The following is a 576,716-nucleotide window of genomic DNA, read 5'->3' on the forward strand; positions in this document are numbered from 1 at the left end:
AGAATATTGCCAGTACCTTAAATGCCCTTTCCGTTACACACCCCAGAGGCAACTATTAGAATGACTTTTATGATAATCATTCTCCTGCTTTTCTTTTCAGTGTTGCTGTCCTATTTGCATCTTTAAAGTATATCTTTAGTTTGCTTTTTAAATGCAAAACAGAATAGAGCTGTATTTTGGTGACTTGCTTCTTCCCTGTAACATTGTGGTGATGTGTTTAGCTAATTCTCTTCTGCAGCATAGCATTCTTTTTCAGGACAACACCTCAATTTACCCATTCTACTGTTGATGAACAATTTGGGCTTTTAGTTTAATTCTCCCCAAAGTAGATCCTAAGGCAAAGATTTGGGTATAAGCAGCTTTTCTGGGAAGTGATTCTGGGAAGCATTGTAAAATAGGAGGAAGTAAGACTCAGAAAGAAGAAAAGCCGATACAATGTGTGTTCACAAACAAGTGATCACTGTGGTTTTGTTCCTGCTGGCAGCTCTGGAAGAGTAGGAAGAACACAATAGATTTATCCACTAAGGGAGGTGGAACTTAGAATATTTATCCACCAATTCCTGTTCTAAATTGGTTGAATATCACCCTAGGCCATCAACTCCTCTTATGGCTTGTCCCTTGTGTGGGTTGCTAAGGGTGCCCGGAAGCAGAGACACACAGGAAGTAATCATCTCACACAAGAGCTGTCCAGGATAGGCTGAGAGAATAAAGTGGAGTCCTTTTTGGATCTTCTACAAAGCAGCCATTGTACCACTCAGATCCACTCAAGCCCCGCAATATTTTCACTCTGTCCTGTCACTGATTCTTCAAGGTTCAAGATGCAGTTCCCTGAAAAGGAGAAAAACAATAAAGCACTAAGCAATGGGTGAGTTAATGGGCCAAAGTACACTACAGCTGTGGTTGGTCCTAAGACTATTATTAGTATTCATCAACCCCTTTACCACCCATTATAAATTTCTCTTGGTCAGAAATTCTTGAGGAGCTTGCCTTGGTGGGGCGACCCACACCTTCATCTTTGAGGGAACTGAATCCTTGGTTACCTTGTCTTTGTAAAGACTGGACTGTGGAAATTGCCTATGTGCTACTATCATTGACATGGAAGCACCAGGAAGTATCCTTGTAAGTCCCTCTGATAAAGTTGAAGAGACTAAAATATGGAATCTTCCTGTCCAAGAACATGGTATGATTTTTTATTCTATTCTTTCTATTCATTTTTAAGTGATTTTTATTAGAATTTAATCATTTTATACATAGAGAGCTTTTTTTTGTATTCAATACATCCTAAATTTTTGTTTTTGATGTTATCATGAATGATGTTTCTCAAGTTATACTTTTTGATAGTTGGTATTATACAAAATTGCTTCTATGTATCAATTTCATATTAAAAAATACTCCTTGGATTCTTTGGGGGTTTTCTAAATAGATAATCATGTCTATTGGTGATTATCCATTTAATGTTTATTTTGTCCTCCTTATGCAATGTTTATCTGTTTTATTTTTTTCCTCATTGCATTGCATTGAGTAGACTGAGTGAGAGTGATGATAGCTGACATCTTTATCTTGTTTCTATCAATTTTTAAAATATCAAACCAAACATATTCCTGGGAGAGACCCAACTTGGTTATAATGTACTGTGCTTTTTATATATCATACTACTGGGTTGAGTTGACTAAAATTTGGTTTAGGGATTTTCAAATTATGCTCATGAGTGTGGCCAGTCTGTAATTTTCCTATCACGTGCCTTCCATCCATGTCTTGTTTTGGCACCAAGGTTATGCCAGCTTCAAAAAGTGAGTTGGAAAGTATTACTTGTTTTTCAGTTCTCTGGAAAAATTCATGTAAAATTGCACTTAACCATTCTTTGACTGTTTAGTAAAATCTTTCTGTTAAGCTGCTTTGTTCTGCTGTTTTCCTTACAGTAAGATTTTGAACGAGTATCCCAGTTGCTTCCATGTTTCATGTTATCCAGGGTCTCCATTTTTTATTGAATCAGTTTTGATGAGTAGTATTTTCTGGTAGTTCATTCATTATCTCTGTATTTTCTAATGTATTGCCATAAATTGATTCATAGTAGTGCTCTTGCCTGGAGAATCCCAGGGACGGGGGAGCCTGGTGGGCTGCTATCTATGGAGTCGCATAGAGTCGGACACGACTGAAGCGACTTAGCAGCAGCAGCAGCAGCAGCAGCAGTGAATAGTTATATTTATTTTTAATTCTTAATAATTTTTCTCTCTTTTTCCTTTGATGAGTGTCTCCAATAGTTTTTTAATGTTTTTAAAGAGTCAATTTTTGATTTGATTACTCTTTTAATTACAGATTTGCTTTTATTTTTATGAATTAAACTTTTCTATTTTTACTATTTACCTACACTTCCTTTAGATTTATCATCCTACTGCAATGAGGAAAACCTGGGTTCCATCTCTGGCTTGGGAAGATTCTCTGGAAGAGGGCATGGCAACCCATTCCAGTATTCTTGCCTGGAGAATCCCCATGGACACAGGAGCCTGGAGGGCTGCAATCCATGGAGTCGCAAAGAGTTGGACACGACTGAGCAACTAAGCACAGCACACTTCTTCTAACTTTTCAAGTTAGATTTTTAAAATTTATTCTTAGCCTTTTTTTTTTCCAGAGGAAAAACATTTAAGGGAATAAATTTCTCTTCAAGAACTCCTTAACCAACATACATTTTCTATTTTTGTTTAGTTACAAATACTTTGTATATTGTTACAGTTTTTTCATTAACCTATGAGTTGTTTAGATTTTTAAAACCTTTCCAAGTGAATGGAGTTTTCCAAATAATTTTGAAGTTCATTTCTAACTTAAGTGAATTGAGAATGGTGAATGTGGTCAGGAAAATACTGATGCTTTGAAATTTGACAAGACTATTTCATGGTATATAATGTTATTAATATTTATGAACATTTTCTGCATGCTTAAACATTTACTAGGGACAGTATTCAATTTGTGCTGCTATTTCTAAGCTTCTATTTCTTTCTTTCTGTTTATTTCATTTATATGTATTAAATTTAGGGGGGGTTTTTTTGGTGTCTGTTCTTTCCAACATCTAGGTCTTCCTCTACTCTCTGTTGTTTATGCTGGTTCTCACTTATAATGTTTTGTTTACTTCTGTGTTTTGTGATTTTTGATAATGGATGTGATGCTGGTTTTCTCTGGAACTTAGTGAAAAACGATTGAAACTTCCTAAGAGGAACTGGGCTTCCCTGGTGGCTCAGTGGTTAAAAAAAAAAAAAAAAGAAGAAATCTGCCTGCAATGCAGGAGACTCAGGAGATGCAGGTTCGATCCCTGAATTGGGAAGATCTCCTGGAGAAGAGATTGACAACCCACTCCAGTAGTCTCACCAGAAAAATCCCACAGACAGAGGAGCCTGGCAGGCTACAGTCCTTGGGGTCACAGAGTCAGACATGACTGAGTGACTAAGCACAAAGAGGAATTGCATTTGTTGTCTTTTTCCTGAGAGTGCAACCAACCTGAGAATAATTCAAATACACTCATGTTTTTGTTTATTTGTTTTGGAATGTGCAAATTTCTATGAATATAAACCCAAGCTCATTTGAATGCTGACTTTTGATTATATGTTAGGGTTTCTTTGGTGATTCAGTGGTAAAGAATCCGCCTGCCAATGTAGGAGACCTGGGTTCGTTCCCTGGGTCAGAAAGATCCCCCGGAGAAGGAAATGGCAACCCATTCCAGTATTCTTACCTGGACAATACCATGGGCAGAGGTGCCTGGAAAGCTACACTTCATGGGACTGCAAAGAGTTGGTCACGACTGAGTGACTGAGCACTTCCAGGGAAGAATTCATCCCCTTTGTACCAGAGCAAGGTTTATTCTATTTTCACCCTTATGCTGTGGTCATATATTTTTGGATTAGTGGCTTTTTGCAGGGATCTTTTCATTGGACTTCTTATCTTGAACATGCCCTTGCCTCTATATCCTGTTCCCACACCTTGTGAAGTTGCCAAAAACCAAATTCAAGGTCTCCAGATTTTAGCAGGAACTGTTAGGGCCAAAGCTGATATTGACACTTGCTTATGTTCAGGGATTTCTGGTCTTGCTTCATTTCTGGGCATGGCATATTGGTTACTTTGGTGGCAACTCACTGATATCTTTTTCTTTTAAATGCCCCTTTATTTTTTCTTTTAAAAATAGTTTTATTGTGCTATAAATCACAGAACATAAAATTGATTCCTTTGATATGTCCAATTCAGTGTTTTTTTATATACTTATTATATGTATGTGTCTGTATAAACATCCTACTAGTTCTGTGATGCTTTTTCTCTGGAGATCTATCCTGATATTAATATTGTAGCTATCTTTTCATTTCATTGATAGTTGCCTTGGCTCACAAAAGTGTTTTCTTTTGATGAAGTCCAAACCATCTATTTTTGTTGTTGTTGTTGCTTATGTTTTTGGTGTCATATCTAAGAAACTATGGCTCAGATGGTAAAGAATCAGCCTGCCAGTGCAGACAAGGGTTCGATCCCTGGGTCACGAAGATCCCCTGGAGAAGGGAATGGCTACCCTCTCCAGTATTCTTGCCTAGAGAGTCCCACGAACAAAGGAGTCTGGTGAGCTACAGTCCACAGGGCTGCAAAGATCTGGACACAACTGGGAGACTACGCACAAGAAACTGTCTTGCCTAATTCAAGATCATGGAGATCTGTATCTGTTTTTCCCTAAGAACTTTATACAGTTCTTAATTTAGGTCTCATGAACCATTTTAAGTTCACTCTTGTGTATGGTGTGAGGTAGGAGTCCTACACTATTCTTTTGCATGTGAATATCCATTGTACCCACACTATTTTTGAAAAGACCGTTTTCCCCCCTTGTATTGTCTTGGCATTCTAAAAAATAGTTTGACTATAAATGTGAGGGTTTATTTTTGTACTCTCAATAGCTGTGAAAAGAAGAGAAGCAAAAAGCAAAGGAGAAAAGGAAAGATATAAGCATCTGAATGCAGAGTTCCAAAGAATAGCAACAAGAGATAAGAAAGCCTTCTTCAGAGATCAATGCAAAGAAATAGAGGCAAACAACAGAATGGGAAAGACTAGAGATCTCTTCAAGAAAATTAGAGATACCAAGGGAACATTTCATGCAAAAATGGGCTTGATAAAGGACAGAAATGGTATGGACCTAACAGAAGCAGAAGATATTAAGAAGAGGTGGCAAGAATACACAGAAGAACTGTACAAAAAAGATCTTCACGACCCAGATAATCGTGATGATGTGATCACTAATCTAGAGCCAGACATCTTGGAATGTGAAGTCAAGTAGGCCTTAGAAAGCATCACTACGGACAAAGCTAGTGGAGGTGATGGAATTCCAGTGGAGCTGTTTCAAATCCTGAAAGATGATGCTGTGAAAGTGCTGCATTCAATATGCCAGCAAATTTGGAAAACTCAGCAGTGGCCACAGGACTGGAAAAGGTCCGTTTTCATTCCAATTCCAAAGAAAGGCAATGCCAAAGAATGCTCAAACTACCACACAATTGCACTCATCTCACATGCTAGTAAACTAATGCTCAATATTCTCCAAGCCAGGCTTCAGCAATATGTGAACCGTGAACTCCCTGATGTTCAAGCTGGTTTTAGAAAAGGCAGAGGAACCAGAGATCAAATTGCCAACATCCGCTGGATCATTGAAAAAGCAAGAGAGTTCCAGAAAAACATCTATTTCTGCTTTATTGACTATGCCAAAGTCTTTGACTGTGTGGATCACAATAAACTGTGGGAAATTCTAAATGAGATGGGAATACCAGACCACCTAACCTGCCTCTTGAGAAATCTGTATGCAGGTCAGGAGGCAACAGTTAGAACTGGACATGGAACAACAGACTGGTTCCAAATAGGAAAAGGAGTACGTCAAGGCTGTATATTGTCACCCTGCTTATTTAACTCCTATGCAGAGTACATCATGAGAAACGCTGGACTGGAAGAAACACAAGCTGGAATCAAGATTGCCGGGAGAAATGTCAGTAACCTCAGATATGCAGATGACACCACTCTTATGGCAGAAAGTGAAGAGGAGCTAAAAAGCCTCTTGATGAAAGTGAAAGAGGAAAGTGAAAAAGTTGACTTAAAGCTCAACATTCAGAAAACGAAGATCATGATATCTGGTCCCATCACTTCATGGGAAATAGATGGGGACACAGTAGAAACAGTGTCAGACTTTATTTTGGGGGGCTCCAAAATCACTGCAGATGGTGACTGCAGCCATGAAATTAAAAGATGCTTACTCCTTGGAAGAAAAGTTATGACCAACCTAGATAGTATATTCAAGAGCAGAGACATTACTTTGCCAACTAAGGTCCGTCTAGTCAAGGCTATGGTTTTTCCTGTGGTCATGTATGGAAGTGAGAGTTGGACTGTGAAGAAGGCTGAGCACCGAAGAATTGATGGTTTTGAACTGTGGTGTTGGAGAAGACTCTTGAGAGTCCCTTGGACTGCAAGCAGATCCAACCAGTCCATTCTGAAGGAGATCAACCCTGGGATTTCTTTGGAAGGAATGATGCTAAAGCTGAAGCTCCAGTACTTTGGCCACCTCATGTGAAGAGTTGACTCACTGGAAAAGACTCTGATGCTGGGAGGGATTGGGGGCAGGAGGAGAAGGGGACGACCAAGGATGAGATGGCTAGATGGCATCACTGACTCGATGAACGTGAGTCTGGGTGAACTCCGGGAGATGGTGATTGACAGAGAGGCCTGGCGTGCTGCGATTCATGGGGTCGCAAAGAGTCGGACACGACTGAGCGACTGAACTGAACTGAATTCTACTCCATGGATCTTTACGACTATGCTTATGCCAACCACACATAGTTTTTATTTTTGTAGCTTTTCAGTAAGTTTAGAACCTTCCTTTTTTTAAAAAATTTAGTATTTTAGTTAGGAGGGCCTTTGAGTGTATCTCATCTGCATACCACAACAAATCTAAATCAATCAGTTTATATTCATTAATTTTATTCACAACAGAATGTTATTAGTGAAAACTCCAAATAATTTAACTTAGCTTTCATTTCATATCTAGGAATCTATTTCAGATATATAAAAAGTCATCAAAAACAACAGTCATGTAATTTTCCTTGGAAAATAACATAATTTGAGTCTCTTGGGTGTACTTCTCAATCATATTTCTCTATAATCCCTCAAAGATGATTAAAATGTTGAATTTATGTTTTTCATTCCCATGCATGTCTTTATACTTGTATTTACCATCATTTCCAACCTCCTGTTTCCCTTGTTATCCCCTACTCCAATGCCTACAACTCTAAATCCTTAATACCCAGCCTCTCTTAAAGATCTGAAAGGCCATAGACACAGTCATAGCTAATGAGGTATGGTAGAAGTCTCTGACAAGGAGTGACCTTTTCCAAATGAAAAGGTAAAGATTTTCTGAAAGTAACCTTTTTTGTGCTTCATAATTTTTGCCTTTCTTGTTTCCAGCTTGGGACACAGACTTGAGGCTAAGGTAACTATCTTGTCATCACAAGGTGACAAGAATGAGGAAGAGGACTTCTATGCTTCCTTGTGCAATAGGGAAGAAGAAATCTGACTCTATAGTAGCTCTGTTCCTTTTACTTTAAACCTTGTGCTCTGAAGAGAGTGAAAGTGTGAGTCACTCAGTCGTGTCTGACTCTTTGCTCATCTCAGGATGCCCTTATCATCCCATTCAGCTTCTCAGCTCAACCATCACCCATGGAAACAATCCTTAGCACCAATTCCTTGCATGGGAGTTTCTCTGACACTTGAACTATTTAAAGTGTCTCTTATTTCCCTGACTAGAAGGCGGTGATACTTTTTGACAAGTTGAACTGTCAGTTCTAAACTAAAATTACCACACATTCAAACAGATGAGCATTGTAGCAGGAGATATAATTGGGACCTGAGATAAGTCTGATTCCCTGGGCCCCACCCCAGCACCTACTGTAATATACTTCCTGAGGAAAGGGGTGATTATTCCCATTGTAAAATGCAGCTGGCATGCATCCTGAGGAAAGAGGGGAGATCGTAATGCTTCTCCTCCCCAGACCATTGATTTGAAGGCTCCAAGGCAGAACAGTCTTGATTCTTCTTGGTCGGAAGGATGTGATGTTTACATGTCAGCTTCTCTTCCAAATAGAACTCCTTATTACCGCCATTCTATTCTTTCTCCAACTGCATACACTGGGAGGGGATAAACATCTTTTGAGCTTAAACTGCTGGTTCATCTTGACCTGGCAGAAGAGAGTGTATCTTTGGGTGTGTGGGACTAGGAGGTGGATGCAGTAAGTAGGTTTGATTTGGAAGCAGTTGAGTAGGCTTGAGTTAGTGAGATTTTGACACTGACGATGTGAGAAAAACAGTGTGTGGAAATACCACAGTCAATAAATGATACTACGTATTTGGGGTTTTATTTTCAACGTCTTTATCTCACTCCCCTGCCCTCTGCCCTCCTTCCCTCCCTTCTTCCTTCTCTCTTCTTGCCGCAAGAAGAAGTCAATTCTGACTCCATGTTGGAATTATTTATTTGACTTGCTTTCCATTGCTCTTTTATTATAATCTTACCTAAAGGCCTGCTTCAGAGAATTCTGCCCCTCTGCCTGACTGTTAAAGTGCCTTAGTTCAGGACCCTGTCCACCTGTGGATGTCAGGAAGAAAGAAATTAACACATCCCCCTGCCTGAGGCTTGCCATTCTAGGGGGTATTTGCAAGATTAATGCCTTTTTACTTTGTTTCCTCACCTCCCCCCATCTCTGATCTCTGATGCATAAAAGAACCTGGCATCCAGACCCAGGTAAGATAGTTATTTGGAGATATTATTCTGCAATCTTCTTAGTCAGCCAGCCCTCCAAATAAAGTAATTTCTTGCCTCAACACCTCTTGGATTCATTGGCCTGACATGTGGCAAGCAGAGCGAGCTTGACTCAGTAACCCTCTTTTTTCTGACAAGAGCAATCAGATTTTCTTTAGAGAAATTACCTCTGTCCTACCCTTAGTCCATATAGTTTAGTAGTATTAACACTTATTCTGTCTCCGCTGCTGCTGCTGCTGCTAAGTTGCAACAGTCGTGTCCAACTCTGTGCGACCCCGTAGACGGAAGCCCACTAGGCTCCTCTGTCCCTGAGATTCTCCAGGCAAGAATACTGGAGTGGGTTGCCATTTCCTTCTCCAAAGCATGCATGCTAAGTCGCTTCAGTCGTGTCCAACTCTGTGCGACCCTGTAGACGGAAGCCCACCAGGCTCCTCTGTCCCTGGGATTCTCCAGGCAAGAATACTGGAATGGGTTGCCATTTCCTTCTCCATCTTCTGCCTCTAGGGAAAGGCATTTGACTCCGGACTTGCTAATCAGACCTCACCTCTCTGGCCAAAGTGATTGTCCGGGGATGGGCACATGCCCGAATCAAAGCTTGTGAGATGCGAAGTTGGTCATGTGGGACTGAGAGTTACAAGGATTTGTCTAGAGCTTCTAGCAACCATCTTGCCACCATGAAGAGGGGCCTGCCTGAGAATGGGGTCAAGAGAACAGGGCAGCAAAGGTGAGGGACAGAAAAGAAACAATTCTTGATGATGCTGTTACCTGCTGGATTCAGCTTTGCCTAAACCCAGAACTAGCACCTGGCCTTTGTAGTTACGTCTACCAGTAAATTCCTTTCTCTAAGCCTGTTGGAGGTCTTTTTCTCCCTTTTTTCCTTCCTCCTTCTATCCTTTTTGCCTTCCTCCTTCTATCCTTTTTGCTGAAAGAACCCTATAAACACCTCCCATGTATTTACACAGTCTTTTATATACTATTCTCTCATTCTCCTTTCCTCTTTCTGATAGAATTATAAGTATTGTAAAAAAGTTTCTACTTATTTATGCACATCCTGGCACTAATGATGATTCAATTTGGCAAAAAGAAAACTTATAATAACAAAAACCCACTTTAATATTATTGCATGCAGCTCAGAGATGACAGCCTTTAGTTTTAAAAATCTAAGGTCAATACATGTTTTCTTAATCCTCATGGTGTGGTGTTTTAGTAATGTTATTATTGACAATGAAGTTAATAGTAGGGCATTACCTGTACTTCGTCTGTTATAGGAATTTAGGAAGTGTATTTAAAAGATATTATACTGCCATTTAAAACTCACAAAAGTCCATTATTATATATCCAGTGAGGTACACTACTAAAAGTATGGAATTTCTTCTCCCTGGTAGGCAAATATTTTATGAAATTCTATGATCTCACAAGAAAATGGCCAATTACTATCACACCCCAGCTTTTGATTTTTAGGACTTGTATATAGTCAATGGGCACCTACATCTATATTACTTTTTTATTTGTCTATAAACAATTTCTGGCTTATTTTTATGAAATCTCATTCTCATATGATTGAATTTTCAAGGAGAAGGATGCTTTGGTAAATAAAGTTGACTAGAAATCTGAAATTTTTCAAAAGGTTGATTGGACAGTGATTCCTGTATTTTGAAAATGATGCTTTGAGTCTTTTTGGTTAACTTTCCACTTAGCTTTAGAAAAAAATCAATCACAGACTTTTAGAGTTGGGAAGAAATGAGAATCATTTCAGCCCCAAGGCCTCATTTTAGAGTGAGGAAACACAGTCACAGAGATATAAAATGGAAATAGTAGATACACTGTTCAAGTCCGTGTACTACCTTTGGCAAGCACAGAGGAAGCAGCTGAGCTTTTTCTCTCTTTTCACTCACATATGTCTACCCTCTTTCTTCTCAGCTGTCCTTCCATGGGTACATACTAGGATTGATTTGATAATTTTAGAATTATATATTTCATCTTTATTTTTGTTGCCTTTTACTTTTTTTTATTTTGCACTCAAACTGGGTAGATTTTTTGATATATGAATTACATCCCAATGTATCTTTTAAAAGTAAAGTAAGGTTATACATCATTTGCAGATTATATATGTTGAAAATATATTTCTCCATTTGTCTTATTCCAAGAAAAGAATCCACCTGCAATGCAGGAGCTGAAGGACATGCAGGTTCCATTTCCTGGGTCAGGAAGATCTGCTGAAGGAGGGCATAGTAACCCACTCCCGTATTCTTGCCTGAAGAGTCCCATGGACAGACAAGCCTGGCAGGCTACGGTCCATGGGGTTGCAAAGAGTCGGATACAACTAAAGCAATTTAGCAGGTAGGTAGGCAGTCTTTGTTTAGTACAGAAAAATTAAGTATTTGTGTGATGAAATCTGTTAATCTTTTTTTTTTAATTTTTTTATTGAAGGATAATTGCTTTACAGAATTTTGCTGTTTTCTGTCAAACCTCAAAATGAATCAGCCATAGATATACATACATCCCCTCCCTTTTGAATCTCCCTTCTGTCTCCTTCCCCACTCCACCCCTCTAGGTTGATACAGAGCCCCTGTTTGAGTTTCCTGAGCCATACAGCAAATTCCCATTGGTTATCTGTTTTACATATGGTAATGTAAGTTTCCATGTTACTCTTTCCATACATCTCACTCTCTCCTCCCCTCTCCCCATGACCATAAGGCTATTCTCTATGTCTGTTTCTCCACTGTTGCCCTGTGAATAAATTCTTCAGTACCATTTTTCTAGATTCCATATATATGTGTTAGAATACAGTATTTATCTTTCTCTTTGATGCTGATTTTATTTGTTTACAACCTTCCAGAGTCATTGGACAGGCATTGGACATAAAATATCAATTTTATTATTGCTCCATTAATAATGCTAATAAAAAGGATAATGTCACACATCTTTTTTTGGCAGAGGGTGGAGGGACAAAGGAACCCCAACAACATATTTCAACAGTTGAGCAAGAAAATTTGACAGAATGGTTCCCCTTGTCTCCTGCAAAGGCCCATCTTTCTCTCAATCTCCTTGACTCCCAAGAAGGACTGTGTAAATATGCTCAGTGAGGCTGTGTTTACCTTTTTCGGTGTTCAGTGAGCCTGGCTGACCAAATGCCACACGGCCGGCCAGGCAAGGGTTTACCGTGCCTGAGAATTAGGCGATGTTTCTCCAGCATTTGGTAGCTGTTGTGCATGTGGGATCTTAATACAAACTTTCTAAGTGAAATAAAGAATGTTGAAATGAGAGAAGTCAGCACTTCACTAGTAGTAGAAGCTTCCCAAAGAATCAATTTGCCCATCAGAACTGTCTGTGATAGTGCAACGGTATTGTTGGTGACTGAAACATGATTTCATACAAGAGAACCAATGCGGAATTTTTTAAGCTATTTTTTTTAACACATGAAATTATACACGATACAAAATACTTGTCTTACAAGTTGAAAGCTTTACAGTTATGGGTACAGTTACAGTAATGCAAGTAATATTAGTGCATTCACTTAGAACAGTTATCTGTCTTCATTGGGCTTAACACAAAGCCAAGAATGAACTATTTGCTTAAATTACTTTCTAGTCTTTGAATTTTAAAAAAAAAAGGAAAAATTACTTCTACTTCATGGATACTGGGTCAGAATGATAAGCAGTGCCAACAATTAAGAAGTCTGGTATTTCTATGAAAGGGAGATTGCATTCCCATAGCTTTTAAGTTGTAAATCCTGAAGTTTTGGCTGCAAATGTCTATCGAATTATCATTATCTCAGCTTACATCATCTTTGGTAATAGGCTGCCAACAAACAGAAACTATAGACTACACCATTTTTTTTTCCAAAGAATCCTGTATTTTAATGAATAGCTGAATAAATAGACATTAATTATGAAATTCACATTAAGATAGAAGAAAATCCAAACATTCTGATTGCTTTATCTCTTAAATTTGATATCTACTACAAAAACATACTATTTATGTTAGGGTAAAAATAAGCTGAATCACAGGAGTGTAACTGGGACGTGCTGGCAGATATATATACAGTAACATGGAGGAGCCATAAAACAAAAGTGTTCATATGTACATAATTCTTCCTTACTTTTTTGCATGGAGAAACACTGTTTTATAAAAATGGGAAAAGACACAGTAGACCACATGCAACAAGGACCAATACACTGTGCGCAGCAGAATAATCAAACAAGACACAAGAACTGTGGGATTAAAAAAGGATTTGGGAGCAGGGAAAAAAAGGAAAGAGTTGAAACCTGGAATGCTTTCTTATTGAGGTTTCAGAATATAAATTTGTCTAACAAGCCTCTTGATAGTTTTCAAAAGTTCCCACTTAACCATCTAGGGTGAAGAGTAAGAGCTAAAAATAAACCATCATATTATACAAAACTTTGTATATTAGCATACAAAAGGTAACAATTTACTTTTTGTATAAAATATAACCTTTTGATAGTATATTTATTTCACATATGTATAAATATAACCCAAAGAATATGCTTTAAGTATTTCTACCAAAATATTCTTTACAAAAGTTTACAAAACAAGTAATTTATTTATATTTACAACCTAGCACAGAAAAGATTCTGGGCCAGTGATGTTGGTATTGTGTAAAAGAAAGAGAGTGCTTCTAGACATTTTAAAGATCACAAGAGGGCTTTGCAGAACTTTCAAAATGTATTCTTTCTAGAACAAGTATCTAAAGAGTTATTAAATGATTTCAGTTAAATATCTTTTGATACTTGAATACGTGAGTGTATAACTAAACAGGCTAAAGATAACCTGTGTTCCTCTGTAATGAGGAAAATGATAGTAATATTTTGCATACATCCCAAATCAGCGTACATCTTCCCCATTTTACAGCTGATCTGTTACAATTCAGCAGGAACTCTTTCTCTGAAACAGTGCTCTGCCCTGAGGGAGAAAACCTGGATATGAAGGGCCCATCTAGCATGTGGCAATGATTCATCACATCAGGGACAACAGAATGAGCAGACTGCTACTGACAGATCACATTCTATTTAGTTGTTCACCCAAATAATGTGTCTAAATAAGGCCAGATTGGTTTTTTTTTTTTTTTTTGTCTCAATTACACTTTCCTTCAGACCCTATGAAATAGATATGTACCCACCATCCCTGGTTCTGACCTTTTGCTTCTTATCTTCAACCAAAACATGACACTTTATAATTTCTGTTTTGGTCTCCAAACTTCCTTTTCTTACAAATCAGTCTCTGACCATCAAAATAAGCAGAGCAGGCCAGGTTCAGTTTCACTCCGCGGGAACACTAACCAGCAGGCATCATCAGCAATAAGCAACACTTCAGGTTATTTGTGGCTAATACATCTCCTTTAAAGCAATGCTTAATGGAGTGTTTTCTCTTTTAAACAGTGAAATCTGATGCAGACTGGTGTGTCCTAATATTTCAGTATGATTAGGACAGACCAGAACTGAAGCTTAAGATTCAGAAACTGGGTTCGGAAATCAGTTGTGGAAAAAAGTTGACCAGCTCTGTCTTCCTGCTCCTCACTAGACACAGCATCTTGCTGAAGTACAGGATAGGTGGGAAAACTGAAAAAGTGAGGGATGAATCTGGGGAAGAAATTCTAGAGTCCACTGGATGTTCTCTGCGTTCTCCACTTTTCCCTTATTTCGGACACTGGTTACTCCAAATAAATCTATAACATTTCAACCTACCCTGGAAGTTTTAAAAAACCTAAATGAAAAGATGGAGTGGCGAGGTTAAACCACACATACATCTGTTGGAGCAGATTAAGGAATTTGTTGCTTGTTGCTTGGAACTAGTACCTCTGCATGACATGGGGTTTAAACAAGCTACAAGTCTATTACTTTTCTTTCAGGGAGAAAAGGAGCTTGGGAAGCCTATTTTACACAACTAATTGTACATCAACATCACCGTTCTGTTTGGATAAACTGGATACTGTCCTGGAGTTTAGACAGGCAAAGGTGATCCCAATGTTTTACCTCCAGGTTTGAAATTTAAAACAAGCATTTGGATCAAAACGTTCACCACTACAGTTAACTTTCTGCTTTCCATTTTCAAGCCAAGGTATCTTCCTAGAGTCCAACTAAAAGTCAACAGTTTGGCCTTTCCAGAGTCTTTGTAAAATACTGCCTTCTAGTGCTTGGAGTTTGTGAACTGTCTCCCTCTTCTCTTCTAGGAGTTGTTCCCCAAGATTTCATCAAGATTGATGTCTTTCATCCAGTCGTCATTACCAGGCTCTGTCTTCAATAAAGAATCGATGAAATCAGCATCACTGTTTAGGGCAGGGCCCATGTTATCAGTCTGCTGGTTGAGAAAGTCAAAAGCTAAGTCGTTGCCATGGTCAGTTCCTTGAAAAGCCCTGGAACTTTGGTTGGGTGAAGGAAAACCGCCGGCTGCCAGGGAGGGTGGCTGGCTGACTGTCCTTGACTGGCTCAGCCCTGTCCCTGCCTGGTTCATAGTCGGCAAAAGCTGTGTGCTTAGCTGATTTGGTCTGAGATTCAGACTTCGGAGCGGACCCATGTTTTGTCCATTTAGTGTCTGGCTCATTTGGTTCATGGGTCTCATTTGCACTGCTGGTGTTAACTGATTAGAAGGAGCCACTGCTCTCTGGGAAAACTGCTGGCTACCTACCGCCTGTTGCAGTGACTGGTTTGGAGGTAGGCTGTAGTCGTGCCCGTGGGGAAGCGCACTCCTGTAGACTTCAGCGCCTCCTGTTTGGCTGTTGCCTCTTGAGAGGCCCAGTTTGGCGCTGCTGTGTTGGATGTGATCATAACATTCGACGTTCTCTGTGCTGGCATGCTGGCCATGCTGTGGGTTAAATTTGGTCTTAATTGTTGCGAATTGCCAACAGATCCAGCTCCAAAAGTGGCCACGTTATTATTATTATTATTACTGGGCCCTAAAGTGGGTGGCCGTGGCATCAGAGGGTTGTTTTGATTTGCTATCAGTTGGTTTGGGTTTCTTGGTTGGGTCAGTTGATTCATTCCTGAACTGACGCTGTATGTGCTGGGTTGACTGCAAGGCAGGTTCCCGTATATCCCTATGTTCTGAACGGCTGTGGGTAAGGACGGCATCCGTGTCCCATGAGAAGTAGACATGAGGCTGGAATTTGGAGTTAAGATGGTGTGCGTTGAAACTGGGTTTGCCAAAGCCTGGTTAGAGTTTAAACTCACTGTTGATGAGCCACCTAAGAAAAAGAAGATAATTATGTTAGTTCATAACAGCAGGTTATCTCCTCTTACAGCAGTTGACAATAGCTTATCAGCTCTGAGACTGCCTCTGGGTGTAAGAACAAAGTAAGTGAAATAATCATCACAGCATATTACATAAAAGGAATAAGACAGCTTTTGGGGGGAAGTATTGAAAGGGTAACAGGCAGGAAGGCCAGGGGTCTCCAAATGGAGGAAATAGCCTATAAGTGTCAGACATTTTCTCTCTCTTAAGCGGCAGGAGGAAACAAACTAGCAATATTTTTTCCCTTCTCTATACAAATTTAAAAGGCGGTTTCTCTTAAAATTCTGTGTTGTCATAATGACACCTGGTTTCACCTGAAGTTAACCATTGCCTTTTTCTTCTGGAAATGTTTATCTTAAGCTATGCTAATGTACTATGCATTTACCCCAAACTCTGTCTTCAAGTTGGTTCCGCCTTTTGGGCTCAGAACCTACTTGATAAACCAGTATGTTATACTCCGATATAGTTCCTCTAAACTATGTAAATGAAACTATTTGTATGGTGATCTGCCCTTCTTCAAGATTCAAGTTAATCATTTTATGGCCCAAGATAAACCATTTGGAGCCAAGATTATCCCAAAATGCGTCTTATGGGTGAGGGGCCTGGTGCCATTCTGAGTTTTGAGACATTCCTTTCCTTCATTAACAGCCTGCTGGTGACTATATAACATCCAGCTAAAGACTAGCAGGGGGGTACTCTTTCCACCCCCTTCTGATGCCTATGTCAGAAGCTTTCTCTATCTCCTTTATACTTTAATAAAACTTTATTACACAAAAGCTCTGAGCAATCAAGCCTCGTCTCTGGCCCCCGATTGAATTCTTCTCTTCCGGGGGCCAAGAATCCCGGCGTCATAATTCAATAACAACCTTTCAGTATCACCCTAAGTTATCCCTTGGTCAAGAGTTTACACATGACAGGAAAAAGACTGAAATAGAAAGGTTCTATTTTTTAGGCTTTACTCTCCTTCTGGAAGCACTGAGGAATGATAGGCAATCTTCCATTTTGAATTACCTTTACTATGTTTCAAGACCAAAGACTACAACTTTGACTTCCCAGCTGTCGTAAAATCCATGCTACTGGTTACCCCAGGGTCCGGATTAGGACATGTGGATGTATCTTACACATGGCTACTAGACCAATGGTCTAAATCAATGGCCTTGAAAATCATGTCCAGTTTTCATCTTTATCATCCCCGCTCAAGAATTTGCCACAAGATGGGTAAATTCCCATCTCTTCAAACTTTTGGAATTCAGTGTAACCCCTGCTCCAGTGTTATTTCCACAGAGAGTATTCTGCTCTAGGAGCTATAGTGTTCATGGCATTGTTATCCACACACCATGAGCTACTTCCACTCATGCCGTTTCCTTCTCACATGATGCCCTTCTTACTTCACCAAGCTCTATCTTTTCTTCTAAGGCTCAGGCCAAGGTCCAGGCTCCTTCATTAAGCTTTCCCTGATATTGCAGCCTCCTCTCTCAAGCAGCGTTTGCTCTTTCAAGTTTTACTTAGCATTTAGCTTCTGTACTGGGAAATCCACGGAGCTGCTGTTGAGGCTACACTGATGCCTGTTAATAAGTGATTGAATGTGGGACTGTTCAATCACAGCCTGCTAAATAGGGAGGCTCCACCTATCAGATAGTGATTGATCAATACACTGAAATCTTCCTGGCTTGAGGAGGTTAAAAGCATCACGAGAAAGACATCTTGAGAGGTAAAAATGGAATGCCAGAAAGGTAAATAAAAGTGCCTGCTAGATGATAAGTTCCATGAGAGAAAGAATTTTTGCCTGTTTTGTTCACTGTCATATTCTCTTAACTGTAGTGGATGGTGCATTCAATTAATAATTATTGAATGAATGAATGAGACAATAAAACAAAGCTATAACTTGGATATCAGAGATACTGAGAAACAGATAATTAGACACATATGAAAATCAGAATGGCAGTGTGTGAAAAGAGAATGGCTGCAATTATAACCCGAGGCCATCCCCTACTGCTTGAGGACAGCTAGCATGGTATACACCTTGAAAGACAGAAGTCCTTGCTGTTTGTTTAAAAATCCCTGCTGCTAGACTACATTCCTCTTAAAGCAGGAGCAGTCTCTTGTGTCTCCTTGTCTCTCCAGGTTTAGCACAGGGCCCTGTGTGTGTTTGCAGGGCAGTGTTTAAGGAAGAGGGATCAGAGTCAGATAGGAGATACTTGGACAATAACTCAGTGTTCACAGGCTGCTAATGACATTAAGCAATATCATCTTGGTATCTGGAGGTTTCATGAAAAGGCAATTTCCATTATAGAAATGCTATGGAAACACTTTAGAGCCTTTAAAAATCACTCCTGTAGATGCCCCCTATTTTAACAATATGCTCTGAAAAGGTTTGTGAGTAGAGCTGTGGTTTTTTTATTTTTTCTTTTTTCCAAAACATTCATTGTTAGGGTCACTTAAGCAGCAAACATCTGCGGTGACATTAGCATAGAATCAAGTTTTCAAAAATTCAACTAAATTCAGCTTTCCAAAGGTGATAGCCTGTAAGAGCAAAGTCTAGGCTGGTGATGGTAATAGAGTGAACATGTTGTATTAAGAGGACATCTTTCAAAAGTTGATATATTTGGTTGGTGTTATTAAGTCGTTTTTTTTTTTCATTTCAAAATCTGTACCCTTTATTTAGGTTACTTTACACTCTTAAAATTATTCATTTATTTATCATTCAAAGTATTTTTTAAACGGGAATATAATTGCTTTACAGTGTGTGCACACACATTATTTATTAAAATTTATTAATTATTTATCATTCAAAGTATCTTTTAAATTGGTGTATAAGTGCTTTACAATGTTGTCTTAGTTTCTGCTGTACAACATGAATCAAGCCTCCCTCCCACTCCCCCATCCTATCCCTCTTGAAAGCTATATTTTTAAACCATCAGAAAAGAGAGAATTTCCATAAAGATCACAAAATATTAATCACAGTTACTATTTAGAAGCTCCTGATATGTGGTAGAAATTGTTCTAGGTGCTTTTCATACAGCATTTCTAAGATTAACATCTGGCCGAAATGACTATTATTGTCCTGAGATTGAAATAAAGAATGTTAAAAGAGTTTGTGTTGTGCTTGATGTTTATTTCATTCTTAGAAGACATGGGAAAGACAGCACTCGAGCACAGTGATTCTTACTCATCTGGGAGTTAGCAGCTAGATGCTAAGGATGCCTCCCTTATCAAATGCCCATATACACTGTGGAAGAGACTTAGGGGTCTAAATAACCAACCTCCATGTCTTCCTTAGAAACACAGCCTTTATTTTGCAGCAATGTGCCCAGCTGAAAAGCCACAATTTGCCAATCTTCTTTGCTGATGGGGTAGGGGTGGGGGGATCCATGTGAATAAATTCTGGCTAAAGGCAGAAGTTACTAGTTGAGTATCCCAAACAACCTACTTTGAAAAGGGAATCTGATTCATTTGGAAGGCCATTTTACCTTTTCCCGTCTTTCATCTTTCTAACTGGAATATGGACACGAAGCTGGGCGATGTGGTGGCCACCAGGCAACCCTTACAATGGAAGCTACACACTCAAGAAGGCGGAATAGAAAACAAAGAATCCTGGACCCCTGACAACACCATAGAGCCACCAGCCAGCCTCTCCCTGCTCTTGCTGGGAATCTCATATGGCTGGGAAAAGAAAAGCCCAAAAATTCACTTCGAATGTGACATAATATTTCAAAGTGCGCTTAGCTTACCCCAAGCCCACTGGTGGGCAAAGAAAGCTGTGGTATAAGAAGCCATGTTCCAAATAAAACCCATCTTGTCATTCAACCTCCTTAAGGACAGACTCAAACAGAGAATCCTGTTTTTCCCCTGAGGCAAAGCAATCTTAGAGAATGGAATACATATATCCCATTCCTAACTTTAGTGGAAGGAGGCAATCTGGTGCATTTGAAGGAGTTTAAATAAAGTAGAACAACATATTCATTACTACACTTAACAGGATCAGAAAATAGTAGTGAACAGAAATATTCACAGCCCCTCCCTCTTCAGAACATCTCCTTTATGGTTTCCTGGACAGATGAAGATAACAGGTAAAGCAGAGAGAATCTGGGACACTCGAGGACAAGCTTAATTTACATGAGAAGGTCCAGAGTTCTGGACAGAAAAGACTGGAATAGATGCTGACTAGGAGAAGGCAGGGGCCGTACAGGCTAGGTTTGAGAGAGGTTTTTTAGAGTTCAGGGAGTGGAAGGAGAGAGATTTCAGGGGTAGTGTCTGTCATCTATGTTATATTGGGAGATCCATTAAGAAGTTTTGCTTTATATATACATCACTTCAGTTCAGTTGCTCAGTAGTATCTGACTCTTTGTGACCCCATGAATCACAGCACGCCAGGCCTCCCTGTCCATCACTAACTCCCGGAGTTCACTCAAACTCATGTCCATTGAGTCAGTGATGCCATCCAGCCATCTCACCCTCTGTCTTCCCCTTCTCCTCCTGCCCCCAATCCCTCCCAGCATGAGAGTCTTTTCCAATGCATCAAATCTTCGCATGAGGTGGCCAAAGTATTGGAGTCTCAGCCTTTAGCATCAGTCCTTCCAATGAACACCCAGGACTGATCTCCTTTAGAATGGACTGGTTGGATCGCCTTGCAGTTCAAGGGACCCTCAAGAGTCTTCTCCAACACCACAGTTCAAAAGAATCAATTCTTCGGTGCTCAGCTTTCTCCACAGTCCAACTCTCACACCCATACATGACCACTGGAAAAACCATAGCCTTGACTAGATGGACCTTAGTTGGCAAAGTAATGTCTCTGCTTTTGAATATGCTATCTAGGTTGGTCATAACTTTCCTTCCAAGGAGTATGTGTCTTTTAATTTCATGGCTGCAGTCACCATCTGCAGTGATTTGGAGCCCCCCAAAATGAAATCTGACACTGTTTCCCATCTATTTCCCATGAAGTGATGGGACCAGGTGCCATGATATTAGTTTTCTGAATGTTATATACATAGCTTTATATATACATATATATATATATATATATATATATATATATTTGGCTGCACTAAATTTTAGTTGCAGCAGGCCAATTCCTCATTGAGACATGTGGGATTTTAATTCCCCTCGTCCAAGGTAAGGAGCAGTGGCTGCACTTTGCTGGAGCAGCCGTGAAGAGATACCCCATGTCCAAAGTAAGAGAAACCCAAGGAAGACGGTAGGTGTTGTAAGAGAGCATCAGAGGGCAGACACACTGAAACCATAATCACAGAAAACTAGTCAATCTAATCATACTAGGACCACAGCCTTGTCTAACTCAACGAAACTAAGCCATGCCCATGGGGCCACCCAAGATGGGTGGGTCATGGTGGAGAGGTCTGACAGAATGTGGTCCACTGGAGAAGGGAATGGCAAACCACTTCAGTATTCTTGCCTTGAGAACCCCATGAACAGTATGAAAAGGCAAAATGATAGGATACTGAGAGAGGAACTCCCCAGGTCAGTAGATGGCCAATATGCTACTGGAGATCAGTGGAGAAATAACTCCAGAAAGAATGAAGGGATGGAGCCAAAGCAAAACCAACACTTAGTTGTGGATGTGACTGGTGATAGAAGCAAGGTCTGATGCTGTAAAGAACAGTATTGCATAGGAATCTGGAATGTCAGGTCCATGAATCAAGGCAAATTGGAAGTGGTCAAACAGGAGATGGCAAGGGTGAACGTCGACATTCTAGGAATCAGCGAACTAAAATGGACTGGAATGGGTGAATTTAACTCAGATGACTATTATATCTACTACTGCGGGCAGGAATCTCTTAGAAAAAATGGAGTTGTCATCATGGTCAACCAGAGTCTGAAATGCAGTGCTTGGATGCAATCTCAAAAACGACAGAATGATCTCTGTTCGTTTCCAAGGCAAACCATTCAATATCACAGTAATCCAAGTCTATGCCCCAATCAATAATGCTGAAGAAGCTTAAGTTGAATGGTTTTATGAAGACCTACAAGACCTTTTAGAACTAACACCCAAAAAAAGATATCCTTTTCATCTTAGGGGACTGGAATGCAAAAGTAGGAAGTCAAGAAACACCAGGAGTAACAGGCAAATTAGGCCTTGGAATACAGAATGAAGCAGGGCAAAGACTAATAGAGTTTTGCCAAGAAAGTGCACTGGTCATAGCAAACACCCTCTTCCAACAACACAAGAGAAGACTCTACACATGAACATCACCAGATGGTCAACAATGAAATCAGATTGATTATATTCTTTGCAGCCAAAGATGGAGAAGCTCTATACTGTCAACAAAAACAAGACCAGGAGCTGACTGTGGCTCAGATCATGAATTCTTTATTGCCAAATTCAGACTTAAATTGAAGAAAGTAGGGAAAACCACTAGACCATTCAGGTATGACCTAAATCAAATCCCTTATGATTATACAGGGGAAATAAGAAATAGATTTAAGGGACTGGATCTGATAGATAGAGTGCCTGATGAACTATGGACGGAGGATCGTGACACTGTACAGGAGACAGGGATCAAGACCATCCCCATGGAAAAGAAATGCAAAAAAGCAAAATGGCTGTCTGAGGAGGCCTTACAAATAGCTGGAAAACAAGAGAAGCAAAAAGCAAAAGAGAAAAGGAAAGATATAAGCATCTGAATGCAGAGTTCCAAAGAATAGCAAGAAGAGATAAGAAATCCTTCCTCAGCGATCAATGGAAAGAAATAGAGGAAAACAATAGAATGGGAAAGACTAGAGATCTCTTCAAGAAAATTAGAGATACCAAGGGAGCACTTCATGCAAAGATGGGCTCGATAAAGGACAGAAATGGTATGGACCTAACAAAAGCAGAAGAGATTAAGAAGAGGTGGCAAGAATACACAGAAGAACTGTACAAAAAAGATCTTCACGACCAAGATAATCACAATGATGTGATCACTCACCTAGAGCCAGACATCCTGGAATGTGAAGTCAAGTGGGCCTTAGAAAGCATCACTACGCACAAAGCTAGTGGAGGTGATGGAATTCCAGTGGAGTTATTTCAAATCCTGAAAGATGATGCTGTGAAAGTGCTGCATTCAATATGCCAGCAAATTTGGAAAACTCAGCAGTGGCCACAGGAACAGAAAAGGTCCGTTTTCATTCCAATCCCAAAGAAAGGCAATGCCAAAGAATGCTCAAACTACCGCACAACTGCACTCATCTTACATGCTGGTAAACTAATGCTCAAAATTCTCCAAGCCAGGCTTCAGCAATTCGTGAACTGTGAACTCCCTGATGTTCAAGCTGGTTTTAGAAAAGGCAGAGGAACCAGAGATCAAATTGCCAACATCCGCTGGATCATTGAAAAAGCAAGAGAGTTCCAGAGAAACATCTATTTCTGCTTTATTGACTATGCCAAAGCCTTTGACTGTGTGGATCACAATAAACTGTGGAAAATTCTGAAAGAGATGGGAATACCAGAGCACCTGACCTGCCTCTTGAGAAACCTATATGCAGGTCAGGAAGCAACAGTTAGAACTGGACATGGAACAACAGACTGGCTCCAAATAGGAAAAGGAGTACGTCAAGGCTGTATATTGTCACCCTGCTTATTTAACTTTTTTAAAAATTTTACTTTATTTTACTTTAGAATACTGTATTGGTTTTGCCATACATCAACACAAATCCACCACGGGTGTACATGTGTTCCCAATCATGAACTCCTCTCCCACCTCCCTCCCCATACCATCTCTCTGGGTCATCCCAGTGCACCAGCCCCAAGCATCCTGTATCCTGCATCGAACCTAGACTGGTGATTCATTTCTTATATGACATTATACATGTTTCAGTGCCATTCTCTCAAATCATCCCACCCTCTCCCTCTCCCTCTGAGTCCAAAAGACTGTTCTATACATCTGTGTCTCTTTTGCTGTCTTGCATACAGGGTTATCGTTACCATCTTTCTAAATTCCATATATATGTGTTAGTATACTGTATTGGTGTTTTTCTTTCTGGCTTACTTCACTCTGTATAATCGGCTCCAGTTTCATCCACCTCATTGGAATGGATTCAAATGTATTCTTTTTAATGGCTGAGTAATACTCCATTGTGTATATGTACCACAGCTTTCTTATTCATTCATCTGCTGACGGACATGTAGGTTGCTTCCATGTCCTGGCCATTATAAACAGTGCTGTGATGAGACCAAGAAACCTTGCTTATTTAACTTATACGCAGAGTACATCATGAAAAACACTGGGCTAGAAGAAGCACAAGCTGGAATCAAGATTGCTGGGAGAGATATCAATAACCTCAGATATGCAAATGACACCACCCTTATGGCAGAAAGCAAAGAGGAACTAAAAAGCCTCTTGATGAAAGTGAAAGAGGAGAGTGAAAAAGTTGGCTTAAAGCTCAACATTCAGAAAACAAAGATCATGGCATCTGGTCCCATCACCTCATGGGAAATAGATGGGGAGACAGTGTCAGACTTTATTTTGGGGGGCTCCAAAATCACTGCACATGGTGATTGCAGCCATGAAATTAAAAGATTATTACTCCTTGGAAGAAAAGTTCTGACCAACCTAGATAGCATGTTGAAAAGCAGAGACATTATTTTGCCAACAAACGTCCGTCTAGTCAAGGCTATGGTTTTTCCAGTGGTCATGTGTGAAGAAAGCTGAGCACAGAAGAATTGATGGTTTTGAACTGTGGTGTTGGAGAAGACTCTTGAGAGTCCCTTGGACTGCAAGGAGATCCAACCAGTCCATTCTGAAGGAGATCAGCCCTGGGATTTTTTTGGAAGGAATGGTGCTAATGCTGAAACTCCAGTACTTTGGCCACCTCTATGTGAAGAGTTGACTCATTGGAAAAGACTCTGATGCTTGGAGGGGTTGGGGGCAGGAGGAGAAGGGGACGACAGAGGATGAGATGGCTGGATGGCATCACTGACTCGATGGACGTGAGTCTGAGTGAACTCCGGGAGTTGGTGAACAGGGAGGCCTGGCGTGCTGTGATTCATGGGGTGGCAAAGAGTCGGACACGACTGAGCAACTGAACTGAAATGACCAGGGATCAAACCTGGGCCGCACACATTGGGAACTAGGGGCCTTAACCACTGCACCACCAGGGAAGTTCCTTGCTTTATATTTTACATGTAATCCACTTTTGGTATTTTTGAGATACTTCCTAAAGACATAATTTGCTTTTCGATTATTTTTTGGTTATAGGGCTATTTGTCTTAGGAAGATGAGCCCAAAGTGGAGACAGAAAGATTGGACTCTATGCAAGTTACAAATGGGACCATGAGGGTGAAACATATGCTTATCTTACACTGTCTGGGTCAAAATACGCTGTTGGGAGAAAAATGGTTGAACCTAGCATTTAGAAAATATTTACGCTTTTCAGACTCTCAGAGGTAATCCCAAGAGCAGAGAAAACAATGAACGAGGAACAAAAATAAGTTGGAAAAACTGATGCTTGAACTAAAAAATAGTCCAATTTGGTCCTGATTGAAAGTTAAATGGGAGCTAGAGAAGGAGTCTAATAAAGATGTTACAATTAAATATGAAACGAGGAAAGGAGGGAATACTAACCACTGAACAGTGTTCTTCTTTTCACAGTTAGGATTTTTATTAATTTTTAAGAGCACTTACCAGAATACTGAGCAGTTGGTTGCATGTTGCCCACATTTCTTCTTTGGTCTTTATAATCTGGGGGTGGCCTTGTCAGATGTCTGTTTATCTGATCTTGTGGAGCAATTTTCTCCTAGAAAACACAAATGAAAATATAATAAACTGCATTGTTAGTTTCTCGCTTATAAAAATGTATAGTTTCTCACTTGTAAAAATGTATAGGTTGTTATTCAAAAGGTAAGAATATTATTATTCGAAACATAACAAATTCTGAATAAACACTGTTATTCAAAAGGTAAGAACAATTTTGCAGTCATAGTTAAGAATCATGGATCTTAGGTTTTTGTTTTTTTTTTTTTCATGTTTTCAAGTCAGTTGCGAATCATGGACCTCATTTAGAGACTGATCTTTTAGATTTCAATTTCCTTCATAAAAGTTTAGTTTCTACCTCTCATCAACATTCAACATGTGTTTTGAGTCTAGTAACTACTCTCATTTTCTTTACTTTGCAATTAGCTTTCAGAGAGGACAGATTTTCTGTGAATTCAGAGATGGGTATTTCTAGTTTTGTTTTGTAGCACACCTGATATACTTTGGTACCTTTATGTACTTCTGGTCCCACCATGTGTGGAAGGTGTAGGAATAAGACTGTCAGATAAAATGCAGAACACTCAGGTATTCTGTGTTTTTATTTGCTAAATTTGGCAACCTGAGAGAGAGGAGGAGATAACCTTAGAAGCTTCCCTGGTGGCTTAGAGGATAAAGCATCTGCCCACAAAACGGTAGACCCCGGTTCGATCCCTGGGTAGGGAAGATTCCCTGGAGAAGGAAACGGCAACGCACTCCAGTACTCTTGCCTGGAAAATCCCATGGACGGAGGAGTCCATGGGGTCGCAAAGAGTCGGACACGACTGAGCGACTTCACTTCAACCTATCAGATAACTGACATAGGCATTCTGTGCATATCTCATTTTCCCCTTCATAAGGTTGATTATTCCTACTTAATCAATAAGGAACGGAAGTGTTAGGTAGGAAGTTAGGCCTGAGGGGTGGCCTGGCGGAAGAGGATGCAAGCTGATTGCTAAACCCCACCCCAGACACGCCCCAATGCGGCACAGGAGAACTCACAGATACGCTACAAAATAATCAGAGAGACGGGTCCAACTCCTGCGCCTGCGCCCTAGGCAGCCAGTAGATACAAACTAACCAGTGGGCTTCTCCAGCTCCTGTGCGTGGCCATTGACGCAAAGTTGGGTCCTCAAGTGACCTTAGGCAGCCGGGAGACTATTCAGTTCAGTTCAGTCGCTCAGTCGTGTTCGACTCTTTGTGACCCCATGAATCGCAGCACGCCAGGCCTCCCTGTCCATCACCAACTCCTGGAGTTCACTCAGACTCACGTCCATCGAGTCAGTGATAACATCCAGCCATCTCATCCTCTGTCGTCCCCTTCTCCTCCTGCCCCCAATCCCTCCCAGCATCAGAGTCTTTTCCAATGAGTCAACTCTTCACATGAGGTGGCCAAAGTACTGGAGTTTCAGCTTTAGCATCATTCCCTTCAAAGAAATCCCAGGGCTAATCTCCTCCAGAATGGACTGGTTGGATCTCCTTGCAGTCCAAGGGACTCTCAAGAGTCTTCTCCAACACCACAGTTCAAAAGCATCAATTCTTCTGCGCTCAGCTTTCTTCACAGTCCAACTCTCACATCCATAACATGACCACTGGAAAAACCATAGCCTTGACTGGATGGACCTTTGTTGGCAAAGTAATGTCTCTGCTTTTCAACATGCTATCTAGGTTGGTCAGAACTTTTCTTCCAAGGAGTAAGCATCTTTTAATTTCATGGCTGCAATCACCATGTGTAGTGATTTTGGAGCCCCCCAAAATAAAGTCTGACACTGTTTCCACTGTTTCCCCATCTATCTGCCATGAAGTGATGGGACCAGATGCCATAATCTTCGTTTTCTGAATGTTGAGCTTTAAGCCAACTTTTTCACTTTCCACTTTCACTTTCATCAAGAGGCTTCCTTTCATCAAGAGGTTCCTGTTCACTTTCTGCCATAAGAGTGGTGTCATCTGCATATCTGAGGTGATTGATATTTCTCCCGGCAATCTTGATTCCAGCTTGTGTTTCTTCCAGCCCAGCGTTTCTCATGATGTACTCTGCATATAAGTTAAATAAGCAGGGTGACAGTATACAGGCCTTGACATACTCCTTTTCCTATTTGGAGCCAGTCTGTTGTTCCATGTCCAGTTCTAACTGTTGCTTCCTGACCTGCATATAGGTTTCTCAAGAGGCAGGCCAGGTGCTCTGGTATTCCCATCTCTCTCCGAATTTTCCACAGTTTATTGTGATCCACATAGTCAAAGGCTTTGGCATAGTCAATAAAGCAGAAATAGATGTTTTTCTGGAACTCTCTTGCTTTTTCAATGATCCAGCGGATGTTGGCAATTTGATCTCTGGTTCCTCTGCCTTTTCTAAAACCAGTTTGAACATCTGGAAGTTCATGGTTCACGAATTGCTGAAGTCTGGCTTGGAGAATTTTGAGCATTACTTTATTAGCGTGTGAGATGAATGCAATTGTGCAGTAGTTTGAGCATTTTTTGACATTGTCTTTCTTTGGGATTGGAATGAAAACTGACCTTTTCCAGTCCTGTTAAGGATTCATAAATAGTCTATATACACATGCATCTGATTATAACAGGCTGAATTATGGGAAAGACAACCTGTTGTTATGTAACTTGCAATTGGCAATCAAAGCTGTCAGCCCACGCCCACTTAAATTAATAGTAAAAGCCAGGTCTTTAACAACCACCCCCACCCCACCCCCACCTCATCACTCTGGTGCCAGTACGTCCTTTGGCTTGGCCCACCTCTCACTCGACATTCTCTTTCTGTTCTTTCTGCTCTTTCTATTCTTTCTTCAGTAAACTTGTTTCAGCAACGGGTAAGATCTCAGTTTCTTCTTTGTGTCTTTACCAAGGCCCACCGAGGGAGGATCCTCTTCGATCTCCCCACATCCATGAACAGAAGCTTCCTTAGGTTGAGTAACTTGTCCAAGATTACACAGTAGCAGAACTGAAACCCGATCCTGAGACAAAAACTTAGGCTTTCTGATCACATGATACAAGGGTCTCTTGCTGCTTCGTTTTTCTGCACCCCATTCTCAGAGTCCAGACATTTCTCAGATTCCCTTCTTGTTTTCTTTCTGGTATGAGATACCTTTAGATCTTTAGAGTAGGTGAGTTTGGAGGTGAACAGAGGAAATAGGGGCATCGTTTTTATATGAGGCCAAGTGTTCGTCGCTCAGTTGTGTCTGAATCTTTGTGACCCCATGAACTGCAGCCCATCAGGCTCCTCTGTCCATGGAATTCTCTAGGCAAGAATACTGGAGGGAGTTGCCATTCCCTTCTCCAGGGGACCTTCCCAACCCATGGATCGAACCTGGGTCTCCCGAGTTGCAGGCACATTCTTTATCATCTGAGCCACCTGGGAAGGCCCATATGAGGCCAAAGAATACCACAAATGTAGCAGGAAAGAACAAATCTAACTCCATGTTAGCTCTGCTCCTTTTTCCTTTAACCTTTGTGCTCTGTTGGCTGTGCTTAGTCATGCTGGCTCTGCACCTTCTGTAAAAGTATGTTGCCTAGAGCCTGAAATATACGAGATATCCCATTCTCAGGGCACTGATCTTTAAGAGTCCATTCATATAGAGATAAAAAATAGCAAAACAGAGAATAACATCTGTCTTGTTAGAGGTTTTCAGGAACATTGTCACCTGACCAACCTGGACAGTTGCAAAAACAAAGAATTCTGACACCAAGAAGTTTGCCATAACTGACCACTCCCTCCCTTACCTTGCTTTGCGGAAACACTCCTGGGGTTTTGGAGTTTGGGGGCATGAGCCACCTGTCTCCTGGGCCCTGCAATAAATGTTTCCCTGCTCCAAGCTCTGACATTTTGTGTTGCTTGGACTCACTGTGTGTCAGGCACATGGATTTGCATTCAGTAACAGGAACACACCTGTTGGGTTTACCATTCATTGGAGGGAGGATGAAAACACATCATAAGGGACAACACAGTGTCTCAGCAGAACTATATTAGAATATTACAGGATTTGGGCTTTGATTGGGTGACTTAGGGAGGGTCTAAGGAAGCGAGGATTTGTTCTAGGTTATAAGCTATCAGAAAGTGAGGTCGATTCTATCACTGAGTAAAGAACTATTTGTCATGTGTTCAGCAAAAGATGGGAAATTTTCCTGTTTTGTGAGTTGCACACTGACCTTGTTCGTGTCGGTTTGTAGACAAAATTATGAAGTGGCCTTCTTTTGCCTCATTTTATCGTGGTCTCAGAGCAATACTGTCTGAGCTTCATATTCTGTAAAATTGTTTAAGTCCAACAGAAAACAAAATAGCCTGGCTGTGAGTTTCATATCAGTTCTGGACATCAGGAAATGCTTTTGTCTTTCTCAGTATGGATCAGGAAGTTTTTGGAATGTTTCACTGCAACTTTACATGAAGCTCAAAAACTCAATTTTTCGAAGATAAAAATAATTGGCATAGGTTCAGTTCAGTTCAGTCGCTCAGCCATGTCTGACTCTTTGCGACCCCATGGACTGCAGCATGCCAGGCCTCCCTGTCCATCACCAATTCCTGGAGTTTACTCAAACTCATGTCCGTCCAGTCGGTGATGCCATCCAGCCATCTCATCCTCTGTCGTCCCCTTCTCCTGCCTTCAATCTTTCCAACCATCAGGATCTTTTCCAATGAGTCCGTTCTTCACATCAGGTGGCCAAAGTATTGGAGTTTCAGCTTCAACATCAATCCTTCCTATGAATATTCAGAATTGATTTCCTTTAGGATTGACTGGTTGGATTTCCTTGCAGTCCAGGGAACTCTCAAGAGTCTTCTCCAACACCACAGTTCAAAAGCATCAATTCTTTGGTGCTCAGCCTTCTTTATGGTCCACTCTCAAATCCATATATGACTACTGGAAAAACACAGCTTTGACTAGATGAACCTTTGTTGGGAAAGTATTGTCTCTGCTTTTTAATATGCTATCTAGTTTGGTCATAGCTTTTCTTCCAAGGAGCAAGTATCTTTTAACTTCATGGCTGCAGTCACCATCTTCAGTGCTTTTGGAGCCAAAGAAAATAAAGTCTGTCACTGTTTCCATTGTTTCCCCATCTGTTTGCCATGAAGTGATGGGACCAAATGCTATGATCTTAGTTTTTTGAATGCTGAGTTTTAAGCCAGCTTTTTCATGCTCCTCTTTCACTTTCATCAAGATGCTCTTTAGTTCATCCTTTCTGCCATAAGGGTGGTGTCATCTGAATATCTGAGGTTATTGATATTTCTCCCTGCAACCTTGATGCCAGCTTGTGCTTCATCCAGCCCAGCATTTCGCATGAGGTACTCTGCATATAGGTTAAATAAGCAGGGTGACAATGTACAGCCTTGATGTACTCCTTTCCCAATTTGGAACCAGTCTGTTGTTCCATGTCCAGTTCTTTTTTTTTTTTTCGCCACGCTGCAGAGCTGCGCGCCCCCCATGTCCAGTTCTAACTGTTGCTTCTTGTCCTGCATACAGATTTCTCAGGCAGGTAAGGTGGTCTGGTATTTAAGAATTTTCCATCTCTTTAAGAATTTCCATAGTTTGTTGTGATCCACAAAGTCAAAGGCTTTGGCGTAATCAATAAAGCAGAAGTAGATGTTTTTCTGGAACTCTTTTGCTTTTTCCATGATTCAACAGATGTTGGCATTTGATGTCTGGTTTCTCCGCCTTTTCTAAATCCACCTTGAACATCTGGAAGTTCTTGGTTCACATATTGTTGAAGCATAGTTTGGAGAATTTTGAGCATTACTTTGCTAGCGTGTGAGATGAATGCAATTGTGTGGTAGTTGGAACATCCTTTGGCATTGCCTTTCTTTGCAATTGAAATGAAAACCTTTTCCAGTCCTGTGCCTACTGCTGAGTTTTCCAAATTTGCTGGCATATTGAATGCAGCACTTTCACAGCATCATCTTTTAGCTCAACTGGAATCCCATCACCTCCATTAGCTCTGTTCGTAGTGATGCTTCTTAAGGTCCCCTTGACTTCACATTCCAGGATATTTGGCTCTAGGTGAGTGATCACACCATCATGGTCATCTGGGTCACGAAGATCTTTTTTGTATAGTTCTTCTGTGTATTCTTGCCACCTTTTCTTAATATCTTCTGCTTCTGTTAGGTCCATACCATTTCTGTCCTTTTTTGTGTCCATCTTTGCATGAAATGTTCCCTTGGAATTTCTGATTTTCTTGAAGAAATCTCTAGTCTTTCCCATTCTATTGTTTTCCTCTATTTTTTGCATTGATCACTGAGGAAGGCTTTCTTATCTCTCCTTGCTATTCTTTGGAACTCTGCATTCAAATGGAGATATCTTTCATTTTCTCCTTTGCCTTTAGCTTCTCTTCTTTTCACAACTATTTGTAAGGCCTCCTCAGACAATCATTTTGCCTTTTTGCATTTCTTTTCCTTGGGGATGGTCTTAATCATTGCCTCCTGTATAATGTCAGGAACCTCCGTCCACAGTTCTTCAGGCACTCTGTCTATCAGATCTAATATCTTGAATCTATTTGTCACTTTCACTGTATAATCGTAAGGGATTTGATTTAGGTCACACCTGAATGGTTTAGTGGTTTTCCCTACTTTCCTTAATTTAAGGCTGAATTTGGCAATAAGAAGTTCATGATTGGAGCCACAGTCAGCTCCAAGTCTTTTTTTTGCTGACTGTATAGAGCTTCTTCATCTTTGGCTGCAAAGAATATAATCAATCTGGTTTCAGTGTTGACCATCTGGTGATGTCCATGTGTAGAGTCATCTCTTTTGTTGTTGGAAGAGGGTGTTTGCTATGACCGGGGCATTCTCTTGGAAAACTCAGTTAGCCTTTGCCCTGTTCATTTTGTACTCCAAGGCCAAATTTGCCTGTTTCTCCAATTATCTCTTGACTTCCCACTTTTGCATTCCAGTCCCCTACGATGAAAAGGACATCTTTTTGGGGTGTTAGTTCTAGAAGGTCTTGTAGGTCTTCATACAACCATTCAACTTCAGCTTTTTTGACATTATTGGTTGGGGCAAAACAGTGGATTATTGTGGTACTGAATGGTTTGCCTTGGAAATGAACAGAGATCATTCTGTTGTTTTTGTGATTACATCCAAGTAGTGCATTTCAGACTCTTGTTGATTATGATGACTACTCCATGTCTTCTAAGGGATTCTTGCTCACAATAGTAGATACAATATAGTTACAGAAAAATCAATGAATAGAAAAGAAAACCTTGTAACAGACGGGTAAATTAGATGGAAGTCAAATGTGGACTACCTAATTTAGAACCCACTTAAACCATGTATTTCTGTTTCCCATCAAATTCCAAACCTTCTAAGTTGAATAAATCAACTATAAAGGGAAAACAAGTGGCTTTAAAACAACAACAAACCAAATTCAAATTCTTGTTTCTAAGGAGAAAGACTTGAAAGGCTCAGAGGGAATTTGGGGCATCAAGTAATTCATATAAAACACAATTTTGATGAGCTAAGTGTAAATGAATCAGAAACATATGGATTACATTTCTTTTAAACATGGGTTTACAAATTAAGGGAAAAAGTGGTTGGTGAAACTCTTTCTGGTTTTGCCCAAACCCTAAATGTTCAAGAAACAGCTTGAGATGTTCCATGAACCCAAATGTGGCAATATTCAACCATTCCTGCTGTAAACTATTGTGCAAGCTGACAGTTTTGATTTTTATGCCAAGCATGGGACTTTTTGAAGTCTTCTCTTTTTCAGAAGCATCCATCCTATTTTCTTATGTAATTAGGGGTTTCTGTTCAAGAAAACAGAAGTAATGCACACACACATGTGAAAATTAGGCCCTTGGTTCTCCATTAAGGACTAGATTTCAAATCTGGGTTTATTTTCGGATATATTCAACCTACTTATTGATATTTTGTTTTCCTGAGGGGTTACTTAGGTTGTTCAAAGAGTCACATATGTATCTCTGGATGTGAGTTTCTTAAAGTACTTGTTCACAAATGGCCTTAAATATGGGCTGTGAAAGAACTGACATCTTGTCACTTCATGGTGCTCCCTTCGTGGTGAAGAGCAGCAAAGGCAAGACTCCAATACTGAATGAAGACAGCTCTGTTTGCAAGAGATTCCCCAGTCTAAGCAAGTGGAAACCCACAGGCCACCCCTGTGAATTATTTTTGTGCAACATGAAATTTAACTTCACAACTAGTGTCTCATATTCTGATATCTTGGACCTGAAAAACTAACATAGAAATCATCTTCTGTGGCCCATATCTGTCTTGCTTCAATTTGGCCATCTCAAGATGTAAAATGTGGATAATTCTAGGACCTCCCTCAAACTCCCCTTGAAAGGATTAATCCTTTTAAGTCTGTAAAAACTCAGCATGGTGCCTGGCACATAGTAGGTACACAAAACACATTGGTGATTCTGATGTCCATTGTTAACAAGTTCTACTCATCTCTCTTCTTTGTGTCTCACTGGTGGGAGAATAATAGAGAATAAGGATAACACACTTTTATGAGAAAAATGTCTCAATTTAGGCGCCTATCTAGCCTTGCCAACTGACTGCAAATGACTACAAAGCATATGCTAATGTAAAGTGACATCAAAGATGGTTTCTTCCTGGATATGCTAAAAAGCACAAGCACCCTCAATGGTGGCCAAACAAAAAGAAATGTGAATGGCTTATAAAAATCACAAAAGCAGCAGCCTCATTCCCATTCATCTCCCATAGCTTATGCCCCTGCCCTTTGCACCTGTCCCAGTGGTGACTCAACCGGGGCTCCATGGGAGCTAGGATGGGGCCAGGACAAAACCCTCAGGGGACATCTCCTTGCCTTTTAATGCGAGCTGAAAATCCAGAAATTCAGCCTCTGCCTGCCATAAGTCAACAGATTAGTAGTGTTGATGGCAATGATGAACGTGTACCCAGTGAGCCAATCTTAGATTATCTGTTTTTCTTATCTACTGCCCTTGTTTCCAAGCTGTATTGTTTATGAAGATCATCAAAAGGGAGAGAGGGGGTAGGAGGAATGGAGTTTTCAAAACTGTGATTTATGGTGGAAATTAGTTGTGTCATTTAGCCATCTGGTCAGTGGTTCCCCTATGTCTTAGGGCAGCATTCAAGTTCACCTGTAAGTTTATTACTCACTATTCCTTATTTGAGTCAAACAAATTTATTTCTCACTATTTCTTCTCACATGCTGTGGACTCTAAAATTAATTCCATTTTGTCATGTCTTAAAAAAAATGATTGTTATATTATGATTTATACTTTTCATTATAAATTAAATATTTCGTAATACAGTCTCAAACTAACCAACGAATACACACATTAGGTTATACCTTTTGGTCTCCAGCCATCCTCCCGACCCAGGGATCAAATCCGTAACTCCTGCATTGTAGGCGGCTTCTTTACAGTCTGAACTACCAGGGAAAGCCCCCCCAAAACCAACTCTTTGGGACCCTATAGACTGTAGCCCACCAGGCTCCTCTGTTCATGGGATTTCCCAGGCAAGAATACTGGAGTGGGTTGCCATTGCCTTCTCCAGGGAATTTTCCCAACCCAGGGATCAAACCTGTGTCTCTCTCGTTGGCAGGCAGAATCTTTACCACTGAACCACCTGGGGAGCCCTTGATACCTTTATTATAATGCAAATAAAATCTGAATCATGTACGTATTTGTTGCTAAGTTACTTCAGTCGTGTCTGATTCTTTGTGACCCTATGGACCGTAGCCTGCCAGGTTCCTCTGTCCCTGGGATTCTCCAGGCTAGAATACTGGAGTGGGTTGCCATGCGCTCCTCCAGGGGATGTTCCTGACCCCAGGGATTGAACCCACATCTCTTATGTCTCCTGAATTGGCAAGCAGGTTCTTTACCACTAGTGCTACTTGGAAAGTGCTTGAAAGTGAAAGTGAAAGTGAAGTCGCTCAGTCGTGTCTGACTCTTTGTGACCCTGTGGACTGTAACCTACCAGGCTCCACCATCCATGGGATTCTCCAGGCAAGAATACTGGAGTGGGTTGCCATTTCCTTCTCCAGGGGATCTTGCCGACCCAGGGATTGAACCCGGGTCTCCCACCTTGCAGGCAGACGCTTTAACCTCTGAGCCACCAGTGCTTAGTATGCTGCAAATCGAGTCTGAATCAAGTACTTGTTTAAAATGCTTTGAAGTCCTCTTCATTGCTTTTCAGACAATGCAAATTCTGATTTGCAAATGCCTCTGGTCTCTGATCCCTGGCCTCCTAACCTCATTCCCTATCTGTGTATACATGACCTCCCTCAGAAAGCCTAATATGTTGTAACATTTATTGTGCCTGAGTCTTTGAATATGCTGGTTCTTCTGGTTCGACACCCCTCTGTTCTTCCTTCCATCTCCTTCTTCACCTTCAGATCTTCAGTAGCTATAACTAACTCTCTGAAACCATTTCTGGTAGTTCCCACATCACAGTGTTTAATCATATATATTACAATTGCCTGTTTGACACCCCCAGAAGGCTCTAAGCTCCTTAAGGACAAAGACAGAGTTGTCCTGTTTATGGCTGTAGCCCCATTGTGAGTTAGTAAATATTTACTGAATGAATTATAGCCCTTATTACACCTGGGTTTCTGCTCATCGCAAAGCTCCTTGAGGATAAATTTGTCATTTTATTTTCTATGTACCTTAGCTCTATCAACCTGGAGATGGTTAATTTTCCTCTTTCTTCTTTAATTTGGCCAAACAGTTTGAAGGGAATGAAGAAAATCTGGAGAAAGGGCTTTGGTCTTAGGAGGCAGGAAGGATTTAGATCAGTTGAAAGTATGAGTTTGAGAATACAGAAGGGATGAGCACATACTTAGGTAATAGGTGGGAGAAAATGACCTTGCCTTTAAGGTAAGGCTACTTAAATGTAATGAAAGTGGGAAATACACTTTGAGTTTCCTAAAAAAAAAAAAAAAAAGAAATCTATTCTGAGATGCTTTATTTTGGAAGCCAAATTTTAAGTTTTGGAACTCCACATTGGCTTTTAAGCTGCTTTGAAAACTCTTTTATCTCTAAAATCAGTTTGGATTTGAGTTGATTAAAGTTTTGTCCCTATTTTCTGCCCCTCGGCACTGTGGAACAACACTAGTTTCTTTTTCCTGATTCCAAGGCCCATGTGGTGGTTCTGAACATTCCTGGGCTGGGCAGGGCTAATCAGCCCAGGTGCTGTGGATTCCAACTGTCCAGCACCTGGTAAATCAAGTTGGTTTTTTTTTTTTTTTTTTGCCCTGTAGCTCTTTATGTATGGAATTAATCTCTCTTACAGTTAAGGCACCCTGGTTGCTGTGCCATAGAGGGACACAGATACAAGGCAGCAAGTAGAAATGGAAACTGATGAATTCCCTCTGTTGGGCCAACAGGTATGCACAGTAGGAATTAGGAGAACATTTTACCGCATCAGCCAGCATCTGCTGCTGGAGGAGAAGCTGCTGTTTCTGCTCCATGATCTGCCTCTGTAGAGTCTGTTTCTTTCCCATCAATTGCTGATTCAACAGTGATTGCTGGGAGTTCATGTAACCACTTCCAGTGTTTGGATTTGAGCAGGGGTTGGGACTTGGACTGGGGCCCGCGTTCTGGCCTACCACAGAGTGTTGATCCTGAAAAAGAGAAAGGGAGGGGGAGCGGAAAGCTACTGTGAATTAAAAGAAAAAAAAGTCACGCCAAGATCATAAGCTTAGATTCCAAACATTTTTCAGCTTGTTAAGATCAAACAAGGTTAATGGGTTGGAGATCAGAGAATCACTTTTTAAATGTAGGAGAAATAATTGCATGTCACAGCAGCCAAAGCAGCTGGGTTAATGACATTAGGGAACTGGAAAAGCTCTCATATGACTCTGATGGTGGAACCTCCACATTCCAGAAGGTGTTTATGGAACCTCAAAGAAAATTATCGTAAAAACATACGGCAAACCTCTCAATTGCTCAGGAACAAACACATCATAAAGTAACAAGTTCTTCCTTTTCCCTAAAGTTAGCCCCTACCATGGCTGATCCTGCAATAAAAATAATTTCAATTCATGTATTTAAATGTTGAATAACCATTTTGGACAGAAGGGGCCTAGCTTTCTGTGATAAGGAGAACCTGTGAGTTTCTATTTCACAAACACTGAAACTTGTTAGGGGTTTCACCTTTCAGGGGTTTGTTTCCCCGGTGGCTCAGATGAGAAAGAACCTGCCTGCAATGCAGGAGACCCAGGTTCACTCCCTGGGTTGGGAAGATCCCCTGGAGGAGAGCATGGCAACCCATTCCAGTATTCTTGCCTGGAGAATTTCATGGGTAGAGGAATCTGGAGGGTTAATGTCCAGATTTGTTAATTTTCCTCCCTGATCAATAAGACAGGAACTGCAGCACATTAAATGAAAAGAACACCACTGACAATTAGAAGTTATTGGTCAAAGACTTACAGTTGTATATTAAATAGTATAGGTGAACTGCCATTCTGATTTGAGGTATCTATCAATCTTTCGGCATTGACAGGTCAGGACATTGCAGGGCACAAAGCTAAACCCAGCCAGAGATTTTACTAATTCCCAAAGGTCTGTGTGTATAGGATTGAGCTGTACACTGTTGGGGTTACCAGAAAACTAGAAAACATAGTCCTCATTTTGGAGAACTTACCAGGAAGAAATGACATGTTCACACATCAAATACAAGAAAATAGAAACTCAAGTTTTAGATAAATGATACAAGTACTAAATCAAAGGATCTGCCTTGCTCCAGAAACTCTGAGGCTGCAGATCAGATACCTACTCAGGGGATTCTAATGCTCATGGGTCCAGGGAATGCTCTTGGAGAAACACTAGATATATGGGAGCAATAAAATTCAACTTTCATTCCCACCTGGACTGTGTGAGGTTACAAGAGATTAAAAAGATAAAGCAGCTCCCATGATGTCTGATGAGTGGTAAGCAATAGGTAATCCGTGTGTGGACTTGCCTTCTCTTTCTTTAGTTATCTGTTGAGCTTAAAAAAAAAAAAAAAAAAAAAGCCACCAGTCCAAAACCTGGGTATGTGGTCTTGCTTTAGTAATCCCTGGGGATACAGAGTTCACCAACTGCCTCAAAGGCAAAGGGATACAAAATAATTCTAAAATGACTATGCACTAAGGTTTGTTACAGGCCAGTCACTGTGCTTATGGAGCTTCCCAAGTGGCTCAGTGGTAAAGAATTTGCCTGCCAATGCAGGAGACCTGGGTTCAATCCCTGGGTTGGAAAGATCCCCTGGAAAAGGAAATGGTAACCCACTCCACTATCCTTGCCTGGGAAATCCCATAGACAGAGGAGCCTGAGGGGCTACAGTCCAAGGGGTCACAAAGAGTCCAACACAACTGAACATGAGCACGTATGCACTGTGCTTAGTGGCTTACGTGTATGGCTTAGCTGGCTTAATGGCTTAGGTGATTTATTTCAATTCATCCTCCTCACAGAACAATGAGCAAAACTAGTATTTTCATCCTAATTTTACATATAAGAAATCTGCCTCTGAGAGATCACTAGCTTTAAGTAGCTGAGGAATATTCAGTCAGGCCTGCCTGACTCCAGAAATCCAGTTCTCAATCACTATACTGTCTTTTAGTTGAGACAGGAAGAGCTAGAGCTTCATACTCTGGGCCAAGCCATCTCTCTGGGCAGCAAACGTGTGTTGAGCATTCCTTTCAGGGGTTACTCTCAATCAGGCACCTGGAAAAGGCATGTTTTGGGGAAAAAGGCGGAGATGGGGGGACTGGAAGCAGGTGGTCCTCCTCACCAGTTCATGAAAAATAATTAGAGTCAGCTCTGAGGTAGGAAAAAGCTATGACAAACCTAGACAGCATATTAAAAAATAGAGACATCACTTTGCCAACAAAGGTCTGTATAGTCAAAGCTATGGTCTTTCCAGTAGTCATGTATGGATGCAAGAGTTGGAACATAAAGAAGGTTGAGTGTCAAAGAACTGGATGCTTTCAAATTGTGTTGCTGGAGAAAACTCTTGAGAGTCCTTTGGACAGCAAGGAGATCAAACCAGTCAATCCTACAGGAAATCACTTTCCTTGAATATTCACTGGAAAGACTGACGCTCAAGCTGAAGCTCCAATACTTTGGCCATGTGATGTGAAGAACCGACTCACTGGAAAAGACCCTGATGCTGGGAAAGATTGAGGGCAGGAGAAGAAGAGGGCAACAAAGGATGATATGGTTGGATGGCATCACTGACTCAATGGACAAGTATTTGAGCAAATTCCAGGAGATGGCGAAGAACAGGGAAGCCTGGGATGCTGCAGTCCATGGGGTCGCAAGGAATCAGACATGACTGAGTGACTAGGCGACAACTGGAGTAGGAACATCCCCTGAGCAGCTTAAAGGAACGGAACTATTCCTAACACATTTGTGCCCAATGTTCAGTCAGAGCTCTCAGCCTTAAATCTATTATGACTTTTGGGAAAGATTGTCCTGCAAGCCACCAAGACTCTCCCTTGGAGTGTGCATCTCTCGTGTAGATTGGGGGTTCAGCTTAGGGTCATACTACTTTGTTCTTTGCTGTGCTGTTTTTATCATCCAATTTAACAGAGCAATCAGTATACATTTACTCTGTACTATGTCTTAATTTCCTTGTATAAAATGAAGGTAATTATATTTATGACCTAAGATTAAGCTGGATGAAATTTAGAACAGTTCTAGGCACTAGACAAATTGTAGCAATTAATATTTTTCTTATTTCCCTATCTCTGTATTTGTGCAGAGCAGAGATATTTTAGAAACTGTTGCTTTTGTGAAGGAGCTTGTGCTGTACGCGCACTTGGACTGCACGTGTGTTATGTTCAGCGCCCATCATTTTAAAAACACTGAGAGGGCTTCGTGCTCTGCAGGTGACCACAGTCTCCGCTATTCCTTATTTTATTACTTGCGCCGTTTCCCCCTCCTTTCTATTAGTTATCCAGCCCATGTGCGCATTTGAAGTTAAAATCTCTGGCTTTATATTTTAAAGAAGACATACAGATGGCCAACAGGCACATGGAAAGATGCTCAACATCCCTCATTAGTCAGTTCAGTTCAGTTCAGTTCAGTCGCTCAGTTGTGTCCGACTCTGCAACCCCATGAATCGCGGCACACCAGGCCTCCCTATCCATCACCAACTCCCGGAGTTCACTCAGACTCATATCCATTGAGTCGGTGATGCCATCCAGCCATCTCATCCTCTGTCGTCCCCTTCTCCTCCTGCCCTCAATCTCTCCCAGCATCAGAGTCTTTTCCAATGAGTCAACTCCTTGCATGAGGTGGCTAAAGTACTGGAGTTTCAGCTTGAGCATCATTCCTTCCAAAGAACACCCAGGGCTGATCTCCAAGTCTATGCCCCAACCAGTAACGCTGAAGAAGCTGACGTTGAACGGTTCTATGAAGACCTACAAGACCTTTTAGAACTAACAGCCCAAAAAGATGTCCTTTTCATTATAGGGGACTAGAATGCAAAAATAGGAAGTCAAGAAACACCTGGAGTAACAGGCAAATTTGGCCTTGGAATGCGGAATGAAGCAGGGCAAAGACTAATAAAGTTTTGCCAAGAAAACACACTGGTCATAGCAAACACCCTCTTCCAACAACACAAGAGAAGACTCTACACATGGACATCACCAGATGGTCAACACCAAAATCAGATTGATTATATTCTTTGTAGCCAAAGATGGAGAAGCTCTATACAGTCAACAAAAACAAGACTGGGAGCTGACTGTGGCTCAGATCATGAACTCCTTATTGCCAAATTCAGACTTAAATTGAAGAAAGTAGGGAAAACCACTAGACCATTCAGGTATGACCTAAATCAAATCCCTCATTATTAGAGAAATCAAAACTATACTGTGGTATCACCTCACACCAGTCAGAAAGACCATCATCAAAAAATCTACTAACAATAAATGGGAGAGGGTGCGGAGGAAAGGGAATCTTCCTACACTGTTGATGGGAATGTACACTGGTGCAGCCCCTGGGGAAAACAGTTCTTAAAAAGCTAAAGATAGAGTTACCATTGATCTGGAAGAGATGAAAATTCTATTTTGATGGGTGATTTTAATAATTTTATTTAGCAAATATGATTAAGTATCTATTATGATTCAGGTACTATGTTAAATGTAAATTGTACAAAGAAGAATGACCTAATTTATTGTGTATTGATTGGAAGTTAATTTTTTTACAAATCCATGAAATTAAAGGGAAATTAATATAATTAAATGACTGTTGGCTGTATTGGTAAGTGGAATGTGAAAGTAAAGAGAACTTATTGTTGTTGATTTCAGCATTATACTCCATGAAAACTGTTTTAGCAGAAACGTTAAATTTTAAAAAATAATTTGAAAAGATACATGCACCCCAATATTCATAGTGGCACTATTTACAATAGCCAAGACATGGAAATAGCCTCCATGTCCATCAATACTTATATGGATAAAGAAGATGTGGTGTACACGTGTGCACGTGTGCTATGTAGCTGCAGTCATGTCCAACTCTTTGCAACACTATGGACTGTAGCCCATCAGATTCCTCTGTCCATGGAATTCTCTAGGCAAGAATACTCAAGTGCCATGCCCTCCTCCGGGGATCTTTCTGACTCAGGGATCAAAGTGGCATCGCCTGTGGCTCCTGCATTGCAAGTGGATTCTTTCCTGCTGAGCCACCTGGGAAACCTATGCATGCATATATGCACACACACACACACACACACACACACACACACACACACACACACACACACTGGAATATTACTTAGCCATAAAAAAGAATAAAATTATGCCATCTAGGCAACATGGATAGACCTAGAGATTATCATACTAAGTGAAGTAAATCAGACACAGACAAATATATGATATACTTATATGTGGAATCTAAAAAATTGATACAAATGAACTTATTTACAAAACAGAAACACATTCTCAGCCATAGAAAAAAAAACTTATAGTTACCAAAGGGGACAGGAGTATGGAGAAAGAGACAAATTAGAAATTCGGGATTAGCAGACACTACTATACATAAAAGAGATAAACAACAAGGTCTTACTATAGTATAGGAAACTATAATCATTGTCTTGTAATGAATTATAATGGTTTCTATAATATTTTGTATATATATACATAAAACTGAATATGTATGTACATAAAACTGAATATATATATATAAATGTGTGTGTGTGTGTGTGTGTGTGTGTGTATGTCTGTGTTAGTTGCTCAGTTGTGCCTAACTCTTTTCGACCACCATGGACTACAGTCTGCCAGACTATTCTGTCCATGGAATTCTCCAGGCAAGAGTACTGGAGTGTGTTGCCATTCCCATCTCCAGGGGATCTTCCTGACCCAGGGACCGAACCTGCAGGCAGATTCTTTACCATCTGAGCACCAGGGAAGCCCATATGTGTACATATGGGTTTATATATATAAATTATGTGTATATAAACTGAATCACTTTGCTGTACACCGGAAACAAACACAACATTGTAAATCAACTATAGTTCAATTAAAAAAAGATCTCTGGGGACTTCCCTGGTGGTCTGGTGGTTAAGATGCCAAAGTCCCAATGCAGGGAGCATTGATGAACTATCTCATGTGCTGCACAGCATGGCCAAAAAAAAAAAAAAAAATCTCTGGCTTACATTTTATCTGGGAATCTATGATACATACATTACAAACACCACATATATACTGAAACTTACTGCAGTAAAAAGTAATGTATAACAATTTGCATGAAGTGATATGATACTACTGTTTTAGGATTAAAGTCCAGATCTCCTCATGCCCAGTCTTGTCACCTGTGCATCCATCCATCCATCCATTAACGAATTTGATGAATTTTACTGAGTCTCTCCTATGTGCTAGGCAGTCTTCTATGTTCTGAAGATTAAGAATGCATTTAGGGGAAAAACAGAGAGAAAGAAAAGTGGTGGACCGAATGCTTGATGTTGGCAGAATTGGTGATCACCATCAAAATAATTTCCAGTGAAATCTGGAAAACCACCCTCTGCTAAGATTTATAAAAGATCTGCATGCCAAGAAAATGTAACTCTGTTTCTTTCTCTCTCTAATCAAACAGATGGACTATGCCAAATTTAGTTTCATTCCTTTACAATACTAAAAGATATAAAAACAAGGATAAGCTCTCTTTTGGAATTTTGTAGATTTTTAAACCTTGTAGTCTCTAGCCCATGGGCCTTACCATGTATTCTACCAGACACATTCTTTCTGCTCATGATGGAAGTAATATTTGGCTGCCGCTACATTTTTTTGCCCTTATGTTAGCTATGAAACACAAAACACCTCCTTACACAGGCTTGCTGTCATTGCCAAGATGTTGTGCAAACTTTAGTACATAAAATATTTTGAAAGAAAAATATGCTCCCATCCGTTGGCTTAGATTTCCATACTCAGTTTCACTCTTTGCCTTACACTCAGCCCATGAAGAACCTGACTTAATAGAAACCACGTGTTTCTCCTTCAACGCTCATTTTCTCCTCAAAAGCTTGAAGACCGTGGTAAAAGGGCACAATCTCAGCCTGTATGTGACAGTGTGTGTGAGTGTGTGTGTGACTGTGAATGAATTAAGCTATTTCTATTAATGTTGTCTTTTATATGCTAGAAAACTTATTTTCTAGAGAGAGACTAGTGCAAACTATGAACTTGAATGATCTTTCATTTTGTGTGTTTTTTTCCTGTTTTTCCAATAAATTATGGTGTTTGATGCTAACTTAGCAAACAGGCTTCTGATCTGACCCTCCTGGGATTTAATATAAATTCACATTTAATATGCACTTCCAGTTTTCCACATCTGATTGTGTGTGTGTATGTGTCTGTGATATGTATTCAAGATTTTGAATTTCTTTTACTTCATTGGCTAAGCAACTGAGTTAGGGTTGTATGCCAAGTACTTAAATATGGTTAAAGATTCTGAATTTTTATTTTAGTCCGCACAGGACTGCTAGACCAATGAAAGCATTTCTGTATCTTTTTGATAAAATTCTGCCCATAATCAAGCTATATTTTTAGAATTGTTCTCTTCCACTACTCTTATTCATTCAACAGATATTTGTTGAACATCTATTGTGCATCATGCATCTTTTAGGCCTTGGGGATCAGAAACCACTCAGCTGGTTGAAAACCCTGAAGTTTGTCTATGCTTCCAAGTTTTCCAGCTGGACTATGGATGGGAGCTTTATCTTCCAGAATGGGCTCAAGGATGTTGGGAGATCAGGTATATGATGACCAAACCTTTCAGCTGAATAGATCAAAACATGCTCACAAGTGAGCGGCAGCGTGTAAGGTTGATTTATGTTTATAGGAAACTGGATACATATTTTAATGTATGGAAAATAGGGCAAATGAATACTTTCCAAATGTGTTTACTTTATTGACTTCAGATCTTATCCATGGATCAGCATGAGAAGCACTAACTCGACAAGATCACAAACTACGTCAATGAAATCTGGCAGAAGATTAAAGAAACACCTGAACTCTTCTAAATGAGACCCTCTTTTCCCTAGAGGACAAATTACCTGTCCTTATTATCACCTAAGGACTTCCCTGGTGGCTCATTGGTAAAGAATCTCCTGCAGTGCAGGAGATGCAGGAGACTTGGGTTCGATCTCTTGGTTGGAAAGACCTTCTCGAGAAGGGCATGGCAACCCACTCCAGTATTTTTACCTGGAGTAAGATCATGGCATCTGGTCCCATCACTTCATGGGAAATAGATGGGGAAACAGTGGAAACAGTGTCAGACTTTATTTTTGCGGGGCACCAAAATCACTGCAGATGGTGATTGCAGCCATGAAATTAAAAGACGCTCATTCCTTGGAAGAAAAGTTATGACCAACCTAGATTGCATATTCAAAAGCAGAGACATCACTTTGCCAACTAAGGTCCGTCTAGTCAAGGCTATGGTTTTTCCCGTGGTCATGTATGGATGTGAGAGTTGGACTGTGAAGAAGGCTGAGCACCGAAGAATTGATGCTTTTGAACAGTGTGTTGGAGAAGACTCTTGAGAGTCCCTTGGACTGCAAGGAGACCCAACCAGTTCATTCTAAAGGAGATCAGTCCTGGCTGTTCTTTGGAAAGAATGATGCTAAAGCTGAAACTCCAGTACTTTGGCCTCATGCGAAGAGTTGAGTCATTGGAAAAGACTCTGATGCTGGGAGGGATTGCGGGCAGGAGGAGAAGGGGACGACAGAGAATGAGATGGCTGGATGGCATCACCAACTCGATGGACATGAGTTTGAGTGAACTCCGGGAGCTGGTGGACAGGGAGGCCTGGGGAGCTGCGATTCATGGGGTCGCAAAGAGTCAGACACGACTGAGCTATTGAACTGAACTGAACTGATGCCATGGAAAGAGGAGCCTGGAGGGTCGCAAAGAGTCAGACACGACTGAAACGATTGAGCACGCATGCACGCCTTATCACCTGTTTCTCTTTGAAATATTTTTAAGTCCTTTTGAAAAAAATGTCCAAATTAAAAATTAGAAGCAAACCCCACTGTTTTAGTCCTAACAGCTAATTCACAGTACCCTCTTCTTTACAATTTTCAGGCATAAAATAATTAAAGGAAGAGTATGTATGCGGGAAACCCCGCAAACCTCAGTAACAGACACGAGAGTATAGACTTGGCCCCAGGTCTGACTTTGATAAAATGGCTCTGTATGTCACGGTCAATATGTGAGAGATCTTTTTAAAGATCTTTAAAAAAAAAATGTTAGCTAATAAAAATGCCAGAATTTCCTCTTTCATTTGAAAGGCATGCAGGGGTTCTGTGAAGCACGATTGACTTCAGCAAAAGGTAGAATGGGGTCCAATTAGACATGTCCTAAAGCAGCAAACAAAAATATCCTTGGTTGTATTGAAGTACATTGAAAAATTAAGACTCATTGAATTCAGTCAGCTTTACTGTTAAAGCAGTTTTGTGGGCTGAACAGTGACATAATTAGTTTCACAAAGCAAGCAGTTATCAGACAATCATTGTTCTCTTAATATTAAAAAAAAAACTAATAATCTGGGCATCTGGGTAAAATGAGCTCTCTGTTTCTCTTAACTTATTTTGGAAGGGGAGTATATAATGGTTTTTTTTCCCCACAAAAATGAAGTAATGTAAGTTACTTAGGATCCATGAGAGTGTTTTGGCGTGGAATGACTGCCCTTTCTTTTTCTTGGCTCCTAGAGCGAAGCATCTGCAATTTGCAAAGCAAATTCAAGATAAAGTACCCAGCTGGGCAAGTTTGTACAGTAGATCTCACAAACTGGTTTGCTGTTTCAATCAATCTCTTTCCCTCCCTTGTCTCTTTCCCTCCCTTGTCTCTTTCCCTCTCCTTGTTTCCCTGTCTCCGTGAACTAACAGCTCAACTGTTCCTCCAGGCTATATTCATCTTCTGAGCTATCTAACTTATGAAGCGATTTATTTATCTCTATGCCTGAGAAACAAGCTGCCTTAACTGTTTCAGATTCCCGACAAGACCTCAGGCCCACTTAAGCTATTTATTTGGGGGCATGGAGGGTGAGGTGGCTGCGAGTGGCTAAAATAAATGAAAAGTTATTGTTTGACACAACAACAACAGTAACAATGATAACAGAACAAAGATCAGGAAGTCATCCAGGAAACAACCTTTAAACAGAAAGACTGAAGGGGTAGAACACTGCTGTCTTTGGGTTTCCAATCATTTATTTCAAGGGTCATTAATCTATGACATGATCAGTCAGATTCAACTCGCTACCTTTTTTGGTAAATAAAATTTTACTGGAACATAGCCATACACATTCAGTTATATATTGTCTGCAGCTGGTTCCACACTGTGACAGAGTTGAATAGTTGTGACAGAGGCCTTATGACCCACAAGCCTAAAATATTTGCTATCTGGCCCTCTATGGAAAAAATGTGCTGACCTTTGCTCTATTTGGCTGTACTATCCAAGTCATGCTAAGTATTTTGGTCTTTTACATTAAACTGATAAAATGCCTTAGAGAAAAGTACCCAGCAATTTTGGTAGGAACAGGCAAGTTGGGAATTAGGAAATATCTATCATGAGGTCACCAACTCATAGCATCACTGACTCAATGGACATGACTTTGAGCAAACTCTGGGAGATGGTGAAGGAGGGGAAGCCTGGTGTGTTTCAGTCCATGGGGTTGCAAAGAGTCGGACACAACTTAGCAACTGAATGAGAAAAACAACAATCACAAGATCTGTTTACAATAGCCCTCCATTCCACCCACCATTATAAACAGTGGAAACTGAAAAGAAACCTACAGATCAACCATCCAACTGCATTTTACAGTTGAAGACACTGTCCAGAAAGGTTAAGGAACTGACTTATAACAAAGTTACAAAACCCAATGAAAAGATGAAAAACCATATCCAAATCCAGGAAAATACATTAAGGAGAAATGAATGGCATAAAGTCTATTTGCTTGAGAGAATGATAGCTTGTCGGATACAACTAGCTCGCTGGGGGTTAGGGGAATGGGTCGGGAGATGTTGAAAGGTAGAATATGGAAACACAGAAGGATTTATTTCAATTAATGTTTTTCTTTATCCTTTGGAACTCTGAACAGTAACTGCTTTTCTCTTCTATTTGATGGGGCATTTTTCTTTGCTTTGCTCAGAACCTTCTTTCCCACCCCTCAGGGAAACCCTGATCACATGTTTACAATCTGTTTGGTTCAAATGATTAGAATGAGTTTGTGGTTACTGTAGAGTTCATTCTTCAGATGTTACCTAATTTTTAAGTCACCCGAACACTGTGTCTATTCTTAGCCTCTGGGGTGGACATTTACTTTGGGTTGGCACAGAAGAACAGTTCCATGAGCGAGGAAGCAGCATTTAGGTGGGAGAGTGGCCAGGAACAAAACGTCAGCAGGTCAGGATGGAGTGGGAAGCGTTTGGTAACTCGGGAAGAAATGAGAACGTTTTCTTAAAAGAGAAACTCTTCAACTTCAGAAGGGCTCTTTGTGGCAGACCTGAAATTTCTTCTCTGTAACTTAGCTTTTCGCTTGCTCCCCCTAGAGCAGTGGTTTCAAACTTCTCTTTGGATAACAGCGTCTGTTGAGGATTTCACAAAGCTGTGGATTCGGTCTCTACTGTCCTCCCCTCAAGTACACACACAGTCAACAATTTTATTTATAATTTCAGGGCACTTACAAATCTTTAAAACATCCACAGACCATCCAGAGACCTCAGGTTGAGCACTCTACCTTCCATCCCTCAAAGGTTGGTATTTAGGAAAGAAGAGAAATGATTTCCCCCTTGGATACATTCTCTACACTGCAAGGCTGGGTTAAAACCATTCATGGATCCTCCCTGCCTTTGGAATCAATCCTAACTCTCCCAAATAGTAGAGAAGTAAGTCCTTCTAAGATCTGGCCTCTGTATCTTTCCTCCCATTTCATCTCTCAACATGCCCTTTATTTACTTTATACCATAATGATATTAAACCACTCGAAATCCTCCAGTATCCCAGACCTCTTTCTCCTCTCCACAATTTTCTACATGCTCACATCCTTTCTGCCTGGGAGGCTCTTTCTGTGTCCTTCGCTACCAAGTAAACACTCACTCATTGCAGGCTCAGCGCAGATGTCTTTTTTCAGGGACTCTTCTCTGACTTCCCAAGGCTGTGCCGTGCCCTCTTCCATGCTCCCCTAACAGCTGGTACTGATCCATTAGGTAGCATTTCTCACCCTGTATCACAATCACTTGTTTGCTTATATCTAGCTCCCATTATAAATGCTTAGAATTATAAATGTCCATCACGACATTCCCAGGGTACAGTGGACTCTGTGCATGTTTTTGTATAAATAAATACTTGAAAAAATGAAGCTGTTGCAAAGTAGCAAATGAGGACAGAACTTGCTGTCAGACAAGTGGGATGAAAATGCTGGCTCTTTTCAAAGGCCACTGGAAAGCCAGTGTAGAAGAGAAGGCAAAGGTGGAGTGAAGTTGTTAAATCCAGTGTTGCTTTAGTGGGTGTGCCGCCTGAGACGGGCCCAGGGCATAAAGGATGTGTGAGGAAGGAAAAGAGCTAGTGGTGAGTGACGATGGAGGTTTTGATGATGGTGATGATGACAATGACAATTACTGCCTCTGTGTTGTTAGGCGGGAGGAAGGCTCACTGATGAAATACGATTTCTACTGACAGTTACCAGTTTTGAAAGCGATATACCAGGGCATGCGTTGCAGGTGTGACATTTATTACCTCTTTACTTTCCACATTAATTCTGTTTTAATTATAATTCCGACTTTAAAGTGGAGGAGACAGGCTAAGAAATTTGATTCTTTTTTTAACACGTATGCCTTGAAAATGCAAAATACTTTGAAGGCTTAATAAAACAAGGTAAAAGGCAAAAATCTAAAAAAAAAACCCCACTGTCCTAAAAGCAATTTGAGTGGATAGGCAGCAATGGTGAAATAGTCGTTCTGGGATCAAACAAAACTAGGTTCAAATCCCAACTCCATTTTTTTCCAAAGTTGTATGTGAGTTCTAATACCTCAAAAGGTGGTGGTTAAGAACAAATGACATAAAGTAAAAAACAAAACAAAACAAAAAGAACAAATGACATAAAGTAAACGAAGGGCTTCATATAGCAGCAGATGTGCAGCAGACTTGGAATAAATATTAATATTTCCTCAAGTCAATTTGATATTTACTGAATATGAGTACAAATATAAACATAGTCACACAACAAGGCATGCTGCTGCTGCTAAGTCGCTTCAGTCGTGCCCGACTCTGTGCGACCCCATGGACGGCAGCCCACCAGGCTCCCCCGTCCCTGGGATTCTTCAGGCAAGAACACGAGTGGGTTGCTATTTCCTTCTTCAGTGCATGAAAGTGAAAAGTGAAAATGAAGTCGCTCAGTCGTGTCCGACCCTCAGCGACTCCATGGACTGCAGCCTTCCAGGCTCCTCCGTCCATGGGATTTTCCAAGCATGAGTACTGGAGTGGGGTGCCATGGCCTCCTCCGACAACAGGCATAGATCTAAATAATATGCAATTCCTGATTGTCAGATAGTGAGGAGAGTGTGATCTTTGTAATAATATCAGCAATAAACCAGCAAGCATTAATCATCCAATGGAAAAGGAAATGGAAACCCATTTCAGTATTCTTGCCTGGGGAATCCCATGGACAGAGTAGCCTGGTGGGTTGCAGTCCATGGGGTTGCAAAGAGTTGGACACAACTTAGTGACTGAACAGCAACAATAATCATCCGGAGATGTGCTCAGTGAGTAGAATTTAGCAACAGCCAAGTATTATCACCACTGCCTCCACCAACTTAAACAAGACTAGGAACTTGTGTTTAAGCATACTTTTATTCTTTGTTGAGTTTATTCTATAAATTGTGTCATATTAATCCCTTTTCTTCTCTCTTTGTATAATGGATAACTACATTAAGCTTATAATGCCTGTTTACAAAAACATTTATTTCAAAGCAACATACGTTAGGAACCAGTTTTATACCCTAAGGTCTTCCCTGGTGACTCAGACAGTAAAGAATCCTCCTGCAATGCAGGAGACTGAGGTTCAATCCCCGGGTCAGGAAGATCCCCTGGAGGAGGGCATGGCAGCATTCTTGCCTGGAGAATCCCATGGACAGAGGGGCCTGGCAGGCTGCAGTCCCTGGGGTTGCAAAGATTTGGAAATGACTGAGCAACTAACACATATATCCTAAACTTGTGCTATTCCTCTAGAAATGTTTTGGAAAGTATTATGGTTTTGAATGGGATAAGTTATCAGCATTTTCTGTTCTTATTAAAAGTTAAGGCAATCCAGTAACAAATAGTAATGGAGAATACAGAAGGGATAACACCACAGTTCAAAAGGAGCCAAAAAATCTCTCTTAAAGGGATGGTTTTTAAATCAAAATGATGTCCAAATTATATATGAAACAAATCTAGAATTTTTAAGATTTCCAAAGGTGGCTTCTATACCTTGAAAAAAATATAAGATTTTTTCCTTTGGAAATAGAACAAAAATCAATATGGAATTTTGGCCCTAGAATTTCAAGTTAATAAAAATTTTATAAACTACTTTTAGCTTTTTATGTCTTTAGATTGGAAAGATGAGAAACCCAAGAAAATTCTCACACATCTCATGTGATATCTCATGACAAAAATACTATAATGAAAAATGCCACTTTTGAAGTCGGAATGCCTGGGTTGAAATGTTTCCTCCATAACTTACTAATTGTTTTTGGGCAAATTGTAAAAGCCTCTATGTCTCAATTCTTAACTATTAAGTGGTAACTAATTAATAACACCTTCCTCATACAATTGCCGTGTTGGCTTAAATTAGATTATGTAGGTAAAACATTGGAGAAGGCAATGGCACCCGACTCCAGTACTCTTTTGCCTAGAAAATCCCATGGATGGAGGAGCCTGGTGGGCTGCAGTCCCTGGGGTCGCTAAGAGTCCAGCACGGCTGAGCGACTTCACTTTCACTTTTCACATTCATGCATTGGAGAAGGAAATGGCAACCCACTCCAGTGATCTTGCCTGGAGAATCCCAGGGACGGGGGAGCCTGGTGGGCTGCCGTCTATGGGGTCACAGAGTCGGACACGACTGAAGCGACTTAGCAGCAGCAGGTAAAACATGTCTCTGGGTCAGAGCAGGTATTCAAGAAAAGTTAGCACCTATTTTACACGATTGTTTTCTTTGACCATTTCTTACACATTATAACATTCTTTCATTGATTCTTGTAGGAATTTGTTTCCTGTGACCTGTGAACCTTGTTAATTTCATAGTCCTCTCTTCTTACCTCTCTGCTGCTGCTGCTAAGTCACTTCAGTCGTGTCCAATTCTGTGCGACCCATAGACGGCAGCCCACCAGGCTCTCCCATCCCTGGGATTCTCCAGGCAACATCACTGGAGTGGGTTGCCATTTCCTTCTCCAATGCATGAAAGTGAAAAGTGAAAGTGAAGTCACTCAGTCGCGTCCGTGTCCGACTCTTAGTGACCCCATGGACTGCAGCCCATCAGGCTCCGTCCACGGGATTTTCCAGGCAAGAGTACTGGAGTGGGGTGCCATTGCCTTCTCCCTCTTACCTCTCTAGGCTTTACTTTCTCCAACTTTAAGAAAAGGAAGTTAGGTTAAAATCTCAAAATTCCATTCTAGTGCTAGAATAGTTGAAATTCCATTTGTATTGAAATCAACCACTGTGATGAAATAATTTGATTCCTTTTTTCCATTGAGTCTGAAATGCAATCTAACAACAGGACATGCAGTGGTTTTGCATATAGTGAACAAATGCCAGACTGATCCAAGTCGGGGTGGGGAGTGGGGAATCAGACAGGTTATCTTCTTAAGTGACTGAGGGAAATGAATTGAGCTTGGAGACAGAAATGTTGAAAGATATATTAAACCGAACAGTGAACCTGTTCATATATATCTGTGTGGAAGATACAATGTAGAACCATATATACACAGCTTTGTTAATAATATCTGTCTTTACTGAACTGATTCTGTAAAGGAATCTGTATTTTTCCTTGATTTTGTAAAATATATCTACAAAATATATTGCTAGAGGTAATTTTTGCAATTTGAATATTCATTCTGCACTAAAATATATGAAGTGTATTGACCTGCAAAGGAGTCTACAAATTCTGATGTATTTCCTCTTATGGAAAATGAGAGAACCTGTTAGTTATTGCAGGTTGTCTGTTGTTATTGTTTAGTCACTAAGTTGTCTCCAACTTTTTTGTGACCCCATGGACTGTAGCCCACCAGGCTCCTCCGTCCATGGGAATTCCCAGGCAGGAATACTGGGATGAGTTGCCATTTCCTTCTCCAGGGGATCTTCCCGACCCAGAGATTGAACTTGTATCTCCTGTATTGGCAGATGGATTCTTTACCACTGTGCCGCCAGGGAAGCCCTGCAGGTTGTCTGACAGACATGGAAATCCAAATGCAATGATGATTATTGCCATTGTTCTCAAATGTGTCCATCTACTCTAATGTGACGTGATTAGCTATTTTTGAATGTATTATTAAAATGACCACAAAGGACATTAAAAAAGGAGCCATCTGCTCTCTGTTAAATGTAGCCCTGAAGTCTCCCTTGGATTAGTGAAGCAAGCCACTAAATACTTCAGTGGGACTTCAAAAAGCTGAGTTCTCCCTAATAATCACTATGGGATGAACTTCAAAAGCTTAGAGGTTTCACTTGGATCAATTCCCAGAAAATCAAGTTATTTACCGAATCTTATTTATGCAAACTATACAAACACATTTTGATCTGCAGAGTACTAAAATAATGTTTTAGGAAAATGATAACCTTAAATGAAAAGTCTACCACATAAGAATGGGAAAGGTCAACTTTCTTTGGTCTGATTATCTTGTCTGTCTACATTGGTCAAATCAGATGTACACCTATTACCAGATCTGCTATTACTTTATGACTATGAATCTAGAAAAACATACCTAAAATTTGATTAATTATGTTGAGTGAACTCCGGGAGATGGTGATGAACAGGGAGGCCTGGCATGCTGCGATTCACGGGGTCGCAAAGAGTCGGACACGACTGAGTGACTGAACTGAATACAAAGGGTATCTAACACACAACACACACACACACACACACACACACACACACACACACATACACACACACACACAGAGTATTTTAGCTTCTCTGTTTCTGTTGTTTGGAATTACAAAGTGGAGTAGACTAAATTATTTTTAGATGTCAACCACTTTTTAAGACATTTTTTCATCTACAAAAATTTCTAGTACAAGTTTGGGCTCACAAGCTGACTCTTCATATTAATTCATTTGAATAGAGAATTCAGACAAAGGTATTAGAGAATTCAGACAGAGTCACATAGGTAACTGGGGTAACTGGTATTGCTTGAGTCTCAAATATATTTTGTGTTTATTTTATAGACTATATAACTTATTTACTTACATGTTTGTTTTATCTTACTACACTATTATTACTTTAAGAATATGGACTGTTTTATTCATCTATGCATCCCCACCAGCATGCATAAGCTTGACATAATATAGATACTCAGTATATATTTGTATAAATAATAATCACTTGAAAATCAAAGTTTATTTATAACATGATTTGTAGTTATCTAGGTTTTATTAGAAAGTAACATGGCTTTCACATACTTTAGTATCAAGTATACAAAATGCTTTGCCCAAAAATATTATTTGTCAGTTCAAGACACTATAAAATCTTATGATTAAAATTGTTTTAATTCAGCATATACAGGGTTATCTGAACTTTTAACCTTTTTTCTGAGCAATCTGGGTATGTTGATTGTGGATTCTGTTATATAACTGGAAACAGATCCTTGATTGGAACATAACTGTCCAATGATTTTTCAACCGGGTAAACATTTGTGGCTTATGTTCCTAACTGCTGATCAGAAGAGAATGCAGGAAGGGAGACTGATACACTGTACAGTTTCCAATGTTTACACTGTTTTGTGTTTTCCAGATCCATGTGGTACTTTCTAAAAAGATATACATCTGGGCCTGCAACAGCTCTTCAACTGCTGGCTGGATCCAAATAACAGTTCATTTAATATCTATCTGGGCATTTCCGAATATTTAAGTCAAACTGTGACTACATTTGAACCAATTGGATTCCCTTTATCATTTGAAAACACTGTTATCTAGTCATCCACATGAGACAAAATAAACACAAAAATAATTTTTAAAATTTCTAGCTTGTCCATAAACTTAACAGAACTTGGGCCAAATATGTGAGCTGCCACAACACTGAATATCATGGAAACTTAAAATCAGTCAACTATTTTTAAAATTTTTTGGCTTATGTATCTCCAAATAATTGTTTTGCAAAAGTTACGGTGGTCCAGATGGTAAAAAACCTGTCTGCAAAGCAGGAAACCTGGGTTTGATCCCTGGGTTGGGAAGATACCTTGGAGAAGGGAATGGCAACACACTCTAGTATTTGTGCCTGAAGAATTCCATGGACAGAGAAGCCCAGCGGGCTACAGTCCCTGGGGTCTCAGAGCTGGACACGACTGAGCCCTACACGTTCATGTTTTTTACCCTTTAGAATCATTCAACTAGTGTTTTTTGGCCTATGTATTACCAAAAAATTGGCTTACAAAAGTTATTTAAATTAACTGAATCAACCAGTTGTTTTGGTATAAGCTGAAGCTTGATTATCTTATCTGAAGACTTAATTTACTGGATAGAGTTTTAGTTGAAATTCATCACATTTATCTAATCCTTGCCAGGTCTTAACTTCAGTTTTCTCCTTGTAGACACAGCTGTGTTGACAGCATTTTAAAAAGTTGATTTTTCTTTTAAAAGATATTGGGCAAGCATTACTATTTCACTTTAGAAAGGTAATTAAATTAATAAATATTTTGAGGGTTAAGTAAGTTTAAAGTATTTTGAGTTCTTTAGAAACAAAGTAATACTATTATTATTATTATTTTGGTCATGCCACATGGCTTGCAAAATCTTAATTCCCGACCAGGGATCAAACCTGGGTCCTGGCATTGAAAACTCTGAGTCCTAACCACTGGACACCCAGGGAATTCCCCGCCAAACACTGTTAAATGTAATATTAATGTAGCTATCCAGATCATGTGAAAGGAGGGACAAGTCAGTTCCTTTAAAATAAATACCTACCACTTCACACTAAGATGATCATTCTCTTGTATCTCAGTCCTTCTGTATCCCAATGCTGCATCTTTTCCTTGGTCTTTCAAAAATCTGAATACGTTTCTCACACATTTTCTTTTCCTTACTCATTTTTTTTTTGGCAGCTGGATTCATGGTTTTGTCCCAGGAAATATGACATTCATTCATATACTGTACTATAGATTTCCATACCAAGAAGGTATTAATCTTTGGATTTCCCTTGGTCCTTGGTCATAAAAGAAAGTGGGATGGTCACTGCTTTTAGAGGAAAAGCAATAAATCTGGATAATACAGCTTATTTTAGTAACTTAATTGTATTTATTACTTGTAAAAGATTAAAGAGAGGCTATTGGTATGTGGTGATTAGCTTTTAGTCAAATTTAACATCAGTGAAACTAACTTGTGTACTTAACTACTACATTGGTCATTAGAGGGTAGAAGAAAACAACATGGGCATTGATTGATATATGGTTCCTTCAGTTCTTAGGGAAGCCATGAAAAGTATGGTAATTTACTTGTAAGTATCTGTTATAGTAAAGGAAGGCAGCAGTGTTTCTATTTAAATGCAAAGAATAATTCACACTGTTGTATACAGAGTGATTTATTTTGATATATACTTTTCCCCCCATTGGATTTTAAGCTAGCTACTAGAAATATTGCCCAAGGACATTTGTTCAAGGATCTGCCTTACAAAATGGTCAAGTATTCCTTACCGTTTATATCTCTGGTCAAGGATGAAAACACAATCAGGCCTACCAAGATTTATAAAGCATGTCTTATTGAAAGATATTCTTTAGTGGGTTGCAGTTCCATGAACTGAATCAGGAACAATTTGTAGCTTTGAGGATAAATCCACTTGCTGCAAATTATAATATGTCTTAAATGAACAAATCAGTTACAATTATCGTTATTATTGTGAACCTCCTGATTTCTGTCTCAGTTTAGGATATTTCCCCATTGTAACTTCAACACATAAATACTGTGGTCAGAGAAAATTTACATTCTATATCTTTAATTACATGTGGATACTTATATAAACATAGAGGCAAGACTATGAAAATTGAAGTGTTTATGGGTTATATATATTGTGACTATTCTGGCAAGCAAGCTGGATTTCTATTTAGAAATTTAAATGAAAAACTGGTTTTCCTGTCTGGGGAGATTTAGAACAAATCAACTGGAAGATACAGGGGCTGATCAACTGGCCTTTCCCGGGTCCCTTCCTATGTAGGGGACACTCGGGAAGAGGCAGGGCATTGGGTGCTACAGGATCCTTGCTGATGTCAATGGAACATCCATAGTTTCCTGTGGACTAGGTAGAGACATAGGATGCCAACAGAGGCCATATTTCAGATTGCTGGAGTTCCAAGCAGTCCCTACTGATCTTCCCTGATTACCCTGCAGATGAGTTAAGGGAAATAGAGAACAAACAGGAGAGAAGGAACTTCCTCGGTGGTCCAGTGGTTGAGAATCTGCCTTTCACTTCAGGAGATGTGGGTTCAATCCCTGGTTGGGGAACTAATATCTCACATGTGTTGGGGCAACTGGGCCCATTTGTCACAACTAGAGAGCATGTGTCTCAACTAAGATCTGGTGCAGCCAAAATTAATCAATCAATTAATTTTTTTTTAAAGGAGAGAAGAATAAGGACATATGATACTCAGAACCAAATAGTTACATATTATAAACACCAGAAGAAAAGTTGCTTCATGTAGCAAGCTTTTCTGTCACAGAGAAGTTGTTCTGGCTAGGGAGTAGTAGTCATCATCTGAGAATGTCACCAATAGTTTTAGTTATTCTATATCTTTTAGTACTTTCACAGAAGTGTATATTTATAAAGTAATTTCATGATAATGATGCAATGATGGTTATAATGATGGTCTTTTAAGGTCACATTAACCTAGAAGAATAACTTTCTACATTAAAAAAATTTTTTTTCATCCTGTAAAATGTTCCATTGATCTTTTATAGCAATAAAATAAAGATTCAAAAATAGTTATGCAAAAGTCTAGAAACTAACTAGACAATGGCAGAGTATGTGCAATTTTTTTTCTTTTCTTAGTCTTTAGAAAAATGCCAATACATCTTTCAGCCTTTCACACGATTTGGGGGTTAAGCATTTGTTTTTCAGGACACAACTGAACATTTGTTGAAGGCAAGAGCAATGGTAACACAACTTAAAATTTGAATTTCCAAACATCTGTGTTGCCAAAAAGATGTGCATGTATGTGGTTGGGGGGGAGTCTTTATGCCATTACTTTCTTAACATCTACTTCTATCTACTTTCCTTATAAAAGTTCTCTGTTCTTTGTTTGCTAAAATCTCATATGCTATAATTCAGCAGAGCTGAACTCTTGGATATCTGCTCTCTCTTTTGGGAATGGAGGAACATTTAGTAAACAGCATGTCCAGAGCCTCTTCTCAAAGCACCACTAGCAGGCACTGTTAGAGCATTTTCATTCAAGTTTATTCTGTTTGGGCAAAAAGGGAACAGCGACTTACATCCACTGAGGATCAGTGAACACAATCTCATAGCAACAGACACCAAAACAGTCCCTCATTACAAGCCTTGTCCAACAATCAAGTCTTTAACAAGAACAAAGGTTGACAGTGATTAATCATTAAGCGGTTCCTTGTTCCTTGATGCACGTGTTCTCAGCAGCCTCCCCGCAGAGGCAGTCTGGCATGTTTCCTGTCTCTGTGCGCCACTGTGCCATGTCTGAAGGGACGCCTAGGCAGCCTTCTCACTATTTTAATTTCAAATGCTCCAAACATCTACAGAGTTTCTATGTGCACATGTCTTGACTTTTATTCCAAGCCTGGCAGACTCTGAATGGATATAGGGAGTGAGAACATAATAAGCCATTAACTCCACATCTGCTTACTAGATCATGTTCAAAGATGGTAGGAGAAATTGATTAAACACTGCTTTCTGGAATAAACCTTTGAAATCTGTTTGTTTCCTTAAGCAACACAATGACAAGTTGATATAATTTAGTTGTGCAGTGAACATAACTTCACTACTGTTTCCACATAAGAATAACTTCTATGTTGACAAAGCACCATGTTTTGAAAAGCAGTAAAAATATTTTCAGAATTCCTCCTTCAAAAGATTCTGTTTTACAAGGCAACGGAGTTGTAATGTTAACTATTACCATTTTATTCAGCTGTGCCTTTTAGTTACTTTTTAGTTGCTTTTTAGGTATTATTTATCTGTCTTAGCTGGTCATGCAATGGTATATTCATCTTAATAGATGACTTGGAGGGTCTATTTTTCTCTTGTTCACCATGTAAATATCACTAACAGTAACCATGTTGTCTATGAACTAGGAGGGCAGATGAAGAGGAAAGAGTAGCTATGAGACAGCTTCTAGGAGGCAAGGGGCAAGGGCTAATGCAAGCAACAACAAAATTACCATGGGAAGTCAGTTATAAAAACAAATATATTTTTTTCCCAATAACAAGCATCACCTCTAACAAAATTCAAAATGAAGTAACCCTGAGGATTCTCTGTACTTATTAACTCCTTTTTTCCAACAGGTCAGAATTAAATAATACCAGGTCTCCTATAGTTCAAGTGGAAGATTTTAACTAGTATATCTACCATATAAAAGCTAAATTATGAAATCCAATCACAAAATATAAAATATGCAATTCTCCTGATGTACTCAGTGTTTTAGAATACCGCTATAATTGCTTTAAGCTGAGTTATACTCACTAAGGAAGATGACAATGACATTCTACAAACAAAAAGGCCATCTTATTATTGGTAATTAAGCTCTTCACACAAATGTATGTGACAGGGATGACATAATGGTCGTTGACTCATGTTAAGATCAAAAGCAGCCTGTTAGGAAACCCCAATCAGAAAATGAACATCTTTTGACTGGAGCCTCCTGGGATCAACATTTAAAACTAACAACAGTGAACTCTGAACTGTGAAGGAAAGCAATGATGAACTATGGAAGGAAAGTTTTCAGGGCTTGAGATGGTCTTAGACTCTATTCTTACAAACCAACCAATCTTGATCATATCGACTCAATTCAATTTACGGTAATCTACTCTAACTGGTTCTACGTATCTCAACAGTTAGGGCAAATTCACCTCACCACACACAAATTACTTTCAAAATACAACATTTGGCTTGAACTTTTTGCTTATCTTCAATCTTTTTCCACTTAGAAACTAAGTTTGTAAGATTTGGGGGCTTATGTCAAAGTGTTTGGGCAAAAACCTATATCAATTACAAGGTAAGGGACTCTCAAACTATGTGTAGATGGCATGGAACACTAAAGCAAGTTATATATCATGGGCATGCAAATCTCAAGGAAACTCCAACACATATTTATTTGAGTCATGATACATAGATAATGACACGGCTCTCATGCATTGGGAGCTATTGGTCAGTCACCATGCTGGCCATTTTATGGACTGACACATTTCATAACTGAATAAAACTTCTACGGTAGGTGCTATTAATATCCCCATTTTACACATGAGAGAACTGACATTTAGAGATATTAAATAAGTCATCTAGATAGTAAGTGATGGAGCTAAAGTTTTAAATCAGGCAGCCTGATTCCAGAACCCTGTTGAAATATCCAGTTCAGTTTAGTTGCTCAGCTGTGGCCAGCTCTTTGCGACCCCATGGACTGCAGCACACCAGGCTTCCCTGTCCATCACCAACTCCCAGAGCTTGCTCAAACTCATGGCCACTGAGTCGGTGATGCCATCCAACCACCTCATCCTCTATTGTCCCGTTCTCTTCCTGCCTTCAACCTTTCCCAGCATCAGGGTCTTTTCCAATGAGTCAGTTCTATAAAATTAGTATGAGAAATAATACAAAGCTAACTCAGCCAGAGGGCTTCCCAGATGGCTCAGTGGTGAAGAATGCACCTGCCAAGCAGGAGACATGGGTTTGATCCCTGGGTTAGGAAGATCCCCTGGAGAAGGAAATGGCAACCCACTCTAGTATTCTTATCTGGGAAATTCCATGGACAGAGGAGCCTGGTGGGCTACAGTCCATGGGGTTGCAAAGAGTCAGTCGTGACTTAGAGACTGACAACAACAACAACAAACTCAGCCAGAGTCTTTGTTATAAAGCAGTGTTATATATATACTTTTGGCACATAAGATGAAAATATAAGCCAGTGTGGTCTAGTGAAACAAACAATTTGAAGATATAGGGCCTGCATTTGCTATAGGAATAACAGCACACTGAATAAGTTGTTTCGTTTTTTTGGACTCTAGTTTCTCATCTGTAAAAGTAGAATGATGCTTAATTCCCAGGGTAGCATATGAGATAATATATGCAAAAATCATTTTGTAAACACTATTCCAGTTGGCTAAAATAAAAGCATGAAACTGCAGACATGTTTCCTGTTGGGCCAATCAAATCTAATAAATGAGGGAGAGCACAGAATAATGAAATGAAAGTGTTAAGGCAATTCATGGAGGCATATTAACTCTGACCCATGGATGTTAAAATGTGTAGAAGATTCTTTGAATCACAGGGAAGACAGAAGCCAAAGTTAATTTTCTACAGGCATTGTGGCACAGTTTGCTAAGAACGTGGACTTTGCACTTGAACTTCAGGTTAAATCCTGGGCAAGTTGTGTGTGCATGTGTGCACGCTCAGTCACTTCAGTCGTGACTGATTCTTTGTGACCCTATGGACTGTAGCTCGCCAGGCTCCTCTGTCCATGGGATTCTCCAGGCAAGCATACTGGAGTGGGCTGCCTTGCCCTCCTCCAGGGTATCTTCCTGAATCAGGTATTGAAACTGTGTCTCCTGCGTCTCCTCATTGAAGGCAGATGCATTACCCACTGAGCTACCTGGGAAGCCTGGGCAAGATACTCAAGTATTAAGATCTCTTTTTCTCAGTAGTGAAATGGAGATGGTGAATGTAGGGACTGCAGCAGATACAGTGTTATATTATAACATACATATAACCAGGGTTTCATATTAACATAGCTCAGTTAATATTGGTGAGTATTATAATTGCTATTTAATTTATCATGTCATTACAGTTTAAAAGAAAGAATAAATTTTAGGAGAGGTATACACCCTGCTTATTTAACTTATATGCAGAGTACATCATGAGAAACTCTGGGCTAGAAGAAGCACAAGCTGGAATCAAGATTGCCGGGAGAAATATCAATCACCTCAGATATGCAGATGACACCACCCTTATAGCAGAAAGTGAAGAGGAACTAAAAAGCCTCTTGATAAAAGTGAAAGAAGAGAGTGAAAAAGTTGGCTTAAAGCTCAACATTCAGAAAACGAAGATCATGGCATCTGGTCCCATTACTTCATGGGAAATAGATGGGGAAACAGTGGAAACAGTGTCAGACTTTATTTTCTGGGGCTCCAAAATCACTGCAGATGGTGTTCATTGGAAGGACTAATGCTGAAGCTGAAACTCCAATACTTTGGCCACCTCATGCGAAGAGTTGACTCATTGGAAAAGACTCTGATGCTGGGAGGGATTAGGGGCAGGAGGAGAAGGGGACGACAGAGGATGAGATGGCTGGATGGCATCACCGACTTGATGGACATGAGTTTGGGTGGACTCCGGAAGTTGGTGATGGACAGGGAGACCTGGCGTGCTGCGATTCATGGGGTTGCAGAGTTGGACACGACTGAGTGACTCTACTGATACATCAGAGACCACATATTTGTGGCTTCCAGAGCCAAAAACAAAGGAAGCTAAGTTCCTGGGAAATATGCATTAAAAATGGCATTGGGCGCTGCCTTTAGGTTTATCATCAGGTTGGCTCTTAAGTCCTTTGGCTCAAAGTTAAATCTTTAGGCAAACTGATTGACCTCAACAGTCAGCTCTTTTCGGTACTTCTGATTGGGTCTCTGTGACGGTGTGGATAGACGTAGATAATTTCATGCAATGAAATGGTATCGATCAACTTATAACCTAGCTCTCTGCCTAGTCATGAGGACGGACACTGCCTGCCTGTATCTGGTGGTGGTTGGGGATGGTTCACGTTGGAAGAGAACTGAGGCGAAGAAATGAAGTAGAGGGGAAGGACTAGAAGATGAAAACTAGAGATCAAAGAGTCCCAGAGCTAGAGAGCCTACTCCTGCCTGCAGCACTAAGCTTGAGGTGATCTGTTTATCAAATTACCCCCGCACCAGAGTCTGGAACTTTCATAGACCTGGTCCCCTCCAACATGCCCTCTGCCAATGTTTTGAATCCCTTCCTCCCCAAGTTTGAAGGGAGCATGTCCACCCTCTCTGGCAAAAGAACGTTAATTGTGGGATTCCCTCATAGCTCAGCGCTTCCCTCATAGCTCAGCTGGTAAAGAATCCACCTGCAATGCAGGAGACTCCAGTTCGATTCCTGGGTTGGCAAGATCCCCTGGAGAAGGGATAGGCTACTCACTCCAGTATTCTGGCCTGGAGAATTCTATACAGTCCATGGGGATGCAAAGAGTCAGATATGACGGAGTGACTTTCACTTTCACGATAGCTATAATAATATCTTACAAGGGTTTCTGGAAATAAATAGAGGGCTTCTTAGGTCCATTTGGATATAAAGACTCAGAATGCTCTTCTAGGTTGCATTTGCACTGAATTATGGGCTGCTGCTGCTGCTAAGTCGCTTCAGTCATGTCGTGACTCTATGCGACCCCAGAGATGGCAGCCCACCAGGCTCCCCCGTTCCTGGGATTCTCCAGGCAAGAACACTGGAGTGGGTTGCCATTTCCTTCTCCAATGCATGAAAGTGAAAGTGAAGTCACTCTGTCGTGTCCGACTCCTAGCGACCCCATGGACTGCAGCCTATCAGGCTCCTCTGTCCATGGGATTTGCCAGGCAATAGTACTGGAGTGGGCTGAGGAACATAAAGAAAGGCTTCCCAGGTGGTGCTGGTGGTCAAGAATCTGCCTGCCAATGCAGGAGACTCAGGAGATGTGGGTTTGATCCCTGGATTGGGAAGATCCCCTGGAGAAGGAAATGGCAACTCACTCCAGTTTGCCTCGAAAATTCCATGGACAGAAGAGACTGGCGGGTTACAGTCCATGGAGTCACAAAGAGTCAGACACAGCTGAACACACACACACACACACACACACACACACAATAAGTCATAAAAGATGAGATTTGAGAACTGACCATTGAAATGGACAACTGGGTATCACTGATGGCTTTGACAAGAGCTATTTCACTGGAAATCTAGACACGAGAACCTTACTGGAATGGGTTCAAGATAGAATGAGAGGAGAGGTGAGAGTCAGGGTTTTGAAGAACTTTTTCAGGGAGTACTAATGAAAAGGAGGGCAGGAAAGCAGAGAGGTAGCAGAAGAGAATGTGGAGGTTTTGTTTGCTTGGGTTTATATGCTTATGAAAGTAATTTAAGGGGAAAATGGCAAATGCCTTAGTAATGTAAACACCTTATTTCATCTGCTTCATAATACATGCAGTTTTGCACATTAGTTTTGCTTATATGGAAAACAGTACTACTAATAATTATCACTAGTGAGGTTATAAGAGTACCAACGATAGTTTTTAATTATCTTGATCATAGCCATCATTTTCAATGTAATATCTACAGGGCTTGGTCTCTAATACCTTTGAAATAGGCAGCTACTAGCTTCATCTTGAAGTCTTCTGGTTGGAAATGCTTGCTGCATGTGCTCCAAAAATTATAGACAAGGTTTTGAATAAAGTACACATTATGGGGAAAGTGTTATAGAAAGAATTAGCCATTCCAGTCAGTTCAGACGTAACTCTTGGCATATCAAATTTTATCTGGGCTAACGTAACTCAGCTTTCTGAGTCTCATACAAATACATTTAAATTGCCCGTTACAGCTACATCAGCAGTGAAAGGCTAACAACAACAACAGTAATAATAATGTAGATGTTGAACCAGAGAGCTGGCAGTGAACAGTGGATGGACAGGCTGCTGGAAACAGCGCAGCTTAGGGAACAGGTCAGATTCAGAAGACCCGAATGTTAGAAGGATATGGTAGCACATGGTAGTCCATTTTGGGTGAAACTTCTGTTCAAATAAAAAAATCCAGCTGCTAGTTTATAAATCTCCCACCACAGTCATGACTTAAAAGACATGAGATTTTGATTGTCCTTGTGAATCCCCTGGTTCTGGAGTTTATGCTATTCCATTGTTTAGTGCCATTTAATGAGGCTATGGAGAGCTTTTGGTCAATGGATCCATGTTCTACATGGCCAGTGCTGGGGGTGCAAGTCATTGAAGGGTAGTGCATGTAGATGGAACAGTTTTGCACATGCAGATTTAATAGGGGGAAAGGAAGAGCAACTGAGAAGGGGCCTCCTGCATCCTTACCTCATTAAAAAAATTTTTTTTAAGTAGAGGAAAATTGCTTTACAAAGTTGTGTTGGTTTCTGCTGCACAACAACACAAATCAGCCATGTGCTATGCTGTGCTTAGTCGCTCAGTTGTGTCCAACTCTCTGCAACCCCATGGACTGTAGCCCGCTAGGCTCCTCTGTTCATGGGGGTTCTCAAGGCAGGAATACTGGAGTGGTTGCTATGCCCTCTTCCAAGAGAGCTTCCCAATCCAGGGATCAAACCCAGATCTCTCTCACTGCAGGTGAATTCTTTACTGTCTGAGTCACCAGGGAAGCCCAAGAGTATTGGAGCAGGTAGCCTATCCGTTCTCCAGGGGATCTTCCTGACCCAGGAATCAAACCGGGGTCTCCTGCATTGCAGGCCGATTCTTTATCAGCTGAGCTACCAGTTCAGTTCAGTTCAGTTCAGTCACTCAGTCATGTCCAACTCTCCATGACCCATGGACTGCATCATGCCAGGCCTCCCTGTCCATCACCAACTCCCGGAGCTTACCCAAACTCATGTCCACTGAGTCGGTGATGCTATCCAGCCATCTTATCCTCTGTCATCCCTTTCTTCTCCTGCCCTCAATCTTTCCCAGCATCAGGGAAGCCCCAAATCAGCCATAATTATACACATATTGCCTCCCTCTCGATTCTCCCTCTCCTCCCCCCACCCCTCCCTTTTTGGTCATCACAGAGTGCCAGGCTGGACCCCCTGTTTTGTACAGCAGCTTCCTGACGGCTATCTGTTTCACACCTGATATGTATAGGTGTTGATGCTACTTTCCCCATTTGTCTCACTCTCTCCTTCCCCCACTGTGTTCACAAGTCCATTCCTTCCCTGCAAACAGGTTCATCAATACCACTTTTCTCAATTCTATATATGATACAGAGTGAAGTAAGTCAGAAAGGGAAGAACAGATACAGCATATTAACACATATCTATGGAATCTTACCTCCCTTCTAAATGCCGACTCTGGCCGCAAGACCATCTGCGAGTGAGACTACAAAAGGCACAAGATGCCTTCGAACTCCCTTTCCCTGCTCCTACGTCTTTCCCGCTCTGTCATCAGGCTTTCACTTTTCTTAGACAATTCTCTTCTACACACATCCTGCCTGTTCCCAGGTCCAGCATCCCTCTTCCCTTTGAAGCTAGGTTTTAAATGTGGTCTTAAAGCAAGTCTTTGGTTCTGAAAATAAGGCGATGCCTTTGTTCCTAGACCAAGCTCACACCTCAAAGCTGGTTCTAATTCGAGGGGGCCTGGCAGGTGCCGGTGACCATGTTCTGGTCTCTGCGGCACGGACTCTCCAGGGTGAGAGGCACTGTCTCACTTTTGCCTTCCTGGGCCCTGTGACTCTGCTCCTTACCATCCATCCCAGTGCACCCTGACTGTCTGCCTAGATTTCTGCCGTTGCTCCTATTTCTCTAGCTATACGATCCATCCACCAGTCAGGACACCCTGAAGACACTGTTGAATTTCACTGTGCTGAATGAATAACTGTATTCCTACCAGTTATCTGTTGCTGTGTTCTGTCTGCCACCATGATCTCTGTTGCTGGCCCCGGTCCTGAATCTGTCCCCCAATCCCAAAGGCTGCCCTGTTATAATCAGGGAATTTTGTCCCAGTTTCCTGCCTTTCCATTCTGCCCTAAATCACTGCAGTTAAATGGGCCATGTGTATTTGTGTCCAGAGACGTAACAGATGGGATCTTGGGGATTACGGTGGCAAACAGAGAGCAGAGGGCTTTTGGAAGGATTAGTCTTTCGCCTGGTGGGGAGTGTAGAGAAGGACACTGATTTGAAAACAGTCGCTTGGCCCCATGAGCATATGTGATGGTTGTTGGATTTAGTCTACTCTCACCGTTCCTGTCTGTCTGTAAAAGAAAGAACCCTAGCCTGAAAGTCAAAAACACAGGGTTGAGTGCCAGCTGTGTCATTTACTGGCTCTGTGACCTCACACAGCTAAATTAACCTCTCTGAGTCTATCTGCTCAGGTGTAAAATGAAGCTAATAACACATCCCTAATGCGGTCGGGACAATCCCCTGGAGGAGAGCATGGCAACCTACTCCAGTATTTCTTGCCTGGAGAATCCCTTGGACAGAAGAGCCCAGCAGGCTACGGTCCATGGGGTTGCACAGAGTTGGACATGACTGAAGCGACTTAGCATGCATGCACACAATGCAGCCCATAAAGAGACTGACGGGGGTCTTGTAAAGATCACGTGTGAAGATCATGTGCTTTTGCAGAAGCACTCAGCCTACTGTAAAGAAGTTTATTAATAACAGGTAGTATTAAGGCAATGAGGGTGGAACAGACAGAAGCAGATGAACAAGTCCCAGTGGCATCAGGCTGGACCTTAAAAATAAGAGATCATGGCCTCTTTATATTTGAATAGAACCAGGCAATTATCTCATTGTAGGAAAGGGATGTGAAAGATTGTAGAAAGTCCAAAGAACTCAAAGAATGCAGGGGTCCCCTGGGATTGGAGGTATATAGAAAGATTGTAGGAAAGTCCAAAGAACTCAAGGAATGCAGGGGTCCCCTGGGATTGGAGGTATATAGATCTGAAACAAGATTCAGTGAAGAAGAGAGTTTAGGACCGTGAAGTCCTAGAGAACCAGGCAGAAGAACCTCTCTGCAGAGGGGGGACCAGAGTCAACTATCCCTGGCAGGACATTGAGTTAATTAGGCTACTACTGACAGCCTGGACCCTCGTCTACCCGGCAAGTTCAACCTTGCGGCTTCTGATCTGCAGCTGCACTGGGCAGATGTGCAAGGGGATAAGCTACAGATGGCACTGTTGCTATAGGATGGAGTCACTGCCTGCATGTCTTGTTGCTGGGTATCCTGGAAGCCTCTGGAGGACCTCCTTGCTCTTCGATGAATTCCCAGTGCACCCACTTGCTGAGCCCAGTCCTGTCTCCTCACCTTTCCAGCACAGTTCCCACACATGTGGAAGCTTCGGCAGCTGCCAGGGAGCCAGGCATCAGCAGTTGGCAAGGCTCCCCGGACTGGAGCCTGGACCACCCAGGTAGTCAGAAGACTGATGTGGAATGTGGGATAGAGCGAGGCTGGACCACACTGCTGCATGGGGTGTCCCAACCGTGGGAGGGGGACTTTTGGGGCCATGAGGGAAATGCAGACAGATTCCCTGAGTTCTCACGAGAGGCCCTGGAAACATGGGGTGGGGGTGGCCACTCATTGCCACGTTTCTACTTGGCAGATTATCCTTGCAAGTTGTTCACAGTGCAAATATTATCAGGCTTCGAGCAAGCCGAATATGCCAGGCAGAGGTAAGGGAGGCCCAGGAGAAAAGTAGGGAAGAGGTAAAGAATCAAGTTATTAAGATGAGATGCTTCTAACACAAGGTAGTGAACAAGAAGGCAATTTTGCTGAATAAGGCCAGAATCACCTTTGAAATGGATAAGTCTCCTGCAGGAAAGTGACAGATTAATTAAGCTGCAAACACTCTCAGTTGTCTAGGGTTGGAGAAAATGAAGATATAGGATGATCATAAAAATGGAAAATCCAGATATCAAAGGCACAAAATAGCTGAAGCAAAGCCTAGGGATAAGCTGGTTAAGGGAGATTTCAGCAGTGTTTTAGAGAACTAAAACAGTGAGGGGAAGATCCATTTTTTAATAGACAAGAGTTCTTATTCAGGGTAAAAAATCTTACATTGACAGTGAAACAGTTACAATAGTAGAGAAGGTAATTTCTTTTTTTAAAAAAAGTGATTAAAAATATTGAAGTATAGTTGATTTACAATAATATGTTAGTTTCAGACATACAGTGATTCAGATGTAAATACATACTATATATACATATATATATACAATATATTCTTTCTCAGATTCTTTTCTCTTATAGGTTCTTACAAAATAATACAGTTTCCTATTCTATACAGCCTGATTATTTTATATACAGTAGTGTGTATATGTTAATCCCAACCTCCTAATTTATCCCCCCACTTTCACCTTTGGTAACCATAAGTTTCTTGAGAAGGTCATTTCTGGAAAGTGCCAGGGCCTTAGATGGTTTATGGACCCAGCTCCACTACTTCCTAACTGTGTGATCTTGTGCAAGTTTTCCTCTATATGAACTGGAAACCTTAGTGATGCCAAATCACAGGGATAGCATAGGCTTAAAACAGATCATGTATATGAAAGTTCTCTCTAATCCACAATGTTCAAACAAATGTTAGCTTTCATTATCGAAGAATTTCTCTAGTCTCTTACACTGTATTTTTTACATCTTCTAGGTGTGCAGCTACATATCCACACTGCAAAAAGCCATCTGCTTACTGAGTAGTTTGGTGGCAGGGGGAGATAAAAGGAATTCATTAAAAGACTTTCTTTGGCTTTCTACTGACTACAGGGCAAATTTCCAACCATTTTATCTGTGTGTGTGAAAGTCACTCAGTCATGTCTGATCCTTTGCAACCCCATGGACTGTAGCCCATCAGGCTCCTCTGTCCACGGAGTTTTCCTAGCAAGAATACTGGAGTGGGTAGCCATTTCCTTCTCAGGTCAATCTTCCTGACCCAGGGATTGAACACAGGTCTCCAGCACTGCAGGCAGATTCTTTACCATCTGAGCCACCAGGGAAGTTCATTTTATATGGCAGAGATATTAACTCCCCAGCTTGTGTCTAAGGATAATTTTTGGCCACCTTACCCATTCACCTTATAGAATGTCTCTGAACCATTCTCTGAATTGTTGCAGTATTTTCATGACTCTGGGACTCTGAACATCTTGTTCTGGAGACCCACAATGCCCCTCCTCTGCTTCTCCGTAGGCTTGCCTCTTACTCTATCCTCAATATCCAGCTTTGATGCCATCTTGGGAAACCCTTGCCTAAGTCAAATTCTTTACATCCTCTCAGTGTTCCATAGCAGTCTGTTCAGACTCTGTTATAGCCTCTGATAGTAACAGCAATAAAAACAAGAACAAATAAACCACAGCTAACACTTATTGGGGGCTTACAATGTTCCAGATATCTTAAGAGAGATAATAAATAGATAATTTCATTGACTCTTCAACACATTTTTCCTAACTTAATGCTGTTATCTTCACTTTTTAGATGAGAAAACTGAAGCTCAGAGAGGTTGAGTAATCATCCCCAGTTAGACTATGAGCAAGTAATTAACTTGCTTCAAATTTCAAATGCAGTAATCAATTCTAGGCTCGTGCCCTTAATCCCCCTCTGGTGCTATAATGTTATGATTTGCTCATTTGTTAGTCTTCTCATCTTCCATTAGACCAAGTATACCTAAAGAAGAGGAATCATACTTTAGCCAGCAGTGTACATGCAGATCATCAGTAAATGTTTGCTGAAAATAGAAATGCACTCACAGAACTAGGAAACAAACTTGTGGGCACCAAAGGGGAGAGGGAAGGAGAAGGACAAATTAGGGGTACGAAATTAACAGATACAAGTTTCCATATATAAAACAGATAAACAACAAGCATGTACTGTATACCACAGAGGATTGTACCCATTATCTTGCAATAACCTATAATAGAGTATAATCTACAAAAATATTGAATCATTACATATATCTGAAACTAACACAATGTTGTAAATCAACTATATTTCAGTTTTTAAAAAGTTTCCTGAATAAAAACATTTATTTATCAATCTGGGTTCTCATACTGAGTTCCCAAGATGGCGGAGTAGAAAGACGTGCACTCATCTTCTCCTGTGAGGACTCCAAAAGTACAACTCCCTGCTGAACAACTATCAACAGGAGAGTGTTCGATCCCACCAAAAAAAGATACCCCATGTCCAAGGGCAAAGGAGAAGCCCCAGAAAGATGGTAGGACAGGTGAAATCACATTTAGAATCAAATCCCATACCCACTGGTGATGCTCGGAGGGCTCATGCAAAACCTTGTGTGCACCAGGAGACCCCACAGGGACTGAGCTTGAGTGTCTCCTGCAGAGATATGGGTCAGCAGTGGCCTGCTGCAGAGGCAGGGGCTCTGGGTATGGCATAAGCTCTCTTGGAGGAGGTTGAAATTAACCCCACCACAGAGCTGCCAGAGTTTACACAGGACTAAGAAACAGACTCTTGGAGGGAACAAACAAAACCTTGTGTGCACCAGGACCCAGGAGAAAGGAGTAGCGACCCCACAAGAGACTGAGCCAGACTTGCCCGTGAGTGTCGAGGTGTGCATTGGTGGAGGTGTGCTGCAGGGTTGGGGGTACTGAGTGCAGTGCGTGCACAGGACCTTTTGAAGAAGGTCAGTATCTTTATTACCTCCACCATAGTTTGGCCCCAGGTCAAACAACAGGGAGGGAATACAGCCCCATCCATCAACAGAAAATTGGATTCAAGATTTATTGAACATGGCCTTGCCCATCAGAACAAGAACCAGTTTCCCCCTCAGTCAGTCTTTCCCACCAGGAAGCTCCCATAAGCCTCTTATCCTTCTCCATCAGAGGGCAGACAGAATGAAAACCACAATCAGAAAACTAACCAAACTGATCACATGGACCACAGCCTTGTCTAACTCAATGAAACTATGAGCAATGCCGTGTAGGGCTGCTCAAGATGGACTGGTCCTGGTGGAGAGTTCTGATGAAACGTGGTCCACTGGAGAAGGGAATGGCAAACCAGTTCAGTATTCCTGCCTTGAGAACCCCATGAACAGTATGAAAAGGCAAAAAGATAGTAGGACACTGAAAGATGAAGTCCCCAGGTTGGTAGGTTCCCAATATGCTACTGGAGAAGAGTGGAGAAATAACTCCAGAAAGAATGAAGAGACAGAGCAGAATCTGGAATGTTAGTCCATGAATCAAGGTAAATGGGAAGTGGTCAAACAGGAGATGGAAAGAGAGAACATTGACATTTTACCAATCAGTGAACTAAAATAGACTGGAATGGGCAAATTTAACTCAGATTACCATTAAATCTACTATTATGGGCAAGAACCCCTTAGAAGAAATGGAGTAGCCCTCATAGTCAACAAAAGAGTCTGCAATGCAGTTCTTGGGTCCAATATCAAAAACGACAGAATGATCTCTGTTCATTTCCAAGGCAAACCATTCAATACCATGGTAATCCAAGTCTATGCCCTGACCAGTAATGCTGAGGAAGCTGAAGTTGAACGGTTCTATAAAGACCTACAAGACCTTCTAGAACTAACACCCCAAAAAGATGTCCTTTTCATCATAGGGGACTAGAATGCAAAAGTAGGAAGTCAAGAAATAAATTTGCCTTGGACTAACAGGCAAATTTGGCCTTGGAGTACAAAATGAAGCAGGGCAAAGGCTAATACAGTTTTGCCAAGAGAATGCACTGCTCATAGCAAACACCCTTTTCCAACAACACAAGAGAAGACTCTACATATGGACATCACCAAATGGTCAATACTGAAATCAGATTGATTATGTTCTTTGCAGCCAAAGATGAAGAAGCTCTATACAGTCAGCAAAAACAAGACTAGGAGCTGACTATGGCTCAGATCATGAATTCCTTATTGCCAAATTCATACTTAAATTGAAGAAAGCAGGGAAAACCACTAGACCATTCAGGTATGACCTAAATCAAATCCCTTATGATTATACAGTGGAAGTGACAAATAGGTTCAAGGGATTAGATCTGATAAACACAGTGCCTGAAGAACTATGGATGGAGGTTCGTGGCATTGTACAGGAGGCAGTGATCAAGATCATCCCCAAGAGAAAGAAATGCAAAAAGGCAAAATGGTTGTCTGAGGAGGTCTTACAAAAAGCTGAGAAAAGAAGAGAAGCTAAAGGCAAAGGAGAAAAGGAAAGATAAATGCATTTGAATGCATAGTTCCAAAGAAGAGCAAAGAGAGATAAAAAAGCCTTCCTCAGCGATCCATGCAAAGAAATAGAGGAAAACAATAGAATGGGAAAGACTAGAGATCTCTTCAAGAAAATTAGAGATACCAAGGGAACATTTCACACAAAGATGGGCACAATAAAGGACAGAAATGGTATGGACCTAACCAGAAGATATTAAGAAGAGGTGGCAAGAATACACAAAGTGTTAGTGTTAGTCGCTCAGTTGTGTCCGACTCTTTGCGACCCCATGGGCTGCAGCCCACCAGGCTCCTCTGTCCATGAGATTTTTCAGGCAAGGATACTGGAGTGGGTTGCCATTTCCTTCTCCAGGGGATCTTCCCAACCCAGGGATGGAACTCAGGTCTCCTGCACTGTGGGCAGATCCTTTACTGACTGAGCTACAAGGGAAGCCCCAAGAATACACAGAAGAACTATACTAAAAAGATCTTCATGACCCAGATAACCACAATGGTGTGATCACTCACCTAGAGCCAGACATCCTGGTCTGAAGTCAAGTGGACCTTAGGAAGCATGATTACGAGCAAAGCTAATGGAGGTGATGGAATTCCAGTTGAGCTCTTTCAAATCCTAAAAGATGATGCTGTGAAAGTGCTGCACTCAAGATGCCAGCAAATTTGGAAAACTCAGCAGTGACTGCAGGAGTGGAAAATTTCAGTTCTCATTCCATACCAAAGAAGGGCAATGCCAAAGAATGTTCAAACTACCACACTATTGCACTCATCTCGAATGCTATTAAGGCAATGCTCAAAAATCTCCAAGCCAGGCTTCAACACTACGTCGACTGAAAATTTCCAGATGTTCAAGCTGGATTAAGAAAAGACAAATGAACCAGAGATCAAATTGCCAACATCCGCTGGGTCATCGGAAAAGCAAGAGAGTTCCAGAAAAACACCTACTTCTGCTTTATTGACTGTGCCAAAGTCTTTGACTGTGTGGATTACAGCAACCTGTGGAAAATTCTTCAAGAGATGGGAATACCAGACCACCTTACCTGCCTCCCGAGAAATCTGTATGCAGGTCAAGAAGCAACAGTTAAAACCAGACATGGAACAACAGGCTGGTTTCAAAGAAAGGAGTACGTCAAGGCTGTATATTGTCACCCTGCTTATTTAACTTCTATGCAGAGTACATCATATGAAATGCTGGACTGGATGAATCACAAGCTGGAATCAAGAATGTTGGAAGAAATATCAATAACTTCAGATATGCAGATGACACCACCCTTATGGCACAAAGCAAAGAATAAATAAAGAGCCTCTTGATGAGAGTGAAAGAGGAGAGTGAAAAAGTTGGCTTAAAACTCAACATTAGAAAAACTAGGATCATGGCATCTAGTCCCATCACTTCATGGCAAATAGATGGGGAAACAGTGGAAACAGTGACAGATTTTTTTTTGTGGGGGGAGCTCCAAAGTCACTATAGATGGTAATTGCAGCCATGAAATTAAAAGATGCTTGCTCCTTGAAGGAAAAGCTATGACCAATTTAGACAACATATTAAAAAGCAGAGACATTACTTTCCTGACAAAGGTCTGTCTAGTTAAAGCTATGGTTTTTCCAGTGGTCGTGTATGGATGTGAGAGCTGGACTTTAAAGAAAGATGAGCACCGAAGAATTGATGCTTTTGCACTGTGGTGTTGGAGAAGACTCTTGAGAGTCCCTTGGACTGCAAGGAGATCCAACCAGTCCATCCTAAAGGAAATCCGTCTTGAATATTCATTGGAAGGACTGATGCTGAAGCTGAATCTCCAATACTTTGGCCACCTGATGCAAAGAGTTGACTCATTTGAAAAGACCCTGATGCTGAGAAAGACTGAAAGCAGGAGGAGAAGGGGACAACAGAGGTTGGATGGCATCACTGACTCAATGGACATGGGTTTGGGTGGACTCTGGGAATTGGTGATGGACAGTGAGGCCTGGTGCGCTGCAGTCCGTGGGGTCCAAAGAGTTGGACATGACTGAGTGACTGAACTGAACTGTGTAAAAAGCATAAGGTGGGCTCATTAAACAACCATTAAATGTCAATATTCTCTAAGAATTGAAGTCAGAAGTACCACTCAAGAGAGACAATAGTAAACATTTGATTGGTTCCTTGGACACTGGACATTGGACATTGGCTCCTTTGTTCTGTTCCTCATCCTTTTGGCAACACCACTAAAAGCATCAGCTTCCCATGAGGTGAGATGCTCCCAACACTCCTCTTGTTGTGAAATGATTCACAGTTAGCAGCACCCTGAAGGACAGGAGGCTGGACCTCTTCCTTTGTTCTTCATGTAACCTCCTCTGTGAAAGTTCATTGTAATAGTGATCAAAAGTATTCCTTTTGCACCTGTGTGCTCAGAACACATAGCTACAATGGAGTATAAAGAATATATGAGAATATCTTCATATTTATATCTCTACTAGACCGGGAAAGGGAAAGAAGAAATGATGTCGGGAGGACAGTAGGTACAACATGAGGTGGGACTGAGGTGAACGTGAGGTGGGACTGAGGTGTTCCCTGGGTGGCCAGGGGGAGAAAAGGACAATGGATTTTGTTTAGTATCCTAATAATAATGAAGACACCTCATCAAATCTCCATTCCATCAGTATCATCTCTCGCAGTCCCTGGCATGTAGTAGGTACTTAATAAATATTTCATGAGTGAATGAAGAAGTGAATGAACAGGAAAGGTAGGGAGCTGGGAGTCTGGATTCAGAGCTTAGGATAAAATTAGAAGCTGACCTCCTTAGGTAGCAGCTGAGGCTGTTGCCATCAGCATCTGTTTGAAGGATATCTGTGCCTCTGGAGCTGCTGGGTAAGGTGACAATGTCCAGGATTGAGCTTGTGGGACTTGGATCACTGAATTGGCTACAGTCTGTAAAGAGAGCTCTCTTATCAATCAATAGTTGAAAGTTGGAAGTTACACTCAGTCATGTCTGACTCTTTGCGACCCCATGGACTGTAGCCCTCTGTCCATGGGATACTCCAGGCAAGAATACTGGAGTGGGTTGCCATTTCCTTCTCCAGGGGATCTTCCCAACCTAGGGATCGAACCCAGGTTTCCCACATTGCAGGCAGACGCTTTAACCTCTGAGCCATAAACAGAACTTCAATAAAAAGAAGGAAGGAAAGCAGGAAGGAGGGAAAGGAGCACCGAACAATCAGTCCTGTGAACAAACTTCACATTTTCTCATTCATTCATCAAATTCACCAGATTTTTAGAGTGTTATCACAGCTAGGCCCTGTGCCAAGCACGTCCCGCGCATTACTCTCAAATACTTGAACCAGCTCTAAGAGGCGTATACTGCGACCCCAGTTCTAAGATGAGGAAGCTGAGTCTCCAGAAGTAAGTTCTCAAGGATATACAGCACACGGCTCATCTATGGTTTCAACTTTTCACTTGATGAACTCTGACTTCAAAGGCTACTCTTATTCTTTCCATTACACTTGTCTCACCTTAGAAAATGAAAATCGAGCAGTGGGATAAGCTGGAAAATAGACACAGTGTGAAGAGTGTTCTGACAAGAGTGCACAGTGCAACCAGAGAGGAGGGGCGTCTGCCTTGGACTGGAGGAGGAAGGACCCAGGAAGGAATCCTTCTCGACGGGACGATATGCCAGGTCTTGGAGAAGAGTTAGGAGTTCATCAGGTGAAAAAGGCAGAAATACAAAAAAACCATAGTACATTCTGATTCATTCTCCTCCAGTTTGTATGATGGACTCAACATAAACGAGGCACCAAGAATGTCTAGCTGTCTGCATGTCTCTACATTATTCGAACCAATGCAGGGGAACCATCCACAGTTTGAGTACACATGTCATGCTAAATATGAGACACTTTTTTAAAATAAATATTTTAAAATTCTAATCTGCTCCCTAAAGATATTTATGCTCCACATGCCACAGCACCTCTGCCCAACCATGGTTCTCTCTGCCTGAAAGGCTCTTCTATTCTCTCTTATAAACATTTTACCAATTGTCCTCAGCTAATTCCTATTTATTCTTCAAGGGTCAGGTTAAACACCACTTCCTCTGGGAGGCCTTCCCAATCTCAGGGTTAGGTCAGGTCCTCTGAGAGTGTCCCCTAAATCTCTCCCATCTTTACACTCATCATGCTTTATTCCTCATTGACTTAATTGTCTATCATCTCCTGTAAACTTTAAACTCTATGAGAGCTTAAGATTGTCTCATTTACTCCCATATTCTAAGTGGTCAACAAAGTGGTACATGATAGGCACACAGTAAATATTTGTAAAAGTAATAAATGAATGACCATGTTTTTGATAAGCTTTTCTTATAAAAGAGAAAATTAAAAAGCAAAGTCTGATATCTAGAAAGTGGTCAAAAGAATAAAAACAAGAATTTTGTATTCTAAGGAAAGGCAGGGTTAAAAAAAGAATAAAATAATGCCATTTGCAGCAACATGGATTGGACCTAGAGATTATTATACCAAGTGAAGTAAGTTGGGCAGAGAAAAACATCATATGACTTATATATTGAATCTAAAAAAAAGATACAAATAAACTTATTTACAAAGTAGAAACAAACTCACAAGCATACAGCTACCAAAAGGAAGAGGTGAGGGGTGAGGCATAAATTAGGAAGTTGAGATTAACATATACACACTACTATATACAAAATAGATAAACAACAAGGACCTACTGTATAGCACAAGGAACTCTATTTAATATTTTGTGATAACCTATATGGAAAAGGAATCTGAAAAAAAAATATGTATTTCCATATATGAATCACATTGCTATAAACCTGAAACTAACACACCATTGTAAATCAACTATACTTCAATTAAAAAAAAAAGGATGTGAGTGATGACAACTTAAATGTTGTCCTAAAGGGATTGATAACATACATTATTATGGAAATATACACAATGGTATTCTTTTTCTTCTGGTTTTCACATTTTATTTTTACTTATATTTAAATTACCATTAAAGGTTAAACTGAAAGGCAGAGTAAAACATGACACATGTGTAGAATTTATAGAACTGCATCTTTTATTGAACCTCCCACCAGTACTGCCTTAAACACATAGTAATTTGCCAGATCTCATCAACAGTAGCATCCAGTTTTCATATATTCCCAACACATGGGTCATTTTTTTTTTTTAAAAGGTTATAAAAATGTTACTCATCACATTCAGGGCAGTGGTGCTCTTCACCAGATTTATGGCATCTGAATAGCATGGAAAGGAAATCCTGCAAGCAGAGGTATTCTCTTTTCAGGCCCCACTTACTATATTCTAAACATTTTGATCTGAATTTTATATTTTTAAGTGGATTAATTTTTCATTTCAGTCCAAAAGTCCCTGTCTGTTTCTGAAATTTGCAACATCTGCTAGGGAAGTGAAGAGTGAAACAATTTTTTGAAGATCAAGAAATGAAAAAAACAAACTTTCTTGAAGGATTGTGGATTTTCAATTTGTCTCACATGAGACTATTTCAGGAAATTACCTTTTAACTGGTACTCATCTCATTTTGTTTGGTATTATTCCCCTGATAGGGATGGACTGTGATCTGAGAGATTTTCATTATGCAAAAATTCTACCGGTGTGTCTTCCAAAGACAGTATCCAGGTTTCTAGCTGTTTGCCATCTCAGTGGGATTCTCTATGTATGTGGGAGACCACATTTTTTTTTCACTTTCTAAGATGAGTCATAATTAAGACAAAATTATTCTTTCCTGTGAACAAACTTTACAGAGGATAATGTATCTAGATAATGTAGATTTCCAATTACTGGACATTGGTCAAGGATAGTAATAGGAAAAACTCTAATTAATAAAAGATGGGCCAGGTAAGCATGTATCCCCTCATCTGTTTTCCCATCTTCTCCTCTGACCCTGTCTCTCTGTGGGCTGGAAATTCCCACCATTAGTCATTCACTGGCTTAAAGCTCTCACTTTCTATGTTCAGTTGACATCTTAGAAGTTTGGTGAATGAAAGATTTCAAGGGCTGAAAAAAGGGCTTAGAGGTCACATCCAGAGACTCCATCTCATCTCAGGTAGGGCATTTATTTTTATTCATTTTGTAAGTTGACAGGTAACAAAACATTATGTTTGGAAGAACTGTTCTGCTGCTAACTTTTTAAAATAGACGTATCCTAAAATTCATGTGGAATGATAACAGTTCAAAAACAACTACCATATTTTTGAAAAAAAGAAAGATAAAATAGAGGGAATTACTCTTGCAGGTATGTGATGACTTGTCATTGTAATTTAAACACTGTGAATTGGCTTTGGAAGAAATGAAAAGGTCAACAGAATAGAACAGAGTCTGGAAATAGATTCGCAAACACAAAGAAGGTTGTCATATGGAGAGTAAGGACATTATAAATCCACAAGAAAAAAATAGAAGTATTCAATAAATGTTTCTCTGACAACTGTCCACTCAAATGGGAAATATAATTAACATCTCCACATCTATGGGGAATTGTAATTAAGCCAAACTGAAACAACTTTTTTACAGCAAAATACCTAAAAGTCATTGATAAGCTAACTCCTGGCAATGAACTATTAATTTCCAGAAGGGAGGATTCCTTAATATATTTAAAAACAAACAGTTCTTAAAAAGTTTTTCTCACAATAAAACTTGGCAAAATGTAGATGAAAAGATTCCCTGGATCAAAGGGTCCAGTTTTCTGCATTGTGTACTTGCCCACAGTGCATGGCATACTTATGGTGCAGGTAGAGAGTTCACTGAATACCAGTTACTTGATTTCTGTGTTATATTATCTAGTTCTTTGTATATCAGAGGGCCAAGATAGGGACATGCTATCTCTCCATCTAAAAGTGAGCCCATGGCCTTAAATTTCCTCAAATTAAGAATGGCCACGGTAAGTCCTGGTTAGAGTACAGACCAGCTAGAACCCTTCAACACTGAGGTCAGGAAAGCAAAATGGTTGAAATCACTTTGGAAAACAGTTTGGCAGACTTTTAAAAACATACACTTAACATCTGCTCCAACAGTCCCAGTCCTAGGTATTTACCCAAGAGAAATAAAAATTTAGGTTCCCACAAATACCAAGTGGGGAACAAGAAAAATATCCCTTAGCTGGTGAATGTTTAAATAAACTGTGATATACTCATACATTGCAATACTACTAAGCACTGAAAAGGAAAACCTATTCATACATACAACTACGTGAATCTCAAATGCGTGATGCTAAGGGAAAGAAGCCAGATGCAAAAGATTCCCTATTACCTGATTTCATTTATACAACATTCTATACAAAAAGACTATAAGGTTAGAAAACAGACTGGTGGTTGCCAGGACTGAAGGTAGGGAAGGATCTGATTAAAAAGAACATGAGAATTTTAGGGTGATGTAATGTTCTATTAATAGATTCTTGTTACAGTTAAATGGCTATGCATTTGTTAAATGGCTATGCATTTGGGAAACTATGCACTTAAGAGAATTTTATAGTATGTAAATTATAAGCCTAATTTAAAAAAATTATTTTTATTTTTTTACTTCACAATTCTGTATTGGTTTTGCCATACATTGACATGAATCCACCACAGGTGTACATGAGTTCCCAACCCAGAACCCCCCTCCCACCACCCTCCCCATATCATCTCTCTGGGTCATCCCAGTGCACCAGCCCCAAGCATCCTGTATCGAACCTAGACTAGCGATTCATTTCTTACATGATAGTATACATGTTTCAATGCCATTCTCCCAAATCATCCCACCCTCTCCCTCTCCCACAGAGTCCAAAAGTCTGTTCTTTACATCTGTGTCTCTTTTGCTGTCTCGCATACAGGGTTATCATTACCATCTTTCTAAATTCCATATATACGTGTTAGTATACTGTATTGGTGTTTTTCTTTCTGGCTTACTTCACTCTGTATAATCGGCTCCAGTTTCATCCACCTCATTAGAACTGATTCAAATGTATAAAATTAGAAATGAAAATACAGAGATCACAACAGACAACACAGAAATGCAAAGGATCATAAGAGACTACTATCAGCAATTATATGCCAATAAAATGGACAACGTGGAAGAAATGGACAAATTCTTAGAAAAGTACAACTTTCCAAAACTGAACCAGGAAGAAATAGAAAATCTTAACAGACCCATCACAAGCACAGAAATTGAAACTGTAATCAGAAATCCTCCAGCAAACAAAAGCCCAGGTCCAGACAGCTTCACAGCTGAATTCTACCAAAAATTTTGAGAAGAGCTAACACCTATCCTACTCAAACTCTTCCAGAAAATTGCAGAGGAAGGTAAACTTCCAAACTCATTCTATGAGGCCACCATCACCCTAATACCAAAACCTAACAAAGATACTGCAAAAAAAGAAAACTACAGGCCGATATCACTGATGAACATAGATGCAAAAATCCTTAACAAAATTCTAGCAATCAGAATCCAGCAACACATTAAAAAGATCATATACCATGACCAAATGGGCTTTATCCCAGGGGTGTAAGGATTCTTCAATATCTGCAAGTCAATCAATGTAACTCACCACATTAACAAATTGAAAAATAAAAGCCATATGATTATCTCGATAGATGCAGAGAAAGCCTTTGACAAAATTCAACATCCATTTATGAGAAAAACTTTCCAGAAAGCAGGAAGAGAAGGAACATAACTCAACATAATAAAAGCTATATATGACAAACCCACAGCAAACATTATCTTCAATGGTGAAAAATTGAAAGCATTTCCCCTAAAGTCAGGAACAAGACAAGGGTGTCCACTTTCACCGCTACTATTCAACATAGTTCTGGAAGTTTTGGCCACAGCAATCAGAGCAGAAAAAGAAATAAAAGGAATCCAAACTGGAAAAGAAGAAGTAAAACTCTCACTGTTTGCAGATGACATGATCCTCTACATAGAAAACTCTAAAGACTCCACGAGAAAATTATTAGAGCTAATCAATGAATATAGTAAAGTTGCAGGATATAAAATCAACACACAGAAATCCCTTGCATTCCTATACACTAATAATGAGAAAGTAGAAAAAGAAATTAAGGAAACAATTTCATTCACCATTGCAAGGAAAAGAACAAAATACTTGGGAATATATCTACCTAAAGAAACTAAAGACCTATATATAGAAAACTATAAAACACTGATGAAAGAAATCAAAGAGGACACTAATAGATGGAGAAATATACCATGTTCATGGATCGGAAGAATCAATATAGTGAAAATGAGTATACTACCCAAAGCAACCTATAGATTCAATGCAATTCCTATCAAGCTACCAGCAGTATTTTTCACAGAGCTAGAACCAATAATTTCACAATTTGTATGGAAATACAAAAAACCTCGAATAGCCAAAGCAATCTTGAGAAAGAAGAATGGAACTGGAGGAATCAACCTGCCTGACTTCAGGTTCTACTACAAAGCCACAGTCATCAAGACAGTATGGTACTGGCACAAAGACAGAAATATAGATCAATGGAACAAAATAGAAAGCCCGGAGATAAATCCACACACCTATGGACACCTTATCTTCGACAAAGGAGGCAAGAATATATAATGGATTAAAGACAATCTCTTTAACAAGTGGTGCTGGGAAAACTGGCCAACCACTTGTAAAAGAATGAAACTAGAACACTTTCTAACACCATTCACAAAAATAAACTCAAAATGGATTAAAGATCTAAACGTAAGACCAGAAAATATTAAAGTCCTAGAGGAGAACATAGGCAAAACACTCTCTGACATAAAGCCTAATATTTTTTAAACGGGAAAACCCTTTCAAAATAGCCTATAGCTTTATTTTCTAAAGTTAAAAAAAAATATATATATATATAACATTTGCTGTTTTAAAACTTTTTCTTTAGTGGCAAGGAACATATCAGTGTAACCTCCCAAGATGGCTACAGCTCATAGTTCATTTAAATTCTTCTTCTTGACCTTTACTTTGTATCTCACTTATACTTTGTATCTGAGTTGGCTTCCAAAACATTACCTACCATGGGGACAATTCCATTTGCTACCACTTCTATGGCTCAGTGAGTAAAGAATCTGCCTGTAGTGCAGGTGACATAGGATAGGCAGGTTCAATCCCTGGGTTGGGAAGGTCCCCTGGAGAAGGGCATGGCAAGCCACTCCAGTATTACTACCTGGAGAATCCCCATGGACAGAGGAGCCTGGTGGACTATAGTCCATGGGGTCCCAAAGAGTTGGACATGGCTGAGCACAGAACAGCTCCACTTCTACAGTGCTTACTGTTATATTGCCTTATCTTTAAAAAAAATTGTTTTTATTTATTTATTTGGCTGTGCCAGGTCTCAGCTGTGGCATGTGGGATCTGGTTCCCTGCCAAGGGAATGAACCTGGGCCCCTTGCATTGGAGCACAGAGTCATAGCCCCTGGACCACCACGGGTGTCCCTATACTGCCTTAACTTATAGTTCTTTCTCCGTGTCTTATCTTCTCTAGATTTCAAGTTTCAGGCAATAAAGAACCATGCCTTCCTTGTACCCACCAGATTGCCTATTAAAATGCCTGGCAGAAGTGCTATTAAAAAATGTTTAATAAATAACCTGCAAGCCTATGAGTCCTTCAAAGACTGTGAGCTCCTTGAAGACAGGGGTTGTGCATATACAGTTTTGACCTAGGCCTGATACACTACAAATGCTCAAGAAATGCTTTTTAGTCATTATTGAATGAAAAGGATTCCCAGGGATTATGATTATGTCTATGCTTTTGTTAAGAGGTTGTGGGAGAGGAGAAACTGGTTGTTGAGAGCAGACCTGGGCTCTGGTCAAAGGATTCATGAGAGGAGGAGAGCAGGGTGTACCCTGAGCCATGTCTTGGCAAACCTGGTGGCAGAGGGTAAATGTGCAGCCTTCCAGGTTGCAAGGCTAGGTTTCGTTTCTTATCATGAGCATTTTCAGAGAACTCTTGGAAGGGAGATACTCGATTTGAATCCAACTGGAACAAATAACTGGGGATGGGCTGCAACACTGCACATTTTCAACTGTGTTTCTTAGGCTTGAAACTGTTCCCAGAAGCAAAGACGATGAAGGTTTCATTTGTTAAGCAGGAAAATAAAAACACTTTATAAAGGGTTTTAAGGCAAATCTTTTCTTCTCTTTTATTCTTATCTCCCCCTACTGTCGGCCAATTCCTGAAATTTTAATCTCTTTTTTGGGAAAGAGCAATATTCCTTATAACTATTTTTCTTAAATCAGATTAAGTGGAAGCAGTGAATCCATTTTATTTGATGCATTTTATAAGGTTTTAATTGTTATAATTACAGTTAAACAGTTCAGCATCCTAAACACCTTAGTCCTTTAGGTGGCCTAAGGGGAACTGGTCTCATAAGGATGTTTAATAACATAATGAACACTTGTAAAGCCGGAGTTTTATACTCTTTGTATCTGATGACTAACACACTGGATCCAGGAAGCACAGAATCAGACCTCCAGTTCCTTGTTCTTTTGTTGCTTCTAAAAGAGCACAGCCAGCCAGCTAGGGCAGTTGGTCAAATACTTTGATGTGTGTGTTTGTATGTAATTTCTTCTGGGTTAAAAGTTTGATATTAGTAAAAAAAAAACATTTGTTATTTATTAAACCATTTAATTAAAAGTGACTCCATCAGCTTACTATAAACCTCCTTCTCGCTTAATGCAAAAAAGCTTTGTGGTAATATAAAAGTAATAAGAGAAGCCCTGAAACATTTCAAGTTTGGCCCAGAATTTCTTATCCTCAAATTATTTTTGATACTTTACTGAGTATTCATGATAGTTTAGGTATAATGTGAAATTTTAAAGGCATAGTCTAAGGAAAAAGATAAATGCTATTCCTCAGCACTGGCCTCAGACCATCCCCTGTGAATTTGGTCAGATGTTTGTCTAGTTGCCTTATCAGAGAATCAAAGTCTGATCTAACATATAGAGCCCGTTAGTTTTGCCCTGGACCCAATCATTGTAACCACGGTTCTTTCCATATATGCTCTATGTCACAAAGGGACATTGGAGGGTCTGGGGGGTTCAGTTTAAAAGTTTAAAAAGATTCTCTGCTTTTTAGTATGACCTGAGCTCTTCCTCTTAGGCAAAGGGACTGGAATTCAGAATAGATGCATGTCATCACTGTGTATGGAAAGGGACCATATGGAAAGCTACCTAGAGGAAGTAGAGTTGGAATTTGACTACTAAATAAAAGCATTTGCATATCCACCACAAAGAAAAATATTGGACTCTTAGAATTGTTTTCTAGTCTGTAAGGAGGCAATCAAGATAAGAGTGAAATAGGTCAAGAAAGGGTAGGTTGACTATCATTAGCGGAAGGCATGTGGAAAATAAACAAAACTAGACTAGAATAAAGAAAGCAATGGCACCCCACTCCAGTACTCTTGCCTGGAAAATCCTATGGACAGAGGAGCCTGGAAGGCTGCAGTCCATGGGGTCGCTGAGAGTTGGACACAACTCAGTGACTTCACTTTCACTTTTCACTTTCATGCATTGGAGAAGGAAATGGCAACCCACTCCAGTGTTCTTGCCCGGAGAATCCCAGGGACGGGGGAGCCTGGTGGGCTGCCATCTATGGGGTCGCACAGAGTCAGACATGACTGAAGTGACTTAGCAGCAGTAGCAGACTAGAATAAAGCTACTGGAAGCCAAGTAAAAGTAATTTAAAATTTTAATTTTAAAAATTTGAAATAGAATACCTAAATAAAATAGCATGTGTTTTAGGCACGCCCATTATTTTCTCATAACACTTGCCTTTGAAACAGTGTGCTTTGCCTAGGTCAATCAAATTCCTAGCCTTTTTTTTTTTTTTTTTTAAAGGGTGTGGATTCTACAGAAGACAGGTAGGCTTAGTCTGTCTGTTGTTGGTTTCTGGACCTGTGGTGTAAGAACTGGCATTAAGGTAACCCAAAGCACTTGAAGGCTGAAGTTACTGGGCAAAGGAAACTAAGATCCTCGTAGAGGGAAGAATGAAAGAGACAATGAGGTCCAGAGAGAAATAACAGAGATGGCTACTGTGACTTTCTCATTTTCTTGAATCTCAGTATCCTCCCAATATTGGGTTCTCTAAAACTTCAATGTATCCATCCAGAAAATCTTTTATTCAACAGACGATGAGGAGATTTCTGTTCCCTGAAATCAAACACTGTCTCACATACAGAGATGAGATGGAGACCGACAACCTTGGAAGAGGGTGACCTAGGTTGTAATCTCGGCTCCAATCATGAGACCCTGGGCAAGTTACATAATCTATTGTAAAGCCAGCAGGTAACCAACCAAAAATCCTTCATCTGATGAGTGATTTAAGCCCATCAGAATGATATCAAATAGTTCAGTTCAATTCAGTTCAGTTGCTCAGTTGTGTCCAACTATTTGCTTCCCCATGGACTGGAGGACATCAGGCTTCCCTGTCCATCACCAACTCTGGAACCCTGCTCAAACTCATGTCCATTGGGTCGTTGATGCCATCTAACGATCTCATCCTCAGTCACCCCTCTTCCTCTTGCATTCAATCTTTCCCAGCATCAGGGTCTTTTCCAATGGGTCAGTTCTTCGAATCAGGTGGCCAAAGTATTGGAGTTTCAGCTTCAACATCAGCACTTCCATTGAATATTCAGGATTGATTTCTGTTATGATTGACTGGTTGGATCTCCTTTCAGTCCAAAGGACTCTCAAGAGTCTTTTCCAACACAACAGTTCAAAAGCATCAATTCCTCGGTGCTCAGCTTTCTTTACAGTCCAACTCTCACATCCATACGTGACTACTGGAAAAACCATAGCTTTGACTAGACAGACCTTTGTCAGGAAAATAATCTCTGCTTTTTAATATGCTGTCTAGGTTGGTCACAGCTTTTCTTTCAAAGAGCAAGCATCTTTTAATTTCATGGCTGCAGTCACCATCTGCAGTGATCTTGGAACCCAAGAAAATAAAGTCTGTCACTGTTTCCCCATCTATTTGCCATAAAGTGATGGAACCAAATGCCATGATCTTCGTTTTCTGAATGTTGAGCTTTAAGCCAACTTTTTCACTCTCCTCTTTCACTTTCATCAAGAGGCTCTTTAGTTCCTCTTCCCTTTCTGCCATAAGGGTGGTGTCAAGAGGCTCTTTAGTTCCTCTTCCCTTTCTGCCATAAGGGTGGTGTCATCTGCATATCTCAGGTTATTGATATTTCTCCCAGCAATCTTGATTCCAGCTTGTGCTTCTTCCAGCCTGGCATTTCACATGATGTAGTCTGAATATAAGTTAAATAAGCAGAGTGACAATATACAGCCTTGATGTATCCCTTTCCCAATTTGGAACCAGTCTGTTCTTCCATGTCCAGTTCTAACTGTTACTTCTTGACCTACATACAGATTTCTCAGGAGGCAGGTAAGGTCTGGTATTCCCATCTGTTGAAGAATTTTCCACAGTTTGTTGTGACCCACACAGTCAAAGTCTTTGGCATAGTAAATAAAGCAAAAACAGATGTTTTCCTGGAACTCTCTTGCTTTTCGATGATCCAGCGGATGTTGGCAATTTGATCTCTGGTTCCTCAGCCTTTTCTCAATCCCGCTTGAACATCTGGAAGTTCTTGGTTCACTTACTACTGAAGCCTGGCTTGGAGACTTTTGAGCATTACTTTACTAGCATGTGAGATGAGTGCAATCGTGTGATACTTTGAACATTCTTCGCCATTGCCTTTCTTTGGGATTGGAATGAAAACTGACCTTTCCAGTCCTGTGGCCACTGCTGAGTTTTCCAAACTTGCTGGCATACTGAGTGTAGCACTATCACAGCATCATCTTTTAGGATTTGAAATAGCTCAACTGGAATTCCATCATCTCCACTAGCTTTGCTCATAGTGATGCTTCCTAAGGCCTGCTTGACTTCGCACTGCAGGATGTCTGGCTCTAGGTGAGTGATCACACCATCATGGTTATCTGGGTCATGAAGATCTTTTTTATATTCTTCTATGTATTCTTATCACCTCTTCTTAATATCTTCTGCTTCGGTTAGGTTCATACCATTTCTTTCCTTTATAGTGCCCATCTTTGCATGAAATGTTCCATTGGTATCTCTAATTTTCTTGAAGAAATCTCTAGTCTTTCCCATTCTTTGGTTTTCCTCTTTTTCTTTGCATTGATCACTGAGGAAGGCTTTCTTATCCCTCCTTGCTATTCTTTGGAACTCTGCAATCAAATGCATGTATCTTTCCTTTTCTCCTTTGCCTTTAGCTTCTCTTCTTTTCTCAGCTATTTTTAAGGCCTTCTCAAGCAACCATTTTGCCTTTTTGCATTTTTTTTTTCTTGGGGATAGTCTTGATCCCTGCTTCCTGCACAATGTCACAAACCTCCATCCATAGTTCTTCAGGCACTCTGTCTATCAGATCTAATCCCTTGAACCTATTTGTTACTTCTACTGTATAATCATAAGAGATTTGATTTAGGTTATACCTGAATGGACTAGTGGTTTTCCCTGTGTTCTTCAATTTAAGTCTGAATCTAGCAATAAGAAGTTCATGATCTGAGCCACAGTCAGCTCCCAGTCTTGTTTTTGCTGACTGTATAGAGCTTCTCCATCTTTAATTGCAAAGAATATAATCAATCTGATTTCGGTATTGACCATTTGGTAATGTGTATGTGTAGAGTCTTCTCTTGTGTTGTTGGAACAGGGTGTTTGCTATGACCAGTGTGTTCTCTTGGCAAAGGTCTATTAGCTTTTGCCCTGCTTCATTTTGTACTCCAAAGCCAAATTTGCCTGTATACTCCAAGTGTTTCATGACTTCCTACTTTTGCATTCTAGTCCTTGATAATGAAAAGGACATCTTTTTTGGGTGTTAGTTCTAGAAGGTCTTGTAGGTCTTCGTAGAACTGTTCAACTTCAGCTTCTTAAGCATAACTGGTTGGGGCATAGACTTGGATTATTGTGATATTGAATGGTTTGCCTTGGAAATGAACAGAGATCATTCTGTCATTTTTGAGATTGCATCCAAGTACTGCATCTCTGACTCTTTTGTTGACCATGATGGCTACTCCATTTCTTCTAAGGGATTCTTGCCCACAGTAGTAGATATAATGGTCATCTGAGTTAAATTCACCCATTCCAGTCCATTTTAGTTCATTGATTTCTAAAATGTTGATGTTCTCTCTTTCCATCTCCTGTTTGACCACTTCCAATTTGCCTTGAGTCATGGACCTAACATTCCAGGTTCCTATGCAATATCGACTTTTACAGCATCGGACTTTACTTCCATCACCAGTCACATCAAGAACTGGGTATTGTTTTAGCTTTGGCTCTGTCTCTTCATTCTTTCTGGAGTTATTTCTCCACTGATCTCCAGTAGCATATTGGGCACCTACCGACCTGGGGAGTTCATCTTTCAGTGTCCTATCTTTTTGCCTTTTCATACTGTTCATGGGGTTCTCAAGGCAAGAATACTGAAGTGGTTTGCCATTCCCTTCTCCAGTGGACCAAAACAGTTAGACAATCACAAAAAGCTGGGTTTAAGATAATCCTATCTATAGGATGGAGCCATGGAAACAAGATGGTTGTTGTGGTTCCAGAGTAGATCTTTCTGTTCACTCTGGAGAGTTCTATTTACTCTCACAATGAGCAGTGATTTATCATTCATTCATTTAAAACCCTTTTAGCACTATTCTGTGCAGGAATATGGTGGTGAAGAACACAACAACCATCTGACTTACAGCCAATGGGATTGGCCTGGTGACCACCACAGTCACAGTTGTAGTGAGGCATAAGAAAGTGCCACACATGGAAGACAAGGTGTTAGGTACACATAACAGGATGGTAACAGGAGTACACTGTGATCTTGGGTTTAGCCTTACCTCTTTCTTATAAACTAGATGATAGTAATAGGGCTGATGCTTAGGGAATTTAGATCTCAAGATTTGAAAAGATAACCAATATTTTTTAATAACTGTAAATGCAAAGTCACCTTTAAAAGTTGTAAAAACAAAATTCTTGGCTGCGAAAAACTTTTTGAAAATATGTTGAATCACGTAACTTTAAAATTAGAGATTTAACCAAGTGGTTCCATTGTAAAAATGACTCTGGAGTCAAGCTGCTTATGATACAAAACCATGAAAACTGTTCACCCCAAATAATGCTTACGGTCCCAAACTCTCCAGAAATGACAGTCCATTGCTAATGCCCATGTGCACTGCGGCTTCGTTGTTTTAGTTGCTAAGTCGTGCTTGACTCTTTTGCGACCCCATGGACTGTAGCCTGCCAGGCACCTCTGCCCATGGGATTTCCCAGGCAAGAATACTGAACTGGGTTGCCATTTCCTACTCCACGGGATCTTCCTGAGCCAGGGATTGAACTCGCGTCTCCTGCATTGGCAGTTGGATTCCTTACCACTGAGCCACCAGGGAAGCCCTGCTTCCTAGTGAACCAAAGTAAAACACCTTGTGACACTGACAAACATCAGAGGGTTTTCTCCCTCCAGCCTCTACTCCCAGTTCAGAGGTCCGGAATCTTAGACAAGCGAAAGCAAAGCAGACAATTTTGACCATGCTCTATCTTGGAAATTTGATCCCAAATGCTGCCTAGGTTGTTCCTGTGCTGTATTTACGAGCCAGTGGCCCTGGGCTCTTGCCAGGACTGACTTTCAGACCAACCAGCAGATGCATTCTGGGATGTTTCTGCCCACAAGCAAAACTTTGGCTTGTTTTTCTGCACAGCAACGAATGCCTCAGAAAAACCTTTGGCTTTGCAGTTTCCCTGCTGCCTTTAAACTTGTAAAGCTAAGTGCCGCACCCACCATAAAATAAGAACAAATGCTCTTTTTACCTTTTAAAATTTACTAGTGGCTATGAGAATTCTGGCTAAATTTATCCAAGAGTCCAAGCTTTCCCTCTCTCTCATACACACACACACACACACACACACACACACACACACACACACACGCAGGCATTTTGTGACAAAAACACTCAGACACAGTTGTAAGACAGTTACAACTGTGATAGCTGCTTGCAAATTCAGCCTTATTACATGTATCTGCTGCTGGCTAATGACCATGGAAAACCAATAAGTATTTACTTAAAGAGGGAGCAATTAGGGAGCAAAGAAACAGACTGATACTAGGATTTCTGCATTTTAAGGCGTCACAAGGCATCTAGTGAAATTCACAGAGGACATGCGAAGCAGGAGAGATCAAATACAGACAGTCGAAGCAGAGGGAGCTGTGTTCAAAGGCTGCTCATTCATGGAGTCTGGATGTATGTTATCATGTAGGACTCTACTCTCACTGGGCCTTCAGAGCCTTCGTTCTATTCTCTTAACTGCTATTTGTTTATAACAAGGCTCACAAACCTGTCCCTTGATATTTTAGCTCCTAATCCTGACAGCAACCAAATATCCCAAGAGACAGCTTTGTTAATAGTGTGAAGATCAATAAATACATATTAAAATTAGGCAGCACAGAGCTGTGAATATATATACTATATTAACATAGGAAAGAAACTGTTGAAAATCTATGGTCTTCTGTCATTGATCAAATAATACTGCACTATTCTGCATATTGAAAAGCAGAGATATTACTTTGCCAACAAAGGTCCGTCTAGTCAAGGCTATGGTTTTTCCTGTGGTCATGTATGGATGCGAAAGTTGGACTGTGAAGAAAGCTGAGCGCCAAAGAATTGATGCTTTTGAACTGTGCTGTTGCAGAAGACTCTTGAGAGTCCCTTGACTGCAAGAAGATCCAACTAATCCATTCTAAAGGAGATCAGTCCTGGGTGTTCTTTGGAAGGACTGATGCTGAAACTGGAACACCAATACTTTGGCCACTTCATGCGAATAGTTGACTTATTAGAAAAGACCCTGATGCTGGGAGGGATTGGGTGCAGGAGGAGAAGGGGACGACAGAGGATGAGATGGCTGGATGGCATCATCAATTCGGTGGACGTGAGTTTGAGTGAACTCTGGGAGTTGGTGATGGACAGGGAGGCCTGGTGTGCTGCGATTCATGGGGTCGCAAACAGTCGGAGACGACTGAGTGACTGAACTGAACTGAACTGATTCTGGTGTTCCTATTTTAATTTAATTCTATAAAATTATGAAACAGTCAGGTAAATGTTAGGAGTCTAATAAATATGTACCTGATATGAAAATTAAGGAATCTGAGATGACATATTCCAAATTGAATTTTATGGAATTCTAGTGTTTTGTACTTTATTAATGTTTCCATGGGAGAAACACACATTAGAAAATAATGACTTAGGCATTTTGTTTTTTATTATGAGATTTAGCAATGTTCACATTATACTGGTAAATATTATGACTCCTCTTTACTTCTTATACCTATTTGACCTCAGAACCGTGTGTGTGTGTGTGGTGTAACAGATTTTACATAATTCAGTTTGGGATATATTCTATTTAACACAGTTTAGAAATGCTTCTTTCAGTAAAAATGTGAAATGGATTAATAAATGACAAAATTTTAAATAAATTCAATCATTCAGAATTTTCTGCACGTAAAACAGTAAGCTAGGCACACAAGCCTTATCCCAAGGAACACACACACACACACACACACACACACGACTCACACAAGACTGACACAGAAGCCTGCTCTAAGGCCGGGCCATCTGCACTTGCTGGTTCCTCTGCCTGGGAGGTGCTTTCTCATAGTTCACTTCCTTACTTATCTGCATCTCTTTCCCAGTGTTGTTGATATAGGGAAGTCTTCATAACTTATCTAAAACAGCACCGTGTGTGTGTGTGTGTGTGTGTGTGTGTGTGTGTGTGTGTGTGTGCACACGCTCAGTCACTTGGTTGTGTTCAAATCTTCATGACTCCATGGATTGTAGCCCACCAGACTCCTCTGTCCATGGGATTCTCCAGGCAAGAATATTGGAGTGGATTGCCATGCCCTCCTCCAGGGGATCTTCCTGATCCAGGGATTGACTCTGCGTCTCTTGTGTCTCCTACATTGGCAGGGAGTTTCTTTACCACTGAACCACCAATCACTTTCCAACTCTTTCTTAATTTCTTTCAAAGAATTCCAAATAACTTTACACATGTATTTATTAGTTTATTGTCTATTTACCTACTGGAATTTAGTCCCATGAAAGACAGTTTTCGAAATGAAGTTTTGAATTTTTCAGGACTCGAATTTCAGCCTTGAATTTTGGACTTAACATAGCATCTGAGACTTCCCTGGTGGCCCAGACAGTAAAGAATCTGTCTGCAATGCAGAAGACCTGGGTTCTATTCCTGGGTTGGGAAGACCCCTGGATAGTGGAATGGTTACCCACTCCAGTATCCTTGCCTGGAAAATTCTATGGATGGAAGTGCCTGGCAGGCTACAGTCTATGGGGACACAAAGAGTCAGAAACAACTGAATGATTTCACCTTTAAAATATCAGATGCTCAATAAATATTTGGCAAATGAATGAATAAAAACAATTCCAGAAGAGTACAGAAAGAGTAAAAATAAGAAGCTAGAGGAATTTAGGTTGAGGTTTTTAAAGAGAGGCATTATGGAGAAGATGGCATATGAACTTGTCTTTGAAGATGGGAAGGTTTCCAATACAGGTCAGATGACATAAATATTCTAAGATAAGGAAACAGCCTTCTTAATTAAATGTCCTGAAGTAGCTTTGAGAAGTAGCTTTGAGATAGGCATGGGAATGACCATCACAGCCCCGGGGCTAGCAGCCTATCCTCACACTCAGGAAGGGGAATTGCCAAGGCAACACTGGATCTCAACCAGGTTCCACTTGCATCTTTGCGTCTGACCCATTCTATTCATGCCTTCTGATGCAATGCTTTGTTCATTCATTCTGATACCTATTTTGTGCCAGGTACACTTCAAGGTCATATAGAGGCAGAAGTGAGCAAAATGCAGCAAAATCCCTGCTCCACTTACATTCTAATGGAGAAAGAATGTGATAAACACTATAATTGCAGCTTTTATTAGAAAATGGTAAGTATTATGGAAAAATGGAGTAAGGAAGATGAGAAGTATCTCTGGGGAAGAGTTGCACTTTGAAAATTTTATTGAAGTATAATATACATGTAAAAAAGTACACACATTGGGATTTCCCTGGTGGTCCAGTGGCTAAGACTTCGAGCTCCCAATGCAGGGGACCCAGGTTTGACCCCTGGTGAGGCAATTAGATTCCACATGCCATAACTAAAGACCCCACCTGCTGCAACTAAGACCTGAGCAGCCAAATAGATAAACAGAAGTATTAAAAAAGAAAGTGCATACTATTAAGGAGCCACTCTCTGAATTTTCCACACGCTGAACTAACCCTGTGTACCCAGTGTGCATAACAGAAAGCTGAATCTTCCCAAGAACCCAGAAGCAGTCCTTGTGCTCCTCTAGTAACCAACTCCCGAGCCAAAGGTAGCCATTCAGTTCAGTTCAGTCGCTCAGTCGTGTCCGACTCTTTGCGACCCCATGAATCATAGCACGCCAGGCCTCCCTGTCTATCACCAACTCCCAGGGTTCACTTAGACTCACATCCATCGAAGTGATGCCATCCAGCCACCTCATCCTCAGTCGTCCCCTTCTCCTCCTGCCCCCAATCCCTCCCAGCATCAGAGTCTTTTCCAATGAGTCAACTCTTCACATGAGGTGGCCAAAGTACTGGAGCTTCAGCTTTAGCATCATTCCTTCCAAAGAAATCCCAGGGCTGATCTCCTTCAGAATGGACTGGCTGGATCTCCTTGCAGTCCAAGGGACCCTCAAGAGTATTCTCCAACACCACAGGTCAAAAGCATCAATTCTTCGGCGCTCAGCTTTCTTCACAGTCCAACTCTCACATCCATACATGACCACAGGAAAAACCATAGCCTTGACTAGCCGGACCTTAGTTGGCAAAGTAATGTCTCTGCTTTTGAATAGACTATCTAGGTTGGTCATAACTTTTCTTCTAAGGAATAAGCGTCTTTTGATTTCATGGCTGCAATGACCATCTGCAGTGATTTTGGAGCCCCTCAAAATAAAGTTTGACACTGTTTCCATTGTTCCCCCATCTATTTCCCATGAAGCGATGGAACCAGGTGCCATGATCTTCATTTTCTGAATGTTGAGCTTTAAGCCAACTTTTTCACTCTCCACTTTCACTTTCATCAAGAGGCTTTTTAGTTCCTCTTCACTTTCCACCATAAGGGTGCTGTCATCTGCATATCTGAGGTTATTGATATTTCTCCCAGCAATCTTGATTCCAGCTTGTGTTTCTTCCAGTCCAGCATTTCTCATGATGTACTCTGCATATAAGTTAAATAAGCAGGGTGACAATATACAGCCTTGACGTACTCCTTTTCCTATTTGAAACCTGTCTGTTGTTCCATGTCCAGTTCTAACTGGTAGCCATTACCTGACTCCAAAAAACAGAGCTCAGTGTTGTCTGTTTCTGTGCTTTTATACAAATGCAATTGTCTGTTAAGTAGTCTTTTTTAATCAGACTGCTTTTCAGGCAGCGTTACATTTACAACATTCATCCATGTTGTTGCATATGGTTGTAGGTTAATCATTCACTTTGATTACTAAATGGTATATTCCAGGGTGTGATTATACCTCACTTGACCCTTTCAGTTCTTCATGGGCATTTGGATGTTTTCTACTTGTTGGCTACTGTAAATATCACTGCTATGAACATTCTGATATATTACTTTTGGTGGGGGTGTGGATTTAAACACGTTTGAAAGTGAAAGTTGCTCTGTTGTGTCTGACTCTTTGTGACCCCATGGACTGTACAGTCCATAGAATTCTCCAGGCCAGAACACTGGAGTGGGTAGTCTTTCCGTTCTCCAGCAGATCTTCCAAACCCAGGGATCGAACCCAGGTCTCCTGCATTGCAGGTGGATTCTTTACCAACTGAGCTATGAGGGAGCTCTTAAATAGGTTTATCAGGGTAAAACTCAGTAAGAAGGGGATATTCAAACAAAAACTTGAAGGATCTCAGGAATTGAGACATGGTAGTCTGGAAAAGAGCATTCTATTCAGTGAGGACACTCATGAGGCAAGACATGGAAGCAACCTAAATGTCCATTGACAGATGAATGGATAAAGAAGATGTGATACATTTTTACAATGGAATATTACTCAGCCATAAAGAAGAATGAAGAAAATGCCATTTGCAGCAACACAGATGGACCTAGATGGACATACTGCACGAAGCAAGTCAGAAAGAGAAAGATAAATATCATATGGTATTGCTTATATGTGGAATCTAAAATATGATACAAATGAACTTATTTACAAAATAGAAATTGAGTCACAGATGTAGAAAACAAACCTATATTACCAAGAGGGAAAAAGAAGGGGAGATTGGGAGATTGGGATTGATATATATATACTACTATATATAAAATAGATAACCAATAAGAATCTGCCATATAGTATAGGAAACTATGCTCAATATCCTGTGGTAACCTATAATGGAAAAGAATATGAAAAAGTATATTTTATATATATATATAATTGAATCATTTTGCTGTACATCTGAAACTAACACAACATTGTAACTCAGCTATGTGAAAAGTGAAAAAGTAAAAGTGTTAGTTGCTCAGTCGTATCCAACTCTTTGTGAACCCAAGGACTGTAACCCGCCAGGTTCCTCTGTCTATGGGATTCTCCAGGCCAGAATACTGGAGTGGGTTGTCAGTCCCTTTTCCAGGGGATCTTCCTGACCCAGGGATCAAACCTGGGTCTCTTGCATTGCAGGTAGATTCTCTACCATCTGAGCCACCAGAAAAGCCCCAAGAATACTGGAGTGGGTAGCCATTCCCTTCTCCAGGAGATCAACTCAGCTATACTTCAATTAAAAAAAAGAGTTTGCCTAATGTGTGAGAAACAGGAAGGAAGTCAAAGGAGCTGGAGCGAGTGAAGAGACAGCAGAGGTAGAAGAGCCATTGTTTTTCCTGAATGGTCTTTCAAATCTATTCTCTTTCCTTTGTTTCCACTGTTTTCCCTGATCTGGGCCCGCCTCTCCTCACATGGACTGCAGCCTCAGGCTCCTAACCTGGCTTTGAATGCCCACTGGTCTTCCACCCTGAAGTCAGAATGGCCCTACTAATCATTTATGTCACTCCTTTGTTAGAAGTCTCACTGTGTTTCCCTACTGGATGAAGTCCAAACCTTTAGTCTAAAAAATCAAAGTGCTTCACCATTGGGTCTCCTCTTACTTATATCTTAAAGTCAGGTTTGTGTCTCATTTATCCAATGTTAAAGGGCAGAATCAAACCCTGGCTAATATTATGCTGCTTACTCACCAGTGCTTAATATTCTGTAACCCAGGTACTGCCTTTAACTTACAGTGAGGTCCATTGGGGAATGGGTTTCCCAAGTGGTGCTAGTGGTAAAGTACCCACCTGCCAATGCAGGACACATAAGAGATGTGGGTTCAGTTCCTGGGTTGGGAAGATCCCCTGGAGGAGGGCATGGCAACCCACTCCAGTATTCTTGCCTGGGGAATCCCATGGACAGAGGAGCCTGGTGGGCTACAGTCCATAAAGTCACAAAGAGTCAGACATGACTGAAGTGACTTAGCACACACACAAGCACTGCTGGGAACATATGAAAAACACCATCTTCTCTTAGCTCAGATAACTTACTCCTCGATTTACATGGTAGCCTAGGGAGTGAAGGAGCAACAACAAACACGGATATTGTTTAAAGGCAGAAACACAAAAGATCAGACACATTAGCAAGTGGATTTGAGTTCTAACTAGCAAAACAGGCTTCCTCTCATAGAATCAGTGCAATGACTAGACAGTAATGGACAGGGAGGTCCAAACAGAAGGTTCAAACCCTCTGTCCAGGAACAGAAAAGTACTTGAAAAGAAGGAGCAACATAAAGAAGTCTTATAAAAATTCTCAAGTGGAAATGAGAAGCAAACTTTGCCATCTGGGTTACAGAGAAAGAGCTGCAAGGGCTGCCAAATGCACGTTCATGGTCATCAGTGGGAAACCTGGTTTCCCCATATAAAGGGAAAGGATTCCAGAACGTATGCTGCACACAGATGGTAAAGCAATTTGCATTTAACATAAAAATTTTCCCACCAGAGGAAGAGCAGAATCAGTCAGAAATCCCTGTTAATTTCCTCTGGTTAAAACAACAACCAAAACTACATGGGCAATAAAATATCTGGTTGAATAATTCAACAAAGAAAAAATATCTTAGGGGCAATTATTACGGACAAGCCACTGTGCTCAGCAAAAAATGGTGTTACAGAGGTGACTATGGCAGATGGTTTTCTTTCTAGGAACTTCCAGTTGAAAGGAGCAGAAAGATACATTATACATAGGAAGAAAGCTGAGAGGAGACTTCCAGCAGAAGCTCTCAAGGAAAGGATTCTGTAAGTGATTTTAGTCACTATGGGATGCCCCTTTCATGGCCTTAAAATAGGCAGACAGATGTGAGTGGCTATGTTGGTCAGGTGAGTAGGGGGCCAGGGCCTGGGGTTCTGAGAGCAAAGTATTTGGTGCCAGAGAGAAATCCCAGAAATCACACCTTGCTTTGCACCAGCATGAAGGCTAAGGTTAAGGTATAATTTCTGGACCATATTGCTAGTCTAGGGGCAAGATAAGTAACAGAAACCAAGCTGTGGGCCAGAACAGAGTCTAAAAAAAATCTAGGAGCTCAGACGTGCTGGGGTATCTGGCTGGCAGGAGAGAGGCATATTTGGAAGAATTTGGAGGTAGAATATGGGTGTCTGCAGCAGTTTTCCATGTGGTTGTGCTGATGTCTTAAGATTTTGGAGAATATAGAACAGAACAGAACATAAGGCCTCTCTGCCAGGACACGTAGGGGTGGTTACGAAGGTTTCCGGACGGCAGTTTCCCCCTTCCTGGGCACTGCTTGATGAGACCTGAATCTCATCATTCTTTGAGTGTCAGATGCCTCCCATTCTCTTCCCTCCATCCTTTTTCATATATTTACTAAATGGACATTATATACCAGGCATTGTGCTGGGCTTGGGAGTCTCTATTAAAACTTAAATATCCCAGAAAGGGCAAAGCCTTAAACCTGTCAGATACTGAGTTTTCAATAACTACTTTTCGAATGAAGGCATGAGGCCACTGTCAGTGAACAGCTGAGAAAAGACTGTAACTGCAAGCCAGGAGGGAGGGACAGGGCAGGTAGCTGAGAGGGGGTGCAGCCTCTGGCTGCTGAAAGGAGGCAAATCGAGAGGGAAAGAGGTCTTTCTGGCATGTTTCTCTGACTGTGCAATGTTGTTCAGAGCTGAAGCTGGCTCAGTTCTTTGGAAATAAGAGATGCTAAGGAAAACAAAACAAAACAAAACAGAAAAACCTGTCCAAGTCCTTGAAGATGAGTTTTTTCCCCCTTTATCCACTATAAGGAGAGGGCTCTTGTTCCAGATGAGGACCTCGGAATGACTCTTTGTGAATCAAGGGGCTGGCTGCACCTGTGATTCTCTTGATCCATGAGCACCCCCTGGTCAGGACCCCAACACACATAGTCACGTGAGTTTTGCCCACATTAAGAGTACCCATGTGATGGACCAAGTGGGGACTGAAATATATCCAGCCTGCATTTTGCTAGGCTTTGTACTCAGGGTAGGGTGAGGGTTGGGGGTGTGGGTAAGCCCTGAGGAAGGGGAACATTGGTCTAATTTTCTCAGAGGTAGTTCTGTCTCTGGAGGTTTTCTAATTGGTCCTGGGGGTGTCATGGGTCACTAAACACTGGGCCAGCTCAGACCTACTCATTGCATGCTAAGTCACCTCAGTCCTGTCTCTGTGATGCTATGGACTATAGCCCGCCAGGCTCCTCTATCCATGGGATGCTCCAGGCAAGAATACTGGAATGGGTTGCCATGTCCTCCTCCAGGGGATCTTCTTGACCCAGGGATTGAACCTGCATCTCTCATGTCTCCTGCATTGAAAGGCAGGTTCTTTACCACGAGTGCCACCTGGGAAGCCATCTGGGAAGTCCTGCTCATTAGGTGCTATGTTAACTCTTAGATCTGGGACAAAAAGCCATCCTTGGTTGGCAGTTTGCAGAGCCCTCTCTCTAATGTTGGCACAAAGGGACTTAGGGGACTGTGTGGTGCTTGTATATATTTAAAATGGAAAAGGGAACAGGACTGGGGCTGAAGATCCCTGGTGAATCCTTGTCGCAGCACCCCCTCCCTGTATGGCAGTGGGGAGGTTACCTCAGCCTCAGCGTCCCCATCTGTAACATGAAGGGTGTAGATTGGGGAATCTCTGAAGTCCTTTGCAACCTTAGATTTCTATGATCCTCTTCTAATGCCATCAGAGATGAAGACCTTCATCCTTTGAACATTCCTTTCTTGCCATTAATAACCAGTTTCAAAAAAGATACCCACTAACTTCACTCTAAGTCTTGTGGTTGGAATAGTTTGGAATCAGAGTTATCCAGGTGTACTCCAGAGATACACTGAGAGAACTTACCTTCTCAATTCCTTTGGAAAGGAATCAAAGATAAAAATTGCTAATCGAAAGCTATCGCACAAGAGATAAAATGAAAAAAGCATTTGGTAAGTATTGGAAAGTGTCTCTGGGGCTGATCAAAAAATCTTCGATTCAGTCTAGTTCTTAATTTATGCACTGGGTCACAGAGGGAACTGGAATTCACCAAATGGAAGGAAGATTTTTGTCACTCCTCTAACAGCGTTAAACGGAAAATGCCCTCCAAATGGGTAAAACTCCCTTATAGGGCCTAGAAGATAAATCAAGAGAGACACCGGTGACCTAAAGAAACACGTGGTTGCCAAAGTGATGTAAGGATGGGAGTTTTTCCCTCTTAACCTTTTGCTGCCCCCTCTCTAGTTTTCTCCCAGTCAGCAGACTTCTGCTTTTTTCTTGTTTCCATTTCTGTTATGGTTTTTGGTCTCGCCCTTGGCTTTCTCTTTTGCTCGGTCTTATTTCTGAACGAAAGGCTGTTCAACCGCAGGACTGACTTTCGAAAGAACGGGTGTTTCCTGCTCCTTCTTTTTCTGTGCTCGCCTCCTGCCATGCCAGCAGGCAGTGCTGCTCTGTAAGAGAAGCTGGCCGGGCGGGGGGGTGAATCTGGGGTTGGTGCGGGAAGAGGAGGAGGGAAGGGGCGGGCAGTGGGGGTGGAGGAGCAGGAGGAGGAGTCTGAGCAGCCCAGGTGAGGCCGGCAGAGCTAATGAGAAGCATATGCCGCCAACCGTTTGAAAGGCTGGCTTGAGCCAAGGGAAGTGATGAATTGCAAGAATATGTTGTGTTCAGAGCCGAGGAGCTGGCAGAAATAGCCTAGCTAGAGGACTAGGATGGAAGGTTTTTTTTTTTTTTTTAAAGAACTCAGACTCAAAAATACATTTCTCTTTGTCAGCAAAATGTTCTAGTTTCAAAACTATGAATGGTAGATTACCTCTGTCAGACTAATGCATTCCTTTTTCACCTCAATTTTTCTAAGACATATAACTTCCATTCAAATGAAAAGACAAATGTTTCCAATAAATGGGCTTATGGGATAGTGCAGTTCCGAGCTACTTCGAACATTTTTAACACACAGGATACTTTCTGTCCCTGAATTTGCATAAGCAAATAGCATGTATATCAGAGGTCCCTGGGGAAGACAGGTAGAATCTGAGCACAGATCCAGAAAGACTTGCTCTTTCCTTCCCTTTTCTTCCTTCCTTCCCTCCCACAATTGTATGTACAGTATCTTCTAAGTGCCAGGGTCTCCTTAGGGAAAGACATGGTGCAGAAATGGAATCTCGATCATCACTTCCAACATCTATGCCCTTCAGATCAGCTGGGATGATTATCAAGCCTCTCCCAGAGGCCTATACACTACAACTTTCTTTAATGTTTAGTTCTCAGAATCATAACCCTGACTTTCTAATGGTGTATTTGTTAGGTTTTACTCTGGAGAAAGAGCTCAGCCCAGCTCAGGTCAGGACCTAATGACGGGAAGACTGAATGTTTCAGTTGAAACTCTCAGTGGATGTGTATCAAAGCTTGCTTTGGTATCCTCTGCCTCCCTTTTCTCATCTCTTTTTCCGGGTTTATAGTGCTGCTCCTGGCTACTCAGTTCTCAGCTAAGTGACAGGAGTACAGAATACTCACAGTTATCATTCACTCTCGTTTCCCCTGGGGTGTGGCATAGGGCTGGCCCTTAACAGCTAATCAAATAGTTGTTAAATGAATCCATGATTGCATTTCCTGCCCCAAATGCCCTTGTTCAAAATTTCCTTTCAGTTTCTTGCTACTCAACCAACTCACTTCCCAATCCAAACTCCAAGCAGTTTTATCTCAAATCTCAGTTCTGGCATCGCGTCATAGGAAACGCTGGGCAGACCATCTCATTCTCTAAGACCCTGTTCCTCATCATTCAGTGGGATTAATTGAACTTTATAGGTATGCTCTGAGGATCCACTAGGTAGTTGATAATTTAAATAAAATGCCTATCCCACCTCTTAGCTTATAGGAAACTTTCAATAGATATTATCTCTGTGTGTGTTAGTCGTTCAGTTGTGTCCAACTCTTTGTGACCCCATGGACTGTCCATGGGATTTCCCAGGCAAGAATACTAGAGTGGGTAGCCATTCCTTCTCCAGGGGATCTTCCTCACCAAGGGATCGAACCCAGGTCTCCTGCATTGCGGGCAGATTTTTTTTTTTTTTTTTTTTTACCACTGCACCACCTGGGAAGATGATTTCAATAAATATTAGAAAAATAAATTGGTCAAAGGAAGTCATGCTAAGGTATGAATAAAGAATGTGTTGTCTTCATGGTCTGTGGTAGAAAATATGGAAGTAGTAGCTGGGATAGGTTGGAGAGGCTTAGACCTCTTAGGGTGTCTCTCCACTCTGTGCTATTTCCGTTCTCCATGTCCTATTTGGACAGTCAGGACCCGCTCTGGCTAGCCCGACACTCTAGACCAGGGGCCATTACGAGGTGCTCCACTTTGAAGCATTGCTAACCTTCACATACACTGCAATTTGAATTATCTAACTTTTATTTAAGGGGAGGGCTGGTTAATAGAAATCAAAGAAATCTGGATTGAGAAATAAGATTGTATAAGAATCAAAAAGGTATTATAAAACTACACGATGAAAGAAACAATGTAAATAAATATCAATTCTCTGTTTTCCTTTGATGTCCCCAATAAATAAACTTTAGGGGGATGAAACTATTCTGATAAAATCCATCCTGTATTTGCTATAAAACTAATCTTTTGTACTTTAATTCAGAAAGGAAGGAAATGATCTTAACTAAAAATTTTTTTTTTGCACATAGAGGTCATTTTATTCACACAGCTCTTTTCTGAGAGAATGTCTTAGGGGTTGAAGGAAATAAAGTGAATTATAAAGTTTTATTACATTTACCTTCACCGAAAAATTATATGACTGTATGGATTTCTTCAAATTCCTGAAAAAAAAGTGATTTTATCTGACAGAACCAAAGTCATTCATTTTCTTTTTTTCCCTTCTCTTAGATTGGCATGATGCACAAGAAAACACGCATTTATGGGTTCAGAATGCCGACATGTCTACGTTTCTCCCCACACTCCATGCAAGTTTGAAAATTTATTTGACAATTAAACTGCCCAGTTTAGAATTTTTCTTGCCAACTGCAAATTCTTTCCTGCACAGATCTGTGGATTAATCAGAACAAAGTAGGAACATGCTAGCCGTAAGTAGAAGAATTTAGCTTAATTTTTCTTTTTGGCAGGAATACATGTTCAAGTACAATATAAGTAGACAAAACATGGAGTTGAAATTTTGGGGAAAAGCTATTAAACTTTCCACTATAATAAACCAGTGATGCTTCTAATATCTCAAAGAGAATTTTATTGATTTGGAACCTGTTCTCATGCTATTTAGCATGTCTTCAAGGTAGATAATGAGTTGTAATTACTGCTCCTTTGAAAGGGCTCTGACAGGACCGGCTGTGGTGACTTCAGAATGTGCATGCTATGCTCTATTTTTCTTTAGTTCCCATTGTAATTTATGCTCTTTTTTTTCTTTTCCCTGGTGATATTTTAGAATAGATAACAATATAAAATAGAGAAAAGAAATTCAAAAAAATGAGAACTTCCTTTTGTTTCACATATACTTCCATCTAAACTTAACTCTTTTTCCTATTTCAATAAAATCCCTTTTTCTTTTAGGGAAAGGAGGTAAAAATAATTTTTAAAGGCAATGTAAAATCCATTCCTACTGCATTTACAGATTGGCTAAATGGGGATAATGTATAACTAGTAAGCCATCTCTCTGAAGATATCACAGAACAAAGACCATGAGACCCAGTCTAATATTAATACTAAACATGACCTAGTCCCTGGCTCTGCCACTACAGTTGAGTGACCTTGAGAAAGTCTAATCTTTCCAAGTTTTGGTTTCTGCTGAGAAATATAGTTAGTGATATTTGATGATTAAATGAGAGAGTGTAAGTAAAGCACTTTGTTAATAATTTAATAAATAGAAACTATTATCCGCACTGGGGCAGGGAAATGAATATACTAAGACAAGCTGGTACTAACCAAATTCTCTGGGCTTCTCAGATGACGTTAGTGGTAAAGAACAGCCCTGTAACGCAGGAGACTTAAGAGACCTGGGTTTGATCCCTGGGTCAGAAAGATCCCTTGGAGGAGGGCATGGCAACTCACTCCAGTATTCTAGCCTGGAGAATCCCATGGACAGAGGAGCCTGGCTGCCTACGGTCCACAGGGTTGCAAAGATGCGACTGAAACAACTTCACACACACAGAAACTTTCTACCACATCATGGCTGCTTAGAAGATGAAATGATTGGAGAGTTTAGTGGTTCCCATGTGTCAAAAGAAAAATCTCCCTAACTACTTTTAGTAAAGATGGCTAGCATCACTAATAATTTAAATCAGGGAAGTTGAGACTGCTCTGTGCTCCCCACTTAGGCAGATCTGATGCCATTCACCCATATTTGGAATTCACTTCCACTCACTGAATAGGAAAACTAGTTTAAATTTTTACTATGGTCCTTTCAATGCTTTTCATCTTTTAATTTCATTTTATCTTCCCATCAACTCTGTATGGAAGGGCAAAACTCAGAAGATCTAGGTGACTTCTAGGCTAGGATAATCTATCAAGATGACACGGGTCCAAGGAAACAGAAATCTCTTGTGCATTTGTAAAAGTGAGTGTGTGTGTAGAGACCTAGGTGTGCTTGGTCTCTGGAGGACGAGATTGCTGAACGGAAGTGGGGATGGGTGACAATGGGGGCAGGCTACTGTCGAGAATGACTGTGCTTGACTCTTGGTTGTTGAAGGGAGGGTGCAAAATGTGGCCACATCTATATAAGTCTACTTTGGGAAATATATCTGGCACATATGAGATGTAAGAATGAGTTTTTTACAGGGATACCGTATAGGTTTCTCAGACTGCGTTGTAAGTAACTATTTAAATGGAGTGGGCATAGAGTTAAAAACTCTTTCCCTTTTTGCATGAGAATCTGACCTTTGGTTAACTTCTTAGCTTGGTTTCCCTAGAAACAGATAAAGATGGTATGTGTCAACTATGTTACTAGGCAACACTGCATATGGTAAAAAAAAAAAAAAAATGACCCCTCATTGGTAGACTGCATCTGGACTGGGGGTTGGGGAGAAGTACAAATGAACTGTAAGCACCTGATGGGAATGCCAGGCTTTGCACTCTGAGTGCAGCAGTTCTTATAACTAGAAGTCCCTCGAGAGGACCCTGCAAGCTGTGTCTTTGGAGTTGTTGTAAGAGTTATTGACTGCTGTGGCACATAAGGCTTTTTTACGCAAAGGCAGCTCCTTCACCTGCCCAACATGGAGTGCATCAGCTTACACCTGTGCTCGTAGCTCTGATTACAGGAGAATATATGATGCTGATCTGCTGGCAACTATAGTTCCTATCTTATATCCTTCTCGGTAGGCTGATGTCAAACATGATGTAACAGTAGTCTTGTGAGCCTGAATGTCTAGTTGTGCCTAAGGAACTGCCTGCTGGATGTTGCAAGGTGGTTTAGTATCATGGTGACTTCCTTTGTGCAACATATGAAGTGTGACTTTCTAGGAGGGGATCTGGAAAGAATGAGATTTTTTTTGGTAGTGCCTTTATCCAAATAAACTCAAATTCATTTATCTATCCAGCCAGCCAGCCAGTATTCATTAAGAATCTACAATGCACCAAGAATTGTGCTAGAAACAAAGATATACAAGGTCCTTCTCTTACTTAGCCTTCATATCTTATAGAAACAGAGGTACGTATTATTAACAGTAATAGTAATGTTGCTGCTGCTGCTACTGCTAAGTCGCTTCAGTTGTGTCCGACTCTGTGTGACGGCAGCCCAGCAGGCTCCGCCGCCCCTGGGATTCTGGAGTGGGTTGCCATTTCCTTCTCTAACGCATGAAAGTGAAACATGAAAGGGAAGGCGCTCAGTCGTGTCCGACTCTTCGTGACCCCATGGGCGGCAGCCCACAAGGCTCCTCCGTCCATGGGATTTGCCAGGCAAGAGTACTGGAGTGGGGTGCCATGTTAGTGGCCAATATTTATTAAAATACCAGATACTATGTTAAATGGGCTTCCCAGGTGGTGCTAGTGATAAAGATCATGCCTGCCAATACTGGAGACATAAGAGACACGGGTTTGATCTCTGGATTGGGAAGATCTCCTGGAGGAGGGCATGGCAACCCACTCCAGTATTCTTGTCTGGAGAATCCCAGGGCCAGAGGAGCCTGGCGGGCTATAGTCCGTGGGGTAGCAAAGAGTCAGACACGACTGAAGTGACTTCGAATGTATCCACGCATGCACTATGTTAAACACTTGACACGCATCATCTCATCTAATCCTTAACAAGAATTCTGTAAAGCAGATATTTCTATATATTTTATAGACAGTGAAGTTGAGGCATAGAGTGGTTGCCTCAAACTTACAACTCTAGTGTAGAGTCTGAACTCAGGCAGTCTGGCTTAACTGGCATATTATGTAATGTGAGTGTGCACTTTAATACTAGTTAGCTATTACGAATATTTACTAAATTATTTTCATACGTAAATAAATAAGGGAATCAGAAGCCAATCTTCTCTTTTCCACCCCCTGAAAGTGAAAGTGAAAGTCACTCAGTCGTGTCCGACTCTTTATGACCCTATGGACTATACAGTCCATTGAATGAATTCTTCAGGCCAGAATACTGGGGTGGGTAGCCTTCCCCTTCTCCAGGGGATCTTCCCAACCCAGGGATCAAGCCCAGATCTCCTGCATTGCAGGTGGATTCTTTACCAGCTGAGCCACCGGGAAACCCTAATGCCTCAGATGAACGCCTCCACTCTACTTCTGCCCAGTCTTTACTAAACGTGGCCTTGACCACCAAGGACTTCCTACGAGGATTTTTAGTGAAGGCGCTCCTGCCTCTCCATCTCCTGCAATGCCTGACAGCCTGCCAATTACAACCTATTTGCATTAATAAGCAACCGCTCAGGAGGCATCAGCATAACCAGGGATATGGGTCAAGGGCAAAAAGAAAGGGCCGAAGTCTACCTGGATCTGATTGTGGGTCAGGCCCAAGTCTCTCCTTCTCCAGAGAAATCTTAAGCTACTCTCTGATCCACTCTGATCAGCTTCCTTTTCCACTTCTGAAGGGCCTGGCTCAAAACTTGGCAAAAGTGAGCACTATGACACTGTCTCCAATGATTCGAAACAAGACCATGAGGTAACATATGGCAAGTGACATGCACTGTATCTGTCATGTCATAAGCACTCTATGTTGTCATTCAGTCGCTAAGTTGAATCTGACTCTTTGTGACCCCATGGACTACAGCATGCCAGGTTCCCCTGTCCTCCACCGTCTCCCAGGGTTTGCTCAAATTCATGTTCATTGAGTCAGTGATGCCATCCAACCATCTCATCCTCTATATAAGCACTCTATAAACCACAGGTATTATAATTCTTTCTTTCCTGTTGTCCACAAAATGCTGAAAATTATCAGAAAGGCAGGCATTTCAGTGGCTTTAGCACCTAGTATCCACTTTAACCATGTAGCTTCTTTGTGTGTCTGTCAAGAACCCCGTTAGGTGCTCACTGGGTGGGCTGTGAGGTCTCAGAGACAAGACAGACAGAGGTCCTCCAGTTCCATCAGGGTGCCTGCGACACACGCAGAAACACAGACTGGGAAATCTGAAAGGGCCTTAGGAACCCTTACAAAGAGGCTCCTACCACACAGAAATCCAAGTCTCTCCGAGCTCTCCAAGTCTCCTCCAGGAGAGGGGCTTGTTGAACTATGGAGGAAGTTAGCTATTACTAATACGAATGAAGCTATTTTCACATAAATTAGGGAACCAGAAGCCCATCTCTCTCTGCCACGCCCCAGGGCCTCAGATTGAACCACCCCACTCTGTTTCTGCCTGGTCTTCATAAACACAGCGTTGACCAGCCGCCAACCCGTCTCAGTTCCAAACACTCTGTCATGAGGAGAGACCATAGTGCTGGGCAGTGATTCCTTCCTGTTAAAGCCATTTGGGTCTTTTCTGGGTCTGGGGTCTCAGACCAGTTTCCTACTTTGTGAGTTCCTTCAAGTCCTAAAAGAACAGAGAACTTGTCTCCAGATTCCACTTCCAGAGATGCTCCAAAGATTCAGTGTCCATCTGAGATTTCAAAACCTCAAGTGCCTGGACTTCTTGGCCTAGGATGAGTCCCGGAGTCAAAAGGACTCCAAGACGAAAGACCTCAGGAAAAGGCCCTCCCCAGATGGGCTTGTCTGGCCTGGACGCCTGGACTGAGACTCAAGAGCTGGTGTGTCAGAAAACCTCACACCGAATGGTGGACAGACCCGGACCCTCCTCAGGGCTCAGGTCACCCGCCAAACGTTCACTGAACAGGGACCTCGCTACAGTTCAGGGGCAGAATGCTGATGACGATGAGGCGCCTACCACTGAAAGATTCAGACAGAGTCATTTATTGTCCCTGTAACATAGAACATACTCGCCAGTTCCGAAGCAGAGGCGAGGTCAGGGGAAACCACATTGATTCTCAAACTCTCACAGAAGAAATGTTCACTATTTCCTCTAGCCTAGAGTTCTAACATGTCTGACTCAATGAAGAAAAATGCCATCAACTGCCACCAGAGCCTCCCCAAATGAAAATTCTGTAGCAGAGTGATCTTGATTATCTCAGAAACCCCAGACAAAAATGGAAGCAATATAAATAAACATAAAAGAAAATAGAGGTGCTGTAACATGACTATAAATTGCTCTTCGCCCCAACTTTCTTCCAGTCATCCAGGGCAAAAGAGGGAAGTTGGTCTTTGTGGCAGAGAATAGACCAACAGCTGTTCTATATCCTGCCAAGAGGAGAGAGACTTATTATAAATAATAGCCAACAATATGTCCTCTGGGACTAGAGACTCAGCCAGTCGGAGGGGGGAGTGTGGAGGGGAAAGGGAGGGTTAATGGGATTGGGGGGCGGTGACCAACACAGCCCAGGATGAATTAGGAGAAACCCTATCAAATTTTCCTGTGTACTTATGTTTCTATTACCTCATTAGGGTGATTACATAATGCCACTCCATTTATAAACTAAAAGGGAAATAGGGGCAGCATTCTCATTAGTCGTGGCTGATGCGAGACATTAACACACCAGTAAGTCATGTGGGCGAACAACGAATGTTTGGGAGCATCTTTTCTTTCTCTCTTAATCTGTTTGGTATTTTGTCTGCTCCTTCCCTGCTTTTAGGCATATATGTGGATCTGTGACTTGGAAATGGAGATGGAGCCTACAACTTGGGTGCCCTCACTCTGAGAGTTCTTCATGTTAGACATTTATGGACCAGGTTTTACTGTTGTGTAATCTTTGGGTAGAAGGCATAAAAAAGAACCATCTTCTAGCGATGCGTGGGTCACTTCCTGCAAACTCCACATAGGACTTCCAGTTAGTTGCAGACTGAAATTTCGCACTTCTTAGGATATTTTTCTACTTGCAGAGAAACACTCTTCTTTTACAGACTCTGCCTTGTCAGTGACAGAATTCTATGTTGTAACTCTAGATGGAGATATTTGGGGAGGGGGGCTTCTGTTTATAGATATACTATTAATTTGCATCTTAATTTTAAAAATAGCTCACTAGGAGAGTAAAATGGGCTTCCCTGGTGGCTCAGACGGTTAAGAATCTGTCTGCAGTGCAGGAGACCCGAGTCCGATCCCTGGGTCAAGAAGGCCCCCTGGAGAAGGGAATGGCAACCCACTCCAGTATTCTTGCTTGGAGAATCCCATGGACAGAGGAGCCTGGTGGGCTACAGTCCATTGGGTCACAAAGAGTCAGACATGACCAAGCAACTAACAACAAACAGGACAGTGAGATTCATCAAGTAATATTTAACAGAAGAAGTCACTGAGTCCCTAAAATGTGAAATAACCCGCTTAGATAATCAGAGGAAGAACCCAGGCTGGGATCCAGGATTAATAGGAGTTACCTAAACTGTGACTGTAATATATAATTTCTAAGGGAGGTTGGGTAATTTAAGGCATGTCTGCTTTATCCATGGGTCTTCTAATGAGGGAGCAGTATGGGGGTGTTAGGGGGAGATCAATAGTTTTCACCGGTCCCTTGGAGAACGAATTAGCTGTTTAGCCTGTATTTATGTCTTACATGTGGTTTTGATTTGATACACTTACCCTTTATTCCTACATAACCCTATTTCATCTCTGTCTCTTTCCATTTTCTTTTATATTATCTCTGGCTCTAATTTGAGTGGCTTCCAAATGCATTATTACAAGTTATCCTTTCCCTGAAGATGAACACTTATTTTGCGTTTGTTCCCATGATTGGAAAACTAGGTGAAAAGTCTGAGGGATCTAATATTGTGTATGAATAGGAAGGGATATCTTTCTTCAGAGTAGAAACAAAAATGAATTTCAACATTTAGACTGAAGAGAATAAATTTGGCACATTGCACTGTAGCCAGGGCCTGGGGATGTTGACTTAAATTAACAACTATGGATGTTGACTTAAATTAGCAACCAGTTCCCTCATGAAGGCACACTGTTTCATACGTTTTCTCTTCACATTGTTTTTGGTTACAGTATCTTAACTAACCAGCAGATGGCATCTGCCTCAAAACTCTCATAAATTCCATTTACTTTTCAAGACAAACAAGATACTAACACATTGACACCTCCCTTAATTGACTCCTACATTTGATACCTACAAAAGCCTGCTAGAAACATACTTAAGGATAGACAATTAATTCCCTTTGGGAAGGTAAGAGTCATTCTTTTTTCCTTGCCAAGCCCATGGCAGCATCATGGCTAGTAGGAAAACCTCGGTCATTTGAAAGGAAACATAATCAGAATTAAACCCAGAAGCTCTCTTTAAAAACCTATTGCTTTAGTTACTTTCAGCACCAAACAAGAGCTGAGTATTAAAGGAAGATTCAGAAAAACAAAGCTAGTCCTAAACCTCCTCTGAGAGAGAGAGAAGAAAAAAAAAAAAAGGGAGCCAGTTCCTATGAGAAGCAAGGGGTAAATGAATGCACAAAGCTTTATGGATAGTTACCATACAGAGCCTTCTTTATTGCATATGAAGAGATGGGTGTGATTGAATGACTTCTAATGTTTAATGACACCTTTGCTCCAGTGCTTTGTAAAGCTCACACATGAATACACTGATCCATTTCCAGATGATCCTGGGGGCCCCATCCTTTTGTGTCAAGCACAAAGAAAAAGGAGAGAGAGGGAGAGACAGAGACAAAGAAACAGCCCATGTAACCAAGCTCCGAACATGATTTAAACAACCAACTTAGTAAACATCAATCTTAGGATGTGTTATGTGAAATGGAGTCATACTCCAAAAGAAATGTTGGCTACATTTAAAAGATCACTTGGTCGAAAGAAAATGCCAAGTTGAATTTCCAAGCAGTAAGTCATCTTTCTACAAGAAGCTGACAAGACAAAAGCAACAATGGTGAAAAGATGGTTCCTCTGAAAAAAAAAGAAAAAAACAAGAAGAGTGTTATAACCCTGCTAGTTGTGTGTGTGTTTTTTTAATAAGGGTCTGGTCCTCTTGTTTTATATTACATATTTGTTAGGGATCAATGTGGCTCTGAAAAGAGCAAGGGATTGGAAATCAGTACTCCTGTGACTTGCTGTGTTACAGGATGTGAAGAGAGTCACCTCCCTGGACCTCAGTTTCCATCTGTGTAACGTAAGAGGATTGGGTCCAAGGACCTTGGGGTTTCTTTTCAGTGTACGCTTCCTCTGATACGTGTCCCTGTAGTCCTGGAGCAGCTCTTAGCCCCCAAGTGTGAGCGTGAGTCACAGGGATGGACAGTGGGAGCTTGGACGGGGGTAGGGTCTGGAACTAGTTTGCCAAAACTGAGCCATTGGAAAGGTATGCAGCTCAGAAGCATTTTAGAATCCTTTGAGTTGCATTTTCCCCCTTTTAGTTCCACAGCTATTTTCTGAGAAACAAAATAGAGGCTCAGCTTTGGAAGCAAAGTCTCAGTAATGAATCCATTTTGTTCTCACTCTCATCTCAAAAATCAAGTACGTTTTGACCGTTCAATTCTTTGTGTAGAGCATCACGCACATCTGTGAGTCTCTATAAGTTCGAGATTTAAAAATGCCTGACACCTCCTCCTGCCTCAGCCGCAGTTCATATACACAACGGATTCTTGAGAAATGCAGAGTTAGAATGTTTGAAGCGGCTGAATACTGATTTCTAGGAAAGCTGAAAGTGTACAGCACCAATAAAATGTATCTTTGACATCTTGGCTTCCAGAGAAACACACTTCCTTTGTTCATTCACAAGTCTACTCTATTTCCACCTCAGATTTAATTATCTTCCCAGTTCTCATTTGCGTATGTGTAGGCTACCATTCACAGCACGCCAAGCCCTACATGCGTGCAGGGAGGCACAAATCTTTTCATTCAAAAAAAAAAAAAGTGGACAAGCCATTTTGACTGCATAGTATGTGCACTAGACAAAGCTCCAAAGATGTTGTATTCCAAGAATACCAATGGCCTTGCAATAAAATTTGCTGTTTGTTGCACTCATCTGTATCACTTAGTTGAGACTTGCAACTATGTGTCAGATGCACAAAAGAATTAATTTTTTCTATTAAATCCTGAGCTGTTGGAATTGGGAGGAACTTTATAAAATGATCTAGTCCAATCTCATTTTACAGATGAGGAAAATGAGACCCAGAGATGAAAAGGATCTGCCCCAAATGACTGCGATGGATAGTAAGAGAAGGGAGACTCAGATATTTTTAAACTTCTGCATCAGAATAGGTAACACATTCACGGTTATCACACTCCCCAGCATCCGCACATCTCTCCGTCCAAAACCACATCACCTCAGAGTTGATCTAGACCTGGTAAACAAAATGAAATATCCTTGTTCTTCAGGAAGCTCAGAGTACAGTTGAATTTTACCCTTAATAATCTTCTGGTGAAAAAAGCCAGTTTTCTAGCTGTTCTTAGCATGTATTAAAAAAATTAACATCATTACAACGAATGTTCCATTTTCCTTGGTCTCCAAATACAGCAACACTTCATTTATTTGACTTGGGCCGTGCATGAGGTGTTCCAAGTAAGTAAACTCTGCAGACCACCGAAATCAAAACTTTTCAACAGAACTCTTCCTTAAAGTATATTTCCTATCGCCCTGTCGTTGGAAACAAAGGATACTGAACATGACTTAACTGTTTTTTGTTTTTTTAAACATGACTCAGAGTGATCTCTTAGGAACACCCATTATCATACTGGACAGTGATACTGCCCTGTGTCTGATTTTCCAGGTCTCTCTTCTCTTTTTTAAATAGCATTTCAGAAGAGTCAGACTTTTAAAAACATTTTAATTAATTAATTTACTAAGTTTATTTTTGGCTGGACCGGGTCATCATGGCTGCACGGGCTTTCCTCTGCTTGGGGGCGAGTGGGCTCACTCTCTGGCTGAGGTGTGGGCTTCTCACTGTGATGCCTCCTCTGATGTGGGCACAGGCCCAGTCCATCCATGGCACGTGGGCTCCTCCAGGGACAGGGATTAAACCCCCATCTCCTGCACTGGTAGGGAGACTCCCCACCACGGAGCTACCAGGGAAGCCCCCAGGTCTCTCTTTTAATCTCAGGTGGTTAAGACTGTTCACTACAAGTTGTCCTGACTTCTAGCAGCTTTCTCACAATCCATGTTAATTTGCAGGGCCAGCAGTCATTTCTGAAAATTCATTAATAATTATCTCTTAAATCTGTGTCAGAGGCAGTGAGGCTCCAGGAAGGGTCTGACGTGTAGGATACACAACTTTAACTTTAACGGGCATGTTTGGGACCCCGCATGACAGGTTTTTTTCTCTGATCACTTCCAAGCTTAGAGCAACGCAGGGAGGGTTGGGGATGCCATGCCTTTGGAGCAGGCTGTCCAACACTGCCCGCCTCACACCAGAATCTGTCATCGTATCCCCAGAGCAGAGACCACTGATGAGGCCACAGACCCTCAAGCAGTTTCCAGCAAGAGGGAGATCGCCTCTCTGAGGTGCATGCTTTAAGTAGAACCCAGTTCTCTCTGTTTCAGTTTAGGAACCAGCAGAACTCTGCCCAGCTGCCTTCCAGAATACCTCTTGCCCCACAGAGTTCAAGTGCAACAGTCCCAGGTTCCACTTACAGCAGGACCCACCACCAAGTCCTAGGCCAAGGCCTTTGCGTGACAGGGATTCACGTGTCACAGCTCTGTGAAGTAAACGCCGCTATCTCATTTCATGGGAGGAACCTAAGATACAGAGAATTGGGGCGATTTCCCTAAAGTAGGCTAGCAAGTGGGGGACTGGGGCTCTTGACTTGACTCTCTTTGCACGGTGACTGCAAAACTATGACTAAAACAGAAATGAAATTTCTTCAGTCATGTTACATTTACAGCTGATGACAGCACCAGGTTTGAAAATGAGAGCTGCATGGTAGTAAGCAGCAATTCTAAGAAAAATTTCAAGCTGGATTTTAGCTGACTCCTTAGCCCTTTGTAAACCTTGATTCAGGTTTTCTAATCCCTTATTTTCAAGACCTCTGTGTATGCTTTATGGTGAATTATCAGGCCAAGGAAAGCAAAAAGAAACCCAAATCATGTAAGAGACATAGAAGTGGGTAAGATGAATTTCTGTCACATATTCTCAAAACACTTACTGGGAGCTCACCATGGAATAGACACCTAAGACTTAAAAAGACGTATTCTCCTAGCCACTAAAGACTTAAAAAGAAGGGAAGAAAGTGGTCCTTGCCTTTGGGTTTCTGATAATCCCATGGGAGAGTTAGGGTTACCCATGCAGTCAATGCTAGAACAGAAATATGCCTAACACTGAACTCTGTAAAAGGAGCTGATCAATGAGCTAGGACTAGTCTGTTGAGCAAAGCCAGAAGGGAAGGGGAAGGGTACTTCCGGCAGAGGGAACTGCAGACAAAGACAGGAAGGAAGGAGCTTCATGTGGTGCAGCTACCATGGCTGAAGACAAGAGTTGGAGTGGTGAGGTGAGGAGAGCATGTCCTGAAGCTCCAAAGAGTTCTAGAAAATGATTCTGTTCTAATAACGTCCATTTTTACAAATGACTAAGTGAACGTAGGACTGAATTTTCTGGCACAATTGTAAGCGGACAAAACATGCAGTTGAAATTTTTGGAGAAAGGACACTTCACACTCCAGTGAATCAGTGATGTTCTAACATCTCCAAGAGAAATCAAACCATTCAGAATCTGCTCCATGTTATTTAGCACGTTTCTCTTCCATTATACATTTTGGTTCCCATGTCTCTGTTAGTGGATCTGGACTTTTCAGACCATATAATCCTGATTTTTTTTTTTTTAAGAAAATAACACTATCTACATTATCACACAGCAGAAAAGCACCCAAATAACCATTTTATGACATTTCAATGGGAAACATTAATGCAAGAACAGAGGGCCTGGATCTAAATGAGAAAAAGACTAAATGAGAAGAAAACGGGAATTTAAGTGAAAATTACAGGGTGTTGTGCTTTTTTCATGAGTATAAATGTGCTGCAGTTCTTTAAAGCTGAGGCCCTCCTTTTGAAGACTGAAGTGCTAGGTTCAGTGTTACTACTCCTTGGGAGAAAATTAGGGCCCCTTGAAAATTAAATCATCACTTTTACAGTCATTGCCAAGTTTTAGTTTACTGATAGTAGTATTGTGGCTGGGATCTAAAAGAGTTACTCCTTTCAAAACTGTGCAAGGCAGTAGCTCAAAGAGTGGATAATCCAAACCCGTATCTTGAATATCATAGTCTGTTTCTCATGATACCAGTGGTACTAAGTAGCATTTTTCGGTGTCATGGAAAGGGAAACCAAGAAAGCGAAAGTCTGGGTCTCATGAGGACTTGGACCTGGAATCAGCAGCTTTGACTCCCATGTTATTCTGAAATTGAAATCTATGCATATGCATAGATGAAAGAAACTCAAGGAGCAGACAGCTGTGCCCTGTGTATCTGGTGATTTGGGGACAATTATTATTTGCTTGATTGTTTTTCCTTGAGGAATCTGGTTGTCAAATTCCCAAGAAAATGCTCCCATAGAGATGCATTTAGAAATCCTCTAAGTTTGTCTTAAGCACAGGGGCAGCTATTCTTTTGATGACAAGAAGTTGTCTGCCTGCACTGTTCTTTCCCTCAGGTTTTTCTGGATGGAGTTGTTCAGTTGCTGAGTCACGTCTAATTCTTCACGACCCTGTGGACCTCAGCACGTGAGGCTCCCCTGAGCTTCACTGTCTCCTGGAGTTTGCTCAGATTTATGCCCTTTGAGTCGGTGATACTATCTAACCATTTCATCCTCTGCTGCCCTCTTCTTCTTTTGCCTTCAATCTTTCCCAGCATCAGGGTCTTTTCCAATGAGTCTGCTCTTTGCATCAGGTGGTCAAAGAATTGGCATTTCAGCTTCAGCATCAGTCCTTCCAATGAATATTCAGGGTTGATTTCCTTGAGGATTGGCTGGTTTGACCTCCTTGCAGTCCAAGGGACTCTTAAGAGTCTTCTCTAGCACCACAATTCTCCAGTACCACAATTTTGGATGAATAGATGGTGTGATTTCCTGAGATGGGTGAAAGACAAAAATTCACCCAAGAGAGTGAGCATCTGAAGGGTAACTGAGGGCTGGAGACAGGAAACCAAAGTAATGCTGGCCCTTTTCCTGAATAATGTCATGAGAAGAGGAAAATACAAAAGTGGAAAGCGAGTTTGAAAAGATGAACACAGTTCTCTATTAAGTGCACCAGTTGTTCAGAGAGAGAGAGAAAAAAGGAAGCCAGACTTGCTTCCTTGAAATATGGGTGTCTACCACCAATCTGGTTTTGACATCTGGATATCAGGACACCAACACAGAGTGGAGGATCCACCAATTCTATAAGACAAGCAACTTCCTTTCTGTAGGAAAGGTGTAAACACCTGAAAGTCAGAGTTTCAAAAGAATATTTCCAGGTAAGTAATTTCATTTCAAACAAAACTTCCCTTTGTTCCTTCTTTTTCTGTTTTTTTTTTTTTCCATTTTCCCTTGCCTTCTTCCAGTTTTCTCATTTCTGATGCTTTCTCTGTGTTAGGAGGAAGTATAGCAAATGAATCGTGCTTAATTTAAATATGTGCTGTGCTCAGTCGTGTCTGACTCTTTGCAACCCCATGGACTATAGCCCACTAGGCTCCTCTGTCCATGGGATTCTCCAGGCAAGAATACTGGAGTGGGTTGCCCTGCTCTCCTCCAGGGGATCTTCCCAAGCCAGGGATCAAACTTGAGTCTCTTGCGTCTCCTGCATTGGCAGGTTGATTCTTTACGACGGAGCCACTTGCAAAGCCCTACTATAAATATACCCCATAGGTATAAAGGTAACAAAAAAAGAAAAACTAATTTCTGTGTCATTTTTCTAGTACTTCGTCATGGGCAAAAAAGCCTTTGCTTTTCACTTTATCTGGCTTAGAGCAGTACAAGCTTCCCAGCTGCACACGGGGTACCTTTTCCGATGGACAAATTGATTGCCATGAGTAACAATAATACTAACTGAAAACAACAAATCCAAAGTGTGACCAGAGGTTACTTAACCTCTGGGACAGAAGGTTCTTCAAAGCAGCATGAGACATATTTACTGAAAACCTGCCACGTTCCAAGTAAGGTGAATCAGACAGTTAATATGAAAGCGGTGCTTAGCACAGGCACGTCACTGAAGAGAAGTCTCAAAACAAAATAGGAAGCCCTCTCCTACCCCGACTTAAAGAAAAGTTTATTGCAGAGAGAAATGGCTATTTCAGCCATCGTGTGAAAACAATCCGACGGCTCCTTGCCCTGATGTTCTTTTCATGTGTTTAATCAATAAAGAGAAAGTAAATAGAAAGTTCGAGAGGGGCAGGAGCAGGGTACTTTTCGTCTTGGTTCATCTTACAGAGAATGACTCAAAAGAAACAGAAAGTTACTGCAACTGTGATGTGGCATTTATAATAAATGGCTCAACCTCGTAAGGGCCAGACACTCAGCGATTTAACTGGTAATGCCAGGGGGATGATGTAGAATTTCCTGTACTGTTTTAACTTCTCAATAAGCATGCAGACACTGCAGCGAAACCCAGGTAAAAAGTTCACAGCTGGAGGGGGTGTATAGGAAGTGCTCTGGAAAGCTGTAAGCTTACATAGGCATCCGGCTGGAAACGGCCCTGGAAGGCGGGGGGTGGTGTCGGGGGGGTCACACATGGTAATAATTTGAAATTTACAGAATATGGGTTTTAAGCACTACGGTAAAGGTAGCAGAGTTTTCTCCCAACTGGGTTCTGAAATATGGCCTGGCAGAAGGGTGTGGAATGTACAAATAGACTAGTTAACAGAATCTGGGTGTGCTTAAACAGTAGAGCTATTAATTTTACTTCTTAAGGTATCCAGGAGGGCAAGCACCCTTCACCACCAGCTCTCCTCACCCAGAGAGTGTCCGTCTTTTTTTTCTTTATTTTTTATTGGGGGTATAGCCAATTAATAAATAACGTGATAATTTCAGGTGAGCAGTGAAGGGACTCAGCCATACATACGGTGGTGGTGGTTGAGTCGCTAAGTCATGTCCGACTCTTGTGACCCCATGGACTGTAGCCTGCCAGGCTCCTCTGTCCATAGGATTCTCCAGGCAAGAATGCTGGAGTGAGTAGTCACACATATACATGCATCCATTTCCTCCAAACTCCCCTCCCATCCTGGCGCCACATAACCGCAGGGTTCCCTGTGCCACTGTCCGTCCTTGTTGCTTATCCATTTTAAATAGGGCAGCGTGGACCTGTGCACCTCAAACTCCCTGACAGTCCCTTCTCCCCAGCCGAAGGATGCCTATTTTTAAGATGAGTCTCAAATGCTGTATCAACTACCACTCCCTGTGTTAAAGTCTCACCTAAAACTTTGTACCTAGGAATATTCTTTCCTTCCTGGAACCTTCTTAACTGTGTCCTTCTCTTTGTGACCCCTTTCCTCCCCTTCAGCCTCTCCCACCATGAGATTATAATCATCTCCATGACAAGGACCAACTCCTGTTCTCTGTTACCCTGAAGTCAAGCATGATTATGTTGCCAACACCTCCCTGCAACCCACAAGAAATAAAGCTTTCTAGTGGCTTCCCATTGACTTTAGGATCAAGCCTAACAAGCTCTTTAACGTGGCTCATACAAGGGTCTCCAAAATTCGGCCCCAGTCTGATCCAACCTCCTGTTATTCTCTTTGGCCCTTGACCCGTCTTTTCTTGCTGACATGTGCCCGCCCTCTCACTCCTTGGCTTTGTGTGTGCTGTTCCCTGGCCTGGGACAAGCTGCCCACCCATCTCTGCCCACTTCTGTCTGCTGCTGACTCTCCCCTCAGGGCTCACAGTCTTCTTTGGGGACCCTTTTCACACCCCCAACAAAGTTACACATCCCCGAACTTCCCTGTACTTCCCCTCTCATAACTTACTCTTCATTTTTATTATTTGTATCTGTTTTAGTGTCTGTTTTCCAAGCTAGATGGCAAGTTCTAGGAAGTCAGGGCCCCCTCCTCTCTCTAGTACTCCACCTTTGACGCCTAGGGCATAAGGCATCGATGTATGTTTCTACTATATGAGAACTCAATAAATTTTATTATTTGAGTCAATGAATGAATGAATGAATAGCTACTGTAATAAGCACCACCATGTGCTGAGTGCTTACCAGGTGCCAATGAGCATGCTGCATATTTTATACACATTATGCCACTTAGCCATCACAGTGGTCCCATTATTACCTCTGATACACATTATTACTCCTATTTATAGATGAGAAAACCAAGTTTTGGAGAGGTTTTTAATGACTCGGGTTACCTAGCTGGAAAAGGACAAAGCTGGGATCTGTGCCCAAGGTTGCCTCAGTCCAAAACTGAGGGCTTTTTATGGGGTCATAGGTTCCTGAAATAGCTACCCGGTAAATGCTCATTAAAAAAATACACAGAGTATTGAGCAGAGTTCCCTGTGCTATACAGTACGTTTTATTAGTTATCTATTTTATATGTAGTAGGGTATATATGTCAATCTCAACCTCCCAGTTTATCCCTTCCTCCCAGTTTCTTTTCTAATAACCATGTTTGTTTTCTACATCTGTGATTCTATTATGGGAATAGAATCTAAAAGAGAGTGAGTATATGTGTGTGTATATATATATAATGGATTCATTTTGCTGTACAGCAGAAACTAATACAATATTGTAAATCAACTACTTCAAAAAATTAATTTAAAAAATACACACATACAGAAAGATTTATGAATATGTTAAGTTCTTCTGATTTGAGAATCCCTTTGTAACTGTATTTGATATGAATTAATATGATTAGAACTAATTCCAACAAAGTCTATAAATTCCTCACCCAAATCCAGTCCTGAATTTCCTTTTTTTTTTTTTTTTTTGCCTGTTAATACAATGTCTTCTGGACCAGAGCTCAACCAAGGGTTTCAGTTCTGCTCAGATGTTGCCTAAGTGCTTAGAAGTGAGATGAGTTCATGTCTGTACAACAAGCCAAGGATGGCCAGAAATCTTTTACCAAAGGGACCTAAGGTTCGTGGTTGGCCAGCTATGGGACACCATTGTATGACATCTTCTTCTTCTGTTGCCCTAAAGATACATGATTTGATGTAGTGCCAGGTTAGTACCAAGGTTCCTAAGAATGACAATATTTACTTCGCAAATCATAAAACGTGTAAGGTTAGGTCACAGCACATCAGCTTAATATAAGAAAACTCTCCACTAAGAGGATGATTCAGGTATGGACCGTCTGTGTTCCTGGAGGATGGATGGATGGAAGTAGGAGACCACGGATCAAGTCCACTCTAGAAAATGATGTGCACTTTAGGTGGATAGTTAGATAAGAGGACTTCTCATGTCCTTTCAAATTCTATGAGGGGGAAAGCTTGATGAAATGTTTATGTAAATTATTTTCTGGGTTTGTCTGAATGCTGAAAAATACTTGTGACGTATATATGTGCATATTGAATATAGCCAAGCTCTGGATTCAGACATCCCTAAGTTCAAGTCCTTTCTCTACCCTTACCAGCTATGTGCCTTGGATGAATCTTTGGGCCTCTCTAAGCCTCAATTTCCTTTCCCATGAGTAATAAAATTCACCTTTATACTTGTAGAAGACAATCTCTTCAGATGATGGGATATTCAGATGCATGATCTTATGAAGTTAAATAATCCCCACACACCTCATTGTGCTGTAATATGTGGAGGATAATAATAATATCTTTCTCCAAAAATTATTACAAGGATTAAATGAATTAAAAACGTAAAGTGCTTGAACTGTGTTTGGCCCAGAATAAATCTTCAGTTGGTTTTAATCACTGTTATTATGATCATGGAAACAACTGATTTTTTCTAAATACTTTTCATGTAGGAGTTTCATGCTTCATAAACTCCATTGCTGTTTGTCCTTTTGCCTGAATTCTAAGTGTGGAATAAAAGTTTAGAAATGATTAGAATTCATGCTCTAAATTGGAAAGCCAACTTCTTAACAAGGGACTGTATTCTTAAAAAGTGAGAATGAATGTTTTTGTGTCAAAGTGGACAGGAAATAGCTGATTTCCAGAACCCAGAGTGTCCGAACAAAAGTGATCTTTTGGTAATGATTTGGAAAATGTTCTGAATACATGTCTCGCAGATTTTAAAACGCTTATACGTATCTTTTTATTGAATAAAAAATAGTACAAGAAGAGTTACTAAGGAATGTGTTGGTTTTATCAAATATTTATCCCAAAGCCAAGAGGAATACAGTTCTTCTAATGCATTCGTGTTTACAGATATTAACTCTCATGGGGCAGTGGGGCAGAGGGTGCTTGTTTTTCTAACTCTCCTGTGTCATGCCTGATATACAATGCGCTCTCTGTCTCTGTCTCCCTCTCTCCTCTCTGTCTCTCTCTCTCTCATACACATGCATGCACACGCACGCACACGCACGCGCGCACACACACACACACACACACACACACACACGAAGACAGAGCAAAGAACCTTAGCTTAGCTGTTAGTCTTCCAAAGTCCTCTGGGATGACAACATAGAGATCTAGCAAGAAGAGTCATGATTCATTCCATAAATCTCTCCAATATTCATAGAGGATGATTCAGGTCTTGTCTGGGGAGTTGCCTTGTATTGTGAACTTTTATGTTCCAGGCACTGCTTAACAAAAACGGTCTCATTTAATCCTATAATAATCATGTATGGAGGATAAAACTCTCATTTTATAGACGATAAAACACGACAGTGGAGGTACTTTGGTGACAGTCACACAGCTAGGGACTGGCACAGTCAGGATTTGAACCAAAGTCTGTCTGATGGCAAAACTGATGCTCTTAATCACTCTCCGCACTGCCCTGTGTAGGGAGCCACGGAGGGCAGAGCTGGTGCTGATGGGATTCGGCCACCTCCAGCCTTCTCCTTGCTTTCGTGCTTGGTCCAGGCTCAACATGGAAACCGGTTAAGTTGGCCTTTAACCCACCCAGCCTCATAGGCCCACTCCCCTTTCCCTCCTTAACCTCTTCCAAAAAGGATTGAAAACTGCTCAAAGGAGAGAGTCAGTGACTAGTAATCACTGCCAGGGAGCTGTGCAATCCAATCAGCAGCAAAACCAGTGGTTCTTCAGCAAATCAAGCCTACTGGGACAGTAGGCCTCTGCCTATCTGACCCTTCTTAGCGCTGCCTGAACCTTGCTGATCGGACACCAGTGCTACAGAAAACTCTCATGGTGACAACGAGTGTGCAAACAGTGTCACCACGTGCTGAATGACTCACTGGGGCTGGCACATGCTGCTATTCTGAGGGTACGAGAGCTCTGATGCTGTCATGGAAGAACAGCAGCTCCCGAAGGAGGAGAGGATCAAGGTCTTCATCCTCAAAGGAAACCCTGCCCCTGCCGAGTAACCTAAGCGCCACCGAGGCTCGTGGAGGAGGAAAGGGAGGGTGCAGGGAAACAAGAGGAGAATACAGCATTGAAGAAGGACTGGATGAGCCCCGCTAGACTCAGCCTTGAGCCACCCGTCTGTAGACCCTTTCTACATGCTCTTTGGCTTCCCAGGTGGCTCCGTGGTAAAGAATCCACATGTCATGTGGGAGATGCAGGTTCAACCCCTGGGTCGAGAAGATTCCCTGGAGAAGGAAATGGCAACCCACTCCAGGATTCTTGCCTGGGAAATCCCATGGTCAGGGGAGCCTGGTGTGTTTGCAACAGTCCATGGGGTTGCAAAAGAGTCAGATACTACTTAGTGACTTTAACAACAACAACAACGTGCTCTTTACTGATGAAGGCCTAGTGATGTTTCCTTGGATAAGAGTTGACCTAAAGTGAGGTCAGATCCCACTGAATCATGGAACCAGACTTCTAGGAACAGATTATATTGGATGAGAAGCAGGATGAAAAGTCTTCTACAAGTTCAACCAATATTGATTGAGCATTTCCTAAGTGCCAGCCACTGAGATATTGGGTAGACAATAGTGAGTAAAACTAAAAGAGCCCCTTGTTTTCATGGTGCTTACATTCTAGCCAGGGCAGACAGTCAGAAACAGACAAGTAAATTGAACAGTGGGTCCTTAGGTGATCAGAACTATGGGAAAAAGGAAATCTGGTAAGAAAGTTAGAGAGACGGGTGGAGAGAGACTCAAAAGCGCACTCTGAGATGAGCAGGAGCTTGGTGCATTTTGCGGGGGTGTGTGGCTGGAGAGAGTGATGGAGTTGCCATCAGAGGAGATGAGTGTGTGTGTCCCTGCTCCTGTGATGTTATAGTCACCTCCTGTAACGACCTTGAAGACTTAGGCATTTCACCTCCTGTAACGACCTTGAAGACTTAGGAGGAGGACTCAGCTGGGGAGACACCTGACAGAACATGTGGCCAGACTTCCCCAGAGTTCAGGGCAGCCTACCGCAGACGTCTAACTTGCCTTCCCAAACAGGCCCACTGGCCTCGCCCTTCAGAACTCTTGCCTTCGGCTGATGAACTTCCATTTACATGCATTTTTCTCTGGCCATACCATCTCCAGTCTCAGTACCCATCTGTCCAGTATAGCTTGACACTTCTTTAAAAACAGCTCTTAAAGACTGCCTTTCAAAACGTCTTCTTCCCCGAAACAGGGCATGAATTTCAAGAGAAAACAATGGGCCATTTCTATTGAAGCAAATGTGTTTCTTGCACCCAACAGCAAGACCCTAGAACAGTAATGTTTCTATTCCAGAAAGCAAGTCTATTTTGTCAGCAAGAACCCTTTAAAACCCAAAGCTATCACAGATCCCCTTATCTGTGAAGGATAAGTAAAACCAACACATGAAACATTTCTGCTGAAAATCGTATCCCTTTTGGATTTTGTTTTAAAATCTCTCATTGATAAACAGGATTTAGAATCTCAAAACTGCCTCAAAGTTTTGCTAGGAGAGTCAAAGGAAGGAAAGGAAATGATTGTTTATCAGGGCCTACTGAATTCTTTGAATATGATATTTTGTGTTAATATGAATGTTGGAACAGAGACAGGAAAATGCATATCCAGGAATATCTGCCTTGGTTTAGCTTTCATTTCAAACCCATCTTACTTATAATTCCCAAAGAACAGCTTCAAATACCATATTCTATAAGTTTGTGGTTTCAAGTTGCTGATCTAAGGTCTTGCTGACCTCTGGACAGAATCTTAACGTTTTTCCCCCACTTTGTCAGCCTGAGGGTGATGACAGAATCAAGTAATGCTTATAAATAGGACCAAATAAATAGAAAATTCTCTCCTAGGAAAGAGGCAGTTTTAGGAAGAAATTATCTGACTAGGATGGTTTTTTAAAAAACTTCTCATCCACTGACATTTTTGGTTCAACAACTTTTCTTCTTAAGGTAGTCAAATGTCAACAAAAGTGTTACTTCTTAATTATCTGAATATCCTGAGTCATAATAGTAATGCATCTATCACTTCACTTAGGAAATGTTTTATTCTCAATGACAGCTATTTTTATGAAAACCTTTACACAGCCATTGAAAAAAAGATAATTTTCCTTTGATGATTCTCTCTACTACAGTAATTGACCTCAGTTGATTCCCTTCAAAATTACGTATGAAAGCCTGACTTTTCAAAGCTGGAGATAAAGTAAGTCTGTGAACTTCCCCCCTCCTGGTACTTCCCCTAGAACTGTAGTTCTCGACTCTGTTGCACAGTAGAATTTCCTGGGGGAGCTTTAAATATATTTCTAGAAAAAGAGAGAGAAAAGATAACTAGGCTCAAACTGAAGACATTCTGAGTTAAGTGGTCCAAGGTGGGCACGTGCGTGCATGCTAAGTCACTTCAGTTATGTCTGACTCTTTGCAACCCTATGGACCGTAGCCCTCCAGGTTCCTCTGTCCATGGGATTCTCCAGGCAAGAATATAGGAGTGGGTTGCTGCGCCCTCCTCCAGGGGCTCTTCCCGACCCAGGGATTGAACCCACATCTCTTCCATCTCCTGCACTGGCAGACAGGTACTTTACACTAGTGTCACCTGGGAAAGCCCTCAAGAAAGTATGCAAAACACTTATTTGGGACCCTCAAGGAAGTAACTATGCACAAGATCAGAATTCTCAGGTGAGAAGGTAGAAGAAGCAGCTTGTAGCCTGTGAGATGTCAGTTTTGATCTTATGTGACCTCTCTGGAAAAGGTCAGTTTTCATTCCAATCCCAAAGAAAGGCAATGCCAAAGAATGTTCAAACTACCACAAAATTGCACTCATCTCACATACTAGCAAAGTAATGCCCCAAATTCTCCAACCTAGCTTCAATAGTATGTGAACCAAGAACTTCCAGATGTTCAAGCTGGATTGAGAAAAGGCAGAGGAACCAGAGATCAAATTGCCAACATCTGTTGGATCATTGAAAAAGCAAGAGAGTTCCAGAAAAACATCTACTTCTGCTTCATTGACTATGCTAAAGCCTTTGATTGTGTGGATCACAACAAACTGTGGAATATTCTTCAAGAGATGAGAATACCAGACCACCTGACCTTCCTCCTGAGAAACTTGTATGCAGGTTAAGAAGCAACAGTTAGGACTGGACATGGAACAATAGACTGGTTCCAAATTGGGGAAGGAGTATGTCAAGACTGTATATTGTCACCCTGCTTATTTAACTTCTATACAGAGTACATCACGTGAAATGCCAGGCTGGAAAAAGCACAACCTGGAATCAAGATTGCTGGGAGAAATATCAATAACCTCAGATATGCAGATGACACCACCCTTATGGCAGAAAGGGAAGAGGAACTAAAGACCCTCTTGATGAAAGTGAAAGAGGAGAGTAAAAGAACTGGCTTAAAACTCAACATTCAGAAAACTAAGATCATGGCATCTAGTCCCATCACTTCATGGCAAATAGATGGGGAAAAAATTGAAACAGTGACAGACTTAATTTTCTTGAGAGCCCCTTGGACTGCAAACCCGTTTGGACTGATCAAACTGGTTTGGTTTGGACTAATCAAACTGTCAATCCTAAAGGAAATCAGTCCTGAATATACATTGGAAGGACTGATGCTGAAGCTCCAATACTTTGGCCACTTGATAAGAAGAGCTGACTCATTAGAAAAGACCCTGATGCTGGGAAAGATTGTGGGCAGGAGGAGAAGGGGGTGACAGAGGATGAAGTGGTTGGATGGCATCACCGACTTGATGGACATGAGTTTGAGTAAACTCCGGGAGCTGGTGGTGGACAGGGAAGCCTGGTGTGCTGCACTCCATGGGCTTGCAAAGAGTTGGACATGACTGAGCAACTGAACAGACTGATTTTATTTGTACTGATAGGCTGTAGAGACATAGGCATTTGTGCGCATTGGGTATTACCCCATCCTTTTATTTCTTCAGTCACCAAACCCCATGTCTTCCATCTGTACTACCCCAAAGGCCCCATTTCCTTTCTCCACCCAGTCCATCCTGCATGTGCCTAATATACAGAGATAGATTAAAAGAGGTCAACATGACATTTCACCATTGGCCATTCTGAAGATTGGCTGTCTTCACGGGCAGTCGATCAGACTAGTCACAGCCATAGAAAAATTGCCCTGTGGGGCAGCTTTCTCTAATTGCATCAGCAGACCCTTAGGGAGGAGTCCTTCCTTCATTTATCTTGGCTGTTGAGCCAAATACACCACAAAGCCTTAAAATGTGTATTGCATTACAAAGATAAAGGAAACTGAGTCGGTGGAGTATAAGATTTGGGGAGACACAGAGAAGTATTTAGTTTATCTTCGCTCTTTTGAAAAATGAAAATTTCAAGTTGTTACCGAATTTCTCAGATTCCTCAGTGATAGTCACCATTTCCCATTTACACTGATCTTGCCTAGCCCAGTTGCTGAATAAAGATCTTATAAGTCAGGCCACATTTCTGTATAGTAAAACCTTGTTTCAGTGTATATCTTGAGGGCATATACATCGAGAGACTTTTGCATGCTTCTTACATAGAACTATGTGTATCCTTGCTAATACTCCAATTCTAGAGATTCATGGGAAGTTGATCTTGGGGGTCCATTATTATTCTGGAAATCAGATCACTGTTCTCTAATCAGGGGTCCAACGAGTCAATCAGCTTGGAGAAGCTACTAAGTTTCTCTTGCGTACGTGAAAACGGAGCAATGACTTTATTAGAAACATCTCTAAGATTCATCCCACCTCTACTGAACCTACATTAGAGGATTTACAGAGTTGAAATAAACTAAGTTATTTTTGCCCCCTCAGCTGGGGTGAGGTTCAGCAAGAAAAAAAGGAAGAGGGTTGCGTCTGCTCAGCTTCAAAGAGCTGTCTCTCTAGGAAAGGGCTGTTTTCGAAAAACTTACTTCATTCTAAGAACAGATTCACTACAAAATGAACTCTGTACGGAACCAGGGATCTAATCTCACGCCAAAGTGACTGTGCCTTTAAAGCAATGAATGCCAAAGCTGGCCTCTTGCCCCGAGCTGCCAAAGGAAGCAAGAAGGCAAATCCAAACCTCCCAAAGTGATAAACTCCATTTGTCACCTTCTCACATGTGCCTCCAAGACTAAACGTGTCTCTCGGTGGCTCCATTTCAGTTAAGTACTTTGAGACCTCAGTCCAAACCCCTTCTCTTAGAATTTGGCTCAAAATATTGATAACCATAAATTTCCATATTTATATTTCCAATCTGTGAGGACTTAAAAAAACTATTATGGAAACCAAGTACAATCTTAGGGAACAGACTGTGTATTTAATTTATACAATGAGACTTGGGCTGCAACATTAATACTGTAACAATACTGAATAATTTAACTAAATTGTATTACATTCTTTGTGCTGTAAATTCTGTTACTTTTGAGTCTGGGGCGAAATCATCCACTGAGCCTTGCAAAAAAGGCTTTCATTTTGCTTTTACATTCTCCTGTCGCTTTGACATCTCCATTTGAAAAATCTGAGTTCCTTGTTGCTAGATTCACTTCTCACGGAAGGAGTCACTTCATTTAAAACAATGACAATTTAATGGCACGAAGCACATCGACTATTTTGGGTGGACATAGTATGACGTGGTTGGCAGTGCCTTCCATGTTCTAGTTGGCTGGGTGCTGGAAAACATGAACACCTGCAGTCTAACGAAGTAGATGGTGATGCCTCTCTGGTTGGCTTTTCATTTATTTACTCATTTGTAAACTCCAGGGTTGTGCTTAAAATGTAGAGCTGGAAGGAGCCACACAGATCATCTTGTCTAATGGTGTTCTGTGGACATGTACCAATTTCCAAGTAAGTTTTCAGTTACCAATGGAACCAAAATAGAAACCTTGTGTTGTGAGTCTTTCAAATGGCTAAATTTAAAGGATTGACACTTACTCTGCAGGTTTTTTCCCACTTTTTAAATGCTAAGATGCATTTTCTTTCATGAAACGTTGGTAGTAGTAAGTGGTTGTTGTTTTCACATTCAGTGCCTTTACACAGGAAAATGAAATATAGCAAATTTCTGTCAGCATCCTTATTCTAAAGATGATCTTGAAAGATAGAAGTCTGGGGACCAACATCTGGTCTGATCATCTATTTCATGTGATGTGGAAGGAAGGAGGCTGAATGGTTACCAGTTTGCAGGCAGCCACCCGATTAATCAATGGCATCAAAGCTGTGTGGCCTTGTACAGTCTCATACTCCCGAGGTATAGCAGCGGGTGAAGAAAAGCACATTCTGTACCCACCACATTCAATGGGCTTCCCAGAAACAATGGTAATATGAGATTCTGTATATAAAGCTCTTGTTCTGTTTTGGTGTCATGAGAGTTACAACCAGTAGCTGAGAAATGTAATTTCCATCAAGAAGCAACCAGCAAAAAAGCAACCAAGGCAAATGGTTTCAAAAGATTCACCTCTTCAATAGACTCTACCCTTGGAGAGATCAATGTGGAGGAAAGATTTAGGGTTAGTGCAATTTTTGTGCAGGTTGTGATGGTGGTGTCAAGGCTACTGAAAGTCATTCACCTTTGCAACAACCCTTGGGTTCCATCTTTCTGTCTGCATCAAGCATGGAGATGCTGCATACTGCGAGAGGAATGAAAAATGTACTGATGAGCATCCTTAATATGAAAAAGATTTCAAGCCATTTTTGATACTGGAATAAAAGTCAGATTTCTGTGTCTGACATTTCAAGTTATCTTTGTAGATGGCTCTCTCTAATTGAATCAGCAAACCCTTATGGGAGAGACTTTACTTCCTTTCTGTTGCCAAGCTCACCAAGAGTGCTCAATAAATAATGCTATATGGACACAGGAGGCCAAGGAGTGGGGGTAACATATTTTGCTTTTGATTTTTCCTCTGAAAGAAAAGAATTAAATGACAGAGTGACAAAAGGAGTAGGTAGCAAAGGAATGTAGGAAGAAACTTGAGCGTGACTACTTCACTCTTTAAAGCATTGCTATGTGGCCAATTATATATTAGCTTTCAGTTCTGAAGTTTAGAAATTCAATGTTAGATACCATACCGCTGATCAATAGGTTTCCCAGAGTAGCTATTGATAATATGTCATATTTTCTTCCTGATGTAATTTTCTCCCAAGGAAATTCATAGACTATTACTACTGATATTGTGCTACCCTGGCAGCAAACTTGAAATGTAAGGAAATAGGATTCTATTCATTATTTATTATTAGTAAAGTTAATAAATCAGAAAGAGAACTAATACAGTCATCTTTTATCAGTAGGGTTCTCACAAGTTCAACCTTCCCTTTGTTTTCTTTTAGAAAGGGTGTTTATAAGTATTAAAAAATTTAGTAAGTTGTCTGATGTCTTGCTTCCTACAGGGAGTCTACTAACTTCACTTCTGTGTCATAGGCCCCTCAGTACTCCATCAATCACTGAACACAGGTGTTGTTGTTGTTCAGTTGCTAAGCCATGTCCGACTCTTTGTGACCCCGTGGTCTGTAGCACGCCAGGCCTCCTGGTCCCTCACTATCTCTTGGAGTTGCCCAAGTTCATGTCCATTGAGTTGGTGATGCCATCCAGCCATCACATCCTCTGCTGCCACCTTCTCCTTTTGCCCTCAATCTTTCCCAGCATCAGGGTCTTTTCTAATGAGTCAGTTCTTCACACAAGATATTGGAGCTTCAGCTTTAGCATCAGTCCTTCCAATGAGTATTCAGGGTTGATTTACTTTAGGATGGACTGGTTTACTCTCCTTGCAGTCCAAGGGACTCTCAAGAGTCTTCTCCAGCACCACAGTTCAGAAGCATCAGTTCTTCAGCCTCAGCCTTCTTTATGGTCCACCCCCGACATGTGTACATGACTACCAGAGCACAGCTGTAGGTGTCTACAAAGTGCTGGGGTGTGTACTGATGGGGTGTATACTGTGTCTGGGGATTGAGAGGTGATCGTTGTTTCATGAACAAGACAGATCATTCTGGAAAGAGTGAGAAGGGCCGAGCAAGGGGAAGTCGATGGGGGTGGATCTGTCTGACCAGCTTCCTAAAGGAAGTGATGTTCAAGGGGAAACCTGACTGATGAGTAGGAGTTTCCCCAAGTTCTCTTTTTCTTTGTCTTTTCAGGTTATGGGAAAAGCTGCTGGGGTTTGTGGTTGAGAACACACGGTTTCATGTGTCATCTGCTACAACGGTAGATGCGAAAAAATGTTTCTCCTCTTCCTAACTGGTGTTCGGATAGTACCTTTCATATCGTCAATCTCAGGCTCATGCATCTGAGCTCCCTGGCTTTGCTGCGCAGCTTCCTCACGTGTCCCTAAGCTTGAATCATGACATGAACCTTGGGGTGGAGGGGGGTGGGAGTGGTATTCTGCTTTGTGAATGCCTTGTGTCCACATGGAGAATCAACTTGTTAACCAATTCTACTCTTTCCTATGTCAGCGCAATGTGTAGGTGAAAAGCTTCTTCATTTAAAAAAATTACGAGTTATTCTGACTCTACTGCTGTGAGACGTGAATCTCACAATCACTTGAAATATCATCCGAGCTGAGTCTCAGAGACACTTTGAGGGGAAAGACAAGCCTCCAAAACCTGGAAGCGTGAATGGCGAGTATCTTGTAGTTGACTGAGCAGAAAAGCCAGCCTTGGAGAGAGAAAGCAGCTCCCCTCCTGGTTTCTTTACTGCTTTCTGTCTGTGTAATTTTAAATTCCACTGGTACTATAACGGATGGCTGCTCTCATTCTGAAAAAGCATGGATACATGTACATGCATGACTAAACTGCTTTGCTGTACCCCTGAAATTTCCAGTGTACAACACTGGAAATCAACTATAAACTCCAATATAAAATAAAAATTAAATTATTGTAAATCAGCTAAAAACTTCAATATAAAATACAAATTAAATTTAAAAAATCATCGTTTACAAGTTATTGATAATCACTCTGAATCAATAACTCATAGGAGTTATCACTGCTTTACATACATGCCAGCTATTTTTATCTAATGAATATGATAAGGCGTCATGCTGTTTTAATTTGTATTGCCTATATACCAGTAGTATATTTTATCCTGTTTATTGGTCTTATTTTATTTTCTATAATTCTTTTTTTTTTTTTAACAAAAGATGCCTTGTGTCATTTTCCCAACTTTGTATTGAGGTTTCCTGTTGCTTTTCTCCTATTGATTGGTGCGCAGTTATGTGCACGCATGTAAATATACATATTCTAGGTATTAAAGATTTCTTTTAATTCAAAAAAAATTTTAAATTCTGCATGTACTATAATGCAGGCAATGTTGGAAGGCTACTCTCTTTTCACTCACACACACACACACACCCACGGGCACAGCCCTTTAGAGCTGTCTGCTTAACTTCTCCCAGCAACTTCCTCGACTTGGGAGGGGCTGTGGTCCCCTAGGGAAGCCGCGGCATCTGAATTTGGCAGGGAATCCCATTCCCATGGAAGTCGGGGCTGCCCTCACACTCCCAAGGAACAGCTTGCTGAGATTCTAACCCATTTGCCTCTGGCATCCCTGGAGGACATGTGCACCCAAGGTGGACCAAGGAAGGGTCCCCGATATTCCCCAATATCATGTACAGGGCTGAGAAACTTCTTGCCTCTAGGTATAAGGAGAAGGAACTCTCCGGAGATCTTCATGAACCCACTGCTCTACAAACATGAATGCCCATATCAAAACTGTTCAAGTGGATACAGCTAGGCCTTGGGATGCAATGCTGAGCTCACATCCATTTAGATCTGACCCCACTGCAAGTGTTCACAGAAATGTGAAAGAATTTTACAGCAGGCCCCTCATCACCTGCCCTCCCGCACACTGAATGAAACGTGCGGAGGAAGCACCAATGGAGAGATCTGTGAATGGCTGGCTTCATCTGCATTAGCACACAGAAACAGGCAATTTGTCAGAGCTTAAATTGCCTTATAAAGTATCTTTATATCGAGGAAGGGATGGTCAGAAATGCATTTTTTGGCCCCAGTTTCCTTTCTTTCTCCCTGGGGGGTCTCTTTTTTCCTACATTTTACTCCATCTCTCTGACCCTCTGGTTTTCCCTCCGATTTTGGCAATGTAGGCAGTTTCAGTGTCATCGCACACGTGGGTGGAAACCTTATTTTAGGAATAATCGTGGTTGTAAGAGAACTGCTTTTTCAGAAGCAAATAGTTCTGTGCACTTGATTTACAGCACACAAAAACATAGCCTCATCGGCCAAGCACTGCCTCCCAGAGTTGGTGTGGCGTCTGGAGCACAGCCTGGTGGGTCCCCGGGCCCGGCTGTCTCCCTGGCATATCCCTCACTCCCTGCTGCTCTGTGCGACCCCATGGGCTGCAGCCCGCCAGGCTCCTCTGTCCATGGGATTCTCCAGGCAAGAATGCAGGAGTGAGTTGCCATTTCCTTATCCAGGGGATCTTCCCGACCCAGGGACTGAGTGCTGGTCTCCTGTGTTACAGGCAGATACTTTACCTTCTGAGCCACCAGGGAAGCCCCTCAAAACTGTTTTATCTCGATAAATCAAATAAACAAAATTTAGTCCACAAAACTGGTATAGATGGGCACCTTTAGGTATATAGGTAGTAGATGACTCAGATGGTAAAGAATCTGCCTGCAATGCTGGAAACCTAGGTTTGATCCCTAGGTTGGGAAGATCCCCTAGAGAAGGGAATGGCTACCCACTCTAGTATTCTAGCCTGGAAACGTCCCTGGACAAAGGAGTCTGCTGGGCTACAGTCCATGAGGTCGCAAAGAGTCAGACACAACTGAGCGACTAACACTTTCACTTTCATATTATCAGTTCAGTTCAGTTCAATTGCTCAGCTGTATCTGACTCTGCAACCCCATGGACTGCAGCACGCCAGGCCTTCCTATCCATCACCAACTGCCGGAGTTTATTCAAACTCATGACCATTGAGTCGGTGATGCCATCCAACCATCTCATCCTCTGTTGTCCCTTTCTCCTCCTGCCTTCAATCTTTCCCAGCAACAGCGACTTTTCAAATGAGTTAGTTCTTCGCATCAGGTGGCCAAAGTATTGGAGTTTCAGCTTCAGCGTCAGTCCTTCCAATGAATATTCAGGACTGATTTCCTTTCGGATGGACTGGTTGGATCTCCTTTCAGTCCAAGGGACTCTCAAGAGTCTTCTCCAACACCACAATTCAAAAGCATCAATTCTTCTGTGCTCAGCTTTCTTTATGGCCCACCTCTCACATTCATACATGACTACTGGAAAAACCATAGCCTTGACTAGATGGACTTTTGTTGGCAAAGTAATGTCTCTGCTTTTTAATATGCTGTCTAGGTTAGTCATAGCTTTACTTCCAAGGAGCAAGTGTCTTTTAATTTCATGGCTGCAGTCACCATCTGCAGTGATTTTGGAGCCCAAGAAAATAAAGTCTGTCACTGTTTCCATTGTTTCCCCATCTATTTGCCATGAAGTGATGGGACCCGATGTCATTATCTTAGTTTTCTGAATGTTGAGTTTTAAGCCACCTTTTTCACTCTCCTCTTTCACTTTCATCAAGAGGCTCTTTAGTTCCTCTTCCCTTTCTGCCATAAAGGTGGTGTCATCTGTATATCTGAGGTTATTGATATTTCTCCCAGCAATCTTTATTCCAGCTTGTGCTTCATCCAGTCCAGCATTTCTCATGATGTACTCTGTATAGAAGTTAAATAAGCAGGGTGACAATATACAGCCTTGACGTACTCCTTTCCCAATTTGGAACCAGTCTGTTGTTCCATGTCCAATTCTAACTGTTGCTTCTTGACCTGCATACAGATTATAAATGTCTATAAATGACCCCTAGGAAAGAAGAGCTCTGTGCCCCTTCACTGTTGATGTTTTATTTTTAAAATTTATTTATTTTTAATTGGGGGATAATAGCTTTACAATGTTGTGTTGGTTTCTGCCATACATCAATATGAATCAGTCATAGGTATACATTTATCCCCTCCTGTTGAACCTCCCTTCCACCTCCCGTTGATGTTTGGACTAATCTCATTTTTCCTCTTCCCTTAGGCTGAGGGCCTACTTACCTCTGCCATGACGGTTCAGCAGAAAAATACTCCTATTTTCTGCATTCCAAACTTGGAGCCCAGCTAAGTGGGGAGCCCCTTCCTGGGGGTTTCCATGGCAAAGAGCTCTATACACACCTGGGGCACATATGTCTCCCCTGTCCTGTAATCCTCTGCTTCACCAAATAGAATTGCACTCCTGATTCCACCACTGCTTCTGGCTCAATCAACATACACTGAACAAATTTTGTTTTTCTAAATGTAATGTTAGAGAAATCACGGTCAGTGCTCTAATCGCTCACCGTCCATATGAGTCAAATAGACTTTAAACACGCTTGCCTGAGGACTTAATAAACTTTCTTTAAATTATTCCTATGGAAAAATGCACCAAGGGTGCCAAACAACCAAATTAAAAATGAACTTTTGGAACCCAACACTCCAAAGTGGAGACTGTTCAGAAAGCAGTTACCTGCTTCTAATTTCTGACCGAATGAAAGGGTTCACGTTTCTGCCTCCGAGAGCCGGTGTACTGAGACAGCCGCCAAGATGCTGCTAGAGAACAGTGCTGGGAGTGTGGAGGAACTTTCCCTTTGCTCCAGCCCCAGAATTTTACTGTGTCAAGAGTCTCCCTCCTTTAATGAGAGCTGTAGCTGAAGCGTCAAGGCCTCCAGGTGAGGAAAGCTGTCAGAGGGCTTCACTGTGCCAGCGGGAATGACGTGCACCCACAGTATTTGTTTGCTTCCACATTAGAAACATGTCTACTGATTCTATCTTCTTTCGTTCATTTAAAAACCCTTTCCTGTGCTTCCACCCCTTGTACTTACTGTCCTGCTTTGTTTCTGAGAGAGCTAAGGGTACAGATTTCCAGGCAATGAGAGCTTGGTGTAACCCGCAGGTACAGTGCACAGCCAGAAACATGTATCATCCCTTCTGTGCAGTTAGTTACCCGGGATGTCCCTTTCGGCTGCAGCTAAATGTGATAAATGTCAGCCAATGAACTGATTGGCAGAGAAACCAAAAATCCATCAGGGAGAAGGGCAAAACCACTCACATATTTTCAGTTGTAACCAGATCAGACTGTAACTGCCTAATCCCTAATAAATAGAGGGGGATAAAGAATAGAAATCTCCTTTGAAGATAGCTCTGTTCCAGAATTTCACAGAAAAAATATTAAACGATGTACATGGGACTATGAAAATAGATATTCTATTAACCAGAGTTAAACTGCACACACACACACACACACAAACACACACACATATGTAAAAGAGAAGTCAGCATATTGGGCCAGAAAATTGTCTGACATTGGATTAAAGACACAGTTGAGCAAACTCCTTGAGGGCAAGGATTCTGCATTCATGCTTGTTGGCTAAGATATACAGTGAACGGAGTGTGGTTAGAAGCAGACAAACATGATGTGAATTCCAGCTCTGCCACCTGAGAGCTGTATGTTGCAGGCAAATTATTAATACCAAGTCACTCTGTTCTTAATTTCCTCATAGATAAAGAGGAGAGGGACTTCCCTGGTGGTCCAGTGGCTAAGAATCCGCCTGCCGATGCAGGGGACATGGGTTCGATCCCTGGTTCAGGAGGACGCTGCATGCTGCGGGGCAGCTGAGCTCATATGCCACAACTACGGGCTCGAGCTCTAGAGACCACATGTTGCAAAGAGCCCACTGCAGCTACTAAAGCCTGTGTGCCCTAGAGCCTGAGCTCCACCAGAGAAGCCACTGCAATGAGAAGCTCACATGATACAACTAGAGAGGAGCCCCTGCTTGCTGCAACTAGAGAAAGCCCTTGCCAAAAGCAATGAAGATCCAGTGTAGCCAAAAATAAATAAATAACTTTTTTAAAAAGAGAAGAAAATGATTCCTATTTCTTAAGAATGTCCCATAAGGAGCACTTAGCACACAGTTGGTGCTCAATAATGAAAGGATCTTTCTCATTCCTTCTTGCACACTGTACAGCTAAGTACGCTTACAAGGACATTGTCTATGGTCAACAACTTTCTTGCTTCATGTTTTGAAATTTTTTCCTTATCGTCTCAAACGGCTTATGATTTCTCTGAAGGTTTCAAGATTTTCAGGAAGCTACTGGCAGACATGTGAAAAGCCAAAGTTGCTCAGTCATGTCCAGCTCTCTGCAACCACATGGGCTATATAGCCCAGCAGGCTCCTCTGTCCATAGAATTCTCCAGGCCAGAATACCGGAGTGGGGTAGCCATTCCCTTTTCTGGGGGATCTTCCCGAATCAGGGATCGAAACTGTGTCTCCCACATTGCAGGCAGATTCTTTACCATCTGAGCCACCAGGAGTCTACCAACATGAGAGTACACAGACAAATAGAGAAACACAAAGGAGCCAGAAACAGGGACTCTGACAAAGGCAAGACTTGAAGGGATTCCCGGCACGGTGGCATGAAGGCCTAGGATGACGCTGTGTCAGCAAACCTAGAGAACAGCCAGCAGGCTCCTCGTGGGGACAGAGGACTCAAGGGGAAACAAACCCAGAAAAGGAAATAGAGCAGAGAGATTCTCTGACAGGAATCACAGCGAGGAAAATGTACTGAGATGTTTTACAGAGCTGCTGGATGGTATGAGAAGACTTAGCCAAAGAGTCAAAGAAACTTCACAAATGAAAAAAAACGTTGGACACGTCACTCGGGAGACGAATTATAGTTATATATACTGCTGGTCTTAGCAGGAAACACTATTTCTCTTTTCATGACCCTGAAAACACTGATAAGGACTTCAGTAAAATTTTGACATAACCCTGTGGTAGCAAAGGGGGAAGGGTAGAAAGGGCTGGGAACAGAATGAAAATCTTCATCCATTATAATCAGAAGTAGTAGATAGTGCTCGAAATGAATAAATCAGGAGATATTTGGTATGGATAAAATTAGAAATATGATGCAGAAAAAGCAATTCAAATGATGACAATGTTTCCCCTAGAAACTGAGGGTGGGAGATGGGGGTGCCAGCGAATGGCTTTTGCATTTTAGCACTGCTTGTCTTTTAGAATTATGTGCATGTTACTCTGATAAAAATAAAAATTTTTAAATCAGGCCAGTAGCTATATTTTGGGCTTCCCTGGTGGCTCAGCAGTAAAGAATTCGCCTGCCAATGCAGGAGCTGTGGGTTTGATCCCTGGGTTGGGAAGATCCCTCAGAGTAGGAAATGTCAACCCACTCCAGTACTCTTGCCTTGGGAAATCCCATGGGCAGAGAAGCCTGGCGGGCTACAGTCCATGGAGTTGCAAAGAGTTGGACATGACTTAGTGACTATACAACAACAGCAACAATTCTATTTTATACACATAAAATTCATATTATAGAATAAAACTGTAACAAAAGAAGTAAAGAAAGTCTGATTACTCAAGGTACAATACTGAGCAACAAATCTGGTTCCAGAATATTCCTGTGCTGTATTTCTCATTCCCATGCAGCCCCTTTTCATACTGTTCATGGGGTTTGTGTGAAGCTCCAATACATTGGCCACCAAATGCGAAGAGCTGACTCATTGGAAAAGATCCTGATGCTGGGAAAGATTGAAGGCAGGAGAAGAAGGGGGAGACAGAGGATGAAATGGTTGGGTGGCATCACTGACTCAATGGATATGAGTCTGAGTAAACTCCGGGAGATGGTGGAGGATGAGAAAGCCTGGCGTGTTGCAATTCATGGGGTCGCAAAGAGTCAGACATGACTTAGCGACTGAACAGCAACAATGCAGCCCCTCCCCCAAAGCAAATTGATATGTTGCATTTCTTACAGCAGCTGGCATGGTTTTCTGTACACATGATGTGCTTAAAATATTTGTTGGATGATAAATATACCAATTGCTGCTGTTTTTTTTTTTTTTTATGGAGATTTTTAATGAGCTTGGTGGGTCACATCTGAAGTTTAAAGTTTTGTTTTGTTTTATATGGAGAGAGAAGATTATAGCTTAAATGGATTTGAGAAGTCTCCCTGAAATCTGATTCTGAGGTAGACATTCCACAGGTCTAATCTACTTTACACAGTACAAGGGTTTGCCAGAGACTCATTCAAAACAATTGATATTTGAGTGAGGCAGTCTAATGGGAATTTTAATTATGCATTCCTATATGATCTCTAAACTCTACTCTTGGGATAAACCAGAACTCTGGTTTGTAATCTTTGCCCTAAAGGAACCCTGGAAGTGGGAGGAAAGGAAAGAAGTATTCTTGCTAAAAGTGTAAGAAAACCACTGAATAGAGTTGTAGAAAACATTACGTCTGACCACATTATCTCAGCTAGCTAGGGAAAAGTAGTCACTGAATTAAAAGCTAGGATTTTGGCCTCAGATTTCATAATGCAGCTTAATAACAGAAACATCAAAGTAAACACTGTCAGCATCTTCACAAGATTCCCAGTGGAAGACGTCCGTCACATTACCTAATTCCCCCAATGATAAATGGGGCTTTGAATTTACTTCCAGGAAAAACTGCTTGCATTGATGAACCAGGACACTTTCTTTTTAATTAAAAAAAAAGAACCCCTGCCTCCCCACATGATTCCTTTTGCTTTGGTTGCCTGGAAACACAGAGTTAAATGAGAGTTCAGTTTTGGAAATCACCCATTGCAAGTGTCTAGTAACATTTAATTTGGATTGTTTGAATGGATTTGGTTCAGAGGGTCCTTATTTGGTAAAGAGAAGCAAGTCAGCACTTGTGAATTGCCTACCAGGTGCAGGCTTTGTATTTGTCATGTGTCTTATGGGTTATTTCATGGACTGTGTTCAGGAATCCTATAAAATAGGTGATGTTCTCACTTTACAGATGATGCAGGTCAGTTTCAGGGATATTAAGTAACTTGGCCATGACTGTGGTCATTAAGGCACTTACAACATTTTTAGAAGTAAGCAATGTATGAAGTCACAGTAATGTACATTTTATATTCAGATCAGTGTCAAATTATTCAAACCCATAATTCAAGACTATACAGCCTTTGATTTCAAGATCACACAGCCTATAACACATTTTCTCTCTCTCTCTCTCACACACACACCATAACTTCATTTTTAAAATCTTCTACCAAGTGTTTAAAATTAATTTTTATTAGAGTATAGCTGATTTATTTCCCTTCCTTCTTTTCTTCTTTCCTCCTCTCTGTTTCTGTGTCTGTATATTGGGACTTCCTCTGTTAATCCTCGGAGGTACAAAGATGAATGATATACAAACTCTGGTCTCAAGCTTACTGCCTAGTGGAGGGGTTAAAATGCAGACTTAATGACAATTAAAGGTTGAAAAAAGCAATGAATGCAATAAGAGATACAGAATGCTTTGTGAGTTCAGAGGGAGAAGGGAAATTCCAGGGTTCGGACTCACTAGGAATTCACAGGTCACTGGACCCAGCAGATACTGAAATGGAAGTATAATGCAGTGTTTAAACTGTGCTGGAGGAGTTTCCCTATGTTGTGTGCACCAAAGGAGATAGAGATGGGACTGTGCCTATTTCACAGCCTGAGTAAGGCTGACGGCAGCAGCGTGGGCAGTAAGGGTGGGGAAGGAGGGACTGGGGGTCCAGGACATCTCACAATTGTCTGCACTGGTGAACAGGATCTGGGCCAGTGGAGAAAAGGCAGCGGTTGAGCAAAAGACCCTCAAAGGGAGGAGAGCTGTTTCTGAGAAGTGGAAGGAGCCTCAATGAGGGGCTGGATCTTGGGTAAGCTGTAATTTCACGGGGGAGGCCACAGACGTGTCTGGAACCCCAGCGACTGGCTTCAGCCCTCAGGAGTATAGAGCAAGGCAGAATTTCTTAGACCCACTCCCCAGCCGATTACTGGGAGGGACGGGGGAATACTGCAATAACATGAACATGTGGGCAGCAGCAGTGGACACGGAGAAGAGAAAGAGGTGTGGATGATCATCTGTGGCCTCCGTGGCCACCTGGGAAGGTGGCCTGAGGTGGACAGGGAAGAATTACACTGACCCAGAGGTCCTGAGCCTGGTTACTGGGAAATTGGGGTATCACAGAGGAGGGAGGGCTGATGAGAAGTTATTTTGAAAGGGTGTTGAGGACTTGAGCATGCTTGAAGATGGAAAGGGAGCTATAAGAGATCAAACGGATGGACCAAGACCTCTGGAGCAAGAGTGGAAGTCCAGAGTTGGCTATAGAGAAGCCATGTGTGAGCAGCAGGGGTCAGGGAGGGGAACAGGGCAGAGGACCAGTGAACTCACAGGAACATTCTAGGGTCCCTGCCCTAGACAGAAGGTAGGAGCTTCCTGGGCCCACAGCAACTGTACATTCAAACTCTCTGGAATGTTCTTGGCATATAGATCTGGTGAAGGTCTCCATGCCCCTCGCCTGGGGGCCCCCCAGTGTATTCCCTATACTGGAACTTTTCTGCAGAGCAAATCTGTTTCTTTACATTCAACATGTCTGAATTTCACAGCTACTCTGGTAGGCAACAGTTATGCCTCTGTTTAAAAACAACCTGTAGGCTTCTCTCCATAACTTCCTGTTGCCCTCGGGATGAATTCCTAACCTCCTTACAATGGTGTTTAAGGCTCCTTATGATCTGGCCCCCTGCTTACCAGTCTAGTCTTATCTGTCCTCTCCTGACCTTGCACACTGCAGTCCAGACACATTGAACTGCTTGGAATCTTCCAAAAGAACTCAGCCTCTGCTTGGAGGGCCTTTTCCCATCTACCTCACTAATTCCTATTCTTTCTTGAGGTAGGCGCTTAGATGATACCTCCTCCAGGAAACCTTTTCTGGTTCCCAAGGCTGTACTAGGTGCTTTATCTCTGTATTCCCAGATTACCTGACAGTAACCTCTATCAGCAACCTTATAAAACAACACAATAATCACTTGTTCCTGTCAATTACTTATAGGAGCGATTATGTTTGGTCATTATTGGTAAATTATTGATGTTCTATACCTATGGCTGATTCATGTTGAAGTTTGACAGAAAACAACAAAATTCTGTAAAGCAATTATCCTTCAATAAAAAATAAATTTAAAAAAAAGCTTAAAAAATCACATGGAATATCGTTGATAAAATTCTGTATTGGAAATCAAGCCTGAATATTCACTGGAAAGACTGAAGCTGAAGCTCCAATACTTCAGCCACCTGATACGAAGAGCTGACTCACTGGAAAAGACCCTGATGCTGGGAAAGATTGAAGGCAGGAGGAGAAGGAGGTGACAGAGGATGAGATGGTTGGATGGCATCACTGCCTTGATGGACATTAGTCTGAGCAAGCTCCAGGAGACAGTGAAGGACAGGGAAGCCTGGCGTGCCACAGTCTATGGAGTCGTGAAGAGTCAGACATGACTGAGCAACTGAACAGTGACAACAATTGTTGATAAAATTCTTATTCACATGATTCCCCAGGGTATAGGTCAGTCCAGCTTCCATCAAAAGTGCTTGTGCCTGATTTCTTTCCATAACCCATGGAGCAGCTGAGAGTGAATTCTCTGAACTGCTGTCAGGCCCACGGGCAAATGTCTGAAGAGCAGAGTTGGTATGGGGGAAGGTGGAAGGGCTAGCTCCCATCCCTACCTTCGGAGGAGGAGAGGGGATGAGTTGGTGACCGTAAGCCCTCAGAACAGAGGGGAGGGTGGTGGGCCAGTGGTACAAGTCCTTTGTTCATTTCTTCAGCAAATATGTTGTAGGTGCCAACCACAGAGTAGACATATTAGGGACTGGAGTATGAGGGTGAGCAAGAGGAACACGATTCCTGGCTTCAAGTGGAGTGTAGTTCAGTTGAGGAAGACACATGAGAACAAAGATGATGAAAGAGAGGAGAGGCAACCAGCAGAGAACACAGCATGGAGCTAACCCAGATTGGGAGGCCAGGGAAACTCTGTGGAAGAAACAGTTTAGCTGAGCTTGAGAAAGTTTAGGGTTAGGTTAGCCAGCCAGGGTAGAGCAGGAGAATGTTCCAGAAAGAAGGAACAGCATGTCTGAAGACCTGCCTGAGGGTAAAAGCCTGGTACTTCTCAGGACTCGGGGGACATGTCTATTGGAGCGAGCTGGAGGGCACTGTGTCCAGGGGTCAGAGGGCACAGAGGGGTCAAAGGGTGGGCCGAAGGGAAGAAGAATGTTGGGAATAGAAACCAGTCAATCTGGGGTGCCTGGTGGGGGCCAGGTCACACGGGGCTTTCAAAGCTACACGAGGAGCTGTACTTCATTCTGAGAAAATGAAGACCACTTAAGGGGCTGAGGCAGGTGACAGACATTCTATTTTAGAATGCTGACTCCACTGGCAGGTTGGGAAGACGGGAAGGACGCAGGCCAGACAGCAAGGACTTGATGCGAGAAGGATAATGTTTTGCCCACGGGTGTGTCCACTCAGTTCATTCACCTGCGCCAGAGGCTTGCGGGACCCAGAGGTGGCCTGCCAGCTCACCAGGCTCTCCCCAGCATGCATCCTTTTCCAGGAAAAGTCTCTTCACTCTGGTTGCCAATAACAACTCCAGTGGCTAAATGTCCTCGCCACCCCCTTTTCCAGGCCTGCCATAAAATGGGTCTCAAAGGAGTCTAGGGAAAAGAGGCAAGTTCAGATTGGTCTGTTCCTAAAGAGTGAAACAGGAGAGGGTTCAGACAAAGGGAGAGGGGACCTGACAAAGACTCAGAGACACAAAGTCGAGATGTGAGCCAAAGATGTGTGGGTCACAGGACGCAGGGCCAGAAAAGCTCCTTGTTTATGAAGTTCATGTTTCCTAAAGGTGGAGCTGGGCTTAAGCTCCTGTGAAAAGCAAACTGTGGAAAATGCCAGTGATTCACGGTGGAGGGATCAGCAGTAGAAAGAAAGGGAAACAGGTCAACTACCTCCGTTCTGCCATCCTCAGGGACCTCGAAACTTGATTTTTGCAGAATGCACAGGAGAGTACTCACTGGCCTCCCTCTATTCTGCTCTAAAGAAGGTGTCACTTTATTGTTCAGATTCATTGCATAAGATGCAAATATTCACCCAGAGTTCGCTAATTAGCATCCAGAGAGCTGCCTGGTCTCTGTGTGTGTAAGCTGAATCTTCCTTGCTTGCACCACAATGTATTAATAAAAGAGCAAGATGATTCACTCACATCACATCTCTCTGATCCAAGAAGTCTAAATATTTATGTGGTCTTTTGTTTCAAACCTAGAACTTATTGTAAACACCTTCTAAATCTCAAGTCTTTGTGCCTGACTTTAATTAACCATTAATAGGAACATTTACTGATTGGTGCACGGGCTAAATGGGTTTTGGCTTCCTTTTGATTTCACAAGAAGAATCCACACCACCCCCCTCTACCGAACTGATAAGAACTGACATCTGATTAGAAAAGGCAAAACTAATTAGAACTGGTGCAAAGGGGATTGTTTGAGTCACTTACATTAATGCACATTACAGTTAAATATCTGTCAGATTTTCCATTAACCCTTTTGCATTTCCATCTCCAGGATCAAATCTATTTCTTAACCTCATACCCCATTTTTCCCTAGTTAGAAACTTGGTATTCAACAGGCTAAATTACCACTAATGCTTTAAATGCATAGCTCTTATGGACTGATGCAAGCCATGGACAAAGACCTTGAAATGAGAATAATAGAAGCCATTCCCCTAACGATGGATTTAAACCCTATTATCATGATTCCAAGGTCAACATACCCTTCTTGTTACTGTGTTTATTTCTTTATGGGAGGGAATCAAGAGTTAATTGTTGCTTTATACCAATTCACTTTATTGTGATTCAAGCTATTGCATACTAGGATGATAAAGTGAAATAGAAATGAAAGTGGACTATCCAGTAGAGTTCTAGTCTATAAAAGGTTAAAATAACTTGCTCAAAGTTGAACTTGAAAACTTGGGGAAAAGCCCAGATAATCTGGGCTCAGTTACTACATAAAGTGGATTTCAGGATGAGGATGAGATAGTAGGTGTACCCAATGGGAACCCAATAGTATTAGGGACAGATGTCTCCTTCTGATTAAAAACTCGCTGAGGAGAGGAAGCATGCCTTCCTGATTTTTAGATGAATGCAATGAGGGTTCTCTGGATCACTTAAGCTTTTAGTTTTCAATTCCAGACACACTGTAGGTTCTCAATAAATTTTCATCATATGAATGAATGAATACATGCAAGAATTATGGTTTCACCCTCTTGTAAAACTCTGTGACCCTGAGCAGTTTCTCAAATCTTGATGGATCATGTTAAAGGAAAAGAGAGTGGTTAAATTTTATTTATCAGTTCAAAAATCTAACAAAGCCTTTGGATTTTTTGCTTTGCAAACTAAATCACATACCACTCCCTTGGGTTTTTCCCATTTTTATCAGGGATCAGAGGTACCAGCAAGCCCGGCAACAAATCAGCCTACCAACAGAAGCAGGAGTAAGTCCACAGTATGATGAAAACAGAGCAACTTGAAAACACTCTCTGATGTTTTAATTTTTTTAAACTTAAAATATTTTATTATCCCCCTTACTACATCACACCTTCATCTTTTTTCTCAGTTGTAGTATCAGTAGATAATACTGATAGAGTAGGTACTCAACAAATGTTTTTTTGAATGAATGAATACAGCTATTACTAGAGTGAAGATTAGAACTGTACTCAATTTAGCTTAGAATCTTTAGTTCTTGGCTCCAGGTTGGGCAAGCAGGAGACTAGAGATCTGTAGATTGGGATAAGGCAACTGCAACAAAACTGGCTTAAATTTTGCCTGATGTAGAAAAAACTGAGAATGTAGACAATGGTGAAATGTCAAACAGATATCACAAAGAAAGACCCTGTTAGCACAACTCAGACCACCTATAGCTATTTCCTTAAGCAGCATGGTATTTATTACTAGGCTTAAAATCAGATGAGTTACTGACTAACTCTGAGAAAGTTATTTAACCTCTCTAAGCCTCCGTGTCCTCATTTACTGACAAGTAAAAAAAAAGATTAATAATATCTACCATTTGGATGGTGAACGACAGGGAAGCCTGGAGTGCTGCAGTCCATGGGGTCACAACGAGTCAGACACAACTGAGTGACTAAACAACAACCATTTGGATGATTTATATATGGCACAGAGTTGGTACTCTTGTTAAAATAAACCAATGAACACCAGTAGAACACAAGCAAAATCTCTTCTGCTAATTTTGCCAGTCAAGAGTTTTCAGTACAAATTATATTAACATGTGTGTCTGGAAATTTATTTTGGATTCTGGCCTTAGCACTAGTTTCATGGGGCATCAAAAACAAATTTTGCTTCCTTTGTAAATATAAATGATGAACTATCAAAGATAAAATGAAAATATAAGAATAATGCTCCTCGCCTGCCATGGGCAACATTTGTACCAGCTCTTTTTCCTTTTGCCAGCCTAACCCAGCCAAGGTAAGCCATAATGGAAATCATCAAATGGTTGACGGTCATTTGTGATGACCACCTAGACTCATCTCCCAAGTCTCTATCCTAATTTCAACTCTAGATTTCACTTGTGAAATCATGAGTTTGTTACCATCTTTCAAATTCACTCCTGGATTCTGAGTATACTGACTAATCTTGTTTCCCAGCATTTTTAGGATTTTGACTAGGTTCTGTCTTTGGCCCTTCATGCTCCTGATTTTCCCTCAATTGATTCTGGCCCCTAAAACCAAACCCTGGCACTAGCTTAACTGACTGACACTTTATAACCAACTTCTATCCCCCAGCAAAGGGGTGAATTGAATGGTATATTGTTGCAGAACTCTGAATTCATATTTTCCTACTGGAAAAGGCATTTCCAATTGATTGAAGGTTCTATTCCTTCTCTGGGCAATTATAAGGATTCAGAAGCATTGTCAGTACATGAGAGCTGCAGTTAAGTGCTCATTCCTCCAACCTCAGCTAGGCCAAATGGGAAACAATCTTATGAGTGTTCATCTTTAAGATTAGCTACACCCAAGATTAACTTAAAGATGAGGGGAGGAGAACACTGCTTGATTTATGTCAATGGTTGATATATAGAGTACTGAAGGATAAACTTGGCTAGGTAGAGACAGTAGGTTGAGGTTCTTAATATATGATCGAAGAACTTGGCTTTAAACTAAAAAGGAAATGTACAAATTTATGTTTTGGTCATAACAAACCATCCATTCATTGGCTGCCTTCCCTCTCAGAATTTTTAGAGATGGGAAAATTCTAAACCAAATATAGAATCCACTCGAGTTTCATGGTTCTAATGTTAGAAAAAAAAATTCACGCTTTCAAGTGTCTGATTATATAGCTCTGAAAAAGACTGTATTCTAGTTGAAGAGGTTAAGGTTTTGAATTGAACTCTCATGAGCTCTGGTCAACCAATAATTCTCTTACACCTTAAAGCAAGTATTCAGTGACTTGAAGATAAATCAGAACTGCATGCACTACACCCCTCTCCTGCCCTCTCCCATAACCTTCCAATAGGAAAAAGAAGAAAATTATAGCCAGGAGGGATTTCCATTTGCCAAGCCCCAAACATCAGCAATGGCAACCCATTCCAGTACTCTTGCCTGGCAAATCCCTGGACAGAGGGGCCTGGTAGGCTGCAGTCCATGGGGTCGCTGGGAGTCGGACACGACTGAGTGACTTCACTTTCACTTTCATGCATTGGAGAAGGAAATAGCAACCCATTCCAGTGTTCTTGCCTGGAGAATCCCAGGGATGGGGGAGCCGGTGGGCTGCCATCTCCGGGGTCACACAGAGTTGGACACGACTGAAGCCACTTAGCAGCAGCAGCAAACATTAGCAAGACAGAGTTGCTGAAGACATTTTGTGAAATACCAAATACCATTTGTTCTCCCAGCCTCCAGGAAATGGATTACTTAAAACCACTCCAGGTGCGGAACGATAAAAATGTCTCCAACAATTCGACTATGCTGCATCCAACTCTTGGGTGTCATTCACATCTCGAAGAACAGGGTACCCAATAAAGAGAGAAGGACGTGTGAACCCCTCAATTTCAGCCTCTGCCTTAGCATGCAGCCCTGTGTGGGTTCAGAGTTCTGAGGGTGAAGAAAAGGTCATCTTTGCCTAGCCTATGGGGTAAATTCTAAACAAATGATCAACAAATTCAATCTACTATTTTGTAGCAGAGAGCCAAGCTTCCCACCATTCCCAAAGCTAGAGTGTCCCAATTAGCATATCTCATTAGTAAATCTTCCTGTGTTTGACACAAAGTGAGTATGACAAGCAGAAAAAAAATAATCCATGACTACTATTTTTGTTCAGGATTCTTTAGTTGATAAACATAAGAACTGCTTAATGTCCAATCCCTGCTTGCCCGTAAATTTGGTCATGAGTATCAGAGAGTTGGCTAATCTGAAATGAGAACACAGATCTCTCTACTCTCAGCTATGAACGGCAGAGTTAAAACTACCCTCTTTGAGTTGCGAATACTTAGCAACATACTGGATGAGACAATAAAAATGGAAAAACCTAGAAAATATGTACATCCAAGTGAAAATCACTTCTCAAAATGATCATCTTGGTAAGCAACTCATTTACTTTCTTTATCTTCAGAAAAAGTTCACAAAGAGAATTTGAAATGCAGTTCCATCATACTGTAGTTATTCTTTGTTTTTTCCTGACCCAAAGCAGCAATGCTCAGTTTGATTGTTTTCAAAAATAACCCTGACAAGATGAATATTACTATAGTAATAATAATCTCCTTGATGTGCTAAAAGCTCTGAAGACAATCCCTGGGAAAAAACTCTGCAACTGTTTCGAACAACAGCACCATGTTAGAATGGGCCCAACCCCTCTAAAAGTGAATGCTTTCAAGAGGGTGACATTTATTTGACTACAGAGCTGTGATACACTTGCTCACAACTCAGACACAGGACACTTCAGTCATACTTCATCGAAGTCATCATTCATTGAGGTGGAAGGGACAATACAGTTCAATTGATAAGGTTGAGATTAGGCTTTGAATGGAGAGCCACTGCCTGCCAGCCAATGTCACCACCATTTCTGCTACCTGAGGTCCTTCTTGAAGATGAACATTATCTTGGCATTGTAAGTGTCGTATGCACCAGGAAAAGCAAAAAATTATCTAACACACTGGAAGATGCTTGTCAGTTTGTTCATTAGCACCCTTTGGGGTGCTTGTGTCCTGGGGAGCCGGGGTGCTTGGGTCCTGGGGACCCAGGGTGGAGGCCAAGTGGTCAGAAATGTGGTGGACAGTTGTTGACTTGAGCAATGGAGGTGGAAACAGGACAGAGGATGCTCAGGTGGCAGGAAGGCTCCCAAAGAAGGGCTGATGGGGCACCAAAGAGCTATATTTCCTGTTGCAGCACATCATTTATTTTGGTTAAGCTTCGTGATGCTCATTCTCAGGAAGGTCAAAGGTCACACAGATATTGTTTGATTTTTTTCTTTAACAACTCTGAAGGTAATTCAAGATGAGACTTTATTACCCCCTAAACTTAATTTACTATGTAGATTGTGTAAATATGGCTCAGTATTATAAGAAATATTTCTTTTGAGAATCTCACAATGATGTACAAACTCATTTCCAAGCAAATCCTACTTGTGAGTGGTACAGCCTCATGGCTGAAAGTACAGCCTTTAAAGTAGACCATTAGCATCACGTCTCTGCTACTTGTTATCTGTGTAACTTTGGAAAACTTACTTAACTTCTCTGAGCTTCAACTGTCTCATTTGTAACATGAGAATAATGGTAATTACTTTATATGAGTAAAATGAGATACCAGTAAGGGAGACAGAAGTCATGTCAGTCATAAGTAGCCAATAAATCATGACTCAGTCATATCTCATTATTTATTATTTCCACTTTTACAGTCAGAAGTCCAGGCCCAGGAAACGAAAATCGCTACCCACTCACCATAGTGCTAGACAGAACTAAGGTTAGTTCTCTTTTATTTCTCTAGTACTGCTTATGTTAAAATCTGAGACTTACTACAAGGGATCTCCTGCATAAAAGTAATGCTTGTTAAAAATATTTTGATATCATATAAGGCCTTTTCCATGATAAGCACTGTAATAGCCAACTTTATTCTAGATGTTGGCCCAAGAAAGATATCACTTATTCTCCCCAAATCCTAGGATATACATTATCACCCTCATTTACAGGTGAGAACACTAAGGCTTACAGAGGTTCACTAGTTTGCTTGAGGTTCATACAGCTAGAATATCCGAGTAAGAATTTAAACCCAGATTCAGTCACAGCAAAATGGCTATACATAATATTAGAAAGTAATTCCACGATACTGTTTGTTTTCAAATGATCCCCAAATTACCCATGTTAAAAATGGAACTTTGTAAAATATACACAGCACTCTACTCCAAGTCCATTCTTCACAATCTACGATAGAAAAACACACTTTGTAGGTGGTTAAGAACTGAGAGCTTTACGTGGGACACAGCTCTTGAATCCTGGTTGGGTCTGGTTTTCTCCTGGCGTATATCTAGGGCGAAGGTTAGCTTGGCCACGGTCTGTGCTGCTGGTAGCATTCTTTTCTGGGCAGCAGCCACACAAACTACTCAAGGAATGTGACTGGAATTAGGCTCTGTGCCGTCACACTGTCCTGACATATTGTTTTGACATGTCACATGCTGTCTTTGTGCTTGGACAATAACAGAGACCTGTCAAATTACATGCACAAAGCAACATTCAGTCTCCCTTCCTGCCTTCCTGCCTGCCTTCCTCCCTTCACTTATTCCAGGAAGGAGTTTTTTCTTTTCAAATTTCCTGGGGAGCAGCTCTGATTCACCAGTGTGTCCTCTGAAGACAGAGCTATCTCCTCATACGATTCCTGTTTGGGGCAGAATAAGACCTCCGCTTTATGTTAACCGCAGGATATAAGGTAACCACAGATTTTTTTTTTTTTTTTTCTGTTTGTAGTCATGACAATTTCACCCTTTAATACTTAACTCACACATGACTTTCTCCAGGAATCTTCCCTGATGTCCCCCTGCTCGGTAAATACCCAGCCTTCCTGCTCCATATCATTATCCTTTCCACTCAGTTTTAAAATGATTGTTTTTAAAGCCTGTTGCCCTTTCCGGACTGAACTTGCAGACAGAGAACACGTCTTACTTGAGGTGGGTACCCAAGCCTTATGCACGAGCGTGGCGTCACAGCAGGATCTACTATGATGGGCTGGACATTAAGACATTTCAGTGGGTTGGTGTGGGTGGATATCTGCCATTCAACACTCTTAATATCATGTCTGGCCTTATTTCACTACTCAGCATAATCGCAACATCATGCACACGGCAGGTACTTGGAACATGCATGTCGACTTGGTGACCGATTTATCGACTGAACGAATAGGCACCAGGCATGGGCATTATCAGAAGATTACTGACAACCGGACATGCCACTAAAGGCACTGATCCTCAGGCAACATTCTTAACAAGCAAGAGCAGACCTCAGAGACAGTGCTGCTCTACAAGGAAGATGTTCTTGCCTCCGGACGCCTCAAGGGAACCCTCAGGAGGTCTTCAGAGGCATCTGTCAGGACCACTGCTGTCTTTGGGGTCTTGATTCTGTCCTGACACAAGCACAGTGGTACCCAGAGCATGGTGACTGAGCCCCATGGTGTCTGGGGACTCTGGGTGGGGAGGAGTGGGGCCCTTACCTGTCTGTGCTGCTGGGAGACTTGGTACCCCAGTCCTGTGATAGGCTGACTCTGCATCTTCTGCAGGAGGATCTTTTGCTGCAGAGGTAACGGGCCCCTCAGCAAGGGCTGGTTCGAGAGAGGCTGGGTGGGTTGGGCCGCTGGCTGCTGCGCTTGTGGCTGCTGCTGCTGCTGCTGCTGTTGCGGCTGCTGCTGCTGCTGCTGTTGTGGTTGCTGCTGTTGTTGTGGCTGCTGCTGCTGCTGTTGTGGCTGAACCGTGATGGAGCTCTGCTGCGGCTGTTGCTGGGTGTAATGCAAGAGTGAAGGCTTGCTCTGGGAAGGCAACACGGAAGGCATCTGCTGGTTGGCTTGATCCGAGTTAAAATGGAACAAAGGCTTGGTGCTGCCATGCCGGGGCTCCATGGCTGGGTGTGGGTTGTTCAGAAAGCTCCGGCTGAGGTCCTGCGGCTTGGGCTGCAGGAGCACATCCAGCGGCCCTCCCTGGGCCGAGGGGCTGGCCTTGTACAGGTAGTTCGCCATGACCTTCGACTGGTTGCCACCGCCCGCGACCCCTGGCATGGGCGTGCTCTGGGGGCTGAACGGCTGCTGGCCGAAAGAGGGGCTAGGGATTTTCTCCTGTCCGAAGGGGCCTGGGGAGGGCCCTGCCGAGGAGGGCAAGGCTGGCCAGCTGGTGGGCTGGTGCTGCTGCTGTTGCTGGTGCATCCGGACATGCTGCTGCCGGTTGGCAGCAATCTGTTTGAGCTGCTGGGCGTGGGACACTTCCTGCCAGCTGGGCAGGGCCCGGGCTGCTCCGGAGGCTGGCGGGGGCTGTGCCTGGCTCTGGGGGACTGAAGGGATCGGGGATGAAGTGGAGAGGCCCGAGCTGGCCATGGAGAACGGGGGCCCCGCGGATGAGGGCCTCAACTGTGGGGAGCCTGAAGAGCCCTGGGTCAGGCCAGGGGAGTATTCGCTTTTGATCACAGTCTTCTCCAGGGGCAAGGACGGCCGGGGAGTGCTCCTCTGGCTCTGCTGACCCAGGTCGATGTTAAAGGGGTCATCCTGCTTTATGGTGGCATTGATCATGTTCTCCAGCTCAAGGTCACTCATGGGAGGCACAGATATGTTGGTCAGTTCATTAAACAGCTCCTGCAGCTCAGGATCCATCAGCTGCTCCCCGGGATCGTCTCCGTACCTGTTAGAGAAAATATTCTCCTGGGTCACTTGGCCATCCACGTGCTTGCTGCAAGAGAGCGTCTCTCCAGGTTCCTTCTTCACTTCCTTTAAACCCATGTTGAACAGACCATTTCCAGGAGAGTGTGTAGGAGGGGGCGGCAGCGCGGCAGTCTTTCTCAGGGGTGCTTGGCTCATGGGCAAGGTCCCCGACATCATCTGACTTTGTCCATTATTTACTGGGAGGCCCCCTGGTCCTGCAGCAAGATTTTCGCCGACACGGATTCTTTTGATATCAAGGAACGAGTTGTCGACGAAGCCATTGGGCCTCTTGCTGTTGGCAGGAGACAGGTTAACGATCTGTTTTCTTTTCAAGGAACCCTGGAGCTGAAAGACAGATGGGGAATAGGAAAAAAAACAGAGCATGAGATATTAATCCAGATATGCGTGTAGTCAAAGAAGACAGAATATTTGAATGTTCTTTTATTTACACGTGTGCAGGAGGAATTCAAAAAAGAAAAGCACAAATGCAGCCCAGTTTGGAAGATAAGGAAACTTAGTAGCACAGACAGGACAAAATGTTTCTGGAGGAGCAGGTCAATGAAGGGTGGGAGGTCACAGAGGTTTCCATGATTGGTACCCGGATCAGTGGATGAAGAATCCGTCACACGTCATTGGGAGTTATTGATAATACCTATGGTTAATCACCAGAGTGGTGCTGTTTTCTACAACAGGCCAAACTATTCCACATGCATGCACGCACAACCCACACAGACACAGGCCACTGGACTGAGCATAATTTTGACCAAGATGGGAAACAGCGCAGAGTCTAAAGCTAAGACCCAATTTCTAGTTTCTTTTGCACAGATTCAATCCCTTTACCACTTTTATCCTCTAAGTGAGTAGGCAGAATGTTTGCCTTGTCTAAGGAGACATTCCCTCTGTTTAACTATATTTCTTCCTGTGATTCTGCGGCTTTGCATTCAAGCCCCTGTAGCAACACTGTGTGGGTGCATGGAATCTATGGTATTATCACTTATCATCTGAGACCCTCTAAGCACAGATTTTCCTGGGGATTCATTTTTCATGTGGCCTGTCTCTAGGACTTTTAGCCAAAACCGAGGTGTAGAGAGGCAGTACTACATGATGGTTAAGTACTCAGTCTCTGGAACTAGTTAAGGTGAGCTCAGATTCCAATCTGTCACTGAGTGCTAAGTGATGCTGGCTCTTGACTTCTCCAAGCCTCAATTTCCTTACCTGGAAAATGGGCACAATAGCACTTAACTCATAGAAAGTCATGAGACACTGGCTATCTAATTTTACACATGGTATTGTATAAGTTTCAACGCTACTCTCTCCATTCATCCTACCCTCTCCTCCCCACTCTGTTCTCAAGCTTGTACAGGGAACTCAAACCCAGTGCTCTGTGACAACCCAGAGGGGTGGGATGGGGTGGGAGGTGGGAGGGAGGTTCACAAGGGAGGGAACGTACGTATACCTATGGCTGATTCAAATTGGTGTACGGCAGAAACGAACACAATAGTGCAAAGCAATTATCCTCCAATTTAAAATAAATAAATTTAAACAAAAAACCAAAACAATTACAAAAAAAGAAAGACATGAGACATGCAAACATTTAGCACAGGGCTTACCAAAATAAGAACTCAATAAAGTAAGTATATTTTATAAAAACTATGGCTTATTATATTCTCAAAGAGGAGCATCTCTCTAAACAGCAACAAAATTAATAAGAAACATAAAATATACACTGTTGATCTTGAGATGCTTGTTGCTTTGCCTCTAAAGCGGGAGGATATATGTAGGAAAATGTGCCTTTCCCAGTGCAGTTGAACCATTTCAATTATTTATGTTTGCTCAGGAAAACCCGAAATTACCTGAGGCAGAAGGACATTTCCCAGATACAAAATTCTGTCACTTCTCCCATCCTCCCTTTTCTCTTACCATCACTCCCCCACCTTCCTGAAGATTTCCAGGTAACTTAATTAGAAAGTGAATTTAATATAGCTGAGCACCTATTACTTTGGCCACCTGATGCAAAGAGCTGACTCATTCGAAAAGGCCCCAGTGCTGGGAAAGATTGAAGATGGGAGGAGAAGGCGATGACAGAGTATGAGATGGTTGGATGGCATCACTTACTGGATGGACATGAATCTGAGTAAACTCCAGGAGTTGGTGATGGACCGGGAGGCCTGGCATGCTGCAGTCCATGGGGTCGCAGAGTTGGACATGACTGAGCGACTGAACTGAACTGAACTGGGTATTTCTAAAGCGTGTGTCATTTCCACTATTTGATGCTAGAGTCAGCTTGTTTAGGGGTAGGGTTTGCCTTGTGTAAGAGGGAGGGGGCAGTGAGTACATAGACATCCTGAATTTCTGGTCACATGATGAGGAACCAGAGAATGGCGGGGATACAGTCTAGGGCTGAATGTGAACAATATGTTTCTTGTCATGTAGTTCAATAATACCTGTTTCATTAATCCATTACCTGTGGTTTTGCCCCTCATAAGTGTATATAGTCACAGTGGATGTACCATGTTGGTATAACCAGTGTTTACTTTTTACCATTGCTAATGAGTAATCAGGAAAAGGAACCTGACCCAAGCTGGGCTAATCATTCCTTCCAGGAAGATTTTGAAATTGGAGAAAGTGAAACTAGGCTCTTTTTGGGTGGCTGCATGGTCATTTACGGGCTTCCCTGATGGCTCAAATGGTAAAGAAACTGCCTGCAGTGTGGGAGACCCAGGTTAGATCCCTGGGTTGGGAAGATCCCCTGGAGGAGGAAATGGTAACCCACTCCAGTATTCTTGTCTAGAGAATTCCATGGACAGAGGAGCCTGGCAGGCTACAGTTCATGGGGTCACAAAGAGTTGAACATGGCTGAGCAACTAACACTCTGAACACACAGTCATTTATAGAACTGTGTGAAGTGTTGTACCGTTAAACCAACCAGAGCCACAGAGGAAGAAAGTCTGTAGAAAGAGAATGATGTAGAGAGAAAGGACACAAACTTTGAGAGCATCTGAGGGCCTGGTTTCAAGGCTACCTCTGCCACTCTCCTTGTTTTCCTTGATACACTGTGGAATCTTTATAATAAAGTCTCCTTTTTCCTTAAGCTAACATGAGTTGGGCTTCTGTTACTTTCAGCCAAGAGCCCGAACTAAGTCCCATGAGATCTAACATTTGGTGATGAGCACTTTGCAACAAATGGTAGGGTGCTCTTTGTGCCTGGTTGTGGAGCTTTTATTTTCCCCATCCTTGCTGTCTCTTCACATTTCCCTCACTCCCAGGGTCATCCCTCCCCAATCGAGGCCAACATTATCACAGAACACTGTCAGTCATCAGTATATTTGGCGCCCACTGAAAGTGGTCACTGTCCCCAGTGGGTCAGAAGGAGCACACACGGCAGAGTCAGCCACACTGCCTCAAAAGTGGCCATGATGATTATTTCAGCATAAGTTACGTTTTGAAGGTGTTTTTTTTTTTTTTTTTTTTTCACATTGAGTAAAGAACAAACAAAGGAAAACATTCTTTTTCCAGGTTTGGGTTATTGCCTTTGATTTATTTTCCACTGCTTTGAAAAAACCTGTTCTTCCAGATTCTCCTACTGCTTAGGCCACTCCCTGGGCAGCTCAGTACAAACCCTGGGAAGCAGCTCCAGCACTTTCTCTAAGTTACCAGGATTGGAGAGGCAGTGATTAGAACTAGCAGTGGTAGTGGCAGCAGTAGTAGTAATAACAACAACAACAACAAAGTCATTTATTGAGAGCTGGTGTGCATGGGCTTAGCATATTAATTATGCTAAATTAAATCTCATTTCATTCTCATAAACAACTCTAGGAATCCTTGCAACAACAACTCTATAAGGTTCATACTGTTTCTGCCCTCTCTCCTCCCTTTTATTGAGTCGCTTAGTCGTGTCTGACTCTTTGCGACCCCGTGAATTGCAGCACGCCAGGCCTCCCTGTCCATCACCAACTCCTGGAGTTCACTCAAACTCACGTTCATTGAGTTGGTGATGCCATCCAGCCATCTCATCCTCTGTCATCCCCTTCTCCTCCTGCTCCCAATCCCTCCCAGCATCAGAGTCTTTTCCAATGAGTCAACTCTTTGCAAAAGGTGGCCAAAGTACTGGAGTTTCAGCTTTAGCATCATTCCTTCCAAAGAACACCCAGGACTGATCTTTAGAATGGACTGGTTGGATCTCCTTGCAGTCCAAGGGACTCTCAAGCATCTTCTCCAACACCACAGTTCAAAAGCATCAATTCTTCGGTGCTCAGCTTTCTTCACAGTCCAACTCTCACATCCATACATGACCACAGGAAAACCCATAGCCTTGACTAGATGGACCTTTGTTAGGATCACACAAATACTAAGCAATAAAGCCTAGAATCAAACCAAGCATTCCCATCATAGAGCCTGTGCCGGGTAGTAACTGGCACCCAGGCCCTGAAGAGGGAAGCGGTGCCCACACACAGGTATTGAGAACACTTGCCCAGGGTCTAGTCCTGATTCTGGCATTAATTTGTTTTGCTATTTTAGGTAGCAAATTTTCTCTTCTATGGACCATAATTCCCTGCTTTATAAATAAGGTTATCTCTGAGAATGCTTACTCAACTGAACCCAGAAAATAACAGAGACTGAGGGAGTTAGAATTGTTTTTTTAGGCACATGTAACATGGTGTAAGATCTCCACCAAGTGTAGCTGGATGGATGACTTAAGCTGGGGAACAGAAGTCCTCCCCAGTGACATCTCCGTAGAAGACATCTCCACGGATAAAGAGATTCCACTAGGAGTTCATCAGGCATGACCCTTAACCAACAGAATTGGGAGATAGTCTATGTCCTGCCTTGTAGAAGCTTCTCATCACAGTTATGTCATCAAGGCCCAATGAATGCATAGAGGTGGAGGCACAATACAATCTCAGAGATTCTCAAAGTTCAGTCTTTGCTCTGAAGTATGTTCTTTTCTGGACTAAAATGCCTCTATCAGATATCTGGCTTGGAATGATGACATAGAGTCTCAAAAAGTTCTGCCACAAAACACAAATATTCTAGAAGGAGTAGAGAAGGAGCACAGCGTCATATCATGGGTGCCTCAGTGAGAAATAGTTTAGAAGAATTCAGTGCAGCCTCACCAGGCCAGCGTCATATCATGGGTGCCTCAGTGAGAAATAGTTTGGAAGAATTCAGTGCAGCCTCACCAGGCCAGCGTCATATCATGGGTGCCTCAGTGAGAAATAGTTTGGAAGAATTCAGTGCAGCCTCACCAGGCCAGCGTCATATCATGGGTGCCTCAGTGAGAAATAGTTTAGAAGAATTCAGTGCAGCCTCACCAGGCCAGGAACAGTCCTAAGGGAATGAGACTCAATCAGAGGAGTGGAGACATGGGTTTACACTGAGAAAGATGGTGGCTGGACTAAGGAACTTGGGAGCTCCAACAGTGTAGACCTTCCAGGTGGCTGGGAAGACGGGAGCGGGGAGGTAGAGGCAGGGTATATCCTGAAGGCCAGAGAGGCCAGACAATTTTCAGAAAGCAGTTACCAGCATTGAGAAGGTAGAGGAGAGACGCTTCAAAACAAATCTGTCAGTCAGGATGATGCACCCCTTAAATTGGGTAGGTTCAAGGCCAAGGGACGACAATAGTCTTAGGGACTCATGAAAATAATTTAAGATGGAAGACAAACTTAACTTTTAGGTTGAGGAAATGTCTTAATACATAATACGTTGTGTTCTCTTAAGTCATGTCCAACTCTTTGAGACCCCATGAACTGCAACCTGCCAGGCTCCTCTGGAATTCTCCAGGCAAGACGACTGGAGTGGGATGCCATGCCCTCCTCTGGGGGTCTTCCTGACCCAGGGATCAAACCCATGTCTCTTGCATCTCCTTCACTAGCAGGCGGGTTTTTTTTTTACCACTCTACCACCTGGGAAGCCTTAGTAATATCTTTATCTTGATGTGAACACAGTTATAAAATATCATTTTTAAAATCTTTATAAGGAAGAAGGGGCCTTCGAAAGCAAGACTGTCCAAGGCCCCCCAGAGGCACTCCCCTGAGAACTACCACATTCTGAATGTTTATTTCAAGACAGGTGCTCTTCAAGCAAGAGTTGTGTAGTCCCATGTAATCGTCTCCCAGCTTTCTGCACATGTGTTCTGATCTTCGTCTTAGAAGTGAAGAAATGGCCACTCCTAACTTTAAGTTCATGTAGTGAATAATATGGAGGCGGGTGGCCAACCTGGTCTGGTTCCAAATTCCTCCTCCTTAATCAGTAACCAGACTGCTCGCTTTCCTTTCGGCCTTTCATTCGCCACAGGCCAACCTTGTTCTCAATGCTGGGCATGCAGAGAGCCAGGACAAAGGAGTGATAGAATGGAGATGCATAGCAGGCACAGGGCACGGGTAAGGGCATTTGGGGCTCAGAGGGACGGACGCGACGGAGAATGGTGTCGTCACTGTTTGGAGGTTGACAGTGAAAGCTCAGAACATCGCCCTCGAGGCTCCAACAGAAGTAAGGGAAGAGACAAAGGGTCACTTGGTCAGCCAGAAAGATTCACTGAGCATGCAGAGAGGGTTCTGAACCATCCCCTATCCGGTGATCTCTGGCAAGAGAGAAAATACGCAGATGACAAAGCTTGTGGCAGCATGTAAAGGCATCGAGCGAATGCTGCATTCCAACGTTTATATTTTTCTAGGTGGACTGAGAGGCACTTTTTTGTTTGCACAATAAACCTGTACCCCAAAATTACTATGTTTGATGTGTGAGATGATGCATACAATCTTCCCCTTTCACTAGCCATCTGAGGAAGGGACTTCTTTTGGAAAGGATTTCAACGCAGCAAGTCTTGTCTGGTTTGCATGCAGGACTCACCCTATTTCCCTTTGCTGAGATCCAGTAGCCTGTTCCCTTTCACTCTTATCCTTGAACACCTCGATGCTACTTGAGGCCTGCGGTCTCTACTGGGCCTGCTTGCCTGAGACACAGTGGCCTGCCTGCCTTGAGGGCTTTGGATGGAGGTGCCGAGAAGTGAATGGCCAAGAAAAATCCAGCGGTGGAATGGGGGCTGCAGGCCCCTGATAAACTCGCCTTTTTGAACAGCTGTGTTCTACTCTTTCAAAGGACTCGAAACATAAACTTCCTGGAGGGATTTAAGAATGCCATGATTGCACAATCCTCGGGTTTCTGTTTCTTTCCCTACCCCCATCCCTTTCCACAAAATAAATGCATCCTTTGTCTCCTGTGCTGCCCTGGAAACAGGGAATATGCTACACAAAGGTAACAATTCAGTCCATAGGTCACTTTTTTTTTTTTTTTCCTTAAGTAGATTTCTGTCTTTCTCAATAAGAAATAAATGTGAGAACTAAATTTACCACTGCCTAGGTATCTTAAGTTGGTATCTTGGTCCCATCACTGGCAAACTTTGCTCAGGCCATTTTACTCATGGCTGATGAGAGATAGGGTTGAGGGTAGATAACATGAGAAGGGGGCTTCCCTCATAGCCCAGTTGGTAAAGAATCTGCCCGCAGTGCAGGAGACCCAGGTTTGATTCCTGGGTTGGGAAGATCTAGAGAAGGAAATGGCAAGCCACTCCAGTATTCTTGCCTGGAAAACCCCATGGACAGAGAAGCCTGGTGGGCTACAGTCCATGGGGTCGCAAGAGTTGGACACGACTTAGCGACTAAACCACCACCACCAACTTGAGGAGACCAACCTCCACCCCAATAATTTATGACTCTTGATTTGATTCTTGAATCAAAAATGTTTGAGATCCTGAAACAGTCAGTTCCAGCTCATCCCAGTACTTGAAGGTAAGATTGATTCTTCCCTGGCTCTCCGGCCCCTACAAAAACGAGATAGGGTTTTAAAGCCTTCTGCTGAAGACATCAAAAAGCTCCTAGTTCTCATCTGGATGTTGAAGAAATTTCAGCTTCTCCTTTAGTGCTTCCCTGTATTGAGAGGTATTGTTTTTATGTCCACATAGTAATTAGATTTGTGCAGCTAGATTTCAAGCTCTTTGAGTGCAGACACTGTGTCTGATGGCTTCCCAGGTGGCACCCATGATAAAGAACCTGGCTGCCAATGCAGGAGATCTAAGAGACACGGGTTCTATCCCTGGGTTGGGAAGATTCCCCTGGAGGAGGGCATGGCGACCCACCCCCAGTATTCCTGCCTGGAGAATCCCATTGACAGAGGAGCCTGACAGCCCACAGACCCTATAGGGTCGCAGAGTCGGACACGACTGAAGTGACTTAGCACGCATGCACACATTTGACTGGTTCATTTTAGCCCTAACCACAGTGCTGGGCATATCACAGGTGTTCAAAGAGTAGTTTGTTGGATGATCTCAGTACTTGGGAAGTTGGACCCTTCTAACTGCTGAGCAGTAAAACAATGGTAAAAAGGCTGTGGTAATTATTTTATTAACCAATTCACAAGTAATTTAGTGGTTCCACTTGAGTTGTGCTTTAGTGATTACTTTCCTCGGAACCCTGAAGTCCAGGAATAAGAAGCCCTGAGAACCGGAACCGTGTTATCATCCACATAAACCAAATGTGAAGGGGCGTGTGAAGCTTCATGATGGATTCCATGGGGTGCTGAGCCTCCTGAATGGAAGCCAAAGCTGGCATGTAATTCTTGACTCCTTCTTGACTCCATGCCCCATGTGAATGAAACCAGTGCTGCTCAAAGAAGTGGGGCATGCTTCCTATACGATTTTCAGGAATTTCCATTTTTGCTCCTTTAGAATAAAGCTTTTTTTTTTTTTTTTTTTTTTTTTTTGTGGGGTGGAAGGTGTCAGAAAAGGCATGTTAGATCTACATGGAAAAGTTATTTCGTAACTTTGTTCCCTTAGATCTGGACTCTGAGAAATGTGACTACTTAAGTCAATAAAACAGTTTTGTTTCTTTTTAATGAAACCAAAGATAAACTTTTTGTAGATACCAGAGAAGTGCAAATTCAGGATCTTTGTAGAGAAAACAAGTCAACACAGTGTGCTTCTAAAGATGGTGAATGCCGAAGTGTCCCACATTCAAAACTTCTTTAATGCTTCTCCCTCCCTTTGTATTGTCATGGCTACTTATAAAAGAGTAACCAGAAGGGCTGGAAATTTCCTCAGAAACACACTCCTCATTACAGGGCAGAGGAAAGGTGTTTCATTATGGCATTTTTCGGTTTGCTCACTTCTATCCCTTGTCCTTGGAGAATGTTCTAAGTTTATCATCAATTCATAAAACATTCACAGAGGGAAGAGGGATGAGAAATAGGTTCTCTGAGGCAACTCAGAGATGTAGACGTCTCATTTTTTTTTTCTTTAATTGAAATATAGTTCATTTACAATGCTGCATTGTAAAACAATGCATTTACAATCCTGCATGGAGAAGGAAATGGCAACCCACTCCAGTATTCCTGCCTGGAAAATTCCTTGGATGGAAGAGCCTGGTAGGCTACAATCCACGGGGTCGCAAAGAGTCCGGACACGACTGAGCGACTATCACTTATCACAATGCTGCATTAGTTTCAGGCGTACAGCAAAGTGATTCAATTATACATATATGTGTATCTATTTTTTTTTTTTTTGCAGATCATTTTCCATTATGGGTTATTGCAACATGCTGAATGTTGTTTCCTTTGCTATACAGTAGATCTTTGTTATTTACCTCTTTCATATTCAGCATTGTGTATATGTTAATTCCAAACTCCTAATTTATCCCTCTCCTCTTTCCTTTTGGTAGTCATGAATTTATTTTCTATGTCTGTGAGTTTATTTCTGCTTTGTAAATAAATAAGCTTATTTGTATTATTTTTTTCAGATTCCACATATAAGTGATATATGATATTTCAGAATCCTGTTTTATCTAGGTGAATAGGAGGCTGTGGGATCTCAAAAGAGGGTGAATTCAGCTGCTAGTGAGCCTGGGATATGAAGGCTGCTCCCCTCTTATTCACTGAGTGTGAACCAGGCACTTCCCTCACTGTAGGATGGGAGTTTAGGACGATCAAGGACCTTGTAAGAAAGCACCAGCAGTGCTCCCAGCTCAGGACAACACTCCATCACTGGTGGCTCTTTTCCAGGAGAAAAGACAGAACTTGAGTCTGAGCCTGTGAGATGCTTCCTGCTGTCCTGACTGTTACATGCCAGGCATATGCTAGATAAAGGCAAACTGAAGGCAACAAGATCTTTTCCTTATGTGTAAAACAGCATTTGTTTACTCATCCATTCAACAGATATTTACTTAGCATTCAACATCTATTTATAAGTAGATGTTTTGTGAGACTACGAGTGTCTTAGGGTTGTTGTTTAGAGCACAAAGAGCCTGCAAAATTGGTCTTGGAACACAGTGCTCAATAAATGTGAGAGCTGATAAAACAAACAAACGAAAAGGAAGGTACTAGTCTGTCTGGAAATAAAACGGAAAGTAACAGTGCAATGTGATGGTTGCTCTGCAGAGGGGAGCATGGGATTACAGCTGTGGAGGGGAGTGGTCTTTGCTTGGAAAGATAGGAAGGAGTCCCTCTTCCTTTCAAGGAAATGTCCCCATGATATGCAAATAATTGTTTGACGACATTCTGCTACACTGCTAGTGATGGTGTTAATAAAACTTGTTGTCTAGCAAGAGGGGAATGTTGAAATTAGAGAGTTCAAGGTAGAAGTATTCTGCCATAAAGAAGGCTGAGAGCTGAAGAATTGTCTTTTGAACTGTGGTATTGGAGAAGACGCTTGAGAGTCCTTTGGACAGCAAGGAGATCAAACCAAAGGAGATGAACCCTGAATATTCTTTGGAAGTACTGACAGTTAAGCTAAAGCTCCAATACTTTGGCCACCTGATAAGAAGAACGACTCGTTGGAAAAGACCCTGATGATGGAGAAGATTGAAGGTGGGAGGAGAAGGGGACGACAGAAGATGAGATGGTTGGATGGCATCACCGACTCGATGGACATGAGTTTGAGAAAGCTCCAGGAGACAGTGAAGGACAGGGAAGCAGTTCATGGGGTCGCAAAGAGTCGGACACGACTGAGCGGCTGAACAGTGAATTCTGCCATGTTGTCTATTAGCTTAACCAGTGTCACTCCAGATCCACTCAGCGGTAACCAGTGTGACTGGTGACTATCTCCTTGGTCATCCTGACTAGCTGCTACAAGTTGTTACAGAGCAGGGCCCTGTGGGGCCACCTTTCAGAGATGGATACTCTGTGTCTGACAGAAAATGAACAGAAGGGTCTATAAAAGCCTGAAAAACCCAACCACTTTGTGCGTGAAACACTTTAATCATGACTCATTTTTTGCCCAAAATATATCGAAGCAAAAACCAAAGCAAATGTTTTATCAAAATGTTGACAGTACTCTGGAAATCTCTAAATGTCCTCCTCAGCAGAATGTACAATGTATTAAGTACCATCAATCAAGAGGCTACTCTCTTCCTTGGCTGGAGGGTCCAGTCTGGAAGCTTTCACTCTAAGGGACCGAGATCAAGGTCACTGCATCTCTCCTGTGAGGCCCCCTGTTCTGGTCTCCCTCATGTTCTTTCTTCCTGCTCTAAGGATTTTAGCGCAATCTATCTAATATTGTTTTTGGTCACTGATTCAGGTCTGCCTGTCTTTCCACTTCCTGGTGACTCCAAGAAGTCCATGAAAGAGAGAGCGTTTGTCCATCTCATGTGCTCACACGAGCTCAGTCCAGCACTAGCTCCAACTCGCTGGTGGATGATTTGACTTACTGGGAAGCCAGCGGTCTGGGAACACTCGATGAGCCAGTTTACGGGACGGCCACGAGTCTCTGCCATTGGCTGTAAGCCACGCTCCCTTCATAAACTACAGGACTGATTCTTGGCGGCTCTCCGTCCAATGGCGGGGCTGCCAGGCGCTGGGCCGAGAAGTACTGGAGTGAGAGGACAGGCACGGGTGTTCTCAGAGCGTGCTCTTCTTTCCTTATGCTGGTGGCAACTGGACTCATTCCAGAACGCTGGCCGGTTCATCAGGAACACCCCCCAGGTGGCAGAGAGCATGCCCTCATACCATCCCAGAGCTGTCGGTCGATTCATTATTTGGGGGTTTAAACCTGGATACTGGAAAGCTCCCCCCTTTTGTAAAATAACAATAATAAAACCCTCAGCAACTCCTAATTCCTGGCGGTGTTTCTCTCTCACCCTCAGTGGTTTGTCTGACTTTCGTAGCTACTAAGCTTCCCTATTCCCCTCAGTCTCCTTGTCTTCAACCACGGTTTTCCTCCTTCCCCGGGGCCCCCTCTGCTTTAGGCACTGGGAGGTACCAAGTGTTTGTTAACCACATGCTGAGAATCTGACCCAACATTTTGCCTCTCCCCACATAACTGCCTCCATCCCCCACATGAATGCCGTGATCCCAGTGTGCTCTCACAGCAACGAGGTGGATGTCCCTCTCATGCCTAAGCTCCAGCCATACTGCTTTCTAACAACTTCCCCAAACATAAAAGGCGACTTCAGCTTCAGGTCTTCAGTGTGTAATGCTCTGGAACTCTCCACTCTCTCTACCCCTCCCCATTCTTCCCATAGCTAGCTCCTTCTTTTTCTCCAGTGTGACCCCAGCAGAGGTTTTCCATGACCATTGACCTAAAATACACCCTCAGGGTTCTCTTCCATCTCAACCTCTTGATTGTCCCCTCTACAGTGCTTATTGCAATTCTGGAAGACTTGTGTTCATTTGGTTCCATTTTTTAAGTCCATCTCCCATGTTATAATGAGCCCCAGAGAGGGAGGCTTGGTGCCTTGGTGATCACTATACTTCATGTCTGTCTTGTTGACCACTGAACTTCATCTCTAGTGTAATGCAAACCAATAGGAGATAAAAAAAAATTTGTTTAAAGTAAGTGAAAATGTCTACTATGGAGAACAGTGTGGAGATTCCTTAAAAAATTGCAAATAGAACTGCCTTATGACCCAGCAATCCCACTGTTGGGCATACACACCGAGGAAACCAGAATTGAAAGAGACACATGTATCCCAATGTTCATCGCAGCACTGTTTATAATAGCTAGGACATGGAAACAACCTAGATGTCCATCAGCAGATGAATGGATAAGAAGGCTGTGGTACATATACAGAATAGAGTATTACTCAGCCGTTAAAAAGAATTCATTTGAATCAGTTCTGTTGAGATGGATGAAACTGGAGCTGATTATACAGAGCGAAGTAAGCCAGAAAGAAAAACACCAATACAGTACACTAACACATATATATGGAATTTAGAAAGATGGCAATGATGACCCTGTATGCAAGACAGCAAAAAAGACACAGATGTGTATAGCGGACTTTTGGACTCAGAGGGAGAGGGAGAGGGTGGGATGATTTGGGAGAATGGCATTGAAACATGTATACTATCATGTAAGAATTGAATTGTCAGTCTATGTCCGACGCAGGACACAGCATGCTTGGGGCTGGTGCACGGGGATGACCCAGAGAGATATTATGGGGAGGGAGGTGGGAGGGGGGTTCATGTTTGGGAACGCATGTACACCCGTGGTGGATTCATGTCAACGTATGGCAAAACCAATACAGTATTGTAAAGTAAAATAAAGTAAAAACTAAATAAATAAAGTAAGTGAAAATGTCTAGAAGGAAACACTTCAAGATTCTGAAGTACTTTCTGGTTGGCAGGATGATGATTTTTCCCTCCCACTTTCTCATGTGTCTGTGTCTCCTAATTTTTCTACATACAGCATATATATTACCTATGGAATTAGGATTGAAGTGAACATGTTATTCAGGAGGGTTGCCCTTGCTAAATAACCACCCTTAACGAGCACTTGGTAGGGCGCTTGTTTCTGACGGCAGGACATCCCATCTCCCTGGGCCTCAAGCAGACTGGATCAGGGTGGACATTCTATTCAAGCTGAACCTTGTTAATGATTATTTTAGTAATCAGAAGTTGAAACAAGACCTTCTCAACAGTCTGTGCACGTGAAATGGGGGAGGCGGAGTGCTGCCCGTACCGGAATCATTCTCAGTTGTGGACAATGAGCGGAAGAGAAAGCAAGTCTATGGAGATGGGAGAATGAGACTGATGCCCGGGATAGTCAGGATGAGAGACCATGCAGAAAGAGAGGAGGAGGGGGAAGAAGAAGGGGAGAGACAGACAGACGAGATTCCTGAAGCTTTCCAATTCCTGGTTCTAGCCCTTTGGGAGACTCGGTTGTATTTCCCATAATTGAGACACTGTGTAACCTTCCAATAAATCTCCCCCCAACCACACACCTACACCTTGTCTTCCCCCTTTTGATACTTTAGGGGCCTTCTGTTACTGACAACAAATGATTCTCAACTAAAACAAAGATGTAATAAAGCCAATAGTTACGTTCCAGTTAGAGTTTTCATAAGGTAAATGCACTTTTTGTTTTTGATTGATTAAAATTGAAAAGCTGAGCAGAGGCTAAATGAACACATTTACTTTAGTTTCTCTTTCAACTTTCCCCGTGTGGTCATTAACCCAGCTCTTCCACAGCCTTTATGAAAGGAGAGCATTATGAATTAAGAATGAGGGCGGCCGTCCTATGACAACAGCATCCTAACAGGGTTCCCATTGTCTGCACAGAGCTCGACAGGGCCTAACCCAGGGGAGGTCCAGAGATGGTATCTCCACCAATTCTCCCTTCAGTGCGCAAGAACATCCTGAACATAAGACTTCCATCTGAATCATGTTTAGACAACCCAGGTCTGCAACGTGTTAACTGGTTTGGATGCGATCACCTGGAGACAGAGGTGGGAGGGATGAGCAGACCTTTTAAGAGGTCCCTGCAATTTCAGGCTCATCTTTAACTCCATTACAAAGGAATGTTAAGCAGCATTTAGAAGGTAGTTTGGCAAAGTACCTGAAAGCACCTAACAGCTCCTTTGATGTTCTTGGCATTGAGGTCATCATTCTTTTGAAACTTTTGAAGAAACTTTTTTTTTTATAGCAACTGTATCTAAGTTCAATGCAGGGTGTTGATGTGTGTTTTCTCTGGTCTAATGTTAACCTGAGTAACTATGAACCATACAGAGAGATGTTCCTTTAGGGAGACCTCAGCTTTCACTCCAGCCTATGTTTATTTTCACATCAAAGACACATCTAAGGGGAAACTGCTTAACTGGCTCTATGAAACATGAAGAGGTTTACAGAGATATTTGGTCATAATTGAGAAAAAAAAAAAAAAAACAACCTAAAACCTACAGTTCAGATAATTTAAGTCTTTCATGCCCGGAAATGAGAATGCATAATGGAAGATAGAAAACTTCCTTTGCTTTCCAGGAAGGTCTGAATGCAGATTTTTTTTTTTTCAAGCAGGAATTAAAATCCCAGTATTTGCCATACATTCATAGGAAATGATTGTTGATGATTTAAATGACAAGAAATGAGGGACAATAAAGCCTTTATAGTGTTTGCAGTTTAACTGCTCTTTGAAGCAATGTCCTATAGCAACACAATGGCCTCACTTTGATCTAACCTGCTCAGCCTAGTAATTACATGACTGAGATGAATTCTCCACCTGACAGGTTCCAATCCTTCATGTGTGGCCATATTCTTTGAAGAGGGAAAATAAACCCACCTAGATTGGAAAATAAAACTTTAAACAAGTCAAAATTGGGACTCAACAGTAATTCCCTGTGTCAGAGCAGTAGGCTAGGCAGAAAGCTAATGAGAACCTCTGTTTCCCAGGATAGGCTTATATTCTTCTTGAAACTTATCTTTAAGCCAAAATATGTCACGCTTCCTTTCTGTGAATTCATTTCATGATAAATCAACACTCATCATTCTTAAAATAAATGACAGCAGAATGTACTAACCTGGGCCTTGAGTTGACTGCTAACTGACTGCTCCCTGATGGAAAAACAACAACAACAACAACCTGTCCACCCCATTATGAATGGCCATGGGATAAATCAGACAAGTAAAAGAGTTCATTTTGCACCATTCTGCTAAGAAAACTGTTTACTGTCTTACTTGAGTCTGCTTAAAATATTAAAAGCACAGTCTTAACTCAGAAAGCTCCTAATCCTCCAAAATATTGCTACTGTTTATTTCATTTGCCTTTTAGATACAACCCAGGACAGATTTAAACCGGGAAAGCTCACCAACTGTAACCTTGTAAATTGCTTTTAATCCGGGATGTCAGCAGGATTGATGCCTCTGGGACTTGAGCCCCTATCCCCAAACATACATTTCTTCCCTGTACCTGGCTCACGATTAATATCTTGTATCCACTAGTTGGATTTCTAGAGGATAAAATACTTCCTTACACATGACTGGTTCTCTGCATTTGTCATCTCTCCCCATATGCCATTTCAATCTCAAAGAGGGTCTTTCTTTTCAACCAGTTTATTTCTTTCACTGTCCTCAAATCCCAGATCAAAATGCACCCCTTCTCAGAGCCTAACTGCAATCACTGCTCTACTATTTTGGTCCCCAGCAAACTACTTATCCATGATTTGCTTTCTTTGTGTTTTTAAGGCTTCTGGTTTATAACTATTATTATATCTTTCTCAGTGGCCCCAGAAAGATTGTAAACACTGTTTTCTGTCTTCTAATGTCTTTTGAGGCAATAATACATTGTGGTGGTTAAGAGTCCAAGCTTTGACCTCAGAGATCTGGATTTAAGTCCTGTCTCTGTCAGATCCCCTGGAGGAGTAAATGGCAACCTACTCCAGTATTCTTGCCTGGAGAGTTCGATGGACAGAGGAGCCTGGCAACCTACAGTCCATGGGGTCGCAAAGAGTCAGACAGCTGAGAAACTAACACACACTAACACGTATGTCCTCTATGAGATAGTTTGAATAGCTTAATTAACCTCTCTGAGCCTCAATTTCCTTTTCTGTATAATGGATATAATCGCTCTAACTCAGTAGTTACGTGTGTGTCCGACTTTTTGCAACTCATGGACTGCAGCTCTCCAGGCTCCTCTGTCCATGGAATTCTCCAGGCAAGAATACTGGAGTGGATTGCCATTTCCTGCTCCAGGGGATCTTCCCAACCCAGGGATCAAACCTGGGTCTCCTGCATTACAGGCAGATTCTTTACTGTCTTAGCCATCAGGGAAGCCCAGCTCAGTTATAGTGAGCCCAGCTCACTAGTTATAGTGAGTCTCAAATGAGATAATATCTGTAAACTCTGAATTCAAAATGTGACAAATAATTAAGTTTTAATAAATATCAGCTATTATTCTCATCTAGTCTTCTGGGTCTCAACAAAATCTGGATGAGTGTTCAGCACACAGTAAAAAAGAGGAGGAGCCAACAATATTCATCAAGTGACCACTCAGTAGAAAGTACTTTTCATATATCATCTCACTGAATTCCAGCTTCCTGACTTGCTATCACTGTGACCATGGGCAAGTCCTTAACTTCTATACCTCAATTTTCTCATCTGTAAAAGGTATGTATAAAAATGATACTTATAAAGGTGAGGCAAAGGTTAAATAAATTCATGTAGAGTGCTTAAAGCAGCCCTGACATGCAGAAAATGACTGATAATACCCACTGTTCTTATCATTACTATTAAATCCTTACTATCTTGAGAAGAGATATAAGGAAACTAATTTTATAGATGAGAAAAATGAGGCTACAAAAATTTAAGCCACTTGGCCAAGCTAATAACTGAACCAGATTTGCCTGACTGTGAAAATCCATGCTGTTTATGAAAGGCATTCACTGGAGAAAATTTCCATTTCATGCTAGGGAGTTATTCTAGGGAAGCACTAGAGGTGCAATGAGGTCCTCAGGTAACTGTCCGTTGCAGGTAAGGCTAAGAATGAGGCAGGCCTGCAAGGTGGGTGAAAGGTAAGGCCACTGAGATGCAAGAGATGACCTCCCTGGCTTGCACAGCATGCAGAGAAAGATAAGCTTAATTGTGGACCCCATGCATAGGCGTCAAAGGGCTAAGCAGGGGAGTGACATGACCTGTAAGGTATTTTAGAAAAAATACTCTACTAATCAAATATTTGTGAGTGGACTGGAGAAAGGAGAGCTTAAGCCAGCAGACCAGTGAGAATGTATCAGCTCTCAGTAAGGGATGGTGAGAACTAGACCTGAGGTAAGATGGTGGCAGTATAAATGGAGGTGATGGGAAAGAACTTAGGAACCAGAAACCAAGTGAACTTTGAGAATAATTCCATGTGAGATATGTGGGAGATATGAAAAGACAGAAATGTGACAGACAGAAAGGCCAAATCCAGATTCCAAATTAGTGACTGAGTAGATGATGGGGTCATGTGTGAGAAAAAGACGATAGGGAGAGGAGTACGTTTCCCGATGGGGGTGGAGTGTTAGTTGCTCAGCCGTATCTCTTTGCGACCACATGGGCTGTAGCCCACCAGGCTCCTCTGTCCATAGGATTCTCCAGGCAAGAATACTGGAGTGGGTTGCCATGTCCTTCTCCAGGGTTCATGATGGAGGTGGGAGGCAAATAATAGGCCTAAGTTGGCACATGTTGGATTAGATATGTTGTAGGTCACGTGAGTGGAGATGTCTCCTTACTGATTAGATATTTGGGTCTGTAGATCAGGAGCGATCCTTTGGCTGCCTACAGAGTTTGGGTCGAAATGCATCTAAGCATCAGTCAAAGGAATGAACAAGGTTGTGAGTTCAAACAGTTTGGAGTGAGAAGAGAAGAGAGATGGGAATGGAGCTCTGGGGAGCACCAAAACTTAAGGATAGAGCGGTTTTGAGGAATGAGGTAGAGGAGATGAAGAATTGAAGGAAGAAAGGAGCTTTACAGAGGGAGGGAGCAACCTCACCCAATGATGCAGGGTCATGTGGAATAAAAGCAGAGCTGTGGGAGGATATGTATACCTATGGCTGATTCATGCTGATGTATGGCAGAAACCAACACAACAAGTCGCTCAGTTGTGTTCCACTTTTTGTGACCCTGTGGACTATAGCCCACCAGGCTTCTCCATCCATGGAGGAGGCATGAATATTGGAGTGGGTTGCCAGGACCTCCTCCAGGGGATCTTCCCAACTCAGGGATCGAAACAGCAGCTCATGTGTCTCCTGCACCAGCAGGCGAGTTCTTTACCACTAGTGCCACCTGGGAAGCCCAATCATCACAATAGTGTAAAGTAATTATCCTCCGATTGAAAATAAAACAAACAGAAAAACAATCAGAGCTGTATCCACAACATCTGACATTTGATGGTGGTTGGGCTGAGAGTCAAATCACAAGGGGCTGAAGACAGACTTGGAAGTCACAGAAGGAAGCAAAGCGGGTACATTATTTTTCCTAAAAGCTTCACTGAAAGGAGAGACAGGATAGCAGCGAGAAGGAGTTACCTGCCTCATCAGTTTTTACATCTTTCACAGCAGTCCGTACAATAGTTTGTAAGGATGCAGTTAGACATTTTTGAAGGGATGATTCTGTCAACTTGCCGAGCCCCTTTGTCTCATTCATTTTCTTCCATGTTTTCTCCTCTTCTCTATTAAGGGAGGTAGTGAGGCTGAGTCTCCTTGTTCAAATACTAGATAGAGTTCGCCTATTTTTCCACGAGTAATTAAACAGATTGCAAGCACTAGGAAATTCTGTATGCATTTGAAATCAGCCAAGAAATAAGAGAAGTCAGGCCCCAAGAACGATAGTTATCACTGAGAAAACAGAAGTGCTGTATCCAAGTACTCTTTTCCTTAGGCTTTGTGTCCAAATAAATGGATATATAGGAAAATCCTGTTTGAGGGACAACAAAAAACTTCCCAAAGGAAGATGGATAGCATTGGGTGGCTTCAGTGAAAATTTCAGTAGCATTGATTTGGAGGAAATCTACGGATACTAAGTATGAAAATGGAAGTGTTAGTTGCTCAGTTGTGTCTGACTCTTGTGACCCCCGTGGACAGTAGCCCACCAGGTTCCTCTGTCCATGGAATTCTCCAGGCAAGAATACTGGCGTGGGTTGCCATTCCCTTCTCCAGGGAATCTGCCCAACTCAGGAATCAAACCCTGGTCTCCTGAATTGCAGGCAGATTCTTTACCGTCTGAGTCACAAGGGGAGCCAAGGATACTAGAAGCCTATTTAAAATGGAATCCTACTTGATCTTGATAACTGATGATAGTGCAAAGCACTGGGATTGGGTCTAATCGCTTGTTAAATTAGGGTCACATATGGGAATTGCTTTTGCCCAGATAGTTTCTAGCTACAGAACAAGAAGGACCTAATGAAGTTTGATCTTTGGATGCCTATCACCATGTATTACCAAGCCTATCATTTTCTCCATCAAAGAAAACACAGTCAGAGAAGAGGGAGAAGACGAGAGAGAGAACAATCCAACAACCTCAATCCATCTAGGCATCAATTCAGACTATTCTCTGTTATCTGTGTTCACTGAACAAGCACACATCATTTCATTTCTTGCTTTGGCTTCTCATCATATTTTTAAACTTTCAATATCATTTAGTAACATTCTTTCTTCCTCCAGGATATCTCATGTCACAGGTGCCTTTTTCTTTCTCTTTATTACTTTTGGCAGTAGAAAGAGATTTTTTTTTTCTTCCTGTCTCCCACTGACCTTTGCCTATTCCTAGCAAATTCATTGCTGGCTGGCAAGAGCTAACACAGTCATACGTAGATGCAATTTATCTTTGCACGCAGTTGGTCTGCGTGCATGTGTCTGAGAAGTGTGCTCCTATTGTTTGACTCCTTTTAACTCCACTCAGATCTCTCTAATCACAGTTTGGAATTCACCTGAATTTCCCTGCTGTGAGAGCTGAAAACGCTGACATCAAGTTGCCAGGACCACCACAGCTCTGAAAAGGAAATAGCCCTTCTTTATTGGTGGGACCCGTTAAAAGATATGAATGGGCGGTTTTTTAAGTAAGATGTTGCATACACATGACCTTGAGGTGCTTGACAGTGACACTGGCCTACATGTTGGCCATCTCCTCCATAATTAAAGAAATGCTTTGGAAAAGAACGGAGCTGTTTGATTTTCACACTGAATCATTATTCTGCGAATTCAGAGCCCACAGCTTGCTATGTGTAATCCAATGCATAGAAAAGCTTCATACAAATCTTTTCATGGGGTTGAGAGAGTCTTAGACATTCTAGCTTCATTCTTCTCTGAGGAAGAAATTTTAATTTCTTATGATTTATGTGTCCATTTTCAAGTTCAGTTGTGTTTTTTTTTTCCCCTCAAAAAAAGTTGCTATAGCAACAACCACCCATCACAGGTTCTTCCTTGAGTACTTATAAAGGCTGCCTGTTAACAACAAGCAGATCCCAATGCCACATGGAAGGTCAGGGAGAAACATAAGCGTGTCAGATGGAAAAGATAAACTAGATGTGAAAATAAACAATTTTTTGAAATGGCAATGGATGCACCCACTGATTAGATGGGGCACCCCATACAGATGAAGGTGGTTTCTCTACAACAACAACCAAGCCACCATTTACATGGTGACCAGGCCTGAAGGCCCTTGAGGGAGGTGATAAAGAGGAAATGGGACTCAGGCCACTGCTAAAGAGAGATGGAGCTCTGGCTTCATGCTTGTGGTGTGCTGGGTGACCTGAAGGAACATCCATCTTGAGAGAGCAGGCTTGGGCCTGCCGCTCTGTGGTCCTGGGATGATGGCAGGGTTCTTTCTAAGAACCGGGCTACATCTCCTCCCCTCTTGTAGGGGCAGCTGAATTGGTACATACAGAACAGACTTGTGGCTGCCAAGGGGGCAGGGGAACAGGGGAGAATGGGCGGCGAATTGGGGGTTAGCAGACGCAAAGTAGTGCTTATAGAATGGATAAACAGCGAGGCCCCTCAGCACAGTATAGGGAGCCATAGTCAATACCCTGTGATAAACCATGAGGAAAAAGAATATCTAAAAGAAGAGAGTGTATACCTGAGTCACTAGGCTGCATAACAGAAATTAACACAACACTCTAAGTCAATTGTATTTCAATTAAAAAAAAAGAAGCCTGATCCACTGGGTGTGCTCCTTGACTTACCTCAAATTTCACCAATAATAAGTGTGCTGAGTGCAGTTTCTGAAATACCAGTAGGATATGCACGCCATCTGTAGAGCCAAAAAGGGACCATTCTTCCACTCTTCTCTCTGTGCTTCCACTTCCTAGGCCAGGGCCGGGGAGGGGGCTCTGACCTTCCATCCTTGCCCCAGTTTCACCCTCCACGACTGTGGATTTGACACCCAGGCAGTAGCCATCCCTTCCTTGTGTAACTGAATTAGTTTGAAGGAAAGCTGGCAAGACTTGACCTGCTCACCCCGTTCTGTGGAATAAGGAACATACCGGGTCTAAAGTGAAGTTTCTTCTGAAAGAAGTGGGAAAGGGGAGGCTGGGAGAGATAGTGTCAAAGCCCCAAAAGCAGGTGCTGAGAAGAAAAGCTGAGATTTCCCCTTGGGGATTTGTCAGCAAGGCTCTGCCCTCCGCCCTCTGGGCCCACTCTGCCTTTGAGTCATGCAGAGTCATGGAGAGCAACAGGCAAGAATGCAGACATGTGTTCAGCCTCATCTTTTACAAACGGTCAGAATCCGGCCTGCCTTGTGCAGTACACAAAAACAGACCTAGGTTTTCTAATAGATACACAAGAAAGAGGCAGAAGAGAAGGAAAACAGAATGTCATAGAAAAGTATTTGAAAGAAAAAAAACCCACACTTTGTAGGGGTCTCCCCTCCCCCCACTTTCTTAATGACAAGTAAGGGATATTCATGTTTAATCATGCCGTTCAAAAAGAAACATTACTGAGGCAAAATTTATATGAGGAAAATTTCCCTGCCCTGCGTTGGTTTTATTTCAGACTGCTAGTTACTTTGAGTCTGTATTTTCAGATTCCTTCTTCAAACATCTAGGCCCTTGGGCTAGTATATTAGCTCGTTTTATACTGAGAATCTCATTACATCAAGTAAAAAACCCTAAGTCTGATAAAATGATTTACCCTCTCAATTTAACTTTTATTTTAGTCTCCCACCAGCTTCCCTGAAGTGGGTTTGCTGCCAAGTTATAATACTATTTTAGACTGAGTCATCCCCGCACAACTGAACAGCTTTTACTCTGCTCCTAATGTTTCCCTATCCTTGTTGTTTGAATAAAGAGAATGTGTTCTTCTATGGGTTTGCATTTGAAATGGTTACTAACGAGGGAAAAAAGGAAAAAAAATGGAGGCTTAAATCCAGGGTGTTTGGCCCCGAGGGAACACAGAGTCTCCTCCCTGCATCTTTCTGGCTCCCTAAAGGCGGGTGGAGGGCTATACATTTCTAAGCTCTGCTGATGCCTAGAAACCACTGGATGCGCATGAAGGCAGTGATATATCTGAGTACACAATTCTTCATTTATTCATGGGGAGAAAGTATTTGGAGTCACTCACAGAGGGTGTGCTTAGAGGCACCTCCTGGAAAAATGAAAAATAAAAATGAAACAGTAGGTGAAGTCCTGCTCCAGGAAACTGGCATGCCGTCATCAGCATTGCGGGGTTTTGAAAAATAAAAAAAGGAATCTTCTGAAGGAAATCCAGACCGTTCATTCTTTGATTGCCCAGACTTTGCCCTGGGGCAAAAGGGAGTCCAGACTGAGACATGTACAGTGATGATTCCTGGTGAGGAATCTGGGGTTTCCCAGGTGGCGTTAGTGATAAAGAACCTGCCAGCCAATGTAGGAGACGCAAGAGGCGCGGGTTCAGTCTCTGAGTCCGGAAGATCCCCTGGAAGAGGGCATGGCAACCCACTCCACTAATTTTCCCTGTAGAATCCCGTGGACAGAGGAGCCTGGTGGGCTACAGTCCATAGGGCTGCAAAGAGTCAGACACGACTAAAGCGAACAACAACAACCTGATTTAGCTTCTCTGTCTCAGGGTCATTGCTTTATCCTCATCTGCTCAACTCCTATTCCTTCTCACTTCCTCCTCCCTCCCCACCCAAAACCTCAGCTTTAAAGGAACTCCTGCAATCGGCTCCAGGTAGTCTTGGTTTTGCAAGTCCCACCCTCGTGTTCTGGCTCCTTCGGCTGTGATCTCATACACACACACCCTCCCTACACATCTAATTGATTTCTATTGCTGGCTCTGTGGATGGGAAAGCCTGAAATATTTTCAGAAATAAAGAAGCAGCATCTAAAGTTCCACCCAACAGAGAAGCCCCCACCATAAAAGGAAATTGTGGATACTGAAACATCTCTCTCATTGTTGGACGGCCCTGAGAGCTGGTTCAGTGGCAGATTTGAAGGACATACACTTAGGCGTCTTTGTCAGCAGAAGCGGCTCAGGCCCCATCTGTTGGGCTCCCGTGGAGAGCAGTAGGTAGAGCTGGAATGTGAAACAGAGCCAAGAACTCCAATCCCAACAGGCAAAGAGGTAAACAGAAGCGGGGAGGGCAGGGGCGGGAAAAGGTGAGCTGTTGGGATTAAAAACACCTCAACCCAGCGTCTCCATGGGAAGCAGAGACAGTGAAAGGGAGGCATCATTGGAAACCCAGGGTGTCAGAGTTGTTTCTGCTGAGGTTTTGAACCAGGAAAACCAGAGGCAAGAGGGGACCAGTAGGTTCCTGTGTTGGCTGAGGCCACCCTGGGAATTTCACACGCAGAGAAGGAGGGCTGAAGCAAAGGTGGTCTGTCACTCAATCGTGTCTGACTCTTTGCGACCCCATGGACTGTAGCCCGCGAGGCTCCTGTGTCCATGGGATTTCCCAAGGCAAGAATACTGGAGTGGGTTGCCACTTTCTACTCCAGGAGATATTCGTGGCCCAGGTATCAGACCCATGTCTCCTGCATTGGCAGGCAGACTCTTTACCCCTGAGCTATCAGGAAAGCCCACGAAGCCGAGTGGGGCATATTAAATGTTTGTTGATAAGACGTGAACTTGTTTTTACTTCACTAATCCTCCAAGTAATCTTGGCTCAGAAATCTAAGATAATTAAATTGGCTAATATACGCCTTGCCTGTTACCTCCTACAGACACTCATTCTATAAACACTGACGACCTCTGTCCCACACAAGTGAGATGTAGTTGTGAACAAGCAGACCATAGTCTTCAAAGACTCCAAGGCCCAGGGGTTCAGATCCTGAGTCTTAGTGTCTGTTGGAGCACCATTTTCATAGGGCCCTATAGAAACTGGCTTTGATGAACCCACACGGCCACTTCAGCACATGCGAGTCAAACCCCAGGGCTCAGGGGTCCCCTGAAGGCTGGTAAACTTTCTCTCCCACCCTGACAAATCTGAGGCTGGGAAGCCAGGTACCCACTGGGACTCTGACACAGCATGGTAGGCAGCAAAGAGGCACCAGTCTCGTCCAACTCTTGCAAGCTGATGGACTGTAGCCCACCAGGCTTCTCTGTCCATGGAATTCTCCAGGCCAGAATACTGGAGTGGGTAGCCATTCCCTTCGCCAGGATCTTCCCAACCCAGGGACTGAACCAAGGTCTCCTGCACTTCAGGCAGATTCTTTACCATCTGAGCCACCAGGGAAGCCCAAAGAAGCACTAAGTTTCTGTAAATAACACACGCTTTCTCAGCTGGTGGCAGGGTGGTGCTTTTTTTGTCTCCCTCTACACCGCTGTAAGAGCGCATAATGTACTGCTGCCTGAACTCTATGTGCTTTTCATTCTTAGTCAGACTCTCACCATCCATTTAAATTTGTGCAGGTCCCTTCCCACTGGGTGGGTTCATAAAGGGGACTTGAAGAACTGTATGATTCACCTTCAGGGGTGACAGGCCAGGGAGGACAGAGACACAGCTCAAACATTCTAACCTGCACTGCAAGAGGACCATGTTGTGACTCTGAGGATTCTGAGTCAGTTGCTTGCCCCTGGAATGCAGCATGACCCACACAGAGTCAGCCTGTAGCACCGCGTACCTTGCCTATGTTCGTGTTCCTCTCTGGTCTGACAACATGGTAAGTAGGAGGTGCTGGCTTCTGTGTGGAATTTAGAGACAGGTTTTGTGCTCAGCTGCTAAGCTTTCTGGTGTTCAGCCACTGGAACATATGGAGCTGAGCTCCCTCCATGTCTGCAGGGTTGGAAGGAAGATGGTGGAAAAATGGAACAGGTCTCCTAAGCGCTTTTCCCCACCAAACGGTTCCTCCAGCTTGAATGCGCTCCTCTAAGTGGACCATCACGCTGATTCGTGTGTGTGGCAAAGAGACCGAGACTTCAATATTCAGTCCATTAAGGGAATCACTACATAATGACTCTATTGAGTACTCCCTACTAAATGCAAGGGACTATGGGTAGCCATAAGAAGACACACAGAAATAAAATACAGAGCCCATTAAAATAACAGTAACAAAAGTGAAGTTATATATATATTTTCAAAGAACAAAGGAAAAGCAGTTACTAAGTCTGTGGTTAATGAGTACATCATTCACAAATGGTATACAAATGAACTGACAGTCATGAGTTTAGGTGTCTGAATGAGAGTGGCCCAGAAGGTTAAAGTCCAACTTCTTTTCATGGGTCTAAGTGAAGACAATTTGAGATGGACGGAGTTTAGATAAGTGATGTGAGGGGAGGACAGCGCAAAGGATGAGAATGTGATGAGCAAATGTGGGGAGAAGATAAACAATAAACCCTGCAAGTGGACAAAGCATGGGTATAGGACTGGCCCTGTCCTTCCAGAGTTGATTGTTTCCAGAGAGTAACATGGCCTTGGACTCCTTGATGGGTTCAGTACCTGTCATGATGTAGAAGCTTTCTAGCAAGCTCTGGGGCAGAGAAAGAGCTCTGGAGTACTGCATCAAGAATGGATGAGGCAAATAAGCGATCTGAAACATCTAACCCATCACTGCCTAGACAACACATCATCCTCTGCTTAGACAGACTAGAAGCACCTTAGCGCAAAGCTGTTCTGTAGTCCGCTGAAAGCCCACCCTACTCCAAATGAGTAAATGCTTAAAATAATCATATTTAACTGACAGTGAATGAACTCATGCAACCAAGGAACAAAAAGAGGTATAATAATAAGTCTGAAAAGGACCTAAGAAATAATTTGATCCAGGGCCCTGCCTTTTAACAAGCGAATCCAAACCATCCTAGAGAGATTTCTAGTCTCTTCTTAAATCTAGACAGGTCAAAGACTCCCTCACTATGGCAAGAAATCATCTTGATGGTTAAGAACATATCCTCTATTTAATTCAACCAACATCAGTTAAACCAACAGTTGTAAGTCATTGGGGCTGTACCACAGCAGAAGCAAAACTATATTCAGATATTTCATCTTCTAGTAGAAATAGCAAGCAGGCACACGGAGAACTTGAACCCAAGGCAGTGAGCAAACTCCTTGAGGGCAAAGACTGTGTCTTTTTCATCTTTAAATCCCTGGAGCCTAGCATGATGACAAGTATACTGTAATTTCTCAATAAATGTTTGTTAAACTGAAAAAGACATGCAAAAAAGATGAAAAGAAAACAACATGGAAAGACGGATTCACAGTAACGCAGTTGGAGCAATCTTCTGGGTCTGATTTTACTCTTGAAGGTTGAGAAGGAGCAAAATAAGTCAAGTGATGCAAGAAAATCTGCCTTTCATGAAACGAATATTTCTGACGAGCAATCTCCTCATAATATTTCTATATCACTGAGGACAACAGAAGTTACCTTTTTGGTTTGTTTCTTCTAAGATAAACACACACTCCTCCTTTAATTTTTGCTTTCAGCCCCTTTCCCTTCCTGTTCCACTCCATTTCTTCTTTTCCTCTGAATCCTCCCACCATATCTCTATATCAAAATAAATACAGAACTCCTTATTACTACTGATTATTACATTTGAAAACACTTCTGTGCCCATTACCATATTTGACTTCTACAATAACCTTCCGAGGTGGGTTGAGAAAGTAACAGTATTCTTGTTATAAAGAGCAAGACAGGCAAGTGTGGCCTTGTAGTAGACAGAACAATATCTCCCCCCAACTCACCCCCAAAGATGGCCATGCTGTAATCCCTAGGACCTTTGAATACCTGGTACAAAGGACTTTGCAGGAGTGATTCATTAAAGATCTTGAAATGGGGAGATTAGCCTGGATTTTCCAGGCAGGCTCAATGTCATCACCACAGTCCGTGTAAGTAAAGTGAGTGGCAGCAGAATTGGCTAGATGTGAGGATGCTACGCTACTGGCTTTGGAGGTGGAAGGGAGCCATGAATCAAGACACGAAGGCAGCCTGTAAATGCTGGAAAGACCAGGGAAGCGATTCTCTTTTAGAGCGTCCAGGAACACAGCCCTGCCAACACGTTGACTTTAGCCAAGTGAGACCCATCTTGGACTTCTGCCCTCCAGACCGGCAATGTAATAAATTCTATGTTTTCCATGTTAAGCCCCCAAGTTTGTGGTAGTTGCTTAGGGCAGCAAGAGAAACTAATACAGGCAAAAAGTTCTCACGTAGCCCAAGGCTATCAGAGCTGCCTCTAGAGCCCAGGGCAGGCTCTGTCTACCACCTGGCTCTGTCTTTCTTGGAGTTACCGTATTTACTCTAATTACTCTCCCCTGCCCCTTGTTTGTTTCCTTTAAACCACTATTATAATTTGTAATACTTTTCTATATTTAAGGAGGAGTTTGTTTATCTCTCTTCCCACCAGAATGTAAGTTCCAGGAGAGGACCTAGGCCTTCAGTCTGCTGTCCCTCATGATTATGACGGTACTTGGGAAACACTTGGTGCTCAGTACATATGTGTTGGAAAAATCATTCCCTCAAGTTAGACAACAGGTGAGCAGGGCCATAGGCACTGAGATGGTGGCTCAATGTTTACCACAGACCTGAAGGATCAGGAGTGATCTGCTTCCTGGGAAGTAAGAGGGAAATTTTGTTGTCCCCGTGGCAGAAAGTGAAGAAGAACTAAAGAGCCTCTTGATGAAAGTGAAAGAGGAGAGTGAAAAAAGCTGGCTTAAAAGTCAACATTCAGAAAACTAAGATCAGGGCGTGTGGTCCCATCACTTCATGGCAAATAGATGGGGAAACAATGGAAACTATGACAGACTTTATTTTCTTGGGCTCCAAAATCATTGCAGATGGTGGTTGCAGCCATGAAATTAAAAGACACTTGCTCCTTGGAAGAAAAGTTATGACTAACCTAGACAGCAAATTAAAAAGTGGAGATATTACTTTGCCAACAAAGATCCATCTAGTCAAAGCTATGATTTTTCCAGTAGCTATGTATGGATGTGAGAGTTGGACTATAAAGAAAGCTGAGCGCCAAAGAATCGATGCTTTTGAACTGTGGTGTTGGAGAAGACATTTGAGAGTCCCTTGGACTGCAAGGAGATCCAACCAGTCCATCCTAAAGGAAATCAGTCCTGAATATTCATGCGAAGGATTGATGTTGAAGCTGAAACTCCCATACTTTGGCCACTTGATGCGAAGAACAGACTCATTAGAAAAGACCCTGATGCTGGGAAAGATTAAAGGCAGGAGGAGAAGGGGACAGAGGATGAGATAGCTGGATGGCATCACCAACTCAATGGACATGCGTTTGAGCAATCTCTGGGAGTTGGTGATGGACAGGGAAGCAGCCTGGTATGCTGCAGTTCATGGGGTCGCAAAGAGTCGGACACAACTGAGAGACTGAACTGAACAAAGGTCCTAGCAGAGGCCCGCTCTGCATGCCCAGGTGTGGGGCTGGAAGTCCAGGTTTGAAGACATCACTTGCTGGTGACATTTTAGCTTCCATTTCTCTCATCAATAAGCCTGTCTCCCAGTCCCCTAAGCACTTTGTTTCAACCCTACCTCTAATTGCTTTTGGTTAATTGTATCATTAACTCTTGGAAATGAATAATAAAAAATAAATCAGATTTGTGTAGGGCTGTGGAGTGGAGGCCCAGGTGAGCCATCTGCAGCTCCTTGAGACTCCTCCTGTCTCTTCCCTTTCTTCATCCTCATCCCCTGTTCTCTCTGACCTTCTGCATTAAGAATCTCAGCCAAGCGGAGCCAAACAATCGGGCTTTTTAAAGCATCTCTGGGTGGTTATGAAGATCAGTGAGGGATAGAAACCACTGACCTGGAGGACAGGATCCTCAAAGACTTAAGGAGAAAACCGAAGAATAAAATTAAATTATGTGATTCCTATGTTTACGTTGGTTCTTTCTGCCAAGTTGCTCAAGGGATGGTGTCTTGCCTTTTGCAATCATTCCAGGACCACTGCTGCGATTCTCAATTTATAAGATGGGAAAATGGGGCAAAGAGAAATCCTCCTAGGCAGGTAGCTAGATCCACCACTGATGAATACATACTCATCTGAAGAACGCCAGAGTCAGAAGAAAGTGAAGGAACATGAGGATGCTAAGCCAGGTTTCTGGCTCATTTCTGGGAGCACAGAGAGCAGTAAGGGTTCCTGAAGCCATCAATGTCAAGCTGGACCCCACAGAGCCCTCGCCCCTCTACACCAGCCTGCAGACAGAACCCAAATGTCTGTCTGCTCTCACCCTGGACAGCCAGGCTGGCCATGACCAGGACTATGTGAAGTCACCCAGTTGTGTCCGACTTTTTGTGACTCCATGGACTGTAACCTACCAGGCTCCTCTGACCATGGGATTTTGCAGGGATTTTACAGCCGATCTGACCAAGAAGCTGCCAGATCATGAGAGAATCACCTCAATTGACAATGGAAGGAGCCACAAGGGTCTCAGATCTTAGAAGTGAGCAGACTTGCTGGGGTATCAGAAATCCTCATCACAGTGTGTTCCCATTGATACGCAGGAGATGATTAGTACTTGTTCAACTATGAATTGAACTTCCTGCTGTGGAGGACGAGACCGCTCACACACGGGGATGTGACTCCTTGTTACCAGGAAGGAAAGACTCAGGTTTGTCCGGTGTGTATCATTGCCCGATGGCAAAAAGCATTTCACAGACATGGACGAGGGTACAGGGTGCATAAATCCTCAACAAACGTGTTTCAAAAAAGCATCACTTTTTTTTTTCCATTACTTCAAATCTAAATTTCAGCTTCTCAAACGGTTCCTTGTTAATTATAATGAACTCATCTAGGATTAACTTCTAATTGCTGTGATTAATGGGTGAGTGTCCTGACAGCCTTCATATCACCACAGCAAGGCATTCTTTCTGGCAACATGTAAAGAAGAGAGGAAATCAAACTGAAAAGGAAGAGCTGGGGAAATCAAGGCACTCCTGTGCCCATTCTGTAATCTTGTGCCCATTCCATAGTCCTGTCTGCAGGGATTTTAATTGCCCTCATAACTGGTCTGGCAGTGTTGCCCTGGGGCAACAGCACAGATCTACTAGACATTTTTCTAAACATGTAGACCCAGGCTTGGCCTCCTGACTTAAAAATAATCTCTTTGAGTTTCTAAGGCATGGTTCCCTACTAATGGGCCAGCAAACCTGCCCCCTTCCCATGGGTGCCATTCAAATCACTTCTGCCTTCTCCCCAGTTGCAGAAAATTCTCCTGTCTGCTTAAGTGCCCTATTATAAAATGGGTTTGTGGGAGCAGCCACAAAGGGAGGGGAAGAAAACCAGACAAAGGAGACAATTACATAAGAAACGAGGTCCGAGGAAGGTAGATCTTTTAGGTTGGTGTGTGTGTGTTTTTCTGAGAAACCATAAGCCATTTAGTCATAAGAAATTCTATCTCCACCTCTGCAGTAAAGCATCACACCTGTGGGCTTTTATTTCCAACAGAGGACCCTGTAAAATCCAAGGCAGCAAATCAGAATTCTGTGTGGTTTAGAGGGAATGCAACCACAGATTCCAGCCAGGAGGGAAAAGATCAATTATCCCATTCTTTACATGCCCAGTCTCGCACTCAGAAAGCCCCATGTAAGTGAAATGTGAGCCACAGTCCTGGCCAGGGCAGAGGAAATGTAAGCTGCAAACCTGGGTTATGCCTAGTGAATGCCCTTTATGGCGCTGGTGCTGAAATGACAGGTCTAATAGCCACTTGCCTGATGGGCTTGATGCACAAGTGAATGATGTCATGGACCATTTCAGGGACCCGAGCTGGGCCATGGGCTGGCTGAATCCATCAGCTGGAAACCCTTTCGTGCGGGAGGCTTCTCCTCCTGGAGACGTTCGTGCACAGGACCATCAGGGAGGAGCTGAGGTCCAAGGTGGTGAGATACTCTCTCTGTCTTGCTCATGATCAGTTACGGCCCCTACTGTTCTAAGCATTCCCTGCCTTGCTTCCCACCCGCTTTGCGCCCGTGACAGCCTTGCAGCTGGCTCCCAGGTAGCCTCCTGAAGTAGGAGCCAGGTCTCCAAAAGATGTCACTAGAATTTACCTGGGCAAGGTGTGCCTGAGAGACATTCAAAGTCTTTTTTTTCCTGGTAATCCCACAACGGCCCATCTCTACACCTGGCTGAGTCCTCCAGGTCAGGAAGCTTGTCTGGTTGTTTGCTGCGTCCTCGGCACTGCACTCACTGTCTGGCACCCTAACAAGAGCTCAATAATGCTTGTTGAATACAGAGACTGGCAATTTATTATTTGCCCTGGACATGTTTAATGATCCACATGCATCAGGCTTTGTGGTTGCAGGCAGTGTCCCCATCCTTTCTAAGGGACTCTGGTTCTGTCGAAGAAAGACCAAATTCAGATACGCAACATTTTTAGAGCCAGTTCTAAGAGCTTGTCACAGTTACCCAGGGTTTTCTCTTGAGTCACCAACAGCTGGGCTAGCAAATAAGGGAAGGAGAAGCCACTCCAGCCTTTATGAACCAGAGGACCATGTGAGCTGAGGAACAGCATCCAAAGATGGGGAAGAAGGGAGAGTGACAAAACCTTCACGGGTAGGGATGACTTAGAAATGCCCCCATCCTGCCCACCATGGACCCCCTTCCTATCCTCTCACGGGGCTGCTTCTGCAAGTGTTCCCAAGGACATTCATCTTCTCCCTCCCCTCCACTCACAGTAGTCCTCCGTGTCAGGCACTGAGCTAGAAACTGGCCTAAATAAGGCCTACTCCTGCCTGAGTGCTCCAGCTGACGGGAGGGATAAGATGATCACTAACTACAATGCTGTGTGTTCTAAGGTTTGACCAGAGGGGTGGGCAGGAGAAGCACCAGGGTTAGAGTCTGGAAAGAAAGCCTTAACTCTGGCTCTCTTATGATCTTTTATCAGATCAGTTCCAGGTTCCTCATCAGTAAGATGTTCATCATAATACCTGCCTTACCTAACTCAAATGGTCGTTTTAAATATTTACTGAGATAATCCCTGGGAAAGCATATTTAAAGGGATAAAACCCTATAGATACATCTTCTCCTTATCATCACCATGCTTTTATTTCAAGTCAAAAGTGTGTGTGTGTATGTGTGTGTGCATGTGCGTTTGTGAGTGTATGGGGGGCACACATATATGTATATACCCAGTGAAAGAGCTTGAGATGGAGAGAAGAGTCACATATCACAGAAATTCTTAAAAGAGTAAATGTGGATCCAGAAGTCAAATGCTAAACCTTCTATGGTTTGCTAAAAGAAACTGGTTATGTATTAAGCTCAAATGTAGCTTTTTCTCAACATAATTCCCAACTCAGGGTCTCTTTTGCTTCTTTCTTTCCCCCTAGGTTATCCACTAGTGAGAATAGGTGATGGCCACATTAATTGGCACTTATCCCCTAATTTGGATCATTTATTACCTATCTCATGAGCCACCTTTTATTATTTTATTATTGCCTCTTGATAAAGCATTATCTGCTTGCGGCCATTAAGCTACCACTTAGGAAGAGATGACATTGCTGGCTTTTCCGAAGGGGAGGGTTAATTAGTTGCCCTTGAATGACCTGAAAAGTTCATGATTTATGCAGATTCCTGGCCATGGAGGGCGGGGAGCAAACGAGCAGAGAGAAGAGACAGACAGTGAATAGAGACAAGCGCTTGAAGCAGAAGCACTTTGCCTTGGACAGGCTGCATTGTGAGCCACGCTGCACAGGGAGGTCATGGAAACACCTCCCATCGCCCAGTCTCAGCCCCCAGGATCTGTCAGCAGAAGGGGCAGGAGAGCTCTGGGGGGACACCTGGGACATGCCAGGAGCTGCTGGTGAGGGCAGGCACTGACTCCAACTGGAACAATGCCCACGTCACACAGGTGCGCACTCACACCCATCTCTCTGGGTCTGCGCTGCAGATGGGGAGGCAGGTTCCACAGTGTGTGTGGTGTGTTGGCACACGCATTGCTATCATTGTGCTCAGTCGTGTCTGATTCTTTGAGACCCCATGGACTGCAGCCCGCCAGGCTCCTCTGTCCACAGAATACTGAAGTGGATTGCCATTTCCTCCTCCAAGGGTTCTTCCTAACCCAGGGATTGAACTCGCGTCTCCTACATTGCAGGTGGATTCTTTACCATTGGGGAAGCCCCTGGCACACGTTATGAAACCCTAAATGAATCAGGATTCTCTGCCTGTTCTCTGGGTCACGAACGGTTTGGGTTATTTACGACCCCCGGCAGCCCTTGACATTACTAGTGGTGAAGTGAAAGGCAAGGAGTAAAGGTTCTTCAGTGAGACCAACATTCACTAAAGCCCTTCATCCTCTCCTCTTCCCTTTCCTTGTCATTCTCCAGAATGGCTTTTCTGGTGTTATGTTAGGCCAGGCAGTCATGTGAGTCAGGCTGGGAGGATGAAGGAGAAAATAGGGGATCAAAGCCTTCTTTAGAGGATGCTTACTTGCTGGGAAGCAAAGGGTTCCAGTTGTGACTGCAGGGTTAGAATGGGAAAGAGGCCCACAGTGGTCTCCAGCCTAGGTGCCTGCTAATTCACATGCAGAGCAGGAACCCAGACTTCAGGGACCCCTGGGAAAGCCTTCCTTCTGATAGTAGTACTTTTGCTGGTATCCTAACTCATGAGCGGTAACTACAGAGTAAGCATTCATGACGTGCAAGGTGTTATGCCAGGAGGTCTGGAGGATATGGGACATCATCTCTAGTTACCAGACACTTACGAGTCTAGTTGAAAAGACATGCTGTATGGAAACTGAAAGGTAAAAATTTATGAGAGAAAATGACAGCATCCAAAGGAGTAATAGAGAAAGCAAGTAATGGGCCAGGGTTCAGGCAGAGATGTTATCTGAGACGTTGAAAATGAAAGAAGCTGTCCAAAAGTATACTGTACTTGAGTTGGACCTTCGAGATGGGGATGACCTTGGAAAGTGGAGAGAAAGACAATCATGTCAGATTGGCTGAGACACAACAGAAATCTAATTTACACATTCAGTCATTCCACAGATACCGAAGGAGCACTTCTCCTGTGTTGGGCACTGTGTTAGGCCCTGAGGGTGTAAGCCCGACACAGAGGTGGTCCCTACCTTCACGGGGTGTTCCGTCTCACTGTAACAGGAGTCAGTTCAGAGTCTGTGTAAAAACAGAGGCGTAAGCCAAGTGTTCCTGGAGCATAGGGGAGGCAGGTGATTCTGATTAGGGTGATTAGGAAGAACTTGCCAGGAGAGAGATTATTTGAGCTGAGCCTGAAGGATTCCGAGATGGAAGACCAAGACGCAAAGAACAGCACGGGGGTCAAGGATGGGCACAGGCAAAGTTATAAAGGGCTAAAAGTGTGGGTCATACTCAAGGATCAGTGCCGCTGGACACTGTGGTGTGTGGTCCAAGTACCCCAGGATGAGGCAGGCAGGCCTCACGAATGAATGCCACGCGAATGTCAGACTGTAGATAACAGGGAGCCACTGAGCGTCTCTGAGCAGACAACTAAGCTTGATGACAGTGCATGGCGGGGCAGGTGTGGGGAAGCAAATGGAGTTTAGAAAGGCTAGAGCAGCAAGGTCAGGGCAGTAATTTCAGGCGTGCCTCCTGCAGGATGCCGTAAAACACATGGTTCCCCGATCTCTTGCTGACTCAGTGTTTCCACCTTCAAATTAGGGAAACCACAGCCACTGTTTCTTGAAACCTTTTGTAAAGCTCACTCTGAAAGGAACAGAATACAGGTGGGAAAAACTACCTGAGCAGTTATACGGGTTTCTCTTCACCTGTTCAAAGCGGATGGGTGACCTGTTGAACAGTACACAGGGAATCATGCTAAGAGGTTGGCCAGCGTGTTAAGACTATAGCTCTCCCTGCTTGGTGCCATTTCAATTACTGCTCAGTTAAGAGAAAGCCTTTTCTCTGGATTGAATGGTCCACTATTATTGGATTACTTATTAAAGAGGACTGGTAGGTTGAAGCTGTTTTCACTTAGGGTTTGTATGACATGCTCATAACTGAAATGGAGAGTTGCCATAGTTACCTGTGTGAGCTGTTAAACAGAGCACAATCTCCACTAGAAATCTCTCCATCAAGGTCAACTAGACATTTTCAATCAGCACCAAATCATTTGCTGCTTAATGGAAGTTAATGAAATCATTAAAAGAGCAGAAGAACTTGAAAATAAAGTTAATATGGATTTACTTTATATGTAAGTATATTTTAGTGACCAGCCATTTCTATGGGGTTCTTACCAGCTGGAAATTCTACAATATAACTGGACATCTGGAGGGAAGTTTAGAGTGAAAACACATTTGAGTTTTGGCACAGATTACTGCCTTCCAATGCAGTCCATCATTAACAGCTTCTGTACAGTATTGTTCTTCCTCCAGGGGCTATAAAAATGAAGCGAACCTTTGTTCAATCTAAACTTCCTTTCTTGGTCAGCTATTCCTGCTGATTTCCCATCCTAGTGAGCTTATTGTTTCCATTGGAAATGTCAGAATGGAGAAAAATATAGGCTGCTTGTTTTTTAAGTAGCACGTTCCACTCCAGTAGACCAAGGAGAAGAAAACAGACATGTGAAGTGAAGTGAAGTGAATCTTTAGCTCAGGACTTCTCAAACTTTAACGTGCATACAAGTCACCTGGAGAGCTTGTGTACCTATGGATTCTGAGTCAGCAGGTATGGAGTGGGGTATGAGAGTTTGTGCTTCTGAAGATCTCCCAGGTGACACCAGCGATGCTGTGTGAGTGGCAGAGTCCTGGTCCGCTTCATCATTTGCTTATTAGAATCATCATAAACATTACCTCTAAAATGCTGCCACCACCTTCACACACGACACACCAATGATCTGTCCTACTGACATAGGTGTTAACTGACATGGAGGTATCACCCAGTTTCCCATTTCATTAAGCCCCGAGGACATGGGGCTCCCAGGACTCTCAGATACCTCCTGTTGGATTGTGATTTCTATTTACGTTACCATACGGCATCTAACCAGAAGACAAGTAAGTAACTTGGATGTGGAGTTAATGAAATGTTTTCATCCCAGGCAGAATAGCATTGAACTGATCCTAACTCTTTAACAATGAAAGAAGCACAAATCAAAAATTTAATCATTCAGCTGAAAGCAAATCAGAATTCCACTGATGTCACATTGATAAAATATACATAAAGTAAGTGTGATATCTAAAACTGTGATTTATTTAAAATGTGGAGATTCCTAGTATGGCACAGGCTGACATTTTAGCATTTTAGTCTATTTTAGGACAATCCATTGTTGGGCTTCCTTTTTTTTTTTTTTTTTTGGTGGAGTAATGTGCTATGTATGGATGTGAGAGTTGGACTATGAAGAAAGCTGAGCACCAAAGAATGGATGCTTTTGAACTGTGGTGTAGGAGAAGACTCTTGAGAGTCCCTTGGACTGCAAGGAGGTCCAACCAGTCCATCGTAAAGGAGACCAGTCCTGAGTGTTCATTAGAAGGACTGATGCTGAAGCCTAAACTCCAGTACTTTGGCCACCTCATGCGAAGAGTTGACTCCTTAGAAAAGACCCTGATGCTGGGAGGGATTGGGGGCAGGAGGAGAAGGGAAAGACAGAGGATGAGATGGCTGGATGGCATCACTGACTCGATGCACATGAGTTTGGGTGAACTCCAGGAGTTGGTGATGGACAGGAAGGCCTGGCATGCTGCGATTCATGGGGTCACAAAGAGTCAGACATGACTGAGCAACTGAACTGAACTGAATGTGCTATGTGGGCTTCCCAGGTGGCATAGCTACAGAGAATCTGCCTGCCGATGCAGGAGATGCAGGAGACATGGGTTCAACCCCTGGATCCCTGGGTCAGGAAAATCCTCTGGAGTAGGAAATGACAACCCACTCCAGTATTCTTGCCTGGAGAATCCCATGGATAGAAGAGTCTGGCAGGCCACAGTCCATAGGGTGGCAAAGAGTTGGACATGACTGAGCACGCACATGTGCCTGATGTGCTATATATCAGTGGTCCTTAAATTTTGGGGGCTTCCCTGTGGCTCAGATGGTAAAGAATCCACCTGTAATGGGGGACACCTGGGTTTCATCCCTAGGTTGGGAAGATTCCCTGGAGAAGGGAACGGTTACCCACTCCTAGTATTCTGGCCTGGAGAACTCCATGGACTATGTCACAAAGAGTTGGACACAACTGAGAGACTTTCGCTTCACTACACTTTTTTGGCACCGGGTACCAGTGTTGTGGAAGACAACTTTTCCACAGGTAGAGTGTGGTGGGGTACAGGAGTAGGGGGAGGTTCAGGAAGTAATGTGAGTGACAGGAAACAATGGGGAGCAGCAGATGAAATTTCACCGTCTAGCCCACCACTCACCTCCTGCTGTGTGGCCTGGCTGCTAACAGGCTCAAGACCATTTCTGGTCCATGGCCTGGTGGGTTGAGGACCTTGCTATACATTATCCAGAGGAACCATCTACATGGTACAAGTACACCAGACAGTGTTTCATTCGAGATTTCACAAGCATCCCACTTGGGGATAAGGTATATGGGGCAACCACTAAATTAAAATGATAGATTTATATAACTCTGTACCAGCCTGTAACATGGACAATCTTCCCCCACCGCCCCCAGGCCCCTGAACTGATTAAATCCTACTAACCATCTTTTTTTCTTTTTTAAATTTATTTATTTTTTGTTGAAGGATAATTGCTTTACAGAATTTTTCTGTTTTCTGTCAAACCTCAACATGAATCAGCCATAGGTATACATATATTCCCTTCCTTTTGAAACTCCCTCCCATTTCCTGCCCCATCCCACCCCTCTAGGTAGATACAGAGCCCCTGTGTGAGTTTCCTGAGCCATACAGCAAATTCACGTTGGCTATCTATTTCACATATATAATGTAAGTTTCCATGTTACTTTTTCCATACATCTCATCCACTCCTCCCCTCTCCCCATGTCCGTAAGTCTATTCTCTATGTCTGTTTCTCCATTGTTCCTCTGGGAATAAATTCTTCAGTACTGTTTTTCCAGATTCCATATATACGTGTTACAATATGGTATTTATCTTTCTCTTTCTGACACACTTCACTCTGTATAATAGGTTCTAGGTTCATCCATCTCATTAGAACTGACTCAAATGTGTTCCTTTTTGTGGCTGAGTAATACTCCATTATGTATATGCACCACAACTTTTTTATCCATTCATCTCTCAATGGATATCTAACTTGCTTTCATGTTCTAGCTATTGTAAATAGTGCTGCAATGAACAATGGGATACACGTGTCTTTTTCAATTTTGGTTTCCTCAGGGTACATGCCTACGAGTGGGATTGCTGGGTCATATGGTGGTTTTATTCCTAGTTTTTTAAGGAATCTCCATACCATCTTCCATAGTGGCTGTATCAATTTACATTCCCACCAACAAGAGTATTCCCTTTTCTCCACAACCTCTCCAGCATTTATTGTTTGTAGACTTTTTGATGAGGGCCATTCTGACTGGTGTGAGGTGATATCTCATTGCAGTTTTGATTTGCATTTCTCTAATAATGAGTGATGTTGAGGCTTTTTTCATGTATTTGTTGGCCATCTGTATGTCTTCTTTGGAGTAAGGTCTGTTTAGGTCTTTTTCCCACTTTTTGATAGGGTTGTTTGCTTTTCTGACATTGAGTTATATGAGCTGCTTGGATATTTTGGAAATCAATCCTTTGTCAGTTGTTTCATTTGCTATTATTTTCTCCCATTCCAAGGGTGGTCTTTTCACCTTGCTTATAGTTTCCTTTGCTGTGCAAAAGCTTTTAAGCTTAATCAGGTTCCACTTGTTTACTTTTGTTTTTATTTCCACTACTCTAGGAAGTGGGTCACAGAGAATCTTGCTTTGATTTATATCATCGAGTCTTCTGCTTATGTTTTCTTCTAAGAGTTTTATAGTTTCTGGTCTTACATTTAGGTCTTTAATCCATTTTGAATTTATCTTTGTGTATGGTGTTAGGAGGTGTTCTAATTACATTGTTTAATGTGTAGCTGTCCAGTTTTTCCAGAACCATTTATTGAAGAGGCTGTCTTTGCCTCATTGTATATTCTTGCCTCCTTTGTCAAAAACAAGATACCCATAGGTACACGGGTTTATTTCTGGGCTTTCTATCTTGTTCCATTGGTCTATATTTCTGGTTTGGGGCCAGTACCATACTGTCTTGATGGCTGTAGCTTTGTAGTGTAGTCTGAAGTCAGAAAGGTGATTCCTCCAGCTCCTTTTTTCTTTCTCAGGACTGCTTTGGCTATTCGGGGTCTTTTGTGTTTCCATATGGATTGTGAAATTTTTTTGTTCTAGTTCTGTGAAAAATGCCATTGGTTATTTGATAGGGATCATGTTGAATCTGTAGGTGGTATTTGGTAGTATAGCCATTTTCACAATATTGATTCTTCCTACCCAGGAGCATAGAATATCTCTCCGTTTATGTCATCTTTGATTTCTTTCATTCAGTTAAGTTCAGTCACTCAGTTGTGTCTGACTCTTTGTGACCCCATGAATTGCAGCACGCCAGGGCACCCTGTCCATCACCAACTCCCGGAGTTCACTGAAACTCACGTTCATCAAGTCAGTGATGCCATCCAGCCATCTCATCTTCTGTTGTCCCCTTCTCCTCCTGCCCCCAATCCCTCCCAGCATCAGAGTCTTTTCCAATGAGTCAACTCTTTGCATGAGGTGGCCAAAGTACTGAAGTTTCAGCTTTAGCATCAGTCCTTCCAAAGAACACCCAGGACTGATCTCTAGAATGGACTGGTTGGATCTCCTTGCAGTCCAAGGGACTCTCAATAGTCTTCTCCAACACCACAGTTTAAAAGTATCAATTCTTCTGCGCTCAGCTTTCTTCACAGTCCAACTCTCACATCCATACATGACCACCGGAAAAACCAGAGCCTTGACTAGACGGACCTTAGTCGGCAGAGTAATGTCTCTGCTTTTGAATATGCTATCTAGGTTGGTCATAACTTTTCTTCCAAGGAGTAAACGTCTTTTAATTTCATGGCTGCAATCACCATCTTCAGTGATTTTGGAGCCCCCCAAAATAAAGTCTGTCACTGTTTCCACTGTTTCCCCATCTATTTCCCATGAAGTGATGGGACCAGATATCATGATCTTCGTTTTCTGAATGTTGGGCTTTAAGCCAACTTTTTCACTCTCCTCTTTCACTTTCATCAAGAGGCTTTTGAGTTCCTCTTCACTTTCTGCCATAAGGGTGGTGTCATCTGCATATCTGAGGTTATTGATATTTCTCCCGGCAATCTTGATTCCAGCTTGTGCTTCTTCCGGCCCAGCGTTTCTCATGATGTATTCTGCATATAAGTTAAATAAGCAGGGTGACAATATACAGCCTTGACGTACTCCTTTTCCTATTTGGAACCAGTCTGTTGTTCCATGTCTAGTTCTAACTGTTGCTTCCTGACCTGCATATAGGTTTCTCTAGAGGCAGGTCAGTTGGACAGGTATTCCCATCTCTTCCAGAATTTTCTTTCATTAGTGTCATAATTTTCTGTGTATGGTTCTTTTGTCTCCTTAGGTAAGTTTATTCCTAGATATTTTTTTTTGTTGCAGTGGTGAATGGGATTGATTTCCTAATTTCTCTTTCTGATTTTGCATTGTTAGTATATAGAAACGCAACTGATTTCTGTGTATTGATTTTGTATCCTGCAACTTTGCTAAATTCACTGTTAGCTCTAGTAGTTTTCTGATACTATCTTTAGGGTTTTCTATGTATAGTCTCATGTCATCTGCAAACAGTGAGAGCTTTATTCTTCTTTTCTGATCTGGATTCCTTTTATTTCTTTTTATTCTTTGATTGTTATAGCTAGGACTTCCAGAACTATATTGAATAATACTGGTGAAAGTGGACACCCTTGTCTTGCTCCTGAACTTAGGGGGAATGCTTTTAGTATTTCACCATCGAGAATAATGTTTGCTGTAGGCTTATCATATTGGCCTTTACTATGTCAAGGTAGGTTCCTTCTATGCCCATTTTTTGAAGTTTTTATCATAAATTGGTGCTGAATTTTGTCAAAGGCTTTTTCTACATCTATTGACATTATCATATGGCTTTTATCTTTCAATTTATTAATGTGGTGTATCACACTGATTGATTTGCATATATTGAAGAATCCTTGCATCCCTGAAATAAACCCAACTTGATCATGGTGTATGAACTTTTTGATGTGCTGCTGACTTCTGTTTGCTAAAATTTTGTTGAGAATTTTCGCATCTATGTTTATCAGTGATATTGGCCGGTAGTTTTCTATTTTTGTGTTGTCTTTGTCTGGTTTTGGTATCAGGCTGATGGTGGCCTCGTAGAATGAATTTGGAAGTGTTCCTTCCTCTGCAATTTTTTGAAAGAGTTTTAGAAGGATAGGTGTTAGCTCTTCTCTAAACGTTTGATAGAATTCTCCTGTGAAGACATCTGGTCCTGGGCTTTTGTTTTTTGGGAGATTTTTGATCACAGCTTCAATTTCAGTGCTTGTCATTGGGTTGTTCATAATTTCTATTTCTTCCTGGTTCAGTTTTGGAAGATTGAACTTTTCTAAGAATCTTCCTATTTCTTCCAGGTTATCTATTTTATTGCCATATAGTTGTTCATAATAGTCTTTTATAATCCTTTGTATTTCTGCATTGTCTGTTGTAACCTCTCCTTCTTCATTTCTAATTTTGTTGATTTTTCTTTTTTTTTCTTGATGAGTCTGGCTAAAGGTTTGTCAATTTTGTTTATCTTCTCAAAGAACCGTTTTTAGTTTTATTCATCTTTACTATTGTTTCTTTCTTTTTCATTTATTTCTGCTTGGATCTTTGTATTTCTTTCCTTCTACTAATTTTGGGGGATTTTTTGTTCTTCTTTTTCCAGTTGTTTTAGGTGTAAGGTTAGGTTGTCTATTTGATGTTTTTCTTGTTTCTTGAGGTAGGATTGTATTGCTATAAACTTCCCTCTTAAGAACTGCTTTTGCTGAATCCCATAGATTTTGAGTTGTGTTTTCACTGTCATTTGTTTCTAGAATTTTATTTTCCTTTTGATTTCTTCAGTAATCTGTTATTTAGAAATGCATTATTTAATCTTCATATGTTTGTATTTCTTACACTTTTTTTCTTATAATTGATATCTAGTCTCATAGCATTGTGGTTGGAGAAGATGCTTGATATACTTTCAATTTTCTTAAATTTACTGAGGTTTGATTTGTGACCCAAGATGTGGTCTATCCTGGAGAATGTTTCATGTGCACTTGAGAAGAAGGTGTATTCATCTGTATTTGGAGGGAATGTCCTGAAGATATGAATGAGATCCATCTCATCTAATGTATCATTTAAGACTTGTGTTACCTTACTAATTTTCTGTTTTGATGATCTCTCCATTGGTGTGAGTGGGGTGTTAAGGTCTCCTACTATTATTGTGTTACTGTCAATTTCTCCTTTCACGTCTGTTAGTGTTTGTCTTATGTATTGAGGTGCTCCTATGTTGCGTGCATCAGTTCAGTTCAGTTCAGTTCAGCCGCTCAGTTGTGTCCAACTCTGCAACCCCATGAATTGCAGCACACCAGGCCTCCCGGTCCATCACCATCTCCCGGAGTTCACTCAAACTCACGTCCATCGAGTCAGTGATGCCATCCAGCCATCTCATCCTCTGTCGTCCCCTTTTCCTTCTGCCCTCAATCCCTCCCAGCATCAGAGTCTTTTCCAATGAGTCAACTCTTTGCATGAGGTGGCCAAAGTACTGAAGTTTCAGCTTTAGCATCATTCTTTCCAAAGAACACCCAGGACTGATCTCCTTCAGAATGGACTGGTTGGATCTCCTTGCAATCCAAAGGACTCTCAATAGTCTTCTCCAACACCACAGTTCAAAAGCATCAATTCTTTGGCGCTCAGCTTTCTTCACAGTCCAACTCTCACATCCATGCATGACTACTGGAAAAACCAGAGCCTTGACTAGACGGACCTTTGTTGGCAAAGTAATGTCTCTCCTTTTGAATATGCTATCTAGGTTGGTCATAACTTTTCTTCCAAGGAGTAAACGTCTTTTAATTTCATGGCTGCAATCACCATCTGCAGTGATTTTGGAGCCCCCCAAAATAAAGTCTGACACTGTTTCCACTGTTTCCCCATCTATTTGCCATGAAGTGATGGGACCAGATGCCATGATCTTCGTTTTCTGAATGTTAAGCTTTAAGCCAACGTTTTCACTCTCCTTTCACTTTCATCAAGAGGCTTTTTAGTTCCTCTTCACTTTCTGTCATACGGGTGGTATCATCTGCATATCTGAGGTTATTGGTATTTCTCCCGGCAATCTTGATTCCAGCTTGTGCTTCTTCCAGCCCAGAGTTTCTCATGATGTACTCTGCATGTAGGTTAAATAAGCAGGGTGACAATATACAGCCTTGACATACTCCTTTTCCTATTTGGAACCAGTCTGTTGTTCCATGTCCAGTTTTAACTGTTGCTTCCTGACCTGCATATAGGTTTCTCAAGAGGCAGGTCAGTTGGTCTGGTATTCCTATCTTTCAGAATTTTCCACAGTTTATTGTGATCCATGAATAGATATTTACAATTATTATGTCTTCCTTTTAGATTGATCCCTTGATCATCATATAGTGTCCTTCCTTATCTCTTGTAATCTTATTTAAGGCCTGTTTTGTCTGATATGAAGACTGCTACTCCATCTTTCCTTTGATTCCCATTTGCATGGAATATATTTTTCCATCCTCTCACTTTCAGTCTATATGTGTCTTGAGGTCTGAAGTGGGTTTCTTGTAGAAAGCATATATATGGGTCTTGTTTTTGTATCCATTCAGCCAGTCTCTGTCTTTTTGTTGGGGCATTCAGTCCATTTACATTTAAGGTAGTTATTGATAAGTATGATCCTGTTGGTATTTTCATAATTGGTTTGAGTTGATTTTGTAATCTTTTTTCTTCTGTTGTATTTCTTGACTATATAAGTTCCTCTAACATTTGTTGTAAAGCTGGTTTGGTGGTACTGTATTCTCTTAACGTGTGCTTGTCTGAAATGATTTTTATTTCTCCATCAGTTTTGAATGAGACCCTTGCCAGGTACAGTAATCTTGGTTGTAGATTTTTCCCTTTCAGTACTTTAAATATATCCTGCCATTCCCTTCTGGCCTGCAGTTTCTACTGAAAGATCAGCTGTTAAGCATATGGGGTTTCCCTTGTATGTTACTTGTTGCTTCTACCTTGTTGCTTTTAATATTCTTCGTGTTTAGTCTTAGTCATTTTGATTAGTATGTGTCTTGGCATGTTTCTTTTTGGGTTTATCCTGTATGGGACTATTTGTACATTTTGGACTTGATTGACTATTTCCTTTTCCATGTCGGGGAAATTTTCAACTATAATCTCTTCAAAAATTTTCTCATGCCCTTTGTTTTTCTCTTCTTCTTCTGGTACCCCTATAATTTGAAAGTTGGTGCACCTGATGTGGTCCCAGAAGTCTCTGAGACTGTCCTCAGCTCTTTTCATCCTTTTTACTTTTCTCTGCTTTTCAGAAGTTATTTCCACTATTTTATCTTCCAGGTCACTGATGTGTTCTTCTGCTTCAGATATTCTGCTATTGATTCCTTCTAGAGTATTTTTCATTTCAGTAATTGTGTTGTTTGTATCTTTATTTTTTAATTCTTCTAGGTCTTTGTTAATTGATTCTTGCATTTTCTTCATTTTGTTTTCAAGGTTTTGGATCATTTTTATTTTATCATTATTCTGAATTTTTTTTTCAGGTAGTTTGCCGATTTCCTCTTAATTTATTTGGACTTCTGTGTTTCTAGTTTGTTCCTTCATTTGTGCAGTATTTCTCTACCTTTTCATTATTTTTTTTAAAGTTATTGTGTTTGAGGTCTACTTTTCCCAGTCTTCCAGGAAAGCTGAATTCTTTCTTTGAATAAGGTTGAATTCTTTCTTCCTTTTGGTTTCTGCCCTCCTAAGGTTGGTCCAGTGGTTTGTGTGAGCTTCCTATAGGGTGAGAATTGTGCTGAGTGTTTGTTTGTTTTTCCTCTGATGGGCAAGGCTGAGTGAGGTGGTAATCCTGCCTGCTGATGATTGGGTTTGTATTTTTGTTTTGTTTGTTGTTTAGATGAGGCATCCTGCACAGGGTGCTACTGGTGGTTGGGTGATGCAGGTCTTGTATTCAAGTGGTTTACTTTGTGTGAGTTCTCACTATTTGATATTCCCTTGGGTTAGTTCTCTGGTAGTCTGGGGTCTTGGAGTCAGTGCTCCCACTCCAGAGGCTCAGAGCTTGGTCTCTCCTGTTGCTAGAGGCTCCGCATTTCATGTGGAAAGGACATAAACCTGGCGATCTCACTTCAGGCCTAGCCCATCCACCTCAGGAGAGGATAAGGCCAGGCAGGAAGATGCCACACTTTCTTCTCAGCTTTATCCAAATGGCTCCACACTTATCAGTTACATATAGGAATCCAGTGTCCAACATTCTAATGTGCTTCTCTGTAGAAGCAGTGGAATCGTCTTCTCCTGGGGTCCCTTTGAAGAGCCATGGTTCAGGCCAAGATTAAGGCCATAATCCCAGAAGGCCTTCCCAGTGCTGGAATAGGGAACCCATGGGCGTGGGGCTTGCAAACAGCTAGCTAGAGCCAGGAGGTGGTCACAGGGCGAGGATGGAGAGCCAGCAGGTGGAGTTGGGCCATGCAACTGTAGTTTTATCCCTGGTGTCAGATGCGTCCTAAACTCTACTAACCTTTTTTAAAAGAACACTTAGTAATTAGTAAAAAGAGGTCTTCATTTTAGACCAATGGTTCTCAAACTTTAGAACGCATTAACATTGTCTGCAGGTTTTTTTAAAACACATTGTGCTGCTAAGCCCCAGCCCCAGAATGTATGATTTAGTGTGTCTAGGCTGGTGTCTCAGACATTGCTTTTCCACATGAGCCGCTGCTTCTGGTACACACTTTGAGAGCCCGTGTTCTAGACAACAAGTTTGTGTCCTTAGTTACATATTAGAATCATCAAGGGCAACTTTTGAAAATCCTAACACTTGTGTTGACATCCAGACAAATGAAATCAAGGTCTCTGCGGTGTGGGATCCAGCTACAAGCAATTTTTAAAGCTCGACAGATGGCCCCACTGCTTAGCCAAGGCTAAGAACTACTAGGTGTAATGGAAAAGTTTTTTTGCAGCTGAGATATACCAAATGATTATCTCAAGCTCATTGTCCCAGTTTATGATGACTCCAAGAGCATAACTGAGCAAAATGGTGAGCAGATAAAATGTCCAATGACTATAGGAAATAATAAGCCCGTGGAAAATTGCAGTTTTATCGCCTGATTTGAAGATTACTTTCGCAGCATTTACTCTCTGTGTGTATGTCCATGAACACACACACGTCTGTGTGTTTGGTACTTGGACTCCATGCAGGAAGTTGGCTGCCAATCCTCCCATGCAGGGCTTCTTGTGCAGAAGGCTAAACCAGAGGAGCCACCTACAACACTGAGCCACAGAACCTTCTTCAAGATGACTTCCAAAAGAATGTCATTTTTCTAGTGAAATCATAACATGGTTCAGAAACCCAAAGGGGATATGTGACATTTTTTCCCCCTTCCTCACTCAACAGCTTTCCCTACCTCATGCCTCATCACAATCTTCCAGTTGGCAAGAAGTTAGAGAGGGAAAAGAGAGAAGATTCCAAAAAGCTCTAAGTTTGCCAAGCCACGATATGTACCATGGCTCGCTGTTTTAATCTTGAAGAAAGGATCCAATCCGGGGACAAGAAAGATGAAGTAAGATCTATAACTTGGATTTTAGTTGCAAGAATAATTTGCTATAGTTAGATCATCTGCCATTCCCACATTCAAGGGAGAAAATCTTAAGTTTCTTTAAGTCTAAATTACACTTCTCTGTAACTTCTACCCATTGTCTTATACCAATCATCCAGGATCACTCAAAACAGGGCTGATTCTTTTTGAAGTTAGAAATACTTACTGAATACCTACCATGCTAGGTATGGAATGGCTACAAAGATGAAACAGACTATTTAATTAGGAGTTGAAAGACAAAAACACAAATTATATAGCAGAGATATGGTTATACAACAGTAGGAGTGAGCAGGACTAGCAGAAAGATTGAAAACCACTTCAGAATAGACAGCATTAAAGATGTGTCTTGAATGTATAAAAATTTTAGCAGGGTAGGCATGAAAAGATAGCCTTGAGGAAAGGGAGCAGCAAATAAAGGCAAAGAATGATGAAAAGCTTAATCTCTCTGAAAGACAAAACAATTATAAACTATATGCACCTGAAAGCAGCTTCAAAATACACTAAGAAAAAAAAAAAACTGTCAGAAGGGATAGAAAACAACAATAGTTTCTGACTTCCAACTATTATTAGTAGGGTATTGTACACACTACTTTCAATAATGGATGGAATAACTAGACAGACCATCAAGAGAAGACTTGAATAACATTATAAGCCAACAAAATCTAACTGATAATATAGAGTACTCCATGCAACAACAGTAGAATACATATTCTTCTCAAGTGTACATAGAACATTATTCAAGACAGATTATATATTTAGAATTCCATTTATATGAAATGCCCAGAATATGCAAACTCATAGAGACAGAAAGTAGATTAGTGGTCCAAGAATCCAGAGAAAGGGGGCAATGGTGAGTGACTTTTAATGTGTATGAGGTTTCTTGATAGAGTAATAAATAGACTTTGGAATTAGATAATGGTGATGGTTGCATAATTTTTAAAATATACTAAAAACAATGCATTGTACACTTCAAAGCGTCTGGTAGGCCAAGATTATGTATTTGGCAAAGGAACAAAATACACAGTTAACAGCGTGCACATACACGTATTTTACTCTTGTCCATATCACTTATAGAAAAGGATCTCTAAAACATTATTCTCTGAGCAGGAAATTGGAAAAAATGCATATATAGAATGAAGTCAGGCATTTGTGACAACTTATCTATTCAGTCATTTCTTCTACAAGAATTTACGGAGGACCTACTGTTTGAAAGTCCTTCTGTAAGGTGATAAGGATTCAGAGGTGAATAAGACAGACAATAATTTGCCAGAGTCTTTGCTTCAGTGAGTCTACATTAGAACCAACCACACTTCAATCTCAGAGATCAAATGTGAGCAAGAAACAGTTATTTTTGTACTTACAAAGCTATAGCATAATCATCTGATTTTATGAAGTTTTCTTTTAAAATTTATTTTTAATTGGAATATTATTGACTTACAATGTTAGTTGCTGCTGCACAAAAACATGAACCAGTTATAAGTATACATATAACCCTTCCCTCTTGAGCCTCCCTCCCAACCCCTCATCCCACCCTCTTGAGAAAGAAAAACAGAGCTGGAGGAATCAAGCTCCCCTGACTTCAGATTATACTACAAAGATACAGGAACTAAGACAGTATGGTACTGGCACAGAACCAAAAATATAGATCAATGTAACAAGATAGAAAGCCCAGAAGTAAAACTAACACCCATGAACACCTTATCTTTGACAGAGAAAGCAAGAATATACAATGGAGAAAAGACAGCCTCTTTATTAAGTGGTGGGAAAACTGGACAGGTACATGTAAAAGAATGAAATTGGAATACTTCCTAACACCATACACAAAAATAAACTCCAAATGAATTAAAGGCCTAAATGTAAGGCAAACACGATAAAACTCTCAGAGGAAAACGTAGGCAGAACACTCTTTGATATAAACCACAGCAAGATTCTTTTTGACTCACCTCCTACAGTAAAGAAAATAAAAACAAAAATAAACAAATGGGACCTAATGAAACTTAAAAGCTTTTTATTTTATAGAGTTTGAAGAAACAATATGTGAATTATGGTCAGTATAACAACAATAAAAGAGGAGGAATCTCAAAGAATAGTATGTCTCATATAGATAGAAACATGAGCCATTCTGCAAACATACACCTGCGGGAGAGACACATATGCATCCTCTTAGCTTTCTGGTAACAGCACAGCAATGTTCCTACCAAATATTATGGCTCTGATTCCATAGTCGATGAGGAACTTACCTTGTAATTTGTCTCCTTTACACACTGGAAAGGGTGAATTGCTCTGTGTATTTGGGTGTTCTGGTCTGCTGTGTGTTATGGATCTCATTGAAAAGGTCTAAATTGGTATTTGGGTTTATACATCAATCTTGTCTGGGTTGAGTAATGTGAACTATCTGGAAGTCTGATAAGATTTATATTAAATCCTGGAACTTAATGATCACACCTAAGATACTGCTACTCTGTGATGTCTGTGGAAAAAACATTAGAGTAAAACTACTTAAGTGTTACATATCATTCAATGATATACAGTGAGTGCTTTATAGTCACATGATACTCCGCTTGGAGGTAGGTGAGATACAAGATATATAAAACAAAACAACCTCATGTGGGTACTCCTGGATAAAGATATTTCTTGATAACCTTTATTCAAGATACTTAAAGCACTTCACAGACATTAATTAAGTTCTGTGACTATTTGATTATACTCAAAATTTTAAATGAAAATCAGTGAGGATATGAATTCATTTGATGTTTAATGGAATGTTTCCTATTAAAAGTTCCTATTGAACTTTTAAGTTCAATATTGAGCATATTAAAAAATTATAAGAGAATCATTACAAAGAATGGTTTTATATAAGAAATAGATATGCTGTTGTCTTTTTTCTAGAAGTCTATATATTCTGATTTCAGTTCTTGTTGAACATCATCTGGGAAAAAGTAGCTAAATACATTTGCTCTTATTTTTTATTTGTCTTTATTATTTTTTATTTTAAAGTTTCATAAGCACCTAGATCTGTTATTTCTGGGCCATTTTTTGTCTCTAGGCAAATGCATGGCAATCCATATAATCATTACACAACTTGGTTTTCTTCCCTCTGAAAGATGATATGAACATTCAGCCTTCTCTAGGCCAGAACACTTGGCAGGGAACTAGTTTAAAATAGTGAATATATTGAAATATGGAATATTGAATGAAATGGGTTTTATGTCTTTAAGAAACATACTGTACTTCTGAGGAGGAATATGGGCTCTCAATAGAAGTCTTTAATGACTGCTTATATTACTAGGTAGGAAAGGCTTACAATTATAAATTACTGATAATCATTCTTCATATGTGTTTAGTGCCTTATAGTTCATAAAGCCTTTGTAGTGATCTGTAAGATGGCTTCAGATTCTATTATTCCATGGATCTGAGACTTATTCAAGACCATACTGCTAGTAAGTATAGGAGATGGAATCCTATTTATTTCCTTTATAGCCCTTATTACAAACTAGAAATACTTGGTATTTGTTTATTTATTTACTTGTTTATTATCTTTCTCCCCTACGACATTAAAGTTTCCAAATACTTTAAGATTCTGGAATTACTTCTTTGCTTAGAAGATTATGCTTCTTATATATTTTAAATTTGCCACACTCTTGTCCAAATAGTATACTGAAATAAAAGAATGAGGCAATGAAATTTCACTGTATGTAAATTAATCTATCCTCTTTCCCCCGCAAATTCTGACATTGCCCATGACCTGACACATAGAAATTTTATCATGATATTCTCTATTCTCACCACATTGTGGTAAAAGTGAATGGCATGTTCCAACTAATTCAGCTGCAATTGCCTTCATTTCCTCAGCTAAGAGGGGTAAATAGAAATGGTTACCATGGAAAGACACAAATACCACTGACTGCTATTTCCTCATTGGCCATGATATCATTTATTACAAGAAACAGCAAGGATCCTTCTAAGAGGTGAGCTTCAGGCATGTACCACATATTCAATCCACAGTGTGTGAAGCCCCTCAGGCTGCCCAGCCATAGCAGAAAGAGGGATTGTAATAACAGGGGACATTTACTGAACCTTTGCCCAGTGCCAGATATTGCACCAAAGCTTTCTATACATTATCTCATTTCATCCACATACCAGGCCTATGAGTTAGATCTTACTATTACTGTAGCTTTACAGAGGAAGAAACTGATACTGAGATGTGTTAAACAATTTTTTCAAGCTCACTCAGCTACTAGGTGGCAGAACTAAGGTCCTAACCCAGATCTTTTTAAGTTTTTAAATCTTTGGTAATTATTTTATGTGATTTTTGTGCTTCAGATAGAAAAGTAACTGAGTACTTACTCAAAGTAGAATGACTTTTCTTATAATTTATGCTGTTTTATGCCTGAATGAGAATGGCATGTTCTTTCCCACCTCTGGAAGAGAGATTCTTCTGGTTCACTGCTCAGGGAGGTGTTCTTAATCCCTGATACTGACACGCATCTTTGAGTGACAGCACCCCCTCCTTTGAACAAAATGATTCTCTTTCTATTGGGAGTCCAGGGCTGGGGTTTGGGGGAAGAAGGGATGAAGGAGGCATGACTTGTAACCCAAGTCTTCCTGATCCGAACACTTCAATGTTCAACCGCCATGGGGCAGTATTCCACTGGCCCTCCTCTCTGCCACAGGATTTCAGTGAAACATGTGTCACGGGTCTCTTGGCCAAATCAGTCCCATCATGCTCACCTGACCTCAGAAGACCCTGGTGTCAGGCAATGAAATGTGTAAGCTGGAGGTCTTGTATTGCATCTTACTTTTCTGCTTTTACTCTGGACATCAGACCAGGGGATCATTTTAACAACAATGACAAAAAACATTATAATAAAATGAAGTGTGGCCCCTGCACTAAGCTAAGGGCCTGGAACACAGTCGGTACTTTTTAGATATTTACTGAACTAAATTACTGCTGAACTAAACTTGCCAACTAATCCAGTTGAGGACCAACAGGGAACCAAGGAGTCCTGTACTAATGTGCCAGTGATTCCACTTATATGTGTCCATCAAAGCACATCTAGGAATCAATCTGATGACCTAGAGTAGGAAGGAGTACAAGATTTGTAGGTAGACATATTGTTGGAGGAAGTCCAAACAATACCTAAATATAAAGCTATATGGTAAATTACAATTTTCTAAATTGTCTTTTTCCTCGCCATCAGGTTTCTCTTCTTCCTCTTTTTACCCTGCAGAATGAACCACATAATTGCTTCAATTTGCCATTTCTCTCTGACAGATCTAGTTATACACATGCACATAATACATACACACTTACATAAACATGAATTGAAGTCAATTTAGATAACAACTGACAAGAAATTAAATATTTAAAGATGTTGTTGATTATGTCGTTGTCACAAATGTCTAGTTAGCATCCTACACTGGAAAAAAAATCCACCATGATGATTTCATCTTGGCAGTCTTCCTTGTCTCCCCCCAAACTACAACTGCTACATATTTACTTAGAACCTTAATTCACAGTTGTTTATTTCCTGTTTTCACAGCAAAGTTGGGGAAAACATACCTTAGTGAATTTCAAATTTCAGAGTTAATAGCATACTACTGGTATGGTAGGTATTCATTTAACTTTAATATAAGAAGGTAGGCATCTGTTGTTCTTTTGACTGATGACACAGTTCATTTTCCCCTGAATAATAGACACATTTGAAAATGCATGAAAGCTCACTTTCTGCTTCATTTCCTGTAAATATCTTTACACTTACTTCAAAGCTGACCTTTCACTTAGATTAAAATCCATGTTACTAAAAACTTGCAGAGAAAGGAACTGAATCAATAAGTTGAACATTAAAATAATCTATCTTGCTTGATTTACTGTACCCTGAACACCTTTGAGGGTTTGTAATTTCTGGGGATACCCTGAGCAGTCCAAGTGAAATGTCTGCCAAAAATAATATCTGATGAGTGCCCTGTTATTTATTTTTTTTCTTCCACTGCTGTTTTTAAAAAGTGCCATCAGGAAGTTTAACTACAATTCTCTTTCAGTGTAGTTAACTTTCCATGAGTTCAGGCAGGTCACAGTACAGATCTCAGATACACAGAAAAGTGTAATTGGAAACTGGGTTAAAAGGAAAGGAAATGTTGTGTATACTCAATATCATAGAAATCAAGTATAAAGGAGAGACCACTGAACTGTAGAGCAGAATCAAGTTAACCGTCTTAACTGGAAACAGAATTCAAATTACTTTGCGCCTGGTTACTGGAGAGGAAGGAGGAGGCTTTAAAAATAGACACCACTGTTTTGGGCCTTTGTTTAAAATAGTAATTCCCAAGACTAAATTTCTCTTTACTGTCTTTAATACGCCTGGATCAAAAGAAGCAAATCTGACTGGTTTAGGAAAATCTTTAGGGAAAACCTAATTCCTTTTGTTTTCTCAGCAAAGACTTTGGATAAGAGTCTAAGTTTACTTTAGCCTGGTGCATTTTGAGAACTGGACGACACATTTACTGGGAGCCAGAAAGAGCTTCCTCACATGATCTAAGCTGTGGAATTCCTTTGTTTCTGGCCTCTCAGAGAGGAGAAGAATAACAAGCATTGTCCACAAACTCACTGACCATCCCGTCTCCAGCCTCACATACTACACAGCGTGTGTGTGTGTGTGTGTGTGTGTGTGTGTGTGTGTGTGTGTGTGTGTGTGTGGAGGAGGTGGGAGGGCAGAGAGAGAGAGTGGATAAAACTCTATGGGTGTTTATGGCCATATTAATCCCATAGCTAATGTGTATTATCGTGAGCAAATTAGAAAACTAGAATTGGGCTAACCCTGAAAATTATTAAATATATTGGCCTTTCATACTTGACTCCTTTATTTTTAAACAACCTTTTTAATGTTCTAATCATATAAAAAAGGCAGTCTCTTTCCATCAAATAAATTTCCTTCCCATACTGTTCCTGACCAGTATTCCTATACCCATCAAGGAATTGTGCTATAATTGTGCTTTGGCCTCTGTGATTCCCATTTTGGACAGCATGATTCAGAAATGGCTATGGTAAATATTATTCACCTTAGGGTTATTAGGGCCAAAAGAAGCCTTAATACATCTAGGCTAATAAAAATATAAGATTCTTCTTTTTATATGACTTAGGATCCTTCTATTGTAATAAAAATGGAAAGTCTGAAAATGGTGCTATGAAGCAAAATGGCATATGAAGCAAAGAAGAAAAATATGCTTTCCTTTATTCCATGTTGATACCCATATTAGTTCTCTCTCTTCCCAAAGCCCCCTCCTCAGTCACCCTCTTCAAGTGCTAATTTCCAGACAGCCACCTGAGTTCCTGTTACTGTCCCTGGACTTGGAGATCTTTGCCTCATTCCCAGCTCTAAAGCTTTGTGGCCAATGGAAGTTATTTATGCTATCTGTAAAAGAAGGAGGAAAAACTACTCTTTATCTTGGGTTCCACAAGGCTACTCAGGAAATTTATGAAAAATCTATTTCAGTGGCTCTTGAGCTCCTAATGGCTGCTAATGGGAGATCTTATTTCAGTCTTCCTGTTTTCCTTACCCCCAAGTGATTGGCCTGTGTGTTGGAGAGGGTGAGAAAGATGGGGGGAGTTGTGAATAAAGTTGCTGGGTGAATGAACCACCAGGGGATGGGTTTGATAATGCACCCTCACTTATGAATGCCTGAGCTGGAAGAACCTGTGAACCACAGCATAAGAAGGGCCCGAGCAGTTTCCTAGTTAGAGACCAGTGGGTTTCTATAACTCCCGTCAAACTTGTGAATCTTGGGAAAACTTTACATTGTTCTAGGCTACTGAGTCCCATCACTACCTTTCTCAAACACTTGGGGAAGAGTCCTGTCCTCTACCATAAAATGCTGATGAGAATGATTTCACAACCCATTCTAAAATTTAAACTGTTTTCTCTTCCCTCTTGCAAGAAGGTGAAAAATAGTTGGTCACACTTTTTTCATACAGTAACTTCCAGCACTTTTGAACGTAGTTACTTAACCATCCTGCAACTTTTGTTACCTAGGGTAAGTCATTTGATGCTTACAGTTCCTTAAAAAGGGAATATGCAAGAACCATGCTCTAATAAAACTTTTTTCCCCATATCTATTCATAATATACCATGGACCAAATTAGTTTTCCTAACACAAATCTGTACACAAATCAGATATATTAGGCTTATCATCCACAATCTGTGATAAAAGACAGTGGCATTGTTGGTGGAAATGCAACCTGGTGCAATCACTCTGGAAAACAGTATGGAGGTTTCTCAAAAAACTAAGAGTAGAACTACCATGTGACTCAACAATTCCACTCCTAGGTGTATAACTGAAAGAAAAAGAATCAAAACACTAATTTGAAAACATACATGCACCCTAATGTTCATAACAGCATTATTTACAATTACCAAGATATGGAAACAACCTAAAGGCCCATCAACAGATGAATGAATGAAGAAAATGTAGCACACATATAGAAAGGAATACTACTCAGCCATCGAAAAGCAGGGAATTTTGCCATTTGCAGGAACATGGATGGATTTGGAAGAAATTATGTTAATTGAAATAAGTCAGACAAGGAAGGATAAATACTGCATGATATCACTTATATGTTGAATCTAGAAAATACAATAAAATAGTGAATAAAAAAAAAGGCTCATGGATATAGATAACAAACAAGTGGTTACCACTGAGGAGAGAGAAGCAGGGAGAGGCAATACAGGGGGAGAGGATTAAGGTACTAAGTATAAAATAAACGACAAGGATATATTGTACAACATGGGAAATATAGCCAATATTTTATAATAAGTATAAATGGAGTAAGGTAGGAAAAAAGTGAAAGTAATAGTCTCACAATCACTATTGTGTCTGATTCTTTGCAACCCCATGGACTGTAGCCCACCAGGCTCCTCTGTCCATGGAATTTTCCAGACAAGAATACTGGAGTGGGTAGCCATTTCCTTCTCCAGGGGATCTTCCCAACCCAGGGATCGAACCTGGGTCTCCTGCATTGCAAGCAGATTCTTTACTGTCTGAGCCACCAGGGTGTATATGTAACCTTTATAAATTGTGACTCACTGTACTGTACATCTAAACTTATACAATAACATAGTATATGAACCATTAAAAAAAAAGACAAAGGTATCAATAATTACTATCCCAGATATTGGCTACATATCAATTCCCTTTTCTCAATCTGTAAGAGCATAGTAAATCTCCAACCACATTAAATTCGTTATCACAAGACTCTTCTGAACCCTAGAGAAAGGTAATTTGACACCTAGAAATCAGACTTCTGGGGCTCTATCTTCCCTTTTTACCTCCTCAAAATTGCTTCAATCAGCTGTGACTGCTGTTTTTCAGAACAATAGTATAGAAGCTCTGTCTCTCAAGACAATACCAGACGATGGCAAAGACTAAAATACAGAGAGTCCCAGACTCAATGATGGCGCAGCCTAATATTTTTCAACTTTACGATGGTGTGAAAGTGACACGTATTCAATAGAGGCCATACCTCACATTCTGACCTTTTCCTGGGTTGGCGATACAGAGTATGTACTCTCTGGTAATGTCACAGCTCCTAGGCAACCACCCATCACGAGGGTAAACAACAGATACCCTTACAATCATTCTGCTTCCCAGGTGGCTCTAGTGGTAAAGAACCCACCTGCCAATGCACTAGTCTAAGAGATGTGGGTTTGATCCTGGAGGATGATGTGGTAACCCACTCCAGTATTCTCGTCTGGGAAATCCCATGGACAGAGGAGCCCAGTGGGCCATGGTCCATAGGGGCACAAAGAGTCGGACATGACTGAAGTGACTTAGCACCTAACCACATAATCATCCTGTTTTTTCATTTTCAGTACAGAATCCAATACACTACATGAGATAGTCAACACTTTATTATAGAATACGCTCTGCGCTAGATGAGTTAGCCCAACTGTAGTCAAATGTAAGTGTTCTGACCATGTTTAAGGTAGGGAGATGGAGAATCTGCCCACAATGCAGGCGACCTGGGTTCAATCCCTGAGTCGGGGATATCCCCTGGAGAAGGGCATGGCAACCCACTCCAGTATTCTTGCCTGCAGAATCCCATGGACAGAGGAGCCTGGCAGGCTACAGTCTAAGGGGTCTTAAAGAGTCAGACATGACTGAGTGACTAACACACACACAGGTTATGATGTTCAAGTAGGTTAGACACACTAAATGCATTTCAACTTAAGATATTTTTGACTTAATTTGGGTTTCATCCTGATAAACCCATCATAAGTCAAGGAAGATCTATAATGCAAAATAGTTAGGCAAAGGCAAACATTAAGGACCTTTGAAATTTCCATCTCTGTTGCCTATTTTCACTCTTTCCACCCACATCTAATCACTGTGATACAATAAAGACATGGGTATGTGGGCAGTAATGACTGCATAATTTTGTCTTTTTGAAAAAAAAGCTATTGAATCAAAGAAGCTGTAGAAAACTAGGAAAACTTATTGAAAATCTTCTGAACAAAAAGTTCCCAAACCTGAGTAAATTGCTGCCGAGGCTTATCACTGATGATGTTTCACTTTCTTTATGTGGTTAATTGCTTCCTTCTTCCATGGATGATTTCATCCCTCTTTATCTCCTCGTTTTGTCACAAATCCCAGGCATTGGCATGGTTCATCTCGGCCTCCATTAGACTTATGGCAAGCACAAAAGCCAGGACTGAGGGAAGAAAATTAAGATTCTACCCTGCTCATGTTAATTCATTTTCACATTTCTTGCCTTGGCCTCATTTTATCATACTGTTGACAAACTATATTTTTCTTGTTAGTTATTCAATCTTCAAAGACTTAACATAAGCCCAGGTAGATGAGGAATAAAGGAAGACAAGAAAACGCCATTATCACCTCTTTTGAGCCACTTAGATTTTTGGGCAGAGAATGAGCAGGCTGAGATGAATCGAAGCCAGTCCCCAGGGCAGAATGGCTAGCAGAAGTTATATAGGACACAGTGGAGTTTGGATTTTCTCTGAATAAAGTCTCAGGAGCTACACCATAAGATTCAGCCTGAAGCAGTGGAGTTAGAGGTAGCTTCTAAAATCCCAACTCTCTCATCCCCCAAAGACTTTTATTTTTAAGAAAAAACATATTTTAAAATTGTTGTCCAGTCATTTAGTCGTGTCCAATTCTTTGCAACCTCGTGGACTGCAGCAGGCCAAGCTTCCCTGTCCTTCACTATCTTCCAGAATTTGCTTAAACTCATGTTCATTGAGTTGATGATGCCATCCAAATACCTCATCCTCTGCCATCCCCTTCTCTTCCTGCCTTCAATCTTTCCCAGCATCAGGGTCTTTTCCAATGAGTCAGCTCATCACATCAGGTGGCCAAAGTATTGGAGCTTCAGCATCAGCATCAGTCCTTTGAGTGAATATGTAGGACTGATTTCCTTAAGGTTGACTGATTTAATCTCCATGCTGTCCAAGAGACTCTCAAGGGTCTTCTCCAGCACCACAGTTTGAAAGTATCTATTTTTTAGTTCTCAGCCTTCTTTACGGTCCAACTCTAAGTTGTATTCTTTTATTTGCATCAGGTCTTAGTTGCGTCAGGTGGGATCTTTCGTATCAGTACGTGGACTCTACTTGTGGCGTGTGGGCTCATAGTTACGGTGCGCGGGCTTAGTTGCTCCACAGCACATGGGATCTTAGTTCCCCAACTAGGGATTGAACCCACATCCCCCGCATTGAGGGGTAGATTCTTAATCACTGGACCACCAGGGAAGTCCCCCAAAGACTTTCACCACTCAAGATATATAAGATATATCCAGAGTCTAGAACTTGGCTGATTTGGTGCTGTGTCCTCCCTTAAGAATCTGGAAGGCCGTCTGGATTGGGGTGAGCCTGTAGGTCAGGGGGTCAGAGACAGCTGACAGTTACATGTGTTCTGTCAAGGGCTGCCCTGGGGCTGTCATTTCAGGGACATTCTAGGATTATTACTGTCCCTGTCCTTCAAATGGCTGTTTGTTGCAAGACTGCCTGGTGTAGCAAATAAAAACATAGGACACCCAATTACATGTGCATTTTATGTAAACATCAGATGTCACTTTTTAGGATATGTCTCATACAACATCCTGCCTGATTTCACCACCCTGTTTACCATTTATATTTTTCTCATTAGCTGTTCAATACTCAAAGGCTTACAACAAGCTCAGGTAGGTGGGGATAAAGGATGACATGACAATACTGTTATCACTTCTGGGGAGGTGTTTACTTTGGGGCCCAAGTGCAGCACTTCTTAAGTATAAGTATATCCCATGAAGTATTTGGGACATACTTTAAAAATGTATTTGCTGTTTACCAGATATTCAGTTTTAACTGAGTGCCCTGTATTTTACCCCATCAGGACCATTGATACCTCTCCGGAAATCCACAGGAGCAAAGTCTGCTGATGCACTGAGAGTTTTACAGAGCAGCAGGATCTGCCATTGTGTAAACCCTCAGAATCAGACATATTTGAGTATATCAAATGGACACAGGGAAGGGACATCCCACTAAGGTCCATTTAGATTAGGAGCCAAAGAGTATCCTGAGGAAAAACTCATTCTCAGAAATAAAAATCAAGGTCCATGAGTTTGAACCACTGTCACAGAGAAAGCGGTGATGCTGAGCCTGGCAGATCTCCAGCTATCAGGCTGCTTTCCTTATCACCTCTTAAGGTCATGCCTAGAATGTCCTAGAAAGAACTGTGGTGGTACAAAGACCCAGGGAGTACAATAAGTGAACAAAACGATGCAGCATCTGAGTCCAGGTCCATGCATCGGCAGAGGGACCATGACCGACACAGACGCTGATGTCAGTGGGTGCCCATGCTCTGGCTGATGTTACCAGTGGGGCCACCATCGTCAGGGCAATCTGTGGGAAAACTAGAGGAGACTGGCGAAGGTGAGGGCACAGTCAAGAAAGCTAGTCTGAGAAGAAACTAGTCAACCTTTATAAAACACCTACTATCGGAGAAAGAAATGGCAACCCACTCCAATATTCTTGCCTGGACAATCCCATGGACAGAGGAGCCTAGCGGGCTGAAGCTCACAGTGTCACAGAGTTGGACACAACTGAAGCAACTTCGCAGGCAAACACCTACTATGCAGCATGTAGTAAGCTAGAGGCAACAAATCCAACACTGAAAAGACACGGTCCCTCACATCACATTGCTCAGAACCCAGTTTAGGAAACCAGCAAACTTGAGATGATCACAGGACGATGTGATTAGAGCTATAGAAGTCTGCATGCTCATGGGAGGGCACCTAACTCCTCTTTGCTTGGCTGAGGTAGGTGTCCTAGAGATACGTTTTCTAACTGAGGTCCCATGGACCAGTCAGAATGAGTCCAGAGGAAGAGACATACTTACTATACACAGCATACATACATACTATACATCTCTTCCTCCGTAAGAGATGCCTCTAGAGAATTTCTGATCTATTAGGGAGATATCGAGGAGGCCAAAGTTCCCACGTGAATGGGTGGGAGAGAGAGGGGAGTCCTGATTTGCGTATGTTATCTTGACCTTATTTTCCTGTTAGGCTACTGTGGCTGCCACTCAACTGCTAATGGCTCTCTGATCCTTATGTTGAATAACTACCAAGAAGTATAAATAACACGGAGCTGGAAGACCCTTACAACCCTTAGGTCCAAGTGCCATCTAATTGTAGATTTTCAGGAGCACCTCACAGGGATGCAGGCATTACAATAAACACTATATTTTACCACATGTGCTACACTTTGAAAGTTCTTTCTCAATAAAGAAAGTATTGCAAATGTCAAGGAATTAACTTATCCCTCTTCCCCACTGTCAGTTCTAGGAAAGGACCCATATACACAAGCGACCCAAGTGCAGTATCGATGAGGTTATGCTGCTCCTCTTGAAGGAGCTCTCTGTCAGGTTCTGTAAAGCTGACTTCTTTTCCTCTGGTCAGAGTAGCCTCAAAATAATAGGTTTCAGAATAAGAAAACAACAATTTTTTTTGTTGTTTAATCTTAATAATAGGGTATTTCAGGTTTGTCTAATGAAAACCAGAAGCCGATGATCTAACGCAATCAAATACTAGCTTTTGTGCAAAAAAGAAATAGTAAAATAATGTAGGACCTTGTCTAAATAAGAGTTATAAATGATGCCAGCTAAATGGGAAAAAATAGCAATAACCTTTTAAAACATTAATTTAGACTTTTATTGGAATACAAAGGATCTCTAGTGTCTGAAAGCAGGCATTGTCTCTCTCTTTTTATTTCAATAGAACTGTGGCTTGAATACAACACAGCAGGGTGTGTGTTTTCTAAAGTTGGGTCATTATCAGGGTGTTCACTGCCGTTTGCCAATAAGCCTTTATTTGGCAAAGTTTAAAACTGCTGACAAATGAGATTCTTCCTGTAGCAGTATAACATGGTACAGCTAAATATGCCTAATTACAAAAGCCCTATAAGGACAGTAGGAAAATGCACACTTTTGAGAAGATTCACAGGGACAGTCCTCAAATAGGAAACAGAAGCACCTCTGAGCCTTTGGGTGCCTGTACCTGCTTCTAATATTATGAATTTTTAAGTTGTCGCGACGTGTGGGATGATTCAAAACAATATCTAATTTTATCCAAAGCTGCAAGGCTCTGGAGACATTTAAAAGACCGTTTTTACTTCGGCACACGTTGGTCCATGGATATCTGTGGGAGTCTGTTGCGTTCCTTCCTGTTCTAATTTGTTCTTGTTCAGAGATGAACACGTTGGAAGACTACTATCCAAACCTCCAAACACTAATTCCTTACACGTACCTTGTGCTTTTTCAGTCTGTATGATTGATGATGGACAAGCTGTTTAGAATTGGGAAGGGGGACCAATGTCCAATCATTCTATCACCATTTGCATCTCCCGGACCCCCTCTGAAAGAACAGAAGCCTCACTTGAACTGGCTTTGCTGGGAAAATGTGTGCTGCAAACCTTGCTCTCTAATTATAGCCGGAGGAACACGAGGTTTGTTTGGAATCAGATGTAGCTTTCCACTACCATAATTACACATTTTATTTCAAAACACCTAACTGCAGTGTCTGAAGATGTTAGCCCAATTGTACTAAAGATGAGGCTGGAGTTCTCGCTGGGGAGGGCTGGAGATTATAAAGGAAGAGGACAGCTTTTGAAATGATGGGCCTTTGTGGGCCTAACAATCTCATGGCAGGAAGGCAGATAGGTAAAGAAATGAGCACTGGGCTTTCCCTTCAGAGCTTGGAGTCCTATTCCAAATTCTGCTGCCTACCTGATTAGGCTTCTTTCTTGACCAGGTAAGGCAATTAACAACTGAAAGCATGTTGCTGGGTGGATGCTGAGTAACATCAGTTAGGGCCTTGAGGGACACAAATCAAACATATAAATACATCTACAGAACTCTCATAATATGGTCAGGAAGAATGCTTATGTAGGAAAACAAACAATCAGTGTTTAACACCAGGGCTAGTTGAAATGTTTCAGTTCAGTTCAGTTCAGTCGCTCAGTCACGTCTGACTCTTTGCAACCCCATGAATCACAGCACACCAGGCCTCCCTGTTCATCACCAACTCCCGGAGTTCACTCAGACTCATGTCCATCAAGTCCGTGATGCCATCCAGCCATCTCATCCTCTGTCATCCCCTTCTCCTCCTGCCCCCAATCCCTCCCAGCATCAGAGTCTTTTCCAATGAGTCAACTCTTCCCATGAGGTGGCCAAAGTACTGGAGTTTCAGCTTCAGCATCATTCCTTCCAAAGAAATCCCACGGCTGATCTCCTTCAGAATGGACTGGTTGGATCTCCTTGCAGTCCAAGGGACTCTCAAGAGTCTTCTCCAACACCACAGTTCAAAAGCATCAATTCTTTGGCGCTCAGCTTTCTTCACAGTCCCAACTCTCACATCCATACATGACTACTGGAAAAACCATAGCCTTGACTAGACGGACCTTTGTTGGCAAAGTAATGTCTCTGCTTTTGAATATGCTATCTAGGTTGGTCATAATTTTTCTTCCAAGGAGTAAGCATCTTTTAATTTCATGGCTGCAGTCACCATCTGTAGTGATTTTGGAGCAACAAAAAATAAAAGTCTGACACTGTTTCCACTGTTTCCCCATCTATTTCCCATGAAGTGATTAGTCATGGGCAAATCTTCCAGAAACTCTAGGAGGAGGGATCTGGGAGAGGAGGGCAGTTGAGATCAGAAAAATACATGATGGTAGGGGATTCTGTTTAACAATATGTGGAAATGTGCAGAATTTCATCAGCTCAGCTCCCCAGATTTAATCACTAAATAATCCCCCAAATATTTGTGTGGCAACCTTCAAGTCGCTGACCTTAGAAGACAGGGAGCCCTGGGCTTGCTATCTGATGAATAGGTCTATTTTTGTTGTGGAATTAGAGGAAGTGGAGTAAACTGAGAATGACAGAAATAGCAACAAATAATAAGAACACTCGCTGTCCTACTTGGGATCATCTGTTAGGCTATCTGATGGGATAGGTTTCATCACTGGAAGTTTTGAAGAAGATGCCAGATGTATATACCAAGTACTACTCTAAGTCCTTACAGACATTTCCTTTTATTCTTTTTCACTAGAGTATAATTGCTTTACAGTGTTGTGTTGGTTTCTGCCATACACAAAGTCAATCAGCTGTATGTGTGTGTATATATATATACCCTTCCCCTCTCGAGCCTCCTTCTTACCACCCCGCATGCCACCCACCTAGGTCATCACAGAGCACCAAGCTAAGCTCCCTGTATTACACAGCAACTTCCCATTAGCTATCTATTCTGCCAATGCAGGAGACATAAGAGGCCTGAGTTCAATCCCTGGGTCAGGAAGCTCCCCTGGATGAGGGCATGGCAACTCACCCCAGTATTATGATCTGAGAATCCCACAGACAGAGCCTGGTGGACTATACGGTTCATAGGGTCGCAAAGAGTTGGACGTGACCAAGGTGACTTAGCACACAAGCACAAGTGTGTACATGCCAACCTTGATCTCCCAATTTGTCCCACCATCCCGTCTCCTACTCACCCCTACCTCCTACCCATTCCACCCTGTCCACACGTCCCTTCTCTATGTCTGCATCCTTTTGTTCTTCTACAAACCCTGTGGAATAAATATTTTCCCTATTTTTGATTCAAGAGGGAAAGAAATGTGATCTAGAGTGAAGTGCAGTGCATTCTTTTAATTCCATTGTTTTCTCAGTGAAGTGAATCTCTGCGATCCATTAATAATATTCAAAAGCATCCCTTACATTTGTATGGCATGTAATGTGAATAGTCTTCCAGGAATTTGTAATGCATTACCTTACTGGATTCTCAAGAACAATTCTATGAGCTGGGCAAAACAGGAACAGTTGCCCTCATTTTAGAGACAGTGACACTGAGGCTCAGAGAGTGACCTGTGTTCCTCAAGGCCAGGACCAGAGGCGGCTTCTGTCAGTACTAACCTCACTTCCTGTTTTCCCTCTGCAGACCTTGAGGGAGACTGAGAACCACCAAACAGCTACCCCCTTATTGTTACTCCTGCACTGATTTGTGGACAATAGTCTCATTAAACACTCATGTTCTCTGGCTGGAGCCCAAGAACCCTCCTATCTTTGAAAAAGATCTCTACAGAAACATTTTTCCCTCTCATTTTTTTCTCCTCCTCATTTAAATGCTAAAATATTTACAGTGATAGGCCAGATAACATCGTGCTGTCTTGTGATTTTTCAGGGAAAAGATGAGAAGCACATGATAAAGCTGGGAACTTTCAACAGCCTAGTGTAGTAGAAGGAAAGCTGGTCCAGATGTTAAAAGAGATGTGGGCGCTGGTCCTGTCTCCTCTGTGAATCAGCTGCATAACCTGTCACTTTAAACCTGCTAGGATTCAGTCTCCTAATCTATAAAAGGGACTGTCCTGATCATGATGCATAAAGGCTTTCAAAAAAGTACGTGTGTGTGCTCAGTCATGTCTGACTCTTTGCCACTCTATGGACTGTAGCCCACCGGGCTCCTCTGCCCATGGAATTTTCCAGACAAGAATACTGGACTGGGTTGCCATTTCCTACCCCAGGGGATCTTCCCCACCCAGGGACCGATCCCTCGTGTCTTGTGTCTCCTGCATTGGTAGGCATATTCTTTACCGCTGAGCCAACTGGGAAGCCCTTAAAAAATGGTACACATATATAAATGTGAAAGATTGCAATCAGAGCAGTTTGCCACACACTAACATGATTACATGCGGGATGATCACATAAAATATGGATGACTTTTCCATCCACTTCCAACACCCCAAGGTGAAGGGAAAGGTTTACCTGTCTCAAGTACTGTGTTAGGGTCCTGTCTTATATAGGAGCACCTTTGGGATATAACTTTAAAGCTCTTGGTAGCAGAAAATTCATGGTTTGAAGAAAGTCAAGTTTCTTATAGGAAATTCTATCTCTTGGAACCCTAAGATTATGGGATCCAGTAGGTTTTGATGAGAAAAAATGGGAAACTACTATGCTCCAAATCAGTATGGCTATATATGCTTACTACTGTGACTTGTAGTTAAAATTACTAGGAAGAATTGGGTATAATATTGCTATCAGTGGGCTTCCCAGGTGGTGCTAGCGGTAAAGAATCTGACTGCCAATGCTGGAGAGGCAAGAGATGTGGGTTCAATCTCTGGGTGGGGAAGATACCCTGGAGTAGGAAACGGCAACCCAATCCAGTATTCTTGCCTGGAAAATTCCATGGACAGAGGAGCCCAGTGGGCTACAGTCCATGAGGTCACAAAGATTCAGACATGACTGAGCAAGTAAACATACACACACTTGTATGGCTTAGGACGCAAGTTAGGTCCTCACATGACTGTGCCATGGAGGCATAAATGTTTATGGCAAAACTTATTTTGACACTCCCCGTACTTGCTTTAAAAAAAATTTTTATCCTAGAATTTATAAAAGCCTCAGAAAATGGTTCAAAGATGCATTAACACCCTTCCTTAGTCAGAAATGTGAAACCCTGTATCACTAATTTCTTTCCTTCTAAATCACAGATCCAACTTATTGCTTCTACAGTTCAAGTCAGAATTTTCTGGATTCAACTCTTCCAAGAGTAAAGGCTGTGCATTGTAAGCGAAAAAGTTTGTTTACCTTTTGCGCATAATTGAAGAAACAAAGCCAATTAATTTAGCTAAAACTTTCCTTTTTTCTTTCTCTCCTGTGATTCCTGGCTGGGATGAGATCTGCACCAAAGAAAACTGAGTGACTGAGTTACCAGGAAGAGAAAATAAACTCGGAGACAATGGAGGCTTTTTGCCCTCCAGTATGATTTCCACATCTATTACAGACACGTTTTGGGGATATTGTTAGGAGGAAAACATGCGTTTAGGGTATTTCTATTTCATCTCTTGAAGGAGGGGGCACTGTTTTTGTGATGGGACATAGAAAAGAAAGGTCTGATGCATGCTAGTCACAGCACCTGCCACTCTGACAGAACAGCGAGGGGCTTTAAGCACAATGAAAACAAGGAATGAAACGCCGGGTGTTTATCTCTAGCATTGCAGATAGAAATATATCTCCGCCCAACATGAAACATCGCCTTTAACAAGACTGCCCTGCATTCATCTCTCCTGCATACACTTGATGAGCACACCTCATCCGTCACGTCGAGACATGTTAAAAGAAACCGTCTTCCCCTGTTCCTTTCTACTTTGAATAAGTAATTATGAAAAACAAATCATGGCCATGTCTCTTTCTTTCTTCAGTTTTATTGGGTTTTGTCTGCCTGTCTCCCGTGGACATAAAGAATTGTTCTGTTCATTCAGATCCGATGATTTTCTTTGGGGGGTTGTTTCAGATATAACAGAGGGTCTGATTTTGTCAGGAATGTAGCTCTGGAAGTCTCTAAGAGCAACTATGCATATGAATTTGAGGGCAAAATGTCACCCTCTAAGTGAACTGAATGGAGAAAACACAATAGAAGTCTGTTAAAATGCTGCTTTGGGCAACGAGAATAAAAAAGCCTCATGCGATCATTCTTTCTGAAGGCCTTGGAGGTGCCGACACCAATGACGATTAGAAGGGCGCCCACCAGTCCGCATTTGGGTATTTCTTCTGTGGACTGTACTGCTCTGGATAAAATCTGGGGAGTTCTTTCTTGGAGGAAATGGCCTTCTAGCCTGAAGTCTTATTCTGAAATGTATTCAAGCCTACCTGATAAAAAGCAGAACGTCGTAATATGTGTTTGTGTGATCAGATTATCTCATCAAGCAGTTTGGAAAGTGAAGGGCAGAGGAGTTGGGACCAAGCTTCAAGTTCACCTACATTTTGATGGATGAGATTCTACTTAGACAGGAGGTAGAGGGGATTCCCAGGTGGCACTAATGGTAAAGAACCAACTTGCCAATGCAGGAGATATAAGAGATGCAGGTTTGATTCCTGGGTTGGAAAGATCCCCTAGAGAACTGGCAACCCACTCCAGTATTCTTGCCTGGAGAATCCCATGGACAGAGGAGCCTGGCAGGCTGCAGTCCATAGGGTCACAAAGAGTCGGACACGACTGAACTGACTTAGCACGCACACATGCAGGAAGGTAGAGAGGCATGAAACGGGCCTGTATAACCCGAATGTGAAGTTGGTTTTTAGATCTTGACCTTATCTAAGCCTGCAGGATCTCTCTCTTGCTGGCTCCTGAAGCCCTTCAGGACTAACAAATCGCCCTTATGCAGTGACCTGTGTCCCATTCGTGTCCCTCACATTGGATGTCACAGAAGAAAGGGCTTCAAAAGTAAGGCCTAAAGTTGCTGTCTTCCATTTACCTCCATCTGTCCGTTTGCTCTCTCATTCTCTGTGACTCTTTTCCTCTGCTGGCTGTCTCTCTCCCTTTGTCTCTCTTTGTCACCGTCTTAATCTCATCCCCTTCTGTACTCTGTATGTCACCTCCATGCATACGACTCCTAAGCCATTGTACTCAGATCTCAATGTCTTTCTATGTTGCACACTGAAATGTCTATTTGCTGGACATCTTCACCTGGATCTTCTGCATTTCAAAATTACCACGTACCAAACTAGATTCGATTCAACATGTAAACAACTTCCTTTCTTGCCAGACATGACAAAAACAAACGCCACTGCCACCAGGTGAGTAAAACTCTGCTCTTCCTCATGCCTCATCCATTCATTCATCAAATATTGACGAGTCTCTACCTCGTTAGGACACTGAGGTCACAAAACTGAAAAAGATAAAACCTATACTCCAGAAGCATGGGGTCAATGACAGGTATGTCATCTGACTACACCATGCTTTGATCTGAGACCTCCCAAGATGTCATGAGAGCACATGGGCGGGAGACCGAACCTGGCCTGGGGGAAGCGGTAGGTGAGGGTACCAGGAAGGCATCCAGGAAGAGATAACACCTGACCTGAGTTGCATGGGTTCTATAGGAGTTATTCTGACGAGGGCCTTGAGAGATACATTTCCTAGCATTTCTTTCAGAATCAGGCATGTGACACAAGTCCAGACAGACAGACAGGCAAGTCCAGAGAACTGCGAGTGGTTCTGGGTGACTAGAGCACAGTCTGAGGGGAGGGGTATGCTCACGGCACCCGTGCCCACAGTCTGGGGGTCTTAGGGTCACCTGTGACAGTGACTCTCCTTCCTCATGGTTTGTAAAGCAGCTGTCAAGCTCACACATTTCACTTCCACTAGATGGTCCTCCACTCTAGTTCAGATCTGCTTTATCTCTTGCTGGGCCAGTGTTCCAAGCCCTGTTTTCCCAGTCTCCAGCCTTCTTCCACTTCAGTGTTTCTGATCTCCCATTACCGCATATTTTTAAAGCCTTCTTACTAAGAGCGTGCTTTGTAGTCCAGTAGCAAGGACATGACCTGGGAGTTTCTTAGAAATGCACACTCTCAAGTCCCTGCATGAACCCGAATCTGCATCTTAACAAATCCCTTGGTGATGTGAACGCACAGTGAAGTCTGAAAAGCGCTGCTCAGAAGCACAACTTTACTGATATTCCATCACTGCTGAAAAACAAAATCTTCACTGGCTCCCTCATACCTAATGAATGTAGTTCAAAACCCCCCATATAATTTCTGCTTCTTTCCAGCTCCCCGGGACACATCCCTGTTTTGGAGCATGCTCCAGCCATCTCTCTTCACCCTCTTGCCTTTGCTCCTGTTCTCTTCACTTGGAGCCCTCTTTCACTTATCAAATCCTTTTGATCCATGGGGTTGAGGTGTCTCTTCTTAGATCCTTCCCAGGTGTCTCTCTCTCATCTCTGAATGTCCAAAGCACATAGGCTATTTCTTTTTAGTCTGTCCTATCTTGCAGTAGAGTTATCAGTGACATTTCCTAGTTGTCATTTATAAATTCCTGAAAAGCAGAGACCACAGCTTCCCCATATAACTGCCTCTCATGATTTTAGCTAATAGGTGCTCTATACATATTTCTGGGCTTCCCAGGTAGCCTGGGAAGAACCTGCATGCTAATGCAGGAGACAAAAGAGAAGCAGGTTCGATCCCTGGGTCAGGAAGATCCCTTAGAGGAGGGCATGCAATCCATTCCAGTAGTCTTGCCTGGAGAATCCCATAGACAGAGGAGCCTGGTGGGCTACAGTCCATGAGGTTGCAAAGAGTCAGACATGACTGAAGTGAAAGAAATGTTTGTACTCAAAGGGTGAAAAAGAGTAAACATGTATTTCCATCCATAGCAAAGAAACCCGTTCAGCACTTACTACATAACATTTGGGAAATGACCTCCATTGACTTGAAATTGCCCATCTGAGAAAGAACTTATCCCCAAATACTACAGCTATTAAAAAAGAAGGTGGAGAAACTGACCAGCTATTTGATGTTCTGTCCAAACGTCTACATTTCAAATTTTGTGCCTCCAATTTGCTTTAAATATCATAGGGTACATGGCTGGCAAGAATTCTAGGTTTCTAGAACATCTTCTACTCTGTCCCCACTAAAGAGAGGAAAAGTAGAAACTAGCCGTAAGCCCTTTGATCTTCTTTAATGTATCATGTACAGTTTGTAACTATGTTTCAGTCTCCTGACACATGAACACATTTACCACAAATATTCCTTTGAGTCAATTTATATAAAGCAAGGAAGAATCATGGTGGGTGCAGCAGAAACGTGCCATGTTTTCAGGTTAGGAAATACCATGTTCACAGAATGTTGATTTGGACAAAGAAGGAGAGAAGTTTTCCTGGGAGAATACCAATGGAGTTGAACAATGCAGCCCAAACATGTTGGGGCATTCCAGGTGACCAGCTCTCAATGACAAGCCCTCAAGACAAGCAGCTTGCCTGTCTGCCAGAATCTTGCAGGGAAGCAAGGGAAATGCTCAATCTCTCTCTCTCCAAAGGTGGATGGACCAAGGAGGGCAGTTATATTAACTGATTCTAATTATCACATTCCCACAGCCAGAATGCAGAGTAGCTCTCCCCACTGATTCTCCCAGCAGGAGCCAGCCAGAAGAAAAATTGGGAGGAAGCTTTGGAAATCATCTTCCTTTTTCATACTGAAGTTCGGAGGTGGCCAAGCTGTGAAATTGAGGGCCCATCTGAATTTTCCGCTTCCATTTTTAGGTGGCTGGGTTTGTTTGCTTGCTTTTTTGTTTTGCTTGAGGTCCCAATGAGCTCAGATCCATGAGGCATCCCTGTGACCCAAATGCTACTTGCTCCTAGGCTTGGACCCTTCCCTTCCCCATCAGAACACAGTAGTGGGAGTTGATAGGTGGTCCATGGCATCTCCACTGAGAAAGCAGTGTCTGGAGTGAACCAGCCTGGGTTCATCTTGACTCTGCTTCTTACTGTTATCATCCTGACAAGTAATTGCAACCATTCTGCTTGTTGGACCTTTCATATCCTGATCATTACTAATTTATTAGCACTATTTTTGATTTTTAAAAATATAATATTAAAATATTATTAACCTTGATTACTGAGTTTGGGGCACCTCTTAAATTTCTCTCCCTAGGAGGAGATTGCCTCCTTTGCCTTACCCTAGCCCTGGCTTTGGGTCTCAGTCTTCTCATCTACAAAATCAAGTGAAACTTAGTGACCATTTCACTGGATTGATGCAAGGAATAATGGAGATAATACACTTACAGTGTTTGGAACATCACCTTGCAAATGATGGGAACGCTAACCATCATTTCTTTGACGCTGCAAATCTGTTCTTCCCACACTAAAGGAAGCACATTGCAATGATGCTTCTTGAACTTTAGCAGCCTGAGAATCACCTATAGGGCTTATTATAACAAATTCCTAGATGCTGTTCACAACATTCTGATTATTAGGAGCAGAGTCGGGGATCAGGAAGAATCTGCATTTCTAACAAGCTCCTAGGTGCTGCTGTTGCTCTAGACATCAAATTTTGAGTTTGAACAACGTGGAGGTTAGAGGTACTAACCCTATGTTTAGTCGAAAATTTGAGTTTAACTTATAGTCAGCCCTTCACATACTCGGATCCTCCATACACATGGTTCTTTTATATCCCTGGCTTCCCTGGTGGCTCAGATGGTAAGGAGTCTGCCTGCAATGCTGGATACCCAGGTTCGATCCCTGGGTCAGGAAAATCCCCTAGAGATGGAAATGGCAACCCACTCCAGTATTCTTGCCTGCAAAATCCCCATGGATGGAGCCTGGCAGCATACAGGCCATGGGGTCGCAAAGAGTTGGACAAGACTGAGCAATTAACAGTTTTATATCCCTGCATCCATGCATACAACCAACCTTGGGTCGTGTAACACCGTAGTGTTTATTTATTGAAAATAAAAATGTGTAGAAGTTGACCTGTGAAATTCAAATCCATGTTATTCAAAGGTCAACTGTACTTCACTGCAGGCAATGTAACTGGATAAATCTTGGACTGATCCTTCACCAGCAACATGTTTGCAATTAATCACCAGCGCATACACTAACTCTCAGCTGGGCTGCTGCACAAACATCCTCTGTACAGGTTCATGTTGATAAACAGAATCGGCTGCCAACAGCCTCTGCAGCTTTTATCTACATATTATAGCTTTTGCTTTCCTTTAGAACTTCTAGAGCTGCCTCTTATCAGTGCTTATCCTAACTTTGTAAATGAACACTTAGGAAAACATCTCAGAAGTTTCTGAGACCACCCAACAACAAAGTCTTTTCAGTATGGGTTGTAAACGAGATTCAGTATCCTGGTTCAGTGCCATTCAACCAACTCTTACCAGTACCTGCTGGGTGCCGGGCACTACAGACAGAAAGATGAAGGGACTCATTCTAATGGGATATCATTCTAATGAAGGGCAGGGCAGAGAGGCACGTGAACAGTAGTCATAATTCAGGACATGTGACAAGACAGCCATATGCAGGGAGGGCTGCAGGGAGCAGAGAGGGCACTTTAACCTAGTCTACATGCTCCAGGTAAGACATCCTGGAGGAGGTGTCAGGTGAAGTGACTTCAATTTCTGCGTCATGAAGCCCCACAATTTGTAACACAGGTCTCCAGGCCCTCAATTTACTCTGCCAGGGGCATGCGGATCCTAATGCTTTGCTTTCTCTTGGGTACAGCCATGCAGAGAATGCTTCTCTGCTGCTCCAGAAGGTAAATCTCACCCATTAGGCTTTCCTGGTGCCCAAGCCTTGAGAAAGATGTCTGCCTAAACTTGGAGTCACGTTGGTGGATTAAGTCTCCCACTGTAGTGCTTTTTTCTTTTTAATTAAAAATGGTGATATTTTCTACCGTATCACAACTTAATATTCTGTAGTCACCTATACGGGAAAAGAATCTGAAAAAAAAAATGGGTATATGTATACATGTAACCGAATCACTTTGCTGTACACCTGAAACTAACACAACATTGTAGATCAACTATGAAAATGAGAGCGTTAGTTGCTCAGTTGTGTTTGACACTTTTGTGACCCCATGTACTGTAGCCCATCAGGCTCCTCTGTCCATGGAATTCTCCAGGCAAAAGAATACTGGAGTGGATAGCCATTCCCTTCTCCAGGGAGCAAACCCGAGTCTCTTGCGTTGCTGGCAGTTTCTTTACTGCCTAAGCCACCTATACTCCAATATAAAATAAAGACATTAGAAGAATAGTGATGCTTCTCAACTTGTTTGGGACTCAGTGGGACAGAGGGATGCTGTAGCTTGGGCTCCCTCAGAAACTCCAGCAGAGATTAGTAGCTGAATTGAGTCAGAAAGGCTGATCAGGGGACTTCCCTGGTGGTCCAGTGGTTAAGAATCCGCCCTCCAAAGCAGGGCATGTGGGCTCGATCCCTGGTCAGGGAACTAAGATCTCACATGCCGTGGGGGCAACTAAGCCCGTGCACTGAAACAAAGAACCCGCCAGCCAGCACAGCCAAAAATAAAAATAGATAAACTAATTAAATAAATATTAAAAGAAGAAGAAGAGGAAGGAAAGGTGAAGGAAGAAAGGTCCTGGGAATGCTGGCAGGGCTCAGAACGGTCTGAGTTCCATCTGCCTTCTTGCTGGTTATGGTTCTTCAAAAGGCCCTTTAGGGCAGGGTCAGACTGTCTATTAGGAGACCTCCTGCATTTCTCCCAGTCTCATTTGCCTCCAAACCATACCACGCACTGGACAAGGCTGTAACAATTCACGAAGAAAACCTAGGAGGAAAATCTTGTGCTTACCAGAATGGCCTGGTCCCATATTCAGTCATTACCTCCGCATCACTTAGAACAGGGCTTTGTGCTCTAAGAATGCCTGGGAGGCAACGTCACTTCTTTAGAGAAAGGGCGACAGAAGGAACCTTCCCCGCCCTGCCCCCTCCTGCTTTCGAGAAAGCAGAGATCAGTGAGCTAACTCATGATCTAAACATATCCAGCCCACACGGCCCGGGCAAAATAATTGCAGCCCGAACAATGGCTCCTGGCTGATGTAGGTCTGAGACGTAAGGGCGGTGTGGCCTCTTTGGATTGAGTACTATCAAGTATTACAAGAGGAAACATAAAAGAAAACACAGCACATAAACAAGCTCCCTGGATCACTGACATAACGAGCTCTTTCACTTTGCTTGGTAAACCCCACAGAGCACAAGGGTTCTGCTGACCACCCCCCGCCGCTTCCTATTTCCAGCTCATCGAAGAACTGGCCTTCCGCCTGCCTGCAGACAGGAAGTGCTCCCGGTTTGCTGACACGCTTCGCCTCCGTCACCCAGGGCCTCCATCTGTCCACATGGTCAGATCTCTTCCCTGACCAGGTAGAGGAGCCCCTTTTCTTCTGAGTCCTTCTGCTCGCATCTCTCCCTCAACCCCCCGCGTGGCCTGAAGATGGCTCACACTGGCCCCGGGCCCAGACAGCCTCCTCCCCCCTCCACCCACCCCACAACAAAGGTTTGTTAAATTAGTCACTTGGACTTTCCAGAGTGAAGCTGAAGGTCACTTGCTGTAACTGTCACCCGGCGAGGAGGCCTCTCTGGGGGACGTTTCGGAGCCACCGTCTCCTTGAGTGGGCCGCTTGCTTTCGCCGCCATGTTGCTGCCCCCAGACAGCGCATGCGCGCAACGGCCCTGCGAGCAGGCAAGCGCGCCCGCCCTCCCGACACCCAGCGCTCCCAGTGGCGGCTCAGGCTCCCATCCCTGACCCGCCAAAACAGTTGCCTAAGCAGCTTTTTGTGCTTCATTTTTTCCAACTTGAAAAACAAGGTTTCTTAACTTCAGCACAGGGTGACCTGAGGACATTTTAACCAGTTTCTGAAAACCATCTAAAGAGTTTGACCAGAGGAGGTAAAGAATGGTCCCTGTTCATCCAGAAGCACTGAGATTAAATAACTACAACAACAGCTCTTCCTGCTTTGTTGGGGCTGAAAAACAAATTACCGCTGAAAGCAAACCGGGGTCCCTTTATATAATGTTTCATCTCCAAGTTAGAACTTCAGTATTATGAGGCAATATAAACAAAACACAACGGAATCCTAAACTCAGTGTTCTCTTGGCCCCATGGCTCACTTGCACTGGTGGGTGGACTCTGTAATTATACTGGTTGAGAAGTCCCCAGCCACGTCTCAGTCGGGCGGGCAGAGCAGACTCTGCACTGTATTAGCAACAGCAGTCATTGGAGAGAGCCATTCCAATGGCTTCCCTGGCAGCATCGTTACGATGTGGCAGAGGAAGAAAGTGCCAGAAAGCCAGACACTACAAGAAGAGACTGATAAACAGTCTGTGCTTTGTATGTCTCTCAAAGCTGGCATTTGGAGAATGCAGTGAAGTTTCTAAACTCCAGAAGCAAAGATGTATGTAGGAATGGATTGGATCTAGACTACACAAGCTTCATTTCTGACAGGGAGTGGTTGCTGGTTGAGAGAGGGGCTGTCCCACTTGATATTTCAATGTCCAAAGTGAAGGACTTTCCCTAAAACATCTTGACACAAACATCATGAAGCTTTGTCCATGAAATCACAGAAAATACAGAAAACATTGTTTATCCATCTGTGTCTAGAGTAGGAAATGGCAACCCACACCAGTATTCTTGCTGGTAAAATCCCATGGACAGAGGAGCCTGGCAAACTACAGTCTGTAGAGCTGCAAAGAGTTGGACACAACTGAGTGACTGAGTGCACACATATATCTAACCACTAGTGGTCTTTAGAACAATGGCAGGTACTACAGTAGGAAAGTAATTTTAATCATGAACCTGGGGACTTTGGCAGATTCTCATCAGCCTTCTGTTGAACTAAATGCTAGCTCTTCTACCACCACTGGTTGTTCAACTAACAAGAATGACATGCAGGAGGCATGAAAATCATCTTTTAAGTTATCTCTTGCTATATAAAATTTGACTCTTGCAAGTAGCCAAGGAAATGGCAACCCACTCCAGTATTCTTGCCTGGAAAATCCCATGATGGAGAAGCCTGGCAGGCTACAGTCCACGGGGTTGCAAAGAGTCGAACACAACTGAGCGACTTCACTTTCTAAGTAACCCAATAATTTTACTTATTTATACTTATGATCTTTCATTAATATATCTACTTAATATAGATAAGTAGATATAAAGCTCACATATGTGGTTCACAAACATTTCAAAGAATCCAAATAAAAAAAATTCTTAAAGTCTATGTATTTGCTGTTTATATCACCTCTGTGGGTAATAACTTCTGTAACCTTACTGCCTGATCATTTAAGATTGCATTTTGTTTTTTCTTTCCTTTCATTTTTAACCCCTTAAAGTACCTATTTCAGACTTCAAGAGGAGGTCCCTGATTCTTATATTCCATTCTGTTTTAATTCAGTTCAAGGAGAATTATCTATTGTGTTTCCAGGACTGTGGTTTTAGTATTCAAACAAAGTATAAATCATATTTCCTGTTCTCAAGGTATTTCAAGTCCTGTAGGGAAGGCAAGGCTAAACACAAAACATGTTTTTCTGAGAGGGTACGATTACTGCTAAAATGAATTATATGGATAAGAGGTGCTACAGGGTCGCATAGACTCCAAGGTTTGGTGAACACTTATAGTTTATTTACAAAAGAAAAGAGTCTCAGTTCTCATAGTCGGTTGACATGTGTTGGTTTCCCTAACATGGTGGACCACCCAGTTGTCCCCTGGCTTTGTTTTGTCGGTCCTGGGGTGACCAGACCCACACATGGAGACAGGCTCTGAAAGCAAGATGCTGCCCAGGTTGACCATCTGTCTAGGTTTTCCTGTGTGACACGGGAGATGTCCGGAGTGATCGAGAACGCTCTCAAAGGTCAGCACATAATGAGCTGCTTGGGAGAGTGTCCAAAGCTGGCAGGAATCTCCACTCCTCAAACCTCTGCAAAGTCTGACAATAGGTCAACAAGAGTAGTCTTGAAATCGTAAAATTGGCAAGTCCTAATTTATGTATGAAGCCTAGTTTTTAATTTCACAGAGGAGCTGTCACGAGGTTCAGGCTAGAATGATCAGGAGTGAGACGACCCTGCAGGGAATGAGCCAAGGGCATTGCTTTTCCATGATCTTCCAGCTCTTGTTAAAATTCTCATTTAGAACACATATCATTCAAATGCCCAGGTAGATGGAATTTGTTAAGAGGATGTGGGTAAGCCTTTTTCTCAGCCTTACCTTTTGGGAAAGGAAATAAGATTTGCTGTGTTAGCAGAATAAAGCCTTCTTTGGGGGAAAAAGTCAAAAGTAGAGGAAAAATGTGAAAATTCCCAAAGTTGCGCCTTTGTGCCTTCCTAATTAACACAAGAGAACAGCTCTCCTTCTGTTTCCTGTTGACTAGTGGGCAAAAGGAGGCTGCTCTTCCTTATGATCCACAGATGTGAAAAATATTGATTTGTAAGAATCCCTGAGGCCCTAATGAAATTAATATGATTTTCATAAATACAAATTGTATCAGAACAGTTGTCATAGAAACTTGAGTGGGAAGAACAGAAAAGGCAGGAAAAAGTGGAGAAATTTGTGATCAGTTCTGGTTCAGAGTGTTAAGGTCCCTTGAATCTTACTGCAAAGCAGTGATCTTTCTAAATGTAAACTTCATTAAAAGGTTTGCCATCCACACTTCATCCACCTGCTGAAGTCCCTGTAGCAAGAAGTTCAATGCTTTTAAGTCAGCAGCCCTGGATTACCTACCCAGAATAATTTGCTGTCAGTCCCTTACCCCATCTCCTAGCAAGCCAAATTCAATTACCAGCCAAATTCCTAATCCAGTGTTTCTCAAACTTCAGTTAACAAAACAGATTGCTGGTCCCCACCCCTGGGGTGGTGCCTGAGAATTTGCATAGCTAATATATTCCCAGGTGATGATGGCCTGACACTGCTGGTCCAGGGACCACGTTTGAAAGAGCCACAGATCCTTGCCTCTACTCAGTATGCCCATTCCACTTTACGTAAAATAATACCACATTCTGAACTTGTTATAGTTAGCTGGCATGCCCTGCACTGCAGTGTTTATGGTCTTGAATTAGGAAACAGGATATGTTCCAACAAACTTTGTTACTCTCTTGCCTACTCCAAGGCTTTTTTACTATAGAAAGAGATCAATAAGAGCTTGTTGTTAGATCAGGGGTGAACCAGGCAGAATTGACTTATCTTCAGAGCCTACAAAATCCCTGAGATGCTTATGATTACAGAATGCACAGAGCTACTTACATCAGGAGAGGAGCCCCCGGCTTCTCCTGCTTCCATGGACCCTTCAGGAGGCCATGTACCTCTTCTTTCCCTTTACAAGTATTCCTGTCATTTGAGCTTGGTCAGAAAGCCCTGTACTTTTAGTTTAATTTTAATTTTATATTGGAGTGCCTTGATTTGCAATGTGGTTAGTTTCAGGTGTACAGCAAAGTGGTTCAGTTATACATATGTGTATATAGTTGCCAGGTTGTGTCCGACTCTTTTGCAACCCCTTGGACTGTAGCCCACCAGGCTCCTCTGTCCATGGGATCTCCCAGGCAAGAGTACTGGGGTGGGTTGCCATTTCCTTCTCCAATACATATACATGCACCCATTCTTTTTCAGGTTCTTTTCTTATATAGGTCATTACAAAATACTGAGTAGAGTTCCCTGTGTTATACAGTAGATCACTGTTGGTTATTTTATATATAGTGGTGTGTATATGTCAATCCAAAACTCTTAATTTATCCTTCCCTCCCTCCCCCACTTTTCCCTTTTGGTAACCATAAATTTGTTTTCTATGTCTGAGTCTGCTTTGTAAATAACTTAGTTTGTACCATCTTTGTTAGATTCCATGTATAAGTGATGTCATATGATATTTGTCTTTTCTCTCTCTTACTTCACTTGGTATGATAATCTCTAGGTCGATCCAAATGGACTTATTTTATTCTATTTTATAATAGGAAATCTCTGGTTTTGAACCCAACTGTAATACTTATAAACCCCATGGACTTTGGTAAGTTGACTGACTTAAGCTTCAATTTGCCCATTTCTAAGATGAAGTCTAATGATCCCTAATTTACAAATTTTCTTAAGGATTAAACAGAATGATGCATAGAATCTGTGTAGCTCTGTGCCTGCAACAGTAGGGACTCGCTTATACAGCCTCTGTTATTTATCACAAACACAAATTTGGGGGACACTGCAGTTTGCTCTGCACCCTCTAGGGGTGACCCTTGGTGCCCACTTGCCTATAAATTACTCTACAAGGCTTGACAAACGGCTGCAGGATAACCTGCGAGTCACTGCACCTTTCTGTGAGTATCAGTGACCCCAATTTCGGCTGGGGGGATAAATCTTCTTCCATTTTAATAAAATTTCTCAAGTGTCAGTGGAAAGTAGAAATGTCACTGCAAGAAGCCTCTAGAAACTACAGAGCTGAGAGTGGAGAGCATCCCTGAGGACAAGTGTCTGAGAAGATGCCTGTGTCCTGTGCTGGGGAACATTTAGAAGCTGAAACAGTACGAATGTGGTGGGGAAAGGAAGGGAATTCAATCTCCTTGGCCTCCCCCACACAAATCAATCACCAAGAAAATAGGCATTTGAGGAAAAAGTTCCTTTAGAATGTATTTCTATTTGTATTTCTATTACCTCATCTCATAAATCTCATTCCTTCCTAGTATGATTCCCTGAGCAGAACAGCCTGGATCTCTTACAGTCTCTTAAAGGGCTCATTTTTGGACTCTGTAAGACAGACAAAGGAGTCTTGGAATCCATCAGATGGAACGGGGGCAGGTTAGAGGACCCATGAAGGGTCACGTCAGGCTGAGAAGGGATGATGGGACACTGACCTTCCAAGTAGCATCAAGTTTCTGGAATTTTCTACTCTGCTGCTGAAGGAAAAATTCAGAGCAATACAAACATAATTAGAAGATCTCCACTGTAACTTTTTAAGACTGTATTGTTTCACGTTCGGCATCTATATATCCTGAATTTTAGTCAACAGGCACAGTGTCATATTTTATTCCTCTGTTTGAATGGCATCGTTGTGTCCAGAAACTTCCCATAGTTTAGCTCCCAAATTATATCACCCAGCTTGCCTCGTCTCCCACATGATGAAAACTGGGGTAATTTTTGGTTTGGGAAATATAACCATTGCAATATACACCTTTCATTTTGCGAATGAGGAAAGTTGTATCTTACTACAGGTTGGTGTCAGCACCAGGGGACTGAAATACAGTTTTTCTGACACTCAATGCATTACTCCCTTCTAATACACTATGCAGCCATCATATTCATTTTAAGCTTTCAAAAGGCTTTTCTTTAATTAAAGAAGCACTTTTAATCCTGACAATATACATGTTAATCCTGACAATATACATGTATATATATAATTTAACTTTATTAACTTTACATATATATATGTATAACATCATTGGAGGAATTCTCTTTACTTTATCAATCTTAATTTTTATTTTATTTTACTTTATTTTTGTGTGTATGATCAGCATATCCATGCAGAATCAGGCCAGAACTGTTTTTGCATCCATGAGAGGCTGATCGAATCAAGTGTTGGCATCTCTATTCGGCTTAAAACAAAGCATTTCATATGGCTAATAACATACTCAGAAGCCTTCTCCTCCAGGTCTAGCACCTTCTATGTTCCAAGGACAATACTAGGTATTACATGTTGGAAATTAATAAAAAAGATAGACTCTACCCTTTACAATTGAGCTTAAGCGACCCGAGGAAGGGTGTCTAGGAAGGGCTCTTAGGCTGTCTTGGATACAAAAAAACCCTCAAGGTCTGGTGCAGTTTAATTAAATGACCATCCTTCCCAATTAGCCATGAAAAACACTGCTTGTATAACTATGTCATTATCACTTCCTGCCTGGATTAGTGTAATCCATGATATGCAAGCCTTCTGTGCTCCAGCATTTCCTCTGGGGATTTGCAACTTTTGCAAAACCCCAGCTTTAGAATGCTGGCTAGAGCCAAAGCTTCATTACTCACATTACTCCTGTGCCAAGCGAGCTTCTCGTGCTTCCTTGATGGTGGAGTGCACACTGTGAACGCTCTGCAGTTAGAAGGAGAAGCAGAGAGAGCTCCCCCAAACCTGGGGCTGTCTCAGCAGTTTAAGCACACACTTCCCGCACCCCAAGCAAAAGCTGGCAAGTGCCAGCCCCAGACGACATATGTGTTCATCTCCTGTTGCCTGTCAAGGAAAAGTTGGATCCCGTAGAAATGTTTCAGATCCTCAAAGGGATCGACAGGGTTCTTTCTTCCAACTCTACAATTTTGTTTTTCTAGAATAGTTACTTCCTGAGGGACTTCCTCAGATAGGACAATTGTCTTTATCCTCATAATATCTTTTTTTTTTTTCAGTCAAAAACTCACATTTTTTTCAGAAATGAAAGAATACTACAGATCAATTAGAAATATTTCAAATCAGGAAACTGTTGCTGAGAAAAAAAGAGAGAGAACATACTCAAACAAGGTCACAGCGAGGATTAGAATCCAAGTCTCTTAACTGATCTGAAGAACTACTGGTGGGAAGGAGGGGACGTAGGCTGATTCATGCTGATGTACGGCAGAAACAAACACAATATTGTAAAGCAATTATTCTCCAACTAAAAAAAAACACAAAAAACCAAAAAACTGCTGTGTCCTTTCATAAAAACAGTTCAGATTCCAGTGACCTGTGCTATATGGTCCACCTTTTCCCTCTACATTTATAGAAAGGGCCGTTTCTAACTATAAGCGCTCCAGCTCCTCGGTACTGTAATGGAAAGGGTTCTGAATTCCAAACACCATTTCTCATTGATAATATTGCTCAAGTAAATATCTCAAAATAGATTTTCAGCACCAGAGCAGGAAGATGCCCATGAAAGAAAGTCTCAGCTTCTGAAAAAAATACCACCAGGCTTTCGCAAAGCCAAACTGTATGAAACAGATCCAAGAGCTTTACACTGCCTTCTGGTTATGGTCACTCTATCTCTGTGAGTCTAGTCATTAAAGTGCAGAAATTCAGAGCTGGGAGGGACTTCAGAGATCATCTTGTCAACTCCTTCAGTTTAAAGGTGAAGAAAGCAAGACCCAGAGAACACGAGAGACTTGTCTCAGGCATAGAACTAGTTACAAGGAAACTGGTCTGTCTTTTCTCTGTCATGCTGTCCTGTAACAAAAGGCTGAGGCCACCTGATATATTCAGTGGTTGTGCCAACAAAGCAATTGCTATTGAGCTCTTTACATGAAACTCCCAAGAACGGAGAAGATGCTTTTGATTTTTTTAGAGTGATACAGATTGTGATGAAGCCCCAAAGTGACCCTGTCCAAAGCAGAAGACCAGCACATGCCAATTTGCAACAATTCCTGGACACAACACAGGAAAAAACCACCATCCCACAACACAGGAAAAAGAAAGAAAGCAAGAAAGAAAATCACCCCGTCATGGTCTCAAAAGAAGTTGAGTCTGAAATCTGATGTTCACCATTCACCACATACCCTTTGATGTACGATGCTTAAGACAGCTAGTGCGGCACTTTCATAACTAAAGTGAGTACAAAAAAATGTCAAGTTCTGCTTTAAAAACGGTAACACTCCCAACAGAACTGAGTAGGGGAGAAATTAACCCATCCTTTCTGTTTCTCTCTTCACTGAACTTGGGCAATTTATTTCCTTAAATGTCTGGTGCTCAGAACTTTCAGGGGTAAGAACTTTGTAAAATAACAGGTTTTACTAGAAAATTGCACATAATTATTGTAGAAAATTTGAAAAAGACAGAAAGTCATCAAGAAAAAAACCAAATAGATCTATATATTTACCATCTGTAGATAAATACTGTTACTTAAAAAAACTCTATTAATACTTTAGCTAGACATGCATACACATAGATATTTTTTCCAAGGAATTTGGCTTCACATTATATATTGTTTTGTAGCCTGTTTCTCCTTGTTTTCACATTACAACTTATCAAGAACTTTTTTTTTTTCCCCAAGTAGTTATCACACTTTACTGAACATGAGAATCACCTGGATGGCTTGTTAAGACAGAGTTCGAGTCCCAGTTCCAGTTTCTAATGTAGTACCTCTATGGTGAAAGTGAAAGTGAGTTGCTCAGTCGTGGCCGACTCTTTGCCACCCCATGGACTGTAGCCCACCAAGTTCCTCTCTCCATGGGATTCTCCAGGCAAGAGTACTGGAGTGGGCTGCCATTTTCCTTCTACCTCTATGGTTCAGTTCAGTTCAGTTCAGTCACTCAGTCGTGTCCGACTCTTTGTGACCCCATGAATCACAGCACGCCAGGCCTCCCTCTCCATCACCATCTCCCGGAGTTCACTCAGACTCACGTCCATCAAGTCCGTGATGCCATCCAGCCATCTCATCCTCTGTCATCCCCTTCTCCTCCTGCCCCCAATCCCTCCCAGCATCAGTCTTTTCCAATGAGTCAACTCTTTGCATGAGGTGGCCAAAGTACTGGAGTTTCAGCTTTAGCCTCATTCCTTCCAAAGAAGTCCCAGGGCTGATCTCCTTCAGAATGGACTGGTTGGATCTCCTTGCAGTCCAAGAGACTCTCAAGAGTCTTTTTCAACACCACAGTTCAAAAGCATCAATTCTTCGGCACTCAGCCTTCTTCACAGTCCAACTCTCACATCCATACATGACCACTGGAAAAACCATAGCCTTGACTAGACGGACCTTAGTTGGCAAAGTAATGTCTCTGCTTTTGAATATGCTATCTATGGTAGAGATCCATAATTTTCATTTCTAACAAGTTTCTAGGAGATATTGATGTGGCTGGTTGGGGAACACACTTGGAGGGCTGTGGTTGTAGTACAATGTAATTTTTCTTTCTTTCTTTTTTAATTGAGGTTGTACATAATTAGATTCTCACAACAGAGTACCAGCATCTCTGATTTCCTTGAGCAACTCAGGATATTGTAATTTTTAAAACACCTTTACTAACTTGAAAGGAGAAAAACAGCACGGTATTGTTGACTTTATTTATATTCCTTTGACATCAGTTGAGGTTGAACATCCCCCCACATATTTATTTGGCATCAGTATTTATGATTTTGTGAATTGCTCTGCCTTAGGCAGGATATTTGTGTAGGTATCTCATATAACACAGACCATGAGGACATTGGCCATCTTAATGGACACAAGGAAAAATCCTACGTAAAATGTTATTTCCCTGCAATTCTCCTTAAACACCAGCATTCACTTTTCTCTCTTTTACACACACACACACACACACACAAACACACACACACACAACCCCTCAAATTGTGAAAAACTGCCAGGCTATGGGCAGTCCTAGGGAAACTTCCACTAACGTGGCAAAAACACACCAACCTAAAAACCCCCAACTGAATTTGGTGAGTCAGGTCTACTACAAATAGCCAATCAAGTTGAGGTAAAGGATAACTGTTACAATGTTTATGGAGTTAAATTTAAAAGAAGGTGGTTATCTTACCTAATAGGTTTTTCTCCTTGTTTTCTGCTCTGCTCTGGGGAAGGCGCATGGACTCAGTGCAGCTGTGGCTCCCATGCCAAGTAGAAACTGGAAGGAAGAAGGTCTGAGGAGAGAACTGTAACTGCTGATCTTTGAAAACTTTCCTAACTTGCCACCATGGAAGCCTAAAGGTCGAACACCAACAGCTAAACCTTTGGTGGAGGATTCTGCACACTCAGGCTTTTTGGCATTCACTGGGAGAAATGTCATACATAGACTTTCACAGCTGAAGGAGAGCTGGTGTCCAAAGCATCCACTACCAAAGCACTGTTCTAGGTTTCAGCTTGTCTACAGAGTTTGGGGGGCTTCCCAGGTGGCACTAGAGGAGAAGAATCTGCCTGCCAGTGTGGGAGACTCAAGAGACACGGATTGTGTCCCCGGGTCGGGAGGATCCCCTGGCGAAGGGAATAGCAACCAACGCCAGTATTCTTGCCTGGAAAACTCCATGGACAGTGGAACCTGGTGGGCTACAGTCCATGGGGTTGCAGAGTTGGACACAACTGATCATACACAAACTCACACCTAAATAGGCCAGAAAGCAAAAATACACACACACACACACACACACACACACACACACACACACAGAATTTTTAAGAATTTTCTTTTCCTAAAATTCTTCTGAATAAATACTTAGTGACTCTTCCTCTAGACCAGCATAATTTGAAGTTATCTTTCTCTGCTTTGTTTGCCATACTGACTGCCCATCTCTTAAAAGCATAGTTTTATGAACACTTTCTTAGTCTTCTTCTCTTTCCCCTCAATACTTTCTTCCTAAGGGTGTTCTTTGCTCCCACGGCTTCAACTCCCATCCTGAGGCTGATGGCGCCAAACATCACATCTCACTGGCAAATGTACTCCTCCACCATCTCGATGAATGCCCTCTGGGAATTTAGTTTCACTGGAAAGATTGGAAAAGCTGACAGAAGATGCAAACCTCACCTGTTTAAAAGCAAACTCTTTAGCTCTCTCCACCTCAAACTTTCCTTTTTATTTTATTTATTTTAATCTTTATTTTATATTTTTATTTTCCTCATTTCAGTTAGTAGCATCCCCACTTACGTTAAAAATCATAAGTGTTATCTGGATATCCTGTATTTACTTGGTCTCTGAATCCTGCCTCCTCTGCCTCAGGCATGCGTCTCTTGTTAGTCCGTCCCTGTCTACCCCCTGCCCTTAGCTGTTAGCTCAGACCTTTCTAATCTCTCACCACTTCACCCCTCTTGGCTAGCCTTCCGCCTAGTACACCTCACGCCAATTCACTTTGTGCCTTCAAAATGGCCGCACGAGGTGCCTTCCTGTTAAAGGAATCTGATCATCTCACTCCCTGGCCTAAAGATGGCTGCCCAGAGGACTAATCTAAATTCTTCCGCGTGGCATCGAAGACTTTTCACTCCCACCTCCTCTTCCTCCCTCCTCACTTCACTCCACCAAGCCTCCCTGGTATGCTTTCCTCTAGTCACATGGAATCTCTGTTCCCAGAACAAGGGCCATTTTTAACCATTCACTCCTCCAGGTTGTGTGCATTCTTCTTCCTCTTCTTTGTCACAAAATTGCCTCCTTATCCTTCAGTGCTCTCTGAAATGAATCACCTCATTCATCGATTCATTCACTCATTCAACATAATTATTTTTAGCATCTAATAATTGCAAAAAAAAAAAAAAATTGTGCCAAAGGAAGCCAAACAAATAGGATCCCTATTCGTGGGGAAGTAAGAATTCTTCTTGAAGACTTTCTTGACACTTTGGGCAGTTGATGATTTCCTCTTTACCTACATAGCATTCTGTTTATACCACTATGATGGCAGTTGTGTGGGTATTAGTCACTCAGTCCTGTCTGACTCTTTTCGACCCCATGGACTATAGCCCACCAGACTCTTCTGTCCATGGAATTCTCCAGGCAAGAATACTGGAGTGGGTTGCAGTTTTCTCCTCCAGGGATGATGGCATTTAATAAATGTAATTAAGTCTGGATTCCAGATTAGCCTCTGAGCTCCTTGGATAAGGGGTGAAAGGCATGCATTGATGGTGGAGACTCACTCATCTTTATAATTGAGGAGGCTCTTCCGTGCAGTGATTAAGGTCATGAGTTCTTAGACAACTACCTGGGTTTAAATTCTGCTTCTACCATTTACAAGCTCTGTAACTTTAGACAATTTAAAAAAATCTCTCTGTGCTTTGGTTGTTCCTCTGTTAAATGAACATAATAGTAGTAATCCATAGTGTTGTAAGGATTAAAGGAGTTAAGATATGAAAGCAATTACATAGAATATGGTAGGTACTCCATTTTTATTAATTCTATTAGGCTGCTAGTGATAGAAAGCCCTTCATAAAAGCTGACTTAATGAGTGGATGGATATTATTTAAGTATGATAAGATTTATCTATTTATCTACCTTACTCTAAGATTATATCACCTTATTCACAGGTATTAGAATGGTCAGGCCAGATGTAACCCACAGCCTAGGGCAGTGATTTTCAAGCTTTAGCATGCTTTAAAATCTCCTAAGGAACCTACTGGGGTTTCCCTGGTAGCTCAGCAGTAAAGAATCCGCCTGCAGTGCAGTAGCTGCAGGAGATGTGGGGCTGATCTCTGGGTTGGGAAGATCCCTTGGAGGAGGCGTGGCAACCCATCCAGTATCTCACCTGGAGAGTCCCATGGACAGAAGTCTGGTGGGCTATAGTCCACAGCATCGAAAAATGTAGGACATGACAGAAATGACTTAGCATGCATGCAAGGAACCAATTTACATTCATATTTCTGTCCCCTTTCTGACTTATTTTGGAGTCTATCTGAGAATCTGCATTTGTAATAAGCACTGTTTGAATGGATGATCCTTGGGCCACACTTTGAGAACTACTAGCCCTGGCTGGTACCTCAGACTCTTTCACCTGCTGCTAGTCCCAGGACTACACATTATCTCACGTGAGGAAAGGGCCTAGAGGGGTCCTGAAGATCCAGGTAATCTCACAGGATCCTTCTGTGGAAGGCAATCAGGGAAGGAAATGAAGTACATGAAATGGATTCTGTGGAGACCTGCTACCAGGACATCCGCGTCACAAAGCAAGGCTGATTGTGGAGGCAGATGAAAAATTTCCTCGTAATCCCTCTTGGGTTATTTTCCAAGAACTGGCAACAGAATGATGATATTTAGGGCACGTAGGTTTTGCTGTTCAGGGTTGAGCTTTATCATCAGTTTCATGTTGAGTTAATTTATGATTATTAATCTGCCATAAATTACTGATGTGACATTTGGCAGGTCACTCTGCCTTTCTGGGGCCCCTTCTCTCTATGAAAACTGGTTGGGTTAAAGTTTCTTTAAGAGTGCTTCAGTCCTCTTATTTGCTGACTCTTATTGGCTGAGAACGGCAAGCCACCGACTGAAGGCCTGAAAGAATTCACGACTCTCTTAAGAGAGAACAGTTGCCTTGGTATTAACCTCAGAGGCAAGTTCCAAATGTCAATCGATAGCAACACCCCCAGATTTTTAATGGTGAAGAGAGAGTGCCAGCTCCCCTGGGTGGTCTGCGCCAGTGCTCAGCTGAAACAGGACCCAAGAAGTGCAGCTGAAACAAAGAGCTATTCTCTTCCCTCCTGCCCTGCTGCTCCATCCAGCACGTTCTCCAAAGGCCTCACTCTCCTATCCTCAGGCTGTAGGGATGGCCATCAGGAGGCAGGTACCTGAGCTACTCCTTCCTGAAGGATCTCGTTGGGGCCATCTGTAGGAAGGCATCTGCTCACACCCCTGGGAGCAAATCTGAATGCACTAGCAACAGTGAGTCCGTGCCTGTTTTCCTGGAAATCCAACTCCCATTCTTGCCTTTATTTCTGTTAGACCATTGTGTATTGTGATTTATAATAAGAAATACATATTTCTATGGTGCCGAGCTCCTAGAACTCTTGGAGCTTCCTAAGTGATGAGAGTAATAAAAGTGTCTTTAGTTATGTTAATAAGGCAACTTTTGGATCACATCTAAGGATGGGGGATGGTTGCCCGTGGAGCCAAACCGGAGGTTAGAGAGTTGGAACTTTATGTCCCACTCCCAAATACCCTGGGAGGGGAGAGGGATTGGAGACTGAATCCCATCACCTATAGCCAATGACTTAGTCAATCGTACCTTGGTAATGAAGCCTGCTTAAAATCCCAAAAGGACATGGTTTGGGCAACTTCCAGACTGATGAATACATGGAAATTTTGGCATGCCTAGAAAGGAGATGAGGGCTTTGTGTCCTGTCCCCATAGTGTTCTTAGTCATTCAGTCATGTCTGACCCTTTGTGACCCCATGGACAGCAGCCTGCTAGGCTCCTCTGTCCATGGGATGCTCCAGGCAAGAATACTGGAGTGGCTTGCCATTTTCCTCCTCTAGGGGAATCTTCTCGACCTAGGGATCGACCCTATATCTGCTGGGTCTCCTGCACTGCAGGTGGATTCTTTACCTGCGGAGCCATAGGAGAAGCCCTGCCCTGTCCACACACTCTAGGCATCTCTTCCGTTTGGCCATCTCTGCCAAACCCATGCAGCCGATGTCCCCTTGGCTGGTGTGTTCTAAGCAGTTAACAAATAAGGCAATCCTAATCTTTCGTCAATTCTCCCTTCTTGGCCCAGATTATGTGACAAAAGATTCTACCCATTAAGTTATAGTGTTTTTCCATTTAAAAATTAATCAGAGACACAGAGGATACCTAATCAATGCTTTCCATCTTCTCCCAAGTGCCAGTAGAATCATTATTATCGTTCCAGTGAAAAGCAGAAAATTGGCCTCTCAGTGAGTTTATTTAGTCTTATCACAGATAGTTTGCTTTCAGATGAAGCTTTTTAGAAAACTAAGGCTAGTTCCAGAATCTCTAGGAAGTCTGTGACTCTGCATTTTGACAGGAAGGTGAGCAAAGGCTACCTTTCATCACAATGAGAGGTTCCAGGGTGGATACATGGATTATCAGGTGGTGAAAGACAGATGGTTTCTTGGCTAAAAGTATTAGTCATTCAGTTGTGTTCAACTCTTTGTGACCCCATGGACTGTAGCCCACCAGGCTCCTCTGTCCATGGAATTCTCCAGGCAAGAATACTAGAGTGCATTGCCATTTCCTTCTCCAGGGGATCTTCCTGATCCAGAGATTGAACCCAGTTCTCCTGGCAGGCAGATTCTTGACAGTCTGAGCCACCAGGGAAGCCCCCAAATAGGTGTGTGCACGCTCAGTCACTCAGTTGTGTCTGACTCTTTGCAACCCCATAGACTGTAGCCTGCCAGGCTCCTCTGTCCATGGAATTTTCCAGGCAAGAATACTGGAGTGGGTTGCCATGCCCTCCTCCAGGGGATCTTCCCAACCCAGGGATCTAACTTGCATCTCTCGCATCTCCTGCATCAGCAGGTGGATTCTTTGCCATTTGAGAAGACCTTGGCTAAAGCACATGGCTAAAAGCTGTGGAGAGAAAGGGTGAGAGAGGAGCATGGCCTGTTTTTACTTCTTTGTCTGCATCTGACTGGGTGCAAACTCCTTCAAGCCTCTGTTTCCACTTGTCTGTTCTCTTTCTCACCTGCCTCTTTTTTTTTCCTCCATCCTGTGTGCCCCAGGTCAGGGGGGACCAGAGAGCAGAAGGAGGTACAAGCCCCTGCAGGAAGAGTGAAGTGGGCCTTCAGACTGTATGTGGTCTCAGGAGAATGCCACAGTATTCACTGTTCTTTTTATCTGTCTGATGGTGACATATGGCCTTGTCACATACGTATTTATATCTTCCCCTTGATCTGGCTCCTGCTTCTATGCCTGACTCATTTCTGCTTATGCCTCAAGACTCTGCCCACTCAGGGTAGGTGCTCCTTTTCTGCATTCCCAAAGCATTGTACTTAATTAATGGCTCATTTTTCTGACAATCCCACTCTATTCTGCAAAGTAGGAGAGTATCACTGTGTCCAGGGCCTCAGTAAAATGCCTGAATATGATGAGTGTTCAACAAATGCTTTTTAAAATGAATTACTAACAATTGGTGTAAATAAATGCCACATCAAGGGTAGCGTTTCATTCTGATTGTCAGTGCAGACATGAGAGTAATAAAGCAGAAACTAAGTACTGTCCAAAGTTACATTCCAGGGGGAAATGAAACAGTGCCCCAAAACCTGGTAAAAAGAGGCAAATCAGAGCTGGAGATAGGGTGATGGTAGAAACCAAATAATGAATGGCAGAAGCCGAAGGATGGGGCTTACGCAAGGACAATCAGGACATGAGGGAAGAGACAATGACTTTTCTGAGTCTTTGGGGGAGGGGGCCTCTGTGGAAGGCCCTTGCCTGCATCCTTCAACTTCAGTTCTATCCATCTGAAGACTGAGGACTGATGAACTAACCCCTGAACCTGATAACTTCAGCTAGATTGATGTTTCTCTCATGGCAGGACCATGCCTTCTCTGTCTCTGGTGTTCCAGCAAGAACTTCCCCCAGCACCTTGTACAGAGACATGCTTGAGTACTAAGCGCTGATAAACAGGATGGACACCTCCATCCTTTCTGTATACTGATGTATCTCAAAAGTCTAGACTTGTGCTTGTCACAATATTCGTGCTCAGTAAACATCTGCTGAATGGATAAACGAATTCTTAAAACCTTACAGGAGGCCACTGTCTCCATGGCCAGAGCTGAGTAGTCTTTCAGGGTAGTATTTCCAGTGAACCCTCATCAGAATAACTCATGACTCATCAGCAAAGCAAAAGGAGATCATAAACTATAATCCAGGAACATTCATCACCTAAGAAAGTACATCTGAGACCTAGAGTCTGGAGGGTCTCCTAAATGAGTGACTTCTGTCTCACTTTTGAAGCCAGATTAAACAATCCTTTTTCAAGAAGCACGTAAGTGATAGGAACAAGGGGACAGCTTCTTTCCTCAAACTGATCTCTGCTCAGATCCTGTTACCTAGAAGGGAAGCTCTGGGTCTGTTAGCCACTGATGACCACATTTCAAAATTTAGGGGAAAACTCCTCCTCTCAAAGCATGCATTTTTTTCATCCTCAAATATCAACCTTAAGAGCAGTGATATGAAAACACAATACTGGTAGTGGAGCAAGTTTCACATGAAGCAGCTCATGTGTTAAAAGCATTTACGGCTCCAGAGAACGTGGGTTTACATTTCACTTGTCCTGCTTCAATGCCCTATGAATTGACTCAGCTGGTTTTAATCATCATAATTTTTTTAAGTGGTGGGAATATCTTTCTGTGTGTACATTACCGGATGAGAGACTCTTGTAACAAGAATTTAACACCAGCGAAAGCACATGTGTACAGATGGAAAAACAGGAGTAATTCCCTTTCATATGTTTTCCAACCCCTCTGAACATAAAACACCATGTGCTGAATGGGGCCAAAATGCCAGTGGTGGATGTCTTTCTAACGGGCATCCTTTTCGCAATTGCCATGAATGCTAAGAATATATTTCCTCCCTAATATCCTTCCCCTCCGTACACACACCAGCGCAGTCATATTTGGCATTTACAAGCTATCTCTTGTGAGCTTCTCGCCTGCGCAAACCTGCTACCCCTCCTCCCCCTTTGCAGAGGCTCTGGAATGCAGGGGGCAGTGGGAAGATGGGTTCCAGAGCCCTTGGTCACACACAGCAGCCGTTAGCCACAGAGCATCTTGCAGGAAATGTTTCCCCACCCAAGAAAGAGGCTCTTATATTTGTTGTGACTTCAGGAAGCGGGAGAGGAGAAAAAGGATTCTAAGGAAAACGGTCTTGGAAATAAGAGATCAGAGAGTTTCAGTGGGCAAAATCACATTTGTAACAGGTTGAGTCTGAGGACCTGAGTTGAGAAATGAGAAGCCCTGGAGACAGAGGTCTAGAGCTCAGGGCAGAAATCCAGTCTGGTTGGAGCGGCTAAAATGTTGAGAGTCATCTGCACTGAGGGGGCAGGGAGGGAAAGGGTGAGAGACACAGAGCTGAGACTAAACCTTCCAGGCCACCTGCATCTAAGAGGCGATGTGAAGAAGAACGTTGGGTGAAGGAGGCAGAAGGATTCACAAGAAGAAGAGGAGGTGGACAGGCTCCCTGGATGCAGTGGAAGCAACAGGGAGAAAGGATGTTAGGAGGCACAAGGGGGATCATCAGCCATGCCAAAGGCTGCAGAGGATTCTAGAAGGTAAGGACAGAGGCTTTCTCTCTTGCCTTCTCTCCTCCAAAATCATCATCTTTCTCCAGCTCCTGCCTCACTCCAATACCATTCTGACTGTTGTTTGTTGTTTAGTCTCTAAGTCATGTCCAACTCTTTTGCGACCCCCTGGACTGTAGCCCACCAGACTCCTCTGTCCATGGCGTTTCCCAGGCAAGAATACTGGAGTGGGATGCCATTCCCTTCCCAACCCAGGGATTGAACCCAGGTCTCCTGCATTGCAGGCGGATTCTTTACCACTGAGCTACCAGGGAAGCCCCACTATTCTGATTAGAATCAGCTAAAAGAGGGGCAGAAGACATAAAAGTCTTCTCTGTTATATTAATATATTATGTTTTTGCACTTTTTTAGGAATGTGGCCACTTTATCCCCTGCCTCTCTAGAGGACAAGGGGACAGAAGGAAACATGAGGAGTAGCTCTCATGGGCTAAGTAGTATGTGGAGTAAAATGGTAACAAACACATTCAAATAGCAATGACTTAAGAGAAAGTGAGCACCAGAATCATCAAGGCAGAAGTGGGAGGTGACCCGGCCTGCCGTCCAGGTCTTCCAGACTGTGGAAGGGTCACACTCATTTCACTTTTCCTTCATTCTGTAGAATGAAACCTGCCCAGCTCACTCAGTGGTTGTACGGTCATACATACTAAGTCGCTTCAGTCATGTCCGATTCTTTGCGATCCTATGAACTGTAGCCAGCCAGGCAGACTCCTCTGTCCATGGGATTCTCCAGGCAAGAATACAAGGAGTGGGTTGCCATGCTTTTCTCCTGGAGATCCTCCCAACTCAGGGATCAAACCTGCATCTCTGATGTCTCCTGCATTGGCAGGCCGGTTCTTTACCACTATTGCCATCTGAGAGGCCAAGTTGTGTGGTCATAGAGGATCTAAAAGGCACTATTGGGGGACGTCTGCCTCTTTTGTCTTGGAAGACACAGATGTAACAAACGTGCATCCAATGGGAAGACTTCCCTGGGACACTTCCCTGGAGCTGGTGATCATTTCCCTCGTCTGAAATTCCACACTAAATGTGGAGGCAGCAATTCTTGTTCTTTATTATTTAAGTGCCCCGTGAGTCTGCTCTCCTGAGTGAAACTAATCTCCTTGAGAATAGTGACTGTGTCCTAGGCTGGTGGGATACTTACAAAGCCTAAAACACATTCAATTGATAACCTGAATTAAATGTCTCGTGTGGCACCCGGGATAATTCAAATCTCTCGCTACCATTTCCCTCTGACAGTGGATTTGTTTTAAGGAACACGTTCTTGAGTTGGCCTTCGGCTAGAGTGATATTCTTGGAGCCCATATACCCTAAGGCATTGTTTTATAATTGCCATTCAGCGTTTGCAAGCACTTTGGGAAACACGGGGTGAAGCAGCTCCTGACTAGCATGTGTTGTACGAGCGACGAGGAACAAAGCAACCAGGGAAAACTAGAGGGAAGATGGCCCAAACTCCTAGGGCTGACAGCTTCTTAGTCCAAGCCTTCTAATAATTACCACAGAGGAATATTTATTTTAAGCGGCTTGCATGCATTTTCATTTCTTCCTCTAGTGCTTGTTGTTTTGTGACCCAGAAAATTTTTACCATCCTTGCAAGAATAAAGGAGTGTCAGGTTTTCTTGCAGTAGAGATGCTATTCCTCATCAAGGGAAATGGAAACCAAATTAAACTTTGTTCTGCAATTTAAAAACATATCTCACGTGCAAGCCAACAAAAATTTCCCTGGCTCTAGTTGGATTTTTTTTTAAATGGTGTACAAAACAAACTGCCAGCATAGCCCCGGGTTGCAAAAACCTTGAGGGGACCCACAGACCCTGTCATACCCTGGAGGATGAGGAGAAGGAAGACTAGGCTGTACAAGCTTCCTTCCTCTACTTTAGTGCTTTAGTGCGTTTTGCCCTAAACACACCAAGGAAATGGAAAGTTAGTTTTTTTTAAATTAATTTTTATTGGAGTATAGTTGATTTATAATGTTGTGTTAGTTTCCGTAGGGCCAAGTGAATCAGTTATAAATATACATATACCCATTCTTTTTTAGATTCTTTTCCCGTAGAAGCCATTATAGAGTATTGAGTAGAATTCCCTATACAGTAGGTTCTTATCTATTTTATATATAGTAGTATGTATATATAGTTAGCCATATATACTTTTATATATAGTTAGTTATCTACTTTATATATAGTAGTATGTAGGTGTCAATCCCAATCTCCCAATTTATCCTTCCTGTTCTTCTCCCTTGGTAACCATATGTTTGTTTTCTCTGTGACTCTTTCTGTTTTGTAAATAAGTTGAAAGTCAGTTTCTAATGCCTATGCTGATGTTTTCTGAAATCTCAGTTCCATAATTCACCTCTTGTAAATGCAAAATACAAGCTGTCCCCAATTCATATAACATATATTTGCCTGGGAGAAAGAAGATGCCTTGATTTGCATGATGCTTTAGTATGTAGAACACAAAATCACAGGCACCATCTCTTTTAACCTTTGTCCCTACCCTATGAGGTATTGTGACCCAAATTTTACAGATGAAGATGAGGTTCAGAGATGCTGAGTCATGAAGGAAGTCATGATGAAAGCCGAGACTTGAAGCAGGGTTAAACTCCCAAGCCCCAGCTCACACTTACCAAACCTCATAATGTTGTCTCCCTATCTGTGATATTAGCTTAATTACAAAAGATAGATTTTAAAGTTTAATTCATTATAAAAATGAATAAGCTATCAATTATTGAATGCTTCCCTGATGCTAGATATCATATTAGATAATGTATACGGTAAAGCGTCTGCCTGCAATGTGGGAGACCCGGGTTCGATTCCTGGGTCGGGAAGATCCCCTGGAGAAGAAAATGGCAGTCCACTCCAGCACTCTTGCCTGGAAAATCCCATGGATGGAGGAGCCTGATAGGCTACAGTCCATGGGGTCGCAAAGAGTCGGACACGACTGAGCGACTTCACTTCATATATTATCACACTTAATTCTATGGGGTCAAAAGAGTCAGACACAACAACAAATCTTAACAAAGTCTCTGAGAAAAAATAGTGTCTTAGGAAGTAAGGCAGGGGGATCATCTCAAAGTAGGAAGGAGCTAAGGTGCCCAGGATATATTCTGGGGTGCTGCTGTTGATGGTCAGTAGAAAGGAATCGTTAACTTAAAGAATAGCTACAACCTAAAAGTTGAGAGTTATGTTTCATTTGGTGCAAACTTTTAAGACTTAAGTCTTAAAAGGTAGCATCTTAAGTAACCTTGAAAGAACTGCTCTGAGGAGTTGGGGGAGGAGTCAGGTTATGCAGAAGTTTGCAACAAGAGGCAGGTAGTGGGAACATCAAAGGTACTTTTGTGAATTAAAGAAAACCAAGTATCTCAAGTAATTTGGTGCTTTTCTATTTGTAAGAAGATGCAAGAGTCTGGGCTCACTGACATCATTCCTTTCATATGCATCTCAGCTCTCTGGGGCCAGTCTCCTGTGTTTTTCACATCCTGACCTCCACACTCACCTCAGGGAGTGGCTGCAGCCTCATGGCTGCTGGATAACAGGTACTGTTCTCCTTCCTGGGTGCACTAAAGGGCTCAGAAATTCACATTTGGAGGGCTAGAATCACTGATAAATGTGACATTCTTGTTTCCTGATATGGCAGGAATACTCCATTTCTCAGAATTCTTTTGGGTGGGCACAAAGTTTTGACACTCAGAAAGTCTCAGTTCCAGCTCTGTCCTATGAGGGGTCTAAGAGAAGACTGAAAAAGTGAGGTCACCTAGCTGTAACAGAGCTGGATGAGATGATGATTGAGGAAGGGCTATCAAGAGTTCCAAGTGAAAGCCATCAGGTGGTGGGAAGGAAGTAGGTTTGTTGCTTGTGTGTGTGTGTGTGTGTGTGTGTGTGCTAAGTCGCTTCAGTCATGTCCGACTCTTTGCAATCCCATGGACAGTAGCCCGCCAGGCTCCCCTGTCCATGGGATTCTCCAGGCAAGAATACTGGAGTGGGTTGTCATGCCCTCCTCCAGGGGATCTTCCCAACTCAGGGATCAAACCTCTGTCTCTAATGTCTGCTGTACTGGCAGGTGGGTTCTTTACCACTAGCACCACCTGAGAAGCCTTAGCTTTGTTGCTTGGGGGCCAGACAAATAATGCCAGTCACGTTAACCCTTCCAGAGTTTAAAGGGGCCTTGTGGAGTTTGGATGCAGTGATGGTGATGGATGGGAGCTCAAAACCGAAGATTATTTTCTTGACTGATATGCCACCAGGCAAGAGAAATAACAACTGAGCACACCATATGCCAAGCACTATTGCAGGCACTAAAAATACAGAGGTGAAAAGAGAAAATATCCCTGTCTTTTTAGGACTGATTGTCTCATGGGGAACAAATATGCCCTTCGCAGCCCTACTTCAGGCCACAGTGGCCTGAAGAAGCAGGACTTCCATGTGTGAACCAGACATGGGAATATATGAGCTGAAGGCCATTTTACCAAAATCTCTCCAGATACACTGTTGCTTTAACTCTTGATTCAACTGTAAAAGTATAGTCGCCACCAAACTGCCTGGTGTATTCAATTTCTTGAGTTCACTTGTCACTGGCAGGAGGCCCTTTGAGGATTATGAATCATTACACAGACCATGTTATTAAATGGGAAAAATATGTTACACTAGAATGTGACTGTCAATTTTCAGGGGCATTATAGTCCCCGGGGAACTGCACTGCATCACAACAGGACAGGGGTGACACGGGAGAGGAGAAAGAATGAGGGTGATACATGAGTTCAAATCTTTCATAACTTACACAGTAATGAGACAGGCTTTATCCAAAATAACATTAGCAGCATTTGCAGACAACTATCCAAATGACAGCCCACTGCCAAAATTACAAGGTATGTCAGTGTTTCATCCTAAAAAGCTGACAGTGCTGTGGGGGATGGGTTTTCACTTGCGGCCGAGTCTTTCTAGGCCATAAGACGCACTTAGAAATACACTTTCCTTCATACGGAAGCTGCAGTGACATTGAGTCTGTTTCTATTGTTTTCAAATCCCTTTGGATCCAGTCAAAACATTTATCCTGAAATTATTAGCAACCACAAGCTCACACTTAATCAAAAGAAGAGCCATAAAAGATAGAAAGTGGGGTAGGGGAGAAACGAATATCCATGAGAGAAAGTAGAGCTTGGGAATAATTCATTTTTTCACATTGGAATACAGACAGTGGTGTTTTTGAGGGGATTTTTGAGGGAAATGGGAAAGGCTGAATATCCTGAGACCTTGGTTCTGTATTTGTATGTATTTAAATATGTCTCTGTATCTCAGATAAAATTTAAATCCTGATGAGATCTATAATTTTATATTCTCTAACTTTCTAAGCCCCTCTAACTCTCTAACTTAAAACACTAATAATAAATTGAAATAGCATCCCTTTAGGGAAATCTTTCTTTTTCCTTTTATTTTTTTTTTTTGCTGACACAGCCAGGCTGAGACAGCAACACTTACAAAAACTGTGGGAAAACACATTAAAAGTGCTTAGAGAAACAATAAAAGACATACGTGGGTTTGTACAACTCTCTCAGACAGCTTTATAGGGAGGGATTAAAGATGTAAGCCTCGATTCTACGGTAAACAGAAGTCGGCTGCCACAGGGAAGACTTGGTTCCACATCAGTGGGTTGTTTTTCACACCCTTGGGGAAACAGCAGACACACAGACCACCTCTCCGAAATGACTACTGGCTGTGATCAGGAGACAGAGCCAGGGATGGTACAAACGCATTTGATATGAAGAGTTAAATTCTCTCCCCGCCAGCTTCCAGGGATGGCCTCAATGATGCTGTTTCACCAGTCACAGAGAAACATCAGTTAATCCCTGGCAGAGATCAGGAAATGGCTGCAGGAATGATTCCCTGTGAGGCGAAAAATGGAAGCTGGGCAACCAATCTCCTAGAACTCCGGACACCACGAGGAATCAGAGGAAGTCACAAAAGCCAGCTTTAATCAAGCCTGATTGTGGTAAACATAAAAACATACACAGCTGAGGCACAATATCTTATTAACCGTCCCCAGTGTTCCAAGAGCTAGGTGTTAATTGTCTCTTGTGCTTCTCTGGACATGTCTGGTACCCGGTTTTGCTGCTGACTTGAACACGGATTAGACGTGAGGAAGAACAAAAGGATCAGGAGGATTTCTAGGCAACACGGTCTCTAACAAAAAATGACATAGCCATTGCGGGAAGAAGATAATGCTCTGTGGAATTCTAATTTTGACCCTCTTCTGAAAAAAAAAAACGAATCCAATTTTCATAATCGTTGTCCAATGAAATGGTCATCTTGCAGTGCTGCAGGCTGTACACATGCCTGAATTTGATTAGACAGCATCCTGAGAAAGGGTTCATTCTGCTTTTGTCCCTGGGAGCTTAGATCTGTGGAACTGTCTGACAAGTCAGTATTATTCTGCCTGACGTTACATTTCTTCCAGCAACACGGTGCTGTGTCTTGTGTCAGTGACCTTACGTTTTAAACGGCTTTAAAATGAAAAGCCTGGTTCACCTGGGCTCATTATAACGAGACAGATTCTTCAGTCGAAAGAGACATAGTTCACTTGTCCAAAAGGAAGAATGTGAATAGATGTTACAGAAGCCAGGGATGGTGAAAGTACCTGGGATCAAATCTCAGTATCAAACCTGACTTCAGGGTCCCTAGTCTTCCCACTACCCTCCAAACTCCTTCTTTATTTCTTTAAGCCCCATCCTCAAATTCTTAATAATCTTCATGTTTCTGCTTCTTTCCACCCAAGTCTACCTACAGGGAAGACTCTAACGTCAGTAATGGCCTGTCTAGGACTCAAACGCAGGTGCCCTCAGTAAGCAGCTGTGACTGGTAGCTACTTGGCTGCCACTGCATCTTATCCTCCTCTTCTGTTAGGAGATATTTGGGAGTTGGCCAACCTCCAGAACAAGATGATGTTTACACAGTCTTACGTATATTACAAAAACATTAAAAAAATTCTACCTTTCTGCTAGACCTATACAAACATCAGCTGGTACAGTTTGTGCAACTATTTTAATAACCATGAAAACCTTCCATTACTAGGAAAACCTTTCTTAACTTTCTTCTCTCTTTGCTCTGCCATACTCCCCACCACCCCATCTTATCAAAATTTTCAAATACATTAATTGAAGACAAGCATAAGATGTAAAAAATATAGCTTTTGGCCAAGTGTGAAAACAGACTTGACACTGTATGTAGCAGAAAAGTTACCTCTGGTGGCCTGTGCACTAGCCAGTGCATGCTGGTGGCCATCAGTGACCATCAAATCTCGGACTGAAAAAGGAATGAATAAAACTCTTTCAATGCTTTTGTGAAATGTATGGTCACCAATCGATTCTTTTCTACATTTGTCCTCAGCCACCTTTTCTTCATGCAGCATCAAGAGCAACCACTATCTAATTCAGCAAATCCTCCCTTATAATGCAAATTTCCAAACTCAGGCTTATGACTCATCTATGGTTTCTTAAGTGCTTAAAATGCATTCCACCCCCCACCCCAACCCCACTGGTGGGTATAGGGAAAAGAGACTTGCTAACTTTCAACAGACACAGTGGAAAAATTGATGTTTAATTAGAAGAGCTGAATTCTAATTCTGTTCTTTTGATAAATTTTTTGTGTGATTCTCTATGTACCTCAGTTTCCACTTCTACAAAATAGAATCTAAGATCTTTCCTACCTTCCTCCTAGGTTTTGGTTTATCTTATTAAATAGGTATAAATGCACTTTGGAAATTGTGAGGTTCGAAGCAATGCTTCTGAGAACAGAATCAATCAATCTGGACACTCTTGGTCCAGAACTTCTTGCATTTGACAAATATCTGTTGGGGGCCTTCAGTGCATCAGGCAGATGTCTAAGTATGTACTTGCATTTAAGCAATCTTTATCCCTCTCCAAGTTTCTTTCCCTACCAAGTGACTTTCCATTGAACTGACCCAATACACCTCTTCAGAGAATTAAACCACAAAAGCAGGGCATTGCTACTAGAAGCTGATTAGTTTTAACTAACATTTGCTAAGCACAGACTAGGGCTAGTGGTTTCATTTACAATATTTAATCTAATCCTCATAATAACTCCATTATGCTCATGTCACAGGAACACTGTTTTACAGATGAGAAAACTAACAGTCAAAGCTGTTAAGTAGCTTGCCCAAAGCCACATAACTAGAGTGAAGGCAGACCTGGGATTCAAACCCAGGCCTTACTGTAAGCTCACTCCAGAAAGTTCTTTCTTGATGGAGAAGCAGTGGGGTGGGGGAGCTCCTTACCTTCTACCAGAGGAGCAGGATTTTTTTTTTCATTATACCAGTTAATGGTGGTGCAACAATAGGAAACTTTCCGGAAGCCCTTTCTTCTTAAACATCCTTTCTAGAGCCTCTGTATTTAGCATATCTGCTTATATTTTCCAAGGTCATGAGCTTTGCATTTCTTTTATTAACTGACGTTATTTTTTAGAGCCGTTTTAGGTTTACCGTAAAACTGCACAGAAACGACACAGTTCCACATACTCCTCCCTTGACTTTGCATTTTTTACATTATTATTTTTCTCTATTTCTATAACTTACTAAGCATGCTTTCCATAAATCCCTGTTGTACCTTTCACTGTCATTTTATTTAAAATACCCAGTATTTTGCTGGAGCTGGGTGAGGATTCAGAAATAAATCAGTAAGTTTGCTGTTCAGACAGACTGTGGGAAAGCTACCTGGACTATAAGGAGGTCAAAAGCTCGCATTTGCTTCTGCGAAGCAGGGAGAACCTTTGGTGGACTATGTTCCCAGGGTAGCACTTCATCTCCTGTCACCAGACCAGGGCAAGCAACACCCCAGGAGCAACGTTAGAGAAATATGCATGAGTAACGGTAAAGGAGATCTCAACACTTTATAATGTGGTGTCTGTGTTAAACCTTGAATTGCAAACGGAGTACATGGGACCCTGGATACAGTCATGACTTTTATATCTGTCCAACATTTCTAGGATTTTTAAACATTAAAAAAAAAGTACTTCTAGGATTTACCGTTTTTCCCCTTCGGAAGAACTGTCAAGGGAAGATGTGGAGACACAGAGTCCATTCTATCTTTTATTGGTCCAACTGGCACCCAAATCCACTAAATAAAGGCTTTGTACACTTTGATTTTAAAAGTCCCTTTGATGTAGGAGTGAGGAATGGTCCACAGAGCTACAGAATGCAGTGACAAGGTCAAGTAAAGTCTGCGATGCTCCCTCGTGTGGTCTATCAGCCTCCGTTACACATGATTTTTGAAAACAATCAGGCCTTGGGAGGACCTGGCCTTCTAGAAAAGGAGCCAGCGAAGTGTTGAAACCAGGGCGCTTTCTCTTGGTTGAACAGCTGCTGGCTGACCAGGTGTCTGGCTGCAGGTTTCTCCCTTTTTATAGCCTGTTTCCAATATGTTGTCACAGGTGCTCACGTAAGAAGGTGGTGCCTGCAGTGAGGTTTGGCCATGTCTGTGGGGGCTGAGTACTGGGTCTTCCACAGAAAAACTGCTGTCCAGGAAATTACCCACGACCGGGGGAATGTTCACACCAATTCCTCAGCCCTGCTCACTCCGGCCCTGCTACTGCTTTGGGGTCTAGATCACAGTGTGGGCGGTTGACTAGCAGCCCTGGCATGGCTGGAGCTGGCCGGAGACTCAGAAACCCAGGCTCTCCCCCAGACCTAGCCGATCAGAATGTGCATTTCTACGAGACTTGGGATCCACGTGCCCAGGACATGGAGAAGCCCAGATGCAGAGAACTCAAAATTCCTCCCTTCTGGTCGATGGCATAGTGTACTTTCTTACTTTAATAAGCAGGATCAGATACTTGCACGCTAGAGGAAATCATACAGCAATAGAGTATAATGAAGTTTTGCTTCTAAACGCATTATATATTAGCTTTTACAAATTGCCTATCAAAACACAGGAGAAACAGAGTACTTTTTGAGTCCCTGGAAAGAAGAGACGCACACAACTGTATTAAAAGAGTGGTATGGGGATGGCAGAAGGGGCTAATAGAAGAATTATTCTGCAAATGTTAGCTACCATGGTGAGTAACTTACATGCATCATCCCATTTTCACAACTCCACTCGGTACAAACTGTTACCATCCCCATCTTAAAGACAAAAATGGATGCAGAGAGCTTGAAATAACTTCCCAAGGTGACACGGATGGTGAGTGTCAGACTCTCAAATGGAACCCAGTGGGTTCTGGCCTCAGAGTCCTACCCCTAACAACTACAGTTCACAGAGCCTCACAGGGAGAGAGACTTTTCACAAAGGTTTCCATAAGCACAAAATATCACAAGCAGGATGTGACTTGATAAATGCAACTGGATTTAAAGAAACAGGTTTCAGTGACTTTCGAATCACAGCTCAAACAAACAAATAAAACCAATGTGATTTAAGAACCTTTGCCCACACTCCCACCACCCCCGATCCCCCGCCACCTAGCTATTATCTACGCCTCTGTCTTTCCTGGGGCCAAGCTATGTTCCTTTAACTTAATTCCGAACTGCCAGGGTATCCAGGGACCCTCTGAAGGGCTTTTCTCATCTCTGTGACTCAAGCTGCCCCTGAGCACCCCTTTCATTGCCTTCTCCACACCTTTCTTAGAAGCTAAGTGTGATAGAGAAACAGGATATATGAAGTGCACACACAGTATATCTAAAAGAAATACTTTTATTTGACTTATTATTGCTCAAATATAGATTCTGGGTTCCTATGTTTCTTTTTTCCCTCAGAACTTCACCCATTAGCTATGGCAAAAGACATGTATTTGGAATTTCCTTGATATTCATTGAACCAGTGAAGTTGCTCAGTTGGGTCCGACTCTTTGCGATCCCATGGACTTTAGCCTACCAGGCTCCTTCATTAGGTGCCCTAGAAATATCTGTATTTTAAATGAATGAATGAATAAGTGAAAGAATAAGGGTATTAATTTAGCTTCCCTTAAAAAATCACAGCCAATTCTATTCTAGGCTGCCTTGGAAGTAAATGCTTGAACTTCCAGTGTCACTTACATTTTTTAAATGTCAGAGTCACGGCCGGGAATGGCTCACTTATTACTGTCCTCCATCCTGCTCCTTTCTCACACTGGTCTGTGGGCTGAGCCCCTGAGGAGGTTTTGCTCCTGACTCCTGCACTGTGCATACAGATGAATTTGGCTGGCATCTGGCCTGGCACTCAGGCGGCCGAGGTATCCTTGGCCTCTGGTTAAATGGAGTTGTCCCTCAGATGTTTCTGACTTGGCAATGAAGTCTTAGCAACCGGAGTCATCACCACAGCACCCTACTATTTAATCTTTGGTGGAAAGTGATGAACACAGACCTCACTTGTATGAGAATTCTTAGGTTTAGTGAAAGCCACGTGAGAAGCTGCCAAGTCTGTGCTTAGACACAAGCACATGTTTGAAACCTTTTCTTTTTCTCAAACTTTCTCGAGTTGGGAGCTTATAAACACAGATACGAGAATCCGATTTTAGCAGTTCCTATTACCTTCCTAATTCAGTTTTTAAAATCTACTTTTTTTTTTTTGCACAGAAATTAGAAACCAAACAAATCCCCCGCCCCCTGGCCACTTCCTTTCTTGAATAATCTAGAGACTTGGGCAATCTTTCCCTTCCCTGGGGATGTGACTGTAGAGTATTATTTTATTGACTCATAATGAAGAACTTCTGATGGGAAAATCAGTCAAGAGGGGAAAATGGCTTGGGGTGGGGGGTCCCGCAAGCAAAGAGAGAGCAGATATTCTTACTGTGGCAAGTGCAAGAAACGGGCACGAGACGCCCTCGTAGAGGAAAACGCCCTAGAAAACACTGAGTTCTCTACGTGAACTCTATGCCCCTTTTGAGGAAGTCAGTTTTCTTCTCCATAAGGTGTAACGAACATGTGAGCAGTAGTTCGAGCCGCTCTAAGATTCGAGGAGTTCAAGCGCGAGTAAAATGGCATGTAGGCGGCGCCTGACAATGGAAATTTGGTGGTGAACACACAGTGTGGGCAGAGGGAAAAAAGCACATGTGAAACATCCCCGAAAGGAAGTGCCACAGGAAAAAGTTATGAGGCAGCATTCTACAGAGCCAGCCAGAGCCGCAGCAAAAGTGCTGTGCCCTAGTTCACGATAAAAAAAAAAAGAACCCAACAAACAAACAAGCAGAAGATTGCAAATGTCCAACGAGCCACTGATGAGAAACCATTCCCGTTTGAACTGGACTAACATTCCTGGAATTCAGTCACATCGTATTAGCCAAGAGAAGATTCCAGTTCAAGTGCTAGGGACTGGAGTTTTTTTCCTACATCTGGTTCCACTCATAGAAGCGACCACCTCTGCACCCATTACTCTCCTGACACATCTAGTTTAATAAAAGAGGTGATTTCCCTATTGGTGCCCTGAGGTATGATTTGATGAGAGTTTGGTAATGCATGTAAATGGATTTCCATTATACAATTAAAGCCAATAGGGCCTAATTTAGACTTCTTACTGAAATAGATTTTGTTTTTAAAGTAGTGGACATTTTGTATAGTACAAGTTTTGTGCTTATTCATTTACTACCTTTATGTTATCTTATTATATATGTGCTCAGTCATGTCCCACTCTTTGCGCCGCCCCCCCCCCCCCCATGGACTGTGGCCCATCTGCCAAGCTCCTCTTTCCACTGAATTTTCTAGACAAGACTACTGGAGTGGGTTGCCACCTCCTTCTCCAGTATTTTCATATATTATCTGTATATTTTAGCTTTCTGTTTTTTATCACCAAGAGCAACTCTTAGGGGAACACGAGCTTATAAAATCATTTTTAAATGGATGGTTTAGATTCTCCATTTGAAATATCTGAAACAGCCTTTAACACTGTTGTGGGCTAGACTAGAAAGAAAACAGTCTCCTACCACTATGACTAATTTCAGGTAACTGAAAATCTATGGCCTTGAAATCATGGTAAAACTGGTTAATTTGTGACAGCAAACCTGTTTGACTCCTGAGAGATTTGCTAATTCATGTCATGTTTCATCATATCCATTCTGTAGATACATAGTGTAACTATTAGAACTCCAAATTGACTTACTACCTTGCTGGTTGCAGATCCGATTACAGGTGTCTTTGCTGCATTACCCAGAAATTTTTGTAAGAAGTAAAACCTTCATTCAGAAGTGAATACATCACAAGAAGAAATAGCTTTAAAAGATGGAACTAAGATATTTATATTTTCATTCAGATGGCTTAATCTATTATAATTATAAAATATTAAAGATGACTAAAGAATTTTTCTTCTAAAGTTCAGGGCCAAAGCATACTAGGAATTTATGTAGCTGAGGTTAATGATGCATGTTACTAGATGACATAAAACAGAAAAAAAATCCTAATTCCTATTTTTTGTAAATCCCCCCTCGTTTAGGAAATGATTTCATACCGAAAAATTTGTTAAGAGGAAATAAAAAAGCCACATAGATGAAGCAATTTTAATACATCATTGAATTTTTTACTCTCAATGGTGAACCTAGAGTCTGTGATATCCTTATAAGATGCAGACAAATTAGGTGAGGGAAGGAGCTGGGGAATACTGATGGGTAGCAGACAGGTGCCAGGCACTTGTCCATAATTCACATCCACTGCCTCATTCAGCCTGCTCCCAAGACCTAGGAAGAAAGTATTATTATAGATGAGCAGTCTGTTGATAAGAAATTTTAATGAACTTGTTCAAGGCCACACAATTAGTGGGGGCAAAGGTTGGATTTTGAAATCCACTTCTATTTGACCATAGAACCCATGATCCTACCGGCCACCTCTTTTAGAGGGATTTGTAATGAATTAAACATCCATACACAGAGCTGATTTACTGAAGGATGACAGCCCATAAGGCCCTTACAGCACTCCATAGAACTTTGACCTCTTCTCCGTCTTGTTTAATAATCTGTGTTGGTGACTTGGTTAAAGTTTGGAAAAACATGCTTAGTCCACTTATCAGTGACATGGAGCTGAGAGCAATAAAAAATATTTTGAGTACAGAGCAAAAATATCTCAACAAGTTAGAACCACATCAGCTCTAAAAAGATGTTGTTCAATGGGATAAAAATTAAGTCCCGGCACTTGGACATAAAATATCAATTGTATAAGATGAATAGGGTTGGAGAGAAGAAATCTAACAGGGGCTCGTGTGTAAAAAGGGTTTAATTTAAGTACTGAGGGCCTGTCCTGAAAGAGATAATGGGGTACGGAGAGTTTCAGTTGACACAGGTCACTCAATGTCGCTGCTGAAACAACTAATGTTATCTGAGATTGCATATATAGAGTTAGTTCTCATTTCTGCTCTTGCCAAACCCCATGAGGAGTATGCTGCTCAGTTTTTTGGTTTCCCTTTTAGAAAAGAGTTAGCCAAACTGATACTTGTTTAAAGGTCATGCCAGGCTAGATAGAGAGAGAATCTGAACTACTGTAATATAAGAAAGATGAAACAGAGCTGAGGACATTTAAGCAGTAGAAGAAGTACCTTCTGGGAAGCTTAAGAGTTATCTTTAATCAGCTGAAATTCCAGCATGGGAAAGAAGAGTTCAACTAATTGGGTGTAGACTCAAGTTCTTGTCTAGGACTAATTCATAGAGTTATAAGAAGCCCAACTCAGAGGAAATGGACAGCCTCAGGGAATACAAGGTCTGTCGGTGAGAGTGTTAGAGGTCTAGCAGCCCAGCTGGAAGGCCACAGATGGAGATATTCTGGCAGAAATCCCCACATGGATGGGTGTCCAACTGGATGACATATAAGGCATTCTCACATAAATCCAGATAACTATCTGAAGTTTGGACTTTTGCAGTTGCCCAGACCATGACTAAGCAGAGTCTAAAGGAGGAGAGTAGAAACTTCAGATTCAAGTGAGGCTGAGCCTGAGCCTTCTGCAAAGACCAGGGTCAAGGTTGGCCAAGGAACAGGGCTGGGAACCTGTGACACGACAAGGCAGGGAACCACGTGGTTTCTCTAAAGGTTGGGCTTTGCTCTCACTTTAGAGAAAAATTACATGCAAAATGCATCAGACCCTCCAAGACAAGGTCCTTACAATCCTCCTCTGTGGTCCTTTATCACAAGGAGTGTCATTGTGACAGATTTCTTTCTAATTCAATCTAAGGAAGAAAGAACCCATCAGGTAAAGAGCCTTAGAACAGGAGTGAACATCTTCTGCACACAGATATGGTTAAGGTTCAAAGACCTCTATGTGCATGCATGAGTGCTCAGTCATGTCCGACTCTTTGTGACCCCCTGGACTGTAGCCCACCAGGCTTCTCCGTCCATGGGATTTCCCAGGCAAGGCTACTGGAGTGGGTTGCCATTTCCTTCTCCAGAAGATCTTCCCAACCAGGGATCAAACCCATGTCTCCTGAGTCTCCTGCATTGCAGAAAGATTCTTTACCACTGAGTCACCTGGGAAGCTGCTTCTTATTGTGAGAACCTAAATTTTAAGAAAAATGGAGGTTAAATCTATGATGAGAGATTTTGTGATTTTATAATTACATCCCTTGTCTTCCATTCCAAATCTAAACTGTTCAAAGATGATTGTTTTCAAGATTAAGAAGAATTTTGTCTCTAAGATAGCATTCCCTGGAATGATCCCTTCTAGATACTTACTCACAGCCTTCAAATTATCTGGAGGCAGAGTAAGACTATCTTTTAGTCTTCTTAAGGGCAGTTAGGTTATCCATAACTGGGATGACCGATACTTGGGAAATATGCCAGTGAACTAGACATTGCCTAGTGACCATGAATCATGGAAATTTAGCTGGCTTTCTTCCTGCAGGCCATCTGACCCTGCCCTTGCGTGAACCAGAATTGAATTATTTTAAGATAAAAATTTTAGTGGAGCATATGCCTTAGAATAATTTACTATACCATGAACTCCAGGAATGACATCTTCAGATACACCATTAAAACTCGAGTAAGTGGTTCAGGAACCATTTTGTTCATTCTCTGGCACTTGCTGTCTTCCATTGATTAAAACATGATGTCGGGGAATGGAATTATGTGGCGTTGCATTTCCCTGGCTAGAAAGACACCATCAATTTGATCAGACTGCAACATTCACTTGACAGAACACCATGTTAAAGACATGCTGATAGATGTTTGCGAGCTATCCTATACATAACATCTATAGCTCCAGAAATAAGAAGAAACTGTAACACAACAGCTAACCCTGTGAGGTTCAAAAAGACAAACTGCATTTTCTGGAATGTTTGCAAAGCAGCCATGTGTTTACCAATTTCAGATGAAGCATTTTCCTTTGTAACAAAATGGAAATTTCTCTTCGAAGAGTAAGATCTTTACTTTTCAGTGGTCTTTATCCTTTTCCTTATAAAATATGAGGAACACATACTTGACTTTTAACCAGACCATCTCCTCATTTTAGGGATCTGCATATACTACCCTGACCTGAATTTTAAGAGATGTTAACAAAAGCAGCTGACAAGTTCCACCATGTGGTTTGTTTCTCCTTTCTGTCGTTCTTTTCTGATTCTCACTGTAGCTGTGTCTGGAGAGGGGACAGTCCCCAGAGGGGAGAGGGTCTAGGCCTCTTTCTAACTGGACCCAAGCATCCTTTTCACACCCCTACTCTTTGTCTAAATGGAACTGAATGAGACAAAGCGTGGGTCTCTATCCATCAAAGGGTAAACAATCTAGAACTGGGTTCAAAATAAGAAACAAAACCTGATGGTTACTGAAATTAAAAAAAGACCAGGCCTCTGTAACAGCACACCAGGTGGTCAGTCCAATGAATTCATGCAAACAAATGGTCAATTGAATTGGAGGAACAGGGTAGCAGAGTGGACTGAGAGTAGGGGTAGGGAGTAGGGGGTAAGAGTTGACTAGACCAGTTTGGTAATTTTATTAACAGGTCAGTTCAGTCCCAGTGTTTGAACTGGTATTACTGTGTATACATAGCAGGAGCCTACATCTGAATAAGCAAAGTGAAGGTGAGAATTTATGAAATTCTCTACAATATTGGGGAAAGAGAGTAGCTAGGTGCTCAAATTATGGAGTTGGGACTCTTTCTTCAGCTTGAATCCACTAGATAATTTCCTCCATTCTATTTTGTCTGAGCAGAAAACAAGCCACCTCAGTACAAAGCAGTGTACTGCAAGGAAAGAATAAATTTCTTAAATAATGTGTCCTCTAGTTTACAGCCTAAAGTTGGGTGAGATAAAATCCAGAAAACCTGCAAGTAAAAGAACCACATTTTGAAATTTTGCTTTCTTTTGTTCGGATGAACTAAATGTTCATCTCTTCTTTATTAGCCAAAGGCACAAAAACTAAATACAAAATTCCTTGGGGAAAAATGTTGCTATAGGGCTGAGTCCATTGGCTCCTTTCCCTCCCTTTATTCTCTGAAAGAAAAGACACCGAAGGGAATGCATTAAAATCCTTTGGAGAGGTTTAGTTCACAGCCCCTCCCTGCCCCGCAACCTCTCCAGTGCCTCTGACATTTAAAGGAACACTGTCAAATTGGTGGGGTTTATAATTAGAATTAAAAGGCTTACATATTCCTAATGAGAACAGATACAATTCTGTGATACAAATGCTTGCTCAGGAAACAAGAGACTAAAAAATATTCAGACTCTGGATTTTTTTTCCTGATTGTTTTTATGTGGGCAAAATGAAATTAGAAAAGGCAAATATTCTGAACAGTGTTGACATCCAAGCTGTAGCAAATCCTTTGACCTCATGTTCTCCCTCATCTGTAGGCTTTTTTCCCTACTGACCTGATCTCTGACAGAACCACAAGTCATGCAATCGATCATTCATTCAAAAATACATATATATATATTATAAATATATATATATAATACACACACAGTGAGAGAGACACTGACACTCTGCAAAAACCTGTGAAAGGATGGTGTATTCCTGAGAAAAATATGATTAGCATATTTATTACAAATATATAAATATATACATGTTATAATATGTAACATAAATGTATAAAAATATAATTAATACATTTAAATCTACAGAATATTCCACAGAGCTCTCTTAGATTTTACCTCTGCTTACAGAAACACCCCCAAGAATTATATACCAAATATAATTCATTACTTGGTGGTGCTGGGTAAGTTCCACCAAGGGGTAAGAATATTCTCCCAGGAAGACCTAAGGGAGTAAGTGGCCAAAGATGGAAAGCGCAGAGGATGAGTCTACAGGAAGGACCAGGGATGGTGGCATTTCCTAATTCCTCCAGTGGTAAAAGACAGAAGATCAATGTGATTCCTCCATCAGCTCACAAACACAGAAAACTAAGTATGACCTGTCTGTGCCTTCTGAGTGTCTTTTTCACCAAAAAAGAATAATCTCTGCTACCAAACACACGGCAGAAAGCTGAGTAGAAAAGGGGCATGATTTACTAGAATCCGATACAAGTGAAAGGCAGCTTGCAGGAGTAACCAGTTGCGTCCGTCTGCTGTGTGGACAAGAATTCCAGATAACTCAGTAAAAAGACAAATGTGGATGTATATGCTTAAAAATGGGATATTAGGAGTTTTTTGGAAAATTATACTCTGATCATCAAACTGTAAAGTCAATTTTTAGACAACAAAACCTACACGTTCTACCATCTTTCCTCTCTTGCTGATTTACAGTGAGTCACAAAGAGTTAACATTCGCTCTCTCCCTTAATCCCTACAGCAAGTAGGTTAATGATTAATTGTACCAGTGGGTTTTGTTTATAGAATTGAAACACTGTCATTGTATATGTCAAGAGAATTAAATCTTTCTGATCACCGACACAATCTAAAATGTTTAATTTCACTGCATGCAAATCTACAGAAAGAGGCACAAACAGTGCATTTTACAGCACTAAAGCAATCAACAATGAAATTTTTAGAGGGCAAATATAAATAAAGAGGGACTATTGTTAATTAATGCTTTGTACACACAATATTATTAGCAGCTGCATGCCTTTTAAAGCAAGACTGGAAGAGACAATAAGATTGTTGTTCATGCACTTTCTCAAAGCAATCAAGAAAATAAATAGTTCATGCCGGTTGGGTGATTTTCATTCTAGGAAAAGTTATCTCCAATCAGCCTCAGAAGAGGATGAGACTTGAAAAAATTATTTTCAAGGTGACCACTATCTTGGCCTGCATGAGCACAAAATCTCTCCTCTTGGGAATGTGCTGTCTGTTTGCCTATTCATCTACTACTTTAAAAATATTTATTTTTTTTTAGCTGTGCCAGGTCTTGGTTGTGGCACCTGGAATTTTCGTTGTGTTATGCAGGACTTTGTTTAGTTGCACTGTGTGGAATCCTTAGTTGCCATGCGGGAACTTTAGTTGCGGTATGCAGGATCTAGTTCCCTGACCAGGGACTGAACCCAGGCCCGCTGCACTGGAAGCGTGGAGCCTTAACTGCTGGACCAGCAGGGAAGGCCCTATTCACCTACTTTCTGATGGCCTGTGTGTCCCAAGAAAAGGAGACGTGGGCAACTGCAGAGCAGGCAGGGACTAACCATGATGTGACTGACCAGTGGTAATACAGAGGTGGGGCTGAAAGTCCTACCCACTTAAAACTAACACCGCCTGGAGAATCTCACAACAGTTCCAGGGGATAACAGAGGACACCCTGTCCCCATGCTGGCACGAGGAGGTCCACACCTGGGTCTAAGTTCTACTGTGTTGTCAGATCCAAACAAGAGATTGTTACATTTGGGGTGTGTGTGTGTGTGTGTGTGTGTGTGTGTGGTGTGTGTGTGTGTGTGTGCACTCAGTTGTGTCCCACTCTTTGCCACCCCATGGACTGTAGCCCACCAGGCTCCTTTGTCCACAGGATTCTCCAGGCAGGAATACTGGAGTGGGTTGTCACTTCCTTCTCCAAAGTAAGGTTAAACAAATTTATGCATTAAATGCAGTTTGTCCTCTACCTGCTCAGCCTACTTGGAATTCCTGGCCTCTCCTGTCTCAAACTCCTCATGTTTCCACTCCTCACCTACACTTCCTGCAGCCCAATGCTCCAAAACATCACAAAAGGATCCAATATATGTCTATGTGAATTTAAATCAATGCGTCATTCTCGTGGTCCTTGAATTTGAGGCCTCATCTCTAAACCTGGTGTGTTAAGCATTAAGAAGCAAATGGCAGTAGGTATTTAAGGGCAGGAGTTTGTTCAGAGCTTGTAAAAATCACTTCAGGCAAAGGCAGGCCAGAGTGACCTGCCCAGATCACAAAGGTCCAGCAGGCCAGAGCTGCCCACGTGCAAACTCTGTTGTCAGGTCCCTCAGCGCCGCCCCACTCACTGAGAACCACAGTCATGTTCTCCGGGACAGATAAAAAGCCAAACAAGATTTAAGTCCCAGGACACATTAGCGATAGTCTATATACCAAGGAACCCCTTGCTCCTCCTTCAACATAACTAATTTTGAATAATAGGAAATAAATCTGGGTCAATTTTTTGGAGCTGTAAATCCAGACTCGGTAACTCTGACCTCCATTAACTTAGCTAGTATTTCAAATTCCATTGTAACAGTTGCTCTGACTCTTTGGGGGCTAGGAGGCAATCCAAGTAACCCAAGAGAAGTATTTCTTTCACATGCCTCAAAATCACCACTCCAGAAAGAATGTGCAGGGGGTGGGAGGGGGAGGCTGGAGCAAAAGACACTCTTTAATGTGTGGTCCCTTCCTCCTAACTCCTGCCTCTATTGCTTTTTCCTCATCCTTAACCTTTATGTCCCTTCAGCTGATGCTTGAGTATCTTCTATAACGTTTCCATATTATTTTCAGGACCCTAGGATGATCAGGAGACCAGACCCTACTTACAGATAGCTTCCAGTCTAGCTGGAAAGACAGATCATTAAATAAGCAATCGTAGTAATCTTAGAAAGTGGTGTGCTAACTGAGGTGTCAGAAGTTATGGGAAAATCCCCTTCTGAGGGAGTGGGAGTGGAGACTTCAGAGAGGAAGCGATGATTCAGGAGGTGTAGGAGTAGCCAGGTGAAGTGCGAGAGTGAGAGTGGAGGAGAGCGTTCTGGAAGAGGGGATGACGTGGGCAAAGCTCCAGAAGGGAGAGAAATTTGACACACTGGAGGAAGTGGAAATTCTGTCTGGAGACTCAGACTGAGGAAGCTAAGACCAGGTCAGGAGGAACTGGGTGGCAGAAAGCAATGGGAAGCCCCTGAGCGAGGGGCAGGGATCTGGGAAGTTATCTGATCAATTTGACATTCAGAAGCTCGCCAATGTGGAGAACGGACTGGAGGGACAGCAAGACTACAGCCAGGATAACATGTTAGAAAGATGTCAACGGATCCCGCAGTCACTGCTTCAGTCCCTGGGACCGCAGCAAGTCCGCTTTCTCTGGGCACAGCTGAGTCAAACTCAGAACTCCCCTGAGGACCTGGAAATGCTCCTTCACATGGTGCCTCTGGTCAGACTCACTGATCGGGCACATTCTAATTCAGCTGTTATGTCTTCCCCATGGTTTCCGTTTTCCTGAGAAAGGAGTAAATTCCACGTGAAACATCACTAGTTCTTTCAGCTCTTCCACAGGTGACACTGTTTAACCAACCCTGAGGTAGATGGAGGGTCCAGGCCTCACACAGCCTGGCAGTTTACCTCTAAATAGACTTGTTCACATATATCTCTTTTGCTGTGTGGGTCCTGGGACTGAAAAGCATATCCAAGGTGTTCTGTGACTAAGACAAGGGTAGAGAAGGCTTTTCACCTCCCATGGAGAGACCACCAGTTCTCTGGAAGTGGGCCGAGCGCTGGCAAGGTTCCTTCTTCATTAGTCACACCATCCCTGGTTTTCAGCTGCCCACACCACTATTCCAAGTAAAGGTGACATGTCCCCACAACACCCGCAGCTAGGGGTGACCAGGTGACTAAGGCTTACATGGAAGTGTTGTGAGAGACTTCTGGAAGGAGTCCTTTAAGAGAGGGGCAGTCCCTGCTGCCGCTGTGGCCGCCGCCTCCTTCCTGACTGAGCCTGGCGCAGCGTTCTGGTCCCCCACATGGAAGCCACATGTTGCTGAGGCTGGGATAGCAGTGAGGGGGTGCGTGGATCCCTAACACTGGAAAGCGCCTCCCTCTCCTGGGCCAACCTTTGGGACTCTTTCATAAGAGAGAGAAACAAACATTTATGCTGTTTAACTTTCTGTGATTTTTGTGTTTTCTGTCACTCATAACCGAAGCTAAAGCTGACTGATACACATTCCTTACTTGAGATAATTTATCTTTATTACTGAAGCCTAAGAATTCGCTCCCCTCCCTACCACATCATGTTATGAAATGGCTTTTAGCCTTTTCCTTTTGATCTGCCGTTAAGTGGCATGCTTCTTCACTGGAATGATATGTTAAAAATCACTAGGAATCTTCAAAGGAAGACTTGGCTTCAAGGATGGACAAAAAGAGAGGTGAGGTATTACACTGGGGCCTCATTCCTCAAAGCGGTTGTACCCTCTCTAAGATCCAGGTTTCTGGGGCTGTGAGTCTAATGAACAAGAGATGATAAACTGAGCACTTCTTTATCCATCATGTAGAACTTGTGCTGGGGAGACGTGAGGTGCTGTGAGGCTGTTGTGACTCCATTGTTTTGGAAATTGGTCAGTGCTTCTGTCTGAGGTCTCACTGGCCCCCTGTTACTCTAGTTTCCCCCATGTCCAAAGCCCTGCTGCACTCAGGATTGCTAAATCCAGCTCTGCTTAGTCAAAAAGGTTTCTGTTGACTCATGTGAATATGCATCACTGGAAAACCGTGGCAACATTAATTGGCAGAAAGCCAAACCAAACCAGAAGTCTTCACATTTTCTATAAAAGATGAATACAATAGTGACTGCAAACATCCATGTATGTTTCATCAGTTTGGTCTAATGCCAAAATGAAGACCATCTCATTAGTCAAGGTTCAGCTTCTATTCCATACAGAAGAGTATCACTTATTAGCATAAAGACTTGCTGAAACTATTTCTTGAGGGATGAGTAGGGGAAGGGTGGTCAGGAATCAACTTGGATAAATGAAGAAATTAAAGTACTTTCTACATATCTAAGGCATTCTGTTATATTGTTATCACTGACTAGAAGATAGTAGTTAAAACATGAACCATCAGTCACAATGTCATCTTGTAAAGGAAAGAACAAATCTGACTCCATATTAGATTTCTTTCTTTTCCATTAACCTTTGCATTCTGTTGCTTTTGCTACAGGTTAAGAATGTTGCTTATAGTCTGAAATAGCCCATTCTCAAGGCTCTGATCTTTAAAGGTGTAATACTTTTCCATTCATCTAGAGATAAATAGTTTCAGAACAGAGACTATGGTTGTCTTGTTGGAGGTTTACACGAACATCATGACCTGATCTACCTGGACAGCCGCAAGAATAAACGATTCCCACACCAAGAAGTTTGCAACAACCAACCACCCCTTTTAGTATAAAAGCTTTAATTCTAACTTGGGGGAAAGATGGTTCTCTGGGACACTAGTCCACCACCTTCTCAGTCTATGGCTTTCCAAATAAAGTCACTATTCCTTGCCCCAACAACTCATCTCTGGATTCACTGGCCTGTCATGCAGAGAGCAGCACAAGCTTGGACTCAGTAACAACAGTAAAAATGTAAACATGACTCTCATTAACGACACTGCCAACAGTCAGTCTCTTTGTAGACACGCATTTGCTGGCTTAGTGTTCTAGGTGATTGGGACTTGCCCTGGTCAGCAGAATACATGGTTGAGCACTATGTGCCCCAGCTACCAAATGGAGAAGCTCTAGCGTGGACTCGCTGATATTCCCTGTCCCTGGTTTTGAATCAGATCTCAGAGTAAACACAATTCTCCTAACAACTACTAACTCAGCTTCAGTCTCTTTCTTCTGTTTCTTTATGAGGAATGAATGGAATCTCTCTTGGGAATTATCCTGTGCCTAAGCGAAAAACAAGAACAAAAGTTCCCACATTTGGAAAACTAAAAGCCTAACAGATTTCATCAGAGAAAGATGTCCTAAGTTAGCATGTTCCTCCCAGAAACACTCCTGCAATTTATTATTTCCTTCAGGTCATGGTTAAGCCTCACACTGCCATTTCTTCCTGCAGACATCTCCACAACTTCTGGGCTCTGAAAAGTTAACCACTGTAGTGGTGCAAAGTGTGTGTGTCTGGGGAGGGAGGCAAGGATGGGGTGGAGAAATACTGGAATAGCATTAAGAGTCAGTCTGACTGAAAACAACCCTTTCAGGAGAGAGCACCAGTGTATTAAAGCAATAAAGGATAGGCAATGGTACCATCCTTTACTCACATAACAGGAACAATGAGGTGGTCAAGGAGGAAAAAAATAGGAAAGACAATTTCATGTAACAAAAGCAACCAAGATGGTAAGTTTTACTTCTGAAATTCTTTGTCTTTATGATTTAGAAGCAGTATTTCATAAGATTACAATGACTCATACCTCTTTTGAAAAAAAGACTGCTTCTGCTTGTCTTTTCCTTTTCTTAATAGAAAAAAGAAAAGAAAGACCTCATTCATTTATGGCATGAAATCTGAAAATACATTATAAAGGGTTACAGTTGACCCTTGAACAATGTGGGTCTGAACTGCCTGAGTCCACTTAGATGCGGATGTTTTTCAATAGTAACCGTGACAGTACTACATAGTCCATGGTTGGTTGAATCTGAAAATGTAGAGGAACCAAGGATATGGAGAGTTGATATAAATTATATGTGGGTTAATCCCCATGTTGTTTAAGAGTCATCTGTAATTTCATGAACAAATTCTTCTGAGCAATATATATTTATATTGTTTTATAACTACTAATATGTACCTACTTGAAGAATCTATAAAGCATTTCTCTCTTACATGTAAATGTGAATATTTACAAAGGGGAAGCCGATCTTTGAATCCTCAAGAAAAAAAGAAAAAAAAAAGGGAGAAAAGTGAGAGGGAGGAGGGGGAAATGGAAGGTGGAAAGGAAGAAGGAGAATATTTAATTCCCTATGGGAATGTACACTCTCCAGTTATAACAGTATCTTGCCAGGTACAATTCCCTCATAAACTCTGCAACCTCTAGAAATCTATTTGGATTAAGAAACAATTACTTTCAGTTCGGAGTTTTATTCAATGTGTTCCAAGTTCTGAGACCACTAAGCCTACTCCAGAAGAATGACTCACATCGAAGATGTATTTATAGTCAAACAAGTAAAAAGTGTTTGTGAATAAATCAAAATGTCTGTGAATTTAAAAGCCTGTATAGATCAACTGGAGTAATTTAAAAGCCTAATAAAGGACCTTGGAAAGTCTCTAATGGAACTATGACACCCTACAAACCTCATGTGAACCAGACACAAGGAGGAAGATTCTGTTTTGGCCATAGTGGATGAGGTAGAAAAATATAATGCAAGAAAAATATAGCCTTCCAGCAGTTTCATTGGAGTAATCAAGTCCACATGAAAAGGCACAACATGGTCACCAGTCACAGAATCCCAGAATAGCATCAGGGGCTCTTTAGGAAGTGCTAATTGCTTCAATATATTTCTGCAAAGCTGGCAAAAATCAGAGGTTGGGAAAGTGGAGGTACAGGCTTGCTTTGAGCAAAGGTATTTTGGTGCAAAAGAAAAGCCACTGAGTGGAATCCACCCATAACTCTGTTGTGTTCAAGAGAACATGTTTCAGATGTAGAACATGAGCTCCTAAAGGAAACTCTATTTAAAGGAACAGAATAAGAATGAAATAAATATTGGTTGAGAAAATGAACCTAAATTGTCTCTCTGGTCATTTATGAATGACAATATGGCAACTGCAAAAACATAATAGACAATAAAATAACCAAATTCCAAGATATTCATTTAACCAACAAATACAATAAGTGAAGTTAAAGTGAAGTCACTCAGTCGTGTCCGACTCTTTGTGACCTCATGGACTGTAGCCTACCGGACTCCTCCATTCATGGGATTCTCCAAGCAAGAATACTGGGGTGGGTTGCCATTTCCTTTTCCAGGGGATCTTCCCAACCCAGGGATTCAACCCAAGTCTTCTGTATTGCAGGCAGACGCTTTAACCTCTGAGCCAGGACCAGAGGCCACAAATACAATGAACACTTACTAAATGCTAGCGTCTGTTTTAGGCACTGAGGAGTCGATAGTAGATGAAATAGAAAACACCTCTGACTTCATGGTGCTTATACATCAGTGATAAATGCTTTTACCCATCTGAATTGTGGCCTAAACTGATATATTTAACACTCTTTAAAGTGGACATTTTAATGATTCTTCAAGTTATTCTGCCATGAATATACAAACTGTATGGTTATACACTTCCTTAAGAATTGTTGATTCTGGAAAAGAATCCATCAAGTACAATCAAATTAGCCCTTAAAAATGTGCAAAATATTTCTTGTCAGATATGGCTCTACATTTATTAGTCTGTATTCATCATCATAAATGTCTAGATTTTTTAAAGATTTTTGTCACCCATAGAACCACCGGCTCTGAGGCTTCATTTAAGAAGAAATAGATGACACCCTTTCTCTTGAGGCACTATATTCTAATGCAAGAGGTTATAAGACAGGAGAAATACATTTAAACACCAATGGGCAAATGTAAACATAAGTAATTATATTACTAAGTCAAATGCAAAATGCATTTGTGGTGTAGACATTGAGATGAATGTGTAAAAGCATACTTGGAGGATGGGTCACTCAGTGAAGGTCAGTCGTATACAAAAACACTTAGCCTTTACAAGGATTTACTTGTTGAAGTGTTTATCAAAAAATTCAGGGTTGTTATTCTCAATAAATGTCAGTATCAAGACACATTTTAAACTGAAATCATTTTCTTCTCTTATCTACTATTAGGGAGGGTCCTGGCAGGAAAAAGGTAGTGTGCTTCAATTAGGATAATTCGTGGAGTGGGTGAAGGGTTAATCACCCAGGTGTAGGTAAGATACAGGGAAATCCCAAGGGCTAGAGCAGGAACCCAGGGCTAAAGGCAGAGACAGTCAGCATTTCTAGAAGGGCTGGAAAAGGAAGAAGATTCTGAAGCCAAATAAGAGAAAGTCCTACACAGTAGGCTACCTTGAAAGGCAAGAACCTTCTGGCTAGAACAGGGTAAAAACGGGCGGACATGGATCCAAACAGATGGGGCAAATAAAAGGTGTCTGACACATACTCTTGGGCTTGCACTAAGTCGCTTCAGTCATGTTCCGACTCTTTGTGACCCCATGGACTGTAGCTCGCTAGGCTCCTCTGTCCATGGGATTTCCCAAGCAAGCACACTGGAGTGGGTTGCCATATCCTCCTCCAGGGCACCTTCCTGACCCAGGGATCAAACCCACCTCTCTTATGTCTCTTGTCTCTTATTGCAGGCAGGTTCTTTACCACTAGTGCAGTTGCAAAGCCCCATATGCTATTGCCCAGTTAAGCTTATTAAATATTCCTTCAGTATTTTGAATGGCTACACACTCCAGTATTCCAGCCTAGAGAATTCCATGAACTGTATAGTCCATGGGGTCGCAAAGAGTCAGACATGACTGTATGACTTTCACCTTTTTCAGTGTTTTGAGCACCTACACATGTCAATCCCTGCCCTATGCAAGGAGTCTAAAAGATAAGTCATGGTATTTGCCCTCAAATAATGGAGCCTAGTGTGGATGACAGACATCCAAACAGACTAAGTAAAAGGCATTGCTTCAGGTAGATTCTGTAACAGAAATAGGAGAAAGTGTTGTGAAACAAAGGACATTGAAGAAGCGCTCTCTTTTGGAAACGGGACATTATTAAGAAATGGCTGACACAGCCTAACCTGTAATATCAAGTTAATTATGTTTGGAATAATAAAGAGGTCGCTGAATTATAGGCTTATAATTCTACTGATAGTGTTTATAAAGATAACAGCAATTGCATTAAGAGGTCTTGGCAAACCCTAAATGTGTTTTGAGTTTTTTAAAACCACAATTCATATCAGAAATTGTTCAAAGTCTTCATGTTATAGATGAAGAAATCTGCTTAATCTATTTAGTAGCAGAGAGAGAGAGCAAGGACCCAGGTTTCCCTGCCAAGGTGGGCCTGAGAGGGTGCACATGTTTCAGAAGCAACGTTAGCTGCACCTAAATTAAGTCACTGACTTTTCTCTCTCATTCCTCTTCTACTACATTTCTTTTTCATTTTAGCCTTCATTCTTCATACATTGGTTGGAGGGCCTCTTAAAACTAGCATCAATGAAGTCCTTAAGAATTAGAAGCTCAAATACCTAAAATCTGTTACTAAGCAGTACACTTCAGTAATGTGTTTTTCACTCTACTATTTGTGGTAGCCTGTACTTTCCTGGTGTGATTTCTTTTTATATAATGTGTGAATTTTGCAGCATGATGTCAACATGGTGAGATGCATAACCATATGGTTGCCAGGCAATTGAATGCTCAAATCTGCGGACTGTCCTTAAGCAATTACTGTAGTGACCTACTTGTTACCATTTATTGTTTTGTTAGTAACAATTATTCAGAGTACTTTACCACAACAGATCCACCCAATATCTTTCAATAAATCATTTCTCTGAGACTGTGTAAGAACTCCCAAGGATTCCATAATTGGTTCATCATTAAACACACATCTAGTATCTAGTATATTTCAGGTACTGCATTTAAGGATTGAATATGAGATATGGTCACTCCCTTCAAGAAGCTCAAGTTAAGTTTAATTCAACTTCACTATTTTAATTGACTCACACTATGTGTCCAAGCACTGTGCTGGTGAAGACATGGTAGTAAGCACAGTGGTAAGATTCCTGTAGGGGCTGCATTCAATTCTTCTCCCAACACACTGGAGGCCGTCTTGCCATCAGAACCCTGATGGGGTCCTTCCTTTCCTAAAGAGGTCAAAGATTTGACTCCCTCCTTCCATCCCCATTCTTCTTTGTTACTTCTGTAAAAAGACTCCCCAGTTTTTGGCTGAGAGCAAAAACAGCTAAACATTGAGGTCTTGATCCGTAAAAGAAAATAAAATTCCATTTTATTGTTGATCCTTCAAGGGTTTTGTTTGGGTTATCCAAGTAAGCCCTCAACAGAAGATTTTTACACATTTAAGGAGAAATTAGGATTGCACATATGGTGAAAGAAAAATCAACGTCTTTGGCAATAACAGTATGTCACATGAGCTTTCTGGTTCTCAATGTCTGCCTAATTTGTGTTTTGAAAAACTTAATTTTCACAACTGGGCAAGTTAGGCAATAAGGGTTTTGATCAGTTACCTCAAAATAGTTCCTCAATCTTTTCAAAAATCTTTGTGAACATAAAAAACACAACTTTAGCTCATATGTCATTAAAAATTAGCTTATTTCAGGCCAAAAGGGTAATTGTGGTGATGATGAGTAGTATTAATACAAGAGAAAAGTAAATAGTTCTATTGAAAAGTTTTTTTATTATTGTAGGGATACTGAAATTGCCAGAAGGTCAATAGTCATCAGGCAATCAATCTCATTTTGCCCTCTTTAGACAAAAAGAAAAAGAATGCAGTTTCTTTTTTTTTAAATTTTTGTCTGAACATACCACATATAAATATAATTAACTATGTGAGAAAATAGAGACTGTCTTGGGTATTGAATCTGGGGCAAGTCTGCAACTCCATAATACTGTTTATCAAACACTTTGGACATTTCTGGAAATAATAGAGATATAGAAAGGAATATTAGGAGGCCATATGGTTTTAGCACGGTCTCTTAAAATATTAAGTTTGGTGAATAATAGAAAGGTAAAAATTATAGAAATCATGAAGGTATGAGGATAAAAAAGGTGAGGGAAAATATCATCCAACCTCCAGAAAAAACACAGTGAATCTAAGCCATACCATTCTTTCAAAGTATCTTAAGGGAAGATGTTAAATCCACTTCCCTTTTTGTTTTCCTAAAAGAGATTTACTCTGTCCTCAATAAAAGGATTTGTTTTCTTGTCACTGCTCCAGTTAGATTTCTCTATTGTAATCTGGAAATCTATGGCTTTGGGGCGCTCTGATCATTGTTGTGTGCTCTTTCTGCTGTGTAAAGGATGTCATTTCGATTACTCGCTGGTCCATCTTTTAAGTCCTTTAAAGGTTACAGGGCAAATCCTGCCCAAACATTCAATATATTGCTAAAGTTGCTATTTAAAAGTCAATGGGCAGAACAGTCTTAGACTCAGCGATTCTAGGTTCTCATGGTTTTTGGTTTATGCTCACGACTCCCTCAGTTTCTGAATGGTAAGTTGTGGTTACCTTAATGATGTTGCTTCATCCTTAAATGAGAGTGGCCAGAAACAAGTTTCAGCCAGCCGGTATCCCATATACCAAACTGATCATAGATCACACGCATTGACATCACTGCCTGGGGCTGTCTCTTTTTACCTACACATAAAGCGGGTCTTTTGTGAAGACTGGTGCTGGCATCCTGGGCAATGCCCATATCACCTCCACTACTCTGCAAGGTGAGGCTGCTTCAGGCCATGCCACTGTGCTCAAAATATGGGCAGTGCTGAAATGCACTTTACAGCATGGTGCTGAGCTGCTGTCCCTTAAAAACTGTCCAGGCAGTATATGCTTGGCTATGAGTAAATCAATGATCATAAAATAAAACAAATTCCCAACCAACTAATCCAAGGGCTTTGAACTTGCCATTATCAAATAGAGAAGGTCCTTACGGGATATTTATTTATTTATTTATTTTTATAGTCGATGTACTGATTGTATAAACATATATAGTCATCACTAACTAGATGCCTCTCAGTTACAGAGTCAACAAAGAACAATTTTTTTTTTTTAAGCCCCCACTTCCTGCCCAGGAAATGGTGTATGTTCAGAGAGGAAGTTGTCTTCCTGTTTTCTCCATACTAGCATTCTTGCAAGGTTTTGGTCTAAACATCCAAATTCAGAGTCTCTATCATATGGAATACTCTTCTTAACAACTGGGCACATTTTATAGCAGTGAACTAAAAAAAAATAAAATAAATACGATTTGTTTCCTACAAAACATAAGAAGTGTTATGAGCCTAATTTGTCATCTACTCTATTCTTAAGTACACTATCCCACCCCAATCTCCATTTCATTCAGTGTAAAGCAAGGGCATTAGATTAATCCGTTGGGGTTGTTCTGTCAAAAATTTTTGCAAAATATATCAACCCTTAGTTTTCCAATTACTAAAGAAACTTGACAGGGCACCTGCTTTTTATTATTTCAGTGTTTTGTGATACAAACCCAATATGCCTGGCACACAAAAATAAAATATATTTCAAGAACGTTTTGTACATTCTGCTCTCAACTTTTAGCATTTCTGGGGCTATTAAAAAGAACCTTCAGAAACAAACAAAAGTTATTTTTTTCCCTTTTTGAGTTTTTAAAGTCAGTTAGGGAGCTTTTATTTCATTTATTTCACTTGGTGATACTTGAAGTAATAAAATTCAGATAAAATTCAGACTCAAGGCGAGGCTAGATCTAGATGATATTTTCAATGAGATGAATTTTGAGTATGGTGAAGTTTCACTTTTTCTTTTTATGTGTGCTTCTGCTTCCCAGTTTATGTCAGTTATCCATGAAATCCAGGTTTTTCAGTAAAGACCATCTAAGTCAGAACAGAAAAGTGCTTGTTAAAATGCAGATTCCTAGATCTCATTCCAAATCTATAAAATCAGAATCTTTGAGACTAGGCCTGGGAATCTGCATTTGACAGCTGCCCAGTGTGATTACTTAATGATATGATAAAGACATACAGGCTTGTCTCTCCCAGGAAAAGTTACTTGTTAATAGCAACTGAAGACTTGATAATCTTTAAAACATACAACTTTTCTTTCTTCTTTTTTATGGACAAAATATTTTGGGACAAGAAAATATTTTCCATGCCCCTCAAAATTTATAATAAAGGAAGCTCCATCTTCATTTGCTATTTATAAATTAAACTCTGGAGATCAAACATGGAAAAGAAATACTTCTGATTCTTTATTGGCAGCCTATATAGCATACTGTGATGAGTAGATATTCTGAAAGTAATTAACCTGGGGAAAAGCTTTATAATATCTGTAGGCTCTTTTAATCGTGACTATTACCCTTACGGCAGAAAGTGAAGAGGAACTAACAAGCCTCTTGATGAAAGTGAAAGAGGGGAGTGAAAAAGTTGGCTTAAAGCTCAACATTCAGGAAACTAAGATCGTGGCATCTGGTCCCATCACTTCATGGCAAATAGATGGGAAAACAGGGGAAACAGTGGCAGACTTTATTTTGGGGGGCTCCAAAAATCACTGCAGATAGTGATTGCAGCCATGAAATTAAAAGACACTTACTCCTTGAAAGAAAGTTATGACCAACCTAGATAGCATATTCAAAAGCAGAGACATTACTTTGCCAACAAAGGTCCATCCAGTCAAGGCTATGGTTTTTCCAGTGGTCATGTATGGGTGTGAGAGTTGGGCTGTGAAGAAAGCTGAGCACCGAAGAATTGATGCTTTTGAACTGTGGTGTTGGAGAAGACTCTTGAGAGTCTCTTGGACTGCAAGGAGGTCCAATCAGTCCATTCTAAAGGAGATCAGTCCTGGGTGTTCTTCAGAAGGAATGATGCTAAAGCTGAAACTCCAGTATTTTGGCCACCTCATGCGATGAGTTGACTCATTGGAAAAGACTCTGATGCTGGGAGGGATTGGGGGCAGGAGGAGAAGGGGACGACAGAGGATGAGATGGCTGGATGGCATCACGGACTTGATGGACGTGAGTTTGAGTGAACTCCGGGAGTTGGTGATGGACAGGGAGGCCTGGCGTGCTGCGATTCATGGGGTCGCAAAGAGTCGGACACGACTGAGCGACTGAACTGAACTGAACTGATTTTAAGAACATTTATGCTTGAACAGTACCCACAAAACTTACTATCAGTTATTTTCTTTTTAATTACCCTTCAGCAGGAAATTGTATGTCCTACATCATCTAACAGCCCTGAAAATCTCCCACTGTGTTTTAAAAATATCTTAGTGGTCATTCCTGACAACTGTTCTGTTTAAAGAAAGAATTCTTTTTATATTTCTACTCAAAAAAGAGTTCTAGTTCCAGGAAACACAAACAAGCATACCTTATAGCAAATGAACAAGACTTTTTAAAAAACTGTTTTTGGCACAAAGCCAATTAACAACCTTGTGATAGTTTCAAGTGCACAGCTAATGGACTCAGCCATACATAAACATGTATCCGTTCTCCCCCAAACTCCCCTCCCATCCACGCAGCCACAGAGTTCCCTGTGCTATAGAGTAGGCCCTTCTTGGTTATCCATTTCAAATACAGCAAAGTGTACGTGTCAACCCCAAACTCCCTAACTATCCCTCTCCCTTACCATCACCCCTGGTAACCACAGGTTCATTTTCTAAGCCTGTGAGTCTGTTTTGTAAATATGTTCGCTTGTATACATCCTTTATATGTGGCATCTAAAAAGAAATGATATAAATGTTCAATACTTTGATAGAAAAGCAGACTTTAAACAACCAATACGTTTAGAAAACCACTACTTGACTTTGATGATTCTCAGTAATGGCTATAGCATGTGCCAGATGTCTTATCATTTTAGATGCAGCGAAACAGTTTATACAAATTCATCAAATGATTTATCAATTATTTACTCATTAATACGGCATCAAGATGATTGCTGCTGCTGCTAAGTCGCTTCAGTCGTGTCCGACTGTGTGACCCCATAGACAGCAGCCCACCAGGCTCCTCGGTCCCTGGGATTCTCTAGGCAAGAATACTGGAGTGGGTTGCCATTTCCTTCTCCTATCGAAACGATTAAAAGGCATTAACTCATGTAACACAGAACAAACAACCAGTTAGACTTACAATGAAACGGCTCTAAAAAGTGTTGTTTGTCGTTTCCTCCCATGTCAGTCAACCTTTCCAAGATTCATTTTACTCATGTAAAGGTATTGGGAGGATTAAGTGATGAATGTAAAGTCCTTATCACAGCCTCTAGCATATAGTAAGTGCCCGATAAATGTCAGTTATTATAATTATTATCCTTGTTTCCTTATCTCTAGGCACTGTGTTAGACAATTAATAACAATTCATAATACATTTATAAAACTAATATATCATTAAACTCCTAACACTTATTTAATATTGCAGCATATGTAAATATAATTGGTTTAAGTTTTGAGATTATTTCTCTCTTCCTTTTCTATAGCTTCATATATGCATCACTTTCTCAAACTACATGTTATGTTGACTTCATTCTATCCATCTATTGGGAAACTTTATGATTTAAAGTCCTCATCTATCTTTGGATTTAATATAATAGAAATTTGGGGTCAATAAGCATAAGTATAAAGATTACTTTTTTAAACAATCTAAGTAAATTAAAATTAAACTATAGTTGCTGAAAGTTGTTGAAAGCCATAGGTACAGAAATATTTTTGAAATTCCAACTCTTGACTCTTATATCTTGATGTGACAACAAAGCCATTTGTGAAGGCTCTTCTTCTTAATTAGTTTGTAGAGTGGTAAGTGAATTAATTAGTAAATGACTATCAACAATCAAATATTTTCCCCTGGAAACAGAATGATAAATAATTTTCTTTGGGTCTTAATAATAGTCATAAGTGCATTCATTCAATAAATTTTTACTGAATTCCTTCTGTGAGTAAGGCATTGTCCAATATGACAGGGAAATAAAACAGTAAATTTCTTTGAAATTAAAAACAATATTATTATCTAATCTGATGAGCTCAAAGCCTTATTGGAGATAGATAAATAAAAAGACACCATAACATAAAGTTATGAATAAAGGGAGGTGAATGCACAGAAGATGGAACAAATAATTATTCATGGGAGGGATTTAAAAAGTTTCTTTCTTAAAGTCGCACTTGCTGGGACCTAAGGGGGAACTGTAAGAAAAGGGAAGATGAGAAACATGCGTGGGGCCTTTGAGGAAGAAATCACACGCCTCCTGTATGACAAGCACTTAGGAAAAGCGGTCAGTACAATCATACTTGAGACACAGTGACTCACATGGTATCTAGTGAAGAGAATGGGAAGAGGTTAGAGTTCAAATCCAGAAACTCTGTGTGTGTGTGTGTGTGTGTGTGTGTGTGTGTGTGTGTGTGTGCGTGTGTATGGAGGGAGGCAAATAAGTTCACTTTTGACCAGAACATGTTTGATATGTGGCAAACAGGCGATGATGTTCAAGGGACATCTGGATCTGGAGGTTAAGAAAAAGATTCAGTGTGAAAGATAAAGGCCTTGAGAGTCAGTATCAGATAGATGGTAACTGAGGACAGGCGTGTGTACAGGATCTCCCAGGAGAGCAAGCAGAATCAAAAAAGAGTGGTCCAAGGGTAGATCCCCAAGGAACACTAACATTCAAGGGGTGAGCAGGGCAAGAGGATCCAGCAAAGAAGGAACAATTAGAGCAGAATGAGACAAGAGGAAATCTGAAAGACAAGGTTGTGGAGGAGACATTTTAGGAAGTGTAGATGGCTGTTATTTTCTGTCAGTAGCCGCGGGTGAGGCTTCTGTCTCAAGAGGCAGGGCTGCCAACAAGGAGTTAATTGACTGCCGTTCCCCACTCTTTCACAATCTCCAGGAGAAGTGCTAGAAGAGAGAAAAGGGTCCCATGATAGAGATGGCAGTGGAGAGGAAGAAAGAAGGAACAAGACGCTTAGATAACTCATGAATGAGTCATCCGCCCATAAACAAGAGAGAGTCAGCAACATGAGCGGGCCTCCTGAAATAAAGGAGCAAAAAGAGCTCTCAGTTAAAAAGAAAGTCTCCCTCAGAGTGGAGGCGACACAGTAATTCAGACAATGGCTTCTGAATCCCTGCGTGCACGCTGCTTGGGATAACTCAGTAGGTATTTGTTGGCGGATGAACTAGGGAAAGACACTGTCCATCGGGCCTCAGTTTCCTCATGTGATCATTCAGAGGAGTAGTCCATTTGGTCCTCACAGGTATCCTATGTGGCAGGGACTATTCTGGGCCCACGTTATACATGAGTTAGCCAAGATATAGAGAGTTAGGAAATTCGCTCAGACAGGTGACATACAGCAAAGTTAAGTTTTAGATTTGGGGCTCTCTGTCCACAAAGCTCATGCTTTGCTTCTCATGGGGACTCTTAGAATTTTCAAAGTACTTAAATCTGCTTCATTCCCTCCCTGCATCCACCCCGCCTTCGCCCCCCGCCTCAATGTAAGGCTATGATGGAAGCTGGATAAGTATTGTTACCTCCACAACAGGTAGAGAAACTGAGGATCTGCCTGTCAGTATATGGCATCCAGGTCTTCTAACTCTATTTATGGCGTTTTAAAGATCAGTAAATGTATTACATTAACAAAAATTAACTTTGGGACCAAAATTAACATCTTGGAAAGAAACTATTGCTACTCTTAAAACTATATTAAATATCTTTCCTTTCTAGAAATTATAGTACTGTGAATTATAGCAAATGAATCATCTGAGATTCTGTCTTAAGAAGCAGAGATGGCAGTTTAAGTATAGCCCTCTAAAAAGTAGCAGTTTTTCTTCCATCATCTTACTAGTTAATCTTCCTGGGAACAGGCTGATATTTACTCATCCCAAGAGAGTGTTGAATTGTCTGGACTCCAAAAGATACCAAGGATCAGGTTTTAAGTTCCTCACCATTAGTCATCACATGGAGTAAAGTGACAGAGCTCTTTACAGATGCATTGCTTTTTTTTTGCTCTTAAAATGGCAGCTGAAACAAAATTCAATGGGTTTAAATGAGGAAAAGTCAGCAAAGAATGCCCTCCCTTCCTTAAAAGTGATCTGTTCCCCGGGTAATATGTGAAATACTCTGCAGTCTCTAGACGACAGGATCAGATAGGCTAACAATGCATTTGAGAGCTTTGCAAAGAAATGTTAGACAAAATAGATCAGGTTAAAGTGGACACAGATGCCCAACAGCAAATTCTAATTATTTTCATTCCCAGTCTTGGAACAGAGACAGTTGCCAAAAAAACAACATAGATTGCGTGTTTACGTGTGTGCAGTGAAGGCATTTCCCCCTCATTTATTATTCATGTTCAAAATTTCTGCGTAATATAATACACAAGCAGCCTAAATAGTTGAATAATAAAAAGTGAATCCATCCTTACAACAGAAAAAGGCACATTTCCAGCACAGATTTTTTTGAGGCCATGCCCAGGTTATTCTGGTAAACTGATGTAGATAAGAACAAAGTCTTCTGAGTTAAGAAATTCTGGAGTCTAATTCCAGCACTTCCATTTCTAGCCATCTAGATCTTAGACAAATTAACTTTTCTGAGCTTCAGTTTTCTTTCAAGGTCTATAAAACGGAGGAAAAAAATACTAACTTTTAGGGTTCTTACAAGGATTAAATGTAATAAGGGATGTAAAGTCTCTAGACTCATTTGTTCCCATTTTCCTCTACAGATTCCTTCTTCCTCCCTGAAAGCCTACAACAAAATAGGAAACAGTTGCCGATGTTGGTAAGTAAGCCATGAAGTCAATTCCAAGGCAGAAGGTTTAAATAACCAAGAAAACTCCAGGAATTATTGATGCAGTTATCTTCCAGATGAGAAATGTTCATAGTCATGTGGAACATGCTGTACACTTGCTTCAAGGTCCCTGGCCAAAATTCCCATCTTGAATAGCAGTGGTTGGCTACCCACACTACCCTCTAAATGCAGCTATATTTCAGCAGTTGTCAAAAAGCTAACATGTACCGAAAACTACAAAAAGTTGCCTTTTCCTCCTTAAATTCTCAATCATATCCATTTGTACAAAAATGCCCCAAATGTATGAGTTTTGCCTTTCATGAGAAATAAGATTTTAAACTCAGGTCCACTAGGAAGTAGGGGCTGAGGATTCAGGAAGAATTATGTGCCTTTTGAAGTTAATTACCAGTTTCATTCTCTAGCTGATCTTGGATTGCTGAGCTCACAGCAAGCAGTTCCCTCCCTAAATTTGCCTCACACCTAGAAAAGACCCAGCCTGAAGAGACCCAGCCTGAGACATGCCTCTCTGTGCTCCTTTCCTGTACAAAGAGGGAAGGAAGCTACGTGGCTCATGAAATCATGAGTCACTTGTGTAGTAAAATGAATTGGCCACTCATGTTTGTACAAAGTTGAAACGGGGATGGGCTGAGAATGGGGCAATTTCAACACAGAAATAAATGCTCTCGGAAGAATCTATGCTGCTGAGATGCAGGGACTGCTGGCTTCACAGTGACGAGGTCCCCAGTATGGCCATCCTCCTAAGTCACAAAGCTTTATGGAGGCCTGATGACCTCGGTGACACCAGGAGATGACACAGAACATTACGGGTCATGGAGTCCTCTCCCTTCCACTTCCTGTTATTCTTACTTGCTTACTGCTTTGTTTCATGTGTTCTAAGGTCTGACGACCACCTCCATTAGTGGCTCTGAATGAGACACTGGGCCATGATTTCCCTGATGAATGCACATCGTTAGCCCTCCTTCTGGGATGAGGACATCCAAGGGAGAAAATGGCCAGTAGCCTGTTTAGCGTGAGAAGGGAGGAGGCCAACCGGGCCCGTGAGCAGCTCAGTGTCCTGCCCACTGAACCATGCCGCCACCTGGAAGCCCGCCCCTCTTGCCCTTCCTCCTCTGCACCTGCAGCTGAACACAGATGCACCCTGCCCCGTCCCCCACCGCTGCCTCGGCTCCTGCTTGCCAGCCCCTCTCCATAACTCACTTCCTCCCACCCTGGGACTTTTTATCTTCATCATCAAATGACATTTCCAAGTCCAGAAATTGAAAGAGTTATGATTGAGGACCACCACAGAAATGAGAATGACTTTCTGGTTTTGAGCTTGAGGTCACAAGGGATCCCAAATATAGTTCAGAAAATTATAACAATAGGAAATTTGAAAGGGGGGGGGGCGGATAGGTACTGCATACTTTGAGGCAGAGTTATAGACTCAATTTTCTAAAAAATTATTTAACATCTTGGCAGATCTATGTGTTCCCAGTCAACAGGAACTCTGCACACAGTGTCTACACAAGTTTTTCAGTGAGAGCTGAATCCCTTTTAGGCCTGCCTCCTAGACCAAGGAAGATGATGGGACACTGGAAGCTGGAAGAAGAGTCCCACCACTACCTAGAGTAAAGAATGGGGAGATTCTAACTTATCCTTCACCATAGACCCTGCACTCATACTTGGCTCTCTTTTCACAGTCGATGTCCTGGCTTTTCTGTCCTGAAGTCTATGAGCTCCCAGGAAGAGGAGGCCACTGCCTTCTCCCGTTTTAATGCCTCTGTCCCAGCCCATCTCAAGTTATACCCTCAATTCTTCCCGCAGAATTTTACTCTCCCTTCTCTCAACTGCTACAACTTTCACTGCCGGTATCATAAAGTTTAGAGCTTGACAGACAGAGAAGGACAAATATCATATGATATTGTGTGCATGCGGAATCTAAGAAAAGATACAAATGAACTTATATACAAAATGGAAATAGACCCAAGACACAGAAAACAAGCGATGGTTACCAAAGGGGAAAGCGGAGGGGAGGGATAAATCAGGAGTTTGGGATTAACATATGCACATATGTTAATATACTATATATAAAATAGATAAACAACAAAGACCTACTGAATAGCACAGGGCACTGTACTCAGTAGCATGTAAAAACCTATTAGGGAAAAGAATCTGAAAAAAAAAACAAACCAGATTATAGGTATATATATAATCGAATCACTTTGCTGTATACCTTAAACTTACACATCATCATAAATCAAGATACTGCAATAAAAAAATAAAATTTTTTTTAAAAGTTTAGAGCTTTGTTATCTAGCTGTTTCAGATATGTCAGTCTCTGGTATCGTATTTGTCTTATACCACCATCCCTCCTCCAAAGTGCCCAGGCCAGTGGCATATTCCAGGCGACATTGAACAAAAGCCTATTGATCACCCATATGTGTCATATGGGCTTCTCAGGTGGCTCAGTGGTAAAGAATCTGCCTACCAAGCAGGAAATGCTGGTTATATCCCTGGGTTGAGAAGATCCTCTGGAGAAGGAAATGGCAACCCACTCCAGTATTCTTGCCTGGAGAATCCCATGGACAGAGGAGCCTGGCAGGCTACAGTCCATGGGGTCGCAAACAGTCGGACACAACTGAGTGACTGGACATACACATGAGTCATACATCATGCTCTGTTCCGAGAATAAATGGTAGAAGAAGACACCGTCCCTGGCCTCCAGAAGTGTGGAGTCCACTGAGATAGGAAAGCAAAGAAGCCACTATCAGGAATCCATGTTAAGTGCTTTCTCATAGAGGGTGTGAATGCAAGCTGGAGCAACACAGTGGAGGGGAGACTGGGGAGCAGAGGTCAGAGGGTGCTTTTTGAATTAAGTTTTGAAGGCTAAGCAGAGCTTCACCAGGGAGACAAAGGGCAGAGGGGAAACCCACCAGGGGCAGAAGGACACACAAAAGCAAACAGGCAGAAAGCAGCCATGGTGTGAGGTGTTCAGGGAATTTGCGAGAATGACTGGAGACCAGGAAATATGAGAGCAAGGCAGCAGGAGGTGTGGAAATAAGGTCCAGGCATTCTACTTAAAAGGATATATGAATGCACTCAACATAATCGCTCTACTTGGTTCTTAGCACATTTTACTGCTGCTCATATTAAAGTATAACAAGAATTTGCTCAGCTGTTTTATAACTTGTCAGTATATGCCTCTGTGTCATTAAAATGTTTCTCTTGATTGTGGGAAATTTATTGGAGGACAGTGAGAATGCTTGTACCTATGCATTTAATAAATAAAATCTTGTACAGGCATAAATGCATTGTCTATCTTAAAACACACACACACACACACATACACACATCCTAAGACTTGGTGACTGTCATTCGAAGGAGCTGGTGGTACATCATTCACATAGTACTAAATGTACTGTTCCCATTCAGGGAATGGGAGGTAGATACACTTTCAGATTCATCAGTTTACAGCTGACGCTTCATACAGAACACCAGTCACTGACAGTGTATTGGAGCATCTTCCCTTGTTGCCGTATCTGTGCTTTTGTTTTTATGGCTTCCCTTCTATTTTATAGACTCAACCTTTAGGTCCTCCTCTCTTTTTGAAGATAAGATGACAAGTCACAGATGATGGCAGGAGTGGGCGAAGGCAAAGAATGGCTGGCAACTTTCCAGGTGATTACATAGCTGAGAACATGTCATCCTAAAGGAGGTTATCTTTGATAAACACAGCCTGCTTCAGATACGTTACAAACATTAGATTTTACTATGTAGCCACTCTGTTAATTTATGCATCGTTTTCTTGACTGTTCATTTTTAGCAGTATTAACCCAGTGTATTTCAGCACTTCCTTGGTAAGCCTTCTATAGGAAGATTAGAACAATTTTAGTCACTATAAACTATCTAGGCTTAGCAGATGCTGGTAATCTATGGGATTGTGACCTGAAAGGATTTCTGTACAAATGATTTCAAGTATCTCCCTTTTCAAGACTCCATTTCACATTCCCTCAAATGCTTTACATTTTCCCAAAGTACACTATTTCTCTGCAGAATCCTCTTTTTTGTTTATTAATTATGGGCAAGGTAGATATTAAATTGGTAAATATATTTGATTTTTTGCTTTGGTGGTACTTGATTAATTTTGAGTCAATTTGAAAAATGCACTAGAAAAAAATTTTGAGTGTGCCTTTAAATTTTTCCACAATGGTGTCAGTGACAGAAGGCAGCTGCAGCATTGACTTGAACTTGGTTTAAAGGCTGATATTTGACTCCAACTCTAAAAACACTCATCATTCTTACAATTCAATCTGAAGGCACATGCCTCCTCAATGAACCCCTCTTAATCATCATCTTTAATGGGGGCTTTCCTTGGAAATCCAGTTTTCAGTCTGCCTCTTTCTTATCCTCAGGGTACAAGGCATGAAATGTATTTTTATCTTGATACAGAACAAATGACTTACTTGGGTCAACTCTGATTATTATCTCAAGATCAGAATTTCTTGAATGAAAATACAAGGTATTAAAACACAAAGATTTTACACCAGTTCCACAAAACTATCTCGTGATATAACTCTTTTCCTGCTCCATTGATTTCATGTGAAAATGGAACACATTTCATGGGACGGTGCAGCCCTAATGATCACTTTTCTTTTCTTTTTTAGTTGATTTGATGTTTTCAAACAGGAGGGTTTTTACATAGGCCAAAGAAATTCAAATCTCAGAATTTTCCCTCTAATTCTTATCTTGCTATGGTTGCCAGACAAAATGCAGGGGCCCAATTAAATGTGAATTTCAGATAAACAACACATAGTTTTTTTTAGTATAAGCATCTTCTAGTCAATATTTGGGACTACTTGTACTAAAAAGGTCATTGGTTGTTTATCTGAAATTCAAATTTAACTGAGCCTCTTGTATTTTTATTGGCTAAATCTGGCAACCCTATATCTGAGGGCAGTTGAATTATGATCAGAATTACATTATCTCTAGATTGCAGGTCTACCAAATTCCCAAGGGGCCATTCTTTTCATGAGTATGTGCAAAAGCAGAGACTGTTGCACTGGCCATTCCCTGGGGCCCCATGGAGCCATCTGGCTTGGGGTCTAATGGATCTAGAAGACATTGGAGATTAACCAGTCCCTAAAAAGCTACAAGGCAACAAAAATAATGCCCTTCATAGAGTGGGCACTCCATGTATTTTTGTTGAAATCTTTCATGTTCATTAGTGCCAGTCAAGAGGAATAAGATGATAAAATATGACATCTTAAAAACAGTTTCTATATAACTCTTACCTTGAAATCTAAGCACATCTGATTTCTTAAGAACCGGATATAAATGCCACCTTGTTCAAGAAGCCTCCCCCCATCGCCTCACCACATCTCCTGCACCATCTTGCCAGCATTTACCATTTACCCCATTCCTTTGACATTCGACATAATCTGCTTACTATTCGAACTGACCTTCCATTTATAAATTCCCTGGGGGGATATCTGTAGGCAGTGGTAGCATAGCTCTGTGATTTAGCACATGAGCCCTACAGTCAGACCAATTTTGGTTTCAAATTGTGCTCTTCCCTTCTTAGCTCTATAACCCTGGACAAACACATCTCTAAGGTCTCAACTGATTATCATCATCTTTCAGTAAATTAGCATTGAGTTCAATAAGATGATGTATGTGTAGCTGTCAACTCTTAGACAGCACTGACCCATGATAGGCAATCACGGTCAGCATCATCGTCATATTATTATTATTATCTTCTCTGAATCTACACTCCCCAAAGTGTCCACTGCTCATCAGAACCTGTAAGAATTGACTGAGGAATCAGCGCCTGAGACTCTAGGCAGACACTCCAAATTCCCAGTCACCCAGAGAGAGAAAAGCACTGCCTGGGGACGGATAAGTGAGCCTCATTCACTCTACAAGTAAAGATTTCATTTTCTTATTTTTTTATTCCCCTTCACTTCTCTAAACCTACACATTTAAACCACCGCAGTGTGCATGTGACAAGCAGGAAAACTTTAACTGCCTTAGAGACTTGTTTCCTTAGTGGTACCAGCATAGGGAGCCCTCTGGGACCCTGGTCACCGCACGCTTCCTGCCTGACTCTTTATTGACTATTTGCTGCCTCTTTATTTTTCTCTCAGTCATCAGTGAGGAAGTTGCATAATTTAAAAGCTAAGTGGGACTCACTTTCTTGCAATCCGAAGTCATGCATGCTATTTTTTTTTCCCCCTGACTGTAACTCCTTTGTAAATGCTGTGGAAAATGCTCTCCTAAATACAAAATGATTTTGTTTTTGTGCATCCTGGAGTATGCATGAGATTGGATTTTTGATATTTGATTTCCAGTTTTACTAGAATCACTAGAGCAACTGGGGATATATAAGTTAAAAAGCAAAATGCAAGTTGCAAGTGTGTCCTCTGAGTTCTCTAGTGGCTTTTTCCAAAAATCACATTCAAAACCCTCTATGCAAAAACAAAACTATTTAGGGGCATCCATTCATGAACATAACATTTGCAAAACTGCAGTATCTTGGGAGGCTCCTGCTGTGCCAAACTCATTATTTTGCACTGGGACCCAGTGCCTTTCTCATAACAGGTATTCAAGGAACATTTGTTGAGCCAACCAAAGAACAAGTATTTTTTCAAGAAATATTTATTGAGCACTTAGGAGATATATTGCCTTAAAATCCATTTGCAGTATAGAGTTATTATCACTATGGTCATTAATAAATAATGATTTCACCACAACATTGTTTATAATGCCGCCATCCAGCAAGCCAGTAACATCAACTCTGGGAGTCTGGGTGATATAGTTCTTAGCTTCTGATTGTTTAGACTTAATGACAATTGACCTTGTTATTGCCACTGTTACCCACAGAGAACAACATGTTCCCAAGACCCCACCAATCTTGTTCCTATTGATTAATAAAGTCATCCAAGCCCATCAAGACTCAGAGGCAGTCTGAAGCCTTTCCTTCTCTAGTGGTCGAGCTGGTTTTGTGAGCAAAGTGCCCATCCTGCAACCTTCAGTGGGACCCGTCTGTTCTGTGTCCCCTGTCATTTTGGAAGCAGTTCAACACTGCAGGGGCCAGGCTGACCCCGAGGTTAGAGACCCCACCTCTAAAACGATTACTCTGGGAAAAGCGGGAAATATTGTTTCAATTATAAGGCCAACACACTGGACAGCCATGAACCACTTAAGAAGTTGCATAGTAGTTGACTTTAACCACAAAACCAAAATCACCATTTAGCAGTTCACTTCTGCACAGTACAGGGAAGATGGAGCGGCAGCTCAGTCAAGCTAGCCATTTCTTTCTTTATTTTGACTGTTCTCTGGTCCTGATTTTGCTATTAAAGACTTCCAAAGCCTCAATGTACTTCAGCGTTAATAGAAAACAGCTCAATGTGCCCTGTTTGCAGATGCGAATAGAGAGCAAGGTCAACACACTTAGGAGCAGATCCCTTGTACATAAGGAGTGAGCGGAGTTTCCAGAGCAGCTCTTCAGGTGTCTCCATTCTCGACTGGTTTTCATTCCCCCTTTGCAACACATCACTCCCTCGTGTTTCACCTCATTTCCTCCCTGTTTCCGTCTCTACTTTATCACCTATTCACTGAGACCCTTGTAATCTTTCATTTTCTCCGGGTAGGATCTGGCGGCTTTATTAAAACCAGGCTATTTCACAAGGGGAGAAAGTTCACAGGTAAAGTCTTGGCGCGGGCAGCCTCTATCCCCCACCCCCCTCACCCCCACCCACTCTACCCCACAAGCCATCCAGCTGTCCCAAACCAAAGGGCGCTGAATCTCTTACAGGTGATCCTCCGTATCAGTCCCAGCCTTGCAGCCTGAGCCTTGTGCTTTGGAGAGCGGGGGGATCAAAAACACACACAAAAGAAATGTGCTAACAGACAGGTGGTCACTTGGAATTTGGCACTCAGGGCTGCCCAACACCACTAGTCACCGTCAACATCCACTCTTACTGAGGAGCAGTGTTCCAGCTCCAGCGGCGTGCTTCTCTGGATCCCTGGCTTTGCATCTTGGAAGCCCAAGATGGCTTCCTTCTGAGGGTGGGAAGGGTCCTTCTGGCTTCTGATGCTGCCGAGGTCAGGGGACACTTTGGGGCAGGGGGTTGGGGGGAGATTTGGACAGCAAAAGCATTTAGGTATGAAAAAGAAAAATTAATTAACTTGTCAAGTCTTTCCTCTTGGCATGAATACAAAAGGATAATGAGGGACCATTTCCCAGTGATGCTGACCTCCCACTTTGCTGCTTCTGTCTGTGTTCTGATTCCTGGTTCCAGCCGTGCCCCCTATTAGCAGGATATTCCCCACAGATGCACACGTGGCAGAAGAATATCTCATAATATTAAACAAGTCTTATTATTCTTGAAGTTAAATGAAGGGCTAGAAGTGACTTGTTTGATAGTCTTTTGCAATTATCTTAACACCGATCATTAGAATTGCTCATCGTTTTATCTTTATAAAAGTATTTAATAAGATTTAAATTTCCATCCCAATAAAATTTTCATTTAAACCATTTTAATTTAAAGTCTACATTCATTCATTATACTCCAAATTTTACCTTTTGTTTTACAGAAAAGTGAAGATTTTAGAGGAAAAATAACTTTTGGGAACACGCAAAAATTTTACTTTGTCAGGTTTATGTTTAAGCTACACTTGTGATGAAACTTGTATCCACCTTGAATAAAATTACATTTTACTTTAAATACTTTAGAATTTAAAGCTTAGATCATGAAAGTCAGTAGAAAAAGTTGCATAAAAATCTTTGCTATGACAGCAAGATTAGGATTTTGGCGTAATGAAGGCAATCAATGAATGTTATAGATTAATAAATACTTTGTTAACTGTGAATAACTTAGTTTTCATGGAAACATCACCAACCCAAGAACAGAATATCCAGATGTCCACAACAATAACTAAATTCAGTCATTAGGTATTTTGTTGACTTTCAGTCATACAAGAACCCTAGCTTTCCATATATTTTTTCACTTTGTCACTATAAATGTATATGTCAAAGTAGAAAGACAAAATATCTAACTGCTTGTTAACCCAATTTATAACTTTTTAATATTTAGACATATGGTGTATAGGCCACCATTTGTCTTGTCTTGAGCCCTGCAAATGTAAGAGGCCAGGTCTGGGCAGTATTTTCTTTCTGAAGCTATTGTCAATAGTACTGGTCTTTTGAACCATCTCTTTATGGTCACTGGTGTAGGTGGAAGAGGACTGGATTTTTCTCCCCAGGAACTTAATTAATGTATTTTCTCAATAGGTAATTTGTCTTACAGATAGGGACAAAAGAGGAAAAGACAAGAATACTAAGTTCTTTGGTCTCATAATCAGTTTATTAAAGTATTTTTTGACAGTCTATGTGTACTCTTCAATATGCTTCCATATTTTATGTATAATATAGGAAAGAGTTATGTATGCATGTTAGAAACATGGTTCTGTGAAGTCAGACAATCCTGGATTTGCACCGTAACTCTGCCACTCATTTGCAGAGAAATTTATTTCAACTATTTAAGCCTTACTGTCTTGATCAGTAAAACAGTGATGGAAATACACTCATAAGATTGCACTGAAGACTAGAGATAATACACATAAAGTGCTTAGCAGATAGTAAACATAAACAAACGTTATTACAATTTCCACATGTTTTAATTCTTAAAGTATTAATATGTTCATTCATTTATTAATCCTCCTGTTCAAAATCCTTTGGGTGGTTACCAGGGTGAACGGGGTTGGGAGGTGGGCAAAATGGATGAAGGAGGTCAACTTTATGGTGATGGTTGGTAATCAGACTTGTGATCATGATCACTTTGTAGTGTATAAAGATGCCAAATATAGTGCTGTGCACAGTGGTAAAGAACCTGCCTGCCTATGCAGGAGACGAAAGAGATGCAGGTTTGATTCTTAGGTCAGGAAGATTCCCTTGGAAGAGGGCATGGCAACCCATTCCAGTATTCTTGCCTGGAATACCATGGACACAGGAGCCTGGCAGGATACAGTGCATAGGATACAGTGCAAAGAATTGGACATGACTGAATTTTTGGGGGCTCCAAAATCACTGCAGATGGTGACTGCAGCCATGAAATTAAAAGACGCTCACTCCTTGGAAGAAAAGTTATGACCAACCTAGATAGCATATTGAAAAGCAGAGACATTACTTTCCCAACAAAGGTCCGTCTAGTCAAGGCTATGGTTTTCCAGTAGTCATGTATGGATGTGAGAGGTGGACTGTGAAGAAAGCTGAGTGCTGAAGAATTGATGCTTTTGAACTGTGGTGTTGGAGAAGACTCTTGAGAGTCCCTTGGACTGCAAGGAGATCAGTTGGCTGATGACCCAACTAAAGGAGATCAGCCCTGGGTGTTCTTTGGAAGGACTGATGCTAAAGCTGAAACTCCAGTACTTTGGCCACCTCATGTGAAGAGTTGACTCACTGGAAAAGACTGTGAAGCTGGGAAGGATTGGGGACAGGAGGAGAAGGGGACGACAGAGGATGAGATGGCTGGATGGCATCACCGACTCGATGGACATGAGTTTGAGTGAACTCCGGGAGATGGTGATGGACACAGGGAGGCCTGGCGTGCTGCGATTCATGAGGTCGCCAAGAGTCGGACACGACTGAGCAACTGAACTGAACTGAAGTGACTTAGCATGCATACGTGCACACCTGAAACTTACATAATTCAAAAAAACAAAACAAAACAAACCCAGGCCCAACCAATCAACCTTTTCATAGCTTTCCACTGCCCAGAGTATTCCTTCTCATGGCATTCTACTGCTCTAATTTGTCCTTCCATCCTTAAATTCCAGCCTTCCTCCCACCCCACGACAACTCCCCCAGGAGAGCTATTCCTTCCCATCTCTATGTTTTTACTACCATGATTCCATCTACTTGGATGGCCCTTCATCTTCCAAGGGTTGGTTCAAGTGGCACTGCTTGCCAGAAGTCTTCCTATTTTCCAATTTCAATTAAATTTCTTCTCTTTGTGTTCTTATAGCATTATCTCTGTAGCTCTATTAGAAAACTAATTTCAGTGAGCTTGGCATTATATCACGTTTTGTGTATGCATCCATCATCTCTACCCCACTATCCATTTCTTCAGGTTAGATTATATCTTTTTACCTCTGCACCCATGCCTGTTCTCTTTCCATTGCATGTAAGTAACACAGTACTTGGTCCAAAGTAGGTGCTCTTAATTTTTTTAATTTTAAATTTATTGACATCAACTTCAGAGAAATAGACTACAACAGAATAAAAAATAAAAATAAAGGTTATTATTCAGATTCTTCAAGTACTGGTTGTTCTTGGTCCCATGGTTATGAGTTTTCTTGATGTTTGTTTTTTAAATGGCATTACTTATACTTCAAAACAGTTTGCTGATTTCCAAGAAAAGCACTTTGTCTAAAAGCACTTCTTCTTGACAAAGGGAACATTGTGAAGTACTGTACCACTTAGAAAAACATGTATTATGTTAATATATTGGAAAGATTTCAATATTTGGATATTTCAGCGGTTTCCAATGTCCACAAATTCTTTGATATTCCTCCCTTCCAAGGCAGGACCTAAATGTAGGTCTTCCTAAATGTAGGTTTGACTTAGTGACTTACTTCTTTTCTAAGAAATAGAATAAAGTGGAAGTGATAGTATGCGACTTGGGAAATTAGATCATAAAAATGATCTCTCATGGACCACTCCCTCTGGGGGAAGCCAGCTGCCACGTTGTGAGGACAATCTAGCTGTTCTATGGAAAGGCCCACGTGGTAGGGTCTCCTGGCAACAGCCACACGAGTGGACTTAGATCCCCCAGCCCTATTTGAGCTTTCAGATGACTGTAGCCCCAGCAGCTGGCCTTGCTGCTACCTTATGAGAGACCCTGAGGCAGAACCACCCAGCTAAGTTGCTCTCAGATTCCCAACTCTCAGAAACTGTGAGATAATAAATGTCGGTTGCTTTAAGGTGCTAAGTTTTGAGAAAACTCATTATTCATGATAGATAACTGATATAGATAGTATAGAAATATTACATGCATGCTCACTGTAGATATTCATAGTTTAACATCTATGGTCATTAATTCATGGAAGTGGTGAAAAAATTCACAGCAGTTGCCTAAAGTCATGGTCTGGAATCTACTTTGTACTACCTTTGTACTATGTATTAAAGTGTCTGCTATCGGGCAATCACTATTCTAAGTCTTGGAAACACAAAGACAAATCAGATAAGGTGCATGTTTTTAAAGACTCTAAATTCCAGTGATCTCCACCATCTTACCGACTACAAATAATAAGAGGAGTCCCACCTACTTGAATGGAAAATTATTTAAGAATTATTTTGTGTAACAGAGAAAGAATACAGGTGGAATTCAAGAAAAGGCTCTGGACCAATTATGATTTTAGCAGTTAGGGCCCCACACAATGCCAGGCCTGACAAACAGCTTCAGGCTTTTAAATCAAGGCCAATTGTCTCAGGGTGTATGACAAATGGAAGTTTGATAAATGGTCTGTCTATCACACAGAAGAACAATCACTGTCAATAATGCTATCCTCAGGGATGAAGGACAGTGACATCAATGGCAGGGAAAATATTCCATTAGTAAAACAGTCCCTAATTAATACTAATCTGTTCCTTGGAAAAGCTGCTTTAGTGAAAAGATTCCCCACCCCCACCCCTGCCCCACCCTATGCCAAACTGCTGAACATTAATTTGGAAAATTTCCCATTTACTTTCAAGAAATTTTAAAGAGCTTCACTTAGCAAAAATTAAAAATGAATCTATTTCTTAGCTCACATAATATATAAAGATGAGATTTTTTTTTACACTCAGCATCAATTCCTAATTGAGCATATCAGTTAAAAGTAACTACGTTCTATTATTCTCTGAATTGACATTTACTATCCCTTCTTCCTCTTTATCATAAAAATGCATGTATTAAGTACCCAACTGCATGTAATCTTAGGAACTGTGATACAACAATGACAGATGTAGCTCTTGCTTCCCTAAAACCTTGAGCACCCCATCAGATAAAATTAGCAGAAAGCAAATAAAAAATGCATAAAGGACAGTGAGAGTATTTTCATATCAGTTCATTTGGGGAAACATCAAGAAATCTTCGGTTCAACTGAAGAATATGAAGCACTTTGAAGGTGACATTCTCACTGTAATTCACATTACCTGTGGACAAGCATTCACAGACTGAGTCAAGCTCTCTTCAGCCTCAGGGCTCTAGCACTTCTACTTTGCATGTTCTCTCTGCCTCGTTTTCAGCCTTTAATCTTGCAGATTGAAAAGCATGTTAACAAACATGGATACCAAGGGCAAAAGGGGGGGATGAGATGAATTGGGAGATTGAGACTGACACACATAGACTATTATTGATACTATGTATAAAATAGACAATTAATCAACCCTGAATATTCATTGGAAGGACTGATGCTGAAGCTGAAGCTCTAGTACTTTGGCCACCTGATGCGAAGAACTGACTCATTGGAAAAGACCCTGATGCTGGGAAAGATTGAAGGCAGGAGGAGAAGGGGATGACAGAGGATGAGATGGTTGGATGGCATCACTGACTCAATAGACATAAGTTTGAATAACTCAGGGAGATAGTGAAGGACAGGGAAGCCTGGTGTGCTGTAGTCCGTGGGTCGTAAAAGAGTCGGACACGACTTAGCAGCTGACCACCACCACCACCAATGAGAACCTACTGTATATCACAGGGAACTCTACTCAGCGCTCTGTGGTGACCTCAATGGGAAGGAAATCCAAAAAAGAGGAGATATATGTATATGTATAGCTGATTCACTTTGCTGTACAGTAGAAACTAACACACAATTATAAAGCAACTATATTCCAATAAAAATGTAAACCAAACAACAACAAAAAAAGAGAGCATGTGTCTCTTTCTCTGGGAAGTGTTCCTTAACTTCCCCTAAACAATACCACATTTCTTAGTATGCATCCCTCTCCTTAACCTTATTTATTATGGTTCACGGCTCCCTTAATAACAAAGATATACTCATCTTAGTACCTAGGTATTCTCTGTCCCCATCAACTTTCCTTAGTATTACTTGTCACAGATTACAGTTATATATTTATATCATTATTTCATGAACATATGAAATATGTTTCAGGCAGTATGGGGAGGAGGGCTGTCTCTTTTCTTCTCTTCTAGTGCCTGGCACATTGCAGGTACGTAAAACAGATGTGAATATGTGAATAAATGAATAAACGAGCAGTGCAGTGTGTGTTCAGAGCCTGAGCTCTCAAGTTAAACACACTTGGGTACAGCCCAAGTTCTTCCTATCCAGTTATGTGACCTTTGGCATGCGTTTTTCCTCTCTAAGATTCAGTTTCCTCATGGGTAAAATGGAGACAATAATAGTTTCCTCACACGGCTGTCATGAGCTTGAGAAAATGCATACAGTGAATGTATTTAGCTTGAAGCCTGGCACAGAATAAGCGCTTAGTAGATTACTGCTGTTGTTGCTGTTATTGTCGTAACGGCTTCTGGTTCTACCTCCAGCCGTGGAATGAAATCATGATGAACTTAATTCTCCAGTTTTCCCCTCTTGGTCAGCAGGGTAGGGGAGAAAGGACTCCTTGCTGAGCTTCTGGTCAGCCTAGTCTCGGCCACTTGTGGCTTCCGGTCACCTCAGCCGCCTGGCTCCCTCCCGGCGGCCTCGGCTAACTTCACCCACCCCTCCCTGTAATCGCTGGGCTGCATTTTTATTTTCCTACAAGTCTTTCTAGACCCACTTCTTTAATGTACTTGCTTTTATCTCCTGTGACAGCACCCAGTTCCTAGGACCTGGCATAGTTTCTCTGAAGGGAAATGAATTCACACTCGAAAATGGTTGCACTCTCCTGACTTCCAAACACTGTCCCCAGACCAACCACATTCCCCTCTGACTGTCAGGATGACTTCCTGCCCCACTTAGGAGAGTGTCTGGCAAGAAAATGGATGGCTACTGTCCCCCTGTCCCTTGGGACATTTTAGCTTTGGGGACAAACAAGTTTAGTCACCGACGCTGAGGAAGGCCTCATGCAAAGAGAGCTCGCTTGCTCAGTCAGCCGGACCAGACCAGACCAGACAAGCCTGATTTGCCTCAAGGTCCTGGCTCTCGGACCCTCACTGTATTTATAAGTCTTAACAGTGTAACTGTGAATTCCATTCGGGTGATGCTGCTTCTGGCTGGCACAAGGCCACGGTTTCCCGTCGTTCACAAGCAATTTTGAGGCCTGCTGATATGGGCATGGAAACCGCTGAGGCTCTTTTATGTAACCGTGTGCATGCATTCTCTTGTTAAGGTTGTTTGGGATATCTTTAAATGTATTAAATATTTTCTGAAAATATGGCTACTTCCAGTGGGAAAAAGAGAAAAAAAGTGTTTTCTCTTCTTTCACCTCCCAAGACATTGCTTTGCAGTACACCCTATAAAAAATAAAGAGCTTTTTACTGAGTTCAAGATTTAAACAAAGACAAAGAAAAAGCAGTTTCTAAGCAGAAAAATGCAACAAAGACTTTACTTCTTACCAAATAACTTAAGAATGTCTGAACAAAAACATCCCAAAACCTGGCTAGTGCCAGAATTTTTCAGATAAGTAAAGAGAAGAGAAAAACACAAATTCAACCCCAAAGCACCAAGAAATCTATTAATGGCAAAAAGAAAGCAACATGCAGTTGAAAAAGCTGTTAAATACTTAAAGAATCGAATCTATTTCCTAGAAAGGGCAATTATACCTCAGAGAGTTTCTACATGCTCTTTTGGAAGCAGTTGGGAAAATCCTACAGGGGTCTATCTCTTCCTCCAGGAAGCTTTCTGCGACCCCAAGAGCTGCAGGCCTTCCTCTGGATCACTGCTCTCTTCTTAGAGGCTCCCTTACCACATAATGCTTGTGCATCACATTGTAAAGCATTTCCCATTGTTTAGTCCCTTTTTTGCAACCCCATAGATTGTAGCCCACCAGGATCCTCTGTCCATAGGATTTCCCCAGCAAGAACAGCGGGAATGGCATGTGTAGCCATTCCCTTCTTCAAGGGATCTTCCAGACTCAGGGAGCGAACCTGAATCTCCTGCACTGCAGGTGGATTTTTAAATTCTGAGCCACCTGGGAAGACCAAAGCATTTCCCACCGTGTATCTATAGTCTTTCCATCTAGTCTGTCAGCAGTCTGGGTGTAGAATATAGACTTCTATTTGCATTACCCCTACAGCACCTACCAAGATGCCTTGAACACAAGAGATCAATAAATATGAACTGATTAACTCACTTAAGAATTCACAAATATTTTCTTTAAACCCATAAAGAATACAAATAAGAAAGAGTGCTTCACTCCATTATACCAGGAAAAAAAAACCTAGAATCTGCTCTTCAAGACATTTTAAATTATTTGGGGTATTTATTCAACTTTTGGAGAAACTGTGGAATCTTTGGGCTAGAAAGAAATATAGCCACTTCGTGTCTACTTTCATATAACATTCCACCTTGCAAAATCAAAGCTAGATATAAAAGGCAGAAAAGTGGATGTGGATATGGAAAATACAAATTTATTTGCTGTATTTTGGTATCCTAGAATCAGGGAAATCTTCTCTTAAAAAGGAAAATGTTATCTTAGGATACAAACATTATTCTTATCTGCCGTTGGCAAGTTTTCAAAATTGTTATCCTCAATAGGATAATGTGAAAATTGAAACAGCTTTAAAAAACACTTTTAATGAAATCTAGTCTGATTAATGAAAGATTTTCTACCATATGACTGTCCTTTGGTCCATTTTTAGAAAGAAAATCTTTTGCTCTTTAGAATATGGATATGATAACATTTGTGCAAAAATTTCCAGTTTACAAAAATACATCAAAATGCATTAAAATATTCTTTCAAACATTCATACGTTTTATCTTATAAATATATATATTTATATATATTAGTACATATTGATTCTCAGTTTAAAAGCATTATTTCACTTAATGCTCTTTTAATGATTTATACATATGTTCTTTTGATGATTTATGCATATTTCTTTTAAATTTAGGAAACTGAAGTAGCTAACATGTTGGAAGAACAGCACCGCATCTCATTTATTTCATGGCATCCTATCTGCTCAGATTAAGACCAGATTATACTAGCTGTCTTTCCTCATATGAGTAAGAGAATACACCAAGATTTAATTATTTACTAAAGAGTATAAAGGGACAACTGAGTCTAGGATTTTCTGATTTTCAAGACTGCTAGCATCAGAGTACAATGATTCTGTCTTGGCCAATGTGAGATTTACAGAGTCACCGGGTTCTCTGATTTCATTTATGTGTATTTTTGAGGATGGCTGCCAGGAAATGGTTTGATACTAAGCTTAATATGTTGCGATGTCTATAGAATGGATGTGAACTTGCCTGGCTAATTAATGCTTACCTCTCTACCCAGATGGAGGCTTTGTAAGAGATCATCATATTCACTCCTGCACTTCCTTCCTTATTTAATGTTCTCATGGTCACATGAGATCACCAAATGCTCAGGTCCTGAGCTACATTTCCATGTTTAGTAAATCAGGAAATAGTGAAAGATGTGTTTTGTGACTTTCATTCCAAACTTAGATTAGGTATGAGTGTTTAATGGCAAGTGAATGGAATGAATGAGAAAGATATCAGATTTGAAAATCTGAATTGATATCTAAGACAATTTATAATAAAAACTGCATGTGTAAGGAATTTTAATCAATATAGTTTTCCTCTCAATGGAAACTCTCCTGATTCTCACAAGTAGAATCAATTATTTGCTCTTTTATGTCCCACCATTATTCTCATCATGGCACCCAAAACATGTGATTGTACTTGTTTTACACACTTGCCTTTTAAATATGAAGTTACTAAGGAAAGGCATTGTGTTTTACTCATCTCTGAATCCCTATTAACTTAAAAAATGCTGAAACATAGTGGATACTAAATATGTTTGCTTCCTAAACACTGAATAAATAAATGTTTGTGCAATCAGTGCCATGAAGGATTCTGTACTGGAGCTGGGAGATGATCAATCACTCAATATTTAGTGGTACCTACTACAGGAGGTTTCCTGGGGCTTTCCTGGTAGCTCAGATGGTAAAGCATCTGCCTACAATGCGGGAGACCTGGGTTCGATCCTTGGGTCGGAAAGATCCCCTAGAGAAGGAAATGGCAACTCACTCTAGTACTCTCGCCTGGAAAATCCCATGGACTGAGGAGCTTGGTAGGCTACAGTCCATGGGGTCGCAAAGAGTCGGACACGACTAAGCGACTTCACTTTTACTTTAGGAGGTAGAAGAAGGCAACAATGAGATGTACACCCGAGGAATCAGAAATGATGGAAATGAGATTTCCCTACATATAATGGGTAATCTCTGCTCTGCTCAGAGCAGAGATGAAAAAAAAAAAAAATCAAATTCAAGAGACTAAGACTCGATTGGAAACTAACCAAGTCTATTTAAAGTCTTTAAAAAAATTTGCTAGTAGGAAAGAAGGTTGGTTGCTCATACATAGGGTCATTGAGAAAGTCACAGAGTAACCATTCATACAAGCACTGTCTAGAGTTCAACCTTATCCCACCAAAGGTCACTACCTTTCCAATCCTGTGTGCAGGCTTACCCTTATGGTAAAAACATGTCACCAGTCTTAGAACCAGTCATTAGTCCTTTGTTCTGATCCCTTGAACACTCAAATAATTTGACTAATCACGTTTGCCTTGATTCTATGTTCACCAGGAGTTCTGATGGTGATAATGGAACTCACATAGCCTGCTCAGAGGTAGATGATGCATTCACCTGAGGACCTGAGTGTCTGGTTATCCTAGTTTTCATGTTGAAAATGAATAAACCAGCATTCTAATCAGCTTCTGACAATCAGGTGAAGGTGAGTTTGCCTTAGTGGATGTAGCAACACATGGTATACTGACATTCAAGTCATTGTGCTTGCGGATCTGAGGGCCAGAGTTTAATTTTAACCAACCCTCCAAGGTGATTCCTCCCTGTGGGTACATGTGGCCCTCCCTAAGCATCACATCTCAGTGATGTGACTCTCATGAGTCCCCATGAGCCATTTGCCTTTTCTTGAAATGTCTGCACAAATGATGTGCTTCTTACTATGCTTTAAACCACCAGAGAGTGATCCAAATTAACATATAATTAAGTGAGAAATTGTTTGGCACAAACTGAAAGTGACATACAAATTCCAAAAGAGTAAAGATTCTTGTGGTGGGCAATTATCCAAAGAAAGATCTCTAAAGACCTGTGGTCCTAAGAGAGGGACTTGAGGTCTGGGCAGGATGTGAGTGGGTGGAAAGGAGGGGAAGGGAATTTCTACCAGGACATGGGTCCACAGATGCAGGGCCCAGAAAGCTTGGGTCACATTATTGGAGTATTAGAACCAGAGATTGGTCAACATGCCCTCTCTTTACCCCCCTTTTAATAAGTCCTGGAGACTGATGAGAAAAGAAACAAATGTCTTATTTAAGCTTTGAACTGTAGACATTAATAAAACAAAATAAAATGAAACCCAACGTCTTAGTATGTGCCTAGTTTCTGAAGAAGGATGAAAAAGAATTGAAAGTGGTTCAGTCGTGTCCAACTCTTCTCAACCCCATGGACTAGAGCCCACCAGGCTCCTCTATCCATGGAAGTCTCCAGGCAAGAATACTGGAGTGGGTAAGCCATTCCCTTCTTTAGGGGTCTTCCCAACCAGGGATCAAACCTGGGTCTCCTGCACGGCAGGCAGATTCTTACTGCCTATGTCACCAGGGAAGCCTCCTCAGAAGGATATTAACCTCTTAATAATTTGCTCGTATAGATCAATTTTTTTTATACCATCAATTATGCAATGAGAACATTTACATGAACTTTTAAAGCAAACTAAAGAGAAAAAAAAGTAATATTCAGTATCAAAAGAAATGCAAGTTTGAATAGTCGGGTTATTTATCATTCCAAATTTATTTTAGAGACCAACAGAACCATAGGAAATGAGTGAGGGATTATGGTAATTAATTCCTAATAAAAGGAACATTAAAATAGATAACTTTCCTTTTAATTACCTTCCAAATAATTACTATACATAGATAAAACTATTATCTTTGAAAATGAAACATTTATAGTGGGGGAAAGTTAGATATGTAAATGCTTTCCCCCATTCTTTATAAAATAATACCAAAGAAGAAAATGAAAAAGAACTAAAATTACATTCTCCCAGATCAACCTTGACTCACAGCTTTTAAAGGTTATACTCCATTTATGGTTATTATAAAATATTGGCCATATTCCCCATGTTATACTCTATATCCTTGTATCTTAGTTTATACCTAGTAGTTTGTACCTCTTACACTTCTTCCCTATCCTGCCCCTCCCCCTCCCCTCTTTCCACTGGTAACCATTAGTTTATTCTATATCTGTGAGTCTGCTTCTTTTTTGTTATATTCACTAGCTGGTTGTATTTTGCGCAGATTCCACATATAAGTGATATAGTATTTATCGTCCTCTGTCATACTTATTTCACTTAGCATCATCAGGCCAGCTATTGTTAGAGATGTAGGAAATCCCTCTGATTTGCCTCCTAAAGATCTCTATTTCTGTCTCTCCTTCTCTCCCTTTCTCTCTCTCTCTCTCTCTCACACAGACACAGACACACACATACACACTCATTTACACACACACACAAACTTAAGAAACTTCAACATTCCTCTGTTTCAAGAGAAATACTACATAAAAATATACGGATATTTTAGAAAAACTTCATTTTCATTTCTTAACTGCTATTAAACTGGAAAACTCTTTGGAATCCTGTTTCTGAAAAACATATTTTAAAAATGTATTTACTTTTAATTGAAAAAGAGATTTTTAAAGAGATTACTCAAGTTAACAAAATCCAACAGTGACAACAGAAGACCTCTGTGGTGAGTGGATTTAAATTCTGAAAGGCATAGAAAAACATAAATTTTCCACATTTAAGTGGAGCAATAGTGACATAAGGACAATCCTGAAGAATGACTCTTGAGCGCTGAAATTCTCACAACCTTTTCTCAGGAAAGCTATAAAAAGAGTCAGTTTTGCCCGAGTCAGAGCAATTTTATCTAACTAATTGCACCCTCTGGACCTTTGAAAAATTGACATTCTCCATGACAGATCAGATTTGGATGTGGCTCATAAAGAAGCTCCCAAGGAGACTTTCATGCCTATTTCCCTCCTTAAGATCTAGAGCAAAGGTTGGCAAACCATAGCCTGAGGACCAAATGTGGCCCACTGACTGATTTGGTAAATAAAGTTTTATTAGAACAATGACACACTCTTGTTTACATATTGTCTCTGGGGCTACTTTCAGGTACAGGGACAGAGCTGAGTGGTTTTGACAGTAACCATGTGGCTCACAGTGCCTAAACTATTCACTATCTGGTCCTTCACAGAGCAAAGTTTTCTGTCTCCTGACCTGGAGGAATCTGCATCCCTTCTTTAGATCGAAAGTCAAGATACCTGGATTTTAAACTGTGTTCTGCCAGTAAACCTCTATCCGACCTTGGGCAAGTAGTCACTTCCCTCAAGGTTGACTTTTTATCTATAAAAGATGGAGAGTTAGCCCACGTGATCATCTATTCCATATTAATTCCCTCTAAATTTCTCTTTGCCTAGGGTTAAGACCTTTCCTCATTGTAAGATATTGTAAAGAAATCCAAATCAGTTTAAAAAGAAGCCTTTCTTCAAAACCCAAGTTTACAGTGAAATGTTTCACATCATTTCAAGCATTTAACAACCAAGTGATGATACCCCCTCGCTACCGTATCATGGACATGCCAGAAAGCTGCAGATTAGAGCTGGAAAGAGAATGTAAACAGCAATAAAATCTGTTTCAGACAAGGCAGCACATCTGGCCCACACTTTCCTAGAACAGATGCACCGTACTGCTTGTGCCGGAGATGAATGCTCTTTTCTATCGTGTTTTTGGTAAGCGAGCGTCCTGGCTCTGCTGCCACTTTGGAATCCTGAGGGAAATGGCAGGAGGCCTCACACCAAAAAAGCACTTTGCACTTATTACCAAAGCAAAATGTCTTTGTTTCAGTAGGAAGGAGGCTGTGCACTATCCGAACTTGAATGCTACGGGCATATTCTACATGATACAATTTCTCTCTAGACACACGACAGAAGGCTACAAAATTAACAAAATGATGCTAGAGCAGAACAGTCTCCTCCCTTCCCAAACTGCCCCAACAACTAAATGAACTTTTGTGTCTGCTGTCTTTACAGAATAAAACACTTGTGATATTATCCTAAAATCCAAAACATCTAAAGTACTTGACGTAGAGAGCAGAAAAGTCACTAGATCTCAATGCTAATGACTATGATTTTAAAACCAGCAAGCCTGTTATCTTCAAAATAAACATTTTTCTACCATTTCTTTTCTGCCTGGAAAATAAAGGTGTTGGCAGGTATCACTGCATCTCTAAACCAGAAATGACTGGTTCTTGGTCTCCATAGCAGGGGATTTTGAATAAGAACGAGCATATATATGGAATTTAGAAAGCATAACGAATGCTCACTCTGAAACACTGTATTTTGAAACATGAAGAAGTACTTAACAAATGAGAGCACTTTCCCAAACCCAAATAACCCTGAATAACAGAGCTTGGTTACCAACATCTCATTCATATCTTCTCAGGGATACTGCCCCAGGGGGCACTAGTGGTAAAGAATCTGCCTGTCAATGCAGGAGACACAAGAGATACAGCTTCGATCCCTGGGTTGGGAAGATCCCCTGGAGCAGGAAGTGGCCACCCACTCCAGTATTCTTGCCTGGGAAATCCCATGGACAGAGCAGCCTGGTGGGCTACAGTCCACAGGGTTCCAAAGAGTCAGACATGACTGAGCACACATGCACACACACAAGTGATCCTGAATTCTCTGCATTTACCACACAGGATAGACTTTTAGCTGGCACCTTTGTTTTCTGTAGTGCCTTTCTTTGCAAGAAAAAGACACTAGTGCACCATCCATCATTTCTGCTAGATCATCTTCCCAAATCCCCGAGAACAGCACTATCTGCTTTTCTCTCTCTCTCTTACAGAGAAACCTCTGAACTGGATGCTAATATTTTGCAGACCAAGCATGAGCCAAAATGGATTAAAAAATCTAAGCTGGCATATCTGCATCAGTCTAAGGCGTTTTCAAAGGAAGAACTGCAGCGTTAAGCTGATTAGCGGAGCTGCGGCTCTCCCCCGCCCCGCCCCTCCCCCAGCCCTGTATTTCACTTTACCTTCACTTCTTGGCCAGTCAGTAATTTTCTCATCCGCTGGGATCCTACTTAAGTCCCATCTCTGTGATCACACTTCTCTCCAGCCCTCACGATGCTTTGAACATAGAAGAGGCCTATAAATACTGTTGGTTTGTTTTGAGAGTCTTCCTAGATGGCCTCAGCCCATGTTGATCTCTACCTTCCTTAATGCCTTTGAGGTTTACTGTCTCTCCCACACAATTAACACTTTATTATTCTCAGCACTAAGAGTCTGGCCAGCATAACACATTTCATTTCTTCTTTATAACTGGTTCATGTGAGTTGGTTTTCTTTCTCCAATGAGATTGTCAGCTTCCAATGGATGAAGCTGTTTTCCATAACTTCTAGTGAACTGTTAGGCAGAAAACATCCCATAAATACTTTTTTTTTCCAATCCATAACAGCAGTTTTCATATAGCTTGAAAGTTTACGTAGCTTGCCAGTTGTATTGTGGGTGACTACAGGTCAAACTTTTATATCAGAAACAGCAGTAAGGTCATACAGTGGAACCCCCAAATGGGATAATCTTAATAAATATATATGGAATGCCCCGGCCAAATGAAAGGGACCATTTCAGTCATTACTTGCAGGGTGGAATATCTAAATTCATAAGAAAAGAGCTAAGTAAATGAAGGAGGAGATGTAGAGAGAACACATAGTAAGTGTAGGAAATTTGACTAACTGATCAAGTACAGGCCCAAACGGTTATAAAACTTGACAGTTCATTCCTTCATTCTTTAATAATCATGCATTGAGTCTGGCTATGGGTATAATCCATTTGGAAAATGATACAATCTTCTACAGTTAGTCCAGTTTCTTCAAGGCTCACAGATTTGCACAGTTCACACCTGCCCATTGTTCAGAATGCTTGTGGAATGAGAGGAAACTGCTAAGCTGTTTATTTCAACCAACACTTTGGGTGCCTCCTGACAACTCAAACATCTGTTTTAAGTAGAAACATCAACCGAGCCGAATTATTACATTGATAAAATTGCTCAATATTCTGCTTTGTTCTGCTTGTATGAACACAGCCTAATGTTTTCCATGACACCGAATTAGTACTTAAGTGGCTAAAGGAACCAGAGGAGCTTTTGCATACTCCATGCCAGCTGTGCTCTAAAGAGAATTAGGCCTGAAATACCCTGCTCAGAGGACAAGCCATTAGCACAGGCTTTACTTGTTTCATTAATATTGAGGAGACAGGAAAACTGTTACTTACACTATTATAAAATCTGATCTAAGCATTTCATGCTGGGACACCTCACCTAAGAAACCAGTGACGGGTTTGTATAAAGGGGAAGAGAAGCATTAGGCTCATCAGACACAAAACAAAACTGAGCCAAGGAACATTTGTGTTATGTTTCAAGTCAAATAGCACATTCTTTACTTCCTAGTGAGAGAAGATCTATTTTTTTCTCTAAATGGCTAACCTCTGGAAATCATTTGAGAGACCAGGGAAAGAGAACCCAATTTTGAACATAATCTCCACGGTGAGTCCAAGCCTGGTTGTCTCTGCAGTGGTATTTCCGTGACAGCCATGGTTGTCGCTGTTCCGAACTATCCCCGCCCCCCACCCCAGAGAAGTTCAAGTTCAGCTCCTGGATCAATAACTCCTTTTCCAACAGTAGGTGTCATTGTAGCTACTATGGCTGCAGACAAAACTTCCATTTTAGATATGATATGCCAAGGCGTGCTTACTAACGCTTTTTTTTTTGTCCTAGCTTTATTGAGATATAACTGACACAACATTGTGAGCGTTTCAGGTAGACAGCAGGATGACCTGATAAACCTTATGCAAAATGATTACCACAATCAAGTTAGCTAACACATCCTAACCTCACAGTTACCATTTTTTGGTGTGTGTGTATGTGTCGGTGGTGGGAACATTTAGGATTTCCTCTTAACGACTTCCTTTTTTTTCTGTTTATTTTATTGAAGTATAATTGATTTACAATTTCATATAAAGTGAAACTTTCAATATGCATTTCACTATTGTTAGCTACAGACACCATGCTGTACAGTCGATCCCCATTCATTCATAAGTGGAAGCGTGGACCTTTTGACCACTGCCACTCATTTCTCTCACCTTCTTAGGCCTTGGTAACCCCCTATCTAGCCTCTGTTTCTATAAGTTTGGTAGTTTAGGTGCCACATATAAGTGAGGTCATACAGTATTTGTCTGTTGTTGAGCCAGAACCTACTAGAAGAGGTAAGACAAGAAATGTGACTTATTCAAGTGTCTGGAATGTACAGAGTCAGTCAGATAAAGAACTTGTTCACAAAATGGCGTAGAATATTATTGAGTCACTGATGGAATACAGCTGATGGAAGCTTCTTGGAGAAACCAAACTAAGTAGAAAGGAATTTAACAAGGGGTCTGTTGAAAGGTCATTGTCGAAAGGAGTAAGTAGCAACTCTGGGCTTCAGGAGCCTGTGGAGAAAAACAGAATGAAGTGGTGCATGCGTGCGTGCCTACATGCTACGCTGCTTCAGTTGCGTCCAACTCTGGGCCCCCATGGACCATAGCTCGCCAGGCTGCTCTGAGCATGTGATTTCCCAGGCAAGAAAACTGGAGTGGGTTGCCATGCCCTCCTCCAGTGGATTTTCCCAACCCAGGGATGGAACCCACGTCTCTTACACCCACTGCAATGGCAGGCAGGTTCTTCACTGCTTGCACCACCTGGGAAGCCCAAATGAAGAGGCGCTGGGGTTCAAGTCCAAGCTGGGAACAGCATGTGAGAGCAGGACTAGACCTGAGAGGCACAGACTGGCCAGCCAGGGCTGAGGCAAGTTGACACAGTACAACTGCAATGACAGACGTAAATCATAGTAACATCTTTAGGAATGTAGTGTGTGCTGCAGAGTTGCTCACTCACGTCTGACTGTTTGTGATCCCATGGACTGTAGCCTGCTAGGCTCCTCTGTCCATGGGATTCTCCAGGCAAGAACACTGGAGTGGGCTGCCACTTCCTCCTTCAGGGAATCTTTCTAGCCCAGGGATCGAACCCGCGTCTCCTGCGTCTCCTGCACTGGCAGGGGGATTCTTTACCACTCAGCCACCTGGGGAGCTCACTAAAGAATGTCAGAACTGTTTTATTAAATACTCAAGCTCCCACACTTGAACACACTGATATGGTCTGGCCCAATCCTTCTGATTTTCCATAACATAAATGCTGTGCTATTCTTTCAGTGGCTGGCAGGTAATGTCAGGTTTGGATGATTCAACACATTAGAAGGAGGGTATCACTGGGGTAAATTTTCTTCCTTCTCCTGGGTGATGGCAGTGAAGCCAAAAGGTGATGGCTTTTGACTCTTTGGAGTCATCGCTAGCGCCACCATTTCTCTAGGGCAGAGCTCTTCAGAAAGCCAGGCACTGAATGCTGCAAACACTTTGGATATTGTGGTCAATTTCAGAGTAAAGGCAAATCCCTGGGACAGAATCAAGAACTTCAAAAGTTTTGGTTTTCCTAAAAACTGAGGCCATACATAATGTGATTGTACTTTTTCATGTTTAAGAGTTTACAGATTAAGTGTGAATTAATGCACTTTGAGTTTCTTTTATGTTTTTCACTTCAAGGTACCAGGGAATCAATAAAAAAAAAAGTCAGATTCTGGCTCCAAAATTCCAGGGCTATCATTTACAAGCTGTTCACATAGAGTTTCCACTTAGAGTCTGTTTTTTTATCTTAAGAAAATGGAATAATGGCACCTACATCTTAGAGCACAGTGGTAGCCACATAACAGAGCAGAATGATGGTCAAAGAGGCAGACAGATCAGTAAGTTCTGGAATATTTGTATCCCTCTCTCCCTGATCCCTCCCACAGCTATGCTGACATGCTCATGTCTTCATCGCACTTCCAAGCTGCAGTTTTCTCATTGGTAAAATAAGAAAATCATTGATTCTGAACAGAGTGGTTATAGGGATCAATTGAGAGTAAGGGAGTATTTTCTTGTTAATAAAGCTTCACAGGCACTGTCATCAGTTACATTGTATGAGGACATATTAACCAATAACTTTTTTCTTTGTTGCTATATAGTGGTTAGATTTATAATCTACATTAAAGACCAAAGCTAAACAAAAGCTAAGGATCTGTGCCTTAGAATGCTAAATCACCATTAAAGTAAACCATTTGGAAAACTCGATTAGCTGTTCAATTTTATATGGTGATGATTCTTTCCCCATGTTTTCCTCACAGACAAAAAAAAAAAAAGAAAATTTGTTTTTCACAGTATTAAGAAAAGCTGATGAACGGTCTGTGTCAGTGTTATATGTTTAGTAGATTTATTATTACTTTTGCAGTGTTTTGGCACAGCTCAATTTTAGATGCAATTACCACATTATAATCTTGGCAAAACCCACTGTTCCAAATAATGCTCTGATGTACAAACGAGTCTTCCTCACAAGTGAAAACTGTCAAGGGAAAGGTACCGTTACAACATGTAAAAATGAAAAGTCTCATTGAAGCACAGAATAACTATAAGTTTTACTTCAAAGGCACACACTATATACACACAAAGTAAAAAAAAAGAATGTTATAATTAAGATGTCTAACTCTCCCCAAATAACCCTCTAATATATAATAATTCATTGTAGGGTATGTAGGCAGGCTGGATCAAACAGCATCTCCCTACACTGTGAACTAGAAATACTAGACTCAAATATGTTGAAATATTTCTGCCACTTTTTTTTCAGAGTATGAAGATAAACAAGGTGTGATCAGAAGATTCTAGAATCATTTTATCACTGACACCATAAATTGGTGTGAGGGCAAGTTTTTATAAAAGAGTGTGCTTATAAATAACTTATAACTTCTATAACTTACAGTATTTTCCTTAGCTCCGCCTCACAATAACACCATGCATGGACTTTCTAACATAAAGGGCTTCTTGCTTTAGTAGAGAAACCGGCTCTGAAATGAGGGCAAACATCTATTAGATGATCCTTCTGGGCAGATAAATGTGAACAGCTTTTCTTTCCAATATCTCCTAAATATTAATACAATCAACACAACTGATACAGCAGCATTTTGGAAACAATGTTGATGATTACTGCAGTTGTTCCCAGCAGGAGGCAATTCGCCCCCCACCCCCCACCCCAGATATTTGACAATGCCAAACTTGCATCTAGTCCATCTAGTCGGTAGAGTTCAGAGATGGTGCTAAACATCTTAGAATGCACAGGACAGCCCTCTCCGCCGTCCCCCGCAACCCCCAACCCAAAGGAAATTATCCAGTCCAAACTCTCACTTTGGTATCTCAGGGCTTCCCTTGTGGTTCAGCTGGTAAAGAATCGGTCTGCAATGTGGGAGACCTGGGTTTGATCCCTGGGTTGGGAAGATCCCCTGGAGAAGGGAAAGGCCACCCACTCCAGTATTGTGCCCTGGAGAATTCCATGGACTGTGTAGTCATGGGGTCACAGAGTCAGACACAACTGAGTGACTTTCAGTTTCACTGACAACATACCAGGTATTGCCCCTTAACATTTCTTTCCTGAGTTGGTAGCCTTGGATCAGTCATTATCATGAGGGTCGATATCAGAGCAGGATCCAAACCCTTCATTTCCAGCTGGGATCCCATAAACAACACAGGAACACAGATCCAGACCAATGAGCTCTTGGTTTGTTTCAGGCTAAGTCTGTGGAATTTTTTTGAAGTTCTAGTTTGGCTTTGTTCAGTCATGTTAGAAAGTACGTAAGTATCATGCTGGTTTAAACTAGTTCATCAGGCTTACTTATGGACATGTTTTGGTTCAGTTACAGTTTGACATTTGGGTCTGTTCAGTTCAAGGTGCAGCCCATTCTGTGATTCTGGATTTTGGCTATGGCCATTTGGTTTATGGCCTGCCCATATGAGTGTGACTGAGCACAGAGCTGTGGCTTAGCACCAGTGATGGCCACAGAAGCTTCTGTACTCTAGAGGAGTTAATTTGCTCTTGACTTTGTTTTGCGGGAGGGCTCATTAATGCAAGCACCAAACCTAGAGTTTTTAGGATGCATGGACTCCCTACTTTTTGTCACTTGGTATAAGACTCTAAGACTTCACTAAGAAAACTGGCTTATTTAATATTATATTTATGAAAAAGTACAAAAGTCTCAAATGTTTCCAAGTTTTCCTGAAACTGTTTACTTGAATACACTGTGAAGAAAAAAGAAAGGAAAAAAAGTTCTTAAAAATCTCCAGGGATTAAAAAAAAAAAAAAAGAAAACCCATTTACTCTTATTTTGCAATGGCCCTGGTTGTGAAATCATCAGACTGAAAAATACTGCAGGCGTGTTGAGGGTGGCTTTTAGTGACAAGATTTCCTTAAGGCTGTAAACAAACCAAATTCATTAAGAGAAGAAACAGAAGTGGCAGATTTCATCATAAAATGGAGAACACATTTTCCAGCTGAATTATAGATACAGCACAAAACGCGGTCATTTCATTTTTTAAAAACCTCAGTTTCTGCAGGCTGAAACAGAACATTTCAATTGGCTCAGATCATGAAAGCCATCTGCACCTGCTCACAAAACAGCTTAAAGAAAAAAAAAAAAGTCTGCACAAAGGATTTTAACTTACACAGACAGTAAGGAATAGCCTCTGGTCCACAGGCACCCATAAAAGGAGGAGCAGTATGAAGCAAAGGAGATCATAATTTTTTTAAAACTACCAATAAATAATCATCTAAGATCAGTTTACAGCGTTATTTCTGTTTTACCTGTGGCAGCTCTACTTGACTGTTCTGGTTGTATGTTAAAAAGTTGGGCGATTAAAATTCAATTATGAGCGTTTTTCTTTTATGTAGCCTAGGGTTGAATGAATTACTGGCAGGAAACTTTAGCTCATGAACTCAATCAAAAATCCTTTCATTTGTCAGAGCTGCTTCCTGCCCCTCTCCTTTAAACATCTGCTTCTCCAGTTCAGGGACAAAACCAACTCTCTCTGTCCCTCCTTCCCTCCCTCTTTGTTAAAATAATAAGCAATCACCAAAAGTTCCCTTGCAAAAGTTACAGATTTTCTCTTAAACACACGCTTGATCCCAGTAGAGTTTATTTAATATATCTTTAATAGCTTCCTTGTATTCCTCGCTTCCTTTCCGCTTTTAAATGCTGGAAAATCTCAAGCTGACAAAAGAAGACATTTTTAAAATGCGAACCTTCGCAGGGCTAAGCCCGGTCGGTCTCCAGGCCAATTAGCTGGGAGCAAGGCGGCCCGGCGGGGGAGGGGGCCGGCTGTCGGGAATCGCCTGCACTCCTTAAATGGCTGGCACTTCCTGCCAGAAAAGGCCAGCTCTGCACAAACAGAAATAGGGTGGAAAGAAAACAGGAGGCGTTGCTCAAGTTCCAAACAAGCTGCGCGTGTGTAAGCGCGCGCCGGGAGGCAGCCCAGCCGCGGCACGCGGGCCTCGCCGGAGCTTCGGCCGAGGAGCCCACCGCCCGTTGGCATTAGCCTGGGGCTGGGGGGCGCCCAGGCCGCCGCCAAGGGGTGCCCGGCCGTGCAAGTCAGGGGGAAAGCGGACAGTGCCCTTTCAACAGCCAGCCTGCGCTGAGCGCGACCTAACCCCTCCGGTCGCCTGCGCGCCCTCCTGCGCAGGCTTCTCTTTGGGAAACGAAGTGAGGGCAGACCTCAGTGACTTACTCTTTAGCCTAAAAAAAATCAGGCTGGTTCTTCCTCTAGAGAAGGCTAGGTGAAAGTTTGTATAATTTGGGGGCTATGCTGCTTAATGATCGCAACCCCATTAAAGATCTTTTATTAATAAAATGTTATCACCCTTTTTGGGAATCTCAGTGTCACCCTAGAGGGAAAGACCTATTTTAAGAATGCTTACCTAGAATTTGTAAACGTTTTAAACTGCACGAAATGATGCTGCTTTAATAAGGCTGCTGCTGCTGCTGCTGCTAAGTCGCTTAAGTCGTGGCTGACTCTGTGCGACCCCATAGACGACAGCCCACCAGGCTCCCCTGTCCTTGGGATTCTCCAGGCAAGAACGGTACATAATACAACCAGCTGTTGTATCATAGTAAAGCTTTTGAATGTTTTCATATCTAAGCTATGCTTGTAATTCTAAATTTAGATAAAGAAGCTTCCGGTTCTTTTACCCTTCCCTGTTCCTATGGATGGAAGAATTTGAGCTATAGTGATTAGAAAATTACTGGTATCAAATCTGCTACAGTCAATACATTCATAATTCTAACACGTTGTAATAATTTACTCTTAATTTAAAAAAAATGGGTTATGTGGTTAAAGCCATGTATTCTTATGTTAATATGAGTAATAACAACAGCTAATATTTCTGAGCCCTCACCATGTGCCAACTGTGATACAAAGTTCTTTACATGCATAATTTATTTTAATCTCCACAACCCTGTCTGGAACTATGATTATGCACATTTGAAGAAACAGAGGTTTATATCTTTAATTTGCTGTAGTCCAGAGAGTTAGTATGTAGCAAAGCTGTGACTTGTACCTATCCACCTGCACTCAAAGCAGCCACCCATCCATCCATCCAATATGAAATGTCTATTATCTGGAAGACGCATTCAATCAAATAGATAAGACATACACAAATCATTTTTTTAACTTATACATCTATTTGATCAAATTGAAACATAAGAAACACAATATATTTTAAAAGTTCAGACATCAGAATAAAATACATACCTACTAAATCATAGACACAATAAACAGTACAAGAAAAAAAAGGCAAAAGGTAAAAAAAAAAAAAAAAAAACCTGCTAACAAGAAATCCAATACTCCTTTGACATACAAAATCTAACACTCAAGGTATTTCTCAAAAGACCAATTTTTTTCCTTGAATTTTCCAAAGAATTTTCAAAAATAAATTCAGGGAACATTTGAGAATAGCAAGTTTCCAAAACAAAACGTGCATAGCTAGATTAGTTTGTCAGTTTTGCCATTTTCTTTTTCAGTGGAAAGTTCATTGGACAAATTACAATCTCACCCCAGACAGGAAGTGAGAATGTTTTTGTAAATCACAATTTATGGCATATTAATGTCATGTGAAAGTTTTCCCAAATAACCCACATGAAATTTGGTTATTAAACTTGAAATAAACCTGTTTTCATACCTATACGCTTCCAGTAGAAATTACCTATAAATGGATTTTTAGATTTCTTTTTAGTTAAATTCCTGAGTGTGGTGGGCAAAAGGTTACATCGTTTATAAAAACTTTTGCTTTGGGCTAAAGCCAATACATCTTTGTTTTGATATTTCATCTGAAATGCATCAAGTTGGTTGCTTTACTTCAATATGACCTTGCATGGGCTATAAAAGTGTGGTCCAATTCAACTATTTCTATATTCATGTCAATTACACTATCATGCTTAATTCTTTGCATGTCACATTCAACAAAAATGTGAGGGCTCATCACATCACCATGTACTAACTATCCTAAGCACTAAAGACGAAAGTACATAAAACACAGCCCTATACTGGAGAAAGTTCCTGAGAGACCCAGAAGTAAATTCATCTTAAGAACCGGATAAGTGCCTCACATGAAGCATAACCCAAGTGTGTGGGACTCATAAGAAAAACTGACTAATTCAGGGATGGCCCTCTCCTCGACAAAGCATCTCATTTATCCATTCAACAAATATTTATTGGATTTTGAGGGATAAGCAGATATTTACAGGTGGGGAAGGTCAAAGAAGCATCATATGTGAAATCGTGACGTTCCGAAAGGGACTTCGAGTTCAGGGACACGGGGAAAATACGTACAAAATACAATGAGAGCACCAGGGCTCAAGCGATCCATCCTGTCTGGGTGTCAAGGAAGGCATCAAGACAGCAGAGGACTTATGAACTCCACTCCTGTGTCCACAAACTCCCCTTGTAAACTGCTAATTCCAAAAGTGGTCAAAGGCGTAGTACAGATTAAGCACTCAATCCCTTTAATATCAAACCAGTGAGAAAATTCGTGAGGCATTTCAGTAAGAGTCTGAATGCAGTCCAGTGGACGTAACTTATTTGCTGAGAAACAATGAAGCACTCCCACATGCACAGTAGAGAAAGTTTGGACCATACTCCCTTCAGCATCACACCCAGGAATGGAGCTACGCAAGATGGCTGAGAGATGGGGATTCAAGGGGGTAAGTCTGCTGTGAGGACACCATGGAGGAAGGACATGCACCCAGTTTATCTATTAAGAATGGAACCACCTCCCTCAGACCAGCAATTCTCAGACTCCTCACCCTGTCTCAGTTCTGAATTCCAAGGAAAACAAGGACATGATTCATACCCCCAGTTGCTTTTCTTTTCATGTGTAGCATGATCAAAAGAATAATTATACAGAAAGAAATTCTGCAAAGACAAAAATTGCGTGTGATTTGCCTTACATAAGGACCTCAGTGTGCTGCTGGAAACCTCTGATTTGTTCTGTTGACTGGCAGCTTCAGGTTACAAGCAGAGAACAGAAAGCCCTCATTAACATCTTCCTGGGCTCCAACAAACACAGAGTCAGCTCAACACACCACTGTGTCCTGACAAGTATATATCAGATTCAGACCGTGCAAAAAGAATTAACCTCAGTAAATAGTCTGTTGACTTCTAAGTAAAGAGAGAGATGGGTCACCCACAGCTCAGCGAAGCGACCCTGGAGAAAGAACTTGGAGAGCTTGCTAAGAGAAGAATTCTAAGATAGGAGTTCAGTGGCCGAAAAGAAAAATGTCACTGTGCTTTTAAACCCTCCCACACGCTCTTGCCTAATGTCTCATCCTCCTCCTCACCCACCAACCCACACATAGAAAGCCTAGATCAGACAAAATAAAGGGCAGATTTCCTATGGGCAAAGTCTAGCATTTCCTACTGGATGGACTGCCTGGCATCTGCTTTCCAGTTCATTTCAACCCGGTTCACTCCAAATCTTGTACATGCTGCAAGATGCTCCTGCCCCACCTCTGCAGAACAGAAAGTGGCTGAAGAAAACCACCCGCTCAGGATTGCATGTCTCACGTTAAATTCTGGACCACTGATCTCAGGTGGCTCAGTGGTAAAAGAATCCTCCTGCCAATGCAGGAGACATGGGTTCTATCCCAGCGTTGGGAAGATCCCCTGGAGAAGGAAATGGCAACCCACTCCAGTACTCTTGCCTGAGAAGCCCTATGGACAGAGAAGCCTGGCGGGCTGTAGTCCAAGAGTTTGCAAAGAGTCGGACACGACTGAGCGACTAAACGGCCGCAAGTGCACCATCAGTTCCGTCCTATTCCTAGTACATTTCTCCGGTTCCATTCACTCTGTCGTTCTCCTCTATGACTGTTCCACATTTTTCCTCTCTCCTCAAACCTCTAGCACCTTCTGCCCAATTCTCAGTCCCAGTTGCTGATTACCTTGAATTCTATTTCACTGAGAAAATAGAAGCAAATAGAACTTCTATGATTCCCCCCTCCGCCGCAAGACGTAATAAGCCCTTCACTCGTTTTTATACCTGCCTTCTCCAGTCTGGCCACCTGTGGCTAGTGATCACCTGAATGGTGACTAGTCCACCTTGAGATGTGCTTTTGTATGTCATATCCACAGGATTTTGTAATTTTATCAAGCATGAATGTAAAATGTCTCCTAAACAATTGCTTTCTATTCAGTACATGTCTTAATAATTTGTATATATCGGGTTAAATCAAAGAACTAAAATTAATGTTTCCCTGTTTGTGTTTTCAACACAGCGACTAGAATTTTTAAATTACAGCTGTGGCCCACACTGTTCTATCGGGCAGAGCTGCGCTGTTCTCTGCTGGGACTCCGAGGCAACTGTCAGGCTCTCAGCTAAAACCGAGCCACCCCTCACCTCTCCTTGTGCATTCAACCCTTCCCTTTCTCCCACACAGGGCCTTCTCTCCAGCAATTCTCATTGCTTTCTTCTTCAACAATTTATAATTGAATTGTTCCCATCACATATAAATATGCTGCTATACCTCCTATTATTATAAAGGACTCCCTTCCCCCCAAAAAAACCCAAAAACAAACAAACAAAAACTCTTGACCACACATCTTGATCTTGTTACCACCTTATCTCTATATAGCAGAAGTCCTCAAAAAATGTTGTCTATACTCACTGTCTCCAATTCTTCTAGTTCATCCCCTATGAATCCACTTCCCTCCCCATCCATCCACCCAAACGGCTCCTGTCAAGCAGAGTACACAGGAGCTAGCTGGAGCCAGTGGTTAAATTCAACAATTTTACAAGCTTCCTCTGAAACTATAGGTAGCTTGATGGAAGTATTTACAGCTTGGAAATTGGTACATACTACAAACCAGAAGAGTTGGTTTATTCAAAGCAGCTCTGAATGAAAATCATGACTTTCACCAAGTTTTATAATCAATTATCACCCACAGATTATCTAATTTATTGGGAGCATTTGGCAGGGACAAATACTCTCTCCTTAACTTCTTTCTCTGCTTGTCTTATGGGGCGCCGTCTTCTCTCACGTCTTCTTCACTGACACAGTGTTTCTGTCTCCTTTGCTAGTTCCAGTTGATCTCTCTGACCTCTAAGTACTGGAGAGTCTTAGCACTCAGCCCAAACATCGCTCTTTTTTTTCCCTTAGTATCACTAGATATACATCATTAATTTCTCCTATTGCTTTTATCACTATAGTATAATATAAAGCTTCTAATCAAGCATGTTATAGTTGTGTATTCGAGCTCAAAACAGTTCTAGATATCAGGTTGGTTTAGTAAATAGGAACCAAACAAACATCTTACAACAGGCTTTTCCTCATAAAGAGAATAAGATAGCCAAAGGATTTTTACTTTTGTAAGCTTGCTTTAATATTTTGTCTGATCTTTTTTCTAAAAAAACCCCCCAAAGATATAAGGATGGTGAATGGCCTCGTTACCATTATAGGTTTGTTTGTTTTTGTTTAAGCCAAAAACTATCTACACTTCTTCTCTGGTGTTTTTAGTCTTGTGGTCCTAAATACCCAAATGTACACCTTTAACAGATTTCACCTATGAATTGCATCCAACCTATCTCCTGCCTACTTGACATCTTCTAAGTTGTCTAATTGGCATATCAAACTAAATATGTCCAAAATAAAAATTCTAATTCTCCCTCTTCCTTCTTCCCCTGTTGGCAAACATGATGTTTCAATAATATTCCTCAGCTCAAAAATGACAGTTCCAGGTACACAGCCACACAGGTTGAGTTATCCTTGCTTCTGTACTTCCTTTGACACCTGACATCCAACACATTGCACTCCTAATATTCTGTCTTCAAAACATATCCTCTCTTACTTAGAATCAGAGCAAATCTTCCCAGGGGTCTACAAAGGCCTACAAAGTACCCCTGCTACCGCTCTGACCTCATCTCCCACCCATCTCCTTTAGCTTCCTCTGATCCAGCTGGAACATCTGTGTCAACAAAGATGCTCCTGGCTCAGAGGCTTTGTCCTTGCTGTTCTGCCTGAAAGCTCCTCTCCCATAAGGTCACATGGCCTGCTCCCTGACTTACTTCTGCAGAACCAACCGAAATTAATCCCCTTCATGGCAATTATCACCTTATGACATACCATCTTCACCTGTTGGTGTATTTTATCATCAGCCTAGCCTTAGCAGGCATGTTATTTGTTTTTCATTGCTGTACACCTAGCATCCATCAGAATGCTTGGCTTATATTAAAAGTTCAGTCCATGTTTGTAGAATGAATGAAAAACTGATGTCATATTACCAGCTTTGGATCCTCAAGAAAGCTACTGTCACTTTCTGTTCTGTGTGAAGTATTACCTGATGGACACATTTTGAACGGCATAGTATTTGGCTTCTCCACCAGGCTGCCTTTGCATACCAACTCAGTAGTGAGGGTGAAACAATGAAATCTGACTCAATTTGGAATGAACAGTGGCTCAGATGGTAAAGCGTCTGCCTACAATGTGGGAGACCCAGGTTCGATCCCTGGGTCGGGAAGTTCCCCTGGAGAAGGAAATGGCAACCTACTCCAGTATTCTTGCCTGGAAAATCCCACGGATGGAGGAGTCCGGTAGGCTACAGTCCATGAGGTCACAAAGAGTCGGACACGACTGAGCGACTTCACTTCACCTCACTTCACTTCAGTGACATTATAAACTGTTTTCTTCTAATATTGCCTTTTTAAATGAGGGATTTCAGGGATGTCTCTGTCTGAAAGTCTTTCAATATCATATCAGGAGTGCATGGAGGAAAACCTTGAATGGCTACAAGTGGAGTTATCCCTGGGACCATGGCCTTGGGTAATTTGTGGAGAGGTAGAGTTGGGGGTGAAAGGATCATAGGGGACAATGAAACATGCCAAAGGTCTTAATAAGAAAATAATCTTTACAGATGACATATACTTACCAATGGTGATTTTTAATCATGTGTTATTTATTTATTTATCTTTCAGCTGTGCTGTGCAGCATGCAGAATCTTATTTCCCTGAGCAGGGATTGAACCTGTTCCCCTGCAGGAGCAGCTTAGAGGTTTTTTTGTTTTTAACTTTTTATTTTATGTTGTGATAGCTTTGGGTGAACACCGGAGGGACTCAGCCATGCATATATGTGTATCCATTCTCCCCCAAACTCCCCTCCCATCCAGGCTGCCACATAACAGGAAGCTTGGAGTCTTAACCACTGGACTGCCAGAGAAGTCCAAGCAATGGTGATTTTTATCCCATAACCTCTCTTTCTTTTCTGCCATTGATTTGCACAGAAAACCAAGGTTGAAGTTGCATAATGAAAACCATATCTCCCGAACCCCTATCTCTCAAGTAAACTAAAGGTGATGGGGACTGACAAGAGGTGACTCTCATCCCCATCACCTCTGGGATTTTCACAGAGGGGAGGTCTCTATGTCTCACCCTAGAAGTCAGACTATATACCACGACTCATACACGGTTAGCAGAAATGTGCAGTACCATTTTTTTTCTTCAATATATTGGGATAACTAGATAGGTAGGCCTGAATGTTAATGATCATTGTAACATTATTTTTATGAGGTATTACATGATCCAAATTCTTGTTTTAGAACTGAATTTTGGGACTGTATTTATAAATGGGAACATGCCTGCATTGTGATTACTATTTATTAGGTTTCTAGTCAAGCCCAAAAGCCAAGTGGATTTTAACTTTCTATGGTGGTAGGAACAATCAGCTGTGATTATTCCTTTGATTTATGAAATATTAGGGGTTTCATCCACAGTTGAAAATGTTTGAGAAGCATCAGCAGAAAAAATAGGCCTCTAAATAAGGACAGAACAGGTTCCCGGTAGTATAGGAAGAACTCTCTTAGATGTGTGGCTTGGCTGATATCCATTCTGTCTTATAGACTTTGACCCATAAAGTTATGTTCTTTGTGTTGTTAGGGAATATGTGCTTTTCTCCCTTATACACACACACACATACACACACACAGACATATGCAGTAGATAATGAAGTTAACAAACATTTACTGAGTCCTGAAAACATACTGCACGCTGTGTTGAGCTCTCTGCATAATGTAATAGTTACTAGTTACCTCCTCCATGTGAACCAAGCATTTCACATGTGTTCTATTGAATCCCCACAAAAATGAAAGCAAACCCTCAGGTAATGCTCCAGGCAGGGCACTGTTCCCCGCCGTTTCCCTTTCCTCTCTCCCCTTAGATGCTCAGCACCGTTGTGAAGTGGGTACCGCCATCGTCTCCATCTTCAGATGAGGCAGCTGAGGCACACAGCGAGGATGAGATTTGCCCAAGGCCACATCAGCTACAAACAGTACAGCTGGGGTTTAAACACAAGCAGTCTGGTTTAGGTCATGTTCTTAGTCAAGTGGACCTTGCTGCCCTTTCATAGTGACCTCGAGGCAAGAGTCTTTATTACCTCCATCTTCCAGATGAGGACCCACATGAAATCCTCTGCACCAGGTTGCTCAGGTAGTAGGCAGAGGCCGGATCCAAGATGAGGCACGACGTGAAAGCCTGGGTTTTCACAGCACCGCACGCCCACTCTCACAACTCCCACTATACTATCTTATCTCTTTAAATGAGTACTTAGTTCCTCAAAGTCTACTGGTGTGCCTTCAAATTATTTTGCATAATCCCCCAACCACAGAAATACCCAAGGCTCTGCCTATAACAGATATTCAGTATGGGAAAGAAACTCATATAAAGAGTGATTTTGCATGGAAGGCAAAGATGATTAAAAAAAAAAAAACAACAACCCGGCAACACCACAGCTTCCCTTTGCTTCTGAGAAAAGGCCTGTGAAAACTGACTTTGAGTTTCTGGATCTTCCTTTGCTTTGCACCACTAGAGGTGAATCAATGCTAAAACAACTATAGCCACCCACCGGAGATGTGCTGATTTAACATGACAAATGCCAAGGAATTTAGACATTAAATTGATCTTGGAAGCTAAGCTCCCCTTCTTTAACTCCGACAGAAAAGGAATCACAAAATTCACAAGCAGTAGAAATCTTCTTGTCTAGATTATAGGTGGGGCTTGTCATTTACTAAAGGCAGATACTTATCTCCAGTGCACTCTTGTTTACCAACCAAGCAGCTGAGGCTGTTGTTCCTGTACTCAGTGGAATGCTGCCTCTTTATAATGTCTTTGGCAGGATTATTGCTGGCAGCACACAGATAGATTGGCCACCAAAATGTGTCTAAAAGGTTTGGAGGCTCTTTTAATATCTTTCTCTTGGTTGAGAAGTAAAACCTGGGATGTAAACCCTATTTCCCCTCGAGAAAATGGGCAGCTCTTCCAGCACATGTTTTAAATGATTTATATTGTCTGACAATGGAAAGGTAAATTCTCTCACAGGATTTATGGCATGATTCTGGGCCATCTGAGTTTTGTTGATTTCACCTTGTCTCATTGCTCAGAGAATTACAATTAGATAAAAACACCTAATGTCAAGACATCCAATAACCCCAGCACGGGGCATGGTGACTGTTACAAGCATGTTTCTCTGTGAAAATCACCAAAGATTATACATAGCTACCATGCCCTCCACCATACACACATTTTGACACTTTCAGACATATTTAAGGAAGAGATGATAAACTCTTTAACAAGGTAACAGGAATAAATACAATAAGCTGAAAGAATCATCCAAACAATTTTTTTTTTTTTTGAGATTAAAACTCACGTGGGAGTTGTGAAGGAATTTTGACAGGTCCTCTTAAGATTATTTTAAACACATCGGTAAATTTATTTGAGGTTAAATAACGGCAAAAATCCATTTACAAAAACAAAAATAGTCTTTTGAGACTGTCACTCAAGATAAAGTTTGACTTAATCTATGTAAATAGAGATAGCACTTTCTAGAAAGAGTTATAAAGTCAGTCACACACACAAACCTCAGTGGTGGCTCAAAAACATCCTTTGTTGCCGGACGTGAGAAAAACACACTCGCTTCTAAAAAAAGCCATAGGAAGGAAGTGGAAGAACCCCGGGGGCGAGTGGGAGTGTGAAAGGAATGCTGGAGCTCTTCCTTTTTTTTTTTTTAAACATGTATGCTTGCTGTGGTCCTTAATAGTAGGGCAGTAGTTCAAGTGAGCAAAGTAAAATCGTTGTGATTTTTTTTTGTTCCTATTCTGTAGGTGCACTATCAGCCAAATAGATTTGAAAATCCTGATCAAAGTAAGTTGATACTCCGGCATTAAATTGCCCCAGGGTTAAAATGTTTTTCTAAAAAATCAAAGGAAGTCAAACACCTGCATTTGATTCTCATCTCAAAACAACTTAGATTGCCAAAAAAGTATTAAAAGTCATCCAGGAGCGAACACAGGTAAGCAAAGCCTTATGCTGACAATTTGCTATGTCACACAACCAGCTGTATCTGTTAGGGGAGAAACTGAAGCCTCTTTTGAAAACACAAATGTGGTCATGCCTCTTCTTACTTAACATCCTTTGATACCTTCTCATTGTGCTAAGGATCAACACAAAATGATCAATATGACTTACAGAGCTCTTCATGACCTGACTGCAGCATAGCTGTCAAGCATGTCACCCTAGCTCATATGGGTTGAACGCGTCTTATACTCAGCACAAAAATTCTTTCAGTTAACCCCACAACAGTTGAGGTGGAGAGTCTCATTGCTCCCATTTTTCCGAAGAGGGATTAGAGAAGCTGAGTTACTTGCCGAAGATCATGAAGCTGGAGAATGCTGACATCAGACACTGTTTACTGAGGAAATCAATACCCATTCCCGCTCCCTTCTCACTGGGCTGCCTCCAGGATCACAGCTGGTAAATCTACATTCTCACTTTCCCAGCTTTCCTTACTATTTGGGTTGTGTTCTGGCCAATGATACACAGGCAGAAGTTCACCAGAGGGTTTCAGAGAAGCTTCTAGCTTTTTTGATAAAGAACTTGGCATTGTACACCTTTCCCCGCCCTCTCCCTTCCAATGGCACCGTCATGCCCAGGACCACTTGCGACACAGACATGACGAAGTGATACTTAAGAAAGCCTGTGATGAACTCGTGAGTCTTGCACCAATCCTGAACTGCTTATTTTCAGTCTTTTTGTTTTGTGGGGGCAATACATTTAGACTATATATCCTCCTCGTTTTCCTGGCTCAAATGGTAAAGAATCTGCCTGCAATGCAGGAGACCCAGGTTCAATCCCTGGGTTGGGAAGATCCCCTGGAGGAGGGCGTGGCAACCCACTCCAGTCTTCTTGCCTAGAGAATCTCTGTGGACAGAGGAGCCTGGCGGGCTACAGTTCATGGGGTTGCAAAGAATCGGACACGACCGAGCAGTTGACGCACACACAGTATACTTGCCTGGAGAATCCCATGAACAGAGGAGCCTGGCGGGCTACAGTCCATAGGGTCCCAAAGAGTCAGACATGACTGAAGCGACTTGGCATGCACGCACGCACAGCCCCGCCAACCTCTAAGTTCCTCAAAACTACCATGTTCTTCCTGCCCTCAAATCTTTACTCTTTCCTCTGCCTGGAGGAATTTCCTACTTATCCTTCAGATCTCAGTTTAAATATCATCTCCTCAGGGAAGCCTTTCTTGATCTTCTTACATCTTCCAGACAAACTCCGTTTTTCTTCAATTTATTCACAAAAACCTATACTTGCCCTCTGCAGCCATAATCACAATTACAAACAAATGAGTATTTAATGCTCATCTTCCCAAGCTACTTGGTAAGCTCAGGAGGTGAAAAATTGTGTTCTGATTGGACAGAGTAGGCCGTCAATATGTATTTATTGAATTAATCAATAAATATCAGCTAGATATTTATTCTTGAGCTAGACATAAGAGGTCATTCATCTTACACAGCTGAAACCACATGGCATGCCAGGCTGGAATATGTCTTGTTAGACTCTGTGAGCTGCCATAAATCTCTCAACAGAAAGGAAGGAGGGAAACTGAGCTGCCGAGGCTGAGTGTGAAGACAGAGGCAATCCCAGTAAGAAAGAAAAGAATGCTTCCAGTCCCAAGATAGTGGTAGTCCCAGAAATAGAGAAATACACCAAGAAGAAAACAGTAAGAGCAGGATGGGAGCCGTGAATGAAAGCAGGGAGGGCCTTGTAAAGACAATTTTCAGGAGGCCAAATATAGGCACAATGGAGTATTTTCTGCATCTCAAGTTTTGCGTTAGGCATTTTGGAGATTTTCCTGGGAAAACATATCCAACTATATAGTGGAGTTGTAGGAAAATGTTTCAGTTTATAGAAACTTGTCTTATTACCAAATTCCCTGTAGCCCATCTACTCTGTAAGCAAGAGGTAACTGGTTTGTATCATCCTTTTAAAATCACAGCTCTTTGTGTCATTGTAACACTCTCTCATCACCATGAAATTGATCTTTTTATATTCCTTTCTCCTCCATTAGAGGCTTTCTTGGTGGCTCAGTGGTAAAGAATCTGCCTGCCAAGTAGAACAGGCTTGATACTTGGGTGGGGAAGATTCCCTGGTGAAGGAAATGGCAACCCACTCGTGTATTCTTGCCTGGGAAATCGCATAGACAGAGGAACCTGGCGGGCTACACTCCATGGCATCGCAAAAATGTCAGACATACCTTAGCGTCTGAAATAACAACTCTTCCATTAGACTATAAACTTGAAGGTAGGAATCTTGTTTAATTTTGGATTCTCATCACAGAGCAAGTGCCAGCACAGAATATGAATTCACTCTATTGTATTATAATGAATCAACAAAATGCATAGGGATGTCAGGCATTTGGTAAATACACATCAAATCGAATCTTTGATACATGACTTGGAATTGTGTCCCTTTCAAGGTATTTTGTTCAGCGAGCATAGTTAAAAGAGCCTACAATCCACCAAAGTCTTCATTATATACAGAAAAACTAGAAAGGAGTCTGAATTTTCGAGACAATATGAATTGAAATGGCAATGTTTTTATCATGTGCATACCTCAAGTACAAAAACAACTCAAAACTTGCAATTAAATAAAAACAACTTACAAAATTTCTCTGCTCACCAATTCTGACCATCCTCTATTCTCTATTAATTCTGTGTCCTGAGGGTGATGGGAAAAGAAGAATGTAAGAAAGAGTAGATTGAGATGAAGAGCAAAGACCATGAAAGGGAGGGTGAGAATTAGAGAAAACAACAGAAAATACAAAGAATGAATAGTCAATTCACCCTTATTTTCTCTGGTCTGATAAAAAATGCATGCAGATCCTAATTTTATGGCCTACTCAAACTTCATAAGTTATTTAAAAAGAAATTAATTTAAAGCTAAATGCCTTCGATTTTTACAACTAACATGCTTGTGCCTTTTGAATCTTTTAGTCCTGTTCATCAAAACCATCAACCAAGTACTAGAGGAACAGAAGAATACCCTTAGTTGATGATCAGTACAATCTATTTCCTCATTTACAGAAAGTGAAACTTTTTTTAGTGTACATCATAATCTACCTGTGTCATAAATATGCTGTGTTTCATTTGCATAATGTACTAATTAAATACACATTGATATGAATTCAGTTAACCTGAGTGGCTTGTAGAAGTGTGAATGGAATCAAGTCCTGATACGGTAATGACAAAAAACATACTGGTAGTGAGAAAAAAAAAGTTTGCTTTAAATAGCTGAATTATTATTTTCTAGTTTAAAACAGAGTGAAACTGAAAGAGGCAGCTTGAAGAAGTTTACACGTGTTTGAAACCCACATCCTGTTGTTATCCACCGTGCTGGCACGGAGGAGATGAATGTTCTCAATAGGGTCCCGTTAGCTCTTATTTGCAGAAGGCTCCCCCCAAAAAGTCACATCCACACTCACGCCCCCTCCACATGGCTGGGCAATGGTCCAGGCATCACCACCGAGGAGCCTCATTTACTGAGTAAACATCGAAGCCCAAGAATACAGTGGTCTAACTCAGTAAGCTCAGACCTTAAGTTTAAAAGATTCTCCATGCTTCATTCCGGCCGCTATCAGCAGATTCCAAATCACTCATGAGCTCAGGCCCATCGGCCTAAGGCTTAAAAGACCTTATAATTATAACCAGAGAAGGCTAATGGCAGTCAGCCGCTGAGAATAAGAGCAACATTAGAGTACCCAGACTTTTGTTCCTTTTTATTTATTTATTTGGTTGAAATGCATGTGTTGTTGCTTCAGGCAGATGTTGGTATCCTAGCCTTTTGTACAGGAAGCTGTAGAAGGAGGAGGGGGGATGATTGGTAGGAAGCAGGAGGAAGGCTCGTTGGGTGGGAGCAGAGAATATTTTATAGGCCAAATGACATTTTTTATTGTTGTTGGCCCAACAACTTAAAAACACTATTTGTTGCTCTGTTCAGCACCGTTTCAAAAGGGTGAAAACAATCCTAACAACCTGAGAATCCAAAGAATTGCAGATTGTTGTTTTAAACTTTAAAATGGCTGTATCTTGAATTTCCTCCTTTATGTTATTCTATTTAACAAGCACTGATGCTTCCTAGGCTACTGCATGTCTTTTTAATTTTCTAAGAGGGGACTGGCCCCCTTCAAGATGTTCCACCAACTCAGCCGTGTTTTTCTCAGATGTTTCTTCGTTTGCTTCTTCCGAAAAGCATGTGTTGATAGACTACAGCGACTTGATTAAGATTTATTTTTTAGACAGTGTTTTCCCCTTGCAACTGTGAGCCGGCCTCACTCGGATGGGAAACCAGGGCAAATGATTCTAATGCACTTTCCTCCAAGCTTCCATCTCAATAACCCTTTAAAATGAAAACTGTAGAGAGTGAAATGAAAAATTTGTTTGCATCTGGAAGCGTTTACACACAGAGGTGTCCTTAGCTTCAGTTGTTTGTCTAGAATTTCCATTTATGAACCGACTTTCTCCAGTGGGGGTGCCGAAGACAACTGTTGGCAAAATCCTTTTTTTTTTTTTTTGCAAAAATCCAGAGGCTCCTTCAAGTTTAATCAGGCTGGAAAGGCTAACCATGACTCATAAGATTCCCCCGACACACACACAAAAGTCAGAAGTCAGAAGGAGAGCCAATCTCTGATTGCCCAGAGCAGCCACTGGCTTAACTGACAAGTCAGCGTATTGTCATCAAGCCAGTTTCCTGCTTGGAAGACCTTGACTCCTCTTAGCAAAGGTGTCAGCACCTCTTTTCCCGAACAATCTCAGCATGAATGACAGGGCCTGAGTTCAACAGAAGATGTCTTTAATCTTTTTATGGTTCAATATAAAGGTTACCTGAAAAAAAGCCTTAGGATATACTTTCAAGATACTGACTTCTGATTTTTTTTTTAAAACATCAGTGTGTCATGTTTGGATTTTATCATTCTTTTAAAGAAGCAGGGAAGAAGGGCTGCTGGACATCCACAGAGACAGTGTATTCAGCAAAACTTCCTATATGTTGATGTTTGGTAGAAACCAATGCAATACTGTAAAGCAATTATCTTGTAATTAAAAATAAATAATTAAAAAAAAAACTTCCTACAGCCCTAGGGACGCCGGTACCCATCCCTAAAGGCTTGTCAATCAAAGGACTCTTCTGAAATGCAGTTCTGACTTGGCTTGGGTATGTGGTCACTCTGTGTAGTGTGTTTGTGTTGGGGGCCACGTAGAAGAGTCTAGAAGGATGGGGGTAGGAAGAAGAAGGAACAAGAAGAGAGGACATCTCAAACTGGAGGTGCCCCATAAGACCCAGATGATGCTGGAAAAACAAAAGTTTCTTCACGAACGAAGAGAGTGGCAGGCACTCTGCCACCCCACACCCCATTTCCAACGCTCTTCCCCATTGCCCGGCCCTTCGTCCTACTTTGAATGGCAATATGGTACCTGGAGTTTGAGACTATGAGAGAAAGGAGAGGAGCATCACAGAGATACTGATACTGAGCCTTGATATTATTGAGCTACTCAACCAAATACCAATGATGACCTGTCTCCAGAAATACAGTAAATGTGAGAAGAAACGTCCCTATTTGTTTTAAGCACCATCAATCAGTGTTGGGTTATTTGCAGCCTCCCGTTTGAGCGCGCTCCAGCAGATGGTGAAGGGCAGGGAAGCCTGGCGTGCCGCCAGTCCGTGGGGTCACAAAGAGTCAGACATGACTGACCAACGGAATAACAACAAACCCTCCCCCCTCAAAAAAAAAATTGATTTGGTAGGGACAGCAGACCAAATAAGTTTTTTGAGGGATTTCCCTGATGGTCTAGTAGTTAAGACTTCACCTTCCACATGAAGAAAAAAAAGTCTTAAAAAAAAGTTATCTAGTCTTAGAAAACTTTGTGGGGAAAGGACAGCTTTGAAAAATTCAAGTGAAGCCTAATATTCTTTAGAAGGTAAAACCAATTTATCATGTCCTGCGTGTGTGAGCTTATTCTCTCAGTTATATCCGACTGTTTGCGACCCCACGGGTTGTAGCCCGCCAGGCTCCTCTGTCCATGGGATTCTCACATTTACCGTATTTCTGGAGATAGGTCATCGTTGGTATTTGGTTGAGTAGCTCAATAATATCAAGGCTCAGTATCAGTGGAATAGATTTCCATTTCCTTCTCCAGGGGATCTTCCCAACCCAGAGATCAAACCTGGGTCTCCCGCACTGCAGGTGGACACTCAAACTTTTATGCCTGCAACAACTTAGCATTGTTACACCATCCCCTAGTTCACATTTATTTAGAGGAAGGACAAGACGTATCATATAGTTGTCACTATGCAATTACTTTTTTTGACTGCATATATTTTTACCCAAGTTTCTAATCTTATTTTTCTGTATAAGGCAAAGATATCAGCTAATGGGATGCTTGGCTTATCCTCCGTCCTTTTTATAATACCGGACCACTATCAGAGAATTTTAAGAGAAATGTAACATAAGGAATGGAAAGGGCAAAGCAGTCTTACGTGGTCACTAGCAACGTACATGACACTGCAAGCTACTTCAACTCTCTGAACCTCATATGGCTCATTTATATAATGAAGAGTTCAGTTAGGTCATTCTTTCAGTTTTATGTTCTAAAAAGTTTGATTATAAGCAACCATGTTGTATAATCACAGATAGCTGTATAATCCTGTTTTTGACTAACAAGGAAGATGTCATATTTCCAATCCATCACCATGAACAAAAATTTAAATTGTAAAACTTATATTCGATAGAGTCAGAGTTCATAAAAATCAATGACATTCTCTGGCTCAAAGAGCCACTTCCCTCCTGATTGATGATTCTCTGATAGTGTTTTCAAAAGGTGGTCTGTAGTCCGTGCATCTGGCTGGGTCCCACTCAAGAGGTACTGGCCAGAATTTCTGGGATGTCACTCAGAAATCTGCCCTGTTCACCAGCATCCTGCGACATGCTGACCTACACCAAAGTCTGAGCACCACTAATTGGACCTAAGTGTCACTAAAAGTGAAATTGAGATGTAAGTAGACTAAAATTATATAGAGGGTGTGATCGTCAAGGGCTTCCCAGGTGGCTCAGTGGTAAAGAATCTGCCTGCCAATGCAGGAGATGTGGGTTCGATCCCTGGGTCAGGAAGATTCCTCTGGAGAAGGAAATGACAATCCACCCCAGTACTGCCTGGAGAATCCCATGGACAGAGGAGCCTGGCAAGCTACAGTCCATGGGGCTGCAAAGAGTCAGACACGACTTTACACATGATGATCAAACAAAATGCTCAGTCACAAAGTCAGCTCTTTATTTTTCTAAATGTGCTGACTTAAAGTAATGTATAATGTTCTCATAGATAAGATTAAACTTGACCCTCAATGCATTCCTGATTGCATACTTAGAATTCACAGAAATCAAAGTAAAAAACTTCCCCAGGATTCTGATTCCTGCTCATTTTGTTTCCTCTTGTTTTTCTCTTCCTGTTACCATTTGTTTTCATTTAAAAAATTTAATCCATGTTTTAAAAACCCTTGTTTTAATGCTCTATTTCATCTGCCACCCCAGAAATGGCAAGTTTTTGGTTGCAAGTGCCATATTTTTATGGCTTACTATAATCTCATCTGCCTGCACTTTCTGGCTTGTTTTCAATACTGTCATCCATTAATAAACCAAAGAATTTGCATTTACTTTGAATCTACGTGTTTATAGATCTTTACATGGCTAAGTATGACAGTAATCATTATACTGCTCCTCCAGGAGTTAAAAGTTTGAAAATTCCTATTCTAGTTTGTGTATTTTATTGGATTGAGTATATTATGGTATTATCATATCTACATAAACAATTTACTTCTTAAGATTACTTTATTCACCCTAAGTTTAGTTGTACTATCACATCTTTAACCAATTGTGGTTTATTCAGTTTTATCACAAATCAGTAAAAATAAAATGTTCTGTAAAATCCCATGTCTAATTCAGGTATGTTTTGAATCTGCTTCCTATGGCTGTTAAAAGTTGGAGCTAGAGCTGTAAGAGAACAACACTGCTTGCTAATGTTTCAAAGCCAATAAGACCATTTGAAAGGCAAGATAAAACAAACCAAAACAAACACATTGAGTAAAAAAAAGGCTGAAGCCCTTATAATTCCAACCATTTAAGAGCGATATTAGTCATTGTTATTTCATCACAGTAATATGTTTGGCATTTCTAAAGTGTTTCTCAATCAAAAAATGTCCGTGTATCTTGCAAAAAATCAAACTTTAATGAATCATCCAGAATGCCATAAAAGGAAGTCGGATGTCCACTGTGAAGGATGAAGACCACAGAGGCAGATGAGCCCACACTGTGACCTGCATGCCCCTCAAGGGAGAGCAAAGATGGTCCTGAAAGAAGCGGAAAGTAGAGTGGGGTTCTGAGAGTTCACACACCTGTAAGCACAGCAGATATCCCTTCAGTCTGTACTTTGTCTCTGCAGGTGTGGAGGGAGGGCTGCGGTGGCACAAGAGCACTTGGAGCAGGCAAAGTGGTTGGTCTCATTAAAAGGGGACCCAAAAGGCAGGAGATGAATTAGGAGTTTGGGATTAACAGAAGCACAATACTATATATAAAACAGATAACCAAAAAGGACCCACTACATAGCTCAGGGAAACATACTCAGTATTTTGTAATAACCTCTAAGAGAAAAGAATCTGAGATACACACACACACGTATAATTGAATCATTTTGTTGGACACCGAAAACTAACACAACATTGCAGATCATCTATACTTCAATAAAAAATAAATACAAATACAAAAACAAAAATGAAAGGGCACCCAATTTGGAATCAAGAGACTTGACTGTGTGTATCCTTATTTCTTAGTTGCGTAACCTTGAGCCTGTTGAAATCTCCCGGATAGAGACTATGTTTGCCCTCATAAAAGATCTGTAACAGTGTGCTAACATACTTCCTTCTCGGGGCCTTTCTGAGGGAAAATTGAGATAATGTATGAAAATCCCTGTGAAGTAAATGTTGGTTCTGACTGTAATTCACAGAAGAGCCGGATCACTTCCCTGGATCCTGTAACCTGAGTTGCGACCACGTGTACCCGCGTGTCTCCTGCCTGGGCCGTCTTTCCTACATTTGCCCACGTTTGCCTCAGCAACTCTGCATCCCCATGGAAACTGGCTGGGTTTGTAAAGCCTCCTCGTACACCAAGGTGTTGCCAGCTGTCGCTGAATTGGTTACAAAGCGAGGACCCCACCAGTTCATGTCTTGTATGACCCAGACCCCCTACTCAGTTTCGTATCTGGAAACTCTGACTCTTGCGTGCTGCAGGAGAAAAAATGATCTCCAAACCAATACCTACCTCTGGCAGGAATGTGCAGTGGAACAGACTGAGGCAAAAATAAGTCATTCGAACACAACATGCAACAGTGTGTACAAATATGCTTTATGGCTGAACTTGAGCTTTTTCTGATTGTTAACATGTCCCGTTCTTTTGTGCCACCCACACAAAAATGTGTTCTATTAGGAGTCAGGTTCTATTCCTGACCCTCTTAGTCAGACTGGGCAAGCTGTTTTAATTTCCCTCAGCTTTATTTTATCCATTTTGGAATCTCTCCTCATGGACTCTACCTTATTGAAGTTTCAAGTTATATCTTTGAAGCTAATAAAGGAGGGTCTGCAAATGAAGCATTAGGAATCATACCCGAAGTTGTAATGCTGGATCACTTCTCAAGGTGCTTCTGAAACGAAAACGCTGAAAGGAGTGCAAGTCCCTGACATATTTGCTACACTAAATACACGTTTCTTCAGCCGTACACATAAATCCTTTCATTAGAAGAGGAGTTCTGAACGGCAAGACCCTCTGACTTAAGCAAAAAGTTAGCAGATGGCACAGACTTAGCCATACCAGGGTTATAACATTAACATAAGGAATTCAAATTGCTATGGAAACAAAACATACTATTTACTCCTTAGGGCACAAAACAAGAGCTTTCCCGGTGGCTCAGTGGTAGAGAATCCTCCTGCCAGTGCAGGAGACACAGGAGATGTGGGTTCAATCCTAGGATCAGGAAGATCCCCTGGGGTAGGGCATGGCAACCCACTGCAGTATTTGTGTCTGGAGAATGCCATGGACAGAGGAGCCTGGTGGGCTTCAGTCCATGCAGTCACAGAGAGTCGGACATGACTGAAGCGACTGGACATAGCACAGGGCATGAAACAAACAGGATCAGCTAACTTTTCCTCGGATCTTGGTAGAAACTGCCACAGAGGAGGGCAGATTCCAGAAGAGGTCAGAAAGTTGGCAGATCAACATGCTCAGTGCAAAGCATCTTAGTCCATGCAAATGGACAGAAAAATGAGTGCGCTTTCCTGACCCTAGTGCTTGGAAGAGGAGGCGAGAGAGAGTTGGCAGGGGCAAAAAATGCGACAGGAAAATGACAGTGATACCTTGCTCATGAATTACTGCTGCAAACATTGTAATCCTTTGAGGGAACAACTGAAATACGGCTTCTGAGGTAGCTGCACTGCACTGAAGCCTGCAGCGTGGAAACTGAGCTCAGGAGAAAAAGGAACAGGTAACTCAGCAGTGACAACCGTGGCCCTCCTACATCCGTCCTGGGCTGGAGTTTTAAGAGGATGACAGCCTTTCAAAACCCTTATTCTGATGCCATTCTGAGTATCACTGGTAAGGTGAAATTGACCACATCTCTTGAGAAAAACGAATTGTCTCTTAAAGCAGTCAACCAGTTTCAAATGCAGGGTTCACTTCCAGGAGAGAAGCTGGAAACTGATTGATATGTTATTTCCTAGGTGCTGAGTGGCAGGATGCGCATCTAGGTTTCCTGTGCCGTGACACCCTTGCCCCCTTCTGGGGCTGGGTGTGTTCCAAGGACACACCTCAATAATCATCATACTCAGGGAGGTGTGTCATAGTGGGGCCCCTCTGTGATGGAATATTCAAGGCATATAAATTTAGAAATACTGGAGACTAACTAAACCATAACCTTATGGAAAAGTAACTCTTCCATTGAGCACATCACATATTCTTTCACATAGTAGGTCCACAGGTAATTTTTAAGAGAATGAAAGAATGGCCACGCAGCCTTCTGAGGAAGGGTAATGCACTCCTAGCACCTAACTTGTATATGTGCACAATCTAGGAAAAAAAGGAAAAAGATTTCCTTGCAAGTATAGAAAATTTATCAGCTCCTTGGACTTTGATAGAAAATACACAGTCTTTAAAGAAAAGGGTGAAAAACAACAACAGAGTCAGTGCTGAGCCGATGGCTGAAGTACAGAAAAACATTCTAATAGAGAATGAGCTGGTTTCAATAAGCCCTAAGACAATAGAAAAATTATGTCTCCATTGAGTGAAATTCCTACCCCACATATTAAGACAGTGGCACACACATAGACCAAAGAGAGGAAATATATGATTATAGGTGCTGGACTCAGCCAACACAAATGCAGCATGCGTATCTATTTCAACAACAATGTGGAACTGCTCAGTTTCTAGCCAGGGGACAAAAGAAAAGGAGGCATCAGGGGAAAACAACAACAACAAAAATCCTTCCCTACAGTTTCCCCAAGGCAACCAGAAAGTGAAACTTAATTAAACAACTGAAATGTAATTACCTACCGCTTACCACACGTGGTGCTGATGTGTGCGTCCCATTCTCCGTGCCTTATTAACTGCCCTGTGCTGCCTGGAGGTGGAAGAGAAGCACTGGATCGGGGTAGCCTTGGCAGGCGGGGGAATAAGGAAAGCACTGCTGACTCTGCTCCCCCTTCAGGGGTTCGATTCCTCCAGGAGCTGGTTTCAGCTGGCCGCACTCCAGGCTGAGACTGTGAGTTGTGTCTGTTTACAAAAGAGCTGGAGTATATGGTGTATAGACCTACTTCCCCACCAGTGGAGCAGCAAAAACAAAAAGGAGGCTTCTTACACTTCCTAGGCCCTGACTGTGCCTGCTCGTTCAGCCCGTTTGTTATTTTTACATTCTGTTTCGAACGACTCAGCGATTCCTCCTATAGGAAGAAGCATCAACATATGGCCCCTGTGAAGCCATATGACATTTGATTTCATCTTGACTCTGCAAACATGGAGTTGGCTTTCTCTTCCTGACAGGCACATACCTCTATAACCAGGAGGATGTCACCTCTGCTCTCTAGGATTTTAGTTTATTATGAAGGTTCTGCTATGATGGTATTTGGCTAGCTTTATTTAATCGTCTGAAACTTCCTCTTCGACCAGAACATAATCAAGCATACATCTTAAAAAGGGTTTCCCTGGTGGCTCCGCTGGAAAGAATCTGCCTGCAATACAGGAGATCCGGGTCCAATCCCTAGATTGGGAAGATCTCCTGGAAGAGGAAATGACAACCCCCTGCAGTATTCTTGCCTGAAGAATCTCATGGACAGAGAAGTTCGGCGGGCTAGAGTCCACAGGGTCACAAAGAGTCGGACATGACTTAGCGATTGAACATACACACACACACGCACATCTTAAAGGTAAATATATTTTCTTCCTTGTTTGCCCAGAAACAAACATTTGAAAAGTCAAAAATATGATTTTGGAGGAAAATAAATGAAGCAAACACTGGACTGCTTGAATGAAGGCATGCATGGATTAGGTTAAATCTCTGAAAACTCAGAAACACCCTCAAAAAGTTATAAATCAATGTAATGTCAGCATTATAAGTTCACTTCATTCATGTACCGTGTTAAGGACTTGGCCATTTTTAACTGCAGCTGCTACTAGTTAGAGGAATTCAAAGAAGCACCACTGTTCTCGAAAATGTGAAGTCATCTGTTATTGAAGATGATTAAGAATAATGGCGGGATGAATTCATGGTGGGAATTTTATATCACATAGATTAAAATGGGTTTCCCTTCAGGACTTGTCCGAAGTAAGCATCTATGATTCTGTGGCTATGGTGAGATTTCTGGGACAGCTGTCATAGGAATCATGATTGCACCACGCATCTGCTTCAGCTCTCTGGTCTGCCTAAATGGCTATTGGGTGACATACTCCTGAGAAAGTATTTAGATGGGTGATACTAAAGGGACCAAGGTTAAACAGCTCCTTTTTCCTTCTACTCACTTTGGCATATCCTGGTAAATAAATGCAGCCCATCAAAAAAGGGCCTTTTGCTCTATGTTTCTCTGAAATGGGTTCATTTGGCTCCCAATCTGTCCTCCCATTCATTCGCCCCTCCTTCACATCTCCCTTGGGTGTCTCTCCCTATCTCCTTGATGTCTAAATGTTGGGAGACCCAGAGCTCAGCCCACAGGCCTCTTATTGAGCCTCTTATCAAGCTTTAAATAATGTCTATGATTCTAGTCATTGATAACTGTCAAATTTATATCTATAACCCAGGTATCTTTTCTGAAATCCAGACTCATATGTCCAAATGATATCTCCTCTTAGATATCTAAGCTTTAACATGTCTAAAATAAGCTCCTAATGTTTTTCCCCAAAGGTTGATCTGTGAAGAAGACAGTCTCCTCCTTCTTAGCCTGGAGCAACCCCATCCTTCTACTTGCTCCAGGAGAAAACTTAAGTGTCATTGATGGTTCCTCCTTCTCCCCTCAAAGTCAAGCCATTAAGAGCGCAGTCATTGTGACGAGATATCCAGAAGCCAGCAAATCGTACCACTTCTGCCAATATTGGTCTGTTCTAAGACACAATCATCTCTTATTTGGATTAATACAACAGGCTCCTATAATCTTTAAATTTATTGGCCTTTCTCCCTCCAGTCTTTTTTTTTTTTTGAACACAACAGACAAAACGATCCATTGAAAACCTAAGCCAGATTATGCCACTTCTTTGCTTAAATCTCTCCAAGGAGTTCCCACCTCATTTAGAACAAAAGCTAAAGTTCTCAATGATGGTCTACAAGGTCCTTCACAATCCGCCTCCCACGTCCTCTCCCAGACTCCAATACCTCTTTGACATCAACTCCATCTCTCCCTCCCTGGCTTACTGCTCCAGCCACACTGGCCAGCTTGCTGTTCCTAGAACATGCCAGGAATGCCCCTGTCTCAGACCCTTTGCTCTTTTAGATCAGGCTGCTGACGCTCTTCCATCTGCTATGTGCATGGCACTCTCCTGTACCTCATTCAGGTCCCTGCTCAAAGGCCACCCTCATAGGGAAGAGTGCACAGTGATTCTATTGAAAGCTGGCCCCTTTCTTTGCCCCATATTATTCCACAGCATTGCCACCATCTAACATTTATTTATCTTACTTTTATTTTGGTTTCCCCACTAGAATGTAAGCTTCATGAGAGCTGAACTTCTGTTTACTGTGTGCCTACTACAGTACCTGGCACATGGCAGGAGCTCTATAAATATTTGTTGCGTTAATTGATACTGTGTTAAAAAAAAAAAAAAAAAAAAACACCTTGGGCCAGATACTCACAAACTACCTTTCTCTTCCATGTTAAAAGGTTTCCATGATCTCACAAAAGAAACCCACCTTACCTGGATGATAATTTTCATACATCTTTTAAAATGCAAATGGTCAACTGCCAGAAACTTAGTGCTTCCAAAGTAGTTTGGTGGGTAAAGAATCTGCCTGTGATGCAGGAAACACAGGTTCGATCCCTGGGTCAGGAAGATCTCCTGGAGGAGGAAACGGCAACCCACTCCAGTATTCTTGCCTGGAGAATCCCATGGACAGAGGAGCCTGGTGGGCTTCAGTCCATGGGGTAGCAAAGAGTTGGACACAACTGAAGTGACTCAGCACGCATGTATGCCAGAAACTTAAAGTTTTAAGAAAACAGACCAGATTATGAGCTAAAAGCAAAAACAAAACCCAAAAAACAACATGTATTTAAATACCTTCCAAGCAAACTCTCAGAAGCAGCCCACCACATATCATACGCTTGGCTATGTTGCTTTGCAAAGAGTGGAAACGTAAGGAAGCTCTGGAAGTCTGCAAACACCAGTATGTGGCCTTAAACTGATTTAACACACACAAAAATGGCACTGTGCCTTTGGAGACCTGGAATGTAGCATTACAGGTTTTCTCCAAAACAGCTTCATTTACTTAACATTACTCTGACCCTTTAACTTCTAACTTGCTGCACAATTAAGCCATTTAAACCTTCAACTTAGCTCTCTTTGTGCTACAATCTGGGTCTAAAGTGAAGCAAAAACAACCCTACACCTTAACTGTTTTGCTAAAGTTTGTTCTGTCCGATGAAGATGTTTGCATATGCAAATTTTAGCACCACATCTGATTAACACGCAATTGTACGGCTGAGACTTTTTTTTTTTTAACTCTTTCATCCAGTAAATGTTTATTCAGCCCCTACTATGTATATCAGGCACACAGTCAGGTTTTCCTAGCCTGTTTCAATGCAAAAAGTTTTTATATAGTGCTGATTGCAGTAAAGTTTGTTACCATAGAAACAAGGAGGAAAGTCACAATCAGAACTGGCATCAAGTTGCATTGAAAGTATGGTACTGTTTTTGACAGCAATGAAAAACAATCTAAATTCTGCACTGTTTATAAATTAAGGCAATAATCTTGTCTCTCTTGCATGGTCTGTCTTACTTTCCCATAAAATTGCAAAGGTTTTGAAAGAATCATTTATTTACCTCTTGAAAAGTTAAAAAAAAGTTCAACTTAGATTAAAAGGGACAGAATTTACTAGGTTTCATCAATATTTGGCTTGGGAAAAATTATGCTAGCCCAAAATAGTAATTTCGTGCAAATGAAAGTAATTTATTTTCACATGTTTATACAAATGGTTGTTAATTTTGGAAAGCTTTTTGGTAGCTTTCATGTCTACCCCTTTGTTTACTTTATTTACATGTTTCCTTTCTATTACAAGTTATTCTCCACAGTGCTAAAAGAAAGAAGAAAAACAAACAAGCAAACACTGAATTTAGGGTTAAGGTATCTAAGTTTGAGTCTGGATTATTTTATGGCATAGCTATGTGGGTTAAGACAAACAACTCTGTGACCACGAGACTCAGTTTTCTCATCTGTAAAATGGAGAGATACTTACCAGAATTATTCTGAGGTTTAAATAAAATAACCTTTAGGATGCCTGGTAAAAAGCAAAGCGATATCATATTTGTGACTTAAGGCAAAACGCTTGCCTCTCCCAGGCCTTCATTTCTCATATTAAAAATGAGGATTAAAAACTACAAAATTTATAGGACTGTTGTGGGATTCAAATCCTTAGTTTAAATTATTATAACACATAATTCATGCTCATTATAAGGTTCAGTTCAGTTCAGTTCAGTCGCTCAGTTGTATCAGACTCTTTGCGACCCCATGGCCTGCAGCAGCGCGCCAGGCCTCCCTGTCCATCAGCAACTCCTGGAGTTTCCTCAAACTCATGTCCATTGAGTCGGTGATGCCATCCAACTGTCTCATCCTCTGTCATCGCCTTCTCCTCCTGCCTTCAATCTTTCCCAGCATCAGGGTCTTTTCCAGTGAGTCAGTTCTTCACATCAGGTGGCCAAACTGTTGAGTTTCAGCTTTAGCATCAGTCCTTCCAATGAATATTCAGGACTGATTTCCTTTAGGATGGACTGGTTGGATCTCCTTGCAGTCCAAGGGACTCTCAAGAATCTTCTCCAACACCACAGTTCAAAAGCATCAATTCTTCAGCGCTCAGCTTTCTTTATAGTCCAACTCTCACATCCATACGTGAGTACTGGAAAAACCATAGCTTTGACTAGATGGACCTTTGTTGGCAAAGTAATGTCTTTGCTTTTTAACATGCTGTCTAGGTTGGTCATAGCTTTTCTTCCAAGGAGCAAGCGTCTTTTGATTTCATGGCTGCAATCACCATTATAAGATAGTATCGTTCAATTGTCCTGTCTCTTTGGAATTTTGCAAATGTGTTTGGTAGTTTCACTTATTCTTAGTTCTCTTTCATAGTATTTCTCATCTTTCTCTTTATGGACATCTTTATTCTTACCTCTCTATCTCTAATACAATTTTCCTATTATTATATTTGTATTTCTCTGATCCTAATAAAAAAAATTTTAGTGCATTTATGCAACTTTTTTCTTTATCTTTATGAATCTCATAGTTATATCTATTGTGAATTTTTTTAACAACCAGAAATATTAAACTAGGTCACCGATCAATTACATATATTTCTAAATGAAAAGGGTAGCAATGGTGACTTGCACTGGAAAACTAAAACATTATTTGAAACAGAATCTGCATAGAGTCATGTAGTTCATATAGCTATATGCTCATACAACCTACTCTTTTTTTACATTTTTAATTTGTTTTAAACAGATAATCTTTTGTAAATATTCAAACAATACACAAAGCTCTAAAGAGAAACAAGTATCACCTGCATCCAGCCACCTAGAGGTCATTACGATGAATGTTTTGTTGAACTGCTGTCACTAATCCCAGTGCATATATGTAAATACACATTAGACATGTATGTGTGTGTGTACTTAGTCGTGTCCAACTGTTTGCAACTCCATGGACTGTAGCCTGCCAGGCTCCTCTGTCCGTGGGATTTTCCAGGCAAGAATACCGGAGTGGTTTGCCATGCCCTCCTCCAGGGGATCTTCCTGACTAAGGGATTGAACCTGTGACTCTTATTATACTGCATTGGCAGGTGGGTTCTACATTGGCAGGTACTAGCACCTCCTGGGAAGCCCTAGATATGTATAATTTCACATAAATGGGTTCATGTACAGATGATACTTTACTGCCTCCTTTTTCATTTAATATTTTGCCAGGTTAATTCTATGTTATTGTAATATATATATGTCCTAAATTTTAATGGTTGCATAATATTCCATCATATACAGCTATCAGGGAAGCCTGATTCTTTGCAACACCATGGACACAGTCCATGGAATTCTCCAGGTTAGAATACTGGAGTGGGTAGCCTTTCCCTTCTCCAGGGGATCTTCCTGACCCAGGAATTGAACCAGGGTCTCCTGCATTGCAGGCAGACTTATTACCAGCTGAGCCATCAGGGAAGCCCTAATATATATAAATGTCCTGAATTTTAATGGTTTCATAATATTCCATTAAATAAATGTATCTTAATATAGTCAGTTCCTTATGGGTGGACATTAAGGTTACTTCCCCCTTCCAACTATTAAACACAATACTGCAGGGAATAACATTTATGACAGATCCCTTCAGAATAATGGCTCAGAACAAATTCGATGAACTAGTTCTTAAACACCTCCTAACTTACATATTTTCCTTTGTCCACAAACCAAGGAATTTTTTTTTTCTTGTTATAGAATTCAAACCTTGCAACACCTTAAAGTGAAGTTCACTATCAGTGCTGCTGTAAGTACAACTCTCCGTATGGGACAGTGGAAAAGGGTAGAAGAACTGTGTGGCCTGACCTATGACTTTTCAGTAATTCAAACATTCATGCAATATAAATAGTAGCGCTTAAACCAAAATGCTTCCTTATGCTACAAATCAATAAAAGTATTTCATTACTCATTTCTATGTCTACTTTAACTGAACATTTTTAGTCCATAGAAGACCCTATTCACAACCTCCAGAAATATACATTTCTTCAGAAAGAGGATTTTACAATGACTGGGAAAAGTCTAGTCTGGGGGATGTGTTAAGAATTCATAAAGTTCAAGGCAAGAAGGAGAGCAGGGAGATCACAATTTTCAAATCTCCTGTCCATAGAAATTAGTGCAGAATCTCAAGGAAAAATATGAAATATAAATAACAAGTCTTCTGGCTCAGTCTCCATTTCTAGAGAAAGCAACAATGGGAGGTGAATAGAGTGTAAGAGACTGGTGATTCGTTTTCTTCCTTTAGCCTGATTAATTCTACTTTGCAGAAGACTATGCATATTCACTCTGGATCCCTGAAAACTCTGCACTATCGCGCTGTACGCTGGCCATTGAGATGATGGTCTCTTTGCTGATGGGGAGAGGATAGCAAGAACAGTTTCTTTCACTTGTCAGTGCCCCCCGCCTTTTTTAAGCTTAGTCCTAAAATCCAAAATGGGCTTCCCTGGGGGCTCAGTAGTAAAGAATCCATCTGCCAGTGCAGGAGCCACAGGAGACACGAGTTCAATCCCTGGGTTGGGAAGATCCTCTGGAGAAGAAAATGGCAACCCACTCCAGTATTCTTCCCTGGAGAATCCCACAGAGAGAGGAACCTGGTGGGCTACAGCCCACGGGGTCACAAAGCACTGGGCACTACTTAGTGACTAAACAACAACAACAAAAATCCAAAACAGAGGGCCACTTTTAAGGAAAGAAACATGCTTGTCTGTCCTTGAACAAAGCACCTCCAAAGCCAAGAGTGATGTGTTAAAGTCATGCCAACCTGTATTGATGTCCACGGTACCGAACAAACAAGATTATATACTTGGGACAGATTATTCAATTCTGGTAGCTTCTGAGATTCATGGAGTTGAATTAATCCACACTTTAAAATATCTATGCCTTTAAAACACCAATCAGGCAGATGCGGCTTGAGAAACAGCTACCAAAAAAAAAAAAAAAAAAGAAGAGGGGAAAATATGATTATTTTTCCATTTCCATAATTATTTCTCCCCTTCTCTTCTATATAAACAGATGATACAGCTTCTTAGATGAAAAAATAGAAAGCTTTTAATCCCTGTACTGTGCAGTGCAACAAACTAAACAATACGAACCTAACTCTGGACAGTACTGTGATAAATGTTGTACAAGTCAGTCACTCATCCAACTGATGTTTATCTAGTGCTTAGCTCATATATGGAAGCGAAGTGAAAGTCACTCAGTCATGTCCAATTCTTTGTGATCCCACTATATAGCCCATGGAATTCTCTAGGCCAGAATACTGGAGTGGGTAGCCTATCCCCTCTCCAGCGGATCCTCCCAACTCAGGAATTGAACCAGGGTCTCCTGCATTGCAGGTGGATTCTTTACCAGCTGAGCTATCAGGGAAGCCCCATATGTGGAAAGTACTATCTAAAGCAGAGTGCAGGGTAGAGACACAAAACAGGGTCTATACTTTGTAAAAGCTCACAGTTTGAGATAAGCAAGCTGTGTAGGTATCTATGATTCAACCCAATATATTTGGAGTGTCACTTCAGTGCCACAAGCCAGTGTAAAAAAGTGAAGAATCACTCCTGGAGAGCAGTGGAAAAATTGCTTTGTGGAGGATGCACCATTTTTACCTGGCCAGCAACTATTGCAAACTCAAGACAGCTGTATCTAAAATACTTTTAGATACAGAATAAACAGGATAAAAGGTATCTTAGCAGATTTAAATCTTTAAGTGCTCATCTGGCATCATGAAAAAGTTAATAACAAAGTTAATATGGGTTGGCACATAACGGGTGCTCTATAAATGCTAATATCCTTTGGTAGATTTTTTTTTTTAACCTCAAGAAGTAGTTGTCAAACTGGGGTAACCACTAGGGTCACCAGAAGGATTTGTTAAAACAGAGGGCTAAACACTAGCGGTAAAGAGCCGACCTGCCAATGCAGGAGACATAAGAGATGTGGGTTCAGTTCCTGAGTCAGGAAGATCCCTTGGAGGAGGGCATGGCAACCTACTCCAGCAGTCTTGCCTGGAGAATCCCATGGACAGAGGAGCCTGGTGGGCTACAGTCCATGGGGTTGCAAAGAGTTGGACACAACTGAAGCGACAGAACGCACAGACTCCATCCCCAGGGTCTCCAGTTCAGAGAGTCTGGGATGGGGTCCAGTAATCTGCACATGTAACAAGTTCCCAGGTGATGTTGCTGCTGCTCTTCTGGGGACCACACTTTGAGAAGCACGGCCCTAGGGAATAGTTTAGGTGCTGTGGGAATACGCATCTGTAATTTTTCACATCAGAAATAAGTTCCATAGGTCCCAGCTTTTAAACTGTGCTTTTCTTTTTAATGTTTTACTAAAGAAAAGGGGGAAAAAAGTAACACGACTTTATATAGACCTGATCTTTTGGTAAGTCTGGGCAACGACTTCCCATGTGGAGTAAATTAAACTTTCATGCATGCTTTGTGCTTTGGAAAAAGTAAACAGATTCTGTTCAACATTTACCAAATGCTTCATCTGTTGCTGGTCATTGTGCTAATAAGCCCCTCAGAACCAGTCTCTGCCTTGAGGAGCTCACAGTGAAGTGAGGTGGACAGCTCAGCAAAACAGAGTTCAATTCGTGAAGCGCAGCTATGGGATACGTAAAACCATACGGTGGATTGAGTATTAGGAGAGGGTGAAAGAGGAGCAAACTCAGGCTGGCGAGCTGGGGAGGTGGTGAATCTTTCCTAATAAGATGACCCATGATCCCTGAGCACTGAAGTGTCAACAGGAGTTTTCTAAACAGGCTGCAAGAGCATTCCAGGTGGGGGGAACAGCACAGTGACATCAAGGGAGTTTTGTGTTTCTTTTTTTGTTCAGTCACTTAGTCATGTCTGACTCTTTGTGACCCTGTGGACCGCAGCACACCAGGCTCCCCTGTCCTTTACCATGTCCTGGAGTTTGCTCAAACTCATGTCCACTGAGTCGGTGATGCCATCCAACCATCTCATCCTCTGTCGCCCCCTTCTCCTCCTGTCCTCAATCTTTCCCAGCATCAGGGTCTTTTCCAATGAGTTGGCTCTTCACATTAGGTGCCAAAGTATTGGAGCTTCAGCATCAGTCCTTCCAATATAGTTCTTGTGTTTCTAGGGCTGCCAGCAATTTTGTTCAGCAACAAAGTGTTTGTGCACTTTGCTGATGATTTTGAATTAATGATAAACATCTTAAGAAACCCACCCTGACAGCTTCATATTGGAAGGGATTAGCCTGAAAGCAGGGTAACTGCATGGGATATTTTTGTTGCAGTAAAAGTGAGTAAATGTGAGATCAGGAGCAGCTAACATTGTGGCAATGGGGATAATCAAGAAGAGAGGATGGGGTGAGAGAGTAAAGCAGCAGAAAATAGAGGAACGGGGTCATTTATAGAAACTGAAAGGTGAGTGAGAGGGTGGAATTTACAAGAACCCTCATATTTCTGCAGGAGGATTCTTTACTGTCTGAGCCACTAGGGTTCTGTCTGGGATGAAAGACCATCATTGACTATCATAAAGAATATGGGAGAAAGAACAAATGTGAGTTTAGGACACTGAAGTGGGCATGACCATCAGGTGTCATCCAAGTAGACATGGCAATCACACAGCTGACTTGTGTACGGGCTTGGGCACAGGATCAAGGTTTTAAAATCCTTGACTTATCCACCATCATCCAGAAGGGAGCAGAAAGTGAGTGACTCTACTATCAAGTTGATTACAGATTATATTTTCATTATAGGGAGAGAGGCAATATCAAGAAAGTCTCCCCATTGCTGGGGTGGACTTTGCAGTGCTCAGGGCATTAACTCACCATCTATCCTTAATGATGACCTTTTGTTCATTCCTACACTCAGTACACAGAAGAAGCAAAGGAGATGCTGTATATTGAAGTCCTCTGCAAACTACAAAGTTCTGTACAAAATTAAGGGAAGATCACAAGGAGAGGAGAAAGAGGAAGACCACTGACCAACTTCTCAGGGCTTAGCCAAGAACTAGGGTATTGAATCTAGTTCTCACTGGTCCTTAGTCACCTGGACTTCCTCCAGTCCCCTAACGTGCTTTTCATGAAAGCACTTTTTTCTTTTATGAGTGCACCATACCTATGGCTCACCTGTGTCTTTGCTGACCCACAGGTTTGAACAGCCTGGAACTGGCAGCAGGAGCTATTGTGGGGCTGATATAAGAGCGGCTGTATACCCCTACACAGATGAGGATGTATCGTAACCCACGGCGTGTCTGTGTCCTTAGGGGAACTAAGCACTTTATAAAGGGATTTTTCTGTGTCTCAAAAAAAGTTATAGAGGAAATGGTAACTACAAGAGCTCATTTCTCTTATTTGAGTGAGGGCATTATCGGAAATAATACTTTATTCATGCCGTTTTACGCTGGGATCGTTCTACTCTAAATGCATCTGTCATGTAGAAAATGTATTTATAAATAGGTTCATATAGAGATAGAGCTCTACACAGCCATTAACAGACTCACATACAATCATTCTTTCATTCCAGGTGTCAACTGTTGTGCTGTTTTGCCCAGTTCAGACACAGGTCGTGGGCTTTCAAACTAATTTTGGAAAGCAGACACTGTGAAGTTGGTACGTGGCGTAAAAAGAAAACAGAAAAATTAGTATTCATGCCCCTCTGGTCTTACATTTCTCACAGAAAGGGAAAATAGTCTAAAATTATTTAATTAAAAAAACTTTAAAGGAAGGCAATGAACTGCAGTAATTTCTCTGTGTCACCTTCTAGAAATGTGTTTTCTGGCAAGTGAAAAGCTACAGATTTTGAAACTTATTGAACCCCTTCTTTTTCCTGCACAATGCCCAGACTCATTTCTTTTCTTTAGATGTTTACTCTTCTGGTTGGTTTGTTCTATTTTATATCCTCTATTTTTTAAAAAATTTCCTTCCTAGGAGGTCAGAGATGATTTCATGGAATCATGGAAATTGGTAACTGAAAGGGGTCTTAGTACATCAGCAATTAGCCTGACAAATAGTCAAGTGGGTTGGGGCTTGAACCCACCTTATAACAAAGGCTTCACTTGCCTCACAACAAGCTATTTCCATTACTTAAAGACAACCACACCATGCAACGTGAACTGCAAATTTATATTGAGTCATAATGATGAGTGGTGGCTAGAAGTCCTTTGCCCCCGGTATAATTTAATTTTTAACTCAGTTTAATTTACCTTCATAATACCATTTTGCAGACTATACCCTTTTCATACAGCACATACATTTCATACTCTCAGCTGTGAGCTCCCAGGGTAGGTACCATATCTTCACTTCTGTATCCCCAGCACCTAACCAGATGTACTATCGGAACACAGGACATCAGTTTAACTCTCAGATGAGGGAACTTCAGTTTGCAATGTTAGTTTCTAATGTAGCACATGGGAACATTATTTAAGAAGCAGTGATATTAAAAGGGAAATTAGTGTACTTACTCTTTGCAGCTTTTCAAATTACATGCTTACAAGTTTTGTTTTTAAATCGACCACAAAACTGAACATTCAACATGGTTGTCACTCGGAGTAATATTAAAAATATTGAACAATCTAACGAATATGGGGGGAGCCACAGGTGGCACTAGCAGTAAAGAACCCACTCGCTGATGCAAGAGACCTAAGAGGTGCAGGTTCGGTCCCTGGGTCGGGAAGATCCCCTGGAAGACAGTATGGCAACCCATTCTAGTATGCTTGCCTGGAGAATGTCATGGACAGAGGAGCCTGGTGGGCTACCATCCATAGGGATCACACAGAGTTGGACATCACTGAAGCGACTTAGCACAGGCCTAGCACAAGCAGTTCCCACAAGCAGCCACGTGAGGATAATTCCCGGGGAGGACAGCCACGGCTGGGGAGGATGGGGATGGGACACCGAGCACTTGCCTAAGAGGCTGCTAGTGTTGCTGCCAAGGGTGCACACTCCCTGGGGGTCGCATGGCTATGGCCAGGAGGAGGAGCCAGCAGCCCTGGGGCTCTCACACAGGAACCCCAGAGCCTCACTAGGACAGCCCCTGCCCCCGCGCATTCCACCTAGGGGTCCCTCCCACCTGGGCTCACAGGATGGCGGGAGGCACTGGTTGTAGGGCAAGGAACAGTGTCGTTTACCCACATTTATCAGCTGAATTAGCTGGTCATCAAAAATATAAAATCTCCCTCTGATTTTTAAGGGGGAATTATTACATTTTGCAGTGAAAGTTGGATGGATTCCCCACTTAAGACCCTTTGATATACTGAACAAACTACCATAACAACGAAAGAAACAAGAGTTGAAAAGAAAGAAATGTCTGTGTGTCTGTATTTGGGGTGTGAATGCCCCTCATGGAGGCATTCTCCACTGCACAAGAGACTCACAAAATTCACAACAGAGTTTTTTTTACTTCAAGTCACTTGAGTGATTTATTTTTTAATCACAAAATTGGTTTCCAACGCAACTTTTCAAGGACACATCTACTGCCTAAGACAAGGTATACTGATGTCCACCCTCATACAACAGGCCAGGCCAGGTCAGGTGTTCAAAACTAGAACAGAAGCTTGTAGCAATTTCCTGATTAAAAAAAATTTTTTTTTAATGCTCATTCTGTTTAAAGTAGTCTTTCCTTCTTAATGTCAGAAGTATACTTTTTGCTGGAAATATTCAATTGGAGAGGAAATAGTAAGACTTCTTGGTTCAAATAAAGCAGAAAATCCTGCTTAGACAACATAACTAAGGTCAGATACCATCTTCTACAACAGTAATCATGTTGAATTTTTATCATTCAAATCTAAATAAATTTTTAAAATTTTATACTACATTTCAGAGGTAACTTCCTTCATGAATTAGTAAATTACCTTCAAAAACTGGAATGTGAACTCAGTCATCCCCCCTAAATCCCCCCTCCCCTTTTCAATTCAACCTTAAAGTATACACTTGCAAAATTTCTTCCTCTTATATTCTCCTTTAAAGGCCAGTTTCTAGCAGACAATTCAACCAACTGCTGTATTTTTCCATATATGATGCCAGGGAATAGAAACAAGTGAGATAGTTTCTTATATGATATAATTGTTTCCACTAAAAACTCAGGAAAGCAGGAACCAATCCATCAACAAGGGCAAACAAAAGATTGTGTAATCCACCAATTTTAACTTTTGATCACTTGTAAAACTGAAACCTAAATAAGCCATAAACTAAAGAGATGGTAACTGTCAAGGTGTAGGGTTTCTTCTTCATTCCCTGCAGAATTATTAAACTTTATACTCTCTGTGGCCTTAACATCTAACACCAAAATTATAATTGCAGCCTCTTTATCTATGTTAATGTCACATCCATTTTTTTTTAACCAGAAATTAAGCAAGGGCAACTCCATTTTAAAGTGCTTTTTTGGGGAAGATGTGTGAGGCTAGTACTACTTTCTTTGATGTCTACTTACAGGGTTAATGGAAAGAGAATATCAAGATGCCCTTGTATCAATAAAAATGAAATGTGCTATAGTCTTCTCTGCAAATGAAAATTGACACGAATGGAACAATCCCATAGCCCTCAAAGAACGAAGTTTGAGTCTCCAGCTGGAGAAGTCATTAACAAGGTGAGAAATGTGATTGAAGCCAGCATTTAAGAAGCTAGAAGAGGTACATGATGACTCATGAACCTCCTGGACCAACCAACAGCCTTCCTCTACACTTCAAAGCCCAGCTGTTTTCACAAGTCGCCAGTCATTCTCAATGGAGCTATTACGCACTAGCAATTTACCCCTGCTTCTTTTACATTTCAATCTCTTCTTCACTTATTTACGTACTTTGGCCACCTGATGCAAAGACCCGACTCATTAGAAAAGACTTTGATGATGGGAAAGATTGAAGGCAGGAGGAGAAAGGGACGACAGAGGATGGGATGGCTGGATGGCATCACCAACTCAATGGACATGAGTTTGAGAAAAGCTCTGGGAGATGGTGAAAAACAGGGCGTGCTGCGATTCACGGGGTCGCAAAGAGTCGGACACGACTTAGCGACTGAACTGAACTGAACTGGTGTGCTGTAGTTCATGGGGTCACAAAGAGTTGGATATGACTGAGCGACTGAACAACAGCAAGAACAGCTAAATGTATTCACTGTGCTCACCTAAAAATAATGCTATTCTGATCTCTCTTTTCCTAGGAACTATTTCTTTTTTACACCATTAATTTTTGAAAGAATTTTTCACAAATGCTATGTCCACAATCTCTACTGCCCTATCTATAACTTCCATTCTCCAAACTTCACTGAAAATACGTGTCCCTCTGTTCTCTAGATGTTCATGTATAACCTTTTGATTGTTACAGTTTTCTTTCCATCCTCATCCTCTTACATACTTCTGCAGCATTTGATTCTATAGAATATCGCTTTTGTTCTTAAGACTCCTTTCTCCCTTGCCTACTAGTCAAAAAAAAAAAAAAATCACTTCTCCACGCAGAGCCTTGGAATGTAGGCAATTCCTAATTTAATAATAAACTTGCAGTTTATCTACTTGGTAAGATGTTCCGCCTCTACAAATTCATCTTCAAAGACATGCACGTAGCTTTTCAATCACTATCCTTGGACTTAAGTCCTCTCCAGAGGCCTGGACCCATAGTTCAACTATCCAATAAACATTTCCATCTGCTATTTCACCTGCTAATACGCCTAACTCCACACGTTCCGTATCAAACGTCACCATCTCTACCCCATTTTTCCTCCTGTTCTTGTTCTGACTTTTTTTTCAAAGGTTTCATCTTTCTCAGTGAATAATGGTTTCTTCTCTTTCAGTGTCTTCTCTTTTGGTCCTCAATACTGAATTGACAAGCCATTCTCCAAAGAAGAGATGTGGAAATATAGCAGTGAATCAAGCAATGACATTGAATGTGTCCTTAGGATAGAACTAGTTGTTTGGGGCTTTGAGAATCAACACCAGTCTGATGGTACCAAAGTACCTGTGATAGCATTTAGTTCAGCTTGAAAACAGTTTTCGAGCGTGACTTATGCAGGACTAGAACTCTGCTAGCAACGCAGGCTTCCTTCCCCAGGAATATGAACCCCCATAGTAGTGGAATTAATGAAAGAATGGTATGAGCTTGAATCAATGTCTTAACTTTCTTGAATAATCTCCATGAATATTTGTTCCTAATGAAGAGTCAATCTCTTGGGAGTTCCCTATTGTTTCAAAGGTTAGCACTTTCACTGCTGAGGACCCAGGTTCAATCCTTGGTCCGGGAACTAAGATCTCGTGGCACAGTCAGAAAAAAAAAAAAGAAAGAGAGAATGTCTTCACTTTTTCTAATTCAGCATTTTACAGTGATAATATAGAGAGGGAAATGGCAACTGACTTCAGTATTCTTGCCTGGGAAACCCTATGGACAGAGGAGCCTGGCAAGTAGCTCCAAACAAAAACAACAACAGAACCTGTAAGGTGCTAGGCATTGTTTAAGCGCTTTAAAAATATTTTCTCTGTTAACCCTCATCACTAGCTTGTGAAGCACCCATCATTAACTACTGAATGATGCCACGTAAGACTTCATGGAGTTGTGCAGGGCACAATCTGTGCAACTGTATCTCTTGGTCCTGATTTTTCTTCTTTTGACAAACGAAGATATTGAACCACAGAGAGAGGTTAAGGAACTTGTCCAAAGTCATGCAGCTACTAAGCTAGTATTAAGCAAGGATTCAAACCATGTAAACGGATATTCTGACATTTAATTCTCTGCTTAATCATTATACCAAACCACCTCTTCTCTTGAAGCACATATTGCAAATACTTGCTTTTATGCTTGTCTCCTCACTTAGAATGTGAATCCCATTAAAGGAAGAAGAGATTTAATTTCTTAAATTGTTATTCTTAGTATTTATAAAAAGAGCCTAGAATCTGGCATATAGCAGACACTCAATAAATTGTGGCTAATATCATTCATTTTTATCATTCTTATTACAAAATCAGCTATCAATTAATGTTTGTTGAATAAATGACTATGCTAATTCTCTAGTGTGTCAAACTAAATATATGAGAAAAATAAGTGGTAAGGATAGTAAATAACTTTTGCTTCGTATAAGCTTTCTGATTAATCTCTGAGACAGAAACCTATTCAACCACTCCAATGGGGAACTAAATCCTTACACTGCCATGGTATTGACCAGTGATCTTAAAATGGCCTCCAAATTGTGCAGTCATGGATAGTTGTATATTTTAGAGCTTAAAAAAAAGGTAAGAATGTATTCCCAGGAGAGGGCAGTCTGATGGAATGTTTCAGGGATGAAACTGAATGGATGGAGATATTGTGCAAAGAAATCAGCAGCCAGCACTTAACAGATCTGAAGAAGGAAAGATGTAAACTGAGCTTACACGAATAAAGATGCTTGTCACCAGAGAGTTTCGTGAAGGGGACCGCAGACAACCTGTTATTATATGTGTGTTACACCATGGGAGCAAGTGGAAAGCAATAGCTCTCTTAAATTTATTTGATTAATAACATCTGCTAAAATTCTCTTTAACAAATGACCACAGTCAGAAGTATATATGTCCTAAAGAGAAGCTGTTGGTAGCTAAAAGGCCCTTTGGGGGAAATTCATCTGATGAAAACCCTCAGGAGGATGCAGGGGGATTATGTGAATACATATGTCTATTTCTATCCTTGGATGGGATACATTTTTAAAAGCAAAACAAAGTTCAATGTTCAGTGGGCAGGGCCTTACCAGTGGTTTTAGGACTGGCAACCTAAGCAAAATACACTATGAAAATTTGATTTCACATAATTATAGCAACATAAACTTTGATTTTTGTCCTTTTTTCTAGTTTGAAAGATTTCTATGAGAGGGTAGAAATTTTAAATATAATATTTATTTTAGAATCGAAACACAGGGAGCTGGAACAGTCCTAACAGACAATCTAATGCAAGTAGATTACTTTACAGTAAGTGAATTGACAAAGTAGAGTCATTAAATACTCAGTCACCTTAGTAAGGAAAGAATCAAGCACTGATGTTATCTTTTCATGTTCTCACCATCATAATACTCTCCTTTGGATACATTTTATTGTTTAATTCCATGTTAGGAGATTAAATAGCTAAAAGGCTAAGGAAAAACTAGTCCTTTATTTTCATACTAACTCACAAAGACTGCATAAAAGGAGGGGCTTATCAACTGGATCATTAAATACACTTTGCTTGCAAATTTGTGGAACTGAGACACTGGATCCCAAAAGGGCCCCATGTGAACTCTGAGACAAAGTGGAATGGTATCCTGACACATTTATCACTGTCACTGAAATATTTACATCGGGTGCTATAAATCTGAATGACAAATCTTGGAAAGCACCTGAAAACCACAGGAAACATTCTATTCTTGCTTAATATATGGAAATAGTTAATGGCAGAAAAAGAATTCAGAGTTCAGAGCAAACAGGCAGTGTCTTTTAACACGAGCTGGATCCTGTTACTTGAGGCTGGATATCTACTGTTCTGCAGATTATGTGAATTGGCTACCATCTAGAACAAGGAATAAAAGAGACAAGTACATTTTCCACCTGGCCTGTACAATGATAATCAAACTGCTAAGCAGTAAATGGTAATACCATGATTCTTCATGTAATACCAAGTCTGACTGCTCGCTAGCCTCCAATGTGAATTTAAATTAAGCTATTGAGGGTAATAAATATGTGGCATATAAATACTCGACATTATTAATTTAAATGCATTTTCATGATTTTCAGAAAGTTCAGCAAAACTCTAAACGTTTTTATATTATACAGCGCAGGTCACCCTGGAATGATAAGGTCACATTTAAGTTAAAAATGTAACTTTCCTATCATCCTAAGTGAAGGAAGTCAGACAGAGAAAGACAAATATCATATAATGTCAGTTACATGTGGGATCTAATAAAAAATTATACAAATGAACTTAATATAAAACAGAAACAAACTCACAGATCGCAAATTTATGGTTACCAAAGGGGAAACATGGCAGGGGGAGGGCGGAGTGATAAATTAGGAGATTGGGATTATCATATATATACTGCAATATATAAAATAGAAAACTAATAAGGATCTCCTGTATATGTATAGCACAGGGAACTCTACTCAATATTCTGTAATAACATATGGAAAAAGCATCTAACAAGAATGGATATATATATCTATATATATCTGATTCTTTTTGCTGTACACCTAAAACCAACACAACATTGTAAGTCACCTATACTTCAATAAAAAAATTTTTAGAAGATGAAAAAAATGTAACTTTCCTACTAATAAGTGAAGCCAGCAGGTTGAATTCTTAATATGTTTTTTCATACTTTGTGTTTTTTCGACTATATGGCTGTGGCATGCATGCACTTAAGTAGGGTTAGAGTTATGAGGAAAGGCAGCATGATATGGGTAAAGCCTGCTTCATTTTCTAACCCTCTTTGAAGCCTATGTTCAGTTTTAGTATTTAGTCATGAAATGGCGCAAGGATAGAAAATGACTTGGACTGATATCGAAGCCTTTAGTTCTACCTGACATTTGGCTTTCAAAAACTGTGACTGGGAATGAGACAGCTATGTTCAGCTTGTATGTTTTTTTTTTTTCTGGTTCATCCTTTTAACTCTATGCAGAATCTAATCTCACCTAAGTACCGTTACTTTGATTTATGCATGAGTCAATTAAGCTTCAGGAATAACTGAACTTTTATATGATTAGACAGATTATAAAATTACCTGGAATATATTGACTCTTACTGTCAAGGAGCAGAGCCTGATAGCTACACTGTCTAGAACCTTAGTAGGCACTTCGTAAATTTTGTGCAATTCCATATAACTTGTGTGGATGAAGAATTAATAAAATGATGTTTTAGTTGCTGACAGATTTGAAATATGGAGTCCAAAGTTTTAATATATCCATAAATGTTAACCTTCTTGGTTTCTTTGGATGCCTAAAACCATCAGACTTTAGTTAAGAGGAGACTATGCTTATAGTCACTAAACATATTACACTGGGTATTTATTTAAATTAAAAGAAATTCATAAACCTAGCTCACCTGAGTCCTTTGGAGAGAATTTATGGAATATGAAGTATAGACAGGATAGGGTAATGTGGCTAGATTTGTTTTTAAGAGCATGTTTTTTACTTGGCATCATGTATTTATTTGATGTGTCTAACTTTCTCAATAAACTGGGCACACACATCACATATTCAGAGGAACAAAATTTCCTTTCTTTGATCATTTTGAATGTTTGTTTTTGATTACTTAATGTCCTTTTTATTACATAAAACTACTTAAAATGTTTGAAGGGAGATTGAGTATAAATATCAACTAAATTAATACATGGAATCAGGGGGAAAGGTCTCTAACCTCCCTCACTTTTCTGAAACTTAATAGTAGTATATTTTATTCCTTCATTAGCTTTTCGGAGAGAATGAACAGCAAGTACCATTGGACCACCTCCTCTTGATGGCTGATAACCATTTGGCCCCATAGAATAATGGGGAAATGTTGGTACTTTGGGCAATATCTTACACCCTGGGGGCACTTAATGGCCTTTATTCTCCCCAAAGCTTTTCTCACATTCAGGTAATATGTTGAACTCTAAGAGCGATGCAGTTACTCTTTCAACCCAGTAGAGTACCGTTTGATTTACCACTCTGCTGCACAAAATGGTACCCTGGTGGCTTGAAAAAGACAGTGGGGAGAACGTGGCTCATTAAATAGTAATTGATGCTGCTACTACTAATGCTAGTGCTACTGCCAGAATAACTGTGGTGCTTCCATTCTGTTCTTCCATGAGCCTGAGAATAAGCACCGTTCATCCCCATGGGCAGTCAATTGCCAGGCAAGCCTGGTGGAAGCACAGAGGCCGAGCTGACTGATGAGGCAATCAAGATTTCAAGATTCTAATGTGCTCCATGTTGCCTGAATCACATTCTACCTCCACAATCCACAAATGCATTACAAATCCTCATAAATCCTGATGAGATAGTGTTTCATGTAAGTAAAATTTCAGATATTTGATATTTACCCTTGAAGTGCCAAATTTTCCTACTTTCACAAATGAGTCTGGGAATTTTTCATAAATTGTCTTACACACTGTCTATTTGTTTAAAGAATATTTTGACCATAATCCAATCTGTCTAAATAACTGAGAACCACTATTATTAACAATAATTATTACACTGTACTGAAAAGTGGCAAAGCCCTCAAAACATTCCACATGTAATGCAACATGCCACAGTCTCTGGTTACTGGTCTTTTCTGTTTTGTTTCATTTTGCTTTTTATAATTTTTCTGACTCCTTCCATCTTGTTACAATTGTCATTTTTTGCTGAGATCATGATATCAGAGAAATTTTTTTGTAGATGGATTCATCTAATTTCTGAAGGCATAAAGTTGAAACAAATGTTTGGTTAATTAAAGGCTTGGAAAATAGAAAAATTTTTAAGAACTACGTGAAATTTACTTTTTTTTAAGATTTAAAAAATTTTTAATGGAGGATAATTACTTTACAATATTGTGTTGGTTTCTGCCATATATCAACATATATCAACATGAATCAGCTACAGGTGTACATATGTCCCCTCCCTCTTGGACCTCCCTCCCGCCTCCCACCCCATCCCACCTCTCGAGTGCCTCAGTGAACACTGGGGTACATGTGTCTTTTTCAATTATGGCTTCCTCAGGGTATACGCTCAGTAGTGGGATTGCTGGGTCATATGGTAGTTTTATTCCTAGTTTTTTAAGGACTCTACATACTGTTATCCACAGTGACTGTATTAATTTACATTCCCACCAACAATGCAAGAGTGTTCCCTTTTCTCCACACCTTCTCCAGCACTTATTGTTTGTAGATTTTTTGATGATAGCCAGTCCAACCAGTGTGAGGTGATACCTCATTGTAGTTTTGACTGCATTTCTCTAATAATGAGCAATGTTGAGCATCCTTTCATGTGTTTATTAGCCATCTGTATGTCTCCTTTGGAGAAATGTCCATTTAGGTCTTCTGGCCACTTTTTGATTGGGTTGTTTTTCTGGTGTTGAGCTGCATGAGCTGCTTGTATATTTTGGAGGTTAATCTTTTGTCAGTTGTTTCATTTGCTCTATTGTACATATATATCATGGAATATTACTCAGTCAGAGAAAGGAACATATTTGAGCCAGTTCTAATGAGGTGGATGAACCCAAAGCCTATTATACAGTGTGAAGTAAGTCAGAAAGAGAAAAACAAATGTCATATATTAATGCATATATATGGAATCTAGAAAGATGGTACTGATGAACCCATTTGCAGGGCAGCAATGGAGACGCAGACAGAGAAAACAGACTTGTGGACACAGTGCGGGAATGAAAGCGAGCGACGAATTAAAAAACTAACATTTAAACATATACATTACCATATGGAAAATAGACAACCAGACAGAATTTGATTCACTCAAACCCGGTGCTCTGTGATTCTACGATATTTATATTAGTTCCTCATAAGCATTGTGTCGTTTACTGCCTGGTCCTTGGATATATTCTATATTGCTGAGATTTCAGAAAAATAACTTCCAGATAAGTGAAATCTTAGTTGACATGACTCGAAACACTGTTTATAGAACATTATTTTTCCCTTTCATTTTGTAGTCTTGTTTTCCCTTTTATTAGTATTACTTTACTTAAGACCTCCTTGGACCTTTTTGGAAACTTTCGCCTTTTGTGTATGCACATGTATAATATTTGTACATGCACATAAAAGGGTTTGTGTGTGTGTGTGCCCATATCACCTTTTTATTCAGAAAATATTGCTGCTAATCACAATCACTTTGAAAGGTATAAGAACATCTGCCAATGTAAAAGATAACCACTTGCTATTACGATTTTCATCTCCTGGATGTATATCACCTTTGGCCAGGACCTCCTCAGAAGATAGACTCTGAGATGTCTAGCTCTCTCCTGACATAGTTCTGTGTGCCACTAGAACATCTTTTTGCAGCATATGTTAGGAATATCATATATTAGGAAAAGCAGTATTATTAGGAATCTTTAGGAATACTTGGATACTAAAGTGCCACCATTCAATGAATGCATATAAACAAATTACCTCCTATATGTTATTGCCATGCACCATTCTACTTTGTAGCACAGAACCACTGCTGTCATCCTTGGATGGAACTAACTCAGCTAAGTCAGTTTCTTCTAGCTAAGCATATTTACTATTGAGTAAGGTTTGATTGGTTAATTGGTTTGATGTAAAAAAAACACCTGAATTTATCACAGAATCATAAAAGTCTAGTACTATATTTTAAGTGGCTTTAAAAATAACACTTTGGGTAGCAGGGATAGGCAGACTTCAAGAAAAAAAGAGAAGTCTGTGAAGGGAAGGAAATTAATTTTCATCTATTGGATGTCCACTGTGCACTGGGCACTGCACTAAATGCTAGAGACACTTTTTCTCATTTAATCCAAACAGCAATTCTATAAGGTGGATATTATTACCCCATTTTGTAGAGGAGAAAACTGAAATCATAAATAGTACATTCATTTTTCCCAAGCTTATGTTTATTAAATAGAACAGTCATTATGTAAATCTAGGTCTATTTGACTCTGAAGACTGGGTTCTTTCCACTGTTGTACTCCATGATGCCTCTCTTCTGTAGAAATTTCCCTGTATATCTGTTGCCAAAATTCATTTAAATGCATTAGTCATTCCCAGAAACACTTAAAGACTAGACTGTTCTTATACCTATTCTCCTGAAACTATTTCAAAAAATTGCAGAGGAGAGAACAATTTCAAATTTATTCTGTAAGGCCATCATCACTTTGACACCATAACCAGACAAAGATATCATTAAAAAAGAAAATTACAGGCCAATATCACTGATGAATATTTATCCCAGAAATGCAAGGACTTTTCAATTTGCAAATCAATCAATGTGATATACCCCATTAGCAAACTGAAGAATAAAATTATATGATCATCTCAATAGATACTGATAAAGGTTTTGATAGGGCATAGAGGGAAACTATCTCAACATAATAAATGCCATATGTGACAAACCCACAGCTAACATCATAATCAATGGTGAAAGCATTTCCTCTAAGATCAAGTCCAAGACAAGGATACCCATTCTTGTCACTTTTATTCAGCATAGTTTTGGAAGTTCTGGCCACAGTGATCAGACAGGAAAAAAATAAGAGGAATCCAAATTGGAAAAGAAGGAGTAAAATTGTCACTGTTTGCAGATGACATGATGCTATACAAAGTCAAGAGACTAGCAGAAATCTACTAGAGCTCATTAATGAATTCTGTAAAGTTGCTGGATTAATTAATTGATGTACACAAATCTGTTGCATTTCTATACACTAACAATGACATATCAGAAAGAAAAATTAAGGAAACAATCTCATTTACCATCACATCAAGAATAAAGTACCTAGGAATAAACCTACCTAAGGGGGAAAAGACCTCTACTTCAAAAACTGTAAGATGCTGAATGAGATTGAAGATGACACAAACAGATGGAAAGATATACCATGTTCCTGGATGGGAAGAATCATATTGTTAAAGTGACCATACTACCCAAGGTAATCTACAGATTCAATGCAATTTGTATCAAATCACCTATGACATTTTCCACAGAACTAGAAGAAAAATTTTTTTAAATTTGTATGTTAATACAAAAGACCCCAAATAGCCCAAACAATCTTGAGAAAGAAGAATGCAGCTGGAGGAATCTGACTCCTTGATTTCACTATACTACAAAGCTACAGTAATCAAAACAGTATGATGCACAAAAATGGACTTATAAATCAAACAGAATAGAAAGTCCATAAATAAACCTATGCTTTTGCTTTTTGCTTGCATGCATGCTCAGTTGTTTCCAACTCTGTGAAACCCCACGGACTGTAGCCCACCAGGCTCCTCTGTCCTTGGGATTTCCTAGGCAAGAATACTGGAGTGGGTTGCCATTTTCTCCTCCAAGGGATCTTCCTGACCCAGGGATGGAACCCAAGTCTCTTGCATCAGCAGGTTGATTCTTTACCACTAGCACCACCTGGGAATTCATCAATTAATGAGTAACAAAGGAGGCAAAATATACAATGGGAAACGACAGTCTCTTCAGTACATGGTGCTGGGAAAACTGGACAGCTACATATAAAAAATAATGAAATTAGAACATTCTTTAACACTATATACAAAAATAAACTTAAAATGGATTAAAGACCTAAATACAAGATCAGTTAGTATGAAACTCCTAAAGGAAAACATATGCAGAACACTCTTTGACATGAATCACAGCAATATTTTTTTGGCTCTGTCTCTTAGAGTTTTGGAAATAAAAACAAAAATAAATAAGTTGGACTTAATTAAACTTAAAAACTTTTGCATAGCAAAAGAAACCATACACAAAAGACTGGGAGAAAACATTTGCAAATGATGCTACCAGCAGGGGATTAATTTCTAGAACATACAAACAGCTCAAACAGCTTAATTAAAAAAAAAAAAAAAACTAATAAAAAAAATGGACAGAAGATCTAAATACAGATTTCTCCAAAGAAGACCTATAGAAGGCCAACATATACTGGGAAAAATGCTCAATATAGCTAATTATTAGAGAATTGTTAATAACAACTACAATGAAGTATCACCTCACACCAGTCAGAATGACCATCATTAAAAAGTATATAAACCATAAAAGCTAGACAGACTGTGGAGAAGGAGAAATCCTCCTGTATTGTTGGTGGGAATGTGAACTGGTGTAGCTACTATCAAGAACAGATGGAAGTTCCTTAAAAAACTAGAAAACTATAATTTGAAAAGGTACGTGTACCCCACTGTTCTCAGCAGCACTGTTTATAATAGCTAAGACATGGAATATAGGATGCTTGGGGCTGGTGCACGGGGATGATCAAGAGAGATGATATGGGGTGGGAGGTGGGAGGGGGAGTCAGGATTGGGAGCTCCTATACACCCGTGGCAGATTCATGTCAATGTATGGCAAAACCAATACAGTATTGTAAAGTAAAATAAAGTAAAAATAAAATTAAAAAAGAAAGAGCCCATCAACAGGTGAGTGGATAAAGAGGATGTGGTATATATGCACAAATATTAATCATCCATAAAAAAGAACAAAATAATGCCATGTGCATAAAAATGGATGAACCTAGAGATTATCACATGAAGTAAAGTAAGTCAGAGAATGGCAAATACCATATGATATCACTCATATATGGAATATAAAAAATTTAAATGAACTTATTTATGAAGCAGAAATAGATTCATAGATAGAAAAAAAAAACCTTATGATTAGCAGAGGGGATAGTGAGAATACAGGGAGAGAAATTAAGAGTTTGGGATTAACACATACACACTATTATAAATAAAATAGATAAATAATAAAAATCTACTGCTAGCATAGGGAACTATATTCAACATCTTGTATAACATTTGCCCATGAATAGCATGAAAAGGCAAAGAGATATGATACTGGTAGATGAGCCTCCCAGGTCAGAAGGTGTCCAATATGCTACTGGGGGATCTAGAAAGAATGAAGCAGTTGGGCCAAAGCAGAAATGAGGCTTAGTTGTAGCTTTCTGGTGATGAAAGTCTGATGCTGTAAAGGACAATATTGCATAGGAAACTGGAATGTTAGGCACATGAATTAAAGTAAACTGAATGTATTCAAGCAGGAGACAGCCAGATTGAATAGGAATCAGTGGGTAAATGGGCGAATTGAATTCAGATGACCATTATATGTACTACTATGGGCAAGAATCTCTTAGAAGAAATGGAGTAGCCCTCATAGTCAACAAAAGAGTCTGAAATGCAGTACTTGTGTGCAATCTCAAAAATGATAGATGGTCTCAGGTCATTTGCAAGGCAAACCATTCAACATCACAGTAATCCAAGTCTATGCCCCAACCACTGATACTGAAGAAGCTGAAGTTGACCAGTTACCTGAAGACCTACAATGCCTTCCAGAACTAACATCAAAGAAAGATGTTCTTTTCATCATAGAGGACTGGAATGCAAAAGCAAAAAGTCAAGAGATATCCAGAATAACAAGCAAGTTTGGCCTTGGAGTACAAAATGAAGCAGGGCAAAGGCTAACAGAGTTTTGCCAAGAGAACTCCCTAGTCATAGCAAACACCCTTTTCCAACAACTCAAGAGATGTCTCTACATATGGACATCACCAGATGGCAGTACTGAAATTAGACTGATATGTTCTTTGTAGCCAAAGATGGAGAAGCTCTATATAATCAGCAAAAACAAGACCTGGAGGACTGCAACTCAGATCATGAGCTCCTTATTGCAAAATTCAGAATTAAATTGAGGAAAGTAGGGGAAAACTTCTAGGCCATTCAGATATGACCTAAATCAAATCCTTTATGATTATACAGTGGAAGCGATGAATAGATTCATGGGATGAGATCTCGTAGACACAGTGCCTGAAGAACTAAGGACAGAGGTTTGTAACACTGTACCAGAGACAGTGACCAAAACCAAAGTAAAAGAAATGCAAGAAGGCAAAGTGGGTGTCTGAGGAGGCTTTACAAATAGCTGAGGAAAGAAGAGAACTGAAAGGCAAGGGAGAAAGGGAAAGACACATCCAACTGAATGCAAAGTTTCAGAGAATAGTAAGGAGACATAAGAAGGTCTTCCCAAATGAGCAATGCAAAGAAATAGAGGAAAACAATAGAATGGAAAAGACTAGGGATCTCTTTTAGAATATTGGAGATATCAAGGGAACATTTCATGCAAAAATGGGCATGATAAAATGACAGATATGGTAAAGACCTAACAGAAACAGAAAAGACAAGAAGAGGTAGTAAGAATACACAGAAGAATTACATAATAAAGGTCTTAATGGCCCAGATAACCACAGTGGTGTAATCACTCACCTAGAGCTGGACATTCGGGAGTGTGAAGTCAAGTGGGCCATGATTTTGAACAAAGCTAATGGAGGTGATGGAACTCCAGCTGAGCTATTTCAGATCCTAAAAGATGATGCTGTTAAGGTGCTGCACTCGATATATCAGCAAATTTGAAAACTCAGCAGTGGTCACAAGACTGGAAAAGATCAGTTTTCATTCCAATCCCCAAAAAGGACAATGGCATAATTTTCCAGCTACCATACAATTGAGCTCATTTCACGGGCTAGCAGGGTTAGGCTCAAAATCCTTCAAACTAGGCTTTGGCAGTACGTGAACTGAGAGCTTCCAAGATGTACAAGCTGTGTTTAGAAAAGGCAGTGGAACCAGAGATCAAATTGCCAACATTCACTGGATCATAGAGAAAGCAAAGGAGTTCCAGAAAAACATCTACTTCTGCTTTGATTGCTTTGACTTTGAATCACAACTAATTGTGGAAAATTCTTAAAGAGATGGGAGTACCAGATTACTTACTTGTTTTCTGAGAAACCTGTGTGCAAGTCAAGAAGCAGCAGTTAGAACTGGACATGGAACAACTGACTGATTCAAAATTGGGAAAGGAGGATGACAAGGCTGTGTATCATCACCCTGCTTATCTAACTTACATCATATAAAATGTCAGGCTGGGTGAGTCACAAGCTGGAATCAAAACTGCCTGGAGGGGAAAAAAAAAAAAAAACCTGCCTGGAAGAATATCAACCACCTCAGATATGCATATACTACCACTCTGATGGCAGAAAGTGAAGAGGAACTAAAGAGCCTCTTGATGAAGGTGAAAGAGGAGAGTGAAAAAACTGGCTTTAAACTCAACATTTAAAAAATGAAGATCACGGCATCTGGTCCCATCACTTCATGGCAAATGGAAGAGGAAAAGGTGGAAGCAGGACAGATTTTTATTTTCTTGCATTTCAAAATCACTACGGATGATGACTACAGCCATGAAATTAAAAGACACTTGCTCCTTGGAAGGAAAGCTATGACAAACCTGGACAGCATATTAAAAAACAGAGACATCAGTTTGCCAACAAAGGCCCATATAGTCAAAGCTTTGGTTTTTCCAGTAGTCATATATGGAAGTGGGAGCGGGACCATAAAGAAGGCTGAGTGACAAAGAATTGATGCTTTTGAATCATGGTGTTGGAGAAAACTCTTGAGAGTCTCTTGGAATGCAAGGAGATCAAACAAGTCAATCCTAAAGGAAATCAGTCCAGAATATTCATTGGAAGGACTGATGCTGAAGCTGAAGTTCTAGGACTTTGGCCACCTGCTGCGAAGAACTGACTCATTGGAAAAGACCCTGATGATGGGAAAGATTGAAGGCAAAAGGAGAAGATGGTGGCAGAAAATGAGATGGTTAGATAGTATTACTGACTCAATGAACATGAATTTGAGCAAACTCCAGGAGATAATGGAGGACAGAGGACCCTGGCATGCTGCACTCCATGGGGTCGCAAAGAGGCAGATACGATTTACTGACTGAATGACAACAACAAATAACCTATAACAGAAAAGAATCTGAGAAAGAATATATATGCACACACACACACATACATACATATAACTGAATTATTTTGCTATATACCTGAAGCTAACACAACATTGTAAACTAACTGAACTTCAATCAAAAAACACTATTCTAATTTTTTGCAGTAATAATTTAATATTTTTCTATTCCTCTATTTCTTTCAGTGCGTTGATATATGTCTATCGTGATAGCATGGAAATCTGTGAATAAGTCTGCTCTTTTAACACACAGTGTGAGTTTATAGGACTGGAATATAAAAACAAGTGAAGAAATAGGGATCAAAGTCTAGCAAAGTCTCACATAGGACAGCCCCAAAAATCCCTGAGTAAATTCAAGTTACTGAAAGTAGATCTGATATATGAGTTAATCATTACTTGTAAATTTTCTACTTTATGTTGCTTTTTTCAAATATTATACTGCCTTTCAAATGGAAATTAAATACATATCGCTTGGATTATGCTTGAAAATGGTATCCATACCTTACAATATGGACGTTTGGAAACAACAGCTATGAAGTCATGTGCAACTACGTGTTCTTTAAAAAGAATCACTAGCAAAAATGGACACGACGTTACCTTTGTTATGTCCCATCTATCTACATTTTTACTGTGAAAGCATCCACAAACAAGATTTCTGCCCAGTTCAGGAGGTGTGCTATACATACTGAAAATCTGGAGCTTGATCATTTTAATCCACTTATTCAGTACTAAGTGTGAGCCTGAGGCAGATTAGAATATACATTCAAAACCAAAACAAGTAAATTTAAAAAAAAAAACACTGTAATCAGATGTAAAACTTTGTTATATCTTTGAAATCATTAGAAGAATGAATAATTTCCCTCAATCTCCCATATGCTGAAAGGGAGGAAGGGCATAGGGTTTGCACTTTTGGTTACCTGAAGCATGTAAAATCATACAACTTTTTTGATGCACATTAAGATAATAACTCTAAATAAGTCAAATACTTCACTAAAAAGAGAAAGTCTGAAGCATTGCCAACTAAAAGGAAATAGCAATAGTAACAAGAGCAGGACTTCAACCTTGAAGACTCAAGCAGTAGGGACCCTCAGAAATGTCAGGCTGAAAAAATTAGACACAGCTTAACAGCCCGTGGAAAGTACACAGAACAATAATCATTTTGATAGCATGCCATTCTCATGTGTCAGCCCAATCAGAGGAAGTGAAAGTGAAACAGTCACATCTGAACAGACTCGTCAAAGTTTCAAATAAAAATGAAAACACTAAGGGTTTTCTACATTTAGCAGAGGACTAGAGAAGAAAACTATAAAATGATTTACATGGTTCATACATCCAGAGTCTACAAAAGTGGACTGGATAAATACTTTCTTAGCCCTTTATTTAACCTCGGCTATTCAGGCAAGCACTGACTATCCAGTTGCAGCTAGAAAATCAATGCTGAATGCCCAAAGTTTAGAAAGTGCTCTGGAGGGATACTAGTGAATTTTAAGTATTATTTTCAGCATTGGCTTAGCTTTCATTTTTTTAAACAGTTCTTCAAAAGACTAATATCTTCTTTCTTAATTATTCTTGCCCCAAAGCAGTTCTGTCCCCTAGAAATAAGTACTTCATAAAGGAAACCCATACAAACGCCAAGCTCAAATATTTTCCTTTTGACAACAATGCCAGCTCCAGAAATGCTTTACAAAGAGCTAAGATGTGAATTTTCTCTCCTCTGGAACAAGGATGTTCTATCAAAGGTAACCCATTATAAGAAAACATTTAATGTGTGTGTGTGTGTGTGTTTTTAACACATCAGTTAATTCTAAAAATGTGGTTGCCCTAATACCAAAACCACATGGTTAACTTGGGATGGAAGAAAAGGAAACAACCATTTTGCGAAATTTTCATCAGTTGTAGCTAAATGATCAGCATCTTGTTATGAGCATCTTCCGTATGAATTTTTACAGGGAAAAACTTTAAGGATTCTAAAGGAAAGAGATGGCAGAAATGACTATTTCTAAGAAGCTCACTGTTTATTCAGAGGTACAGTAATCAAATGTCCTACAAGTAAAAAATCTTAACTTCATATAATTCTCATATAATTTTGATAAGAAGAGAATCTCTTCTAGAATAAACAAAGAGATAACATTTACTGAAAACTTACAATATGCTAGGGACCATGCTTTATCCTTTATATGCATTACCTTGATTCATTGACACTATAATGTAAACAGTATTATTACCTCCATTTAACAAATGAGAAAAATAAGGCTCAGGGAGGCTATGAAAATTGCTCTCTGCCACAAAACTAAGTGGCATTTGGGAACCCAAGCTGTTGGATTTCAAGGTTCTGTGTCTCTAACACCTAAGAGAATTTACTAGGAAATGAGGTATTTGAATACAAGTTAATTTTGTTCCCTTTGGCCAAGAAGACTGAATTGAGTGCAACGACAGCAGCCTCAATATAAAGGCATATTTAGGAATTTCTCCCAGTTGTAGAAATACAGTTTCAAATAATCTTGTCCAGCTAAAGTTTAGTCAGATGCTCCACCAAAACTGAGGTAACACCGGGTGAATGAAAGCCTTATTTAGTTTGGATTTAACTTTGAAATATGCAAATGTATTTCTATTGCAAATTCACTTTTGCAATAGGACTTTTCTGAAAACACGGATATTTTAAGAGAGTTTTAAAGAGTCATAGAAAAACCACAGGTGAATAAACTTTCAGCAAAAACAGAGACGGTCAGGATAAAATGTTTTACTACATATAGAAACATAAAAATGAACTGGCATGTTTCAAACTAATTCATAAGGCCAGATTCACACCAATGCATTCAAAACTGCTTCCGGCATGCCCAAGTGAGACGAGCTACAGCTCATCTTCTGTTTACAAACAGAAGACAGTCCACACAGACGCACTGCTGAAGACCCAAGAGTAACAACTAAATGCCCATCATCTGCAGTCAGTTTCATCCCAAGACCCTCAGAAGCCTGCATTATTATTCAGCCTGGCAGCACAATAGTGATTAAATGTGCAGTCATGTTATTTGATAAAGTCCCAACTGTGTATTAAACTACATTGTGGTTTCAATCGAATTACTGCTGTTCTGCTGCTCACGTACACACACACACACACACACACACACACATACACACACATGAACATACATGTACCAAGAGGTGTCTGATGAGAGTGTTAAGAATAAACAATAAAGCAGTAGCTTCAATACTAATACTCAAGTAAATTACTGATCACTCCTCTAACGCAAATTCTTTGTAGGCTTTGTACTACTTCTTAGTGGTTTTCAAGCTATTTTGACTGTAACCCACAGCAAGAAATGTATCTTAGATCATACCCAGGACATACACACACACAACTGGAACAAAATATCAGAAAGTAATACTCACTCTTACCAATGCAACTCATTAATTTCTGCCCCACTTCACTTTTTCTTGTGGTTACAAATCACTCATTTGGTTTCATGACCAGCTAATGGGTCATGGCCCGCAAGCTGCAAAGCACTACCCTCAAGTGCCTAACTGTCTGGTCAAAAGTTTAAGGATGAAGTACAGATGTGAGTAAGAGAAAGAAGAGATTAGAATGTTAGAGTATTCACTGTTAAACTCTAAAGTGTTTAAAGAACATAGAATTATGAGCCTTGTTAATTGTATTGCTTTTTAATGGACAAAAGGGAAAGGAACATTTTGGGTTGGTGGCCAAGAAACGATTCAAGATATTTGAAACGACCCTTGAATGACAAAGAAAAAATAGTATAATATCCACTGAACAAACAGGAAAACTGAAAAAGAGGACAAATGCTTCATTTGTTTACTCAGTCCACAGTAGAATCCTCACATGAATTGAACCCTTATTGTGGTACCCAGTCAACTCTTAACAGAAAGAACACCTTCCCTTCCATAAAACTGCAAAGTCTGTATCAACAATAAAATTATGGCAATTATAGGTCTGGTCAAAGCAGGAGCCCAAATTATCAGAAAATGTTTCATTAATTCCCATTAAATAAGAAACAGTGATATGACCTTGGCTGTAGCATCCAGGATATCAAAAGAACAGGTTCAAACTGACCAGTGACTCACTCAGTACATGGCATAGACTAAGATGAACTTCCTCTTTCTGCTCTTGTCTTTTCAGCAGTGCATCAAAGAAAGTCCACAGAGTAGGCACTCAGCAAAGGTTTGCAAAATAACAGAACAATACTAATGGCAAATTGACACCTAAAACAGAAACAGATTTTTTTCTTTTTTGGATGTTTACTTACTATAGAAAGCAACACCCAGGGCCTTTATCTGCAGTTTGTTAACCTGCTTTATTGACTATGCCAAAGCCTTTGACTGTGTGGATCACAATAAACTGTGGAAAATTCTGAAAGAGATGGGAATACCAGACCACCTCACCTGCCTCTAGAGAAACCTATATGCAGGTCAGGAAGCAACAGTTAGAACTGGACATGGAACAACAGACTGGCTTCAAATAGGAAAAGGAGTACGTCAAGGCTGTATATTGTCACCCTGCTTATTTAACTTATATGTAGAGTACATCATGAGAAATGCTGGGCTGGAAGAAGCACAAGCTGGAATCAAGATGCCAGGAGAAATATCAATAACCACAGATATGCAGATGATACCACCTTTATGGCAGAAAGTGAAGAGGAACTAAAAAGCCTCTTGATGAAAGTGAAAGAGGGGAGTGAAAAAGTTGGCTTAAAGCTCAACATTCAGAAAATGAAGATCATGGCATCTGGTCCCATCACTTCATGGGAAATAGATGGGGAAACAGTGGAAACAGTGTCAGACTTTATTTTTGGGGGCTCCAAAATCACTGCAGATGGTGACTGCAGCCATGAAGTCAAAAGATGCTTACTCCTTGGAAGAAAAGTTATGACCAACCTAGACTGCATATTCAAAAGCAGAGACATTACTTTGCTGACTAAGGTCCGTCTAGTCACGGCTATGGTTTTTCCAGTAATCATGTATGGATGTGAGAGTTGGACTGTGAAGAAAGCTGAGCACCAAAGAATTAATGCTTTTGAACTGTGGTGTTGGAGAAGACTCTTGAGAGTCCCTTGGACTGCAAGGAGATCCAACCAGTCCATTCTGAAGGAGATCAGCCCTGGGATTTCTTTGGAAGGAATGATGCTAAAGCTGAAACTCCAGTACTTTGGCCACCTCATGTGAAGAGTTGACTCATTGGAAAAAACTCTGATGCTGGGAGGGATTGGGGGCAGGAGGAGAAGGGGACGACAGGATGAGATGGCTGGATGGCATCATTGACTTGATGGATGTGAGTGTGTGTGAACTCCCGGAGTTGGTGATGGACAGGGAGGCCTGGCGTGCTGCGATTCATGGGGTCACAAAGAGTCAGACATGACTGACCGACTGAACTGAACCTGTTTTTGTTGTCACAATCCTAAAGTCTAAAAACTTTATAAAAGTATTTTTGGTATGCCAGTGATGCTTTAGGAGAAGGCAATGGCACTCCACTCCAGTACTCTTGCCTGGAAAATCCCATGGACAGAGGAGCCTGGTGGGCTGCAGTCCATGGGGTCGCAACTGAGCAACTTCACTTTCACTTTTCACTTTCACGCATTGGAGAAGGAAATGGCAACCCACTTCAGTATTCTTGCCTGGAGAATCCCAGGGACGGGGGAGCCTGGTGGGCTGCCGTCTATGGGGTCACACAGAGTCGGACACGACTGAAGCGACTTAGCAGTGATGCTTTATATAAGGGGAGAAATATAGACATACCCATGTGTTAAAATTTCTTTTTAAACACAGTTATAAAGATTTCCATTTCCTTGATTTTTATAGACTATAAATCCTACTCTGTGCCCTAACTCCTGCCTTTCACCTATACCCCATCTTCACCTTCTCATTGCTTCCCTCAATCTCCCAGAAACCTACTATGCCCAGGAAACCGGACCATTTTAGGATTTCCCCCGCACGTCTGTATGATCATGTTGAAAGCTACAAGCTTTTCTGTAGCACTGATACTATCAGCTATGTGATATAAGGACGTCTTCTAAGTGCTTCAATTAGTAAATAGCATGCTACACGCTTCAACTGGGGTAAAGTAAAAATGAAGTGTGTAGAAGAGTCAAATGATTATAACTGTTTAAAGTTTTCTGCAGAAAATGCATGAGGATGGAAAGGCTAAGGGATCGGGAGAAGAATGCTAGTAACTGACAGTATGAAGTTCTGGATGAATAGAAATGGGCTGAGTTAAAGGTGAGCTTTGAACAGGAAGAGGAGCCCTCTCTTTGAGACTCAAGGAATGAACACAGGGTAGGTATTATCTGCTGAGAGGGCACTGAAAAGCTGTGGAGTCAAGAGCTGATGGTCTGCTTTCTCTGCGAGATACACAAGGCAAGGCCATTTGCTACAAACACTGGGATTATATATGAGGAGGTAACTAAGCAGGTGAAGAGCTAATGAGTTCCTGTTATGTGTTAGTCACTATGCTAGGTCATATATCCATATATTTATATCTATATTATATAAAATATATGTTATATATGTTAATATATGTATGTTTTATTATAAACCCATATATATTACTGCGTCAAACAATCTATAACCAAAAAAAAAAATCAAGTCAGCACTAATATTCCGATTTTACAGAATAGGAAAGTGTGGCTTGGAGAGGTTTGTTATCTGTCCAGATTCACAAAGTGGTAGAGCCAGAATGTGAACTCAATCTATCTGACTGTAATCATAAATCCCAAGGGACATGAAAGCGAGGCAATGAGTTAAAAGATCATAGAATGTTATTTATGGGTCCTGCCAAGATCAGAAACTAGACATTCAGAATAGCACAAAGTACAGTTGGGATTCAGAAGGCAGCTTGTAGGATCAATCCCACATTGAGAGTTTTGCAGAGTAGATAAATAGAAAAGATGCTGCCTGTGCACCCACCCATATATTCTTGGCATCTACCTTTCCTCTGCACACGGACAACTTCTTAACATACAAGCAGCTGGGACCCTCTGCCTTGGGGCTTTCTCCAGCTGTGGAAGCAGGCTTGGCCTTTAGACAAGGAGGGGACAGGAAGTTCTAGGGATGAAGTTCCCCTAGAAGCATCCCTCAGCCCATGACCCATGGATGTTGGTGGAGAACTACCCAGGGACATGCTGCACACATTCGCCCAAGCTCCACAGTCAAGCTGAGCCCTGGTTACCCGCAGCAGCATCCTGCTTAACACACCTGCTATGGCTTCCTTCTCTCCATCTCACTTCCCCACATCCTTACACGGACTTCCCAGAATCATCTCCCGAGGCCACTAAGCCACTCAGTTCCTCATGATCCAGATTCTGGGGAATCAAAACCAAAACAATGAGAAAAGGTGCTAAAGAAGTCACAGAATTGAAAGTGCTGGTGAGACAGTTAATTCCCCTGCCACCCTTGAGACTCAGTGTGGGTAAAACAAGAAAAAGAATCAAGAGGAAGTGGAGAGAGGGAGACACCGTGGAACAGTCAAGATTGCTGAGGTCTCCACAAGGAAGAACAGGAGATGAGACACTGGGGACATGGAAGCAGGGGAGATCGTGTGATAATTAGAGTTTGAGATTTCATTGACAGGACAGGCTGAGGTGTCGATAAAGTCAAGGGTGAGACCATGGGAATCCAGTTCTCAGAGGAGCTGAGGTGAACGCTAATGAAATCAGAAGTCATGAAACTAAGAGCTGCAGTGTTTGAAGCATTTCCTTCAGGAATGTGAAATCTGCTGGGGTGATGACAGTAGTTGGGAGGAAGAGAAACCTCGGCAGCTGTCAAAGCATGGAAGTGACCTGAATAGCGGCAGACAGCTATGACAAAACGTATTAAGGGCCATAAAGCTGAATGGTGTGAATTTCAGAGGAGGAGGGAGAAGCTGAAAGAGGCAGTGTGGAACTAAGATAATGCTGACACATAACGTACACGAAGTGGGACATCGTGGTACATCAGTGCCTTGAGGTACATCGAGCTTCTCCGTCTTTTATCTGAGAAGAAGAAAAGGAAGGAAAGGTTCCTAGGAGAGAACCAGGTTTCACTGAAGGGCTGGAGGCAAAGGCATGCCACGTGGAAACAGGATGGGGAGAGGCTTTTTGTACAAAGGAAAAGAGTTTTCAGCAGGCACAGTGGAAAGAACTGGAAGGGAAGTCAGTGAAAGGACAATAAGCTGTTGGGAGAAAGGGAGGCTCCCTGGACCAGATGACATCATAAGGGAGGATTCATGACCCCAGAGCTTATGGAGGTGAGTAGGATGGAGTGGGGGACTAGAAATAACCCGGTAAAAGGCCAGGATGGTGGCGCCATAACAGCAGGGTCAAGAATGGGGAACTTTGGAGTCAGACTCTGAAGTTAGGTCCTGAATCTGTTATTGACTCTGGGACCTTGGTGACTTTGGGATCCTGGTCACATAACCTAAATGGCTATACCTCAGTGTGGGTGAACTTCACCACGGGAATAGGAATATGTGGAGGATAAAATGTAAATGCTTACTCCACTTCTGGCTCCCAGCAAGCACTTGATAAGTGTTCAATATTTTTTATTATAGCTAGCCACATGATTTTGAATGAATCCTTTGGTACAAAGGATTTTAATACCAACTGACCAAGGGTCTCAGGTATTGTTTGGACTCTATCACACAAAAATTAAACAGAGAGATTGACTGATTGGTAAAAATAGATTCCTTTTTCCTAGAAATTAGCAATTCTGAATCTGTATAAATGTCAGCTTTCCTGTCAGTAGGACTGGGACTACAGTGAAGTGTAGAATTTATGAAGACACACACTGGGTGAATGCAGGACTTGAGAATGAGTTCACTCTTAAATTTCATGCCCTATGTGTCTTGATTTCCTCATTCTAGTCTTGGCCCTGTCTGTGAGTAACTCCTTTTAGACTAGGTTGGTAGTAATCAAACTCCAGGGCAGAACCATTCAACTTACAGACCATGGGGCCAAACCAATCAATCTCAGTCTATGGACACATATTAAAAGCAGAATGACTATCTGGCCACTCTGTGTATGATCCAAGACTAACTGATATGAACAACTATATTTCTCAGAACTTTTCTCTAGAGTTTATATATGCTAACAAATTCCTAACTTATATGATACATCTCTTCACTGTTGTAAATTGAAAGTATAGGCCTCAGTGACTCAGATGGTAGAGAAACTGCCTGCAACGTAGGAGACCTGGATTCGATCCCTGGGTCAGGAAGATCCCCTGGAAAAAGAAATGGCAATCCACTCCAGTATTCTTGCTTGAAAAAGTCCATGGACAGAGGAGCCTGCTGGGCTACAGTCCATGGGGTTGCAAAGAATCAGACACGACTGAATGACTAACACTTTGTTATCTGTTAATAGATCTGTTTGTTTTACCATCATCAAGGGCTTCCCAGGTGGGGCTAGTGGTAAAGAATCTGCCTGCCGCTGCAGGAGACACAAGAGACTTGGGTTGGATCCCTGGGTCAGGAAGATTCCCCTGGAGTAGGAAATGGCAACCCACTGGAGTATTCTTGCCTGGAAAATCCCATGGACAGAGGAGCCTGGCAGGCTACAGTCTGTGGGGTCGCAGAGTCGGACACGACTGAGTGACTAAGCATACTTGCACGCCATCATCAAAGATATTCTAGGAAACACAAAGCTGGGGAAATTATTCAGTCACTTTATGAACTGTGCTTCTTGGATTCATACTCAGGTAATACACTCATGTGCTGACGTTGTTGTTGTTTAGTCACTAAGTCATGTCTGACTCTTTTTCGACCCCATGGACTATAGACTGCCAGGTTCTTCGGTGCTGACATTTTTACTTAAAAAAAAAAAAAAATTAATAGCACTGGCAAAGAAAATCTAACCATAATTCACACATTTTACAGTCATTATCACCTGCCATATATAACTTGGCAGTTGCTTTCTGCCTACTACATAAACATTGAAAAGCTATTGCAACCTCATTCTTCACACCTAGAAGTCTTTATTTGGGTTTCATATACACTTTCTGTGTGTGTGCTAGTCATTGTTCAAAGAACTTTCTCATGTGTTACATCATTTATCCTCATCAAAGCCCCATCAAGTATTTTCATTTATTAAGATATTTCTACTTAGTGTTAAAGACACAGATTTATTTTCATGCTTCAGTCGCTTCATGCAATCAATATTTTCAGTATGTGTTAACTACTGCAACAAGATAACGCGAGTTGTCTCTATTGACACTGACTTTCTAAGAGAGATGTGCTGTTCATTAAAATTACTTGATTTTAAAAATATAGGAAAGTTTGGATTACAAAGAGAAGAGAAAAAAATCTTACCATATCCTCCACATGTGTTGTTTTGGCCTGCTCCATATCCACTCTTCCCTGTGAATAGGATCCCCTCTACTTCCCTAGCGTTGCCACCCGCTCCTTCTGCATTTGATCTGGGTGGGACTGTTGATCATGGGCCTCCTTCCTCTGCGCACAAAGTGGACATATGAGCCAAGCCATATCCAAGAGACTCTGATTCTCTGGAGACTGCGGAGAATGACAGCTGGACAGAAACCAGGTAGAGCTGACTCTCCCCTGAGGAGGGAACCTCGAGACAGGACTTTCTAGTTCCTGCTGCCTGGAGCCTCAGAGCTGTCTTCAATCCTGCCCTTCCCAAAGTTTGGTTATTCAGGCTTTTCTCGGATTCTATGAGCAACCCCCTGTCCCTCTAACAAATTACATCATTGATTAAACGAGCCAGAGTCATGTCTGTTGCTCGCAACCAAAGACTATACACAAAGACACACCATCTTAAGACTTCTGTTCTAATTCATCTCTATTATTTTCCAGGGCTTTTCATAATCATATTTTCATATAGGTAAAATTCACTCAATTATGTTCCTGTTGTACATGTGGATGTTTCCAAGCTTTTTTATTATTATAATAAATAACTTTACAATGATTATTTTCATGGATATCACTTTTTCCATATTTTGGATTCTTTCCTCTGAGAGATTCCCAGAAATGACTTTACTGAGTCAGAGGGCACAGATATTATTGTGGCTCTCGAATGATATTCCCAAAATGTTTTCTAAAAGGACTCTACCAATTTATAATGAATTCAACCACTCATTTTCACTAGACTTCTGGTCAGCACTGACCATCCATGTAAATGTTGACATTGATGCTGTTTCCTTTGCTCATCTTGCTAGAATTATAGTTATCTACAATATAGAATTATAGCAAGTTTTCCTTAACAAATGGGTCATAGAGTAAGGAGCCAGTAGGAACCAGTTTTCATGAGTCCTGCTATAAGTACATACCAACACAAAAAACTGTGGAGACAGCCATCCTAATAAATCTTTATGGTGCATCTAAGAATTTTTAAATAAAGGAAAATAAAGGGACGTGTTTTCCTTTCCTCTTTTGAGCTATTTCCTTTCCAAGAGTATACCTCAGTGGTAATGACTATGTCATAGGCCTTTGGACAAGATAGTAAGTGTCCTGTAACAACAGACGCCACCCCCCTCCCACACATACCAAATGAGCCCCAGAGGGACACAGATGGGCAGCAGCTGCCCTTGGTACCCATACAAGGCCAGGGTAGTTCTTTGACGCCTGGGTTCACTCTGGACTCTAGAGATGACACCATCCCTATCCTACCTGACCTCTGATCCAAGCATCTGACAAGGTGAAAGCAAACATTCATTAGAATGACAGCCGTAGGTCAATGAGTCCTGCATGAGCAAATACTTAGTGCACAATTACTATTTACAGGAAAATAACAAGTAGAAAAATTTACAAGAAAGTAAATAGCCACTATGGCCCTCAATACACATCAACACGTGCCGCTTCTTCCTCAATCCAGCACCTTTTGATGCTCCCAGGATCCACCCATTCCAGTCCTTTGAATCTATGAAGGGTGCTTGGGTCCTACTTCTTACAAGTCAGCTTCGAGCCCCCCTTGACCCTAGAGTTACAATTCTGAGGGGGGACACAGGTTGTCCTGTTGAGGCTGGGTTCACATTCTTACCTCTCGGAATGAGGAGTCAGGCTGACTTCTACCACTGTTTCCAGTAAAGTAACAAACTTAGAATTCGGCCGATGCTGGGATTCACAAAATTCAGGGTCTGTAGAGTCGGACATGACTGAGCCACTTCACTTTCACTTTTCACTTTCATGCACTGGAGAAGGAAATGGCAACCCACTCCAGTGTTCTTGCCTGGAGAATCCCAGGGACTGGGGAGCCTGGTGGGCTGCCGTCTATGGGGTTGCACAGAGTCAGACACGACTGAAGCGACTTAGCAGCAGCAGCAGCAGCAGCAAGAAATTTCAGATTTTTTTCTGTAGGCCAAGGTTGCCGTTTAAAAGACTTAAAGCAGGGACTTGATACAACTAGAGATGTATTTAAGACAGTTAACTGGCAAAAGGATGGGAGATATGTTGAAAGGATAAGAGGGCAGTTTGGAAGTATTGCAAGAGTTAAAATACAAAATGGGAAGTGGGCTGAAGTGAATTTAGAAGAGAAGAGAGAGCTGCCCCTACCCTATCCATCCAGTGCTGTTTCCTGAGAGTAAAACCAAGGTTTGCCTGACAACTAGAAGAACATCCTTTTACATTTTGTGGCATCTATTTCCAAAAGTTGTTCATGCTTCCCATTAGCCCTAATTTCCTTAACAACCTTTTATAGATCTACAGGTAATTAATGTATTCAAATAACTCTTCTTGGACCAGGCAGAGGAGCCATGGAGACCTGAGTAGATAACTGCAGACCCAGATCACATTGAGCTATGCCAGGGTCATCCAGGAAGAAGTCTCATTGAAAAAGAAAAAGCTAAATGTGTCTGTGCCATGTTATGCTCTTATGTATTATGCTATTTATGCTTTTACTCAAGGAGCTACTGACTTAAATCACTTTTTGAAAATTCCAGAGCCCCAGAAGGCTGCAATTCCCTTGACTGAGAATGGCATTCTGAAATATATATAGGTCAAGGAATTCCCAAGTATGGTGGAGGAATTATTCCATTTGTAACAAGTTCTTAATGCAAAAATAAAGTTCTGAGATTAAAAAAAAATCACTTTTATTCATTTTAAGTGGGTTTCAAATTTTAAAGTAACTTTTAAAATTTTTAAAAATTAAAGATAATGCATTTTAAAACAATAAAGAAAAAGTAAAATTGCGGAGACAGTAAAAAGATCAATAGTTGCAAGAGGTCAGGGGGAGGGAGGGATGAACAGGTGGTACGCAGATTTTTAGGGCAGTGAAACTCTTCTGTATGATACTATAATGGTGGACACATGTTATTGTACATTTGTCAAAATTCATAGAAGATACAATACCAAAAGTGAAGCCTAATGTAAACTACGGACCTTGAGTATTAATGATGTGTCAATGAAGGTTCATCAGTTGTAACATATGTACCACTCAGGAGGGAGGGTTGTTGAAGTGGGAGTGGCTATGTATGTGTGGGGTCAGAGAGCATATTCATGGAAAAATCTCTGTACCCTCCTTTCAACAGCTGCTGTGAACCTAAAATTTTTCTTAAAAATAAGGTCTATTTAAAAGACAATGATGACAACAATGATGATTATGAGACAATTTGTTTTATATTAAAATACATGTGAAACTGCACTAAACAGAAAACACTTGGGAGGAAAAAAAAAAAAATCTCATCAATTTCCTAACCCCCAAAACCTAGATATCTGTAACTTACTATTTAAGTCATCTTCTACACAAAGGAATTTTTTTTTCCTATATTATAAAAAACTATTCTGAACAGTTAATTGGAAATATAGTAACTGAAAATTAAAGCAGATTAAAATATCTGTTTCTCCATAAAATATGTCCCTCTAAGGTCAAATTGGGTGGAAATAAATAGCTAACCTGGGAACAAACACAAGAATAACACTCTGAAAAGTGTTTCCAAAAGATAAACAGAAATACTCATAGAAAATGGACATATTAAAAAAAAAAAAGACAGCTGAGAAGTAAATCATCTTCTGGTAGAAATCATATACTTTCTTTATTCACCCACCTATGAAAGCCTTTCAAATCTTAAAAAAAAATAAAATAAAATGAACATTGAAAATTTATCATGTGAAACTTTTACTCCAGTATTTTAAAACATGAAAAATATCTTTATTCCTGTAATGCCACAAGACAGGTACTTCATTTATCTGCAACATAATTATTTCTTACAAGTCTCTGGATGAGAATATATTGAGAAAACATGGAGTACTTCAGTGGAATCTTTGTGATCACTGTTCAGGCCCAGGGCTCCGACACCAAACGAAGAAGAGTTAACATGTTGACATCTGTTTTAGGCTAAAAATGGAAATCGTGAAGTTCTCTCCCCTTCCAAGAGTTCCCTGGAATGGATCAAAAGGCTTCAAAAGACTTGGCACCAACGGAACTTCTAGGCAAAGTCTACACAGCACAAAATGAAATGGAGACTTGGCATCTTCCTAAAGAATGAGGGCTGTGTTGACTACTGCAGAAACGGGGCCACAGCCAGCATTTGGGGACCTGAAAAGCCGAAATAATTTACAAAGCTCCAGATTTTTTCCTTTACGTGAATCTATATATCAACTTGCCATACAACCACAACAAAAACTCCTTGCCTTTGGCATGACTGGACAATGACTAAACATCTAGGCAGGACCACTTTCCAAGCTGGACCCTGTGGCACACATGGATGAATCTCCCAGATAAGTGAGGCAAAGGCCTGTCTGAAGTCTGAATTGAGAAGCAACCTTCCCAAACTTCTACCTTTTTTTTTTTTTTTTTTCACACCAAATCAACTCTGCCTGTGAAGTTTTGCTTTTCTTGAAGCTGAGTCAAGATGAACTAGCATTTGCGGGTGGAGTGGTTACTTGAGAGCACACCATTCTCCACAAGGCGTCTTTCTATGTAAAGCAGAAGAGTTTTTGTTTTTGCCTTTGAGTTGGGGTGAGAGCAAAGAATTGACTTGTTTTTCCTCCAAAGGTAAAAGAGCCAACCCAGAGACTACCAAAATGTTGGCTTTGTTTATCATTTCCAAGTTGAAATAAAGCATAATGTGAATACTCAGCACTCTATCTTTTCCTGATTAAAGCGATCCTGCCCTTTGAATTGCTACACAGGATACTGTTCCGTGCGGCTCACTCACAGGGCTGTAATAAGTCACAACAGCTTGGCACCTCGCCCAACAAAACACAAACTCTCCTGAAGTCTTGAGCTTTCCCATGGCAACACCACAGTCACCAACACAGCAAACAATCGCTCCCATCCCTGCTCCCGCTCCCCTTTTCTAACAGCAAAGGATATCATTGCAGCCAGCCTCCTAGAACCATGCTCATTATCATCTATGAAAGGAGATAGCGACAGAGATCAAGTTGCCTTCAGTGCCGAACTTAAAATGAGATCAAAGGCAGGATAGCTCCAGGAGCACACGGAAGTTTTACATATACTTTCACTTTAAAAGAAAAGTGAGAAGCTGTATGTAAAGTATATTCCCGAAGGATTAATGTGCTTTGCTGCCTTGATTATCAAGTGGCTCTGGCCGGCCCGCAACCTTCATACAAAACCCCCATTCACTTTAGCCCGGGCTCTCTCCACAGCGGAGAGGGGGAAATGCCATCTTAAAGCTGCAGCTCTGACACATTCCTCTAACTGCAAAATTGGAACCGTTTTCAAACCTCAGCTGCTTTCTCCAGCGGAATGCTCATTCTGCTCAGATGGGAAGGCCGCCTAGAGCAGGGTGGCAGCTTCCTATAGCAGATTAAAGTGGTGCCACTTCCTTTACAACCGCCTCTTTTCAGATTCAAATAACATCTTTGGGGGTGACAATCTCTTCTCATAAGAAGTGTCTAGGCTCCCACAAATACCCTACAATGATCACCTCTCCTTGTGTATTAATTAGATTTTCAGGTGACGGATGGCCCACGAGAGTTCAGGAGCAGAACTAAAACCAAACCCAAGTGAATGAATGATCTGTGACTCATGGGTGGAGATCACTTTATTGGGGGGTGGGGAAGGCAAGTCTCAGCTTCATGTGGTTTTGAATGCTGATTGTTCCATTCTGAATTATAGCAAAGTCCTGCACATACTCATGGAAGGTTTTATAATTCTAGACTCAAACCTTAAACAGTGCTATAGATTACACTTGGGATCCCCTCGGCCTCCAAATTAGAATAAAAATTTCAGAGGAAATTTCATTTCAGCACAGCTACAATTTGGGGGGTTAGTCCATGTAATAAAGACTATAAAACACTAATGACAAAGTATGGAAGTAATTATACCTAGGTATTTCAATGATATCCTAAACCAGGAAGGAAAAAAATCCTGTGATTTGCTAAACAATAGCAGAATTCTGAAATGTAACTGAAGCCTTTTGAAGATACATATGGGTGACTGCTGTGTTATTTAAGATTCTACATGTATTCGAATACGAACCCACCAAGTCTATTCAAGTGATGATTTAAATAATTATGATATTACCCTAAACTCTGGCATGACTTTTTCACTTACTACAGACTCCATTATGTTTTATTTTCTATCATCTAATCATTTCCAAAACCCCTCAATCTAATGATGTAATTTTTCTCAATAAGAAACCGATCACAGATATAAAGCACTGGGCTAAAAAAAAAAAAAAAAAAAAAAAAGAGGTATGGGGCAGAGTTGCTCTAGCATCCCAGAATGCACTTGCCAAAATTATTTCCATAGCTAATTCCTACCCCTCTATGTTAAATTTAAAGAAAGCTGGACTCTGTGGTCAAAAATTACTTGCAATTACAGTATTTTTTTTGTCATGCTTGCTTGCTTTTAATCTATTTCTCTGTTAGAATCTAAAGTCCTTGAAGTCGGGAATCAAGTGCCTAAACTGGTGTCTTGAATACAATGGATATTGAACAAATACTGGTTGAATGAATGAATACAATGGATATTGAACAAATATTGGTTGAATGAATGAATCCTTCATTTATACATAGTAAACAACACATGTGCTATATACTTTCTGCTCTGCATATTCCTGTCCAAATTTAAAAGTCTGCAACAAAAAGAAATAGAACAAAGACAACTCTCTGCTTAAGTTCAGCAAAGAGCTAAAGAGAAAGAGAAAAAAAAAAAGAGAATCAAGTGTCCTTGGTGGAGTTAGCTGGCAATGTTTTCACCAGTATGTCTTGAAATTTCTGGATGAATGTTTTTGGGTTTTCGGAGAGAATAAACTCCCACTGAAATGAGTAATCCATTGTATCTGACATCATACTGAGATCTGGAATGCTATTGTATTTTACTGTGAAGGGCTTGACAATGCATTCACACTCAGAGGCCCAAGCCTCAAAACTGCCCTTCAGTTTAACCCTATAGATGTGGTTTTGTAGGAAGACTGTAGTAACTGTATAATTCTATCGCACATTATTCTGCTCATAATTATGAATGATTCATTCTCACCTACAACCACGGAATCTGTACAGAAAGAGGCATACAACTCAGTACCAAGATTACTGAGACCATCATAGATGGTGATGATGGTGATGATGGGGTGATGGGATGATGGTATTGAACCTACTACCGAGCATACCTTCTCACTTAGTCGTCACAGTAAGCCTGTTAGGCAGGTTCAGTTACATCACCATTTGACAGAGGGGGGAATTAATGCCTTAGAATGAAATCATTTCTCTCAGTTTGCTCAGTTAATAAGTGGCAGAGCTTGGGTTCTACCGCCCAAGGCCTTGACTATTACCATACTACATCTCCCAAATGGATGATTTTTGAGACTCTTATTAATTTCCAACATTTGCATGATGACAGATAGGAAGAATTTTTGCTACTTGCTCTTTTAAAAACTAACGTCACATTTGGAGCCAAGAAGTTATAAGTTTATGTTTTGATTACATCAAAAAGGAAATTTTACTATAGATACATAGAGAACTGATAGGCAAAGGAGACTACTCCAGAGAAAACAACCAAAACTGTCATTGTGTCAGAAGTGTAAAGTTGTTGGTTGTTGTTGTTTCTTTTTAATTTTACAAATTTATTTCTTTTTGGCTGTGCTGGGTCTTCCTCGCTGTGCAGGCTTTTCTCTAATTGTGACAGGCGAAGGCTACTTTCTAGTTGTGGTTGTGTAGGCTTCTCATTGTGGTGGCTTCTCCTGTTGTGGAGCGCAGACTCCGGGGCACGCAGCCTTCAGTAGCTGGGGCCTGTGGCTCAGCAGCTGTGGTTCCCGGGCTCTAGTGTGGGTTCAGTAGGTGTGGCACATGGGCGCAGCATGTGGGATCTTCCTGAATCTGGGATCTAACCCGTGTCTCCTGCATTGGCCGGAGCTACTAAGGAAGACTCTAAAGTTTGTTTTCTTTTTCAAATGAGGTAATGAAAAAATCAGTAAAGTCAAAGTCACTTAAAAGGGCTAAAAATACTGAAACAACCTTTTGGAGATTTATTCTGCTTATGAATTCATCAGGGTTTCCACCATCTCAACAACAGTATTACCTTAGGGGTGGCTAGACTATGTCAGATTTCACCCCAGCGTGAGCTGAAACTGCCAGTAACATGAAATCCCTGGAATCATTTTTCAAGTTACCCTATTGTTGCACACGAATCAAAAACTTTTAGTACATGGAAAAAAATAAATATTAAAGCCCTATTCAGGAAGTGTGACTTCTTGGATATATTTTCTAAAAAATGAATTATGACAGCAAGAAACACGTAAGCTTTTCTTCTCCTACTTTTAGGTTGGCGATAGGATGGTATCAGTGATTAGAAGACACTTCCTCATAGTCACAGAAAGCACTGGATCAAAGAGTCTGGACTCTGACTGACTCTTCACTCTGCCTAAATCAATCCAAACCAAGTCTCCTCTTGGGGCCTGTTTCCTCCTATGCAAAGAGAGGAGAGATCATCACCTCCTCTGATTTCACATGGTCGTTCTAAGAAAGAAAAAATTCCTTTATAAGCTATAACCTGCTATGCAAATGCACAGGATGCTTATCATACATATTTTTACAACACCATTTATGCAAATGATGATGAGTGCATTAACCATATGCCAAAAAAGTGGCAATAGATAGCTCAAGAAAGCATGTAACAATACTAATGGCCAACACTTAATGGAGTTCCAACTATGTCTAGGCTCTAGGCTTAGCACTTAAGGTGTTTTATCTCATTTAATTCTCACAATAACATTTTATGAGTTTTTATTCCATTTTATACATAAGAACACTGTAGCTCAAAGAGGTTAGGTAATTCGTCCATAGTGAAATCCAGGTCTGAATAGCTCTTCATCATTCTACTACATTTCACTATGTTTATTTACGATACATTGACTCAGAGTTTGAGAAATTATGTAAGCACATTCCTGGCATGCAGTAGAATCATATACAAAATACAAGAAGAGGCTGAAGAGTGGGAAGAAAGAGAAGTTGGATAGTCACAAAATAGTTAATTCCACTGTATAAAATCATTAGAAATCCTTATTACCTAAGATATTCCTGCAAAGCATCTTATAAAATCACACTGTGATTTCTGAAATAGCTCCAACCTTGAATGTTAGTCATTGCTGAGATATGAATGTACAACTTGCAACCTGCCTCCCATGGGGATGGCAGCAGCGGCTGGTGCTACAGATGGCTAGAGACCATGCAACCTAGATTGGATTCTCATAGCTGAGGCCAGCAAAGACCTCTTTCTGATTTTCCAAGATCCATGTTTAAGTTTAAACTACAGTCTTACATGTAGAAGGCATTACAGGAAAATGTATGCCAAGTTATACACAGTGTGCTTACAAGCTTTGGGGATCTAACTTTCTTATAATAGGGGGACTACCTCTGTGATGTTGAGTTTCACTCTGAGTTGGGCAATTAAAAGTTGCCTATATTTGATTTTCTAAATGATTTTTCCCAGATCCTTCTTATGCTTTTTATCAGGAGGTCTTTTTTCTTTTTTCCTATTACTATAGTATTTGATTTTAAGAACAAAGATATCTTTTCTTGCCAGGGTAGTATGTAAGCATAAAAAAAGAGGTTATAGATACCAGATAAAGGCCTATGTAACCAGAATGCATGAATGGCCCATATTTCTCCAAGTTCATCATCTTACAAAAGGAACGTTCAAAGCAAAAGATAGACTGTCTCAGGCCAAGTCCTTAAGGGCATTTTCTCTTTCAATCATCCAGTGAGAATCCAGAAAGGTGGGCTTTTTGTGTATGAGAAGCGATTGCAATTCAATATTAAGGACCTTAAAACATCACTGGATTCATCTTTAAAACTGTTTCATCAGAGACTGCATTGACAATGGTATACCTAGAGAGCACTCCCAGAGGATGTACAATATGTGTTTCAAAATTTAGCTGCTCTTCAAACTAAGTAGGCTGATCTGGACAATAGTTGCTAACATATATTGTAAAATGAATTTCCCTATAGGAGATCATAAGGGATGGAGGGGAAAGTAATACTGAGGCCATCTATCTTCTTTTCTTTAATTGTGGTAAAATGCATGCAACATAAAATTTACCACTTTATTTATTTAATTTTTCGGATAAACTAGTTTTTTAAATTTTTCAAAAATATATATATTGTTTGAAGTATAATTGATTTACAATGTTTTGTTAGTTTCAAGTATACAGTAACGTGATATAGTTATATACATATATACAGCATAATGGTAAAGAATCCGTCTGCCAGTGCAGGAGCTGCAGGAGACATGGGTTTGATCCCTGGGTCAGGAAGATCCCCTGGAGTAGGAAATGGCAACCCACTCTAGTATTCTTGCCTGGAAAATTCCATGGACAGAGGAGCCTCGTGGGCTACAGTCCATAGCGTTGCAAAGAGTAGGACACGACTGAGCACACACACATATACATATATATGTATATATATACTTTATAGATTCTTTTAACTTACCATTTAACTCTACTGTTTTAATCATTTTTAAGTGTATAGCTCTGTAGCATTAACTGCATTCACACTGCTGAAATACCATTAGTGCCATCCATCTCTAGCTAGTCCATTTATGTTTACCTGTTGTGAAAATTAGCCTTTGATGGCTTTCTTATCAGGAATCAATTCCAGCTAGTTATGTACTATATTGTGACAGAGAAACAAATAGCTAAGTTGGAATCTGATCAAGTCCATCCTATTATTAAAGCTCTATGAGTCATATCACCTCTTTCATTAGAATAACAACCATATTTGCTATTTCTCCAAAAATGTAGTGGCACCAGATAAAATAGTAATTTTTAAGATAGTGGGTGCTTGGAAGTGTTAGACTTTGCTAAAAATTTCACGCACATCAATTCAGTAAGCCTCGCCATGTTTAACTATCTTTATTATCCATATTACATGTGAAGGAAACCGAGATACAGAGGTTAGGGAAACTGCCAGGGTCCCACAAGTAGCAAGGTGTAGAGCTGGGGTGCATACCCCAAACCATCTGACTCCTGAGACTAACAGTCCAACTAAATGGTTCACAGAGTTCACTGCCACAGCTGCACCACCTGGGAAGCTGTCAGAAATGCAAATCCTCAGACCCTGCCCCTGAGCTGCTAAATCAGAAACTCAAGGTGGGGGGAGGAGCATCAGAGGTCTAACAAGCCCTCTGGGGGGCTGGGAGACTCACTGAGGTTTTTAAGAACCATTGCATGCACACCCATGGCTGATTCATGTCAATGTATGGCAAAAACCACTACAATATTGTAAAGTAATTAGCCTCCAATTAAAATAAAATAAAACAAAAAAAAAGAACCATTGCAGTAAGCACTGTCTCATTGCATTTCCCTTTTCTCAAGCTTCTTTCTTCATTTGCCAAGATCTACTACCAGTCAAAGTCTCCATTTTCATGCCCCACCTAAGCCTAGCCTCCCAGAAATTGCCCCATTCTTCAAACTGACTTCCCCCTTCCTCTCTTCTAGTCTGTCTTCCTCCCATTAAGGATGCCTCTCTCCTGCCACTGGTTCCTGCTATTATTTAGTAGAAGAGCAAACCTAATGGACAAATCCTATGAGGCTTTGTCTCATTTATTCATTCAATAAGTATTTACAGTGCCCTATAATATTCTCGGTATTTTAGGAAGTGATCGAGGTATCCACGAGACATTTATGAACAAAAGACAAAGATCCCTGTCCTCACTTAGGTTCTCATATGTTATTGAAAATGTCGGTAACGACCTAGAGGGATGGGATGGGGAGGAAGGTGGGAGGGACGTTCAAGTGGGAGGGGATACAGGTAAGTCTGTATGTCTGATTCATGTTGATGTTTGGTAGAAACCAACACAATTCTGGAAAGCAATTGTCCTTCAGTTAAAAATAAATTAAATTTTTAAAAATTTTTTAAAAAAGAAAAGAAAATGCAGCTATTTGGGCACTGCCACACATTCGGATTCTCTAGCTGTGAGACAGAACCCCAGAATCCGCATTTTATCAAGCATTCTATGTGATTCTGACCCCTGAATCAGGTGCCCTGTATATCCTGAAAACATGCCCTGGAGTAGTTTGGTTAGGAGCACCCAGTAATTTGCGTGTTTTTTTCCTAGGTTTCTTTTGCTTGTTTTCTTCCCTCAGTGGGGTCTTTGGGTGGGAAATGAAAAGAAAAACTTGAGGTCCACTGAAGCAGAATGCTTTCAAGAAGGGAAACTTTCTAAGGTCTCCTGGAACTAGTTCTGCACAGGGGACCTCGCTCAGTTTGAACCCTGGCTGCTGAGATTTTTAGATAACAACACAAACAGGCAAAGGGGGTCTGGTAGCCTCACCAGCCAGCCCACACAGCTTCTGGGAAGACATGTGTGGCTTGTAGGCCCTGGCATGGGCAACGTTTTCTGGATTTTTCCACAGTCCACACCTTTAACTCTGCCTGGTAGTTTGGAATCATTTTCAAGTCATCTTGGAAGCCCCCTCTTTCCTAATACGAATAAGACCAGTTTGTTTCCCATTTCCTCATACCACAGATTTTATTCACGAGGCCTCACCCACTCCCAGACAATCACTGCCTCCTCCCCGTGCTGGCGCCCCCCGCCGGATCTGAGGGGTATAATGAGCCTTCTGCCCCGTGGCACTGCCGCTGCCTTCTCTTTGTTTCAATTCCTTCTGCTGAGATAACCGAAAACACAAGGAAAATATTTCAACCTCTTCCTCCCTTTTCCAAGAGGCCACCCAAATTCCTGCCTGGTGTACAACACTGTTCCATTATTCTGTTTAGAAGATAATGGAGACCTACTTTGTACCCAGAATAAACACGAGGCACCGAACGGTTCACAGGGGAAGTTGCCACGGGAGTGGCGGGGGCAGGCAGGGCTCCATACCCGCCCGCAGCCGTCCAGACTGTAGGCCAGGGGACAAACGGAGTCAGCAGTCTAGAGCTGGAACGCGGCGACACAGAAGCCGGGAGGAAATGTGCTCTTGCAACGTACAAGGCCAAGCACTGGTGCTACTCGAGACAGCGGGTAGCTTCTACCCATCAACTCTAGAGCTTCCATCCAGGTGCCCAGGAGGCACTGGGAAGCTTCTGAGATACACAGTATCGGGTTCCTCAGCTAACACCAGCAACCTGGGCCATTTACCTCAGTTCTAAAGAATATGCTAAAAAAGAGCTTCTCAACCAGAGGGGTTTTGCCCCCAAGGGACAGCTGGCAAGTTCTGACTGTGGTCATGGTATAGTTCCATGTGTACAGAAAGTGCTGAATAAATATTTACTGAAAGGATAAGGGACTAAATGGTATCACAGAATATTTTGTGGGAGAATACGGTTATCCTTATTGTACACCTCAAATATTAGAAATGATACTCCGAAACAATCCCTAAATAACACATTCTGATCATCTATAAAATATATTTTGTTGTTGTTGTTCAGTAGCTAAGTCGTGTCTGATTCCTTGCGACCTCATGGACTGTAGCCTGCCAAGCTCCTCTGTTCATGGGATTTCCCAGGCAAGAAGACTGGAGTGGGCTGCCATTTCCTTCTCCAGGGGGTCTTCCTGACTAGAGATCGAATCCAGGTCTGGTGCATTGGCAGGTGGGTTCTTTACCACTGGGCCACCAGGGGAGCCATGTAAAATATATTTACGTTGATGTCATTTATTTCACACTTCTCTGTTCATTCAGCCTGCTACCTCTTGGGATTAGATTTCCCATAAACGTAGTATGTACTATGTAAAACAGAACTACCATTTATTTATTCAAAGGCTAGCTCTTTTGAACTTTAACATTTAAACTAGCCCTTGAGTCCCAGGATGTTGAGAACGGCTTCCACATTTCTTTCATATGCCCCTTTAAAGATTTTTGTCTCTTTTGAAATCAGAGTGTTTTCATGTTCTATTGGTCAATGCTAGTGGTTTGTCCTCAGATAGCATTCTCTCACCTATACTGACAGGTCAGAATGACACACTCTCCTCCTTCATGGTACCCAGAAGATCCAACAGAGAAGGGAGCAGTCTGGCACGGCCCTGAGGACATCTGGCCCAAAACCTCCTTATCACCCTGCGCTGGGCTATGCAGCTCACCTTAAGTGTCCACAGGCACCAAGGGGCTGGCTGCAAAGAAGTTGTAGAGATCCTGCTCCTGTCGAAACATGCTTCCGTTTTCTATAACTTAACTTCAGAATGCATTTCTTTCCAATGGTCAGATCAACAGTCAGACCGAGCCAAGAAAGTTGCCAAAAGCACCAGTGAACTGTAATAATCGCATGTTCTATCACATGGACCCAGCCTTGCTCTCACTTGGGCAATATGTCAGCCTGCGACTTCTCTGAAGAAAGAATCAGAGAATCTATGGTTCCTCGAATTTCAGTTTGGGTCAGTGAGTCACTTGTGGCACATTCCTACATTGCCTTCCATGGAATATTCTAGAAGGATGACTGCTTATAAAACAGAAGCAGTTATTCCCACTAATAAATCCTTCTTCATACCCTAGTAAGTCAGAGTACCTCTGCTCATTCCACAAGCAACCAAATACTCACCACAGATACACTAGTGAAGAAGAGACTGACCTCTAAAGAGGATGATGGGCCAAAATGGGGGGAAAAAATGTCAATTTTAAAGTGTGTGTTAGTCGCTCAGTTGTGTCCGACTCTTTGTGACCCCATGGACTGTAGCCCACCAGGTTCCTCTGTCCATGGGATTTTCCAGGCAAGAATACTGGAGTGGGTTGCCATTTCCTTCTCCAAATTTTAAAAAGACAATGCAAATTATAATGACTGTTGTATAGAAGACAAAGAAAGGGCAAAAATACAGAATATCAGGAGAGAAACCTCTTTAGAAGGGATGTTTAGCAAGACCATGATTTAGTAGGAATCTAAAAATTAAGCGGGAGCCAGTTAGGTGACAAGTTAGAGAAATCACCCTAGAAAGGGCTCTAGGAAGGAAAGACCTTGACTCACTTGGATAGATAAGTGTTCCACACGTGGCTGGAGCATGGTAAGCCAGGGCAAGGGTGGCTTGAGAAATACAGCAGGGAGCAGACTGTGCAGGACTCATATGGTTGGGCAAAGGGTTTGGACTTTATTTTAAATGCAACAGGCGGCCACTGAAGACTTTTAAGCAGGGGCAGGTTGTGAAGGAGAGGGTATGGGCTTCCCTGGTGGCTAAGATGGTAAAGAATCTGCCTGCCAATACAGGAGACCTAAGAAATGCAGGTTAGATCCCTGGGTGGGGAAGATCCCCTGGAGGAGGGCATGGCAACCCACTCTAGTATTCTTGCCTGGAAAATTCCATGGGCAGAGGAGCCTGGTAGGCTATGGTCCATGGGGTCTCAAAGAATTGGACATGACTGAAGCGAGTTAGCACGCATGCACACACATGACGTGTACACTTTCATGTAGCAAGGTCACTTGTGTGGCTGCATGTGTACCAACAGGGACATGGGCTCATTGGCTGTTGCAGCAGCTGAGGGTAGAGAAGGTACTGACTTGGGCCAAGATGGCGACCAGACAGCGGATTCAAGCTATGTTGTGGAGGAATCAAGAAAACGATCCAGCAGACAGAGATCAGAGAATCAGATGATTCCTCTGCTGTTGGGGCTCCAGGTGTCCTTCCTACCATGGTGGGCAGTCACATTTCAAGGTTAAGCACTCAGTCTCTTGGCCTTCCTTATCTTTCCAAGCCCTCTGGTTTTACTTGTCGTTCAGCTTCAGGCCTACATTCCACAGATATTCCTGGGTGTCCTGTTCATGCTTGCATTTTTAAATGGTGCCCATGGAAAGTAGTAAATGGTTCCATCCAGGTCACACAGTAAGCTGGCAGATTTTCCACAGAATGGAAGGTGCACCTTCACAAATCTCTGCTTTGGTGCCTTCCAAAGCACCCAGAAGGCACAGGGAATCACCGACAGCTAAAATACCTATGGTTCAAAAGCTAAAAGAATGTGTTTCCCATCTGATCTCCACAAATGCCTGAAATGTTTAAGCCGAGGTGATTTTAAAACTTTGCAAGACTTAGAGTTATTCCGAAGCCTGTACCTCCAAATGTGGCTTAAGACCCTTCTAGAAAGATCCCACTTCAGAGCTTCTGAATTTCTGCTGGTGGAGCTCAGCAATTTAACACACTACCCAGTGACTGCTATATACAGTAGTTCTGAGAACTGAAGTCCTGGAAGCTGCAAATATCTTTTCCTTAGAAGAACAATGTGATGATCTACATTGATTAACTTGGAAAACTGATAGAGCGTAGGGAGAAAAAAATGCTTTCTGGGATCTTCTTTTTCTGCTTTATTTTTTTATTGTTCAAGTTGCTAGGTGATTTTCATACTCTCGCAGGTTGGTATTATTTTAACTTTCTATATGAATAGGCTTGAATAGGTTAAAAAATACCATTCCTCAAGGTCACAGTATCAGAGTCAGGATTCAAACTCAAGACTGTTTGACTTCAAGCATCTGTTCCTTGCTCCCCCATCCTCTCCACCCTCCTGGTGTCTTCAGAATTCCTTTCCTCTTAAACTAATCCGGAGTCCAGAGCCCACAACTGCCTGGAAATTGGTCACATTTGTTCATGTCTTTCAATGGTTGAGGGGATTATGTATCACCCATGTATAGATTTCTTGCCCAGTGAAATGGGGTGGGGCGTGTAAAATGCACAGAGTTGCAGATTACCAGATATCTCTAAGAATTATACTGCACCTCCCAAGCTTCCCTGGTGGTTCAGATGGTAAAGAATCTGCCTGCAATGCAAGAGACCCAGGTTTGATCCCAGGGTTGGGAAGATCCCCTGGAGAAGGAAATGGCTGCCCACTCCAGTATTCTTGCCTGGAGAATCCCATGGACAGAATCCCTGGTGGGTTGCAGTTCATGGGGTCGCAATGAATCATACACAGCTGAGTGACTAACACTTTTCCCCCCGCTAAAATATACCTAGCTGCTCAATCTGTATATTCTTTCCAGGGCTGGCAGTCACAAGGGTCCCTTCCTCCTCACTGCCAGTTTCTCTAATGGTATTACTCCAGGAAGGAAAGTAAGAGAGGAACCCAGAGCGAGGCCACAGGCTTCCCAGCCTTGGGAAGGCAGGCATCTCTGTGATAGGAAGCAGCTGCCTGCTCAGCGAAAAATCAGGGGTTTCCTAGCTCAGGGGCCCAAGACTAATATGAGAGGGAAACCCCTGAGCACATGAGTCTGTCTTCTCCAGGTTCCTTTGTTGACAGATGACTTAACAGTAAAATATATTCATCAGAAACAGCATCAGTAGGAAACCAGCAGGTGGATATTGAAAATATTTTTACACTTCTAAATGATGAAGTCCTGATGATCAACCGAAGGCTTCAGCACAAATTATGAAGCCCACATTAAGCTGTTCTTCCCACTTAGACACTAGCAGCAGCCATACTTCTGGAACTAACATCACCATGCTTCTTAATGTCTTGAATGGATCAGTGTGGGTTGAACTAGGGGTCATTTCTGACAGCACCTTTGGTAATGAGTCTGTGTGCAGTACACAGATGCAGTCAGAATGAAGAAAAGGCAGATAAAACTGAGTGATATCTATGTACCAAATCTTAAGATGAGTGCTTTCAGTTATTTATGGCTTACAGCTCCAAGAAGGATGACATTGTTCGCACCATTTTACAGATGACAAAACTGAGACTCGGAGGAGTTAAGCAACACACCCAAGGGAGAACAGTAAGAAAGTAGAAGAGTGTGACTCAAATCTGGGAGGGTATGACCCTCAAACCTTTATTCTTATGTAATGCATGCTACTTCCCTTCATTCTTAAGTAATGTACTCTACTTCCTCACTTAGTGATCAAAGACAAAGAAGTCATCATTTAAGATAGCGAGTGAATAAAAGAATGCAATCACTAGAGAGATTATATTGTTATGACATATTTCAAGAAATCTACCTTTATTCTGGCTGATAAAATAGTTACCCCTGTTCCAGTTGAAGCTGGTCAAATGCAAGCCCTCCTGCAGCAATGGTGTGAAGTCCAGGTACTTACTGTAATCACCTGGACCCACATATCCATGGAATCTGCTACATGCAAAGCAGAATATAAAACACGAGTGTAAGATTCATGAGGGTGAGGACTTTTGTTTTATTCCCTCATGTATCCCAAGTGCCCATAGCTGGCTCTCAATAAACACAAGTGAAATGAATGAAAGCTCTAATTTTAGAGTAGTCAGTAGTACAATCTTCCTAAACATCTAGCAGGGGACATGGCAACCTGGCTCATGGGCCAGTGTTTACTCATTAATATATTAACTAGCCTCCCAGATGGTTCCCTACAATACCTGCTCCTGGTGCTCCTGTCTCGCGCTCTCTCCTCCCACCCTGTATCAGGGTGGGTCCATGTGGCCAGCAGAATACGGTGCAAGCAAATGTGTGTCCCTTTTAGGATTAGATTGTAAAAAACGGTGATCCCCGAGCTGGTTTTCTCCCTCTTGGCCCACTCTGTCTACGGGAAGTGAGCTGCTGTGACCTGAGAACACACATGCAGCCTATGGAGAGGTCAAGGACACAAGACACCAAGAGCCAGCAGGGAACTGGGTCCTGCCAACTGCCATGTGAGTGAATGTTTTCTCAACTTTTTATTTTGTATTGGAGTACAGCCAATTAACAATGCTTGTAATAGTTTCAGGAGGACAGCAAAGGGACTCAGCCATACCTATGCGGCCGCTGCTGCTAAGTTGCTTCAGTCGTGTCTGACTCTGTGCGACCCCATAGACGGCAGCCCTTCAGCCTCCGCTGTCCCTGGGATTCTGCAGGCAAGAACACTGGAGTGGGTTGCCATTTCCTTCTCCAGTGCATGAAAGTGAAAAGTGAAAGTGAAGTCACTGAGTCGTGTCCAACTCTCAGCGACCCCATGGACTGCAGCCTGCCAGGCTCCTCCATCCATGGGATTTTCCAGGCAAGAGTACTGGAGTGGGGTGCCATTGCCTTCTCCAGCCATACACATACATGTATCCATTCTCCCCCAAACTCCCCTCCCATCCAGGCTACCGCATAACACTGAGCAGAGTTCCCTGTGCGGTATAATAGGCCACTGTTGGTTATCTATTTTAAACATAGCTCTGTTACCTGTCAATCCCAATATGTGAGTGAATTTAGAAGCACATTCCCCATCTTCAGTCAATCCTTGAGGTGACTACAACCTCAAGGACACCTTGAACTAGCAATCCCCAAGTCCTGACCCTTAAACTACATGAGACAGAAGTGTTTACTGCCGTCAGCAGCTAAGTTTTGGGGTAATTTGTTATGCATCAATAGATAACTGATACAAGCAACTCATCTTTTTATTCATTAATAAGAAATCCAACTTTCGAACAAAAATCCATGCTAAAAAATTTTTACAGAGAATTCTAAGAATTTAATTCTGCAAATTCTTCTCCCACCCGAAAGTTTTAAAAACATAAATACGTGTCCTTCTTATTCGTGATGGCCACTTTTTCTTCGCTACTCACTAAACAGTCATGTGTATACATTTGTAGCTACAGGAGGGTACAGATGTGGTCTTATGGTTCTGTTTATTCTGAAAGAGGTTCAGATCAGGGGCAAGTACCTTCTTCTCCCATGGGAGGGAAGAGATATTCTTACTGATCTTTAGGAAAAATTTTCCTGCTGATATTAAATTAATTTTAATTCTATTTTAAGTTTTTATAAACTCACACTCAATAGTGGAGGAAGTACAACCCGTTAAACAAAATGATTAGATCCCTTTCAGCTTGTAATAAGTACCACAAACTCAATGAACATATCACAGCTCATATAGAGAAGACTTGCCCTGAGAGAGAATTGGTTGTGATTTTTCTGAATTCGGCAAATTACCTAAAGTGGTACTGTGCTCAAAAGATTATGCAAAAATACTCAGTGAAAACCATCAGATCATGCTGCAGAAGCTACAGAGAACCCTCCAGGATAGTTCAAGGAGATAAGAGATAAGAGATGGAGACCTAATTATGACGTACAATCAAAGGTCTGATGGTGCACCAGGAGTCTAGCGGAAAAGGGTCATTATGAAACGGGCCACTTACAGCATCTCTGCAGCCCTAAGGCAACTCTGGTCAGTCGCCTAAAGAACACAGTTTTTAGCTCATTCCCTAACTCTCTGGTATACTCAGGTTCATGGCAACTCAAGACAGAAGCTCAGGGACTTTCCTGGCGGCTCAGTGGTTAAGACTTCACCTTCTAATGCAGAGGTGTTGGTTCGATCCCTGGTCAGGGAATTAAGATCCCACGTGCCTCTTGGACAGAAAACCAAATAAGACAAACAAACATAAAACAGAAACAATACTGTGACAAACTCAACAAAGGCTAAAAATGGTCCACATCAAAGTGAAGGGCAGGTCGCTCGGTTGTGTCCTACTCTTTGCAACCCTGTGGACTATAGCCCGCCAGGCTCCTTTGTCCATGGGATTCTCCAGGCAAGAATACTGGAGTGGGTTGCCATGCCCTCCTCCAGGGAATCTTCCCGACCCAGGGATGGAACTCGGCTCTCCTGCACTGCAGGTAGATGCTTTGCTGTCAGAGCGAGTCTAAGACAGTCCACATTAAAAAAAAAATAAGAGAGAGAAGGAAGTCCATTTCATTGACTCTGGAGATGACCCTAGCAGAACGGCGTGGCCTGTCCCTGAGCAGACGTGGCAGCAGCACAAGGCCACTGTGAGGCCATCTGTGTTCCTCTCCTCTTGCCCTGTTTGCGTTCTTCTGGCATGGAGACATGCTCTTGTGAATTTCTGGATTTACATACGTGAGAGTCTTCCATTTGTTATCACTTTAAGAAGAGGGAGACAAGAAGAGCTTGTGAGGGTCATGTGCATGTTTAATGGAAGGAATGTCCACCAGGACCAGAAGGTTCTTGTCTTTGAAAACACGAGAACAGGTGAGCGACTTAAAAGGTGGAGCAGGAAGAGTGGCAGTGAGATGACACACCATGGGACAAGGACCAAGGAGGCCAGTGTCCTCAGACATCGTGGAATCCACGTGCTGCAGGGGTAGGTGCTCACCTTTGTGGGCTGTGGGGAGGACGCAACAGCTAGAGGCAGTCTGAGGGCTGAGAATAGCACTGAGGAAAGATGCCTTCCAGCAGGATCTGCACAGAAAAGATGCCCTCCTCAACTGGCCAGATTACCAAGCCAGACTTCTTCCATGGCATATGGCTGCCCACTGGGCTCATGACCCCTGAAACACACACACTCCCGTGTGTGTTTATTCTCTCCGCCTTGTAAATGCGGCCAACCTTGGAAGCATAGTTACTTTCCTCTGTTGCAAAAGATTTCAAGAAAGGCTCAACCCTCAAGGAAAGCTGGTATTTCTCTTATGATGGAGCACAAGAATTTGCCTAACGTTGCTTTTAGAATCTTAAATCACAAGTGGAAGACGTCAAAGTTGAACCCCTCCTTTCGAACATTTGAATTCCTTAAGTTTTAGGGCTATAAGTCACATTCTCTTCAAAAGATTAAAATGTGTTTTGTTATACTTGCTGAAATTCCTCCCAGAGATAAAAGAAATAAACATATTTGTGATTCCTTCACCAAATTTCTCAATAAGACTTTAAGGCCCCCAGGCATCAATGATCCATGTATGTAGGTGCACGCTGATGAGTTTGGGGTATTATTTATATTACCTTAATGGGACCAGTACAGTCTGCAGAATTAAGAGTGTGCAGGAAATATGTCCATAGAAAGCTTTTATTCTAAATATAGAAGATTGTAAGGACATAAGCAATTTACTCTGTGTATTGGACTGCTTTTCTTTGAGCCGTTCTGGTCAACCATGTAAACAAGTGTAGCAACCATTATTCCCTCCATGCAAGTCTGATGGTCATATGTCAAAGTAAAATGACCTAGCAGTTCCATTCCTTCCTCCCCTCAAATTACCAATATGACTGGACCATCAAATTAAGCAACTAAAAGCCAAGTTTTCTTTTTTTAGATTGCACAGAGTTTTGAGTTAGACGAGTGGAAAAACAGTTCCAAAGTCTGAGCTTTTTTTTTTTTTTTTTCTATAACAACTTTTCAACAGTTAAACCACTTTTGGTAAATATGAGTAAAGAAAGCGAGTTCCCAGTCACAGCACATGTTTACAACTAAGTTAAAGGCTCTTAAAAATAGGGTGTTTGATGGTCTACTGCCAAAATACGAACTCCAGCAGCCTGGAGTGCACAGCTAATAATAAAAAGTCAGTGTTACTATGAAAAATCCCCGAGACGAAGCTCCAATTCAGCTTTTCCCTTTCCATCGCAAAGTTCCCCATGATGACACTGAGACGTAAATTTGAAGTTAAAAGGTCAAGGTGAGAGGGAAGGGAGGCTCAAAATGGTGGGCGGTCACTTAAAAACAAAGGAAAACATTGCAGGATGGGGCTCATAACAACACAGCAAAACAGAATGGAGAGTCCAGCCACTACCTGAGGATTGCTTGCCTTATGGAAAGAAGAAAACGTTTAGATAGATAACAAAATAGATAACAAAAGTCCAAGTTAAAGGAACTACGTTAGGCATGAAGAAAGCTTGCTTGTTATTCAGATTCCTGAAGCCAGAATGAACAATACGCAAAAGAAATGAAACATCCAGATCTCCGAGAACTGGCTGCCCTGTGCAGACTGAAGAATCATACTACCCTAGTTTCCCTGGACTCATCTTCCCAAAACCACAAGCCTCAGCTCCAGGTTCTTTGGCCCTTGGAATTTTGGGATAATCTGACAAAGCTATGGACCAGGTTCACATGGAAAATGTGTGTACGTCATCACACAAAATTCTGCATTCAATTCAGGGAGTGCCAAAACTCAAGACACTACATCCCTTATCTTCTAGGGCAGGGGTCTCCAACCCCAGCTCACCCCCCCTGTCCACAAGGCTGCAAACTATTAGGGACTGGGCTGCACAGCAGGAGGTGAGCAGAGCACAAGCAAGCAAAGCTTAATCTGCAGTTTCCTATCACTTCCCATAACTCACATTACCTCCTGAACCATCTCCTCTCCCTTCTTCTTGGATGTGTGGAAAAACTGGCTTCCACAAAACTAGTCCCTGGTGCCAAAAACATTGGGGACTGCTGTTCCAGGGTGAAAGCAGGCTCTTGATAATATGCAAATACTTTCCAAAAGACACAGAGCCACTCCATTCCTGGTGCCTACTGTGGGCTGATTACAATAGCGCAACACAAATTTGTTGAAAATGTTTTAAAAGCAATTATAGCAGAATTTGATCCCCTAAAGAAAGTTCCAGTGACCTCACTTATGCTTAGGGCATCACTTGCCCATTTCTACATTGTTTCTGTCTCTGCTTCTACCAAAAATGGATTTCCTTCAGAATACTGACCATGAGTAAAGGCATCTCCTGAATTTCCATGTCAAACAGGTTAGGGGTGTGGTAATCTTATTGCAAGTCAGGGAGGAAGTACAACTGAGTTTGCACTGTACCTACAAAATCCTGAAGAAAGCCTCAGTGACCTTATCTGAGCTCTCAGATAAGAGAAAGCAGATGTTATAATGTCTTCATGGGATTCACTTGTCTTCAAGACACCACCAATGAACTTCAGTCAGTTCAGTCGCTCAGTCGTGTCCGACTCTTTGCGACCCCATGAATCACAGCACGCCAGGCCTCCCTGTCCATCACCAACTTCCAGAGTTCACTCAAACTCATGTCCATCGAGTCAGTGATGCCATCCAGCCATCTCATCCTCTGTTGTCCCCTTCTCCTCCTGCCCCCAATCCCTCCCAGCCTTCTCATGAGGTGGCCAAAGTATTGGAGTTTCAGCTTTAGCATCAGTCCTTCCAATGAACACCCAGGACTGATGTTTAGGATGGACTGGTTGGATCTCCTTGAAGTCCAAGGGACTCTCAAGAGTCTTCTCCAACACCACAGTCAAAAGCATCAATTCTTCGGCGCTTAGCTTTCTTCACAGTCCGACACTCACATCCATACATGACCACTGGAAAAACCATAGCCTTGACTAGACGGACTTTTGTTGGCAAGGTAATATCTCTGCTTTTCAATATGCTATTTAGGTTGGTCATAACTTTCCTCCTAAGGAGTAAGCGTCTTTTAATTTCATGGCTGCAGTCACCATCTTCAGTGATTTTGGAGCCCCCCAAAATAAAGTCTGACTCTGTTTCCACTGTTTCCCCATCTATTTGCCATGAAGTGATGGGACCAGATGCCATGATCTTCGTTTTCTGAATACTGAGCTTTAAGCCAACTTTTTTTCACTTTCATCAAGAGGCTTTTAAGTTCCAATGAACTTATGTAAACCTAAATTTCTTCTATAAAGGGCCCACTCACAGTGTAATCAGTTCTTGATACATTCCTCCATGGGAAAAGTCAACATTTCACCAGGAATCTATATTCAAGATCCTCCAGGTTTGGATTCCTGAATCTTGAGGGTATCAGTAATGAACAACCATAGCCCTCTTTCCCACCCAGTTTGAATATTGCCTTAGAATCCTTTAGGCTGTCCTCTGGGTAACTACTACCAATCTCCCCTGGCATGCAAGTTGAAACATATTTGTTACTCACAGATCCTATATGTTCAAGGACTTTCTATCTTTAAAAAAAATGGGAAAATGGCAACTGTCTCAAAGAATAATCTGTGGCCCATAGGCATTCATTCTGAATTCTATCTGCATTTCAGACGATGATCCTAACCATTATTGACTTTCAAATGTCTCATTGAACGTGGCTTCCAAACTCAAGCCTGGGTCATGTGTGAGCTGGAGTCTGACATTGTATAATTACCTTCTCCTAGATGCAGTCATTTCGGAGAAGGCAATGGCACCCCACTCCAGTATTCTTGCCTGGAAAATCCAATGGATGGAGGAGCCTGGTGGGCTGCAGTCCATGGGGTCGTGAAGAGTCGGACATGACTGAGCGACTTCACTTTCACTTTTCACTTTCATGCATTGGAGAAGGAAATGGCAACCCACTCCAGTATTCTTGCCTGGAGAATCCCAGGGATGGGGGAGCCTGGTGGGCTGCCGTCTCTGGGGTCACACAGAGTTGGACACGACTGAAGTGACTTAGCAGCAGCAGATGCAGTCGTTTGCCATGCCTATATACATGGGCAGTGGCATCATTCACTCTGTTCATACCTGGATTCCACACGCATGACTGAATGACCTGGCCAATGTCTCCATTTTATGCCTCAACTTCCTCATCTATCCAGTCGAGATAAGGTCATACCTACCTACGTCATCATGGATTATGAGGAAACATGAGTTAATACTCAAAAAAACACTTAGAAGAGTGCCTGACATATTACACTTAGTAAGTGTAATTTTAAAATATTGAACCAAAAGAATATCTTAAAGATCAATGTTTCACAGTTGGTGCACTGTACATTTAATCACAGAACTATAAAGGATTGGGTCCCTTCAGTAATGCATGCTCACCAGTTTAGTTCAACAAATATTTACCAAACGCTTGTTTACAAGAGGTTTGATACTACTGTAATAGTGGAACTACATAGAAAATTAGGCACCCATCTTGAAACAAAAATTCTAACGATTATGAACACCTATATTTTCTCCAGGCACTGAGAAGACACTCATCAGCCTGGAAAACACCTTCAACCTGGATCTGAGTACATTCAAAATCACTTTTCAGCAGAGAGCTGCTGGTCTCTCCTTTAAGCTCTGTCTAAGATCTGCATCCAAAATAAGCAACAGCAAGGAGAAAAATTTAGACCAATCTTGGTTTTAGAGATGAATCTGCTTCTTTGATTCAAGATCAAGTTTCTCTTCATAGCAACCTTGGAGTCCTTTTTCCCCAGACCTGTGGGTTGACTCACCAGATTCATAAGAAATAAAGTGTAGGCTTTCATGAATTAAAACAGTTTTCTCACCTCAACTTGTTTTCTGACAAATTAATGAATTAAAAAACAAAACAAAGCAAGACTCTCTTTTTCCAGTTTCTCTTATTCTAGATTGGATGTGCCCAGGGTGTCTGACATCCTCATGCCATTCATGACTGCCATTCTTTCTAGGCGAGTCATTGCTTCAAAAATATGCGTGGGTGTGCTTCTGGGAGCTCAAGACACTCAATGTCCTCATCGTAGATGCAAATTCAGTGGTGCATTTGGGGCCCAGCTACTGCACTCTGCCAGCTGGGCGCCCCGCAGAACCCAGGGGTCAAGACGGCTCTGGTCACTAGCGGAGTTAGCACAGGCCAGGGAGCCACTTAGCTGTCTCTAAAATGGGTATAATAATACCCCAGGGGATAAACAGAGATAGCTTGTGTATACACATGTGACAAACTGCAGATTTGCTATTCAGAAGTAAGATATTATTAGCATTCCTCAGCTGCTCTGACTTTGTTTCCCATAATTAGAATAAAAAAGCTACATTCACGGTATTCGCAGCACAGGGTTTCTGTGAGAACTGTATGACTTGTGTACATGTAGGGAGACATGACAGTGACTGTTGCAAACGCCAGGCCCCACTTCTGCCTGCTGTCTGACATCCTGCTGTGCTTCTGTCTCCCTTCGGTCCCGGCGCTAACTTCTTGATGGTCGCTTCTCTGTTTCTATAGCTAAAGACACATAATATTCTTCTTTTCCTCCAAAGGAGCCTTTCAGCCATTTCTCCTTAATTCTCAAATTTCAGTGACATCCAACAAAATGATCACAATCGCTCCAGGGAACAGAAGGTGGCTGACACAGCTTCCCTCACTAGTAGCATCAGAACCAGCATCTTGCACAGCCTGGCCAAAGCAGCACCCGGCCTGCACCGGCGGGCCCCTGTGCGGGCAGCTGTCCCGGCTCAGAGAAGGCACCGGCCAAAGAGCCCATCTCCGAGCTCTGAGGGTAACCGTTTAGGGTCATCACTTTCCACCTCCCAGAGTGCTTGCTTCCTTTTAATCAACACAGATCCATCTCCAGTCAGCCACTTAAGGACCAAAGAGCTGTGCATTGTTGTATTACTAGTTAAACGAATCATTCCTTTGCTTCCCCTCTGTCCCTACACCCTTTCCCATTAAAATATAAACTCCATCCAACAGGAACTCTGTCTCTCCTGTGTGGTCCAAGGGCCTGACACAGGACCCAGCATACAGTAGGAACTCAATATGTGTCACCTCTACTCCATAATCTTTTCCTTTGCACCAATATTTTCTACTCATGAGATAGTGGGCTACGAAATTACAATCTAGGAACAATCTTAGATCATCATGTCCCTTTATCCTTCAAATAATTGTGGCACTGGAGCCATGTTTTTAATCACATTAAGGCATATAAATATATGCCTGACTTTATATATATATATACTTATATATAAAGATATAAAGATGTTTATATATATTATATATAACATAGATATACACATGTGCCTTAGTGTTTATATATATGTTATACATGCTTTATATATATATATCTTACTAAGTTTTTACTCATATGTCTATATTATTTACATATGTGTATATATTATATGGGCTTCCCTGGTGGCTTAGAGGTTAAAGTGCCTGTCTCCAATACGGGAGACCCAGGTTCGATCCCTGGGTCGGGAAGATCCCCTGGTGAAGGAAATGGTAACCCACTCCAGTATTCTTGCCTGGAGAATCCCATGGATGGAGAAGCCTGGTAGGCTACAGTCCACGGGGTCGCATATATAATTATATTCGTTGTTTAGTCGCTAAGTCACGTCTGACGCTTTTGTGAGCCCATGGCCAGTAGCCCACTAGGCTCCTCTGTCGATAGGATTTCCCAGGCAAGAATACTGAAGTGGGCTGCCATTTCCTTCTCCAGGGGATCTTCCCGACCCAGAGATCGAACCCACATTTCCTGATTTGCAGGGAGATTCTTTACCATTGAGCCACCTGGGAAGCCACCACATAACTTTGTATATATACATAGATACTATACATATTATATAAATAATATATATACATATATATAATATACCCATAATTAAACAGGAAGTGGAGACTCTGGAGGCCCATCACATGTTCCTCCATCTCTTTCCTACTTCCATCCCTGAAGGATTCATAAAATATTTCTAGTTTAAAAGTCACTAATCCTAGTCATTCACATAACGAATATTCACTGTGAATCCAAAATATTCCAGGAACTGCTCAGGGCTGGGAATACATGGGGTGAACAAGACTGACAAGATCCCTGGTCTCATACAGCTTATATCCTGTGGAGAAAGACAGGAGGTGCACAATAAATAAGGAATCAACATGAACTCAGACAGTGATAAAAATTATGAAGACAACGAAACCTCTATGAAAGGGATAGGGGAAGACAAGAGAGAAGAGATCAATCATGTACGTCTACATGAGTTAGAGCAGCCAGGGAGGTCTCTCCAAGGTGGTGGTACATACGCCAAAAAGTGTATTTCAAGAATAATCCAACCAAGCAAAGCGCTGATGAATGCAAATCTTTGGTGCTGCAGACGGGGATACTAAGAAACAAAAGAGGACTGGTCCCGAGGTCATGCTGTTAGTTAGCAGTGAAATTTGGATCAAATGGAGATCTGTCATTCCATACTTTCCACTGGGATATAATATTCTCTTTCCTACTTTCTGCAATTTGACATACTCTTGTCTTCTGGAGCAATTTCCTTTCAAAAGAATTTTCCCTACATTCTTCCATACATTTCCTCACTTCTATTTTCTCTGTAAAGTCACCCATATAATCAACTTGTGTTGATGTATAGCATACTAATAATACTATATTATATAGATGAAAAATAACCACGGTAAACAAAGGGTGTGTGTGTGTAATGAGAATTTGGGGCACATTTTCTAAGCAAAACTAATACCCAATCTACCGGGTAAAAAAACAACACAACTTCCTTTATCTTAGAATTTTTAAAAAGAAAAGCTATGTTGCAAAATGTAATATGAAGCATTTTCAACTTAAAAAAAAAATCTTAGAAGTAAAGCTAAGGAGTTTAGAAGTTCCTAGGAAAAATATCAGCATCCCAGGTGGTGCTAATGGTAAAGAACCCACCGCGAATCCAGGAGATTAAAGAGATTTGGGTTCAATCCCGGGTCAGGAAGATCCCCTGGAGGAGGGCATGGCAACCCACTCCAGTATTCTTGCCTGGAGAATCCCATGGACAGAGGAGCCTGGTGGGCTACAGTCCATGGGGTCGCCAAGAGTCAGACACAACTGAAGGGACTTAGTAGGCATGCACAGGAAAAATATCACCATGTTTCTGGCTCTGCTCTAACAGAGAAGCCGAGTGTGTCTACTATTTAAAACAAAATAAACAGCAACCACAACTAATGCCCCATCTTGCTTTGTGAAAGAAAATGCGCTGGACTCACCGGGAGCCAAAGACGTGATCCACAGGCCCCCAAGATTCTAGAAGTTGTAAAGATTCAATTTGTAGAGCTGTGCTCTAACTAAATCAAGAGATAGGGAAGAAAAGGGTACTATTAAAGAAATTCTTATGATTGAATATTTGGTTGGGTAAATTTTCCTTTCTTGGTTTGGAGCAGATTCTGTGTATTTCTTTTTTCCAGTTCTATTAAATCCTTAAACAGATCTGCGTTTTAAGGGCTTAGGACTCCCTTGCAAAATAGATGATTACACTCTCTGTTTAGGGTTTTAGTGATACGGGGGGAAAAAAAAAACGGAGGCCATGGATTGAATTCCCCTCCTCCAGGTCAGTTTCTCAGTGATTCTCTTTTGTAGTTCCCATTTAAAGCAGAAACATGTTTTAAAAATGAAGTGATGACATATAAAATCCCATCCATTAATCCAGCTTTTTCAACTGTTGTGTGTATATGAAAGAGAGACAGACAGATGGAAAGACTGACACATACAGAAAAAGGATTACTCAATTTTTGAGGAAGGAAGGCTCTACAAGAATATTTTTCTTTTCAGTTTACATTTTATATTTCTTGTAATTACTTCACAGGGGTACTAGATTGGAAAACTTCTTTACCCACAGAAATATTCCAAGTGTAGTTGGGAGGATCTGGGTGAAGAAAATTAGTGTTTTTCCCCCAAAGTCAATTTAATAAATCAAACTCTAGTCCTACAACTGTGTTGCTCATACTGGAATCCTAAATCCCATTAAATAGGGTCAGATATAGAGTGATATACAGCAGACGTTGGAGTCCTTTGGACAGCAAGGACATCAAATGCTCAGTTAGTAAAGAATCTGCCTGCAATGCAGGAGACCCCAGTTCGATTCCTGGGTTGGGAAGATCCACTGGAGAAGGGATAGGCTACCCACTCCAGTATTGTTGAGCTTCCCTTGTGGCTCAGCTGGTAAAGAATCTGACTGCAACGTGGGAGACCTGGGTTCGATCCCTGGGTTGGGAAGATCCCCTGGAGAAGGGAAAGGCTACCCACTCTGGCATTCTGGCCTGAGAATTCCATGGACTGTATAGTCCAAGAAGTTGCAAAGAGTCAAGACACGACTGAGTGACTTTCACTTTCACTTTCTTAGTATGATATAGTCCTTTGGACAGCAAGGAGATCAAATCACTCAATCCTAAAGGAAATCAACGTGAATATTCATTGGAAGGACTGATGCTGCAGTTGAAGCTCCAATACTTTGGCCACCTGATGTGAAGAGCTGACTCACTGGAAAAGACCCTGATGCTGGAAAAGACCGGAGGCAAAAGCAGAGGATGAGATGGTTAGATAGCGTCACTGATTCAACGGACATGAATTTGAGCAGACACTTGGAGAAAGTGGAGGACAGCGGAGCCTGGCGTGCTGGAGTCCATGACATTGAAGAGTCAGACAGGACTTAGCTACTGAACAACAATGTAGAGTTACATGTTAATGACTTCTAGGAACAGTGCTGAGCAGTTAACATGGCTGTGCCCTTGCCCTCTGCCACAGCTGGCTGGAACTTGCTTCCAAGATTACTTCAGACCCTCCTCATGAACACTTCCTCTAAAAACCAAAACAAAACATTGTCAGCCTTGTTGCCTCTTCTTTCCCTTCTTCCTGTTCACGCTCAGTCACTCAGTTGTGTCCAACTCTTTTCAGCCCTATAGCCTGCCAGTTTCCTCTGTCCATGAGATTGACCAGGCGAAAATACTGGAGTGAATTGCCATTTCTGCCCCAGGGGTTCTTCCCCACCCGGGGATCAAAGCAGCATCTTCTGCTTGGCAGTTCAGTTTCTCAGTTGTGTCCGACTCTTTGCGACCCCATGGACTGCAGCACACCAGGCTTCCCTGTTCATCACCAACTCCACAGTTCAAAAGCATCAATTCTTTGGTGCTCAATGCTTGGCAGGCAGATTCTTCACCACTGAGCCACCTGGGAGCCCCTCCATTCTTCCTAGCAGATACATTTAAGGAGAAATTGAAGGTTGAAAAACAGAAGCAAAATATCAGGGAAGGTATTCAAATCAACTGAAAATGGGCCAAGACACCAAGTGCCCCTCATTGTTTTTCCAAGAAGGAAAGTTAGCGCCCAGGGATATAAAAGGACTTGCCTAAGTTGCTACTAGTCGGTATCAGTGGGAGCACGGGGACCTTCAACATTCAATTCCCAGGCCAGTCCTCTAATTATCACTAATAAGTATAAGAAGGAAAATATAGTATTACTATATCACTCCCTCTTTATTTATTTGTTCATTTATTGTGATGCATACAGGGAAAAAATGAGGCACTCAGAATAATTTGTTATCCAAAAAAAAAAAAAAAAAACAAAAACAACAACAAGGGTAGACATCAGACACTCTGCTCTTCAAAGACAGAATATGCTTACTTTCCCCCAGGCGCCATACTCACTGGCAAAGTCTTCTGTGACCCAGAAGACCGAAGGCAATTACATTGCCGATATATATCTGCTATGCTGCTTGACTCTCCCAAGGGCAGCATAAGAGTGCAAGGGGAGTGACGTCTTTATGAGGTTAACCCTTTTCTGTTTCAAGAGGAGACAATCGAAGGCAGATGTGTTCTGTGAAGTGTAACAAGAATCACTGGAAATTTGGTACTTAGGAGGAATGACAGCACCAAGTCGTCATCCAGAGGGGAAAAAATAAATTGTGCAGAGGAGCGGTGAGCTGGTGGAGCCGATGAGAGCGCTGATGTCCATGAAGGGAAAGTGAGATGGTAAAATAGCAGGGTGGGGAGCTGAATTATCATACAGGGTGAAGAGACTAAGGACGAAGCAAGGAAACTAATGTCTGTTAAGCCCTACCATGTGCCAGACAACATGCTGGGTTCTTTTATGTATTATTATCATTATACAATCCTCACAACCTTTGGAGATAATTTCTATTATCACAAAAAGCAGAAAGTTAGTCTTCAAAGATGTTAAGTAACCAGTCCTGGGGTAATACACCTAAGAGGGTAGACTGTCTTCCATGCTAAGGTTTTCTGGTTCTGATTCAGTCAACTGCTACTAAGTTGCAAACCACCCTCAAAACTTAGTGGCTTAAAGCAATTACGCAATATTTCCCATGATCCTCTAAGCTGTCTGGGCAGGTCCTCTGCTGACCCCACCGGGGCCCATTCACTCACCTGGCTGCACTGAGCTGGAGGATTGGCTGAACTAAGATGGCCTCACTACTGTGTTGGCAGTGGGTGCTGGTGGGAGGCTGGGGCACCTCGGTTCTCAGCATGTGGACGCTCATCCTCCAGCTGGCGAGCCCAGCTTTATGATACGGTGGTCTCAGTGTCCCAAGCAGGTTTTTTTTATTTTTCTGTTGGTTTGTTTGCCATTTTACTAAAGTATGACTGACAATAAAGAGCTGTATCTATTTAACATATACAACTCAATGAGCTGGGGATAAGTAAACACCCGAAAACAATCATCACCATCGAGGTCAAAAACATATCCACCACTTCCCAAAGTTTTCTCCTGTCCTCTATTTTTATTTACTTATTTGTTTATTCATGGTAAGAACACTTAAGACTTCCCCTTAACAAATTTTAAATCCAGAAGGACTTCTTAAAGCCCATCCTCAGAAGTAGCGCGATGCCATTTTCTGTCACATACTTTTGGTTAAAACAAGTCACAAGGTTCTTCAAGGCTCAAGGGAAGAAAGAGCATCCACTTCCCAATGGAAGGAGAGTTAAAGTCACATTACAAAGGGGCTTATGGCATGGAAGGAATCATGGGATCACTTAAAAAACAACTCACCATAAGCTCTGAACTCTGTGTTCCTTCTACAACCAAAGTGAAGTGAAAGTCGTTCAGTTGCATCTGACTCTTTGCGACCCCATGGACTATACAGCCTGTGGAATTCTCCAGGCCAGAATACTAGAGTGGGTAGCCTTTCCCTTCTCCAGGGATCTTCCCAACCCAGGGATCAAACCCAGGTCTCCTGCATTGCAGGCGGATTCTTTACCAGCTGAGCCACAAGGGAAACCCAAGAACACTGGAGTGGGTATCTGATCCTTTCTTCAGAGGATCTTCCTGACCCAGGAATCGAACCGGGGTCTTCTCCATTGCAAACCTTGAATACAAATCCCACACTATCCCTCAGTGTTCTTTTTATAGATTTATTAATGGGACTACTTTTTATAACCGGGAATAGATGTCAGAAAACTTCTAGCTCTCTCTCTACTGCTACCGGAACCTGGAGTGTTTGCTTTTAAATGGGTCTTAATTTTTTCACGTGTGAGTAAAGGGTTTGATCCGTTATCTCTCAAAGGGCTTACAGACTGTATACCTTGATAGAATAGTGTCTATTTTTAGATCAATAGCCCTCTTGGGGGAGGGGCAAGATGGAGATGAGAGAAGGTTAGAAATGAGATGGCTTCTATTTTGCCACGTACTCCCTCTTTCATTGCTGTAGGTTTGGAATTGAGGGAGGGGGCTGGTAGTGAGCAGAGAAACATCCTTCCCGTGGGTGGTTGAAATCTTCCATGATCTGGATGCTGTTCTGATCATCTCCATTTATTATATTCTAAGACGGCGTGGGTCCTCCCACATTATACCAAGAATAAGAGTACAAGTCCTTGCTCTAAGCACGTCTAGACCAGGTTAGACAAAGCATTTCCCATCCAACACACATTCATAGCAGTGAAGCCGACAGTGGAGGCAAGAAGGCTCTTGAGCTGGTCTCTTCCTGAGGGAGCTGAGAGCGTTCTCTGAAAGATATTGTTGCCTAGTCTTTGGAAGATCAGGTTCCCAAGGAGAACACTGATGTTTAATTTAGCACAAAGACAGCTCAGAATCTCTCTCTGGGGGACTGAGCCTGCAAAAAGACCCACATGCAAAGAATCTAAGCGAGAAAGGGAAGCTCTTGCCGGTGCAATGGCTACAGGACTTGGGGGCAAGTTTCCTACACGCGCGCTTGTGCCTGGTGTTTCAGGCAGGAGGACCGCTGCCCTTCCTCGTTTACCCTTGTGTCTGTACTTTGCTCTTTTTCAACACCTCTGTGAAACAACCAAATAGGATAATACCACCAGCACACAGGTTTTGCTGTCTGAAATTACACGGTGCAGTGTGGCAATCACATGTGCAAGCCTTAGCCGGTTTAGCAAGTATGGGCCTACTTAGGTGAACAACAACGAAAAATTAGCTTCTCAGCTGCTCAGCCAGAGAATGTTTTTATTTTTACATAATTTAGACTCCAGAGACCTCCAGAAATGAGCAGTGTACACTGAAGTATGGCAATCGTCATTCCAAAGACACGGTACAGTACACACTGTATTCAATTAAGCCACTTCTTTGCACCCTGGTTACCATGGCTCTAAGAGATTTTACTATGTATCCAACAAAACCCTGGTAAGTTATTAGCAGCTGAAGCAAACTTTGGCCTTAAGTAAATTTTCTGGGGAAAAAAAAGAAAAGACATGTAATTAACTTTCTGTTCAAATCCTTCAGAGCTCCCTGAAAAGAAGCCTGTTGTGCAGTGAGGGATTCGGGATGCTGGGCTTCATGTGGGTGAGAGTTATTAGAGTGCTGGAAAACTCAACCACATTTCTGACAAAAGAGAACTTTTGAAATGACAATGTTAATGATTCCACACTAACATAGGAACCGGCTGTGACTCAGGAAGCAAGAACACCGTTAAAAACAAATATCAAGCACAACGAACCCAACACGAGTTCGATTCTACCTTGCCACAGAATATGATCCTTCAAGAGGAGGAGGAGGGTCTGAGTTTAAATGATGGGGAATAAAGAGACTAAAAGAAAAGTTTTAATTGCTGTCTGTGCTCTGAGTTAGAACCAGCAAATCTGTCCTTGTTCAAACATCATCCACCGAGAACAAGACTATTCTCATTCTAATCCTGTCACTTCTTCACAGAAACACTGTGCTTTTTATTAAGAATCATCCTCACAGAAACTTGCTTTGAAGCCTTGGCAACATTTTCCTCGCATTTCTTATGGAAAGTCACACTTGAGGAGGTACTGAGCAAAGAAGAGATTCCAGACGAAGAACCACATCAAGGCTTGATGTTTCCAGCATGCTCCAGGTCGGGGTTGGGAAGAGGGCAGATTCGGGCCGCGTGTTTGTGTGCGGCTGCAGTGAGAGGACCGATTCCCTAGCAACTTGAGAGAGGGACCTGGCTCTCAAAAGCGCACATTTAAATCTCCACAGCAGGGAACTGCTACCTCTTTGTGACTCTGTGACCAGATTCCTTTAAGAATTATTCATCAGTCTGGATGAATAATTCAGTTAAATTGGTAAATTTGGATGCTTCCATTCTAATCATTCCAAATTCTCAACAGATAGCCGCAATTTCTCATTGACTCACACAACCCACCCACCACACTTTCTGGGCAACTAAATGGAAACCGAGCCTTTATTCTTGAAGAGGCAAGGAATCAACCTCTGACTCTAGTCAAGTTCTAGATGAGGAGTCCTGGAATCCCAGGAGTGGAAGAGATATTAATTGATCTTGTTCTGAAGAAGGGTACTATTTAACCCATTTCAGAGAAATGTAAACCCATCCCAGACAGCATCTCCACAGTAAACTCTTTAAGGAAACTGGATAATGTGGTATACTTCACTATCCATTTAAAATAAATAAAAAGAGAAAAGCCATATTCTTCCACAAAATATCCCTGACACCTCTTGGAGGTAGAATCCTGAGCGGGGAAACCGTGACTCTAACTTGCATATATCACTTCTCACATTAATAAGAACAACAGTTAAAAGTTACTGAGCCTCCTCTAGGTGCTAGGAAGTTACCTCCTTCACTCACCAACCCTATGTAGTTAGTTCTAAGACTATCATTCCATTTTACAGGTGAGAAAACTGAGACTGGAGAGTTTAATTAACCAAGAAGTGGTAAGCCACTGAGAAAGGAGCTGTGATTTGAAACTGGATAGTCTCACCCCCACCCCAGATTCTTAAGTGCTATGCTTATCTTGCCTCCGTCAGCTGAGGTTAAAACATCCCCACCCATTTCAGACTGTAAATTCTAAAAAGACAAAGGCTATATAAAATTGCTCATTGTGGATACATTCATTGTCTTGGTGTAGAATAAATTATTTATTGAATTAATGGGTAAGTTCCTCAAACTCTAAACAGCACCCATGTTCACAATCGTGATAAGAAATTTCAGGACTTTTGCTAAAACCATGAAGACCCGGACCACAGTGCATGTCAAATACTGTTATAGCCATTCCTTTGACCCTACTCTCTAGCTTTATTCAAGCCTCACTGAGAATGTGTAAACCTCTCTCTGCATCCTCTCTCCAAGGAAACAGAACAGCTTTCATTCTTTCCACCCAACCCTTGGATACGCGTAGGAAAGAGCCAGAGCCGAGTGGTGGAGAGAGAGCCCACCGGAGCTGTGCTTGGTATCTCAGCATCCTGCCTCGAATCAAGGGGGGAAGGAGTGGCTAGTTCTTCCCCTCGGCCATCCACTCCACCAGGAGCCATCCCTGTGCTCTGTGAACATGGACCAAATAGGGGAAACTGCTACCGACCGACCTCGGGGCAAGTAAGATATCTGTAACACACCAGCAATTAAAAAGCAAGGAAGAAAGCCAGCGCATCTCAAAGACCATCTGGACTCACAGCTTCTTGAAATTTCTGCACATGATTTTTTGTTTGTTTGTTTTAATGAAAAGACCTTTTCCAAGTTAGTAAATTCATTTGTTGGAAAGGTCAGTTTACACATCCAGAGAACCCACGGGGGCAATCTTAATTTGAGCTGGAAGGCCTAGCCAGCCTAAGAAGAGACGTGTAGCTGGTTCTGCTTCTTTTAGCTTCTCTTCTGCGTCTAGCAACTGTGCTTTTAAAACCATCTCCTTTGGATGCCAAAGGCCATGTCACACTGTATATAACTCACAGTGAATGGGAGAAGTGTGTAAATAGCAAGGCATTAAGCAGCTCAAGGGACTTGAAGATAGGTAATAGAGAACACTTAGGCAGTGCGCGATGAGAAGAGGCTGCTGGAGGGGAAATGTAATACTTGTCTTCAAGTATATGAAGGATTGTTATTGCTTCAGAGACACTGACTCCTCTGAGCCTTCCTTGCCAGACCATTTCCCAGGGCCTCTGAAACACTCTTCCCTGGTGGCTCAGATGGTAAAGAATCTGCCTGCAGTGCAGGAGACTCGGGTTTGATCCCTGAGTCGGCAAGATCCCCTGGAGAAGGAAATGGTTACCCACTCCAGTATCCTTGCCTAGAGAATCCCATGGGCAGAGGAGCCCAATGAGCTACAGTCCATGGGGTCACAAAGAGTCGGAGGCAACGGAGTGACTTTCACTTCACTGATGCACTCTTGCTGGAGCTCGAGACCCTCCGGGGTGGCGGGGATCGACCTTGCATGGGCCCCTCACTGCTCACACCCAACCACAGGGTCAGCCAGGCTCCACTCTCTGTCCCCAAACACCCAAGGTTTACCCAGATCTGCACTCACTGGCCCTGGCGCTCACTTTCATCATCTCTCTTGCTCTTCCCAGGCCTGCTGGGAACCCACATTCTTCTTACAGCACTGCCTGACCTGGGTTTGACTCTCTCTGCTGTTGGACTACTAACACTCTTGTTTTGAGCACCCACTATGAATCAGGCTCTACATTAACTGTTTTGCTAAAGAATATTAGCTTTCTTTTACAGATGAAGATTTCCCAGGTGGCGCAGTGGTAAAGAATCCACGTGCCAATGCAGAAGTAGGCTACAAATGTGGATTCAATCCCTGGGTCAGGAAGATCCCCTGGAGGAGGGCATGGCAACCCACTCCAGTATTCTTTCCTGGAGAATCCCATGGACAGAGGAGACTGGCAGGCTATAGTCCATGGGGTTCCAAAGAGTCGGACATGACTTAGTGACTAACAACAACAAAAATCCAAAATAGCAATATCACACAGGGCCACTTTTAAGGAAAGAAACATCCTTGTCCATCCTTGAACAGAGCACCTCCAAAGACAATAGTGCTGTGTTAAGATCATGTCTGCTTATATTGATGCCCATAGTTCCAACCAAACAAGATTTTATACTTGAGACAGATTATAACAACTATCCAATTTGGGTTGCTACTGAGCAACAGATGAAGATACTCATGCCCCAGAAGAAGAAAATTATTTCCCCAAGCTCACATAGGTAGAAGATGTGAAGTAGGGATCACACAAGATTCAACTAGAAAATCTATGCATGAAATTCTTCTACTTATCAAATCTTTAAGCCTCAGTTTCCTTATTTGTAAACTAGTCAAATGTTGCTTACTCACCTCTCTCTTTTTTTGAGCATTACATAAATATATAATAACAGTGTCTGGATATTCTAGGGCTGAATACATATTTATTCTTCTCTCTCTGAATTTCTTTATCAGTTTTGGTCCATTCTACCCAGTTAAGCATTTCACTGTTACTGTGTAAACATGGTCTTGATTTGCCAACTAGCCTATAAGTAAGAAGGGACTAGGTATTTAGCTGTATTTCCCTATTCTCCCACAGAACTTGTTAAAGTGTGAGGGAAATCATCATGAAAATGCAGAAGAAAGAATTTAGAATTGTTTTCATTAAACATGATCCTACCTATGAATGTATAAAAGAGACAGGATTAAAGCACAAGGAAGTAGTGGAGTCTACTTGGAATGGTTTAGCTGCCATGCATAGCAGAACTGGATGTTTTATTTTTTTTTGCTCCCAAATTTCCCTAATAAGCTTTTGGAGATTAAATAGCAAGGCTAAACACACACACAACAATAACAACAACAACAACAACAACAACAATGAAAACAAAATCAGCTACTCAAGCTACTTCATTTGAAAACCCATGTTTGCCTTGTAACTTAACAAAAGGTTTACCGACATAAGGGAGTCATACAGCATCAAACTTTAAGGTTTAGAAAAACTTGATAAACATTACCTAGCAATGACATTATTTCAAAGAAAACAGAGGGCTTCTATAAACAAACATTGACCTAAACAAGCAATATGTCTTGGTGGCATAATTACATTACTCTGCTGGCAAAACAAGCTTTCTATTCATTTTTGATAAAGGATTGTACCAACTTCTCTCTCCACTTGAACTCTTTTGCCTTTGTGAGATCTTATATTTACTGGAAAGAAGTCATAGGAAGGTCCTGGATATATAAGAACTCTTTCTTTATTACTTTGTTCTGGAAAACAGAACAAAAATAGGTCAGTTCTAAAGGAAATGATGGCTGCATATATAAATAATGTAAATACTCCAATCACTGTCCCAGGGAGGATATTCATCACATGGACAGCTACAGACTCCCAGATCTGGCCCATGAAGTGTTTCTATTCTCAGCCCCCCTCCCACGCACAGCCCTCCAATTCTGAATTGTCAATTGGAAACTTGATTATTATCAGTTAAAAATAACTGGGGAACTCTGGCAATGATTTAACTTGTTTGACTTTCTTAAGCTAACAATTAACATTTTAGACTATTGTTGACAAAATATTTAACTTTCCTGTGCCATTTGTGCAAACGACTTTTCTGATATTCCTGACACTCTCTGACAGACACACCTTTCTGAAGCTGCTTAGGTCTGTGCAGGGGCCGTAAAAAACCCTAAACACTTTCACACCGTTGCACATTTTAACTAGGATTCCCTGGGACCTCTGAGAATGCTTAAGTACACTGATATCTCAGTTTTACCTTGACAGCACTGAATTTGAAATATAATCCCTCTATTTACAATAAAAGCTATTTCACTATTTAAAACAGACACTGAAAGCTTAAGTACACTTTTAATCCCTGGAAAAACTGGTATTATGATTCCTTGTTTAGCATTTATAATTAGTAATACTAGTAATAATGCCTTGTATTTCTGCAGTGCTTAATTTTTTCCAAAGACTATCCAGAAACACACATATTCATTTGTTTTCTCAACAAGCCAGGGCAGCATTATTGTTCTGTCTTGCAGATGACTGCTAAGTAACTTGTCCTGGGTCACCCAGCTGGTTAGTGATCAAGCAGGCCCAGAACCAAGGATACAGATTCCTTGTCCGATCTGTTTTCTTTCCTCCACGCTATGTTAGGGAGAAGATAATCTCTGAAGCCAAAGATGACTTGGAACCACTTATCTATCTATCCTAGCAACACAGTCTAAGCAACAACAACAACAAAAAGGAGCCTGTCTCAGGCAAAAGGGAGAGATTAATAATGCACCACGGAAGCTCTAAACCTTTCTGTCCCATGGACCAGCAATTATTCAGTTTCACAGTTCATTCAAAGATCAAACATACTTCACCAGGAAATGATTTAGTGCCGAAAGCCTGCTCCAAGTGGTTAGAAAGGCAGACCTGCTTAAGCCCTTACAATCCAGGCCCTCCGAAAGGCCCTGTTCCTGCTGTCTCTGCAGTAAAGGGGCTTCCTCTGAACTTGTACTTGAGCTAAATGAAGAAATTGGCTGAGTAAGGGCTGCAGAATTAGGCTATGTGGACAGAATTAGAACTGGCTTGGAGGTTATTCTGACATTGTTCTGGAAACTTAGGCTATTGTAAATCTCAGACATTGTACATGTCTTGCAGTATCACGCCCCTCAAAGTCAACAATCACCTAAAGAATGGAGGTTCTCTTTCCACTCTCACTGAAAAATTACTGACTCTATACAAGGCATTGTACTAGTAGGTATGAAGGATACAGACCTCTCCTCTGAGGGCACTGTGCATATTCGATTTTAGATGATCAACATTTTCTCCCTTTCTTCAAAGGGCATTTATGGTCACTTAGGGCATACGGATAAACTATTAAAGGGGATACCTTCCACACACCGAGACAGAGATAGATCTGGTTATGGACAGAGCAGTAAGAAAGGACACCCATTCTGTGCAAAGGCTCCTTTAAACGGATGGTGTTTCTGAAAAGAAGAGGAGCCCGAGTGAAGTGAGACCAGCAGATTTAACTGGCTTAGTGAATCACTCCCAAAAGCCCAGGCCTCCCCTTTGGACACAATGTTATCAGGTTAATACAGTACTTGCATCACCATCTCTGAGTACTATGCTGAGTAACAAAGAGCCAAATTTAGACGCTAAAATGGAGAAGGGAATTTCCAATAACCAAAAGGGGAGTAGTGGATCACCCCTTGCCATGGCACAGGTCTGCAGTGAAAAGCCACCATCAGAAATACACTGCTCTTTTCACTCCTTACATGCACAGCACATCTCATCAATCCTCACGGCGCCTGCGGAGGGAGCCCCTCTAAGGGGGTGTTTCAGGAGATGACTGATAGTGAGGAGAAAGAAAGTAGATTCCCCTTTAGAAAAGGAGTGACAGAGCAGCTACCTCTGGCTTCTTATAGTGCTAAGCCTCCAGCCGGGAAAGGCCAGACACCTCCCAGCACAGACACTGCTGACATAAAGTTACAATCACCACTGAAGTTGGTTTCATTTCACATCCCCAAAACCCCAAGAAAAAGGCTTCCTTCCAAGGGGGAGGAGAGCAAAAAAAAAAAAAAAAGAAAGAAAGAAAGAACAAGGCTCTAAGCAGACACCTTCCTTGCAGCCGCTGGGATGTGAAGTCCACATCCAGTCTTGGCACCCAGGACAGAGATCTGTCTTCTCTGGGGCTGGGTGCCTAGTTCCCTGTATCACCCCCAGAAACACTTACCAGGAGACTGTGAAGCATACAAGGCTGTATTATTGGGAGACTTGCAGACAGATTATAAATTTACTGAGGACAATCAAGGCATTTAGATGCTTTTGGCCGCAAATGCCAGTGACACACACACATACAAACCTCATTCTTCTTTCCATTCGAGTGATTCTTTACCCACTCCCCCTCTCCACCCCCAGCATCTTTCTTTCATGAAACAAACTCCCATTGCTGTCCTAGGGAATTCCAGAGAGAGGTGAGGGTATAGCAGGTGGAAAGGAATGGAAATTAGGCCTGGAAGCATGAAATAACCCCACAAGCTAACTGTATCCAAGGATAAAACAACAAACATTGAGCAGTTTAACTGTTAGCTGTTATCTCTCGTCTGGAATTGGCACAAGGAAGTTGCAGTTCTAGGCATCCCAGGCAAAATATGTGTGTGCGCTGGAACAGAACAGAACCAATTCAGCCCCCAGGCTTTCTAGAAACTTCACCACCAGAGACCCAGGCCAGGGATAAGGAGGAGCCACAGAGAAGCTTGCAGGGGCCTGGCTAGAGGATGCTCTCTCCCCAGAGCTCCTTCTCAAGCTCCCTCCAAGAAAGAGTTCGATCCAGTGCCTTCCTCTCCTTTGGGCTTTTTGAGAACATTTCAGCTTGGATGTCCATTTCCTGTTGCTGACTTTCATTAGGGCTGGCTTGGGCACATGGAAGCTGTTCCGCGAGTGGACACAGGACTGCCGAAGCCCCAAGGAACTCAGAAACGGAGGAAGCTTGCAGGGCCATAGGGCCTTGGGGCTCCACCTTCTACTCAGAGGCCATGGCCCCGGCAGCTTTGGGGGGAAAGCCTGCACAGGCCGGGCGATCACCTGACCAGGGCTGGCACCAGAAACCAATGAGTCAAGGGCTACTCCCTCTGGGGTGGGGTGTGTCTGAGCCTCTGAGGAAGAACTTCCAGCCAGAAGCCTAATCACAACTCTCAGGTCGGGTACTCTGTCGCCAGGAGTGGCAGAGGACAAGGCACTCTCTAGGACAAACTGGGAACAGCCCCTTGGCGCCTGCACACTTTAGTGAAGGCTGCAAGTCAGCACTCTCTGATTGCAGTGCCTGCAGAAAGAAGCTAGGTGGGGACAGTGGGGGAGTCTGTAAGAAACCAGGGAGCAGGCCTCTCAAAAACATTCCCTCACCTGTCTTGGGGAGAATTCCCCAAGTTTTTGAATGAGGGAGCGCTCAGGGAACTTGCTCTGTTAGGGATGACCACTTGTGTTCTCTTTACCCAAGGAGAAGGGGCCACTTCAAAGAAGGAAAGGGAAATGGGAGAAGAAGGAAAAGGCTTGGCTAAAGGTCAGCTGGACTGGCTGCTAAACAAACGCTTTCAGGCTAAGCATGGCTTGTTGGGCCTAATCAGCGCGGGCCTGCCAAAGTGAGAGGTTCCTTGAGGCAAGGCCTTCCTTCTTCAGTGGCTCAGATCTTGCCGCTTGGAGCCAACCTTTCTGCAGTCTGCGGACCCCAGAGAAAACTCTGGGAAACTCAAGTTTCTTACCCCTTAAGAAATACTCTACAGGTGGAGGAAAACCAATGCCCAAGCAACCGCAGAACTTGACGAGGAAGGGTTTAACAACACGGCACCAACTGGACGCCCAACGGCCTTTGGGGTGGTCAGGGGCACCGTAGCCTTCCGCACTGTCTTCCACTCGGCATCAGGCCGAGGCCAGCGTCCGGCCTGACCGAAGGCCACAAGACCACCGCCGGAATGAGGAGAAAACCAGGTGTCTTACCGCAATGAGGGCCGAGTTCCTCTGGTCCCCCGGGGTGGAAGCCGGCGGCTGTTGCTGGGGCTCGCCGTCGATCCCACCGCTGCCACCACTGCTGCTACTGCTCCGCAGGTGCTGCTGGTGGTGATGATGGTAGTCCGGCGGGGGCGCTGGGGCCGCGGGCGCTGCCGTCTGGGAGGCCGTCGGAGGGGCGGCGGGCGCCGGCGGAGGGGCTGTGGCGGTGGCAGAGGAGGCAGTGGCCTTGGTGTGCTTGCCGGCCTTCCTGGCCCCCTGGCCGTGCTGGACGAGGCTCAGGAGCTGCAAGGTACTCTCTCTTTCCCGGTCGGAGCTCTCGGCCCTACCCCGTTCGTAGCGTCCTTCACAGCTCAGGTGGTGCTGGCGGCAGACGGCGATGCGAGCTCGAAGGCGCTCCACGATGGCACTGTGCACTCTCGGGGTGACCGAGCCCCCTCCAAGGAGCCCCGCCCCGGGGGCCCCCCCTAGCCCTCCCGTGGGGGCCTGCGGGGGCGCTGTGTCCCCCATCTTACTGGACACAATGATTGCTGCCCGTGGGATGGTGAGGTGGTGGGAAGCTATAGCCGGTTAGCACAGGCAAATCTGCTTTTGACAATCTGCGCTCAGAGCTCAGGACCACATGAATAGAAGTCTTCAGAGGCTGGGGGCGGTGGGGCGGGGGGGCGCGTAGTGGAGAAGGTATGGGGGAGGGGAGTGAGTAAAAAGAGGGTGAGGAGAAAGAACAGAAACCAATGGCAGAGGATAAGTTGGAAACAAACCCTGATCAACTTGCTCTAATTGTATTTGACAGCTCTGGAGAAGTTGGAGAGAGTTAGTGGGGATTCCCCCCAACCCGCCCCCCCCAACACCAAGCTGACAAGAGGTACTTTGTAAACACACGATCTGGGGGTTAGAGCAGGAACTCAGGGATTGTCAAGCAAGAGACAGGAACAGACAGCAAAGGGAATTGTGAGAGGTACTAACAGAGAGCTGGACTCCCCCGTCACCTAGTTGTTTCCGAAGATTCTTTTATGGGGATGTTTCTGCAGAGGAACCCACATCTACCATGGTCTCTGTAACCCACGGCCTTTACTTTTCCGCAATTTTTTTTTTTAAAGTGCTGTTTCAGAAGCTTTCTGAAGTCAATGTTCAAAACGTACAAAAATCAAACAGAGATTGTCTTTTGGCTTTTAATTTTTCCTCCCTTTCCCTTTGCTCCGGTGCTTTCTCCTCTTTGGGGGTGCTGTAGGATGTGGTCTTCTCCCCAAAGAGGGAGCAGCTTTTCAATTGTTAATGTCAGTAATTGGACTTCTGGACCATGCTTTTTTCTTCAGCTAATCCAATCACCGGTAAAATCCTCATTCCCTCTAAGGTTTCCCAGCCTTAAATGAAAGCAGTCTGAAGTCACTAGCCACTGAGAGAGAGATCCTTCAACACATTTTTTTTTTTTTTTTCTTCTTCTTTCCCGCTTACGTTTCTAGTCCTCACCCCCGGCTCGATTCTAATACAGTATCAAGAGAGACAAACTCTTCCGAGAGTAATTTACAAACGATGGTCAAACTTACAAACTTCCAGTAAATTGCACCGAGTCATGTCCAGCCACTTTTCTGTCCACTTTTGTACATTCCATCCCCGGCCAGTGGATCTGAGGGTCTGGACTCGCAATAAGCAATGTGGTTCTATCTCTTGGATTGCTCCGCTTTTAGAGATGGAAAAGAAAGTAGCTGGTCTTTTCCTTTCTCTTTTTCCCGTCTGTTGTTCGCCGCTGGGCTGACACTGGCTCCGCCGCCCGGAGTCACGGCGATACACAGGCTTTCATTGTGCTCCGATAGGAGAGGGAGAGAAAGAGAGAGAGTGAGACAGAGGGAGAAAGAGAGCCAGCGAGCTGCAGGGGGGTGGGGGACGGAGGGCGGGGGAGCTCTCGCCCGAGGCTCCCTGGTGGAAGGCGGGTGCCACTGCACGGGCGAGCGAGGCGGCCGGTGCGGGGAAAGGGGAACGCAGAGGGCCTCCCAGCGGCAAGAAGTGGAGGATCCCGAAGCCTGCGCATCTCGGCGTCGGCGCGCGCAGCTCGCACTCCGGCTCGGCTCGGGCAGGACGGCGGTACGTTGGGGAAATTCCCCAACCTCTACTCGACTGCTTCACCAGCCCGAAATGGTGCAGAAATTCCCGGCCAGTGGATGTATTTTCCCTGCCAGACCTCCGTTACGCTCCCCGCCTCCACCCCTCGAGGATATCACTTTCATTTTTCAGTATGTTGTCAATGACACCCCTGGGCACTCTAGCAAGAGCTGGGTGAACACGGAGGAAATGTTCCTGGGTGTCAGAAAGGGAGGCGTAGGGTGTGTGCGTATTGGGGGAAACGGAGGAGTGGGTGAAGAGAAGAAATTACATCATTAGCTCCTAAAGGGCAGGCGAGTTGTCTGTCTACCTGCTAGCCTGTTTTGTCTGTCTCTGGCTAAGTCAATCTTGGTGATCATAAGCAAAATCAGTAAGAATAACTAAAATATTCTATCACGATGAAATTACAAATATCAGTTCTCAAAAAGGAAAAAAAAACAACAAAAAAATATTTTTCTGAAAATACAAGATTCCCTATGACAAACCTAATGCAAGATCTGGGGCCTTCACCGTAGTCTGTTTACATACATAAGGAGGAAAATCATTATGCAGCAGTCCAGTTTCAAGTTCAACTAACACAAAACAAATACATCTCTGACACACATTGTTGTCTCATCTTCAGATAATCCTACCTTTAAGCTCTCAAAATGCATGTTGGATTCTGCTGATTACCATTTATGGAGGATAAACTAAAGTGAGCACAATATTGTTCTAGTCAGGACCATATAGTCTGTTATGCTCATTTGGAAGTCATTTGGATTTGAGGTGTCAAGCAGTGGGGCTTTGTTAATCTAAACCACCTCTCGCATCTCAGTTACAAGCTCCTGCTTCAAACTGAGCTGTGGATAGAAATGAGTAAGATCAGTGCAAACATTTATCTAGTTTAGTTCTCGATAGGCTGGTCTACATTAGTTCATTTTCACAAATTCTAGAATGTTATTTTGGGATTTGGGACAAGTGCATTCTGATGGAATGTAACTTTTTTTTTTACTTTTCATTGGAACATACTGCTGTCTGTCCCTTCCAAGGCTAAGTTCCTCATCACTCATGGAGAAAAGCAGAAATATCTTTTTTAGGTATGCAAATCTGAAAGAACTCTCTCATGAGATGTCATTAAAAAGGGAAGGGGTTCTGATCATTTTAGATTGGTTTTTAAAAACTGTATTCATTAGACATTACCTCGAGTTACTATCAGCACTTAATATATTCAGCAGTCACACTTGATAAGAAAAAAACCTTAATAAATTTAAACTGTTCACGCTACAGTTCTGAAGTAGCATGGATTTTGATTAATAACAGTTTTTGGTCAAAGCTGCTATTTCTAAATGATATAACTTTTACTAAACTTTAACTTCTAAGCTAGACAAGGACACACCTTAAAAACTTGTCCAGCAACAATTTAATAAATTTTCCTACTATGTTCTAGTGATGTAGGACTCTCCTTTACAGTGTCTTTTGTACACATTTGCCCTTTACAGCCATTTAAATTCAAGCTGACATCATTATCATACATCTCATTTCCATTCATGTCATTACTATTTATTTAGTCACTGTTTCAGCACAGTACTTTGCATAAATCTCCCTCCAATCCACCAAAAATCCTAAGGGAGAGGAATTAACTCCATTTATAAATGAGGAAACTGAGGCTTATTGAAAATAAACTATTTAAACTAACTAGGAAGTAACAGATCAGGACTCGAACTCAAGCCTGATTTCAAACCTATCCTTTCTTAACCACTGGACTTGTTGCCTCAGTATCAAGGGTGAAAGGAGTTACAGGGAAACCAGACTATACCCAGAATAGCTCAAGGGCTGCAATTACACCTCAATCAACATGCTGGAGTCTAAGCAAGTCCTATAATACCTCCAAGAAATGAGTAGTGAATAGAACTACTCATCTGAGTATGAGAGCAGACAAGTGAGAAAATATGCTCAATTATATCCAGCTGCCAATAAAAAAAACATTTTTTTTCCTTGTCTTCCCCTTTTATGGAACTGTTCCCTCTTATATCCCTAAAGCTTCTGTAAGGGCCCTATGAATTTTTTTTTAAAGCATTAGTTCCTTTTTATTTGTCCATCTGTCTTCCTCATCTTTACTGTTCATAGCTACCTACCATAAGGCATTTAATGCTATAGTGATAAATGTCAAGATCTCAAAAGTTGATGTGAGACTTGTAAGCTTACAAACTATTGTTATAGAATCAGTGATATCAGTGATGATGATAAAATAATACAGTGTCATAATACCTACTAAAGTTAATTCTGATTTTTCAACATTGTTTTCTTCAAGACTATTTGCTTTTGGCCCCCTGATCCATGCTAATTCTCATTTCCTGACAGCCTGTCTCTTTGCAGTTCTTTTGGTGTAATCATGTACAAAAGTCTCTTGCACTCTCCAAACACCTACTGAAGAAGCTTGCTCGGTTGCAGTGACCTCAGACATCAGCAAAGCTACTTATCAGCATTTCCTGATCAACAGCCAGAATACTGTTCTAACAAGAAAAATGTTTCAAGTCATTAAGAGGCATGACCTAGGAACTGAGTCAGCTGCCATTACAAGTCCTTAAAGTCATTAGTGCTTTCATTTTTATAAATTAAGTAAATGCTATTTATTAGATAAATATTTTTAACTTTCAGTTGGTACGTTCACTCTTCAGTTGGTTCGTTCACTCTTCATTTGGTTCAAACTTGTCTGTAGTGTCACATACACGAAATGATGCTCCCAAGGTCTTCAGAGATACTTTAGAGATCATTCTTTTGTTTTCCTTGGACTTCTTTTTAGACAAATCATTCATGATCTTCACCCTTCCCAATTAGCCATCACTTTTCCTCTAAACTCTGCCCTGTATCTTTTTGGGCACTATCACTGTATCTTCAACTTTCAACTGCAACTTCATATAGCTAAGGATTATTTCCATATAACAGACAAATAAGAATAGAGATGCATGATTAAAAATTTCCATTTCATACTTTTAAAAAAGGTATGCACTCTTCACGTGGAAAGTCAGCATCAGTATTCTCACAGCTTTGTAAGTTCTACCTGTTTTGTTTACAATCATAATAGGGATGACATTGGAAAATTAATTGTAGAAAATATTAAATCTCTATATAAGGACTTAATAAAATGCAATTTTTAATGTATATCATGAAGACCATTCCATGAACCACATTAATAGATGAAGTGAGGTTCAACTGACACTTGAAGAAACAAGGATCTGAAATTCACAGGGAACTAGACCCTACTAGAACGGCACTTTTAAGAATTAAAGATACAGAACAGCCAGGGTCCATTTGTTCACTCTGAAACCATTTTACTTTATTCTATTAAGGGAAAATTTAGAAGTGCAATTTAGAAGCAATGAAGATGCCAAAATGTGACTTTAAACTATTTTTGGCAGAATTTGTCTCTCTGAGATCTTTTGATACTAATAAATACTTATAGGGGAAGAGTAATGGATAAAAATAAATAAAATACATCTTACTCATTTACCTGTAAACAAAATTGGACAGGAAAAAGAACATTATGACCTATGCAAATACATATCATGAAATTATTCCTGAATGTGAAGACTGGAAGACTTTGCAGGCCTGAAATATATTTGTAAGGGACACTTTGGAAAAGGGAAAAAAGCACTCCTCTACTTGGAATGGGTAAGCTATAGTCTGATTGTGATGCCAGAGAATTTAGTTGAACATAACACCGAGGCTTCTTCCATGGCCCACTGATTTAGGTATTGACGGCAGTAAAAAATGTTAGTGAAGATCATTTAATACTACAAAAGGATAATAAGCAGATATGGGCAGGGATTCAGCAATAAATACACATAGATGTTAATCTAAATAGATTTTTTAAATACATGGTTTTCTAATAAACTGACAGGACATGAAGAGCTCATTTACTTGATAGTCATCTGATATAAAGGCATTGTTATATAACTTTCAAATACACTTAAAGTTAGGCTTGTGTATTCTATGTACAGTAGATAAAAGTTTTATTAGACTGCAGTGTTTCATGGAAATTAAGATGAACATGTTTCACACAAGATATTTTGCCATGAAGCTATACATAAAACATATAAATAGGTCACATGATACAGAGAAACAAGACTTGCGATCTTTACATTTACAGGAATTTACAAAATCTTCTCTGAAGGAAATGTGTTAAAATTCAATCAAACTTCTCATCTTGAAAGTAATCCGCAGAACTGAGATATTCTTGAAGTTGATCATATTTCTGTGTATATAATAGAAAAGCTAGTTATTCTACTCAAAGCAGTGAAAATAAACTAGGCCTTTTCAATCTACAGACACAAATAGGAACAAGTTTATCTCATGGCAATCATGAACAAGTATCTTTTTATTATAAACAGGGACTCAATTTCAAATAGTCATTTCTAATTCATAGAAAGCATTGGTAAGAGATCAAAATGAACATTATTATTAACTTCATAACTGATAAATTATGTTTTCTATTATCATATTTATAGCAGGAGTGTAACAACTTCAATAACTTATTCAACAAAAATTTGTTAAACACATATCAAATACTTTGCTAATGCACACACATGCTAAGTTGCTCCAGTCATGTCTGACTCTTTGAGGCCCTATGGACTATAGTCCTCCAGGCTCCTCCATCCATGGGATTCTCCAGGGAAGAATACTGGAGTGGGCTGCCATGCCCTTTCCATTGCTTTCCCTGCCTCTAAGGAGAACAGAGTTCACCAATGACAACCAATAACAAGGGGCATAAGGAAGTATAGACACTGCTATGAGGGTTCTGAAGAGAGGTTATAGTTAGCTGACGTGACCAGGAAGAGTGGCATTTGAGCTGTCCTAGGGAGAAAGACTTGGTAGGCGACAGTCTGGTGGAGTGTTTTCTCTAGGAGACAGAAATCCACAAAACAGTGACAAGACAGGAAAGCACGGGGTTTGACTGCAGTCTGAGGTTTTCCAGGGGAACTGAGAGAAGACTGAAGCAAAGAGGTAGTCAGAGAATAAAAAGTATGAAATGTTAGGTTATAGAGCTTAGCAATAATGTGACAGGCAATGGAAGGCTACCAAAGGTGTTAGGGCAGGAAATTGACACAATCTGAGGTGTGTATATATGTATTTTTTTAAAAGGTGTAAAACATCCAGTCTAGAATGGTTTGGCAGCTAGTTATGAGTCTACTATAATAATTTAGGTAATGAAGGCCTAAATCTGAGTGACAGCAATGAAGATGGGAGAGTAAAGACCAGGGCCGGACAAGAGGAAAGAGGAACTGGGACGGTTTGGAGATTTCAAGGTTGACAGAGTTCAAGTGCTTCCTTCTGCTGGGGAGATGAACTGACCTAACGGTTTCTTAGCTCTCCTTATGAGCTCTGCATCTGCTTCCAATAAAACGAGAGATGGTGTTGATAGCTCTGACATTTATGGTGATAGGGACTGAAACCTGATGTCCCTATGGACATACTTTTTTCACTTCCTGGTCTTCTGTGTTCACTACCTTATCCCAACAATCCTGTCTTCAAGTTCCCACTTGAAATCCCACCATCAAAGGTACTCTCAAAGAAAAATTGTTCATCAGCATTTGCCAGTGGCATATGACATTCTGTTCTTCACTTCTAATTTAGAACGAGGCATGTATTACTATTATAGTCGTTACATATTTTGATTTTATCATAATTTTATCATTTTCTTTTCTTACACTTGAGTTGCTCCTATCCTTTTATTATCGTTAGGTTAAAATCAGATCTCCTAGTTAAACTGTTAGGAGGAAGAAGCAGCAGCATGAAGTCAGTCTAGTTGGCAGGTCTTTGGGAAGAAATTCTGAGAGAGCCCAAGATAATGGAAGACAAATGCTTGGAGGAAGAAAAATGCTTGGAGGAAGAAAAATGCTTGGAGGAAGAAGAGGCAGGTAAGGGAAAAAGCAAGGTGTGAAACATAAGCTACAGAGTTTGTATAAGGTGAGAGAAGAGGCTCACATGCTGAGAGCTAAGAGCAGAAAGAGCCATGGACGTACCACTCAAGAAGCACAGAGCCCAGGTTCTAAAGGTTTAGGGTAGCTGTGGCCAAGAAGGCGGCACGCATCACAGGAACACAGGCAGTGCTACTACTCGAAGGCAAACACACTCTGACGGGGAGGTGGAGTGATGTGGAGAAATGTCAGGGTACTGATAAATTCTACAATTTAATCATAGGACAGAAAGATGCCTATGGGCTTACATTGGCTAATAAACTTCTTTGGTTTCTAGAAAATCTTTTGAGAATATCTATTGACAAATATTTTTAAAGTAGGAGGGCTCTCAAAAAGAAAATGAAATTCTTTGGTATTTTATGTGAAAAAATATGCATGTTGTCCTAAATATGCAGCATCCTGAAATACTTTCAATGCCCAATGCTGTGTTATTTTTTTAAGCATAATGTGACACTTGGCTTTCTTAAGAATCTTTTTCTTCTTGTAGGTCCCTTCTGTTGTCACAAACTTTGTTAAGCTTTCTCTAAGGTACATGATTTGGAAATGTACCTTAGAGAAGTACCTTTACTTCTTTCTGTAAGAAGTTTAATGTTCTTTCCAATATATAAAATTATTATATAGTATGTACAATACACAGTAATTTTGCTACACCTAGTACATAATTCTTTTAATTGGTGTCCCAAAAGGTCTTTCAACCCCACTATAGGATTGGTAACACTTCAATGCATCAATAAAAGCACTTAAGAATTTCATGTCAAAAAATAAATAAATAAAAATAAAAAAAGAAGCATTTCATGTCACTGAGGAAAATGAAGTTGGGACTTACTAGATAAGTGATGGCTCTTCCCCATGGCAAATGAAAAAGCACAGAGAAGGATAGGGAGGAAAGAATTGTGAGTGACTGAGAGAAGTGGATGGCATCACTGACTCAATGGACGTTGAGTTTGAGTGAACTCCGGGAGTTGGTGATGGACAGGGAGGCCTGGCGTGCTGCGATTCATGGGGTCGCAAAGAGTTGGACACGACTGAGCGACTGAACTGAGCTGAACTGAGAGAAGTGGAAGCAAAGTAAAAGATACAAAGCTGAAGAGAGTAAAATGAAACAAGACGACTGAAGGGTCAAGATGTGGGGAGCAGGCAAGGAGACCCCCAGCTGGTGGTTTGTGGTGGGTGGTAACTGTCAAAAGGGAAACTGACCTTGATATCCTCCTCCGGCCCAGGACACCCCTGTGGGACATGCCATGTCCTATGAAGTTCCTGTTTTGTCTGTTCTCGTGTTCTTTCCCTTGGCTCATAAGTTTATTCTCTAAGCTCTCTTTTTATTTTCCTCTTTTACAAATTTCCCTGATATAAATAACCCAGGCTTTTTTTTTTTTTTAGATTAAATATACTACTGATCTGAGTATCAACTCCTATCTGAGTTGATACCTGAAAACCTCCTATCTGTTCTCTCTTACACAGTCATGTAACTGGACGTGTTTTAGAAGACTGCGATCATGTTAGCATCCTTGCATTCTTTCCATGTACCATAACAATTCTAAAAGCTCTGTGAGCAGACCAGAGCTTATGAGCTGCCAGCAGATCTTCGGGAATCCAGTGCACTCTTCAAAATCCCCACTTTATCCTTGCTATCACATTTAATGATCAACAGGATATGGGGGAATCAAAATCAGTGCCGTGGCCTGAAACCTCTGCATTCCCCTTGATCTTCAGTTACAGTGCTCACTGCTCAGTCCCATGTCCTCAGGAAGAGGATGTGGGTGTATTAGAACTGGCAGCCGAGGTCCTTTCCTCAGATTGGCACCAGGGGCTTCTTCACTCTCACGTCACAAGAACTGTTCTAAAGATAGGAAGCAGACAAGCAGAGGTGAGTCCTATACTTTGTCAAAGAAAATAAGGGGACTTCATATATATGTATGGAAAACCACACATACATAAAAGTGAAAGGACAGAGGTCCTTCATTAAAGGACTATATTACTGCTGATTAAAATGTATCTGATGAGCTAAGTGAACACACAGAACATCAGGGCACCTCTTCAGGGTACAACAATGATGAACATGACAGGAATGGGTGGAAGAAGAGAAAATACCAAGACAGGGAGAGAGGGAGAGGTTCTCTTTTAAAAGTCACTGTCTTCTATTCTCATAATTCACATCCTTTTGCTGATCAGCAGTAGGCTCCAGAACCTACTGAATGAAATGGTTCTTCTATATTTACCTTACCTTCTCAATCCAGCCACTGTTTTTTGACTGATTGAAAATTCTTTTCACTGTTTCTTTAACCTGTTCATCCTCAACCTCTTCTGTCTTTGCAATGGAGCAACACTCTTGGTACAGCTCAAATTTAAAATGTTTCAGTTTATGGTAAATTCTGGTTCGCTCAGCACAAATTCTGCCAACAGTAAACACCTAAATCAAGAAATAAACATCATCTGGTATATGAAATGAATATATAGTAGAGGAAGTACAGCCTTTCTGGTGCTCAGATTTTCTTTAAAATAGAATCCATGCATTATTTTTCAAAATTTTTATACAATAATTCCTTTACCTTCTTTTATTTATACAACCAAGTTAACAAAAAACCGAGCAACTGCTATGTTTCAAGTACTGAGTTAAGCACTGGAGATACAGAAATAAAATATGCGCCTCCTATATCAGGGGAATGTACACTGCTGGGAGAAAAAAACAAGTGATTATAAAACAACATGCCAAATGCAATGCACGAGAGGCAATCAAGGTATACAGAGAAGGGACAATTAACACAGTCCAGAAAAAAGCACGGTTCTAAATTAGGTGATGTGTGAACTAAGTCTTTAGAAAACAGTGAGCCAAGTTTGGGAAAGAGGAGAAAGATGGCTTGTAAGGCAAAAAGACAGCCATACCCCAAAGCAAGAAAAGCACGCAAGCTAATATACATACAGTTACTGAGGTAAAAATGCCTGAATTATGATAATTTTCTAGCTTATAAACCAGCAATCTCTAATATTTTTGGCACCGGGAACCAGGTTCATGAAAAACATTTTTTTTCTTTTCCCCCACAGACCTGGACAGGGGAATGATTTTGGGATAGAACTTTATTTCTATCATTATTACATCAGCTCCACCTCAGATCATCAGGCATTAGATTCCAAAGGTTGGGAACTCCTGTTACAAACACGTAAACTGAAACAGGCTCTCACACCAATATTAAAAATACAGCACTTTTAACCAAATATATTTTTTTTCCAAAATATTATGCAAAGTAAAAAATAACTTTTTGTTTAGTTATATTTTTATTTTAATGTGGGCTTCCCTGGTGCTCAGAGGTTAAAGCGTCTGCCTGCAATGTGGGAGACTCAGGTTCGATCCCTGGATCAGGAAGATCCCCTGGAGAAGGAAATGGAATCCCGCTCTAGTATTCTTGCCTGGAGAATCCCATGGACGGAGGAACCTGGTGGGCTACAGTCCGCTGGGTCACAGAGTTGGACACAACTGAGCGACTTCACTTCACTTCAATGTGTGCTAAGTCACTTCAGTTGTTTCTGACTTTTTGTGACCACATGGACTGTAACCCCCTAGGCTCCTGTCCATGGGATTCTCCAGGCAAGAATACTGGAGTGGGCTCCACTGCCTTCTCCAGGGATCTTCCCCACCCAGGGGTGGGACCTGCATCTCTTACCTCTCCCGCACTGGCAGGCGGGCTCTTTACCACCAGTGCCACCCGGGAAGCCCTAATACTGGAGTGGGTTGCTATGTCCTCCTCGAGGGGATCTTCCCGACACAGGGATCGAACCCAGGTCTCCACATTACAGGCAGATTCTTTACTGTCTGAGCCACCAGCAAAGCCCAAGAATACTGGAGTGGGTAGCCTACCCCTTCTCTAGGGGATCTTCCCGACCCAGGAATCAAACTCAGGTCTCCTGCACTGGAGGTGGATTCTTTACCAGCTGAGCCACCTGGGAAGCCCCTTAATTAATGAGTCTGATGTAATTATACTAGCAAACTGTAAAAATTTTGATTTCTATGTTTATGTGGACTTCTAGGATCTTATGATTAAGAATACTCTTCTTGTGAACTCAACCATCCATTCTCTTTTAGAATGTTTTAAATGTATACTTTGTTATACGCATCTATAGCTAAAATTGGGAAACAGTGTCACTGCACTGACCTCATTAAATGTAACTGTACCTACATTATTTCACTCATTGTAGAAAATGCATCAGAAAGGACTTCAAACTTTATAACATGACCAATCTTATTCTCATGGAGTAACCTCAGAAATAGACAAACTTTCTCCTAATTTATGTTATTTGTCTTTGTGTCTACATACATGATGGGTTATGCTTTCATGAATTCAGTAAGAGTGATATAGTTACATTATTGACCTATGCAACTTGTATTCTATCTGGCAAAGAACTGTGCTGTTTTTCTGAAATCACACTGTAGGGATCACACAGGCGATGAGTTAAATAAACAATACAAAAGTATATTGGCAAAAATGAATAAAAGTTAAATATGATGGTCAGTAACAGTCAACTTTGATGCATCGTCTTGTGAAGATGGCATTTGGGATATTTTCAAATGTTTCTTAGAATTTCAAAATGCTGATGAAAAGCACATCTATATTTCTGTTTATGATTTGGGAAAATCTGTTTTTCAGATCATCAGAAACAATCAGTTATTACTGTTCATGGCTTGCTTACTGTAAGTATTGTTCCCACTGAAACATTATCATCAAACCAGTCATATAAATTACAGTTCACTTGCCAATACCTCCCACTTTAAGTAAAAAGATACTCCAACACTTGCAGTGAACTCTACGGGGAAGTCCATTTCTACCTTTCAAGTAGATGATGCAGGAAAAATCTCTTACGGCTGCTCTGGATAAAATATGGTTGACAAATAATACAATTTTTTGTTTTTATTACATTGTATTCTGTATTTCCACAAAACAAGAATTTATTTGTATAGAGATTTTGAGTTGGAACAAAAGGAGAGAAGAAGTGTTTAAGATTTTCTATTTTCTTTTCCCAGTATGAAACAAAACTATCTATTGAAAATCCTTTTCATTTCTAATTCCTATCCTCTTGGTGTTTACCTTACACTTAGTTTATCGACCCTGGAAGTTAATAAACCCAAAATTACCTTTAGGATATTCTTATACTATTTTTTTTTCCCCAAATATGAGCACATTTTATATGGAAGAGCCTAAATCATTATTAGTAAGGCTTCATAAAAAGCAGTAAATATACACAGTAAATGTACATAGTTGCTGCATACACTGCAAGTGGACCTCTCCTTTCACCGCTTCCCTGTTTTAGTGTATTGCTACAGCCAATTGTACCTTATGAATTAATGTATATAGTACAACACAGCTTATACTGTAGCATTCTATTTACATGAAGTTCTAAAAACAAGTAAATCAAATCTATACTGCTAGAATAGTGTCCTTACATGTCCATAAATGTATTCAGAGAGTACTTTTAATTAACTAATTGCATTTCTAAACATTAAGGACACTACTTGGGGGAAATTATCTGGTGGCTCTGTGGTTAGGACTCAGTGCTTTCACTGCCAAGGGCCCAAGTTCAGTCTCTGGTTGGGGAACTAGGATCCCACAAGCCACACAGTGTAGCCAAAAGAAAAAGGAAAAAAAAAAAAATAGAGATGCTATTCTAACAAGATAGACAATATTTTAAAAAATTGTCAGAGAGAAAGAGAAATGATAACTTCTGTGATGATTACCTCAGAGCAGATAAGTTAAGTGATATGTAAATGATCATTAATCCACTGTGTAGGGTTAGTATAGTTCTGATAAATCTGATAAATCTGAAGATAACCAAGTCATCTCAGTTATCAGTGTGAACTAGGGGCCTGACATAGCCAAAGATCAACCAGAAACAAAGCTAAAAATTGTCATCAAATTTTCCTAAAGCAGAAGATGGTGACTGCAAAGCAAAAGAAATAATCTGATCTGTAATTTATTAGACACAACACGTGGAAATGTAAATCAACACTTTAACAAATTAAAGCAAATATAATGAAACATGCATTATGCACATTTTAAACACGTTTTTAACACTGTGGATAGCTTTCTGAGGTATTTCGTTAGGCCCTCGTATACAGAGAAGCAATCAGTTCCTTAAGGAAATTAAAGTATGGAGAAGAAAGAGAAAAGATCTTCAAGGAAAGAGGGATGGGAAGAAGTCTATTGTCTATTTCCAAGTCTCTAGGAACACTGGGCTTCCTTGGTGGCACAGACGTAAAGAATCCGCCTGCAATGCAGGAGACCTGGGTTCGATCTCTGGGTTGGGAAGATCCCCTGGAGGAGGGCATGGCAGCCCACTCCAGCATTCTTGCCTGGAGAATCCCATGGACAGAGGTGCCTGGCGGGCTACAGTCCATGGGGTCGCAAAGAGTCCGACATGACTGAGTGACAAAGCACAGCTAAAAACCTAAGTGCAACAAGCTGAGTTAAGGGATTCTATTCCCTCTCAGCCTGTTCTTTGCATGGATGCATTACACGTGGCTAGGCTTCCTTGGTGGCTCAAATGGTAAAGAATCTGCCTGAGTGCAAGAGAACTAGGTGCAATCCATGGGTCAGGAAGATCCTCTGGAGAAGGGAATGGCTAACCCACTCCAGTATTATTGCCTGGAGGATTCCATGGACAGAGGAGCCATACAGTCCATGGGGTCGCAAAGAGTTGGAGTCAGTTGAGCGACTAACACTTTCACTTTTCACCTTTTTTATTACACAGGGCCAGCTGCCTGAAACTTAATGCCTCTTCTCACCGGATCTTAAGTGTCTTGAGGAGTCTGGACAGACTCTGGGCAAAACTAAAAAACCTGTTCGTCCTCCTAACTGCCTTTCAGATCTCACGTCTCTTTCCTCCAGGTGATTTTCTTCTCCTCTAATGCCCTCAGATATCACCACAAGCTGGTGGCCCAGGGCTCTGATCTCAGTACCCTATCCAAGACTGTTGTAGCTAAAACTATAGCCACTCCTCACTATCCTCAGGGGTTGGTTCCAGGACCCTCCCTGATACCAAAATCTGCAGATGCCCAAGTTTTACATCTGGGGTTCTCTATCTGCATATTAAACCAACCACAGGTGTAAAAATAGTATAGTTAAATCGTGAACAACATAGGTTTGAATTGCATGAACCCATGTAGACATGGATTTTTAAAAATAAATATACAGTTGGTCCTCTGTATCAGTGGATGAGGAATCTACAGAGGGAAGTCTAGAGGAAGCTTTCAACTTTAATTTTTTTTGTAAGTGTAATCATTTTACAAAGAGTAAAAAAAATAAATAGAAGTAGTCTGCATCTGCATCTTTTTTTTTGTCTTCACACTGCACTGTTCTGCTCTTGTTTATCAAATACTTTTCTTCAATATTTCAAAAATTTTCTTCTGTTTTGTCTATTCATTCAAAATTAATAGTACCTTAAATATACAGTAATGGTTCTAGGCTCTGAAACACCTCTGATGTAGTCTAAGTTGAAGCACAGTTTTCCTTCAAACCTCATCATTGGGGTGAATCTGAAAGTGTTAGTCACTCATTTGTGTCTGACTCTGTGTGACCCTATGGACTGTAGCCCGCCAGGCTCCTCTGTCCATGGGATTCTCCAGGCAAGAATACTGGAGTGAGTTGCCATGCCCTCCTCCAGGGGATTGCCCAACCTAGGGATCAAACCCTGGTCTCCGACACTGCAGGCAGACCCTTTACCATCCACAGTGAAGTGAAGTCACTCAGTTGTGTCTCACTCTTTGCAACCCCATGGACTGTAGCCTACAACGCTCCTCCATCCATGTGATTTTCCAGGCAAGAGTATTGGAGTGGGTTGCCATCTTTAATTATTTGTTTGTAGATTGTCAATTTGGTAGATGATCTGCTCTAAAATTTCCACTGGGATCAAATTCTCCTTGGGACTCAAAAAGGATTTCTGCTTCCTCTGGCTCAGTTACCTCCTTTGCATCCTTATCCCCTCTCCCTCACACTCCTCACCCTCTCCTAGTTTGGGTGATGTACACTTAGACAATATACACTGATTTTAGTACCTGACTGAATCTGGAGTGAATCTGATGTATAATACACATTTTCACATTAAAAAATGGCACACTCTTTCCCTGTGCTCTTTTTTCTTCTCCTGGTGCTTTCTCCATTTGTGAAAAGAAATTAGGGCTAACCATGCAGGCTTATTTAGTGAAAATTTCTGATTTTTGAGAACTAAAATGAGAGGTGGAAAAAATACCTGTTTATCATGTGACATGAAATCATCTGTTTCCATGGTCCTGGTGTTATACAGCTTTCCTGATAAATGCACTGAGTATGTACAGTGGCGATGCAACCCACAAGCCTGGCAGGAACAGTTCTCAGGATTCTTCGGTTGGATACTTACACTAGAATAATTTTCTACTCGCTCCTGAAAATAATTTCAAAATGTAATGAAAGTTTAAAGGATAAGAAACACAACAAAATAAAACATAAGAGCCCAACCAAATTAAAATTAAGAATAGGAATCATAATAATAGAATAAGATGTAAGAGCAAAACACACTGGTATGTCTCACTTTGGTATTGAGCACACAGTAGGTGTTTGACAAGATATATTTAAATTTTAAAAATGAATTTATAACTTAGGCTGTTAAAAGAGACCAGATTAAGAAAGAAACTAGCTTCATTTCTCTCAAACTTGTAAGTTACTACTAAGGTTTTAATTTACTTATCATCTCTCTTCTTTTCTTCAGATGTTGTAATTAGTTAAAATAGGAAAGAATAAGCAGAAAAAAAATTTCAGGATAATATAATTAAAAGATCAATTCATTTAGGTTAATAAAAATTGAGAAAAAAAAAAAAAGATCACATTTAGTCTCCATTGCATGAATTATATTTTCCACAAAATACCGCAGAAATAATTTAATTCTCCTGTAGTTGCTTACTAAAGTACTATGAAAACAACAAGTTTGAACTAGGATTGTTAGATTGCCAGTATTGCTATGGCCAGTCTAATAGCTGAGTTAGGAATGAATAAACAGAGAAAATATTTGGCATTCATAAATAAGCTTTATGAAGCTGTGAAATTACTTGTGCTTGAGCAGTTTTGCTTAAGCTCTAGGCCTGTGCTAGACACTCCTATTCTAATTAGTAGTGTGGATTAGCCTACCACAATATTTGAGCTGCACACAATGAGCATATTAACAGGGTCACTAATCTGCATTCTCTATCAGCCTGACAGTAATTAAGTATCCAGTAGAGTTTCCTTTTTACATTTATAATTCACAGCAACACTATCTTGTCCTTTTTATTGTTTCTCTTATTTCATGGTACTTCATGACATGCGTCAGTACAGGCTAACATTCAGGGTAAACAGGTGACTACTCATCTTCCCTTCCTGCTTCTCTGGAATTCACAGCACATACTGAGATGAAAGTTCTATCAGCTTGGCTCCCTGAGTGACTACAATTAATAGAGCACCCCTACTGACTCACAGTGAACATACGAGTGAAAAATAAAACTTTGTTTAGTTCAGCTGTTGAGGTTTTTGTTGTTGGTTTACTTTGTCACATTATTTATTTCTTGCAGCATAACCTACTTTGAACAAGATCATACTGAATTGATTATCTATGTGTCTAAATTTTAAAGCTAATTATTATCTTGTAACTTACAGTTATTATTTCAACACTGGGTTATCCAAATTCTGTATAACCTATCATAGTATGGAAAACATATTACAGCAGAATTCATGGGCTTTGAAGTCTGAGAAACCCTAGACCTAAGGTTTGTGCTTGGTTCAAACACTGGTCTGACTAATTACTAGCTGTGTAACCTCAGTTTTTTCTGGGTTACAATTTTCTCATTTTTAAAATAGAGGAACTAGCAGTACCTTTCTTGGGGGGTTACTCTGAAGATCAGATAAAATATTTTACTTTGGATATATATTACTTGGCAAAATTAAATGATCAATATGCTATTTTTATTTCTATTAAAGACAATGATAATATATTATACCATATCTTAAGAGCTGTGCCATGTACTTGACCTTAAAAATTAGTAAATATTTCCTTTAAAGTAGGTATTTTCTCTATCTGAGGAAGAAACTGGAATTCATGAAAGTTAAAATCACTCAAAGTCAAAAAGAAATATTCGGTGGCCCTAAATTCAAGTGACTGAAAGTTACTGTCGTGTCCGACCCTTTGTGACCCCAAGGACTGGATAGTCCATGGAATTCTTTAGGTCAGAATACTGGAGTGGGTAGCGTTTCCCTTCTCCAGGGGATCTTCCCAACCCAGGTCTCCCACATTGCAAGCGGATTCTTTACCAGCTGAGCCACCAGGGAAGCCCCCTAAACTCAATCTATCCTCCGAATTGAAGTCTTCTAACTCTTTTTTTCTTTTGTAATCCATAACTGTCCCTTAAACCTAAACCATCTGTAGCTAATTTATCTTCAAGTAATACGAGGCTGAACAGGCATTGGATGAAGCCAAATCTCCTGACACAAAATGAGGTAGAGTAGCTAATGATTTAGGTGCTAGAAAGACTGAATATGGAACTTGAACTTCTACTATCTTGCCTTTTTCTTCTTGCTAATTATTAAAAGATAAAAAGTTAGAACTAGGGAGGAAAAAAAGTCTTGTAAATCATATAGGACGGCCTCTACGATTAGAGATCATAAAATAGACATCTAGGGGGATAACATGGAATCAATTAGATCTTATAAATTAAAAAGAATCTTCTCCCAAATTGGTAGAATTACAAAATCTTAAGGTGGAGAAGGATGTCAAAGACCGTGTAGGTCAGGGCTTCCCTAATTATATTATGGGAACCAATATCCTAGAAGGTAATAATAGGTATTTTACGAAGAAAAGGAGCCTCATAGTAAAACACAAATTTGGAAAGTATTATATTTTATATTGCCCTGTTGACGATTTACATAATGCTTCTTGAAAAGCCCTCCAGCAGTTAAGTTAAACCTACTGTTTCTCAACCTTCTTTAACAATGGAGCTCTTTTTTACTGCAACAGTTAACAGCCTGTGAGACAATTTCCTCATTTTACCAGATGGGTTAAGCCCTAGAGATGTTTTAAAGTTATCATTTATAACTACTTAATTATTGGATAGATATAACAAGTGGGAATGATTAAAACAATTATAGCCTTAGAAGAGACAAGAAACAAGCTGATTATCTAACAAAGAAAAATGCTAATAATTTAGAAGATTAATTAAAGAAGTGTGACTGGTTATTGAAATTCCAAGAAGACTCTCACTCCTATCCCACCCCACCCTCAACCAGAGATTCAAAAACAAATAAAACTGTATACCTTGTATTGCTCTTTCCAACGACTTCTAGAGACTAAATTCTCTAGACGAGGCTGAACAAAGCGGTTATCCAAATAATGAAGAGAAGTCAACATATCTTGTGCGTATGACTTCTGCCTGGTGCCATCTGTTCAGGGAACAATAACAACAACAACAAAAACAATCACTTTGCCCTTATAAAACATTTAAATAATGGAATAGTTAAAGATTTCTTCCCATAGCTTTAAGCAGATACTTGGTTGGTTGATTAGAAACATTTTAAATAAAAAACAAACCAACCAACCAACCAGAAAGGTTAAAGAAATCATTCCATCAGAGTATTAGGGAATGGAAGAAACCACACAGGCCCTCTAATTGTTCCCTGAACACCTCAAACGTATTCTTTCCTGAGGGTCTTTACGCTTGCTGCACTCTCTGCTAGATTCACGCGTTGCTTCCTCCCTCACTTCATTCAGGTTTCTGTTCACAAGGTAACACTTGGGGGACCTTTTTGAGCAATCTAACACAGAAATCTATACTCTTGATCTCCTTATCCTGTTTTATAATTTTTCAAGAACTAATCCCTGCTGCTGATGCTGCTAAGTCGCTTCAGTCGTGTACGACTCTGTGCGACCCCATAGACAGCAGCCTACCAGGCTCCCCCGTCCCTGGGATTCTCCAGGCAAGAACAATGGAGTGGGTTGCCATTTCCTTCTCCAATGCATGAAAGTGAAACGCGAAAGAGAAGTCGCTCAGTCGTGTCCAATTCTTAGCGACCCCATGGACTGCAGCCTGCCAGGCTCCTCCATCCATGGGATTTTCCAGGCAAGAGTACTGGAGTGGAGTGCCATTAGCTGACATCATATCTTTGTTTACTCATTGTCTGTCTCTCCCAGTAGACTTTAAGCAACACAAGGGCAAGATCTGTCTATGTCATATAGTCACTGCCATATTCCTGCAGTTTTTCTCAAATATTGCCTGGCCCTTAGTAGACACTCAATGGATATTTGTTCAATACAGTTTGAATGAAAGCTTGCTTTGGCATGTAGGTAGATATTCAGCATTATTTATAGTCTTTATTAAGAGGCAGATTCTGAGCTAGATGCAAGGGGTATGTATATAGCAAGTATGGTTCTTTCCACACTTAAAGAAGGGAGGAAGGCAAAAATAGTTTCAATACATTTGAGAAGTGCATATATATCAGTGCCACCACACTCAGGATAACAGCATAGTTAAGGGAATGAGAAATATTACTTAAGTGGGTCACAGATAACTTTCATAGTGGCAATTACTTCACACTTACTCAGAAAATCTACAGTAAAAAGGGATTATACTCTAATGAGAAACAGCAAGGCACAAAAGCATAAAAAAGCAAGTAACTTTTGGTGAAATTAAAAGAGCTTAGAGCTTAGGCTGGGACAATGCATGGGTGTTGAGGTACCCTGTTGCTTTATTAATATATGCCCTATATCCTCAAGTTCACTGTGAACTCTCAAAGGAGAGGGAAAATATTCCTTTTGTACTTTCACATATTACAAATAATAAACACTAACAAGTGTGTGATGTGAATGGACTTTTGGTGTAGTTGATCCTAGAGTGAACAATTGGAGGGCCTTAAGATTGGGTCTCCTTGGTTTTATTTAATATACACATACACATATAGAACAATGAGATTGTTTAAAAATTGGAAAAAAAGAAACCCTGATTGCTCCATTTATATTATTAACTTACCATATAATGTTCCCAGAAAAGATCCATCTAGAGCATTGATCAGAAGAGCTTTCACAACTCTTTCAAAGTGAGTATAGTGGTCACTAAAAGAATCTGAAATTAATTTAAAATAAATATTAGAATCTGGCAGAAAAAAAAGTTATCTGAATACAATGGGTTCCTTTCTCCAAGGCTAAGAAATTAATGCTATAAAATGAAATTGCTTAATTACTCTAATTTTCTAGCTGGCTCAGTGACTTATCCAGTCACCAAGAAAATCTCCATTTTCCAGATTCACTGACTTCTAACACAAAGTTTCAAGTTCTTATTTCAAATCATCTTCACTTTCCAAACTTATTAAGGGAAAACTGTTTAGGAAATATTAAGATATTTTGTGGAAAAAATAAAAATCATCCCCTATGCACTCAAATTTAATTATCAACTTGACAATTACAGCAAGGAAGAAAACCTCTAAAGGTAGATTGCTCAGTATGTGAATGAACTCCTCTCTTATTCCTTATCTCTAAAACATGTTACATATGAAACTGTACAGGAAATTGCTACCCTAGCCAGAACCACAATGGCTATAAAAACTCAATATCCTTTCTGATGCCACAGATTTAGGATTTTCCATATCAATTAAGAAAAGTTATGTCTTCTCTTTTTTGTGCCAAATGTAAAAGCCTACTTTCCCACTAACTCAGTTTGGTCCATGGAATCATCTCTTGTGGAGGGTCAGGCGAAATGATAAGAGAAGGTTCCTACTGTTTCCCATTTCTCTTGGGTCAAGGTTTACTATGGCTGTGGAAATGTTCTCTGTCAAACACAACCTCTTCCTTGATCCAAACTGTCATCAAAGAACACCTGTCCCTGCTCTGGGCATTGTGAAGACATTAACAACTACCTGAGTGTTTCCAGACAAGTAGAACATGCTCAACAAGGGATTAGAGCAAATAAAACCGATCAATAGTATTAACATCCATGAGTGATTCTGACTTTGATTTCAGTTGAAATAAAACAAAAATGAAATTAAACATGAAGAAATCTTTTAATTTAGTTACTAAAAGGGTTGTATAAATCTTAGACTCCAGGGAAACTTTTAGTATGTAACCATCTTTAAGAAAACACCTTATTGAGATGCTAGAGTGGCCAAAATAAAGCAGTAATAAAACTACTGAACAATAGCATATATTTGCACTGGGGACCTCAGGCTTTAAAGGCCTACTTTTAATTTAAAATTTAAAAAAAAAAACTAATAGCCATTTATGAATACAGTTGGAAAATGAAATAGCAGCTTAATAGAATTCAATTTTGACTAGACTTTCATCCACCTTTGGATATAAAAGTATATTGTTGGTACATGCTTGATTTATGAGTGTTAAAATGAATTTAAACTCTGTCTAGCACTTCCCAAACTGAATTAGTTGAAAACTGTTCTGGAAATAGTAACTGTTGTGTTGAGAAAAAAAAAATCAAATGGACCCTCCTTCACATGCATTTAACTATCAAAAAACTGAAATAGAATTTAAAATTTTTATCCCACTGAATTTATCAGTCTTAAATATGCTAATGCCCAATGTTACTCACCTGTTATAGAGTTTGAATAACTGATGCTCTATTTCAAAGACAGTGCTGATAGTGTTTAAGATTGGGAGTGAAACAAAAGGGCAGAGAATCAGAATCATCTGAAGAGCTCTTCTCCTAAACACAGCATGCATTTCCTACTAATATGTGTCAGAATCTCCTTCACAAGGGTCAGGAAGAGGGCCTTGATTTCACTGTACTTGAATGGATGGGTAGGTGGTGTTGGAATTATGCTCCTGGCATAATTTTTTCTCAAGTTGAAATAAAAATATTACTGAGCAGGTAAAGGCCAGGCAACATTTTATGCACTTGCATACATTGCTTTATTTCTGACAACAAACCTACAAAGTACTATCAATATTCCCAGTTTATTTCTCATTGAGGAAACAGATACAGAGAAGATGAAAAACTTTCCAAAGATGACAGAACCAGTAAATATTGAAACCAAGGCTGGAACAGACAACCGGACTCTAGATTTCATGTTACAATCCCCTACAAAGATGTTGTTTTGCATGGTAGTTAGATTTGATCCTTTCATACTTCAGAACATGTAATTTTAGAGTTGGATGGGGAAACTGAGGAAAATTCAAATCCTTTATTTTAGGAATAATCCTTTATCTTAGGACACTCATGATGATGAAATAATTTAACCAAGCTTACACAACTAGATAGTAGCAGAGTCAAATCCTGACTCCTCCAGAGCTTTTCTCATCATTTTAATCCCTATATTGGATGGGCTTTTATAGGACACCCCAGAAATACTATTTAGAACTTTCCTCCTTGATTATAAAAAAAATTCAAAAGGATGCAGGAGAAAACCAACAATATTCATGTTTAGGCATCTTTATTTTTACAAGGTAATCAACTCCCCCATATTCAATCATCAGACAGTTTAATCATTCTGTCGATTTTCTGTGCATCCTTTACCATGCATTTCACATACATGCTAAGATTTTGTTTAGCATCTGACCTTTCCACTACTGATCTGATTTTCTCACGTCAGTACTACATTCCTTTACTTATTGAAATTTTATAATTATTTTTATAAAAATCTGGTGGGGGCAAGTCCTTCTACTTCATTTTGTGCTTTGAAAATGTTATTTATTCTCATACATTTGTTCTTCCAGGCAAACTTTAAGGCTGTGTTCACAAAGCTGAATGAAGAATTTAAGAAGATATAACTTCTTATATAATTTATTATTAATACCTCCCATAAACATTCTTATCTCTTTTACTCACATTTCCTTTTCTATTCCACAGTAAACTTTATTCCTGTACATTTAAAGCTATGCTTTTCTTCTTAAGATTAGGCCTAGTAACTATTTTTTTCACTAGTGTAAATGGAATTTTCCCATATTGTATCTTCTAAATAATTATTGACAGTATATAAGAAAACTATTGAGTTTTACACATTTATTGTGCATTAGTCATTCTCGAGACCTTTTTCTAAGGAGCATGAGATTCCTGGAAAATTGCAGAGTTGGAGAGAGAGATACTGATTGCAAATTCCTGGGCACTGAATGCTTTCTCCCTTAACCCTGAGGAGGATGTGGTCTTGCTAATGCTAAGTTTATTTCCAGAACCAAGAGAGGTTTATAAGTATTCTGTTCGGTAGAGGCACATGGATTGTTGGTGTACTTTCATGTCAAATGGAGATGAGTCCAGTGTAAAAGGGCAGGTGCAGAGCAATAAAAGGAACACTTTCTCTATTCTAACAAGTGTCCCTCTATTTAGAGAAAAAAGAACTTAGGAAAAATATGGAAATAGATGCTGTATCTACTCCTGCTCTCAATATATCCACATCCTTTCTCTTAACTTTTGTATCTTTGGTTAAATAAGTCAGAAACTGATGGCTTGTATATAGTCATATTATGTTCAGTAATAAATGTCTTTTCCTTTCCTGTAGTTTTATTTCTTGTTTTACTTTTGTGTCTGTTGCATTGTTGCAAACATCTAGAACAAAGTAGGAAATATTATTGTCTTGTTCTTTATTTTAAAGAGAATATCTTTGGCGCTTCATTACAATGTTGGATTTTGGGCTGAAATATTCTTCGTTATGTAAAGGACATATATTCATACTACTATTTTTAAGACTTAAAAATTTAGGTGTGGGCATTGAATTTTATCAAGTACTTTTTAAGAATCTATTGAAATTATTTTCTTTTGATATACATAACACATTAATATGGCACCAAATATTATGCCATTTTTATAGCTCTAATGGTTAGATAACTTTTTTTTTACTCTTGTAGATATTCCTTCATATGCCTATTTGAAAATCTTTTTCATCAGCTTAGGATGTGAGCCTGTTTAATCTGCCACAAACAGGTGCATCTGGCAACTCAAGTTATATTTTCTTCTGTCATACCTTTGAATTCACATCTGCATGTCTTTATATCCAAAAACAAGGTGAGCCTTTCAGTACACTCAAATTTCCTTTTACATATCTCACTAAGGTTACATAATTTTCTTTCTTTAGATTTCCATGTGTTATGTATTTTCCCAGCTAATAATTTGTGAGTGTCTTTATTTCTATTCCTTTATGTTATCTTCTCTGCAGAAATGTTTTTTTTTCTTTACGCTAGAAACTTCTTGGGTTTAACCTACATATTATTGATGAGATTCCTAAACTGCTAACTCGGCCCTCTGAAAGTGAAAGTGAAGTCGCTCAGTCGTGTCCGACTCTTTGGTGACCCCATGGACTGTAGCCTATCAGGTTCCTCCATCCATGGGATTTTCCAGGCAAGAGTGCTGGATTGCCATTTCCTTCTCCAGGGGATCTTCCCGACCCAGGAATCAAACCCGGGTCTCCCGCATTGCAGGCAGACGCTTTACCGTCTGAGCCAGCAGGGAAGCTCATTGCTTCCAATATATACTTCATTTCTGATTTTATATTTTTCATTTTCTGGCAGCTTATCTTTAACTACTTCCCTTTCACCTCAAATTGTTCTCTCCTTATGATTTCCTGTTTCTTTTTCTTAAGACTGCAAGGCAAATGCTTTGTACAATTTTCTTACGTTTCCTTTAATGAAACATTTTTTCATGAGCATTTTCTTCGCTTCGGTCTTCAGGGTAACATCACCTTTCCTTTGCGCCATGATTTTACAGGTACTTTTTATTTATCTTAGAACAAGAGGAGAAATTCTCCAGAGGAGAGGATTTAATATTTAACATAAATGGTTGTGAGACTGTTCTTAGTCCTACGCAGTGTACTGATAGAATGATTCTGCTTGATTGCTAGGTGGAGACCAAGTTAATGTTCACTCACTCTAACTTCCAGTAATCTAGCAAGTATTTTTCTACCACGGCACTAGTAGGCTGAGATGTACTCTGATAACCTACTACTTTGTTCTCTGTCACTGTGAACCTATGATAGAATACTGAAAGAATAATGTAATTTTAATATCTACAAATCAGAAGATGTTCCCCTCTCTCTATGTGTATAAGATTACCATGTGAACCATATAGATCTGAATTCACTGAGCCACTGCTAGTCCATCCCTCTACTTCCTTTGGTATCTTTTCTGGGAGTTGCAGTCTCAGAATAAATATGAATAAATAATAATAGGGGTTAATAAGAGGAAAATACTCTGATTATCTTTAAGTCCTTCAACCATACAGTAGGAAGGAAACTATTCTAAAGTGTTACAGGTGAAAATACCTCTCAGAGCGAAATGGCAGACAGCAAGGAAGTGAGAAAATATCGTCCTATAGTAGAACTGTTCTCTTCAAAAAGGTAAAATTGCATATGTCACTGATTGTCTCAACTGAGAACTGAATTTGGAGTTGCAAAATGTCTCTCCCAAATTCTGATCAGACACTGAATATGAGTAGTTATCAGTATTCCTATAGAGGTTGAGGCAGAGGGTAGAATGAATCTGGGAATACCAACCTAACTCAGGTCAGAGAACTGTTCATTATTCACCCTACAGAATATTGCTTTAATGAGAAAATATATTTTGATTTTCTAATGTAGGTATTAATTTACAGCAACTTTTAGAACATAATCCCTTGGCATATAAAAACTATATATACTATATTCATAAACGGCAGTCACTAATAAGTATTAAAAATATTAACCAAGTCATAAATCATCATCTTCAAATATGTAGCTTGTTTTTCCTCTGATGTTTTAATAAATCTGGTAATACCTAACATTTTTCTGTCTTCAGGAACCTTCAGTTGATATGTTTATTTTAATCATCCATCCATCCAACTAGTAAGTTCCTGTAATGTGTGGGCAGGTCTAATGTGTATTAGGATTACAAAGAGAAGAGAAGTTGATTAACCACCTAGGTTATTTTTTGAAAGTGGGGATGGCCATTTGGATTTCTTTTTTTTTTTTTTTTTTTTTTTTTTTTTTTTTTTTTTTATCTTTAATTCTTACATGCGTCCCACATGACCCCCCCCCCCCCCCCCACACTCTCTGGTCATCCCATGCACCTGCCCAAGCAGCGCATTTGGATTTCTTTATTGAATTTTACTTTTTCACATACCATAAAATTCACTCTTTTTGGTGCACAGTTCTATGACCAAAACACAAAGCTGTGTAACCACCATGACAATCAAAAACAGAAGTTATATCACCACCCCAAAACTTCCTTATGCTCCCTCTTAATCATTTAGATTTGTACATATTGAGTCTGAGGTGTCTGAAAGACACCATGATGAAAATGTTCAGTAAGAAGATTAAAAAATTGGGCCTTACCCTATGGAGAAGTCTGTGCTGGAAATAAAAGCTTGGGAACCTCCCCAGAGATTAGGCTGAAGTTACGAGGCAGAGACTGCCTGAAGCACAAGTAAAATGAAGGCAGTGTGAGGATGGAGCCTTTAGAAACATCGATATTCACATGGCGAATGGAAAAACAGGAATGCACTATTACAAAGGGGAGACCAGAAGCTAAAAAAAAACCACAAAAAACCCTGTGAAAATGAGAACTGTCAATGGCTAGTGGCAAAACACACAGCAATATCAGGCTAACAAGGACCAAAGAGCATTTTGGCAACTTAAAAGTTGTCACTAATTTTAGTAAGAACAATTTCACTGGATTGATGGGTATAACAGTCTAAGTACAGTGCTTTGCAGTTATTGGGAAATTCTGAACAAAAGATAAGTTTAGAAGAGCAGCTAATAGAAGAACATGACAACTCAAGGGAGGAAAGGCATTAATACGGTTGCAAGTTGAGAAAAGGGAGATTGTGAGGACAGTCGGAAAAGCTGCAATTAAGAACACAAAAGATAAAATGTATTGCATAAAAATGAGGTACATCTCCTTCTCAGGTGGATATGCTCAGTGTTAAAAACAAGCACAGGGCTCCTTGATATTTACCCACATGAACTGAAAACTTATGTCCATAGATAAATTTTCACACAAATATTTATAGCAGCTTTATTCATAATTGGCAAAACTTGGAAGCAACCAAAACATCCCTCAACAGGTGAACAGATAAACAAATTGTGGTACATCCATACAATGGAATATTATTCAATGATAAAAGGAAATGAGCTATCATGCACATTAAGACATGGAGAAAATTTAAATGCATTGTTAAGTGAAATATGCCAATCTGAAAAGGATACATGCTGTATGATTCCCATGATAAAAACATTTCAGCAAAAGCAAAACTATGGAGACATTAAAAAGGTCAGTGGTTGCTAGGGGTTCAGCGGCGGGAGGGAGGGATGACTAGGTGGAGAACAGGATAATTTTAGGAGTGAAACTGTTCTGATATTGTAATGGTGGATACCTGTTGCATCATTATACATTTCTAAAACCCACAGAATGTACAACACAAAGAGTGAACCTAGATGCAAACTATGAACTACAGTTAATAATGTATCAATTATCAATACTGGCTCATCAACTACACCAGATACATCAAGATAATGCAAGATGTTAATAACAGGGCAACTGTGTGTCATGGGTTATCTAGAAACTCTCTGTACTTTCCACTCAACTTTCCAGCAAATCTAAAACTTCCCTTAAAAAACCAAAGGTAAGCATAAAAGTATAGGATAGAGAAGAGAGTTAAGATACTTTCCATGTGCTGGACTTTTATTTGGTGTGGCTATGAGTGGGTGGTGGTTGTTTAGTCACTAAGTCATGTCTGACTCTTTTGGAACCCCCATGGACTGTAGCCTGTCAGGCTCCTCTGTCCATGGGATTACCTAGGCAACAATACTGGAGTGGGTTGCCATTCCCTTCTCCAGAGGATCTTCCAAACCCAGGGATCGAACCTGCATCTCCTGCATTGTAGGTGGGTTCTTTACCACTGAGCCACCAGGGAAGCCCCTAGGGGTAGGTATCTTTCCATAAATGTTCTATCACATCCTAGATACTAATATCCAGAATGATGGGACACCTCCTGACTTTCTCTGAGATTCAAATGTCCTTATGGCATGTGAACCAGTACTTACTGATATAAGGAAAACAGTCATTAATTTTCAACATACAGATGCCTATGCCTATCACTGGCATCTCTGTAACTGATTTCTTGATTTTCTTGAAATTTAAATCATACCTCAATCTACTATTTTATTTAAATCACAGTATCTAAACTGAATCATATTACACTTAACTTTAGTAAACATGCCTTTTAAATGCCTTTTGGAAATATGCATTCTTGAAGGGGAAAAAAAGTTTTCATCCAACATCCTGTTTATACCACAGGTGTAAAACATCATAAAAACAGTCTTTAAATTTATGTACAATTATAGGGATCAGAACAATAATATACACATTTAAAGACACCCTAATATTTTAGGGTCCTATTGTTTATTATATGTAAATATAAATGACTTAATTTCCTGACAGGTTTCACTATGTAACACTTCAAAAGTCCAGATAACACCAGTGGTTCTCAAAGTGTGGTCTATAGACCCCTGTAAGTCTCCAAGTCCATTTAAGGGGATTGGTGAAGTCAAAGCTATAATATTAAGATAATTATCTGTTGTTTTTGCCATTTTGCCATTGTCACTGATGGTGCAGAAGTAACTACGGATAAGGCAGCTGGCCCCTTAACATGAATCACAGCTGAGGAATCAAGCTATTAGTAATCACTATAGTCATCATTGCTATGCATTCAGTAAAAAAGCTACTTTCATTTAAAAATGTCCTTGATGAAGCAGTAAAAATTACCATTTCTATTAAGTCATGAATCTGAGTATATGTCTTTTAAAACTAAGTTGTGAGCCTCATTTTTCAAGTATATTTGAAATACCAAGTTTACCTGAAAGAACTGTTGACCAACTATGGTTATTCAGGCATCTGCCAAATATTTGATCAAAATGAACAAAGAAAATCTGTCATTTCAAGAACTCACAGTGTTTGTTACCGAAGATAAAAACTGGTATTTGAGCAGAAATCAGAATTTTGAAAAACCTGTATTTGCTACTATGAGCCTGACAATTGAATTTCCCAGTACCTAAAGAATTTTTTGATGATACTGGTGGTGATATTAATGAATGTGATTTTTAAAATATTATATAGTGAAACATATCAAAATATGGAAGATTCACTCATAGCTCAGTAGATAAAGAAGGGTTGACTCCTTGGTTGGGAAGATCCCCTGGAGAAGGAAATGGCAACCCACTCCAGTATTGTTGCCTGGAGAATCCCATGGACAGAGGAGCCTGGTGGGCTACAGTCCATGGGGTTGCAAGAGTCAGACACGACTGAGTGACTAAAGAGAGAGAGATATAACCAGTATATAGATTTCCCTGGTGTCTCAGATGGTAAAGCATCTGCTTATAATGCAGGAGACCCAGGTTCAATCCCTGCGTCGGGAAGATCCTCTGGAGAAGGAAATCGCAACCCACTCTAGTACTCTTGTCTGGAAAATCCCATGGACGGAGGAGCCTGGAGAGCTACAGACCATGTAGCTCTTTGTCCGAGTCACAAACAGCTGGACAGGACTGAGCGACTTCACTTTCACATAACCAGCGAACCAATATTTTCCAAACCAATGCATGATGTTACAAAATCATAAATAAGTAAAAGATCCATTCAAATTAAAAGACATCAATGGAGTGAAATGTAAGTACTAAAAGTTCATTTATATGCTTTCAGACTCCAAACTGCAACTAATCTTTAAGAAACTTAAGAACAAGTTATTTAAGAAACCTGTTGAATTTTGGTGCAGTGTCAGTGAGACTATCCACAATTATTTTGAAAATGCTTTAGAAACAACCCTCCTTTTTCCAGCTATCTACTTCTACGAAACAAAACTGCTTTCATCTAATTTAATGTCAATACAGACTGAATGCAAAAGCAGATTCAAGAATCCAGCTGCCTTGTACTAGGCTAGATATTAAATATAAATGTAAAACAATGCCATTCTTCTCATTTTTTGGGAAAAGTTATTTTTTCAACATGTAATGAGCTTATCACATAAGAATTTTAAGTCATTTAATTAATAAATATATTTTAAATTTCTCTTTTGTATTTCTACAATGGTAAATGTTGATAGATATAACTCACAGAAACAAAAGCTCTTTAGGGTTCTCTAGTATTTTTAAGAGTTTAAAGGGTTCTCACAAACCACTAGAATAAAGTATTATTATACAGACAAAGTTACCTGAAAATGAAACCATAGTTCCTAATCAAAGATTCAGAATATGATAGTAAAAGGCTGATTCAATACTTGACATAATAATTAGAATAAGTGATAAAACATCTGATATTTAACTTACAAAGAGAATTCTGTTCTATTGATTTCCGTTGTGATGTAGTCAATTGTTCTCCTCGCTGGCTTTTATTCGCTTCATCACCCTCCTCATCTTGTACTACAAAGCCATCAATAATATAATGATCTCCATCTTCACCAAATTCATAATCACCGTCTTCTTCCTCTTCCTCCTCAACATCATTTTCATCACTGCTGGGGGAGGATTTCTTTTCAGAGTCCTAGTCAAATTAAAACATATCTTTTAATAAAGTGTACCTTTAAAACTGTCATTAGGGATATGAAATTAAAAGATCAAATGTGAAACAATGATTGGTAGAAAATAATTTCATATCTTAAGGTTGAAAAAAGTCTTGTCATGTTAGATACTGAACTTTTGAAATTAGGAAAAAGATAACATACCCTAGTAAGTGATAAAATGTTTAAAATGGACATTAAGGTTATAAGTAGAAATAAAAAATGGGAAAAGTCAGACAAAACAAAATCTTAATTTTTAAAGAGTGAAGGAATGAGGCTCATAATAAAATATTAGATGCAATACTACAATCAAACATGCCCAAGGATACTTCACTAAAAAATAAATTCTAGAATTATTGCAAAAGAGAACAGACTCAGCACTTTGATTTTTATAGAAGTTAAATAATTTAAATAAAAATTTAAAAACAGTAAGAAAACCAATAAAATAGAACACACCTCAAAATCTCTACTACTATTACGTCTCTGACGAGATCTCTGTTTTGAGAGTTCTTTCAGTTTCTGCAGCTGTTCTCGCTTTCTTGTAGCTGAAGTTTTTTCAGGAATGTTTTGCTCCATCTCCACTGAGGAACATTCATCTTCGACCACTCTGCGTGGATGTTTAACACCCACTTTCCCAGCTAGGATATCACTGTCGTCACTCTCATCACTGTCACACATCACAGAGGAGATCCTTTTTCTCTTCCCTCGCTTGATGGGTTCTTCTTCTAAATCCTCCTCTGTTATTTGTCCAGTGTGTTTGTTGAGATCACCCTCCTCTTGACCTGAACCCTTTTCATGATCTGCTAAGTCAATACTTCCATGTTTAGTTTTGTTCTTTTCTTCTTCGTATGTTGAACTATTGTCAGTGTTAATGAGATGCTTACTACTGTTTCCTTCACCTTCAACATTAATTAATTTAAGCTCTCTTTCATTTTCTGGCTTCTTAATGTGATCAGACCCCTTGCTACTGTCAGGATCTTCGTCACTGTCAACACTTTCAATACTGTCAACACTTTCATCACTCTCAAGCTCGTCATCACTCTCACATAACTGCGAGATACTACTTCTTTTAGTCCGCCTCCAATCGACTCGAGACTTCTGTTCATGCCCTTGAGTTTTAGAATTTTTCCTTGTTTCATATCTTCTAACATGTACCATTTTCACTTAAGCTTCTACAAAATAAAGTTATTAGGAATATCATAATGACAATCAGATTACAACAATGAACGCATTTATGGTACAAACTATATTTATTTGATGCTATTAAATGGTTCACAAAGGTAAAATCACATGAAATAACTGAGTGAAGATGGCAGAATACTTATTCAACAAATAATTTATTGAACATCTATGAAAGCATCATATGAACATCTGTTCTGAATTATGCTATATATGTTTTAAGGAAAGAGGTTCATACAAAAATCATAGTCTTGTTCTTCAATTATTATCCATGTGTAGATAATACACTGAACACTGTAGATAATACACAGATAAAACACTGAAACATAATAATTAAGAAAAGTACTAGGTAGAATTCATTTAGTACAAAATGAGTGATAAAAAGTAACTGCAATAGAAGTGTAAAGATGCAGGAAGATCAGAACAGCAAGTGTTTCACTGAAGATTTTGTTGAAAAGCTATGACCCGATACACTTCTGAAGAGTTGATTACATTTTAACAGACAGAAGGAGAGAAAAAGGGATTTCAGGCAGGAAAAAATGATAAAGTCAAAATTTTGGCACTGAGAACAAACACATTTAGTAAATAAGTATGACCAAGAAGACACAAAAAAAGGCTTTATGCTGGGAAAAAAGGGACTGATATAGAAAAGTAGGGTGGCATTACAGAACGATTCCTCCCATAAGCAAAGAAGGATTCTGAACAGAGAAATGAATTATAACACAAAAGATTAATCATATGTATGAAGAAAGTTGTATAGTAGTAATAGACATAAAAAAAGTTAATGATGCAAAACTGAACGATAACTTATCTACCAAGATTTCAGCCTTTATATACTTCAGTAAAATGGTAATGGCTTAAACCGTTAAAAACTAAAGGTACAACATAATCCAATAGAAAACTTATTAACAATCCAATAACACAGGTGAGAAAACAGTTGAATGGCGAAACAGAGCACAGTATTTGGAAGGAAAACAAATGCTCTAAGTTTCTGATTCAGAAAAGGGTGAAACAAAGTGAAAGTGTTAGTAACTCAGTTGTGTCCGACTTTTTGTGACCCTATGGACTACCGCCCGCCAGGCTTCTCTGTCCATGGGCTTCTCCAGGCAAGAATACTGGAGTGGGATGCCATTCCCTTCTCCAGGGGAATCTTCCCGACCCAGGGATTGAACTTGGGTCTCCTGCATTGCAGGCAGAGTCTTTTAACACTGAGCCACCAGGAGCACCATCAAAATCATCCACAAGTATAAAGGAACAATTAGAGGCAAGATAACTAGAAAAACAGTAACACAGCATATATATATATTATATATATATATTATATATATATATGTTTCTATGGCTGCTAAGGAAAAGAGAAATATGATCACAATGCAATGAGATGACCTCAAAATACCCATGTAAGAACATATGTATTTAACTGAGTGCTATCTCCTTTAAAGAAATCACTTTATGAGGTTGTATTGTTTCAATATTGCTACGATGACACAGAATATTCTGGAGATTTCCTAAAAACCATAGTTTCAAAAAATATGAAAGTACTTACACTTTGGTTTTTATTCCAAAGAGAGGTTTAAATATCCACTTTATTCACTTGTCCTAGTCAGAAGGGACTGTTACCAGCTTCCAGAAATGAAATCCAGTTTGAAAAGATGAAGACTAACTACTATTAAAGATATGTTTAAAATGTGCTACAAACTGACAGTAATTTCAAAACTAGAATGTCACATCTTTTTTGAGCAATGGAAGTGTTACTGAACCAAGTTTATGGCTCCCCAAGATGCTTACTTTTTTTTGGTGGGGGAGAGATATCACCTATTTGATTGTACAGATTCTGTTATGTTTATAAGACAGTGTAACTGTTTCTATAATGGTAACAACTCATACAAAATAAGAACCACAGTTGCTAAGACTATACAAAAGATATTATAATGTAGGCAATCTTATGACAGTAACTGCTACAAAATACAGTCGGCATTGTAATAGTAATTGAACAAATCCTAGTCCATAGACCAAATATTCTGCTATTTGAAATTACACTCAGATTGCATCTTATAGAAAATCTGTATTAACATCAGCAAAGAATAAAACTGCACTCTTTTTTAAAAAGATCTCTATGTTGTTTTTCAAAGTATGGATTTTTGTACACTATAGTGCTTCCAGATATGTCCACCCAGTTTCTCTTTCAAGTTTTAAACAGATTACTGTTTCTTTTTATTAAGCACTAGGTAAATTATGTAGGTTATATTTTGAAGCCATGTAGTACAAAGAAGTTCGAGAAAGCAATGGCAACCCACTCCAGTACTCTTGCCTGGAAAATCTCATGGGTGGAGGAGCCTGGTAAGCTGCAGTCCATGGGGTTGGGAAGAGTCTACAGGACTGAGTGACTTCACTTTCACTTTTCACTTTCATGCACTGGAGAAGGAAATGGCAACCCACTCCAGTGTTCTTGCCTGGAGAATCCCAGGGACCGGGGAGCCTGGTTGGCTGCCGTCTGTGGGGTCTCAAGAGTTGGACACGACTGAAGCGACTTAGCAGCAGCAACAGTACAAAGAAGTATTTTTTAAGCACAGTTATAAATTTGCACAAGCTAACTGTATATGTACTTTTCACTGTAATACGAAGGTAAGACTGTTTTATAAAAATCTCTCTGAATTGGGAGAAATAATGGAAAAAAAAGTTTATGAAAACCAAAGACAAATATGGCCTCAGCAGGTACACTAAAGAATGGGCAGTAGGAACATTAAAGTAAAAGATCATTTTTATTAGTACTCAAAAGCAGTTTCATACACACTAGATGTTTGTCTTACAAAACTGTACTATGTGCAAAACAGCTATTTATCATATCAAGAGGTGACTCTTGATGGTAGAAACAACCAAGAAAGTCACACTATACAAATACCTGTGACTGCCACAGAGTTAAGTAAGCTATTAAAACACCCTTTATGTACAACAATTTTCAGTGCATTTTCAGACATATTTTAAAGTCCTGACAATGATCCTAGAAGGAAGATATTATCTATCTTCAATTATAAAAGTCAAAGCCAAGGACGTAGACTTTAAATGACTTACCAAAGATCACACAGCTCGTTAGTGACAGAACAGGGATTAGAAACCAGGTCTTCTGATTCCCAGTCCAGCGTTACACAATGACTGCTGCCAATATTATATTTGTACAAAGTAGGAAAAGTTATGCTTTCAAAAAGTCATTATTGTACCTCTCATTCATGCTAAATTTTAGTTCCAGAAAATAATCATTAAAATAGTCTGAGTAAGTTTACAAACATGCTTTTTAAATTATGTAACTGAGCACATGAGTTAGGCCAGAAACTTCTATAAATTATTTATCCAAAACTCAAAACAAGAATGTGCAACAGAGATGAAAATTTGAAGGCTTCCCTCTACCACCTTACTGACGACACTGATCACAAAATTTAAGGGATTCCCCATTGAATCCAAATGTAAAGATTCCAAAGAAAGGCAGTCTCTGGTGAGAACAAATTGATTTTGGAAAACTTCAACGTTGAATATTGAGGAGGCAAACTTTACATAAACAAAATTTCATTTGGCCAAGTGCCAAATTTCCAGGGCCTCTCTCCTATTTCAAAACTGCTGTTTATGTCAATAATGTCCAAATTGTCACTGAAAAAGATAATTTGATTATGGCTGGCTCTTTTTTTAAATTGTGGATACTTTTACTTTGTGAGCTGGGGAGAGAAGGATGACAGAGGGAAAAGGTGAGTGAACTGAACTTGAGGAGACAAATGAAAGGTTGATGGGTAAAACATCTCTTGAGCATTAGAATTCACTCACAAAACAGTCCAGGCAAATGGATGTAATTTCTATACAGGCTGAGTATACACTCAATTTCTTGAAATCAAAGTTTAAGCAAAGTTTTAATAATACCTTACCTTTTGGGCAAAGAGAAAAACAGAGGCTCCAAACAGAAAGCATTAAATAAGTGAATGAAGATGATGAGTACTATCACATCTTTGTGCTTCATGGTTAAAATCACTTAAGATGCACATACTATCTTGTCTGCCAAAGAATGTCAGGGCGATAACCCATAAGCCTTGTGCTCTTTCTCTAACGCAGGGGTTAACTAAAGGGGGTACTTTGATGCTACCTGAACTTCTGATCAGAAGAAATATCCTTTATTCTAGACTTTGAGATTAATTTATCAAAAATAGATTCATTCTAAGAATCACCCACTTGCCCTATGAACAATGTAGGTGGTAGTTTAAAAATTAAAAACTTGAAGGGCAGTGGAACTCGCACCATTACCTGAAATTCTACCAGAAGGGATGTGCTCTATCTGAAAAACATCACCCCTCCTTAAGGTTTCCTTTTGTATGACGGTTTGGAGAGGAAACCGTAACAAACCAAAGCACTGAATGCATATACTACGCGCTAGCACCAATTCGAAGCTGTGGCGTTTCTCAAGAATTCAACGACACGGTTTCTGCTCCCATGGAGCTCACAATCTGATGAACGGAACATGTAAACAAGCCAGAGTAATACATGATTTAAAGGCTATAGAATATGATTCCTTTTTTTTTTTTTGCTTTTACCGTATTGCTAGGAACAAATGTATCATAGTTCTTCCACTAAACAGGGCAGCACTACACGACAGAAGTAGGAAAACAGCAAGACATATATAGAAAAAGCCAATGTCCCCCATTTAGGCTCACGCTTCAGTATTCCACAATTTCGCACAGAGTGAATCCTGCCAGCTAGCATCCCGGACTACTATAGCATTCAACGAAATCTATAACCCTGAAGACGGTTCGCTAAATAGAGCAGGGCTGAGGGGCTGAGGAAGGAACAGAGCCTCTCGGAGTTAACACCAGACACTCTGGTTGTATCTCGTGATACAAACCTGGCTCCTCCGCGGGACAGACGTCTGGCGCAGCAAGCCCGCCCGCCCGCCCCTCGCCACCTGATGGGAAGGGCGCCGCGGCTGGGACCCAGGACCCTCCGACACGGCTTGGCGAGAAAGCGCGCGGAGCGTCACAGACCCCCAGAGCTTACAGGCGCTCGACCCCCAGAAAACAAACGAGAATCTGGAAAGGATCAGAGAACCGCGCGAAGTCACCCTCGGCGTCCCCCGCATCTGGCCGGCCCACTTCCCCTTCGCGGAAGGAGCGGGCGGGCCCCCACTGCGCGCGAGGGGGGCGAAGCGCATAGCAGGGAGCAGCCCCGCCCACCCCGAGAGCACCCGCGGGAACGTTTCCCGCCTGCCGCTGCGAGGCGCGGCTTCCCCCGCCCCTCCAACAAACCCTCAGCAGCAGGAGCGAAAGCGAGTCCCCGCCCCGAGGGAGCCCGCCCCGCCCCGCCCCCGCGCTCTCACCTTCCAAACCTCCCCAGCCTCCGCCTCCGCCTTTGCCTCCGCCAGGTACCCAAGTCCACACGAGAGACGTTCCTCCTCCTTCCGGGCGCCAAGGGAAGTCCCGCCCCTGGGCGGGGCGATGGGCGGGGCCGCATGGCGGGAGGGGGCGTCTTCCGGGAGCGTGCGCTAGTGGGAGGAGCGGCTGCCGCCGTTAGGCAGGGCGCCGCCGAGGGGTTCTGGTTCCGACTGAGGTTGGGAGAGGGTCTCGGCGGGCTTGTGCGGGGCCGGGAGGACTGTGCAGGCTAAGTAAGCCCGACGCGGGGAAGTGGGGCTTGCTGTAGAAAGGTCTGGCTGCGGGAAGGAATCCAGCGTCACGTCCCTCTGGGGAAGGGGGCCAGTCCCCGACTCCCTGACTCTTCCGCTCTCGGCGGTAACTTTGGGGTGTGGCAGGGGTTAGTGACGGCTGTTGACCTGCGATCTGGGCCTGAAGGAGGTTTGTGGTCGCGATGGGGAGATAGTCTTTCTCGCAGCCTCTGGAGGAATAAAACAAATGTTTGTAATCCGGATTATCCGCGGTGACTTGGGCCTCCTCTGCTGCCCAAGTAAAGTTAAAGGCCTGAGCCCTGAAACTTCCGCCAGCCAAGCCCAGCTAGGGACGGGGTCAGGGCCACCGGGTTCCTGGTGAGGTTGAAACAGTGAGTGTGTAAGGCTGTGTTAAAGTGAGTCAGTGAGAGTAGGCAGAATTTTGTGGGTTGCTTCCGTGTGAGTGTGGGAACAGTCCCACAGTCTCACCATGTCGGGGAAACGGAAGCGTGTGGTGTTGACCATTAAAGATAAGCTTGATATAATAAAGAAACTTGAAGATGGAGGTTCTTCCAAACAACTGGCAGTGATTTATGGAATTGGCGAAACGACAGTTCGAGATATAAGAAAAAATAAGGAAAAGATCATAACTTACGCAAGCAGTTCAGACTCCACAAGTCTTCTGGCTAAGAGGAAATCTATGAAACCATCCATGTATGAGGAACTGGACAAAGCGATGCTAGAATGGTTCAACCAGCAAAGAGCAAAAGGGAATCCCGTGTCTGGACCAATTTGTGCAAAAAGGGCAGAGTTCTTCTTTTATGCTTTGGGAATGGATGGTGATTTTAACCCCTCTGCCGGTTGGTTAACTCGTTTTAAGCAGCGGCACAGCATTAGAGAGATCAATATTAGAAACGAAAGATTAAGTGGAGATGAGACTGCTGTGGAGGATTTTTGCAGCAACTTTCGAGACTATATTGAACGAGAGAATTTGCAGCCCGAGCAAATCTACAATGCAGATGAAACTGGACTGTTTTGGAAATGCCTGCCTTCCAGGACTTCGGTAATCAAAGGTAAATGCACAGTCCCTGGGCACAAGTCAATGGAAGAAAGAGTCACTATCATGTGTTGTGCCAATGCAACAGGTTTACACAAACTTAAGCTTTGTATTGTGGGGAAAGCAAAGAAACCTCGTTCCTTCAAGTCAACTGACACCTCAAACCTGCCAGTGTCTTATTTCAGCCAAAAAGGCGCATGGATGGATCTTTCCATTTTCCGACAGTGGTTTGATAAGATCTTTGTGCCCCAAGTAAGAGAGCACTTAAGATCCAAAGGGTTGCAAGAAAAGGCTGTACTCTTATTGGATAATTCACCAACACATCCAAATGAAAACGTCCTGAGGTCAGATGATGGCCAAATATTTGCTAAATATTTACCACCTAATGTGGCTTCGTTGATTCAGCCCTTGAATCAGGGAGTCATAGCTACAATGAAGAGAAACTACAGAGCACGTCTTCTCCAGAACAACTTGGAAGAAGGCAATGACCTGAGATCATTCTGGAAGAAGCTAACTCTACTAGATGCACTTTATGAAATAGCAATGGCATGGAATTTAGTAAAGCCAGTTACCATCAGCAGAGCATGGAAGAAGATTCTCCCTACTATAGAGGAGAAAGAAGGCCTGGACTTTGATGAAGAAGATATCTCAGTGGCTGCCATCGCTACTATTTTACAACACACCAAAGGATTGGAAAATGTGCCTGCTGAGAACATTGAAAAATGGCTTGAAGTGGACAGTACTGAACCAGGCTATGAAGTCTTAACTGACAGCGAAATCATCAAAAGAGCACAAGGTCACACAGATGAATCCAGTGAAAATGAAGAGGAGGAAATAGAACTGATTCCAGAGAAACATATTAATCATGCAGCTGCTCTCCAATGGACTGAAAATTTATTGGATTATCTAGAACAACAAGGTGATATGATTCTGCCTGATAGACTGGTGATACGTAAACTTCGAGCCACCATCAGAAATAAACAAAAGATGGCAAACTCAAGTCAGTAATGGCATATCAGTGTTAGCATTGTTTTGGTAATCGTGTAACTCTTGACCTCCTTGCAATATGGCTTTTCTTGGTGTTCTGAGTTCTCAGACACAGCCCTGTGAAATATAGATACTATATATATCTATATCTATATCTGAAGTGGTTTAAGGATTATGTGTTTTGTAGCATCTGTCCCTTTATTTGTGTAATCAGAAGCTGATTCTGTATAGGTGTAAGTTATATACGCATTATGTATTCACTTTCATAGATCTACAATTATCCCTTCCATTAGAGTGGTATTCCATAAATTTTCTAGCAGAAGTTACAGGTAACAGTGAACAGGTAGATCACTTTCCTGAAATCTTTTGTTAGTTGTGTGAGGGCAGCCACAGTAATCTTTTATTGTGCTAGCCATCTTAAGTGATTATTTGTATATTTGTATACAATGATGGAATGAGTGATCTATAATAATTCAAAATGAGAAAACTGATCTGTGAATTAATAAAATAACTTAGGAATCATGCTTTTCTTTGTTTTAGAGGGGAGATTTCTCTGGAAATTAGGAAGTGGTTGCTAACTTCGAAAGCTAGAAAACTTAGAAAACTATTGGGAAGCTGATATTCTGACATTCATTTGTAGAAACAGGTGAAAATTTGGGGAACTTTAGGTTATTTATAAAAAGAATAAATAGACTTGTTTTAATTGGATCTTATTAATTGAATAATTAATAGTATAGGTCTAGTATTTATTCATCTAATTATAGTACAGGTTTTGTAATGTTACCTATGGTGATGTGAGCACCCACCTATATGTGAGGGAATATTTTGGGTATTTGTAAGTTTTTTTTCTTTTTTACTATATACTTGAAAGTGTTATAATTTGAAAAGTTTGGTGATAATTTCTCTATATGATGTGAAAAGAATGAAAAAGTTTTTATTTTTAATAAGCCATAAATTGTCTATTATGAGGAAAGCAGAAATAATTATGGAAAGTGACAGATTCTAAGGAATTTCATCATTATTATTTTGACATTTGTAAAATGGTATTTCATTTGTCAGAATTTTGATACTTGTTTAACAATGTAGGTTTACTCAAGGCATTGAAAAGACTTTGCCTATATAAATATTAATTTCATTTGTAATTTAAAAGTTTTGGCCCTAAATTTTAAAAAAGTCATTTTTGAAATGTTTTAACTTTTTCACTGAAACACTTGCATTTTGTAGTGACTTTCTAAAGCTTTCTAAAGTGAATTCTAAAGTTTCAGAAATATTTGTAGCTTTCCATAATTTCTGTTCTCTTTATGATGTATGTTCAGATTTTTAAAAAAGACTTACCTGTGTCAACAATTGTTTAAAATTGTGTTTGTTGCATGAATTGCCTCAGTAAACAGGAGAGAAAGCATCAGAAATTAGCATACATATTGAATCAGATAATTACACATTCTGGTGTAAATTAAATTGTATATAAAAGTACTTTTCATTTTTCTAAAATGAAAATATGCACTAAAAATCTTGGAATTTCTGTATTTGCTCAGTTTTTAAATTAACCTTGTCAGTGAAATTCAGTGGTATCATTGCCACCTAGTGGTAAAGTTAACATCACTGTTAAGCTGTGTGGTTTTAAACTTTAATATCTAGTAAAACATTCACTGTGTTGTGGCCTTGAGTGTGAATCTTGTGACTCTTTCTCTGTCCTGTGAGAAACCACTCTTCATTCGTAGGCTTATAGCTATTTGCTCATTTCTGAAAACTCTCAACAATGGTAGATAAAAAGTTTTGTTTTGGGCTCTTCTTAAACATAATTATAAAATCTGCCAATTACTGAATACCATGTTATGTTCTAAGCAGTGTATTTCTATCACTAACCCCCAAATTATGAATTAGGTGGAAATACTGATGCTCAGTTTATACTTTTAATTGCTTAAGATCACTTGGCTACAGGTAAGAATTTAAATTATAAATTATCCATAGGGTCTCAATCTCACTAGTCTTATGAGGTTTTCCCATTGGTGAGCCTTGATCAACTGCATTACAGAGTTTCTCTAATCCCACACTCCTAATAGCCAAGAAAGCTGTGAGAGTAGGATTACCTGCAGGGGATAATGCAGGAATTAAGGAACTTCCTTTATGAGAGATTTGGGCTTTTGTGGGGTAGATGGGAGAAGGGAGTGGAATTTCTTGCTGTATTTAAAGCGGAAGAGTGGTTCAAGTCCTAGAGATCTTGAAATCAAGGTAAAAAAATTATGTATTTCAAAAGAACAAAGCCATCTGTAGGTTTACTGGTCTAATTATAAACATTTAAAACAGCCAATATAATATGATATGAATTGTGTAAGGAAACCATTATGATTTAGTTTGCGTATTAATTCCTTCAGTGGCTTCTGCTCTTTATACCCTCTATATTTTAAGATTTTGGTTTTTACTACTCCTCAGTGACTTCATACATTTCCATTACCTCCTTGCTTAAGATCCCAAATTTGCTTCCAGTCACCCAGTCGTCAGAATTCCAGATTTGTGTCTTCAGTTGAGAAGCAGTATTCCAGTCTGGAAGGGAAATTTAAATTGTTGCTCTGAGATTCTTTAGAGAGAGGAAAGATTATACTCTGCTTATTAACTTCCTTCTGTCAGAAATGATACACATTATTTCTGTTCATGTTCTAATGATAAGCACTCATCATCTGGCCCTACCTTGATGGAAGGGGTGCTCTAGAATAACTCCCTAAGAGGCAGGTGCTTCCTAATATATGCCTGGATTCTTGCATTAGATCTCCTGTTCGTTATATCCAGATTTCTGGTCCCAGCTCTCATAGCCTCATTATATAGAATACAGTTTTCTCACACATAGTTTATGGTCCTCCAAAAGTTTACCTTCCTGTTTTGAGGATAGCTATGCTGCTGCTGCTGCTAAGTGACTTCAGTCGTGTCCAACTCTGTGATCCCATAAATGGCAGCCACCAAGCTCCTCTGTCCGTGGGATTCTCCAGGCAAGAATACTGGAATGGGTTGCCATTTCCTTCTCCGAGGATAGCTCTACTTGGTTCCTTTTAAGGTATATACATATTTGTCTATTATTTATATATTTGATGTAAGATAAGAATGAAGCATCTGCTGTCTGTTTATCTTGATATCAGAAGTCCTAGCCATGTGATATTGGATGTCTCTAAATCTCTTGAGTCTTATTTTTAAGATGGGATAATAACACAGATTTTTAAGATTAAATAATGTACAATACTGTGTGAACTAATATGTTTTTATATTATTAATAGGAAAGATTAAAGGACTAGTTCAGTCAATAAATCATGACCAATTATTTGAGACCCCCGTGGACTGTCCTCCACTATCTCCTGGGATTTGCTTAAACTCATGTTCATTGAGTGAGTGAAGCTATCTAACCTCATCCTCTGCTGCCATCCTCTCCTTTTGCCTTCAATCTTTCCCAGCATCAGGGTCTTTTCCAATGAGTTGGCTCCATGCATCAGGTGGCCAAAATACTGGAACTTCAGCTTCAGCATCAGTCCTTCCAATGAATATTTAGGGTTAATTGCCTTTAGGATTGACTGCTTTTATCTCTTTGCTGTCCAAGGGACTCTGTAGAGTGTTCTCCAGCCCACAGTTTGAAAGCATCAATTCTTTGATCCTTGGCCTTCTTTATGGTCCAACTCACATCTGTACATCTACTGGAGAAACCAGAGTTTGACTATACAGATTTTTGTTGACAAAGTGATGTCTCTGCTTTTTAACATGCTGTCTAGGTTTGTCATAGCTTTACTTCCAAGGAGTAAGCATCTTAATTTTAGGTCTGCAGTCACTGTCCACAGTGATTTTGGAAACCAAGAAAATAAAATCTGTCACTATTTCCACTTTTTCCCAATATATTTGCCATGAAGTGATGGGACTGGATGCTGTGATTTTTGTTTTTAGAATGCTGAATTTTAAATGAGCTGTTTCATTCTCTTCTTTCACCCTCAGTTCAGTTCAGTCACTCAGTCATGTCCAACTCTTCAACCCCGTGGACTGCCAGGCACCAGGCTTCCCTGTCCATCACCAACTCCCAGAGCTTGCTCAAACTCATGTCCATTGAGTTGGTGATGCTATCCTACCATCTCATCCTCTGTTATCTCCTTCTCCTGCCTTCACTATTTCCTGGCATCAGGGTCTTTTTTATGAGTCAGTTTTCACATCAGATGGCCAATGTATTGGAACTTCTGCTTTAGTATCAGTCCTTCCAATGAGTGTTCAGGACTGATTTCCTTTAGAATTGACTGGTTTGATCTCCTTGTAGTCCAAGGGACTCTCAAGAGTCTTCTGCAACATCACAGTTCAAAAGCATCAGTTCTTCAGTGCTCAACTTTCTTTATGGTCTGACACACACATCTAGACATGACTACTGGAAAAACCATAGATTTGACTATATGGATCTTTGTCAGCAAAGTAATGTCTCTGCTTCTTAATATGCTGTCTAGGTTGGTCATAGCTTTCCTTCCAAGGAGCAAGAGTCTTAATTTCATGGCTGCAGTCACTATCTGCAGTGATTTCGGAGCCCAAGAAAATAAAGTCTGTCACTGTTTCCATTGCTTCCCCATCTATTTGCCATGAAGTGATGGTAACAGGTGCCATGATTGTAGTTTTTTAAACGAGTATTAAGCTAGTTTTTTCACTCTTTTCTTTCATTTTCATCAAGAGGGTTCTTCTTCACTTTCTGCCACAAGAGTGGTGTCATCTGCATATCTGAGGTTATTGATATTTCTCCTAGCAATCTTGATTCCAGCTTGTGCTTCATCCAGCCTGGCATTTCACACGGTGTTTGCTGCTTATAAGTTAAATAAGCAGGGTGACAATATTCAGACTTGACGTACTCCTTTCCCAATTTGGGAACCAGCCCATTTTTCCATGTCTGGTTCTAACTGTTGCTTCTTGACCTGCATACAGGTTTCTCAGGTGGCATGTAAGGTCATCTGGTATTCCCATTTCTTCAAGAATTTTCCCCAATTTGTTGTGATCCGCACAAAGGCTTTACTGTAGTCAATGAAATAGATTTTTTTTTTTCTTCTGGAAATCTCTTGCTTTTTGTATCATCCAACAGATGTTGGCAATTTGACCTCTGGTACTTCAGCACTTCTAAATCCAGCTTGAGCATCTGGAAAGTTTCAGTTCATGTACTGTTGAAGCGTAGCTTGGAAATTTTGAGCACTTTGCTAGTGTGTGAGATGAATGCAATTGTGTGGTAGTTTGAATATCCTTTGGCATTGCCTTTCTTTGGGATTGGAATGAAAACTGACTTTTTCCAGTCCTGTGGCCACTGCTGAATTTTCCAAATTTGTTGGCATGTCAAGTATAGCACTTTCACAGCATCATCTTTTAGGATTTGAAATAGCTCCATTGGAATTCTGTCATCCCCAATAGCTTTGTTCATATTGATGCTTCCTAAGACCCACTTGACTTTGTACTCCAGGGTGTCTGGCTGTAGGTGAGTGATCACACCATCGGGGTTATGGGTCATTAAGATCTTTTTTATATAGTTCCTTGTATTCTTGCCACCTCTTCTTAATATCTTCTGCTTCTTTTACATTTCTGTCCTTTATTGTGCCCATCTTTACATGAAATATTTCCTTGGTATCTCTAATTTTCTTGAAGAGATCTCTATTTTCTTGAAGAGATCTCTTTCCTATTCTATTGTTTTTCTCTATTTCTTTGTGTTGATCACTGAGGGAGGCTTTCTCCTCTCTCCTTGCTATTCGTTGAAACTGCATTCACATGGGTATATCTTTCCTTTTCTCCTTTGTTTTTCTCTTCTCTTCTTTTCTCAGCTATTTGTAAGGCCTCCTCAGGCAATCGTTTTCCCTTTTTGCATTTCTTTTTCTTGGGGATGGTCTTGATTATTGCCTCCTGTACAGTGTCACGAAGTTCCGCCCATAGTTCATCATGCACTCTATCAGGTCTAATCCCTTGAATCTATTTCTCACTTCCACTGTATAATCATAAGGGATTTGATTTAGGTCATACCTGAATGGTCTAGTGGTTTTCCTTACTTTCTTCAGTTTAAGTCTGAATTTTGCAATAAGGAGTTGATGATCTGAGCCACAGTCAGCTTCCTGTCTTGTTTTTGTTGACTGTATAGAGTTTCTTCATCTTCAGCCACAAAGAATATAATCAGTCTGATTTCGGTGTTGGCCATCTGGTAATGTCCATGTGTAGAGTCTCCTCTTGTGTTGTTGGAAGAGGGTGTTTGCTATGACCAGTCCTGCTCTTGGCAAAACTCTGTTAGCCTTTGCCCTACTTCATTCTGTATTCCAAGGTCAAACGTGCCTGTTACTCCAGGTATCTCTTGACTGCATGCTTTTGCATTCCAGTCCCCTGTGATGAAAAGGACATCTGTTTTTGTTTTTTGTAGAAGGTCTTGTAGGTCTTCATAGAACTGTTCAACTTAAGCTTCTTCAGCATTGCTGTCTGGGGCATAGACTTGGATTACCGTGATATTGAATGGTTTGCCTTGGAAATGAACAGAGATCATTCTGTTAGTTTTGAAATTGCATCCAAGTACTGCATTTCCGACTTTTGTTGACTATGAGGGCTACTCCATTTATTCTAAGGGATTCTTGCCCGCAGTAGTAGGTGTAATATTCATTTGAATTAAATTTGCCCATTCCAGTCCATTTAGTTCACTGATTCCTATCTCCTGTTTGACCACTTCCAATTTACCTTTATTCATGGACCTAACATTCCAGGTTCCTTTGCAGTATTTTTCTTTACAGCATCAGACTTTACTTCCTTCACCAGTCACATCCACAACTGGGCATTTGTTTTGCTTTGGCTCAGCGTCTTCATTCCTCCTGGAGCTATTTCTCCACTCTTCTCCAATAGCACACTGGGCACCTACCAACCTGGGGAGTTCATCTTTCTGTGTCATATCTTTTTGCCTTTTCATACTGTTCATAGGGTTCTCAAGGCAAGACTGAAGTGGTTTTCCATTCCCTTCTCCAGTGGACTGTTTTGTCAGAACTTTCCACCATGACCCATCCATCTTGGGTGGTCCTACATGGTGTGGCTCATAGGTTTGTTGAGTTAGACAAGGCTGTGATCTGTGTGATCACTTTGGTTAGTTTCCTGTGATCACCCAGCAATCTTGAGTCCAGTTAAGTAAGCAAGGTGACAGTATATAGTCTCGATGTATTCATTTCCCAATTTTGAACCAGCCTGTGGTTTCATGTCTGGTTCTAACTGTTGCTTCTTGACTTGCATACAAGTTCTCAGGAGGCAGGTAAAGTGGTCTGTTATTCCTATCTCTTTCAGAATTTTCCACAATTTGTTGTGGTCCACATAGCCAAAAGCTGTAGTGTAGTCAATGAAGCGGAAGTAGATGTTCTTTTGGAATTCTCCTGCTTTTTCTGGCTTCCCTGGTGGGTCAGATGGTCAAGAATCCTTCCACAGTGCAGGAGACCTGGGTTCTATCCCTGGATCAGGAAAAGAAGGAAATGGCAACCCACTTCAGTATTCTTGCCTGGAGAATTCCATGGCCAGAGGAGCCTGGCGGGCTACAGTCCATGGGGTTGCAAAGAGTCAGATGTGACTGAGCAACTAACACTTTAACTTACTGCTTTTTCAGTGATCCAGTGGATATTGCCAAGTTGATCTCAAGTTCCTTTACCTTTTCTAAGTCTAGCTTGTACATCTGGAGTTTCCCAGTTCCTGTACTTCTAGAGGGCATGAAAGACGAAGAGTGGGAGTGTGAGATAATTGGAAGTATAGGGCTTTGTGGTTGAAGGGAAGAATTAAAGGTCAAGATTGGCAACTTTTGGTATTGATATTTGCCATGTGTTGAGCCAATATATACGATTAGGCTCTGGCACTGTTTTCAATGCTCTAAGCTTTCTCTTATTTTAGTGTGAATAAAAGGGTTAATCTCCACTTCACACGAGACAGAAGTCAAGACACTTATTTTTTCATATTATAATTATACAGTGTTTGAACATTCTCAATTTGAAGCCATCTCCATAAGGGAAGAGTGGCATTTCAGTAAATCCTAAAGGTATCACACAAAAAGATCAAATTTGGTTGCAAATAACTTACAAGTATAATCTAATATTTTATATTAAAAAGGTTCATCAAGTTTAAAGGAACAGATCAATCTGTAAAGGAGTGATGTATAAGTAAAGGAATATCAGATTAGTGACAGGCATTTATATAATCTATCTTTTTGAATGAGAAAAATAAAAATGTTTATTAAATGAATCATCACAATGATGGCAGATTTATTTTTAATACATTTTAGAAATATGATCATACTGGGATAATTTCAGGTTGGCTGAGAACAGTTTGTGGTTTCAGTTTCTGTCGAAAAGAAACCAAATAGCAGAGGGAGCCTACTTTTTTACTAATCACATTTTGACAAAGTATGAGACAGATGGTTGGTATTCAGTGCCACTCTGATATTAAGGGAATAAATGGTATCAAGCATCCAAGTATCTTTTCCATTCCCCCTTTTTATACATAAAGCGTTTTATCTCTCAATCTAGCAAAGCGTATGCCTTCATAGCAGCTGATTGTTGTCTACAGCCTAAGCTTCAGTTCTCTTCCTTCTGTTTGATCTCTACATCCTCACAGAATAATGATAAAAAGACCCTAAATGGATTTGTCTGGTACTATTATTGACACAAGTAATAGGGAATTGTCAGTACATATTATATGGGAGAAAATGTACATATTTCATTCTTGATAAAAAACTTATTTGATAAGGCCTTTTTTTTGGTATAAGGCATGTAAAGACACATTTTTTTTTTGTTGTAGAAAAGTATGAGAGCTCCTTGGCAACTGAAAACGAAGAGCTGTATTTGACCATTTAATTAAACATAATTTTCTATTATCATTTGAGTATTTATAGCTAGTTTATTTTTATTCTGTTTATTATAGATACTTTAACAAATGAAACAATTGAATGTGATGTAGAAAAATAAATTATCCATGAATTAATTTTTAGCTATATTTTTACCCTGATAAGTAGAATCTCCTTTTTTTGTAATCTTAAAGGGAAAAAATGTTTCCTATAAGAACAAATATGTCCCTTCAGTTCAGTTCAGTTCAGTCGCTCAGTCGTGTCCGAGTCTTTGCGACCCCATGAATCGCAGCACACCAGGCCTCCCTGTCCATCACCATCTCCCGGAGTTCACACAGACTCACATCCATCAAGTCCGTGATGCCATCCAGCCATCTCATCCTGGGTCATCCCCTTCTCCTCCTGCCCCCAATCTCCCCCAGCATCAGAGTCTTTTCCAATGAGTCAGTTCTTCGCATGAGGTGGCCAAAGTACTGGAGCTTCAGCTTTAGCATCATTCCTTCCAAAGAAATCCCAGGGTTGATCTTCAGAATGGACTGGTTGGATCTCCTTGCAGTTCACGGAACCCTCAAGAGTCTTCTCCAACACCACAGTTCAAACGCATCAATTCTGGCGCTCAGCCTTCTTCACAGTCCAACTCTTTACCCTCTTTTAATTCAAATACTCTGTAAGTTTCGTTAGTGTTTCTGTGAAATTTTGTCATTTATTCATTCATTTGTTCATTCATCCCAAATATTTAGCTACTCCATAACCAAAAAATTTAAATAATCATTCCCCAGTTTCTTCTTGCAGGTTTGTGTGATAATGACCTTTAGATTTAATCATACATTTTGCATGTTAGAAAAATGACTCTTGCACTTTAGTGATCAATGAGATGATGAAGATTTTTGATAATTTTTAGCATACAAATTGGTTCTTTTTTAAAATGTAAATTTATTTATTTTAATTGAAGGCTAGTTACTTTACAATATTGTATTGGTTTTGCCATACATTGACATCAATCCGCCTACTTCCCCATACCATCCCTCTGGGTCATCCCAATTGGTTCTTAAAACCAGAATTATTTTGAGGTTATCATTTAGAAGTGCTTATAATATGTAGGGCTTTGCTGTTGACTCAGACAGTAAAGAATCCACCTGCAATGCAGGAGACTCAGGTTTGATCCCTGGGTAGGGAAGATCCCCTGGAGAAGGGAATAGCAACCCATGCCAGTACTCTTGCCTGGGAAATCCCCTGGATGGAGGAGCCTGGTGGGCTACAGTCCATGGGGTCACTAAGACTCGGACACCCCTGAGCGACTTCACTTTCACTTTTCACTTTCATGCACTGGAGAAGGAAATGGCAGCACACTCCAGTGTTCTTGCCTGGAGAATCCCAGGGACAGGGGAGCCTGGTGGGCTGCCGTCTATGGGGTCCACAGAGTTGGACACGACTGAGGTGACTTAGCAGCAGCAGCAGCCAGTATTCTTGCCTGGAGAATCCCACGGACAGAGGAGCCTGGCAGGTTACAGTCCATGGGGTTGCAAAGAGTTGGACCCAATTGAGCGACTAACTGGAGAAGGCAATGGCACCCCACTCCAGTACTCTTGCCTGGATAATCCCATGGATGGAGGAGCCTGGTAGGCTACAGTCCATGGGGTCGCTAAGAGTCGGACACGACTGAGCAACTTCACTTTCACTTTTCACTTTCATGCATTGGAGAAGGAAATGGCAACCTACTCCAGTGTTCTTGCCCGGAGAATCCCAGGGATGGGGGAGCCTGGTGGGCTGCCGTCTATGGGGTTGCACAGAGTCAGACACGACTGACGCGACTTAGCAGCAGCAGAGCGACTAATGAAATATTTGGTTTCTGTAAATACAGGATACAAATAATTTACTTTTTAAACATATATTCCAGATATTTATACAAAATACCTATTCTATATTACCTAGAGATTAAATGCTGGCTTAAAAAAAGGAAAAATCCAAATACAAATAAAAGCAGAAAGCTTAAAGTGTTCTATAATGGTTATAATCAAAAAGAATTAAAATATTTAAGATAGAAGCTTTGTCTTAAATGAATTTTCATGAAATCTCTCTCAAAGTAATGAATGTTTTATTGAATTGCACAGATGCCTGGTCTCTAATGTGTCTTTTGTTTGTACAGTTATTATGATAGTTGTTTTAATATCAATCATATATCCTAGAGCTAACAGAGTTGCCTTCTAGACTGTTGTCACCTTTCTGGCTTAAATAGTTGGAATATATGAATTTAGTCTAATAATAACTTAAAAGTGATTTGGATTAACAAAGAGGCCTGCAGATGTTCTAGAGAGGAAATTAGCTTTCAGGGATTCAATATATTTCTTGTCAGTTCATGACAATATACATAGTTACATAACATTTTAAAAAAGGGTAATACACAAAAAGCTTCAAAATAAAAACAGACACATGGAACATTTCTGTTTCCTAGATTAGGATACCCTTTTCTAATAGTTAAAACTGAGTAGCACTAAAAAAAAATCCATACATGATTGACTATGATAAATTATATCATCTAATAAATTAAAATTTATCAAAGACAACTGGTATTCTTTAGTCCAAATCTGCTCAACACCATATGTGTAAGAGAAGAATGTGGTTTGTCGGAGCTAGTGTGAAAAAAAAGGCTATGAATAGTTTAATATCAACCAATAATTAATGCAGTGTACATTAACAAAATAATGCTTAATGAATATTTACAGAGGGCTTACATATGCCAGACACTGCTCTAGGTACTTGGAATTTAGCAGAGACAATTACGTATTGCTCTTAGCCCATGGTAACACTCAACAAATTATTTTATTTCCCTGTGGATCTGCTAACAACAGGGAATTAGTTTGTGGCTCAATAAAAGGATTAATCTGGTACTAGAGTTATCTTCAGATATAATTGACTTCCTTCAAAAGTATGGAGTTTTCCATCACTTGTAGAGCTAGAAGAACTGTTACACAGCCTATTCACTAGGCCTTTTTAAAGAAGGGGTTCAGTCATCATATTGTTTGTTGAATGAGATTACCTTTTCAACCATAAGGCTCCATGATTCTTTCACACTGAATTGTCGTAGGGTGAATGCTGATCATATTACCAAATAGCAATAAAAATACTTTCAGAAATTTTCATTTATGCATTCAGTAAATATTTACTCAGTACTTGTGGGTCAGGCACTGTTCTAACCCTTAAGGAACTATCTTTAACAATAAATATGATTTTTGGAATGAAGCCTTTTATTTGATTCCTCTAATTTCAAAGAACCACATTTTGCCATCAAAATACACAAATTTAGAATCTTAAAAAGAACAATGCAAATCCAGAAAGAATTAGACAATAAACATATGAAGCAGGTAATATGCCTGTCTTTCAATGACATTTTATACTGAAATTCATGGGGATTTGTAGGGGCTTCTATGTTGAATATATAGATATTTACAAGTATTATATCCTCTTGTTGGCTTTATCCCCTTATCATTATGTAATACTCTTCTCTTGTAACATTCTTTGTTTTAAAGTGTATTTTGTCTAATATAGATATGCAATCCCTGTTTTCTTTTCATTTCCATTTACATGGAATATCTTTTTCCATGCATTCACTTTCATTTTGTGTGTGTTTTTAGATCTAAAGTGAGTCTCTTGTAGGCATCTTGTATATAGGTCTTGTTTTATATCCATTTATTTATACTGTGTCTTTACCTAAACATTTAGCCCATTTACATTCAAAATAATTGTTAATAAATATGTATTTCTTGCCATTTTATTGCTTTTTCGTTGTCTTTAAAATTCTTCTCTGTTCCTTTCTTCTCTTGTTCTGTTCTCTTGTTATTTGATGACTTCCTTTGGTATTAATTTTGTATTCCTTTCTCCTTATTTTTTGAGTATCTGTTATTGGTTTTTTGCTTTTGGTTACCTTGAGGTTACTATCTAACAATCTATGTATATAGAAGTTGATTTTTAGTTGATGGTCACTTAAGTTTGAACTCATTTAAAAAGAACTGCATTTTTACACCCTTGCTAATGTTTTATGGTTTTGATAATTTATATTTTAAAATTTTGTATAGTACTTTGTTTTGGATGCATTTGATTTTTACTAATTTGGCTTTTAACCTTCTTTCCAGTTTTAAGGATAGTTGATCCACTATCTTTTATATATATTTGCCTTTACCAGTAAGGTTTTTTTTTTTCATAATTTTGTTTGTAGTTAGAACTTTTTTTTTTCCTTTAAAAGAAAACACTCTCTTTTTTTTTTTTTTTTCTTGTAAGGACACTTCAGTGGTGATGAATTTCTTTAGCTTTGCTTATCAAGGAAATTCCATATCTGTATTTCAATTCTGAATGATAACCTTGCTGGGTAGGGTGGTTTTGTTTGTAAGTTTTTACCTGTGAGTACTTCCCTGTTGGCTCAGATGGTGAAGAATCTGCCTGCAATGCAGGAGACTCAAGTTTAATCCCTGGACCATGAAGATCCCTGGATGGCAACCCATTCCAGTATTCTTGCCTGGAGGATTCCATGGGCAGAGGAGCCTGGCAGGTTACAGTCTACGGAGTCTCAAAGAGTCAGACATAACTGAGCACTTTTACTTTGAATATATTATGCCAGTCTCTTTTGGTCTATAACCTTTCTGCTGAAAAATCAGATGATAGTCTTATGGGGGCTCCCTTGTACATAACTGGTTTTTCTCTTGCTGCTTTTAAGTTTGTATTTATCTTTAACTTTTGACATTTTAATTATAGTGTGTCTTGGTATGGGTCACTTTAGGTTATTCTTTTTGGGAATCTTTGCTTCCTGGAATTGGATGCCTGTTTCCTTTGCCAGGTTAGGATAATTTTCAACCATTAATTCTTTGAATAGGTTTTCTGTCCTCTGTCTCTTCTCCTTCTGGGATCATTATGATGCAAATGTTAGTATGCTTGATGTTGTCCCAGAGGTTGCTTAAACTAATCTTGTTTTGAGAAACTCTTTTTCCTTTTGCTTTTCTGCTTGTGTTACTACCCTGCCTTTATTCTTCTGCATCCTCTCATCTGCTGTTGATTTCCTGTAGCATGTTTTTCATTTCAGTTATTGCCTTCAGTTCTGATTATTTTTAATATTTTCTCTTGGCTGACATTCTCAGTGAGTTCATCCATTCTTCTTCCATGTTTTGTGAGGATCTTTATGACTGGTTCTTTGAATTATTTATCTCTGTTTTACTTATTTTTTCCCTTGAAAGTTTGTTTTGTTCTTTTGTTTGTAAAGTATTCCTTTGTCTGTTCATTTTACCTAATTCTCCCTGTGTTTATTTCTATATATTAGATATATCAACTACATTTCCCAGTCTTGAAAGAGTGCCTCATGTAGAATATGTCCTTTGGGGTGCAGTGGCACAACTCCCTATGGTCACTTTATCTAGGTATTCCAGGCCTATCCCCTGTGTGGGCTGTGTGCCCCCTCTTCTTGTGGTTGGGCCGTGATTGCTGCAGGCATGCTAGTCTGTTGGACTGGTCCGCTGCAGCAAGAGCCTTTTGGTGGGGCACTGATGCTGTTCAAGACCACTCACCAGGTGGGATAGGACTGGTTCCCTGGTGCAGGAACTACTTGGAGGAGCGCTGTGACTGGCCAATGCTGCCTCCCAAATGGGATGAAATACAGGCCACTTTGGAGGGGCAGCTGGTATAGTGAATTGAAAAGTGGTGGTACTTAGGGGTATGCTTGGGCAAGGCACAGTGTTAGCTAGGCTGATGAAGAGTGACAGAAATGGTGCCTGCCAGTGCCAGGGCAGCTAGGTGGAAGGAGAACAAAATAATGGTGCCTGCCTTCATTTCCAGTCCAAGAGAAAATTCTATCAGATCCCTCTCCCTCTGGCGCTTACTATAAAATCGGTCGATGATCGCCTTCTTATATGACCAAGTGCTTTTCAAGCTGCTGATTCAGTACTGGAACTTGGAACAGGTATGTGCATAAGCTCTTCAAGAGTGGAATTTTGGTTTCCCATAACCGTTCAACTCTCCTGGACGTAAATCAGATGTTCTGTGGGCTAGTCATCCTGATGAAGGTCTCCCATGCTGGGGATCACACTGTGGGGTTCAGACCCCTCATTCCTTGAGAGAGACCTCTGCAATTGTGATATCCCTTCTGCTTGTGGGTTGCCAGTTGGGAGTGTGGGTTCTGACTAGACAGCATCTCTTCCCCTCTTCCCCTTCTTGATGTGGCCTTTAAAAAATATTCTTAGTTGTAGAATATCCCTTTTGGTCTCCAAGTCATTCTCAGAGATAGCTGTGCTACATCAAGTTGTATTTTGGTGAGTCCATGAAGGACATGAGCTCAGGATCTTCTACGCTACCATTTTGATTCAGATCTCATGAGATTTATTTCCTTAAAACTTTCATGACAACAGGTCTCCATTTGTTTGAGTTTATCTTTAAAATGCAAACTGAGATTTACACCTTCAGACTCTTTTAAAAAATTTTAGCCAAAGTGAATTAAAAATTTTGTAGATTGGGTTTATAATTATCTTTTTGCTCAGCAAAATCAAAGAGGAGGAATGATGAATACCAAATACTTTATTTATTGGCTGTAATTCAACACCAGAAATTACAAGGAGGACTCAATTACAAGTTGTTATACAACCCACATATGCATTGATTTATTTCATTCAGTAATTTCTTTATTCAATCATTTATTTGACAAAAAGTTTTAAAGTTTATACAAAGGTTAGTTAAGGTAGGATATGTTAAGATAAATAAGACACAACCCCTGGTTTGGAATTTAGGGTCATAACTCCATCTTCAATATTAAGATCATTAGAGTTTCCCACATCCACAATAGAAGCTTAGACCGTGTATGAATGATTTTCATACAATGAAAAGATTTTCTGATAAAAATCTCTTAAAATGTTGAAAGTACCTTAGATGACTAGACTACCTAGATGTATGCAACTTATTCAGAGTTTTCTTTGAAACTGAATGTTATACTAGAGTTCCAGTTAATTTCACAAAGCCACTCTGAATAATATCCACTATAAAGTATCATAAAATGTGATAAGGTTACCTGTTTTTTATTAATAGATTTATTGTTAGAAGATTTCTGAGTATACAGAAAAATTATACAGAAGGTATAGAGAGTTCTCATGTGCTTCCTCTTCCCTACTGCTCCCACACCCCCTCAGATTGATGGTGGTGGGTTAGTCGCTAAGTCATGTCGGATCCTTGCCACCTCATGGACTGTAGCCTGCCAGGCCCCTCTGTCCATGGAATTTCCCAGGCAAAATTACTGGGGTGGGTTGCCATTTCCTTCTTCAGGGGATCTTCCTGATCAGAGATCAAACCTGTGTCTCCTTCATTGCAGGCCTAACACTGAGCCACCAGGGAAGTTCCCCCCCACAGTTTACCCAAGTATTAATATCTTGCATTCAGTTCAGTTCAGTTCAGTTCAGTCACTCAGTCGTGTTCAACCCTTTGCAACCCCATGAATCGCAGCATGCCAGGCCTCCCATACTGTTCATGGGGTTCTCAAGGCAAGAATACTGAAGTGGTTTGCCATTCCCTTCTCCAGTGGACCACATTCTGTCAGACCTCTCTGCCAGGAGCCAGTGTGGGGAATCACGCCGGTGGCACAGGTCATGAGGAAAGGGGCCTGACAAAACGCAAAGGCAGGATCAGGCCTCAGGGGTCCCCTTGGATTTTCTTGAGCATCTTCCTCCAAAACCAGAGTCTGCCTGCTTTACTGTGTTATGCTTTCCACCTATTCTTCTAACATTAACAGGGGGCTGTCCCCCCACCACCTTTTTCTGGAAAAAGTTAATTTAGAGCTTTTAGATAATAAGTCTCCTGGGCATAATAAGAATGTTTCAATCCCAAAACCCCTCTGATGGCTCTCTAGCCTGCCTGACAGGTTTGTCTGGACTCTTACAGCTGCACCTGTGATTGTTTGCGGCCTCCCGACTGAGAGAGGCACAGGAAGCTTAAAACATCCTAGGAATGTAGGGCTTCCTGGAGTCAAAATCATTAGAATAGGACTGATTAAGGGTTTCATTTGTTGAGCCAATACGTGCTGCCAAATTTTCATATCTTTTATTTGTTGATATAGTTGGTATGTATAAAAAACAGGTAGTAGCCCTGGTATTAGCAACATTAGATCTTTGAGTTAAGTACTTTCTTTGTTATAACCCACTGCACCTTTGTTCTACAGGAATGTAACTTTATTTAGTACTTTGAGGGTGATGCAAATTAAAGAAAAAACACTTCAAGGGAAAATGAGTTTTCTGGTTGTTAGACATTTATCTAGGAAAAGAGCCATAAAAATGTTAACAGGCCCCCTGGCCATAAGATGATGTGAAACCACCTAAGACCTTTTGTATACAGGAAGGTATGCAAAAAGAAAGCCTGGTCTCAGTAAGGGTCAGGACTGCTGCCCCTGCATAACTCTGCATATTCCATTATTTCTTTATGTACAACTTGGGGTATATAAGCTGCTTTTGAAAATAAAGTCTTGGGTCTGGCACCAATGCTTGGCTCCCCCATGTCGTTTTTTTCTCCCCTTTCAGGCTGAATTCCCATCTGGAGCACAGAGGCTCTCTGTGTCTACTTTTTTGCCCTGGCTTCTAAGACCCACGCGAGAGGGAGCCCAAGGCAGGGCACCCTCCGCTATTCAAGTGGGCACCAGTGGCCTATGTAGACAGTGCAAGCTCCTTGTCTCGGAGCTTTATTGGTCTCCTGTGTAAACCAAGTTATTCAGCCTCTATTCTCCACTAATTTTCCTACTACACTATTCTTTCCTAATCTCTCTTTATATCTCTAATGAATAAGTCTCTCCTCGCCGACTCCATCCCCACTTTGAATTCCCTGGATCCACTGGGGCTGGACCCCGGCACCTCTCTACCATGATCCACCCGTCTTGGGTGGCCCCACGTGGCATGGCTTAGTTTCATTGAGTTAGACAAGGCTGTGGTCCATGTGATTAGATTCACTAGATTTCTGTGATTATGGTTTCAGTGTGTCTGCCCTCTGATGCCCTCTCCCAACACCTACCGTCTTACTTGGGTTTCTCTTACCTTGGATGTGGGGTATCTCTTCACGGCTGCTCCAGCAAAGCACAGCCACTGCTCCTTACCTTGGACGAGGGGTATCTCCTCACCGCTGCCCCTCCTGACCTTGAACGTGGAGTAGCTCTTCTTGGCCCTCCTGTGCCCACACAGCTACCGCTCCTTGGACATGGGATTGCTCCTCTACGCTACTGCCCCTGACCTCAGGCATGGGGTAGCTCCTCCCCCCTGAGATTACAGTCTCTTATAATCCTTTGTATTTCTGCATTGTCTGTTGTAACCTCTCCTTTTTCATTTCTAATTTTGTTGATTTGATTATTCTCTCTGTTTTTGTTGATGAGTCTGGCTAAAGGTTTGTCAATTTTATCTTCTCAAAGAACCAGCTTTTCATTTATTAATCTTTACTATTGTTTCTTTCATTTCTTTTTCCTTTATTTCTGCTCAGATCTTTATGATTTCTTTCCTTCTACTAATTTTGTTTTTGTTTGTTTGTTTGTTTGTTCTACTTTTTCCAGTTGTTTTAGGTGTCTTGAGGTAGGATTGTATTGGTATAAACTTCCCTCTTAGAACTGCTTTTGCTGCATCCCATAAGTTTTGATTTGTTGTGTTTTCATTGTCATTTGTTTCCATAAATTTTTTGATTTTTCTTTTGATTTCTTCAGTAACCTGTTGGTTACTTAGAAATGTGTTGTTTAATCTCCATGTGTTTGTGTTTCTTAGAGTTTTTTTTCTTGTAATTGATATCTAGTTTCATTGCACTGTGGTCAGAGAAGATGCTTGATATGATTTCAATCTTAAATTTACTGAGGTTTGATTTGTGACCCAAGATGTGGTCTATCCTGAAGAATGTTCCATATGCACTTTAGAATAAAGTATATTTTGCATTTGGATGGAATGTCGTGAAGATATCAGTGAGATCCATCTCATATAATGTATCATTTAAGACTTGTGTTTAGTTATTAATTTTCCATTTGATGATCTGTCCATTGGTTTGAGTGGGGTGCTAAAGTCTCCTACTATTATTGTGTTACTGCCAGTTTCTCCTTTTATATCTGTTAGTGTTTGTCTTATATATTGAGGTGCTCCTATGTTGGGTACATAGATATTACAACTGTTATGTCTTCATCTTGGATTGATCCCTTGATCATTATGTAGTGTCCTTCCTTAACTCTTGTAATCTTCTTTAAGGGCTATTTTGTCTGATATGAAGATTGCTTCTCTAGCTTTCTTTTGCTACCCATTTGCATGGAATATATTTTTCCATCCTCCCACTTTTAGTCTATATGTGTCTTTAGGTCTGAAGTGGGTTTCTTGTAGAGAGCATACATATGGATCTTGTTTTTGTATCCATTCAGCCAGAAGCATTTAAACCATTTACAGTTAAAAGTAATTCTTGGTATACATGTTCCTATTGCCATTTTCTTAACTGTTTGGGGTTGATTTTGTAGATCTTTTTTCTTCTCTTATATTTCTTGGCAATGTTAAGTCCCTTTAACATTTGTTTTAAAGCTGGTTTTGTGGTACTGAATTCTCTTAACTTTTGCTTGTCTGAAAAGCTTTTTTTATTTCTCCATCAATTTTGAATGAGATCCTTGCCAGGTGCAGTAATCTTGGTTGTAGCTTTTCCCCTTTCAGTTCTTTAAATATATCCTGCCATTCCCTCTAGCCTGCAGAATTTCTGTTGAAAGATCAGCTGTTAAATGTATGGGGTTTCCATTGTATTTTCCTTGTTGCTTCTGCCTTGCTGATTTTAATATTCTTTCTTTGTGTTTAGTATTTGTTAGTTTGATTAATATGTGTCTTGGCATGTTTCTCCTTGGGTTTATCCAGTATGGGACTCTTTGTGCCTCTTGGACTTGATTGACTATTTCTTTTTCCATGTTGGGGAAGTTTTCCACTATGATCTCTTCAAAAATTTTCTCATACCCTTTGTTTTTCTCTTCTTTTCCCAGGACCCCTACAATTCAAAAGTTGGTGCGTTTGATATTGTCCCAGAGGTCTTTGAGACTATCTTCAGTTCTTTTCATTCTTTTTACTTTATTCTGCTCTTCAGAAATTATTTCTATCATTTTATCTTCCAGCTCACTGATTCATTCTTCTGCTTCAAATGTTTTCCTCTGATGGACAAGGCTGAGTGAGGTGGTAATCCTGTCTGCTGATGATTTGGTTTGTATTTTAGTTTTGTTTGTTGTTTAGATGAGGTGGCCTGCACAGGGTGCTTCTGGTGGTCGGGTCATGCTGGGTCTTGTATTCAAGTGGTTTCCTTTGTGTGAGTTCTCACTATTTGATACTCCATAGGGTTAGTTCTCTTGTAGTCTCAGGTCTTGGAGTCTGTATTCCCACTCGAAAGGCTCAAAGCTTGATCTCTGGTCAGGAACAAAGATTCCACAAGTTATGACATTAAGTGAAATTAAAACAAATATCCATAAACAAGAAACCAACGATGAACCCCAGACAAATGGCAGTTACAAAATCAGGCAAATAATTAAAATAATGGAATATACACATGTACATATATACCCATGAACAAAGTCAAAACAGTCCAACAAAAATAAGGTACAATAGCTTGACCTGGTGAACAAAAGAAATAAAAAATTATACTTACCAGTTAAGAACAAAACTAACTAAAGCAGAAACTGTAAAGCAAAACTAAATCAAGGTGACAGGTGGGGGAATAAAGCAATGAAAACTAAGCTAACAAATATGTTGAGAGGAAAGGAAAGAAAGAAAAGAAAAGATATATATACAAAGTTAAATAGAGGAAGATGAAGAAGATTTATATACATTAAAGATTAACTGCAAGGGGAAAAGAACAATAGGAAAGGTAAACAAAGGAATAAATGTAGAAAAAATATTGTAGGCTTAAAAAAATTAAAATTATAAAAAAAGAGAAAGAAAAAAGAAAACAGAAGAAAAAAGAGAGAGAAAAAAAAAAAACCCAACTCCATAGAACTTCAAAAGTCCAACATAGAGGCAGTGGTTTATGACAACAGTAATAAGTGTGACTGAATATACACATATACATATATACCTATAAGCAAAATCAAATCAGTCCAACAAAAATAAAGTAGAATGATTGACCCAGCAAAGAGAGGAAGCCATAAATTATATCTACCAGAATAAAACTGATGAAAGCATGAACTGAAGAACAAAAGTAAAGAAGGTGCCAATTTGGGAATAAGGCAATGAAAATAAAACTAACAAATATGTCCAGAGAGAAGGAAAGAATAGAAAGAAAGAATGGATATGCAAAGTTAAATAGAGTTAGATAAAGAAGATTTATATACATTAAAGATTAACTGCAAGGGAAAAGGACAATATGAAAAGCGAAGGAAAGAATAAATGTAGAGAAAATAATAATAGGCTTAAAAAACTAAAATTAAAAAAAGGGGAATAAAGAGGGGGAGGGGAACTCCCCAGAACAGCAAAAGCCCAGTGTAGAGGCAGAGATTTATAACAAGAATACAAAAATGTAACTTAGAAAAATAAAAAGGTCAAAATCGTAATTAGATATCATAGTGTCAATAAAATCGACAGTTACAACAGAGGGGAAAAATAGAAAAAAAAAAGAAAAAAGAAAAAATCCAAAAGAATCTACAGAACAAGTCAAAACATCAGAATAATAAATGTTTTTCTTGAGTCACTACTGTCAAGAGTCCTTCCCTGCTGGGAGTCACAGTCTACTCACCTCCCTAGGATGCCCTCCAACACTACTGATCTCTGGACCTGCTGTGGGGGCAGCTCAGATTCTAATCTGGCCCTACTCCTATGTGTTCTTGCCTCCAATGTCCACAGCCATCAGAACTAGTGCGTTTTCTTTTGTGGGAGCTCTCAATGACGTTTTATATATTTCATAGACACAGTGTCTGCCTAGTTGTGCGGATTTAATCTGCAGCTTGTACAGCTGGTGGGAAGGTTTTGGGTCTTCTTCCTTAACCACACAGGCCATGGGTTTCAGTTGTGGTTTTATTTCCACCTCTGCATGTGGGTTGTCCACTGGGGTTTGCTCCTGAGGCTGCCCTGGAGGACTTGGGTTTGCCCCTGTGAGGGCCAGGTGTGGAGGTGGTGCAGCTGCTTGGGTCGCAGGGGTTCTGGCAACCAGGTACTTAGGGGAGTCGGCGGCTTGGGCAGCAGGAAATATAGTGCTCTAGAAGGCTATGGGAACCGGTATTGGCCAATACCTTCCAGTATTCTTGCCTGGAGAAACCCCTGTCAGAGAAGCGTGGTAGGTCACAATCTGCAGGGTCCAAGGAGTCGGACATTACCAAAATGACCCTGCACACATAGACATAAGAATTTTTTTGCCCGTGGCAGCTCTACCCCAGTGAGAGTTGAGCATGAAAGTGGTGCATCTGCTTGGTTTGCAGGGACCCTGACACCAAATGTGTAGGGACACAGATTGCCTCCATCACCGGAGTTATGGCCCTTTCAGAATCTTTTTTTGAGCCTCTTGTAGCTGGTGATTAAAAGGCCTTGGCCAGTCTTTGTCCATAGCTTCACCTCTTCAGACACTTAGAGGGCTCCTTTGCCTGGAGTCCTTCTCTGTTTTTCGGCATATCAGTCACATAGAGGGGACCCTGGCTGGAGCCCTACTCTGTAGTTCAGTTCATCAGGTGTTTGTTGGACCAGCCTCTCTATTGTTCAGTTGAGGATGCTGGCGTGTGGGGAGAGAGGCTATGGTGATGGCTCCACCCCCTACTCGTGACTCAGCAGTATCGCCTTGCTTCCATGGCTGCCTGGCTTTCCTCCCCAGGCATTTCCCACCACAATCTTCTCCTTCACATCCCCTTGGTCCGTCTCTCCACAGTCAACACCAACCCTCATCCTAGAATTGCTCCACAATCCCCAAACTCCAGCTCCCAGCTGCTGTCCCTTCCAGGGGACCTGCGTCCCTGTCCTGCATATCTATCCAGGGTATGTATTGCTGTGGCAAGGACTACCTGATTCTCATTCTATTCAGGCTGCCACAGATCAGCTGTTTCACTCTCAGCCTTAAATGTTTCTCCTCTGGCTCAGATAATTGCCCCGATGTGGGGATTGGACCCCTGCTTCAGTTCCCCCACCCACCGAGGGCAGGCCCAGTCCTACTAATACTCCAGTTTAGTAGGGGGGGAACTCCCTACTTCCTTAGTCCTACTGAGTTTTGTGTGGTTCTACATATTCTTTTGCACTGGTCAGGCAAGTACTCCTGTTCACTCTCAGTTGGTGTTCTGCATGCACTTCTGTGTCTGAAGGTGTATTCCTGATGTATCTGTGGAGAGAGATGTACTCCATGTCCACCTACTCTCCCGCCATCTTGTTCTCTCCATTGTAACTTAAAAAAAAAATTTAGTATTTCATGAATTTGGTAGTGAAATTAAGCAACTCAGTTCCATGTTAGATAAAATACAAAATTTTGATCAATAGATAACTAAGTAAAATTGTCCCTGCAGACAGTGATTTCTGACTGGTATGCTGCTGCTAAGTCGCTTCAGTCGTGGCTGACTCTGTGTGACCCCATAGACAGCAGCCCATGAGGCTCCCCCGTCCCTGGGATTCTCCAGGCAAGAACACTGGAGTGGGTTGCCATTTCCTTCTCCAATGCATGAAAGTGAAAAGTGAAAGTGAAGTCGCTCAGTCGTGTCCGACTCTTAGCGACCCCATGAGATCAAAATGAGATCTACTTTTCTACTTAAGTCAGTGTCCACAAATCATGTAACTCAATTGAATAGGAGACTCCTCTTGTATCAACTTCAAGGCATCCAGAGGAACAAAAAATATTTATAAACACACACTCTCTCACACACACATATCTATACCCTACTCAGGGAACATATCAAACACATAAAGTATTTTTCTATATCTTAATTTGGTTTAGTAATAATGGATACTTAAAAAATAAAACATTTAGTGAATTTAAGGGCAAGAAATAGGAGTAAATAGAGTTAAAGGGTAGGGAAAAGAAAGAAATATTTTTGAGACTGTGAACTACCTGGATCTTCTGCTATCTTAAGATTTTTTAAATGGAAAAAACATAAGAGATAAGGAAGAATAGAAACAGAAGGGAGGGCATACACACATGTTCCCAAGACAAATGCAGACGTGACTGTTTGATCCTGGGATGGTAGCATGAGCTGGACACAATCTAGAGAGACGATTATAGTGATAGCAGAGTCATAGTGTGGGAGGCACGCATATAGAACAATAGCGTAACAGAAAGAAAGGATAGTTGACACCTAGAAGATAGCACACACACAAGAGTGAAGATGCATATAAAAGGCAAATGTGCATAGAGAGAGGAGAGGCAACAGAACTCACACTTCCCAGACACATTTTACCTGGAAGTCACTGTTGCAATTTTGTTATTTAAATAGTTTCGATTCAAACTTCATTTGGAACTATAGAGGATCTTGAACTCTTGATTTGGGGAAGTATTAACTAAGCCCTATGAAGAAAGTTTAAAGGGAGAAAAAAGGCCATTTTAAATGGAGTAACATCCCCATCTTGTGGTGTTTCAGAATATTGACTGCTTTTTAATGGCATTTCGAGTGTACATAATTAAACGATAGCTAACTTGATTATTCTTGGGAACAGGGGACAGTAATTACAGAGAAAGTTGAATCTGCAATTTCTCAACCTATTAAAATTTTAATGGAAGAGTTACACTAGTAAACAGTAGGTGCTAATTATTTAATAGTTCACTGTTCAGTGTTTGCCTTAACTTACCAAGGTCAGAGCAAGAGTCAAGAGGTAATCTACATTTGAATTTACCTTTTCTCAAATTTATTGACTAGAAGTTTCATTTTTTAATATTACAAAATCTCATTTTCTTGCACGTTATGATATAATGAAAAGCTAGGACCACTAGTGCTGCCGACAACAATTCTTACATTCAGTTCATTTCAGTCACTCATTCATGTCTGACTCTTTGAGACACCATGGACTGCAGCACACCAGGCTTCCCTGTCCTTAACCAACTCCTGGAACTTGCTCAAACTCATGTGCATAGAACTGGTGAAGCCAACCAACCATCTCATCCTAATGCGTCCCTTCTCCTCTTGCCTTTAGTCTTTCCCAGCATCAGAGTCTTTTCTAGTGAGTCAGCTCTTCACATCAGGTGGCCAAATTATTGGAGCTTCAGCTTCAGCATCAGTCCTTCCAATGAATATTCAGTATTTATTTCCTTTAGGCCTGACTGGTTTGATGTCCTTGCAGTCCAATGGATTCTCAAGAGTCTTCTCCAATACCACAATTCAAAAGCTACAATTCTTCAGTTCTCAGCTTTCTTTATGGTCCAACTCTCACATCCATACGTGAGTACTGGAAAACCCATAGCTTTGACTAGACAGACCTTTGTTGGCAAAGTAATGTCTCTGCATTTTAATATCTAGGTTGGTTATAGCTTTTCTTCCAAGGAGCAAGTGTCTTTTAATTTCAAGGCTGCAGTCACCATCTGCAGTGATTTTGGAGCCCAAGAAAATAGTCTATCACTGTTTCCATTGTTTCCCCATCTATTTGCCATGAAGTGATTGCACCAGATGCCATGATCTTTGTTTTTTGAATGTTGAGTTTTAAGCCAGCTTTTTCACTCTCCTCTTTTTCTTACTTTACTTTTCTCCATTCCCTTAGCCTGGGACCCATCTGGTTACCTGTAATATGGAGTGGAGTCTCTGAAAATGCATGGTTAGGAATGTAAGTGTATTCTCTATTATCTTACTTTTTGTTGATTTTGTTCTTTGGCATAAGAGGTTTAATTTTTAATTAATCCATGATTTAAAGCATTCACTGAAATGCTGCTGATGTGCCAAAACTGTGTAACTAGGAATATAAAAGTAGGGAAGGTGAGATACAGCCCCTACCCATCAGATGCTTATAGTCTAATTAGGGACATAGACAAACACATGAGTCACATTGAAAAGTAAGGTGATGTGGATGGGGATTAAGACAGCAGAGGAAGAAGAGAGGATGTGTAGCTTGTCTCCTCCCATAAATATGTCAAAATTACCTCTACATGTGGAACAATTCTCATGGAAAACTATCTGCAAACTGGCAGAACTCCTATAAAACCCAGGCTACAAAAAATATTCCCACATAAATAGTGAGGAAAAACAAACAAACAAACCCCCAAAACATTGAGTTGCTCCAACAACTTGGGAGGAGATCACATCCCTGCCAGGGCCACTGAGCAGAAAGGAAGTCCCACTTCATACCCTGTGCAGGCTTTAGCTCCTCAAACACCATCCACACTCTATCAAGGTGATAGTGGCCAGTACACCATAAGGAAATATATAGCTGGTGTCCAAATCGAATTTAGTCCTGGCACTGAAGACATTTAGCACATACAGCCTATATGGGGATGATCCCACATAAAAACACCTCTTCAAGATCATGAAGATACATGTTTCACCTAAGTTTATAGAAATAGAGAAAGGTAAATAAAATGATAAGGCAGAGCAACTACTCCCAATTAAATAAGCAAGAGAAAACTCTCCACAAAAAACCCCTGAGAAACAGAGATAATCACTTTATCATTTATGCAGTTCCAAAAGTTGGTACTAAAAGTTCTTACTGAACAGAGCAGACAGGAGAAGCAAAAAGAACTACAGTCTTACAGCCCATGGAACAGAAAACACAATCACAGAAATTTAGACAAAAAGAAATGGCAGAAGAATAAGTCCCACAGGAAGGATCAGGATAAACCCCCAGAAAAGCAACTAAGTAAAGCAGAGATGGGCAATTAAAAAAAAAAAAAAGAATTCAGAATAATGATAGTGAAGATGATCCAGGATCTCAGAAGAAAATGGAGGCAATGATTGAGATGATACAATAAAAGTTTAACAAAGACCTAGAAGAACTAAAATACAAACAGAGTTGAGCAATCCAGTAACTGAAATGAAAAAATGCACTAGAAGAAATCAATAGCAGAATAACTAAGGCAGAAGAACATGTAAATGACCTGGAAGATAGAATGGTGTAAATCACTGCCTTGGAAAAGAATGAAGAAAAAAATGTGAAAAACAAAAAAACGAAGACAGTTTAAGAGAACTCTGGGACAACATTAAAAACACGAGTATTTGCATTATAGGGGTCCCAGAAGGAGAAGAAAGAGAGAAAGGGCCTGAGAAGATATTTTAAGAGATAGTTGCTGAATACTTCTGTAACAGGGTAAAGGAAACAGTGACCCAAGACCAGGAAGCACAGAGAGTCCCAGTCAAGATAAACTCAAGGAAGAACATGCTGAGATTAATCAAGTTGGCAAAATTAAAGACAAATAAAAAAGTATTTAAAAGCAACAAGGAAAAAACAACAAACATACAAGAGAACTCCTCATAAGGTTATTAGCTGACTTCTCAGCAGAAACTCTACAAGTCAGAAGGGAGTGGCATGATATATTAAAAATGATGAAAGGGAAGAACCTATAAGTAAGAATACACAGCAAGGCACTCTTTCAGATTTGACATAGAAATAAAAAGCTTTACTGACAAGCAAAAGCTAAAGGAATTCAGCACCACTAGACCAGCGTTGCAACAAATGCTAAAGAAACTTCTCTAGGTGGAAAAGAGACCAGCAATGTAAAACAACTTTGTGCATATATAGACTTGTATCAAAACCTAATGGGAACAGCAAACCCCAAAACTACAATAGATAAAAAGAAAAAAGTAAAAGCAACCCAAACAGAACACTAAAGATGGCCATCAAACCCTAAGAGAAGAGACCAAGAGAGGAAGGGAAGAAAAATAACCTATAAGAGCAAACCCAAAAGAATTAACAAAATGGTAATAGGAACATGTGTATCAATAATTACCTTAAATGAAAGTGATTGAAATGCTCCAACCAAAAGACATAGACTGGTTGAATAGATACAAAAACAAGACCTGCATATATGCTGTTTATAAGAGGTCCATTTCATACCTATAGGCACAGATATACTGAAAGTGACAGGATGGAAAAAGTATTCCATAAAAATGGAAATTGAAAGAAAGCTGGTGTAGCAATACTCATTATCAGACAAAATAGACTTTATAGAATGTATTAAGAGACAAAGAACGTTTACATAATGGTCAAGGGATCAATTCAGGAAGAAGATACAACAATTGTAAATATATATACAGAACTTAGGACCACTTTGATATATAAGACAAGTCATAATAAGGGAGAAATTGAAAATCAATAAGGAAACACTGGCACATTCAGTTCAGTTCAGTTGCTCAGTCGTGTCTGACTCTTTGTGACCTCATGAATTGCAGCACGCCAGGCCTCCCTGTCCATCATCAACACCCAGAGTTCACCCAAACCCATGTCCATCGAGTTGGCTATGCCATCCAGCCATCTCATCCTCTGTCGTCCCCTTCTCCTCCTGTTCCCAATCCCTCCCAGCATCAGAGTCTTTTCCAATGAGTCAACTCTTCGCAAGAGGTGGCCAAAAAATTGGAGTTTCAGCTTTAGCATCAGTCCTTCCGATGAACACCCAGGACTGATCTCCTTTAGAATAGACTGGTTGGATCTCCTTGCAGTCCAAGGGACTCTCAAGAGTCTTCTCCAACACCACAGTTCAAAAGCATCAGTTCTTAAGCACTCAGCTTTCTTCACAGTCCAACTCTCACATCCATACATGACCACTGGAAAAACCATAGCCTTGACTAGATGGACCTTTGTTGGCAGAGTAATGTCTCTGCTTTTTAATATGCTATCTAGGTTGGTCATAACTTTCCTTCCAACGAGTAAGTGTCTTTTAATTTCATGGCTGCAGTCACCATGTGCAGTGATTTTGGAGCCCCCCAAAATAAAGTGTGACACTGTTTCCACTGTTTCCCCATCTATTTCCCATGAAGTGATGGGACCAGATGCCATTATCTTAGTTTTCTGAATGTTGAGCTTTAAGCCAACTTTATCACTCTCCTCTTTCACCTTCATCAAGAGGCTTAGGCCAATGGATTTAACTGATATTTATAGAGCATTCCATCCAAAAGAAGCAGAATACAGCATTCATCTCATGTGCACATGAAGTATTCTCCAGGTTTGACAAAAGCTGGGCCACAAAATGAGCTTTGGTGAATTTAATAAAACTGAAATCTTATCAAACATCTTTTCCTATTACAGTAATATGAGATTAGAAGTAAAATAGAAGAAAACAAATTGTAAAAGCCATGAACACGTGGAGGATAAAAATATACTAGGAAAAAAACAATAGATCACTGAAGAAATCAAAGAGGAAATAAAAAAAATACCTGGAGACAAATGAAAATGACAATACAATAACCCAAAATCTATGAGATACAGCAAAAGCAGCTCTAAGAGGGAAGTTTATAGCAATACAAGTTTACCTCAGGAAACAAAAAAAATCTCAAACAACCTAACTTGTCCCTGAATGGATGAATTTAACTCAGATGACCATTATATCTACTACTGTGGGCAAGAATCCCTTAGAAGAAACGGAGTAGCCCTCATCATAAACAAAAGAGCCCAAAATGCAGTACTTGGATGCAATTTCAAAAACAACAGAATGATCTCTGTTTGTTTCCAAGCCAAACCATTCAATATCACAGTAATCCAAGTCTACGCCCTAACCAGTAATGCTGAAGAAGCTGAAGTTTAATGGTTCTATGAAGACCTACAAGACTTTATAGAACTAACATGCAAAAAAGATGTCCTCTTCATTATAGGGGACTGGAATGCAAAAATAGGAAGTCAGGAAATATCTGGAGTAACAGGTAAATTTGGCCTTGGAGTACAGAATGAAGCAGGGCAAAGGCTAACAGAGTTTTGCCAACAGAACGCACTGGTCATAGCAAACACCCTCTTCCAACAACATAAGAGAAGACTCTATACATGGGCATTACCAGATGGTCAACACCAAAATCAGACTGATTATATTCTGTGCAGTCAAAGATGGAGAAGCCCTATACAGTCAGCAAAAGAAGACTGGGAGCTGACTGTGGCTCAGATCATGAACTCCTTATTGCAAAATCTAGACTTAAATTGAAGAAAATAAGGAAAGCCACTAGACAATTCAGTAATGACCTAAATCAAACCCTTTGTGATTACACAGTGGACGTGACAAATAGATTCAAGTGATTAAATCTGATAGACAGAGTGCCTGATGAACTATGGACGGAGGTTCATGACATTGTACAGGAGGCAGTAATCAAGACCATCTCCGTGAAAAAGAAATTCAAAAGGCAAAATGGTTGTCTGAGGAGGCATTACAGATAGCTGAGAAAAGACGAGAAGCTAAAGGCAAAGGAGAAAAGGAAAGATATAAGCATCTGAATGCAGAGTTCCAAAGAATAACAAGGAGAGATAAGAAAGCCTCCCTCAGTGATCAGTGTGGAGAAGGCAATGGCAACCAATTCCAGTACTCTTGCCTGGAGAATCCCAAGGACAGAGGGGCCTGGTTGGCTGCAGTCCATGGGGTCGTGAAGAGTTGGACATGACTGCATGACTTCACTTTCATTTGTCACTTTCATGCATTGGAGAAGGAAATGGCAACCGACTCCAGTGTTCTTGCCTGGAGAATCCCAGGGACGGTGGAGCCTGGAGAATCCCAGGGACCGTGGAGCCTGGTGAGCTGCCATCTATGGGGTCGCACAGAGCCAGACACGATTGATGTGAGTTAGCAGCAGCAGCAGTGATCAGTGCAAAAAAAAAAAAAAAAAAAGAGGAAAACAATAGAATGGGAAAAACTAGAGATTTCTTCAAGAAAATTAGAGATACCAAGGAAACATTTCATGCAAAATGGGCACAATAAAGGACAGAAATGGTATGGACCTAACAGAAGCAGATGCTATAAAGAAGAGGTGGCAAGAATACACAGAAGAACTGTACAAAAAAGATCTTCATGACCCTGATAACCGCGTTGGTATGATCACTCACCTAGCGCCAGACATCCTGGAATGTGAAGTCAAGTAGGCTTTGTGAAGCATCACTACAAACAAAGCTAGTGGAAGTGATGGAATTCCAATTGAGCTATTTCAAATGCTAAAAGATGATGCTGTGAAAGTGCTGCACTTAATATGCCAGCAAATTTGGAAAACTCAGCAGTGGCCACAGGACTGGAAAACATCAGTTTTCATTCCAATCCCAAAGAAAGGCAATGCCAAAGAATGTTCAAAGTACCACACTACTGCATTCATCTCACACTAGCAAAGTAATGCTTAAAATACTCCAAGCTAGGCTTCAACAGTACATGAACCATGAACTTCCAGATGTTGAAGCTGGATTTAGAAAAGGCAGAGGAACCAGAGATCAAATTGCCAACATCTGTTGGATCATCAAAAAAGCAAGAAAGTTCCTGAAAAGCATCTACTTCTGCTTCATGGACTATGCTAAGTCTATAGTGACTGTGTAGATCACTACAACCTGTGGAAAATTCTGGAAGAGATGGGAATACCAGACCATCTACCTGCCTCCTGAGAAATCTGTATGCAGGTCAAGAAGCAACGGTTAGAACTAGACATGGGACAACTGACTGGTTCCAAATTGGGAAAGGAGTACATCAAGGCTTTGTATTGTCACCCTGCTTATTTCACTTATATGCAGAGTACATCATGGGAGATTCTGCGCAAATGAAGCACTAGCTGGAATCAAGATTCCCAGGAGTAATATCAATAACCTCAAGCTATGCAGATAACGCTACCCTTATGGCAGAAAGCGAAGAACTGAAGAGCCTCTTGATGAAAGTGAAAGAGGAGACTGAAAAATTTGGCTTAAAACTAAACATTCACAAAACTAAGATCATGGCATCCGGTCCCATCACTTCATGGCAAATAGATGGGAAAGCAATGGAAACAGTGATAGACTTTATTTTTTTGGGTTCCAAAATCATTGCAGATGGTGACTGCAGCCATGAAATTAAAAGACTCCTGCTCCTTGAAAGAAAAACTATGACCAACTTTAATAGTATATTAAAAAGCAGAGACATTACTTTGCCCACAAAGGTCTGTCTAGTCAAAGCTATGGTTTTTCCAGTAGTCATGTATGGATGTGAGAGTTGGGCTATAAAGAAAGCTGAGTGCCGAAGAATTTTAGCTTTTGAACTGTGGTGTTGGAGAAGACTCTTGAGAGTCCCTTGGGCTGCAAGATCCAATCAGTCCATCCTAAAGTAAATTAGTGCTGAATATTCATTGGAAGGACTGATGCTGAAACTGAATCTCCAATATGTTGGCCACTTGATGTGAAGAACTGACTCATTGGAAAAGACCCTGATGCTGGAAAGATTGAAGGTGAGAGGAGAAGGGGACAACAGAGGATGAGATGGTTGGATGGCAATATCGACTCGATGGATAGGAGTCTGAGTAAGCTCCAGGGATGGACAGGTAATCTGGCATGCTGGAGTCCATGGGGTCGCAAAGAGTCAGACGTGACTGAGCAACTGAACTAAACTGTACTGAACTTTCCCCATAAAGCAACTAGAGAAAGAAGAACAAACAAAACCTAAAGCTAGTAGAAGAAAAAAAATCGTTAAGATCAGAGCAGAAATAAATGAAATAGAGACAAAGAAAACAATAGCAAAGAAAAATGAAACTAAAAGCTGTTTCATTGAGAAGATAAACTGAATTAGTAAGTCTTTTGCCAGACTCATCAAGAAGGAAGAGGACTCAATAAAATTAGAGCTGAAAAAGGGGAAGTTGCAACTGACACCACAGAAATACAAAGGATCATAAGAGATTACTACAGGCAACCATATGCCAATAAAATGGACAACCTGGAAGAAATGGACAAATTCTTACAAAGGTAAAATCTCCCAAGACTGAACCAGGAAGAAATAGAAATATGAACAGACCAATTACAAGTACTGAAATCAAAACTTGGTTAAAAAACTGCCAACAAACAAAAGTGCAGGACCAGATGGTTTCATAGGTAAATTCTATCAAACATTTAGAGAAGAAATAACACCTATCCTTCTGAAACTGTTCCAAAAGACTTCAGAGGAAGGAAAACTTCCAAATTTCTTTTTTTTAAATTTATTTTTTAAATTTTAAAATCTTTGATTCTTACATGCGTTCCCAAACATGAACCCCCCTCCCACCTCCCTCCTCACAACATCTCTCTGGGTCATCCCCATGCACCAGCCCCAGGTATGCTGCACCCTACGTCAGACATAGACTGGCGATTCAATTCTTACATGATAGTATACATGTTAGAATGTCATTCTCCCAAATCATCCCACCCTCTCCCTCTCCCTCTGAGTCCAAAAGTCCGTTATACACATCTGTGTCTTTTTTCCTGTCTTGCATACAGGGTCGTCATTGCCATCTTCCTAAATTCCATATATATGTGTTAGTATACTGTATTGGTGTTTTTCTTTCTGGCTTACTTCACTCTGTATAATTGGCTCCAGTTTCATCCATCTCATCAGAACTGATTCAAATGAATTCTTTTTAACGGCTGAGTAATACTCCATTGTGTATATGTACCACTGCTTTCTTATCCATTCATCTGCTGATGGACATCGAGGTTGTTTCCATGTCCTGGCTATTATAAACAGTGCTGCGATGAACATTGGGGTACATGTGTCTCTTTCAATTCTGGTTTCCTCGGTGTGTATGCCCAGAAGTGGGATTGCTGGGTCATAAGGTAGTTCTATTTGCAATTTTTTAAGGAATCTCCACACTGTTCTCCATAGTGGCTGTACTAGTTTGCATTCCCACCAACAGTGTAGGAGGGTTCCCTTTTCTCCACACCCTCTCCAGCATTTATTGCTTGCAGATTTCTCCAAAGAAGACATACGGATGGCTAACAAACACATGAAAAGATGCTCAACATCACTCATTATTAGAGAAATGCAAATCAAAACCACAATGAGGTACCACTTCACACCAGTCAGAATGGCTGCGATCCAAAAACTTCCAAATTTCATTGTATAAGGCCACCATCACCCTGATACCAAATCCAAATTACAGGCTAAGATCACGGATGAACATAGACACAAACATCTTCAACAAAATACTAGCAATCCAAATCCAACAGTACATTAAAAAGGATCATGCACCATGGTCAAGTGGGATTTGTCCCAAGGATGCAAGGATTTTTCAATATCTGCAAATCAATCTGTGATACATCACATCAACAAACTGAAGAATAAATACCATATAATCATCTCAATAGATGCAGAACAACTTTTGACAAAATTCATTTCCAATTTATGGTAAAAATTCTCCAGAAAGTGGGCATATAGGGAACATAGCTCAACATAATAAATGCCATATACTATAAACCTATAGCTAACATCATACTCAATGGTGAAAAGCTGAAACCATTTCCTCTAAGATCTGGAACAAACAAAGATGTCTACTCTCACCACTTTTATTCAACATAGTTTTTGAAGTCTTAGCTATAGCAGTCAGAGAAGAAAAAGAAATGAATCCAAATTGGAAAAGAAGAAGTAAAACTGTCACTGTTTGTAAATGATACTATACATAGAAAATCCTAAAGATGCTACCAGAAAACTACTACAGCTCATCAATGACTTTGGTAAAATTGCAGGTTACAAAATTAATACACAGAAATCTGTTTCATTTCTATACACTAACAATGAAAGATCAGAAAGAGAAATTCAAGAAACAATCCCTTTACTATCATATCAAAAGCAATAAAATACCTAGGAATCAACCTATCTAAGGAAACAAAAGCCCTGTACTCCAAAAACTGTAAAACACTTATGAAAGAAATCAAAGATGACACAAAGAGAAGGAAAAATATACCATATTCTAGGATTAGAAGAATTGATATTGCCAAAATGACTATACTACTCAAGGCAATCTATAGATTCAGTGCAATCCCTATCAAATTACCAATGGCATTTTTTCAGAGAACTAGAATAAAAAAATCTTAAAAATTTATGGTGACACAAAAGATCCTGAATAGCCAAAGCAATCTTGTGGAAAAAAAAAAAAATGGAGCTGGAGGAATCAGACTTTCTGACTTAAAACTACACTACAAAGCTGTTGTCATCAAAACACTGTGATCCTGGCACAAAAATAGAAATATATATACCAATGGAACAGAATAGAAAGCCCAGAAATAAAGCCACACACCTATGGTCAATTAATCTACAACAAAGGTGGCAAGAATATATAATGGAGGGAAGATCATCTTTTCAAAAAATGGTGCTGAGAAAACTAGGCAGATATGCAAAAAAATAAAATTAGAACATTAACACCATACACAAAAATAGTGGATTAAAGACCTAAATATGAGACCAGACATGTAAAACTCTTAGAGGAAAACCTAGGCAGAACACTCTTCGACATGAATCTCAGCAGTAAATTTATATAAATATAAATATAAATTTATTTATTTTAATTGGAGGTTAATTACTTTATAATATTGTATTGGTTTTGCCATACATCAACATGAATCCGCCACAGGTATACACGTGTTCCCCATCCTGAACCGCCCTCCCTCCTCCCTCCCCGTACCATCCCTCTGGGTCGTCCCAGTGCACCAGCCCCAAGCATCCTGTATCATTTTGATTTGTCTCCCAGAGTAACAGAAATAAAAACCAAAAACAAATAGGAATTAATTAGACTCAAAACCTTTTGCATAACAAAAGAAACCATAAACAAAATGAAAAAAACAACACTCAGAATGGGAGAAAATACTTCCCAATGATGTGACTGTTAAGGGTTTAGTCTCCAAAATTTACAAACGGCTCATGGGGCTTAATATCACTGAAAACAAGCAAACTTGTGAAAAAATGGGCAGAAGACCTAAATAGAAATTTCTCCAAAGAATACATACTTATGGCCAAGAGGCACATGAAAAGATGTGTTCACCATCACTAATTATTGGAGAAATGCAAATCAAAACTATAATGACACCAGTCAGAATGGCAATCATAAAATAATCCACAAACAATAAGTACTGGCAAGGGTGTGGAGAGAAACAGACTTTTCTCAAGTGGGACCTCAAAAATTGAAGACAGTAAGCCAAGTTTGGTTGATTTTCTTATATAATTATTAATATTGACTGAATAAATACATGTTAAATAGCTGTGGACTTTTTGGAAAAAGAAATGAGTGGTAAAAAATTGAAACATTTAGAGAAGCCAACTTATTTGTAATTTCTTCCATATAAAGGAGAGCTTACAAATCTATAAGAAAGATGTCATCAGGCAATTCATAAGTTAAACTATTGGCTTACATAAAAAAAGTTCAACTTTGCAAGTAGCCAGAACATTATATGAAAATATGTAAAATGATGTAAGAAAGTGAGAGTCCATATTTTTAAGTATCAAATTATAAAAGATTAGAAATTAATTAGGGTCATTTATTACCAAAGATGTTGAAGTGAAGTGAAGTTGCTCAGTCGTGTCCGACTCTTTGCGACCCCATAGACTGTAGCATACCAGGCTCCTCTGTCCATGGGATTTTCCAGGCAACAGTACTGGAGTGGATTGCCATTTCAAATGAGGGTAAATTGGATGAAGTTTTCTTGAAAGCATTTTAGCAATGGTCGTTTTCTTAAATTAGAGATTTGCACAACTTTCAATCCACTAATTCTGCCTTCAGGAATTCATCCCAAGGAAAGAACTATGGATATGGACTAAGGTTGTGTTACAAAGATATTGTTCATAAAAAGAGAAAATGAAGAATGACCTGCTTAACGATTTGGGAGTGGTTACGTAAATTAATTTTGATATACTATAAAAACAAGTGATCTTATAGAAGACTGTTCATTGGCATGGAAAACCTAACTTTATCATAAGAAATGAGTCACAAAACTCTGTAATTCTTGTTTCCACTTATGTATCTAAAATGCATATATTACGTAAAACAGTAGAGGGAAAGTTTACAATAAGATGTCTATAGTAAAATTTAGGTGATGACCTTAATGATAATGCCTTTTCCCTTTGCATAGATACATTTTCCAAAAGTTTTTACAATGCACAGTTATTAATTTTGCAACAAAAAAGGAAAACCTATGCAATTATTTTTAAAAAGTTCTCTTGTAAGAAACATCATATTATATAAAGAATGATTCAGGGGTAATAAACCTGATGTATCTATAATAGCATTTCTGAGTCAAATCCAAAAGAAGACTGAAAATGCTTGACAGAAAGACTTGGCAGTTACTGAGAGAAAAGTCATTTGTTTCTGGAGCAAGTTGAAGTTAGGTAAGCAGAAGTCAATTTCTCTCATCATCTCAGAGCTGAAACTTTGCCCTAGGCTTGGTTACTTGGGAAAAGCTTTCTGTTTGCAGACTGTGCTCTGGGAAGAACACATCATGGCCTGAGCTTCAGCATAGGTGGAGTTTGTTCTGCAATCTTTAAAACATTGGACAGAATAACAGTAGCTTTTATTTTTTTTTAATTTTTATTTTTACTTTATTTTGCTTTACAACACTATATTGGTTTTGTAGCTTTTAAAGAGCAGTCATGTCAGAGTTGCAGACCATTTACCTCTTGCAAGAGGCTCTGGTTTGGATTTTTGTTTACAGCAGAATGTTCTTTCTTCTGGAAAAGCCACCTTGTGTGTGTAAAAATATAATAGAATGTGATGAGAAAATAGAAATTCTTGAAAAATGGCAAAATTAACTGTTCAAATGATTAAATTACTCCTTCAGTTCAGTTCAGTTCAGTCGCTCAGTTGTGTCTGACTCTTTGTGACCCCATGGACCACAGCACACCAGGCCTCCCTGTCCATCACCAGCTCCCGGAGTTTACTCAAACACATCTCCATTGAGTTGGTGATGCCATCCAACCATCTCATCCTCTGTCATCCCCTTCTCCTCCTGCCCTCAATCTTTCCCAGCATCAGGGTCTTTTCAAATGAGTCAGCTCTTTGTATCAGGTGGCCAAAGTATTGGAGTTTCAGCTTCAACATCAGTCCTTCCAATGAGTATTCAGGACTGATCTTTAGGATGGACTGGTTGGATCTCCTTGCAGTCCAAGGGACTCTCAAGAGTCTTCTCCAACACCACAGTTCAAAAGCATCAATTCTTCAGCACTCAGCTTTCTTTATAGTCCAACTCTCACATCCATACATGACTACTGGAAAAACCATAACCTTGACGAGATGGACCTTTGTTGGCAAAGTAATGTCTCTGCTTTTGAATATGCTATCTAGGTTGGTCATAACTTTCCTTCCAAGGAGTAAGCGTCTTTTAATTTCATGGCTGCATCACCATCTGCAGTTATTTTGGAGCCAAATAAAGTCAGCCACTGTTTCCACTGTTTCTCCATCTATTTGCCGTGAAGTGATGGGACCAGATGCCATGATCTTAGTTTTCTGACTGTGAGCTTTAAATTAGCTTTTTCACTCTCCTCTTTCACTTTCATCAAGAGGCTCTTTAGTTCTTCTTCACTTTCTGCCATAAGGGTGGTGTCATTTGTGTATCTGAGGTTATTGATATTTCTCCCAGCAATCTTGATTCCAGCTTGTGAAACATTGTCTTTATATCGCAGGAAGAACTCTTGGTATTTTTTTTTTTTTAATGACAGGTACAATTTCACAACTTTAATGACATGGCATATGGAAGGAGGCAAAAAAAAAAAAAAGAAAGAAAGAAAGAAAGAAAGAAAGAAACCACCTCAGTTTTTCAGCTCTTTGGAGAGATCTGGGGCAAAGGAATCAGAATTCAACAATAGGATTTCCTCAGCTGAACTAAGGATGGAGAACAGATGGTATGGAGTCAACTCCCTGGCTGACTGGTCTTTGGGGCAAACAAGGAAAATGCCTTCTACAGCCAAAGGGCGATGAGAACATTCTTTGGTGGATGGACTTTAGGCTCTGCACTGACATTAACTTCTTTTGGGATGTGGAAGCTTCCAGATGAAGGCTGGTCAGGTAATAATGGCTACCTCTTCCTGGTCTCTGCTCTCGGACACTGAGTTGATTATGCTTCTTAAATACTTTATGAATTCCATCCTGATCTCTTCCAGGTCGTCCTTGAGATTCGAGTGCACCAGCTTCCGCTTGTTCAAGGATGGTGCCAAAGCTGGGTTTTCTTTGTTACTTCCGAAGCCTGGTTTGTGGTGTGCAATTACCAGACACTGAGTATTCTGTAAGAACTCCTGCTGGAAGAAGTAGGAATACCATGTCTCAATTTCCTTCAGGTGACTTAGGATGTTGGCATTGAAGACGATCACCACTCCGTGAGTCCTTCATCAGGGCTGGCCAGCAAGACTCGAACTTTGGATCGCTGCCACAATCCCAGAGCTCAAATTCACACCCTGTGCCTTTGTTGTTGCTGGTAACATGTGGGTTCTCGAATTCCAGGATCCTCACTCCTTGGGTTGGGTTGTATTCAGTGATGCCAGAAGATTATGTCATAAAGTTGGCCAAAACGGTTTTTACACTCTCGCAGGGCCCCACAAACAGGATCTTGGCCTTCAGCATCTCTGCCCGGGGACCACTCAGGTGCTGCTTGAACCTGCGTCGTAGTCTCTATTTTTTTTTTTTTTTTGGAGAGATAATTCTTGTGTAAATGAAAAATTTAATTTGCAACGTGCCTTCACTGTGTGTGAACATGTGGGCAAGTGTGGGTGTACATGTGTTTATTTTTATGTATTCATTTGTTTATTTGTATGTTTGATATTTCTGTTTGATTGTGTTTGAGCAGTATTTGAGATGTCAGATATTCAGGCCAAAAATACTGCAGGGATGAATGCTGGCAGGAAAAGACCATAAAACAGAACTAAACTAGTTTGTAGATGCTCCATCTGGTGAGACTGCCCATGGGGGTCAAGGCTGGGTCCACTGCTGTGGGTACCAAGCAGACTTTGTGTTGAAGGAGGTGGATTTTCCTATTATAAATTCTCTGGAATAGGAAATGAGGATGAGGAGGTAGCCTTCTGGATTGGATACAGAAGGAGCTCCTTTTGTGACTATCCACTTGAATCTAGTCTAGATATTCTTGTAGGCACTTCCAGTGGTGGTTAGAAGTTTTCTTTGCCACAAGGAATCAGCCTAGTAGCTACACATGGACATTCCCTGCAAAAGCCTCATGAGAATGATACAGGATGCCTGGGTTCATATAAAGTAGCCAAAGGTGAGGTGATTTTTTAATTTTACATGTTGTTAATTCCCTTCACTTATTCATAAAGCTCAGATGCAGAAACTGGCTTAGGTTCTGATAGAGATAATTAATCATACCTGTATCCATGTTTAGAAAGGATTTGAGACAGTAATCATTCTACTTGAATCTCTCTTCCAGAAAAAATCTGATTTAATTAGCCTGGAGCACCAGAATTTTTAAGAGTAGCCCAGCTGACTCTAATGTGCCAGTTTGAGAACTGAAAAGGAAGCCTGGTGGCTCAGATGGTAAAGAGTTTGACTGTAATGCAGGAGACCCAGGTTCGATCCCTGGGTCAGGAAGATCCCCTGGAGAAGGGAATCCCGTGGACAGAGAGGAGACCGGCAGGCTACAGTCCATGGAGTCACAGAGTCAGACATGACTGAGCAACTGACACTTTCACTTTAATTTGAGAACTGCTCTTTTAGAGACTAGTGTGGAAGAGGGAGCAGCCCCAGTGTTACCAAACCATGTGCATTTGCCCACATGCAGCAAACCAAACGCAGAGATCTTGAGGCCTAGAAAGAGTTTACTCACATGGCAGCCAGTCAAGGAAATGGGAGTACAATGATCAAATCTGCTTCCCTGAAGTTGGGGTGGTTGGGATATGTATGGGGTAAGCAAGATGATCTTAGGCTTGGGGAAAGATTCTTGGAGGCAGGGAAGAGGTGAAGTAATTGATATTTTGAGAAGGTGCTTCTGGAGGACAAGTTTCTGTATATTCACAATGGAGGTGAACAGAGGGCAGAGTTTTCCAGTCCTCTGACATCAACACGCCATTCATCAGACATCTGTGAGGCCCCAGGTTTAGAGTTGGTGGTCCCAACTGGCTGTAGCTGGCTCACACTGGGCAGAAGTGAAAGTGTGAAAGTAGCCCACGAGGCTCCTCTGTCCATGGAATTCTCCAGGCAAGAATACTGTAGTATGTTGCCATTTTCTTCTCCAGAGGATCTTCCTGACCTAGGGGTTGAATCTGGGTCTCCTGCATTGCAGGCAGATTCTTTACTGTCTGAGCCATCAGGGAAGCCCCCACACTGGGCAGAAGCTGACTCCAAGTTCCTGTAAAACAACTGGTCTGAGTGAAACTGGGAAGGCAATTTACAAGCAAGGGAGTTTTAACAAGCTGTTCCCTTGTCTGCTGACCTGTAAGACAAGTTCAAGAATGTCTGTTGCTTACTGCTGCTGCTGCTGCTAAGTCGCTTCAGTCGTGTCCGACTCTGTGTGACCCCATAGATGGCAGCCCACCAGGCTCTGCCATCCCTGGGATTCTCCAGGCAAGAACACTGGAGTGGGTTGCCATTTCCTTCTCCAATGCATGAAAGTGAAAAGTGAAAGTGAAGTCACTGAGTTGTGTCCAACTCTCAGCGACCCCATGGACTGCAGCCTACCAGGCTCCTCTGTCCATGGGATTTTCCAGGCAAGAGTACTGGAGTGGGGTGCCATTGCCTTCCCTGCTGTTGCTTACTAGCTCTTGTTAATTGTATGGAGTATAGTTTCAGCAGCAACTCAGAGATGATTTGGTTGTTACCTAATTGCTGGCAGCAGAGTCTTGAGTCCAGGGAGGCCAATTAGAAGGGTAATTGCAGTGCAGAGTTACGCAAGAGCAAAAGTCGGCATTCACAGGAATCTGCAAATACTGTGCTTCCTACTATAGGGTATTTCAAGGAGAAGGAACCTGAAATCTTGCTACTATGCAAGTAAGGGCTATTATGATCTTAGCATTCAGTTCAGTTCAGTCGCTCAGTCATGTCCGACTCTTTGCGACCCCATGAATCGCAGCTCGCCAGGCCTCCCTGTCCATCACCATCTCCCAGAGTTCACTCAAATCCACGTCCATCGAGTCGGTGATGCCATCCAGCCATCTCATCCTCCGTCGTCCCCTTTTTCTCCCACTCCCAATCTCTCCCAGCATCAGAGTCTTTTCCAATGAGTCAACTCTTACAATGACTCAACTTTGAGGTGGCCAAATTACTGGAGTTTCAGCTTTAGCATCAGTCCTTCCAATGAATATTCAGGATTGATTTCCTCCAGGATTGACTAATTTGATCTCCTTGCAGTCCAAGAGTCTTCTCCAACACCACAGTTCAAAAGCATCAATTCTTTGGTGCTCAGCTTTCTTCATAGTCCAACTTTCACATCCATATATGACCACTGGAAAAACCATAGCCTTGACCAGACGGACTTTTGTTGGCAAAGTAATGTCTCTGCTTTTCAATATGCTATCTAGGTTGGTCATAAGTTTTCTTCCAAGGAGTAAGCCTCTTTTAATTTCATGGCTGCAGTCACCTCTGCAATGATTTTGGAGCCCCCCAAAATAAAGTCCGACACTGTTTCCACTGTTTCCCCATCTATTTCCCATGAAGTGATGGGACCAGATGCCATTATCTTCATTTTCTGAATGTTGAGCTTTAAGCCAACTTTTCACTCTCTTCAAGAGGCTTTTTAGTTCCTCTTCCCTTTCTGCCATAAGGGTGGTGTCATCTGCATATCTGAGGTTATTGATATTTCTCCCAGCAATCTTGATTCCAGGTTGTGCTTCTTCCAGCCCAGCGTTTCTCAGCATTACAGGCTATGAAATAGAGAGGAACAAATCTGACTCTATATTGGATCTGTTTCTTTAACTTTTGTATTCTAACTGCTTTTACTACAAGTTAATCACTATAAAGAGATGTTGTCTATATAAGGTGTACATAATGGTGCATGGCTGGGAACCCTGCCTCCCATACCTCATGTTAAGCTAAGATACCTTTGTTTAGCTCACAGGAACCATCCTGACTAGGTGCACCTGTGAATGGCTGCAGGAAATAAGAAATTAACACATCCCTTCAGAAGTCTGGCTGGAATCAAGAAACTTGTACAACAACCTATTTCTTTCTTCACTTTACCTCCTCAGTTCCCGGTCTTTGTTCTATGAAAGAAACTAGCATCCAAAGCCTGGGAAAAATGGTTCTTTAGGGCATCATATTGCACCGTATTCTTGGTCTGCTGGTTTTCCAAATAGAGTTGCTGTATCCCATCCCAACAACTCAATTCTTGACCTATCGGAGTGTCATACAGTGAGGTGTACAAGCTTGGACTTGATAAACACTTATATAACAATTCCTATAAAGAACAGTCTTTAGATGAAAATATTTAAGTTCAAGGAGTCTGAAGTCACATGATGTTAGAAACATTTATACCTATATTTGATAGGTATAAAAGATATTTCCCATATGTTTAACGTATGAATGAGTAAGAAAGATAAAGCCTGAGAACATTTCCAGATAAAAAGATAGTAAAGAGATGTGACAATGAAGCATTTTTATGAGATAGTGGACTGAAAAGCAAAAATTGCGATACAGGCTATCACTGGGACAACTGATGAAATTTTAACACTCAAAGTGGATCAGATAATAGCTTTGTATTCCAGTTAAGTTTCTTGATTTTTGTTAATTACATTCTAGTTCTGAAAGAGAATGTCCTTATTCTTGGTAAAGGCACATAAAAGTATTTAGAAGTAGGGGGCATAATGTCTCCAACTTAAGCTCTTATGGTTCAAATAAATGCCAAGAACGTACAAAAATATGTATAGGAGGAATAAAAAAGCAAATGGGGCAATTGAGGAATCTGGACAATTAGTATACAAGTATTCATTTTTCTATTCTCGTAACTTTTCCGTAAGTTTAAAATTATAAGAATCAACACAAGAAGAATCTAAGGGAATGTGAGGCAAAGAAAACACCCTTGAGATGGGAAGGAACTTGACATGTTGTAGGAACTAAGAGATACCTCCTATGGCTGAAATGTGTTGGCAAGATGATAGGATGGCAAGTGATGAGGAAATTGATGAGGAAGTTGATAAGGGAATAGAAGGTAGATCATGAAGTTCTCATAGGCCATGGTAAGGGATATGACTTTAATTATAATGGGAAGTCACTATAAATTTCTGAGCAGGGATGGATGTAGCAAGGTGCACTTTACAGTTGATTCCAGGGAATGATTTTTCCTGGGGCTGTTTAGGCTACACGTCAGCTTCTAAATAACTCAATCAATGTATCTACAGAAAGGAGGGAAATGAATAGGTAGGCTTCCTTGGGCCTCTTGCCAGGTGAAGAAGGATGAGGAAAAACCCACTGGGACCACACTGGTTAGCCAAAAACAATAGCTGACATTGTTTACACCTTGCCATGTCTGGGCTGCCTAGCAAACTATAGGTACTGACTCCTATAGCAAGACTTCATTCCACTTTCCCAGTTCTAGAAACATTCCAAATCACATTATAAATTTTCCCACATTTAAGACCAAAAACAATAGTAAAATCCCACACCTAAACCCTCTCTAAAAGGAGATGACCCAATCAATTTCTCTATTCTGTTCCAAGTCCAGCATCTTTGGGTAGTGTTTATTACACCATGTCAAGTTTGAATGGGCTCTTCTTGACCCTGCAGTTGTGGCTAAATGACAAACTTAATATATATTGGAAGAGAAATGGGAAGTTGTCCAGCAGCTTAGGTAAAGAGGCTCACTCCTCTTCTAGAAGGAGTGGCTGTGTCTGGACCCACAGTAATAGAGGGCTTTTTCCAGCAGTCACAGCAGCTACTAGTTACAAGTAATAAAGTGATAGCAGCTGGCATTCTTAGACAATTCCCAACTGCACTGGCATTTCTACTCAGACTCATTGGTGCCTAAATCCTTTCAATTTATAACGCTTATCCCAAGTTTGTCATGATTGCATTTTAAGAGAGTCAAGAGTCAGAATCCTGCAATAGGAAAGAATAAGTCTGACTCCATATTACAGCTATTTCTTTTACTTTAACCTTTGTATTCTATTGCTTTTGCTTTAAGAATGTTGCCTGTAGCCTAAAATATACAGGGTAGCCCATTTCAAGCCTCTGATCTTTAAGGTTGTAACACTTCTCCTTTCAAATAGAAATTTAAAAATGCAGAATAGAGAATAACATTTGTCTTGATCGAAGTTTACAGGAACACTGTGACATGACCTACATGGACAGCTTCAGGAACAAAGGATTCTGGCCCAAGAAGTGTACACAGCCAAATACACCCCTCCTCTTTTAAGTATAAAAGAAATCTGAATTCTACTTTGATAAGATGATTCTCTAGGACATTAGTCCACCATCTTCTCAGACTCCTGGCTTTCTGAATAGAGTTGTTATTCCTTGCCCCAGCACCTCATCTCCTGATTGTGCATTGACCAGAATGAGTTTGGACTCAGTAGCAATCCCTCTCCTGCAGACAAGGACCTTGTGGTGTCAAGGAGTATGATGTGCTTATGTTTTCAGACTCCTGTTTGTGATGATGAGAGAAAGCAGACTCTATGCCTCTGAATTCTTGATATCTATGTTTTTCCAGTAAATCCAGCTCATTATGTTTTTACACATGACACTAGAATTTGTCCTCACTCACCTTTAGTTATAATAAAAATTCCTATTTCATAGAAGGAAATGAATGCAGTGAAGTTGCTGTACTGTTATATGTATGACATTTGCTAGATAGATATCTAAAGGATCTCCCTGCTCTGCTAGCAGACTGATTTCCTGCAGGTGACAGAGTAATTTTTTTTACAGGTTCTCCTTGCCAGGAGTATCTCCCTTGTCCACCATCATCAATGACTATCCTTGAGTCTGGTATAGATGAATATTCCCCTTCTGAAGTATAAAGACTCCATCGGGTCTTTTATATTGTATCTTCTGGCATACAGTCCTCTTCTGATCACAGAACCTGAACTCTCTAAAGGAAATGAATGTATTTTGATTATAACTGCACACCTTGTAACCAAGCAGGACTCTATGGGGTTTTCTGGGACAGACATCCCCCACCTCCGTGTCCTCTACCTGCCTCTTGTTTGTAGAAAGCTTTAGTTTCCCAGGCCTCCCCTGAGTCACAAAAGGCTGGCTCAAGAATGAACAATTGAAAGAATGTGAACATATAATAACAAAGAAAACAGCAGTTGGGCCAGGAGACCCAGTAACCATTTAAACAGTAAATCAGCCACATGGCAGTCATAGAAGGACATAGATAACAGTGTTTGATGCACATCCCTGAATTGTTCTGCAGATACTAAAACGTCCACCAGATGGCAGCAGCTAACTTCATGATGACCGTGAGCATGTAAACCCTAGACTGGCTAGAGTCTAAGGATTGATGATGTTAACCCCTGTGAAAGCAGCCTGTTACCTCACCCTCAACCAATCAGAGAATTGTGCACAAACTGCTCATGCACCCTGCAACTCTCTCTGTCAGCTTGCCTTTAAAAACATTTTCCTGAAATCCATCAAGGAGTTAAGGGTCTTTTGAATATTTGCCACCTCTCTACGTTGCTTGGTGCCTGCAATAAAGGCTGTATTTTGCTTCACCACAACCTGGGATCAGTAGATTGACTTTATTGTGTATGGGAGAGTGTCCCTAAGTTTGGTTTGGTAACAATCTTAGCCCACCATACCCCTATTCCTTTCTTCTCCCAGCTACAGAGATGGGCATATGCCCCCAAACCAGGGCTGTTAAGACTCCTTCTCAGAACCTCTTCGGGGATTTGCAGATGTTCTCATACAGTAGGAGCTGTCAGACTGCTACTTTGCCAGTCTTGGGGTGCTGGGGATGCTTATGCCTGCTCTATGAGGAGAGTTTGAGGGACACAGTATTTGTGCACTTCATCGAGCTGTGCCTCAGGGCAGTATAACTTCTGGACTTTTTAGCTGAAGTGGCCCCAAAATACCTTTTTATTGCTTAGGTGAAATTTTGTCAGGTGTAGACAATAGTCTGCCTAATTTCATTAGGGCTTTACTGCTTTAGCTGAATACTTTCCTGGCAAGTTTATAAGACTGGGAATTGTTTTAGGAGTTGAGCCATCACAGGACCTTCTTGGTCAAGTTTGTGTTTTCCCTTGCAATTAAATTCCTTTAACATCCATCAAGTGCCATAAATCTTATTGAGTCACGATTCCAGAATCCAGATTCTGCCTCTGAAGTTCGGTCTCTTGGCAACAGCAGTTGCCTCTCCTTGAAGCGCTAAGTCACAGTTGAATACTTTTGTTTTTGTTGCTACCTTTAAAACAATAGGTATGAGGGAACATATAGGCTTTATTTATATGAGTATTATTATAACAATATTTTGTATTAAATATGAAAGGATAGGATTTTGGGGGGTATATTAAATAATATTTTTTAGTATATATACATTGTTTTAGCTCTTTTATGAAAATCAACATTTTAAAGTTGAAATGTTTTGAATTTTGAAAAGCCTGGATTCTGATTAAAATTCTCAAAGCAGACATTAGAATTTCTTTACATTTAAAAACTATGATGTTATTATATTTTTATATAGCTTTTTGCCTTCGAGTTTTGCAGAGGCTTTAAGAATGTTTAAATATATATGGATTATATGTAGAAAAGTAGATATTGTTGATAATATGATTTAATAATTACTTTTTAAAGTAACTGGCATAAACTTCATTAGCAAGTAGGAAAAATGGGAGATATTTTGAATAATGAGATCTATCAGAAACTACTGAGGGGTAGAATAATTTATTCACAGATGGTTTCATATTAATTAAATTGTAACATATTTACTGAAATCATTTTTAGAATTTTCTTTGCTAGTTCATTCCGACTAAATTTCATAATAAAACTTAGCTCTTATGATTTGCACTTAGCAACCACGTAGGTAAGACATAGCTTGCTTTAAGAAAGGCCAAAATACGAAATATTAACTTCTGATAGATGATGAAGATGAAGGAAAGTATCCTTGTGAAGAAAGGTTTTTTTCCAATGAATTAATCACATCTTAAATAGTTCTACTAGTGATTTATTTTCTAAAATGTGCCTTTAGCAATTGTATTAGTTTTTTATCTCTGTGTAACAGATTACCATAAGCTCAGCAGCGGAAAGCAATTCCCACTTAGCAATTCACAGTTCTGTGTGTAGAAAGCCTGGCATGGCATGGCATGGAGGTGGCCTGTGCTTTGGGTCTCACTGGTTGAAATCAGAGTTCCAGCCAGACTGGGTTACTTTTGGAGGACCTGGGGATGATCTCAGGTTGTTGGAAGACTTTGGTTCCTTGCGGTTATAGGACTTTTCCCCTGTTTTCTTACTGGCTGTCAGCTGAAGACTGCCCTTAGCTCCTAGATACCACCTGCATTCCTTGCCATTTGGCTTCCCTCATCTTCAAAATGAGAAACAAAAAATCTCTGTTGCACCAAACCTCCACCCTACCCCATCTTTGAACCTCTTTCACCAGGAGGAGACAAGTTCCTTTCACAGCCTAATTAGTCACACTAATTAGGTCAGGCTTACTGAAGGCCCATTGAAGATATTTACCTGTCTTAAGGTCAGCTGATTTGGGACTTTTATTATACCTGTATACTTCTCAACAGCAGCACCAGGTGAGTGTCTGAGTCTCTGGGAGAAAGGTTGCATACAAGGAGAGGGGTGGGAATATTTTGGGAACTATCCCAAATTCTACCTATTACAGCAGTCAAGTGCACCATGATTAGATTTAAAAAATTCACTTAAAAATATGATTTCTAGCTCAAAATAAGAGGTTACTTGGAAGACTTAAAAGCGTTGTGGGTATGAAGAACTCTTGATGTTTATGAAAGATGAGCTTGGGAAGCTATTAGCACATGCCTTAGCTTTGAGCAGGGTAGGGTGCTCACTTGAGTTTTTCTGACCTCACGTTTGGCTTTGTTTCCTTACAGGAAAATGCCAGTCATAGGAAAGCAGCACCCATGTCAGCCTCTTCTCTTTTATCTTTGTATCCTCCTTCTCAGAAGCAGAAATACAGTCCCCAAAGCCTAACTATTCTCTGAATAAATTCACTTTATCTCTCCTGAGGCTAAGCTGCAAAAACACTGCTCATATTCTCCCAGCCACTTAGTCTCTTTTTCTCATTTCAAACTTCAAAATATTCTTTTAACAAGGAATCATGCCAAAACCTTCCCCAAAGCCCAATGGCATAAGTAGTTCTGCTTTCTAGAACCCAGTGCTCTAGTGAAGTTTCATGATGTTATCCCCAGTCATTACAGAAGTGTTAAATCACAATGTATACATTGCTGAAGAAGTAGGATAATATGTAAAACTGCCATATTTCTTTGAGAAGTAAATGGCAACCCACTCCAGTACTCTTGCCTGGAGAATCCCATGGATGGAGGACCCTGGTAGGCAGCAGTCCATGCAGTCTTGAAGAGTCAGACATGACTGAGCAACTTCAGTTTCACTTTTCACTTTCATGCACTGGAGAAGGAAATGGCAACTCACTCCAGTGTTCTTGCCTGGAGAATCCCAGGGGTGGAGGAGCCTGGTGGGCTGCCATCTATGGGGTCACACAGAGTCAGACACAACTGAAGTGACTTAGCAGCAGCAGCAGCAGCCATATTTCTACTTAGCTGTCATCCCATACAGAATCACCTTGTGCCAAGAGATTCATTCATTTCAGAATCAAGTTCATTAGTTGTCACTGCTTTATCGTGGATTTGCTGTCTCAGTGGTGAGTTAGGGACTGCTGCAATTTAGAGGTTACTGTGAGCCACCTTTGGTGCATCAGCTCCAGGTATTTGTCCCTGAGTCACCAGATCTCAAGTCTATAAGTGTACCTTAACCAGCAAGGCTGCATGAGAAGTGATGTGTGAGGGTTCCAGTTCAAGTTGTTCTGGATTCAAATCCTAGTTCTTGTGCTTACTAACTAAAATCATTTAATGTTTCTGTGCTTTAGTTTTCTATCTTACTAGGTGCACTCTTAGTGTGACTGGTGAGTAATAAGTGCTTACTATGTTAGACACTATTTTACATACCCCCACCTCCTGCATGTGTGCTAAGTCCCTTCAGTCATGTCTGACTCTTTGAGATCCTATGGACTATAGCCCACCAAGCTCCTTTGTTCATGGGATTCTCCAGGCAAGAATACTGGAGTGTGTTGCCATGCTCTCCTCCAGGGAATCTTCCCCACCCAGGGATCAAACCCATGTCTCTTAACATCTTTTGTATTTGCAAACGGGTTCTTTACAAACTAGCACCACCTGGGAAGTCCTGCATTGAGGTCAAAGTCTGTTGACATGCTTCTTGTCCCTTGGCTCAAGAACTGGCAGAGCTGGATCCACATGATAAGGCATCTCTTTCTTTTAAAATATGCCAAGAATCTAATCATTTCTCCCCCCATCACCACCACCAACACCACCATCACTACCACCACCACCATCATCAATCACCACCACCACCACCATCATCAATCACCACCACCACCATCACCTTCATCACCACCATCACCACCAACACCACCACCATCAATCACCACCACCACCACCACCACCATCATCACCACCATCACCATCACTATCACCACCACCATCACCACCATCATCACCACCCACCACCACCATCATCACCACCATCACTACCATCATCACCACCATCACCTTCACCACCATCACCATCATCACCACCATCACTACCATCACCACCACCATCACCATCATCACCACCATCACGTTCACCACTACCACAACCACCATCATCACCACCGCCACCATCATCACCACCATCACTACCATCATCACCACCACCATCACCTTCACCACTACCACCACCACCACCATCATCACCATCATTATCACCACCATTATCACCACCATCATCACCACCATCACCACCATCACCACCACCATCATCACCACCATCACCTTCACCACTACCACCACCATCACCACCATCACCACCACCATTACCTTCACCACCATCACCATCACCACCACCATCACCACCACCATCACCTTCACCACCACCATCATCAATCACCACCACCACCACCATCATCAATCACCACCACCACCATCACCTTCACCACCACCATCACCACCAACACCACCACCACCACCACCACCACCACCACCATCATCACCACCATCACCATCACTATCACCACCACCATCACCACCATCATCACCACCCACCACCACCATCATCACCACCATCACTACCATCATCACCACCATCACCTTCACCACCATCACCATCATCACCACCATCACTACCATCACCACCACCATCACCATCATCACCACCATCACGTTCACCACTACCACCACCACCATCATCACCACCATCACCTTCACCACTACCACCACCACCACCACCACCATCACCTTTACCACCACTATCACCACCACCACCACTATCACCACCACCATCACCACCATCATCACCACCATCACCATCATCACCATCACCTTCACCACCACCATCACCACCATCACGTTCACCACTACCACCACCATCACCACCACCATTACCTTCACCACCATCACCATCACCACCACCATCACCACCACCATCACCTTCACCACCACCATCATCACCACCACCACTATCACCACCACCACCACCACCATCATCACCACCATCACTACCATCATCACCACCATCACCCTCACCACTACCACCACCACTACCACCATCACCACCACCATCACCTTCACCACCACCATCATCACCACCACCACCACCTTCACCACCACCATCACCATCATTATCACCACCATCATCACCACCATCACTATCATCACCATCATGTTCACCACTACCACCACCACCACCATCATCACCACCATCACTACCATCACCGCTATCACCACCACCACCACTATCACCATGCTCCCCAAAACCCACCTGCCCAACATAATTGCAAAGACATCCTAACTGGCCTCCTTGCTTTTATTCTTGCTCCCCTAAAGTCAGTCCTTTATATAAAAACCAAGATGATGATTATCCTTTAAAAATATGAGTTTGGTCATGATTGTTCCTCCTTTCAGAATCCTGCAATCATTTTCTGATTTATTCAGTGTTAAAAATGAAAACCCTCACAATGGCCAGAGGCCCTTCATTATCTGATGCCCCATTAACTCTCTGACTTTTCTCCTGCTCACTGGGCTCCTGCCTTGCTGGTCTCTTTGCTCTTCCTCAATCATTCCTAGGCCTGCTTTCACCTCAAATTTTTTGTAGTTACTGTTTGCTGTGTCTGAAATGCTCTTCCTCAGATATGTGCCATCTCCTTATATCTTTGATCATATCTCCTTCTCAGAGAGGTTTACCATGACCCTCTCCTCTCATGCTCTTGATTTCCCTTAACTTGCACTGCCCTTTCTTTTTCCATAGGCTGTATTATAATTTCTACACATTATATATTTTGCTTATTTAGTATGGCTACTAGTTTCTGTTCCCATATGGTAGCATATTAGCATCATGGCAGGGATATTATCTGCTGTGTTCTCTCATGTATCCCACATGCCTGACAGCTAGTAGGGGCTCAGTAAGTACAGGTGAGCCTTGAACAACATGTGGGGGTTTGGGGGTTAGGGGTGCTGGCCCTCCATGCACTCAAAAATTCACATATAACTTACCTGTGTGTGTGTGCTAAGTCACTTGAGTCAGATCCAATTCTGTGACCCTATGGGTTGTAGCCTGCCAGGCTCCTCTGTCCATGGGATTCTCCAGGCAGGAATACTGGAGTGGGTTGCCATACCCTCCTCTAGGGGATCTTCCTGACCCAGGGATCAAACTCATATCTCTTACATCTCCTGCATTGGTAGGCACATTCTTTACCACTGGCTCCACCTGGGAAGGCCACATGTAACTTTCAGTTGGCCCTTTATATCTGTGGTTCCTCAATATCTATGGTTCTGCAACCCAGATTTAACCAACCCCAGTTCATGTAGTACTGTAGTATTCACTGTTGAATAAAGTCCTTGTGTAAGTGAACCTTCACAGTCAAACCTGTGTTGTTCAAGGTTCAATCGTATATTTTGAATTAAAGAATAAATGGATGCTGTGCTGGGAAGCCAAAGATAGAGGAAGATGGATGTGATGGCAGTTTAACAGCTGGTATATCACAAAGAGCAATGCAGAATTTTAAATAAGAGCATGAATCAAAGAGGCAGACCACTGCAAAATTTGATTACAGTAACCAAAGTACCATCTGAATCTGTTGGTTCTAAATTAATCTTTTCAGGCATGTGTAGATATTTAAGAAGTAATCTAGTGCTCTACCAAGTGCCTGATCTTAGGTGTTGAAAAGACATTTTGATTGACTTGCTGTCATCTCCATAATTATCAAAACTCAGGTGTGTCTATGAGGCAAACTACTAATCACAGTTCAGGCAGGTAGGGAAAGGGAGGACACTGGGACTGAAGATTTATCAGTGATCTGAATTATAGTTTCTACCTAAGAAGTCATGGTAGACACATTACATTGGGACTTTGAATTCCTACAGATACGGGTTTGAGTTCCAACTCTGTCATTTTGTAGTGGTATGGCCTTGATTAGGGCTTTACACCTCAAGCCTTCAACTCCCTCTGCTGCAAAGTAGGGAAAAGTAATATTATCCTAAAAATTAGAAGTAGTTTTGTGAAAGTAAGCTTTTAATAAATAGTAGACATTGTTGCTTTGTTATTGTTGCTGGTTGTACTTAGATAACTAGGCTTAATTTAGATTTAGATTAGTGTTTATATCTTCTACAGGCTGAATTATGCTCTGCTGCTCCCAATTCATATACTAAAGTGCTAATCCCCAGTGTACCTGGGTTTGGGGATAAGGCCTATGAGGAGGTAATTAAGGTTACCTTATGACTTACAAGGTCTTCCCATGTTGTTGCTCAGCTGGTAAAGAATCCGCCTATAATACGGGAGACCTGGGTTCAATCCCTGTGTTGGGAAGATCCTCTGGAGAAGGGAAAGGCTACCCACTCCAGTAATCTGGCATGGAGAATTCCATGGACTGTGTAAGTCCATGGGGTCACAAAGAGTCAGACATGACTGAGCAACTGAACTGAACTGATGACTTATACAATGAAGTCATAAGGATGGGGTAATATCCAGTGGATCAGTGTCTTTGTTAGAGGAAACACCAAAGAGTCTGTTTTCACTCTTTCTCTCTTCCATGGAGGATGCACTGAGGAGGTGGCTGTCAACAAGTCAGGAAGAGAGCTCTTACTGGAGGCCTAAAAGGTTGATACCCTCATCTTGAGCTTCCCAGCCTCCACTGTGTGAAATACGTTTTTGTTGTTTAAGGAATCCAGTCTGTGGCATTCTGCTATAGCAGCCCAAGCTGCCTAAAACAATATCCAATGATGTTTCATAGAGTGAGGTTTTAGGTGAACCTTCAGTGTGTAGATAGCATCCAAAAGAATACTGCTGGTGCTCGAGTATTCTCAAGGCCCATGCATTGTAATGACTCCTGCAAGTGGGCTGGGATTCCAGGAAATACTCTTGTTTATACAGAAAACAGGGCTACTACTCAGGATCTGAGGTGGAAGATTGGCAATGGACTGGGCATGTGGCCAGTAAAGACAGAGCCCGCTCTCCCCCACCTGGACTCATGCCAGGTTTGAGATGTTATTTCTTCCTCTGCTCATGTCTTCTTGCTGAATCAGACAAAAGTGAGCCTATGGATGAAAGGCACTAGTGCCCAGAGCTGACTGGGGCCAAGGAAAGTGAAGATAGGTAAGTTATCTGTGGCTAGAAAGTAATCACCCTCATTAGACCTTACAGGGCATCCCAGGTGGCACTAGTGGTAAAGAATCCGCCTGCCAATGCAGGAGACACAGGAGATGTGGGTTCAATCCCTGGGTCAGGAGGATGCCCTGGAGTAGGAAATGACAACCCACTCCAGTATTCTTGCCTGGAAAAATTCCACAGACAGAGGAGCCTGGTGGACTACAGTCAATGGGATCATGAAGCGTTGGACATTACTGAGCACACACATGGCACACGCAGAGACTTTACAGAGCTTTTAAAGATAAAACCTAACACCACTAAGCCTGAGGAAACATCAGGATGTTATGAAACATCCTCATGAGTTGTTTCATAATTATAGGTGCCTGTTTGTTGTCATTTAAAAATATTTCATATATAATTAATAGGACTGAAAGTGGCTGTCTAGCTATGTCTAATGGACTAAATTCTCTAAGATATTACTGAGTGATTGGTACAAGATCTTTTATGATTACTTCCTGGGCAATCTTATCTAGCAATTGTCCTTTACTCGAGGTCTGGTTTGTGGTTCTCAGTGTGTCTTTATTTTTACTGTCAGTTTATTGATTGCTTAGCCTTGATAATATTTCCTGAAGCTCGAGAGATTTATCCTCCAAATTGGATATTGTCATTTCCCTTGCTTGGGTAGGCTGAATATCTGAATTTGCCCTAATCAGAATTGACTGTTCTGGATTGACAAAGAGCCCTGTGGGCTAAGGCATGATAGGCATAAGGAGTAAACTTCAGTATTCTCGAAGCAATACTTTTCCATTTGGTTTATGACAATTCAGAAAGTTCCATAGTATCTTTTAAAGGAATAATTTGGAAAAATTTTCAAAATATAAAGCACACATGCAAAGCATATTTACTACAATATGAGGATTCACTTAAACTCATTTTGGTCAATATCCTTTTATATAGGTGTAAACTCTCCAACTACATTCAATAGAAATAGTTTAATAAAAATAAATGTAGTCTGAGATGGACATGTACACACTGATATGTTTTTGATGGATAACTGACAAGGACCTACTATATAAGCACATGGAACTCTGCTCAATGTTGTGCGGTGGCCTGGATGGGAGGGAGTTATGGGGAGAATGGATGCACGGATATGGATGGCTGAGTTCCACTGATGTTTACTTGGAACTGTCACAGCATTGTTAACTGGCTATACCCCAATACAACATTAAAGTTTAAAAAAGTAAGTGTAAGTCATATTGCGAAGCATGGAAGAATATCAGGATGAAGAAAGCATAGTCCTTAGCTCTTAGTAAATGTTAGAAGAATATCAGGATGAAGAAAGCATAGTCCTTAGCTCTTAGTAAATGTTAGAGGCAAGCTGAATAGCAAACATAACCCAGTGTGAAATCTGGTAGGGAGTCAGAAACTCAGGGGGGTACTTTAGGGTCAAAGAGGAGTGCCACTGAACATAACCAGGCGGTGTCATGACATTTTCTTCAATATGTGCCACTTACATTCATTGTTGAAAGATAAATGGAAATTATCCAGGTGGCTGGGGAAAGAAGAGTAAGACACTGCAGACAGAAGCAAGAGTGTGTTCAAAGGTCTGAAAAAGTAGGTATAGTTGAAAGAACTTTATGTATGAGAGTAAAGTATTGTAGGTGATGAAGCTGAGGCCAGACGATAAAAATCATATTTTAGGACATTTGGATGAAGAAATAGGATGTGTTCATAGAAACTGAAGTGTTTTGATTATTTTTTGTACTTCAGACATTTCATTGGTGATTAGTAATATCTACTGATTGTTTGCATTTATTCTTCATCACAACCTTGTGTCCAGATGAGTATTTGTAATATATTGGACTTTACTAAAAAGATAGTTCTTTTGTGCTCTCCCCTTATTTATACTTCTTAATTTTATCTATATTTAATTTTTAATTATTCACTGTGACTAACAATGGCAGGATAGATGTTGTATTAGCTTGAATAATGGTCCTTCTAATCCATTTTTAGCCTGGGAAGTTTACTTGTTAAATGGGAACATGTTCAAAAGAAATTATGTGACTACTAAGAACTGAAATCAAATTTTTCTTGTTTCCATACTGTATAATACTGGGACTAGATATTGTGTCTTGTTCCTACGTTAATCGGTGCTGGGACCAGGTAAAAATAAATTGGTTATCTGCTTTAAGAAATGCTTGCTCATCGAAAAAAGAAAAGTCAAAAAGAAAAGTAAATCATTGAAACAGCTTACTTATCAGGACTAATAGCTTGCCCATCAAGACACCCTACCTCAGTGCATTTTGGTAGAGGCATTTGGATGATTATAACAATAATGATAAAACTCTGATCAATTTTAACCAGTTTCCATTTGCAAGACCACCATAAAACTACTCAACCAAGATCTTGAAGCCCTACCAATACTCAGCCTTAATTTCTCATTTTGAGCCATTTTAAAGATTCTATCAAAGTTACTGGTCCACAGATTTTATTGGGAGGAATTGGCAGTCAATACTATTCTGCTGTGAATTATCTTTGGCAGCCTACTGTTAGAATATAATTTCCTCTATGATATTCTGATAAAGTTTCTGCAGCAACATTGCTTATAGGATAGTACTTGAAGACTTGATGAGAAATGCAGAATTAGATGAGAGCATAAATTAACTAAGTCATTTACTTTTTGCAAACACAATTCTATAAAATAAAATGGGGTAGCTGGTGGCAGAGAGAGAGATTTTGAGTGGTGGTGGGAGGGAAGTCTCATATATCTTGCCGAAGTACACAGTTCATTCTCTGAACTCTTAAGGACTCCTGTAGTTCTGAAAATGAACAGAAGAAATTGTTTACATAAGATTGATCAATACTTCTCTATGTTCTATGATTTCCCTACTATATTATAATTAGAGTTAACCTGTCAGTCTCTCATTCACTCCACATAGAGGCTCCTTGAGAGAGAGGCTATATTTTATATATTCCTATGTATTCTCCATCTAGCATACTGCCTAACAGATACTTAATAAATTCTGTTGGAGTCTCCACTGGTGGTCCAGTGGTTAAGAACCCACCTTCCAATGCAGAGGACGTGGGTTTGATCCTTAGTTGGGGAACTAAGCTCCCATGTTTCATGGGCATCTAAGCCCATGCGCCACACTACTGAGCCTGTGTGCTCTGGAGTCCACATGGCACAACTAGAGAAGCCCGTCCATCACAATCAAGACGCAGCACAGCCTCCCCCCAAAGTTATTAAAAAATAAATTTGTTGAAAAGATGAATGAACACTTGCTCTGCTGCCTTCACTCACCTCCTGAAATCCTACCTTCTCTCAATCACCAGTCTTTCCATTGAGTTGGTCTCAAGCCCATTTCCTCTTGGACCCTATGCCTGACCTGAAACTGTTCAAAGTTAATTTCACATGCTAATTTTGCTGTAGTGAAGAACAGAATTTTTTTTCTTCCTTTCATTGATTTTTTTGTACCAGAGGGATGCTTAAATTCTAGCTGGTCATAAGACTTGAACTTGGAGCTAAATAGCAAATTTTAAAGTTGCAGACACTGCTATCTATTGATTTCACATGACCCACCCCCCGACATTTAACTTTTATTCCCTTGTTACACACATTTCACTTTTACATACAGGAATCTCCTGAATATTCAAGCTTCTCTTTTCCTTCTGTGCAACATCCTCCCATGAAGCTTGCTTCATGACATCAGCACTATTTCCTTTGGTCTCCGTCTTGCACTCTCTGCCCCTGCTCCCTCACCTTTCTCCCTTTCATCCAAGGAGTTACTTTCCATCAAATTATTGTGATGGCCTGAATTTCTCCAAGCCATCAGCACCACTGAGGCATATTGCTCTGTGTCTCTAGAGTATCGGTAAGCCCATGTTAAAGCCTAAAACAAGGCTCTGGAGGAAGGTGAACAGATCTGATACTATGGGGCAGGATCAATACCTAAGCTGCCAACCATCTTGTGATGGCTGCATGTAGTAGGTGCCATCCTGATGAAGAAGTACACAAATGCTGAGGTTTGAGGGAGATCCAAGAAGTTCACTCACCCCCAAATAAATTATTTACCAGCTGTTAAAATTCCTAATGATCAAAGTTCAAAGGCCATCATTTATTTTAAAAAATCTTTCAAAAACTGTAAAGATCACAGAAAAAGATAACATAACTTCACATTTATGATGCCCACAGTAACTTTAGTGGAGTTACCTCTGTAAAGGTGAAAGAACCAAGGTGTCAGATCCAGCTTTGAGGAACTGAACCATAGACCAAAACTCTGGAGAGGAGACAGGTATTCAAATTCGAATTTCAGATACTTTGAGGCAAGCGCACTGCAGTTTAAAATGACTGTCAGGAACCGCGCGGGTAGCCATGGCGGAGGTGCAGCAGCTCCGGGTGCAGGAGGCGGTGGACTCGATGGTGAAGAGCCTGGAGAGGGAGAATATCCGGAAGATGCAGGGCCTTATGTTCTGGCGCAGCGCCGCCTGTTGTGAGGAAAGCCAGGCGTCCATGGAGCAAGTGCACCAGTGCATTGAGCGCTGCCACGCACCTCTGGCTCAAGCCCAGGCCCTGGTGACCAGCGAGTTGGAGAAGTTCCAGGACCGCCTGGCCCAGTGCACTATGTATTGCAATGACAAGGCCAAAGATTCGATAGATGCAGGGAGTAAGGAGCTTCATGTGAAGCGGCAGCTGGAGACCTGCGTGACCAAGTGTGTGGATGACCACATGAACCTCATCCCAACCATGACCAGGAAGATGAAGGAATCCCTCTCTTCCATTGGGAAATAGCTGTCTGCTAGTGGCCATCAGGGCTGAGGGCAGGAATCAATTTAAAAAGAGGAATGGGGATTTGGGTCTTTTAAGGAGAGTTGATGAATGAGGAAATTAAGAACGACAGCAAGCCTAAGGCCTGTGTTTCTTTCCTCTGGACGCTGGTTCCTTTTTGTTTCAATCCTAGAAAGTGAAATGGATAAAAAGCAGTGCTAAAATTTGGGTCACAGATAGCACAGGAGGTATGTTGTGAGCCTGAATTTCATGTGGCAAGTACTTCTGCCAATAGGGAGTCTCCCCTGTACCAAACCAGGGCCCTCCAAGGTACCAGATCCTCATACTGCACAGATACCAAGAAGCTGGCAGGTTCACGTAACCAGCTCCTGGTCTAGTGGAGTGTGAAAGGAGGTGTTTCTGTTTGGTGTCCGCCTGCTGTTTACCAGAAGGATCACTACAACATTTTCCACAAATGAATAAAATCCATGCAGTCACTAATGTAGAAAGGAGCAGGAGTCTTCCAGGGGATTTGTTTTGCTTGTTTTTCTTTTATAGGCAAGGGCATGACGTTAAGATGTAAAGTTGGGAGAGGCAGTTTGGATAGAAACGTTGAAAGGGTCCCTGCAGGTACTCCTTTCTGACCATCAAGATGTGGATGTGTGTTTCTTAAAATTCTCATGCATCACATCATTCAGCCGGGAGACCCTGCAAAATTGTAAGAAGCGATCTCACATTGATAAGGGAAGCAAGTACTCTCCCTCTCACTGGCAGCCATGGTGGGCCCTGAGGCCGCCTGCAGCAGAGTCAGCAAGCTACCAGACAATCTTACAGTGACACTCAGCCTGGAAGGGAAACGGGGTTTTGACAGTATAATATGCTCATATTCAGGAATAAACAGTGAAAGAGGAACTATTAGCTACTTCATTAAGAGGGTTGTGAAGGACGGGCTTTGGAAAAATCTGTTTCTCATGAAACAGAATGAAAGCCTAAACCCAGTGTTGCTTACTTTGCCCCCTGAAATAACAGCTTTGTTGAGACAATCCCCTGGTGACAAAAAAAAAAAATCAAGGGAGGAAAAGTAAGCAACTCAGGGATGAACTGTGGCTCCTTTAGAGCGATGAAGGGACTGCCCTCCATTACCAAATACCACTTTTGCCAGGGCCTTTGCTACACGCGTTGTTCTTGCCCCAGTTCTGGCCCCTTATCATTCTGATAAGGACCTTGTCTTTTTACCAACTTACTACTTGAAATGATAATAATGTCTGTTTGCTGTATCAAGACTGTGATATATTTTCCTAGTGGTTTGGTTTTCGCAATAAATAAGACTTAATTTAAAAAAAATAAATAATAAAATGACTGTCAGTCCCATTCCCCATCAGGACCTCAGACCTCTCTTAGAGGTTCTCTTCTTTTCTCTAGTGTCCATAAGAAATTATCTAGAAATTTCTGTATCAGTTCTTTTTCTATCCATTCTGTCATTTCTTTGTTTCCTTAGTTGCCTGGCTTTGGAATCCTCATCTCCACTCTGTCCAAGGCTATAGCTGATACACCTGTGGATTGCTTCTTGCAGTCCTGGGAACTCTGACTTTTGTCATATTTATGCTGTCAGCACTGCACGAAACTGTGGTGCAGCACAGTGTAGGCAAGGGCTTAACTTTGTTTTATTTTAATTGGAGGCTAATTACTTTACAGTATTGTAGTGGTTTTTGCCATACATTGATATGAATCTGCCACAGATGTACATGTGTTCCCCATCCTGAACCCCCCTCCCACGTTCCTCCCCATCCCATCCCTATGGGTCATCCCAGTGCAGCGGCCCTGAGCACCCTGTCTCATGCACTGAACCTGGACTGCTGATCTATTTCACATATGATAATAAGGGTTTAACTTTTGATTAGGCTTTAGAACAGCTGTGGGATAAAGAAGGGTCTGAGATGGGAATACCAGACCAACTGACCTGCCTCTTGAGAACCCTATATGCAGGTCAGGAAGCAACAGTTAGAACTGGACATGGAACGACAGACTGGTTCCAAATAGGAAAAGGAGTACGTCAAGGCTGTATATTGTCACCCTGCTTATTATCATGAGAAACACTGGGCTGGAAGAAGCACAAGCTGGAATCAAGATTGCCAGGAGAAATATCAATAACCTCAGATATGCAGATGATACCACCCTTATGGCAGAAAGTGAAGAGGAACTCAAAAGCCTCTTGATGAAAGTGAAAGAGGAGAGTAAAAAAGTTGGCTTAAAGCTCAACATTGAGGAAACGAAGATCATGGCATCCGGTCCCATCACTTCATGGGAAATAGATGGGGACACAGTGTAAACAGTGTCAGACTTTATTTTCGGGGGCTCCAAAATCACTGCAGATGGTGACTGCAGCCATGAAATTAAAAGACGCTTACTCCTTGGAAGAAAACTTATGACCAACCTAGATACCATATTCAAAAGCAGAGATATTACTTTGCCAGCAAAGGTCCGTCTAGTCAAGGCTATGGTCTTTCCAGTGGTCATGTATGGATGTGAGTGTTGGACTGTGAAGAAAGCTGAGTGCTGAGGAATTGATGCTTTTGAACTGTGGAATTGGAGAAGACTCTTGAGAGTCCCTTGGACTGCAAGGAGATCCAACCGGTCCATTTTGAAGGAGATCAGCCCTGGGATTTCTTTGGAGGGACTGATGCTAAAGCTGAAACTCCAGTACTTTGGCCACCTCATGCGAAGAGTTGACTCACTGGAAAAGACTCTGATGCTGGGAGGGATTGGGGGCAGGAGGAGAAGGGGACGACAGAAGATGAGATGGCTGGATGGCATCACTGACTCGATGGACGTGAGTCTGAATGAACTCCAGGAGTTGGTGATGGACAGGGAGGCCTGGAGTGTTGCAATTCATTGGGTTGCAAAGAGTCGGACACAAATGACTGACTGAACTGAATTGAACTGACCCCTTTGTGACACCATGGACTGTATGCCACCAGTTTCTTCTGTTCATGGGATTCTCCAGGATAAGAATACCTGAGTGGGTTGCCATTTCCTTCTCCAGGTGATCTTCCTAACCCAGGGATTGAACTCACATCTCTTACATCTCCTGCCTTGGCAGGTGAATTCTTTACCACTGAGGTACCAGGGAAGCCTGTAGGAAGCAACTTTTAATTACTAAAACGTGGCCATTCTTTGAAAACCCAAGTCAGCTCTATCCTTGTCAGTTCCTGTGTCAAAGATTACTAGTGTCTCTCATATATGGTTTTCCTCTCATTTTGGGTTCTCAGGATATACTTTTATCCCCCTTGCAGTTGGGTAAGGCCACAAGATTAATTCTGATCAATGGTTTGTGAATGGAAGCGGGATCAACTCAGGGTGTGGGGTGATCCCGGGCAAAAATTATTTTCAAGACTCCTGCCTATATAAACAATTCAATCTAAATATATATTACACAGTCATGGGGTCATGTAAGTATAGTTATTGATCAATGAAGACTGAGACTAGTGGTTATAGAAGAAATACCTGTGTATTTGATTATTGTTCAATCAGGGCAAATAAAGATTTTTGTAGTATCCAGGCACCATCTCTTTCCATTCAAGATCAAGAACCATCTTTTGGACTTCATTATTATCAAATGCACCATTTCTGGCTAATTTCATATCTCCCACTGGGGGTAAAAGATGGCACCACCGTTGTTACAAGGCTATGGCTATTTGGAAACTTTTTTGTCTTGAAACAATATAGATGTTTCTGCTTCTGTGCTGCTCTAATTCCCTGTGTTTCATGCTGGTTACACCATCTTTTCTGACGCTGCATTACCTGTTCTGCTGCTTCTGAATACTGGCTTCTAATGATTCTCTCAAAGGTTGTTGCTAGGCTTTTCTGTTGATGACCACACATGTAAGTGTGGACCCTGTATGAAAGAAAATGTGAATGATAATTCAGTTTTGGTCATGTTAAGTGTACTGTTTAAAATTTTACAGCGGAAGTAAGTTGCATCACACCTACCAGCCACGTCTTCTTTTCAGCCTTTAAGGATGCACTCCTTGCATTTCTAGAATGTGATCTCTTTCAAAATATTTGCTGACAGCATCCCTGAATTCCACACACTGACACCAGCAGGGAGAATAGGCCCCTGGGCAGAGTGAGAGAAGTGGTCCCATTCACACAGGGACTGTCTGGTTCCTTGTCTGGCACTGCTTCAGACAGACTCAGAAGAATATGGTATTGCTGTCATAATTGGAAGCAAAAGAAAACCTCAACTGAAAAAAGTCTATTGATATCAAAGAGTAGTGATCTAAAATTTTACGCTTGAAAAAGACATATTCCCCTTCTTCCTGACTCTGTCACGTGACGCAGAGCCTTCAAAAGGGGTGGTATCTGTGCTGCAGGTCAGAGTGGGAGGTATAGAGTAAGAATGCCTGCTGTCACCCTTGGGTCCTGTACACTGGAGATGGCATTGTGAACTGAACACAGAGCTGACATAAAGGCCTGTAACATGTTTAAGCCCAAGGGATGGCGGGGGGAACAGATGGTAGCTCAGAACACATTTTTGTCCAATGTGAGTGAGAATCACCACAAATGAATGTGCCATCACTAGTCCAGCAGCCTGATCTCGTGTCAGATCCTGCTGGCCAGCAGGGGTAGTGTCTGCTGCACCAGACTGGCCTCCTGGAACCAGAGCCAGACTCATGGTACCAGGATGCTTCCATGGGCACAGGTCTCAGGGCTCCTTGGGACATCTGGTTGATTCCGTGTATGGGATACAGGGTCAGAAAGTTCCCAGAGGAGTATTGAGGGCTAGGGCCCTTGCAGGTCCTGGTCTGGGTTGAGAACCTCCCGGACCACACTGCCAGCCCTAGCCAAGTCCCAGACACTGAGGTGGCACTCCAAATTTCAGAGATTCCTAAGGTGTGGCCCACGTCGTAAAAAGAGCAGGGCTGAGTAAACAGGACATGATCACTCCTGGCCTGAAGCACAGAAAGCCCCATATGTCCTTCCCCTTTTCCTGCTGCAGCAATAAGGGAGTTGCATGTTTCATATTGCACAGCTAATGGTAAGTGTGGGGAGCAGAGCTTCCTGCTGATCCCAAGGGACACATAATGTGAATGAGAAATAAACTGGTTTTGTGTTAAGCCTATGAGGGTTTAAACCACAAGAAAACCGATCCTACCCTGACTAATACAGATCCTGTACCTGGCGCTGGCTCTCCAGCCAGAGGGCAGCCTCCTACTTTATAAGGTTGAACTGAAGTAAACACATGTCCAGTTAGAAAGGTGAATGATAGTTATTATTTTTATTACTACTGGTTATTTGTTCTTGTGTTAGGGACTAACATAACAGTTAGCTGGGGACTTCCTCAGTGGTTAAGAACCACTGTCGAGTGGTTAAGACTGTGCTCCCAAGGCAGGGAGTGCAAGTTCTGTCCCTGGTTGGGGAATTAAGATCCCACGTGCGGTGTGACATGGTCAAAAAGAGAAAGAGAGGTAAAGCTTAAAAAAATATTGTTAAATAGTGAGCTATCCATTGTGACTGAATATTTCTTCAGTTGACTAGATCAAGACCTGCCCTTTGCGTTTTCTTTTCTTGTCCTGTAACTACTTTTTAAAACAATGATAAATGGGGAAAAATTTTATTCCTACTAATGAGAAAGTTTTATCCTTCACTCTCAAGGGGATAGCCTCTCTCTGTGCAATAATTTAATGTATAAACCATTTATTGAAACCCAATTAAGGTCAATTGTGGGGTGCAGAGTGAGCTTCACACACTACAGTATTTGTAAACTCTGGCTGAGTACCTACAGTTGGCCAGGCAAAACTCTAGGTGTTTTACGTATAGTAACTTATGTAATAGTCCTTGTTTTTTTACTATGCCTATTATGAAGGGAAGAGGTGCAGAGAGGCTAATAGCTTTGTCCAAAGTCATGGAGCTACTAAGTGTTTCATTTAGTTTTAGCGTGAGCACTCTGGTTTCAGAGTCTATGCTCTCTTTTTAAAATTTAATTTTAATTTTTTTTTTGTTACTAGATCAACCTGAGGCACATGCTTCACCCTCCCTTGCCTTTCTTTCCCTCCTCCCTCCCTCCCTTCCTTCCCCTTTCCTTTCTTTTTTCTTGCTTCCTTTCTTCTTTCTTTCTCTCCTTCCTTTTTTGCTTCCTTCCCTCCTCTACTCTTTCTTTCCTCCTTCCTTGCTTTCTTTCTTTCTGACTGTTCCTACAAGGAACTGAAGATCAGAGATCTTGAACCATCATCATGTAGTCTTCTGGATCTTACCTTCAGAATTCTCAAGAACATGTAGACACAAATTTCCTCAAAAATGATGGGTGAACAATGGGTATTTGAGGCTTAATGAACCTTTACTACAAGGCAGTATTCGAGTCTTCATTCACTTATTCAGGAGATATTGACTGGGTGCCTACCATGTGCCAAGCAGCATGACAGGCACGAGTGGACAAGGTGGTCTCTGCCCTGAAAAAAATCTCAGATGTACTTTACAGCTTCCTAATAAGTTTTGACAGCCCCTACCATCCAGGTTTAGGGTACCCTGCCTCAGTTAGTAATTGTCTTGAATAATCCATATTCTTGAATCTGCAACCTCATGGCCTGCAGCATGGCAGGCAACTCTGTGGAAATCTCCAGGCGAGAATGCTGGAGTGGATTACTATCCTTTTCCGAGGGATCTTCCTGAGCCCAGGGATCAAACCTGCATCTCCTGCCTCTCCTGTATTGCTGGTGGACTCTTTAATGCTAAATAAAGAAGCCTATATTCTGGGGAAGCTCATATTCTGCCCATGCCTATTTATTTATAGTAAATTGTCCAGTGTGAAATATGCACTGAAAATAAAATTTTGCCTCTAGAATCAGTAGGGGGAGATGTATGACCCAAAGGATGAGAAGAGGGATCTCTGGGTAGAAGAGTTTTGTGGAAAATACTTCATGTGTCCTTTGCCAACCTCTGTATAGGTGGCACTCATGATAAAGTACCCATCTGCCAATGCAGGAGATATAAGATATGTGGGTTCAATCCTACGATCAGGAAGGTCCCCTGGAGGAGGGCATGGCAACCTACTCCAGTACTGTTCCCTGGAAAATCCCAAAGACAGAGGAGGCTGGTGAGCTACAGTCCATAGTCACAAAGAGTCAGACATGACTGAAGTGGCTTAGCACACACACCCAAATAAAGTAAAGGAAGGGGGAAGGAGAGCCCTCTCTGGTTTGTCAGGGCACCAGGGCGGGGGAGTAGGAAACAAATAACAAGTAAACACAATCCCAAAGCAGCAGCTGAGAGTTTTACTCCTTTGAAAGTTGTCATCTCAGCCAGTGAGTCTCAGAGCCTGACATCAAATTTATTGTTGATCAGACTGGTATAGAAACTTTTGGAAACAGTCCTGGCAACTCCTTTCACTTCAGCATTGGTAGGCAAGGACCTTTGTCCCCTGAGGGAGAGATTCTCTTGAAGTTTATTTGATGCAGTCTCAGTGGGTGGATTGGAGAAGGAAATGGCAACCCACTCCAGTGTTTTTGCCTGGAGAATCCCAGGGATGGGGGAGCCTGGTGGGCTGCCATCTACAGGGTCGCACAGAGTTGGACATGACTGAAGCGACTTAGCAGCAGCAGCAGCAGCAGTGGGTGGAGGAGAAGTGCTCACAGAGGACACTGAGGACTAGCCACCATTTCTGTGCAGCATTTCCCCCTTCAAACCACAGACATGCGCTAAGTGCTGCTTATTGGGCGCTGTGCCAGACATGGCTTGCAAAGCAGTGAATAAGATGTAGGCTCCGCACTCCTGAAACACTCAGTCTACAGGGGTGGACACTTCCCAGCTGGCACTAGTGGTACAGAGCCGCCTGTCATTGCAGGAGATACAGGAGACATGGGTTAGATGGCTGGGTTGGGAAGATCCCCTGGGGAAAGGAATGGCAACCACTCCAATATTCTCACCTGAGAAATCCCACAGACAGAGGAACCTGGCAGGCTACAGTCCTTGGGGTCACAGAGTTAGACACGACTAAGCAACTGAGCGTGCACGCACGCACGCACGCACACACACACACACACACACACACAACTTCCATAAATGACAACAGTGATATGATGAGGTTTATGTACTCATTAAGGTACATGTTAAGGGTTATTAAGGATGTCAGAGGAAGGGCACTTCTCCTTAAGAAGGAAGTTGGGGGTGCGGATGGAGAACAGGAAGAACTCCTGCAACTCTTCAGATGAGGCTAAATTACATTTTAACATTTCATTTTCCAGATTATGCCTCATAGCTGATGTGGCCTTGAGAGCAGCATCTGTCAAATATGATTGTGTAGCCTCTTGATTTTCAATCTCTAAAGAAACAGGGTGCATATCTTTCGAGTTTCTTTGTAATTGCACTTAGCGTCATACTCCCTCTGCTTGCCACTGATAATACGAGCAAGCTTCTGATTTAAGCACAGAGGTGCTATTGACCTCACCGGACCTCTGCACTGAAAATAGATCTTTGGTGAAAAGAAGGCAATACAATATAAAATAGGGCCTCATTTTGATCCTTACCTAGTGGTAGAACCGCTGTCTATTTATTTTCAAGTGTTTTGCATTGCCAGCATATTTTAAGGACTGACTCTTAACTATTTTTCAAGGAAAGTAAAACTGCATGATGAAAAAGAAAAAAATCAGAGAAGTTTAAAAATATGGGTAAGCTTGTAAAGGGCAAAGCTTGAATGACTACATAGAATTCAAATGATTCTCCTTGCTGAATAAGGGAAGGTCTTTCTTTGCTAAAAGGAGAGTGACTGGGGAAGAAGGTGGGACAAGTGTTTATTTGTTAGCAATTAGCCTTTCAGCTGAAGAATAGATGAGAGGCTTAATCCTAGCAAGAAGAAATTGGGTGACTGTGGGCAGAAGAGATGGCAGGGGAGGTTCTTGAAATGGAGATAAAAGGCTACAGCTGTTCATGCTTTGTGAAAACAATATGGATTCAAGTGGAGCTAACTGGTGAAGAAGATGAACATTCTAGAGTTAGACAGAAACATTATGAAATCCCTGGCTCTGTTTTCTGCCTCACCAATCTGTGCCAACTTACTTGACTTATTTAAGATTAGTTATTTAAAGATAAATAAATACTTGATAATATTTTTGAAGTAGGATAATCGTTATTATTGCATTAAGTTGTGTGATGATTCAAGCTGATGATGAACCAAGCCTGGCACAAAGTATATGCTTAATAAAGAGGAGTTATTTACTCTTTAAAATGTTGATGTCACCTCATTATTATGTGAACACAGACTTCTTAGTGCGTGGGTTATGATAAGAGTGTGAAGTTTTCTAGATAATCAGGCCAGGAGGATGAGCCAAAGGAAGAAGCATATAGGTCTTCTTACCCATGGATAACAGGAGGTAGGAAGAAGCATATAGGTCTTCTTACCCATGGATGACAGGAGGTAGGAACTCTTTCTTGCTAGACAGATCTTGAAAAAATGTGTGGTGAGAGCTACAGTAGCCATCTTGTAGCCATGAGGAAAAAGCCTGGAATATCTATGAATAGCTCTGAGAAGCAGGAGAGGAAAGGCAGTACAGTAAAAGAAAAATCAAAAGAGAGTCTCAAATGCATTCCTTTTTATGGCTGAGTAATATTATATTGTGTATATGTACCACAACTTCTTTATCCATTCATCTGTTGATGGACATCTAGGTTGCTTCCATGTTCTAGCTATTGTAAATAGTGCTGCAATGAACAATGGGGTACATGTGTCTCTTTCGATTTTGGTTTCCTCAGAGTATATTTCTAGGATTGGGATTGCTGCGTCATATGGTGGTTTTATTCCTAGTTTTTAAAGGAATCTCCATACCGTCAGTTCTAATGAGGTGGATGAACCTAGAACCTATTAGACAGGGTGCAGTGAGTCAGAAAGAGAAAGATAAATATCATATTCTAACACATATATACAGAATCTAGAAAAATGGCACTGAAGTTTATTTACAGGGCAACAATGGAGAAACAGACATAGAGAATAGACTTATGGACATGGGGAGAGGGGAGGAGAGAGTGAGATATATGGAGAGAGTAACATGGAAACTTACATTACCATATGTAAAATAGATAGTCAATGGGAATTTGCTGCATGTCTCAGGAAACTCAAACAGGGGCTCTGTATCAACCTAGAGGGGTGGCATGGGGAGGGAGCTGGGAGGGAGATTCCAAAGGAAAGGGATATATTTTGATTCATGTTGATGTTGATTCATGTTGAGGTTTGACAGAAAACAGCAAAATTCTGTAAAGCAATTATCCTTTAATAAAAAAATAAATAGATTTAAAAAAAGAGAGAATCTCATTCCAGATAACATCATTTGATCGGTGAATCTGGTCAGCCTGAAATGGGCATCACCCCTGAATTCTCTCATTCTTGAGCCAATGCTTTTTGGGTTTAACCTTCTTTGAGTTTTCTGATACTTGACATAATAGAGTCCTTATAAAAAATAATAAGTCACATCTTTTAGTTTTTGATAGAAAGAAGAGCATTTTACTCCATCTTTTCCTCTCTTGGATGTAGACATGAAGCTTGGAGCTGTATTAGCTGATTGTCAACCATGAGGCAAAAAACCTTGAATAAAATGCTAAAAGAAGCTTTGGAATCCTTGTCCTGACCTTATAGAACCAGAAATATGCTAAATTCACTTCTTGCATTAGTTTGCTAGGGCTGCCATACAAAGTAGCACAGAGTGGGAGGCTTACACAATAGAAATTTATCTCCTCACAATTCTGGAGGTTAAGTCTGAGATCAATGTTTCAGTAAGAGTGACTTCTTCCAAGGCTTCCTGCCTTGGCTTGTAGATGGCCATCCCCTCCACGTTTCTTCATGTTGTCTTCTTTTGTGTGTTAAATATGTTGAAATCTCCTCTTCTTATAAGGACACCAGCCATGTGGTATTGGAATCCATCTTAGTGACCTTCTTTCAACTCAAAGATCTCATCTCCAAATACAGTCACATTCTGATGAACTGCGGAAGGGTTTAGGACTTCAACATAGGAATTCTGCGGGAAACACCTGTAACAATTTTATGGCAGAAAAGTGACATCTACAACAGTAATCATATTTCAGATTATGCTACTCATACTTTAACACTATGAAATGGTTAAAAACTAATGGCAGTTGTATATTAATGGATATATGTGGAATCGAGAAAGATGGTACGAGTGAACCCATTTGTAAAGCAGAAATAGGGATACAAATGTAGAGAACAAATGTATGGACACCAAAGAAGGAAATGGTGTAGCATGAATCGAGAGACTGGGACTGACATATGCGCACTACCATGCATACAATGGATGGCTAGTGAGAATCTACTGCAAAGCACAAGGAACTCTACTCAGTGCTATATGGTGAGCCCAGTGGGAAGGAAATCCCCCAAAGAGGGGATATGTGTACACATATGGCTGATTCAATTTGCTCTATAGCGGAAACTAACACAACATTGTAAAGCAACTAAACTCGACAACACAAAACAGCTGATGGAGGAAGTTCATTATACATTGCATTTCTGCTAGCTCATGATCTCATGGTTTGGTAAAGCTCATCATACTCAAGAGAAAGGTATTTGCAGATGAAAGATGTTTTGCTTCTTAGTTGAGGGAACACAGATTCTGTTTCTCATTAATTTTCTTTTTTAAAGATTGATTTTTCTGGAACTCCAGGAAATAAGTTTAGGTCTTTCAGAGCTTAGAAAGACTGTAGGAGAAGGAGAAATTTTTAAAAAAGTAATACAGACTAGGCTTTAGAAGGGCAAGATCCCATTCCAACAGAAGTCTAACCAATGGGATTAATGAATTGCCCCTGCCAATACCAGAGCATTTTTTTGACTACTGAATGCCAAAATAAATAAAAAAATAGCAACCCCTGCTTCACTCCAAGACCATATTGCTAACTTTCAACTCTAAAACTTGAGCTGGTAACTGTAAATGTTGACGTTTTCAGCTATACAGTGGACACATTGCCTTGGTACCTTAGAGAGCCCTCAAGCAGACCAGCTCAAACAGAGCATTCCTCTTCAGGGGACAGAAACCATGTAAGTTAGATTCTAGCTCTATTAGTGGAAAGAAGAAATACATGTCAAAGTGCTGAAAAGAAGTCAGCTTTTAGAATACTGACCATGACCTTCTCTATTTCTGAAAAGAATACAGTTCACTCTATATTTACACTATTAAGTTGATACAAAGTATTAAGAATCTGACCATCATTTGTTTTCTGAGGCTGCTGCTAAGTCGCTTCTGTCGTGTCCGACTCTGTGCAACCCCATGGACGGCTGCCCGGGAGGCTCCCCCGTCCCTGGGATTCTCCAGGCAAGAACACTGGAGTGGGTTGCCATTTCCTTCTCCAATGCATGAAAGTGAAAAGTGAAAGGGAAGTCGCTCAGTCGTGTCCGACTCTTAGCGACCCCATGGACTGCGGCCCACCAGGCTCCTCTTTCCATGGGATTTTCCAGGCAAGAGTGCTGGAGTGGGGTGCCAATAGTTTCTAATTTCTCAAGAGGCAGTCGTATTTGAAATGAGATTTGAGTAATGAAGAAAGTCCAGTGTTTGAACATTATTCGTAAAGTAAAGCCTTAATGAATTTTTCTTCCAAGATTTTAATATAAGGCCCGATCCTATATCTCTACATGAGTTGAATGCTTATATCTTTTTTTTTTTTTTAATGGAGTTTTAGCTCGAATAGAAACTCACCAGGAGACAGCTGAACCAGAACTGAACAGAAGCGGCTTTTTCACCAACTGTTTATTTTGTCCAGCAGAGGGCACCTGGAGCTCACACGTAAATGGCAGCAGCAGCAGCATTTAAAATATCTGTTTCATTACCTTGGTGATTCTTAATTAACACAAAGCATCAGGGTTTCATTGACACCAATAAAATGAGGTGACTGCGACCTTGATTAATAAAATGTGTAATCATCTTGGAAATATCGGGAGTTAGAAACTTATTAGATATTTCTTCTTGGTGATTACACTGGCCGGTAATCAATAAAAACAAAATCTAAATTGCAGATTGCTCCAGTTCAATCTCCAGGTTAAAAACTTTATTTCTTCTTAAAAATAAAATTGAATATACATTTGTGACAGCTTAAGGATTAGAGAGTAAGATTGTATAGCATCTTTTATTACTATGTGAGGAGTATTGAATTGTCTGATACTTTTCAATATCAAATAAACAAGTTTCAGGCACACGGGAAAGGAATGTTAGAATGTTATTGATATGTTTCTAAAATTCTGCTTTTTCAATTTCAGGATCCAGATCAAGAGGAAACTGAAAATCCCACATTGTTCTATTTCCGAGTGAAAGCTTTGATTCACCACTAGAGGACACTATTCACCCTCTCATCTTTCTGAAGGCTTCAGCCCAGCAGGGCTCGTTTTCAAGTGAAAATAACTGCATTTACTAAGGTTTGTGATTTGTTTAGAAATAAAAAGCAGCACCCCCATGATTCTGAGCAGGTTTACCCCCGTAAAACTCCTGTTGATTGTGTGCAAAGTCTTTAACTGCATCAAATGTAAACTGGAAAAATTCAGCAAATTAGGATTGCCTGTGCAACTATACATAAAATACACTTCATCACAAATTTTTTAGGTTTACAAAATAGACAAATTAAGTACAAAATTAAGAAACTTTATGCTTCTCCTTTCATGTTTTATAGAAACATGTTATATTGATCACTATGGTACCATATCTTTGTGATGTTGCACACCACGAAGCCAAGTAATTCATTGGTTTCTTTTCCTTATTTTTCAGAATTATGAGTATATAATTGATCTCATAAAGATCCTGCTCATTGCACTAATTTTCTGGGGTTGGTCTAGTGTATCCACAACTCTGAGGTTTTACAACTCTGGTTTATCAGTAATGTATGTGGTAGATGGTATTGTTATTTGAAAATTTTACTCCACCTTCTTCCTGGGAGAAAATACTTGCCCATTCCATCATGCTGAACTTGGTCAACGGAATGTGTGAAGTAACTATGCTACTTTCAAGCAAAATCTTTAAATGTGATTTAATACCTCTTGCTCTTCCTTTCTGTCTCAAGAATGCATACCTTATGCATAGTGGCTGCCCCTTCAGCCTGGGTCCCTGAATGTGAAGACAGTACATGAAACAGAGTCAAAGTATTCAGAACTGAGAGCTTCCCTGTTGGCTCAGATCGTAAAGAATCTGCCTGCAATGCAGGATACCTGGGTCCCTGGGTTTGGGAAGAACCCACTGCAGTATTCTTGCCTGGAGAATTCCATGGACAGAAGAAACTGGCGAACTACAGTCCATGGGATTACAAAGAGCTGGACATGACTGAGCAACTAACACTTTACTTTTTATTCAGAGTTGAGTGGCACCTGCTGACACATGAAGTGAGCAAGAATTGTGTTGTTGCTAGCCACTGGAGTTTGGGGGTTGTTTTTTGTGCAGCAAGCTGAGTAATATAAAAATGGATATGAGGAGTGGGGTGCTTTGTAGGAAAATAAAAATAGGTGGCAACTGCTTCTAGATAAAGCTGTAGATGGTGGAAAAAAAACTATTGTGGGAAACTGAAAAGAGTGATTAGATCAATGTAATAGAATTTTTTTCTTCTGCAGCAGCAATAACTTGGGAGGCAGATAGCCTATGTGATGAACTTATTATAGCTTTAGGTGGAAAGGTGTTTAAACAGAACTGTCCTAGTGTGAGTTAGTTGTTATTTGCTGCATTTGACAGGCTATTTACAAATGAAATGAATCCAGAAAATAACTGGTCTACTTGCAAGATGGAACTAAAGAGAAAATAGCCTCAAATTCTGGGATTTTAGGGCAGAGAAATGGGACTGTTTTTAATCTTCAACCGGTCAAAGGTCAAATGGAGGAATACTTTGAGCCAAAACCACTAATTAAGACATTGGCTGAGATGAAATTACAGGAGTGGCTGCAATTCCTAGAGACAGGATTCTGGAAGAGCTGATCAAGCCTGTAGCGCTGTTTATTAAGTCTAGAGAAAACCTTACATCCATCAAAGAAGTGTGGTGAAGATAGCTGCAGATGTAAATGGAGTCCAAGAGGGGAAAATATGTTAAAATCTTTGAAAGAGTTGTAGTGCCAAAAGCACTGTCCTACGCCATTAAAAGAGACTGTGATATTTTGAGACTATTTGGACAAGAAGCAGGCTGAGAAATCTGATCATTTCCCTGGGGTGGTAGAGTCTCTAACGTCCTTCATGCGTGCATGCTAAGTCGCTTCAGCCGTGTCCAATTCTTTGTGATCCTATAGACCTGCCAGGCTTCTCTGGAGATTCTTTAGGTGAGAATGCTGGAGAGGGTTGCCATGCCCTCTTCCAGGGGATCTTCCCCACCCAGGGATCGAACCCACGCCTCTTATGTCTCCTGCATTGGCAGGTGAGTTCTTTACTACTAGCCCTATCTGGGAAGCCCAGAATGCCCTCCATAGATTCATCCAATAGTGTTAATGGAAGGTGTCCTGGAGGATGGGGTCCAGAGTCACAGAGAATGAGGGCCCGGGGTGCTGCTCATGGGTAGCAGGACCCACAGAACATTCCGTCCCCTAAGGTGGGACTCATGATGTTTGCCCAGCAGACTCTCAAAGTTGCTGCATACTAGTGAAGGCTAAATATTTCTCACCTTTCCTCTTTATGAGTGGTGGTTTTTAATGCAGCTATTCTGTCCCCTTCCACCACTGTATGTGGGTACATGTGGGTTGTTTCAAGCCTGGTTTAGAGACTACCGTGAGATCTTCAACCTAGTACCTAAAGCCATTATGGGATGAGAATTTTTGGGTGTATTGCTTGCAAGTAGGTGAGTAATTTTGAGTAAGAAGGGAAAGAAAGTAAATATTCATGAAAGGTCTGTGATAGATTATATTATTGTCTTCAGATATTTCTTCCTTTCCCTTGTCCTGGGCAGAAAGTATTTTCCTGCTCTATTGATGTTGGGCTAGACCATGTGACTTTTTTTTGGGACTAATGGACTATGAGCTAATAACACATATGCTATATTTAAACAGAAGCTTCACATATGATTGCCTCTTGTTCTTTGCCTCTGCCCTAAAAATGAGCATCTCCCAGGTAGGGCTGTGCCTTTATCTGAGGTGCTTAAATAAAAGGACACATGGAATGGGACTGTAGTCCTAGTCCATTCACAGGTGCAGACATGGGATGGGAAATAAATATTTGCTGTTGCAAGCTACTAAGACTTGGGTTGTTTGTTTCTCAGTGTATTGCCTAATGAAGGGCTTGAGACCTTGTCTGAAACCCCCTTTGCAGTTTTGTTCAAAGGAGAGAGTGACATCCAAACAGGATTTTGCCTTTTCAAAAGGAGTAATTTTAATGATAGCATTCCAAGAAATCTTAGCTTATATGTGACGTAAAATAAAGTGTATTTTTCCTTATTAAAATAAAGCAAACATGTACTGATATTGAAAACTTCAACACAATATATTTCCAATTGGAAGACAGTTCCACAGTAGAATAAAAGATGATTGGTTTATTTAATATAAGACTCTCCAAATTATTTGTTGTGAAATATTGAGTTGGATCAAGCCATTTGGAATGCCTTTCCTTAAGAGTGAACTGGACACTTCTGAACACTACATATGAATTATTGACATAAGATGCGCCACTGAGAAATGTCTGTTTCTGTTTCTCAGCTCAAAGCTGAACAAGTGATCCTCCAGCTTGGTAGCATGTCAACACCAGAGTGGAGGATGATTTAGGAGTATAGCCCACATGACATGATCCTAGTAGTGAATTCAAACATTTGCTGACAGTTGCCTTCTTTTACAAATCAGAGTGAAAACAAGATTTGTTGTTGTTCAGTCACTAAGCCATGTCTGACTCTTTGTCAATGCAGGAGATGCAAGAGACATGGATTTAATCTCTGGGTCAGGAGGATCCCTTGGAGAAGGGAATGGCACTCACTCCAGTGTTCTTGTCTGGAGAATACCATGGACAGAGGAACCTGGCTGGCTACAGTCCAGGGAGTCACAAAGAGTTGGACACAACTTAGCGACTTAACAACAACAACAAGTATGAAGAACTAAAGGTGAAGTTACAGGTACTACCCCAATAAGCTCACAAAACCTTGGATGAATTTTGTCTGTGCTTTAAGCTGCAAAGTAAGTTGCATTTAGAACCATGGTCCACATTTGAACCTCGTCTGTTGTGTGGAAGGGTAGCAAAGATGAGGCAGAAATCTCCTGAACTCCCGCAAGAAGTGGTGTGACTTTTAACGGTGATAACAATAGCAACAACAGCAAATCAAAGATCAGAGTTAGAGCGTCAGTAAGCAGGGGACCTGTGCTCCTCTGGCTCGGAAATAGGGTAAGTAGGGGAAATGGTGAGCGGAACCTAAGAACAGGCTAAATACCATGAAAAAGAGTCTTCTGCCCCAAATAGTTTCACACCCCAGTTTTTCTATTTGGATCAATACAAGTCATCTTCTAAAATGAAAAAAGTCCACTAGGAAAAGTAGATTTTTAACTTTTCTAAGGCCATAGGGAATAATTCCCTGAGAGTTTGGTGAGCCCAGGGAGGGAGATCTCTATGGAGCTGGAGTGTTAAGGGGTACGGAAGCCTGGGTGAGGCAACAGAGCTGTGCCAGACACAGCCTTGGGCTCTAAGTCACCCTGGGCCTGTGCGGGCACTTGGTTCAGAGGGGAATGAAACAGGTCATGTCCGTGAGTGCCTATGGAACCCCTGAAGTATGCCTTCTCCTGTGCTAAATCCCACTTGGAACATAGTCATTCCCCCAAGTATATCCTGCATAAGGACTTCTGTTTGGATTGCATCTTAAAAGAAATTTTTTTTTTTTTATTGGTGCATAGTTGATTTACACTGTTGGGTTAGTTTTTCTATAGCAAAGTGATTCAGTTATACATAAACATACATCTATTTAAAAAATTATTCATTTATTTTCTTTCCCATATAGGCCATTATAGAGTACTGGGTAGAGTTCCCGGTGCTATGCAGTAGGTTCTTATTAATTATCTATTTTATTTATAGTAACGTATATATGTCTGTCCCAAACTCCTAATTTATCCCCTTCCTTATCCCCTGGAAACCATGTTTATTTTCTACATCTGTGACACTATTTCTATTTTGTACCTAGATTCCTTTGTACCCTTGTTTTTTAAAAGATTGCACATATAAGCAACGTGTGTGTGTTTGTGTGTCTGCTCAGTCATGTCCGACTCTTTGCAACCCCCTGGGCTGTAGCCCACCAGGCTCCTCTGTCCATGGGATTCTGCAGGCAAGGACACTGGGGTGGGTTGCCCTTTCCTCTTCCAGGGGATTTTCCTGACCCAGGAATCAAACTGCATTTCTTGCAGCTCCTGCATTGGCAGGTGGATTCTTTACCACTGTGCTGCCTGAGCATGTGATATTTGTCTTTCTCTGTCTCACTTGGCTTCCCAGGTGGTGCGCGCATGCACTGTCTGACTTTCGTCATTCAGTATGACAAGCTCTGTTTCCATCCATGTTGCTGCAAATGGCATTATTTCAATATTTTTAAATGGCTGAATAATATTCCAGTGTGTGTGTGTGTGTGTGTGTGTGTGTGTGTGTGTGTGTATACCACATCTTCTTTATCCATTCATCTGTGGATGGGCTTTTAGATGGCTTGGCTGTTATAAATACAGCTGCACGGAATGTCAGGATACATGTGGCTTGTTGAATTATGGTTTTGAGGTATAGGCCCCGGAGTGGGATTGCTAGATTGCTTTTGCCATTCTGCCAGCCACAAATACTTGTTGACCCTTTAATATCCATTTCCAACATGGTTGATTTCCTTGGCAGATCAAGCTCCAAGCTTCCTACCTGATTCTCACTCTCCTGGGTCCTTCTCACATCACACCATCTCACCATCTGTTTGGGTACCAGATACACTGAAGACCATGTCCAAGATTTATTCATCTTTGCAGCCCTCATCCCTGTATCTGAGCATCTTAACACATAATGGACATTGAAGAAACACTAACTCTTGGGGTGGAGAAAGAGGAGAGGGAATCAGAAAAATTACAAAGATGCAAAAAATAGCAGCAGGTGGTTTTCCAAACAAGCTTCATCTTTGTGAAATTTTCCCTAGAGTGACAGTGAGCCCAAGTGCCTCTGAGAATCACAAGGCTTGCAGGTTTTTGGTACATGGTAAGAGTCCTAGACTGATCTTAGTGCTGCATCTTCCTCATACTAGAAGATGTTTGGTTGTGGTGGGCAATGGGCTTGTGGTGCTTTGTCCACGAGGCCCATCTTATCTTTGACTTATAGCAGTTAGGTGAGGATCTGTGGCTTCCTGGAGTCCTGCCTCTTTTCCCACAAAGGAGGTTGATTATTTTGGATCCAAAAACCTCTTTTTCTCACTTTTGCATGCCAGATTGGCTGCAGAAGTGTTATGGACATTTCCCAGCTCTTTTGTTGTTGTTGTTTTTCTGCTCAAAGCTGTGCTTTCTCTTTTATGGTACATTTCCTTTGCTTTGATCTGCTTGTGGTCACCCCCACTTTGGCTCATAAAATAGCAGGCTGTTGTGCCTCCTCTCTGTACAACCTGCCTGGTGATGCTAGTGGCAGAAGGCTTTGCTTTTTTTTTGCCAGCTACACTAGTTTTCCTGTTGTGGTGTAAAGGTACCACTATTTATTTCTTTACTGGAGAGGGTATGGTGTATGTGAAGAGGGAGAAAGAAAGAGCAAGGAAAAAAGATGGAAGGAGAGAACAGATGGAGAGGGGCAGGCAGAAGGGACAGGAAGAAAAAGACAGGGACAGGGTGGGGGGAGTATTCCTTACTGTACAGTGTTGAGAAGATCATTTTATTTAAGCTTAGATTAAGCTGTGAAGTCAGTGGCCATAATGCCCCTCTGCCTTATTTGGGAATATTTTGCTTCTAGTTGCTTCTTCCACATTTCTGTCCTGCATGCTGTTCCTTGGTTTTCCACAATGTCATACCTCACTGGATAGTGCCAGGATTATGGAAAATTGCTGCCATTTATTGAATGCCCATTTGGCCAAATACTGTGGGTATCTTGTGTCTGATTGTCACTCAAGTATCACAGTATAGGACTAGAGCTAGTTTCAGCACTCCACCCTCAGGCTGGGAAGAAAAAGGTAAATAAAAAGCTCTAATCTGAGAGACTATGGTCTTAATGTATGTGCTGACTCTTCAGATGGCATAACAGCTTCATCCATTCAAATGATTTTTTCCGCATTAAGATTCTGAAGGAGACACATTTTGGGGGAATTCAGCAGGCACTTCTGGTGCCTCCCCTCATGGCTCAGATGGTAAAGATTCTGCCTACGATGTGGAAGACGCGGGTTTGATCCTTGGGTCAGGAAGATCCTCTGGAGAAGGAAATGGCAACCCACTCCAGTATTTTTGCCTGGAGAATCCCATGGTCAGAGGAGCCTGGTGGACTACAGTCCATGGGGTCGCAAAGCATCAGACATGACTTAGTGACTAACGCTTTCACTTTCAGCAGGCCCAGGTACCCTAAGGGGCATAGTTGTATTCAGAGGACCTTTTCAGCATAAGTCTCCACCTCTCTGAATGCTTCTTAATAGTGCCCAGAAGCCAGATGGGATTCTATGCAGGTGAGGTTCTCAGTCCTCACTTATTTCTGCTCAGGCTTGACATGATAGTAAACTCCCACTCAAGTCTACTTAGCTATAAAGAATCAAGGACTCTTGGGTTTGAAGGAATCTTAAAAAATATTAAATTTAATCCAATAATTTCTAATCTGGGGCATACATCAAAATCAAGCTGCAAAATGGCATATTCTCAGGTCCAGTACTATGAGATCTTTGTTTTGCAGGTCTTAGGTGGTGTCTGGGTTCAACAAGTGACTCTGAAGTGCAACCAGGTGGAAAACCATAAATCTAATTTATTTCTCATGATGTCCAAATACTTTCTTGCTTGATTTGATTTTCTATTTCTTCATTACTGCATCTCTGGGAAATATGCAGAAAGCAGAACATGAGGATTGTTTTCTGTTCAGTTGCACAAAGAAAATTGGTGACTAGGGCATTGCATTAGAAATGACGAACTCTTCAAGCTTATTGGAATAGCCCACTGTATTAATTATTCAATATATTTCCTTTCAAAAGAGCTATTTCACCACTTCCTGTGTCTCTTTCTAGGTAGTAATAATGAGGACATAGATACTCCTGGATAATTGGGTCAAGTGTTTCATAAACATCCTTTTAATGTGGAATAAATTTCAGGGAAAAGGGAAGCAGAGAAAGTAAGATCTTGATTCTAGCTCTGCTGATGAAAGCTGTAGGTTTGAGTGTGTCAGCTTATGTCTCTGAAATGCACTCTTTTGTAGTTTGACTAATGGACTGCAAGAACACTTTCAGTTCTAGAACCCCTAAACTCTCACAGAACTTTCCAATCTCCTAATTGCTGTCTTGAACATGGAAATAACTCTAGCCTCTGTTGTTCCATTGTCTTTCTCTGGATTCCTGCTACACTCAGAGGCCTCCGTAGTAGAAGAATAGCTATATCCCGACATACCATTCCTTGTGCCACGGAATTTGTCTTTGAAAAGATTCCACGGTATATGAGATGCAATATCATTTCATTCATCTTTCCCCTATCCTGAAGTTGAAATTGTAGTGTTGACTGTTGGTGGGAATGTAAACTAGTACAGCCACAATGGAGAACAGTGTGGAGAACTGGAAATAGAACTGCCTTATGACCCAGCAATCCCACTGTTGGGCATACACACCGAGGAAATGAGAATTGAAAGAGACACGTGTACCCCAATGTTCATCGTAGCACTGTTTATAATAGCCAGGACATGGAAGCAACCTAGATGTCCATCAGCAGATGAATGGATAAGAAAGCAGTGGTACATATACACAATGGAGTATTACTCAGCCATTAAAAAGAATACATTTGAATCAGTTCTAATGAGGTGGATGAAACTGGGGCTGATTAAACAGAGTGAAGTAAGCCAGAAAGAAAAACACCAATACAGTATACTAACGCATATATATGGAATTTAGAAAGATGGTAACGATAACCCTGTATGCAAGACAGCAAAAGAGACACAGATGTATAGAATAGTCTTTTGGACTCAGAGGGAGAGGGAGAGGGTGGGATGATTTAGGAGAATGGCATTGAAACATGTATAATATCATATAAGAAATGAATCACCAGTCTAGGTTCGATGCAGGATACAGGATGCTTGGGGCTGGTGCACTGGAAAGACACAGAGAGATGGTATGGGGAGGGAGGTGGGAGGGGGGTTCAGGATGGGGAACACGTGTACACTTGTGGTGGATTCATGTTGATGTATGGCAAAACCAATACAATATTGTAAAGTTAAAAAAAATAAAAAAAATAAAATCTGAAAAAAATAATGAAGAAAAAAAGAAATTGTAGTGTTGAACATATTTAGGAAGAAAATAAATACAAAGAATCATGCACTTTTGCAGTTGGAAACCACTTTAGAGATCACTGATTCTGCCCATTTAATTATACATGTGAAGAAGTGGCAGCCAAGAGCTGATAATTGCTCATGCAGGCAGCCAGTGACAGAATGAGGTCTGTAACTAGCTTTGTTGACTTTCTGGACAAGTATATTTTCTCTGCCACACATTTTTGGTTGTTTGAGTAGAAGACAATGGGTTAGCAACATTAATACCAACAAAATAAACCATATCTTAATGATTGATTATAGATTTCTCCTGTTTACAGAATGGAATAACTTCACCCTTTCATATGATATATTATTTTATATTACACATTATTTTTTGTTTTTATCAATGAACAACTCAAAATACCATAGAGAGAATATCTAGATGGTCTTCAGACTGGCTTATATGATCATTATTAAGAAGAAAAGACATATGCTATTTTTAAAAGATTGGAGGAGAATTTAGATAAGGAAAAATAAAGGTCATAAAAGTCTATTGTATGTTACAGTAGGAAAACCAGCTTTATCTTCTGGATTCAGCAGCACACATTTGTTAAGAGACTAGATTATGTTTTTAAAAATGAAGAAATGATGTGATTAACATTTTTCTTGCTTAAAGTTAAAAATAGAAAGTGTTGACTTCAGTCATCAACTGTTGGGTACTGAGGAAAGGGGACATGAATTCAGTGAGGCAAGCTCAGCTTGTTTTCAATCAAATATCACTAGGTAAGCACCATTCTCTGCCCCCTATGTTCTGGGTTTTCCCTTAACTGCTGGACTAGTACACTCTCAGATAATTTTAACCTTGGATTTTTTTTTAAGTTGTTAGCCTTGCTCTATAAATAGATTTCTAAGAATCCCAAGTTCTAATAATAACCAATTTTTTTCCTCTTGAGAAATTAAACCATTTTATGGCCACTATTAAAATCACTAAAATTAATTACAGTTTCTGAAATTTGACCTCATATTCTATAAGGTAGTGGTGCTGCCCTTTAAACTCATATATGCTTCTGATACTACTTTATGCCAATGGTTCCCAACCAGGGACTAGTTTGCCTCCCTAGAGACATTTGGCAATGTCTGGAGATATTTTTGGTTGCCACAACTGGTAAGGCGGGACTGTGTATGCTACAGGCATCTTATGGGTGGATGTCAGAGATACTGCAAAAAATCCTGTAATGCTCAGGACAGCCTCTTACAACAAAGAATTATTTGGCCCCAAACGTCAATAGCATTAAGGTTGAGTAACCTTGCTTTGTAATACAGATTTACGTAGAGATATTGCCTTATCCATGTAGGTAAGAATCATTAATAATTTAAATTGACTTGCAACAATCTACACCAAATAATCAGTGTCTGATACTCTGTTAATCTTGCTTGTCACAGTCTGTTCATTTGTCAAGGTTATAAGCTGATGTTTTGCTCGCAAAAGAGTATGAGCACACCTATTTCTCCCAAAGATAAAATGAATATGAAGGAATTTTTCAGCATTCCCGATTCTTTGGGCCATTTTTGGTTAAGATTTTCAGCATTTAGGTCCTGGCAAAAAGGACTTTTACAAATTAGTCATCATCAAAGCTCAGTAAATGGTCTCCTAGTCCCTGATCTTGGAAACAGGCTTGCAATAATGTGCCAATTTACTCATTTAGTCATTGCTCCTGCAAGACTTCAATGCTAATTCCATTTTTAGTTACTGTTTCTAGCAACTATTAATGGTGAGATGAAAGAGAAAGACTTTTTTTAACAGCTAAAATCTCCTCAGTGTCTCTGTGGTTGCAATTCCTAGTGCACTATGATTCTGTCTTTAAATGTAATTTCAAAACAGCTGTAATGGCCAATTCAGTTCAGTTCAATTCAGTCTCTCAGTCGTGTCTGACTCTTTGCGACCCCATGAATCACAGCACTCCAGGCCTCCCTGTCCATCATCAACCCCCAGAGTTCACTCAGATTCACGTCCATCGAGTCAGTGATGCCATCCAGCCATCTCATCCTCTGTCATTCCCTTCTCCTCCTGCCCCTAATCCCTCCCAGCATCAAAGTCTTTTCCAATGAGTCGACTCTTCGCATGAGGTGGCCAAAGTACTAGAGTTTCAGCTTTAGCATCCTTCCAAAGAAATTCCAGGGCTGATCTCCTTCAGAATGGACTGGTTGGATCTCCTTGCAGTCCAAGGGACTCTCAAGAATCTTCTCCAACACCACAGTACAAAAGCATCAGTTCTTCGGTGCTCAGTCTTCTTCACAGTCCAACTCTCACATCCATATATGACTACTGGAAAAACCATAGCCTTGACTAGACAGACCTTAGTTGGCAAAGTAATGTCTCTGCTTTTGAATATGCTATCTAGGTTGGTCATAACTTTTCTTCCAAGGAGTAAGCGTCTTTTAATTTCATGGCTGCAATCACCATCTGCAGTGATTTTGGAGCCCCCCAAAATAAAGTCTGACACTGTTTCCACTGTTGCCCCATCTATTTCCCATGAAGTGATGGGACCGGATGCCATGATCTTCGTTTTCTGAATGTTGAGTTTTAAGCCAACTTTTTCACTCTCCTCTTTCACTTTCATCAAGAGGCTTTTTAGTTACTTTTCACTTTCTGCCATAAGAGTGGTGTCATCTGCATATCTGAGGTTATTGATATTTCTCCCAGCAATCTTGATTCCAGCTTGTGTTTCTTCTAGTCCAGCGTTTCTCATGATGTACTCTGCATATAAGTTAAATAAGCAGGGTGACAATATACAGCCTTGATGTACTCCTTTTCCTATTTGGAACCACTCTGTTGTTCCATGTCCAGTTCTAACTGTTGCTTCCTGACCTGCATACAGACTTCTCAAGAGGCTGGTCAGGTGGTCTAGTATTCCCGTTTCTCTCGGAATCTTCCACAGTTTATTGTGATCCACACAGTCAAAGGCTTTGGCATAGTCAATAAAGCAGAAATAGATGTTTTTCTGGAACTCTCTTCCTTTTTCTATGATCCAGCGGATGTTGGCAGTGATCTCTGGTTCCTCTGACTTTTTTAAAACCAGCTTGAACATCAGGAAGTTCATGGTTCACGTATTGCTGAAGCCTGCCTTGCAGAATTTTGAGCATTACTTTACTAGGGTCTGAGATGAGTGCAATTGTATGGTAGTTTGAGCATTCTTTGACATTTCCTTTCTTTGGAATTGGAATGAAAACTGACCTTTTCCAGTTCTGTGGCCACTGCTGAGTTTTCCCAACTTGCTGCCATATTGAGTGTAGCACTTTCACAGCATCATCTTTCAGGATTGGAAATAGCTCAACTGGAATTCCATCACCTCCACTAGCTCTGTTCATAGTGATGCTTTCTAAGGCCCACTTGACTTCACATTCCAGGATGTCTGGCTGTAGATGAGTGATCACACCATAGTGATTATCTTGGTCGTGAAGATCTTTTTTGTATAGTTCTTCTGTGTATTCTTGCCACCTCTTCTTAATATCTTCTGCTTCTGTTAGGTCCATACTATTTCTGTCCTTTATCGAGCCCATCTTTGCATGAAATGTTCCCTTGGTATTCTTGAAGAGATCTCTGGTCTTTCCCATTCTGTTGTTTTCCTCTATTTCTTTGCATTGATCGCTGAAGAAGGCTTTCTTATCTCTTCTTGCTATTCTTTGGAACTCTGCATTCAGATGCTTATATCTTTCCTTTTCTCCTTTGCTTTTCACTTCTCTTCTTTTCACAGCTATTTGTAAGGCCTCCCCAGATAGCCATTTTGCTTTTTTGCATTTCTTTTCCATGGGGATGGTCTTGATCCCTGTCTCCTGTACAATGTCATGAACCTCATTCCATAGTTCATCAGGCACTCTATCTATCAGATCTAGGCCCTTAAATCGATTTCTCCCTTCCACTGTATAATCATAAGGGATTTGATTTAGGTCATACCTGAATGGTCTAGCGGTTTCTCTACTTTCTTCAATTTGAGTCTGAATTTGGTAATAAGGAGTTCATGATCTGAGCCACAGTCAGCTCCTTGTCTTGTTTTTGTTGACTGTATAGAGCTTCTCCATCTTTGGCTGCAAAGAATATAATCAATCTGATTTCAGTGTTGACCATCTGGTGATGTCCATGTGTAGAGTCTTCTCTTGTGTTGTTGGAAGAAGGCATTTGCTATGACTAGTGCATTTTCTTGGCAAAACTCTATTAGTCTTTGCCCTGCTTCATTCCACATTACAAGGCCAAATTTGCCTGTTAATCCAGGTGTTTCTTGACTTCCTACTTTTGCATTCCAGTCCCCTATAATGAAAAGGACATCTTTTCTGGGTGTTAGTTCTAAAAGGTCTTGTAGGTCTTCATAGAACTGTTCAACTTCAGCTTCTTCAGCATTACTGGTTGGGGTATAGACTTGGATTATGGTGATATTGAATGGTTTGCCTTGGAGACGAACAGAGATCATTCTGTCGTTTATGAGATTGCATCCAAGTACTGAATTTCGGACTCTTTTGTTAACCATGATGGCTATTCCATTTCTTCTGAGGGATTCCTGCCCATAGTAGTAGATATAATGGTCATTTGAGTTAAATTCACCCATTCCAGTCCATTTTAGTTAATTGATTCCTAGAATGTTGATGTTCACCCTTACCATCTCCTGTTTGACCACTTCCAATTTGCCTTGATTCATGGACCTGACATTCCAGGTTCCTATGCAATATTGCTCTTTACAGCATTGGACCTTGCTTCTATCACCAGTCACATCCACAACTGGGTATTGTTTTTGCTTTGGCTCCATCCCTTCATTCTTTCTTGAGTTATTTCTCCACTGATCTGCAGTAGCATATTGGGCACCTACTGACCTGGGGAGTCCCTCTTTCAGTATCCTATCATTTTGCCTTTTCATACTGTTCATGGGGTTCTCAAGGCAAGAATACTGAAGTGATTTGCCATTCCCTTCTCCAGTGGACCACATTCTGTCAGACCTCTTCACCATGACCCGCCCGTCTTCGGTTGCCCCGTGGGCATGGCTTATTTTTGTTGAGTTAGACAAGGCTGTGGTCCTAGTGTGATTAGACTGACTAGTTTTCTATGAGTATGGTTTCAGTGTGTCTGCCCTCTGATGCCCTCTTGTAACACCAACCATCTTACTTGGGTTTCTCTTACCTTGGGCGTGGGGTATCTCTTCATGGCTGCTCCAGCAAGGGGCAGCCGCTGCTCCTTACCTTGGATGAGGGGTATCTCCTTACCGCCGCCCATTCTGACCTTCAACGTGGGATGGCTCCTCTCTGCCCTCCTATGCCCACCCAGCCACCGCTCCTTGGACCTGGGTTTGCTCACTTGACCACCGCCCCTGACCTCGGACGTGGGGTAACTCCTCTCAGCTGTTCCTGCGCCGTTGCAGCCTGGCACTCTTGGCCGCTGCCCCTGACCTCGGACATGGGGTAACTCCTCTTGGCTGCTGCCCTTCGGGTATGGGGTCCTCCTGGCTTCTGCCCCTGACCTCGGACATGGGGTAGCTCCTCTCGGCCGCGCTTAGGGTGCCGGTTGCAGCCGCCTGCGCTTAGGGTGCCGGTCGCAGCCGCTTGCGCATAGTGCACTGGTCATATACACCAATCAGGACCAAATACATACACTGTTAAGTTTATAATTTTATTTGAGAATTTGACAGTCCACTTCATCTTCTTTAGATCTCTTTAAGTCTCCCTGACTCTCATATTTCATCTGGAAGGGAGTATTTTACCAAATGTTTACACATGGTTAACTTGGTTAAGATTATTTAGTCAGGTTCAAAGGTGAATCAGACAGATGATAAGTTCCCAAGCTCTTAATGACTCAGAACCTGGTCAGAATCTAGTTTAACAGTGAGTGAAATTTACTGTTGATAACAATTTTCTGGTGAAAATTCAGTGGTTTGGTTTCTTCTCTCCTTTCTTTTTAAAAACTTTTATTTTATTTTTGAGTTTTCCATCTTCTTTTACTTTTTTCTTTTTAATTAATTTTTTATTGAAGGATTTCAATAACCTCAGATATGCAGATGACACCACCATAATGGCAAAAAGTGAAGAAGAACTAAAGAGCCTCTTGATGAAAGTGAAAGGGGAGAGTAAAAAAGTTGTCTTAAAGATCAACATTCAGAAAACTAAGATCATGGCATCTGGTCACATCACTTCATGGCAAATAGATGGGGAAACAGTGGAAACAGTGACAGACTTTATTTTTTTGGGTTCCAAAATCACTGCAGATGGTGATTGTGGCCATGAAATTAAAAGACGCTTGCTCCTTGGAAGAAAAGCTATGACCAATCTAGATAGCATGTGTGGAGAAAAGGGAACCCTCCTACACTGTTGGTGGGAATGCAAACTAGTACAGCCACTATGGAGAACAGTGTGGAGATTCCTTAAAAAATTGCAAATAGAACTACCTTATGACCCAGCAATCCCACTGCTGGGCATACACACTGAGGAAACCAGAGTTGAAAGAGACACATGTACCCCAGTGTTCATCGCAGCACTGTTTATAATAGCCAGGACATGGAAACAACCTAGATGTCCATCAGCAGATGAATGGATAAGAAAGCAGTGGTACATATACACAATGGAGTATTACTCAGCCGTTAAAAAGAATTCATTTGAATCAGTTCTGATGAGATGGGTGAAACTGGAGCCTATTATACAGAGTGAAGTAAGCCAGAAAGAAAAACACCAATACAGTATACTAACACATATATATGGAATTTAGGAAGATGGCAATGACGACCCTGTATGCAAGTCAGGAAAAAAGACACAGATGTGTATAACGGACTTTTGGACTCAGAGGGAGAGGGAGAGGGTGGGATGATTTGGGAGAATGGGAATTCTAACATGTATACTGTCATGTAAGAATTGAATCGCCAGTCCATGTCTGACGTAGGGTGCAGCATGCTTGGGGCTGGTGCATGGGGATGACCCAGAGAGATGTTGTGGGGAGGGAGGTGGGAGGGGGGTTCATGTTTGGGAACGCATGTAAGAATTAAAGATTTTAAAATTTAAAAAATAAAAAAAATTAAAAAAAAAAAAAAAGCAGAGACATTACTTAATCAACAAAGGTCTGTCTAGTCAAGGCTGTGTTTTTTCCCGTGGTCATGTATGGATGTGAGTGTTGGACTATAGAGTGCCAAAGAATTGATGCTTTTGAGCTGTGGTGTTGGAGAAGACTCTTGAGAGTCCCTTGGACTGCAAGTAGATCCAACCAGTCCATCCTGAAGGAGATCAGTCATGGGTGTTCATTGGGAGGACTGGTGTTAAGCTGAAACCCCAATACTTTGGCTACCTGATGCAAAGAGCTGATTCATCTGAAAAGACCCTAATGCTGCGAAAGATGGACGCTAAGAGGAGAAGGGGGCGACAGAGGATGAGATGGTTGGGTGGCATCACTGACTCAATGGACATGAGTTTGAGTAAACTCCGGGAGTTGGTAATGGACAGGGAGGCCTGGCGTGCTGCAGCCCATGGGGTCGCAAAGAGTCAGACACAACTGAACGACTGAACTGAACTGAACTGAACTGAACTGAACTGAACTGAATATTCCATTGTGTATATGTACTACAACTTCTTTATCATTCATCTGTCGATGGACATCCAGCTTGCTTCCATGTTCTAGCTTTTGTAAATAGTGCTGCAATGAACAATGGGATACATGTATCTTTTTCAATTTTGGTTTCCTCAGGGTATATGCCTAGGAGTGGGATTGCTGGGTCACATGTTGGTTTTTTTCCTAGTTTTTTTTTTTTTTTTTTTAAGGAATCTCTGTACCATCTTACATAGTGGCTATACCAATTTACATTCCCACCAACAGTGCAAGAGCATGCCCTTTTCTCCACACTCTCTCCAGCATTTATTGTTTGTAGACTTTTTGATGAGGGCCATTCTGACTGGTGTGAGGTGATATCTCTTTGTGGTTTTGATTTGCATTTTTCTAATAATGAGTGATGTTGAGCATCTTTTCATGGGTTTGTTAGCCATCTGTATGTCTTCTTTGGAGAAATGTCTGTTTAGGTCATTTTCCCATTTTTTGATTGGGTTGTTTGTTTTTCTGGCATTGAGTTGTAGGAGCTGCTTGCATATGTTGGAAATTAATCCTTTGTCAGTTGTTTCATTTGCTATTATTTTCTCCCATTCTGAGGGTTGTCTTTTGTTCTTGTTTATAGTTTCCTTTGCCGTGCAAAGGCTTTTAAGTTTAATAAGGTCTCACTTGTTTACATTTGCTTTTATTTCTGTTAGGAAGTGGGTCATAGAGGATCTTGCTTTGATTTATATCATCGAGTGTTCTGCCTATGTTTTCCAAGAGTTTTACATTTTCTGGTCTTACATTTAGGTCTTTAATCTGTTTTCAGTTTATCCTTGTGCATGGTGTTAGGAAGTGTTCTAATTTCATTCTTTTACATGTAGCTGTCCACTTTTCCCAGCACCGTTTATTGAAGAGGCTGTCTTTGCCCCATTGTATATTCTTGCCTCCTTTGTCAAAAATAAGGTACCGACAGGTGCACGGGTTTATGTCTGGGTTTTCTATCTTGTTCCATTGGTCTATGTTTCTGTTTTTGTGCCAATGCCATACTGTCTTGATGACTGTAACTTTGCAGTCTGTAGTTTTGTATAATCTGAAGTGAGGAAGGTTGGTTTTTCCAGCTCCATTTTTCTTTCTCAGGACTGCTTTGGCTATTTAGGGTCTCTTGTGTTTCCATATGAACTGTGAAAGTTTTTGTTATAGTTTTGTGAAAAATGCCATTGGTAATTTGATAGGGATCATATTGACTCTGTAGATTGCATCTGGTAGTATAGTCATTTTCACAATTTTGATTCTTCCTACCCAGGAAGCAACAGTTAGAACTAGACATGGAACAACAGACTGGTTCCAAATAGGAAAAGGAGTATGTCAAGGCTATATATTGTCACCCTGCTTATTTAACTTATATGCAGAGTACATCATAAGAAATGCTGGGCTGGAAGAAGCACAAGCTGGAATCAGTATTGCTGGGAGAAATATCAATAACCTCAGATATGCAGATGACACCACCTAATGGCAGAAATTGAAGAGTAACTAAAAGGCTTCTTGATGAAAATGAAAGAGGAGAGTGAAAAAGTTGGCTTAAAGCTCAACATTCAGAAAACTAAGATCATGGCATCTGGTCCCATCCCTTCATGGGAAATAGATGGGGAAACAGTAGAAACAGTGTCAGACTTTATTTTTGGGGGCTCCAAAATTACTGCAGATGGTGACTGCAACCATGAAATTAAAAGACACTTACTCTTTGGAAGGAAAGTTATGACCAACCTAGATAGCATATTGAAAAGCAGAGACATTACTTGCCAACAAAGGTCTGTCTAGTCAAGGCTATGGTTTTTCCAGTGGTCATGTATGGATGTGAGTGTTGGACTGTGAAGAAAGCTGAGCGCCGAAGAATTGATGCTTTTGAACTGTGGTATTGGAGAAGACTCCTGAGAGTCCCTTGTCCAACCAGTCCCAGAGATCCAACCAGTCCCTTCTAAAGGAGATCAGCCTTGGGTGTTCTTTGGAAGGAATGATGCTGAAGCTGAAACTCCAGTACTTTGGCCACCTCATGCGAAGAGTTGACTCATTGGAAAAGACTCTGATGCTGGGAGGGATTGGGGGCAGGAGGAAAAGGGTACAACAGAGGATGAGATGGCTGGATGGCATCACTGACTCAATGGACATGAGTCTGAGTGAACTCCCGGAGTTGGTGATGGACAGGGAGGCCTGGTGTGCTGCAATTCATGGGGTTGCAAAGAGTCAGACACGACTGAGTGACTGAACTGAACTGAACTGAACTGAAAGAACTCAACCCTGGAACATGGACTATCTCTCCATCTGCTTACGTTGTCTTTGATTTCTTTCACCAGTATCTTTTAATTTTATATGTAAAGTTCTTTTGTATCCTTCAGCAAGTTTATTCCTAGATATTTAATTCTTTTTGTTGCAATGGTGAATGGGATTGATTCCTTAATTTCTTGTTCTGATTTTCCATTGTTAGTATATAGAAATGCAAGTGATTTCTGTGTATTGATTTTGTATCCTGAAACTTTGCCAAACTCATTGATTAGCTCTAGTAATTTTCTGATACTATCTTTAGGGTTTTCCAGGTACAGTATCATGTCATCTGCAAACAGTGAGAGCTTTACTTTTACTTTTCTAATCTGGATTCCTTTTGTTTCTTTTCCTTCTCTGATTGCTGTAGCTGGGACTTCCAGAACTATGTGGAATAATAGTGGTGAAAGTCAATACCCCTGTCTTGCTCCTGATCTTGGGGGAATGCTTTCAGTTTTTTACCATTGAGGATAATGTTTGCTGTAGGCTTATCATATATGGCCTTTACTATGTTTAGGTAGTTTCCTCTGCCCATTTTTTGAAGAGTTTTCAGCATAAATCAGTGCTGAATTTGGCAAAGGTTTTTCTGCATCTATTGAGATTATCAAATAGTTTTTATCTTTCAATGTGTTAATATGGTATATCACATGGATTGATTTGTTTATATTGAAGAATCCTTGCATTCCAGGAATAAACCCCACTTGTCATGGTGTATGAGTTTTTTGATGTGTTGCTGAATTCTGTTTTCTAAAATTTTGTTGAGGATTTTTGCATCTATGTTCATCTGTGATATTGGCCTGTAGTTTTCTTTTTCTGTGTTGTCTTTGTCTGGTTTTGGTTTCAGGGTGATGGCGGCCTCGTAAAATGAGTTTGGAAGTGTTCCTTCCTCTGCAATGTTTGGAAAGAGTTTTAGAAGGATAGGAATTGGCTCTTCTCTAAATGTTTGACAGAATTCTCCTGTGAAGCCATCTGGTCCTAGGCTTTTGTTTTTTGGGAAATTGTTAAGTTTGATTCCAGTGCTTGTAATTGGGTTGCTCAAACTTTCTATTTCTTCCTGTTTCAGTCTTGTAAGATTGAGCTTTTAAGAATCAGTCCATTTCTTTGAGGTTATCCATTTTATTGCCACATAGTTGTTCCTAATAGTCTCTTGTAATCCTTTGTATTTCTGCATTGTCTGTTGTAACTTCTCCTTTTTCATTTCTAATTTTGTTGATTTGATTCTTCTGTCTTTTTTTCTTGATGAGTCTGGCTAAAGGCTTGTCAATTTTGTTTATATTCCCAAAGAACCAACTTAGTTTTATTAATCAGTACTATTGTTTCTTTTATTTCTTTTTCATTTACTTCCGCTTGAATCTTTATGATACTTTCCTTCTACTAATTTTGTTGTTGTTGTTGTTCTTCTTCTTTTCCCAGTTACTTTAGGTGTAAAGTTAGGGTGTCTATTCTATGTTTTTCTTAATTCTTGAGGTAGGATAGTATTGTATAAACGTCCCTCTTAGAATGGCTTTTGCTGCAGCCAATAGGATTTGCATTGTGTTTTCGTTGTCATTTGTTTCTGGAAATTTTTTGAATCCTTTTTGATTTCTTCAGTAAACTTTTGGTTATTTAGAAACATGTTATTAGTCTCCATGTGTTTGTGTTTCTTACACCTTTTTTTCTTGTAACTGATATCTAGTTTCATTGGGTTGTGGTCAGAGAACATGCTTGATATGATTCAATCTTCTTAAATTTAGTGAGGTTTCATTTGTGAACCAAGATGTAGTCTATCCTGGAGAATGTTCCATGTGCACTTGAGACGAAGGTGTATTCTTCTGCATTTGGATGGAATGTCCTGCAGATATCAATGAAATCCATCTCATCTAATGTATCATTTAAGACTTGTGTTTCCTTATTAATTTCCTGTTTACTCTCCTACTACTATTGTGTTACTGGCAATTTCTCCTTTTATGTCTGTTAGCGTTTGTCTTATGTATTGAGGTGCTCCTATGTAGGGTGCATCAGTTCAGTCAGTCAGTTCAGTTGCTCAGTCGTGCCCGACTTTTTGAGATCCCATGAATCACAGCACGTCAGGCCTTCCTATCCATCATCAACTCTAGGAGTTCACCCAAACTCATGTCCATTGAGTCGGTGATGCCATTGAGCCATCTCATCCTGTCGTCCCCTTCTCCTCCTGCCCTCAATCCCTCCCAGCATCAGAGTCTTTTCCAATGAGTCAGCTCTTCGCATGAGGTGGCCAAAGTATTGGAGCTTCAGCTTTAGCATCATTCCTTCCAAAGAATAACCAGGACTCATCTCCTTTAGAATGGACTGGTTGGATCTCCTTGCAGTCCACGGGACTCTCAAGAGTCTTCTCCAACACCACAGTTCAAAAGCATCAATTCTTTGGCACTCAGCTTTCTTCACAGTCCAACTTTCACATCCATATATGACCACTGGAAAAATCATAGCCTTAACTAGATGGACTTTTGTTGGCAAAGTAATGTCTCTGTTTTTTAATATGCTATCTAGGTTGGTCATAACTTTCCTTCCAAAGAGTAAGCGTCTTTTAATTTCATGACTGCAATCACCATCTGCAGTGATTCTGCAGCCCCAAAAAATACAGTCTGACACTGTTTCCACTGTTTCCCCATCTATTTCTCATGAAGTGATGGGACCAGATGCCATGATCTTCGTTTTCTGAATGTTGAGCTTTAAGCCAACTTTTTCACTCTCCTCTTTCACTTTCATCAAGAGGTTTTTTAGCTCCTCTTCACTTTCTGCCATAAGGGTGGTGTCATCTGCATATCTGAGGTTATTGATATTTCTCCTGGCATCTTGATTCCAGCTTGTGCTTCTTCCAGCCCAGCATTTCTCATGATGTACTCTGCATATAAGTTAAATAAGCAGGGTGACATGGATTGTTCCATGTCCAGTTCTAATGGTTGCTTCCTGACCTGCATATAGTTTTCTCAAGAGGCAGGTCAGGTGGTCTAGTATTCCCATCTCTTTCAGAATTTTCCACAGTTAATTGTGATCCACACAGTCAAAGGCTTTGGCATAGTCAATAAAGCAGAAATAGATGTTTTCCTGGAACTCTCTTCCTTTTTCTATGATCCAGCGGATGTTGGCAATTTGATCTCTTGCTCCTCTGCCTTTTCTAATACCAGCTTGAACATCAGGAAGTTCATGGTTCACGTATTGCTGAAGCCTGCCTTGGAGAATTTTGAGCATTACTTTAGTAGCGTGGGAGATGAGTGCAATTGTATGGTAGTTTGAGCATTCTTTGGCATTTCCTTTCTTTGGAATTGGAATGAAAACTGACCTTTTCCAGTTCTGTGGCCACTGCTGAGTTTTCCCAACTTGCTGCCATATTGAGTGTAGCACTTTCACAGCATCATCTTTCAGGATTGGAAATAGCTCAACTGGAATTCCATCACCTCCACTAGCTTTTTGGTGCATAAATATTTACAATTGTTATGTCTTCCTCTTGGATTGATTCCTTGAGCATTATGTAGTGTCCTTCCTTATCTCTTGTAATCTTTATTTTAAGGTTGATTTTGTCAGATATGAAGATTGCTATTCCAGTTTTCTTTTGCTTCCCATTTGCATGGAATATATTTTCCCATCCTCTCACTTTCAGTCTATATGTGTCTTTACATCTGAAGTGGGTTTCTTGTAGAGAGCATATATATGGACCTTGTTTTTGTATTCATTCAACCAGTCTGTGTCTTTTGGTTGGAGCAATTAATCCAATCACATTTAAAGTATATATGTTCCTCCTGCCATTTTCTTAATTGTTTGGGGTTGATTTTGTAGATCTTTTTTTTTTCTCTCTTGTATTTCTTGACTATAAATCCCCTTAATGTTTGTTGTAAAGTTGGTTTGGTGGTACTGAATTCTCTTAATTTTTGCTTGTCTGAAAAGTTTTTATTTCTCCATCAATTTTGAATGAGATCTTTGCTAAGTACAGTAATATTGGTTGTTGATTTTTCACTTTCAATACTTTAAATATATCCTGCCAGTCCCTTCTGGCTTGCAGAGTTGCGACTGATAGATCAGCTGTTAAATGTTTGGGGTTTCCCTTATATGTTACTTGTTGCTTCTCCCTTGCTGCTTTTAATAGTCTTTCTTTGCGTTTAGTCTTTGTTAGTTTGATTAGTATGTGTCTTGTTGTGCTTATCCTTGGGTTTATTCTGTATGAGACTGTTTGTGCCACTTGGACTTGATTGACTATCTCCTTTTCCATGTTGGGAAAATTTCAAGTATAATCTTTTTAAAATTTTCTCACACCCTTTCTTTTTCTCTTCTTCTTCTGGGGCCCCTATAATTTGAATGTTTGTGTATTTGATGTTGTCCCAGAAGTCTCTGAGACTGTTCTCAGTTCTTTTCATTCTTTTTACTTTATTCTGCTCTTCAGAAGTTATTTCCACCATTTTATCTTCAAGCACACTGATTCATTCTTCTGCTTTAGGTATTCTGCTATTGATTGCTTCTAGAGTATTTTTAATTTCAGTAATTGTGTTGTTTGTATGTTTATTCTTTAATTCTTCTAGGTGTTTGTTAATTGATTCTTGTATTTTCTCCATTTTGTTTTCAAGGTTTTGGATCATCTTTACTATTATTATTCTGAATTATTTTTCAGGTGTCAGTATCAGTATCAGTTCAGTCACTCAGTCGTGTCTGAGTCTTTGCAACCCCATGAACCACAGCACGCCAGGCCTCCTTGTCCATCACTACTCCTGCAGTCCACCCAAATCCATATCCATTGAGTCGGTAATGACATCCAACCATCTCATCCTCTGTGGTCCCCTTCTCCTGCTCCCCTCAATCTTTCCCAGCATCAGGGTCTTTTCTAATGAGTCAGCTCGCCACATCAGGTGGCCAAAGTATTGGAGTTTCAGCATCAACATCAGTCCCTCCAATGAATACCCAGGACTGATCTCCTTTAGGATGGACTGGTTGGATATCCTTGAAGTCCAAGGGACTCTCAAGGGTCTTTTCCAATACCACAGTTCAACAGAATCAATTCTTCGGTGCTCAGCTTTCTTTATGGTCCAACTCTCACATCCATACATGACGACTGGAAAAACCATAGCCTTGACTAGATGGATGTTGGCAAAGCAACGTCTCTGCTTTTTAATATGTTGTCTAGGTTGGTCATAACTTTCCTTCCAAGGAGCAAGAGTCTTTTAATTTCATGGCTGCAATCACCATCCACAGTGATTTTGAAGCCCCCCAAAATAAAGTCTGACACTGTATCCACTGTTTCCCCATCTATTTCCCATGAAACAATGGGACCAGATGCCATGATCTTCGTTTTCTGAATGTTGATCTTTAAATCAACATTTTCACTCTCCCCTTTCACTTTCATCAAGAGGCTCTTTAGTTCTTCTTCACTTTCTGCCATAAGGGTGGTATCATCTTCATATCTGAGGTTATTGATATTTCTCCCGCAATCTTGATTCCAGCTTCTGTTTCCTCCAACCCAGTGTTTCTCATGAGGTACTCTGCATAGAAGTTAAATAAGCTGCATGACAATATACAGCCTTGATGTACTCCTTTTCCTATTTGGAACCAGTCTGTTGTTCCATGTCCATTTTTCTTTCTTTTTGTTTTTTGTTTTTACTTTTTAAAATTTTATTTTAGTTTACAATACTGTATTGGTTTTGCCATACATCAACATGAATCCGCCACAGGTGTACACATGTTGCTTCTTGACCGGCATACAGATTTCTCAGGAGGCAGGTCAGGTGATCTGGTATTCCCAATCTCTTTCAGGTACTTTGCCTAATTCCTCTTCATTTATTTGGACTTCTGTGTTTCTAGTTTCTTCGTTTGTATGGTATTTCTCTGCCTCTTCATTATTTTTTTTAAACTTATTGTGTTTGAGGTCTTCTTTCCCCAGCCTTTAAGGTTGAATACTTTGTTTCTTTTGGTTTCTGCCTTCCTAAGTTTGGTCCAGTGGTTTGTGTAGGGTGAGATTTGTACTAAATTTTTCTTTCTTTGTTCATTTGTGTTTCCTCTGCTGGGCAAAGCTGAGTGAGGTGATAATCCTGTCTGCTGATGACTGAGTTTATATTTTAGTTTTATTTGTTGTTTAGATGAGGCATCTGCACAGGGTGCTAATGGTGGTTGGGTGATGCTTGATCTTGTATTCAAGTGGTTTCCTCTGTGTGAGTTCTCAGTATTTGACACTCCCTAGGATTAGTTCTCTGGTAGTCTAGGGTCTTGGAGTCAGTGCTGCCACTCCAAAGGCTCAGGGCTTGATCTCTGGTCAGAAAGAAAGATTCCACAAGTGGTTTGCTATGGGATTAATTGAGATTTAAACAAATATCCAAAAATGAGAAACTAAAGATGAACCCCAGACAAATGACAGTTACAAAATCAGGCAAATAATAACTAAAATAATGGAATATACATGTATACATATATATCCATGAGTAAAGTCAAAACAGTCCAACATAAATAAAGTACAATAGTTTGACTCAGTGAACTAAGGAAATAAAAAATTATGTTTACCAGAAAAGAACAAAACTAACTAAAGCACAAACTGGAAAACAAAACTAAAGTAAGGTGCCAAGTGGGGAATAAAGCAATGAAAACAAAATTAACAAGTATTTTGAGAGGAACAGAAAGAAAGAATAGAAAGAAATAATAGATATGCAAAGTTATATACAGTTAGATGAAGATTTATATACACTAAGATTAACTGTAAGGGGAAAAGAACAGTAGGAAAGGCAAACAAAGGAATAAATGTAGACAAAATATAGTATATTAAAAAATTACAAGTTAAAATTATAAACATAGAAAAAACAAAGGAAGAAGAAAGAAAAAAAAGGAAAACTCAACAGAAGTGCAAAAGCCCAACAATAGAGGCAGAGGTCTATAACAATAATAAAAAATGTGACTGAGAAAAAAAGAAAAAAAAAGCTCAAAAGGTCAATTAGATTTCATAATGCCAACAAAATCAACAAATAAAACAGAGGTGGGTGAGGGGAAGGAAAAAAGAAAATCCAAAAGAATCTACAGAACAAGTCAAAACATGAGAATAATAAATATTTTTCCTGAGTCACTGCTGTCAGAGTCCTTTCCCTCGCTGGGAGTCACAGTCCACCTCACCTCCCTAGGATGCCCTCCAACGCTGTGCTGATCTCTGGACCTGCTGTGGGGGCAGCTCAGATTCTAATTTGGTCCTACTCCTGTGTATTGTTGCCTCTAATGTCAATAGTTGTTAGAACTAGTACATTTTCTTTTGCGGGCACTCTAAATGTCCTTTTATATATTCCATAGACACAGAGTCTACCTAGTTAATCATGTGGATTTAATCTGCAGCTTGTACAGCTGGTGGGAAGGTTTTGGGTCTTATTCCTTATCTGCACTGCCCCTGGGTTTCAATGGTGTTTTATTTCCACCTCTGCATGTGGGTTGTCCACTGGGGTTAGCTCCTGAGTCTTCCCTGGAGGACTTGGGTTTGCCCCTGTGAGGACCAGGTGTGGAGGTGGTGCAGCTGCTTGAGTCGCAGGGGTTCTGGCAGCACCAGGAACTCAGGGGAGTTAGTGGCTAGGGCAGCAGGAAATATAGTGCTCTAGCTGGACTGGAAGAAACAGAAGCTGGAATCAAGATTGCTGGGAGAAATATCAATAACATCTGATATGCAGATGACACCACCCTTATGGCAGAAAGTGAAGAGGAACTAAAAAGCCTCTTGACGAAAGTGAAAGAGGAGAGTGAAAAAGTTGGTAAAAGGTCAACATTCAGAAAACGAAGATCATGGCATCCAGTCTCATCACTTCATGGGAAATAGATGGGGAAACAGTGGAAACAGTGTCAGACTTTATTTATTTGGGCTCCAAAATCACTGCAGATGGTGACTTCAGCCATGAAATTAAAAGACACTTACTCCTTGGAAGAAAAGTTATGACCAACCTAGATAGCATATTCAAAAGCAGAGACATTACTTTGCCGACTAAGGTCCGTCTAGTCAAGGCTATGGTTTTTCCAGTAGTCATGTATGGATGTGAGAGTTGGACTGTGAAGAAAGCTGAGCGCTGAAGAATTGATGCTTTTGAACTGTGGTGTTGGAGACGACTCTTGAGAGTCCCTTGGACTGCAAGGAGATCCAACCAGTCCATTTTGAAGGAGATCAGCCCTGGGATTTCTTTGGAAAGAATGATGCTAAAGCTGAAACTCCAGTACTTTGGCCACCTCATGCGAAGAGTTGACTCATTGGAAAAGACTTTGATGCTGGGACGGATTGGGGGCAGGAGGAGAAGGGGACGACAGAGGATGAGATGGCTGGATGGCATCACTGACTTGATGGACGTGAGTCTGAGTGAACTCCGGGAGTTGGTGATGGACAGGGAGGCCTGGAGTGCTGTGATTCATGGGGTCGCAGAGTCGGACACGACTGAGCGACTGAAGTGAAGAAGGGTATGGCAGCCAGTATTGGCCAATACACTCCAGTATTCTTGCCTGGAAAACTCCCTCCCTGACAGAGAAGCCTGGCAGGTCACAGTCTACAGGGTCACAAAGGGTCAGACAGTACTGAGTGACCCTGCGTGCATAGATGCAAGACTTTTTTGCCTGTGGCAGCTCTGCCCCAGTGAGACTTGAGCATGAAGGTGGAACAGCTGCTTGGTTTACGGGGACCCTGGTGGTGCCAAGTGTGCAGGGACACAGAGTGCCTCCGCTGCAGGAGTTATGGCCCTAGAGCCTCTTGTAGCTGATAATCAGTAGGCCTCTTTGGCCAGTCTTTCTCCTTAGCTTCAGCCATTCGGGCACCTAGAGGGCTCTCTTTCCTGGGGTCCTTCTCTGTTGTTTGGTGTGTCAGGCACATAGAGGCCCCCCTCCCCACCCCCGCTGGAGTCCTAGTCTGTAGTTCAGTGTCAATCATTTGATGGGCCAGCTTCTCTATTGTTCAGCTACCGATGCTGGGTGTCGGGGGAGAGAGGTGCTACGGTGATGGCTCCAGCACCTATGTGTGACTCAGCAGTATCGCCTTGCTTCCATGGCTGCCTGGCTTTCCTCCACAGGCATTTCCCACCACAATCTCCTCCCTCACATCCCCTCGATCCGTCTCTCCACAGTCAATACCGGTCCTTGCCCTAGGATTGCTTCACAATCCCTAAACTCCAGATCCCAGCTGCTGTCCCTTCCAGGGGACCTGCGTGCCTGTCCTGGGTATGTATGACTGTGGCAAGGACTGTCTGATTCTTATTCTATTCAGGCTGCCACAGATCAGCTGTTTCACTCTCAGCCTTATATGTTTCTCCTCTGACTCAGACAATTGCCCCATTGTGGAGATGGACCCCTGCTTCAGTTCCCCACTGCAAAGGGCAGGTCCAATCCTACTAACACTCCTGTTCTTCACCCTAGTTCCTTCATCCTACCAAGTTGTGCATGGGTCTATATGTTCTTTTCTGCTGATGAGGTACTCCTTTCCACTCTCAGCTGGTCTTCTGCATGTACTTCTGTGTCTGAAGGTATATTCTTGATGTATCCGTGGAGAGAGATGTACTTCACATCCACCTACTCCTCAGCCATCTTGTTCTCTCATATTTTATTTTTAATTGGAGGATAAAAACAGATAGCCAGTAGGAATTTGCTATATGCCACAGGGAACCCAAAGATGTGCTCTCTGACAATCTATCCATTTCTTAGTGAACGAGGCTTTGAATTTCTGCCACCTCTTTGTTACAACAAAGACCACACATTTAAATAGGTTAGCCATGATGCAGTGGCCAGGTTTAGAGAAAATCCTTGCAAAGTTACACAGATAGATAGAAAGGATTTGAATTCTGCTACCTTTTCTGGGAACCAAATTGCAGCAAAGCAGTATTTATTTCTTAGATAGATTTGTTTGTCTTCATGGAACTTGAATTCTATATCACATTGTTTATGATGCATCTTGCCTGCTATTGCATTAAATTAATTATATTTATTCAACAGATATTTATTAGGAGTCTGCAATTTTATTCAAGTTGTAGCAGTTCCATAGAGTAACAGCTTGAGAGGGAGCATGGTGAGTGTGTAAGGTTTCTGGATGTCAGCAAGTAGTCAATGTGGCACAAGGGGACAGTGCCAAGACCCTGGAGTTGGACAGAACCCCTGTTCAGAGCCAAACTCGAGGCTGTACCTGCATGAAACCTTGGAATATTGCTTAACTTCTCTTTGTATGGGTTTCCTTATGTATTTAATGGTGAGCTCGCTAGTCTACTTGTCAACAGCAGAGATGCTAAAATCAGACTGTGTACTTTTAACTTCAGGCATACGTCAGAGATATTGCAGGTTCACCTCAAGATGGCTGCAATAAAGTGAATATCACAAAAAAGTGAGTTGCAGGAATATTTTGGTTTCCCTGTGTATGTAAAAGTTATATTTATACTATACTATATTCTTTTAAGTGTGCAATAGCATTATGTTGAAAAAGTACATATTTGCATGCTCAGTCGACTCTGACTTTTGCAACCCCATGGACTGTAGTCTGACTAATCTGCCAGGTTCCTCTGTCCATGGGATTTCACAGGCAAGAATACTGGAGTGGGTTGCCATTTCCTGCTCCAGGGAATCTTTCCGACCCAGGGATCAAACCTGCATCACTTGTGTCTCCAGTATTAGCAGGCTGATTCTGTAACTGAGCCACCAGGAAAGTCCCTCTAATCCCCCCAAAAGTACATACCTCATTTTAAAAGTACTTTATTTAAAAAGAACCTCTTTGAATTGAAAAATACTTTATTGCTAAAGAATGCCAAAACAATTATGATAATAGCATCAAAGATCACTTGTGAGAAATCATCATCATAAATATAATAATAAGATGTTTTAAATATCTGAGAGAATTACTAGAATGTGACACAGACACACGAAGTAAGCAAATGCTGTCAGAAACATGGCACCAATGACTTGATCAACAAAAGGTTGCACAAACCTTCAATTTGTATATATATGTAAAACACAGTATCTAGGAAACACCATAAAGCACAATAAAGTGAGATATACCTGACTTGTGCAATATTAGCCAGGTGCCTTAACAATGCCAGGCTTCCAATTTGTCCACTGAAAATACGATTGAGTGTTATCATATATTTTAAGAAGTCTTAGCATAATTTGTAGCCTACAGTAGGTGGTCAGTGAATGATAGGAGTCATCATCACCATCATCATCAGATAGCTAATATGCCATTACTAAAAGTATTTAATCAGTGGCTAACTGGTTACTTTGAAGTGATATCTAGAATATCCATTAAGACAGTATTGGTTTGATTTAGATTACCTCTTTTGTGGTGCTGTGAATAATATTCCAATAGTAAAACTATGGTTATTGGGCAGAAGATATTTTTAGGCAAGAGCACCATCACACCATGTGGGCAATTGCCAATTCTGTGTATATGTACATGAAGCTGACACCTGAGAATCCCAGTTAACTTTCTGCTCCCAAGATTAAACTATTTAAATAATTATTTTGGCTTGTCCTGGGGATTTCCACGTGGCTTGCAAGATCTTAGTTCTCTGACCAGGGATTGAACCTGGGCCACCACAGTGAAAATGTAGAGTCCTAACTACTGGACCATCACGTTGTACTAAACAACTGTTGAAAAAACATTTTTTTAAATTGTAGCTGCTCTCATTTGAATCATTTCCAAATTCTATACATCTCCCTTGAATTAATTTAGTGCAAAAAATACAGAAATAACATGAATTGCTCATGTTATTGCTTCCCTTATTTATGAATCTCAAAGAATAAAGTTTACTTTTCCCCACTAATAACAGAACCACTCCTGAAACCTGTTTAGCTTGAGGTCAGCAATGTCTGTGACTCTCTCTTTGTAGCTCCATAATGTCAGCTGTTGCTCATCCTGAATTTTTGCACTTTGTTTTTAATTTCAAAATGCTCTTTCACATTAGTTCAAAGTTATGATTTTTATTTCTGACTCTTCCTGTTGCCAGGGTCATTTGGAAATCTAATTTTATCTTCTCAGGGTGAATTGCTCAACTTTTTCTTCCACACTGGTGGCCATGTATCTGTGGATGTAACGAAGAGCACTTTCTCCCCAAGATGAAGGATGGAAGAAAATGTTAAATAGCTTCAGATCTAGGATGATCTGCATGAATTTCAGTTAAAAATTTCAGGGTCATCTGCAATAAAATTTACTTAAATCAAGTAAAACAAAGTACTCTTATAAGCTATGTGAGCATGAAAGTACAGTTGTTCAGTCATGCCTGAATCTTTGCAACCCCGTGGACTATGGCCTGTAGCCCACCAGGCTCCTCTGTCCATGGGATTCTCCAGGTAAGAATACTGGAGTGGATTGCTATTCCCTTCTCCAGGTGATCTTCCCAACCTGGAGATCAAACCTGGATCTCCTGCATTGCAGGCAGATTCTTTACTGTCTGAGCCATCAAGGAAGCAATGGGGATTACTTAAATGTCTAGAATAAGGAAATTTATTCATACCAGTTGAGAATTGAACATTTCATTTTTGGACTGGTCTTTTGACAAGGAGTAAGCTTTTTTTAACTTATGTGCAGAGTACATCATGTGAAATGCCATGCTGGATGAAGCACAAGCTGGAATCTAGATTGCCAGGAGAAACATCAATAACCTCAGATATGCAGATGACACCACCCTTATGGCAGAAAGTGAAGAGTAACTAAAGAGCCTCTTGATGAAAGTGAAAGAGGAGAATGAAAGAGCTGGCTTAAAACTGAACATTCAAAAAACTAAGATCATGGCATCCGGTCCCATCACTTCATGTTCAGTACATGGGGAAACAATGGAAACAGTGGCAGACTCTATTTTCTTGGGCTCCAAAATCACTGCAGATGGTGACTGCAGCCATGAAGTTAAGATGCTTGCTCCTTGGAAGAAAAGCAATGACAAACCTGGACAGCATATTAAAATGCAGAGACATTACTTAGCTGATCAAGGTCCATATAGTCAAAGCTACAGTTTTTCTAGTAGTCATGTATGGATATGAGAGTTGGACCATAGAAAGGCTGAGTGCCAAAGAATTGATGTTTTTGAATTATGATGTTGGAGAAGACTCTTGAGTGTTCCTTGGAGAGCAAGGAGATCAAACCAGTCAATCCTAAAGGGAATCATCCCTGAATATTCATTGGAAGGACAGATGCTGAAGCTAGAGCTCCAATAATTTGCCCATCTGATGTGAAAAACTGACTCATTGGAAATGACCCTGATGCTGAGAAAGACTGAAGGCAGGAGGAGAAGGGGATGACAGAGAATGAGATGGTTGGATGGCATTACTGACTCAATAGACATGAGTTAAAGCAAGTTCTGTGAGATGGTGAAGGACGGGGAAGCTTGGCATGCTGCAGTCCATAGGGTTGCAAAGAGTCAGAAACAACTGAGTGTCTGAACAACAAGGATATTTTTAATGACATACTCTATCAGTTAAAATACCTTCATTAACCAGGAGCTTCTACCATCTGAAATACAGCAGAGACTAGAAAGTCAACCTCAGAAATTCCTGAACAGATTGTATTACAGTCCAAACCTCAAGTACTTTACTCTTGGGACTTGAAAAGAGCTGCAGTGACCCAAACTCAGGCTCAATTTCCTTTTACTTTTCACATACTCTGTTAAGCATGTCTTTTATTTTCTTCATTCTGATGCTTTGATAGCTGGGGCCTTGCTGGCACTGGAGGACTTGCCCACCTGGGTTTTGGCAGTTCCTAGAGATAGTAAAGCACTTCCCTGTGAGTGTGCTTTTCAGATGCAAACCAACCAATGCAAAGCACACACCTGCAGCCACCTTCTGAATGTAGCTCTCACTATCCACCTGCTCTGGATCACCACAGGATCAGCTACTAGACACTAGGAACAACCTGCTGACATTAGTCAAGTAGCCAAACCTCAGGTGGCTTACCCTGTCTTGCTTGCTTCTTCTTGTGGAAACCACAATAAATGCTCTTTCCCACAGTTTCTCCTTCTCCTCTTTTGACTGACCCATGTTGCCCTGTATGGGGTACCATGCCCTCTCTTCTTAGCAACCGTGAGTGATTAACTATCTTTCTAGTGATAATCATCTCCTGATCTGTTGCCCTTGCCACACCGAAGTAATAATAAAACCTATGAAAACACATATTAGTATACTGTATTGGTGTTTTTCTTTCTGGCTAACTTCACTCTGTATAATCGGCTCCAGTTTCGTCCATCTCATCAGAACTGATTCAAATGAATTCTTTTTTACGGCTGAGTAATACTCCATTGTGTATATGTACCACTGCTTTCTTATCCATTCATCTGCTGATGGACATCTAGGTTGTTTCCATGTCCTAGCTATTATAAACAGTGCTGCGATGAACATTGGGGTACATGTGTCTCTTTCAATTCTGGTTTCCTCGGTGTGTATGCCCAGAAGTGGGATTGCTGGGTCATAAGGTAGTTCTATTTGCAATTTTTTAAGGAATCTCCACACTGTTCTCCATAGTGGCTGTACTAGTTTGCATTCCCACCAACAGTGTAGGAGGGTTCCCTTTTCTCCACACCCTCTCCAGCATTTATTGCTTGCAGATTTTTGGATCGCAGCCATTCTGACTGGTGTGAAGTGGTACCTCATTGTGGTTTTGATTTGCATTTATCTAATAATGAGTGATGTTGAGCATCTTTTCATGTGTTTGTTAGCCATCCGTATGTCTTCTTTGGAGAAATGTCTATTTAGTTCTTTGGCCCATTTTTTAATTGGGTCGTTTATTTTTCTGGAATTGAGCTGCAGAAGTTGTTTGTATATTTTTGAGATTAGTTGTTTGTCAGTTGCTTCATTTGCTATTATTTTCTCCCATTCAGAAGGCTGTCTTTTCACCTTGCTTATATTTTCCTTTGTTGTGCAGAAGCTTTTTTTTTTTTTTTAATTTTTAATTTTTTTTAAATTTGAAAATCTTTAATTCTTACATGCGTTCCCAAACATGAACCCCCCTCCCACTTCCCTCCCCACAACATCTCTCTGGGTCATCCCCATGCACCAGCCCCAAGCAAGCTGCACCCTACGTCAGACATGGACTGGCGATTCAATTCTTACATGACAGTATACATGTTATAATTCCCATTCTCCCAAATCATCCCACCCTCTCCCTCTCCCTCTGAGTCCAAAAGTCCGTTATACACATCTGTGTCTTTTTTCCTGTCTTGCATACAGGGTCGTCATTGCCAACTTCCTAAATTCCATATATATGTGTTAGTATACTGTATTGGTGTTTTTCTTTCTGGCTTACTTCACTCTGTATAATCGGCTCCAGTTTCACCCATCTCATCAGAACTGATTCAAATGAATTCTTTTTAATGGCTGAGTAATACTCCATTGTGTATATGTACCATAGCTTTCTTATCCATTAATCTGCTGATGGACATCGAGGTTGTTTCCATGTCCTGGCTATTATAAACAGTGCTGCGATGAACATTGGGGTACATGTGTCTCTTTCAACTCTGGTTTCCTCGGTGTGTATGCCCAACAGTGGGATTGCTGGGTCATAAGGTAGTTCTATTTGCAATTTTTTAAGGAATCTCCACACTGTTCTCCATAGTGGCTGTACTAGTTTGCATTCCCACCAACAGTGTAGGAGGGTTCCCTTTTCTCCACACCCTCTCCAGCATTTATTGCTTGCAGATTTTTGGATCGCAGCCATTCTGACTGGTGTGAAGTGGTACCTCATTGTGGTTTTGATTTGCATTTCTCTAATAATGAGTGATGTTGGGCATCTTTTCATGTGTTTGTTAGCCATCCATATGTCTTCTTTGGAGAAATGTCTATTTAGTTCTTTGGCCCATTTTTTGATTGGGTCGTTTATTTTTCTGGAATTGAGCTGCAGAAGTTGCTTGTATATTTTTGAGATTAGTTGTTTGTCAGTTGTTTCAGTTGCTATTATTTTCTCCCATTCAGAAGGCTGTCTTTTCACCTTGCTTATATTTTCCTTTGTTGTACAGAAGCTTTTAATTTTAATTAGATCCCATTTGTTTATTTTTGCTTTTATTTCCAGAATTCTGGGAGGTGGATCATAGAGGATCCTGCTGTGATTTATGTCTGAGAGTGTTTTGCCTATGTTCCTCATATATATGGAATTTAGGAAGATGGCAATGATGACCCTGTATGCAAGACAGGGAAAGAGACACAGATGTGTATAATGGACTTTTGGACTCAGAGGGAGGAAGAGGGTGGGATGATTTGGGAGAATGACATTCTAACATGTATACTATCATGTAAGAATTGAATCGCCAGTCTATGTCTGATGCAGGATACAGCATGCTTGGAGCTGGTGCACGGGGATGACCCAGAGGGATGTTGTGGGGAGGGAGGTGGGAGGGGGGTTCATGTTTGGGAACGCATGTAAGAATTAAAGATTTTAAAATTTAAAAAATAAAAAAATAAATAAGACAAGGAAAAAAAAAAAACAAAGCGGGTGGGGGGGGCAGGACTTAGTTAGCGGGTAAAACAGAACTAGTCTTAGTAATAAATTGTTCAGTAAAATGTGGAAAAAAAAAACACATATTAGGCTTTCTAGTTTCTTAAATTACAGCAAGTATAGGAACCACAAGTTGAAACAGAAGGAAGGTTATAGTCTCCTGTGTTGTTGTTCAGTCACTCAGTCGTGTCTGACTCTGCAGCCTATGGACTGCAGCATGCTGGGCTTCCCTGTCCTTCACCATCTCCCAGAGCTTGCTCAAACTCATGTCTATTGAGTCAGTGATACTGTACAACCATCTCATCCTCTGTCGTCTCCTTCTCTTCCTGCCTTCAATCTTTCCCAGCATCAGGGTCTTTTCTAATGAGTCAGCTGTTCACATCAGGTGGCCAGAGTATTGGAGCTTCAGCTTCAACATCAGTCTGTGTTGATGGTACTATAAAATGTCATCTCTTATTTGTTGAATAAATGTCTTCTTGCCCAGTCATGTAAAGCAGGGGACAACCCCTGGGCCATGAACCTGTTCCAGTCTGTGGCCCGTTAGGAACTGGGCCACACAGCAGGTGGTGAGCAGTGGGCAAGAGAGCGAAACTTCATCTGTATTTAAAGCTGCTCCCCATTGCTTGCATAACCACCTGAACTCAGGAAAACAAGTTCAAGGGCCCCACTGATTATGCATTATGGTGAACTGTGTCCATTATATATCACAGCAAAATAATAGTAGAAGTAAAGTACACAATAAATGTAATGTGTTTGAATCATCCCCAAACAAATCCCCCCACCTCAGCCATGGAAAAATTTTCTTCCACAAAACTGCTCCCTGGTGCCAAAAATTTTGGGGACTGCTGATGTAAAGGATGTATGTGTGCCTGCTAAGTCACTTCAGTCATGTCCAACTTTTTACGCTCATATGTACTGTAGCCTGTCAGGCTTCTTTGTCCATTGAATTCTCCAGTCAAGAATACTGGAGTAGGTTTCCATGTCCTCCTCCAGGGAATCTTCCAACCCACAGTTTGAACCCACATCTCTTACATCTCCTGCATTGGTGGTGGTTGGGGTAAAGGGTCTTTACCACTAGTGCCACCTGGGAAGGCCCAAAGAATATATAAGCAGAACCAAACTTCAACTGAATTGAGAACAAAATAAGATGTGCTTCTGCCTGGGTAATCTTTTTTTTTTTTGCACTTTTATCCCTTATATGTTGCCTCCAACCTCATATTTTGAACCTTTTGTATGTTCTGACCTTGGCTAAACAGAAACTCATTCCCATTTTGGTATCACTAAATGATAATAATGATATCAACAACAACACAATGGGAATGCAAGAAAAAAAAAATAAAAAAACACTATAAGGAAGTTTAGGAAGATGGTGGAGGAATAGGACTGGGAGACAACTTTCTCCCTCAAAAATTAATCAAAAGAACATTTAAATGCTGAGTAAATTCCACAAAACAACTTCTGAATGCTGGCAGAGGACATCAGGCACCCAGAAGAGCAGCCCATTGTCTTCGAAAAGAGGCAGGAAAAAATATAAAAGACAAAAAAAGGGACAAAAGAGGTAGGGACGGAGCTCCATCCCAGGAAGGGAGTCTTAAAAAGAGAGAAGTTTTCAAACACCAGGAAACACTCTCCCTGCCGAGTCTGTGGCGAGCCTTGGAAACACAGAGGGCAACATAACAGGAAGGAAAAATAAATAAATAATTAAAACTCACAGATTACGAGCCCAACAGTAACTCCCCCAGTGGAGAAGCAGCACAGATGCCTGCATCCGCCACTAGCAAGCAGGGGCTGGGCAGGGAGGCACGGGCTGCATTGCTTAGAGTAAGGATCGGGCCTGAATGCCCCGAGAGTAATGAGAGTGAACTAACTTGGGCTAGCAAAGCAGACTGTGGGATAGCTACCACGGGAAATGCTCTAACCTAAGACTGCCAGGACCGCACACAGAACAAAGGATTGAACAGAATTAGCTGGCTGCAGACCATTCCCCCTCTGGTGACAGGCAGCCAGAGCCGGAAGGGGGCAATTGCAGCCCCAGAGAGACATTATCTACCAAACTGCAAGCAGGCTTCTTTGCTAACTAAGGCTTCTTGGGGTTCTGGATGGTCAACATCCGCCTGAGAAGCTGCGCCGGTTGTACACCCAGAAAACTGAGTGGCAGGGACGGGAGAGGTGATAAGTTGCAGCGACCGCGCTCGCCAAACACCACGTCACCTGAGGTGCTCGGACCTGGGAAGGGCACAAAACACAGGCCCAATGGAGTCTGAGCCCCTGAGGACTACCCGAGTGCCTGAACCTGAGCAGCTTAGATCTGGGAGGTGCATGCAGCCCAGGGCCAGCCTCCGACGGTTCCCGGTGGAGCAACCTAGAGCCTAAGCAGTGTGGGCAGGCCTCATGCGCTGTGAGTGGGGACAGGCCCAGTGTGACTGAGACACTGCGAGCACATGCCAGTGTTATTCGTTTGCACCATCCCTCCCTCCCCACAGTGCGACTGAACAAGTGAGTCTAAAAAAAGTGTCCACCACCACCACCCTTGTGTCAGGGCGGAAAGCAGACATTGAAGAGACCAGTAAACAGAAGAAGCTAAAACAGAGGGAACCGCCTTGGAAGTGACAGGTGCAATAGATTAGAACCCTGTCATTAGTACCGACTACATAGGAAGGGGCCTATAGATCTTGAGCTGGACCAAGGAAACTATCCGAAAATGAGCTGACCCCACACTGCCCACAACAACACCAGAGAAAGTCCTAGATATATTTTTACTATTTTTATGATCATTCTTTTTTTTCTTCTTTTTTAAACTTTTTAAAATTTTCAGTCCACTATTACTCCTTTAATTTTCATTTTTATAACCTATTACTTTTTAAAAAAAGACCCTATTTTTTAAAGCAAACTTCATTTACATATTTAATAATTTTAATAATTTTTGTGAATTTGTTTTTTTAAAATCTTCTTCTTTTCTTTAGTATGGTATTTTTGAAAATCCAACTTCTCTAGATTTTTAATCTTTGCTTTTTTTGTATTTGTTATCAATTTTGTACCTTTAAAAACCCAATCTTCAGTATCCATTTTTACTTGGGAGTAGGATTACTGGCTTGACTGCTCTCTCCTCCTTTGGACTCTCCTTTTTCTCCACCAGGTCGCCTCTGTCTCCTCCCTCCCCCCCGCTCCCCCCTCTCCACCCCTGTTACTTCTCTACCCAACTCTGTGAATCTCTGTGTGTTCCAGATGGTGGAGAACACTTAGGGAACTGATTACTGGCTGGATCTGTCTCACTCCTTTTCATTCCCCCCTTTTATCCTCCTGGCCACCTCTGTCTCCTTCCTCCCTCTTCTCTTCTCTATATAACTCTGTGAACATCTCTGAGCGGTCCAGACTGTGGAGAGCACATAAGGAAGTGATTACTGGCAAGCTTGCTCTCTCCTCTTTTGATTCCACCTCATCTCATTCGGGTCACCTCTAACTCCCTTCTCCTCTTCTATTCTCCATGTAACTCTGTGAACTTCTCTGGGTGTCCCTCACTGTGGAGAAACTTTTCATCTTTAACCTAGATGTTTTATCAAAGGTGCTGTATAGAAGGAGTAGTCTTGAGACTATTGTAAAAATAAGACTGAAAACCAGAAGCAGGAGGCTTACGTCTAAATCCCAAGAACATCAGCGAACTCCTGACTCCAGGGAACATTAATCAATAGGAGGTCATCAAATGCCTCCATACCTACACTGAAACCAAGCACCATCCAAGGGCCAACAAGTTCCAGAGCAAGACATACCATGCAAATTCTCCAGCAACACAGGAACACTGGACACTTCATTGCACTCCAGAGAGAAGAAATCCAGCCCACCCACCAGAACACTGACACAAGCTTCCCTAATCAAGAAACCTTGACAAGCCACTGATAAAACACCACCCACCGTGAGGAAACTCCATAATAAAGAGAACTCCACAAACTGCAGAATACAGAAAGGCCACCCCAAACGCAGCAATATAAACAAGATGAAGAGACAGAGGAATACCCAGCAGGTAAAGGAACAGGATAAGTGTCCACCAAACCAAACAAAAGAGGAAGAGATAGGGAATCTACCTGATAAAGAATTCCAAATGATGATAGTGAAAATGATCCAAAATCTTGAAATCAAAATGGAATCACAGATAAATAACCTGGAGACAGGGATTGAGAAGATGCAAGAAAGGTCTAACAAGGACCTAGGAGAAATAAAAAAGAATCAAAATATAATGAATAATGCAATAAATGAGATCAGAAACAGTCTGGAGGCAACAAATAGTAGAATAACAGAGGCAGAAGATAGGATTAGTGAAGTAGAAGATAGAATGGTGGAAATAAATGAGTCAGAGAAGAAAAACAAAAACGAATTAAAAGAAATGAGGACAATCTCAGAGACCTCCAGGACAATATGAAACTCTCCAGCATTTGAATTATAGGAGTCCCAGAAGAAGAAGACAAAGAAAGACCATGAGAAAATACTTGAGATACTAGTTGAAAACTTCCCTAAAATGGGGAAGGAAATAATCACCCAAGTCCAAGAAAACCAGAGTCTCAAATAGGGTAAACCCAAGGCAAAACACCCCAAGACACATATTAATCAAATTAACAAAGATCAAACACAAAGAACAAATATTAAAAGCAGCAAGGGAAAAACAACAAATAACACACAGGGGGATTCCCATAAGGATAACAGCTGATCTTTCAATAGAAACTCTTCAGGCCAGGAGGGAATGGCAAGACATACTTAAAGTGATGAAAGAGAAAAACCTGCATCCCAGATTACTGTACCCAGCAAGGATCTCATTCAGATATGAAGGAGAAATCAAAAGATCTACAGACAAGCAAAAGCTGAGAGAATTCAGGACCACCAAACCAGCTCTCCAACAAATGCTAAAGGATATTCTCTAGACAGGAAACACAAAAAGAAGTATAAACTCGAAGTCAAAACAATAAAGTAAATGGCAACAGGATCATACTTATCAATAATTACCTTAAATGTAAATGGATTGAATGCCCCAACTAAAAGACAAAGACTGGCTGAATGGATACAAAAACAAGACCCCTACATATGTTGTCTACAAGAGACCCACTTCAAAACAAGGGACACATAGCAGACTGAAAGTGAAGGGCCAGAAAAAGATATTTCACACTAATAGAGACCAAAGAAAGCAGGAGTAGCAATACTCATATCATGTAAAATAGACTTTAAAACAAAGGCTGTGAAAAGAGACAAGGAAGGATACTACATAATGATCAAAGGATCAATCCAAGAAGATATAACAATTATAAATATATATGCACCTAACATAGAAGCACCGCAATATGTAAGACAAATGCTAACAAGTATGAAAGGGGAAATTAACAATAACACAATAAAAGTGGGAGACTTCAGTACCCCACTCACACTTATGGATAGATCAACTAAACAGAAAATTAACAAAGAAACACAAACTTTAAATGATACAATAGACCAGTTAGACCTAATTGATATTCGCAGGACATTTCACCCCAAAACAATGAATTTCACCTTTTTCTCAAGCGCACACGGAACCTTCTCCAGGATTGATCACATTCTGGGCCATAAATCTAGCCTTGGTAAATTCAAAAAAATTGAAATCACTCAAGTATCTTTTCTGACCATAATGAATTAAGATTATATCTCACTGATGGGAGGAAAAACTATTAAAAATTCCAACATATGGAAGCTGAACAACACGCTGCTGAATAACCAACAAATCACAGAAGAAATCAAAAAAGAAATCAGAATATGCATAGAAATGAATGAAAATGAAAACACAACAACCCAAAACCTGTGGGACACTGTAAAAGCAGTGCTAAGGGGAAAGTTCATAGCAATACAGGCATAACTCAAGAAACAAGAAAGAAGTCAAATAAATAACCTAACTCTACACCTAAAGCAACTAGAAAAGGAAGAAATGGATAACCCCAGGGTTAGTAGAAGGAAAGAAATCTTAAAAATTAGGGCAGAAATAAATGCAAAAGAAACAAAAGAGACCATAGCAAAAATCAACAAAGCCAAAAGCTGGTTCATTGAAAGGATAAATAAAATTGACAAACCATTAGCCAGACTCATCAAGAAACAAAGGGAGAAAAATCAAATCAATAAAATTATAAATGAAAATGGAGAGATCACAACAGACAACACAGAAATACAAAGGATCATAAGAAACTACTATTAGCAATTATATGCCAATAAAATGGACAACGTGGAAGAAATGGACAAATTCTTAGAAAAGTACAACTTTCCAAATCTGAATCAGGAAGAAATAGAAAATCTTAACAGACCGATCACAAGCACGGAAATTGAAACTGTAATCAGAAATCTTCCAGCAAACAAAAGCCCAGGTCCAGACGGCTTCACAGCTGAATTCTACCAAAAATTTCGAGAAGAGCTAACACCTATCCTACTCAAACTCTTCCAGAAAACTGCAGAGGAAGGTAAACTTCCAAACTCATTCTATGAGGCCACCATCACTGTAATACCAAAACCTGACAAAGATGCCACAAAATAGAAAACTACAGGCCAATATCACTGATGAACATAGATGCAAAAATCCTTAAAATTCTAGCAATCAGAATCCAACAACACCATGACCAAGTGGGCTTTATCCCAGGGATGCAAGGATTCTTCAATATCTGCAAATCAATCGATGTAATACACCACATTAACAAATTGAAAAATAAAAGCCATATGGTTATCTCAATAGATGCAGAGAAAGCCTTTGACAAAATTCAACATCCATTTATGATAAAAACTCTCTAGAAAGCAGGAATAGAAGGAACATACCTCAACATAATAAAAGCTATATATGACAAACCCACAGCAAACATTATCCTCAATGGTGAAGAATTGAAAGCATTTCCCCTAAAGTCAGGAACAAGACAAGGGTGCCCACTTTCACCACTACTGTTCAACATACTTCTGGAAGTTTTGGCCACAGAAATCAGAGCAGAAAAAGAAATAAAAGGAATCCAAATTGGAAAAGAAGAAGTAAAACTCTCACTGTTTTCAGATGACATGATCCTCTACATAGAAAACCCTAAAGACTCCACCAGAAAATTACTAGAGCTAATCAATGAATATAGTAAAGTTGCAGGATATAAAATCAACACACAGAAATCCCTTGCATTCCTATACACTAATAATGAGAAAATAGAGAAATTAAGGAAACAATTCCATTCACCATTGCAACGAAAAGAATAAAATACTTAGGAATATATCTACCTAAAAACACTAAAGACCTATATATAGAAAACTATAAAACACTGATGAAAGAAATCAAAGAGGACACTAATAGATGGAGAAATATACCATGTCCATGGATTGGAAGAATCAATATAGTGAAAATGAGTATACGACACAAAGCAATCTATAGATTCAATGCAATCCATATCAGCAACCAGCGGTATTTTTCACAAAGCTAGAAAGAATAATTTCATAATTTGTATGGAAATACAAAAAACCTCAAATCGCCAAAGCAATCTTGAGAAAGAAGAATGGAACTGGAGGAATCAACCTGCCTGACTTCAGGCTCTACTACAAAGCCACAGTCATCAAGACAGTATGGTACTGGCACAAAGACAGAAATATAGATCAATGGAACAAAATAGAAAGCCCAGAGATAAATCCACACACCTATGGACACCTTATCTTTGACAAAGGAGGCAAGAATATACAATGGATTAAAGACAATCTCTTTAACAAGTGGTGCCTGGAAAACTGGTCAGCCACTTGTTAAAGAATGAAACTAGAACACTTTCTAACACCATACACAAAAATAAACTCAAAATGGATTAAAGATCTAAATGTAAGACCAGAAACTATAAAACTCCTAGAGGAGAACATAGGCAAAACACTCTCCGACATAAATCACAGCAAGATCCTCTATGACTCACCTCCCAGAATACTGCAAATAAAAGCAAAATAAACAAATGGGACCTAATTAAAACTGAAAGCTTCTGCACAACAGAGGAAACTATAAGGAAGGTGAAAAGACAGCCTTCTGAATGGGAGAAAATAATAGCAAATGAAGCAACTGACAAACAACTAATTTCAAAAATATACAAGCAACTCCTGCTGCTCAATTCCAGAAAAATACATGACCCAATCAAAAAATGGGCCAAAGAACTAAATAGACATTTCTCCAAAGAAGACATACAGATGGCTAACAAACACATGAAAAGATGCTCAACATCACTCATTATCAGAGAAATGCAAATCAAAACCGCAATGAGGTACCATTTCACACCAGTCAGAACGGCTGCGATCCAAAAGTCCACAAGCAATAAATGCTGGAGGGGGTGTGGAGAAAAGGGAACCCTCTTATACTGTTGGTGGGAATGCAAACTAGTACAGCCACTATGGAGAACAGTGTGGAGATTCCTTAAGAAACTGGAAATAGAAATGCCTTATGACCCAGCAATCCCATTGCTGAGCATACACACTGAAGAAACCAGAATTGAAAGTGACAGGTGTATCCCAAT

General features: G+C 41.1%; 3 protein-coding genes, 1 non-coding gene and 2 pseudogenes across 13 annotated transcripts; 3 read left to right on the top strand and 3 right to left on the bottom strand.

Moving 5' to 3' along the window:
• MAML2 (mastermind like transcriptional coactivator 2) lies at window positions 11,665-421,957 on the bottom strand. The gene is given in 6 exon segments (XM_018059873.1): window positions 11,665-15,480; window positions 15,483-16,010; window positions 25,675-25,786; window positions 37,134-37,337; window positions 152,322-153,857; window positions 420,103-421,957. Coding segments are annotated over 6 exon segments (3,384 nt in total). The 5' UTR covers window positions 420,622-421,957; the 3' UTR covers window positions 11,665-14,995.
• Window positions 403,866-403,937, top strand: TRNAW-CCA. Its single transcript has one exon. It is a non-coding gene; the product is annotated as a tRNA-Trp (tRNA).
• On the bottom strand, window positions 425,687-458,246 carry CCDC82 (coiled-coil domain containing 82). 10 transcript variants are annotated; one of them, XM_018059875.1, is made up of 9 exons: window positions 458,192-458,246; window positions 455,914-455,997; window positions 452,119-452,834; window positions 451,433-451,646; window positions 441,178-441,270; window positions 439,470-439,594; window positions 436,404-436,574; window positions 430,393-430,578; window positions 425,687-426,445 (listed from the first exon to the last, which is right to left on the bottom strand). In XM_018059875.1, the coding sequence occupies exons 3-9, from the start codon at window positions 452,818-452,820 to the stop codon at window positions 426,380-426,382; spliced, it is 1,557 nt and encodes a 518-aa protein (XP_017915364.1). In that variant the 5' UTR covers window positions 452,821-452,834; window positions 455,914-455,997; window positions 458,192-458,246; the 3' UTR covers window positions 425,687-426,379. The 10 variants fall into 10 exon arrangements, 9 of the variants coding, with proteins under 9 accessions (XP_017915364.1, XP_005689440.2, XP_013824876.2 ...); XM_005689383.3 differs by lacking the exon at window positions 458,192-458,246 and adding an exon at window positions 457,721-458,089; XM_013969422.2 differs by lacking the exon at window positions 458,192-458,246 and adding an exon at window positions 457,721-457,739 and having other exon boundaries at window positions 455,914-455,994.
• Window positions 458,358-462,300, top strand: JRKL (JRK-like). The gene has a single exon (XM_005689382.3). It carries the CDS (start codon window positions 458,964-458,966, stop codon window positions 460,536-460,538), a length of 1,575 nt encoding a protein of 524 aa, XP_005689439.1. The 5' UTR covers window positions 458,358-458,963; the 3' UTR covers window positions 460,539-462,300.
• LOC102179578 lies at window positions 498,871-499,699 on the bottom strand (annotated as a pseudogene).
• LOC102179301 lies at window positions 519,223-519,745 on the top strand (annotated as a pseudogene).

Source organism: Capra hircus, chromosome 15 (assembly GCF_001704415.2).
Source record: "Capra hircus breed San Clemente chromosome 15, ASM170441v1, whole genome shotgun sequence".
Taxonomy (NCBI): domain Eukaryota; kingdom Metazoa; phylum Chordata; class Mammalia; order Artiodactyla; family Bovidae; genus Capra; species Capra hircus.

Coding starts and splice junctions, on each gene's coding strand:
- CCDC82 (XM_018059875.1), bottom strand. CDS start 452,820: ATGGTACATGTTAGAAGATATGAAACAAGGAAAAATTCTAAAACTCAA. Junction 436,575..439,469: donor GTTGGAAAGAGCAATACAAG/GTATACAGTTTT, acceptor AATTATTTTCAG/GAGCGAGTAGAAAATTATTC. Junction 430,579..436,403: donor TCATGTCACATGATAAACAG/GTATTTTTTCCA, acceptor TTCTTGATTTAG/GTGTTTACTGTTGGCAGAAT.
- JRKL (XM_005689382.3), top strand. CDS start 458,964: ATGTCGGGGAAACGGAAGCGTGTGGTGTTGACCATTAAAGATAAGCTT.